Source organism: Globicephala melas, chromosome 11 (genome assembly GCF_963455315.2).
Source record: "Globicephala melas chromosome 11, mGloMel1.2, whole genome shotgun sequence".
NCBI lineage: Eukaryota > Metazoa > Chordata > Mammalia > Artiodactyla > Delphinidae > Globicephala > Globicephala melas.
In genome coordinates this window covers 42,645,119-43,165,843 of record NC_083324.2, presented here as the reverse complement: position 1 = coordinate 43,165,843, position 520,725 = coordinate 42,645,119, and the positions used below count along the sequence as shown (strand labels likewise).

General features: G+C 44.7%; 8 protein-coding genes and 1 non-coding gene across 25 annotated transcripts; 6 read left to right on the top strand and 3 right to left on the bottom strand.

The window, feature by feature from the left end:
* The first annotated feature begins 45,872 nt into the window (after positions 1–45,872).
* CX3CR1 (C-X3-C motif chemokine receptor 1) lies at positions 45,873–58,698 on the top strand. Its single transcript, XM_030846180.2, has 2 exons — positions 45,873–46,133; positions 55,019–58,698. Exon 2 carries the CDS (start codon positions 55,028–55,030, stop codon positions 56,102–56,104), a length of 1,077 nt encoding a protein of 358 aa, XP_030702040.1. The 5' UTR covers positions 45,873–46,133; positions 55,019–55,027; the 3' UTR covers positions 56,105–58,698.
* Positions 58,699–121,883: 63,185 nt separating this feature from the next.
* Positions 121,884–127,319, top strand: XIRP1 (xin actin binding repeat containing 1). Of its 2 annotated transcripts, XM_060308413.1 has the most exons (2): positions 121,884–125,374; positions 125,417–127,319. In XM_060308413.1, the coding sequence occupies exons 1-2, from the start codon at positions 121,884–121,886 to the stop codon at positions 127,317–127,319; spliced, it is 5,394 nt and encodes a 1,797-aa protein (XP_060164396.1). The 2 variants fall into 2 exon arrangements, with proteins under 2 accessions (XP_060164396.1, XP_030702037.1); XM_030846177.2 differs by having other exon boundaries at positions 121,884–127,319.
* Positions 127,320–145,015: 17,696 nt separating this feature from the next.
* On the top strand, positions 145,016–157,198 carry CSRNP1 (cysteine and serine rich nuclear protein 1). 3 transcript variants are annotated; one of them, XM_030846170.2, is made up of 5 exons: positions 145,016–145,164; positions 151,539–151,790; positions 153,865–154,124; positions 154,629–154,943; positions 155,039–157,198. In XM_030846170.2, the coding sequence occupies exons 2-5, from the start codon at positions 151,577–151,579 to the stop codon at positions 156,017–156,019; spliced, it is 1,770 nt and encodes a 589-aa protein (XP_030702030.1). In that variant the 5' UTR covers positions 145,016–145,164; positions 151,539–151,576; the 3' UTR covers positions 156,020–157,198. The 3 variants fall into 3 exon arrangements, with proteins under 3 accessions (XP_030702030.1, XP_060163923.1, XP_060163922.1); XM_060307940.2 differs by lacking the exon at positions 145,016–145,164 and adding an exon at positions 149,646–151,218; XM_060307939.2 differs by lacking the exon at positions 145,016–145,164 and adding an exon at positions 149,687–149,750.
* On the bottom strand, positions 155,344–189,569 carry TTC21A (tetratricopeptide repeat domain 21A). 5 transcript variants are annotated; one of them, XR_009565830.1, is made up of 31 exons: positions 189,415–189,569; positions 187,959–188,088; positions 187,105–187,215; positions 186,271–186,437; positions 184,799–184,921; positions 182,769–182,926; positions 179,777–179,861; positions 177,784–177,882; positions 176,631–176,823; positions 172,957–173,054; positions 172,599–172,799; positions 171,798–171,927; positions 169,739–169,896; positions 169,315–169,530; positions 168,262–168,500; positions 167,399–167,471; positions 167,188–167,298; positions 166,715–166,853; positions 166,427–166,530; positions 165,034–165,222; positions 163,750–163,860; positions 162,991–163,072; positions 162,075–162,225; positions 161,686–161,847; positions 161,348–161,528; positions 161,039–161,263; positions 160,465–160,585; positions 160,239–160,306; positions 160,055–160,153; positions 159,195–159,288; positions 155,344–155,449 (listed from the first exon to the last, which is right to left on the bottom strand). XR_009565830.1 is itself a non-coding variant. In XM_060307938.1 (30 exons), exons 1-29 carry the CDS (start codon positions 189,439–189,441, stop codon positions 160,076–160,078), a joined length of 3,930 nt encoding a protein of 1,309 aa, XP_060163921.1. In that variant the 5' UTR covers positions 189,442–189,569; the 3' UTR covers positions 158,920–159,288; positions 160,055–160,075. The 5 variants fall into 5 exon arrangements, 3 of the variants coding, with proteins under 3 accessions (XP_060163921.1, XP_030702026.1, XP_060163920.1); XR_009565831.1 differs by having other exon boundaries at positions 160,071–160,153; XM_060307938.1 differs by lacking the exon at positions 155,344–155,449 and having other exon boundaries at positions 158,920–159,288.
* A 67-nt stretch (positions 189,570–189,636) lies between these two features.
* Positions 189,637–200,761, top strand: GORASP1 (golgi reassembly stacking protein 1). 3 transcript variants are annotated; one of them, XM_030846173.2, is made up of 9 exons: positions 189,637–189,774; positions 193,807–193,887; positions 194,395–194,598; positions 196,064–196,150; positions 196,294–196,424; positions 196,662–196,914; positions 197,654–197,804; positions 198,261–198,413; positions 198,667–200,761. In XM_030846173.2, the coding sequence occupies exons 1-9, from the start codon at positions 189,712–189,714 to the stop codon at positions 198,912–198,914; spliced, it is 1,371 nt and encodes a 456-aa protein (XP_030702033.1). In that variant the 5' UTR covers positions 189,637–189,711; the 3' UTR covers positions 198,915–200,761. The 3 variants fall into 3 exon arrangements, with proteins under 3 accessions (XP_030702033.1, XP_030702036.1, XP_030702032.1); XM_030846176.2 differs by having other exon boundaries at positions 193,802–193,887; XM_030846172.2 differs by lacking the exon at positions 189,637–189,774 and having other exon boundaries at positions 192,790–193,887.
* Positions 200,762–244,449, bottom strand: WDR48 (WD repeat domain 48). 2 transcript variants are annotated; one of them, XM_030846167.2, is made up of 19 exons: positions 244,381–244,449; positions 232,012–232,152; positions 229,983–230,061; positions 229,185–229,267; positions 228,936–229,065; positions 226,906–226,994; positions 226,423–226,524; positions 222,770–222,994; positions 221,018–221,092; positions 219,983–220,085; positions 219,072–219,169; positions 213,880–213,987; positions 213,472–213,568; positions 211,304–211,399; positions 208,662–208,767; positions 207,678–207,765; positions 205,243–205,319; positions 203,601–203,793; positions 200,762–202,781 (listed from the first exon to the last, which is right to left on the bottom strand). In XM_030846167.2, the coding sequence occupies exons 1-19, from the start codon at positions 244,426–244,428 to the stop codon at positions 202,686–202,688; spliced, it is 2,034 nt and encodes a 677-aa protein (XP_030702027.1). In that variant the 5' UTR covers positions 244,429–244,449; the 3' UTR covers positions 200,762–202,685. The 2 variants fall into 2 exon arrangements, with proteins under 2 accessions (XP_030702027.1, XP_030702028.2); XM_030846168.2 differs by lacking the exon at positions 244,381–244,449 and adding an exon at positions 243,641–243,694.
* A 73-nt stretch (positions 244,450–244,522) lies between these two features.
* SCN11A (sodium voltage-gated channel alpha subunit 11) lies at positions 244,523–375,145 on the top strand. 7 transcript variants are annotated; one of them, XM_060307599.1, is made up of 29 exons: positions 244,523–245,688; positions 248,443–248,558; positions 297,896–298,022; positions 304,840–305,150; positions 307,869–307,987; positions 309,006–309,107; positions 312,202–312,330; positions 313,766–313,869; positions 317,597–317,764; positions 318,535–318,598; positions 326,138–326,279; positions 326,914–327,111; positions 328,042–328,215; positions 330,856–330,985; positions 332,012–332,250; positions 336,609–336,794; positions 339,059–339,427; positions 341,034–341,465; positions 343,991–344,110; positions 344,875–344,989; positions 347,339–347,493; positions 350,790–350,963; positions 355,683–355,784; positions 356,265–356,534; positions 357,228–357,281; positions 359,850–359,987; positions 366,033–366,137; positions 370,092–370,362; positions 373,296–375,145. In XM_060307599.1, the coding sequence occupies exons 1-29, from the start codon at positions 245,616–245,618 to the stop codon at positions 374,321–374,323; spliced, it is 5,715 nt and encodes a 1,904-aa protein (XP_060163582.1). In that variant the 5' UTR covers positions 244,523–245,615; the 3' UTR covers positions 374,324–375,145. The 7 variants fall into 7 exon arrangements, with proteins under 7 accessions (XP_060163582.1, XP_060163577.1, XP_060163578.1 ...); XM_060307594.1 differs by lacking the exons at positions 307,869–307,987; positions 309,006–309,107; positions 312,202–312,330; positions 317,597–317,764; positions 318,535–318,598 and having other exon boundaries at positions 244,523–246,366; XM_060307595.1 differs by lacking the exons at positions 244,523–245,688; positions 307,869–307,987; positions 309,006–309,107; ... (1 more) ...; positions 317,597–317,764; positions 318,535–318,598 and adding an exon at positions 246,744–246,854.
* Positions 294,591–294,710, bottom strand: LOC115846928 (U5 spliceosomal RNA). Its single transcript, XR_004037113.1, has one exon. It is a non-coding gene; the product is annotated as a U5 spliceosomal RNA (small nuclear RNA).
* Positions 375,146–400,149: 25,004 nt separating the features above from the next.
* SCN10A (sodium voltage-gated channel alpha subunit 10) lies at positions 400,150–488,210 on the top strand. The gene is made up of 28 exons (XM_060307229.1): positions 400,150–400,278; positions 400,406–400,488; positions 411,823–412,104; positions 413,679–413,806; positions 417,722–417,802; positions 430,200–430,328; positions 430,918–431,009; positions 433,186–433,407; positions 433,810–433,873; positions 440,299–440,440; positions 440,585–440,782; positions 441,471–441,641; positions 448,246–448,354; positions 450,466–450,704; positions 453,327–453,500; positions 460,918–461,277; positions 463,265–463,711; positions 465,039–465,179; positions 466,799–466,922; positions 467,926–468,080; positions 471,126–471,299; positions 475,281–475,403; positions 476,668–476,952; positions 477,677–477,730; positions 478,569–478,706; positions 478,963–479,067; positions 483,617–483,887; positions 486,632–488,210. Exons 3-28 carry the CDS (start codon positions 411,835–411,837, stop codon positions 487,837–487,839), a joined length of 5,604 nt encoding a protein of 1,867 aa, XP_060163212.1. The 5' UTR covers positions 400,150–400,278; positions 400,406–400,488; positions 411,823–411,834; the 3' UTR covers positions 487,840–488,210.
* Positions 488,211–520,725: the final 32,515 nt, after the last annotated feature.

The following is a 520,725-nucleotide window of genomic DNA, read 5'->3' as shown; positions in this document are numbered from 1 at the left end:
TTGCTTTGAAGTGTTGAACATGGAGACACATGCGTGGTTAATAGTATAATATATGTACTTTTAGTTGCATTTTCAGGAAACTTATGCTATATTGTATGCATGAACTGATTAGACTTCTTAGCCTGTAACAGGGTTCTTTATTCCCAGAATAAAATTCCCAGAATTCTACTAACATTTTTGGTTTTTTTCAACACTACAAACACTTACTGAGGACCTAGCATATTCCCAGCACTGCTCTAGTCATTAGAAGAGTTAAAAAGGTGAAATTATATGATTCCCCCCTTTAGGGGTTTAGCAAACAATGGTATTTTCATCACAGGAGTCCCAGGAGGTAATGGCTCTCTGAAGAATGATGAATAATGAAAGGAAAAAGTCATTGTGAAAACTATGTAGAAATCCAGAAAAATCTTTATGATTAGAAAAGCAGATTAAGGTGGCATATATGCTACGTTTGTCTGTGCCGAGACACGGATGGATGTGATCATATTCTAGAATGAAACAGGCAGAAATTAAAGTCAAATATTAGACTGTTCTTTATTTTGAAAGTTTTCTTTAATAATGATATGTTGTCAGGACTTCCCTTGTGGTCCATTGGTTAAGAATCCGTCTTGCAACGCAGGGGATGCCGGTTCGATCCCTGGTCAAGGAACTAAGATCCCACATGCCACGGGGCAAATAAGCCTGTGCACCACAACTAAAGAGCCTGCGTGCCACAACTAAAGAGCCTGTGTGCCACAACTAAAGAGCCCATGAGCTCTGGAGGCTGCGTGCCACTACTACAGAGCCCATGCACTCTGGAGTCCGTGCACTCTGGCTGCAACTAATAAGCCACACGTTCTGGAGCCCGCACACCATAACTAGAGAGAAGCCTGCGCGCTGCAATGAAAGATCCCATGTGCTGCAACTAAGACCCGATGCAGCCAATAAATAAATATTTAAAAAATAATATGTTGTCTTTTCAATAATAAGGTCTTAGGAAATAGAAAGTGGCTATCAGTGACAAATTTAAAGCAGATAAGTTTCCATTTTGTAACTGATTAAGTTGTAGATTAATTTACTAATCCACACTTGGAATTCTCCCAATGACAAAAAGCATCTACATGACAAGAAGTCGTATACAAGGCAAGTCTGAGTTTATCATTATTAAGCATATGTTGGGGAGAAAAACAGTTTCCTCTACTCTCTTAGGCTCAGTAATTGAAGGTCTATAAATTAAACTAACAAAAGACAGATTAAGAGGAGAAAAGGCGTAATTTTTATTAATGTTTAGGTGCATGGGTGTTCACAGGAAAGGAGTGAAACTCAAAGAAGCAGTTAGACTTGGGGGCTTATGTACCACTTTAACAAAGGAAAGGAGGTTTGGGCTTCAAAGGATGATAAATTGTGGTAAAGTGACAAGGAAATATGTGAGAGAACTAATAGAAGATAAGAGCTATTTTAATAAGGTCTGTTTATGCAAAGTAAACTTGGTGTCAACTTCTTATCTTTGATAATAAGAGGCACTTTTCTTTTTCTGGTACAGAGTGGGCACCTTTCTCAAAGGGAAATGTATGCCCTGATTTTGGTATACGAGGGAAGGGCAGAGAACTCTTCCTGTATTGATTGATTCTCAGTTGCCTTTAACTGAAAATAATCCTTATACCAAAGTAGCATATTTTGGGGTGGCATATTCTGACTTCACTTAATAATATCTCCATTTTGTGAGTACCCCTCATGAGTCAGCCATAGCTTATATATTTCGCCCTTGGTGGGGTTATGGGAGTGCCCTGGGCTCCTCTTTTAAGCTTCAGGTTGAGACTGAGGTTCAGACTGCTCCAAGACTGAGCACTAGCCCTCAGGCAGTGGACATTTCCATTGCTGGTGAAACCTGTGCTCAGGCTGTGTTGTCTTAGGGTGGGCACCTTTGCATCTCTGTACCTATGGGTATTGTCTGTTTTACTGATTCCAAATTCTGTGGGAGGAACCTAGGGACCAGGATGTTTGGCAAAGACAGGATGCTTTGCAGCTCATGGGCATATGGAGAACTCTTAAAGGGAAGCTAGGAGGACTTCCTCCCCTGCCCCAGGAAAAGTACTCCCAAGTTAAGGGTGAAGGTAGAGTGTTAAGATGCTTCTCTTTTTCTCTCCTGATACCATTCATTCCTGTTCCCTGAATATAAGAGGAGTTTATGAAATAATGCATTATTCCTCTTTTGTTTTTTTCCTGTATTAAAGCTTGGTTCAGAATATCCACTTTGGAACCAGGCTGGGGACACCTCTATTCTAGTTTCCTTGATGACCAAAGACACAGTAACATCAATATGATCTCCACCAACCTCTGTTTTCTTTTTAGCTACTCCCAGACCCCAAAAGGCCAAACCAGCTCCTAAAAGAGATACTGAACCAGTCACACCAGCATTTCACTTACACTAAATCCAACTCTCAGATCAACCCTGCAGGTATTTTAGCCAACTTTTCCAAGATCTGCACGGCTCCTAAGAGGCAGAACTGGTACCAATCCAGGTTATACTGTCCACTTGGACACCAGTGCCCCTTCTCTCACATCCATCAATCCTCATCAGAAATAGGGTAAGCTACCCAAAGCCATCAGGGCAGTCAGAATCAACTTCCTTCTCCTCTGGGCTGCCAGAAACCCTTGCTTCTCACTGTAGATCTTGTCCACATCCACCCTCGTGTTCTTTGGACTGTCTTCCTCACCAGACTCAACTCACATCTTGCTCTTTTTTTTTTTTTGGTCTCCACTCACTACTTCCAAGGCAGGCAGCAAGAGGTAGGTCTTGGAAAAGGCAGGATGAATTAGACCCAACAGCTTACAACAAAGAGGACATAAGTGTCACCTTCTCTTCTGGTCAGTTTTTGTCAGGGTCACATCCCAGGGAATTTGTGGCACCTGAAGGCTTTGGAGTCACACAGACCTGAGTGAAATCCCACTCAGCGATTTGCTTGAGTGTTTTATTTCACCTCTGTAGCCCTCATCATTTTCATCTGTACACGTCAGGTGATGATCCCTTTCTCAAAAGGTTAAGAAGATAAGCAATTTCCTCTGAAGACATCTAGCACCAAGTATGTGTTAATAACTACACTTTATATTAACCACCAAGGCGATCCTTATCATTTTACCTTCGTGGTTTTCCATTTGCTAGGCATGGAAGTAAATATTTTTTAGCTTATTGTTTCGAAATAATACCCAGAAAAGAAAGGTTGCAAGAATATACAAAGAATTGCTATATTCTTCTCCAAGATTCACCAAGTGTTAACATTTTGACACACTTGCTCTTTCTCTCTATATATATGTGATATATACATATTTTTTTCTAAATCAGCTGAAAATTTTGGCATCATGTTTCTTCATCCCTAAACCCTTCAGTGTGAATTTCTTAAAAACAAGGACATTCTCTTACGTCACTGTAGTACTGTTATCAAGAAATTTAACATTAACACAGTACTACTCTCTAAGAAGTCTATTTTACAATCTCACCAATTGTCACAGTAATGACCTTTATAGTACCTTTTCATCCCCTGGTTCAGGATCCAACCCAGGGTCATGCAAGGATTGTACTGTCAAGTCCTTTTACCCTCCTTTGGTTGGAAACTGTGCCTCTGCCTCTCTGTTTTTTAAGACATTGACATTTTTAAAAGAATACAGACCAGTTATTTTTCAGAATGTCCCTCAATTTGGATTTGCCTGATGTTTTCTTGTGATTAGGTTCAGGTTAAACATTTTTGGCAGGAACACCACAGAAATGATGAGTCCTTCTCAGGGGATACATGATGTCCATTAGTCCAGCGTTGGCGATATCAACCTTGTTCACTTCATTCAAATGTCCACCAGTAGTAAAGTTGCTATTTTTCCCTTTACTTAATAAGCCATTTGTCAGAGATTCTTTGAGATCATGTAGATATCCCATTTCCCATCAAACTCCCAGGGGTGCTGTTCTGGAAGCTTTTGCAGAATAAGTTCTCTCAGAGATGAAACATTGAAAAAGGTCTGTACTGCCTGGGTTCAAGAGGCATGAATTCTCATTTTCACCAATTTCCTGTGTGGAAGCCTTGTGGTTAGTGACTCAGGGAGGGGTGGGCAAGTTGGAGCCTTGTGGTCCAGGAGCTCTCCATCCTGCACCAACACCAGAGAGAGGGTGGGGCCAGGGGGCCAGGAGAGGAGCCTCCAGCAACAAAGTGGAGGTGTGCTAGAGACATCCCATGCCTACACAGCAGAGTGGGCCTCAGGTTCATGAACACAGAGGCTTTCTTCCTCTGCCCCTACAATCATGCTCTCCATCCATTCCTTGTGAGTGTGTGAGACTCATCTAATCTGGGGGCTTTAGCAGACAGGCACACATCACCGAAGATTCCCGGGAGGATTACTGTAGGAGCCATGCTTCATTCCTCTGCCTGGGGAATGCATGAGCTAAGCCCTTGTCATGAGAACAAGGAGGAAATCAAATGTGCAGGTTTGCAAATCGGGGAGTCAAAGATTGTTAGATATGGAGGGTGTCAAGAGTTTACCTTAGCCTTCATAAACTTTCAGGGAACTAGGATCATTATCAAATAAAAAATATAGGCCAACCTCACCAATGAAGACAGAGATAAAAAAAACTTACACAAAATAATACCACACAGAATCAAGCAATGTACAGTTTGTACATCTTGACCAAGTTGGATTTATCCCAGTAATGAAAGGTTCCTTTTTCATTAGAAAAAAATTATAAGTGTAATTCACCACATTAATAGATCAATGGAAAAAATGTGATGATCAAATGGTCATCTCAATAGATGCAGGAAAATCGATAAAATTCAGCGTGTATATGGAGCAAGTGAAACTCTCCAACTCTGCTGGTGGGAGTGAAAACCATTGCAACCACTTTTGAAAATGGTGTGGCATTTTTCTACTAAAGTGAAACATGCACATATTCAATGGTTTATCAATTCTACTGTGAAGTATATATTCAACATAAATGTATATATTTCACTAAAGACATGTATTAGAATACTCATGGCAGCACTGTTCATAATAGACTTCTGGAAACTACCCAAATGCCCATCAATCGTAGGATAAATAGATTCCAGTATATTCACACAATAAAATACACTAAAGCAATGAGAATTGATGATCTACAATTGTATAAAATAGTATAGGTGAATCCACTAACATAACGTTGCACAAAAGAAGCCAGACACAAAGGCAGCATACTATGACTCCACTTATATAAGGGACTAAAAAACAGGTAAAACTAATCTATGGTATCAGAAGATTGGTTACCGGGCTTCCCTGGTGGTACAGTGGTTGAGAGTCCGCCTGCCGATGCAAGGGACATGCGTTCGTGCCCCGGTCCGGGAAGGTCCCACATGCCGCAGAACAGCTGGGCCCATGAGCCATGGCCTCTGAGCCTGCGCGTCCGGAGTCTGTGCTCTGCAACGGGAGAGGCCGCAGCAGTGAGAGGCCCGTGTACTGCAAAAAAAAATTACCTTGGTGGGTTGAGTGATAAGATGGAAAGGTGTGACTTGGGAGCTGGTGATACGCTATTTCTTGATCTGGGTGCTGGTCACACAGAGGGTTCCATTTGTAGAAATACATACATTTATGACATAGGCATCTTCTACATGTATATTACACTTCATTTTTTTAAATTGGAATATAATTGCTTTACAATTTTGTGTTGGTTTCTGCTGTACAATGAAGTGAATAAGCTAGACATATACATATATCCCCTCCCTCTTGGACCTCCCTCCCACCCCACCCCCCATCCCATCCCTCTAGGTCATCACAGAGCACCGAGCTGAGCTTCCTGTGCTTTATAGCAGGTTCCCAATAGCTATTTATTTTACACATGGTAGTGTATATACGTCAATCCTAATCTCCCAATTTGTCCCAGCCTCCCCTTCCCCCGCTGTGTTCACAAATCTGTTCTCTACATCTGAGTCTATATTCCTGCCCTGGAAATAGGTTCATTTGTACCATTTTTCTAGATTCCACATATATGCATTAATATACAATGTTTGTTTTTCTCTTTTGGACTTACTTCACTCTGTATGACAGACTATAGGTCCATCCACATCTCTACAAATGACCCAATTTCGTTCCTTTCTATGGCTGAGTAATAGTCCATTGTATATATGTACCACATCTTCTTTATCCATTATTTGTTGATGGACGTTTAAGTTGTTTCTACATCCTGGCTATTGTAAATAGTGCTGCAATGAACACTGGGATACGTGTGGCCTTTTAAATTATGGTTTTCTCAGGGTTTATGCCCAGTAGTGGGATTGCTAGGTCATATGGTAGTTCTATTTTTAGTTATTTAAGGAACCTCCATACTGTTCTCCACAGAGGCTGTATCAATTTACATTTCCACCAACAGTACAAGAGGGTTCCCTTTTCTCCACACCCTCTCCAGCATTTATTGTTTCTAGATTTTTTGATGATGGCCATTCTGACCAGTGTGAGGTGATACCTCATTATAGTTTTGATTTGCATTTCTCTAATAATTAGTGATGTTGAGCATCTTTTCATGTGCCTCTTGATCATCTGTATGTCTTCTTTGGAGAAATGTCTATTTAGGTCTTCTGCCCATTTTTCGATTGGGTTGTTTTTTCGATATTGAGCTGCATGAACTGTTTGTATATTTTGGAGATTAATCTTTTGTCTGTTGATTTGTTTGCAAATATTTTCTCCCATTCTGGGGATTGTCTTTCCGTCTTGTTTATGGTTCCCTTTACTGTGCAAAAGCTTTTAAGTTTCATTAGGTCCCACTTGTTTATTTTTGCTTTTATTTTCATTACTCTAGGAGGTGGGTCAAAAAAGATCTTGCGGTGATTTATGTCAGAGAGTTTTTGCTATGTTTTCCTATAAGAGTTTTATAGTGTCCAGTCTTACATTTAGATCTTTAATCCATTTGAGTTTATTTTTGTGTATGGTGTTAGTGACCACAGGTGCGTGGGTTCATCTCTGGGCTTTCTACCCTGTTCCATTGATCTATATTTCTGTTTTGGGGCCAGTACCATACTGCCTTGATTACTGTAGCTTTGCAGTACAGTTTGAAGTCAGGGAGCCTAATTCCTCTAGCTCGTCTTTCTTTCTAAAGATTGCTTTGGCTATTCAGGGTCTTCTGTGTTTCCATACAAATTTTAAGATTTTTTGTTTTAGCTCTGTGAAAAATGCCATTGGTAATTTGATAGGGATTGCATTGTATCTGTAGATTGCTTTGGGTAGTAGTTATTTTCACAAGATTGATTCTTCCAATCCAAGAACATGGTATATTTCTCCATCTGTTTGTGTCATCTTTCATTTATTTCATCAGTGTCTTATAGTTTTCTGAGTACAGGTCTTTTGCCTCCTTATGTAGGTTAATTCTGAGGTATTTTATTCTTTTTGTTGAAATGGTGAATGGGATTGTTTCCTTAATTTTTCTTTCTGATCTTTTGTTGTTAGTGTATAGGAATGCAAGAGATTTCTGTGCATTAATTTTGTATCCTGCAACTTTACCAAATTCATTGATTAGCTCTGGTAGTTTTTGGTGACCTCTTTAGGATTATTTATGTATAGTATCATGTCATCTGCAAACAGTGATAGTTTTACTTCTTCTCTTCCAATTTGGATTCATTTTATTTCTTTTTCTTCTCTGATTGCCATGGCTAGGACTTCCATAACTATGTTGAATAAGAGTGGTGAGAGTGAACACCCTTGTCCTGTTCCTGATCTTAGTGGAAATGCTTTCAGTTTTTCACCATTGAGAATGATGTTTGCTGTGGGTCTGTCATACATGGTCTTTATTATGTTGAGGTAGGTTCCCTCTCTGCCCATTTTCTGCATAGTTTTTATCATAAATGGGTGTTGAATTTTGTCAAAAGGTTTTTCTGCATCTATTGAGATGATCATATGGTTTTTATTCTTTGTTAATATCATTTATCACATTGATTGATTTGCATATATTGAAGAATCCTTGCATTCCTGGGATAACTCACACATGATCATGGTGTATGATCCTTTTAATGTGTTGTTGCACTCTGTTTGCTAGTATTTTGTTGAGGATTTTTGCATCTATGTTCATCAGTGATATTGGTCTGTAATTTTCTTTTTTTGTGCTATCTTTGTCTAGCTTTGGTATCAGGGTGATGGTGACCTCATAGAATGAGCTTGGGAGTGTTCCTTCCTATGTAATTTTTTGGAAGTTTGAGAAGGATGGGTGTTAGCTCTTCGCTAAATGTTTGATAGAATCCACCTGTGAAACCATCTGGTCTTAGATTTTTGTTGAAAGATTTTTAATTACAGTTTCAATTTCAATACTTGTGACTGGCCTGTTTATATTTTCTAATTCTTCCTGGTTCAGTCTTGGAAGGTTGTACATTTCTAAGAACTTGTCCATTTCTTCCAGGTTGTCCGTTTTATTGGCATAGAGTTGCTGGTAGTAGTCTCTTATGCTCCTTGGTGTTTCTGCAGTGTCAGTTGTAATTTCTCCTTTTTCACTTCTAATTTTATTGACTTGCATCCTCTCTTTTTTTTCTAGATTAATCTGGCTAAAGGTTTATCAGTGTTGTTTATCTTCTCAAATAACCAACTTTTAGTTTTATTGATCTTTGCTATTGTTTCTTCATTTCTATTTCATTTATTTCTGCTCTGATCTCCATGATTTATTTCCTTCTACTAACTTCGGGTTTTTTGTTGTTGTTCTTCTTCTTCTTTCTCTAGTTGCTGTAAGGTTAGATTGTTTATGAGATTTTTCTTGTTTCTTGAGGTGGGACTGAATTGCTATGAACGTCCCTCTTAGAACTGCTTCTGCTGTGTCCCATAGGTTTTGGGTCATCATGTTTTCATTGTCATTTCTTTCTATGCATTTTTAAATTTCCTCTTTGGTTTCTTCAGTGATCTCTTGGTCATTTAGCAGCACACTGTTTAGCCTCCATGTGTTTGTGCTTTTTACACTTTTTTTCTGTAATTGATTTATAATCTCATAGCATTGTGGTCAGAAAAGTTGCTTGATATGATTTCAGTTTTCTTAAATTTACCAAGGCTTGATTTGTGACCCAAAATGTGATCTATTGTGGAGAATGTTCCATGTGCACTTGAGGAGAAAGTGTATTCTGCCACTTTTGGGTGGAATGTCCTATAAATATCAATTAACTCTATCTGGTCTATTGTGTCATTTAAAGCCTGTGTTTATTTATTTTCTGTCTGGATGATCAGTCCATTGGGGTAAGTGGGGTGTTAAAGTCTCCCACTATTATTGTGTTACTGTCAATTTCCCCTTCTATAGCTATTCGCATTTACCTTATATATTGAGGTGCTCCTATGTTGGGTGCATAAATATTTATAATTGTTATATCTCCTTCTTGGATTGATCCCTTGATCATTATGTAGGGTCCTTCCTTGTCTCTTGTAACAATCTTTATTTTAAAGTCGATTTTATCTGATATGAGTATTGCTACTCCAGCTTTCTTTTGATTTCAATTTGCATGGAATATCTTTTTCCATCCCTTCACTTTCAGTCTGTATGTGTCGCTAGGTCTGAAGTGGGTCTCTTGTAGACAGCATATAAACGGGTTTTGTTTTTGTATTCATTCAGCCAGTCTATGTCTTTTGGTTGGAGCATTTAATCCATTCACGTTTAAGGTGAATGTATGTTCCTATGACCATTTTCTTAATTGTTTTGGGTTTGTTTTTGTAGGTTCTTTTCTTCTCTTGTGTTTCCTGCTTAGAGAAGTGCCTTTAGCATTTGTTGTAGAGCTGGTTTGGTGGTGCTGAATTCTCTTGGCTTTTGCTTGTCTGTAAAGCTTTTGATTTCTCCATCGAATCCAAATGAGATCCTTGCTGGTTAGAGTAATCTTGGTTGCAGGTTTTCCATTTCATTACTTTAAATATATCCTGTCACTCCCTTCTGGCCTGCAGAGTTTCTGCTGAAAAATCAGCTGATAACCTTATGGAACCTTATGGGGATTCCCTTGTATGTTATTTGTTGCTTTTTCCTTGCTGATTTTAATATTTTTTCTTTGAATTTACTTTTTGATAGTCTGAGTAATATGTGTCTCAGCGTGTTTCTCCTTTGGTTTATTCTGTATGGGACTCTCTGTGCTTCCTAGACTTGATTGACTACTTCCTTTCCCATGTTAGGGAAGTTTTCAACTATAATCTCTTCAAATATTTTCCCAGACCCTCTCTCTTTCTCTTCTTTTCCTGAGACCCCTATAATTCGAATGTTGGTGCGTTTAATTTGTCCCAGAGGTCTCTGAAACTGTCCTCAATTCTTTTCATTCTTTTTTCTTTATTCTGCTCCTCGGCAGTTATTTCCACCATTCCATCTTCCAGCTCACTTATTCATTCTTCTGCCTCAGTTATTGTGCTATTGATTCCTTCTAGAGTATTTTTCATTTCAGTTATTGTGTTGTTCATCTCTGTTTGTTCTTTAGTTCTTCTAGGTCTTTGTTAAACATTTCTTGTATTTCCTCAATTCGTGCCTCCGTTCTGTTTCCAAGATTTGGGATCATCTTTACTACCATTACTCTGCATTCATTTTCAGGTAGCTTGCCTATTTCCTCTTCATTTGTTTTGTCTTGTAGGTTTTTACCTTGCTCCTTCGTCTGTAACATATTTTTTTGTCATCACAGTTTTTTTTTTATGGATGGGGCTATGTTCCTGTCCTGCTGATTGTTTGGCCTGAGGCTTCCAACACTGGAGTTTGTAGGCAGCTGGGTGTAGCCGGGTCTTGGTGCTGATATGAGGACCTCTGGGAGACCTCACACTGATTAATATTCCCTGGGACCTGAAGTTCTCTGTTAGTCCAGCAGCTTGGACTCAGCGCTTCCACCACAGGAGCTCAGGCCTGACCCTCGGCCCATAAACCAAGATCCCACATGACTCGTGGTGCGGCAAAAAAAAAAAAAAAAAAAAAAAGGAGAATAACAAAGAATAAAAAATAAAATAAAATTAGAATAGGGCTTCCCTGGTGGTGCAGTGGTTGAGAGTCCGCCTGCCAATGCAGGGGACACGGGTTCGTGCCCCGGTCCAGGAAGATCCCACATGCCGTGGAGCGGCTGGGCCTGTGAGCCATGGCCGCTGAGCCTGTGCGTCCGGAGCCTGTGCTCTGCAATGGGAGAGTCCACAACAGTGAGAGGCCCACGTACCGCAAAAAAACCCCAAAAACATAAAACAAACAAAAAAATTAGAATAGTAAAACAACAACCAGAAGGTAAATCAGAACCACAGTAGCAAAAAAAAGAACAAAAAGAAAAAGCTGGAAAAGGCCTTGGCTGTGTGTGTTGGGGGACAGTGCTTAGGTGGGGTGGAGGTTAGGTGGGGGTGGGCCCTATGCTCAGTGCAGCCAGAGGCAGCCCCGGAGTGCCTCAGGCCTCGGATTGGGGAGGATCATGCCCAGAAGTTCAGCAGGTTCGCCGGGGCCCAAGTTGTCAGGGAAAATGCTAGCTGTGCTCCCCCCCATCCTTTGATCCCCGAGGGTCTCTTCCCATTTGACTCCACTCTTCCTCACCCCTCCCTCCCACACCTCCAGGACCCACGCAGCCATAGGGAGCCTCAGAGGGTGGAGGACAAGGCCTGGGACCCCAGCAGGCTCCCTGGGGCCTAAGTGGGCAGGGGAAACACTAGCTGCATTCCCCTCCGATCCTCTGAACCTCTGAGGTTCTCTGCCCATCCCTGTTGATCCCCTCATGGTAAGTGGGCCTCTCCAGGTGTGGGAACCCCTCCCCTCTCCCAGCTGCCCTTCAGGAGCACAGGTCCCATCCCGCCTCCACTTCTCCTCTCTCCTCACTCCCTCCACATCCTACCTGGTCGCTCTGGGGTTTCCCCTGTCCCCTTGGGTGTCAAGGTCCCCCACCAGTCTCTGTTAGGTGCCCTAGCTGTGAGGAGATGCAAACTCTCTGTCGTCCTACTCTGCCATCTTGACTCTCCTTCTACACTTTATTTTTAAGACAAAAAAAATGAACATCTCTTCATGAAAAATAATTCTTAAAGATGGGACTTCTTTAACCTGAACAAAACAAAAACAAATCAAATATCACCATCAATGAGGACATGTCAAAACAGATCCCTTTGAAATTAGGAATAAGAAAAATATGCCTTCTCTATCATCATTTCTACCTGGTACCAGAGATACCCACCTGTATAATAAGTCAAAGACAAAAAATAAATGGCATAAGGACTAGGAAAGAAGAAAAAAGATATCATTTACAGAGGACGTAAGGGGAAAACCCAAGCAACTCTACAAATTTCTTTAGGAAATCCAAAAGAATCTACAGACAAAATATTAAAGTTAGCAAGAGAATGTAATAACATCACTGAATGAAAAGTTGATAACACACAGTTCCACTGAATTTCTATGTTTCAGCAACAAACATATATAAAATGTAGTTTTTTAAAAAATGATTTCTTTTACTATAGCATCAATAAATATGAAGTGTTGATACATAAGTCTCACAAAGTGAACAATAACCTTTTTAGAAAAAATTATAAAACTTTATTAAAATACATAAAAGAATTTCTAAAGAGTTATAGAGAAATTTCCTGTTCATGTTTTAGAAGATTAAATATCAAGAGATGTGAGTTCTCTCCCAAATTGATTTAAGGATTCCATATAATTATAAAAAACCTCACAATATTTTTTTGTGATTGACAAACTGGTTCTAAAAATTATTTAGAAATACAAATGCCTATAAACAGCCAAGAAACTGCTAAAAAAGAACAGCATGGGGTCTCACCATGTCAGATATTAGTAATTATTATAAAGCTTTGGTAATTAAGATCACATAGTTTTACACTGAAAATGATAGGCAGATCAAAGGAACCAAAGATAGAACCCAGAAATAAACCCACTCATAGCTGGAATTTGTTTTATATCCAAGTTGGTCTTGCAAGCTCAGTAAGAAGAGGAAAATTTTTTTCAAAAAATGCTGAGTCAATTGATTATCCATATGAAAAAAATACTTAGCCTCCTACCTCATACCTTACAAAAGAAAATATTTCCAGGTGGATTAAAGATGTAAACATGAGAGGAAAAACTATAAAACCTTTGCTCTTCTGTTTCTTGATTCAGATGGTGAGTATATTGGTGTTCATTTTACTGTTATTTTTTAAACTGTATATTTGTATTTTCATGTTGGACTCTTTAATGTATCTTATAAAAAATGAAAAGTCAACAACAAATAAACAGAAACAAAAAAGAGGGAATTGGACTGGATAATATTTATGGATTTCTTTGGCTTTCATTCATTCATACGAGAAACATTTTGGGAGTACTGGGCTAGGTCTTGGGGGTTCCAAGAAGCACAAGAAACAAGCTGGCCCATACCAGTCACTATGCAGTCCCAGGGCCCACTGAGGCCTCACACCCCTCTGGCTTCAGTGTGTCAGCTTCAGTTCTCAGCTTCAGTGTGTCAATCCAAGCCTCTATTTTGGGTAAAACACAGCCCATTCACCACTATCAACAAACAAACAAACAAACAAACAAACAAGGGTTTCCCTGGAGGTCCAGTGGTTAAGACTCTGTGCTTCCACTGCAGGGGTATGGGTTCAATCCCTGGTCGGGGAACTAAGATCCTGCATGCTGCATGGCATGGACAAAACAAACAAACAAAAACCAAAAAAACACAAAAAGCTATCCATTCCCACCAAGAATTTAGAAACATTACTGTACCTCCTCCTACAAGGCTCTAGCACTCTCCCCTCCTCTTTTCTCCTCCTAATTTCTCTCCCACCTTAGTCTTCATTCTCAGGATCAACACAAATTCCTCCTTTTGCACAGCAGTTTGTTCTCTTTGCTGCCCCATTGCTCAGGTATGCCCACCCAAGTGATGTATGGAGCTCTTCCAGATAAATCCAGTGGCTGACCTGAGAAGATGCTTGATGATTTGATTTTCTTCTCCTCGTTACAAGGCTCAGTGCCTTCACCACTGTACAGAGGAGCCCACCAAGGGCTTCAGGAGCAAAAGCAGGGGTGTCTGACTCTGCTTGGGTCTTTAGGGTAAGGATGTGGACGTGACCCGGGAACTGACCGAAAGGATGGTTGTGCCTTCGAGCACAGAGTGAAGCATTATTGTCAGAAAAGCATTTCTCTTGGAGGCTCAGAGCCTGAGTTCTCATCCCAGTTGAGCCACCACTTTGTCCTGGAACCCTGGGAAGGTCACTGAACCTTTCTGAGTTTTAGTCCAGTGCCTCCACACTTTAATGTGCATATGAATCACCTGGGAATCATCTTAAACTGCAGGTCATGATTCAGCAGGTCAGAGCCTGAGACTCTGCATGTTTAACCAACTCCCGGGCAATGCCAATGCTGCTAGTCTGCAGATCACATTCTGACAAGGGGTTAGGATCTTCATCTGTAAAATGAGCACAAAGCCTCTATGAGGGTGTTGAGACTTAATGCAATAATATGCATGAATGTGCTTGGGAAATTTGGGTGACCTTAAGAATATGATGGGGACTTCCCTGGTGGTGCAGTGCTTAAGAATCTGCCTGCCAATGCAGAAGACACAGGTTTGATCCCTGGTCCGGGAAGATCCCACATGCCGCGGAGCAACTAAGCCCATGAGCCACAATTACTGAGTCTGCGCTCTAGGGCCCGCAAGCCACAACTACTGAGGCCACGTGCCACAACTACTGAAGCCCATGTGCCTAGAGCCCATGCTCCACAACAAGAGAAGCCACTGCACTGAGAAGCCCATGCACCACAACGAAGAGTAGTCCCTGCTCACCACAACTAGAGAAAGCCTGCACACAGCAGCAAAGACCCAACACAGCCAAAAAAATCAATCAATTAATTAATTAATTTTAAATAAAAGAATATGATGGGTTGGAGGATCTTCAAGATGGCAGAGGAGTAAAACGTGGAGATCATCTTCCTCCCCACAAATACATCAGAAATACATCTACATGTGGAACAACTCCTACAGAACACCTACTGAATGCTGGCAGAAGACCTCAGACTTCCAAAAAGGCAAGAAAATCTCCACGTACCTGGGTAGGGCAAAAGAAAAATGAAAAAAAAGGGACAAAGGAATCGGGATGGGACCTGTACCTCTGGGAGGGAGCTGTGAAGGAGGAAAAGTTTCCACACACTAGGAAGCCCCTTCACTGGTGGGGATGGGGGGAGCTTCGGAGCCTCAGAAGAGAGAGCAGCAACAGGGGTGCAGGGAGCGAAGTGGAGAGAATGCCGCAGAGGATCAGTGCCGACCAGCACTCCCCAGCCTGAGATGGTCTGCTTGCCCGCCGGGGCAGGTGGGGGCTGGGCGCTGAGGCTCGGGCTTCGGAGGTCAGATCCCAGGGAGAGGACTGGGGTTGGCTGCATGAAGACAGCGTGAAGGGGCTAGTGCGCCACAGCTGAGGGAGTCCGGGAAAAAGCCTGGGCCCGCCAGAGAGGCAAGAGACCATTGTTGCGGAGCACACAAGGCGAGGCGTGGGCCCGCCATAGGAGCTTCTTGGTCCGTGCGCTCACAGATGGCAGGGCATCGCCTGTGCGAGCTCGAGGCAGGCGCAAGCCGCAGCTGTTATCTCAGACCCCAGAGGCAGGCACGATGCTGCCGCCGCTGCCACCAAGGGTCCTGTGAGCAAGCGCAGGTCACTGCTTACACCTTCCCGGGAGCCTGTGCAACTTGCCACTGCCAAGGGTCCCGTGACCTGGGCCAGCATCCCCAGGAGAATGCACTGTGCGCCTCAGGCTGTAGCAACTTCCTGCTGGCCTCTGCTGCTGCAGGCACTCCCGCACATCCCAATTGTGACTGCCGTATCCCTCCCTCTCCCTGGCCTGAGTAAGCAAGTGAGCCCTAATCAGCCACTGTTTTCACCCCTTCTTGCCTGGGCGGAGAACAGATGCCTGAGGGCAGCACACATGCAGAGGCAGGGCCAAAGCCAAAGCTGAGCTCCAGGGGCAGTGCTACCAAAGAAGAGAAAGGGAAATCTCTCCATGCAGCCGCAGGAGCATCAGATTAAATCTCTGCAATCAGCATGCTAGACCCTGCATTTGTGAAATATCTGAATAGACGATGAGTGCTCCCACAATTGAGGCTGTGGACTTTGGAGGCAACTGTGGACTCTGGAGGCAACTGTGGACTTTGGAGGCAAGTACACGCGGGAGTAAGGCCAGATCAGAGTCTGAGCTGGCCCCACAGTGCCCACAGCAGGTCCAGAGACCTACCTAGAAGTACTGGAGGACTTCCTGGGCAGGCAGGGATTGGCTGTGGCTCACTGTGGGGACAAAGACACTGACAGCTGAGGTCACAAGAAAATATTATTATTATTACTACTATTTTTTTCTTTTTCTCATTCAGATTCAATGGAGAAATTAAAACCTTTACACACAAGCAAAAGCTAAGAGAGTTCAGCACCACCAAACCAGCTTTACAACAAATGCGAAAGGAACTTCTCAAGGCAGGAAACACAAGAGAAGGAAAAGACCTACAATAACAAATCCAAAACAATTAAGAAAACGGTAATATAAACATACATATCGATAATTACCTTAAATGTAAAGGGATTAAATGCTTCAACCAAAAGACACAGACTGGCTGAATGGATACAAAAACAAGACCTGTATATATGCTGTCTACAAGAGACCCACTTCATTCCTACAGACTCATACAGACTGAAAGTGAGGGGATGGAAAAAGACATTCCATGCAAATGGAAATCAAAAGAAAGCTGGAGTAGCAATTCTCATATCAGACAGAATAGATTTTAAAATAAAGACTATTACAAGAGACAAAGAAGGACACTACATAATGATCAAGGGATCAATCCAAGAAGAAGATATAACAATTGTAAATATTTATGCACCCAACATACGAGCACCTCAATACATAAGGCAAATGCTAACAGCCATAAAAGGGGAAATCAACAGTAACACAATTATAGTAGGGGACTTTAACCACTTTCACCAATGGACAGATCATTGAAAATGAAAATAAATAAGGAAACACAAGCTTTAAATGATACATTAAACAAGATGGACTTAATTGACATTTACAGGACATTCCATCCCAAAACAACAGAATACACTTTCTTCACAAGTGCTCATGGAACATTCTCCAGGATAGTTCATATCTTGGGTCACAAATCAAGCCTGGTAAATTTAAGAAAACTGAAATTGTATCAAGTATCTTTTCTGACCACAATGCTACGAGACTAGATATCAATTACAGGAAAAAATCTGTAAAAAATATAAGCACATGGAGGCTAAACAATACACTACTAAATAACCAAGAGATCACTGAAGAAATCGAAGAGGAAATCAAAAAATACCTAGAAATAAATGACAATGAAAACACAATGACCCAAAACCTAAGAGATGCAGCAAAAGCAGTTCTACGATGGAAGTTTATAGCAATACAATCCTACCTGAAGAAATAAGAAACATCTCAAATAAACAAATTAACCTTACACCTAAAGCAATTAGAGAAAGAAGAACAAAAAAAACCCCAAAGCTAGCAGAAGGAAAGAAATCATAAAGACCACAGCAGAAATACATGAAATAGAAACAAAGAAAATAATAGCAAAGATCAATAAAACTAAAAGCTGGTTCTTTGAGAAGATAAACAAAACTGATAAACCATTAGCCAGACTCAACAAGAAAAAAAGGGAGAAGACTCAAATCAATAGATTTAGAAATAAAAATGGAGAAGTAACAACTGACACTGCAGAAATACAAAAGAGCATGAGACATTACTACAAGCAACTATATGCCAATAAAATGGACAACCTGGAAGAAATGGACAAATTCTTAGAAAAGCACAACCTTCTGAGACTGAACCAGGAAGAAATAGAAACAGACCAATCACAAGCACTGAAATTGAGATTGTGATTAAATATCTTCCAACAAACAAAAGTCCAGGACCAGATGGCTTCACAGGTTAATTCTATCAATCATTTAGAGAAGAGCTAACACCTATCTTTCTCAAACTCTTCCCAAAAAAGGGAGAAACACTCCCCAACTCATTCTACGAGGCCACCATCACCCTGATACCTAAACCAGGCAAAGATGTCACAAAGAAAGAAAACTACAGACCAATATCACTGATGAACATAGATGCAAAAATCCTCAACAAAATACTAGCAAACAGAATCCAACAGCACATTAAAAGGATCACACATGACGATCAAGTGGGGTTTATCCCAGGAATGCAAGGATTCTTCAATATATGCAAATCAATCAATGTGATACACCATATTAACAAATTGAAGGAGAAAAACCATATGATCATCTCAATAGATGCAGCAAAAGCTGCTGACAAAATACAACACTGATTTATGATAAAACTCTCCAGAAAATGGACATAAGTGGAACCTACCTCAACATAATAAAGGCCATATATAACAAACCCACAGCAAACATCATCCTCAATGGTGAAAAACTGAAAGCATTTCCTCTACGATCAGGAACAAGACAAGGATGTCCACTCTCACCACTACTATTCAACATAGTTTTGGAAGTCCTAGCCATGGCAATCAGAGAAGAAAAAGAAATAAAAGGAATCCAAATTGGAAAAGAAGAAGTAGAACTGTCACTGTTTGCAGATGACATGATACTATACATAGGAAATCCTAAAGATGCCACCAGAAAACTACTAGAGCTAATCAATGAATTTGGTAAAGTTGTAGGATACAAAATTAATGCACAGAAATCTCTTGCATTCCTATACACTAACAACAAAAGATTAGAAAGAGAAATTAAGGAAACAATCCCATTCACCACTGCAACAAAAGAATAAAATACCTAGGAGTAAACCTACCTAAGGAGGCAAAAGACCTGTATGCAGAAAACTAAAAGACACTAATGAAAGAAGTCAAGGATGACAGAAAGAGTTGGAGAGATATACCATGTTCTTGGATCGGAAGAATCAATATTGTGAAAATGACTATACTACCCAAAGCAATCTACAGATTCAACGCAATCCCTATCAAATTACCAATGGCATTTTTCACAGAACTAGAACAAAAATATATTAAAATTTGTATGGAAACACAAAAGACCCTGAATAGCCAAAGCAATCTTGAGGGAAAAAAACGGAGCTGGAGGAATCAGACTCCCTGACTTGAGACTATACTACAAAGCTACAGTTATCAAGACTATATGGTACTGGCATAGAAACAGAAATATTGGTCAATGGAACAGGATAGAAAGCCGAGAGATAAACCAACACACCTATGGTCAACTAATCTATGAGAAAGGAGGCAAGAATATATAATGGAGAAAAGACAGCCTCTTCAATAAGTGGTGCTGGGAAAACTGGACAGCTACATGTAAAAGAATGAAATTAGAACACTCCCTAACACCATGCACAAAAATAAACTCAAAATGGACTATAGACCTAAATGTAAGACTGGACACTATTAAACTCTTAGAGGAAAACATAGGAAGAACACTCTTTGGCATAAATCACAGCAAGATCTTTTTTGACCCACCTCCTAGAGTAATGAAAATAAAAACAAAAATAAACAAATGGGACCTAATGAAACTTAAACGCTTTTGCACAGCAAAGGAAATCATAAAGATGAAAAGACAGCCCTCAGAATGGGAGAAAATATGTGCAAATAAATCAGCAGACAAAGGATTAATCTCCAAAATATACAAACATTTCATGCAGCTCAATATCAAAAAAACCAAACAACCCAATCGAAAAATGGGCAGAAGACCTAAAAAGACATTTCTCCAAAGATGACATACAGAGGGCCAAGAGGCACATGAAAAGGTGCTCAACATCACTAATTATCAGACAAATGCAAATCAAACTACAGTGAGGTATCAACTCACACTGGTTAAAATGGGCATCATCAGAAAATCTACAAATAATAAATGCTGGAGTGGGTGTGGAGAAAATGGGACCCTCTTGCACTGTTGGTGGGAATGTAAATTGATACAGTCTGTGTGGAGAACAGTATGGAGGTTCCTTAAAAAACTAAAAATAGAATTACCATATGACCCAGCAATACCACTACTGGGCATACACCCAGAGAAAACCATAATTTAAAAAGACACAAAGGCACCCCAATGTTCATTGCAGCACTGTTTTCAATAGCCAGGTCATGGAAGCAGCCTAAATGTCCATCGACAGTCAAATGGATAAAGAAGACATGGCACATATATACAATGGAATATTACTCAGCCATAAAAAGAAACCAAATTGGGTCATTTGTAGAGATGTAGATGGACCTCTAGAGACTGTCATACAGAGTGAAGTAAGTCAGAAATAGAAAAATAAATATCACATATTAACACATATATGCAGAATCTAGAAAAATGGTACAGATGAACCGGTTTGCAAGGCAGAAATAGAGACACAGATGTAGAGAACAAATGTATTGACACCAAGGTGGGAAGGGGGTGGTGGGATGAATTGGGAGATTTAGATTGACATATATACACTAATATGTATAAAATAGATAACTAATGACTACCTGCTATATAGTACAGGGAACTCTCCTTCACTTTGCTGTACAGTAGAAGCTAACACAACATTGTAAAACAACTATACCCCCCCAAAAAAACAAAGAATAACAACTCATCACCCAGCTTAAAAATATAACATTGCCAACATAGTTAAATCCCCCTTACAGTGTCCTCCAAGGTTCCTTCTCTTCCTTCTTTCTACCCAGGAGGAAATCTGTCCAGATTTTGGAGGTTTTTCATTTATTTGCATTTCTTTTTTCCTTTCCATATATATTTCTCCCTGTTCAATTAATAGAATTGTTGTGTGTATTGAACTTTCTTGTGGATATCATACTGCAAAAATTCATTTGCAACTTGCTTTCTTTTGATCAATCTTATATTTGTGGAATTAATCCATATTGATTCATGTAGCTCAAGTTCATTCCTTTTCACTGCTATGTGAATTCCATTATAGATATGACAATTTATTTCTCCTCTGGATGGACGCTGGAAGTTGCCAATATTTTACTATTATAAACAATACTTCTATGGTTGTTAAAAAAAAAAAGAATATGATGGGTTGTTATTACTGTGGAGCTGAGATGTTCCAAGGCTTGTCCAATAAGCTGGGAGTGGGATCCCCTGTCACCACTTGACACCTAAAAAAATAATCACACCCAGCAATTTGGCAGCTGAGCCCATCGGAAGTGTCAACTGTGCCAGGAGGACACACCAGCCCTCAACAGAGAGGTCCCTGGAGAAGAAGACAGCAAATCAAGGACGTGATGTAGTAGCTGACAGATTTGCACGAGTGTTAAGAGTTAATGACATACAGAGGGCCAAGAGTTAATGGGGTGGGGAAAGAATCTGCAGAAACAGGAAGTCCTGCAAGAGAGCAAGGAAACACACACACACACATACACACACACACACACACACACACACACACACATATTATCCAAACCCAGGGAGGGGCTCTTCTGTTAGTTTCACATTTTCTTTAAAGGCCAGAAGCCAATTAACCCTTGGTAGATCCACAGAGAGCTTAGAACACAGCCCAGTAAAGATTAGGGCAGGTGCACGGAGGGACAGATGGCGGGATGGAGCAGGTGAGCTCAGGACCAACTCAGGACAGGAATGCTCCACAGCCCATGAACCTTCTCACCTGCCAGGCCCTGGGCTCCACTTCCCACACTGGCACGCTGCTCTCAGATGCTGCTCATTCTTGAGTAGGCAGCAGTGTGAACCACTGGATGGAAAGAGTTTAAGTGGCTTGCCCAAGTCACGGTGCAGCTCCTGGCAGAGCTGACTCCCAAGTCTCCCGCTCCAGGCTGCCTATCAGAAATTCAAGGGCGGGATATCTGGGTGGCTCTGCTTAGGGAATCTCAGAAATTGCCAGCACCTGAAGTGGGGAGTAACGTAAAAAGAACTAATTGTTCATCACCTACGGTGTATGAGGTACAGGCTCTATGTTAACTAATTTATCCTCACAGCTTCATGAGGATATTTTTGTTAATCAAATAACATCTATAAAAGTTCTTATATGGTGTATCACGCAGAAGAAAGTGCCCACAGATGTTTGGTTATCTGCCCTATTGCTCCGTGTTACAAATCATGCAACCCAAGAGGGTATAAACAACTTAACCAAAGTCACACAGCTAAGTGGAGATTCGACCTCAGGTCCACCAGGCTCCATGTTCTGCATTCTTTCCATTATGCTGCACTGCCTGAGAAGTTGCTGGAAATGGAACAGGCTGGGCTCTGGTGTAAAACAGAGAACTCCCACTTGCAAGGTATTTGGGTAAGGTATTTCTAATATGTACCTGTGATGGCCTTAGGAATCTTTCCATCTTTAGGTAAGAAGAGTGTACTGGGTTGGATAGTATCCTCCCCCAAATTCATGTTCCTCCCAGAATCCCAGAATGTGACCTTATTTAGAAATAGGATCATTGCAGATGTTATTAGTTAAGATGAGGTCACACTTGAGTAGGGTGGGCCTTTAATCCAATATGACTGGTGTCCTTAGAATAAGAGAATAGATACAGGGGGAAATCCATGGGATGACGGAGGCAGAGATTGGAATGATGAGAGAGGATGGCCCTGCCTACATCTTGATATTGGACTTTGGTCCCCAGAACTGTGAGAGAATACAGGTCTGTTGTTTAAGCCACCCAGTCTTTGGTAACTTGTCATGGCAGTCCTGGGAAGTTAATACGAAAAGCACTTAGGAACTTTACAGAGGGAATTCCCTGGTGGTCCAGTGGTTAGCACTCCAATCTTCCAATGCCGGGGCCCGGGTTCAATCCCTGGTCGGGGAACTAAGATCCTGCAAGCCATGTGGCGTGGCCAAAAAAAATTTTTTTAATATATATATACACACATATAAAGAATTTTACAGAGTGACTGGTCTCAAGGCATTGCCATCATCGCCTCGCATCAAATGAAAAAAACTACTTTTAAACTGTGGGACTTGAGGGAGGAAGGCTTCATGCAGCAAGGGACATTTGGGTCTATGTGCTCATGCTGAACTTCCATCACAGATGCATCGATGTCTCTCGAGCACGCGCACTCACACGTACCCTCCCTCCCCTCCTTTCTGCACAGACAATTCAGAGCAACTACAATCCACTCAATGGGGCTGTCCTAGCCTTTCTGGATGAGGTTGGGGTGGAAGGGTGATTTTATCAGCAGCCATTTCCTGCACACTGAGGTATCAGGGTGCAGATGGGGTGACACTTCCTAGGCATTTTCACCCTCACCTGGAGAGAATTAGAAGAATCATCATCCTTTGTCCATGCAGGCATTAACTCCTCAACCACATTTATCGTCCATAAATAAATAACAGTTATGAAATAAACAAATAACAGTTATGATTCTTATTCTAAATCAATATTTCTCAACCTTAGCAGTTTATAGAGTTATAAGGGAATTTAAAAAACATCAGGGTCAGAATCCCACTCCAGACCAATGAAATCTGAATCTGAGTTTTTTGCAAATTCCCCCATGTGATCCTAATATGCAGCTAAGGTGGAGAACCACTGTTCTGGATCTTTGCTGTTGGAAATGTGGTCATGCACCAAAGCATTGACACCACCTGGGAGCTAGTTAGAAATGCATAATCCTGGCCCTGCTCCGGATCCGACTGCATTTTGACAAGAGCCCAGGTGATCTGTGTGCACATTACATCAAGACTGACCCTTCCTTCTATCGCCTCGGGTGAGAAGGAGAATCCCTTTGGTATCCAACACCGAGCCATCAGCAAGCATGGCGGGGGGCGGGGGGGGGCGGTGTCCAGCTTTTCTCAGAGATGATGTTCAAGCTATTTAATAACAATGCTGGCCATAGGCAGCTGGGACAGCAGTAACACTGAGCCTTGGATGAATGTCAATTCTGGTCTTACTATTAATATTCTAGTTCTTAGAGCTTCCTGTCTTGGCTACTGTGATTGTATCAATATCTCAACCTCTGGGGCCTCTCTGGGGGGAGAGGCTGCAACAGGCACGACTGGGGTGGCTTCTCGGCTCCCAACAGTCCCCTTGCTTTGGAAACAGCATCAGCACACAGGGGCCGGGCCCTCACTGGCTGGTGGGGGCAGGGGGTGTGCCAATTAACCACAACTCGCTTCCAAATTCTGAACAAATTCTAGAAATACAGACAGAATTTTTAAATAGCACCATTTTAGCACATTTGGGCAAAGCTAGAATAGAGGACATAGGTTTAACAAATGAATGAACCCAGGAGGACAACACCAGAAAATGACGTTTTTCTCTCCCACCACTGCCCCTGCAAACCCGTACTGCTGACTGTTGACTCATTCTTCCCTACATGGAAACCCCACATCTTTCTGAGGCACACTTGGCTGTTAATACTCTTTTTTCTGAACGTATTTTAAAAAGTTCAGCCCAATAAAATATCAAAGCATTGACCTCTTATCCACTTAACGCTTCCTGGTCCTCCAACCTGGGCCTCCTCAGGCTGAGGAAACTGTCCTGGGGGAGGGGAGTGGGTGGCTTCTCCTCCTCATCCTTCCCTTCCCCCCTCCCCACTCACTCTGCTGCCCTTCTTCCTCCAGGTCTGGGTTCAGATGGGGAGGAAAGGTGGAGAGCAGAGAGGGTATATCAGGGCTGCTCTGGTCACAGCTTGGCACTGATGCCCTCCGTGTGGCAGTGCCTGAGGCTGCCTCTTTCCCATGGAGTGTTTCTGTGGATTTTTTTAGAAACTCCCACCACTGACCTGGGTGATACCTTCCCAGGTAGCCCACCTCTTGCTCTGCCACAGAGACATCTCACCTTGAGGACTTCACAGGCATAAGGAGACTACCAGTTCTGGCATCTTCGGATTCCAGGAGACATAGTCTAGTTCTCTAAGGAATTCTCTTGAAATTTTCCTTTAATGGATTCAAACGTCAAAGAAGCAGAAGGGGGTGGGCCCCGGGGAGAGGACGGAAATACTCCAGGCTCCCTGAACTGTTTCTAAACACATCCTCTCCGTCCACTGCAGGTGCTATGCGTGCCCAGGCCTGTGTGCTCTCAGCCAACCTGAGTTCATCTCACCTACGGTGGGCAGTTCCTGGAGGACCAGAAGCTTCCTCCCTCTGACTCTCTGCCTCAGGGCTGGAAGCGCCAGGATTTAACAACCCAGGGGCAACGCTTAATCAATGGAGAATGGGGTCAGTGCCGAGATGCCTCAGCTCCCAGTTGTTGGTGGGACGATTGTGATGTTAGTTCTGCACAGTCTCTCAGAGCAGGGCAGGGACTAGGACAAGGCAAGAGAGGCACCAGGGTGCAAAATTTTAGACGGCACCTACCAGGGTCGTGCGAGAGTGGGTCCCTCCTTAATTTGGCATGCTGAGTGCATCACCCGAGTCCTGGCCCTGTCTCAGAGAGTCCCCAGTGGCATTAGGCCTCAGGTCCTCACAGCAGAAGCTACTCAGTAACATTGGGTCAGCTTCTTTCCCTTGTTTCACATCCTGACTTCTTCATCCCTGCTGCCTGGAACTGAGGCAGGGGATATATAGGCCTCAGGCTGAGCAGCTGCAGCTGGTCTCCTGCTGATGCTTCAGTTGGGATACCAGCGGGAGCATTGGGCCCTGATTGGGTGCGTTCTCATGGATTTCCTGGCCTGACACATGCTCAGAGAAGGTCCTCAGTCTAGGGGAAGGACAAAAGGAGGGAGAAGACACCAGCTGGAATCCATCTTGGCTGAGAGATGCGTGCCCACACCAGAACCAGATATGGAGATGATTGGCCAGGAAAAAAACCTGAAGACTGCCCATACTTAAGCAACCTAAGCTGCCCCATTACACAAAACTCACTCCGAGTTCACCTGTGTGTTCCTTCACATGCTTCTAATAAACACTTATATCTTTTTCACAATCTTGGTCTCTTTGCTGAATTCTTTCTTCAAAGAAGACAAGAACCGAGGTCCTTCTCCCAGCTTTTCACCACCAAAATCAGAACCACCCCCCAATAAACTACCTACACCCTAATCCTTGTCTCAGGTCTGCTTCTTGGGAACCCAAGACCATTTCTCGTGTCTCCTTATCAACTGTCACCTCATCTACCATTGAGGTGGTGGGAGTGAAGTTCACAGGATTGGGTATTTTAGCCAATCCTGCCTTTAGGCATCAGTCTCCCTGGTCATAAACTGGCTCCCCCCTGGCGGCAGCCCTTCCTTCCCCTGTGGCCCCGAGCCTGTCATGCTGCCAGCAGCACAAACAAACCCAACAGATGGGATAGTCCTGGCAACACTGGAGCCCTGCTTCCCACTGGGAACAGAATTACATCATAAGTGGTCTTCCTTCAGTTTTAAGAAATAAGCCCACATACACAAAAATTAACCTTAACAACAAATGGAAACACTCCAAATGCCCAACAGTAGAGGATTAGTTAAATTATAGTATATCCATACAATGGAATACATGGGCATTCAAAACGATATTGTACCTCTATTCTTATTGATCCTGATGAATTTTCATAACATTAAATGATACAAAGATTAAAAAAAAAAAAACAAAGAAAGAAAGAAGCCCATAGAGGAGAGATGGGCTGAGACCAGGAGGGGAATTTTCACATAGATTTCAGTGCTCTGCCTTTAGCTCCCTCCTTCCTGGCATTCCTGCTCCCACAGCTTCCAGTTGCTCTGGAAGCCCTGAGTTCTGACCTCTCAGCCCAGAACACAAGATGCCAGCATGACAGAAGTAGGCACAAACCCCCATGTCATCATGCCTACCCATGAAACAGGGCTGTGGTCTGGAGACTGGGGGAGCAGAGGAGAAAGTGTGGGTACAATTTACACTAGAGGAAGGACGTGGGCTTTGGGCCCAGAGGGTGACACATGCGATTTTGATTTTGTAGAAAATGAGGAATTCAGGGAAGGGATTATTTTAGAGCCCTGGTGTGGTGTTACTGCTACACCAAGAGAACCAATTCCATCTTAGTGGCTGCTTTCTTGGGTCACTCCCGGCACCAAATGTTGCAAGTTGAGTTCTCCAGAAGCAGACTCTGAGAGGGAGATGAGGCTGCAGGGAGTTGATTAAGGGGTGCCCTTGGGGTCAACATCTGTGAGAGGGAGTAGAGGGAGGCAAGAACTGGGGAGACAGAGAGGTGAAGCTCTGAAGGCCTCAGCTCACCCTCCCAGGGAGCTCTGAAACTGGAATGACCCTTCTGAGATGCCTCGAATTTGGGTTGAGAAAGTTGGGTCTTTATAACCTGGTGTAGATCAGTCATTTGATGCATGCTAGACCTTTGGCTAGGGGGCTTCTTCAACCAAAACAATTCCTGAGATGGCTGACAGCAGGGGGCCACCTGCCCGCAGCACTCCCAGAAGCTGGGGGAATAAGTCCTTCAGTCTGAAGGGAGACCAGGGGCACATCCCAATGTCCACTGCAGTCCTTTCCACCTGGGTCAATCTCTGCCGCCGGCCACCAAGCTCCTTAAGGAGGACGGCAGAGGGAACGGCTCAGAGACCACCTTCACATCTCACAATGGACCTAACAACGAGTATGCCTTGGGCCACATTTGTTGATGGGTGGACAAGCTGCTTCCTCTGACTTCAATGAGCCTGCATTCTAAGAAAAACAGCCCTGGTGTTGGCATGCAGGTAGGAATCTTTGTTAAATAGAGAAAGTCACTATTACTGAGCCCTTCTGAAGGGCTGGTTCCAGTTGCTCTGGTTGAGCTGGCTTGTGGGCTCGATTTCCTCAGGATGAGAAACTGAAGGAGGGGGCAGGAGAGGAAGTGGAGGAGGATGGCTGAGGCCTGGAGGGGTGAAGTGGGTGAGCAGGGCAGGGAGATGCACAGGGGGCAAAGAGACCAGGAAGGCACCAGCGAAAACTCAACCAGCATTGAAAATAGGACCAAGGTCTCGGGGAGCAGAAAGGAGGCTGATTCAGGGAAGCTCCCACCATCTCTCTCTCTCACACTCACCCACCTGAACCTCAGCTCTCCTAAGCCCACCGTCTGTCTGCTCCACTCAGCAGCTCCTGGTGGAAACACATATTATCTCCTGCCTAGTTGCACTTAGTTCCTGACAACAAGCCTCAAGCAGGCTTTCCTCATTGCCGGGCGATTCTACTCAATGTCCCTGATCAACTCAGCCTCCCAGCCTCCCAAACAACCATTTCACCCCGATACTCTGTCCCCATCCTCAGCCAATCAATGGTCTTGCTTCTGATTTCACTGAAAAACTAGAATCAATCAAAACAGCTGTTTCACACACTGCCACCCCTTACTCAAGTTCAGTCTGTGTCAGGAGGCTCAGCCCGTGGACCCCTCCTCCTCTCTGTCCACCCAACTAGGTGCAGTCACTCACTCCCATGGCTTTCATACCATCAACAGGCTGGTCATGCCCACATTAATTTCTCTAGTCTAGCCTGTATTTCTTTCTTGATTTGTACATGTAGTAGCCTACTCAACAGTTCCATTTGATGCATCTAAGTGAAATGTATCCCACATAAAACTCTTGATTCACCTTCCACAAACCTGGTGGAATTTGCCTCTGGATGAATGACATCTACATCCCCAGTTGCTCAAGCCAAAAACATAATCCACTAACTCCTCTCTTTGCCTCACCCCGTACTTCCGATCCATTAGCATGTCTTGTTGCTTCCACCTTCAAAATATATCCGAATCCACAGCATCTCTTACTCGAACTGCAGTGATAGCTTCCTCACTCTCCCCAGTCACTCATTCCTTGACAATCCTCACCCGGGTGACACTGTCTACTTTCTGGTCCGTTCTGCACAGGCTATTTCCCAGGGAGGTAGTGTAAGGCAGGGGTGAGGGGACACACACGGGAGCCAGATGGCCTAATTCAAAACCCTATCTATGATTAGCCATGCGCCCTTGGGCAAAATTATTCAACCTCTTTCTTCCTCACATTCCTCACTTGTAATGGGAATAACAAATATGGATTTCCCTCATAGAACTCTTATGAGAATTAAAGGGAGTCCTCTTCCCTAATAGCTCAAAATTGTAATCATTTACTAAGCACCTGTGAGAGTCCAGGCTTCCTGCTCAACCCAGTACACATTCCCGTTTCTCAAACTCGATACACATATACCTGGTGACAAGTGACAGTGGGCCAGAGGCACCCTAAGCCACAAAATAAATGTAAAAAAAAAAATCTTGAATATGGTTGACAATGGAGAAAGACGGTTCCAGGAAAAGGGACCGATTGTGTAGTGTTGTGGAAGGAATAACAGCAAGGACTTAATTAATACTGACTGTGCCAGGCATTGTTCTAGGAGCTTTACAAATATCATTTTACTTAATTTTCTAACAGCTCTATGAAGCAAGTCCATATTATGCCTGTTTTATAAGCGAAGAACATGAGGGAGTGGAGGTTGAGTAACTTGCTGAGGTCACCTGGCTAATCCAGACAGGAATGTGAATCAGGCAGCGTGGCTCCAGCGTGGGTCCCTCTAACCTCCACCTTACAAGGCCTTGCTGTGAAACAGCTGCCAGGGGACAGACATGAAAGGACACAGGTTTCACCAGAAATGAGTGACTGGAAAGAGACAAATGGATAAGAAAAGAGATGGGAATGAAGAATCACGGCTTCAGGTGCTCTCAACCTGAGCTTGAATCCCAGCTCAGCCACATTCCACCTGTGGGACCTTGTGACCCAGTACACAAGTTTCTCACCTGTAAAATGAGTTCATAGCTATGCCTTAGGCTGTTGGGTACAGAAAAAGCACCCACTGCTTATTAACCATGCTGCTTGTTCTTTAGGATCTTCTTCCTGCTATTACAAAAGAGTTGAGTTCTTCTAGATCCTGATTTTCTGTCTAGTTGCTTTACCTACTGTTGAGGGAGGGTTGTTAAGTCCACAGTTACCATTGTTGATGTGTCTTCTTCTCCTTTAGTTCCATCAGGTTTTGCTTCATATATTTTTCAGCTCTGTTGACTGGTGCATACACATTTACAGATGCTATGATAAAAGGGTCAATCCACTAAGAAGATACAGCATCTGTAAACGTGTATGCACCAGTCAACAGAGCTGAAAAATATATGAAGCAAAACCTGATAAACTAAAGGAGAAGAAGACACAGCAACAATGATATTGTGGACTTTAACAACCCTTCCTAAACAATAGATAAAGCAACTAGACAGAAAATCAGGATCCAGAAGAACTCAACTCTACCATTGACTAACAGGATCTAACTGACATTTATAGAATACCCAACAACAGCAGAATATACATTCTTTTTAAGTGTTCAAAGATCAAAAACTAATAGAGACCATATCTTGGGCCATAAAATAAACCTCAACAAATTTAAAAGAATTTAAATCATACAGAGTGTATTCTCTGACCATAATGGAACTTAACTAGAAATCAATAACAGAAAAATTTCCAAACACTTGGAAAGTAAACAACACACTTCTGAATAACCCATGGGTCAAAGAGAAAGTCTCAAGGGAAATTACACACACACACACACACACACACACACACACACACACACACACACACTGAATTGAGTTATTTTCAGTACGATTCAGGCTAACGGTACGATTTGCAGAGGATCAACATTGTTCTAATAGATAATACTGATCACAGCCAATGTATTGAACACTCCAACTTGGTACACTACATACATGGTCACATATAGTGTTCCATTTAATTATCATCAAAACTCTAAGAAGGATGGGTTTCTACTATTATTCCCACTTTGTTAATGAGGAAGCGGAAGCTTAAATCAGCTAAGTAACTTGTCCAAAGTCACAGAGCTAATAAATGGCAAGATCAGCTTAAACCCAGGCACCAAAGCTCTGTGAAAATGTTAGGTTTCAGGGAACACCAGGGAACCTGCTACAGATCACAACCCTACCCTAACCAACCCCTTTATAACTAAGTCATATCTCAGCACTCTTACCAAAACACTGCCCACCATCTGGTGAGGAATAGGCTTTCTCTTCAGCCCCTGATAACTGCCAGGAGGTGGGAAATTCAAAGAAGGGAGAGGAGGACCACAGAGTCCTTCACATGAGCAGGAGAGATGTAGAAATCTCTGAGGTCGTAAATGCTAATATCTCTCCAGGTATGAGTCAGAGGGTTCACTCAGAACATCAAAATAGTTTCATTTCCAGATAAACAGCAGAACAGAAATAAAAATAGCTTTCTGACCTATGAAATACGGAAAAGTTCATATGTTTTTTCTAGGGTCGGGGGGAACAGTGGTAGGCAGGGGATTTTAAAATTGTACTTAATTTTTACTTTTAGCCCTATAATATATGCAAAAAATTTAAACAGTATTCAAAGTTCATAACAAAACATAGTTGTCCCTTGTCCCACACACACACTAGCCCCCCACTACAAAAAAGATCACCAAAGATACTTTTAGTTGTTTTTCCCCCTCTGGTATTTACCATCAAAATATCTAAATAGTAGGCTTATCTTGCTACTTCTCAATTCATAACTTTTTTTTTCTGTTGATTTGCTGTTGAGGAAGTTGAGGATTTAGTTCTCTTACGCTTCCCACCTCCTTTAAGCTCATATAACATTTCAGAAAGATGGCTCCCAGGTCCTCATAGTTGACAACACAGTGTATACAGACTTCTAGGTCCTAGGGGTTTTTTCATGTCATTAGAAACTTCCTCATAAATGCCATTTTAATGCATAATACCTCATCATACAGAAGTCTCTAACTTTTTTCAACTGCTTCCTTATTTTGGAATTTGGGATTTGGGTTGATTTCAATTTTTTTCTATCGTAAATAACATTGTAAAAGTACACTTGAACATACATTTTAAAAACATGTTTCAGCATCTCCTGGGGATTCTTAAATGTGGAATTAACGAATCAAAGTACATATATGTTGTCAACTATGAGGGGGAAAATGGCCACAGAAAATACACTGGATGGTGTTAAGATCAAATACAGAATAAAAATAGAGGGTTAACTCTCCTTGTTGCAAATAAGGGAGGAGACTTTTCTCCCCCTCCCTTTTGTTTCAGAATTTCTTTGTCCTTTTCAAATGTACATAAATCTTTATAATGACCTCATAACTGAGGATCATTTCCTGAGGACCTGGGAGCCATCTTTCTGAAATGCAAACCATCTCCCAGTTTCTGTGGGAGGATAAGAACCTAACTTTGGTAGTCTCTGTTCCAATTTGCAATGAGAAGTTCGTTTCTCTTCTGATTAAAGCCAACACAAGGGGTGTCCCCGATTACTTAGGTAAATTTTGAACCAACTACGTGTGACAAAGGTACTGCTCCTCTTACTAGGGGACTAGTTATTGTTCACCTCGAGAAAGTGTGTGTAATGGGCTGTATCTGCTTGGCTATGCAGGGGGGTGCGATTACTTTCCATCTTTGCAATCTCTTTGCGGATTGTCTGTTATGCGATCACATTCTGGTTTAATATAGTATATTCAATAATAAAACTGCTTTCTTCCTCTGCTACCTTTGTGGAGAAGTTTTCTGGGTTGGGAGAAGATTTTGGTTTTGTAAACTATATTCTCTCTGTAACTGAGCAGGACCCTGTGGGGCCTTCCCAGGACAGACCCCTCCCCGCAAGCCCTCTGCTTTAGTTCCCCTCTGAAGTACCTAGATAACAGTATTTGCTGCACATTTCCTGAGTGGTTTTAGGATGCTAAAACCACCACCAAATGGAAAACGTTAACTACTTGATGACCGTGAAAACGTAGGCCCCAGACTTACTGGAGCCTGAGGATTGATAATGTTAACTCCTGTGACACCACCCTGTTACCTCACCATCAGCCAATCAGAGAATTGTGCACGAGCTGATCACATACCCCTCAACGCCCTCTCCCTCACCTGGCCTTTAGAAATGCCTCCCTGAAACCCATCATGGAGTTCAGGTTTTTTGAGCACTAGCTGCCCCAGACTCCTTGTCTGGCATCTTACGATAAACACTGCACTTTCCTTCACCACAACCCAGTGTCAGTAGATTGGCTTTACTGCACAGGAGCTAGGGGACCCAAGTTTGGTTCGCTAACACCTCAAAAATGGCACTCTGCCATAATGATATTAACAATGGCCCGTGGATGGAGTGGAATCCCACCTGTTAATAAGCTGTCAACTCATTGCTATGATTCGTTTTTTATACCAGAGAGTGAAAGTTTGTGTGTGCACCTGGCGTTGGAAATCTCAGGCTTAGCACCCCATCCTGCTGCTCTTCAGACCCCCTTTCAAAGTATGACTGTTTCATCCTTTTCAATCTTTTGTTTGTTTCGTGGTTCCTAAACATTAGAGATGGCACTGGACATCTTACCCATGTCTTGTGTTGTCCTCTCCCCTCCCCAATGAGAAACAGCTGCTCATCACACCTTGAAATTGAGGTGATTTTCACCTTCTTCTGTCCTTGAACTTTCAAGCATAGACTATGACAAGCTTCCAAGATGCACCAGCTGCCGTTCCTGATCAGACCCTGTAGGGAAAGAGTTTATTGAGAGAGTCTGCTAGCAAGACAGACAGTACGATCTACTGTGACAAAACTCACAGAAATGATATCCCATCACCTTTGCCACATCCATATTCCATGGTTAGAATCCAGTTGCAGGTCTTGCCCAGCTCAAGAGAAAGGGATCACACAAGGGTGTGAATAGCAGGAGGGGGGATAATTGGACCATCTTCGAGTCTGCCCACCACAGTCTTCTGAGACTTTTGTTAGACACAGGCTCACACTTCCTCATTCCGTGTTCAACGCCTCCTAACCTTCCTTCATATTTTCTCCCCTTTTGTCCTTCTGCAGTGCATTCTGGTAGTATCTTCAGATCTTTCTTAAAGTTCACAAATTCTTCTTCTCCTGAGTTTAACCTTAACTCATCTGTTGCATTTTACATTTTCAGTCATTTTGTATTTTTTATTTCCAGAACATCTACTGGTTTTTATATCACACAAACTACTTTCCATGGCCTTGTATTTCTTCATCATATCCCACTATCTTTCTTTATTTCTTTAAATGTATTAATATACTCATTTTATAGTCTTTATTTACAATTTCTGTATCCAAAGTCCTCATGGGTCCGGTCTTGAGGTTTGATGTTTTTGGTTAATTCTGATCCATGCTGGCTCAGTTCCATGTGTGTTTTGATTTTTGATTGTGAACTCGTATTACTTGGAATTTTACCTATGGTGATGCCAGAGAGCTTCAGTTTACCCCTCTAGAGTAAACCCTTTTCCAGCCTGCTCTGCCTATTTGGATCTATTTGGACCACATCAGGTATTTAATCCTCTGGATTCCTTCCTGTGAAGCTGCCTCAGCTCGACTAGCTTCCTCCCTCCAAGATCCCTGCTCCTCTCAAGGTAATCTACTGTACAAGACTCCATCCAGTTCTGGAAACCTCTCCTTCCCTTTGTCCTTTTAAGCCTAAAGGTGGTAGCAGTTCATTTTGCCATTATGCTGTGGGAACCAGATTACTGCACTAGTCCCTGTGGTGCCTCTACTTGCCCGTACCTTTGTAAATAGTCCTTTATAAATTATGGACCCAGCTGTTTCCACACTGGACCCAGCTTATGTGCCTCCCGAGAACTGCTCTGCCCTGCTGGCTTTCTGAACACTGGCTGCTTCCTAGCCGCAGTGCCCCAGTGGTGGCCCATACGGTCTCTGCCATTGTAAGTCTAGGCTTCCACCTTCCCAGCCTCCAAGTACTTCCCAGTTCCAAGTACTGCTGGTGTGTTAGCCTCCCCAGGGATGACGTGAAGGCTGTAGGGCAGCCTCCGTCATGTCCATCGCACTGGGAGACTTGACAGCTCTGCTTCTAGGTCTGACCTGCCTGCATCCATGGGGCGTCTGGCTTTCCCAGCAACTGCCCCGAGAGCCCAGGTTACACAACCCAGAAATGCAGGGAAGTGAACGCCCCACAGGGGAAATGTGGACCAAAGAGACTTAAAAAAAGACAAAGAGTTGAGGATTAAACTGCTTGCCTTTTGTCCCTGCAGGTAACTGTTCTAAGAGGCAGAGGTTCCCTGGGTCTCTGGCAGAGGTCCCACATGACCTGGCGACCAGTGTACTTTCTGTACACTGCTACGCTGCCTGATTCACATTCCTGTCTGGATTTCTGTGAAGCTGTGGCCAGCTCAGGAACAAACCACTTCATACTGCTTTTCCTCTCCCAGCCTCACTTTCCTTTTTCCTTCACTTTGTTCCCTTGACTCATACATCCCAATACGGCATTGCTACACAGGCTTTGCCTCAGCCTCTGCTTTCTGGGGAAAGAGCTAAGACAGGCATTGAGGGGGCTGCCCTTTGTGGAATCCTGCTTTGTGTGGGCCTCAGACAAGGCTCCCACCCTTCGCAGCCCAGACTTTGTCTCCATCCTCCTTGCTGCAGAGGCACAACCCATGAAGACCAGGCTCCTGGCCTGAGGCACCACAGGGTGCCCAGGGCGACGAAGGCTCCAGCTGCCCTCACCTTTCTGGATTTGCATCCCAGGCTCTGAGGTTTTCGCTTGCTTTTCTGCCACATCGGTATTATATATTTTATTTTATTTTATTTTTACTGTATTGTATTGTGTTGTATCCTATTCTATTCTACTCTATTTTATTTTGCCGCACCGTGTGGCAGGTGGGATCTTAGTTCCCCGACCAGAGATTGAATCTGCACCTGCTGCAGTGGGAGCGCAGAGTCTTAATCACTGGACCACCAGGGAAGTCCCCCAGTCATTTATTTTAAAAGGTGTTGTTAAATAATTATCCAGCATCTTAGGTGTTCTGTACCAGGAGGGTGCCCCTAGACTTTCTCATTGCCTATATTACCTGGAAATTCTCTTTCTTTCTCATTTTTTTTTTCTCTACCTCTTCTTTCTTTTCCTCAGCCCACTGTCTTTCATCCCTCCCAGGATCTGACATAGATGTGTCTCTGGAAAGCCTCCAGACTGAATCTCTGGGATTCAAAGTTCTGCGCCCCCCGGCCCCAGCCCCAGCTCAGGGTTCCATGTAGTGTATCTACAAGAGAATTGGATAAACCTGCTAGAACTGGGTGGTCAGGCAAAGAGCAGGCAAGCACAATAGGTGTATAGCCTGGAGAGGTCCTGGGGGGATGTGGTCCCTCCATTTCATCATGCTGAGTGGGAAACGGGCATACACGCATGGGCTTAGCCCTCCAGCCAGCCAGTCCTGCTTCTCACACACAGTTAGAGGGAGGGTTGAAAGAATGACTCGAAAGTGTTTCGAAAATAGCTGTCCATGCCACGGATGGTCAACTTACGTATGGCTCTGACTCACTGTGCAGGGAAGATGCAGTGTGTGCCCTTCGGTCACAGTGAGGCTCCTAATGACATCATCCATGAGCCCCAGTGTCAGCCTGTACGAATTGTGCCCCAGTGCCCCGTACGAATTGTTCAGAATCGGTTACCCAACAAACGGAGAGTCAGGGGAAAAGCAGCTGCAAATAAAGACAGAGAAGAACGAGCACTTTCACGAATCCTCTGTGTGCCAGCTGCCTGCCTTTCTGAAGGTCTGCCTGACTGTTTCTCCAGCCCAGGTGTCACCTGAGCAGGTATCCTTCTGGAGTCTGGTCACCCACAGTGTGGGGTGTCCATCGACCACCCTTGGGATGGGGGTCCTAGGTGCACAGCTGAATTCAAGGACTCTCAAAGCTATTCAGGCAGCTTTACCATGGGGGCCTCTAGCGAAAAATCCATTCAGTACAGGATTGAGTCTTGGCCCCCTTGTCCAGCTGCCTTGCCCCTTGCCCTGGATGTTCCCTAGGGCCCTGGAGAGCGGCCTAGTGGACCTCATGGCCTCAGCTTTTTCCTCCCCACTGGGGCTTTTAACTTCTGTGTCCCTCCTCCCTCATCGGATCCCTGCTTCCCTCTGTCTTCAGCAGATTCCTTGTCTGCTCTTGTGCTTTACCGTTTTCCTTGTCTTTGGCAAACTCGATGAGTCAGCGTCACCATCGTCTCTGTGTGTTTTGGTGCGAGGCAGAAGCCTAGCCAAGCAGGGCTTGAGGTGTGCACCCATTGCGTTAAAAGAGGTGCGTGACTTCAGGTCTGCCTGCAAAGGGCTCCTGATCGTGCGGGGGCAGGAGGGGTGCTCGGTGAATGGATTCAGCTGTTCTTCTGAAATGTTGCCTCAGAACATCCCTCTCAGCCTTTCTCTAGCAGAAGTCCTTTCAAGGCAAGCATTTTCTCTCCTGAAGCCTGACTTCCGCTCGCTCTTGCTCCTGCCTGTCAAACTTATTTTCTGCCAGTCTGTCTGTCTGTCTCTGCACCTGAGTGCTCTCCTCACTAGCTCCTTCCCCCTGAGAGGTGAGGTGAGCAGTGCCTCAGAACAGGGTGCAGGCCCCCAGGTCTCGGCCTGGAGAGGAGGGAGGGTGACACCTGCTGGGCAACTGCTGAGTCCACCTGGCCTTGCCCGGCTTCTGGAGCCTTCCGAGCAGAACTGCTTCCTGCTCCCACTCTTCCATCTGGTGGGAAAGAGCCCCAAGCTTGAGGTCCAGTGCCCCCAACCCCTGTACCCAGTGCCTGCACCCACCAGTCACCTGGCCCCCTGGGTTGTCTCCCCTTGGCCCTGCAGGGGGTTCCCAAGACAAGCACAAACACTTTGAGAGTTTTAGGGCTTGGATACCACATCCCAAGAAGCATGGGATCTCCCAAAGAACAGGGTCAAGCTGGGCTTGACTGGGTGACCACGGCCCCTCTGAGAGGGACACAGGAAGGGGGGGGCCGCCTTCAGTGAGGAGGAAGGCCCCAAGTGTGCGAACCGCCCCCCCCCCCAGGCCCGGCTTCCCTCAGGTACTCACCATGTGGTGACCTTGGGCAGTGGCTGCCCCTCCCAAGCTGGGGTTGTGCTCCATAGCCTGAGGGTGACTGCGGCTCCCTTGGGAGCTGCCACAGGAAATGACGACGATGAGGTAAATGTGCAGCTGTCCATGTAGGTCAGGTCAAAATGTTCCTGTAAACCTCCAACAAGACAAATGTCATCCTCTGTTCTGAAACTTTTTATCTATCTCTATAGGGATGGCAAAGTGTTATATCTTTAAAGGTCAGAGACTTGAGAACTGGCTCTCCTATGTATCTCAGGCTATAGGCAACATTCTTAACCGGAAGCAAAAGCAATAGAATACAAAGGTTAAAGTAAAAAAAAAACATCTGATGTGGAGTCAGATTTGTTCTTCCCTGTTATAAGGGGAACATGTTGGCACCAGGACATAGGAGTGGACGGACACAGTCTCTGCCCTCATGATGCTTCTGTTTAATGAGCAGACAGACATCAAACACACTCCATGTCCAAGAGGGTGGTGGTGAAGTGGGACCGGTCCTGTGAAGAGGAAATAAAGGACTGAGAGAATTGACGCAGTGGGGAAACCTAATGCAGCTGAGCGGGTCAGGGGGTCTCTGTGTAGAACCCACTTGCCATCTAAAGAGACAGCCAAGTAGGGAGAGGAGGGGAGGGAGGGGCCAAGACCAGAAAAAGCTTAGAATCTTAGGAACTGAAATGAGTTCATAGCTGCTGGAGTATACTGTAACATGAGTTTAAACCAAGGGATCCTGCGAACTAAGAAGGGTGGTTCACACAGAAAACATGCTGCTCCTCTGTTCCCCTGCCACTGGGCTGCAGGAACTTTACCCTTTGCCCATTTGGCAGAGAGACAAAACCTTAAGGTCACCTCTCCCCCACCGCCATCCGCCCCTGGCCACCTCCAGCACCTCACAGAGGGTGGGACAAACAGGCCTTCCCTGTTGGACAGCTCTGAGGAGTGTCTGGCTTCCGACAGATGTCATAAGCACATTCACCAGGACCAAAAGCTTTAGATCAATGTCTTCCAGTAGTGTCCAACAGCAAGAGCCACCCACATAATTTTCTAGTAGTGATTTTAAAAGTAAAGAGAAACAGGTAAAATTAATGTTAACAAAATATTTTATTAAACCCAATACCTCTAAAATATTATCATTTCAACATGTAATTAATATAAACATTATGAATGAGATATGGTACATTCTTTTTTTTATGCTGAGTCTTAAAAAAATCTGGTAAATATTTTATACTTACATGACAGTGCAATTGAGACTAGCCACATCACCACTGCTCCACAGTCACATGTAGCCTGTGACCACTGCATTGGACAGTGCAGCTCTAGACACTGCAATTTTGAAACCATGGCTCCCCAGAGAGACCAGCCCACTGGCACAGAGAAGCTTTAGAAGAATACTCAGGGTGACAGACAGCACTTACAGCAACTAGTGTGGAATTACAAACAGGGTGCTTCCTACTCCAGGGAGATACAACCAGGCCAAGTCATGAGCTTGGCCTGGAGCACAGCCCAGACCTCCCCTCTGGCAGTGTACCCATCAAACACCCCTCCCCAGTGCCCTGAGTCTACCCTCATTCATCTCTTTTTTTAAATTTAATTTTATTTATTTTTTTATACAGCAGGTTCTTATTAGTGATCCATTTTATACACATTAGTGTATATACGTCAATCCCAATCTCCCAATTCATCATACCCTCATTCATCTTGCCAATGCTTTTTTTTCTCCTCAAAGAACTGAGTGTAACTGGTCTTACTCTCTTTTTTTTTTTTTTTTAAGTTTTCACCTGTATTATTACCTTAGGATGCTGAAAGAGGACAACAGAGCCAGTGTGATGTGGTAGAAAGAACACTGCCCAGGGCATCAGAGAAGGCAGAATCCAGTTCCTGTCCATCTTTTACCAGACCTGTGGTCCATAGTGAGTCACAAGTGTCAGTACGGTGTGGTAAGGAAGAGCTCGGATTCCAAAGTCAGACTGCAGCTCTAGGTCCTGAACTGTGCCCATTTCTGTGCCTTCACATCCTTTCTGTAAAATGGGAACAGTATCAGTGTTGTTTGAGTATTAAACAAGGTAACAATTGCAAAACACTTAGCACAGAGCTTGGCACATGGTAAACATTAATAACTAGGATGATGATTATTATGTTTTACCTGTTGTTATCTCTGCACCTGTTTTCTTGGTTATAAAGTGGAGATAATCATGCCTCATGAACCTGCTTTACAGGGTTCTGTGAGGCCTACAAGAAATAAAGAATGTGAAAACACTTTATAAAACTGGGAAGTCCTTTATCAAGTCCAAAAATTACTTCTTAGTCCCACAGCCTAGCTGGGGGTCTGACTTTAAACAGCCTTTACAAATTGAGAATTGGGAAGGGGAGTCTGGGTGATACCCGTAGCTCCATCACTGGACGAGGCGAGGCCTAAATGCCCAGCTTCAGCACTCTTTTCCTGGGTAAACTTTGACTTCAGCTCTGTTTTATCCTCTCTATGATGGGCTGAGAACACCCAGCTCGCAGGCCAATGGACTGAGGGTCAATTGAGCCCCTGACTATGGTGTGCCTGGCACAGGGCCTGCCTGACTTGGGGCCCTGGAGGGGACCTTGCTGCCCACACCTGCCTCAGCCAGGCCTGGGCCAGCAGTTCATGTGCCAACCACAAAGGGGAGCCTCAAAGCTTCCATTGAGGGAATGGTTCACCAACCCCACCATCAACAACTCCTCTATTCCCTGTTCCCCCCTTACCTGCTTTTCTCTCAGGGCCAGGGAGAAAGCCCTTTAGGAAGGAGTGATGGTCGTCTACCCTGAGTCTGCCCAGAGGCATCTGCTTTGGGTTCGGTAACCTGCAGAGAAACAGCCAGACACTGCATGTATGTAAATTTCTGACTTGGGGTGGACTTCCTGCCTACTCCACTCAACCTACCAGCTGAGTGGCCTGGAGTTACTCTAACCTCCTTGGGCCTCAGTTTCCTACCCTGCAAGGGAGATGGTGCCTGTGGGAGAGCTTTGTAAACCGTGGCCTGAGCTGCACGTGCAGTCATGGTCATCCTTCTTATTGTCCCCATTCTGTGGGCTTGACCATATCAGATTCCCTAATACAGGAAAAGAGGGAAAACTCCCCTGTTGGCTGCCTGACTGTTAAGCTCCCACCTGAACATCACAGATGCTCAGACAGGGCCACTCCACAACAACTAAAAGCCTAGCCCCACCCTCCCACATACACACCTGGACCAACACTGGTGATTGCTGCCCTGTTACCAGGGGCAGCTCTAGCCCATTGCAATACTCCCACCACCCAGGCAAAAGTTATTAGACTCCCAGTCACTGAATTCCCCTGCTTCTTGACAGCAGCTGATCCAGAACTAATCCTGCCTTCTGTATCCCTCCAAAGACTCATCCAGCACAGGCCCAGATCCTTTAAGTCCCTCCCTACCCACCGCCACTCAAGAATCCTTACCGAGGGAGCCTCTGGGATGGAACAGGACCACAGAGAGTGAAGAGGGTTCTAAGGGGACAGGCAGTTGCCTGTCATCAAAGCCCTGGAGACCCCAGGAGAAGGGGGCACATTGAGCGACTCCCCAATGTGTGAGGCCCATAACCCACCCTCTCGACTCTGTACAGCTTGGTCCTTCTGGCCTGTCTTCCCAGGTGAATGCTTCACCAAGACCTCTTAGAAGGAGAGTGTTCCTTCCTCCATGTATCCCCAGAATGCAGATTTTTATTACCCTGTTTGGGACCTTCTTGCCTTGAGTAGTAATTCTTCATTTCCTGAGGGCCCACAATATTCCAAGCACCGTATGATGTGCTTTACATGTGTCATTGCTAATCCTCACACCATCCATTCCACATGGATTATTAGCCTGATTTTTTACAATAAGGAAACTCAGGCTCAGAGAAATAACTTGACCGAGGCTTGAGTGGCAGGGTCAGGATTTGAACCATGACAATGTGACTCAAAATCATTGTGGGTCTGCATGTTCTTCACAGAACTGTAACACAAAGGCTTGCCAGTGTCACCTGCACATGCCACTCCCTCCCAAGAATGCAACTGCTGCAGATTTTTTTGTCAACAAAGCCATGTGCTTTGAGTAGAATCAAGGGGACTCCCACAGCCAAAGGCTGTCCTCTAGGCCCGTGCTGACTGCCTGCCCAGCCTGAAGCTCTGGGCCTTGGGGAATGCTGGGGAGAGGTGGAGACACAAGGAGGGAGAAGACAGTGTTTTGTGGACAGAGGCAAGACAGACCACTCCCCTGTCTTTCTGATAATTGCTGATTGTTCAATGTTCCCTGAGCTGTCTCTTTTTGCAACCTTGAAGTGTGGAAGCCAAACTGAGATCGAAACTGTGGAGGGATCGGGTAGAGACCCTGCCCTGTTCACCTTTATGTCACAAGCAACCAGCCCTAGGTACAGGGTATGGCATGCAGGAGGTGCTTAATAAATACTCATAAGTGAGTGAGCAAACAAGTGAGTCAGGGTGGTGATGCGTGGCATACGTACAAAAGTGCAATACAGAATAGGGGTGGTTACCAAACACTACTTAAGAGTCAGCCTGCAAACGAAGACTTGTTTTGGAATAAAGGGACACTTTCGCTTCAATTTGAAGATGAGCCTGTACGACTTCTGCCTCATTCTACTGAGATTTAGAAATAATTCAACCCAAGTGAGACTCCTGGAGAAGAATGACAGACACATTTTCTCTTTGTTTAAAATTTTTTTCCCAGTATTTATTTCCAGCTTTATTGAATATAATTGACATATAATATGTAACTTTAAGTGTTAATGTATAAGTTATTCTGTACTATGTGATGATTTGATACATGTATACATTGCAAAATATTTACCACAACAAGGTTAGTTAAAGCATCCTTCACCCTGTTCCCGAGTCCAAGCTTGTACAGCTCTCCACATGAAAGCCCAATAAATTGATAGATGAGGTGTTGGGACAAGGAATAGAGACTTTATTTGGAAAGCCAGCAGACCAAGAAGATGGCAGACTAGTGTCCCAAAGAACCATTTTACCTGAGTGAGAACTCAGAGTTCTTTTATACTAAAAGGGGACCAGGTGTGGCTGGCCATTGCAGATTTCTTGGTGCTGGCCAGAACCCAGAAGGGATGTGATAATCCTTTGTTCTTGTAGCAGTCCACATAGGTCTGGTCATGATATTCCTCCAACAAGACAATTGTTATTCTCTGTTCTGTACCTTTTAATCTCTATACGAATGGAAAAGTGTTACATCTTTAAAGGTCAAGCCTGGGAGGCAGAGCCTTGAGAAAGGGCTACTATGTGTATTTCAGGCTATAGGCATCATTCTTTCACAAAGGTGCAGAGCCAGAATAACTTAGCATAGCAAACAGGGCACAAATGTGAGAGCTAAAGGAATAGATCCAATATGGTGTCAGGTTTGTTCTTCTCTATTACAATTCTCCCCTGTCAATGTCCATTCCACAATCTTCTGGGAAAAGGGGTGATGACAACTCTGGCTACTCCCTGCTGAACAGAGGCCATGAAGGGGTGATTGTGTAATGGAATTGATCAGTTTGGGACTGGAAGTATTCCCAAGGCCCAGGCTGGGCATGAACAGTTTGCATTGGATCCCCTTTTTATGGTCCTTCACAATACTTAGACAAGCACTTGAATGTACACATAAACTTGGAATAAGGATACCCACGAAATTCTGCACTATGCTATCTTTATATCTTTTTTTTTTAATACAGCAGGTTCTTTATATCTTTAAAGAGGGTTATTTCCCCTCTTTGGCCACACTTGGAGATAGTTTTATTAAAGCATTTCCTTTCTAACAAGTGGCTGTCACCAGTGTAGTGAAACAAAAGAGAAGAGCAAGAGTCATCATTACTTATCTGGTAAGAGCTTTGACTCGAAACAGCAACTTAAGATCTTCTAATGTCTCACAAGGCCAAGTCTATTTTTCTTCATCCTGTCCAGTTTCTAGAGGAGTGAGTTCTACTCGGGTGTGGTAAATCCATGGTCTTATCCTGGCTAATTTATCAAAATGAGGAGTGGGTGTTCTGCAGTACCTTGTATGGTCCTGTCCACTTAGTGGCAAGTTGATGTCCCAGTCCTTGTTCTCTCCACGTTTTGAGGAGGACTCAATCCCTGGGCTGGAAGGGGTGCAGTACCATCTCAGCTGGGTAGGTGGACCTACTGGAAGCAAATTCATGAACAGAAGTTCATATAGTGCCCAATTCTTAACATAGTTGTTGACTGCTAGGTCCTTTAAGACAGCTACAGATTCTCCTGCCCAGGCAGACACCTGGAATGGCCTACCACACAATATTCCTGAAGGGCTCACTTCTGGGAGCCACTCTAATCCATAGCAGGGCAACTGGCAAGACCTTATACCAAGTTGGTCTCTTGACATATTTTAGCAATGCTCTCTTTGAATATGTGATTCATTTTCTCAGTTTTTCCTGTTGATTGTGGTCTTCAGGCTGAATGTAGTTTCCAACAATATGCAATGCTTTAGATACCTGTTGGGTTATACTGGAGACAGTGCAACCGCCACTTTGAAGGGTGCAGGCAATCCAACTTGGGCAATAATTTCCTTAAAGAGGGATTTAACTACTTCAGATGTTTTTTCTGTCCAGGTGGCTTATGCTTCCACTCATTCTGAAAAAGTGTCCACAGGGAATTCCCTGGCAGGTCAGTGGTTAGGACTCTGCGCTTCCACTGCTGGGGGCCCAGGTTTGATCCCTGGTCAGGGAACTAAGATACTGCATGCCATATGGCACGGCCAAAAAAAGAAAAAGAAAAAGTGTCCACAAACACTAACAAGTATCTGAAGTTTCCTGCAGCTTGAGGTATTTGAGTAAAGTCTGTCAGTCCTCAGTGGGGCAGGCTCCTCTATATTGAGTTCCCACCTGGGGGTGTCTAGCAGCAGTCTTTGGACTATTTTTAGCACAAATTTTAGCCTGGCCAAAGGCAGGGAAAGGTGGCCTGACACTTAGGCCAGGGGGAGACCGAGAAAGGAAATGGGGAAGTGGAGTTCCTCAAACGCCAGCAGGTCAGCCAACCCATAGCACTGCAATCCCAGCCACAGCTGGTCCTGGCCGGTGAGTCCATGTTGGGGATGGGGAGAAGGCAAGGTGGAAGCTTGCAGTGCAGCCCCACCCTCAGCAGAGCATAGGAGACCAGGGGCACACTGGGCACAAGCTGTGAGAACGGCAGTGGGCAGCCAGGGAAGGTCTTGTGGGGGTATGGTCACTGACCACGCGATAAACACGTGTGTTGAGGGCCCACTGGTGCCAGACCCTGGCTAGGCCCTGGGATAGGGATGGACTAGGAAGAGGCTTGGCCTTGAATATGACTCAGGCAGGTAAGGAAGTGGTGGGAAGGCAGTGCAGCCGAGGTGGCTGAGATATGAGTTACAGTCAAAGAACCAGCTGGCCAGGGCAGGGAGCAGGAGCACGGCCTGTACAACAGGGCCCAGCCAGGTGCCACATCCCGCTGGAGCAGCCTGTGCCACTGCCCATCAGATACAGAATTTGGGCTTGACTGCAGGGTATAGGGAATCACTAGATGCCTTGAAGGAGGGAGGTGAGGGGAAACATAATTATTAAGTATCCATCAGGTAACAGGCACTCAGTAGGTGTTTTCTGTGCCAATGCCTCTCAGACTCAATGTGTTTACCAATTTCCTGAGAATTTCATTAAAATGCAGAATCTCTATATTCCATATCTTGTAATAACCTAAAATGAAAAAGAATCTGAAAAAGAATATATATATTTGTATATGTATGTATAACTGAATCACTTTGCTGTACACCTAAAACACTGTAAATCAACTATACTTCAATAGAAAAAAATTTTTTAATAAAACAATATAGGCATACCTTAGAGATATTGTGAGTTCGGTCCCAGACCACCACAATAAAGCAGATATCACAATAAAGCAAGTCACATGAAAAAAATAAAAATAAAAAAATAAAGATACATATAGAGATGAATTTTCTTTATAACAAATAAAATCTATAAGGCATCAAAAAAATGCAGAGTCTAATTCAAGAGGCCTAGGGTGGGGGTCTGAGGTGCTGCATTTCTGATAAGCTCCTAACTGGGATCACACTTTGAGGAGAAAAGCTGTAGCTCATTCAATCTGCGCCCCAATGCTGTCCAGTGAGTATTATCGGCTCCTGTTTATTGGCAGGAAAACTGAGGCCCAGTTTCTGGGCTTGCCTGAAGGCACATCATTAAAAGAGCTATACTGTCCCCTGCCCTCCACCCATGTGAGGGAGATAACATAGCCCCTAAGTTATCACTCTCTCCAAGCCCCTCTTAGTCTGCCCCAGGCTTGCGTCTTCCAGGTCTATAACTTCAGGTCCTCCTGTCCCAGCTGGCCTCCAGCCTGGAGTTTCTGAACTTGCCTGTGGCAGCATCTAAAGATAGTCTACCTCACAGGAAACCAAATACTATTGGCTAACTTTGCAATTAAAGATGCTCTCAGAGGGAAGGAAAGGGAAATACTCTCTGGCAGAGTCTGCGTGGGACAGGGCGGCTGACTGGCATATCCAGAGGTTCCCTTCCCAGGTCCAGCCCAGGTAGGAGCAGAGGACTCTTTCAGCACCTGTGGGCGAGCTGGGTGGGGCACTGTGGTCAGAGGTCAAAGTTGGTTAATGATGCTGGTTTGCTTTACATGCCAACAAGGGAGACCATTTTCCAGAGGATGTTGCAGCCTAAATGTCCAAGGGGCTTGGGGGTGATGGGGGGCAGTGAGTGATTAGATCATTTATGATATGCTTAACATAGTGGAATATGATTAGAAGTGTTAGTAATTACGTTTCAGGGACATGGAGAAACGCTCAAAAAAAGCATCATTTAAAATTGCATCTGCCAACTATTATATATGGAATGGATAAACAAGATCCTACTGTATAGCACGGAAAAGAATATATATGCATACACACACATATATATGAATCACTTTGCTCTACAGCAGAAATTAACACATTGTAAATCAATTACAATGTCCTAACCACTGGACCACCAGGGAACTCCCTATTATTTTTAAAAATAATTTTATTTTTTTTCTTTCTTATTCTTTTAGAGACTCACATTTAACTGTTTATGGGTGAAATGTTATGACATCTGGATTTATTTATTTATTTATTTAAAAATATTTATTTATTTGGTTGTGCGGGGTCTTAGTTGCGGCACAAGGGATCTTTAGTTGCTGCATGTGGACTCTTAGTTGCGGCATGCGGGATCTAGTTCCCTGACCAGGGATTGAACCCAGGCCCCCTCTCTGCATTGGGAGTGTGTAGTCTTAAAAACTGGACCATCAGGGAAGTCCCTGAATTTATTTTTAAATAATCCAGTAGGGTATGAGTGGGGAATAGATGAAATACTGATCATGAGTTGCTAATTGTTGAAGCTGGGTGATTAGTGCATGGGGGTTGTCTCTGCTTTTATACATGTTTGGAAATTGTATAATAAAAAGTTTTAAAAATAGCATTTGCATTTTAAATATACTCAATGTGAATATTAAAATATGCATAAAGATTGGATGGAAGAAGTTAAAAGCTAGCTGTGGTTGGTTCTGGGAAGTTGGATTGTAGATAGTTCTGAGTTTTTTCTTTCCTGTTACTTCCATGCTTTTTTGTGCCATCTGCATTTTTTTTTTTTTTTTTTTTTTGGCTGTGCCGTGAGGCATATGGGATGTTAGGTCCCCGACCAGGGATCAAACCCACACCTCCTGCAGTGGAAGCTCGGAGTCTTAACCACTGGACTGCCAGGGAAGTCCCAAAATCTGCATTTTTTATAATGAGCAACTATTGCATTTATAACGAAAATTATTTTAATAACAAATTGCTGACACACTTTGATGTTCAACGTTGATGTATGCTGTTATCATCATTGTGAGGACATTTGGGCTCAGAAGGTTTGTGTCATTGGAAAACATCATCTTCAGAAAGAAAGTATGAGTGGTCACACATGTGAGTGAATTGTGACTCTTGGCAGGGAAGAAAACCTATACCACATCTCTTTAAATATCTTCCCAGGCCCTCTTCATCTTTTTCCTTAAACCTACGTTCATTGGGAAACATAACACACTCAAAGGACAGTGTGCAGGTCAACAGCTTATAAATTGATCTGCTACCAAACCAACATCCAGGCAGCAGCAGAGAACCAGGCCAGCCCCCGGCAGCCACCCTCAGGTCCCTTCTTGATCACCACCCCTGCCCTCCCCAAAATCACCCCATTCCTGACTTTTATGGTCATTGCTTCCTTCTTTGTCCGTGTAGTTTTACCTCCTACATATTCATTCCTAAACACTGTGGATTTTCTTTGCCTGTTTCTGACCTTCACATATGTGGATTTATATACAGTATGTCTGCTTTTTGGTTTGCATTTTTAAAATGCATTTCTACTGTAGGAGATGTAGATGCACACACAGAAATGTTCATGACAGAATTGTTCAAAACCTGAAAGCCACCCAGGGGTGCATCAGCATAGAACAGAAAATAATCGTGGGGCACTCACACAGTGCAATCCTATTCAGCAATAACAGTGAACAGACCATAGCCACAGCAATAGCATGGATGAGATACTACCAGAAATGCTGAGATGAATTTACAGATAAATGCAAAATTGGCCCCTATCCACATGGCAGTTATCAAATGCATCACTACCAGACACAATTGCTTTTTCCATGAACAAGAATTATCGCATCATCATCAGTCATCTGTAAATTAGCTCAGACAGTGAAAGGGGGAGATGGCCCCAAAGGGTGTGCTAGACAGGACACCCAATAAAGGTTTTTTGGCCTATTAAAGTCTTTTATAATTTCTCCTTATAGATCCTCAGTGTAGAATTTGAGCCTCCTCTGTTTTCCCCTCTTCTGCCTTCTCTGTGCATCCTTTCCTGAGCCCTCCACTCAGACTAAAGTGAACTTTCCTGAAGGCTCCGGGAACAGGTTAGCCCCTCCTAACCCCACAATCCTCACTTCTTTCTGTTTCTGTATAGTCCCTCACACCCTCTCTGCCTGGCCGTGGACCCAGGAAACCTCCTTATGCTCATACTCTCAGAGCCTTTGGCTTCAAACCACACCCCACCCCATGCCCACCACCATCTTTATCAACCTGGAAGACCCTCCCAGCCTTTAAGACTCAGCTTAAATGGTCCAATCCTTGGGTTTCCCATCACTTTTCTTATACCCTTACTAAACAATAATAAAAATTCACAGAGACTATATTTTAGACATTTTTACCTCTACAGAATTGAGCACAGTGCCTACTGTTGGGGAAATAGAATGAAAAACAAAATCTCCAACCCAGAAAAATCTCTCCATGAATATGGTAGAGAAAGAAAACTCTTTCATTACTGAATAAGCATTAAATGTGATGTGCATCACAGGCAATCCGCTATGAGGTAGTAAAGACACAAAAAATCTCACCCTGGTATATGACCAGATACAACCCCTTACACACATGTTCTCAAGATACACAATGACTGGTGCTCAAGTAAGGGAACCTGACAGTCACACACAGTTCATCCCAAGTTTACCATGGTCATTGGGTTCATCATCTGTATTAGTTGGTTGGCTTCATCCAGAGGAGAAATAAACTTCTCATCCCTTTATTATCAGAGGTAGTTGTGTAACTTGGAGCCAGGTTCCTGCCCAAGTCAGGCTCCTGCCCTGCCTCTGGGACTGGGAGCCTGGGCGCCTCAATATCTGCATTTCAAAGAGATGGCTCCCGGCTCTGAAGCTGACAGAGGAAATGATCACATTTTCTAAAGGTATATATCCACATTTCAAAGAGGAAAGAAGGTACAATTACATGTTTTCTAAAATAAATACTCTAAGAAAAAGGAGGCAAGTGGACTCTTGTCCCTTATTTCCAACAGGGAGAATTAAGCCTCTTATTATTTTTTTTAGTTAATTAATTAATTAATTTTGGCTGCGTTGGGTCTTCGTTGCTGTGCGCGGGCTTTCTCTAGTTGTGCTGAGCGGGGGCTACGCTTCGTTGCGGTGCATGGGCTTCCCTTCGCGGAGGCTTCTCTTTGTTGCGGAGCATGGGCTCTAGGTGCACGGGCTTCAGTAGTTGTGGCACATGGGCTCAGTAGTTGTGGCGCACGGGCTCAGTAGTTGTGGCACACGGGCTTGGTTGCTCTGCAGCATGTGGGATCTTCCTGGACCAGGGCTTGAACCTGTGTCCCCTGCGTTGGCAGGCAGATTCCTAACCACTGCGCCACCAGAGAAGTCTCAAGCCTCTTATTTTTAATTTTCACTTGTCCTTACACCAGTGTATGGTAAAGATAATTAACAGATATTGGCTTAATCAAAAATTAATTAATCAGCAAGTCCATCTCTTCTTCAGTTATTAAAAAAGGAAAATCATAGTCATTTCCTTTCTAAATTTCACAGTTCATTTTAACAGAGATAAATAAATACCATAAAGGACTTTGAGGAGGAAAGCAGAGGGAGGTGTGGCAAACCAAGAACAGGGGCAGGTCCTGTGAAGGGGTGGCTCACACACGAGCAGAGGGGCCTCACTCCATGTGTGGTTTTCTCCTGTTACTGGTCTTGGCTTGTGGTGTGTTTGGGCCCGTATAAAATGCTGGTGGGTGAGTCACGCCAAGTTGTTTTAGGTGGACTCTGCTGCAGGAATAGAAAGTCACTCAATCTACTTGTGTGGAGGATGGGGAGCAAGTTGTAAAATGTGCCCACTGCTCCTCAGCATGGAATTCAAGGCCCATCCATCTGCCCCTCTTCTTCCTTCTTGGCCTTGCTCTCTCTGCATCCTAAGGAGGGGTCTCATAAAAAATAGCTGTCATTGTAAATTGGAAAACCATCAGGTCCTTAAACTCAGGGTCCCAAGTAGCCAGGGGTGTGGGCTTGGGGCCAGACTGAGAACCTTCCTACGTGGCCCAAGGTGAATTCCAGATTTGTCAGGACTCAAAATTAACTAATTCAGCTCTCTGTCTCCAAACAGAACCTCATCTGAATGCTGGCCGCCTGCGAGCCCAGAAGCTTCGCAGGCTGCTGGGCAGCCACTCTGTGGACACGAGGCCACGCTTCCCCTGACCCAGGACTCATGCTGCTCTTTAAAACTGTTTCCTTCTGTTTGGTCATTGTTGGAAAACTGAGCAGCCAGAGCTGGCCAGGCCCTCAGAGATGGTCCGGTCCAGGGCTTTCATTACATACATCAAGAAACTGAGGCCAAGCTGGAAGTGAGCTGCCCAGGGTCTGCCAGCTTATTTCAGGGTATGTGGACCCCTCTGAAGTACATGGCTCTGAAGAGCATCACTGTGTATTTGAAGACAGGAAATAAGCTGACCCTTTAGCCTTCAGCCTTTCCTTCTCCATAGAAAAGGATTCCCATTTCTTCACCACCATTGTTGAGAGCTAGGTTCTGGGGGTCTGGCAGTGAGGACCACCTAGTCATGGCTGGAGAGGCAAATAATATCCCCATCCCTTCCATTTCCCACCCCCAGTTTCACTGAGGGTCAGCCTTCTGGGTCCTGAGTCTAGAAGGCGAAACCCAGGAAGAGTGTTCAGGGTCACTTCTTGAATCTTATCCTTTAAAGGGGGGTCACCTCTACTATTTTTCAGTTCTCATTCTAGAGACAGGGCCTGCAGTAACATGCAGAATTCCCCTCCAAGAGGGAAAGCATGGTGCAGGGCAGGGAACACGGCTTTGTGAAGAGACACATCTGGGTTGAAATCCTGGTTCTGTTGCTCCCTTGGGCAAATTACCCAAATCTTTCTGAGCCGCTGGTGGTTATTTTGCAAGGGGGCAGAGTCATTTCCCATGAGGTGTTGTGGTGAGAATTAAGTGGGGAGCATGTGTCTGGAGCATGTGTCTGGAGCATGAACGGCAGCCTTCGCTCCTGAACTGGGGCTTTCTGAGGATAACCTCAGGTTCTAGAACCTCAAGAGATGGTGGTACCCCCACGGGGAAAGTTGGGATCAGGGATCAAGCAATTCCTGAGTTTTTTTTGGTCCAAAGGAAAAAAATTAAGCCTCACAATTGGCATTAGACTGAACCTCAAACCCGCGTGTACTCGAGGGCCTAAAAAGCCATAAAAAGAGAGCAAGAAAGGTAAACAAACAAACAAACAAAATAAGACTCATTGAATCTAGAAAACTAAGCAGGACGTGAAGCCAAAAGAGAGGAGGAAGCAACATGAAAAAGACGCTGGGGAGAAGAAAGTGGATGGGGGCCAGCTAATGAGAGGGGAAGTGTAGAAAAGGGAAGCTGATTGGAAACAGTGGGTAACGATGACCAAAAAAAAAAGTTAAAAAATAAGTGAGCAGGCCTGAGAAAAGGAAGTGACCGGAGGAAGTAGAACAGGATCGGCAGTAGAGCCAGCTTGGTGTTTTTTAAAGCAGGTTCTACAAAATTCATTTCAGCTTGGGTGTGAAACCCATGTGTATTCAAAGCTCAGCTTCTAGGTTCAGCCCAGACTCTCCCAGCTCAGCACCATTTAGTAAAACGTTGACTTAACAGAACAGAGGGTGAGGAGATCCGAGGACAGCTGAGGGGACGTGTGCGGTGCAGCCTCAGTTAGTGTGGTGGGACCTGTGTTAGTGCTTCACTCCGGCACCTATCCTTCCCCTTGCAATCCCGTCTATATGAACCTCGCTTAGTAGATGCTGTGAAGGCTTATTTCACTGGATTCTTTTTTTTAAAATTTCATTTATTTCTTTTTGGCTGTGTTGGGTCTTCGTTGACGCCCACGGGCTTTCTCTGGTTGCGGCGAGCAGGGGCTACTCTTCGTTGCAGTGCGCAGGCTTCTCACTGTGGTGGATTCTCTTGTTGTGGAGCACGGACTTTAGGTGTGCGGGCTTCGGTAGTTGTGGCACGTGGGCTCAGTAGTTGTGGCACACGTGCTTCGTTGCTCCGTGGCATGTGGGATCTTCCTGGACCAGGGCTCAAACCCGGGTCCCCTGCATTGGCAGGCGGATTCTTAGCCACTGCGCCTTCACTGGATTCTTGCACTTGGTTTTTGGTGTCCTCAGGGTCTGGGAGGCCAGTGTGCAGCCTGAGTGAAAGCCAGTTGATCTCTGGCAGCCCTTTGACCCCTAGGGCATTAGTCCTGCTCTTGTCTGCTACCAGGAGGCCCTATCTTCATGCTCCTGGCCCAATCCTGGGACATCTCAGAGGACCCAGAAATAAAAGGTCCACCCAGCTCAGGCCCACCTTTCCTGAAAAGGTGCCTGGATAAAGCTATCAAGTTCTAGACACTTCATGTTATTACCTATTTAATCCTCTCTGTAATTCTGAAAGGAAAGTTCACTGCCCTGATGAAGGGCTCCAGGGATATTCATGACGAGAGGATGGGGAAGGTGCAGGAAGAGCTTGGAAAAGGCCAGGATGTCAGAAATAAACAGGTGGCATGTGGCAAGGAGGTCCCCAGTCCCTCCCCTCTCCTTGCTGGGCACCTGGCTCAGGGCTGCCAAGTGTGTGCCCGTCCCCTTCTAGCCCACCTCCCCACTCTTCCCAATGACCCAGGGACACCTGCCCGAAGATTTGTAGGAGGTCCCTGTGTGTGAGGCACGCCGCCAAGAGTGGAAATCAAACCCACCACATGCAGATTTGGCAAAAATCAAGCCAATTCAAAAGCACCAAGTTCCTGGGTTTTCAGGACTGAACACAGGCCCAAAAGAGATGCGAAACGATTTTTATTGTCCTTGGACTCCTCTCGAGGTCAACTCTGCCAGCTCCTGACCCGGGGTGGGGGGCGGGAAGAGGGGGGACTACCCCCAGCATCCGCAACTTAGGACTACAAGGGCTTGACTGTTTGTGTTCCTACACAGCTGACTGTCTGGGAAGATGGGCTCCAGCAACAAGTCACCTGCACCAAGCGGCCACACCCGGCCGCCCGGCATCTCAGCTGAGCCATTTGAAACTGACATCTATGTCACTCAAAAATGGTTGCATATCAGCCATTTTATATGGTTCAACTTAACTTTTATTGATTAAGGTCATAGCCAGAGGCTCCTCTCTGAGAAAAGGGCATTGCAGCTGAAAGCAAAGAAAGCATACAGTTCCCTGGGGCTGAGAACTCCATCCCAGCCTGAGACGGCCCAGGTCAGAAAGCCTTGGGCCACTTCGCCCGGAAGAGTCTGGGTGAGACGCAGAGCTGGGCCAGGACACTAAGCAGAGGCTGGGAAGAGAGAAGCAAAGCCCTGGCTGGGGGGGCCCTCGCCTTGGCAGAGACACCATCTTGGTGAAACCAGCATGAAAAGTATGTAGCGGGGTATGGAAACTCACCTGGTTAAAGAAGCATGAGCTTTGGTTTTAGTTGTGCTGAGTGGAGGCAGTGATGACCAGGAGGTGTGCACTGAGGTTTCTGAGGGCCTGTCTTATGGTATCACGAGGAAGAGGAGGGGGTCCCAGAGGACCAGGGCAAAAGGGCTCCCCTTGCAGCCTCTGGAGTGAATCTTGGCTGGGAGAAGAGGGGATGGACAAGTGTCACTTCCCAACCTGAGCAGAAATGTCTTATCTTTCCATTCTTGTCCAGAAAAAAACAGGAAAAGAACAGTGGGGGAGGCCAGGTCACAGTGAAGTGCAGGGCTGGTAATTATCAGATTACTTAGCCCCCAAGACCCAGGGCAACAAGCTAACTGAGCACAGGCCTCCATCTGGGATCCATCAGCCCTTTCATGACTGCAAAGGCCTGGATGATGGTGACACTCCCTCTTGGAGTTGTAGGATGACTGACCATCCCAGCTGGCTTAGAACTGAGGGGTTTCCGACATGTGAGACTTTCAGTGCTAAAACCAGAAGAGTCCTGGGCAAATCAAGGCAAGGTAATCACCCTAGGGTGTCTGACTCTATGTCTTATCCCTTCAGGAACAGAAAGACTTAGTTGGTTCCAAGAGGGAGAGGGAAAGAAATGGCTCTCAAAGACAAAGACGAGCCTCTGGGTGCAGGCCTGCCCAGGGCTCCGCAGTATCTAGGACCTCTCTCTTCAGTGTTCATGCAGGAGAAATGAGGGTGCAGAGGGCAGAGAGGTGGGAGAAAGGAAGGGGGTGGAGAATGGAAGCTTGGACTGGAAGTGTGAATTACGGCGTCCCCACCACCACACCCCTCTCCTCCCCACTCACTCATCCTCTCTCCCCCATCCACACCCTGGTCAAGCTCGCTATCTTTCAGATAGACTTTTGAAAATTAAAGAAAAAAAGATCTATCTCAAGCTTCAAAAGGCTTAGATTCAAACGCTAACTGAGCCATTTACTGCATAGTTTCTGGCAAGTCACTCAGCCTCTCAGGGACTGGTTTCCTCTCTGTCAAAGGGGTCTCTTATAGCCTCCATCACACAGATTAAACAAGATAGCACGCATGACACTGGGAAAGGTACTGGTTAGACACCCAACCAAAGGTTTGCTTCTTCCAGTCTGCCTATGTAAGGGGCAGAATTCCAACTTTGTTTCTCTGAGAACTAATGCCATTAGTTGTCTTCCTTTCTCATCCAGGTGCTCACCATGCCCACCATCTCCCCTGAATCAAGTTTAGAAGACTTTGAGTATGATGAGCTTGCAGAAGCCTGTGATATGGGGGACATCGTGGCCTTGGGAACTGTCTTCCTGGCCATACTCTACTCCCTTATCTTTGCCTTTGGCCTGGTGGGAAATTTGCTGGTGGTGTTTGCCCTCACCAACAGCCAGAAGCCCAAAAGCATCACTGACGTTTACCTCCTGAACCTGGCCTTTTCTGATCTGCTCTTTGTAGCCACCTTGCCCTTCTGGACTCACTATCTTATAAACGAGCAAGGCCTTCATAACGCCGTGTGCAAACTCACCACCGCCTTCTTCTTCATCGGGTTTTTTGGAGGCATATTCTTCATCACCATCATCAGCATCGACAGGTACTTGGCCATTGTCCTGGCCGCCAACTCCATGAACAACCGGACTGTGCAGCATGGCGTCACCATCAGCCTTGGCGTCTGGGCAGCCGCCATCTTGGTGGCTGCACCCCAGTTCATGTTCACCAAACAGAAAGAAAACGAATGCCTTGGTGACTACCCTGAGGTCCTACAGGAAATCTGGCCTGTGCTCCGCAACGTAGAAATGAATTTTCTTGGCTTCCTGCTCCCCCTGCTTATTATGAGTTACTGTTACTTCAGAATCATGCGGACACTTTTTTCCTGCAAAAACCAAAAGAAAGCTAAAGCCATTAGGCTGATCTTTCTTGTGGTCATCATGTTTTTCCTCTTCTGGACACCTTACAACGTCATGATTTTCTTAGAGACACTCAATCTCTATGACTTCTTTCCCAACTGTGACATGAAGAGGGATCTGAGGTTGGCCCTCAGTGTGACCGAGACAGTTGCATTTACCCACTGTTGCCTTAATCCCCTTATCTATGCATTTGCTGGAGAGAAGTTCAGAAGATACCTTTACCACCTGTACAGGAAATGCCTGGCTGTCCTGTGTGGCCACCCCGTCCACGTCAGTTTCTCCCTGTCCCCGTCTGAATCACAAAGGAGCAGGCGAGAAAGTATTCTGAGCAGCAATTTCACTCATTACACCAGTGATGGAAATACATCCATCCTCCTCTGAAAGCCTTGTCTCTCCAGCAAGCCTGGAGTTTCTGAGACTGACACTGAATAATTAGGACAGATTTTTAAATTTCTTACATGCAAGAAACAATGGGTTTGATGCCCAAAAGCAATCCTGAAAGTATTTTTGAGAATTGTGCTCAAAATCTGAATGATAAAGGACAGGCATGTTTCTTATTGCCAATGTCAAGAGTTTCTTGTTTACAAATTACAAAAATTCAACGCAGATTAATTTAGCCTGAAAAGAGGCAGTATCATTCACATTGTAACATGGGCAAGGGGGTGGCGAATCCTCAGAGTGAGTGAAAACTAGAGATTGAATCTAGCTAGAACTTCCTCTCTCTGACTCTCAAATCTCTGAGTGGTAACAGAGATCCCAGACTCACATAACACAGTTTTGTCATCAGAGAGGGAATGAGACCTATATCCCTCTGATCCCAAGGTCAAAATTCCCAGGGAAGGGCTCTGATTGGCCAAGTTTGTATCAGATTCTCATCCTTGGACCAGGTGGCAGTATCCACAGGGAAGACATAGATAAGATGGCAGCTCCCATTCCAATCTTGTGGTTGGAGATGCGTGAAGACATATTTCCAAGAAGCTGGAGGGGTGGGTGCTGCTTTGATCAGATACAACAAGAGTTGCCCACCAACTTTACCTGCGTCTAGCCCAGCCCCACCCTGATCATACCAGCCAGCACACACCACCAACCTCTTCGCCATTAAACCCCCTCTGTCATGTCCCCAAACATACAAAGGTTCCCCAGCACCTACTGCATCAAGTCCAAGCTCAAATGCCTGGCCTCTGACACCCTCCGTCATGTGGTTCCACCAACAGATTTGCCAGTACCTCCTCTTCACAAAGGACTCCAGCCACCTTGTCAGTCAGGTCTCTTCAATCCAGCCACATGCGTCGCCACCTGCTCCAGAGCCCAGGGGGATAAACAGAAAAAACAGTGGCCCATCTGAGAAGGCATGGTTTCTAGTCCCAACTCTATCACTTATCTGCTGGGTAATTTGGGGCCAACTGAACTTCAGTTTCCTCATCTGCAGAATGGAGATAACAGAACTTTTCATGTAGGAAGCATCCTTTCCAGCATGAGGAACCAGCCTCTAACTCTTGCAGGTTCCAACCCTCTTGTCTGGTTCCCAGACTTCAGCTTTTCCTCCACCTGGCACCGTGCTTAAGTGGTGCTGTTGACAGAGCCTGGAAGGGCCTTGCGGGCTCTGCTGCGTGATGTAGCTCAGACACAGAGGAGGCTGGCTCCTACAGTGGCGCTCAATGGACACTTGTAGATATACAGGTTGATAGCCTTTCCTGACCCAACCCTCCCGGACTGCCTGGAACATTTCCTCCCAATCAACTGGTGGCAACCCCATCTGGAGAGAACCCCATCATTCATGCCACTGCCAACCTGGACAGCCAGGGTCCCAGGAGCAGTTTTCCCTTTCTCAGTAAACATTTGGGATGGACTGAAATTTTAAAGCTTGAAAAACAATTGTGATGATGCTAAAGAAAATATAATCTACCCACACAGTATCTTCATCTGCCCACCAGACCTCATTCACACCCTCATGTGTTTCGAGTTGCAATCATAATGTACAGACAGTTTTATAATCTGCTTTTTTTTTTTTTTTGCGGTACGCAGGCCTCTCTCTGTTGTGGCCTCTCCCGTTGCGGAGCACAGGCTCCGGATGAACAGGCTCAGCGGCCATGGCTCACGGGCCTAGCCGCTCCGCGGCACGTGGGATCTTCCCAGACCGGGGCACGAACCTGTGTCCCCTGCATCGGCAGGCGGACTCTCAACCACTGCGCTACCAGGGAAGCCCGTATAATCTGCTTTTTTTTTCTCTTAACATTAGGCCACAAATAGCCTTCTGTTTCTATATAGTTTTGTAATATTTCAGAAGACTCTGCCAGGTTGTGTACTCATTGAAGGCGTCTGACTCCTTCTATTTCTCACTCCTTGGCAGTCAGTATATTTGTTTAACCAATGACAGAATGAATTATGTTCCATCAAGATCATGTACTGTAACTTACTCATCATTACCCTATTAATAAACATTTCGCTTGTTTCCAATATTTACCAAACACATATTTTACAGCACTTTTCTGTATAATTTCCTTTCTCGTCTCCAATTACTTCCTTTGGATAAATTTCTTGCCATGGGGATAACTGGGCCAAAGGGCCTGGGAACTTTTTAGCTTTTGACACATACATATGAAACTAATACACTGCAAAACCTTTATTGAGCATATATTACATGCAACATGGGAGCTCAGATCCAGAGCTGTTGCAAAGATCAGTGCGATAAGGCCTTCGCCTTCAATGTTTAAGAGGTGCTTAACATTTAAATGCAGAACTCAGAAATTTACAAAAAAAAGCATGCTCTGCATTAATTGGTAACACAAGAGCAGTGACATCTGACCTGAGTCTTTAAGGATCTTAGGACCCTAATCTTAGGACATCTGACCTGAGTCTTAAGATCTTAAGATCTTAAGGGAAATGTCTGAGAAATTGAAAGGCATTGGGAATAGAGTGGTGGGAAGCTTCTGAAGCTTTGGCTCAGACAACCAATGGAAGAGGGTGTTCTCGGGGTGTTCACAGTTTACTCCCTTATTACCTGATCCTTGTTCCAATTGTTGAATTATGAAACTTTTCATTAAAATTTTAACTTATAAGTGAACTCCCAAGAAAAGAGGAAAATATTCTTTTGGCTTGAGAAACAAAGAAGAGAGATAAACAGTTTCATTTCTAGAAGAAAATTAGATTTGTATCATAAGAAACATTCATTCATTCATTTTGCTGAATAAGACAGAATAGGGAGAAAATAAGGAAGGTCATCGAAAAAACCTAAATAGCAATGATGTTGGTATCTAAGTTAAAGGAAGGCACATTTGAAAAGGACAGTTGGCCCTAAGAGCACAGCTGGATCAGATCCACCACAGCTTCTGGGCTCTGGGCTTCCCCAAAGCAGAAAGAAACTCCAAATGCAGACAGACATCTATGACTGAGTCCCAATCTACTGACTCTGTGCTTGGGAAGGTATTTGACATCTCTGAGGCTCGGTTTCTTCACCTGGAAAAAAAGAATAAACATGGTGCCCACCTCCTAGGGTTATTATGAGGATTTAGTAAGACTACCTTCACAAAGCTCACAGCACAGGCTTGGAAAGCATGGTCAAATAAATGGAGGCAACTATTTTGATTGTTTTTTTTTCCTTATCATGATTAGATTGAATCTTTCCCAGTGAGGAAACTCATACTATGTTGCCCTTGCCATCTTGCTTTTTTTAGTCCCAGAATCACAGAATTGTGGGTGGTCAGAAATAGTTGAGTCCAAACCCACACTTTGCAGGTAGGGGAAAGGAGGTCCAGGGAAGGCCAGAGACTGGCCCAAGATCACACAGCAAGTTAATCAAGGAGGTAGATATCTCTTAGTTTACTGACTTCTTTCTCCTCTTGATAAAACTATAGACCAATCTTATGGTGACTACAGTTAACAATACTGTATTGTATATTTGAAAGTTGCTAAGAGAGTAGATTTTTAAATTTCTCACCACACACAAAAAAACTGTAACTATGTGAAGTCATGGACGGGTTAACTAACCTTATTGTGATAATCATTCTACAATATATACACATATAAAATTATATATAGAAACCCTAAAGACTTCATCAAAAAACTGTTAGAACTAATAAACAAATTCAGTGAAGTTGCATGATACAAAATCAATACACAGAAATCTGTTGTGATTCTTTACACTAATAATAAACTATCTGGAAGAGAAATTAAGAAAATAATTCCATTAAGAATTGCATCAAAAAGAATATAATACCTAGGAATAAATTTACCAAGGAGGTAAAAGACCTGTATATTGAAAACTACAAGATATTAATGAAAGAAATTGAAAAAGACACAAATAATGGAAAGATATTTCAAACTCATGGATTGGAAGAATTAATATTGTTAAAATGTCCACACTACCCAAAGCAATATACAGATTCAAAGCAATCCCTATCATAATTCCTTTTCATGAAATAGAACAAACAATCCTAAAATTTGTATACAGCCACAAAAGACCCCAAAAAGCTAAAGCAATCTTGAGAAAGAGGAAAAAAGCTGTAGGCATTATGCTCCCTGATCTCCAACTATATTACAAAAACTACAGTAATTAAAACAATATGGTATTGGCATAAAAAGAGACACATAAATCAGTGGGTCAGAATAGAAAGCCCAGAAATAAATCCATATATATATATATATATATATATATATATATATATATATACGTGGTCAATTAATTTATAACAAAGGAGTCAGAAATATACAATGGGGAAAAGACAGTCTCTTCAATAAATGGTGTTGGGGAAACTAGACAGCTACATGCAAAATAATGAAACTGGACCACTATCTTACACCATATGCAAAAATTAACTCAAAATGGATTAAAGACTTGAATGTAAGACCTGAAACCATAAAACTCCATAGAAGAAAACATAGGCTGTACAACTATGTCAAGATCTTGACATAGGTCTTAGCAACAATTTTTTTAATCTGACAACAAAAGCAACAAAAGTGAAAAGAAACAAGTGGAACTACACTGCACTAAAAAGTTTCTGCAAAGCAAAGGAAACCATCAACAAAATGAAAAGGCAACCTATTGAATGGGTGAAAATAACTTCCAATCATATATATGATAAGGGCCTAATAACCAAAATACAGAAAGAACCCATACAACTCAATAGTAAAAAAAAAAATCTGATTTTAAAATGGGCAGAAGATCTTAGTAGACATTTTTCTAAAGAAGATATACAGATGGCCAATAGGTATGTGAAAAGATGTTTAACAACATTAATCAGTAGGGAAACGCAAACCGAAACCACAATGGGATATCATCTCTCACCTGTTAGAATGGCTATTATCCAAAAGATGAGAAATAATAGTTGTTGGCAAGAATGTGGAAAAAAGGGAACCCCTGTGCACTGCTGGTGGGAATGTAAATTGATGCAACCCCTATGGAAAACAGTATGAAGGTTCCTCAAAAAATTAAAAATAGAACTACAATATGATACAGCAATTCCACTTCTGAGTATTTATCTGAAGAAAATGAAAAAAATAATTTGAAAGGATATATTATCCCCATGTTTATTTCAGCATTTACAATAGACCAGATATGGAAACAACCTAAGTGTTCATTGATGAATAAATGGATAAAGAAATTGTGGTAAATACATACAATGGAATACTATGCAGTCATAAAAAATGAAATCCTACCATTTGTGACAACATAGATGGACCTCGAGGGCATGTTGCTAAGTGAAATATATCAGACAGAGAAAGACAAATACCATATGATCTCCCTTATATGTGGAATCTAAAAATTAAACAAACAAAAAGCCAAGCTCACAGATACAGAGAACAGATTGGTGGTTGCAAACGGGGAGGGGTAGAGGGTGGGAGAAATGGGTGAACTCTTTTTTTAGTTTAAATAAATTGAATAAAAATTTTTAAAAATAAAATAAAGTAACATCACTACATTGTACACATTAAACTTACAAAATTTCATGTGTCAATTATGTCTCAATAAAGCTGGGGAAAAATACAGTCCAATCCTCCCTCTAAGAGCAGAGAATACAGGTGGTCAATGGAAAACCCGTAGAAAGAGGATCTGCAGGCAGATGATTTAGGCAGAGAGGGAAGGTCTGCCCTCCTGAATGCAGAGTTTAACAGAATTGATCTGCTTGTGGTGACAGGTGCAGCCTGGGTGGTGCAGCCTTTGGTGACAGCTGTTCTGTGACATCAGTATCTCTAATGAAAGATGGTCAACAGACAGAGACTCACTGGCAAAGGATACCAGGATTCCCAGAAGCAAATGTTATCAGCCGCTCCCATCAGGATCTGGATGGGTAGACTGAGCCTTTGGGAAAAGGGCCACTGCAGAGGCTGGCCACATCCTGGGGCTGTCCCAATGCTTAGGGAAATGCCCAGTCCCTTCCAAATAATCCTACTCACTTTGGGCTTATTCTATGATCATTAAATGACCATCTGAGGGAGAAGCTGGATTTCCAGGAACATTGCCACCAAGAAAGATGGAGAATATATGCTTTTGGTTACTGGGAAAAGCTATCACCCCTTATAATCCACTGCATTGGGCATGTGGATAGTATCTGGTGGGCTTTCCATAATCTCTCTCTCTCTCTGAGACGCTGTCCCTGAAAGCCCAGGGGGGAGAATTCTCCTCTGGCCTCAAAAGGTTGACAACCACACCTGGAAACTTGGCAGCCCAACTCTGAGAGGTCCACTTTGGGTACCACCTGGCCCCTAGACAATGTCCCATTAGTACCCTCAAAATTGGGGCAGTCTGTCCCAACTCAGAAGCAAATTTTCTTTTCTACCTGCACCCCATTCTCCTGGTCCAGGGGGACCACTTCAGTTTCAACGTGACCTATAATATTGTTTGCTTAACTTGCTGAGTTGGCGACCACATTCCCCAGACCACATTCCCCACTACCCCAGAGTAGTATTATCCAAGAGCAAGTGAGAGAAGTAGGTTTTTGCAAACGTGGAAATACCCTGTCTTTCTTCAAGACGCCCTCCATCCATAGGACGGCCAAGATGTTTTCTTGAGGATACATGGTGCCATGTCTGCTCTGCTCTATGAGGCATGTTGTTAGGCAACAGCCAAAGTTCCTCCAGAGACACACCCTAGACAGCTCTAGAAACCACAAGACACACTCAGCAGGAAAATTACTCTTTTACCCCATATTTCCTCATTTATTTAGGTAGGAACAAAAATAAAATTTTAATTCACACTTCTTTGACTACTAGAAAAGATTGTTCAGTTTTCGATGTGCTTGTTCTATATTCTTCATATCCGTTTCTGATTATCAAAGAGAAGCACAGTCATAGAAAATACAAAAAACAAAGAAGTGTATAAAAAGTTTAAATTACACAATATTCCACCTCCTATAGATAAAACATTGTTTAACACTTAGGTGATTTTCTACCATGTCTTTCTCTGCAGATATAATTTTTTAAATAAAAAGATTTGATTTAAAAAAAAAGATTTGAGATCATAACATAGATACAGTTTTAGATTTTTTTTCACTTAACATTGTAGCATAAACATTTTCCCATACATTAAACGCAAGCATGATTTTAATGATTGCACAGAACTCCATATAGACTTTGTCTAGCCAAACCTCTACTGATGGACATGAATGTATAATGGAAAAACACAGATTTTTCCTCCTTCTATGTAGGGAAAAATCCAGTTCTTCCCCACTGTGTTTCTCTCCTGTGTGTCTCCTCTACTACTCACACAGAACACTTCATTTCTGACACTTCTGATCACCAAATGTGTGGGGAGTTTTCTCCACATCAAGCAATTCTCTGTGACACCAGCTGAGTGTCCTACAATTTAACTCAATTCTGACATTATCTACCTGGAGATAGTGTCAGACCCCACAGGTTAAGGGCTCAGTCCCACAAGACTGCCCCACCCCCCTTCAGATGCCAATCACAAGTAGTAGATCCCCAGGTTACCCACAAGTACTGTCACAAGTACTACCCACAAGTACTGAGTTGACTACAAATCAGAGGTTCCCATGACCACACCTTGGGTTGGATTAATTTGCTAGAGCAGCTCACAGAACTCAGAAAACACTTATGTTTACCAGTTTATTAAAGGATATAATAAAGGATACAGAGGAACAGTCAGATGAAGAGATATATAGGGCAAGCGTCTGAGAGGGTCCCTAGTACAGAAGCTTCTGTTCCTGCGGAGCTGGGGTGCATCACCCTCCCGATATATGGATGTGTTCGCCAACCCGGAAGCTCCCTGAACCCCATACTCTTGGGATTCTGTGGAGGCTTCTTCACTTGGCATGATCAGTTATTAACTCCATTTCCAGTCTCCCTCCCCTCTCTGGAGGATGGGTGGTAGAGCTGAAAATTCTAACCATCTAATCAAGGCTTGGTCTTTGATGACCAGCCCCACCCAGAAGCATCCAGCAGCTACTCAGTGTCTGCATTAGAATAAAAGATGCTCCTAGTGTTCTTATCATTTAGGAAACTATAAGGGTTTTAGGAGCTCTGTGCCAGGAATGGGGGTCAGAGATCAATATATATATTTCCTATTATCTCACAGGATGCAATTCCCAGTTTTTTACTATTATGTACAACACTGTGCTGAACATAAAACTTGTTCATATCTTTGATTGTATAATAGCAATTACTGAAGGAATAGATTTGAGCATCTGTGTGTCTCTTGCTAGCTACCGCAAAATCGCTTTTTCGAAAAATGACACTGAGTTGCTTCTACTCCAAGAACCCCAATCCCTGACTTTAGCACCCACTCCATCACCAGACTTTTTGGCCAGGATATTATGGGCTTTAGTTATTTTAGAAAATACCAGCTACTGATTTCAAGAGGCAGAGAAGGCAAGGCAGAGAAGGAAAAAAGAGGTCCATTCTTGAGAGTAAGTGGTAAGGCTGCTCTTTGGCAGAGACAAAAGAAAAAAGGAATAAGTGGATTTTAAATGTGACCAGTCAGTCTCCCAAGGCAATAAAAATAAAAACAAAAATAAACAAATGGGACCTAATAAAATTTATAAGCTTTTGCACAGCAAAGGAAACCATAAAAAAAAAAAGACAACCTACAGAATGGGAGAAAATATCTGCAAACGATGCAATCAACAAGGGCTTAATTTCCTACATATACAAACAGCTCACACAATTCAACAACAAAAAAACAAACAACCCAATCGAAAAATAGTCAGAAGGGGGACTTCCCTGGTGGTCCTGTGGTTAAGACTCCACGCTTCCAATGCAAGGGACGTGGGTTTGATCCCTGGTCAGGGAACTAAGATCCCACATGCTGCGCAGCCAAAAAAAAAAGAAAGAAAGAAAAATAAAAATGGTCAGAAGACCTAAATAGAGAGTTCACCAAGGAAGAAATACAAATGGCTGATAGGCAATGAAAAGATGTTCAACAACGCTAATCATCAGAGAAAAGCAAATCAAAACTACAATGAAGTACCACCTCACACTGGTCAGAATGGCCATCATTAAAAACTCTACAAATGGGACTTCCCTGGTGGCAGAGTGGTTAAGAATCTGCCTGCCAATGCAGGGGACATGGGTTCAAGCCTTGGTCCAGGAAGATCCCACATGCCGCGGAACAACTAAGCCCGTGTGCCACAACTACTGAAGCCTGTGTGCCTAGAGCCCGTGCTCCACAACGAGAAGCCACCACAATGAGAAACCCATGCATCACAACGAAGAGTAGACCTCGCTCACCGCAACTAGAAAAAAAAAAAAAAGCCCGTGTGCAGCAACAAAGACCCAACGCAGCCAAAAATAAATAAATTAAATTAAAAAAAAAAACTCTACAAATAACGAATGCTGGAGAGGGTGTGGAGAAAAGGGAACCCTCTTACATGGTTGGTAGGAATGTAAGTTGGTACAGCCACTATAGAAAACAGCGTGGAGGTTCCTCAGGAAACTAAAAATGGAATTACCATATGATCCAACAATCCCACTCCTGGGCATATATCCAGACAAAACCCTAATCCAAAAAGATACATGCACCCATATGTTCATAGCAGCACTATTCACAATAGCCAAGTCATGGAAACAACCTAGGTCCATTGACAGATGAATGGATAAAGAAGATGTTGTATATATATACAATGGAATACTATTCAGCTATAAAAATGATGAAATCATGCCATTTGCAGAAACATGGGTACAATTAGAGATGATCATATTAAGTGAAGTCAGAAAGAGAAAGACAAATACCATATGATATCACTTATATGTGGAATCTAAAATATGACACAAATGAACCTACCTATGAGACAGAAACAGACTCACGGACATAGAGAACAGACTGGTGGTTGCCAAGGGGGAGGAGACTGGGAGAGGGATGGAGTAGGAGGCTGGGATTAGCAGATGTAAGCTATTATATATAGAACGTATAAACAGCAAGGTCCTACTGTATACCACAGACAACTATATTCAATATCTATGAAAAACCATAATGGAAAAAATACTTTTTAAAAAAGGAATGTATATATATGTATAACTGAATCACTTTGCTGTACAGCAGAAATTAACACGTTGTAAATCAACTATACTTCAATTTAAAAAAATAAACAAAAGTGACCAATAACATCACAAAATAAGTTATTTTAAGGAAACAGAGATGACTTAGCACTTGAGTTAAGGGGACACAGGAGAGGCTATCTGAGCCATGCAAAATCTGGGGGAAGGGGTCATAGGGAGTTATTGTTTAATGGGTAGAGAGTTTCAGGGTTGCAAGATGAAAAGAGTTCTGGAGATGGATGGTGGTGATGGTTGTACAATATGAATGCACTTAATACTTCTGAATTGTACACTTAAAATTTAAGACAGTAAATTTTGTGTTACGGTTATTTTGCCACAATTTAAAATTTAGGGAAAAAACTCCAACAAAATCTAGGAAGAGAAGGTGCTGACGCTTGCTCTGGGAAGGGAGAGGTGTCTTAGAGGGGGAAGAAGTAGAGATGAACAGGGCACCCACGAAGTCATTCTGCAGTTTGAATGCTTAAAATATTCACTTCTATATGAAATATAAACAATCTGCAAAAGGCAACAAAGAAAGAATTAATTCAAGGTTTAACACAGTTGGTTGCAGGAAGGTCGACTTTCAATGCATCCACCATTATTTTGGATACAGCCATCTCAGTATAATGTAGAGCTCAGTACTTGCAAAATGAAAGAAATGAAAAAAACAAACATAAGCAACTTTATTTAAATCTCTAGTGAATTCTCTCTGGGCTGCATCTCACAAATTGTTTATACCCTATATGGCACTGAACTGATTAGAAATCCAAACCCACAATGACTTACAGACACCCTGTATCTCGAGTTTTTGCTAGCAGAGGTGGTGCTCCAATCAGTCAAGGAACTCAATTAGTACAACTCTAAGAACTCCTTGGCATATCCAGATATCCCTGTTTGGGGACAAGAGGGTGCCCAGCTGCCAAGCTGGGAAGTCTAATAACAAAAGGCTAATTTACACTTCCATGGGTGATGGATAAGTGCCCATTTCAAAGCACATTATTCCACTGAGAAATAGAAGGAACCAGAAAAGAATTTCCACGGGTTCCCACCACCACATCTTCCCACCTACCTGCAGATATGTCCGTGCGCTCTTCCTTCCCTCCAGGTAGGATGGAAGAATTGTCCCTGCTCTTATCTAAAGCCAAACTCTTGGGACTTCCCTGGTAGCACAGTGGTTAAGACTCCACACTCCCAATGCAGGGGGTCCGGTTTTGATCCCTGGCCAGAGAATGAGATCCCACATGAGTGACACTACTAAGAGTTTGCATGCTGCAACTAAGGAGCCCACGTGCCACAACTAAGGAGCCAGCAAGCAGCAACTAAGGAGCCCTCAAGCCACAACTAAGACCCGGCACAACCAAATAAATAAATAAAAAGCCAAACTCTTCACTTGTGCAAGAGATCCCATCCCTCTTGCTTCCCCAAGGATTGTCTTCCTGCATTTGCCTCTTCTCTCCCACACAATCAATTTCTCCTCTCTGCTGGATAATTCTCAGTTAAACATACAAGGAGGCCAGATACCTCTCACTTTTAGAACACTCATCTTGATTCCGTATCTCCTCCAGCTCTTGTCTCATATCTCTTCTCCATTTAGAGATACTTAGAAGAGTTGTCTCCTGTTCCTTGGCCCCCATTCTCTCTTGAACTGTCTTCTTACCACCCCCTCAGATATGCTCTTGTCAAAGTCACCAATGCTCTCCAGGTGGCTCAATCCTATAGTCTACAGTCAGGCCCACCTTATCAACCCACCAGAGAATTTGACAAAGTGTATCGCTTCCTCCTCTGTTTGGTGCTGGAGATAACACTCTCTCTCCCGGTTCTCTGACCACCTCACTGCCTGATCTTTCACAGTCTCCTTCACTGGTTCTTTCCGCCTCCCTGACCTCAAAACATCAAGGTCAGGACTTCCCAGGTGGTCCAGTGGCTAAGGCTCCACGTTCTCAATGCAGGGCCCCGGGTTCGATCCCAGGTCAGGGAACTAGATCCCACATGCCGCAACTAAACTTGTCCACATGCTGCACAACTAAGTGTCCACATGCCGCAACTAAAGTTCCCACATGCCTCAACTAAAAGATCCAGCATGCTGCAACTAAAGATCCTGAATGTTGCAACTAAAGATCCCGCGTGCAGCAATGAAGATTCTGCGTGCCGCAACTAAGACCCAGTGAAGCCAAATAAATAAATAGATAGATAAATAAATAAATATTTCAAACAAAAATAAAAACATCGAGGCCCCCAGGGCTGGGTCCCCATACCTCTTCTCCTCTCTGTCTACCCTCACTCCCCTGGAGATCTCAGCTCACTGCAAAGCTTTAAACATCATCTCTCCACACTGACAATGCCCAAACATTTTTCTCCCGCCCAGACTTCTCCAGAGGACAGGCGTGAACATTCAATTCCCTAACAACTTCCCCTGGACAATAAGTATCTTCCAGCATCATCACAAAGCCCTGTACTCTTCACTGTCTTGGTAAATGACAACTTCATTCCTCCAGTTGCTCTGGTCAAAAAGCCCTCTTTCCAACACACCAGCAAGCCCCAGCCAGCACTTTTTTCAAAACCAATTCTCCACCAGATTGCTTCTCACCACTTCCAGCACTGTCTTCCATCCAACATATCACCTTCCTTCTCCCAGACAACTCCACACCCTCTCTGCTTCCACTCCATGGTCCATTCCCTGCACTGTCCCCTGGGAGTCCTCCTAATATCCAGTCAGATCATGTCACTTCTCCATTTGAGACTACCCAGTGGATCCCCACCTCCCTTAGAATGAACCCAAACTCGGGACTTCCCTGTTGGTCCAGTGGTAAAGAATCCATCCTGCAATGCAGGGATGCAGGTTTGAACCCTGGTCGGGGAACTAAGATCCCACATGCTGCAGGGCATATAATCCCGCATGCCACAACTACTGAGCCTGCGCCCCTCAACTAGAGAGAGAAAACCCGCACGCCACAACTAGAGAGAAGCCCAAGCACCGCAGCGAAGAGCAGCACACGGCAACAAAAGGTCTCCGCGTGCCGCAACTAAAGACCTGACTCAGCCAAAAAGAAAAAATAAATAATGAACTCAAACTCTGTACTAGGATCTACAAGGCCCTACATGATCCCGCCCTTGCCTCCCTTCCCAGTCTCGTATCCCAAGACTAGCCTCCCACACTCCATTTAGCCACACAGACCTCTTAGCTCTTCCTGAAACAGGCTGAGCCCTTCCCTACCACAGGCCATTTACACTTGCTCCTTTCTCTACCTGGGGTCCCTTTCTCTTGGGAAGTGGGGAGGTCTTTTATCAGATCTGTGCATGGCTCACCCCCTAGCTTCACTCAACCTCTGCTTCAGTGTCACCTCTGCAGACAAACCTTCACAAATCACCCCAACTAAAACAAAGATTTCACCACCATCTCACTCCCTACCCCTATTCCTGGCTCTCTTTGTTTTCTTACCCTTTATCTCTACTTGCTATTATACTACATATTTGTTTGTTTCTTATTTCTCTTCTATGTTGGTTTGTAATGACCAGACCAACAGTACCTCAAATGTGTCTGACACAGAGTAGGAACTCCAACATTTACTGAGTAATTAACTTGTATTTTTTTTTTTTTTTTTTTTTTTGCGGTACGCGGGCCGCTCACTGTTGTGGCCTCTCCCATTGCGGAGCACAGGCTCTGGACGCGCACACTCAGCGGCCATGGCTCATGGGCCCAGGCGCTCCGCGGCATGTGGGATCTTCCCGGACCGGGGCGCGAACCTGCGTCCGCTGCATCGGCAGGAGGACTCTCAACCACTGCGCCACCAGGGAAGCCCCTAACTTGTATTTTTGTGTGAATTGTCTCCTGGTGTCTTTTGTACATGTTGGTATGTTTGATATTTATAAATTGATTTTTTAAATAAATTTATTTTATTTATTTATTTATTTTTGGCTGCGTTGGGTCTTCGTTGCTGCATGCAGGCTTTTCTCTAGTTGTGGCGAGTGCGGGCTACTCTTCGTTGTGGTGCACAGGCTTCTCATTGTGGTGGCTTCTCTTGTTGGGAGCACGGGCTCTAGGCGCGTGGGCTTCAGTAGTTGTGGCACACGGGCTCAGTAGTTGTGACACGCGGGCTCTAGAGCGCAGGCTCAGTGGTTGTGGCACACGGGCTTAGTTGCTCCACGGCACGTGGGATCTTCCTGGACCAGAGCTCGAACCCGTGTCCCCTGCATTGGCAGGCAGACTCTTAACCACTGTGCCACCAGGGAAGCCCTTAAATTGATTTTTAAGAGCTCATTCCAGAGGAAATGTAATAATCTTTTGTCTGTCATATATTACAAGTATTTTTTCCTGCTGTCATTTTCCATTTTTCTGTTTCATAAAACAAAACTCACAGTGGTTTCTCTTTAAAAATGACCCTACCTTGTAGTAAATTCCGATTCCTCCCCGATTCAGTCAGAGGTGCTTTTGGTCTTAGCCGGTGGCGTTACTGAGCATTTTCATATTTTCCTATGTGCTCATTAGCACTTTAATGAAATACTGGAAGGGGCTGCCCAGAGGCTGCTAGCCAAATGGTATTTATTTACGTATGTAACTGAAGTATAGTTGATTAACAATGTTTCAGGTGTACAGCAAAGTGATTCAGTTATATATATATTCTTTTTCAGATTCTTTTCCATTATAGGTTATTAAAAGATATTGAATATAGTTCCCTGTACTACACAGTAGGTCCTTGTTGTTTATCTATTTTATATATAGTAGTGTACATAGCCAGATGCCATTTAAACCTTAAAATCAAGAAAATGACTCAGTTACAACATGTTTATCGTGGTCATTAATGTAAATTGCTCAGAGGGAGCAGAAATGACTCTGCATTAATCCATCATTACTCAAAGCACAGACAGATACTCGCAGGCTGGGGAAAATCATAGGCAGCTGGTGCCAATGCCAATTCTTTAGAGTATTTATCACACTTGATTTGGCTACTTCCTAAAGGCATCCAGGTATCTTACCCAAAGAGGCATGAACCAGTAAGATGCTACCAGATCCTTAGAGAAGGAAGTTGTTGTTTTTTTAAAAAAATATTTTATTTATTTATTTATTTGTTTGTTTGTCTGCGGCAGGTCTTAGTTGCGGCACATGGGATCTTTGTTGCCACATACGGGATCTTTTAGTTGCAGCATGTGGGATCTAGTTCCCTGACCAGGGATTGAACCCGGGTCCCCTACATTGGGAGTGCGGAGTCTTAACCACTGGACCACCAGGGAAGTCCCAAAGGAAGGGTTTTTTTAAAATGCTTGGTTTGGGGATGATACAATGGCAGCAATGAAGAACTGAAATTGTGTCTGAAATCTCCTGTGCCTTTACTGGCAAAAGAGAACTGAAAACACTGCGCAGACCCTAAATACGATGTCAGAGCCAACTTAGGAGACATAAGGGCCCAGGTCATCAAGCTTGGTCTTTCGGGAAGTTCTATTCCACTCACCCTGGTCACCTTTGGTCACTCCCAGGCTAAGGGAACACCTGCCTCACAGACTCCCCCTCTTTCCAGGTGTTACAGGTGTCTAGCCACAGGGCCTGGCATCTCTGACTTCACAGAGCCTCCAATGAGGCCAAAAGGATGCCAAGGCCATCTTGCTACTCTCTTGTCCATGAAGATCTACCCTCTGAGTCCAGGCTCACTGGGGAGGCATCTTCTGTCCTGAGAGTGTTGGTCTTTGGAAATAACTTAACCGCCTTGGGCCTTAGTTTATTCATCAGAAAAATGGGGTAGTGATACCTATATTCAGAGGAGAAAATGCGAGACCGCAGTAAAAACAGCTACGACAGTGCTTAGCACAAGGCAGGGGCTCAACCCAGGCTCACGTTCCTTGTTCTCTGTCTGCTGTGCCAAAGTTTAAAGACCCCTCCTCCCAAGCCCTACTGGCCTTCATTTCAGTATCTAGAAGACTGCCCATGGGCCCCTCAGTTCTCTTTCCCCTTCATGAGTGGAATGGGGTAAAGATGCATAGCTTGAGACCTCATAAGCACAGGCATCCCGAGTAACCTATGGCGATTCCCAAAGTGCCTGAGCTGCATATGCTGGTTTAGACCCACCATGGGACCTATGTGGGACCTGAAGTTTTAATATGCATTTTCATGAACCCAGTTTTGTTTATCAGAATATGAAGGGTGGAGTGCGTGAGGATGCAAGAGGTGTTATTCTGCTCTGTAGTTAACATGAGAGAGCCCTTGGAAGTATATGACTTGTGTGTTTAGTGACATATGCTGGGTAATGTCAGCAGCTGCTATTCAGAATGGGCAAAATATTAGGAAAGGTTTACTGGGGTAAAATGAATGGAGCAAGAAAAATAGTGATTAACTAAGTAAAAAATGGGCAAAAGACCTGAATAGACATTGTTCCAAACACACAAATGGCCAACAAGTACATGAAAAGGTTCTCAATATCACTAATCATCAGGGAAATGCAAATCAAAACCACAGTGAGATATCACTTCCCACATGTTAGAATGGTTACTGTCAAGAGACAAGAGGTAAGTGCTAGCAAGGATGTGGAGAAAAGCGAACGCTTGTGCACTGTTGGTGGTAAAGTAAACTGATACAATCAATACAGAGAACAGTATGGAGGTTCCTCAAAAAATTAAATATAGAACTACCCTATGATCAGCAATTCCACTTCTGGGTATATATGTAAAAGAAAAGAAATCAGTATCTTGAAGAAATACCTGTACCTCCATGTTCACTGCAGCCGTATCTACATTAGCCAAGACAGGGAAACAACCTAGTAACCATCGGTGGATGAATGCATAAAGAAGATGTGGTATATGCATTCAATGGAACATTATTCAACCATAAAAAAGAAGAAAATCTGACATTTGCAACAATATAGATGAATCTTGAGGATGTTATGCTAAGTGAAATAAGTCAGACAGAGAAAGACAAATACTATATAATCTCACTCATATGTGGAATCTAAAAAAGCTGACCTCATAGAAACAGAGAGTGGAATGGTGGTTGCCAGGGCCTGTTGGGTGGGGAAAATGGGGAGATGTTGGTCAAAGTGCACAAGCTTCTGGTTATAAGATGAATAAGTTCTAAGGATCTAATGTACAGGACAGTGACTATAGTGAACAATACCGTATTGTATACTTGAAGCTGCTGAGAGAATAGACCTTAAATGTTTTCACCACACCCACAAAAAGGTAATTATGTGAGGTGATGGATGTGTTAACTTACCTTATTGTGGTAATCATTTTGCAATATATACGGGTATCAAATCATCATGTTCTATACTGTAAACTTACATAATGTTATATGTAAATTACATCTCAATAAAGCTGGGGAAAAAAAGAAAAATAGTGACTAAGTTTCCTCTGACAAAATCTTGACATTTGGTTGAGTAGGAGGCACCTTGAAGTTGTAGAAGGAGCTATAGTTAGTGGTGTAGTGATATTTGTGAGCTATATTTAAACATATCTAAAGAAGAATGAACGTCTATATTTATGACTCAGTTTTTGAGGATGGATCATTTGCATGAATTAAATTTATTTCTTAAATCAAAACCACAATTTGCTGCCTTTTTTCCCCTAATTACAGGATGGTAAAGCAGGAAGGCATTAGGTATCTGGCAGCTGCCCCTGTGTAGAGGTTCCTGGGCCCTGCGATGTGAAAGGCACAGAGAGGGAAAAGCAGGAGGCATCGGGCCCCAGCGCTTCCTGGGAATCCGCCAAACCCTCTGAGGAGCAAAACCATTTCCCGAGATCTAGAAGCCAGCAAGGCTGCACTGTTTGGAGCCTCCGAGTGTACCCCTGACAGCTCCCCAGGAGACGTGAATGCCTGGCAGGGGATGGATGATGTCTGGCAAACATGGCGGATGCCATCAGAGAGCACAGTCTTGTCCCTGACACCTGTCAACTGCCCCTGTGACTCCAGAAAGCCATAGGAAGATGTCATCCTCACCCAGGGGCGCTAGGGGCCCCAGACAACTGAGGGTTGGTGTTCACTAGGTCTCGAATGTTCCCTAGGGTCTCTAGGCCACACTAGCCAAGTGACCGTGAGTCCATCTCTGAACTTGTCTCACATTCAGCTGCCCCATGAGTGAAATGGTAACAGAGCAGTTTGGTGGTTTAGCAGGTGGGTTCAAGTCTCAGCTCTGTCACATACTGGCTGCAAAACTGGAAGTAATTCACTGTATCTCTCTGTGTCTTGGTTTTCTCAGGTGTAATATAAACATAACACTAGTATTTAGTGTTAAGGTTTCTGCTAGTTCAGGGGGTCACAGAAGTAGATGCCAAGTCAGGAAGGGAATCAGACACGAGAGCGATGTGTTAGGGAAAACACCTGTGAGGGAGGTGGGTGAGGCATGGGGGGCTGGGAGAGCCTTCAGACCACAATGCAGGTGTGTCCCTTGGGCTGGAGAGAGGGAAGGACAGTTTTGGCAAGGCCACTGGGGTGTCATAGAGCCAAAGTCACTGCCAGAGGAGTCCCACCTCTGCCAGGGGTGGACCAGCCCAGGTGATGAGTTCCTGCCACACTCATCACCAGAGGGGGAACCGCCTCAGAGCACAGTGGTCAATTACTCCCGCACAGTTGGAGGTTTGAGGGCACCTCCTCATGCCACCACCGCTGTCATAAGAATTTAAGAATTTGCTTAATTCTGGTGGAAGTGTTTCAAATAGAGCTGGGTTGAGCCTCCACAAATGTCCCCAACTTCCCAACCTCTGGGACCACTTTCCTTCTCCCCTCTCTCCATCTTCAATGGCCCTCCTGATTTTATTCTTTTTTTCCGTCTTCTTCCTTTCCCTTTTCTCTTTCCACTTCTGCCCTCCAGCCACAATCCCCAGCCAGAAAGGCTGCAGAAGGACAGGGGGAGAGGAATGACAGGAATGGTTTGGAGGGTCCTAATGTGAGGAGGGAAGCCTTGGACAATCTGCCCCCATGTCCCTTCCTCCCCAGGCTGGACCTTTGGGGCAGTGTGGTCCATGCAGGAGGCTGCCCCCAGAACTGTGGCCACATGCCCATACACAGGACTTGTGCCTGGCTTACTTCCCACAGGGAGACTTTGCCAGTCCACACCTGGCCTTCACCTGCCAGCCCGTCAGCCAAGAAGGGCGGGGAGCTGGACGCCTCGGTACCCTCACTCCCTTCCCAGCATGATGGAGATCTATTTTAGTTCCCACTGCCTGTTAGTCACCAGTGTGGTGGAGTGACATTAATCTCCACTGTTAGGGGGAAGCTGAGGAAGCCAATACTTCTCCTTCGGGGTATGAGTTGCAAAACCCTTCCTTAATCCCCAGCATTATAAATCCTGTTTTTATTTTCACAGCTATGAGCAAAATCCAAATAGTGACCTTCTAAAACTAGACAAAAGAAGCCACAACTTATCCTGAAAAGAGTCCAAGGCCCTCGGAGGAGAGGCTAAGAGGGGCTATTCCAGCAGGGGTACCTCTATGCTTGATGGGACAAGAGATGTGCCGTGAGGACAAGCTGACTTCCTCCCTTGTGTTTCTGATTCAAGGAACCAGCTGAGGTGGAGCAGTCTGGGGAACATGCATACCCCAAAGACTGGCATCCTCCCAACTAGGGAAACGCCAGCATCATGGTACAAACTGACTCAAAGAAAGGAACTACCCTTGTGTGTTTGTCTGCTGCACAGAGGCACTGAGCTAGGTGACTGCAGCAAGGCTGTCCACAGCCCTCCACGCCGCTAGCCTGATCTGCACTCACCACAAGGCAGCCCCCAAAGTCTGAGAAATCATTCACAGTGTCCTTCCAAGTCAGAGTCACACCACTGTGCCGGCTGTTACCTGCAAAAGGTGTTAGAGGGTTTGGGGTACAACTTCAGGCTGACAAAGTACATGATCTTTCCCTGAGCTCACGTCCCTCCTTCCCTGAGCATATCTGTGACTGGTTCCTGCCCCCAAGGAGCCTTTCTGGCTGAGCTGATATGAAATCCTGGTGCCTCTTCCACTATCATTGGAGAAGGGTGAGAGTGTGCAGTAGAGAGACAAGCAGGCCCCCAGATTTTCATGAGGAAGAGGAAGTTCAGACACACAACCTCAGCTAGACAGCTGGCTCCCAGGAACTTGGTGGCTGACCCACCTGCCACCCAGAACTGACTGGGATGGAATTTTATCTCATTCCTTATACAGGAGCTTCCATTTTGTGGATTGAGGTTGGTTACCTTGCAGACACCTCCCCTGGAACAGCCCAATCATAATGGTAACCCCGTGGTTAACCTACTGTTCGCTCTGCCTACGGGTGTTAAAGGTCCACATGCATGTGGACCAGTCCCTCCTCAAAACCAAACCACCAGCCAGTTGCCTTTTATTGTAATTCTTCTCCCTAAGGTCATGACTGAAAGACCATACTGTGTAGTAGTGACAAGGGGCAGCTCCAGAGGGTCACAGCATGGTGCAAATCCCAACTCTTTCACCAACCAGCTGTGAGATTTGGGGAAGCTCTCAACACTTTTGGACTCAGTTTCTTCCTCTATAAAGTGAGAGTGACAAGAATAGTTCAGCTCATAATTAACTGAATTACATGAATTAATTGAATTAAAGGAATTAATATGAATTCATAGCTGTGAAGTTCTTAGACCTGGACCTGGCACATAGCCAGGGCTCCATGAATATTCATGGTGGTGGTGGTGGTGATCATTATTGGATCACGAGCAGAAAGTGGCCAGGCTGGGAAATGAATGCTGTACCAGGTTACTACTCAGTCATGCTCTTTCCAGGAAGCTGCTTCTAATTTGGGAACTTCCATTCTTTAAAGTAAAGAGAGGGTGCCTCCCCTCTCATGTTATTAACGTGTAACTGGATGTTTTAAAGTTATGGTAGCCTTCCCTTTCAGCCCACTGGTTTGTGTTGCCTGGGCCTTATCCAGGCTGAAAGCACCCAGCTGTCCTCCTGTCAGACAAGAATTATTGTTCTGACTACGGAAATAGGAAGAGAAATGTCAGAGAAACTCTGGGGAAATTCACTTCAAATTTTTTCATCTTCAGATTTTGAAAAAATCAGATGAACCATTTTAAGCAGCCTAAAAACTGACTGCTGAAATATTTAACTAGATTAAGAATTAAAATTAAGAAAGTTTCTTTCATTGTTTTCCCCAACTTTTTGTTTTTAAAAATTTCAAAGCTAAGGAGTTAAACGAGTACTACAATACACATCATATAACCTTTATCTGGATTCACCAATTTTAACCATCTGCCACATTTGTTTGATCTCTATAGAGACAGAGAAGAGAGACTGAGAGAGATGCCTTTGGGATGCCTAAGTGGTGCTGCCAACTGTCCATTTTTCTAAGTCATAGAGCCAATGTTTTCCTATCAATGTGTGTACTCTTTATATTTTAAGACCGTTCTAAGATTATTAACCATGAATTTGGAAAATGCTTTTGTCCCATTTTCTGTTTTCATTTTTCTTTTGTTTATCATGAATGTTGACATCCAAACTCTTAGTTTTCAGTTACGTAAATCTATTAATTACTTCCTCTGTGAATTCTTTTATGTCAGAAAGTCAGGAAGGACTTTGATATACTCTAGGCTGTCCAGAGCTTGGATTGACCCCAGTGGGGAACACATCATATTCCACACCTCTGGCCCTAGAGATGGGTCCTGAGTGAGCACCTGTTCCAAGATGACCCAGTGAGAGTCAATTTCAGGATATGGTGGAACAGTTGGGAGGCAGGTGTTCCCTCTCTCTCTCTCTCTCTCTCTCTCTGCTGGGGAGTCTCACTTGGAGGGATGGAAATGTGGACATGTTCATCACTGTCTTGCTACCATTAGGGAAAAATCTGCTAGACAATAAGGCCAACACAAAGAAAAGCAGAACCAAAAGATGATGAAACACAGACACTCCTGATGACATAGCTTAGGAACCTGGATCCCATCACACCCAAACTTTTGGCCTTTTCATTACATAAGCCAGTAAATTCCCTTTTATATTTACTTCAATTTGATTTGTATCTTCATCACTTGCAACATAAAGAATTGGGTAATGAAGTACATGAGATGTAATCTCACCCTGAGAGTAGGACTTTCCCACCACCTCTGCCTCAAAAGTCTATGTCCAAGCTGCACACGCACATTCCCTAGAACGCCTTTGCCTGCTTGGGACGCTGTCATTGTCCAGCTCAGTTTGGCTCCCTGATGGTCTCCAGATGACTGTTACTTGGAGGGGGACCAAAAAGGACATCATGACAGAGGATGACAGGAAAGAAAGATCTGGAAGGGTAAAGAGGCCCATTTCTCGTACCCACACCTTGCTCTTGTCTCAGCTATGACTCCATGGGGTGGCTCTGCATCCAGATATGTCTTCCTTCAAACATCTGTTCTTCCTATGACCTGGGTAGATTTCTTAATCTCTCTCTGTCCTTTCAGCGTTCTCAAAAGCAAATGCAAAATGGAGCCAATGATACCTACTTCTGAGAGAATGTTGTGAACACTAAATGAGATAAATTATGTTATGTGAAAGCATACTTTGGGGGACTTCCCTGGTGGTCCAGCAGTTAAGACTCCGCACTCCCAAGCAGGGGGCCTGGGTTTGATCCCTGGTTGGGGAACTAGATCTCATATGCTGCAACTAAGAACCTGCATGCTGCAACTAAGAAAGATTCTGCATGCTGCAACTAAAGATCTCACATGCCACAACGAAGATCCTGTGTGCCGCAACTAAGACCCTGTAGAGCTAAATAAATAAACAAATATTTTTTTAAAAAAAAGCATGCTTTGGCTTTCGTCTTAGAGCTATCCAGAGAGACAAAACCAAATAGGAGATATATATACATATATATCCTACTGGTTTTTTATATGTATGAGAAAGAGATTTATTTTAAGGAATTGGTTCATATGATTGTAGGAACTGGCAAGTCTGAAATGTGCAGTGCAGTCTAGAGACAAAATTCCCTCTTCCTCGGGGGACATCAGTATTCTTACTTAAGGCCTTCACCTAACTGGATGAGGCCCACCCTTACTATGGAGGGTAATCTGCTTTACTCAAAACCTACTGATTTAAATGTTTATAACATCTTTAAAAAATACCTTCACAACAACATCTAAACTAGTGTTTGATCAAACAACTGGACACCATAGCCTAGCCAAGTTGACATATAAAAAATTAACCATCACAGGACCCAATGCAATGCTGACATTCTAATACAGGTTTGTTGATTTGAAGTAAATTCAGTTTCTCCCAACAAACTCAGCAGCAGTCTTTGGGTTTGCTTTCAAGTTTAGCTTAATCATTATTTGGTAATTAATAACACAGCACTTTATAGTTCGTAGAGCCCTTTCTTATATGGGTTACTTTGCAGAAGACTGGGTGCTTGGAGTGTGGCAGGAAGGATGATTGGCCTCATTTTACAGACGAAAAACATGAGGATTAGTGAGAGGCAAACCCATAAACAGCTCACTATAGTTTCCTGTGGCAAGTGCTCGGACAGGTGGGCACAGGGGAGGACAGAGTCCCCCTTGTTCTTAGTTTGGTTCCAGTAAAGAAGTCTGGATGTTTGGCATCCATCCAACTCCCTTTATTACCTGTCTCTTGAATCATTTTAATAATTACCTTGCATCTAAAGATTACTTAATTAATTTTAGTTTTCCTGCTGGATAAGGAGTAACCTTTGTCCTTTACTCTGGGGGCCTTGACATGCCCCAGGTGGTCCCCAAAGCCCAGAAATTTAGACTCCCTCCTGCCCAGAGGTCCCTTATCTGACCTGCTAGCCATTAAAGCAGGGGTCACAGACCCAAATGCTGACAAAGGCCAGGTAAGTAACTTATGGGAGTGAGGAAGCTGGGAGGGCAGAGGGGTCTTCAGCAAACTGGAGAGGCATGTCCCATCATAAGATGGCACCTGCAATGCACCTCCAGGACACAGTGACTTTGGGGAGCTCAAGACTTTTAATATCTGGAAATTGGGGTTTTTTTTAAAAAAGTGAAATATCCTGATTTGAACTGGCAGCCAGTTCAAATTGTTTTTTAAAAATACTGCAAGGCGCTTCCCTGGTGGCGCAGTGGTTGAGAGTCCGCCTGCCGATGCAGAGGACACAGGTTCGTGCCCCGGTCCGGGAAGATCCCACGTGCCACGGAGAGTCTAGGCCCGTGAGCCATGGCCGCTGAGCCTGCGCGTCCGGAGCCTGTGCTCCGCAACGGGAGAGACCACAACAGTGAGAGGCCCGCGTACCGCAAAAAAAAAAAAAAAAAAAAAAAAAAGAGTCATGTACCAAAATGTTCATTGCAGCTCTGTTTACTGCAATGGCCAGGACGTGGAAGCAGCCTAAGTGTCCATCAACAGATGAATGGGTAAAGCAGATGTGGCACATATATACAATGGAATATTACTCAGCCATAAAAAGAAACGAAATTGAGTTATTTGTAGTGAGGTGGATGGACCTGGAGTCTGTCATACAGAGTGAAGTAAGTCAGAAGGAGAAAAACAAATACTGTATGCTAACACATATATATGGAATCTAAGAAAAAAAATGTCATGAAGAGTCTAGGGGTAGGATGGGAATAAAGACACAGGCCTACTAGAGCATGGACTTGAGGATATGGGGAGGGGGAAGGGTAAGCTGTGACAAAGTGAGAGTGTGTCATGGACATATATACACTACCAAACGTAGGGTGGATAGCTAGTGGGAAGCAGCCGCATGGCACAGGGAGATCAGTTAGGTGGTTTGTGACCACCTAGAGGGGTGGGATAGGGAGGGTGGGAGGGAGGGAGACGCAAGAGGGAAGAGATATGGGAACATATGTATATGTATAACTGATTCACTTTGTTGTAAAGCAGAAACTAACACACCATTGTAAAGCAATATACTCCAATAAAGATGTTAAAAAAAAATACTGCAAGGGCCAAATAAAACACATCTTCAGATAATCATTCCTGCCTAGTTAGTTAAAAGAGAAAATAAAACATTCCTTCCCATGACTAGCTTGGTACGTATACCATGTCCACTCATAAATGAAGGAGGCAAGAATTACTATATTTGTCTATTTCTTGAGTGCAAGATCTTGCCTGGGAGATTCAGAAGCAAAGAAAATGGGGACCTGGCTCCCCAACATTTCCACCAGCCTCTCCACAGCAGATACTGTTTAAGTGTTGTCTACTCCCCTGCATTGTCTATCAAGAACAACCTTAAATGTCGTTTCTCTAATTTATCGGCCACTATTGATGCCTTTTCCTAGGTTGTGGAACCTCACCCAGGAAGGCACATCTGTAACCATCACTCTAGCAGGAGCTCCAGTCCTTCCAGCTAAGAGTCTCTGCATCTAGAAGCAAGCATGCTTCACCTGGTCAGCTGTACTAACACAGGAGGGGAGGGGTGAGCACAACCCTGGAGTGTTCCCACCATGGGGTGTGTTCTTCTCACTTCTCAGCTGAAGACACCCACTTGCTGCTGGGGTCTCAGTGTGTACACAGGAAGTAGGCAGGAAGTAGAGCCACTCCCTCCCTCAGCCCCTTTTCAGGGAAATGCAAACCCAGACTCTTCAAGGTGGAGGACACTGCCCTGCAGTATCACTGAGTTCTCTCTCCGTACCTTCTAAGTTTAACAGTTTTCTCAACTTTTTTTTTTTCTTTTGCTCATTTTTCTCCAGCACAAGTTCTGTGGTCCTCACACACCCATGAGTTACTTGCCTGACATGAGTTACATTCCTGCCTGAAGAGAGAAGAAAACTCTGAGAATGCAGGTGTCCACCTGCCATCCCTTAGCGCCCCTTCCTCTCAGGACGTGCTCTGCTCCTTCTCCAAATCCTAGCCCAGAGTTCCCTGCCTACTCAATCTGAGATTCCCCCCAGATGGGGAGGAAGAGGCATGTATTTTATTTTTTTTATTTTTAACATCTTTATTAGAGTATAATTGATTTACAATGGTGTGTCAGTTTCTGCTTTATAACAAAGTGAATCAGTTAAACATATACATATGTCCCCATATTTCTTCCCTCTTGCATCTCCCTCCCTCCCGTCTTCCCTATCCGACCCCTCTAGGTGGTCACAAAGCACCGAGCTGATCTCCCTGTACTATGCGGCTGCTTCCCACTAGTTATCTATTTTATATTTGGTAGTGTATATATGTCCATGCCACTCTCTCACTTTGTCCCAGCTTACTCTTTCCCCTCCCCGTATCAAGTCCACTCTCTAGTAGGTCTGCATCTTTATTCCCGTCTTGCCCCTAGGTTCTTCTGACCATTTTCTTTTTTTATTTTTTAGATTCCATATATATGTGTTAGTATACAGTATTTGTTTTTCTCTTTCTGACTTACTTCACTCTGTATGACAGTCTCTAGGTCCATCCACCTCACTACAAATAACTCAGTTTCGTTCCTTTTTATGGCTGAGTAATATTCCATTGTATGTATGTGCCACATCTTCTTTATCCATTCATCTGTCGATGGACACGTAGGTTGCTTCCATGTCCTGGCTATTGTAAATAGAGCTGCAATGAACATTTTGGTACATGACTCTTTGAATTATGGTTTTCTCCAGTAGTGGGATTGCTGGGTCATATGGTAGTTCTATTTTTAGTTTTTTAAGGAACCTCCATACTGTTCTCCATAGTGGCTGTATCAATTTACATTCCCACCAACAGTGCAAGAGGGTTCCCTTTTCTCCACACCCTCTCCAGCATTTATTGTTGATTTTTTGATGATGGCCATTCTGACCGGTGTGAGATGATATCTCATTGTAGTTTTGATTTGCATTTCTCTAATGATTAATGATGTTGAGCATTCTTTCATGTGTTTGTTGGCAATCTGTATATCTTCTTTGGAGAAATGTCTATTTAGGTCTTCTGCCCATTTCTGGATTGGGTTGTTTGTTTTTTTGATATTGAGCTGCATGAGTTGCTTGTATGTTTTGGAGATTAATCCTTTGTCAGTTGCTTCGTTTGCAAATATTTTCTCCCACTCTGAGGGTTGTCTTCTCATCTTGTATATGGTTTCCTTTGCTGTGCAAAAGCTTTTAAGTTTCATTAGGTCCCATTTGTTTACTTTTGTTTTTATTTCCATTTCTCTAGGAGGTGGGTCAAAAAGGATCTTGCTGTGATTTATGTCATAGAGTGTTCTGCCTATGTTTTCCTCTGAGTTTGATGGTGTCTGGCCTTACATTTAGGTCTTTTTTTTTTTTTTTTTTTTGCGGTACGTGGGCCTCTCACTGTTGTGGCCTCTCCCGTTGCGGAGCACAGGCTCCGGACGCGCAGGCTCAGTGGCCATGGCTCACGGGCCTAGCTGCTCTGCGGCATGTGGGATCTTCCCGGACCGGGGCAGGAACCCATGTCCCCTGCATCAGCAGGCGGACTCTCAACCACTGCGCCACCAGGGAAGCCCTACATTTAGGTCTTTAATCCATTTTGAGTTTATATTTGTGTATGGTGTTAGAGAGTGTTCTAATTTCATTCTTTTACATGTAGCTGTTCAGTTTTCCCAGCACCACTTATTGAAGAGACTATCTTTTCTCCATTGCATATTCTTGCATCCTTTATCAAAGATAAGGTGACCATATGTGCGTGGGTTTATCTCTGGGCTTTCTATCCTGTTCCATTGATCTATATTTCTGTTTTTTTGCCAGTTCCATACGGTCTTGATTACTGTAGCTTTGTAGTATAGTCTGAAGTCAGGGAGCCTGATTCCTCCAGCTCCATTTTTCTTTCTCAAGATTGCTTTGGGTATTCGGGGTCTTTTATGTTTCCATACTAATTGTGAAATCTTTTGTTCTAGTTCTGTGAAAAATGCCAGTGGTAGCTTGATAGGGATTGCATTGAATCTGTAGATTGCTTTGGGTAGTACAGTCATTTTCACAATGTTGATTCTTCCAAGGCATGTATTTTACAAAATCATTCCCATGGATCCCACACAGTTTGACTGAATCCTGCAGGCAGAGCTAGTGAAAGATTCTGCCTTCAATGAGTTCACCATCTACTGGGGGAAACTAACATGAAAAATGACCTTATCTCTAGATGGCCCTTAGTCTCTCCCCTTCGTGGGGGTGGGTGAACCCAGAGTGGGGAAGGGGTTCCTGCCAGGCAACACCAAGGGATATTAACATAAGGGATTTGTAAGATAAACCAAAGTGGCTGCAGGAGACATAGCATAAAGTCTTTTAGCATAAACACATATATATGGAATCTAAAAAAAAAAAAAAAAGCTTCTGAAGAACCTAGGAGCAGGACAGGAATAAAGACACAAACATAGAGAATGGACTTGAGGACACAGGGAGGGGGAATGGTAAGCTGGGACAAAGTGAGAGTGGCATGGACATATACGCACTACCAAATGTGAAATAGATAGCTATTGGGAACCAGCTGCATGGCACAGGGAGATCAGCTCGGTGCTTTGTGACCACCTAGAGGCGTGGGAAAGGGAGGCTGGGAGGGAGGGAGATGCAAGAGGGAGGAGATATGGGGATGTATATATATGTATAGCTGATTCACTTTGTTATAAAGCAGAAACTAACATACCATTGTAAAGCAATTATACTCCAATAAAGATGTTAAATAAAGAACAAAACACTTAGAAAAAAATTTAACAAAAGAAATACAAAACTTGTACCCTCAAAAACACAAAACATGTTGAAAGAAAGGGAAGATCTAAATAAATGGAAAGATATCCCATGTTCATAGACTGGAAGACAATATTAAGATGGCCACTCCGCAAATTGATCTCCAAATTCAATGCAATCCCTAGAAAAATCTGATCTGGCTTTCTTGCAGAAATTGACAAGTTTATGCTAAAATTCATATGAAAATGCACAGGATCTAGAACAGTCAAAGCAATTTTGAAAAATAATGAAGTTGGCAGACTCACGTTCCCCAATTTCAAAACCTGCTACAAAGTACTGCTATAAAGACAGACATAATAGGTTAATGAAATAGACTTGAGAGTGTGAAATAAACTTTTACATTTATTATGGTCAACTGATTTCTGACAAGGAAGCCAAGACAACTCAATGGGAAAAGAATAGACTTTTCAACAAATGGTGCTGGAACAACTGGATATCCACAAGCAGAAGAATGAAGTTGAACTACTTTCTTACACTTTACACAAAAATTAACTAAAAATGGATGATAACCCTACATATAACAGCTGAAACTATGAAACACTTAGAAGAAAACATAGGAGTAAATCTTTGTGACCTTGGGTTAAACAAAAGCTTCTTAGATACAACATGAAAAGTACACGTGAAAGCACAAGTGAAGTGTACTTTTGTTTGTGATAAAGAACACTTGATAGAAACCTATGCTCTTAAACAAATTTTCAAGTGTACAATACAGTAGTTTTTACTATGGGTACTATGTTGTACAGCAGACTTCCAGAACTTATTCATCACATATAACTGTGTAATTGAACAACTCCCCATTCCCCCGTCCCTTCAACCCCTGGCAACCACCTTTCTATTCTCTGCTTCTATGAATTTGAATATTTTAGGTACCTTATATAAATGGAATTATGCAGTATTTGTCTTTCTATGACTGGCATATTTCACCTAGCATAATGTCATCCAGGTTCTTCTGTGTTGTCACAAATGGCAAGATTTCCTTCTTTTTTAAGGCTGAATAATATTCCATTGTATGTATATACTACATTTTCTTTATCAAGATCATACACTTTGAAAACATATTCCTCAGTATAATCACTCTTCCATGATATACTAGCTGTTTGACCTTGGGCAAGTGACTAACCTCTCTGAGGCTATCTCTCTGCATGTAAGATGGGAATAATGTACCTTGGACATAGTTCTTGCCCTAGTCCCTGACATGACGTATTGTACCTCCCACACCTCCCCAGCCTATAACAAGTATTCAATAGTTGTTATTTCTGATCCTCCTTTTTCCCTTTTTCATTCCCTCCTTACCTCTTCTGGTTCAATTTGGATGCAGATATAAAGAGATTCACACACACACACAAAAAAAGTCTTTTAGCATAAAGTCAAAAAACTATACTAGTCGAGGACATTATCAAGCATGTAGGAATCTTTTTCAAGAGTAGTAACAGAAGATCAATCCAAGTAGTGAGAGATGTCCAAATTTTAAACAAAAAAGGTAGAATTGCAGAAAAGGGAAGCCTTCCTCCCTTCTTCCCTCAATATGTAAAGCCTCTCCCTGCCTCCACTTTCCAATCATCTAGGGAGGGGGAGGGGAGAAAGGAGACTAGTCAAAGTCTGTGCAATTTCCAGAGATGAAAAAGGAGTCTGAAGGCTTGCAATTTCTAGGAAAAGAGTCACGACCCAGGTAAAGAGGGAATCTGGGTACTTTGGGTAGCCCAGGCTTTGACCTTTCTAAGGTCGAAACAAGCCCTACCCTACAACTCTCATACCCCGTGGTGTTGGTAGAGACCAATGGGAGCCTGGACTTTCATTCCCACCAGGAAGTAACAAGTAACCCCTCCCCCTCCCCACTGGGGTGGTATCTGTGGAGGCCTACCAGAGAGTCAGGACTTTTGCCACTGCTTAGTGATAACAAGGCTACCTGCTCTCTGTTGTGTCAGTGGAGGTCACATGAGGAGCAGTAATGAGGCCCTCCTACCTCTTCTACTCCTTCTGGACAAAGAGATATCAGCAGAGGCTGGGTAGGAGCGAAAAACCTCACATACACCCATCAGTAACAAGGAGTTTCCCTCCTCAGGTGTCAACAAGTGGGGAACCTGAACGTCTACCTTCACCAGCAGTAAGGAGGCAACAGCACTCCTTCTCCTGCTTGAGTGGTGTCAAAGGAAGCCAGCCAAAAGAGAAGGTTTCAATAAGATCCAGAGTCTTATAGTACCAAAAACGTCCAGGTTTCAATTAAAAATCATTCACCATATAAAGAACCAGGAAAATCTCAAACTGAATAAAAAGACTATCAATGGATGCCAACACCAAGATGTCAAAGATGTTAGAATTATCTGACAATGGTTTAAAGCAACCATCATAAAAATGCTGCAACAAGCAATTACAAATGTGTTTGAAACAAATAGAAGGCCTCAGCAAGGAAATATAAAGTATCAGCAAATAAATTAAGATTATAAAGGAGAACCAAATGGAAATTTTAGAACTGAAAAATACAATAACCAAAACCAAAACCAAAACTCAGTAGATGAGCTAAACAGAAGAATGGATGGGACAAAGGAAAGAATTAGTGAACCTGAATCTTAAACAACAGAGAGAAAATAAACTGAAAAAAAAAATAGAGTCCCAGGGATATTCAAGACTATAATAGAGATCTAACACTCATGTCTTCTTCCCCAGAAGGAAAGAAGAAAGAGTGCAAGTCTGAAAAAGTACTTGAATGGCTGAAAGCTCCCCAAATTTGGCAAAAGATACAAACCTACAGATTCAGTAAGCTGAGGAAACCCCAAATGGGAGACACCAAAGAAAGTCAAACCAACACGTAATAGTCAAACTTCTGAAAACTAAAAGCAAAGAGAAAAAATTTCAAAAGCAGCAAAAAGAGAAATGACAACTTATAGATGAGAAAAACTTTTCAAATGACAGTGGGTTTCTCATCAGATACTAAAGGCCAGAAGGAAAGTGCTGAAAGAAAAGAACTCGATCCAGAATCCTACACCCACTGAAAATATCCTTCATAAATGAATAGGAGGGACTTCCCTGGTGGTTCAGTGGTAAAGAATCTGCCTTCCAATGCAGGGGACCTGGGTTCGATCCCTGGTCATGGAGCTAAGATCCCAGATGCTGCAGGGCAACTAAGCCCACATGCCACAGCTACTGAGCTCTCACGTCTCAACTAAAGAGCCTGCGAGCCGCAAACTACAGAGCTCACGTGCTCTGGAGCCTGCATGCCACAACTAGAAAAGAGAAAACCACACGCCACAGCTAGAGAGAAGCCCACGCAAGGCAACAAAGAGCCCATGGGCCACAATGAAAGATCCCGCATGCCTCAACGAAGATCCCACATGTTGCAACTAAGACCCAACGCAGCCAAAAATAAATTTTAAAAAAATGAATAGGAAATCAAGACAATGTCAACTGAAGATAACCTAAGAGACCATGTTGCCTGCAGACCTACCCTAAAGAATGACTAAAGGAAGTTCTCCATATGGAAAAGAAACAATAAAAGAAAAAACTTTGGAACTTCAAAATGGAAGAAAAAACATGGTAAACAAAAATAGGGGTAAATATAATAATTTCCCTCATCCTCTTGAGTTTTCTAAATTATGTTTGATAACTGAAACAAAAATTATAACACTGTCTCATGTGGTTCTCAATGTATATAGAAGAAATATTTAAGACAATTATATTATAAATTGGGGAGGATAAAGGGATGTAAAGGGAAACAAAGTTTCTATACTTCATTCAAACTGTTAAATGTCAACATCAGTTGATTGTGATAAGTTAGATATATAAGGTTAACACCTAAAGAAACCCCTAAAAAAGCTTTACCAGAAGATAAACTCAGAAACATTATAAATAAATCAAAATTGATTTCTAAAAAGTGTTCAAGTAACCAATTTCCACAGGAAGATAGTAAACAGAAAACAGAAACCGAAAAAAAAAAAAAAAAAGGAGAGAGAAAAAGAAAACAAAAGATACAATAGCAGACCTAAGTCCCGATCTATCAATAATTACATTAAATGAAAATGGTCTAAAAACATTAATTAAAATATGAAGATTGGCAGAGAGGATTTTAAAACATGACTAAACTATGTGCCATCAACAAGAAATTCACTTCAAATATAACCTAAGTCTCACAGCTTATGCAAAATTCACTCAAAATGGATCACAAACTTAAATGTAAAACATGAAACCATAAAACTTTTAGGAAAAAGCCTAGGGAAGTATATTCAGGATCCAGTGTTAAGCAAGTTCTCAGATTTGACACCAAAATCCATAGAATCCATAAAATGAAAAATCAATCCTACACACTGGACATCATCAAAATTTAAAATTTTGCTGTGTAAAAAACTCTGTGAGGATAAGAAGACAAGCTACACAGTGGGAGAAAATATTTGCAAACAGCATATCCAACAAAGGACTAATATCAATAATATATTTTTTAAGCTCTAAAAACTTAACCGTAAAAAAGCAAATACTCCAATTAGAAAATGGGCAGAACACATGAAAAGACATTTCACCAAAGACATATAGAAGGCAAATAAGCACATGAAAAGATGTTCTACATTGTTAGCCAGTAGAAAAGTGAAAAAAATTAAAATCACAAAGAGATACTACTATGCATCTATCAGAATGGCTAAAATAAGAAACACTCCCAGATGCTAGCAAGGATGTGGAGAAACTGGACCACCCATAGATTTCTGGTGGTACAGACATTCTGGAAAACAGTTTGTAATTTCTTTAAAAACTAAATATGGGGACTTCCCTGGTGGCGCAGGGGTTAAGAATCCGCCTGCCAGGGGCTTCCCTGGTGGCGCAGTGGTTGGGAGTCCGTCTGCCGATGCAGGGGACACGGGTTCGTGCCCCGGCCCGGGAGGATCCCACGTGCCGCGGAACGGCTGGGCCCGTGAGCCATGGCCGCTGAGCCTGCGCGTCCGGAGCCTGTGCTCCGCAACGGGAGAGGCCACAACAGTGAGAGGCCCGAGTACCGCAAAAAAAAAAAGAATCTGCCTGCCAATGCAGGGGACACAGGTTCGAGCCCGGGTCCGGGAAGATCCCACATGCCGCAGAGCAACCAAGCCCGTGCGCCACAGCTACTGAGCCTGCACTCTAGAGCCCGCAAGCCACAACTAGTGAGCCCATGTGGCACAACTACTGAAGGCCATGCACCTAGAGCCCGTCCTCCGCAACAAGAGGAGCCACTGCAATGAGAAGCCCGCGCACCACAACCAAGAGTAGCCCCCACTCGCCACAACTAGAGAAAGCCCGTGCGCAGCAACGAAGACCCAATGCAGCCAAAAATAAATAAATAAAATAAATTTATTTTTTTAAAAAAACTAAATATGCAACTACCATATAGCTCCGTTATTGTACTCCTGGGAATTTATCCCAGAGAAATGAAAACTTACGTTACAAAATATCTGTATACGAATGTTCATTAGCAGCTGTATTTGTGATAGCCCCAAAACTGAAAACAATCCAGGTGTTTTTCCAACAGATGAACGATTAAACCAATTGTGGCACCTCAATACCATGGAATACTACTCAGGAATAGAAACAAATGAACCACTGATACATGCAGCAACCTGGATGAATCCCCAAAGAATTATGCTGAGTGAAAAAAAAAAAAAAAAAAAAGAAAACCAACAAAACAATACCAAAAATTCACATACTCTATGATTCCATCATTTAATACCATTTGGAAATGACAAAAATATAGAAATGAGAGGGGGATAAATTAGGAGTCTGGGATTAAAATATACACACTACTATATATAAAATAGATAACCAACAAAAACCTACTGTATAGCACAGGAAACTATACTCAATACCTTGTAATGGAAGAGAATGTAAAAAGAGAATACATACATTTATATATATGTGTATATATATGCATAACCAAATCACTTTGCTGTACACCTGAAACTGACACAACATTGTAAATCAACTATATTTCAATACAAATTTTTTTAAAAATTTAGAAATGGGTAACAGATTAGTGGTTGCTGGGGTTAAGGAGAGTGTATGGCCCTTAAAAGGCAACATCAGGCATCCTTGTGGTGATGAAAATGTTTTGTATCCTGTCTCTGTCCATGTCACTCTCCTGGTTTGGACCATAGTTTGTAAAATGTTGCCATTTGGGGAAATCGGGTAAAGGGTACACAGGATCTCTCTGTATTCTTTTTTTACAACTGCACATGAATCTACTACTACCTCCAAATAAAAACTTCAATTAAAAAATAATAAAAAAGAAAACCGACAGAAAAAAAACTGTGAAGCATTAATTTTAAAAATGTCTCTTGGGAATTCGCTCGTCATCCAGTGGTTAGGACTTGGTGCTTTCACTGCTGAGGGCCTGGGTTCAATCTCTGGTCAGGGAACTAAGATCCTGCAAGCCGTGCAGCATGGCCAAAAATAAATAACTCCTAAAAATTAAAAAAAAAAAAAAACACCGCCTCTTGATACTACTTCCCCTTCTGTACCACAATCCCATTTCTCTAGTCTCCTTCACAGAAAAACTCTTTTTAAAACATAGTTTTCTTCTCTGCTTACTGACTGCAATTTCTCTCTTTCCATTTTCTCTGAAATGCACTCCAATCAAATGTCTGTCCACATGGTTTCACCAAAATAGCTCTGGCCAAGGTCATTTACAACACTACTAACGCCTATGGTCAAGCCTCAGTTCTCATCTTAATGTATGAACAATATTTGATACAAGTGATCAGGTTTCTGCTCCTGGACACACTCTTTAGCCTTGCTTCCAGAATTTCTCATTTTCTTGGTTTTTCTCTTATGTCACTGGATGCTCTTTCTCTGTTTCCTTTTCTGCCTCTTCGTCTCTCCAATTTCCTAATGTTTTAGCATCCCAGGGCTCCATCCTTGATCTTTCCATGGTCTGTCTATATTCACTCCCTAGGTACTCATCCAGCCTCATGGATGTAAATATCATCCATCTACTGATGACTCTGAAATTTATATCCCCAGCATGGACATCTCTCCCAAACTGCAGACTTGTATGTCCAGTTGTTTCCCTAACATTTCCCTCCTCTCGTGTGTTAATAAATATCTCAGAGTATTGTGAATGAAACTAACTTCCTGACTTCCACTCAAAACCTGCTCCTTCTCAGTATTCCCCATCTTGGCTTATAGCATCTTGATCCTTCTAGTTGCCCAGTCCCCAAGCTTGGACCATCCTAGACGCCTCTCTTTCTCTTCTGAGTGAAATGGGAGTCCTTGGAGGTGCTCAGCAGAGGCAGGACATGATGTTATAGATATAGATAACTTTAATTAGATGTAGTTTATACATCACATAATTCATTGTTTTATAGCATATTCTCAGAGTCATGCAACCATCACCTCAGGTAATTTTAGAACATTTTCATCACGTCAAAAAGAAACCCCTTCTCCTTTAGATAGCACTCCCCAATCTTCTCATCAACACCCACCCCAGGCCTAAGTAACCACTAAGTCACTTTCTGTCTCATACAGAGACATATATAATTTGCCTACTCTGGAAATTTCATATAAATGAAATTATATCTGTATTTTTTTGTGACTGTCTTTCATTTAGCATAATGTTTTCAAGGTTTATCCACGTTGTAGCACGCAGTATCAGTACTTCATTCCTTTTTATGGCCAAATAATTTTCCATTGTATGGATTTACTACATTTTGTTTATCCATTCATCAGTTAATGGACTTTTGGGTTGTTTCCACTTTTTGACTGCTGTGAATAATGCTATGAACATTCATATATAAATTTTTATTTGGACATATATTTTCATTTCTCTTGGGTATATACCTAAGAATGGAATTGATGGGTCAAATGGTAACTTTATATTTAACTTTTTATGGAACTGCCAGACTGTTTTCCAAAGTGGCTACACCATTTTACACACCCAACAGCAATGTATGAGGGTTACTTCACATTCTCGCTAACACTTACTGGCTTATTTTTACTCTAGTCATGAGAGTGGGTGTGAAGTATTATCACACTGTGGTTTTGATATGCTTTTCCCTGATGACTAATGATGTCGATCATCTTTTCATGTGCTTATGGCCATTTGTAAATCTGCTTTGGAGAAATATCTATTCAGAGCCTTTGTCTATTTTTGTATTAGGTTATTTGTCTTTTTATTATTGAGTTGTAAGCATTCTTTATAAAGCGTCGATTTGCAAATATTTTCTCCCATTCTGTGGGTTGTCTTTTTACTATTTATATGTTTGTTTTTTTAACATCTTTATTGGAGTATAATTGCTGTACAATGGTGTGTTAGTTTCTGCTGTATAACAAAGTGAATCAGCCATACATATACATACATTCCCATATCTCCTCCCTCTTGCATCTCCCTCCCACCCTCCCTATCCCACCCCTCTAGGTGGACACAAAGCACCGAGCTGATTTCCCTGTGCTATGCGGCTGCTTCCCACTAGCTATCTATTTTATATTTGGTAGTGTATATATGTCCATGACACTCTCTCACTTCGTCCCAGCTTACTCTTCCCTCTCCCGGTGTCCTCAAGTCCATTCTCTATGTCTGTGTCTTTATTCCTGTCCTGCCCCTAGGTTCTTCAGAAACTTTTTTTTTTTTTTAGATTCCATATATATGTGTTAGTATATGGTATTTGTTTTTCTCTTTCTGACTTACTTCATTCTGTGTGACAGTCTCTAGGTCCATCCACCTCACTACAAATAACTCAATTTCATTTTCTTCTATGGCTGAGTAATATTCCATTGTATATATGTGTCACAACTTCTTTATCCATTCATCTGTCAGTGGACACTTAGGTTGCTTCCATGTCCTGGAGATTGTAAATAGTGTTGCAATGTACATTGTGGTACATGTCTCTTTTTGAATTATGGTTTTCTCAGGGTATATGCCCAGTAGTGGGATTGCTGGGTCGTATGGTAGTTCTATTTTTAGTTTTTTGAGGAATCTCCATACTGTTCTCCATAGTGGCTGTATCAATTTACATTCCCACCAACAGTGCAAGAGGGTTCCCTTTTCTCCACACCCTCTCCAGCATTTATTGTTTGTAGATTTTTTGATGATGGCCATTCTGAATGGTGTGAGGTGATACCTCATTGCAGCTTTGATTTGCATTTCTCTAATGATTAGTGATGTTGAGCATCCTTTCATGTGTTTGTTGGGAATCTGTATTTGGAGAAATGTCTAGTTAGGTCTTCTGCCCATTTTTGGATTGGGTTGTTTGTTTTTTTGATATTGAGTTGCATGAGCTGCTTGTATATTTTGGAGATTAATCCTTTGTCAGTTGCTTCGTTTACAAATATTTTCTCCCATTCTGTGGGTTGTCTTTTTGCTTTTTCGATAGTGTCTTTTGAAGCACAAAAGTTGTGTGTTTTGTATGCTAACACATATATATGAAATCTAAAAAAAAAAAAAAAGTGGTTCTGAAGAACGGAGGGGCAGGACAGGAATAAAGACTCAGATGATAAGAATGGACTTGAGGACACGGGGAGGGGGAAGGGTAAGCTGGGATGAAGTGAGAGAGTGGCATGGACATATATACACTACCAAATGTAAAATAGCTAGTGGGAAGCAGCCGCATAGCACAGGGAGATCAACTCTGTGCTTTGTGTCCACCTAGAGGGGTGGGATAGGGAGGGTGGGAGGGAGCTGCAACAGGGAGGAGCTATGGGGATATATGTATATGTATAGCTGATTCACTTTGTTATACAGCAGAAATTAACACACCATTGTAAAGCAATTATACTCCAATAAAGATGTTAAAATAAATAAATAAATAAAATTAAAAGGCAAAGTTAACTTTAAAATATATCTTTATCATCCTTAATAAAGGGCTTTTACCCTTACAAAAAAAAAGTTGTGGTTTGTTTTTTTTTTTTTTGATGAATTCCAATTGATCTTTTCTTTCGTTGTTTGTTATTTTGGTGTCATAGCAAAGAATCCATTGCCTAATGCAAGGTCATGAAGATGTACACCTATGTTTTCTTTCAAGAGCTTATAATTTTGGCTTTTATATTTAGGTCTTTGATCTATTTTGATTTCATTTTTTTACATGGTGTGAGGCAGGAGATCCAGCTTCATCCTATTATATGAGGCTATCTGGTTGTCTGAATATCATCTGTTGAAAAGACTATTCTTTCCTCATTTTTGTTTCTGTTTTTGTTTTTGTTTTTTGCGGTACGCGGGCCTCTCACTGTTGTGGCCTTTCCCGTTGCGGAGCACAGGCTGCGGACGCGCAGGCTCAGCGGCCATGGCTCACGGGCCCAGCCGCTCTGCGGCATGTGGGATCCCCCCGGACTAGGGCACGAACCCGTGTCCCCAGCATCGGCAGGCGGACTCCCAACCACTGCGCCACCAGGGAAGCCCTGTTCTTTCCTCATTGAATGGTCTCGGCACCCTTGCCAAAAATCAGTTAACTATAGAAACACAGATTTATTTATGAACTCTCAATTCTATTCTATTGATCTGTATGTCTAACCTTATGTCAGTACCACATTGACTTGGTTATATTGTTCCTTTGTAGTGAGTTTTGAAATAGAAAAGTGTGAGTCTTCCAACTTTTTCTTCGTTTTCAAGATCGTCTGGCTATTCTGGGTTTCTTGAGTTTCCATATGAATTTTAGGATCAGCTTGTCAATTTCTACAAAGAAGCCAGTTGGGATTCTAATAGGAACTGAATTAAATCTATAGATCAATTTGGGGAGTATTGCTAACTTAACAATATTCAGTCTTCTGATCTATGAACATGGGATGTTTTTCCATTTTTGTAGATCTTCTGTAATTTCTTTCAACAACATTTTGTAGATTTCAGGATATAAGTTTTGCACTTGCTTTGTTAAATCTATTCCTAAGAGTTTATTCGTGGTGATGCTGTTACAAACGAAATCATTTTCTTAATTTCATTTTTGGATTGTTCATTGCAAGTGTATAGAAATGCAATTGATTTTTATATATTGATTTCATATCCTGCAACCTCACTGAACTCATTAATTAGTTCTAATAGTTTTTTAAGGTTTCTTAGCATTTTCTATATACAAGATCATGGCATTCAGAAATAGAGATAGTTTTACTTCTTCGTTTCCAATCTCAATGCCTTTTATTTCACTTTCTTGCCTGATTTACATTTTAACAAATCCTTCTGGCTGCCTTGCTGAGAATATACCAGATCAGGATCAAGAGTGGAGCAAGAGTCCAGGTAAGAAAGGACTGTGCCTTGGACCAGGTGGGAGCAGAAGAAAAGTCACAAAGTACTTCAGGGTGTTTCTCTTTTGTTCTTCTCTCCTTTAGTTCTTCTTTGTCTTACTGGCCATTTGGTGATTTTTTTGACTCAACCAACTGCAAAGCCAGTAACAACTTTTAAAAAATCCTCGTGTAGTAAAAAAAAAAAAAAATTTCTACATGAAGGAAGCAGGCACCAGACAGGAGACTAAAGAAACCCAAATCCTACAGGTCCCATTTCTGCAAGAACAGACCGTACAAGACTGATTGGACTGAAGGCCTATTTTTATGAGAAGAGAAAAGAGAAGTATCTGTCACCAGGTCTCAGAAATGCTGCAATCCTCAGCAACCAGCTAAAGATAACCCAGGCAAGGAAATCTGTGCCCAGACTTGGAGGTCCTCAGTGCTCTGGGTACACAGGATTATTCAGGCTTCTCCAGTGAGTGAGCATACCACGCTTTCAGATCCTTTGCCTTGGGGAAATTAGCTTAACCAGCCTTCCCCAGAAACTTACTTCTCCCTGTAGATAGAAATACAGGAAAACTCCCCAGAAGTTCCCCGTACCCAGTCCCTCCAAGCGAGATACGATCTCTCCCTCCTGGTGAGCAGGACCCTAGTGTTCTATTGAATAACCTGGGCTGAGCCTTGGGTGAGATAAGGGAGGTACCTAGGGCACTCGTATGACTCTGGGAGTGAGGGCTTCCTTAAACTGTGCATCCGAGGCCCTTCGCTTACCTCTCCCTAGTGCTAGCTCTGGTTCTAATCCCAGCTCTGCCACTGACAGGCCATGTAGACAAAGACAATCCCTTGTCTTCTCTGGGCCTCACTTTATTCATCTGAGAAATCAAAGTGCTGGACTTAGATCAGTGTTTCCCCATAATGAACCCTGAACCCAAACTGATCCTTAATTTTCAGATTCACAAAACCTTTTCCAAAGTCCTCATTTCTTAAAATCTGTAAACCAATTCAAAAAACTGCCCTGTGAGAACTTAATGTATGACTATAGAATGTAACAGATATGTTCTCCATATGACCCAATTAGAGAAACTGCTTCATCTTACCTCCAGCCCTGTAGGGGCCTCCCCAGGAACTACTGTAACTTTGTTCCCCACCCTAACCAAAGGTAATTGGACCAGAGGCAGACCCCAGACCCAAGATGAACCAATCTATAGTCTGGATGGAGACAAGCAGGTTATCCCTCTCAAAACTTGGGCATCATAGAGACTCTATAGCTAATAATGGTGTGCAGCCCTGTGGTCAAGTCAGACAAACAGGCTGGTGGTCATGGGGCCCACATGAAAGGATAGGAAGCTGCTGAAAAGAAGGAGGCAGAGAGAAGCAGCAGAATGAATAAATCCTGTGGCTCATGAGAGATGAGAAACTACTCGGCTCTTGAGAAGTGGAGAGCGCCCTTGCTTCTTACTTTCCTGTATTGCTGCCAATGTGAAGCATGAACTATCCTTGCATTCTTGAATGTGTCCTTACACAAACCACAGCCAAAGGAACTGTGAATATAGCAGAGGAAAGGACAGATTCTTCAACAAATATAATTAATTGCTATGCTTGGGAGAAAACAGAGAGATTCTGCCTCATACTGTGAAGAAAAATTTCCAGAAGGATTTTTTTAAATGATGTTTAAAAAGAGAACTTTAAAAAATGTATATTCCTTCCTTCCTGCATAAGTTAGTTTTCTCTTCCTTTCCCTTCCCTCTCCTTTCCTCCACATCCCTTTCCTCTACTTCTCCTGGGGATGGTAGTGGCCACAAAGGTAGTGGCAGAGGGGTCTGGGAGCCAAGGAGGTGACCAACGTGGTAGAGAAATTACTTACAGACAGGGAGATTGAGTACATAAATAACCATATTGAAGACAACGAATGAAGGTTTTCTTGTTCACAGAGAAGGAAGTTACATAGAAGGAAAGGGGAAAGGCTAAAAATAACCCTGACGTATTGATGGAATTAGAGGTACCAGTGCAAATTCATGGGCCTTTAAAACATAAATAGATAGATATAGAAATAGTTATAGTAGTACGTAGGGTACACACACAAATACACACACACATGCACACGTTTACATGCGTATATGATCCACCTCTGTACATGAGAAGGCCTACAATTGATGAATCCCAGAAGCAATAAGCAACCAAATACCCAGATTTTAGTTTCCAAATATCATTCTCCACTCCAGAACTCCTTGGAGAAATAGCGAATTGCAAGGCTGAGGCAGGGAAATTACAAGATAAGCCTGGAACATTTTCTTGTGCCAGAAAGTAAAGAATTGCTCAAAAAATTATGGGGACATAGAAATTCAAGGGGCCAATTGTGGTTTTTTAAAATTTTGGGGGGAAGTATGGTTGATTTACAATGATTCAGGTGTACAGCAAAGTGATTCAGTTATATATACATTTTTTTCAGGTTCTTTTTCATTATAGATTTTTATAAGATATTGAATATAGTTCCCTGTGCTATACAGTAGGTTCTTGTTGCTTATCTATTTTATATATAGTAGTGTGTATCTGTTAATTCCAAATTCCCAATTTATCCCTTCCTCCCCCACAGGAGCCAATTTTGATGAGGCTCTCCTGCTAGCCAAATCTGGAATGATTTGATATAAAAATAAATAATGATAATAATGGATTAAATCCATTGAATAAAATAGTATTCCATGGGCCTACACTGATATAAATAAATGAAGGAAAAAAGACATCTCTTCCTTATAATAGAATGCCAACTAATAAACGTAGCAGGAGTGATGGTAACAGAAAATGGCCATTTGGTAACCACTATAATGGTAGTTAATTTAGGCAAGAATCACCAATGTCTAATAAATCAAATGAATAGAGATTTAATGAAATGTAGGATATTGGCATAGTTTGAGAGTATCTTCCCATAAAATACTTATCAATTACAAAAAGGGAAATAATGACTTAATGTGGAGAAACCAGGCAGACACTGAACTGACCAAGTGATCGAGATTCATATTACCAGCAGTAGAACTGGTCAATGTCACGAGCCTCCTGATGCGATGCAGTGAGGAGAAGACAGCATCACTTCTGTATATTCCTTCCAAGAATGCATGTCTGAGTCCCGTCCTGAGGAAACATTGATGAAACCAGGCTGAGCTTCAGCCTACAGAATGAAAATCCTGCCCTCCTTCAAACTATTAAGGTTGTGAAGACAGGAAGAGACTGAGGATCTGTTCCAGATTGAAAGAGACTAAAGAGATGTGATTATTAAGTGCAAAGTGTGATCCTGGGCCAAACAGGAAAGAGACCTTGTTGGGATAATTGGTGAAATCTGAACAGACTCTTTGGATTGGATGTCAGTGTTATACCAATACTGATTTCTGATTTCCTGATTTGGAGGGTTGTATGCCAGTTATGTAGAAGAGTGTCCTTAGTTTGGGAAGATACACAGTGAAGATTTTGGGAGTTTGGGGCATCATGTTGCAAATATATAATTTATATACTTTTTATATTTTAAATAAAACCTAAGCAAATTTTATGTATTTTACTTATCTATTGATTATCACTGGTATCCCAAGAGAGAGATTCTGCAATTTTATCCCTCAGTCCTACTACTGATTTTTTTTCAATTTAACTAGTATTTATAATTTCCTAGAATTCTTTTTTGTAACTTTTCCCATAACCATCTGTTTTTGTTTTACCAACAAAATACGCTCTCAATCCTTCCTTCAGTGCTGGACATTGCCAATTGCGCATTCCCTGGGTGCCTCAACATCAGCCTGCTCAAAATCAACTCTCCATCTTTGTCCACAAGCCTATGGACCCTGCAGTCTTGTAGGCCACTGAAAGCAATAGCTTTTCTGAGTGGTATGGGGAGCCACTGAAGGGTTCTGAGCAGAGAAGTGACATGATAAAATTTGCCTTGTAAAAGGATCACCCTAGATCCATTGAGAATAGACTGTAGGGAGGCCATGGAAGAAACAGCCCAGGTAGAAGTACAGTGAAAAACTACCCCGGTTTGCCCCAGGGTTGGGGGATTTCCTGAGACAGGACTTTCAGCACAAAAACAGAAAACCGAAAACTGGGAAAGTACCAAGCAAACTGGATATTCTAGTTAGGAGATTATTCCAGAAGGTGCAGGCGTGAGATAATTTTAGCATGAGCTAGGAGGAGGTGATTATCAGATGGCATATTCTGGATATGTAATGGGTATATAATATATCAATAGAATGTATGAGATGTGTCATGTGATGAAAAGAGGATTCTCATGTCCTTGGAGTACTAGGGGGGAGACCTGAATTATTATTTACTGGGGGAGGAGGGGGACTGACAGAGGAGACATTTAGAGGGGGGATGGGAATTGGGAGCTCAATTTTGGACTTGCTAAACATGAGGCGTCTATCTGACATCCAAAAGAAGATGTTAGATAGGCATTTTTTTAAGACTTTTTTTTGATGTGGACCATTTTTAAAGTCTTTATTGAATTTGTTACAATATTGCTTCTGTTTTATGTTTTCAATTTTTTGGCCCCGAGGCATGTGGGATCTTAGCTCCCCAACCAGGGATGGAACCTGCACCCCCCTGCACTGGAAGACGAAGTCGTAACTACTGGACTGCCAGGGAAGTCCCTAGATAAGCATTTAATACACGTCTCGAGATCAGAGGAGAGAAGTTAGGGATGTAGATATTGTATATTGTATGTACATGGCCTCTAAAAAGATAAAAGAAGCTCATGAAGAGTGTAGATTAAAGAGAAGAGGTTCGAGGACTGAGTCCTGGAGACAAGATTTGTTTTGGTAGAATGATGGGGGCAAAATCTTGATAAAGAGAGAATGGGAGATGACGAAGGAGGCAACAAGTATAGACAAGATTTTCAACAAGTTTACCTGCAAAGCGAGGAAGAAAGGCAGTAGCCAGAGGCAGAAGCAGAGGATTGTTTGTTGTTGTTGTTTTGACAAATACTTTTTTTTTGGCCACGCCACACAGCATGTGGGATCTTAGTTCCCCGACCAGGGACTGAACCTGCACCCCTGGCATTGGAAGCATGGCGTCTTAACCACTGGACCACCAGGGAAGTCCCTGTTTGTTGTTTTTTAAGATATGAAAAATAAGAGCGTGTTTGCATGCTGCTGGGAGTGATACAGTGTTGGTGGGGGGGGCTGATGCAGGAGAGAGGGGAGAGAGTGGTGAAGCTACTTCTTAAGGTGGAGAGAGGGGATGGGATCTAGGGTTTAGGGGAAGAAGCTGGGTTTAGCTAAGAGTAGGGACAATTACAATTACTTCATATATAATATGAAGGAAGATAGAGTACATGGGCAACGGATCAGGTAATTGAGTAGATCTAGTGGTGGGAACTTATGAGAATTCTCATCTAAATCTTCTAATTCTCAGGGAAGTCAAGGTAATCAGCTGAGGGTGAGGTTGGGGGAGGCCACACTGGAGGTCCAAAAAGAGAGGTAAAGATATAAAATCATTATCTAGGGGAAGAAGGGCGTGAGTGGAAGAGAGAAAAGAAGGATGATTACTGACCAGCACTTACTTGGGGTTTCAATATTCACATGGATTTAGAGGAGGCCAGTCAGCACTTTCAGTTCCCTGAATTATATCTGGTGTGTTTTGTTTTGTTTTGTTCCTGTTTGTTCATCTTGGTCCTTCTTAATTTTGCTGTTGCTTTTGCAGAAACGTCTGGTGGCTAGTTGTTGCCCATTCATACTTGAAATGAGGGGCTGGGTTAATTAATATAGGTGACTGAAGACACACTCTTCTGACAAAAAGCACCCTCCAGCGCTGACTTGACTAAATGGAAAAAGGTCCAGAAGCAGACACTTCTCTTGGTCAAGTTTCAGAACCAGGAATGAAGAGGATTTGGTATGAAAAAATAAATGGTAATAGCAGTCAAAGTTGTCACCTGCAAAAGAAAGAGTATCAGAAGGTCACCAGCAACCCCGGGGGCCAGAAGACAAAAACCAAACCTTCAGAGTTCTAGAATTCCAGACCCTGCCGATTACCGGATGCAGCACGAGGGTGGAATAAACACACCCTTCGTTGTATCAATACTTAGAATGTATTCCAACAAAATAAGGGAATAAATGGAGAAGGTTCTTGGACAGAGGTTTACCTTTTTTTTTTTTTTCTTCGCCCTGCCATGAGGCTTGTGGGGTCTCAGTTCCCTGACCAGGAACTGAACCCAGGCCACGGCAGTGAAAGCCTGGAATCCTAACCATTAGGCCACCAGGGAACTCCCATAAGGCTTACTTTTAATTACTCCTAGTTGCACACCTTTCCTGAGGTTTGAATGTCTTTACTTTGTGAATTTATTAGTTTTACAACACTTTTTGTATAAACAAGGGCTTACTGTTTACCTCTCAGATCATCAAACTTCTAAACACTATAGCTTCTCCCCTTTCTTTTCCCACATGGCTTGAAGTATTGGAAGAACAGGTATGCTTACTTCCTTATTCATTTTTCACACCAAACCTCTTCCTTTTTCATATTATCAGAAGTATTTAGACTTAACTATAAATAACCAGTTTCATTGTTCATCATTGCTCCATACATAAATGCCTCTTTATTATAGAAGCTTGCCTCATTTTAATTTATTTTTCTTTGGGCTGAATTATATGGTATAATTTCTAAAGTTACACATTTTCTTCATCCTATCTCTAAAACACTTAGCTGATTTCTATTATTAAATTAAAAGAGGGCATATATCCTGGCTGTTTAGTAGAATTCATAGAAATGCACACCCCAGGAACTAAACGTAACCGGCAATATCGAATTCCATGAGCTACACTCCATGGGAGCACTAATCTTAACTATAACCATAAATGTCCTAGCAGGGAATACTTAACACTGAAGGCTAAACCCTAATCGTATCCCAACTCTAATCCTAGACTAAATAAAACAAAGCACTACAACTTACCCTAAGCCCAATACCCTACCCTAACCTAAATCTTAACCTCAACCTTAATCCCAATGCTGTATTTTTAAAACAGGAGATTTTGGTACCTATGTAAAGTGGTTTATCAAAATAGTGAGTAGAGAAAGAATCTCCTTCCACTCTCCTTGTTGCCCCCCTGCTCCAGTCCCCGGCCTCCCACTGTCCCCTCACTTTCTTCAGGTCTTTACTCAGATGTCACTGTCCACAAAGCGTTTAGGACCAACTGCACAGTTAGGGAGAACAGTCCCCAAAGAGATCACCCTCACTTCTGACAACAACTGCAAGTTCAGGGGTCTCCCCCTAACCATCGTCAGGTTTGATAATTTGCTAAAACGACTCACGGAACTCAGTGAAAGCTGACAAAGTCATGGTTAAGGCTTATTACAGGAAAGGGATACAAATGAAATCAGCCAAGGGGACAGCACAGGGCAGAGCCCACGGGGGGTCCAAACAGACACTCCTCATGGCTCTCTGTGGAGCCATGGATGATGCGTGACCTCCTCCCAGCTACAAAATGTGACAATACACAGAGCACTGTCAACCAGGGAAGGTCACCCAAGCCTTGTGTGTCCAGGGTATTTAGTGGGTTTTCGTCACGTGCTGCTCATGTAGCTGACCTGCAGTCGCCAGCCCCTCTCAAAGGGCGGCTAATAGCTTTAGTCTCCAGCTGACCTGGAGCTCAGAACTCAAGTGTGACCCAAAGTCCCCATCATAAATCACACTGTTAGACTGTCCAGTGGCCAAACCCCCCCTCCCTGCCCTCAGGCAAACAAAGACACTCCTACAGGGGCCTAGAGACACCAACCAGGAGACGAGGAAAAGGCCAGACTCCCCCTTTGGGTGAAGTTAATTCTTCACCACATACCTTCTCAGTGTGACCCTCCCAATTTAAACATGCAACTTCTGCCCCAAGAATCCACATCACCACTTATCACCATCAGGCATAAAATTCATTTTACTTGATTGATTATCGTCTTTCCTCTCCATTAGGAATGGAAGCTCCACGGGGGTGGGAATTTTGTCTGCTTTATTCACTGCTTGTTCACTGTGTCACCTGCTTCTAGAACTGCACCATCCAATACTGAACCAACTAGCCACTTATGGTGAGTGAGCACCTGACTAGTAGCTAGCCCAAATTAAGTGTAAACTACACACTGAATTTTAAAGGCATCGTATAAAAAAAAGGACGTAAAAAATACCACTGATACTTTATTATATTGGTTATAAGTTGAAATATATTGGGGACATATTGGGTTACATAAAATATATTATTGAAATTTATTTCACCTTTTTCTATTTTGTAAGCTTATTTAATGTGGCTACTAGAAAATTTTAAATTACATATGTGGCTCCAATCTGAATCTCACTTTATATACATATATAAGTAAAATTTACTATTTTTATATAGATATACACATATGTATGTTTATACATCAACACAGATCTAGAAGAGATGTCAGCAAACGTTTTCTGTAGAGCATCAAAAAGTAAATATTTTAGGCTTTGTGGGCTATATGGTCTCTGTTCAGCTCTGCCATGATAGCACAAAGGTAGCCATAGACAATATTTAAACAAACACATGTGGCTGTGTTCCAATAAAACTGCATTTATAAAAACAAGCAGCTGCATAACTTGGCCTGTGGGCCACAGTTTATGCACTCCTGATCTAGAACATTGTTTAGTCCATAGTAAATATTCAATAGATATTTGTTGGGCGAATGAATAGAAAGAAGGCTAAAGTGACAGCACAGTGAGCCTGGGAGCATGGTTAATGCCGAAGGTAATCAGTGGCCAGAAAATGTAGACAACTCAGAAAAGCTACCCCAGCTCCAGAGCTCCTCATAGGATTGGCCGCTGTGATCCTTGTTGTGCCTGCAACCTTTGTTGCAACTGCACTGCAATTCAAGTGTCAGCTCCACTCCTCACAGGAGTACATCTCCTATCCCTCTCCCACCAGTACTGATCCCCTAAGCACTCCCCCAAAAACTTCTGGCATGCAAATCTGCATCTTAGAGCCTGCGTCCTAGGGAACCTGACCTGCAACAGCTGATACCAGGAGCGGTCTGAGAAAGCAGACTCTGGACATGGGATTTTGGAGTAGATTATCTATCAGCTGACTGGCAGCGAGAACCCCATTGCTGGTTGTAAGTTAAGGATGCATAGCCCCTGGAAAGCTGTGGCAGTGCAAATGTTAAAACTGTAAGTGGTGGTGAACTGGGATGATATGTGGAGGAAGAGGATGCGCTGATGGGTGCAATGTATCAGGACTTTAGAGGGTGCATATAGTTATTACAGGGGCAGTGGAAATGAAGGCTGCTGCTGGAGCCATTGAAGCATCAGAGAAAGACAATGCCAAGGGTGAACGCCAGGGGTCAGCATATAGAAATCTCATATCCTGTATCCAGAGGGCAGAAAAGGCTGGAGGGCCAGTGTAGACAGGGAAAACAGTAAGCAGGCCTTTGCTTCAACCCAGGCAAGGGATGGAGCTGGCTTGGCCCAGGATACCAGTGGCACAACTGGGAAGTGGTCAGATCTTGGCTGCATTTTGAAGATAAAAGCAACATAATTTGCTATGGTGTTTGCATTAGTTTCCTATTGCTAGTATAACAAATCACCACAAACATAATGGCTTAAAACAACACAGATTTGTTCTCTCACAGTTCTGAAGGTTGGAAGTCTGAAAAGAGTCTTTGGGGGCTAAAATCAAGATGCTGTCAGGGCCGCTTCTTTCTGGAGGCGCTGGGGAGAGATTCTGTTCCCTTGCCTTTTCCATCTCCTAGGGGCTGCCTGGATTCCCTGGCTTGTGGCCCTTTCCTCCATCTTCAAAGCACATCACTCCAACTTCTGCTTCCATCCTCACATCTCCTTTCTCTGACTTTGACCCTCCTATCTTCCTTGTGATTATATTGTGACCACTTCAATAATCCAGGATAATCTCCCCATCTCAGAATCCTTACTGCAATCACATCGGCAAAGTCTCTTTTGCCGTGTAAGGTAACATGTTCATAAGTTCCAGGGATTAGGATGTGGATGTCTTCAGAGGGCCATTGTTAAGCCTACCACAGGGTAGGATGCAGGGGTGCTAGAAAGAGAAGAGTCAAGAATGACCTTAACAGTCTCCCAAGGCAATAGAAATAAAAACGAAAATAAACAAATGGGACCTAATCAAACTTACAAGCATTTGCACAGCAAAGGAAACCATAAAAAAAAAAAAAACGAAAAGACAACCTACGAAATGGGAGAAAATATTAGCAAATGATACAACAGACAAGGGCTTAATCTCCAAAATATACAAATAGGTCATACACCTCAACAACGAAAAAACAAAAATCCAATTGAAAAATGGGCAGACCTAAATATGTCTTCCAAAGAAGACATACAGATGGCCAGTAGGCACATGAAAAGATGCTCAACATCACTAATTATTAGAGAAATACAAATCAAGACTACAATGAGATACCACCTCGCACCAATCAGAATGGCCATCATTAAATAGTCTACAAATAACAAATGCTGGAGAGGGGGTAGAGAAAACGGAACCCTCCTACACTGTTGGTGGGAATGTAAGTTGGTGCAGCCACTATAGAAAACAGTATAGAGGTTCCTCAGAAAACTAAAAATATAATTACCATATGATCTAGCAGTCCCAGTCCTGGGCATATACCCAGGCAAAACTCTAATCCAAAAAGATACATGCACCCCTATGTTCACAGCAGCACTACTCACAATAGCCAAGTCATGGAAGCAACCTAAATGTCCATCGACAGATGAATTGATAAAGAAGATGTGGTACATGGACTTCCGTGGTGGCGCAGTGGTTAAGAATCCGCCTGCCAATGCCGGGGACACGGGTTTGATACCTGGTCCAGGAAGATCCCACATGCCATGGAGCAACTAAGCCTGTGCACCACAACTACTGAACCTGTGCTCTAGAGCCTGTGCGCCACAACTACTGAGTCCACGTGCTGCAACTACTGAAGCCCGTGCACCTAGAGCCTGTGCTCTGCAACGAGAAGCCACCACAATGAGAAGCCCGCACACTGCAAAGAAGAGTAGTCCTCACTCGCTGCAACTAGAGAAAGCCCGTGCACAGCAACAAAGACCCAACGCAACCAAAAAAAAAAAAAAAAAAAAACAAGTAAAAGATGTGGTACCTATATACAATAGAATACTACTCAGCCATAAAAAAGAACAAAATAATGCCATTTGCAGCAACATGGATGCAACTAGAGATTATCATACTAAGTGAAGTAAGTCAGAAAGAGAAAGACAAATACCACATATCACTTGCATGCAGAATCTAAAATATGGCACAAATGAACCTATCTACAAAACAGAAACAGACTCACAGACATAGAGAACAGACTTGTGGTTGCCAAGGGGGAGGGAAGGACTGGGAGTGTGGGATTAGCAGATGTAAACTATTACATATAGGATGGATAAACAACAAGGTCCTACTGTATAGCACAGGGAACTATATTCAATATCCTGTGATAAACCATAATGGAAAAGAATATAAAAAAAAGAATGTATGTGTATAACTGAGTCACTTTGCTGTACAGCAGAGATTGGCATAACATTGTAAATCAACTATACTTCAATAAAAGAAATAAAAATAAAAAAGAATGACCACAATGTTTGGAGGCTGGAGCATCTAGAAGGATGGGTGGCCATGACCTGAGATCAGGAAGACACAGGCTCAGAGATTCAGGCAGTTCTTCTTTAGAAGCTAAGTCCTTCCACCTCTCCCCCCAGAGGCTTCCCTGTGTTAAAAGATACTTTTCAGAAGGTAAAACCATGACTCTCATTACAGAAGTAAAAATGAACACATGTTGAGGAATTTATTTTACTCATATGATCTGAGAAAACCAGGCAGATGTTATAACCGATTCTAAGGAAAGCTCAAAACAGCACAAATTTATATGGTAAAGGAATGTTGAGATGAATTACAAATGGGGACAAAAATGAACAAGGCTAGAACCTGAAGACCCAGAAAGGTATGTTGCAGATGGTGCATAGTTATCTACTAAAACACGGAATTTTTTCTACACCTGATTCTCCTGTCAGAATACTCAACATGTAAGTCTCAGGTGGGAGCAGGAGCACCTGAGAATGAGAAGGTGGGTTTGACATCTAACAAGATCCAACAAAAGACAACAGGAAGAAAAACAAAAATGACACATATCAACACAAACATTTTGCATTGGATTCATTATAATACTTTTTGACTGGTTAGTATTTCTTTGTAGAGAAGTTGTTATAGCCTAAGGTTTGTGTCTCCCCAAATTCGTATGTTGAAGACCTAACCCCAATGTGATGGTATTTGGAGGTGTTTCAGTTTAGATGAGGTCATGAGGATGGAACCCCACTGATAGGATTAGTGTCCCTATAAGAAGAGGTAGGGAGACCAGAGCTCTCTTTCTCTCTCTCCCCCGCACCGTGTGAGGACACAGGGAGAAGGTGGACATTTGCAACCTAGGAGGTGGCTTTCACCAAAGAACCAAATCAGCAGATGCCTTGATCTTGGACTTTCAGCCTCCAGAACCGTGAGAAATCAATTCCTGTTGTTTAAGCCACCTAGTCCATGGTATTCCATTATGGCAGCCCAGCTGACTAATACAGAAGATGTTGTTTTTTTTTTTTTTTTTGGTCCAGTCACTATGTAATCAGCCACCCGGTAACATTTTACATTCCACTCAAATACAATTAGACCAGACTGAATGAAAACAAGTGTCATTCACCCACTTTCCTAGCCATTATTGCTTTGGAACCAAGAAAGTATTACTTTTATGCAGCTGCTCCCGAGTGCACATGAGCCCTTCACTGTCGGTGACTAAACTGGAGGTACAATTATTTGTATAAATAAGTAATAAATTTAGTGGTATCCTCTCTTATATGTTCTTTTTTTCCCCATCCCTTCTTCTAGTCCAATTAACACGCATGGGAGAGAGGGAGGGAGAGAAGGAGTGAACACTTTGCTATACAGTGACATTGGCAGAGCAAGAGGACACACTCCAGGACAAGATAGAAAATCTTACACAGTCACCCATATCTTGTCAAAGAAGAATGTGTTGGGAGGAAAAAATTTCCCTCTACCAGCTTAGGTTCAGTGGTGGGGGGCCTGTGAATTAACTAACAAAAGACAGATTAACAGGAGAGAAGACCAAGTTTATTTACCAGAGAGGCTTCAGATGAATTGGCTCCCTGCATGTCCAAAGATAAAGGTTTATAAACCCACTTAACGACTAGAAAGGAGGGAGAAAGGTTTTCTGTGGAAGAATAAATGGAAGGTAGGACAGTTTCAGATAAAGTTTGTTTAAGCAATTACTCATCCCTGTGATAGTGGTTAGTCTCCCTTCTGGCTGTAAACCTGCCAGAGAGGATTTATACCAACTGTATTTTCCAGGAGGTCCTGCTTAAATCTACAAAAGAAGTTGAGATCAGGTTTTTTTCTGTGACTGCTGTTTGTTCAGATGTTTTTAGCTCAGCAACTAACAAAGGATTAATCTCCAAAATATACAAGCAGCTCAATATCAAAAAAACAAACAACCCAATCCAAAAATGGGCAGAAGACCTAACTAGACATTTCTCCAAATACAGATTCCCAACAAACACATGAAAGGATGCTCAACATCACTAATCATTAGAGAAATGCAAATCAAAACTACAATGAGGTATCACCTCACACCAGTCAGAATGGCCATCATCAAAAAATCTACAAACAATAAATGCTGGAGAGGGTGTGGAGAAAAAAGAACACTCTTGCACTGTTGGTGGGAATATAAATTGATACAGCCACTATGGAGAACAGTATGGAGGTTCCTCAAAAAACTAAAAATAGAACTACCATACGACCCAGCAACCCCACTACTGGGCATATACCCTGAGAAAACCATAATTCAAAAAGAGACGTGGGCTTTCCTGGTGGCGCAGTGGTTGAGAGTCCGCCTGCTGATGCAGGGGACACAGGTTCGTGAGAGGCCCGCGTACCACACACAAAAAAAAGAGAGACATGTACCACAATGTACATTGCAACACTATTTACAATCGCCAGGACATGGAAGCAACCTAAGTGTCCATCGACAGATGAATGGATAAAGATGTGGCTCATATATACAATGGAATATTACTCAGCCATAAAAAGAAACGAAATTGAGTTATTTGTAGTCAGGTGGATGGAACTAGAGTCTGTCATACAGAGTGAAGTAAGTCAGAAAGAGAAAAACAAATACCGTATGCTAACACATACATATGGAAATTTTAAAAGAAAATGGTTATGAAGAACCTAGGGGCAGGACGGGAATAAAGACTCAAACCTACTAGAGAATGGACTTGAGGACACGGGGAGGGGGAAGGGTAAGCTGGGACGAAGTGAGAGAGTGGCATGGACATATATACACTACCAAACGTAAAATAGATAGCTAGTGGGAAGCAGCCGCATAGCACAGGGAGATCAGCTCCGTGCTTTGTGACCACCTAGAGGGGTGGGATAGGGAGGGTGGGAGGGAGGGAGACATAAGAGGGAAGAGATATGGGGATATATGTATAGCTGATTCACTTTGTTATAATGCAGAAACTAACACACCATTGTAAAGCAATTATACCCCAATAAAAAATTATAGATAATATAAATAAATATTAAAATATATAAATAAATGATTAAAATAAAATAAAAGATTATTTTAAAAGAATCCTCATGCCGCTGAGCTGAATTTTGAATCCCTACAGGTGCAAAACCATGCGGGATCTTAGTTCCCCAGCCAGGGATTGAACCCGTGCCCCCTGCAGTGGAAGTACGGAGTCCTAACCATTGGAACACCAGGGAACTCCCAAGAGGGTTTCTTGAAGGAAAGGGCTGTTCTTCCTTCCGCCTCAAGTCTGATAGGGGGGCTTCAAGGGAGCATGACCTGAATTCCCTGGAGCTGACTGGGGTGCAAGTGTGAAGCGGGCCACTAAGGTCTGCTGTGAGCCCCACCGGCAGGGCAGATAGAGACAGGTCACAGAGTCGACCTGAGGTTGTGTCACCCTGATCAGGGGATGGTGCACCCTCAGGTGGTGTCTCCAATGCTGAGCAGCCCACGAGAGGAAGAGCCAGCATCTGGGCATCTGACTGCCCCCCAGAAGGCACCACCAACACTTTTTCTGCACCTGTATCTCTCCTCCCTCTCCTCCCGTCACCCTAAATGAGGCTGGAGTGACATTGTGAACCGGTGAAGGGTAAAGAGGGCTGAGAATAGGGAGAGGGAATAGTGAGGAAGCCAGCCACACCTCCCTTCCCCACTGAGTTTCCAAGCTGAACCAGGGCAGCCTGCTGGGGCCCCACCAGCTCACCTCCCCTGCTGCCCAGTTTGCCCTTCAAGTGTTCTGACCCTTCCAGACTCTTAAGTTCAGAAGTAGGCCAGGAGAAGAGATAAAGGTGGAAGCTGCACTGTCTCTAATGACCCAGCCTCAGAAGTCATAAAGTATCCTTTCTACTCACCTGGATTCTAGGGGATGGCACAGAGACTGCTTTCTCTCAAACTGGAGGAATGTCACATTCGCAGTATAAGGAATTCATATAGGACGGGAGATACTGGACTAGCCATCTTTGGAAAATACATCCAATCTGTCCCATGAATAAGCAAACACATCAGAGTGGTGGACCCAGTAAATGAACTCAAGTTTTGTTAGTACCTTTTGTTCAAAGAGGAAGGAATATACGTCACACATTCTAGAAAGTTTCTCCTGCAACTTGGAGAAGATAAAAGCTTTGTTGATAAAGAGGGTTGATTGACAGTTATGAGAATAATTCACTTATTTGTGTAATCTGCCTCTTTAACAAAAATGCAGGCTCTGTGAGGAGCTCTAGATAGATAGGTAGTTAGACAGGTAGATAAATTCTCCAGTGCATAACTCAGAGCCCAGTACATAGTAGCTGTGCAAAAAATTCTTATAGAATAAATAAATGAAATGACGAAATGCAGTGCCTGGACTTCTGAGATGAAGTGTCACTTGATGAGGTGCTGCCACCTTCTGGTCACTGGGGACCTTGCCAGCCATTTCCAACATTCCATTTCCCCATCTGCCTTTGGAAGGATGCACCCATCTCTTGCCATCACCTTTCTCAGTTTACAGGGCGCTTTCCTGATAGCTGATTGGTTTGGGTTTTAACAACAACCCTGACTCCTATGTTGATTCCCATTTAACCAGTAAGAACCGTGAAGACCAGAGGAGTTATTTACCAGAATTCTCTCTCCCTGGTCTCCACATGCTCACCCCGAGCCCCGCTCAACCCTACAAGGCCTGGTGTGGCTTCCTCCACTGCACTGTGGCTGTTCTGGCCAAAGTCTTCAAGGGCACCCTCGTGGAATCCAGCAACCCCTTCCCCTCCATATCTCACTCTGTACAGCACTGTACACTGTCAATCTCTTCCCTCCTCTAAGTACGTCCTTCCCTCAGCATCTTCCATTAACTAACTCCTCCCCGGATTTTCCCCTGCCTCCCTGGCTGCTGCTTCTCCTCTGCTACCTCTCTACAGTCCACCTTCCCCAGGGCTGTCCTGAGGCCACTTCTCCTCACAGACTCCTGGGAGACCACCTCCCTCAAAGCCTCGATTCCCGCTTGCACACAAGTGGCCCACCAGGTCTCTGTCACCAGCCCAGTCTTCTCTCCCACCTCCAGATCCGTTCATCCAGCCCCTGAAGACGGGCTCTGCCTGGAGACCCTGCACCTCACGCCCATCTTGTCCGAAGTCAAGCTGTGGTCTCCCCTCTCTGCCAACCTCCCTGCCCTTCCCCTCACGCCCATCACCCAGCCTAGGGAATGGCACCCCCACCCACTCACTTCCCCAAGACAGAAGGCTGGGGACCACCCCTGAGCGCTCCTTCCCCTCACGGCGGAGTCCACTGAATAGTTGTCAGTCTGCTCCCTCAAACCAAGCACCAGGCACTCAGGCATCTTTTAGCTCTTTTAGGTCTTGTCTAGTCTACGCCCTCGGCATCCCTCGGACCAGCCCCTCCTCCCCTCCTCTCTGCCACCATTAACATCTTCATCATTCAGAACCTGGGCCACTATGACAGGCCCTCATCACCAGCCTCCTGTGACCCAAATTGCCCCTGGTTAAAACCCTTCAGGATGGGGCCTAAACTCCTTGCCTGGCATTCACAGATTAGCCCTGCCTGCCACCCAAGACCAACCTCCACCCTCTGCCCATCCACCCTGCCCTCAAGTCACACCATGCACACCTCTGTGCCTCTGCCCATTCTCTTCCCTCTGCCTGGAATACCTTTCTTTCATCTGCCTATATCTAAAGCATCTCATACCCACTGTACAGACACGGAACCTGAGGCTCAGAGCACTAACATAACTTGTCCAAGGTTGTAGAGCTGGGAAGTGGTGGAGATGAGGAACCAAAGGAGGACGGTCTGAAACCTGCTCCTTTCACTCCAAAGCATCCAGGCGCTGCTGCAAGCCTCAGTTTCCCCAAGTGTAAAATGCGAGGAAGGAAAGACTCTGGGTTCTTCCTGCTCTGACTTCTTCCCTAACCAGGATTTCTTGATTTGGGGATGCTCTGAAGCTCTCTGGTGGTGACCTGGGGGTACTAAGCACCACTGCCTAGGATCCCCTAGCCAGCCACTCAGTAGAGAATGCTTGGGCCAAGCTCTGAGCTGGCTGGGCTATGTTACAAGTGGACAGACATGGTCTCCTGCCCTCCCTCCCTCAACTGCTCCAGTTTCCATTCTCTATTAGTTTTCTGTAGCTGTGTGGCAAAATACCACAAACTCAGTGGCTTAAACAATACCCATTTGTTAGCCTAGTTTTGTAGGTCAGAAGTCTGGCACAGTCTCTGCTCAGGGAATCCTAAGGCTGAAACTAGTCCTCATCTGGAAATCAAACTTCTGTTCCAAGCTCATTCAGGCTGGTGACAGAATTCAAATTAAAAAGTTCTGCTGTATGAAAGACAATGTCAAAAGAATCAGAAGATGAGGCACAGACTGGGAGAATATATTTGCAAAAGGCATATCAGATAAAGGACTGTTATCCAAAATATACAAAGAACTCTTAAAACTCAACAATAAGAAAAGAAACAACCCAATTTTAAAAATGAGTCAAAGACCTTGACAGACATCTCATCAAAGAAGATACACAGATGGCAAATAAGCATATGAAAAGATGCTCCACATCATATATCATCAGGAAAATGCAAATTAAAACAACGAGATATCCCTACATGCCTATAGAAATGGCCAAAGTCCAGAACATTGACAACACCAAATGTTGGCAAGGATGTGGAGCAACACGAACTCTCATTCATTGCTGGTGGGAAGGCAAAACTGGTACAGCCACTTTGGAAGACAGTTTGGCTGTATCTTACAAAACTAAACATACTCTTACCATTCCATCCACCAAGCATACTCCTTGGTATTAACCCAAAGGAGTCGAAAACGGATGTCTACACAAAAACCTACACACAGATGTTTATTGCAAATTTATTCATAATTGTCAAAACTTGGAAGCAACCAAGACATCCTTCAGTAGGTAAATCAATAAACTGTGGTACATCCAGCCAATGGAATATTATTAAGCCCTGAAAAGTCATGAAAGAACCTTAAATGCATACTACTAAGTGAAAGAAGGTAATCCAAAAAGGCTATGTACTATACGATTCTAACTATATGACATTTTTTGAAAGACAAAACTATGGAAACAGCAAAAAGATCAGTGGTTGCCAGGGGTTAGAGGGGAGGGAGGGATGAACAGGCAGAGCACAGAGGACTTTTAGGGCAGTGAAACCACGCTGAATGATTCCATAATGATGGATACATGTCATTATACATTTGTCCAAACCCACAGAATGTACAACACCAAAAATGAACTCTAATGTAAACTATGGACTTTGAGTGACAATGATGTGTCAATGTAGGTTCATCGATGGTAACAAATGTACCATCTGGTGGGGATGTTGATAGTGAAGGAGGCTGTGTACTGTGTGGGGGCAGGGGGATCTATGAGAACTCTGTACTTTGTGCTCAATTTTGCTGCAAACCTAAAAACTGCTCAAAAAAAAACAAAGTCTATTTCAAAGAAAAAAATATACACTGGATTTGGAAGGTTCAATTCAAAATAAAGAATGTAAAATATCTCATTAATAATTTTTATTGATACATGTACATATGATAATGTTTTGGAAATTTGAGTCAGATAAAATATAATATTAAAATTAATGTCACTTTTTTCTTTTTACAATGTGGCTACTAGAAAATTTTAAATGCCTTATGTGGCTTGCATTGTTTTTCTACCGGGCAGCACTGGCCTAAATCTTCAAAGCAACTGCATGACATAGGCACATTATTATCTCACAGGTGGGAGAAGTTAACGTAGCAGACGCTGCTAGTGCCCCCGGATCCCTCACATCTCCCAGGTGTCACTTGCAGCTTCAGTGCACAGTCCCTGTACAGGCTCACAGAGTCCTAACCTCAAACATGTGCATCTCTCTGCCTGAGGGGCAGACCAGAAGTCCAGGGTAGCTAGTGCTTCTGGGACCAGCCCTCAACCAGTGGGGTGAGGAAGGGTGGATAAATACCCCAGCTTCCTCACCCTGGGTGAGGCGTGTTCTACACCAGCTCCCAAAGGGTCCCCAGTGGTATCCAGTCTCAGCTGTCCACAGAAGTAATCTGCTTTCCTTCCCCTCCTCGCTTCTTTACTCCCTCACCACCTTCCTCCCCTCCCAGTGAAATCACTTGCACCCAAATGCTCCTATCAGGCTCTGCTATTGGAAGATCCCAAACGAAGACACTAGAATACAGACAGCTGGAAGACTCTCAGAGGTCGTATAAATAGGAAGAGACAGGCTGGTGATTTGATACCAGCAGTCTGACACCAGATCCCACACTCAGAAACCACACCTCGCTGCCCCTCATGCCACAGCCATGACATTCCTATGCGAGGAGGGTAGAGACTGTGCCCTCAAATCTGTCCAGCTTTGAGCTGACCCCCAAGCAGAGCAGGAAGTGCCTTCTCTAGGTTCAGATGATTTTGTCAAGAGGCTGAGCCGACCTGTCTCCTGCAGCCCTGGAAAGGACCCAGCCTGGCCTGCCCAGAGCTGTGCCTTGACACCGTGTCTGCTTCCCAGCTGGAGGGAAGCCAGGACTGCCAGCCAGTGCTTTGAAGGGCACTCATCTTTGGACCAAAAGGACACACTGGGATCTGGGACTTGGGAAAGCTGGGGGTGGCGAGGATCCAGGGGAAGATATATGGAGCTTACTCATTAATTTAGCTTATATATGCTGGGCACTGTTGCAAATGTGTTCTGTGTGTGTGTGTGTGTGTGTGTGTGTGTGTGTGTGTGTGTGTGATAAGTGTGTATTCCTCACAGCAACCTTCTGAGGTATACACTATTATTATGCCCATTTTATAGGTGAGGAAACTGAGGAACAGAGAGGGTAAGTAACTTGCCAAGGTCACACAGCTAGTAAGTATCACAGATAGGATTCAAATTTAGGCAGTCTGGCTCTTAACCATTCCTGCATTCTGACTCTCCTGAAACTTCTGGTGAGTCTACTGCCAGCTGCTCACTCTGAGCTCTGCCTGAGTACCAGTTCTCCTGGGAGACAGGCATGAACTTCTGACGAATCCCCAACTTTAGCAGAGCCCCACTCACTTAGAGGAATGGATTGACAGAGGAATGTGCCCTCAAGACTGGAAAACAGTAAGCTCCAGAAGGGGGGCTGTAATCACTGGAAAACGACACGCTTCCCTCCTACCCCCTCCCCCAGGGCCCCTCTGCCTTTTGACAGAGATCAATTAATAAGCACAGCCATTCAACCTCAGTGTAATTATTTATTCCCAGCCTCGTTCCCCAAATGATTTGAGGGGGCTTAAAAAGATAAATTCACAGCATCTCCACCAAAGATATTCTGATAAATAATGCCTGGTTCATTGCCTTAATGGCCTTGTCACTGACACCCTGATGATGTGATACTGTTAGATCATTACACATAGGGTGACCAGCTCATCCTGGTTTTCTTTGAACTTTCCCAGTTTTAAAACTGAAAGTTCCTTGTTCTGGGAAACCCCTCAGACAGGCAACAAGGACAGTTGGTTACCCTCATTACACAGGATACAGCCCACAAAGTCTACTTGCTAGAAGACTAAAAATTTAGCTCTGAGCTTCCTCAGAGCCAAGGCAAAGAGGGAAACACTGGGACTTCCCTGGTGGCACAGTGCTTAAGAATCCACCTGCCAATGCAGGGGACACGGGTTCGAGCCCTGGTCCAGGAAGATCCCACATGCTGTGGAGCAACCAAGCCCGTGTGCCACAACTACTGAGCCTGCACTCTAGAGCCCGCGAGCCACAACTACCGAGCCCACGTGCTACAACTACTGTGCCTAGAGCCCGTGCTCCGCAACAAGAGAAGCCACTGCAATGAGAAGCCCGTGCACCACAACAGAGAGTAGCCCCCGCTTGACACAACTAGAGAAAGCCTGCGAGCAGCAACAAAGACCCAATGCAGCCAAAACTAAAAATAAATTAAAAAAAAAACAGAAAACGAACAAAAAAAATCAGGTGGTCATAAAAAGCCTTTCTTAATATTGAGATCTAAGAAATTTCTACCATGAGTTATCACACTTGTGGTGAGGACAAAAGTGGGTTCCCTCTAGGTGCTTTTCTTACATATGTAGTAACAGCAGGCCCTTCCATAGCACGTGCCATGTGCTAAGCGCTCTCACAAAACCTTCTCATACGTGAACTCATTCAAGTCTCAAAACCACTCTAGAAGGCAGGCACTGAGGCTCCTCTTTCCTTGGCCTGAGAGGACGCACGTCTCCCTGCTCTTTCCAGGGAGAGCCAGGAGTCCACGGAGTAAGAGGAGGGGCAAGGAAAGCAGCAAGAGGGAAGAAGCCAGGGATGGGGGCTTCCAGATGCCCCTCTCCCCTCCCCCAGGCCAACACTGCCTGCCTGACATTGACTCAATGGAAAGAGTGAGCAGTGCCTGGTGTCACTCCCTGGCACCAGAGGGCATGCCGGATGTCAGAAGATCCTGTTCTGCCAGGTAACAGAACGCACCTGCAGGGCCTGCAACACGGAGCCCGGGCAAAATGCCTCCTTCGCGTGTGCTCTGCGTGGTCCCCTGACGCCCCTTACCACACCGCCCTTCCATGCCAAAATGCCAAGATCTCTTGAGCCTACTAAGCCCCTTGGACTCTGGGCAGAAAAGGAGGGGGCAGGCGTGACCCCCCCCAGTCCTTCTGTGACTGGGAAGCTGATGACTCCAGGGTCAGAAATAACCCCCGAGTCAGCTCCCCGTGTGCTGCCCCTCCCCTCCCCTCCCCTCCATTCCCAGAAAGCCTGGGCCCTGAGTCAGAGGCAAGAGCCTGAAAATAAACAAGGACCCAGATAATCTGCTGTGAACACCACAGAACCACGCTGTGGAATTCCCTGATAAATCAGGGACCCAGTGAAGAACTGAGGCCTGGAAACACAGACGTCTTTCCCCCAGATCCAGCTGCGTGTGCTCAGGGCCAAATATACCTGTGCTGTGGAGGGATAGAAGAGAGAGGGGAAATCTTTAGTGCAGAAGGAGCCGGGGAGAAGGAGTGTTGGGCCTTACTCTCAGGGGTTTCCAGGCCAGGAACTGAGGAGGAGGGCGCCAGGCCTGCCCTCAGGGGGCCTCCAGTCTCGTGGCAAGGTGGACGCACAGCACATGTCAGGAATAGTCAGAGGCTGGTCTGGAGTACGGAGGTGGGAGCTGGGCCACTCAGGTGTCAGATGCCCCTCCTTATTCATGCCCTCAAAACAGTGTGGGATACCCGCACCACACACCATGGCTGAGTCACTGACCCCAATCCTCAGATCAGACCGGGATGAATGAAGCTCTCCCCTCCCCACTCCTCTTCCCCTCCCCAACAGAAAGGACATGTAACTGATTCCCAGGACAGACCAGTTAACTTCCACAAGCCCTAAAAATAACGGAACCACTTCATACTCTGAACTGAGCCTCCCCCCACCCGCCCCCACCTTGGCCCACCCCCTAACCAGCCAGATAAAGGCAGCTGCTGGGGCTGGCAGGGGACAGAGACCTGGAGCCAGGGCAGCGAGAAGGCATCTGACGGAGCTGGCAGAGCAAGACCAGCCCCAAACAACGAGAGGAACAACAGCCCCTTAGGCCACACCTGCCACAGACCCCAAACCCCCATCAGCCAAGCAGGACACTCGGGTGAGTAACCCACCCCTTTGTCTCTCCACGGCAGGGCTGGATCTCCAGGCTGGGACCCCCCTGGACCCTCTCAGGGTAGCATGTATGAGGGGCAGCTCTGGGTGGGGGAAGGAGGGTGAGGGGCGTGCATCTGGAGGCAGGTGAGTGGAGGGGTCTGATAGAAAGATTCCAAGAAGAAGTTAAGAGAGAGTTATCGTGAGCTCCACTGGGGGTCCCAGAATGGCTGCCACAGGCCTGAGGCCTGCAGAGGGGCAGGTTCCAGCCAGCCTGGCATAATCCAGAAAGGCTTGCGGGAGGAAATGGCCTGGGGTTGCAATTTTTAAAATACAGGTATGGAGTTCCTCAGGCTTCAGGGCTTCTTCCCAAGGGAAGCCCCAGCTAGGCCCAGTGTCTGGAAGAAAGGACAGAGGAGTCGGGGGAGGACATGGAGGCTGGAGGGGGGTAAGTGGGCCCAACTCTGCACTGGTAGGACAAGCCCAGTGCCCAGCTGCTGCGGGTGAAAGTCTTGGCATATCTGGACCGGGAATGTCTCCCCAGGGCTGGCCTGAGCCCAGATCCCCACAAATCATGGCCTAGGGCCTGGGGTGGGATGCAGGCCATTGATTTGCCCAGTTGGAAAGCCCCTGGGGAAGATCTGGGGCGGGGGGGCGGGGTGGCGGCGCAAGGTAGGGCAACCACATCTGAGTCTGTCCAGATGTAGAGATGTGTGGAGGTGCTGGGCCAAGAAAGAGCAGACCTGGAAGCAAAAGTAGGGGTCTCCCTGAGAGGCCGGCCCAGCCCTGGGAGGCCGAGCTCAGGGACACCCACTAAGGCTCAGGCCCTGCCCTAAGTCTTGTCCCAGTTCTGAACTCTGCCCTCACCCCGCCCCTGTCCCTGCCCTCAAGAACCGTGGTGGGAAGGCCTTGCTACCACCTGGCGGAGCCTCCTGGGTCACCTCCTTCCCCTCTTGGGGCCTGTTTCCCTGTCTGAACAGTGAGGGGGTTGGGCTCAGTGACCTCTGCGGGTCCTCAGGTCTGCCATCTCTGGACTTTGTGATGCTGACAACTTGTGACCATAGTAGGAGTTCTGGAGATTCCTGGGGGTGGGGATAGGGTGGAGCTGGTGGCCTGTACATACCATCTGCTCAGGCCACCCGGGTGACAGGACAGTGAGGAGGTGGGGACAGTTGAGGTCTGCCTGTGGCAGAGGGTCGTCATGAGAACTCAGAGACTAAAGGAAGCACCCGGAGCAGGTAATGAGACTCGGGCTGCCGGCTTTAGATGTCACACTCCTTGGGGCTCGGATGCCTTTGGTGGACAAGTCGGGGTGGGGTGGGGCACGCAAGGCTCAGTTTCCCCCCTTCTGAGGCAGCCGTGAGAAGAAAGTCCTTCCCCCAGCCCCAGGTCGCTTCGGCCAGGAGAGGGTTCTAGCACTGGTCATGCTGTAGGCCAGGGGCCTGACACCAGCTCAGGAGGCAGGATCAGGGAGCCCAGGGCAGAGAAGGAGATGAGGTGGGTCCAGGCTCCCAGGGGTCCCACTGGCTGAGCCTGACCTCTCCCCAGCACAGGGCTGCTGTGCTGAGGCCAGGACCTCAGCTATATTTAGCACCGAGTGCGGAGCAGAGCAGTGGGTCAGGGGCAGTAAGAGGGGGAACGTGCTTCTCATACTTTCCCTACTGGCCTCTGGGGACTGTTAGTACACCTGTCACAAGACAGATAAGACACCGAGGACAGAGACCAGAGAAGGGCTTGAGCGGTGGGAGGCCATGGGGGGCAGGGATGGGAGGGGCCTTTGTGGAAGCTGATGGGCATGAAGAGGGAGAAAGAAGAGAAGCACAGGAGATTCGGGTTGCACACAACTGGGGATGAGGATCCACGAGTGAGGGGCGGGGCTATCTCTGCAAGAAGGCCCTTGGTCGCACTGCCTCCCCTCCCTGTGGGTGTCACCCTCACACTCTCCTGGGGTGCCTTCCGGGGAACAGAGGGACACCACGCCACTAAGAAAGCTTCACACTCCCTACCTATGGGGTCTAGGAACTCCAAGCCAGCACTGCCTGCCCCTCATTCGCCAAGATCTGACTCTAGGCCTCTTCTTTAAGTAACAGTGGTTGGGCCAGAAGATCCTTGAGGTCGCTCTAGCTCAGATCTTCTGAGTCTTGGCACAGAAAACCCCTAATTAGGATTCAGAATCAGGCTCTGCCTAACCATGAGATACCTGGTGAACCCTCACTCAACCTCGCTGCTTCCGCTGTAGCTCGGGCTGCTGGCCCCCGCTTTGCCTCCCTGGCCTGGGAAGGGTGAGTGGAGCTGGGCAGGCCACCCCCCTTGCCCCCCTCCCCCATGAAAGTGACAAGTGCGCCCTCTGGTGTTACGAAAGGAAACATAACTGATGACTATTTCTCTCCATGGAAAATAGTTACCAGTTTAGGTAACTGCCTCCCCCTGACTGGGACCCCTTAAATCAGAATTCCCCCAGGCCACTCACCTGAGAGTCTGCCAGGGAAAAACTGATTTTGGCAAAGGCAGGCAAGGACGGGCACGTCCAATTTTCCCAGTGGAGGTTTGGGCATCCCTTGGCTGAAGGACAGCTTCAAAGCCCACAGTGCCCTGTTTGCTCCCTAGCAACCCAGGTGATTCTGGGGAAGCACCCTGATGGATGGCTCCATGTGCATTAAACTCAAGACTTGTCATATATCAACCACGCAGGTGGCAGGGTGAGACCCAGGCGAGGTCTGGAAAGGGAGGGGGTCTCTAAGCACATGCCACAGCAGGGCTACTCTGCCCCTGGGCCCTGCTCCCTGCCACTTCTCCCAGAAACCAGCCCCATCCCACCTAAAGCCCCCCACCCCATCCTCATCTCTGTCCCCTCTCCTCAGAAGGATGGCCGACGCTCAGACGCAGGTGGCCCCCACCCCAAGCATCCCAGTGGCAGCTACAGAGGACCTGCCCCTCCCTCCACCACCTGCTCTGGACGATCTGCCACTGCCGCCACCCAAGGAGTCCTTCTCCAAGTTCCACCAGCAGCGGCAAGCCAGCGAGCTCCGCCGCCTCTACAAGCACATCCACCCCGAGCTCCGCAAGAATCTGGCTGAGGCTGTGGCTGAAGACTTGGCTGAGATCCTGGGTTCCGAAGAGCCCACAGAGGGTGATGTCCAGTGCATGCGCTGGATCTTTGAGAACTGGCGGCTGGACGCCATTGGGGACCATGAGAGGCCACCTGCCAAGGAGCCCCTGCCCAGCGGCAATGTCCAGGCCACCTCCCGCAAGTTTGAGGAAGGCTCCTTTGCCAACAGCACAGACCAGGAGCCAGCCGGACCTCGGCCATCTGGAGGGGACGTCCATGCAGCCCGGTGGCTGTTTGAGACAAAGCCACTGGATGAGCTGACGGGCCATGCTGAGGCACCGGCAGCTACAGTGAGGGAGCCTGCAGCCAGTGGAGATGTCCAGGGTACCAGGATGCTCTTCGAGACGCGGCCACTGGACCGCCTGGGCTCCCGCCCCTCCATCCAGGAGCAGAGCCCCTTGGAGCTGCGCTCAGAGATCCAGGAGCTGAAGGGCGATGTAAAGAAGACGGTGAAGCTGTTCCAAACAGAGCCGCTGTGTGCCATCCAGGACGCAGAGGGAGCCATCCACGAGGTCAAGGCCGCCTGCCGGGAGGAGATCCAAAGCAACGCGGTGAGGTCTGCCCGTTGGCTCTTTGAAACACAGCCTCTGGACGCCATCAACCGGGACCCCAGCCAGGTGCGGGTGATCCGGGGGATCTCTCTGGAGGAGGCGGCCAGGCCCGACGTCAGTGCAACTCGCTGGATCTTTGAGACACAGCCCCTGGATGCCATCCGGGAGATCTTGGTGGACGAGAAGGACTTCCAGCCATCCCCAGATCTTATCCCTCCTGGTCCAGACGTTCAGCAGCAGCGGCATTTGTTTGAGACCCGAGCACTAGACACTCTAAAGGGGGAAGAGGAGGCTGGACCTGAGGCGCCACCCAAAGAGGAAGTGATCCCCGGTGATGTCCGCTCCACCCTGTGGCTATTTGAGATGCAGCCCCTGGATACACTTAGAGACAAGGTCCAAGTGGGTCACCTGCAGCGGGTGGGACCCCAGGAGGGTGAGAGGTTCATGTACGAGCGTCTATCCAGTGATGGTTCCTCAGCACTGTGCCTCTCTCAGAGTGCCCCCCAGAGGGATGGGGTGAAGGGAGACGTGAAGACCTTTAAGAACATTTTTGAGACCCTACCCCTGGACAGCATCAGGCAGGGTGAAGCTTCGGCCCATGGGAGCATAAGCAGAGCAGAAGGAACTGATTCTGCTGGGCAGTCCCAGGACATAGGGTCCCCGGTGTATGCCATGCAGGATGGCAAAGGCCACCTCCATGCCCTGACCTCTGTCAGCAGAGAGCATGTAGTCGGAGGTGATGTACAGGGTTACAGGTGGATGTTTGAGACACAGCCCCTAGACCAACTAGGCCAAAACCCCAGTACCGTCGACGTGGTGCGGGGCATCACCCGGCAGGAAGTGGTGGCTGGAGACGTGGGCACTGCCCGGTGGCTCTTTGAGACCCAGCCCCTGGAGGTAATCCACCAACGGGAGCAGCAGGAACGACGGGAAGAAGAAGGAAAGCCTCAGGGAGGCCCTCAGCTTGAAGCATCCCCCAAGGGCGATGTGCAGACCATCCGCTGGTTGTTCGAGACATGTCCAATGAGTGAGTTGGGTGAGAAGCAGAGGTCAGAGGTCACAGATCCCACACCCAAGGCCAAGGCACGGTCCTGCACCTGGATGTTCACGCCCCAACCCCCAGACAGACCAGAAAGCTCCAGGGAGCAGCACCTTGAGGTCAGCCAGGTCCAGGCTGGGGAAAGACAGACAGACAGACACGTCTTTGAGACTGAGCCTCTGCAGGCCTCAGGCCATCCCTGCAGAAGGGGGCCTGTGCGATACTGCAGCAGAGTGGACATCCCCTCAGGGCAGGTGTCTCGTCAGAAGGAGGTTTTCCAGGCCCTGGAGGCAGGCAAGAGGGAAAACCAGGGATCCAGGGTAATCCCTGAGCCCATCCCAGCAGGCTCTGTGCACAAGTTCACCTGGCTCTTTGAGAATTGCCCCATGGGCTCCCTGGCAGCTGACAGCATCCACGGGGGCAACCTCCAGGAAGAGCAGCCCATGGGCCCCTCAGGCAACAGGGTGTGGGAGTGGCAACAGACTGCAACTGAGGGGACCCTGCGGACTCTGCACGCCACGCCTGGCATCCTGCACCACGGAGGCATCATCATGGAGGCCCGAGGGCCAGGGGAGCTCTGCCTTGCCAAGTACGTGCTCCCAGGCCCAGGTCAGGGCAGCCCCCACGTTCGGAAGGAGGAGCTGGTGTCTGGCGAGCTTCCCAGGATCGTCCGCCAAGTGCTGCGCCGGCCAGACGTGGACCAGCAGGGGCTGCTGGTGCAGGAGGACCCAGTGGGCCAGCTTCGCCTCAAGCCATTGAAGCTGCCAGCACCAGGCAGCAGCTGGAAGGTCGAAGACATGGACCCTGAGTTCCAGCAGTTGCTGGCTTGTGGCCTCGGGACCTCGGTGGCGAGGACTGGGCTAGTGATGCAGGAGACAGAGCAGGGCCTAGTGGCACTGACCGCCTACTCTCTGCAGCCCCGGCTAACCAGCAGGGCCCCTGAGAGGAGCAGTGTGCAGCTGCTGGCCAGCTGCATAGACAAAGGAGACCTGAGTGGCCTGCACAGTCTGCGATGGGAGCCACCGGCTGACTCAAGTCCAGTGCCAGCCAGCGAGGGGGCCCAGAGGCTGCCCCTGACTGAGAGCATCATCCATGTTCCCCCACTGGACCCCAGCATGGGGATGGGGCATCTGAGAGGGCCGGGGGCCACCCCCTGCCCCCCACAGGCCATTGGAAAGGCAGTCCCTCTGGCTGGGGAAGAAGAGCAGGAAAGTAGATGCACTGGGCAGAAAGGGATGGAAGCTTTGGGAAAGTCAGATGGAGCCACAACTATGCCCCTGGGGCCCAGGTCCCCAAACCTCCAGGCTGCCATGCAGAGTCTGCGAATGGCAACAGCCAAAGCCCAAAGCCTGGACCAGCAAGTTCTGAGCAAGCACAAGCAGGGCCCCACCCCTGGAGCCGCCTCTATGCCCTCCCAGGATAGTCTTCTGCAAGTACCGGCCACAGCCACTGGGACTGCCCAGAGCAACACCAGGCCTCTGGCTGGAGGTGACCCCAGGATCCCAGCAGCCCCCAGAAAGGTCAGTGGGGAACAGAAAGCACTGCCTGGAGGGCTGCCTAGGGGGTGGGTGACTATTCAGGATGGCATTTACACTGCTCACCCCATCAGGACCTTTGACCTACCGGGGGGTGTCTGGCTTTCTGAGAGAGGAGACTTGCCAAGGGGCAGGGAGACTGCGCTCCTGTCTCAGGCTCCCAGCCCACTCCTGGAAGGCCCAGGTCAGAGTCTCGGGCCTGGGCAAGAGGAGCCTGGGAGCCACACACAGAAGGCCTGGGGACCTCCAGAGAAGGTGATGGCAGGACTCGGCCCAGGGGTCCTCCAAGCTGCAGAGACCACCCTGAAGGCTGCCCCTTTAGCCCCCCACACTCTGGCCTCTGGGCCTCAGGCTGCAGGTGCCAGCCTGCACTCCCATAATGCCTCTGTTCCGCCTCCTCCTCCTCTCCCAGCTGCTGTGACGGGACCTGACTTCCCAGCCCAAGCCGGCCATGATGAGAATTCCATCCAGCAGGCCTCTGAGCCCACACAGGACCCCCTTCTCCAGTCCCACAGTAGCCCTGCTGGCCAGAGAAGCCTTGGGGATTCACAGACAAAAACCCCGAAACTGGAGCCCACCACGCACCCAAGGAAGAAGCCCCAGCTGCCCCCCAAACCTGCACATCTAAGCCAGATCCCCCCGCCTCACTGGCTGCCCAAGCCCTCAGCCCTCTCTCCCAGCTCCTCTAAGGAGGTGGGGCAAGGAAAATACAGACAAGGTGAGACTGGTACAGCTGACCATGACCTTCGGCCAACCAAGGTCCCCACCACTGCAGGCCAGGGCCGAGTATCGCCGGCTGGATGCTCCACTGGACAGAGCCAGCACAGCCCCCAGCATGACTCCAGCACCGTGGCCCCCAGGCCCACCAAAAGTCAGGCTGCGGGCAGCAACGACCAGAGCCCTGAGCCCCTCAAGCTCTCAGCTCTCAGCAGTGACCCCACCTCACCACAGCAGGGCCCCAGCCCCTCAGGAAAGAAGTGCACGGACAGTTCCCAGCAAGGGGTCCCTGAGAGCTCCAAGATTCTGCAGGGAAGCCAGCAAGAGCTCCAGGGCCTCCTGAGCCAGGTGCAAGCACTGGAGAAGGAGGCCAAAAGCACTGTGGACGTGCGGGCATTGAGGAGGCTCTTTGAGGCTGTGCCCCAGCTGAGAGGGGCCTCTCCAGCTCCTGCTGCCCCCAACAAGCCCGAGGCCTCAGTGGAGCAGGCCTTTGGGGAGCTGACAAGGGTCAGCACGGAGGTGGCCCGGCTGAAGGAACAGACCCTGGCCAGGCTGCTGGACATCGAGGAGGCCGTGCACAAGGCCCTCAGCTCCATGTCTAGCCTCCAGCCTGGGACTAACACCAGAGGCCATTCCCAGGGACCTCTAAAGGACCACAGGGCCCACAAGGTCAGTGTCACAGACAGCAGTAGAGTCAGGCCCAACTGCCCAGGCCAGGAGGTCAGGAGTCAAACTAAGGTTACATGCCACACTGAGGTCCAGGGTCAGGCCAAGGTCAGAAATCACACTGAGGCCAGAAATCAAGCAGCCCCAACCACCCCTTCTACTCGGAGGCTGGAGACCATGAGAGAAGAGTCAAGCCTCCCTCGAGTGTTACCTCCCAGCAGAGATTCAGCCTCCTCCCCAACCTTTATCTCCATCGAGTTGGCCACGGGCCAGGCTCAGCCCCACCAGAAAGATGTCTGGGACAAGGCTGGGAAGAAAGAAGCCACCCAGTGCTCCGGACAGCCCCAGCATGCCCCTGCCTCAGCCAGCCCCCTGCCCACCAGGCAGCAGAAAAGTGTTCTGGAGCTGCAGACTGGGCCCGGTGGCTCCCAGCACTATGGAGCCACAAGAACAGTGACCGAGCAATATGAGAGGGTGGACCAGTGCAGGACCTCAGTGCTCACCTCCCCCACCACGGTCACCGAGCCCACAGAGCCGCCCAGGGGCCCAGGCCCCCACCTCGGGCTCCACGCCTCCCCCTTGATGAGGCAGTTCTTGCACAGTCCAGCCGGGCTCAGCACAGGCCTGGCAGAAGTTGGGAAGGTGTGTGTGCCCTGCAGCCACTCCCAGCCAGCTGCCCAGTGAGCCCCTCCACCTCCCACCACAGCCTCCCACCCATCCCCAGGGCCCTGGGACGGAGGTGGGTGCCTACCTCCTGCACAGATGAGGCAAGGACCAAAAAGAAAGGGCATGTTCTGAGACTTGTGGAAAGTTTCCTTTTCATCAGTTCTTGCCAAAGGGGGGAAAGAAAAGTGGAAAGAAGCCCCTCTGAGTAGCCCAAGCCCAGGAGCTGGATGGGGGCTCACAGCTGCTCGCGGAGGATGTAATCTGTACAGGCACACACGCTCCTCTCACAGGCCTGGCCTGCGTGCCAACATGAGTGAGTATGCACGCCACTGCCTGAGACAGAACCCCGTGAGTGACCTTCAGCCTTCATTTCTTTTAATACAAGTCAAATGTTCTTAGTCTTCTGCTCTTTAATTCCTGGAGAGGACAGGGCCAGCTGCACTGGTCTCTGTTTCAGATTGACTAGGGCCCCAAAAGGGCCCCTTCATTACCATCTCTCTCATTCAGCGAATCATCCTGGCAGCACAAAGGTCATACAGAAAAGGTCGGCGATCACCAATGTCCCTAGAAGGCAAAGGTTCTCTCCACCCCCAATGCCCCTGACTCTGTACCCCAAATGGGAAGGATACAGTCTGAATAAACACAAGTTTTATTCCCTCCTCTCTGTGTCTAACTGTGCATCTGTCCCAGAGTCTGGGTTCTCACTGTAGGGGAAAAACAGCCACACCTCCGGGTGCCCTGTGTTCCTGGCAACAGCAGTGTTAGACAGCTCTGAAAAGCCACCCCTTCTTCTACCATCTTGGTTGGGAACCAGAAAGGCCTGCCCATCCCCCATTCTCCTTGCTCCCCATGCCCCAACCCATACATACACTGCTGCCCCCTACCTTGGACACCACCCTGGAGTGGAATCTGAACAGAATCCTGCCCCAGAGTGGAAGAATGGCCCAGTCAGGCCCGGGAAGGAGGGAGGGCCACAGCCAGGAGAACTCCAGTGGCCAAGACTGCTGGGCCACCTTCCTCCTGGTCAGGCCAGGTGCCATGTTTAGAGCAGAGGTTCCTGGGAAGGGGAGGGCACAGATCCTGGCCTGGAAAGTCAGAATGATCTGGTGAAGGGCCCTTTTCCACACTTTCAAAAAGCACTGAGCACCTGCTGCATGCCAGGCCTGTTCTAGGCAGCTGGGACACAGAGGTGAGGTCTAATGGGGTCATACACTCAGGGAACTGACTTTCTAGAATGAGGAGGCAGAGAGACTATGAATAAACAGGAAAAATCAGTTCAGGAATAAGGGTTATGCGGCTGACTAAGCCATTCTCCCACTCTGGGGTAGGAATCTTAAAACATGATGATGTGACAGTGGTAGGTGATTGCCTTAGAGAGTGTGGCCAAGGCACACCCCTCCAAGGAGAAAAAATTTTCAACTGAGATCTGAATAACAAAAAGCCAGTTATGGGACAATCAGGGGGAAGTGCCAGCTAGGCAGGGGGACGAGCACATGCAAACACCCAGAGGTGGGAGTGAGTGTAGTTCCTGGATTGCCTAAACACCCTTCCGTATAGGTGGACAACTACGATTGTCCACCCCTGCCTCCCCCGACCCACACACACATCCTGCCCCCGATAAGGTTAGGTGGAAACTTGTCCATACTTTGCTTTTGTTGAACAGGTAGGCTCCCATCATACCACCAGCCCAGGGATCAGCCCTCCACACCCCTCCCAGCCCCATCATTGCCTGCTCCACTGACAGGGGTTCCCCTGGGGCAGCAGAGCTCTGAGCTGGAAGCAGCCTGTCCCCTGGAAGCCTGGTGTGTATAAGCAATTAAGATAGCAAATCGGCCTACCTGGGCCGGCTACACATCTCATTATTACCCCCTCGCCACGGGTCACCCTCCCCCGTCCTCTGTGGGATCTCACTTGATTACAGGGCCCAGTAACTTATGGCATGACTGTTCTCAGTGTTCCCATTTGTAAAGTGGGCACGATTATAAGTACCTACTATTGTGCAGATTAAGTGAATTAATATATGTAAAGTGCTTGGAACTATGCCCAGCGTCTGGAAACTCAAGGCTGTTCACTTCTCCTACTGTAATTATTAGTTTTAATCTATCTCTTGTTCTCACCTCCAGGTGGACTACCTGTCTCGTTCATCTCAGTATCCTTACTGCTTAATCACAAGTGCCTAGAAGGCACTGCACAAATGTCAAATAAATGAATCCCTGGGTGAATGAAATGATTGAGTGAATTCACTGATTCATCCAACTAACATTTATTGAGCACCTACTTCATGCCAGGTTCCGTCCAGGGTGCTGAGAATAGAGATGAACATGGCAGAATTTACCCCTGACCTCATGGAACTTAGAGAAGGAAGACAATATATTATAAGCAGAGAAGGTAATTTTAGAAGGGAGCGATACTGTGAAGGAAATAAAAACAAGGTCAGCCCACGAGAGGAGAATTGGCAGTTACTTTAGCTTGCGTGGTTGGGGAAGGCATCTCTGAATGACAGAGGAAGCCAGTCCTAATAGCTGGAAGTGGCGGCCTAGGGGGAAGAGTGGGGAGAGGTTGGTGGATGGGTAGTGAGCGCACCAGAGGCAGCACTCAAGGAGAACAGCGGCCGCTCAGTAAGGCCTCGCCCAGTGCCCTCACAAGCTATCACACCTGCCATCACACCTGCTGCCGAACCCCAGGCACCGCCTCTCCTCCTGCCGGGGGAGTGGGCGGCATTTCCACGCGGGCCGACTGGGGGCGGAGCATACGGCGCCCAGACCCCGCCCCTAGCCTGGAGGGGGCGTGTTCCCACCCGCCGTCGCCAAGGTGACAATGACATCACCTCGGCCGCTGGGTTCGGAACTTTTCGGGCGGCGGAACTTTTCGGGCGGCGGTAGCCGTTGCTGGGAAACACCCGGCAGGCGCGCAGCCAGGGGCAGGCTCCGCGCGGCAGACGCCGGACGTCAGTACACGCCGTCCTGGCAGGCCCCTGCTCGGAGCCTCCCTCCCGGATTCCAGAAGGATGCCAGTTCCGGTCCTCACCCCTGCCGCGGCCCCATCCAGGACCGTCCTGCCGACCGGGCGCCTCCTCCCTTCTCATTACTCTGTCACTGCCTCTGTTCCGAGCTTATCCAACAGTCCCCATCTTCACCGCCATCACCCTGTCCCAGGCCACCATCCATCCCCCCTTTCCTGGACCACTGCCATAGCCTCCCAAGTGGTCTTCCTTTTGCCCTGTCTTTACAGTCTGTCATCCACCTGGCACCCAAAGCTTTTATCAAGAGTTTACCAGACCAAGTCACTCCTTTATAATACCCTCCACAGGCTTTCAGCTCACTCAGCCTGAAATCTAACTCTTCTCAGGGGCCTGTAAGACCAGAATGCCTTGCCTCTCAACCTTCCTCTCCAACTTCATTGCCCCATTCTCCTTCTCACCCACATCCCCCTAGTTACACTGGCCTTCCTGATCTTCACAGAACACACCAAGCTGATTCCTGCCTCAGGGACTTTGCACCTGCTGTACCCTATGCTAGGAAGTCTCTTATGCAAGATCTTTAGTGGCTGGGCTCTTTCTCACTCACATTCCAGTTCAAATGTCTCTCCAGAAAGAACTTTCCTGATCCATACCTCCTCTGCCTCCCCCACCTATCCCGACACCCACCCACTCCCCATCTATAGCAGCCTTCCTCCAAGTTATCATGCTGTGCTATTTTTGTTTGTTTTCCTGAGAACCTATCACAGTAGAAAAGTATCTTGCTCACATATTTGCTTGTTTATTGTCAGTGTTCTGCATACTATTCCTGCATGGCAAACCACCCCAAATTTAGTGGTTTAAAAAACCATTTTATGGTGCTCATGAATTCTGTGGGTCAGGAATTTGGACAGAACACAGTGGGCATGATGTGTGAGGCCTCAGCTGGAAAGTCTCAAAGGGTGGGGGTAATATGACAGCTAGGGTCTGCAAACATCTGAAAACTCACTCACTCACTCAAATGTCTGGCAGTTGATGCTGGCTACTGGCTGGGACCTCAGCTGGAATGTCAGCCAGAACACATATGTGTGGCCTCCCCGTGTTGCCTGGGCCTCCTCACATTATGGGAGTCTCAGGGTAGTTGGACTTCCTGTGTTGCATCTCATTTCCAAAGGCGTGTGTCCCAACTAACAAGGCAGAAGCTGCATTGCCTTTTATGATCTAGCCTCAGAAGTCACACACAATCACTTCTGCATTAGGTTGGTTACAAGTAAGTCACAAGTCTGTGTATATTGAATGGAAGGGGTATTAGACACTACCTTTTGATGAGGAAGAGGCAACGTTCTAGAAGAATGTGTGGCCAACTTTGGAAAGTGCCATCTCCACAGGCAAATCTCTCTCCACTGGAGTATCATCTCCATGCCAACCACTTCTCATTTGTTTATTGTTGCATCTCCAGTGCCTAGAATGGTACAAAACCACATAGTAGGTGCTCAATCCATGTTTTAGAGTGAATAAATGAAGGTTTGTCTTTCAAGGAGTCATTTGAGCCCAGTTCTTCTCCCTGTAAGTATAGTTCCTATCCCAGCCCTTGATTTTGGCCTGGTCTGCTCTGGAGGAAGCCGTGTTTGCGTTGGAAGGTGGGAATCACGTATAGTTTGTTTGTTTTTTGTTTTCTGGCAGGGACTGCAGGGTTGGGGAGAAAGGGCAGTTATTGGGGATTGAGCAACATGTAGCCAAATGAGATTCTGGAACAGTGTTCTACTGAAAGAGGTGTTGAAAACCCAGTCTGTTTCTTCTCATTCTGAACTCTGGAAATGCCCAGGTGAGGACTGTGGTTTTGTCTTCTGGGCCATCTGGGCAAGAGGTGGCCCTGAAGCCGCCCACACACCTATTAAGGTATGCAAACTCTCCCTGCTTTGTGACTGGTGAAGAACCCTCCATTTGATCTTCCCAAAGTCCTGAAGCCGGTACAGTTTCTCCTCTTGTTTTCTCCTGTCCAGGAGGGATGAGCCAGAGAAGTCAACCCAGGCTTCTCCAGGCCCCAACTCCTCACATCAATCTGTGGCTTACCCTTCCCCCTCCCTTCCATCTCCACTGTGGCTTAGGAAGAGTTTGGATGTCATTACAGCGACAGCGATCCCAATGCCCTTCCCACCTCCAGTGCCACCCCCAAACTATCAATCCTCCAGTCCAGCCCTGCAATGGCTCCTCACCACCTCCACCATAAAATCCACACTCCTCCCGTCATTCAAGGCCCTTCTTGTTCAGCTGCCGCCTGTGTTTATAGCCTCTCTCACTCCATTCCCCCAAGAGAATCAGACCTTCCAGGTCCTTTAATGTTCTATCCAGGCTTTGTCACACCACCCTGGCTTTGTCCAAGGTCAGCTTACCCACTGGGCACAGCAGGCATGGATGGAGCCTCAGGCCCACAATACTTGATGGGCCCATGAAAATATTCTTCTTTTAAAATCAACAGGAAAAAAAGAACTTTTGGGTAGAAGAAAATGGTTTAGTATATAACATCAGTAACCACCACAGTTATTAAATATATTCTTAAATATTTTTTTACGGAGGAAGGAGCCCATGAAAGCCCAAGTGCCTAAGGCTTACGAAAGTCATAATGCAGCCCCCCTCATTTCCCCCTCCGGTTCATTTCTGTAAGCTTGGTGTTGAAGACACAGCTCTGAGGCAACCTTTTCAAGGAAGCAGAAGCCATGGAGGGTGTCCTTCTCTGACCTCTCAACTTTATGCAGTTTTGTAGCTTGGAAAACGCCGTTGTAAACTTTCGGTTTTGTACGTGTCCCCCCTCCCCCACTACTGTTGGTACCTGTGAGTCAGCGACACACACACACACTTTTTCTCCCTCATGAAGGTACCCGCTCCCCACCTGTGGCAGAGCCGCCAAGTTAGACAACTATCTAACTTCGGAAGAAAATTCTGGCAGAGGCTCAGCCTAGGGGCCCCCGGTAATTGGCCCCTGATCCCAAACCTGTAGCCACGGGCGCCCGGCCGCTAGTCCCGGGTTGGCGCGCGCACCCGGCCGCGGTGGGTGTGGGGGGCGTGGGGGGCGTGGGGGACGTGGGGGAGCGTGGGGGAGCGTGGGGGCGTGGGGGGCGGGGCCTCGGGTCTAGCAGGCGGCCGCTCGGCCTCACGCCGCTGCCAGCTCCACCCACCCCCGACCGGAAGGAGGAAGCTGCCTCTGAGCGGGGAGCTCCGGCCCTCCCCTGACGCACCCCCTTCTTCCTCCCCTCCCGCCTCTCCCGTTAGTTTTCTTACGAAAAAGTGCTGCTGAGAATTCCCAGAAGGTCCCGGACGTGAAGTCACCGGCGTGAGGTCACCGAGCCTGGTTCCAGGAATCTGAAGCTTGTGGGGGAGGAAGGAAAGCGCCGAAAACAGGGGAGCAGGGGGGAGCAAGTGGAGCCGTGGCTATTGTTGGCGGGGGCCCCCTGGCTCCCCTGAGTCCCACGCTTGTCTCCAGCTGGGTCTTCTGACCCCAAGAGAGGTTCCAAGGGAAAAGATGCTTCACTTCTCCCATAGTATAGAAATGCCAGTTGAAACCAGTATACTGATCCAAAAGGAGTATTTATCCACTTTTGGGAGGCGGAGGGGTGGGAGAGAAATGGAGAACAACCTGGCATTAGGATCAGAATTTTAAATGAACATACCCTTTGACCTAACAGCTGCGCGTACAGTAGCTCTATCACCTACTAACTAACCTTGGAAATCATACAGTATCACTTCTTGCACATTTTGTTCATGATAGGTCACTAAGGCTGGCCCATATTCAAGGGGAGAGGAATTAGATTCCCTCTTTTGATAAGTGTGAAAGAATTTGCAGCCATGTTTTTAAACCATCACAGCTGTTATTATTGTGGCCCTTAGTATACTCTAGCTTCTAGTAAGTGAATTATCTCACTTCTTACCTATCAGCTCCATGTGGGAGAGCAAGGATTCATTTGATTCGTTAAGATCTCAGCCCTTCATCGCTTCCCGGTGAACCTAGGGCCCTGTTCACTGCAGAGCTCGATAGATGGTATAGAAATGAATTTCCTCTTGCAGGAGCTGGCCTTGGATATCGTGCTCCACTTCCACTGGATGACATCCCTGTTGGCCCCATAGAAACCATCATCGACACATGTGAGAATTGTGAGTGTAATGGGATATGAGTGGGGCATGGCAGGGTCTGCTACACAGACAAGCAATTTTGTTCACATTTCATAAATGTGAGATGAGTGATCATTTCCACAGAAATCCCATTACCTTTGTAATCATCATCATGGTCTTGTAGGCACACCTGTACCACGAGAAGTGAGTTGGCCAGTTCAGCTCAGTTCATACTAAAGAGAATGCCATGGAGTCTAATTTAGCTTGCTAAGAGATTTTTCACACCATTTACATGTGATTGTTTACATGTGTTATATTTCCATTTTATTGTTACTATTATATGGTAGTATGGCCCCAAATCATAAAGATGGATCAGTAGTTCAAAAGAGGTTCATTGGGCTTTCCTGGTGGCACAGTGGTTGGGAGTCCGCCTGCCGATGCAGCGGACGCGGGTTCGTGCCCCGGTCTGGGGGGATCCCACATGCCGCAGAGCGGCTGGGCCCGTGAGCCATGGCCGCTGAGCCTGCGCGTCTGGAGCCCGTGCTCCGCAACGGGAGAGGCCACGGCAGTGAGAGGCCCGTGTACCGCAAAAAAAAAAAAGAGGTTCATTAAAGTATAAAAATAATATTGAAAATAGCAAAAAAAATACTGCAATATAAAATATGATCATATATCCCAGAGTAAATGAGTGTGTAGAATGAGATAATTTTACACAAGGAGAAAAAGAAGTGTGACTCAGAAAGACAGATATGGGAATGAATATCTGAAACTGGGATTCTGTTGGCTGGTAATCATTTTGCCCTAGAGGCATCATCTCTTATGAAACTCTGTCAAAGAGTGGCAGGAAGCCCACTGAGACTTTTGCATCCTCTTCACATCAGATCCCGTAAGCTAGTTAGAAAACCAATCAAGTCTTCCCATAATATGGGTAAAATAATACTGTCCAGTGTGTTCAAGATACATTTTGTCACTAAAGACAGAGAAAAGATCAAAACCAGAGAGGCATCATTAAAGGTATCCAACTTACAGTGAAAACCTACACACTTCAAACTATGACATGTAAATTGAGTCATAAACTATTGAGGAAAAGCAGAGCAAGCTCCTGGCAAGATTACTTGATCAAACAACACTCTTTTTTTTTTAATTAAATGAGTCTTTTTATTTACTTGACTTTTTAATATTTTCATTCTTTTTTTTAAAATGGTGACTCCTTTTCTTTTTTATAAATTTATTTATTTATTTTTGGCTGTGTTGGGTCTTCATTGCTGCACACGGGCTTTCTCTAGTTGTGGCCAGTGGGGGCTACTCTTCGTTGCGGTGCGTGGGCTTCTCATTGTGGTGGCTTCTCTTGTTGTGGAGCACAGGCTATAGGCGTGCGGGCTTCAGTGGTTGTGGCACGTGGGATCAGTAGTTGTGGCCTGCGGGCTCTAGAGCTCAGGATCAGTAGTTGTGGCACATGGGCTTAGCTGCTCCGCAGCATGTGGGATCTTCCTGGATCAGGGATCGAACCCGTGTCCCCTGCATTGGCAGGCGGATTCTTAACCACTGCACCACCAGGGAAGTCCCCAAACAATACTTTTGGATGTCACATGAAATAAATGGCACATAGTGTGAAAGAGCAATGGCTGTCCTAAGTGAGTACTAGCAGACAGTTGGCTTTGTTGTTGAATACAAACCACTTGTGGCAAACCTTGTTCATTGTTGATCCAGAAATTTATTCCGTCCCTTCTTTCCTGATTTTGATCCATACACCAAGGTCTCCAATCTCAGGCAATTAATTACAAGTGGTCTAAATCAATCATGACCAGCCCATTTCCCACTTTCCCAGTCTCCTTTGCTGCGACATGAGACCCAGTTCTGGCCTATTAAATACGATGAAAAGTCTGCTGAGGGTACTTCTATCTATGAAAATTTTTTGTTTTGTTTTGTTTTGTTTTCAGAAAATGGGTATACATGCTGGTACCCCCCCTTCCCCCTTATTCCTGACTTAACTATGGTCATGATGCCTGGACCTGGGCAGCCATCTTGCACCTATGAAGCAACCAGCACAAGGTAAAGGCTGAGAGAATTCTAGAGATACCAGCACTGACACTATTGAATGTCAGTGGCTGCCACCCTTCAGCCTTCCCATTACAGTACACAAGTAAACTGTAGTGCATTCTCTATTATTGGTAATTGAAAGCATTCCTAATGGGTGTACCACTGATGTGTCAGCTTGCCACATACTTTCCAAAAACACAGGAAGGAAATGTACCTGCTGACTTTTTGTTCTATGTATCACTGAATTCCTTTGCAAGATTAGATGAATGAGCTTCTGGTTTCCAGTTGGGTTCAGCCATGGGGAGATCCAGCAGGGACAGGAGAGGGAAGCAAATGAGATCAGGTATTTAGTTCTTTGGTTTCCTGCCTGTGAGTCTCCATGGGTTGGATGTATCCTCCAGTGGGGGGCCACTGGTCCTCCCAAGGCCGCCAGCCCACTCAGTTCCCTCCCTTCTAGTGACCCTTCACCCCACATTTTCCCTTCAGGTCTATTGGTGGTAACAGCTCTGCTGCTGCTCGTCCAGGTTATTGCACCATCCCTTGGGGTGCTCCTACACCTACATGTTTGTAAGTAGTACCATTGTAAATAAGCTTTCCTAAAGTGATCCTGTTTTGAGAGTGCCATTATCTGATGGTACACTGACTGTCAGATTTAAAAGAAAACACACACACACATACACAACTTGCATCTGAACACCAAGCACACACCACTGTATTCACAAAGACCAGCTGTCAGGCAACAATCTGGCTCCTGATCTCGATATGTGTAGAAACAAATAGCAAGAAGAGTCAATGCCGTCTATTCATGCCTCTCCGACTATGCCTTTTCAGAATACTGTGTGGAGAAATGGACAGCAAGTAAAAGATACTGTTGAACAAAGTATGCTGGCTGTTGAGGGAAAGATATTCACATGAGGTTTTGAAATAAGAAATGAGATACAGCGTCCCTTTGTGGTACCGATAGCTCTTTGCCACAGGTGGCTCACTCACTCAAGAAGCATCTCAGTGGCACGTTCAGTATCTTGGTTACCCTGAACCTTTGGCTTCAGGGCGAGACTATCGCTATTTTTCATGTTGAGGATATCAAGAATTTTGTTTTGTTTTTTGGTTTTTGTTTGTGTGATTCTAAGGATATCAAGAATTTGAAGACAGAACTGTGGTGCCAAGGCTCAGCCTTTGAGAATATGACTCTTTCCCTACATTTGAAGGTTTTCTTCTCTTGGCAGAGAAATAAATCAATATAAAGGCAACCACTAGAAAAATTAAAAACAGACTATAAAACTTCAAATCATCAGACAAAAATACAAACACATGTGAGCACACACACATACATATCAAAGAAAACAAAAAAAATGCATGTAAAACATAGAAAACAGAGGAAGCATTAAAATAGCAGCAGAAGATAAGATGACAGAAGTAAGCATAATACATGTTATATCAAGAAATGTAAATAGAATAAACCCATATTATAACAGAAAAAAAGATTATGAGATCATAAAACAATGTTCTATTGTATGCTGTATAGAAGAGATGCATCTTTACCAGAATCACTCAGAAAAGTTAAAAATAAAATATAAACCAAGGTATACAAGAAAATACTGAGCTGAGGCTGCAATGTTACTATCAGTCAAGGTCAAATTCAAAATAAAAATGCTAAATGAGAGAAAAGGAAGTTAAACAGGAAAGACAGCAGTATCCACGTTAAGAATCTAGTTTTTTGAAATCTCTAGCATAGCTTCAAAACCAAGAATAAGATATGAGAGTTGAGAATAACAGTATACATACAGAAAATGCAAAGAGAAATTGGATGAAACATTGAGTACATTTTAACTGACCTCATCGGCTCATGACCTAGTAAGAAACAAAAGAGAAGGAGGAATGTGGGGAATCCAAATAGTAATTAGTAATTAAATATGATAGAACGTGAGGTGCAAAAATCTCAAATAAAATACTAGCAAATATAAATCAACAATACCTTCAAAGAATCATTCATCATATCCAAGTAAGTTCATTCTAGTAATGCAGGTGGCCCAACATTAGGGAATTTGTAATAAAACTGACCATATTAATAGATCAGAGAAGAACTATATAATATCTCAATACATGCCAAAAAGACATTTGAAAAATATCCCACATCAATTCCTGCTTAAAACAAACAAAACCATAACAGAATAGCTAAATTATGCATAGATGATATGACTGAAAAATGCACAACTGACAATGCACAACAGACAATAAGAGAGTTCAAAATGATGGCAGTTTACAAAACTCAGTAGCCTTCCTCTACATAAAAAATACAATTTCCCAGAATATATAATAGCAATTGCACTCATAATAGCAATCAAAAAGATAAAATATTCAGAACAATACTTAAAAGACATATAAGGGCCTTTATGAATATTAAAATTATACAGGGAACATTCTATACTGACCTTTTGAATAGAAAGACCCAATATTATAAAAACATCAATGCTCAATTAATGTATCAATTCAATGTGATTCTAACTAAAATACAGGATTTTAAGGTGGGGAGCTTGTCAAAAAATGATATGAAACTCAAATGGGGAATTAAATAAGGGGCCGGGAAAGCCCTGTAAAAGAAAAGTAACACGATGGGGCTACACCTATCAGATGACAAAACACATTATGAAATTGTAATTTGTAAAGCAATTTGGTACCCAAAGATGAAATAGACAACCCAGTGGACCAGAGTAGAGAACTAGAAACAGACTCCAGAACACATGAGAATTCAATTTCTGTTTAAGGTGACATTTGAATTAAAAGAAAAAGGTGGTAGGAAAATAAATCATTTGGGGGAAAAAATAAAATGGAAACCCTATACCATACCTTAAGTCAAAATAAATTCCAAATGGGTAAAGGATTTATATATTTAAAAATAAGACCGTAAAGGGCTTCCCTGGTGGCGCAGTGGTTGGGAGTTCCCCTGCCAATACAGAGGACACAGCTTCGAGCCCTGGTCCAGGAAGATCCCACATGCCGCGGAGCAACCAAGCCCATGCGCCACAACTACTGAAGCCCATGGGCCTAGAGCTCGTGCTCCGCAGCAAGAGAAGGCACTGCAATGAGAAGCCTGCACACTGCAACGAAGAGTAGCCCCTGCTCGCTGAAACTAGAGAAAGCCCGTACGCAGCAACGAAGACCCAACGCATCCTGATAGGGAATGCAGCACACAAACACCAGGATCCCTAAGGTCAATATTTAAGAAATTTGGCTACATAAAAATTTAAAACTTCTGTATGATAGAACATACTATCAACCTGGGTAAAAAGCAAACCAAGATTAAGTGCCACATGTGTGACAGACAGAAGGGCTCATCCCCCTAATCCTCAAAGACCTAAAACAACACAAGATAAGTAAAGAATATAAACCCGTGGTCTAGAGGGAAACACAAACAGTTTATAAGAGCCTCAATTTCACTCATAATTAGAGCGATGCAATTAAAACAGTAAGCTCTCTTCTTGGTTTCTCCTATCAGATTGGCAGAGATCAATAAGTTTGATAACACTCAGTGCCAGGGAGGTTGTTGGGAAACAGGCATGCTCAAATACTACTGGTTGAGAGTAAAATTGGTGCAACTCTGGGGAGGGCGATTTGGCAATATCAGTCAAAATCCTTTGACCCAGAACTCAACTGCTCAGATTTTCAATCCACAGATCTACACTAAAAAGTCTTCCAGTTCAGATGAACAAGAATGTTCAGGAAATGTGCTTGAAGACATTCCCCTCTCCTGGTTTTCGCTTTCCACAGCCTTAGCTCAGTGGGTCCCAATCTTTGATGTGCATCAGAATCAATGGAGGGCTGGTTAGAATGCAGGTTGCTGGGGCCATGCTGCCAGAGTTTCTGATTAGTGGGTCTGGAGAGGACCCAATAATCTTCATTTCTAACAAGTTCTCGGGTGATGTTGACGCTGCTGGCCTGGGAGCCACACCTTTAGCCTGTTTGAGGGACTAGGGTACATGGAGGGATGGGGGCTTGGAGAGATGGGTTCCTTTGAGGGAAAGGAGGAGGAGGCAAGGTGGAGAGGAACAGGATGCTCCCCAGGACCGGGCAGAGGAGAAGGTGGTAGGCTGAGGTTATCCCCAGAGGGATGTTTGAGCCTCCTAAGGAGACAGGACTTAGTCCCCATTCCCAGTCTCACTAAAGACTCCTTCCTTCCCTTCCCACAACCAAGGTTGGCTCAGAAACAGCAGAGCCCACCTACTCTCTGTGAATCCATAGGCGTGGATAGGGGCATGCTACCCATGAGCAGAAAACATGGACTGAAGATCAGAGAGCCAGGCCATCTAGGACAGAGAAGGCATCCCCACTCAGACAAACTTTGGAGGCAGCATATGGGAGAGGGTCCCTGCTGACTGAGGTTGAAGTTCTCCTTGGGACTTAGCTGCTTTGATTTGATTTTGAAAAATAATATTTTTTCAGCCAGGGTGCTGGGAAAACTGGCTATTCACATGCAAAAGAATGAAGCTTGACTCTGACCTTATACCATATACAAAAGTTAACTCAAAATCGATCAAAGACATAAATGTAAGAGCTAAAACTATAAAACCCTTAGATGCAAAAACCATGAACCTCCTTGCACCTAAGAATCATGGTGGAATAAAACTCTTAACAGTAATTTAGATGGAGAGAAACCTAAAGAGCTGAACCTGACCTGTGAGCCCCAGGTATCCTTCACTGGTCAGGAGGTAGACTTACTGGTGGACAGCTGAGAACAACCGCATCCCTTTCACAGTTATGGCACTATGATTGTCATCCCCTCCTCCCCTCCTTTTATCAAGGTTAGACTTACATACAGTGACATAAACAAATCTTAAGAGTAGACCTTGAATTTTTACATATGTATATGCTTGTCCAAGCATTGTCCAGAATAAGATATAGAACACCTCCAGTACCCCAGAAGGCTCGTCACCCTTCCTAGTCAATATTCACAAAGGTAATATTATCTGTCACTGTGCTTTAGTTCTGCCTATTTTTAAACTTCATATAAATAAATGGAATCATAGTTATTCCTCTTTCGTGCTTGGTTTCTTTTACTCAACATAATGTTTTAAAGATTCATCCTTGTCATTATATGAGGCAATTGTTCTTTTTCATTGCTGTGTAATATTTCATTGTATGATAAATCGTAGTTGTTTTCAGTCACCTATTGGACATTTGCGTTGTTTCTAGTTTCAGGCTGTTATGAATAAAGCTGCCATAACATTCTTGTAAGTGTCTTTCGTGGACATAAGCACCTTTTTTTCTCTTGGGAATATACAGAGCAGTAGAATTATAAGATCATAGAGTCTGGCCTTAGTAGGTACTGCCAAATTATTTTCCAAACTGTATCAGTTTACCCTCCCAACAACAATGTATGATAAATCTGATGAATTCTCAATCCTGCTGCATTTAGTACTTAAAAAAAAGTTCTTTTAATTTTAATCTTTCGGATGGAAGTGCATCATTAATTTTTAATTTAAAAAATCTATTTAAAACTAGTAGTAATTTTTTATTTACCTAAAATTGGGTGGTCCATGGATGCTGAATGTTTGAGAAACTTGTGGGACTCTCCAAAGTATTCAAAAATTCCCTGAGGGTGTGTGGGTGTGTTTTTGCCTATGTATGTGCCATAGTCACAGATGGATGCTGCTCCAGACCCACCCTCCTTGCCTTGGAACAGACCCTTCATTTCCCTACCAACAGGAAGAGCTTACTTGTGATCCCAGAGGAAGATGTTTCTCATCACCAGCAACATCTGGGGAACATCTGGTGAGCCCATCCCAGGACAGGGAGATGCTTTTCTAGAGAAAACACATCACTTATTTGATTCTTTTTATTCTCCTATGTTTTCCCTTATTTTCTCCTTCTTTTCCTGCCTCCCAAACCCTGTCAACCATTGGCCTCCCTGCTCTAAGCCCCCTCTCCAGCCCTTGCCAACTCCCTGCTCTGGTCTCTGTCCTGTCTGGTTTCCCTCATACACAGCCCAGCAGGATGCAAACTGAGACAGCCTGAGAGACCCTCATTAACTAGTGCTCAACTCTACCCAGTTCCCTGATCAGCAGGCAGCATCTTCTAGAAACTAGCTCAAGGAATGTTGAAGGTAGTGGAGTTCTCTGGTCTAATGCCCCCATCTCACAAATTGGAAGACTTGAGAGAGAGAGACAGAGAGAGACTCACACACACACACACACACACACACACACACAGAGAGAGAGAGAGGGAGAGAGAGAGAGAAAACTAGAACTCCACTGTAGGTCACAGAGACCTCCCTGTCTCCTGAGGACCTACCTAGAGGGTTAGAGGCAGGAAGGAGGAGGCAGTGGAAGAAGTGATTCCTTGGGACCAGCAAGGTCTATCACCCAGCAGCCACAGGAGACAGTGCAGCTGAGTATTCGAGGTGGGTGGGAGTGGGTGGGTAGCCACCCGCCTCATAGCCCTAAGGGCTGAGTCACCTCTAGCAAAGGACACAGCTTTGTAGCCTTTCAACTCCCTCCAGAGATGTCTCAGCCACACCCAGGGCTTCAAGGTACCGGCTGTCTGCTGATGACCCTTCCATCCCCACTTCCAGCCCTGCCCTCTCCTTGAGCCCCAGCTCCCTGTACACGTTTACTGCATAGACAATTTATTCAATATGTTCTTAACGAGCACGAAGGATAGTCAGACATGGTCCCTGCCCTCCCAGGGCTCACAGACAACTCACATGGAAATGCACAAGGAAACCATACAACTAAGTGGGTGCAAGGCGGGTGCAAGGCAGGTGCAGGCTGGGGAGTAGCATCTTTGGAAGTTTAAATCAGGATGAGCAGCACACACCCCAAGAACTGACTGCTGGCAATCAGAGCTGGAGTGCAGTTATCAAGGGCGTGGGGTGGAAGTGCAGAGGTTAGGGTGGAAGAAACTTATGGAGGTACAGAACAGAATACCTCGTGTGTAAATTAAAACTAGGTCGTAGCAGTGTTACAAGCACAATGTGCAAGTAAAAAGACTTGCACACATTAAAGACAAAATGGAGGAGCAGTGAAGTGATTGGGGTGTGGGAGTTTGAAGAGGTGAGGGTGCAAAGGTGGGCGAGGACCTGATTATTCTGGCTTTGTAGGCCCCCACAGAGTTGATACTTCATCCTGAGGGCACTGGTAAGTCACTGAAAGGTTACCTCCCCCCTGCAGGCCCCCCAGGTACACACACTCAAAGCATCCAGCAAGAACAGGGGCTGTAGCTTCCCCCAACCTGCATTCCTCCTAGGGTTCTTCCTTAGAAAGGTAAAGGGCAGGCAGACCCCTCCTGGCCCCCTCCACATACACACCTGTGGCTAGAGAGGCCCTTACCATCATCTCTACCCCAGATGCCATCCAGGCAGGACAGGTCACCCCCACCCGCCACCTGGAGTGAGGTAGAAGGGAATCCTGAGGGCTGGGCTAGTCACACACAGCGTTCTTCTAGGACAGTCAAAGAACCCAGAATGCAGCGGGAGCCAGAAGGGGGGAGGGTCAGCCTCCCACGAAGGCTCCCTGGAGGAGGCAGTGCAAGCTGAGACCTTAAAGGCGGTGGGATTCTGGTAAGCAGCGAGAGGGCAAGAAGGCGTTCCAGGCGAGAGGGACACCTGCAGGAAAGGTGTGAGGGTAGAAACGCTCAGGGCACGCGTGGTGGGTAGGATCTGACCAGCGCTTGGGAAGAGGGGAGGAGGGTGGGTTCCTGAGCCAGAACTCGCTGCCGGGGCATGCACACACTTTCCCCGGCGCAGTAATACTGGGAGAGTTGGCCCCTACCCAGGAAAGGCCTTGGCGGGAGCAGAGCGGGCAGTGGGCCATTTTAAGTGGCCAGGGTTTGGCTGAGAAGAAACCAGCCTTTTTTTTTTTTCTTCTTTTTTAAGAGAGGGATCGGGTGGCGGTGGGGATGGGGATAAGCTGGTTATAGGAACCCCTAGCTCAGGGCTTCTGCAGAGTCTCTGGCCCATGGGCAGAGGTGAAGGTCGGGACCAAGGATGACCTTGTCTCCCAACCCCCTATCTCTACTCCCATCCCCCACCCGTTTCATCCCCAGAGTATACTTTCCAGGCGATCTGGGGGTGAGGGGTAGGAAGGGGGCAGAGGAGGGAACGTTTGATGGGATTATAGTAAACTGCCTCGGGCTCGGTGGCGGTTAGGGCGTGTAGGAAGCCTGGGCTCTGCCACCGCCGGGTGGCCTGACGGACGCTCCGCGCTGCTCCGGGCCTCAGTGTACCGATCTGTAAACGGGGGCCGCGAGCAGAGGTGGGGATCTTCCCGACCTGCTCGGCCTGCCGGGAGTGTCAGAGACTCCCGGAACGCATGCGGGAGAGGGCCCGGGGTAGGGCGGCGAAGGGGCGCGGGAGAGGCTGGGGGCCGAGAGCGCCCGCGACGCTGGCGCGGGGTCAGAGTCCACAGGGAGGCCCGCGGCCGCTAAGTTGGCTCGGGCCGGGAGGTGCGGTGCCTCCGGGGCAGGGGGGGGCGGTGCCACGGGGCGGGGCTGGGCGGGGCGGCGGGCGGGAGGCCCGGCGTGCGTCAGCGCCGTGAGCCCCGGAGTTTTCCACTGACGAGGAGGGCGGAGCTGCGGGCGGGGCCGGGCGCAGCCAGTCTCCCGCCGCCGCCGCCGCTGCCGGACGCGCAGAGCGAGGGGCTGCTGGGCCGACGGCTGCCCACCGAGCTAGCGAGCGAGCGAGCGAGCGCGGGGTCGCAGCGCAGGGGGCGTTCCCGGCCAGGACGTGGGTCGCGGCGTTGCCCTTGGCGAGCGTCCGGATCGCAGGTCAGCACCGTGGGCTCCGGGCCGGGCGACGGGACCTTGAGGAGGGGGTGTCCCGCACGGGACGCGCTGCTTCCCGAACCCTGCCGTTTGCCCCCCGCCACTTTGAGCGGGTGCCAGGGCGGGAACAGCCCGGCCCCGGACGGCGCGCCACGGCCGGAGTCCGGGTCGGGAAACCGGGAGGCGACAGTCTCAGGTTGTCCGCTCCCCCTCCCCGCCCCGCCGCCGGGACCCCAAGAGGTCCCGGCGCCCCGAGCGCGGGGCGGGTGGCTGCCCCGTGGTTGCGCGCTGGCGGCGGGCTGGCCACGGGCGCGCGTCCGCGGGTGAGTTCCCTTTTGACCCAGTTGCCTGAGAACTTTTCAGAAGTTCCTCGCGTGGCCGGAGCAGGTGACATTTGTCGCCTTCCTCCTCGGGCTCCCCCCGGGGGCGGGTGCCGGGGCTGCGGCGAGTGCCCGGCGTCAGTCAGGGAGGGAGTGGAGGGGTGAGAGTGGAGTGAGACTCCGTGAGTCACGGACCCCGGGAGGGAGGGAGGAGGAGGGATTGTGTCGTACGCTCACCTGTTTGTCAGTCACCGTCACACGCAGAGGCCACCGCTGTGAGTCATGGGTGCAGCTACACCGGCCACCCGCGGGCACATGTAGGCTTCCCCCACGCACGGCTCCCTCCCCAGCACGTACTTCCTACAGGTCCTCAGTTTCCCCTCCCGGGGGCCCTTACACCGGCACGGCACTGTTGAGATGCCCACACTACAGCAGCCGTCACACACTTAGTCACTCCTGCTCCCTGGCACAGTCACACACAGCCCACACTCCTGACACAAGGGGGTCCCTCCCGGGCTCCACTGCCCACTCGACACCTCCACTCAGATGTCTCACAGTCCTCTAGAGCGGAACTCATAGCTTACCCCCAAATCCTCATCATCACTGCCTTCTTTGGTCCCCACCTCCAGAGGTCACCGGGTTCCCTTCCCCTTTCTCCTAAGCCTTTGGCCTGTCATCTCTCATCTAGCTCTGGCAGCTTGGTCCAACCGGCCACGCCCCCTTCTGTCCCTTGCTGAGCCATCTTTTTAAAATGCAAATCTGGTATTGTCACTCCCTACTTCAACCCTTCTGTGGCTTCCTGTGCCCTCAGGCTAAAGCCTGCCCTGTCAGCCCTGGCTCCCTGGCTCCTGAAGCCCCCTCCCAGGCCGTCTCTTCCCCCTCATCTCTCTGCCTCTTCCTCTTCAAGTCCCTCCCGCTTCCTGTGCTCCCCTCTCTCTCTGGAGCTTTTCCTACATCCCATCCTTCACTCCAAGAGATCTGTCTTCACCCCCAGCTGTACCCCTCCCACCCTCCATCCTACCACCCAGCACGGTTTGTAACTCATTATACTCCTCCCCACTAAACTCAAAACTTCAAAGGGGCAGCACTGGTCTGTGTCTTGCTCCCTGTATGCCCAGGTGTGTGACACAGTGCTTGGCATGTCTTAGGCGCTCCATAAATATTTGTTGAAGGAATGAATGAATGAGAGTGAAGGGGGCCTTGCTTAGGTGGAAGAAGCAGTCTCTGTCAGGTGCAGTTTCCTTTCTGCAGGAGCAATTGCCCCATGTAGCCAGCAAACGTTTGGCACCTCCCCAGTGCCAGGCCCTGGAGGCCAAGGCTGAGGAACTGTCCCCTCCCCCGGGGATCACTTTTGGAGGGATGGGTGGGGGAGGGGTGTGCCAAGGCTCCCTGCCTGCCCTCTCTGGGCTGCCTTGGCTGCCTTTCTAGCCAGTCCCCATGGGGGCCTGAGGTGCTCAGAGGTGCTCTCTCCTTCTGCCAGTAAGTAGTTCCTGAGGATCCGAGGTCATCTGACCCCAGGTACTGGGGGGAGCTGGCCTGGCCTGGCCAAGGCCTGGGGCTCTGAGGTTAAAGGACATTCTTCAAATTCCTGAAGGAGGGTGGAGGCAGCTGAAGGTTCCCCCTTCTCAATACCAGCTCTCACTGGGGGCCAGGGCATTGGGACAGCTGTGGTCGAAGAGGAGTTGGTGTGACTTTTCAGAGGCCTGGGGATTCCTGCCCCCAAACAGCCTTTGTTTGCCTGGTATCCAGGGTGAGGTGGCCTTCCCTTGGCTCACATGGTGTGGCCTGAGTGTGTAGATAGTTGTGGCTAGTAGGGTGGGGAGGCACCCCTCCTCCTCCTGGGCTGTCAGCTTCTGTGGGTGGTGACGGCAGGACGGCCTGATTCTCAGGGCCCAGGCAGATCCCGGAAGAAGCCTGGTTCTCTTCGATTCAGGGCCTGTCTCCGGGGCTCCTTGGGGGTGTGGTATTTCTGTCTGAGCAGGCTCCTGGGAATTGCTTTTCCTTCCTCCAGGACCCTCGGAGGGGGCTGTGCTCACCCTGGGAACCGTGCCACGGTCAGGATCTTGATTCCTGGGTAGCTGCTGAGGGCCCCTCCCCCACCCTCTGACTCACTGTCTGACACTTTTCTTGGACTCTTTCACTATCTTTCATTCCTTTTCTGACTTGGCCTCTCCTGTCTCTGGCTGAGTCTTTTTGTCTCATCTGCCTCTGCCTCTCTCAGCCTCTGGATCCCTAGGTCGGGCGGCGGAGCACAAGAGCCAGGGGCTCTTCCTCCTCCCCAGTGTCAGGGAGGAGATGATTTCCCATTTCCAGGTCTGCAGATTTTGCTGGGTGCTCATCATTAGAACCTGCACCACGGGCTGTAGCTTTCCTGTGTCCCCGTTTCCCTGTCTGCAGCCTTGGAGTTTATAACCCCCTCACCTTAAGCTCCCAGTCTGTAGACATCCCTGAGGCAGAGCCAGGGTGTCTGGCTTGAACCTGCTTCCTTAACACTCCTTCTATTTGTTTACTCTTGGGGAACCTCCTGAGATGCCTGTGTTGGCACCTGCCTGCAGCCTGAGCTTCCTTTTCCTGCTCTCAGAGCTACCCCCTTCTGGGTGCTATTCTTGCTCAAACCCTCAGGCACAGGTTGGGGGATGGGCACGTCCTCCCCTCCAACTAACTGTGACAGGAGCAGGAGGAGGGCACACTGTGCCTAAATTGTTTCTCTGTGTATACCTGATCTGCAGCGTCAGCTGCCTACCTCTGATGGTCCTCAGGAGGCTTCTCTGTGCCAGACTCTATTCCAGGCACAGGCACAGTGCCGATCAGGCCGAGAGGCCTTCAGCCTGGCATGAGGGAGATGAGCAGTGAGGCCATTGCAGGAAGGGGCCGTAAGGGCTGCGATGGGGGAATCCCAGAGCCCGCGGGAGCCCAGAGAGTCATGTAGTGGGGAGGAGTGAGGGTTTCAGGGAGGCCTTCTTGGAGATGACTTCTAAAGGGGAGTGAGGCTGGGTTCCAGCTTGTGCAAAGGCCAGGAGGTGAGCAGGTCATGGCCATTTGGGCAACTGCAAGTTCAGCTGGAGTATAAAGTGAGGGGGCTGGGGAGAGTCTTGCATGATGAATCTGGAGGGGAGGCAGCAGCCAGGCCTTTATCAGCCTCTTTGTGGACTTGTGGAATTGTGGACTTGATCCTAAGGGCTCCCCTTAGGGAATGATTTTCTGCATGGGGGTGGCAGTAGATAAACACGCGGTTTAATAAGATCACTCTAGCTGTAGGGTAAAGAGTGGCTGCGGGCAGAGGGCAGAAACAGAGGCAGGGGACATGGGTAGTAGCAGTGGAACAGAGACATAGGGGTAACAGACTTACAGAATTGAAGGTGACATACGTAAAATGCACAAAGTATATGAATCTTATGTGTACAGTGAGATGTTTTAGACACTCATGGAACCACCACCCAGATCAACATAGAATATTTCTAGACACCCCTCACCCCCGCCCCCCGCCCCCCCACCCCGGGAAAATTCCCTCATGACTGTCCCCAGTGCATGCCCTTCCCACTTGCTGGATAACCACGATTCTGAACTGTATCATCACTGATTGGGTTTATCATCACTGATTGGGTTTGCCTTTTCTTGAACTTCATTCACATGTAATCTTGTGTCTGGCTTCCGTCACTCAACATGATATCAGTGAGATCCATCTGTATTGTGTGTATCCAGGAGCTCTTTCTTTTTTTCTCAGTGTAGAATGACACATTCACCAAGCATTTACCACTGTTCTAAGAACCTGGCATGTAATGATTCACATAAACTTCCCATCCCTGTGAGGTTGTAAGACAAAGAATTGAAGACACAGAGAAGTTAAGGAACTTGCCCAGGGTCACCCAGCCAACTGATAGCCAAGACAGGGTTCGAATGTAAGCAGTCTGGTTCTGGAGCCAAGGTTTTCTTAACACTATGCTGGGTGGCTTCCGTGATACCTACCAAGTCTGTGCCTGGCCTTGTGTGGCTTAAATGAGCTAATGTGTACTTCCAGGACTGGGTGACTGGATGTGGATGGAGGGAGACAGGAAGGAGTTGAGGATGACTGCAGGTTTCTGGCTTGAGTAAGTGGGTGGGTGGCAGTGCTGTTACTAAGATAGGGAACACAGGAAGAGGAACAGATGGCATGGGGGGTGGGGAACAGAGACAAGGGGTTCGATTTGGGGCCTGCAGAATTTTGTTTCTAAGGGATGGCCAGGCAGAGAGACCAAGTGAGCCTTTGGTTCGGGGGAATCTCAGGCTTAGGTGTGTGATTAGGACAGCATTCAGCACCCTGTAGACAGCATCTGGAGTTTGGGAAAGGTTGGGGTCTCCCAACAGGATTGTGGTGGGGACAAGATGCGTGGGTTGTGGTTTGTCCTTGTGTGTTTCTGTGTCTGGGTGCCTCTGTGCTGTCTGCTTGTGTAAATGTGTGTGTATGCCTGCCTCTCGGCCATGAGTTCCCGCATCTCCTGTGAGAGCCTTCAGGTCAGCTGAGAGCTGGGTTGTGTTTGTTTGTGGTTTGACCCTGGGGGGTGGGGGCTGGTGCCAAGCCTGAGAAACTGTTTGCTGAGAAGCCCCCGGAAACACCTGTGCGTCCTCCTTCCCTGGGACCGTTGTTGTTGGAGGGTTGGCAAGTCGGGGAGCTTCTCTTGCTGCTCATGTGCCTGTGGGGAGAGGCTGTCCCTGGGATGAATTTCATCTAGCAAGTTGGTTGACGGCATACTGCCTGGGTCTGGGATCCACAGACTTTGTGGAAGGCTAGGCAAACGGGGATACGGGTGTTTAGAAAGGACACCTGAGTAGGGGAGATCGCCAGCCTTCTGGTTGGTTTTTCCTGTTCACACTCATTTCCTGTGATGGCAGTGGGGGAGGGGCTCCCCAGCACTGGGGCCTCTGCATCGTTTCCCCTTCCTCCTGGTGAGAGGCACAGAGAGACAAGGTAGCTGGGCTCAGCCCTAAGGGCCGAGTCCTTTGGGGATTCCCAAGCAGTGGAAGGGGTTGTTATTTGCTGCAGCATTTAAGGGAAGGAGCCCCAAGTGCCCCCCACTCAGTTGAGGCCAGCCAAGCTGTGGGAATCTCTGGTTGCACTCCTGTGGAGGGCTGAGACCCTTAAAGGGGAGACACAGCGAGCAGTGTATCCTGGGGTGCTCCAAGTCACCCAGCTACGGACGGGAGAGCGTCGTCTTGGCCGGTCAGTTTTACTAGAAGAGGGTTTTTTTTTTTTTAAGGGGAGAAAAGAATTTCCCTAGGAAGTTATTTCAAACAAACAGGGTTAGATATTGGAGTGGAAGGCAAGATGAAGGTGAATTTTGAAGATCAAATAGGAGATGCTAAAGAGACACAGAGCCCAGGTGGCTCTGGCCCCAGTCAGGCCTGGAGACCGGGGACTTCTCTTGTGGGCGGGGGTTTCTAAGGGAGAGTCCGAGCAGCTCCATCACAGGGAAGTTGGACGCTGGAAATCGGGGCTGGTGTCAAAGCCACGCTGTTCCCTGAGTCCTGGTCAGCCTGACCGCTAACGAGGGCCCGTGGCTGGGGTGTGCGGGTGGCGTGTCTGTGGGTGTGCTAGGGGCAGGAGGAGGAGGAGGAAGAGCCACTGTACGAGGGCCGTGCAGGCTGTCGGCGTGCGCCCAGCCTCACACACACAAAGGCACACAGATGCAGCTGTGTGAATCACCCAGCCAGTGAGTCAGCCCCAGGATTCCTGCCGGGGAATGAGCGTGGCCAGGCTGAGGTCTGTCGGTCCATCTGTCGGTCTGGCGTGTGCGTGCATGTAGGTGGGTTACAGGAGGTAGAGGGGAAGGTGCCCGGTGCTGTCCCAGGAGGGCTTTGGGGCAGAGGTGGCGGGAGTCTGTAAGGGCCAAGACGAGGGTTTGGATCTCAGTGCTCCGTCTGGTGCAAAGAAGCCAACTAGAGATGTGGCCCTGGCACGTAGGGCTCCTTGGGGAGGGCCTGGGTTGCCTTGGAGGGTGGGTGGGAGAGGTGATGACCAGGGCTGGGTGCCCACCTCCGCCCTCAGGCCTGCCATCTAGAGCTTTCCCCTTCCTGTTCCAGGCTGTCTGTGCCCAGACCCCAGAGTACCCCTCACCACCATGACTGGGCTGCTGAAGAGGAAGTTCGACCAGCTGGATGAGGACTCCTCCTCACTCTGCTCGTCCTCCTCCTCTTTGTCCTCCTCGGGCCGCCACTCTCCCTCCTGCTCCCCGAGCTCTTCGGCCTCCCCGTCTTGGGACTCGGATGAGGAAGGCCCCTGGGATCAGATGCCCTTGCCTGACCGCAACTTCTGTGGCCCCCGAAGTTTCACCCGTGAGTCCCTTCACCCTGGGAACGCATTACACCCCTCTTTCCTTCCTGAAGATGAAATTGGGGGGCCCTGATGAAGTCGTTCTGGCCTCTGGAGGTCGTGTCCCCATGGCTTTAGCTTCCCTACTTGACTCCCCACCTCATCCACTTCCTGTCCTACAGGGGTCACTCGGGAATGCCCCCTGTCCAGAGGCACTTGGGTCCAGCTGCATTCACCTTTAACCTTGGGACTCTCCAGCTTATAAGTCATCATGTTCAGGGCAGGGCTCCTCAGTGGCCCTGGGGCCTTCCCGCCCAGCTCTGTCCCTCAGTTCCTGTTTTGTTTCTCCAGCTGGCTCCCTATCCTCTACCAGCTGAACTGCCCGAGTCCCACACCCCACGCTTCTGTGCTGAGGGGCCTGTCAGGCCGGTCCCTCGCCTAGCAAAACGCTGTTTGGCTTTGCCTGAACGCAGTGAAAAGGTTTTTTCCCAGTTACTTTTTCAAGCTTGCGTAAGTCTGATTCCAAACTGACAAAGATGGCCCTAGAGCAGTGTTTCTCAACCTTATTTTTCATTATTGCACCCCAAACCCCAAGGAGCCCACTGAGACATTTTCTCCCTGATCCTCCCCACCATGATGTCTTAATACCACAGATATGTCTATTTATGTACTATATGCATATCTGTACATTATACATGAGAAAGTATAATTTTTACCAGATAGAATCTAACAGTACATTAACTGACTAAACTACTATGGGTTTACTTTGGAAATACAAGGGTGGTTTAATACTATAAAATCTAATCAATATAGTTTACCAAATGACTATGTCAGAGGAGGAAAAATATAAGAGCCGCTGTAGATACTGAAAGAATATTTGATAACATGTAATATTCCTTCCAGATAAGACCCTCTGTATGATAAGAATAAGTAAATTCTACCTTAAATGATAAAAAAATATATGTCTCAACCTAAAACCTGGCATTACAATTAATGAGGAAATACTGGAAGCAGTCCCACTTAGTCAGGAACAAGATGAGGACACTGTCTATCACCACTGTTAGTTGACATTATTCAGGAAGTGCTAGACAATTCAGTTAGCAAAGAGAATGAGAAATATACTGGATTGGGACAGGCAAAATTGCCATGATTTGCAGGTGTTCGACTACATGATAAATTCAAGAATATGTATACAGAAAACCTATTAGAAGGGAATTCCCTCAGGTAGCTGGGTACAAAATTAATATATTAAGTTTAAATATATGGAATTGCTAAGATTTGATTATTTCATGGTAACTTCTTATGGTTCAACCTAATAAAAATGAATTGTATACCAATATATATATTGAATATGCCAATACATAGCTTACTAATCAACATACTTAATAACTTATAAAGGGTAGACCTTTCTAAGCTTGTTGCAAAATACAGAAGCTATAAAGGAAGAGCTCAATATACTTTTGATTATATAAACCTTAGAAATTATTTCGTAAAAGCCCACAAGTAAAAATAAAGGACTAGCAGAAACTGACACAACATTGTAAAGCAACTATACTCCAATAAAGATGTTAAAAAAAAGGACTAAAATATTTGCACAGATAGGTTAGATGATTAATGTCTAATATTGAGTATATATAAAAAGCTCCTACAAATAAATTTTTTAAGAACTATAGAGGGACTTCCCTGGTGGCCTAGTGGTTAAGACTCCGTGCTTCCACTGCAGGGGGCATGGGTTCCATCCCTGGTCAGGTAACTAAGATCCCGCATGCCGCATGGCACTCACCGCCCCCCCACTGAAAAAAAAAAAAAAAAAAGAACTATAGAAAACTGTGCAGGGGAACTGTAAATGGCTACTAAAGATGGGAAAGATATTTACTGCTCTCATTTGGACTGGTAAATAACAATGAGCCAGTGTTGACATAGGGTGATGTTGCATTTTACCAGCTCCAGTCTCCGCCAGGCCGGCTCCTAGGCTCAGATCCATGTCTTTTTTGGGGTATGAGGGGTGTGAGGAGAGAGGGTTCAGCATCACCTCCTGGGGGTTAGGCCCTGCCTCACAGAGAACTAATGCCCGCCCCTCCCCTGCCTGCCTTCCAGCCCTGTCCATCCTGAAGCGGGCCCCCCGGAAGCGCCCAGGCCGGGTAGCCTTCGATGGCATCACTGTCTTCTACTTCCCTCGGTGCCAGGGCTTCACCAGTGTGCCCAGCCGCGGCGGCTGCACCCTGGGTATGGCCTCCCGCCACAGTGCCTACCGCCGCTTCTCCCTGGCCGAGTTTACGCAGGAGCAAGCCCGGGCACGGCAAGAGAAGCTGCGCCTACGCTTGAAGGAGGAGAAGCTGGAGGCGCTGAGATGGAAGGTGGGGAGACCCTCTGCATGGCCCTCGCCCTAGGAGTTGCTCTGAAGTCCTAGCCTTGGGGGGACAGGTGTCAGGGTGGATGCCGATTTGCTTGTTGTGTTTGTGGGAGGCCTGTGGGGCTGTGATTGGCCTGATCAGGGTTTGCTGCCAAATTATCTGCAGGCAGATGGGTATAGAAGGTCTCCTGTTTGCTGCAGGGCTGGGGACGTGGTGCCTGAATATGCCTGACCTCACTGGGAAGGGGGAGTGGATGGGACACCGGGGGTCGGTGTATCTGTCTGGGGGAGGGGGTTTGTCCACGGACTGGGGAATAACATGAATACGAAACCTGTTTGCAAACGCCCTAAGGGTATTTTCTTGGCTGTTCCATTCACTATGGCATCCACAGTGCCCAGCCCAGAGAGAGTAAGCACGTGGCAGGGGGGTATTTATCAAGTGACCGATGCTGCCAGAAACTGCATCCGTGTCTGCCTCTCACGTCTCTCCTCTCTTCTCTGGACACAGCTTTCGGAGGCCGGGATACCCAAGACGGAGGCCAGCCTGCCGCTTACAGTGGACACCATAGATGATGCCTCTGTGGAGGAGGATTTGGCAGTGGCCGTGGCAGGTGGCCAGTTGGAGGAAATGACCTTCCTCCAGCCCTACCCAGCCCGGAAGCGGCGGGCTCTGCTGCGGGCCTCGGGCGTGCGGAGGATCGATCGTGAGGAGAAGCGAGAGCTGCAGGCCCTGCGCCAGTCCCGGGAGGACTGTGGCTGTCGCTGTGACAGGGTCTGTGACCCTGAGACCTGCAGCTGTAGCCTGGCGGGCATCAAGTGCCAGGTACGGGAGCCAGGCGGGGCTGGGAAGGCGAGCCTGAGTCAGGGCCTTCTCCGGGCTCCGCCGGATCCTCACCTGCACCTCTGCTTTCTTTGCAGATGGACCACACAGCGTTCCCCTGTGGTTGCTGCAGAGAGGGCTGTGAGAACCCTAAGGGCCGTGTGGAATTTAATCAGGCGCGAGTTCAGACCCATTTCATTCACACGCTCACCCGCCTGCAGCTGGAGCAGGGGGCCGAGAGCCTTGGGGAGCTGGAGGCCCCGGCCCAGGGTGCCGCATTCAGCCCCAGCGAGCAGGTCCTGGCCCCCACGTTCCCCCTGGCCAAGCCCCCCGTGAGCAGCGAGCTGGGAGACAACAGCTGCAGCAGCGACATGACCGATTCGTCCACAGCATCAAGCAGCAGCGAGGCACCCAGTGGCTCTGCCCACCCGGCCCTGCCCGGCCCCGGCTTCCAGCCCGGAGTGGACGATGACAGCCTGGCTCGGATCCTGAGCTTCAGTGACTCTGACCTGGGTGGAGAGGGGGAGGAGGAGGAGGAAGGGGGTGTGGGCAGCCTGGACAACCTCAGCTGCTTCCACCCAGCTGATATCTTTGGTACCGGTGACCCCACTGGCCTGGCCAGCTGGACCCACAGCTATTCCAGCTCCAGCCTCGCGTCAGGCATCCTGGATGAAAACGCCAACCTGGATGCCAGCTGCCTCCTCAATAGTGGCCTTGAAAGCTTGGGGGAAGGCAGCCTCCCCGGCCCCCCGGTGCCAGCCATCACGGATGCCGGCCAGAGCAGCTCAGTGGACCTGAGCTTGTCCTCCTGTGACTCCTTCAAGCTGCTCCAGGCCCTGCCAGACTACAGTCTGGGGCCCCACTACACCTCCCAAAAGGTGTCTGATAGCCTGGACAACCTCGAGGCAGCCCACTTCGCCCTGCCTGCCTTTTCTCCCCCTGGGGACGCCAGCACGTGCTTCCTGGAGTCCATCATGGGCTTGTCTGAGCCAGCCGCCGAGGCCCTGGCTCCCTTCATGGACGGCCAGTTGTTTGAGGACACTGCCCCAGCATCGCTGGTGGAGCCTGTGTCTGTGTGAGGGTTAGGGTGCCTTTTCCCGGCCCCAAGAGCCCTGTTGCTGCTTCGTTGTAATTGGGGGCTCCCTGAGGTCTGCCTGTATGTAACGGTCTCCCATTGGCTGGCTCCCATGTGGGCACTCCTAATTTTCATGCAACACTCTGGATTTATTTATTTATTTTTGTAACCTTCTGTGCTGAAGCGGGACGGGGGGGGGCACTTCCCCTTTCAGCCGCCTGGTCCCCCATATGCCCACACCCTCTCTTCCACTTCCATGGCCGTGCCAGGAGCAGGAAGAAATGTGGCTCCCCTGGAGCTTTGCAGACTCCTTTTCGGTCTTGTATGATGTTCCTAAGCCCAAAGACAGCCACACAGGGCTGAAATCAGCCACTTCTTAAGGCTTCTTCTGCCACCCTGAGCCCTAGACTCATGGGTGGCTGAATCCTCTGGACTGTGAAGACTATAATTTATTTCCATAATTTATTTGGAGACTAGGTGGCTGGCAGGCAATGCTAGGGTTGGGGTGGGGCACAGACCCCTGCGAGTCCCTTTGCCTTTTAGTCCTGCAGCCCTGCCCTTGCCGGGGCTTTGCTGTAGACCAGGCATGGATTTGAGCCCTCTGTCTAATGTGGCAGCTGCCCTGCTCCGGCTGGCTGAGCAAGCCGGAGCTGGCCTGGGACAGCATCTGGGCAGGGGGAGGGGCTGGGCTGACCAACCGTGACCAAAACCCTCTTCTGCCCCACGCAGCCCCCTCTCCTTCCTGTCCTCTGCCCCATCTTCCCCCTCCCCAAAGGCTGCAGCTTTTATTCCAAGCCCATCAATGTAGGAGGGGGAAGCAGGAGGCCCAGAGAGGGCAAGGGGCTGCCCCAGGGCCTGTAGCACGCCCCTGACCACTCAGGGCTTTCCAGGCACGCACTCCAGCCTGGTCCACCTGCCTGTACCCTAAGGCCAGTTGGCCAGGGGCGAGGGGTGGCTCCTTATGGCTTTCATGCCCTTTGTTTGCAGATGTTGAATTTCGCATCATAGTTTCTATATTGTCCCTGAGTATTAGAATTGTAATTTATTCATTTTTCTGTGTCTGTGCCAAGAAGCCCAGGCTCTGGGCCTGCCCTCTTGCCTAGGAGGCCTTGCCAGCCTGCGAGCTTGTGGGAACACCTTGTACCTGAGCTTACAGGTACCAATAAAGAGGCTCTATTTTTCAGTGTGGTCTGTGTTTGTGGATCTGGGAGCACATTTGTGGGACCAGGAGCACAGGTACACCCTCAGGTGGCAGGGAGGAGGGAGGGGGAGGGGGAGGCAGGCCCTGCTGGGCAGTATGGACATTGAGGCTGTGTTGGGGATAGAAGTGGGGGACACTGGGCCTCTTTCCATGCCAGCCAGTCAACTCAGAGACAGGAAGCCAGTGAGAAGAGGCTGGCCGGGCCGATGGAGCAGTTTTCCCCTTGGATGAAGCCATCTCCAGTGGTCACCTGGATGGTGGTGGGGAGCAGCAGGGCAGTCTTCTGGGACAGAGCTGTCTGTGTGGGATGGGTGTGGGCTTACTTCTTCCCACTCACCCGTACTGAGCTGGGGCCTGGCCTCGAGGGTGAAGCGGGCAGTGGGATATGGCTGGTGCAGGCCTTATGTGGGACTGAGTGGCTGAGGTCCTTGGGGACCTGAGCACCAGAAGCTGCAGAACCTCATCCATCTGCACCAGCCAGACCTGTCTGACCTGTCCCTGGCAGCTTGGGCCAAAGGCCAGAAGAGCAGGCTGCACCCTGCCCCAGGAGGCCCCAGTCTGGGGGCCTGAGGAGCAAGGTTGACCTCCCCTCTAGGAATAATAATGATTTATACAAATGCTAGGAGGGGTCACCAAAAAGACCTGACTTGGGTCTCCCTTTTCTTGCTCTAATTCTCTGCCTATGCTGGGAACGCCTTATTTCCTCTCTATGGCTTACTGGTTAAGAGCACAGACCCAGAGTCCCAGGGTTTGAATCCCAGCTCTTATACTAACTAGTGAGGTGACTTATGCAAATTACTTCCCCTCTCTGTGCCTGGGTGTCCCCCGTATTGTCCAAATAATAACACTGCTTACCTCACAAGCTTGCTCAGTTATACGCACCCAGTGCTCAGAGGAGTGCCTGGAACATGTAAGCCTCGGGTGCGTGTCTGACTTCCCATTCTGTTTTCATGTGTCTGCTCTATTTCTGTATGTTTTATCCTCTTTTTTTGCCAGTTCTGTCACCCTTTAGGTATCTATCGCTTGCCTCAGGATATGTGTAGACATAGTCACGTGGTCATGTCGTCAGTGGAGTGGCCGTTAGAGAACTCATGGCTTGGAGTCCGGGCTATGGTGGGGCCACCTGTCCCTGGTACCAGCTTAGGCAGGGACAGCCAGGTCTTAGGCATCTCAGGGTGGAGTATTCTGGTGCATCAAGTTGTCTCGTGGCCCCTCTCACTGATCCCTGGGAGCCCTATTGTAGAGATTGCTCCAGCACGCATGATCCAAAACCTGGGTCTCTCCAAGGGTCCTGAGGCTCTGCTCTGGCCAGCCTGGGGGTCTGGGTGGCAGCCCCCGACAGCTCCAATACTCTGGCTGGAAGCCCCTGCAGGCTCCTATCCCGTGGCCACAGCCCATGGCTGGACTGAGCCTACCCACTCCCCATCTAGGGCCCCAGGGTCACTTGGGTTTTTTTCTCAACATAATCCACCCCAAGAAACTAGGTTGTAAAGCAGGTCATAATAAAGGCAGCTGGCTTCCCATAGGAAGGATGGTGGTAACCTGGGGAAAACATTCCAGATCACTGACTCATACCAAAAGGCCATGCACAAGATCAGCAATATGTTATAAAGACAAGGCTCGCAGCCATCAGGGATGACTTAGGCTGTTCTAGAAGGGACCTTTACCCGTTCACTGTTCCCAAACCTTAGTCACTGGACAACTTATCTTGAAAACTCTGCCATATCTGCATTCTACTCATACTAAGTATTTTACTTTATATCAATTATATCAATATGCTTAAAAGTTAGAACCATTCTACGTAACAGCACCCGCAAATTCATGAGTTTGTTGTACTATTTTTTCTATAAGGATGATACTTAAACACATAGTTATTAAACTTTCAAATGTTTGCTGTGTATCATTAGCAGGCATTTGTACCATGATTTGGGAACACAGAGATCTAGTCTAATTTCCTGCCACAGATGGGGACACATACCCAGAGGGGAAGGTCACACAGGGAGATTCTAGGCCTCCTGACTCCCAGTTCAGAGTTCCTTCCCCTGAGGTCAGACTGGCCCATTACTGCCATCCTGCAAAACAGGAAGAGAGGTATTGGGAGCACACCAAAGGTGACCTCTGTCACCCTCTTGCCAGTTACAATTAACACTATTCATCTACACAGGGACCCCTGCTTTTGTCCCTGTGTTAAAAGGGTTCCTCGAGGATGAATTAGTTGGTCACTGTCTTTTACTAAAGATGAAGTAGGAGCTAGTTTTACTTGGGATGTATTTTCCTGCCAGAGGCAAGAGTAATCAGGGTTTGTCTCAAACTGCTAAGGACCAGCAGACGCTGGCTGAAGACTTGGGGAGGGGGAGGCAGAATGCATGGACAGAGTGGGCCTGTTTGGGCCCCTGCCAGGGAGGACGCAGCGGGCAGCTTGGCAGAGAGGAGCAGTTGCTTCTTTAATCCAGGATTCTGGGGACCAGACAGGAGAAGAGAGGCTTGTACGGGCAAACATAAAAATATTAAAATAGCTGTAGGGTGTTTTTTAAGCCACCTCTTTGCTCCCCTTTGGCCTCTGAGAGTCTGGGATAAAAGCGGAGCGCATTAGAAGTTGCCCAGTGAGCTCAGTGGAAGCTAAGCTGGTTGATAACTTTCTTCCCCAGAGCAAAATTGCTTCTTGTGCCTTAAAAACATAAAGCTTTGGGACGTCCCTTAGACCAGATTAGGCATGATTCAAATAAACCACACACAATATAGAAATGGGAAGAATATGTCATTTTCTGACTCTCTTCTCCACTGACCCACTTCCCACCCCCTCCATGAAACTTCTGTAGGTTGATAGTTTCCACCCACCCTGGCTCCCACTGACCACAGCTAGGGCCTCAGAGACCCTTGGGCCTTTTCCAAAATTTCTTCTCTGATTCTGGGGTAGTTGGGGTGCTCCTTGAGGACCTGGGACCGAGAGAGAAAGGGTGTGAAGCACCAGGCAGGGCTCCCCGCCACTGCAGCAAGCCCCCCACCACTGTCGGGGGCTTACATCGTGGCAGACTTCGATGGCCTCCACGAATCTCTTGTCCTTCAAGTAGTTGAAAGCGAGTTTGAAGCCTATCCAGGAGCAGGGAGAATGCAGACAATGGGTGGCAGTCCGACGACCTGAGAACCCCTCCGGTTCCCACAACAGCCAGAACATAGGCCTTGTGTTGCGGGGTGAGTTTGTTGGTCCTCCGGCCCAGCACCCACGCACGCCTGCCTGGCTGCCTTACCGCTGGCAGGGTTGGCATGATGGCTGTACTTCCAGGCCAGCTCATAGTTGGTGGCTGCGTCCTTGTACGACTGTTCTCTCTCCATGATGAAGCCCATGTACTCGTAGGCCTTGCAGCAGGACTGAAGGGAAAGCCACATCCCATCCCAGTTGGGGCAAGGGATGGGCGGTGGGTGCATTCACCCAAACCACTCAGGGACTCCAGCAGCACCGCCCACCTTGGCGAGGGGTGAACTGTGTACCCTCTTCTCAGCTGTGCCCACTCTGACAGGACGCCTTCCTCCGCAGCCCTCCTGCCCTGACCTGCAAATGCCCCTCCCGGCCCCACCAAACCCTCCCTGCACGCTGCCCCTCGACCTCATGAACCCTTCCCATCTCTCCTCCCCATTCCACGTTCCCCCCTCCTAGACACTGTGCGCCTCCTCTTGCCTTGCTCCGTGTTCCCATCCTGCTCTGTGGTCCACAGGAACCCTCTTGTACCGCCTCTTCTCATCTCCTTCCTACCCCCGCATCTCTGCCCCCAAAGCCCATGTGCCCCTCCCCCGACCCCGCCCCGACAGCCGTGCGCGCCTTGCCTTGTTGTACTGCATGCAGCGCCGCAGCAGCTCCGAGGCCAGGTCGAACTTGCCGCCCTGGCAGTAGATGTCGGCCAGCAGGAGCCAGCTCTTCTCCAGGTCCTCGGCCTCGGCCAGCGTCCATGGGGCCTTGGCCAGACGCTTCAGCTGCGTGCGTGCTTTGGGGACCTGCTTCAGCAGCGAGTAGGCCTGTGCCATGGCCAGCAGGGCGGGAATGCTGTCCTTCTGTGAGGGTGGGAAGCAGGTGTTGCCTCGCCCCGCCATCGGCATCCCCCCACCGCCTGTCCACCCAGTGGGCAGCTGGTGCACCTCGGCCTGGGCCATCTCAGTGAAGGTGCCCAGCGCCGCCTCCACGTTAGCCTTCTCCCTGGTGGCCAGAAGGCACAGGCTCTGCAGCAGCCGCAGCTGGGTCTGGCCCCAGGCCGAGTGTGGGTAGAACTCCCGCAGCAGCTTCTCAGCAGTGCGCACGCCGTGCTGCTCCAACTCCTTCCTGTCAGTGGAGCCGTGGGCATCGGATGCCAAGCCAGAGGGCAGAGGGCACTGGCCTGACAGCCTGGCCCTCACCTGGCCTTGACCCAGAGGCCGCGGGCTCTCTCTGCCTTCCCCCAGGTCCCACCCCTGCCCTTGCCGGCCAGCCGGGCCCTCACTTGCTCTCAGTCACCAGGTTCTCGAAAGCCTCTCCACCCACGATCTCATTGTCTGGGTTCAGACAGATTTGCACCATGTAGTAGATGGCGCTCTGGCCCCAAGTGCTGTCCTTGCGCGCTTTGTTTAGGAACTTCAGGGCTTCGTTGGGTTGCCCTATGTGCCTACAGTGGAGGAGAGAAACACCAAGAATCAGACAGGGAAACTGAGGCCCGAGGAGTACAGGGACACACAGGGGTCACTCTGTGAATCTGCACAATGCAGGGGCAGGATCGCTGGTCTCCCTGCTTCCTGATCTGGAAGCTGAATTTCTGCTTCCCTAGCAAACGCCAGCATGTCCGTTAGGGACAACCTCCTGCACATAACTGCCAACACACCCACCCCAACCCACCAGCAGTAGATGCCTCTGCAGTAGTTGAACCCTGGTTCTAAAGGCACCCGGCTGGACACCTTCTTGGCCAATTCAAAGAAGGCAGGGGCGTCCTCAAGTTTGCCACTTCTTCGTAGCAGATCGATTAGTTTGTTCAACACAGGAAAATTGTCTAAAACAAGAGAGCAGAAACCTTCAGGCTGTGATAACCAATAGCTGAATCAGGCAGGGAGAGGCAGGGAGGACCAGGAAACACTACCCGTCTGGGCTGAGCAGGGGCAACCCAGTGGCTCCAGTGTCTCCACTGAGACACAATAAAGTAGGTACTCTTATTGTTCCCATTTACAGATGAGGAGACTGAGACACAAAGAAGTTAAGTAATCTGCCAAAGGTTACAAAGCTGGTAAACAGAGGACCAGGATTCAGACCTAGACAGTCTGGCTCCAGGACCCGAACTCCTAATAGCTGTGATTGCTGGGTGACTCTGGTGTGGGCCTGGCTGGGGCTCTACCCTGAGCCTCGTGTCTGGCCCCTTCCCCAGCAAGAAGCAGTGGTTTTATGTTGCAGTGAGTGGGAATGGAGCTACACGTCAGGGGAGAATTTCTAGCTACCTCTAGGTGGCTGTGACCTCAAAAGGGGACTTATGTTGAGCCCCAGTGTCTGTGATTTGGGGATAGACAGGCTGTCTTGGGTCCAGTGCCAAGCACTGCCCTGCCTGAGACCAGGAACTGGCCCCTTGGACTCGGGAAGGGCCAGCACGTTCCACTGGGCCTTTATCAGTTTCCTGCCTCTCTGGGAACAATCAGAGAGGAGGGGGCTTCCTCTGCCCAGTCAGGAAGGAGGGGAGAGGGCCCACCCTTCTGGGGGGAGAGCAGCCCTCGCTTGGTGGGAACCGACACAGGCAGTCTCAGTGGGTAGGCTCGATGCAGGCAGTTACCTGGCGCTTTCTCCAGGACTTGGTGGTAGAGGTTGATGGCAGCTTCGTATTTCTGTTTTCTAAACATCAGGTCAGCCATCATCTATCAGAAAACACGCGATGCTGGGACAGCAGCTTGCATGGGCATGGCGGGGAGGCTGTCGTGGGAACGGGGTGGGTAAGGAGGGAAGGTAGGAGAGGATTTCCGAGGTAGCCTCTCTGGGCTCTGGGAGAAGCTGCCACGGGAGAAGCCGAGAAGGCGGGGCAGCCTGGGGTGGGGGAGCGGGGGGCAAGGATGGAAGTAGGAAGGAAAGGCTGGAGGTAGACATGCGAGGAGCTAGGCCCTCCACCCCCATCTGAGAACTACCAGCTCCAGGCAGCGAGGTGGAATGGGGGCTCCCCACCTCTGCTGGGGCGGCCCTGAAGGTGGTCTGGGTGACAGGGTGGAGAGCGGCAGGACTGGGGATGGCTCTTCCCACACACTTCCCGAAGCCCCAGGAACCTGTCCCACCCCTGCCTTCAACAGTTGGGTGTGGTTTCCCCCGGAGTGAATCAGCCTCACCACCTCCCCTCAGATTGGCCCGGGAGGTCGCTGCTGCCCCCTGCTGCCAGCCTGCCCCTCCCATCCAAAGGGCAGCGGGTCCAGTGCTGAGTCCTGCTGCCCGACAGCCCCTCAGGGCCGGGTCAGCCGGGCACCTGGGGTTACGGGGTTAGGAAACAGCCCGCATGCGGTCGCAGGGACCCTGGGGAAGGCAGGGAAGAGGGCCTGGAGCCTCTTACCACGGAGGCTGTCTCATGGTTCTTCTCGGTCTGCAGGAGGATGGCGCAGTGCTGCTCGCACAAGTCCAGGTGGCCCTGCAGCAGGTAGAGCCGTGCCAGTTCCGGCACCACCTGGACAAGACCAGATACAATAACTAACCAGTGCACATCATGGGAAAGCTCAGGGACCGATGCCTCGTTCTCTCACACCCAAGTTCTATCAGCTCTTCCTTCAAAATATGTCTCTGATCCCCTGGGATGGTGTCTCTGGCTTTCCGCTTCTCCCACCCAATACTCTAGTCACACCGTGCCTTTTACTAACTAACCGCTGAGAGTTGGGGCCTGGTTTACTCATACTCATCCTTCAGCTTCAGCTCCAACCTCATCTCCTCTGGGAAGCCCTCTGTGCCCCAGACACCAGGACAGGTACCCCTCTTCTGAGCTCCCGCGGAGTACTGAGCCCCATGCGGGTATCACATGGTATGAGAACTGCATGTGTACTTGTCTGTACCCCATGCCTGAGGGCAGTCTATGGGCAGAGACCGTGTCTTGCCCCACTGCATCTCCAGGGCCTAGCTCAGTACCTGGCTTGCACATATTGGGAATCTGTTAAATGAGAGCATATTAAATAAATGAATGGGTCTGTCACTAGGCTCTTCATCTACCCTCCGCCTGTGAACTCCAGCCACCATTCCCTATCTGAAGCCACACCTCTCACAAGACTTTAAACCTCCTTGGAAGCTTAGCCTGGGCTTCATGCCCAAAGAGCCCCCAGCAGCCACACTCTCATTGTCTCTCCATCTGCAAGGGGGACCGGAAAAGGGCAGACTTGCAGCACCTTTCAGCAATACCTCCCCTGCTCCACCCTCCACAAGTGGCTGTCCAAAGCGAGTCTTCCAGGGGACTTCCCTGGTGGTCCAGTGGTTAAGGCTCCGTGCTCCCAAAGCAGGGAGCCCGGGTTCAATCCCTGGTCAGGGAACTAGATCCCGCATGCATGCCGCAACTAAGAACCCGCATGTGGCAACTAAGACCTGGTGCAGCCAAATAAAATAAATAAATATTAACAAACAAACAAACAAAAAAAACAAAGCGAGGCTTCCAGTCTTGCTCCGAGGGCTGTGGTGGGTGAGGGCCCTGGGGTCAGCTGGAGCAGGCCCCCCCGGCACCAGGGGTCTGTGCCCCTTGCAGGGAGGCACAGAGAAGGAACTGGCCTCCGTCCCTAGTCAGGGAGCTCTGCGAGGCTTCGCGGCCCAAGAGAAGGAAGAGGGTCTCGCTCTTGAGGACCCACCTTATTTCAATCCCCACCTTATTGTCAATGGGTGAGTAGGAGAGGGCATCTTTGTAAGACTGCACTGCCTTGGCATACTCCTTCTCTGACAGGTAGTACTCCCCAAAGTGGATGCAGATGGAGGCTGCCAGTTGCTTCTGGGAGGGGATCATTTCTGGTTGCTCCAGGGGAACACGCTTCAGGATCCGAGACTGGAGGTCCATGGCCTTGGGAAAGCAGTAAACTCTGCATCAGAAACCCAGAGCCTGATGTGCCAGATCTCAGGCCAATTCACAGCAAATCCCCAAGCTCTCAACTCAGGGCCAGCTGTCTTAGTAAGGGCATCTCAAGTGCCCTTGAGCAAATCTGGGTCGCTCTGGACAGGCAGGGCCACTGGCTGAGTACCCAGGAGGTGAACTGGCACTGCCTCTGGGGCAGGAGCAGAAGCAAAGGCACTCAAACAAAACACTATTGTACTTGACTTGTTTACCTGTTTCCATAACACCTTGGTACTCACTGTGTCTAATTTGCTTCAGCTGTCCTACAGGCTAGGACAAGCACACCGTAGGTATTCAATGCAGGCTGTGTTTTGATGGGTGCATTTGTTCTGAATACTGCCCTGCTGGGAACTTGAGGCGGCCCCCACAAATGTCCATGACATACAGTGATCAAGTGAGTTAACCAGAGAGCATTGGGGCAAGAGGAAATGAGGATGCCAGGGTTAAGTTTCGGGAAGTGGGCACAGATCAGCCCCGGGTTCCCTAAGGGCCAGACTGAGGAATGGAAATCCAGAGGGGAACAAGGGGATAAGTCACCTCAAGCAGTCCGAGATGTTCTACAACCACAGAATACACCCCAGGGGCAAGTGCCAGGCCATACCCTCGGGTAGAAAGAGTGAAGGAGTGGGAAGAATGGCCAGGAGTCTCCCAGCAGGAGACTTTGGGCTGGGACAAGCCAAACCTGGTTCAAATCTCAGCTCTACCACTTACTAGCAGTATGACTTTGGGTACATTTCTTAACCTCTTTGAGTCTTATCTGTTAAATAGGAATGTCACAGTGCTTAGCTCAAAGGGCTACTGTGAGAATTAAATAAGAAAGCAAAAAGCCTAGTACAGAACTCAGCACAGAGCATTCAATGCATGGGAGCCTGCTGGCATTATCTATTATTATCACCACAAGCATCCTTGAGGACAAAGGCACTGTCTTATGCCCTGCATTCTCCAGCCCAGCCCAGGCGGGCTTAGAGCACTTCCATGCACAATCAATAAGAGAGCAAGGCTGGGGGGATAAATGCAAGGTGGAGGTCGGAGGTGTAACCTAGATCCTCTTTTGAGGACCAGGCCTGGAGCCTTCCAGACCTGCGGTCCTATCCTATCTTCAGCTCCCATCAGGAAATGGCAGATAAAGAGCTTGAGTCTACTTGTCAATTACCTTGTTCAAGGTGTCCATCACATCTTCTTTCTTATGGCTCTTGTAAACCTTTGCCAGCAAAAGCAAGCACTTGACATCATTCATCAAGGATGGGATGTCTTTGACTGCAAAATGGAAACTCAAAGTAGTGTTTTCTGGCCCCTGGGAAGCGGGGCATGGGGGAGGATGGAGGCTGGGTTCAGAGCCCCAACCAGTGCCCGTCCCCTGCCCCATTCTGCAGGAGAAGAGGGTGCGGGCCGGGGGCAGTCTGTCTGCTCGAAGGTTAGGGGAGTGAGGATGCTGACTCACCAAAGTCATGATCCAGTGCCTGCTTCAAAACTTTTTCTGCTTTGTTGAACTTCTTTAACTTCAGGAGCAGTTCAGCCAGATCGTGGCACAGAAAGTCCTGTCCGCTAATCTTCTGGGCAGCCTCATAATAATTAATCGCCTTAGTGCACACAGGAAATATTGGCAACAAGTCTGGTTTTACTCGCGAGCACCTCACACCGTGTGCACACCGCCCCACTCCCCGCCGCAGCCACCGCGCCTGTGTGCCCCTCCAGATCACAGAAGCCTCAGGTGCAAAGGCCTCCCTCCTGGCTCAGGGCCCGAGCCTTAGCCTCGGCAGGTGGTGGGGGGTGGTGGGGAGTTGCTGAGTCCTCCCCTTGGCACCCCATTCAGCGGGCTCTCCCCTCCCACCCAGCCTCCCACCCATGCACCCTCCTCCATCTTCCCTGCTGGGCCGGCCCTCCCCACCCCTTCCCACCCCAGCCCAGCCTGACCTTGGTGTACTGGTGGGTCTTCACGTAAGCTTGCCCAATCCTGCTGATCAGGGATGCGTCGTGTGGGTTCTTTCTGTAGGCCTCGTCGTAGACCTCGAGGGCCTTCTCGGGCTGGTGGGGAAAGGGTCTGCAGTCTCTCTCTTCCCTCTCACTGGAGAAGTAAGTTTTTTGGGGGGGGGGCACTTGGTGAGGTCATGAGACCTTCACTCACCTCCTGAATGTTCATGAAAGCATCACCCAGTAGCAGGCTGGTGTGAGGGCCAGGCAGATGTTCACAGAGCTCCCTGCAAAAGTAACCAAAACCTTAGCTCAGCCCTGTGCATCCTTCCTATTCCTGAATCCATCTCCTCTTCTTTCCCACTCATTCTGGCTGACATTCTTTCATTTACTCATTCATTCATCACTCAATATTTATTGGCTCAGATGAGGCATGGTGCTAGCTCCCTTAGTTCAGCCTCTCCTCAACTGTCATCTGGACCACAGCCGGCACTTCCACCCACTCCTCTGGCCTCCACTCCCAAACCCCCAGACCCCTCTTCATGAGGCAGCCTGCTCTTTCTAAACCTCCAGTGTGACTATGTCACCCTACTGCTTATTGGTTTCCCACTGCTCTTGGCATCACCTCCCCTTCCTCCTGAATTGCCTAGATAGAGTTTTGCCTGAGGAAGGGAACCAGGGCAGTACCCTTGAAGTCCCAATGTCAAATCGTAGAGACAGTAACTTGGGGCTTCCAATCCCTGCTCTCCATCCTCCTTCACTCACGTTGGTACATCTAAGTCACTGAACATTTCCTCAAGGATAGGCAGAGCCAGGGGCTGGGGCAGAAAAATGATTCCCACCAGGATGTGACCCATAACGGGGGGCAAGCAGGGCTCAGGGCAGATTCACCCCTGTATCCTCACAAGTCAGCCACAAGCTGGTCTGACTGACCTAACCCATGGGAAGTTCCCTACTTTCATCAAACACACTCTGAGGACACATTCTGAAGACCCAGGGTGAAGAAGACAATCTGGAGAAAACACTCCCTGAGATGCCACTGGGGCTGGGGCTGTCAGTGCACTGCCCAGGGCTCACCGGTAGCACCCGATGTAGAGGCGGACGTCCTTGCAGGTCTGCAGGTAGATGCTGGCCATCTTCTCCTTGGCCTCCATGTAGCAGGGCTGCTTGGGTGTGATGTTCCTCAGAATGCTCAGTGCCAGGTCTACGTTCCCCTTGCTCAGGGCCAAATCCACGTTGGCAATGGTGATGCGGATCTCCTCCGGCGTGCCACTGAACTCGTTGATGGTGTCCTGCATGACCTTCGTGGCCTCATGCTAAGACATGGGAACCCAACAGACCCTCCATTTGCTGTCACCCACCACTCCTGGAAGCCAAGGAGAGGATGGCCCACCTCCACCTCAGAGCAGCAGGAAGGAGAGAGAGCCCCTCGGCATCCAGGGCCACTGTTCCTGGAGGGCAGGGCCAGCTGAGGGGCACGAAACCCCTGACTGTAAGAACTTGTTCCCGAGCACCTCAAAGTCTGTTGGTGATTCCTTCCTATGGGAGACCTATGGACGCCTCTCCTTGTACCTTCCTGCTTTCAGTCAAAGATATTTTAACGTTATGGTATTGGGCACATAAAGGTCTATTCGAATTATATCTTCATTGTATATATACCCTTGATTATTCTAACAAAGTTACTCTCTTTGCCCATTTTGGTGCTTCCTGCCTTTGCCCAGCCAGACCTTCCAAGGTCCCAGGGCTGCCTCATACAGTTGAGCAGGTTGTACACTGCAAAACTTCAAGGGGATGTAACTGGCATCTACTGGAGCTGTGCATTGCCCAACCTGCACGACTACCTGTGGTGGCCCTGGTGGGCCTGTGTGCTCCACCTCCCAGATCCTTATAGGGACAGTGACGTAGGCAGGGGACAGATCATGCAGGACTCAGTAGGGTTTGGAGTTTATCTTGAGGGCAATGGGAGCCACTGAAGCCTTTTAGGTAAGGGAGAGGGATGCTCCCAAATGAATAAAGCCTCAAATAAAGCACCAGGAGACATCAGCCAGAATCAAAAAGCCTTGTTCCCAGGCCTACCCTGGACCTCCAGCACGCCCCAGAACCAAGGGGAGAGAGCAGCACATTTCTTACCAGCTCCCCATTCATCCGGAGGGCATCTGCCAATTCCAGTAAGATGGATACCCGCTCGCTGGGCCGCACAGAGGGCCCATGGAACTTCTTGCTTTCTTCCATCTTCAGAATTGGTAATTTTATGATCATCTTCAGTGCCTTTATGGCTTCTGGGTAGTCTCCAGACTTGTTGAGGGCCCTGGCCTTGATGAAGTGGTAGAGGGGGTGGTCTCGGACCTAGAGGAGCATAAGCAAAGTGTGGGGCTCCAGCTTCCAGAGGGGAGAAGGCCACAGGAGCCCACTGAGCCTGCTCCTGCCTTTGGGCCAGCAGAAGGGGCTGAGGGATGCAGGCAGCTCCTGAGGCTACTCTCCTGAACCAAGTGGGGGCTGATGCTAGCTGGGCTGTGGGATGCTGAGCAGGTGACAGGGCATAGGGGACCCCCACCTGGAAGTTGTAGCTGACGCCCAGCTCCAGGCAGTGGGAGCACATGGCAAAGTTGCCCTGAGCCAGGTAGATCTGAGACATGAGGAGGTAGGCGTCCACGGAGGTGGGGTCCAGCTCCAGGCAACGCTGCAGGGTGCTCTGGGCATTCTCTAACTCTCCTAGAAATAATAAACAAATCTCTACATCCAGGGATCCTTGGGACTCTCAGGACCCACTATGTAAAGGCAGAAGGAATTTTACACGTCCTGTTACCCAGAAACACCCAATAGGGCATTTTACCCAGTTCTGTTCTGCTTGACTCAGAGGTTTCTTCCTAAAATTAGAACTACAGTTTTTGCCTTGACCCAGACAAAAGCCAGGAAATTCAAACCTTGGTGTGACACCTCCCTTCTCTCTGTACCCTCAGGGAGATGGCTAAGTTACTTCACTGCTCCCTCTGGAAGCTCAGGGGAACACTGAACTCTCGATTCCCACACCTAAGAGCAGAACAAAATCTAATAATAACAGCAACCATAATAGCCACAACTTAAGAAGCACCTGCTCTGCACCAACATAGGCAGAGCACTTTAGAAAGGCTGGTTTAATGTCTGCCCAGCCCCGCAAGGTTGGTGTTATGATGCAGGACTGAAACTTCAGTGATACAAGTCACTCAGCTTGGAAGGGACAAAGTCAGTATTTAAATCCAGGCCTATCGGCTCCTGAGGCTGAGCTCTGAATGCCTTGGCACGTTGAGGCTAAGAGGTCTCCCTGCAGCCAGGCTGGCCCTAAGCAGGTGGCAGTGGCAGCCCAGGAATGGGGTACAGCGAGCTGGTGGGAGAGCCCTCCTCCCTCTGCAGCCAGGTCCCTCAACAGCTCCTGCTTGGGGTCCATCACCAGCTGGTGGGGAACACCTGCTTCTGGGTCCCAAACTCCCTGCTCCTTCCCTTGTGCTGCAGAAATGTGAAGATGTCACCATGACAACCTAAGCAGCTGGAGACCTTGCTTTGTCCCTAAAGGTGCTGGCAGCTGTCAGCACCACTGTGTGTGTGTCGGGATGGGGGTGGTTTCTGCCCTCCCCTTGTACCCAGGAGACCTTCAAGAAGTGGGCAAACCTGGCAGCCGGATGAACACTAGGAGGGCCGAGGATGAAGGCCGGGGAGCTCTGGACAGAGTGTAAGCCACACAATGCAGAGCCAGAGGACACAGGCACGCCACGGCATTCTGGAGCCTTTGGCAGACGGGGGTGAAAGGCTGAAGGGAGCAAGGACTTCGGAGAGGACAACAGGCCCCCACGGAGGGTTCTCCCCCTTGCCCTCTCCCTCCAGAATCTCGGCCTTGAAATGGGACAGGATGGACGGGGACTGTTCTGGCTGCTGGAGGCTCTGAAAGTCTAATGGTACAGGGTCTCCCCTCCTCACAAGGCCTTCCTGACCACCTTTTAAAAACTGCAACCCTGGCACCCCCGCACACCCTCCCCGGCTTTCATTTTCTCCATTGCACAATCGTGCCCTAACAACAATACTGCATTTACTGTCCAAGTCCCCTCACTAGAACACAAACTCCATGGTGGAATTTTTGCCTGTTTTGAGTACTGCTGTCCCCCAGGATCAGAGCAGTACCAGCACGTAATCAAGTTCAGTGACTATTACCTGGCACAGATCAAGTAAACCTGGGGTCCCCAACCCCTGGGCCACGGACGCGGCCTGTTAGGAGCCAGGCCGCACAGCAGGAGGTGAGCAGCGGGCCAGCGAGCAAAGCATCCTCTGCCGCTCCCCATCGCTCGCGTTACCGCCTGAACCATCACCCCCCCACACACCCCGCTTCTTCGTGGAAGAAAAATTGTCTTCCACGAAACTGGTCCCTGGTGCCAAAAGGGTTGGGGACTGCTGAAGTAAGCTATCAGCAAAAGGGCGGGTTGGAGAGACCCCTGCTGGTGAGGAGTCAGGAAGGTGTCTGGGGGTTAGAGGCTGGAAGGAGTGGGCCCGCCTCCTGAGGGTATGTGTGTGTGGACTACCCCAGGCAGGGAGCCTGCGGACACTCACCCAGGGGCCCCGCCGGCCATGAGGACCTACAGGCTCACCTGAGAGATACTTGACCTGGGCCATCAAATACAGCGGGTCGATCAGGGCTGGTGCTGCCTTGACTACAGGATTCAAGATCACAGAGACTTGTTTAAGAAGAGGAGACATAATCTGGCCTGGCGACCGGGGCTGTAGGAACACGGGGGTCTGGCTGTGCAGTTTGCCCTATTCCAACGGAGACTCCGGGAGTGCTCAGAAAACACTCTCGCAGTGTTTTACTTTTTTCCACATGTATATACCATGCACTCCGTACCACCTAGTGCAAGAGCATCAGCTCCCGAGAATGGGGACTTTCTTTTGTTCACTGTTTCATCCCCCCTACCTAGCACGGCATCTGGCACATGGTAGTGCCTTCAATAAATATTTGTGGAATGACATTACAAGGCACTGGGGGGATATTAAGGCGTATGAGATATGATCCTTGCCCACAAGGAATTTTGACTGTCTGGGAAAGCCAGACAAACAAGAAAAGACCAACATACTTCTTAGAAGATGTCTGGCAAAAAGGGAGCCCAGTTCTTCCCTAGGATAAATGCAGACACAGGGGCCAGTGCCCTGCTCCTCCAAGTGCGGTACCTGGACCAGCAAGCATCGGCATCCCTTGGGAGATGCAGGGCTTGTGCCCCACTCCCTGGCTGACTGGTGCGCTGCACGTGCAAGTGTGAAAAGCTGGGCTCCCCAACTGCCAGAGGCTCAAGCACCCTGGTGACTTGCCAGGTAGGTCCTGCCTCCGTCCAGACCTGTCCTCAGGACCAACCCCGCTCCCACCCCGCCGCCATGAAGATGCACTCTCCTCTAACCTGCTTGGGGCAGAAGACCAAGTACTCCTTGGCGATGCAGACCAGGAAGAGGGGGTCAAGCCTTTCAAAGTACTCGGTGCTCAGGGGGAGGGCCTGCGTGCTGGAGAAGTGCAGCTCAGCCGCTTCCTTCAGCAGTGCCGCGGCCTCCTGCTCTCCCTTGTGCTTCTTGGAAGCCAGGAGGGCTTGGAGGAAAACCAGCACCTGTGGGAGGCAGGCCCAGGTCTTGGAAGCAACACCCTCTGCGCAGAGTTGCCAGAAGCCTGGGCTGTCTTGGGTGCTTTACTGGAAACTGGGGGTGGGAGGAAGGCGGGGCGGGGGCACGATCCTGGAGCAACCCCAGCGCCCAGAGAGCTCTGACCTCGGACTTCCCAAAGGACTGCTGCACCTCCTTCAGGAATTCCAGCTGATGCTCAGCCTCTTCCAGGTGGCCGTCTAAGATCTGGCACCAGATGACCCCTGGGATGGGGCAAAACTAGGATGAGCAGCCAGCTCTGCAGCAGAGCCAGCAGTCCAGCAGTCCAGAGGCAGGGACGGGAGAGTGGATGGCAGGGGCCCTTTCCGACATCTTCACAAACTTAGAGTGGCACATACTCACGGTAAAGAATTCATATCATAAGTCAAGGAAAACATCCCTAGCTCATGTTCTGGCTGTGTCTCTCTCTAGAAAGAACCAACATGAACAGTTTGGGGTATACGCCTCCAAACATCTTTTGAAGCATTTATATGTTATTAGCGTATACCATGTTTTCCCATCAGTTCATACAAATCTACCCCATTCCCTTTAATCATGACATAATATTCCACTGTGGATGTAACCGTTTAGTTAACTACTGCCCTACTGAAGGACTCCTCATTTCACATTTAGTTTGTTTTCAGTGTTTAAATATTACAGTGCCATGGTCTACATTTGTGTGTGTTCTAATTCCTGAAGTAGAGCTGATGGGTCAAAGGGCACGCATATCTAAAACATTGATAGATAAGGCCAACTTGTCCTCCAAGGATATCTGAATTAACATTCCTGCCAAGAATTTGAAAGTGTTCTTTCTTTCCTCACAACCTCACAAACATGCTTCACTCTTTACCAGGTTAAAGAGTGAACAGTAACTCATTTTAATTCACATATAAAAAATTTTTTTAGGGAGAATGAACATCTTTTTATATATTTAATGGTCTTTTCTACTGTGAATTTCCTCCTGATAGCTTTTGCCTGTTTTTCTTTGGATGGACTTATCTCTCTCTCTATATATATATTTTTTCTCTTTATATATTTATATTCTCTTTATATATAGTCTTTGTTACATTTTCCATTAGTTTGCCTTTTACCTTTTAACTATTTTATTGTGCCTTTTGCCATCCATTAGTTTTAAGTTTTTACGTAGTCATATTGGTCATTTTCCTTTACAGTTTCTGAGTTTGTGGTTAGGCTTAGCATCCCCCAGGAAACCCAAGTCCAATTTAATTTTTATCTTTAAATACCTAACTCATCTGGAATTTATTTTTGAGGATAGTGTGAGATGGGTATTTACCTTTATTTTTTTCATAATGGAGAGTCAGGTGTCCAATCACAAGTTATTGAAACTCTATGGGTTTGAAATGTCATTTGTATCATAAGACCTGTTTCTATCCCATTTATCTATTTGTTTATTCCAGTGTTGGCCTCAAACTGACTTAACTACTTTTTTTAAAAAAAGCATTTAATATTTATTTATTGCTACGTTGGGTCTTCCACTACTTATTTTTTTTAAAGCATTTAATATTTATTTATTGTTACGTTGGGTCTTCGTTGCTGTGCGTGGGCTTTCTCTAATTGCGGTGAGCAGGGGCTACTCTTTGTTGCAGTGCACGGGCTTCTCATTGTGGTGGCTTCTCTTGTTGTGGAGCATGGGCTCTAGGTGCACAGGCTTCAGTAGTTACAGCATGCGGGCTCAGCAGTTGCGGCACCTGGGCCCTAGAGAGCACGGGTTTCAGTAGCTGTGGCGCATGGGCTTAGTAGTTATGGCTCGCAGACTCTAGAGTGTAGGCTCAGTAGTTGTGGCGCTTGGGCTTTGTTGCTCTGCGGCATGAGGGATCTTCCTGGACCAGGGCTCAAACCCGTGTCCCCTGCATTGGCAGGCGGATTCTTAACCACTGCACCACCAAGGAAGTCCAGACTTAACTACTCTTGTTTTGAGACATGTTTTGATATTGGGAGGACAAATCCCTTCTCTTCCTACTATTCTTCTTTTACAAGATAGTCCTTGGCCATTTTGGTGCAATTATTTCTGTCTTCCTAATCACCAACTTGGTTTTCAATTATATCCATCCCACTATTTGGCTCATCTATGGAATTTTTTACTTTGCAATAATCATATTTTAAATTTTCAGCAACTCTTTTTTGTTCTCTGTATTTTTTTCCTAGTAGCATGTTCTTTACTTACTGACATAATACCCTCTAGAGCCAGCCAATATGGGAAGTGTTTGGGGGAAAAAGTCTTTTCTGTATCTGGCCTTAACTTTGCTCCTCAGATGGGCACTGCTTTGCACGTTCCACTTGGTTCCTTTTTCAAACTGCTAGTAGATTTATAAATGGACAAGAGTGATGAGTATTAGCATCTGGGGCAGATTTCCCAAATTGTTAAGGTCACTGATTTTCCCAGACGGGCCAGATAAGATGGATGAATCCAGGACACACAAGAGTGGGCTCGGCCTGGGCTGGAGTGTATGGACTTTCCTTTTGGCTGATTGGCTGGGGATCTCCCTTGAATGAGGAAGTGGGGAAGGACTCAGCCTGGTGGAGGAACATTTTGGGGGATTTGCCTATGTGCCGGGCATCCAAGTCTTTTGGTCCTTCATGTCCCTGATGGTGGTGGGACGTCATGGTGGGGGGGGCTCTGTTTTGCTCTCTCCTACCTCACCACCTGGTAGACCCTCCCTGATCCCATTCTCTGGCTCTCAATAACCCTCCTGTTATCTCAATGACTACCCTATGGCATGTTTTGCTCCCAGCCTCTGGGGACCCTGAGCTTATGTTTTTAAAATTTTCTTTTTCCTGGAGCCCTTTGGGGAAAGCTGATCTACTCATTTCTTTAGCTGCCCCAACCCATGTTGGCTTATGGGTTTCTAGACCTGCTTGGAGTTTCCATTTGTTGGATGCAATCTGCTTTATATCTTCTAAAAATGAGAAGTCCTTCAAAGTTCCTGGTCCATCTAAGGCACCTTTCCCTGTTTCTGGGGCTGCTACAGGGACTCATTATCTTTTTAAAAGGTCGCCCATGACTTTTGTGGGATTTGGGGAGGGAGGAAGAGGCGATGACGGATGAGTCAGCCTGACGTATTGAACCAGAAATCAAGACCAGTCACTTGGATTGCTGTTTTGATTGTGCCGCACAGATGAGGAGCCTGGAGTGTAGACAGAAGTGACTTGCCCACAACTCCTCAGAGCCAGGGCAAGAAGCCAGCCTGCCTGGAACACTGGTCATGAGGCTGCCCCCACTAAGATCAAACACTGCTGCTTCAGGATTCACCAGAGACACCGATTTGAGGGCTTTGTGTAAAAATGAAAATCAGGCTCCGGAAAATTCATTTGACATTTAGATATAGCCGGAGGGAAGCACTGGGACAGACAGGGAAGTAAAACTCTCAAAACTGCTCACTCTGGTGGCCTTTCAGCTCAGGGGCCTGAAGAGGGAGGGTCTACAGAGGTGAGCCTAGAGGCTTTGGGGAGGGGTGCTCTGGCAGTAGAACCTTCTCCCACACTGGCCTGGTAAGGCCTGAGAGGATGCAGGGCTGACTGAGCGTAATGGGCTCGGTATGGCTATTGGAGGTCGGCTGTAGATCAGAATGGCTTTGATCACTTTTGAGAATTCCTGTTCCTCTTACATCTGTACTTGTAGATTCGTGGACAGGCACCCCATCATACAACGCAGCCCCAAACTCACACACACCCTGGGGAGAATGCTTCCCAGCCCACTCTCTTCTGGACCCACGGCGGCCACCCTACTTGGCTCCCAGCCCCCGCCCTACCACCCCTTGCCCTGCCCTGCCTGCACAGACCAGTCAAGGCAGCCATGCTGCTCTCATCCAATTTCATGGCCTCCGAGTACCACAGAGATGCCTCCTTCACTTGGTCCTGCAGGATAAAGAGGTAGCCCAGCTCTGTGGCCACGTGGGCGTAGGAGGATGTGGCCATGAAGGTTCGCTCGAGGAAGCTACACACCAGCTGCAGAATCGCCTGGTGCCTCCCAGACTGCAAGGCACAGACACGGGAATGGGGAAATCAGTCAGGCCAGCCTGTCTGAGCACGGCCGTGTCACTCTGGTGGGACTAGGGGGTGCTCAGGAGAGCCCAAGAGGTACCCTGTGTCCAGGCAGCTGGGTCCGGGTAGCTGTCCACCTCCCAAAGAACCCCCCGCTGGCCACATCTGTGGAACCCGCCTCCAGCCGCAGGCCCTCTGAGGGACCCAGCCCCTGTCTGGCCACAGTCATTGGTCCAACGAGTCACCAGGAGGTTTTTCACAAATTGAAGTTGCATGAGAGAAACTCTTTGTGTCCCACTGATGGAAAGTGGCTCTGAAGGCTGTGAGCAGCCACTTTCCCTGCCACACGTGGAGAATGAGGCAGAGAGAATCAGACATAGTTGTGGAGGACAAGAGGGTATCCCAGTGGCATTCGACTCCCCAGAGCTGCCCCTGTTCTTATGGCAATTCCTTCTAGTAAATCTGGCTCTGGGGCTCAAGGGTCTGACACAGACAGATTGTTTGGCAGCCTGGTCTGTTTGCACCTTGCCTGGCATCAGAGAGGCCTAGGCAGGCCAGCCTCACCAGGTCTCTTCCACAGAAAGGATATGGGAGTCCGGTGCTCCAGCACCCTGAGGTTAGAGCTGGTCGTTGTTTTGCTGTACCACAGCTGTGCCACTGCCCTCTTTCCCCAAACAGGGCGCCTCCCTCTCTGAAAGCACTTCTAGACCTCACCTCCATGATCTTCATAGCATCTTTGAAGGACATGTAGGTGCAGGCTACAGAGCCCACAATTCAGTGATTGGCTGGAGGCAGGCAGTGGCCCCGGGGTCTGGGCCACCAGCCTGAGAGGCCAAGTTTAAGCCAGAGAGGGGAGGTGCAGGGTCCTCAGGGAGCTTCCAGGGAGCACAGGTCTCCCCCGGGGAACATAACAAGAAGCACTCATTCAGAAACCAGGGAACACCTTCTTACCAGTCTGCCAACCACAAGAATTTTTTTAAGATGGAGGCTTGGATTTTGGGGCTCTCTTGTTTCCAGTGCCTTAATCAGATTTCTAACACGCTCAGCAGCCTACAAGAACAAAACACAATGTCAAAGGCAGTATATAAAAGGGGAGTGGGGCAGAGGTTCTCAACTGTGGCTGCCCATGAACACCAGCTGGGAGATCTTAAAAACACCCAGGCCCCCAAGCCAGCCCCAGAGATTCAGAGTTAATTGGCCTTGGGCGGGCCCAGGCTTCAGTATTACTTCGGAGCCTCATTGGCGGAGCTTTCAGGAGCATTATTCATCCCAGAGCTGGCACTGCCGCTTTGTTCATGAATCTGTGAAGAGCAGCTGCCCTTTGGGACACCTCCAGGCAGGGCCAGGAGCCATCTGTCATGGTGCCCACATCACAGCCCACCAGGCTGGCAGCAAACCACCTGGGCTGGCCCAGGAGCAAATGGTCAGGGCAGGTCCCTGGCCCCAAACCCCTGCTCCATTTTGATGTGAGTCACCACATTGGTGCTTCCCTGTCATTCCAGTGAATGCTCCCAATGACCCTGTAAGTCAGTGTAACTATAGATACCCGAATTTTTCAGTCCAGCAGATGAAGGGTCAGAAAGGTTAGGTCATTTTCTCAAGGTTACCCAGCCAACGAGGTGGCTGACTGACTCCAAAGCCTGCGTTCTTTCCAATGGACTCTTCTGCCCACTCTCTATGTGGGAGTAGGGAGTTTTTAGTCCCCAGCTGCAAAGAAGTGCCAAAACAGAAGCCCGGGGTAGGGTGGATCTTTTCTGCAAGACAAGAACTGGGCAGCCTGAGCAGGGGCGAGGGGCAGATCCCAGAGTTTGAGGTGGGAACGAAGGAGAAGAATTAAATGCTAATTGCCCTTGGGTATAAGCTTCAGGCCAGGCCTTAGGAAGGCCTGCCCAGGGCTCTGGGGTCTCAGGGAGCGGAGGACATGCCTGTTCTCTTGTTCTGACCCAGAGACAGTGGTAGAGCCCTTTTCGAGGGTTCCTCCCAAATACGAACGGTGCCCTCCACCTCACCTCACCCCACAAAATCCGTAATTTCAGAGCTGGCCAGATGGAACCAGAAAACTTCCTCTCCCCACCATGACCCCTTATAGCCTCTTGATTTGTCACACTACCTGCAGAGGCAATGTCTTTATTCAGAAGGCAGGGTTTTAGCTGAATACACAAACTCTTTTTGAAAATAAGAAGCTGTCTGGGCATGGAAGTTTTCATTAAGAATTCTAGGTGCTTCTGATTGGATGTGAGGGCTCTTTGGGGTTTCTTTGGAAAACTACAAGGCTTAGGAGCAAGTCTGGGGCCAGGTACTGCCTGGTACTGTCAATACCTGAGCAATTCCAACCATTCCCTAAAAAAAGGCATTTCCTGAAATATGAAACACAACTGTGGGGAATTCCCTGGTGGTTCAGTGGTTAGTACTCAGCACTTTCACTGCCGTGGGCCTGGGTTCAATCCCTGGTCATGGAACTAAGATCCTGCAAGTCGTGTGGTGTGGCAAAAAAACAAACAAGAAAACCCCAAACAAACAAACAAACCCCCCACAACCATGACTTCTATCAGGTAACATGGAGCAAATTATTGTAGTACACTGGGCACTGTTCCCAGTTGTCCCACCTGTCATCTTAGTCCTTATAACAAGCTCACGGAGTGGGTGGAATTATCTCCATTTTACAGATGAGCATCCTGGGGCTCATTCAGGTGGAGACACCTGCCCAGGGTCACACAGGGAACATGTGGCAGAACCAGAGTTAGCCTCACTGCTGGCCTTTGGAACTGTGTGGCTCAAAGACCAAACCAGAGCAGACCACCCTGGCAGGGAGTATGGAGGAGGGGGCAGGGAGCTGAGACCCAGGGAGCCCCCTCCAATGCCTTGGGGGTGGAGGTGCTGTGAGGGGTCCCTCCTTGGCTGTGTTGGTTTCAAGGCGTAACTTCTGAGTCTTGAAAGAACTTACTGTGGTTATGTTTCCTTCTCTTGCAAGCTCATGCACAGCTAGAATTTGGCAGGCATCAATATTGCTTTCATCTTTTTCTAGGATTCTGAAATAGGAGGAGGAGCCACGTGAATTGAGAATGTTCAGAGGCAAGGCTAGGAAGGTGTGGCGGCAACTTCTGATTGTCTCCTAACATCCATTCTCCCCTTCTCCTTTTAATAATAGAACCCCCAAACTTGGGGCACAGGGCTACCGGAAAAGACTACATTTCCCAGCCCCCCTTTGCAGCTCAGGAGTGACCATGTGATTAATTTCTGCCCAACAGGATGCAAGCGGAAGTGCCCAGGATATATCCAGTGGTGCCCCTACAGCATGCCTTCCATTTCTTCTCTTTCCTCCTTCCTGCTGGTTGGAATGTGGACCACGTGAGCAACATCTTAGGAACAGGACAGCAATGAGAGAGAAGGGAGGGGCCTGGGACCCTACAGAGTTAAGCTGTCATCCTAGCCCTGGCCTACCACCCAAACTTTTCCCTGAGAGAGGAATAACATCTTATGTTATTTAAGTCACATATTTGGGGGTGTCTTTGTGACAGAAGCCCATTATGTCCCAAATAGCACAGGTATGACCATGGTGCCAAGGTCTGGGGGGGGCAGAGAGGTGCTTGGGGGGCAGTCTGCAGCTGTAAGATGGAAAGGAACCTTGGTTTCCATCATATGTCCTTGGGAAGATGCAGCTCCTGATCATATTGTGGAGTTTTCTATATTCTGTTTCTTTTCTTTTCTTTTTTGGCCACACCAAGTGGCATGCAGGATCTTAGTTCCCCAGTCAGGGATCGAACCCATGACCCCTGCACTGGGAGCATGGAGTCTTAAACACTGGACCGCCAGGGAAGTCCCAATATTCTATTTCTTTACAGGAAATTTCATATTTTTCAGCCTGATCAGGGAATGGCCCTTCTGCTTAATTGATGGTTACTCTAAAGGACATATAAAATTCCAACACGATTAGGCACAGTCAACAAAGACTTCTAAGCATTTATGATGAATTTGAAGGCACTGGGAACCTCATAATTTGGAAATTAAAAGAAACTTTTAAAAGATGTATGGACTAAAAAAGAATCAGAACGAATGTTAGAAAATTCTTAGAACCAAAAGACACTGAAGATACTACTGAAGTATCCAAATGTGTAGATACTGTTTAATGGTACCTCGAGGGACATTCATAGACTTAAATGCTTATCTTCTAAAAGAAGATTGAGAATGGCCAGGCATCCAACCCAAGAGTCAGACAATAGCAACAGAGTAACTCCACAGGAGGTAGTTGGCAGAAAATAATAAAGAGCAGAAAGTAATAAATTAGGAAACAAAGATAATAGCATCAACAAAACTCAAAGCTGGTTCTTTAAATGAAAGAGACAAATTATTTTAGTATCAGTGGAGAAAAATAAGAGAGAAGGAAAATGAACAATTTTTAGGGCTGAAAAGAGATACACACCTACAGAGAGCAGAGATTTAAAGAGCAATGGGGATATGTATAACTGACTCACTTTGTTATAAAGCAGAAACTAACACACCATTGTAAGGCAATTATGCTCCAATAAAGATGTAAAAAAAAAAAAAAAAGCAATGCGGGAGGGGCTTCCCTGGCAGTCCAGTGGTTAGGATGCCACGCTTCCATTGCAGGGGGCATGGTTTTGATCCCTGGTTAGGGAACTAAGATCCTGCATGCCGTGTGGTGTGGCCGGGGAAAAAAAAAAAAATTAAAGAGCAATGGGGGAACTCTATGAGCTGGGAAACCCTCCATGAGGGAAGGTGTCGGGTGTTGGACTCAACCCACTGGCACCAAACACCATCTCCCTGCAGGTGGATGCGGCAGGGCCTGGGCAGGGAGGCCGCACACACTCAAGGTTGAGGCCTTCAGCCAGGTGTTTCCAGGTATCCTGTGGGCCCAAGGCAGAGCCTCCAAAGCAAGCTCTTGACCCAGCTCCTGCCAAGGACACCGGCCAGGTGTCAACTGTGAGAGAGGGCTGCTGAGGACCTGCCCAGGTCTGGCACAGGCTTTCAGTTTCCTACCAGCGTCTCTTTCTGAGACTCAAATTCCAGCTATCATCAGAGGAGTTATCATCCCTCCACAGGGAAGGAAGAGGTATGTTTGTGTTTTGTTTTATTTTTCCCACACACAACTTAGTAAAAACTTGTAGTGGTGACTCATGGTCACTCAGAAAAAAACGTAGTCCACTAACTCTTTTTAGGAAGAAAATTGGTACTGTACGTTTTAGGATTACTGTGATAAAAATAGTTAAAGCGTTAGAGGTTAAAGAGATAAGCTTCAGTTATCTAGAAAATTCCATTCTACAAAACCCTCCATCAAACATCCCTCCCCTGAAGCCATCTTTATCTCTATTCACAGTGAAAGTGCTTCAGGATCACCCTATACTTGGCGTCTGGCTTCCACAGACCGCATAACTCCGGAACCCTAGGCTGTCTTCCAGATGCACTCAGCTTGCTACTAAAGTCTTCTCTCAGGCAACAATGACCTTTGTCCCCTGAAGTTTTTATTAACACATATCGCACCCACAGTTTTTAAAAGTAACTAATACAATAGTCCCTTTCTCCCTTTACTCTCCCCTCCCCACCACTCCTCAGAGACAACTGCTCTTTACCCTGTAACTCTTGTTGCTTTGGGTTCCTTTGGTAGTTCCCTCCATCTCTCTCCTAAACACTATGCTTAGACCTCTTGACAGGCCTATTTCTTGATTCCTCCACTGCAGGTCTCTGCTGTCGGCTTCCTGCTATGACAGGTAAGTGTCTAGTTCACGTCCATCCTCCCTCTCCTCCTCTACCCCCAATGTCATAATGTCACTATTCATAACTCCTGTTGACAATACTGACTTTTGTGTCTTACTCCATCAAGTACACAGCAGCTCCCATCTCGCCTCTGTGTAAGATGGGAACGATTAGCCCCCTTGGCTAGCAAAGGAAGGAAATAGCAGGTTGGCCCCGCTCCTCACCTGTGTCCCGTTTCTACCGTCTGCTCCCAGTCCTGCCGAGCCAAGAACAGCCGCATCTTTAGGACCAAGGCCGGCAGGAAACTGCCCCAGGCGACAGTGATCTGGTTCACCACCTCCAGGGCCCCCGAGTAGTTCTGCAGCATCATGAAATACGTTGCCTGTCGAAAGCCAAAGAAAAGAGTCCCACTGGTGCCCACGAAGGATGGAGGGGTGTCAGGGTCCCCACCAGGACAGGAGCAGAGCCTGACATGTGGGCAGGATCCATCACTCAGAGTGACAAATCAGGGTCCACAGCCATCTTGGGTTCCTTGAGAGACAAGGCAGGGGCTCCAGGAGACGGCTGAGCCCTGAGCAGGCCTGGGACAGAGCAAGGTCATGGGAGGGCCCCCCCGCCTCCCCACCCCCCACCCCCAGCGGAGAAGCTGGAGTTGCTGGGCACTTTCCAATTCCACATATGGCCCATCATTTCCCATTCACTTTCCTAAAATTCACCACTGAAAACTGCTCACTGGGCCAGTGCAGCAACTCAGAGTCGGTTAGGGTTTGCAGGTAACCCTCCCCTCCCCACAGCAAGCCTGCGGTGCTTTTTCCGCTCTCAAGGCACACCTGGCTGGAGTCATGGCCTCTACAGGGAGCCAGCCACCAGGCTCTCCTGGGTGAGTCATGACACAGATGCCTGAGGGGCAGAGGGCAATGCTCCCAAAAGGCTTGAAATTGGACTCCGAAAGGATGGCTTCAGTTTACAGTAACCCTCCATTAAGAGACTTATTAAAAACAAGAGGAGGATTATTCTAAATAAAGATATATGCATAAACGTGTTCACTGTAGAACTCTTTCTAAGTGTATAACTAGAAACAATCTCAATATCCAAACAATAGGAGGCGGGGTCGGCAAATTACATTAGGCCCACACAACAGGGGCCTGGCTTTACGCAGACATTCAGAATGACACGTGCTTATGATATAACCTTACATGAAGAGAAAGAGACCAAACGGTAAGATGCCCTATGATTACAACTATATGAACTACCCACACTATCTCCCACCCCATGGTGGGTGCTGTGTGTGACCTCCTTCAGGAAAAGGGGAGTTGGACGCTGACAGCTCTTGGGGGAGTCTCCCTCCTGGGATCACCCGTGGCTGCAGGGAGCTGCCTGGTACCAGGTCACACACCTCCGCGAGGGGTAGGTCACACACCTCCGCGAGGGGCAGGTCACACAGTCAGCATCTTGTCAGTGAGGGAGTCAGTGAAGGGCCATCCCAGCTCCATAATTCCAAGCAGAGCCGGCTGAGGCCTTCACTGGAGCTGCTTCACAGCCCAAGTTCTCCCTCCTGCTTCTTTCACTTTCTTCACAAGTGTTGGTCCCAAGGGCATAACCTGCTAAACCTCCTGTGAGATAACCTCATGGCCTCTGATCCCCAGAAAACCACCGAAGGCACACCCCGAACCAATGCGTAGAAGAAAGACTTGGACATGGCCCTAAAATGTTAACATGGGTTGTTCGGGGGTGGTAGGGCTAAGGATGCCATTTTAAATCACCTTTTGACCTTCTTAGACTTCTGGTTTTTTAATGAGTAACTATTCATTTTGTAAGAAAGGATATACAAACAGAAGAGGGTAAGAGGATGGTTTTTCCATCATAGATTGATTCAACGAGGGCCACATCAGAAAAAGGAAACAATTTAAATTAAGGTCAGAAAATACAAAACACATACCTCCCTTCTCTTATGGCCACTAAGTGAATTTAACAGGTTAGATGAGAAAGTGTGAAAGAAAGATGCATAGAAAAGGGGCAGTGGGTGAAAACAAAAGGCAAAGAGACAAAGCCTGCCAGAGCTGAGGAAGCCTAGCCTCCAAGAAGACCCCACACAGGCAACGGAAACTCAAGATTGGGCAGGTAGCAGGGAGGACTGGAGCAGGCCCGGGGCTGTTCTGAGTCCCTGATGCTCTCCAGACCTTTGTTCCTCATCCACCAGCTGGGGGGTCTAGAGACTGAGGTCTCTGGGTGGGGACATTCTTGCCCCTCCTACCTTTCCCATCAGCCCCAGAACATCTTTGGTGTCCTGAATGCCATACTCGAGGTACTTGATGGATTTCTTCACAGTGTGGGGTTTGTCTGAGCTGAGGTCCACCCAGCCTCTGAGCACATAGCCCTGGCATAAGAACAAGGGGAAAGATGAAGTGCTTGGTCCTGTATCGCCTCCATCCAGACTGCCTCTCCTGCCCACATCCCGCCCTTTGTCATTCCACTCCCTGAGGCCCTGCTGGGCACCACTGCTCCCAGATCCCAGGCGAGTCCTGCTTTCTCCCTACAGGCCTTCACACCTCTTGTTCCTTCGTCTGGAATGCCCTTCCCAGTACGCGTCCCCCAAACCAAGTCCCTTCATCTGATTAACCACCACCAGTCTTTAAAACTCAGCCGAGGAGGCCCCTCCTGTAGGAGGCTTTCCTTGACCGGAATCCAGGCTGGGTTGGGGCCCTCCCTATGACCCCCATGGTTCTCTTGCCCCTTATGGAGGCACTACCACCTGTCTTGTCATTGCGTGTTTATTTTACACTGGGGTCAGGGCGCCAGGGTAGGGCCACTCCAGCTCTCTCCACTTCTTAGACCAGCACAGGGCCCAGCCTGCATGGGAAGCCGGGAATGCCCTCTGAGCGGGCAAGTGGCCATACTGAGCTCATGGGCCTTGGTGGCTCCCCTTCAGCCTTCACCCTGCCTCGCCTGGCAGGTGCCACAGGCCAGGTCCAGGAGGCAAGGTTAGAGGGGTGCTTGGAAGACCCTGCCCTGAAGCATCTCTCACGGCCTAGAGCAGGTTTCTCAATTCTTTTCCATTACTGCCCTCCTAAGGAGACTTTTAGTCATTTCTCCCCTAATCATTCCCTCCCCCTCCAAGAAATTTTAATATCACAGATACACCATTTATGTACTGTGTTTATATCTGTGTTTTATATACAAACAGTGAGGGTTTTTTCACCCCCTCCTCCAATAACCAATTTTCACCCCCTTGGGGGGCTGGGGGTGATATATACCCTGCTGAGATGCATGGCTTAGACTGAGGCTTTTAATTCTACCATGAGTACAATTCTACGGCACATGACATCCACTGCATATGAGATCTTCTGTGTGAGCCACCACTGACACCTAGCAGATCACTGCAAGGAAGGAATACAGGCCCAGTGTAGTCAGCTCACCTAGTTTTTCAAAAGAACCAAGAAATCTGGACTTTTAGGTAAAAAATCTTCTGATTTCTAAATGTCAGCAAACTAATTCAAGATTTTAAAAATATATAGTGCAGGCCATAAAACCTATCTGCAATCGGACTCTATGGACAAAGGCCAGTGTGTAGTTGTCTAAACCCTGAGCCAGCATGGGTCTTGTTGGTGTCTGGGTGTGGCCCTCCCCCAGCCCCAGGGCCCTCCATGGGAGTAAGGGCCACCCTTTAGGATGTGTTTGGACACTGCTTTCTTTGGCTGTTGCCCCCATAATGCCCAGGGCTGGTACCTCTCTGGAGCTGCTGGAGACCTTCAACGTGCGGTCAATGTATTCCTTGGCCTTGTCATGGCGGCCCATGAGCCACAGGAAGAGTCCGGCATAGTACAGGGCAGTCCCGCTGGCTGTCTTGCGGATTTCCTTCAGGCTGCTCTCAAGTTCCTGAATCGCTTCTCGATCTGGGAATCCGAGAGAGAGGAGGAAGGGGACAAGTTAGGATGGGGAGGTCTGTCTGGCCCTGCCTCTCCACGCTCTGGGCCTCCCTCAACACACGGAGCCAACTACACGACAGCCCAGGGCCTGGGAACCAGGAACACTGGCCCGTGTGATGCCACAGGAGCTGCCCAGCCCTGGAACTGGGTTTGCTGGCTGAGATTTATCTTTTCTCCTCTGTGCCCAGCAGTTTGCTGGGCAGACAGATCAAACCTGAACCCCCCACCTCAGGCCCAAAATCCATTCCGGGTGAGGAAATTGTAGTTTGTACGTAGTTTCTTAGAATCTCTTCCTGACTCTAGAGAGGTGCAGATGAGGGGCAGAATTTTTTATTTTGGCTTGGTTGTTCTCGACAAGATCTTGGCAAGGGAAACCAGGGTGTCTCCCCAGCTCTCGGGATGTGGAAGGAGGACCCCTCCCACTGTCATGCTTTCTGCCTGCGGCTCCCACTCAATTGGGCCTGGGCACGGGGTCTTCTTTGAGGTCTCCATGGGGAGGGGAGGGGAACCACTCCTCACAGCATCTGCAGTCTCGAGTGCACACACCTCCTGCAGCCCAAGAGGGGCTATATCTCTGGAGTGGGGCTCTCTTTTCCCCACTGGGCCAGGCCTGGCTGAGCATGGTTGCACTCACCGATGGTTTCACAGCACTTGTGAGCATAAATGAGAGCCATGACGGAGCACAGGGACACATCTGGGTGATTCTGGATGCTCTCTAGGCTGCTGATGGCATCCTGGATGCGCTCTGTGAAGACAGCCCAAGTGGTTATTCTCTGGGGCTCCATGCTCAGAGGGCAGGAGGCTCCATGGCAGACACAGGGCTGACCCAAGGCTTGGTACCACCTGACCCAAGACTTGGACTAACTAGTCCAAAAGGTCACTAGTGGCCCAAGTTCCCTGAAGACTGAAGCTTCCTGAAAGGGCTGCTGGTGCCATGGTCCAGGAGTATGCACAAGGATTCCTGTAGGTCGGTTCTGAAGAAGGACCTCTGTGCATTCCCAGCTAGCTGCTCAGCTATATTTATCCTTCCATGTCCACTGACATTGGCCATGGGCAGCTCAGCTGGCCCCCCGCCCAGGACGACCTTCTAAATGTCAGTGAGTCGCACCTCCATGGGCCCCACTTCTCTCCCTGCTCCTGTCCCACACCTGCCTGTGGCCACACCTACCACTTCCTCCTTTTTCTGCACTACTGGCTCTCAGTTTCCAAGCCTGGGATTGGTTCAATAATCTTGCAGTCATCTTTCCCCCCACTCATTTTACAGATAGGGAGACTGAGGTGCAGAGCAGGGGTAGCGAGGTCTCTAAGGTCTCAAAAGTGAACTAGATATGGATTACATTCTGTGGATTAACCTGGGAATCTAGCTACTGAGTGTAAGACTTTTTCCATGGGAACATGATTGGGGTAGAAGTAGGCATCCAGGTGGAGCCAGCACATTAGTGCTGGGCTAGTGCCTGAGGTCAGAAGGCAACACTGACGAGTCCCTACCTTCTCTGAGGACTCCATAGGCTTTAAAGAACTGCAGCACTGGGTCATTGCTGAATTTTTCCAGGCCCACGGCCGCGGCCTGCTGCACATGGCGGAAGTACTTTTCTTGGCTGTAATAAATGATCCCAGCCTGCGAGGAGGAAGACACAGTTGCAATAGTCCCAGCCCCTTTTCTGTCTGTTCTGACCTGCTCCCTCCCCTAGTCCCTTCTCCTCTTCCAATTCTGTAAAGAGAAGAGAAAGAATATTCAGACCTCATCCCATTCCTCCCCAGCCCCAGGAACAGCTCCATACAGTTTTCTTGGGAAGGAGTTTGGAGATGTTTGTTTTGGAATTAACCACAGATTCTGGTTCAAATGTGATGGGGAGTTCAACTCAGGTTTTGCCTTAGGAAGGGAATAAGGGGGAAGAAAGTGAACCGATAATAAGAATCATGACGCCAGTACTTAGAGGTACAAGTTATTGTGGGCTAACCACCTGTGGGGAAGTGTACCAAGGGCTTTACGCCCATCATCTATGCATTATCCTCTCCATATCCTTCACGGTTAAGGAAGCCGAAGCCCATGAAGGCTGTGGCTTGACAAAGGTCACATAGTAAGAGGCGCTGAGATTTCAAAGTGAAGTCTCACTTCCCCTAAGGTTTGTGGGTGCCGGGGTTGGGGACAGATGTGGTTGGATTGTGAACAGGCTTGTGGGCCATATGAAAGAGCCCAGACACCATCCTGAGGGTAATAGGAAGCAGCTGGAATGGTTTTAAGCGTTGAACACGGGGGGGGGGGGGGCGGGGGATGTACTCAGGTGTGTGTTTTTGCAAACACTCTGGCTTGTGTGTGTGTGTGTGTGTTGGGGTGGTCGTGGATGTTGGTGGCGGTGGTGGTGGTGGTGGCGGTGGTGGTGGGGGGCTGCTGGTGAAGAGAGCTGAAGCAGAGAAACCAGTTGGGAAGGGGACTGTTGCGGGTGCCCAGAGGGGAGATGGTGGTGATCCTGGACTAGGAGATAAAAAGTGGGTGATCTCAGGAGACATTTAGGAGCTGATACTTCCTGCCGATAGACAGGATCTAGAGATTAGTATGGGAAAGAGTAAAGGCTGGGGGAGCAAATGGTGGTGCGATCCACTGAGGTGAAGGACCCAGAAGAGGCACAGACAGGGGAAGGGGAGATAATGGCTAGGTGATGGAGCTGGGTTTTTATGCTTTGGTTTGGGGCAGCTCGGGGATAGGACTGGGTGGGGATGATGACTGTGGGCTCAGAGAACACTAGAGAGGATTCGCTTGCCACGGAGAATGAGGCGAGAAGGGACGAAGGCAGCCTGAAGAGGCCGGGGACAGCGAAAGGCGGGTAGCGGAGGCAGCACGAGCGGTCAGAGAGGTAACAGGAGAGCTGCAAGGCGCGGGGGTCACCAGGCCAGGGGCGGAGAGTCCCGGAGGGAGCGGCTGGGCAGTGCCCGGGCCACGCACCATAAGGGAGGAATCATTGATGCTCATCTCCGGGCACCTGCGGCTCCGAGTCCGGGTCTGGTGGTGCCTCGCGGAGCGGGATTCCCGAGTCAGAGTCCCGGTCGCGCCTCTCGCGGCCTGCTGTTGGAGGCGCGCGCGTCCTTGGAAACAGAGCAGCCGGCCGCTCTCTAAGGGCGTCAGTTAAGGGTGGGCGTGGCCAGGCACCACGTGAGAAGGCGCGGGTAGTCGAGCGCCGAGAGGGTGAGTACGCTGGTGGCGCCGCGGTCCCGGGCACCGGCGCCCGAGCCGACAGTGGCCATGGGCCTGGGCGCCAGCGCCGAGCAGCCCGCGGGAGGCGCCGAGGGCTTCCACCTGCACGGGGTGAGTGGCCCCTGCGGCACCGGTGGCCTTGGCATGGCGTCCCCACCAATGTGCGGGGGACGTCCGATCACCGGCCTGGGGGCGGTAGAGGCGGGGTCTCGGCCTTAGTGCGGCCGCCCGGGGGAGAGTGATGCCCCTTCCCGGTAGGAGACGCCGGCGAGAGATGGCGCCACGGCACTCCTGGGCCCCGGCCCGTCTGCGGCCGCGGGTCGGCCCGGCGCCAGCCCCAAGTGCCAGCTCTGCAGGAAGCTGGAGCGTTTCCTGGTCGTGTCGGGCCGCCCCGGAATGGCACTTCTCCCGGTTGAAGAGTGAAAGCACCAGGTCCAGTCGGGACGCATTTGTGCACTTCTGTGATCACATTTATGATCGCCTGTTGTGCACTGCGCTTGTTACTGGGCCTGGGGAGAGAGCCAGCTAAGCCCAGGGCCCGGCTGTCCCCGCCCTTGGATCCAGGGGGTCGGGGTAACCGAGTGGACGCCAGCTGCGGGGGAGCCTGCCAGCGCGCATGTTGCCTGTGGTGGGGTCGAAGACCGATGAGAACCAGCCCGGGAAAGTGGGAGCGGGAGAGCCAAGAGAATGCGGCAGAGGGCTCGGGGAGAGAGTTTGCGGGGGCTGGTGGGGGGAGGGCTCCCCGGTGGAACATTGCGGAGAAGCGCGGTAAGGCCGCGGCTGATAATGTGCCTTCGGTGTCGCCACAGAGGTCCCGGGGAAAGTGGAGATAGAGTGGGTTCCTAGAGCCTGAAGGTGAGGAGAGGGGCCCGCAGCAAGATGGAGATTTGGGGTGATTTGTACTGCGGAGAAGGAGGGGCTGTAACAGAGCTGAGAGGGGCAGGAGAGTGTCCGTCCCCGGCGCGCCGCGGGGCAGGACTCCCTTCTCCCTTGTGCACGGTGGATGGCTGCAGAGATGGGGGTAGGCAGACAGGCTTGTCAGTTTGGTGCCTGGCTGTTGAGCGGTGTCTGCATTGTGATGGGAGGCTCTGTTAACAACTATGAGGGAGGGGGGCAGCTAAAGAAGAGGTTTCCTAAAAGGAAAGCCAGGATGGCTTCAGGACCCAGAGGTAACAGAATCTGTGCTTGGTGGTGGGCTTTCCCTAGTGGACGTCATGGTGAGGCACCGGACAGAAAAGGTGGACAGTGAAATGCATGCAGCCAGGAAGAGTCTTCCAACAGGTTTGATGGAAGGCAAATTGAGGATATCGACAATGGGGGGTGGGGTGGTGGTGGTGATGGTAAGAGTGAAGATGGGAAGGGCCTGTTGGAGAGGGACAGAATGGAGAGACTGGGGAATTGGAGGTGTTCATTCACAAAACAGTTTTTTTTCCCCCCGTTTCATACGTGTAGTTTTATTTAGTTGATGTACAATATTATATATGTGTACAATATAGTGATTCACAATTTTTAAAGGTTATACTCCATTTATAGTTATTATAAAATATTGGCTGTATTCCCTGCGTTGTACAGTATATCCTTATAGCCAAAACAGTGATTTTGAGCACATATGCTGTGGCAGGTAGAGTTCCAGGCACTGAACATAAAGCAGTGAGCAGAAAAGATATTGTCCCTTTTCTCATGGAGTTTACATTTGGATGCCAGCAGAGAGGGAAGGGAGACAGACAGGAAATATATGGTAGGTGGTGATCATTGCTAGCAAGAAAAATAAAGCAGAGTGAGGGGATCCAGAGTGATGAGTGGGTGCTCTTGTATACAGGGGTCAGGAAAGGCCTCTGATCAAGTCACGTTTGAACAGACACCTTGGAAGGAAGTAAGGACAATACAGATATTTGGGGGAAGAGCGTTCTGGGCAGAGGGAGGCCCTGAGGTGGGACTGTGCTTGCTGGGCTTGAGGAGAAGCAAGGAGGTGGGGTTGGTGTGCTTGGGTGGCGTGGCCCATGTGAGGAGAGTGCTAAAGGTTGAGGCCAGGTTGCTTGGGGCCTTGCGTTTTGTCCTGAGGATTTAGGATTTTATGCTGAGCTGTGGAGCCATTGGGAGGTTTTAAGTGGAGGTGTGACACTGCCTCCTAAACATTTAAAAAAAAAAACGAAGAGCAAGTGTGCTGCCTTCCCTAAATATTGGCGTTCCCACGGTGTGCTGGGCATGGTGGAGGAGTCACTGTCCTCGGCAGTGGACAGGAGCAGACTCTGGGTCGGATTTCCTGGGGTCAGGCTGTTGCTGAATAACTGAGTGCTTTTCCTCCCCTGTCAGTTGGGGTTAGTGAGACGGTTAAATGACAGGGGAAGCAGGTGGTGCAGTCTTCTGGCACCCAGCCAAGCCTCAGAAGGCGTAAACTGCCATCGTTGTTTATCACTCTAGGTGCCCTGATGGGAGATACAGGGGGCAGGGGGAGTGTTATGAAAGCAGCACTCGTTGTGGGGCTGCGGGATCTGGGGTGATGGGAACGCCCAAGGGAGAGCCAGACAGAGGGGACGCTTGTTGCGGGGCCGGGGGTGCGGTGGGCAGCACCGCAGGTGATTTCCGCTGTGGAGCCATAGTGGGTGATGACAAGGCCCAGAGCAAGGGACCTTGACAAGGCCAGACTGAGGACAAGGCCACAGGAGAGGGGAGGTGGAGGCGCTGGGTGGGCTGGGAGAGGGCCGGGCCTGCGCACTGGGGGCCCCAGCCTCTGAGCCTCATTAATGATGGAGGTTGGCAGACACAGTGTTGAGGAGGGTAGAGGGCAACCGGCCTCTGGAGTGGGGGCCTTACCCGAGGGAGGTGGAGTGGCCCAGAGCAGGGAGGAGCAGCTCCCCGCCAGCTCTCCCTGGCGAACTGTCCTCTGATTCTCCAAAGACCCCTCGTCCCAGCTTCCCCCTGAAGGGACGGAGGGGCAGGCTCCAAGCAGCTGCTCTCTGGGCCAGGCCAACTAGGGCTGGAGTTGGTTTCTGGGCTCATTCTCACTGGAAGCCATGGCAGCTTCTGGAGGTGGCAAGGTGGGGCTCCGTCGGTTCCACTGCCTGGAGGGAGCCCTCATTCCAGGGGTGAACTGGCCTTGATCCATAGCCTCAACGGTGAGCTCTCCTTCAGTGTGGGGACTCCAAGACTGGAGGGGCTAGTGGGTGGCAGAAGCCATGGGGGCCTTCCCCTCAAGGAAGCATCCGGAACCTGAGGCCACATGAGCCCTGTGCCCTGTGGGCTGCTGGCCTGGCTGGTGCCTGACCAACAGGGCATCAAGTGCTCACAGCCAAAGGCCCGAGGGAGTGGGGCCCGTATTAGGTCCAGACCTGGGGATAAAGGCTGCATTGTTTGAGCAAAGCTCTGTGAATGGGGCCTTTGAGATGGATTTCCACCATAGCTGCAAGCCTGGTTGTGGTGTTTTTGGAGACAGCAGGGAGTTCGGGAGTTGAGGGCAGGGCAGGAGCCCCTTGGGCTGGGAATGGCCGCTGGAGGAGCTGTCCTGTGTGGGGAGGTTGGATGGTGAGGGGACTCTGCGCTGCTCACCAGGCTCCCTGGCTCAGGCTCATTCCAGACCCTGGGGTCTGCTCTCCTCAACCACCCCTCCTCAACAGCTCCTATCGCCCCACCTGTGGAACTGGGCCAGGATCTGTCACCACAGGGTCAGGGGCTCTCTGGGATCTGGCCACAGGCTGCCTTCTGCACTCTGTCTTTCTGGGCATGGCCCTGGCTCCATCCATCCTGGGGCACTCCCTTCCTGTCCACATCTAAACATTTCTGGTAAACCCTTCTGGCTTTCCAGCAGCCCCAGCCCAGGCTTCTGGGGCAGCCATCTGTGTCACCCTGTCTCCGTGTGGCCTACTGCTCTGGGTTCTCCTATGAGGCATCTCTGGAAGCATCTGTGGATCATACTCAGGAAAGAGTCATTTTCCAAAAGAGGAAAACCTGTGCCCAGGAAGGTAGTGAGAGAAGATGGAGTGAACCTTGACCATGCCCATGTGTGGCCTGCCTGGAACGGTTCATGCTGGTGTCTCTGTCCTCGCCGGGACACGGGGAGTGGTGATGGTTTCTAGAATTGACGGCTGGGGGCTTCTGGGAGAGTCCCAGGGTCAGCGCAGTGACCGTGGCCTCTGTGCAGCACAGGTGCAGGAGAACTCCCCCGCCCAGCAGGCAGGCCTGGAGCCCTACTTCGACTTCATCATCACCATCGGGCACTCAAGGCTGGTGAGGCCCCCTTCTGCCTCTGCTTTGCTTGTGTGTGTCTCCTGCTGTCCCACAGGGGCCCCAGCCCTGCTCCTGCCTCCCTTTTCTGCTGAAGGGAGGCTGAGCCCCATCTCCCCTTCTTCCTGAGCCTGATGGGGGCCCTGCCTGGAGCTCAGCTCCCGGGCTCTCAGGGGTGGGCTGGAGCAGGTGGACTCCTGGCACTGGCTGCAAGGTCTACGGGGTCTGCCCAGAGGGGCCTGAGAAGTGTGAGAGCTCTGGAAGGGGCAGCTCAGAGTGGGCAGTGCTGCAATGCTCTGGACCCCGGGGGCTCTTTGCTTACTTTGTTGTGTTCTCCGGGGGGACTGAAGGAGGAAGGTTTAGCAGGGCTTGGGGGTGCTGGGGGTCACAGTGGCTGCAGGCCCAGCCCAGCCACCAAGGCCCTTGCCCCATCTCAGACCCAGACTTGTCTGGGGGGCCTGGCCGGGTGTGTGTGGGGGGGTCCGGGAGTCAGCCCCGCTGCCCCTGCAGAACAAGGAGAATGACACGCTCAAGGCCCTACTGAAGGCCAATGTGGAGAAGCCGGTGAAGCTGGAGGTGTTCAGCATGAAGACCAATAAGGTTCGCGAGGTGGAGGTGGTGCCCAGCAACATGTGGGGCGGCCAGGGCCTGCTGGGCGCCAGCGTGCGCTTCTGCAGCTTCCGAAGGGCCAGCGAGCATGTGTGGCACGTGCTGGTGAGTGGGCGAGGCGTATGGGATGGGTGTGTGGTGGGGGCCTCCCGGGAGAGGCCAGCAGACAGTGGGTCTATTAGAGGGTCCCAAGGGCAGGGTGTGGTCTCCCCTTTCCAGTGTCCCAGAGAGCGCAAATCCTCTCAGCCCAACAGTGCCCTGTGACTTAGGGCATTTTCTTACCCTCTAGACGTTGGCTGCTTCTTTGGAAAGGTGGGGACGCCATCTGCTGGAAGCTTGGTTGTACTGCCAGAAGGCTGCTGCTGCGGCTGCTTTAGTCTTTATCTAAAAGAGTGTTTTTTTCTGGTGTACTCTAGGGGAGGGGTCCCCAACCCCAGGGCCGCGGACTGGTACTGGTCCCCAGCCTGTTAGGAACCAGGCCTCACAGCAGGAGGTGAGCAGCAGGCGAGCGAGCAAAGCTTCATCTGCTGCTCCCCGTCGCTCGCGTTACCGCCTGAACCGTTAACACCCCCGCCGTCCATGGAAAAATTGTCTTCCACAAAACTGGTCCTTGGTGCCAGAAGGGTCGGAGACCCGCTGCTCTAGGATATTATGATTTTTCTTGGCAGGTCCCCTGAGAGCACCCTTGGGCACTGGGCTGGTGCCTGGGGTCTGAACCTTAATGAATCTCTGTGACTGAGTTGTCACAGATGTTGCTGTTAGTGTTCGTTCACAGACACACATGCACACGTGACATGCAGTCACTGATGGGGCCCAAGTTCTTGAATGCTCGGTCCTACGGCTTGATGGACAGAGGGTGCCCTGAGCTGGACACTGGCTGATTTGGTTTCTAGCCCCCTCTATTGCTCACTGACTCCTCGTGGGAGCCTTCTCAACCTTTTCAGCCAGCCTCAGTTTGTCCATAAGTGCAATGGGGGTGGTGATACAAATCCCTCTATATTTCCCGGGAGATTGGGGGTTGGGTAGTGGAGCTTTCCAAGGGAGAAGGCAATCCTCGTACCCACTTCTCACCACCCTCTCCTTCAACCTCCCCCCACCCACCACCCCATGGGTCTTCAGTTCTGTGCCTGCAGCCGTAACAGCAATGCAGTTGGGCACTTACTGTGGGCCAAGGTGTGGTTTTCATTCTGTGCATATATTATTTTTTTTAATCTTCTCAGCAACTCTTGAGTGAGCACTACATATCCCACTTTTAATTGTGGGGAAACTGAGGCCGAGGGGTTAAGTGTTTGTCCATAGTGCCCTAGCTAGCCGCTGGTGGAGCCAGGAGTTGGACCTAGGTGGTCAGATGCGGGAGCTCCTGCCTGTGGCACGGTGCTGCCCTCTGCTGGACAGGCTGTGGACCGGGGGAGGCAGGGGAACCAGGGGCTGGGCTGGGAGAGTCTGGACTTGAGGTCCTGACCTGGGGACAGAGGACAGGTGGAGAGGCAGCTCCTGGAGAGGCAGCTTCCCACCCGCCGCCCCCCAGAAGCAAGGCCGATAGTTGGATAGTTTGTGATTCTTTCCTCAGGATGTGGAACCCTGTTCCCCTGCCTCCCTCGCTGGCTTGCGCCCCTACACCGACTACGTGGTTGGCTCAGACCAGATCCTCCAGGAGGTAAGGAACCACACATAGCCTTCCCCCCGGCCCCCTGGATGGGGTGTGGAGAAGTGGGTACTGTCCATGAGAAGCGTCTTGTCTTGTGAGGCTTCCCATCCCAGGGTGGGAGCAGGGCTCAGGTACCATGTTGTCTGTCGTAGTCCGAGGACTTCTTCTCACTCATTGAATCCCATGAGGGGAAGCCCTTGAAGCTGATGATTTATAACTCCGAGTCCGACTCCTGCCGGGAGGTGACTGTCACTCCCAATGCAGCCTGGGGAGGAGAGGGCAGGTATTTCCTGGGGTTGCAGGGCTGCAGGGTGGGGCCCTGGTGGGGCCGTGGGGGACCCTGGCCATTGGGCATGGACCTGGAGTCCCATGGTGGGGATGGAGGGATGGGCCCTGGGCCCAGGGGTCCTGAGGCTGACAGTTGGTCCATGAGTCCCCCTCATTGCTGGTGTATGGGGGTGGCAGGGATAGGAAGGGCTGTGGGACAAGCCCCGGAGTGAATGTTTCTGGTCTTCGGCAGCCTGGGCTGTGGTATCGGCTATGGGTATCTGCACCGGATCCCAACCCAGCCTCCCAGCCACCACAAGAAGCCATCTGGTGTCCCACCACCTGGTGTCCCGCCACCTGGTATCCCGCCACTTGGTGTCCTGCCGCCTGGTGTCCCGTCGCCTGGTGTCCCGCCGCCTGGTGCCCCACCACCTGGACCCACCCCGCAGGACTCTCCTGCCCCTTCTGGCCTGGAGACAGGCTCCAGGCAGGGTGACTACGTGGAGGTACGTGGGGAGCACCTGCCAGCTGTGGTGAGAGGGGAGCTTCATGTGGGCAGAAGGGCCTGCAGCTGGGAAGAGGAGACTGGGGCTGTCCTCACTGGGGGCCTGCCTGCAGAAGCCTTGGGAGGCCCATCTGCTTGTGGGACGCAGTGGGAGAAGATGGGCCCGTCCTGGGACAGCGGAACCTACTTCGGTTCTCCTGCCACTTGGGTCTGGAGGTGAGGGTAGTGTGAGGCACTGGTTGTCATTTTCATTTCATGACTGGGAAACTAAGGCCCAGAGGTGGGCAGAGCCTTGTTCTGTGCCTCCGTGAGTCTGTGGTAAAGTTAGGCCAGGGGCTGGGTGTCTGTCTGGGTCTGCAGCCAGATCGTGGCTGTTGAGAGGTCCCCCAAGTGCCTCTGGGCATTGGGCTGGTGCCTGGGGTCTGCACAGGGGCCCTTGGGGACTGCTCTCCAGGCATGGACTCTTTCTGTGGGTCATGGATGGGGCTCCGTCTGGTGGGCCCTTGGGGCTGCTCAGCAGAGTGGGAAGGGTGCCCCGAGTCCATGTCCGCACTGCACGAGAGGCCAGCCAGGCCCCTCTTGCCTGACTTCACATCTGCTGTAGAGGAAGCGTTAGATGCCCAGGGCTGTTTGCTCCCTTGGGCTGAGTGGTGCTCCCGGTGGGTGTGAGCTGGCGGTTAGGTTTGACTACCCTGTCCAATAGGCCCCTCCTGTTCCTTTTTTTCCCTGGCTCCCTGTAGGCCCTGCTGCAGGCACCTGGCTCCTCCAAGGAGGAACAGCTCCCTGGGCCCAAGAGTCCTGGCCATGGCACTCCAGACCTTGGCGACCTTCCCCGTTCCATGGAGATTCCTCTTCAGCCTCCGCCTCCACTGCAGCGAGTCATGGACCCAGGTACCGAGCAGGCTGAGAGGAAGCTGAGGGCCTGCAAGCCCTGTGCTGGAGCAGGTCCAGGGCTCTGGGCTGGACTTCAGCAGACCCACTGAGCCCTCCTATCTGATATCCGCCAAGATAACTGCAGGTGATCCAATCAGTATACGGATGGCAAGACTGCCGTCCAGAGGAGAGAGGGGGCCTGCTCAAGGTCACACAGCACACTAGGCACAGAGCAGGGTCTGGGCCCTCTGCCACTGGGCTATTCCCATGATACCCAACCCCAGGCCCCTTTCTTTCCTCAGAAACCAGCAGTGGGGAACCTCTGGGGTTGGCTGGGGGCATTGCCACGGGCTGAGGAGGTTACAGTCTCTGGCCGGGCCAGATGCCCCAGGAACAGGGCGCCGTGAGCCCAGGGCGCTGGCCTTCCAGTGGTCAGGGTTTTGTTCTGGCAGAGAACTGTGCACCTTCCCCTAGGCTTCCTGGACGTGTCCGGCATCTCCCTCATGGACAGCAGCAACGCCAGCGCCTGGTCTGGGCTGCCCTCCTCCACAGAGCTGACCTCCACTGCGGTCTCAGCCTCAGGGCCGGAGGACGTCTGCTCCAGCAGGGGTTCTCGTGAGCGTGGTGGTGAGTGGCCGGCCGGCACCTTCGGAGGCCTTCTGGGAAGGACCCCGGGTTGTGGGGAAGGCGGCCCTGAGTCTCTCAGCTGGGTTAGAGGCTGGCCTGCAGGTGGAATGCAGCCACATCAAGGCATTTGTACGCTAAAGTGCCCATCCCCCATCAACGCTGGGGGTGGGAGTTGAGGGTCAGCGGGGTTACTGCCCCAGGCCACACTGGCCCTGGTCTGTGGGCCTCCTCAGCTCCACCCCGTGTGTTTCAGGTGAGGCCACCTGGTCTGGGTCAGAGTTTGAGGTCTCCTTCCCAGACAGCCCAGGCGCCCAGGCGGACCACCTGCCTCAGCTGACACTTCCCGACAGCCTCACCTCTGCAGCCTCACCAGAAGATGGGCTGTCTGCTGAGCTGCTCGAAGCCCAGGCTGAGGAGGAGTCAGCAAGCACAGAGAGCCCAGATTTCGGGGCACAGGCTGAGGGGGCAGCCAGCCAGGCACAGCTCTCCCCACCAGAGTAACACCCCAGGCACTAAGAAAGGCCTCTGATGGCATTTCATGAGGCCCAGAAGTGGGAGGCAGCTCAGGCCACACTGCGTGGCCAAGCCCCCTGCATTACGCTTCCTAGGCTGCTGCTGACAGGGGGTGGGGGGTGGCGTGGCTTGTGTCCACTCAGACGCTACTGGTCTCCAAGAGGTGACCTCCCAGCATTCATTCTGCCTGATGGTCCTGCCTTTGGGGAATTGGCCACTTGTTTGAGAATCTCAAGTACTTTTGGGGTAGTAGGGGCTGGGAGTAGCACCCAGGTTAAATAAGTTTTCCAGGAGATAGGGTCGGAGAGCAAAGGATTCTTTGCCGCTCGGGTAGGGTGTGGAACTTCAGTGGCCGCGGGCCTTGGGGAAGGGCATCTTTTGGCCACGTACCCACTGCTTGCTCCTGCTCTGTGGGTGCACAGAAGGTAGCAGTCCAGGCACCATGAGGTGTGAAGATGGGGTGAGGGACGAAGGGGTTGGTGTGGAGTGTTTGCCTAATCGCTCTGTAGGGCTTGCAGTGATTCTTTCCACAGAGCTCAGCCAGCTCTATCTGTAATGAAAGGCACCCCAAGCCCTGGGGACCCCTGCCGCTCCAATTACTGTCTCACTTTGTGCTACACAGCACAGTTGGCTCATGCTAACCACATATTCCAGCCATGGTTGGAGGAGAGGCAGTGAACTTGCCCACCTCTTCTGAGGGAGGATGGTTGGAAATTCTAGGCCCTTCAGCACACTCACCTGTGCTTGGACCACGATGCTTCTTCTTTGCCACCGTCTACACCCCACAGACCTGGGGACACACAAGTGTCTCCAGTTGTGACTCCTGTCAGCTCCCAAACTTTTACAACCATCTCTTCTAAATATAGAAGTCATCCAGCCAGCCCCAGTGGTGAGTAAAAGTTACAAATTTAATTTCACCATCCTAAGCAGACTCTTAGAGCCAGTCCTCCCAACTGGAGTTCTTCACACACAGCTCCCACTCCAAGGGGAGATGAGGGGCCTGGACAAGATTGGGTAGGGGCCCTTCTGTTCTTTCCTGTAGTATAGGAGAGGGCTGTTCCCCTCACCTCCAGTGCCTTGGGAGGCTAAGACTAGGTCGAGTCTTTTGCTCTGCCTGGTTCCTGCAGGAAGAGGAGGGCTCCATCCAGGGATGGCCCCTCATCACTTGAAGTCCTCTCCTCTTTGGCTAGAGTCCCTCACCTTCCCTCAGCCCTCGCGGAGTACCGTGAAAGCTGCCTCTAGCCTGGCCTTCTACTCTCGGCCCAGTCGAAAGTCCCACCTTTACCATTTGATTTGGAATGTGTGCACTTACAGGGAATTCAGAGCTCTCTTAGGCTCATAGGACGAGGATTGTATGCTCTGGGGGGCACAGACCAAGTATATGGAGGGAGGGCCCCAAACCAGCAAACACTTCGCTTCTAGCACTGTGACTACATCTAAAAAGCAAGTCTTTGTCAAGTCTACCAGAGCAGCTGATAAGCCCACAGAACAGGGAGGCATTGTGTCCAAAGCCAGTGCTGGAGCCTGGTTCCTGGACTGTCTGGGAGCCCAGTGCAGCAATCCAGGAAGTAGAAAAGAATCACCATGGGCCTGTTCTGAGGCCAGCTTCCCTTCACTGTAGCCTGGCAGTCCGACCCAGAGTCACCCTCACCCAAGGGACCTGGTTCTTCCCTCCCTCACTTTCACACACTCCCCTCCTTAAATTGGGGGATAAAATGGATAGCAATGCTAATTATTTCCACGGTAAACACAAAACCAGAAGTTTCTTCCTTTCTCTGTAATCTGCTATGAAGGAAAATGACAAGTGAAAATAAATGTGTACTTACACTTTGAAATATTGTAACTAAAGCCTTTATTCTATACAACTGTGAAATACAGATTTTTACCCTTTTGGCATTGCAGACTGTCAAGATTTTCTGGAAACTATTACTGGTTTGACTGGAACAACAAAAAAAACCACAACCATGCTGGGGGTGAGATCTATGACAGGAAGGGAGCACAGCCGCCCCTCGAGGCTCGGCACTCAGGGCAGCATGGCCCAGCGAGGCCCATTCCTTCAGCCCAAGGGCCCCTCGTGCAAACACAACTGAGGGCTGGTAAATGAGTTTTTTTGTTTTGTTTTTGCCATTAATTCACAACTATTGCTAAAAAATGTGCACCAAAAGTGCACTGTTGTATTCAACAGATAGAAAGGATTTTTAAAAACAGCCGGTTGCTCTCTGCATAAGGGAGACAGGCTCACTGGAGATGTGGCGTGTCTTTGCGCACTCTTCAAAGTGTGGCGGCAGTGACCAGCCCACTTTCCAAAGGAGGCTGACGAGCAGTGAGGAAACCCTGCCTCTACGGTTGTGCCGGTTGGAATATCTCAGATAGTGAGGTCTGGACTCAGGCCACCAGCTGCCTCCAGCTGAACCTGTGAAGGCGTAGAAAAGAAAAAACCTTCCCCACCCCCTCCGCAGTCCCTGCTGTTGTGGGGACGGGCCATGCTGGGGAGGCAACTGGACTGGAATAAACTGCCCTCTGAAGGCACTTGTGCTTCTGGCTTCATCCAGGAGGCTTGTCTTACGTAGTTTTATGGGGGTGGACCATTGTTCTATTCCAAATACAAATGACCTTGGGGAGAATCCAAAGTATTTTTTTCTGCCAAAAGTTGAAGTATTTATCCCCAATAAGTTATATTCTGTACAAGATCCAAATGATTCTATGAAAGCTTTAGATTGTTAGAAAGAACAGTGAAAAGAAATCTGGATACAGGTACAACAACAACAAAAACCTGCATATAAAACTGGAAAAAACAAACATGTATACTTCCAGGATGTGAATATCAAATTAACTCACTATGATACCCTTTTACTCTGACACCATAAATATTAGGTAGCATTTAAATGAAGTTAAAATCTCATCACAGTCTTAAGTTTTGATGGTGTCACGCTGCTCACCCAGAGCAAGAACCTGTGGTGTCACCTGGCTTTGCCCATAAATAAAACGACACAGTGGAGGAAGGAGTAAGAGAGCTGCACCTCCCTGTGGCCGCCAAACAGTCCGGGCACCGTGGGGGTATCACCGCTGGGCACAGGCTGGGCGTACTCTAGGCTGGCAGTCCCAGTGCTGTGATCCAGCACCTGGAATTTCAACAGATCTTCCTGCAAGAACACATCTGAGATGCAATATTAAAAACAAGCCCAACAATAATCATTTATTATGAAATGGGCTGGCTCTCGAATTGTGCAGCAGCAAATTCCTATTAAAAGTAACTGTCTTAAATGGTGAAAACAACTTTTTTTTTTTTTTAAATGACAAACTTGGAAAAAGCCTTCATAGGTACTGCATGAGTGGAATGTACTCTTAGCAAAGCTCAAGAGTGTGGGTTTGGAGTTGAAACACAGTGACAGATGTGGCCCTACCAATGTGTTTCTAACAAGTGCTAACAGATCAAGATAGGGTCCTCTGAAACAAAAGGAGGAAGCAAAGTCTGCGCTGGCCTGTCGTTAGTTCTCTGTACACCTCGCAAGACACAGTCTGATCGGGGCTCTTCTGCTCTGGCACTCTGCCTTCCTGGGGACAGCTTAATCTACACATGGAGACTGGTTTCTATATTACATCTCGATTAGTCACTTCAATTGAAAGAGAATCTCAGTCCATACCAAATCAGCCGTTAGAAGTCTTGTTCCCGTTGGGGCTCAGTGGGCTTCCTAGCACTACTCTTGGGGCCATAGAGGAAGGTCAGTAAATGAATACCCAGGAGCGTTCGCCCACCCTTCACGTGGACTTCTGACGGTAATGGAGGGTGAGGTCACCACCACTCTTCCATATGAAGTGTTTCACTGTTCGAAGGTCCATATTTGGATCCAAAACCTGAATAGCAAAAAATGAATAATAAAAAAGGTATATCTAAGGCTTTTATCGTTAACTCTGGGACTCTCCTTGCCCATGCCTGGTGGCCTGTTCTTGCTGACACAGCTGCTTTGCAAGCAGGCACGGATCTGGGCATAGTAAGATGTGCAGCTTGTGTGGCTAGGCCAGACAGGCCATGTTCAGTCATTCCTCTGAAGAAATACCTTGAGTGTATCTTCATTTACAACATCTCCACCAATGCTCCACCCACCTCCACTTCAAATCTTAAACTAACGTGGCAGATGCTGCCCTGCAAATAAAGACGAGCATGGGGCACCCCTGGTGGCGCAGTGGTTGAGAGTCCGCCTGCCGATGCAGGGGACACGGGTTCGTGCTCCGGTCCGGGAAGATCCCACATGCCGCGGAGCGGCTGGGCCCGTGAGCCATGGCCGCTGGGCCTGCGCGTCCGGAGTCTGTGCTCCGCAACGGGAGAGGCCACAACACTGAGAGGCTCGCGTACCGGAAAAAAAAAAAAAAAAAGACGAGCATGTATCTTTCTTGTCAGAAAAAAAAAGCCACCAGCACATCCACATTTGTCTGTGTGTGCATTTAAGTCTCCATGTCCCTTTCCTGAAAACTGCCCCAGGGATAAATGGAAGCTTTAAGGTGGGCTATAGAGCCCTTCAGAAGGGGCCTCACAAATAGGTGGGAGAGACCCAGTGCTCCTAAAAGCAAAAGCCCCCCAAAGGCAACAGACTTGGAAACTACAATCCCACCACATGATGAAATTCTGAGCACCAGCACTGGAAAAAATGGGGCTGTGTCCTCAAGTCCACTTACCTGGTCCTGGCACAAAAGTTCAATTTTCTCCTCTGCCAACACAGCAATATCCTCTTCTTTTTCCTGTTCTCCTGGTTTTTCATTATTAGAAGAGCTAGTGGTTTGAGACTCATTATCCAAGTTGATGATTTTCTCATAGACGTGTTCCATTACTTTCCGGACTTGAAGCATGTCACTAGCAGAGAGTCTATCTCTGTAAAAAGCAAGGGCAGATTGTGACATCTGGAAATCACTGGATATTATCTCTTCCATATTTCTTGGTGTTAACATTTGACAAAGATAAAACATACCACAGAAACATAAACCAATAAATGTTCTTAGTCATTGCCGTAATCCATTTTTAGAATCGCCAATAGATTTTCTATAGTGTCCTCCCCTAAGACAGATTATGTGCAAATAAATGAGATTAAATACATATTCTTAAACCTTCTATATACATAAGGAATAGCCTTCTGGGTTTTATTCCCTTAAAGACTTTCCCAGAGCATGGGCAAACTAAATGCTCATGGAAGGGAAGGCAGCCCCTGGTGCTTACCAGGCTCCGATGATATATGTGCTCATTTCTCCCAAGGCTTCCTCCTCCTATAGCCAAGCCCTTGAGTTTCAACTGCCTGTCTGATCTCCAGACCTACCAACACAACAGCTAGCTAGGCAGCTCCAGCTGGATGTCCCAAAGGCACCTCAAACTCTACATGTCCAAAACTAGATTCAGCAATTTCCTTACCCCCAAGCCTACTTCTGTATCTCCGACATCAGTTAATAATGGTCAAACCAAGTAGCTAAGGCTCATACTCTGAAAGTCATCCTGAACTTCAGTCATTAAACCTAGTTGAAGTGATATCCAGAACTTGCTTTAAAATAATCGTGTGTGTGTGTGTGTGTGTGTGTGTATGTGTGTGTAGGCAGGTGGGTTCAGTGGGAGGGAGGGGGGGTAGAGGTATAGATGAAACAAAATGTTTAGCCATATGTTGAGAATTATTTAAGCTGTGTGATGGGATAATGGGGGTTCATTCTCCTATTGTCTTTTTTTGCATATGTTTGGAAATCTCTCTAACAAAAGGTTTTAAAGTCCTACTGATTCTACTTGCTGGGATACACATCAGTGAAACCTTGAATGTTCTTTCTGACTCCCCTCCTAGCATCTCCTGGCCACCCCTCCATCCTATGCTGCAGCTACACAGGTCCTTGACAATTTCAATATCTTATGCAGGCTCCTACTTCCACATCCCTGATCGAACCATTTTCTGGACCTGGAATATCTCTCTTTTGAAGTTCTATCCATCCTTACATGTCCAGCTCAAATTCCATGTCCTTCAAGAAAGCTTTCTGGAAAGCTACAGCCAAAAATTCATTTCTTTCCCCTACACTCATCATTCCGTAAGTATCCATAAAAGCAGTTACTATACGCAGACTGTGTCCTAAACTATGAGAGACAAACTCCATGTTTTACTTATTTTGAACATCTGCAGCCGGCCACAGTAGGTACTTGGTATATGGTTAAATTATATAAACTTTCAATATTATGAAATTAGCCTTAGATCTAGTACTTGCCTCCTGTGCTATAAAAGCAATTATAAGGAATTTTTAAAAATCTCTGGCAATAAATTAGATCAAAGTATCACATGACACTCCATTTACTTACTTTTTTAAGGTTTTTGCTCCTGAAGATGCATGAGGTTGGAGGTAGAAAGGAATTTTGTTGAATTTGGGCATATTTTTCTGAAACATGAAAAGTGAAAAAAGGTAAGATAGTTTCTGTTAGCTGATAAACTAAAATGATGTCAACAGGAAAACCATCCACAAGTTAAGTTATCACAATTAAAAGTGACTGTCTATGAAATTTATAATAAGCTATCAAATTATCTACGTCAGCCTTAGTGAAAAGGTATCAGAAAAGTATAATGTTTCATTTTGTAATAAAAGATACATAAAGACAAATTATATGCAATGTCAGTGGCAATATGAAATTGCAGCATGGATCTTCTCTATTAACAATTCAAGGAATGAAAAGGAAACAAATTTTAATTCTTTAAGCTATACAAACCAAAATCTGAGTTCTACATTAAAATGCCCAAACAAAAAATTAAGTGTCTTGCGAGAAACCCACAACATTCACCTTTGAGCAAAACCATACGCTCTACGCTGGTGAGGCCCATTATCCAACTGAAAAGGCCAATCAAAGTCCTCCCACTTTCTTTTCCTCTGACATCAGAGTAAGGTCTGAGGTTTTAAATGAGTGGAAACTTCAGCCAACCACCTAGATGTCCACCATGAGGTAAACCACATACTTAGATGAAGGATAAAATTAATTGGTCATCTTTTCTCTGGGGATTAATCCTCTCCGAGCCTCCATATCATATCCTGTCTGGATGTCTCCTCTGAGGAATGAGCCACAGGCCTAAAGTCAGCAATGCATCCAGGTGAGTTTAACACTCAAAGGAAGTTGTGGTTTATGGGGAGCTCGGATTTAGAGAAGACCACAGAATATCTATCAGGTGTCAGACCAGTTTTAAGTTCTTGGAGGTATATCTGGGACAGAAAATGAATTTTCTGCAGGTTCTAGAGATTAAATCTCTTTTCATATATCTTTAGAAATATAGGTCAACAGCACATAAAAGAGTCTAGAAACAGACCCATGTGTGTATAGAAATTTAGTATATGATAAAGATAGCATTTCAAATTAGTAGCAAAAGTTTATTCAATATATTGTGTTGGCACACTGGCTATCCATTTGGAGAAAGTTAGCATTCTACTTCACACCAAACAGAATAAATTCTAATAGACTGAAGATCTAGACACAAACCATTATCATAAACATACTAGAAGAGAATACAAGAAGAGAACATTTTTGCTACTTTGAAGTGGGAAATACCTAAGCAAGACATGAAACTCAGAGCCAAAAAGGATCTGGTCATATAAAAATTAAAACTCTTTGCCTGCCAAAAGACATCATGAACAAAGTAAAATTCAATTGAGAGGCAAGATAATAGTCAAAGGGTTAATATTGAATATGAACAACGCCTACAAGTCAGTAAGAAAGACAAATAACCCAATAGAAAACTGAGTAAAGAATGCAAATAGGCAAGCCACAAAAGAAGAAATAAAAATGGCCAACGTGAAAAGATGCTTAACCTCACCACAAATGAAACCAAAACCAAAAAACACATTAAAACAATGAGATAATATCTGCCTATAAAACAAAAATCTGCCTATCTTTCAGCAAAGATTGTAAGTATCCAGCATTGGTGAGGGTGTGCAGTACTGGGCACTCATACACTGTTGGTAAGAGTGTAAACTGGTACAGCCTTTGTGGAGGGCAATTTGGCAACATCTATCGAAATTTAAAATGTGCATACCCTTTGATCCAGCAATTCCACTTCTAGGAATTTATCCTAAAAAGTACACAAAGATATATGTACAAGGATGTTCACTGAAGCATTGTTTGTAATAGAAAACACTGGGTACAACCTAAATGTCCATTTATAGGGACTGGCTAAATAGATCTTGGTACATTTATACAATGGAATACCTTGCAGTCATTAAAAAGGAATGATCCATATACAGACATGAAAAAATGTCCAAGATATATTTTTAAGAGAGAAGAGAAAAAAAAAAAAAAAAATCAAGTTGCAGAACAGTATATATGGTAGGAGATTTTGTGCAAAATAAAATGATCTATACACACACACATATATACACAAATAATATATGCTTGTGTACGCACAGAAAAAACTACTGAAGGCTATGCATTAAACTATTAATATTTACTACCTCTGGGAAGAAGAATAGGGAGTGAATAAAAGAGAAACAGTGATTGGGAAAGGGATGGGAATTTCACCTTATTCATTTATTATTTTCTTTGATAAGCATATATTATTTATATAATTTAAAGACATAAAGAGATATATAAATAATTATTAATACTTCTTCTGAAACTTTGGAACTGCAGGGAAGCAGAAGAGGATTCCACTTGGTAGTGTAGTTTTAATTAAAGATTACACAGTCTAAAGTAGTTCTTAATTGTCTTCATGATTTGGAAAAAAATAAAAGGGCAAAGTGGGAATGGAGGATACTTACATCCACAGTGATGTCAATTACCCATTGTGGCACTGTCTCATTCAGAAGCATGGACTCAGTCTCACCCCCAGAGTCTCGGCAGAGCAGCCTAAACATAATCCAACAGGTAGTAAGTGACAAAACAAGCACAGATCCCAAAATCATTGTCAATAAACGTTAGAGGGAGGGACTGTTACAGAGTTCATTTAGGATAACCCTCACTTGACAGCTGAGAAAATAAAGTGAAGGCAGGCAGAATGACTCACTCTGCTAAGAGGGAGAGCAAGCCCTAAAACTCAGGCCCCCAGATTTTGAGGCCAGACATACACTACAGCTGCCTGATTCCCTGGGTGAGGATAGGAACCTGGGTATAGGCAAAGCACTTGAGAAAGGTCGTCTGCCAGTGCTATAGAGTGTGGCACTCCACACACAGTGGGGGTCAGGTTTATTTTTGGTAACCACACTCTCAGGAAACCATCATAAAGGAAGAAAATTCTGCCCTCAAGGGCAAGACAAACATTTTTCTTACTTCTGGCCCTACAGAAGACTCTAGTAGGCTTTCCCCCATGACTCTCCCTGGGCCTTGGCTGGCAACTTGGAGATGAAGCCAGTCTAGCTCTTGCGTGCAGGGCCTCATGAAGGACTGCCTCACTCCTCAGGTCGGGCCACTGTTGGGCACAACAGTTCCCAAGAGCAGCCCAGTCCATCTCCCCTGGCCAAGCCCAAGGGAAGTTATCTACTCTGATGCTGTCCTGTGGGCAGACACTTCCGGTGATGGTTTCCTGCAGAAACCACTAAGAAGCTGCCTCAAGGCAAGCTATCAACCTCATTTGAACACTAGAGGCTCAGCTCACAATTAGAATGGGGTCTAATAGCACCAGACACTTAACTATGTCATGGAGATGAAGAAGCTTCCAAACCCCTGACACCTCTAGAAGTTAAACATGTGCTTGAATGAATACTTCTTGGCAAACAGGATGCCTTCTTAGCCCTTCTTACCCATACCTGAACAAGGTGCGACCTCCAGCTTCACCAAAGATCACAGGAGTGTGTGGGGGCACCTGGAAATAGCCATTTCCCTTCTGTACTCGGTTCTCCTGCTCCCCATTTACTAGGAAAAGGTACAGATGGTGTCAGGATCCAGAGTTAGTGCTAAAAACACAGACTCTAAACATTTCATTTCCACAGAGCCCAACCATTGCAAGATTTTTTAAGTCAAAATCCTGTACGTCAGTCAGAGACAAAAATAAAGGTAAAAAAACGAAGTTAAATTCTTGAAAATAAGAAATATGGCAACTTGGGATGTACCTCATGAGAAATGACTACATTTTAGAGGATTTTAACAGAAGAGATTAATGTCTGAGATTTGAGACAAAAACATAACCGTCTATTTCAGCCACAGGTAAGTACAGGACAGCCTCTTTATAAACGATGATCTGCTCTTTTTTTGCTGCAGGGACGGGATGGGGCCGGTAAAATGCCAAGCTCAGAAAAATTTCTGTCAGAAAAAACTTTATGGTTAACGGTAGTCACAACTAATGGCAGAGGTATCAGTGAAAAACAAAACCTCAAAGAGGTAATAATCTCATTTTTACTGCTCTCTGCAGACTTCATTTCACTCTGCTTTCTTTGTAATCTTTTGAACGGAGTGCCGTCGACCCCCACTCAAGTGCCAGCTTGTGCATAAACACTTCCCTGACGAATCTGGAAGCAGTCTTGCCCTCTGCAACCTTACAGCACTCTCAGAACCTCTCTCACAGAACCTACTCTCTGATCTCATAATGCTGATGTAAGTGGCCCTTTGCCCAACCAGAATGCCAGTCCCTGAACGGTAGGGTCCATGCCCATTTATCTTTATTACCCCCACCTGCAACACAATACAGGTCTCAGAATACTTGAACTGCTCCCCAAGTATAATCTAAGCAGCTCTTGAGTATCCACTGAGCATGGTGCAGGTGTAGCAGAAGATTACCAGACACATAGAGTGTGCAGTGTCCTGAGCTCTGGCTGGGTCCTGCCCTGCCTTTACTATGCCAGTTTGAGTTTAAGGATGATTTGGGGTTTCCTGTGACTTTTTCTTTATACCCCCAACCAAAGCCTGGATCCAAGAGGTGCTGATTGTGCCACTGTTTTGTTTTTTTGATCTTTTTCTTTGAATTTTGTTTTATTTTATTTTTATACAGCAGATTCTTATTAGTCATCTATTTTATACATATTAGCGAATATACGTCAATCCCAATCCCCCAATTCATCACACCACCCTACTCTGTGCCACTGTTTTTTGTTTTGTTTTTAAAGATTTTTTTTGATTTTTTTAAAGTCTTTATTGAATTTGTTACAGTATTGCTTCTGCTTTATGTTTTGGTTTTTTGGCTGCGAGGCATGTGGGATATTAGGTCCCCGACCAGGGATTGAACCCGCAACCCCTGCATTGGAAGGCAAAGTCTTAACCACTGGACCACCAGGGAAGTCCCTGTACCACTGTTTTTTCATTACTTAATATGTATTATTGCTACTTGGGCCTCTGAGGGCACCCTGTCATGTTACAGATGGAGAAAAACAAGCCAAGAACAGGAAATGACATGCCCATAACTACATGGCTGATAAATGGCAGAGCCCATACCAGAACCTAGCTTGCTCAACCCTCTGTGAAGAGAAATTTCCACTGAATTTCTCTGGCTCACAGCCCACTGTACAATTCTAAAGGGGAATAAAGTGGGCCAGGTGACAAAAGAAATGACATCACGGGTGGGGTCAGTGCCCTCTCTATGACAGGGACATCAGGAGACTGGCTTTCAGAGAAAGAGGTATGTCATCCTTGCAAAACAGATTTAAACTCCAAAAATCATTCTGGATGAATCAGTCAGCCAGAACAAAGTCTCTGGCAGGAGGTCCTCATCACTGGTGACCACCGTAAGTGGGCAATCTTCAGAGAATCTTCAGCAGATAAGTCCTCAGTGGGTGGGACTTAAGGTTACCTTATGAGTTGTGAAATTTTAAGATTTATTTTCCCCTTTCTTTAATGAAACTGAGCCAAATTCTCCTCTGCTTCCCAGAGAAAGTTACTGCCACTGCCTGTGGCACACAAAGCTTTTCAATGCCCTCAATGACATTAATTCTTTACACATACTCATTCACTTAACCTGACACTTCTGAGTTGGGATTTGAATTTTTGAGCCAAGATCAGGTAGATCATCAGACTAGGTAATATCTACATTTCAAGCCAATGTGAAGTTAGACTACACAAGGACAAACCTGGCTTTTTGATGTTAATTAGCGAGCACTGGAGGTAAATCTAGCCGGTCCATGGATACCCTAAGAAATATCTTTGGAATAACCCTGCTAAGCTGCCTACGTTTAAGGACAAAGGTCATTTGAATACACAGGGTTTATTCTATATATCTTGTGTATAGAATCTCACTGATTAAAAGCTCTCTTGGAATCTCAGTTAAGACTGGATGGATGTTCTTTAGGATGTGGAAGGGAGGGCAGTAAATTGGGCACATCACATATATTTATTATGTCACACTTTAGCAAATGCTTAAAATAATTTTTTTAAGAAAACATTCTCAGGATAACAAACAATCTAAGTATCCTTAACTTCTGAGTAAATTTTAAATCAATTATCCTGATACAAAAACACGAACCATGGTTTACTTCATTTTCTTCTTCATCTATTGGATTCACATGCGTCCTAGGCCAATATTCTAGGAGGGCCTGGAGTAAAAGTCCTCCTAAGTTCACTGCAAAAGAGTTAATATAAAAAAGAAATGGAAAAGAGAATCATTAGCTTTAACCTAAAAATAGAGGGAAAGAAGTAAAAATTAAAAATTTCCACAAACTCTGATGTTACATTCTTAACCCAATGCCAAGGATGTTTAAAAGCAAGATTTAGAGATATCACGAAGTCTATTAAAATTTTATCTTAGAATGTTTAAAGCTGTGATAATATGGAGCAAACACATATTCTATTTGGTTGTTCAGATATAGCCATTCTTTAAAAATGAACAAACAAAAACAGCAACTGTAGTCTTTAAAGGGCTATTTCCATACAAAGCCAATACACTATATTTATATATATCAGGTATTTCTACATGCTACATTCATAATCAACAAAATGTAATAGACTCTTATGAAGATGAGTCTCTTCTCAACATACACAAGAATTAACTCAATATGGATTAAAGACTTGATGTAAGACCTGAAACCATAAAACTCCTAGAAGAAAACACAGGCAGTACGCTCGCTGACAATGGTCTTGGCAATGATTTTTTTGGATCTGACACCAAAAGCAAGGGCAATGAAGGCAAAAATAAACAAGTGGGACTACATCAAACTAAAAAGCTTCTGCAGAGCAAAGGAAATCATCAACAAAATGAAAAGGCAACCTAGTGAATGGGAGAAAATATTTGCAAATCATGTATCTGAAAGGGGTTAATATCCAAAATACATAAAAAATTCGTACAACTCAATAGCAAAAGAACTGAACAATCTAATTAAAAAATGGGTAGAAGATCTGAATAGACATTTTTCCAAAGAAGACACAGACAGTCAACAGGTACATGAAAAGATGCTCAACATCATTAATCACCAGGGAAATGCAAATCAAAACCACAATGACATATCACCTCACACCTGTCAGAGTGGCTATTATCAAAAAGACCACAAATAACAAATGTTTGAGAGTACGTGGAGAAACAGGAATCCTTGTGCACTACTGATGGGAATGTAAATTGGTGAAGCCACTGTGGACAACAGTACGGCAGTTCCTCAAAAATAAAACTATTATATCTAGTAATTCCACTTCTGACTATTTATCCAAAGAAAAGGAAACCACTAATTCAAAAAGATATATGCACCCCCATGTTCACTGCAGCACTATTTGCAATAGCCAAGATATTAGAAACAACCTCATTGTCCACTGATGGATGAATGGGTAAAGAAAATGTGATACACACACACACACACACACACACACACAGAAATATTATTCAGTCATAAAAAACAATGAAGTCTTGCCATTTGCGACAACAAGGATGAACCGTGAAGGCATTATGGTTAAGTGAAATATGTCAGACACAGAAAGACAAATACCACTTATATGTGGAATCTAAAAACAAAAAAGCCAAAAAACAAAGCTCACAGATACAGAGAACAGATTGATGGTTGCCAGATGTGGGGAGTAATGGAATGGGTAAAATGGGTGAAGGGGGTCAAAAGGTACAATCTTCCAGTTATAAAATAAATAAGTCATGGGGACGTAATATACAGTGTGGCAACTGTAGTTACTAATACTGTATTGCATATTTGAAAGGTGCTAAGAGAGTAGATCCTAAAGATTCTCATTTAGAAAAAAAAATTTTCTGTGTATGGTGATGGATGTTAACTAGACTTATTGTAGTGATTATTTTACAATATATACAACTATTGAATCATTATATTGTACATCTGAAACTAATACATTATATGTCAATTATACTTCAATAATTTTTTTTTAAATCGGGGGGGAAAAACTGTTTCCTACATTCACTTTCCTAACCTAACAGACTTCCCACATGGTTAAGGGTAGAGAGTGTGCTGCATGTTTAATTGTTAAAGCTAAGCCATAGATTGTGAGAAAAATCAAGATCCCCAAAACATTTAAAATGAATAGTATTTTCCATTTCCATATGAGAGAATATACAAGTTTCTTGAAAAATGATTTTTGAAAAACCCAAATACTGTTTAAAAAAAAAAAGATGAGCACATAAAAAAACAGCACAGATCCACCTTCTCTTTTGGAAGGAGAAAGGGAAAGAAGGACACTTAAACTCACGTTTTGGATCTGACCCGTCGGGGCTGCTAAAGCCAGCATCTTTTGCAGAAACCCAAGCAGCAAAACAGTCACTCTCATCCAAAGTAATTGTCAACATCTGTCAAAAGAAAAAAATTGTTAGTGACATTCCATGTGAATACATTCTCCAAATAAGTCTCTAAACCATTACTTATTTGTACTATTTAACTAAAGTGCTAAGCCACAGATTCAGAACCAAAATGTGTTTCTGCGTGGTTCAATGCAACTACAATTTAATATACTGGCATATGAAAAGGCATTTAAACTGCATAAAATTTTTTCCTTTCATACATAAAAACACAGGACTCTATAACTAATCATACTTAATTTTGAGCTATATTAGAAATTTTCAACTATCCCAAATCGCACAAATATCAATTGCTAACTTACCCCTGTTTTTAAGTCTACTGAGAACCAATTTGGTACATACACCATCTTAAATCTTTTCTTAATTTCATCTTCAAAATCCACTTTGCCCAGATCTTCAACTTTACATGCCTATACATCAAAAATAAAGTACGATAATTATCAATGTTAAGTGGTCAACTGATTTGATTCTGACTTAGCTACTCAAAATTTTACACATTTGCCTAAATATAATGGAGTCTTAAATACATTCCAAAAAGAACATGGTCAAATATTTTTATCTTAAAGCATTTACCTTTAAGTAACTACATCCTATTAAAATTTTAAATTAAAAAACCACAAACTGTTCTTTTTTGGGAAACTGTAACCTAATTTTGCTCATACTGATATAGTATACCACCACACTTATCAGGAAGCAATGTCAAATGAAGCAAAAAAAATCTTCAAGGAACAAATAACAGTTTATAAGCACTTTAGGAGAATTGTGAAGCTATCAATACCTTCAGACAACAGCTATAATATAGGCAGCAATTTTAAGTTTCTCTTTCTTGACCATTACAATCCTTTTTATTCATTCCCTAAATATCTATGCTCCCCAAAAGTATGTCCTGAACTTCCCCTCGTGCCATGGAGCATTTCCAATCACAGTTCATCTTAATCCTGAACAATATCACAGAATGTTCCCTCTACCTATTCTTCCTAACAGCAAACTGGCTCTTTCCTGAGGGTCCCATCTCATCAGCTGTCTTCTCAAATGGTGACTCTGCATCTTCTCCTACATCCCATAACTCTCTAATGGCATACAGAGACCATCATTCCACCATCACTGTGTAAAAACTCCTATTTCTTTGAGCCCGTATCATTTAGCTGCAGTAAACCGTACCCCTTTTCCTCACAGCCATCTAGCAACCTCTGTGCTCACTCTCCCTCATCTCCCTCATTCAATGGCAACTTGAGCCTGGCATAATGTCTTAAAACCCGTCTTGAGATCTTGCTTGCATCCCGGACAATATGAACATCCACATGGACAACACACAGGACAAGATGGCCTCTCAAATCCTTGACAGTATTCCCACTATAAATATACAGTCATTAATGCTACCTGGAACTTGTTTCCAAAGTCAGTCCTCCACAACATCTTTGTCAAATCTCTACTCTCCTCATACCCCTGACCTTGCTGCCACCACCTCCCTCACTACCCCCAGCACATGACTCTGACCTCTACTTCTCAAAAAAAGAGAAGCCTTGACAGAATCCTCTTAACTTTCTGCTACTGTTCTTCCTGGTGCAAGGAAAAAGGTGTCCCTCCTTTCTGTGCTCTGGATCCCCTCACCTCTTGCTTCTTGGGGACCTTGTACCATCATTTACCTTCTCATGTGTCTACGGGCTTCTCCTCACGAACAGTGAACCACGATCAAATTTCTCCCATCTTAAAAATGCCTAAACACCAAAACAAAACCTTCCCTTGACCTTCTCATGCCTAAATCTTCTCCAGCTACTGCCTTTCCTGCCCATCTCACCAAAGCCAAATTTCATCTAAGACTGTCTCCCCTCAAATTCTGTTTCTTCACCTCCCAAACACTATTCAACCCACTCTATCTGGCTTTTGCCCTTAGATCTCCCTAGAAACTGCTCTCCCCAGACACCATCCTCTTTATTGGCTAGATGCATGTGCACGTTCCATTCCAGCGTCTCACACAAACTCTCAGCAGGCCAATGCAGCTAACCACAAGCTCCTTTCTGAAACTCTTAATTAGTCCTTGAGCTCTTCGTTTTCTTACCCCTTTTTATTACACACCTTTGTGGCTTCCTCTTTTTCTAAAAATTCTTGAAAGGGAGATGACTTGGTTTCTTCTATTTTCAGTACAGATGTATCCCTTAGGAACTCTGACCTTTCTCATGGCTCCAATTATAATCCACAGCTGAAGACGGCTGAACCGATTTCTCCAGCCCAGTTCTTTCATTCGTGCATTAGGTTGTATAGCTCTCTGCCCAGCAAACACCTCTACCCAGATATCTCACATAAATCCAAATCCGTTCTTTCTCACCATGTCCCTTTCGCCCAACAATGCTTTCTCCTCTTACGTTCTCTGTATCACTTCCACTCACCAAACTAATCCCGAAACCTAGGCTAATCTCTGCTCCTTCCTTTTCTTGATACTCCCTTTTATTCAAGCATCACTCTTATCTATAGGCCTAAATCTCTTTCTAATCATTCTGTTTTTTTCCCCTTGTTCCCACCCCACTCTAGAGGAATATCCGATATTTCGCCTGTATTAGTACAACAGCCTCCTAACTATTATGTGTCAGTCACTACAGTAAATACTTCTCAAACACCCCCTTAACATTACCAAGAAATATGGACCATCCAGATTTTAGGAATAAAGACAAAGGTAAGCATATTCTGGAGATCACTTGGCTAGTAGCTGGCAGAGCCAAGGTCAGAATGCAGCTCTAACTCTGAGCATATGGTCCTAAATACTCCTGACTTCCATATTTCTGTATAATGCCATGTCTATTTTGCCTGATCACTTGATCTTAAAACCTCAAGGTCTAGTGTCTGGATATGGGAAGCTGCCAGGGACACAAAAATGCCAATGATGGTGCATGCCAGCTGAGCGCCCCATCTAAGTAGAACTACCTCCCATTCAGACAGCAGGACTCTACTCAGTCTTCAGCTAATTAGACCAAGAGAGGACATCAGACTCATAGGCAGAAAATCAAAGAGGAACTGGCTCGATTTGACTTTGTTAGATATTCTGGAGAACATCAGATGCTGCGCAGCATGAGGTAAAGCCTAGCCACAGGGCAGAGCTAGGGCCACATTAGTGATGAAGCAGCCAAATTCCTACTGATGAGGTCCTTTAGGGCTACTCTGAATCCTCTCCGTCTTCACAGAACCCCTCTCTGAAACAAACGTGAATTTCTGGTCCCCTGACAAGCACATCTCTACTGTAGGGAAAAAACCAATCGGAATTTTTGGAGCCTACTGCAATTAAATTTTCCACTCAACTAAGGTCTCTTGTTCTGAAGCCATGCTCACCAAGCAACTGTTCTGTAATGTGATTTCCCACACAGCTGCGCCACTGTCGGGGAATGTGTTAGTCAGGCCAAGGTTTCCATTCAGAGACAGTCCCCTTTTCCGAGAAAGAAATGTGTTTATTCTTTGGATCCAGAAGTTAACTTAAGTGAACCTCTGTTCCTTATAACCAGGAACCTAACCAAAATACCAGATCTTTTCAATTCTTCCTTTAAAATATACCCAACATCTGTCTCTTCTTTTATTTTTGGATCAAATCGTCTTATTGAGGGACTCCAGGGGAGGGTGGAAGGCCTGGAGGACAATGAGATCTGATGTCTTCGGTCTGGCCAGGATCTCTCCAAGGCTTCACAGTGGCCAAAACTCATCCATCTCTTTCTTTAGATCCTCAAGTCACTATGCTTAAGACAACTGACTTCCTGACTTCCAGCTTCTTTCCCATGATACATACTGCTACGGCTCTGAACATAGGGTTTTCCTGCTCTAAAATCATCTATGATTAAGAATCTTTAGGAAGTACCAAAGAAAGGCCAAGCCTGGAGCCTGAAATTCATGACTTTTTGGTAAATGACGTGAATCTCATCTTTCATCCTTACACACCCCTACTACTCTTATACTTACTCTGGTCTCCAGCTATACAAAACTGTTCACCTGGCCCTGAATAAGTATGTTTTGATTACCTTCCTCTTGTGCCTTTGCCATTCACTCCCTCTTCCTAAAATGCCCTCCCATAATCCATCTGCTGGAATCCTTTAAGGCCCTGTTCAAACGATTTCTCCACTGTGAGGTTCTCCTGATTTCTCCAGTTGTAAGTAATCACCTTTGTCCATAAGCTATCTTGTGCTCTGTTGTCCCTCCTACAAAAAGGGATCATGAAATACACTTTTTCATCATTTGTGACCCTCAGCACAGTTCTGTGCACACAGTATTCACTCATTCCAGAATTTTTTTTTTTTTTTTTGTGGTATGCGTACCTCTTACTGTTGTGGCCTCTCCTGTTGCGGAGCACAGGCTCCAGACGCGCGCGCAGGCTCAGCGGCCATGGCTTACAGGCCTAGCCACTCCGCGGCATGTGGGATCTTCCCAGACCAGAGCACGAACCCGTGTCCCCTGCATCGGCAGGCGGACTCTCAACCACTGCGCCACCAGAGAAGCCCCAGAAATATTTTTTGAACAAATATAACAACAACACTAAGAAGGAACATTTGTCAGGATTCTAAAAGCAAACTTTTCAATCTGTCTATAACTTCTTCAGTGCTATTTATAATGTGGTTGAACAGCTTAATACATCTCAATTATCCAAGGAGTCACTGTAACATGACCCAAAGTAGTAACTGCTGCTCACAGTGATGGCTATAAATCCTAAGAAATGGCCAAACCTATTTTGTGTACTCCAGTGGTTCTCAACCCAGGGTGATTTTGCATCCTTCTTCTTCCTTCCTCCTCCTAAACATTTGGCAATATCTAGAGACATTTTTGGTTGTTATAACTGAAGTGGGGGATAGGGATGAAGGTGGTTACTGGCATCTACTGGATAGAGGCTAAGGGGTGCTCCTAAACATCCTACAATGCACAGGACAGATCCTACCCCGCCCCCCCCCGCCCCCCCTGACAAAACGTCAACAGTTTCAAGGACGAGGAACTCTGTTGTTTTCATTTTAAGGGAAGGCAGCACAACACAGTTTGTAATACACTAAACAGAGAAAACGGTTCCATTCAAATTCTGGGTACTTAAAAAGATAAACTATGGGGCTTCCCTGGTGGTGCAGTGGTTGAGAGTCCGCCTGCCGATGCAGGGGACACGGGTTCGTGTCCCGGTCCGGGAAGATCCCACATGCCACGGAGCGGCTGGGCCCACGAGCCATGGCCGCTGAGCCTGCGCGTCCGGAGCCTGTGCTCCACAACGGGAGAGGCCACAACAGTGAGAGGCCCGCGTACCGCAAAAAAAAAAAAAAAAAGAAAAAAAAAAAAAAAGATAAACTATGGCCTTATCTAATATTCACATAAGAATATAAATATCCACCCCAAAATAAGGCTGCAATTAAATCTTTATTTATATGATAATTATCTTGGTTATTTTATACACACACACACATATACACACACACAGACTACAATAAAAAATAAAGGGATACATAATCCAATAACCTATATTTAATTACAAAAAGATACTTACCTTTAATACATCCCAATATGCCACATTATTATTGGTATCTTTGGTTAATATATGTCTCTTATCATTAAGAATGTGACACTGAATAATACTAGCACCCCCTAAAGGAAACAAATTCACACAATTAGGAAAACAATCCTACATTTAAATTCACAGTACAGCAATAATGTTAACTGGCATGTATTGTAACAGAATGTAAATCATACTAGCCCCCAGAAAGGAGAAGGTAAATCAGAATACCATATAATTATACCTAAGGCAATTTAAGGCTAACCAAAGAAAAACTGTCTGATTTTAATAACAGATTAAAAGACTCTCCATTCACTTCAAGGGTCTACTAGTGGAAAATTATTAAGAAGAAACCCCTTAATAATTTTTTTACCCACTAGGAAAAGTCCACATGATGACAGGAAATCTCTGAATCAGTCCTATCTCTCATTAACTTTTGTTTCCTATCTTCCTTTTCGTGAATGGACATTCCATCCTAAAGGTCACAGCGTGGACATTTAACTATAGATAAACACACCATTCAATACTTTTAATCCCCTTGAAGTCAGAGCTGTCACTCGCAGTTGTAGCATGCAGAATTCAGGGGCCAGATCTGACCATTCTGGCTTGTGCCAAAAGACAACATTAAATCTTATATCTTTTACAAAGCGGTTGCTGGCTTTACCAACACCATGATTATTCTAATGCTGGGCAAAAAGATTAACTCAAGAAAGCTCAATTTTTAAAGTCACTAAAAAGCATTTAAAAAATATTTTTCTTCTATTAAAAACAAACCAATATACTATTATTTTGTTGACATCAGGATTACATTTAAAGGAAGGTCATCTCCTTTATTTTTGTCAATTTCTTCATAAGTATAATTAACTTCAGTAAAACGGACAATACCTTCCAATATCCTTACTTACCTTTAATAACCTGGTCGGGTTGTGTACAAAGGGGTGTTATAGGATTTGTACAGTCATTGTCATAATCTCCAGAGGCTCTAAAATTATGAATTCCTTTCAATGTCTAAAGGAACAAAATTCATTATTTAATCATTTTATGCCAATTAGTTTAAAGTGGCAAGAAAAACAAAGAACAAAAAAGAAACCAACAACAAAGAACAAATGAGAAAAACCGACAATAACAACATCAACCAAAAAATAGTCACAAAATACAATTACCTACCAATGATTAAAAAAATACAAAACAAAAATTAAGAAGAGAATGTTGTCTTTTTGGAGAGAAGACTAGGCATTCTTCCAGGTAAAGCTATGTTGATCTCAAATTGGCACAATGAAATTTAAACAAGTTATATAACATTTTTTTTTACAAGTACAGAGAAAGACCACTTGATCTACATATAAACAGGAATAAACGCAAACACTTTCTCTTTTGTTATCCACAAACAGTCTGGTAAGCAAGAAAACTTAAATCTTCTCTAATTAAGACTTAAGAATTAATAGTACTTTTTTGATTTCTCTCTGCTTATCCTTTATTTCTATACCTGTTCTTCATGCTATAAAGAAAAAGGAAATGAATTTGAAAAAACAACTTCCTGCTTTCTCTACGTTTAGAAAAACAGAATCCTAGAGTTTCCCTGCTGTGTTGGTACTTGGGCTGCCTCTTTTCAAATACAGCTTCATGAGATCAGAAGCTGTACTACTTTAAAGCTGTACTTTACTGGTTTTTATCAGGGAACAGTGCTTATTCTAAGCACATCAAATGTGTATCTTGGCTCCTGACAAAGAAGTCAGAAGCTGCATTTTGACTATGACCTTAATTTTTGTACAATCCTTAGGATCACACCTGCATTCATAGGGGCTTTCAGATTTTTGTCACTGTCCAAAAGCATGCTGAGAGTCAGGCTCATATGAGCATTTGCTACTGGTACCTGGGAGGTCCGTGGTAACAAACCACATGTTTATAAACCTTTGCCAGATATACAGTGGCTCACTTACCCATTTATTTACTGTAGACTTCGTTGTTGCAACCCAGATTGCAGGAGGGGGATCAGCTGATCTGTCAAGCTCCATCTGAAATAAAGCACAAAAATATTGCTTTGTGGAATGTTGACTCTTCTGAACTGCCAGGACAGCTATACACTATTAAATATCAACTCCTTCATTCAACATCTGTGTGCTGACGATACCACAGCGTGTGTTAAAAGCTAGGGATGCACAGAAGAATGAGTCTCTTTGCTATAGGAATTCGTAGCCCTATAAAAGTGTAATAGGGGTGACTACTTACCAAAAACAGTGGCTTAAAGTTTTAAGTGTGGATAATTTAAGGATTCTAGATGGGTACAGTCAAAAGGATGACTTACTATAACTTCTTAGTTTTGTCACTCCTGTGTTTTGTCTTCATGTTCTTAGTAACAAGGAAATATGTTTTTTTCTTGGAAAATGTTTGTAGCAAAAACCAAAACAACCATTCTAACAACACAGCAAAAGGAAAAGTACCCACATAATGTACCCCCCCACACATTTGCTTAAGGAATACAACTGTACTTTGTGAACAGTTTACTGTGTCCTCCTATATTTTTAAAATACCATACATATAAAAATACACATATACCCATGTATACATTATGCAAATGGAATGACTCTACATTTGCCCACTATTCTTCCTGCACCAGGAAGTTGCAGGTTTTTAGACATGGGGACAGGGCTGAACCACTAGCAAGTAGGAATCCTCTTCATTTCAAAGTGATGCTCCTTACAACATGGTTATGCCTGTGCTAAACACTTCTAGTCTTTTTCTCCACAGCCAAGAGATCCTGGCAGCTGCGGGACTCACAGTGCAGTTTCTCCTCCATACGTGACTCTCCCCATCAGTGTGCTTCCTGCACACATGCTGTGCCTGTATTTTAGCCTCCACTCTCTTGCTTCTCTAAAGGATTATTGCTTTTGTCCATTAGGCTGTGCCATCTGTTTTAAAGAACTGTAACTGGCCAGTATTATGTGAGCTCTTAGACCACAGGCATCCTCTCAAGTATCTCATTTGACCTCTATTCCCTTTTTCAGTCCTTCCTCCTATACTGTGGTTTCAGATGTCACTTAGTTTCGTAGATGATGAGTATTTACAATTGTTTCCTGCTTTCCTTGTTGTTTTCAGATGATTTCTGAGAAGGGGTGGGGGGGAGTGCTGCCTTTATGCCTCCATTTTAAACCTGGAAATCTCCTCACCGTTGTCTTAATGTGCAATTCTGTGAACATCGGTGAGACTGAACATCTTGTCAATGATGACTGGCCATTTTCTAGGCTTCACTTTTAGCAGGTGTCAATATGGATGGCTTCTCAAGTACCCTTTTACCCAACACCCAGGACTATTTTGAGTCAGTGATGGTTTGGAATATGAACCAGCTTCCCCTCTTCTTCAGGAGAACTCTTCTACATCCTCCTCTTGAGGCAGTGGACAAATTTCTGCTTTGCTGTCCACTCTCAGATACCTGAACCCCTCATATTCCTCCTCTAAGGACAGGTTAGGAAAGCCAGGAGAGCTCAGGAGCACTTTGGGGCCAGCTCACTAGGATTCGCCAGTGCGAGAGCCATCCATCCCTGATGTACCCATGAAATCGCCATTTCTTCTATGGGTGACTAACAAGTATCTTTTTACAACCTCACAGTTGATTTGTGTTTTAATATTGATTTTGCTGTATTTGGCTAGCACATGTAACAATCTTAATCATAAAACTAAAACATATGACATACCTTGAGAACTGGTGCTTTTTCTTCACAGATTAGCACCCGAATGTCAGGGTTTCTTAGGTCTGTACAATAAATCTTCCGGTCCCTTCCTCCAGAGTACACATGTGTGAAGGTGTCATTGACCTGTAGAGCCCAAACACCTTCATCATGCACTCGGTACGTTGCTATACATCTCTGCTGGCCAAGGGACCAAAGGCGAATTGTCCCATCAGAACTGCCAGAAAGGCACTGAGAACAAAGAAAGCTAAGGTTAGAAACCTGCCAAAAAGTTCCTGCTTTCTTGTGCTTTGCACTTGTCTTCGCTCCTGACTCCACAATGTCAAACACACACCTCTAACAACCTGTATTCCTGACTCTGATAAAGACTTCTGACAAGCATACACCATAGCCTGAAACGACCAAAGGCAACAGTATGGGCTCAAGCAGGGGAACCCTCTGAGCAAAACTTCCTCTGTCCTGTGTACCTGGCCACTTGTTGAATCACCATCCCTTGGGAACATGTTAAAAATGTAAATTCCCCGTTCCCATTCCAGACCTAATGAGGCAGAAACTCTGGTGGGGCTCAGCAATCTGTTTCGACAGGCTCTCCAGGTCATTCTGGTATGCCAAGTTTTTTTTTTTTGTTTTTTTTTTGCGGTACGCAGGCCTCTCACCGTTGTGGCCTCTCCCGTTGTGGAGCACAGGCTCCGGACGCGCAGGCTCAGCGGCCATGGCTCACGGGCCCAGCCGCTCCACAGAATGTGGGATCCTCCCGGAGCGGGGCACGAACCCTAGTCCCCTGCATCGGCAGGCGGACTCTCAACCACTGCGCCACCAGGGAAGCCCTGGTATGCCAAGTTTGACAAGCATTGCACTAGGCAAGGAAGCCTTCTGCAGCCCTGGGTCACACCTCTGTTTTGTCCCCCACCTCACAGCTCTGGATTCCTGATGGCCTGCCAGGTCTCCTGGATTCTACTGACAGGAGCCAAAAGCAAAATCCAGGCTTGCCACTCACTCTGTGAGCTTGGATACTTCCTATATGAGCTTCAAGTTCAATATCCATTAATACAAAATGTAGACCCTCAGCATTCAGAGTTAACATTGGCAATTCTGACAATTTCTAAAGGCTCAGGAGTGTCAACTACATAGAAGTTGCAGGTACACAAATCAGGGCTGAGCACACAGAGAGTGTGACAGAAACAGGCAGAATCAGCCACCCCACATTCACATTCAGCATGCCTGGCGTTCTCTACTAGTTACTGTGGTGACCTGAGGAAAGGGATAAAAACTTATTTCTTTGGGGAAAAAAATCACCCTGAGGGGAAAGGAACTGCTGGTGTATGAAATTAAGCAGGCAAAGACCTTCAAAGAAGAGAAGATAGTTGTGGGCTTGGAGACCTGGACAGTGTTTGAACAGATGAGGCCTTCAGGAATACTAAGGATTTACTGGCCTGCTCTGACTGGAAGGGGCCTTCAGACATGTTTAATTACACAAACACCATACTAACAGACTCCCCCATAAGCTTTCAGGAGCATCAGTGCTTTAGTCACCAATTCCAACTAGTTCACAAGAGAACCAAGAGACTAACCAATAAAGAAACTGTCAGGAGTAAGGTGGCAAGCAGACCTTCATTACGTGTGTAGGAGCACTGTGGCAGTCTGATGGGGAGAAGGCAGGGAGGAGCTCTCCACTCGAGGAAGAGATGCTACTCTGTGGTGGCAAAGCTGTTAGTAAAGCTTTGATCACTCAGATTCTAGACCATATATCTTCAGGGAATAAGGTCTGACAACTTTAGGAAAAGGAAGGCAAAGATGATGGGTTGAAAGTCCTCACAGGCTGGGTGACTTACAGAAGTAAAGAGATAAGTTCCAAACCCAGAATGCACAGGTGAAAGTGCATGAGGAGACACAGGGTATATTAGAGTTCTATATCAACCCTGATATAGAATACAAAATAATATTTGATTATTTGTATAATAATCTATAATAATAATCTTTGATTATTTGTATAATAATCAAAGAATATTTGTATTCAGGAGGACTCTCAACCACTGCGCCACCAGGGAAGCCCATGACAGGCGGCTTTTAAAGTAGTACTACATCACCTTCTCTGCTTTCAGTAAGTGGAACTGACTACAGGTGAAGTGCATGTGTAAGTAAATGTGCTACCTAAATCGTCTTAAGTAAAAGCACATTCATAATTGTCTATATAGGAAACAAGGCATGGAGTGTAATAGACAGGAGGAGATTTAAGAAAGTCTGACAGGCCCACAGCCCATTTCTGGAAACCATCTTGTCCATAGCCTCTAGTTAAGCACAGTCCCATGGAGACCATATGATCTAGTTCAATCCTGGACAAAGCTAACAGAACTAGGCATGCACAACCATCAAGTGTAGCCTAGCAGCTACTGCAACAGTGAGGAGCTAACTGTACTGGGGTTTTTTGGGCCACGCCTCATGGCTTGTGGGATCTTAGTTCCCTGGGCCCCGGCAGTAAAAGCATGGAGTCCTAACCACTGGGATGCCAGAGAATTCCCCTGTACTGGGCTTTTTAGACTCACATGAAAATGCTGCTATGAAGAAACTCAAGAGCTCTAGAAAATGCCATGGCTTACAGACAAGAATATACTTATTATTTCTACTCTTCTCACCAATTACAGTAACTAAATATTATGACTCCCACTTTGCAGATAAGCAAACTAGGGACCAGTAGATTCCTCTCCTCAAGGCCACACAATACTTTAATATCAAGATCCTTCATCTCCAAAGACCTCCATGGGAATATTCAAGCTTCTCTGCCTGGTTCTGAAAAAATAATTTCTTTCCTTTGGCTAGTTTTCCAAACCTTCCTTTCACCTCTGGAGACAAAGGCTTCTCTAATTCATGTATGAGGCAACTTCCATGACATAATTTCCACAGGAGTAACAGACCAATGGTGTTTCTCATCTCATCACATTCATACTCTCCTTCTTCTAAACCAATCACAATCAATTCCAATGACCCCTGCCCTATGCAAAAAATGGCAGCAGTACATGGTAGAGGTATGTCATAACATAAAATGGTGCTCAGTTTTTGTTTTTTATTATCTACACTGATGAAAGATCATTTTTCTACTGCTACAGGACAGAATTGTGATATATAATTCACAAATTATGTGGCCAACAGAGTATTAATACATGTTCAAACATTACCAAAATGTTTTTCTTTGAAATGTTCACTCTAAGTACTATGTTAGATAACTAAATCTACAGACCGTATCTACATAGTCAACTGACAAGATTTGCTTGGAAAACAGACCCACTGTGAGGAAATTCTGCATTTACTACACTGCCAGAAAGCATTCAATACCAAAGCTTCCTTCTGCTTTACACAAGGGAACATTTTAAATTATTTCAGCTATACATATCATAACTGCATATACTCACCTGCATTAAAATTATTCTTAGGAAATCCTTCGTTTGGTCTTTATTTAAAAGTTAGGCAAACAGAGAGATTTTGAAATGTGGATTATTATATGTGCAACTGAGGATTTTAAGGATTTAAAAATTAGACCACAGTTTCTAATATGTGTGGCTTTTGGTTCAAGCCAACTATGCAACAATATACAAAGTGGGGGAGCTTCTGCTGTATGAAATTTTGACAAGGTCAGTAGGTAAATGTTCATGTGAACTGCATACCTGTGTGCCATCTCTGTTCAACAGCAATGCTTTAACATTATCCGTGTGCCCTTTAAGCTTCATTAGTTTTGCACATGTTCTTGGATCCCATACTCTTAAAACCTGCGAATTTTAACAAAGTATCATACAAATGATCAAAGTTAAATAACGGATGACTTTTATAAATCAAATGACAACTATTAAATTCTGAGAGGGAAGTACTACTTCTGCCAGTAGACAGTGTCCAAGGCTCCCAACTTTTTTAAGTAGGAGGAAGTCTTTTTAATGTCAAAAAAAGCACAGGCTTCCCCCACTCCACCCTCTGCCTCTGTTACCACACACAACAGTAATTATACAGTTATACTCTTATTTGTTCAAATAAAACCTTATTTTAGTAGCCACCAGGCAAAACCGCTGTCTATATATTCTGTAATTACCCAGATCAAATTATTTTGGTTTCTTTACTTTCTAGTGTTAAAATATACCCTTTAAGTTTCCCCTTACCTTCTCAGTGGACCCTGATACAATGATTGTTCCCAGTTGATTCATTGCCAGGCTATAAATGGAATCTTTGTTCCCACTTAAAGAAGAAGCTAGTAAGGATAAATGGAGCTATATGTTAAAATCATCAGCTGTTTAATAACTAGTTAGCACAAATTGCAAGTTTAATTATTCGATTTAGAAAATCTTACCTTTATGAGTACTCTAAGGAAAAGAAATCTCTATAATGGAAATAATTCTAAATCATAATATTGTTAACAAAATTTACATCTCTTCTGGATTTGAGCATACACAAGTGCTCAATAAATATTTGCTAAATTGAATTGCACTGTCATTTAAGAAACTATATGCATAAGTAATGTATTTTCAAAGATGCACATGAAAATGAAATGAAAACTATGGCTACACTCATTATTTACAAGAAAACACAAATCAAAACAAAAATACAATGTTCACCTACCAAATAGATAAAAAACAAGGCAATACTTAATTCTCAAAAAATACAGTTAAAATGGCACCCTCATACATTACTTGTGGAATGATAATTTGGTACAACTCTTCTAGAAGGAAATTAGACAATGTGTAGCAAGAATCATATTCATGCCCTTTGATTCAGAACTCAAAACCACTGAAGTATGTATATAAAATTGTCTATACAGTATGATTCCAACTGTACAACAAAGAATAAATTTAAACAAACACACTGAGATGCTGTGAGTAAAGGAGTAAATACATGTAAAGTATTTAGAAAGGTAACTGCTTGTATTAAATGCTCAATAAATGTTAGCTATTATTATTACCTCCATAATTATAAAAAACTTATTTGATATCCTCTCTAAACAATTCTAAGCAAGACATATCTGTTGCAGAATCTATAACCACCTAGCCTCGTCTCTGACCTTGGGACAATCCTGCTTTTTTTGCTTCATTCCTTCTTGTTAGTGTCTCTTTCAGGCAGGCCTTACATCTAGAGAGAGCTAAATGATGTATTATGACAGCCCCCAGCAGGAACCAGCTGCTGAATCCCTGAGATTGTGTACAGGTGAAAAATCACGGAAAACAAGGGAAGAACGGTGTTTAGACTTTCACATATTTCCTGAGAAAAAGGGCAAAATAATATTTAAGAAATTATAAACACCGGTCTCCCAACCTACTCTTCTTGGCACACACTAGATTATATTAGAACTGTTAGTTATATCAACATGAGTATTCCACAGTCATGACAAATTGGACCTGTTATGTAGGAATCTAGATAGTTCAGGCCCATATCCTGAACACAGACCTTCTAGGCCAGGCTTAGCCGTAAATGTGCTCTCAAGAATCCCTACTGACACCTGGCCTAGAGAACTATTATTGGTTGGGCCAAGTGTGAGCTGAGTTTCAAGTCTAGACCTGTCTGGATCTGACTGGGTAATTGAGATCTCTTAGTTGATGAGGCATCCATGCTACTAACCTGCTGTGAATCTCTCTGAATTGCCTCTAGATGTTAGGTTAGCCTTCCTGAACTCTTCTGTTCAGGAAGAGTTGGCTGGATTCTTTTGGGCTGCTCTGAAAGGGTCCCACAATATTGGCACTAAAACCCTTTCTTTCCTTTGGGTATTTTCCAAGTTGGCCATTAACTCAAAGGCTCTTAGTATATAGTAACACTTTTAAAAGTCAAAAACTGCCTACTTTTTGCCAGGTAATCACCACCTCCATCAATAATATCTGCCTAGAGTGTGGCTTTGGGCCAGGCACAGCTGGGATATACAAAGTAATAAGACAGGCACTTCTGCCCTGTGGAAGCTTACACTTCAGCTAGGGAGCTAACACATGCACATGTACAAAAATAACCAGGTTACACCTGGAGAAGTTACCATTTTTAGATTGCAGTGAGAAACTAGTTCCTTGTTGTTTAATCATACTCTTGGGGGCTAGAACGCTGTAGGTAGAACCACTCTCTTAATGCAAACTTATCAAACTTGTTTTATAAACCATTCTTTATTTATGTCAATTTGGATCACTTTCAAAGAAATTTTTTTCAAACACCTTACTTGTTACAGTGTTATTTGAGGCAGTCAATGCTGTTAGAGTATTCACATCCCAAAGGAATATTTGTCGGTCCAACCCAGCCGATGCTACCAGTTCTTTATCCTTGGCATATGCTAAGGCTTTTACATAATCCTGCAACAAAATACACATACTCTGATCTACTCTGTAGATCAATAAGCAAATGACCCACATGAAGTACTGAGATCTCAGTATTACACTAAAGACATTGAAAATTGTGTTAGTTGTTTTACCTTATGAGTCCTTAATGTTGACATGCAAAATCCCTTATGTGCATTCCATACTTTTACTGTTGTATCAGAGGAAGCAGATATTACTAGAAGAGGCAAAGAATTAAACCCCTTAGTAATGTGACTTAACACCATTTTAAAGAATTAACGTAAAACAATGTAACATTGTCTCAAACTTTCACACATACATACAAAATGTTCATACATAAATATTTGAATATTTATGTGTATTGAATATTTATAATATTCCTAACATTAATTCAAACATCTTAATATTCATAAACACATACACATCTGAAAGTTCTTTCTAGAACCTATTGTATTTTGTCTCAAATATTTTTTTAGATAGGCAAGACAGACTTTTTTTAATGTTTCAGTTGAAGGCACAACTAATTTGATTATGCAAAGTTTCTCTAACACAGATTGCAAAACCAAGAAATGGATCTTACCATAATGAAAACAAAAAGAGATATTAATAAGGTTAAAAGAAGAATACATGTTGTATGAGTCTATTTATATACAATGACAATGCAGGCAAACTAATCAATAGTGCTTGTAAGACATGAGAGCAGTTACCTTGGGACAAGGGGTAGTGACTGAAAGGGTGGCATAAGGGGGCTTCTGGTAATCTGTTTCTTGATATGGATGTTCACCTTGTAAAATTTTAATGAGCTGTACTCTCAAGGTGTGTGTGCTTTTCTGTATGTATGTTATACTTCAATAAAAAGGCTTACATAAAAAAAAAGTTATCAAATTGAATTAAAATCTTCTAGCAGCCCCAAAATTCAAAGAAATACTTACATGTTTTCCCATTACAACAGAGTACAATGTCATTTACCCAATCGGTATGGTGTTCCATAGATGCTATATATGGATCTTGCTGAAATTAAAAGAAAAATCATAAAAATGTCTTTAGTCTACATTAGAGGATAAAATATATCACAAATTATAGATATGTTTATATTCTTCAATTAATGTGACACACTGCTCTAAGGTCTTAAAATTGACAACTGAATTCAGAGTAGAATTTCATCAAACAATTGATGCTTCCATATGACAGATATAAACAGAAGTTTTGTTTCAGGACAGTTTTATTACTGATGAAAGTCTAGGTTTCCAGGAAAAATGCTTAATTTTTATGCCCTGAGTTAGTGAAGGCAACAAGATCTGGGCTAGGCACTGTGTGTGACACGAGTGCAATAGGAAGGGGTTCACTAGAAAGGACAGGACATGAACAAATCTGCAAGCTGGGGGGATCTGACTCAGTAGTGGTGAAGGCTCAAAGCTGACAGCAGGGACAGAAAGGAAGCTGATGAGAGTGGTGAGAAGCGTAGCCAGACTGCAGAGGGGGATGCACGCTTCTGCTCTTAGCTGCCTACTGCTGTTTTTACCTGTGAACTAAACATTTTGTCACAGTATCTACAGTCCTTCAGAGAAGAAATGGAAGCCAAGGGCTAAAGGATCTTCATTTCAATTCAGTAACTCAAGATTTTTCTATTCCTCTCACTTGGTTTAATCACCAGAAGAGGACTTTTAAAGAAGAGTATTTGGTTATATCCTACACCTAAGACAGGCAAGTTCAAGATGATTCATGGGCAAAAAGAACAGCTCTCTACAAGTCTAGTCGAGAAATGATGCTATTCAGTCTTGTCATAAAAATGAGGACCAGAAAGAGATGTCTGAGGGCAGGATAGGCAGCTTTCTAATTCTTCCAGGCTAGTTCTTGTGTTTTCCTTAATTTGTTTGAAATACTGTAAATTTCCAGGAAAGTGACATTCCAATTCAAATATAAGTTCCAAAAAGCACTTCAGAGCCATAGTTTTCTTACTTTCCATGTTTTTAACATTGGGCCACCACTGTTTCCACTGGTTAAAGGATTCAAAGCCTGCTGGACCAAAGTCCATTTAAAGAAACTATCCAGGAACTGTGCAAAGTAGTGGTTCCTTTTCAGATGGAGCATCAGACTTGTAGAGCTTGCTAAAAGACACAGACTTTTAAAATGACAAGGTCTAACATCAGGGTTTCAGGGTTAGATTGGGTTCTAACTCTCTGTCATGAACTAGCTACTTAACCATGGGTTAGAGTCTCTGAGTCCGTTTTCCCACCTATGAAAATGGATCTTAATATCTGCCTTGAAGGATTATTAAAACCATATTGGATACGAAAGTGCTAAGTGTCTGGTACATAGCTAGGAGTTCAAGAAATGCTCCTTCTTCTTCCCTGAATCTTTCTTTCTATGTCATTCATAATACAGGCATTCAAACAAAATACAAAAAGAGCTCCTTTCCATTTGACTGGGGATTTATCTTCACATATCATTAAGTCCTGCTCCTGTTTTCATAGTTTTACACCAACTTTATACTATATAATAAGGCCCTATGGGTTTTGTGGACACCCTAATCACTTTTAAATGAAGATATCAAATACTTGTTCAAGGTTAATTATAAATGTAAAAGCATATTCAATCTTTTTTTAGTAACACTGAAAAGGGATGCAAGAAAGCTTTTTGGGAACATATTTAAAACAGAAAAATAAATTGTTGCAAAGAAGCTCCCTACCAGACAAATCTCTTTGTTCCTTTGCAGCAAAGGGCTCTTATCACAAACCTAGTTTATAGAGTCCCTGCCTTAGCTAAAACACTTCTGAAACTCCCCTGGGGTGTTTTTCTCAGCAGCTTACTGAATTCTGGTTGCAGCGTCTTTATTTATAGAGTGTACCAAATAACTCAGTGCTCAAAGAGATTAAATCTGAAACTGTGAAAGGCACCATATTAGACAGACCAAAACTTACTGAATATAGATTTAAAATATAAACTCAATCCCTGACTTACCTTGTGCTGATTGACACTCCATATTCTTATGATGGAGTCTCGACCTGCCGTGAAAAGTCTGTTTAGTGCTGGGTCCAGCTGCAGGGCATTGACCCCATTTCGGTTGTACTTCTCCACTTCATCTCGAATAACATAGGAAACCTGACAAATATGTCAAGATTGGCTGTTTATGAAGCTACAAACATGTGATAATAAAATGTAGCCTTCTAGTGGCCAATCTGAAATTCAAAATCCCATGTTTTCTAATATAAAACTTATTTCCGAATCCAATAAAAACTTTATTTTACTCTATAGAGACTGAAGGGCTGAGGAGAGAAGAGTGACATTAATAATAGCCTAGACCAAGATAAGCAAGTTTGAGGCTAAACCACTGCAAATATCTCCTAACTGGACTTTCTCCCCTACCCCTGTTTGTCTTTAATCCATTTTCCACAAAGCAGCTGGATGAATCTTTAACACATGAATAGAAATATCTTTAAAAAATGTAAATAGGAATATCGCTCCCTGTTCAAAAACCCCTCTGGCTGCTTACTCCACTAGACTCAGGATTGGATCTGGACTCCTCAAGTGCCTCTCCTGCCCCTCATCCTTGCTCACTGCTCCCACTCCTTGCACACACTGTGCCTCCAGACGGGCACATGTGCTGGTCCCCTCTGTCTAGAACTCTTCCTCCCACTCTGTCTGGCTAACTCCTACTGCAGTCTTTAGATTTCTGTTGAAATGATGCTTCCTCAAAGACCTTCTCTGACCTGCTAAGCAAAATGAGGTTTTGCTCTCCAATAACACACTAAACTTTTCTTTCAGAGAACTTTTCCCTACTCTATTATGGTTGATAATCTCTGTCTGCTCCATGAGAAAACTCAAGAGAATCAACCAAAAGCAATTACAATTAAGAAAAACTCAACAAGCTGGCTGGCAGCCAAAAGCAAAACTTTTCTATTCTAATGAAATAACCAGTTAAGATATAATGGGGGAAAGGGGACCCTATTTACAATAGCAACAAAAATAAATATCTAGAAATTCATTTTGCAAAGAAGATACATAATCAACAGGACAAGGTACATAAAAGAAAACTTGAATAAAGGAGACATACCATATTAGTACAGGAAGTACTACAGGAAGTAGTAAAGGAAGGTAGTACAGGAAGATCCAAAATAAACAATTTTTTCCTAACTTTGTGATTTTAACCCAACTGTGGTCAGAGTCTCACTGGATTTCTTTCTAGAAGTTGACAAAATATATACCAATAGTACAATGCTTTGAGGGGACTACCCAGTCACTTTTTTAAATGAAGGGATATTCTTTAAATATCTTAAAAGGTATTATAAAGCTACCAGAATTACAAAGGAGGACCACAATATGAATATATAAAAGGATCAATGAAATAAAACAAAATTCAGAAACATATTTTCCCATTATACATTTTTTATTTTGATATGAACAGATTTTGAAACAATGAGGGCATGATAAATTATTTAATAAATTATCTAGGAACATCTAGTGGTTCTATTGCAAAAAATAATATCCTCTCTCCAAATCTTAAACCAAAATGAATTTTCATATGGACTAAAGATTGAAATTTAATAACCTAATCATGAAAATACTTGCAAGTATTTACATAGTCTCTACATAGAGAAGGCTCTGCTAACGTGACAAGAAAGACCACAATCTTTGAAAAAGAAAAGGGCAACGCTGATCTGACCAAACGCAAGCCAAAACTTTCTATACATACACAAATGTTCACAGCAGCATTATTCACAATAGCCAAAAAATGGAAACAACTCAAATGTCCATCAACTGAAAAATCCAGACAGTAGATTAATGGTTTCCAGGGGCTTGGGGAAGAGGAGAATGGGGAATGACTACTATGGTGTACAGGATTTCTTTTTGGGGGTGATGTTCTGGAATTAGGTGGTCAATGCACTTTGCAAATATATTAAGAATCACTGAGTTGTATACTTTAAAAAGGTAAATTTATGTGAATTTTATCTCATTAAAGCTGTTTTTTAAAACAAAGCAAACTTCTGAATGTCAAAAAAATAACATGAGCAAGGTTACAAGGCAAACACCTAACTGGGGAAAAAATGAATACAAAAGACAAGAGTTTACTCTTGACAACATACAAAGATTCCTTAGATAACAACAGAAAAAGTCAATCTCTCCAACAGAAGGAGAAACAGAGATCACGAAGAAGAAATTTTTTTTAAAGAAAAGAAAATGGCCAACAAACATAAATAATAAAAGATGTGAAAAGGGCCAGGGTTGTATACACAAAGACAAGGATGTTGTTTTAACCCGGCCTTTCGGTGCAAGTAACTGTAACTGAAATCTACTCAAACAAGCTTAAATATTTTTAAAAATGGAGAATTTAAGATGAGAATTTAACAAGGATATCTAACAGAGCTCAAGGGCAGGAAATTCAATCATGACTCATAAGAGACATTTTAAAAATAAAATCATGGCACTTCTCTACTTAAGCTTTTCACTGCATTTAAAGTCAAGTCCAAATTCCTCATATGCTTTGGTTCTACCCTGCAAACTCACACTCACCTCAAACTAACTTCCCCTATGCTCTTTGACGACAGTCACACTAAACTCCTTCCTGTTCCTCAAACACATCAAGTTCTTTCCCATCCTAGGGCCTTCAGATTTACTTTTCCCTGTGCCAAGAAGATTCCTCACCTCTCCAATCCCCACAAGAATACTATTCTCCCAGCTTTCATCTTGGCTGACTCACCCTCACCCTCACACTCCAGGTCTTAGCAGAAAAGTAATCTCCTCTAAAAGGCCTTCCCTGATCTCCTTCCCCTATCACCTCCCCTACTCCATTTCTTCTACAGTTCTTACCACGCTGCATATTTATCTTTTTTGCTATATCTTCTCCATTAGAATAAAAGCTGCAAGAGGGCAAGGAACTTGTCTGCCTTGTTCCTCCTACCACAGTATCCTTAATATAGTATCTGGCATACAAAAGACATCTCATAAACATTTTTTGCATGAATCAGATACTGAAAAACCATCAGGAAACAAGCTGGCTTCAATGTTAGTTTCAGTCTCTCTTAATGCCTCTTCCTCTGGGGCTTCAAGGCTCCTTATCAGCTTTTCTCAGTACATTTCCTATTTAACGAAGATGAGGTAGCATATATGAATCTTGATTTTCAAATTTCTGGGAGATGATCTGATTGGCCCAGTGGGAAAGGGTCAGAGAATAACAACATGATTGTCAGTCCTCATTCCAGGTGGCAAGGAATTCTCAGCAAAAAAAGTTTGGACCAACCTCTTTAAGGGCATCTATTACAGATGTGAGATTAAAAACAGCAAATAGGGCTTCCCTGGTGGCGCAGTGGTTCAGAGTCCGCCTGCCGATGCAGGGGACACGGGTTCGTGCCCCGCTCCGGGAAGATCCCACATGCCGCAGAGTGGTTGGGCCCGTGAGCCATGGCTGCTGAGCCTGCATGTCCGGAGCCTGTGCTCCGCAACAGGAGAGGCCACAACAGTGAGAGGCCCGCGTACCGCAAAAAAAAAAAAAAAAACCAACCAACACCACCCCCCCCCCCCAAAAAACAGCAAAAAACTAGAAGTATCCAACCTAGTTGGGTAAATTTTGGCACACACATCTATAAAAGAGAATACTATTTAATCATTAAAAATGTTGGTGTAACTCTAGACTGATTAATATGGGAAGAAACCCAGGGTATATTTAAGTGAAGTATGCATGGTCTAACACAGTAGTGTATAATAATCATTACTGTAAAAATGTTGCATAATATTAAATATACACATATTTAAAAATAAACACACAAGTTTAGAAGGATATACATGTATAAAACTACCAGTAGTTATTCCTGAGTGATGGAATTATGGTGACTGTCACTCACTCATGCCTTTTTAATACAGTATGAATGTTTTATAATAGGCATATATTACTTAGTTTTTTGAATTTATAATTTAATTCTTATCCAACTAATTCTTGCCTGTATTCAGAAAATCAAATAGTACTGAAAGACAATAAAGAAAAACCATCTCCCTACTGTCTGGTTAAGACTCCCCATACCCAGTCTTAATCCTTAGAGGTAATTAATTTCAACTCTTGGTTGTTTCTATTAGATAGCTACTGCATTTCTCGAAATATTGTGCTTATCCTTATCCATTTTAGACATCGCCTATTTACTCAAGCTATGGTAGGTTAGGATGTAGCTCTGAAACTTGCCTCAGTAATTCTTCCCTCTACTCTTCTGATATCGATAGATCTATCACTGTTTTTGGTTGATTAAATAATCTGTGCTACACTGTTGGACTGTAATTGCTATCTACTGACTAGCCAAGTACTATATTATGAATACATTTCCTTCCTCAGAGAGCTCTTCATTTTCCCTAGAGTTCCTTCTTTCCTTCAATGGCTCCCGCTACTTTAACTTCGATTTTCTTGAATTACTGCAGCATATTAGATAGTCCAGCAAGAACCCACCTCCAACCCCCACTTTCCCACAAGGCTTCCCCCTCAGAATCTCCCACATTCTCACTCTAATCTGGGCTGGCTGCCCTCTCGGTCTGCTGGCACAGTTGTCACCTTCGGTGCTTCCCTTTACTGCTTTTCTGGGTTAGAGCCATTGTTTCCTGAATTCCAATGTCTCTTTTCCTTGCTCACTTCCCAGGACGGCAGAAGTACATCCCCAGGACCTTAAGAAACTACATAGAAGAAGGTACATGGGAGGTGACTTAGCCCTTGCATGTCTGAAAAGGTCATTACCTTGACACTTGATTTGGCAGGATACAGAAGTCCATGTAGAAAAAAACTCAGCTTTTGAAAGCACTACTCTAATTTCCTCTAGCATCCAGTGCTGCCACTGAATTCAATGCCAATTCTTTTTCACTCAACTTTAAGGTGATCCCATTTTCATTCTCTCCCGCACCACCACCTATACAGCCCAAGATTTTAGGATCTTCTCTTTTTACTTGGTGGGGTATTTTTTTGGGGGGGTTCTTTATCATGATAATTTTTGGTCATTTTATCATTAATTTTGCTGTGTACTTTGAAAGCCCTTTCAATCTAGAAACTTTCAGCTCTGGGAAATCTTACATCAATTCATTAATAACCATCTCTGTTTTCTTTGCTCCTTCTTAAACTCTCATCAGTCAGATGTTGGAACTTTCAAACTGATCCTTCATCTTTTATGCATTCTATACTATCTATCTCTGTCTTTTTGCTTACTTTTGTAAGACTTCCTTTACTATTTCATAACTCTGCTATTAATTTTTTTTGTAAATTTTAGGATGATGGACAAAATAGGAACAATAACTTCAATAAGAAAATGGCTAGGTCAATTATGGTCCATCCATTCTACGTAGTCATTAAAGAATAAATTACATACAATGATATATTCCAAGACATATCACATTAAAAACTTGTTAAAGAAAAAAAATTGGCTGTAGACAGAAGAAAAATAGGATTCAGGTCTTTCAACAAATACTGATTAAGCATCCACCAGTTGCCAGGCTCTATTCTAAATGCTGAGGATACAGTAGTGAGCACAGAAGCCCTCCTGGAGCTTTCATTCTAGTGGGGGAAAGACAGTAAGTGAAGTTTTTTTCTCAAGATACAGGCAAGCTTTGCAGGCAGAAGAGATGGAAGTAAAAGAAAAAGAAGAGTAGAAGGTGCTGGACACAGAAGCAATAAATGAGTGAACAAAGTCCTGGAAAAACTTCATTTAGGCAAAGTCAAGAGTACAGGCAAAGGCAGAGAAGATGAGGACTCATTTCTGCCTTGATTTGCTTAAAAAAAAAGGAGGGGGGGGGGAAGGAAGAGAAGGTACTATAAGGACTCTGCAAGGGATGGGAAGCCAGAAGCCAGACCTTCAGTACGAAGTATGCATTTGGAAGAGACAGTTAAAGGGACTCTGACAGGGAGAAAAATGACAGGGTATTTCCCCCAGCAGCAATATCCAGTTAGGTTACGCTAGGAAAGCCTGCTCCCAAGCTCATTCAGGTTGGTGGCTGAATTCAGCTCCCTGAAGTTGTAGGCCCGAGGGCCCTGTTTCCTTGCTGGCTTTCAGCCAGGGATTCATCCTTGCTCCTGGAGGCTGCCTGCAATCTTCATGCTTTCTATGTGCCTTCTCCTGCAACAGAAGGGCCGCCCTCATGTCTCACATTTTTCTGACTTGGTCCTCCAGCGGAGAAAGTTCTCTACTTTTTAAGGGCTCACATGATTAGATTGGGCCCACTGGGATAATCCAGGATAATCCTCCTATTTCAAGGTCTGTAACATTAATTACAGCTGCAAAATCCTTTTTATCATGTAACCATAACATATGCATAAATTCCAGGGATTAGGGCATGGACATTTGGCAGTGGTGGGGGGCGGGCATTCTGCCTACCACAGTAACAATTTTTTGTATGAAAACAAATATGGATATATTACAGAATCACAATATTTTTAAGAAAAGAAAGGAGACTTAAAAGCATTTCAGGCTCACAAAGAGGACACTCTGGGCTATTCCCCCCGGCTTCCCCGAGGTGTGCATTAACTCATTTCCACTTGGATGTCTAATAGACATCTTAATCACGGCATGTCCCGAACCGAGCTCCTGACAGTCCTCTCCAAATGAGCTTTTCCTGTCTTCCTCATTGATGACGTTAATGGCAACTCCATTCTTCCAGTTGCTCAGGCCCAAAACCTTAGGGCCAGGCTTACTTCAACTTCTCTCATCTCACATCCTGTCAGCCAGTTTTGTCATCCAGAATTCAACCCATTTTCACCACCTTGGGTGGAGCCACTATCATATAGCACCTGGATTTCTTAAATAGCTACTGGTCTCTCTGCTCTGCCCTTGCTCACCTGCAGTCAGGTGATCCTGAGAAAACACATTTCTTCTGCGCAAAATCCACCAAATGCTTCCTACCTCACTCAGGAGTAAAAGCCAAAGCCCTACTATGGCCTGTAGTGCTCTACATGATTTGGTCTGCAGTTACCTCTCTGATTTCAGCTCCTACTCCCTTCCCCTCACTCACTCCATGGCAACCACAATGGCAACTTTATTATTCCACAAATAGGCCAGGTACATTCCCACCTCAGGACCTTTGCATTTGATATTCTCACTGGAATGCTCTTCCCCCAAGTAACAATCTCATTTCTGTTAGATTCTTACGCAAAAGTCAGCTTCTGAGCAAGGCTTTCTCTGACCACCACAAAAAAATTTCACTTTCCCTCCTCTGCTGTTTATCATTAATCATTTTTTGACATTTAAAGGTTATTTTTCCCCCAACATCGTATTATGAAAAATTTAGAGAACATATAAACGTTGGAAGAATTACACAGCAAACATCCATATATCCATATGGATATATTCTACAATGAACATTTTCTATCCATTTGAACATACCCATCCATTTGATCCATATCATTTTTCAATGGCTTTCAAATTAAGTTGTGCATCATTAATAGTATTTCCTCCTAAGTACTTCAGCATGTATATCATTGACCAGAGTTCATTATTTATTTATGGCTCCTTTTTCAAAGGTAAGATTTACATTTAGTGAAATGTACACATCTTAAGCATACATAGATACGTCTGACAAATTAATACACCTGTGTAATACAAAATTCTACCAAGATATATACATCACCACCCTAGAAAGTTCCCTCATCCTCTTCCCAACCTCTACACCCCACCCCCAGACAATCTAGAACTGACCCTTTTCACCATAGATTACTTTTGCCTGTTCTGTAACACCTTATAAAGAGAACCACACAGCTCTTTTGTGTAAGGCTACTTCTAGCTCTCAGGCTACATCAGGCTAAATTTGGCCAAGAAAAATTGGCCAAATATGAATAATTCTTACATGTGTTTTTCCTGTTCAACCTCGTGGACCATGACTTTCTGCTTGTCCCTATGTTTCGAGAGTGCTGATTTTAAAAAGTATTCTAAAAAGTAGTCTTGCAAATAAAAATAGGACAATTTCTAGCCTGACTTCTCTTAGTCAGGGGTTAGTAAAAAACTTCTACAGAGGTTAGTAAAAACCCACCCAAGGGCCAAATCCAGAACAAAATCTGTTTTGTAAACAAAGTTTTAATGGAACACAGCCACACCTATTCATTTCGATATTGTCCTATTGCTGGTTCCATGTTATAATGGCAGAGTTGAGTGGTTACCAAACAGGAGAATGGCCTGCAAAGCCTAAAATATTAACACCTGGCCCTTTAGAGAAAAAGTTTACTGACCCCTGTTCCACTGGATATCATATTGGCACTGAATTTTTTATTACCCATCCTATATAAAAAGTAACTTACCTTGGACATATGGCTAATTTATAAGGGTCTTTCCTTGAGAAACCAGGATTTGGCATCATCCTACTGCTACCTTAAGAAAGTCTTGAAGATTAAACAACCCAGAATTGGGGCTCAGAATGAGGAGTAAAGACCACGCTGAGCTCTGACTAGGTCTAGAATAACTAAATATTTGGCAGGGAAAGGGGATTAGTACTGGTAGAACAGACATTTGTTGGTTGCCTCTATATTCCCCACTGCTCCCCAATATCTTCCTCAAAGCAAGCAAATGCCAGAAGAAATTGTGTAGGGACTAATTAAGAGACTGTTACCATGGATAGTATGGGGAAAGGATTTGAGGTCTAGAACAGGTGCAGCCACCATGCCACCAAGAGGGAAGACCTAGATCTAGGAGTTTGGGAATAGGAGAGGACAACTTGGAGGCAGCCCAATGGTAAAGGTGACTTTACATCACTCCTCAGGGTAGAGAGTCACAGTGAATCTGCTGGTTCAAGATTTGCGTGAAGCTAGAACCACCTCTTGAGTTATCATTTATATGAGCCAATACATATGTTTATTGTGTGAACCCGGTTATGTTGGATTTGGGGTCATTTCCAACCAAAAGAATCATCTTGTTATGAAAGACCAAGTATTTACATTCTTGGACCAACACTGAGTACTAGGGCATGGTTATTGCTCCTAAACCACGAACACTAGTAACTTTTGTCCAACCTCATTCCAAGAGTTCTGAAGCAAGTAAGGAAAAGAGGCCACAGCTGAAGGAAAGATGGAGACAGACAGTCAACCAACAAACCCAGGTTGTTGGAAAATCATCACATTAAAGGGATTGCCAGGGACTGAAAAGCCTTGCTGTGATATCCTGATTACCAGGAGAGAGCTGCATCATATATTTAAATTCACACATTTGTCTGATCATGTTTCGGACAATCACAAATCCACCCCTCCTCCACATACTCACCTCCAGTCTCCTTAGAAGTTTAAGATGGTAGGACATGTGCTCATTCTTCATTGTGTCTATAATTAATAAGTAGTATGCTTGGACCCTTCTCCACTGGTTATTTATCAATATTATAAGTCTCAACGGTTCTTTCTGGCCTACTATTTGATAACGGAGCTCAGGGCTACTGCCTCTTAGTACAAGAAATAGACAGCCAAGAGGCAAAATAAATTACTGTAGCCATATATATTTTTTCCAAAATGGAAAGATTTTTTTTTTAATTTATAAGAGCAAAGAATGTTGTAAAAAGTTAAAAAATATAAAGGTTCATTATTTTAAAGTAAAAGATATTCTGTTTCCCACCTTACCAATAATCACATAATGTAATACTCCAGAGATAATCACTGTTGATATTCTTCCAGACTTTGAAAATGCCTTATTTCCTTTGTGGAAATGGGACCATGCTACGTTGATTTCCTATTTTGACTTCTGGACACCTTTCCTTTTTAATAATATACATCTAGCTTATCTTTTAATTACAAACTAATCTACTATATGAATGTACCTAACTTATCTGCCAATTTACTACTGATAAACATTTAGATTTTTGCTTTTCACAATGACAGCATTCCTATAATAAACACCCTTGCATAATGAGAGAAAGATATATGCATACATACTTTTTTTTTTTTTTTTTTTTTGTGGTCTGTGGGCCTCTTACTGTTGTGGCCTCTCCCGTTGCAGAGCACAGGCTCCGGACGCGCAGGCTCAGCGCGGCCATGGCTCTCGGGCCCAGCCGCTGTGCGGCATGTGGGATCTTCCCGGACCTAGGCACGAACTCGTCTCCCCTGCACCGGCAGGCAGACTCTCAACCACTGCGCCACCAGGGAAGCCCTGCATATGTACTTTTGTAAAACAATTTTTTAGACAAGGAATTGCTGGGTCAAAGGAAATGTGTATTTACAAATCTGACAAACAGGAAGACACGAAACAGTGAATACCATGACTCCACTTAGAGTAAAAAAATCACCTAAGTCGGGTACACACACGAAGAAGTACAGGACATTAGTTTTCAACCAGCAACAACTCTGCCCTCCAGGGGACATCTGAAAATGTCTAGAGTCAATTTTCGTTGTCACAACTGGGAAGGTGCCAGTGTCTAGTGGGAAGGCAGGATGATGGAAAACAACAGTCCTCCCACAATTAAGAATTATCCAGCCCAAGATGTCAATAGGGCTCTCAGTGAAAAACCCTTAGCTAGGATTATATCTCACAGTCTTCAAAGCAGTTTTCTTTGAAGAGTGGAAGACAATTATCATTTACACTTTTGTTTGTGGGGTTTTTTCTTTTTGCAATGAACATGCACTAGTTTAAAAAACACTTCCATAAACAAAAGTTCTCCCTTGTGTTGAGATAAAATCAATCTCTGTGGCTTCTCATACTGGTTCTACACCTTAAAGACAAATTCTGAAAGCAGCTAACAAGACTCATTGAATCTTCTCTTCAGCAGACTGATCTTAGATGATTCTTCTGAATGCTCTTCCTAGGAAATAGCTTCAAGTCACTTCACCAATCTGATTGCTATACCTATTAAGAACAAGGTGCTAAGTGCTGATCCCCAAACTCTAGTTTTGTACTCTGATCAGTGAAGAGTGAAATGATCATCTTCCTCATCCTGCATACAATGGCTCATATTCAGCTTATTAAAACACTCAGTTTTTCCACACATGCTGCAGCTAATTTACATTTCCCCCATCCAGTACTTTTATATTGACTTTTAAGTCTAAATGCAAGAAACTAAGACACTTGATTAACTCTCCTTACTACCCTAAGGAAGGTACCTACCACTCTAGTGTCTAGAATATAATCAAGTTACAATTTTGAGTTACATTTTAGTCAGGAACAGACATTCTCACCTGACTTGGATGCTGGGGTTACTTAAATCCCATCACTGATGCACTTAAAAATCACTAACAAGGTATGCTATTTTAGATTCTTATTAATGTCACTCAATTCAACAAACATCTAAGTGAGTGCCTAGGACACTGTACTGATCAATGAGATCAATAAAACAAAGAAGTGAACTGGCCAGAAGACTTTATGACCTACAGCCATTTCCTCAATGAAGGAACCCCTTGTCCGGACTACCTATTAAACACTGGCTGATTTCAACCTGTAGAACTATATATAATGCTGTGTTTTATAAAGAAAGCTTGGGTGTTACTTATTCCTGTACTCTCTCAATTCTTTGCACATTTTGGGGCCTAAACTAAGTGCTCAGTAAATGTTTAATAAGTGCACCGTACTGTCACCACTACATACAACATACCTGCAGGTAAACACCTGTAATAGGGCTTTTACTCCTCAGATCGTTGAAAATAATAGAAAGCAATAACGCTTAAACGTACCCAAAACAAAACTGGATTCACGAAGGCATAAAGCACACACGGGCGGGTTAGGTAACTCTTTACCCTTGAATAATACATTAGAGAAACAGAAAGAAAGATTCAAGGATGCACTCTGAAGAAGAAATGGTGAAGACGAAATTAAATTCCAAAACAATGAAAATTATAATTCCCCCACTAACACAAGCATACTCCCACGTCATTTCCACCTTGCGGGTGGGGGGAAGCTCCCGCATAAAAGAAGGCAGGGGGCTCCCACATGCAGACCCCTGCTCAAAAACCCTGCAGGGCTCCGCAGCCCAGCCGCAGCCCCGCCACGCCCCCGCACGGGCCCACTCACTCCGCTGCCCGCCCCGCGGGGAAGCTCCCGCAGGCCTCCGCTCCGACGCCGCTGGCCACAGCGCTTGGGAGACAGGCAAGGGAAGGGAGGCAGATGGGCGGGGAACGAACCCAGCCCGACCACGCAAGCCCAAGCCTACGAAACAGTGGACGACCGGCAACCCCAGGCTCCCAACCGCGCGCCCAAGGGTCCCGGGACGGGGCCCCGGCGGGTCCAGTCAGCCGCCCCCCGCCCCTTCCTCAAGCCGTTAGAGCCGCAGCCCCACCCCTAGCCGCCGGCCGCGCCCCGTCCCGCTCGCCCCAAGCCGCTACCCCGGCCGACCGCGGCCCGAGGTATCTGCTCGCTGGAGGTGGGCCCGGGGATGCCTGCCACGCCCGGGAGGTCGAGGAGCCGGGGTCCCTACCTGTACTTTCCTCCGCCCTGCCGTGTTCTGCCGGTGATGGGCCGCCATCTTGCATGTTGACAGTCCTACGTCATTTCCGGAAGTGGCTTGGACCGGGCGGATGTCCCGCCTCTTCCCCTTTGGCCGAGGCATTGTGGAGCTTTTCTCAGGGACTCTTTGTCGCTGCGGCCGGTGACCCTGTGGTGCGACAAAAGCACTTAAAAATCGTTGCGTGCATATAGTGCTGGCGGAGAGAGAGCCACTTTGTGACCCAAGGGAGCAATCTGTATCCAGCTCTGTGTGGGCCTGGACCCTGGCTTGCGCTGTTCTCCTCAGAGGCCCAAGTAGGCATAAGAAAAGCGCTGAAAGAATTAATGTTGGAGATGGGCGCCATGGACTCCACCTCCACTCCCTCAAACATTCGTGGGCAGCCAAGGGAACCGGCATATTTGCCATGAAGTACCTAAAAAAGGCGGAGGATTATAAACTGGCCTGGAAGGAGGAGAAATAGAAAGGTTTGCAAAGGAGGTGGCCCCATCTTATGGAGGCGCACAGTGTTCGTTTAAATAAGAGGTAGGGAATTCCCTGGCGGTCCTGATTAGGACTCAGCGGCCAAAAAAAAATTGATGTTATAAGAAGGCAAAAAATACTAGTTAAAATTGTTTACAGCCGGACTTACCTCGTGATCCAGTGGTTAAGACTTTGAGCTTCCACTGCAGGGGGCATGGTTTTGATTCCCTGTCGGGGGCGGGAAATAAGATTCCGCATGACCCACGGCAAAAAAAAAAATGTTGACAGAGACGACTAAATTCCAAATCCTGAAGGAATTGGGGCTCACTCTAGTATCTGGTTTAAATCATCTCTTAGACTGGGACAGTTAGACCTTTCTGGATGAAGGTCTGACCTGAGGAAATTTTCCTGACACTAATTATAAGTCTTGATGGTCCCAGGCTAATTATTTGGCCAGTTGGTCGAGGACATGGAAAGAGCACGATTGGAGAACTGGTGACAAGGAAGCCTTGGGAAGGGATATGGTGATGGACTTTGCAGAATGAATCTTAAGAATCATATGGATGAAATGAACAGCTTTGTGGATTAAACTCAGCCTCCTTTTCCAGGCTCAGTGATTGCTCAGTGGACTCATGAATGAAATGGTGATGATAACAAGTTTGGAGCTGTGCATGGGATCACCAAGCCACTGCTGAGCGTTCAGGTTGCTAGCAGCAGTGAGCAGTCCTGAGTTGGTGATATGCCTCATGCTCCAGGAGGACCAGCCAACCACTTGGAGGCAAGCGGATTCCATTGGCCCTCCCAGTCATCGAGGAAGTGGTAGTTATTTGTCCTCTCTGAAATACACTAAGTTTAAATTTGCTTTCCTTGATTGCTGTGCTCTGTCAGCACCACCATCTGGGAACTTCCGGAATGCTTTATGCACTGTCATTGTGTCTGACACCATATTGCTTCTGATCAAGAAATTCACTCTGTAATGAAAGAAGCAATGCAATGGGCTGTTGCCCATAGAATTCATTGGTCTAATTGTATAGTCTATCACCAAGAAGCACCTGGTCTTACTGAAGTCTTATTTATGGTGCTTTCTGGAAAATAACCCTTTTTGATGCTGTTTTATAGGATGCAGTATATGCTTTGAACTAGTGTGCAATATTTGGCACTCTTTCTTCCTGCTCCTGTTATCTACTGCTGTATAACCACCCCAAAACTTAGTCGTTTAAAGCAACTTCAACATTTACTTTGCCTACAAATCTGTAATTTATGCAGGGCTCAGTGGGGACAGCTTATTTCTGTTCTACTTTCCACTTGATGCCAGTTGGGGCAGCTAAAAAGTTGGCAGCTGGAATCATCTAAAGGCCCACTCCTTTACATGTCTGGTGACTGATGCTGAATCTGTGGGCAGAACACCTACTCATGGCCTTTCCACAGTGCTGTTTGGCTCCTCACAACATAGTAGCTGGGTTCCAAGGGCAAGCATGCCAGGAGAGAGAAATCCAGGTGGGAACTGTAATGCCTTTTCTAAACTAACAGTAGAAGTCCTGCAGTGTCACTTCAACCACCTTCAATTCATAGAACTTAATCACTAAGGCTGCTTATATCTAAGGAGACTCCTTTTTTTAAAATGGGAGAAATGTCAAAGAATTTGTGGATATGTTTTAAAACCACTACATTTCCAAAGGTAAAATTAGTGGATTTAGGAACAGAGGGATATTATACCTAATGTCCCCCAATTACAATTTTTTAAACTGCCATTCTCTGAAATTCTGGACTCTGCTGGTTTAGAGGTTTGTTACCAAAGAAAGGAATTCCTCCAACAAGGCTGAATGACGGTTCTACTGATTTGGAGCTGGGACTGCCACCTCACCATTTTGCATGTTTTGTGTCACTGAATAGGAAAGAGAAGAAGAGCAAGGTTATGGTTTTGGTGGAAGTAATTAACCCTGATCATGAAGCAGAAATAGGTTTGCTGATATAGCTTTAAACAGGTAGGTACATCAAACACTCAGATCCCTTAGAAATGAAGGTATTGGTTGAAGGTAAAGGGACAACAGAATAGCTGGTGGAAAAAGGAAGTCATAAAGGGAAGTGAAATTCTCATGATCAGGGGAAGAAATGAGAACAGTCATGTTTCCTTTCCTTTCTTGATGTATCATGTATACTTTTAAGTGTTTTAACTTTTATTTTCTTTCTTTACCCTTTACTTCACTATTATATGTGGGGTGTCCTATTGTTGGTAAATTCATTATTTAGTAAGTTGCAGAGGAAAAGATAGCAACTAGAGGTTGTAGACTTAGAAATGGAGGATGGATGTGGTAATTGATGAAGCATTGGGTTGACTCTTTTGGAGGGTGACAGAGTGAGTGCATCTTTGACTGTGTAAAGGATAGTTGCAGTATTTTAAGTGACAACTTTTTTTTGAAGTGTAAACATTGAAAGCAGTGGTTATATTGGTGTTGGGCAGCCAAAGGGATGACTTTACATTTGATATTTTTGTGGCTTTATTTTCTGCTGTCCATCATTTAAGTTCTCTTTCTGTGTTTGGGGAATTCCCCACTATGTGTCTTGGTGGTGAGCACTGCTTACAGAAAGTGATAAAGACAGTTACTCAGTTTTTCTAGCCTTCTTATAGCAAGAGTCAATGCATGTGACCTCAGCTTAATTAATCAGATGACATCTTGACTGCAACTTGGTGAGAAACTCTGAGGCAGCACTGTTCAGCTAAACTGCTCCCAAATTCCTGCCACTGCAGAAACTGTGTGAGATAATAAATGTTTGTTGCTGTGGGATAATTTGTTATGCAGCAATAGATAACTAATGCACCCTCCCTTCTCCATGAGGAGGGGAAATGTCACAGCACTTTCACAACTTTACAAAGATAGTCTCATCATCAGCTTCTTCAATCTCCATTTAATTCTTTGTCTTTTCTTGTGTAACTGTCAGGAGGCTTATCCTGGGAGAATTCCTTCATCAGTCTCTTAGAATTTCCTCCATAGGAAGATTGGTACCTTTATTCAAAATGTAAGAAGCCTTGACACCTACTATATTTTTCTCAGTTTTTGAGACCTCTGTTTAAAGTCCTAGGCAACATGAAAACTTTAACATCCTGAAAAAAAAATCCACATACGTATTAAATAAAAATACAATCGATTTAAAAAGTAAATAAGAGTTCTAGAAGGCTTCTACTTACAAATAAACCAGAGTGGTTCTTGTTAAATCTTACTCTGGAGGGACCCTTCCCTCTGTCAGTTACCTGTCAATTAACTTCTTACATCTTCAGTTTTTTAAATCTGTAAAATGGAATCATAACAGTACCTATTTCATATGGTTCTTATGAAATAACCTTACCACAGTACCTGGTAGGTAGGAAATATTCAATACTTTAGGTATTATTTTTAATCATCACCTTGCTCAGGAAACATTGCCAAAATGTTATAATAACATTACCAAAATGTTGTAATTTCCCAGGATAGATTTTCTCCTCTTTTATATAATGTAGGCTCTATCACTCTGTAAAGTTTTCATACCAGCTTGAAATTTATCTTTTGTTCTTGCCTGCTTTCTTGTTTTCAACAGCCTGGAAAAAGATTCATGAAATGATAAGGCCTTTTAACAGATTTGTCCACATGTTTAAATACATGTTTTCTGGCTCCATGACCAAGCCATTTACTGAAGGAAGTGAAGGTGACCAGGTATGTCTTTGAACCAAACCCCAGACTTACCATCATCGGGGGGGAGACATGAATATTTTCTGTTTTAATTCTTTAAGAGGAATTAATATGTTTTGAACATTTGTTTAAAAGCACACAATCATGCAACGCCTTGGTTTGCAGCTGCTACGGTCTGCTAGTGCTTAATGCATTAATTTGGATATTTTAAAGATGAATTTTAAAAAGAATAAAATTTTAAGCCTCATGCAAGTAATGTGGAAGTGCTAAATAAACTTTGTAAAGCAAGCCTGTCATAATATCAACCAACTTCATGAAGAAATTGAGAAGCTGCATTATTTCCTTATAATTCTTTAATGATTCTCTAAAACAATGCTTCCTTAAAGAAATAGGGTGTTATGATATATAATAGACTACAAGGTCATAATTAAATAAACATGCATAAGTGAAACAATATTATATAAGTAAACATAGAGACTCCGAATGCTTAAGATGTTTATGTCAAAAGTTGTATGCTAGTTTATGTCTTGTCAGCAAATCCTCAGGTTTAAATACAGTCTTAGAAGGCTTTACTGATTGACTCCTTATTCAACGTTAACATTTCTGAACACACTGGGAAAAAAAGTATCCTTTAGTTCTTTTTACTTCTTTTTTTTTTTACATCTTTATTGGAGTATAATTGCTTTACAATGGTGTGTTAGTTTCTGCTTTATAACAAAGTGAATCAGTTATACATATACATATGTTCCCATATGTCTTCCCTCTTGCGTCTCCCTCCCTCCCACCCTCCCTATCCCACCCCTCCAGGCAGTCAAAAAGCACTGAGCTGCTCTCCCTGTGCTATGCGGCTGCTTCCCACTAGCTATCTACCTTATGTTTGGTAGTGTATATATGTCCATGCCTCTCTCTAGCTTTGTTACAGCTTACCCTTCCCCCTCCCCATATCCTCAAGTCCATTCTCTACTAGGTCTGTGTCTTTATTCCTGTCTTACCCCTAGGTTCTTACAGGCCAATATTAGGAAGAGAAGCCAGTTTCTTCCATTCCAAAAATGTTTTGACCTTGTCTAGCTTTCCCACTGGAGGGCAGTAGAGAACCATCCAAGCCATCCCTGATTTTGAACCTCACTGGCTCTAATGTGTGACAAGTCAGACCTTAAAATCCTTGGTACTTATTTCCTACTGATAAAATGTCATAATCAAAGTACATTTTTAGAAAGCCTATTCACTCCCATAAAAAACCATAATTGATTGCGGGAATAAAAGAAAATAAAGCAAAATGAATGGATTTATAAGTATTTACTAAGTGGACAAAAAAAATTAAACCTACATCACAAATGTACTTTAAAATTTTATTTATTTATTTATTTATTATTCTTGGCTGCGTCTGGTCTTCGTTGTGTCATGCGGGATCTTTTGTTGCGCTGCGGGGGCTCTTCGTTGCAGTGTGCGGGCTTAGTTCCCCTGCGGCATGTGGAATCTTAGTTCTGAGACCAGGGATCGAACTGGCGTCCCCTGCATGGGAAGGCAGATTCTTTGCCACTGGACCACCAGGGAAGTCCCACAAATGTACTTTTTTGTGGTGGAATTTTTGTACAGGAGCTGAACTGCCTGAGGCTTCCTAAAATACTAGTCCAAAAAAGTACAGTGTATGTGAATTTTACTCTAAAACTTTGACATATAAGTATATCATATTAGCTTATTGAAATTATTTATAATTCTGAGTTCCCAGACAGCCAAAATGATGGAAAAGTCATCCTCAGTTATTATTAAGACTCCTCTGACTACCTTGATCCACTGTTAGGTCACTGACGAATGACCAGGAGTCATACGGGGAGGCACCAACAATCCTCAGGCCACAGTGGTTAGGGCTGAGGTGCCCAGTGTCCTTTGAAAGTGGCCAGCCCTCTGTTCTTTTCCTCCACTGGGACTGGGGGTTTTTGTTATAGCTGGAAATCCTAGTGCCTAGGGCCCCACCCTTCTAAGATATGCAGCCATCATTGACCAGGGTCTGTCACCAACCGAGATGCTTTCAACAGTGGTCACAGGTCTTTACTCTTTGTAGAACCTCTCTTCCTGCTTTCACTGACCTCTCTGCCCTACAAAGAGTATGGATTTTTTTCCTCTGCACACCCTTTCCCACCTAGATTTGCAGCCTAAGCTCTTCATTGAGCTTGGGCTTTCTTTAAAGGCAAGACAAGAGGGAGTCTTTAAGCTTCAGGACCGCTATTACAAACCACTCCTGAGATCAGCAAGTACTGTGGACTGGCAACCATCAGCAGAAGGTGGGGGAAGGAGGGAAAACTGCTGCAAAAACAAAGTACCCTCGAATATCTCAACAAATTATCTTGCACAGAAGCTAGAACCCAAGACAATTATTTTCCTGGTAAACTCCCTATAGAAACCACAGGTATTCTTTATGCCTCCAAACACCTTTAAACTGCATTCAAAATTAGGGTTGTGAGTCTGGAAATCTTTCTTTGCTAATTTGTTGTACATGAATGCCTGCAGAAGCTTTTGAATGCTAAATGCTGTGGGAGGGCTAGTTTCCATGGTAACTCTTCAGTGAGTCTTTTTCTTGCACTTCAATTAGATCCCATTGCTGAGCGGTTGTGAATGAGAAGGTAACAGCTCAGTCACTTCTGGAGGGCTGGAGAATTGCAGCCTTTCTAGATGCAGCTATATTATCAGTCCACTGAGTTGTACTACGCTTGTTTTGCCCCGTCTCTTCATGGTACCCCAGCACCACAATGGGAAAATATATTTGCAACACACATGACAAAGGGCCAATTTCCTTAATATACCAAGAGAGCATACAAGTTAATATGAAAAGTACCAAAACACAATGGAAAAAAAATGAACAAAGGACATAAATAGGCAGCTTACAGAAAAAGAAAATTAATGGCTTACATTGTATGAAAATGTGTTTAATCTCATTCATAAAGAAGGAAATACATATTTAAATAAGATTCCATTTTTCACCTACCAGATTGGAAAAGATCTAAAAATTTGATAATATACTGTGTTCAGAGAATGTGGAAAACCCATCATTTTAGAGACTTCGTGGGAGGATAAATTGGTATAATCTCCTTGGAGGGTGATTTAGCAGTTGCTCTTCTAGAAATTCATCCTACAAGTGCAATTACATTTAACTGAAAAATACAGTAAAAAGAATTTTTTTTGATGCGTTTTTTTTATGTGGTTTTTCTTTTTTTTTTTAACATCTTTATTGGGGTATAATCGCTTTACAATGGTGTGTTGGTTTCTGCTTTATAACAAAGTGAATCAGTTATACATATACATATGTTCCCATATGTCTTCCCTCTTGCGTCTCCCTCCCTCCCACCCTCCCTATCCCACCCCTCCAGGCAGTCACAAAGCACTGAGCTGATCTCCCTGTGCTATGCGGCTCCTTCCCACTAGCTATCTACCTTACGTTTGGTAATGTAAATATGTCCATGCCTCTCTCTCGCTTTGTCACAGCTCACCCTTCCCCCTCCCCATATCCTCAAGTCCGTTCTCCAGTAGGTCTGTGCCTTTATTCCTGTCTTACCCCTAGGTTGTTCATGACATTTTTTTCCCTTAAATTCCATATATATGTGTTAGCATACGGTATTTGTCTTTCTCTTTCTGACTTACTTCACTCTGTGTGACAGACTCTAGGTCCATCCACCTCATTACAAATAGCTCAATTTCGTTTCTTTTTACGGCTGAGTAATATTCCATTGTATATATGTGCCACATCTTCTTTATCCATTCATCCGATGATGGGCACTTAGGTTGTTTCCATCTCTGGGCTATTGTAAATAGAGCTGCAATGAACATTTTGGTACATAACTCCTTTTGAATTATGGTTTTCTCAGGGTATATGCCCAGTAGTGGGATTGCTGGGTCATATGGTAGTTCTATTTTTAGTTTTTTAAGGAACCTCCATACTGTTCTCCATAGTGGCTGAACCAATTCACATTCCCACCAGCAGTGCAAGAGTGTTCCCTTTTCTCCACACCCTCTCCAGCATTTATTGTTTCTAGATTTTTTGATGATGTCCATTCTGACTGGTGTGAGATGATATCTCATTGTAGTTTTGATTTGCATTTCTCTAATGATTAATGATGTTGAGCATTCTTTCATGTGTTTGTTGGCAGTCTATATCTTCTTTGGAGAAATGTCTATTTAGGTCTTCTGCCCATTTTTGGATTGGGTTGTTTGCTTTTTTGTTATTGAGCTGCATGGGCTGCTTGTAAATTTTGGAGATTAATCTTTTGTCAGTTGCTTCATTTGCAAATATTTTCTCCCATTCTGAGGTTGTCTTTTGGTCTTGTTTATGGTCTCCTTTGCTGTGCAAAAGCTTTTAAGTTTCATTAGGTCCCATTTGTTTATTTTTGGTTTTATTTCCATTTCTCTAGGAGGTGGGTCAGAAAGGATCTTGCTGTGATTTATGTCGTAGAGTGTTCTGCCTATGTTTTCCTCTAAGAGTTTGATAGTTTCTGGCCTTACGTTTAGGTCTTTAATCCATTTTGAGCTTATTTTAGTGTATGGTATTAGGGAGTGATCTAATCTCGTACTTTTACATGTACCTGTCCAGTTTTCCCAGCACCACTTATTAAAGAGGCTGTCCTTTCTCCACTGTACATTCCTGCCTCCTTTATCAAAGATAAGGTGTCCATATGTGCGTGGGTTTATCTCTGGGCTTTCTATCCTGTTCCATTGATCTATCTTTCTGTTTTTGTGCCAGTACCATACTGTCTTGATTACTGTAGCTTTGTAATATAGTCTGAAGTCAGGGAGCCTGATTCCTCCAGCTCCGTTTTTCGTTCTCAAGATTGCTTTGGCTATTCGGGGTCTTTTGTGTTTCCATACAAATTGTGAAATTTTTTGTTCTAGTTCTGTGAAAAATGCCAGTGGTAGTTTGACAGTGATTGCATTGAATCTATAGATTGCTTTGGGTAGTATAGTCATTTTCACAATGTTGATTCTTCCAATCCACGAACATGGTATATCTCTCCATCTATTTGTATCATCTTTAATTTCTTTCATCAGTGTCTTATAGTTTTCTGTATACAGGTCTTTTGTCTCCTTAGGTAGGTTTATTCCTAGATATTTTATTCTTTTTCTTGCAATGGTAAATGGGAGTGTTTTCTTGATTTCACTTTCAGATTTTTCATCATTAGTATATAGGAATGCCAGAGATTTCTGTGCATTAATTTTGTATCCTGCTACTTTACCAAATTCATTGATTAGCTCTAGTAGTTTTCTGATAGCATCTTTAGGATTCTCTATGTATAGTATCATGTCATCTGCAAACAGTGACAGCTTTACTTCTTCTTTTCCAATTTGGATTCCGTTTATTTCCTTTTCTTCTCTGATTGCTGTGGCTGAAACTTCCAAAACTATGTTGAATAAGAGTGGTGAGAGTGGGCAACCTTGTCTTGTTCCTGATCTTAGTGGAAATGCTTTCAGTTTTTCACCACTGAGGATGATGTTTGCTGTGGGCTTGTCATATATGGCCTTTATTATGTTGAGGAAAGTTCCCTCTATGCCTACTTTCTGCAGGGTTTTTATCATAAATTGCTGTTGAATTTTGTCAAAAGCTTTCTCTGCATCTATTGAGATGATCATATGGTTTTAATCCTTCAACTTGTTAATATGGTTTATCACATTGATTGATTTGCATATATTGAAGAATCCTTGCATTCCTGGAATAAACCCCACTTGATCTTGGTGTATGATCCTTTTAATGTGCTGTTGGATTCTGTTTGCTAGTATTTTGTTGAGGATTTTTGCATCTATGTTCATCAGTGATATTGGCCTGTAGTTTTCTTTCTTTGTGACATCCTTGTCTGGTTTTGGTATCAAGGTGGTGGTGGCCTCGTAGAATGAATTTGGGAGTGTTCCTCCCTCTGCTATATTTTGGAAGAGTTTGAGAAGGATAGGTGTTAGCTCTTCTCTAAATGTTTGATAGAATTTGCCTGTGAAGCCGTCTGGTCCTGGGCTTTTGTTTGTTGGAAGATTTTTAATCACAGTTTCAATTTCAGTGCTTGTGATTGGTCTGTTCGTATTTTCTATTTCTTCCTGATTCAGTCTTGGCAGGTTGTGCATTTATAAGAATTTGTCCATTTCTTCCAGGTTGTCCATTTTATTGGCATAGAGTTGCTTGTAGTAATCGCTCATGATCTTTTGTATTTCTGCAGTGTCAGTTGTTACTTCTCCTTTTTCATTTCTAATTCTATTGATTTCAGTCTTCTCCGTTTTTTTCTTGATGAGTCTGGCTAATGGTTTATCTATTTTGTTTATCTTCTCAAAGAACCAGCTTTTAGTTTTATTGATCTTTGCTATTGTTTCCTTCATTTCTTTTTCATTTTTTTCTGATCTGATTTTTATATTTCTTTCCTTATGCTAACTTTGGGGGGTTTTTGTTCTTCTTTCTCTAGTTGCTTGAGGTGCAAGGTTAGGTTGTTTATTCGAGATGTTTCCTGTTTCTTAAGGTGGGCTTGTATTGCTATAAACTTCCCTCTTATAACTGCTTTTGCTGCATCCCGTAGGTTTTGGGTCGTCGTGTCTCCATTGTCATTTGTTTCTAGGTATTTTTTTATTTCCTCTTTGATTTCTTCAGTGATCACTTCGTTATTAAGTAGTGTATTGTTTAGCCTCCATGTGTTTGTATTTTTTACAGATCTTTTCCTGTAATTGATATCTAGTCTCATGGCGTTGTGGTTGGAAAAGATACTTAATACAATTTCAATTTTCTTAAATTTACCAAGGCTTGATTTGTGACCCAAGATATGATCTATCCTGGAGAATGTTCCATGAGCACTTGAGAAAAATGTGTATTCTGTTGTTTTTGGGTGGAGTGTCCTATAAATATCAATTAAGTCTATCTTATTAATGTATCAACTAAAGCTTGTGTTTCCTTATTTATTTTCATTTTGGATGATCTGTCCATTGGTGAAAGTGGGGTGTTAAAGTCCCCTACTATGAATGTGTTACTGTCGATTTCCCCTTTTATGGCTGTTAGTTTTTGCCTTATGTATTGAGGTGTTCCTATGTTGGGTGCATAAATATTTACAATTGTTATATCTTCTTCTTGGATCGATCCCTTGATCATTATGTAGTGTCCTTCTTTGTCTCGTCTAATAGTCTTTATTTTAAAGTCTATTTTGTCTGATATGAGAATTGCTACTCCAGCTTTCTTTTGGTTTCCATTTGCATGGAATATCTTTTTCCATCCCCTTACTTTCAGTCTGTATGTGTCTCTAGGTCTGAAGTGGGTCTCTTGTAGACAGCATATATATGGGTCTTGTTTTTGTATCCATTCAGCCAATCTGTGTCTTTCGGTGGGAGCATTTAGTCCATTTACATTTAAGGTAATTATCGATATGTATGTTCCTATTCCCATTTTCTTAATTGTTTTGGGTTCGTTATTATAGGTCTTTTCCTTCTCTTGCGTTTCTTGCCTAGAGCAGTTCCTTTAGCATTTGTTGTAAAGCTGGTTTGGTGGTGCTGAACTCTCTCAGCTTTTGCTTGTCTGTAGAGGTTTTAATTTCTCCATCAAATCTGAATGAGATCCTTGCTGGGTAGAGTAATCTTGGCTGCAGGTTTTTCTCCCTCATCACTTTCAGTATGTCCTGCCACTCCCTTCTGGCTTGCAGAGTTTCTGCTGAAAGATCAGCTGTTAACCTTATGGGGATTCCCTTGTGTGTTATTTGTTGTTTTTCCCTTGCTGCTTTTAATATGCTTTCTTTGTATTTAATTTTTAACAGTTTGATTAATATGTGTCTTGGCGTATTTCTCCTTGGATTTATCCTGTATGGGACTCTCTGTGCTTCCTGGAGTTGATTCACTATTTCCTTTCCCATATTATGGAAGTTTTCAACTATAATCTCTTCAAATATTTTCTCAGTCCCTTTCTTTTTCTCTTCTTCTTCTGGAACCCCTATAATTCGAATGTTGGTGCGTTTAATGTTGTTCCAGAGGTCTCTGAGACTGTCCTCAGTTCTTTTCATTCTTTTTTCTTTATTCTGCTCTGCAGTAGTTATTTCCACTATTTTATCTTCCAGGTCACTTATCCATTCTTCTGCCTTAGTTATTCTGCTATTGATCCCATCTAGAGTATTTTTCATTTCATTTATTGTGTTGTTCATCGTTGTTTGTTTCATCTTTAGTTCTTCTACGTCCTTGTTAAATGTTTCCTGTATTTTGTCTATTCTATTTCCAAGATTTTGGATCATCTTTACTATCATTATTCTGATTTCTTTTTCAGGTAGACTGCCTATTTCCTCTTCATTTGTTAGGTCTGGTGGGTTTTTATCTTGCTCCTTCATCTGCGGTGTGTTTTTCTGTCTTCTCATTTTGCTTATCTTACTGTGTTTGGGGTCTCCTTTTTGCAGGCTGCAGGTTCGTAGTTCCCGTTGTTTTTGGTGTCTGTCCCCAGTGGCTAAGGTTGGTTCAGTGGGTTGTGTAGGCTTCCTGGTGGAGGGGACTAGTGCCTGTGTTCTGGTGGATGAGGCTGGATCTTGTCTCTCTGGTGGGCAGGTCCACGTCTGGTGGTGTGTTTTGGGGTGTCTGTGGACTTATTATGATTTTAGGCAGCGTCTCTGCTAATGGGTGGGGTTGTGTTCCTGTTTTGCTAGTTGTTTGGCATAGGGTGTCCAGCACTGTAGCTTGCTGGTCATTGAGTGAAGCTGGGTGCTGGCGTTGAGATGGAAATCTCTGGGAGATTTTCACTGTTTGATATTACGTGGAGCTGGGAGGTCTCTTGTTGACCAGTGTCCTGAAATTGGCTCTCCCATGTCAGAGGGACAGCACTGACTCCTGGCTGCAGCACCAAGAGCCTTTCATCCACATGGCTCAGGATAAAAGGGAGAAAAAGTAGAGAGAAAGAATTAGTAGAAGTAGGAAGAAAGAAAGAAAGAAAGAAAGAAAGGGAGGAAGGAAGGAAGAAAGAAAGAAGGAAAGAAAGGAGGGAGGGACGGTGGGAAGAAGGAAGGAAGGAAGGAAGGAGGGAAGGAAGGAAAAACGAAAGAAAGGAAGAAGATAAAGTAAAATAAAATAAAGTAAAATATAATAAAGTTATTAAATTAAAAAATAATTAAGAAAAATTTTTTTTAAAAAAAAAACGGATGGAAAGAACCTTACGACAAATGGTGGAAGCAAAGCTATACAGACAAAATCTCATACAGAAGCATACACACTCAGAAAAAGAGGAAAAGGGGGAAAAAATCATAAATCTCACTCTCAAAGTCCACCTCCTCAATTTGGGATGATTCGTTGTCTATTCATGTATTCCACAGATGCAGGGTACATCAAGTTGATTGTGGAGCTTTAATCCGCTGCTTCTGAGGCTGCTAGGAGAGATTTCCCTTTCTCTTCTTTGTTCTCACAGCTCCCAGGGGCTCAGCTTTAGATTTGGACCCGCCTCTGCGTATACGTCCCCGTCCCCGGAGGGCGTCTGTTTTTCAGCTCAGACAGGACGGGGTTAAAGGAGCTGCTGTTTCGGGGGCTCTGGCTCACTCAGGCCGGGGGGAGGGAGGGGCGCAGAGTGCGGGGTGAGCCTGTGGCGGCAGAGGCCGGCGTGACGTTGCACCAGCCTGAGGCTCGCCGTGCATTCTCTCGGGTAAGTTGTCCCTGGATCCTGGGAACCTGGCAGTGGCGGGCTGCACAGGCTCCCCGGAAGGGAGGTGTGGATAGTGACCTGTGCTCGCCCACAGGCTTCTTGGTGGGGGCAGCAGCAGCCTTAGCGTCTCCTGCCCATCTCTGGGGTCCGCGCTTTTAGCCGCGGCTCGCGCCCGTCTCTGGAGCTCCTTTAAGCAGCACTCTTAACCCCCTCTCCTTGTGCACCAGGAAACAAAGAGGGAAGAAAAAGTCTCTTGCCTCTTCAGCAGCTCCAGACCTTTTCCTGGACTCCCTCCCAGCTAGACATGGTGCACTAACCCCTTCAGGCTGTGTTCACGCCGCCAACCCCAGTCCTCTCCCTGCGCACCAACCAAAGACCGAGCCTCAGCTTGCAGCCCCGCCCGCCCCGGCGGGTGAGCAGACAAGCCTCTCAGGCTGGTGAGTGCCGGTCGGCACCGATCCTCTGTGCGGGAATCTCCCCGCTTTGCCCTCCGCACCCCTGTTGCTGCGCTGTCCTCCACGGCTCTGAAGCTCCACCCTCCGCTACCTGCAGTCTCCGCCCGCGAAGGGGCTTCCTAGTGTGTGGAAACCTTTCCTCCTTCACAGCTCCCTTCCACTGGTGCAGGTCCCGTTCCTATTCTTTTGCCTCTGTTTTTTCTTTTTTTCTCCCAGGTACGTGAGGAGTTTCTTGCCTTTTGGGAGGTCTGAGGTCTTCTGCCAGCGTTCAGTAGGTGTTCTGTAGGAGTTGTTCCACGTGTAGATGTGTTTCTGGTGTATCTGTGGAGAGGAAGGTGATCTCCGCGTCTTACTCTTCCACCATCTTCCCCTCGTCCTCTGATGCATTGTTGAAGCAAATGACTGGGACAGATTAAATGAGTTGATACATCCAGACAGTTATTCACACTGGACAATGAGAGACAGAAGTAAAGTTGGGTTTTCCTTGAATCCCAGAGTTGTATGTTCAGCCTATTTGTGAAACGCTGTTAAAGGATAATTCTTAAAAAAAAAAAAAGTGACTCTCATGCAGATATAAAATGAACAAGTGTTAACGATTTCATTTTGCTCACAATGAAGGACTGTTGTCAAACCTAAGTTTGTGTGCCCAGCGCACAGTGAGGCCAAACAAATCAAAACGTCGGCTTTTGGAACAGAGAAAGGTTTATTGCAAGAGCCAAGCAAGGAGTATGGGCTGCTTGTGCTCAAAAGACCCAAACTTCCCAGTGGCTTTCAGGCAAGGGTTTTAAAAGATATTGTTAGGGGATAGGGTCGTGGGATGCCTGATCAGTTCCTGAAACTTCTTCTGATTGGTTGGCGGTGAGGTAACAGGGTGATGTATTAGGAATCTCAGCCTTCTGGTTCCAACCAGTCTGGGGTCTAGTGCTTGTGGTCAGCATATAGTCACTATCCTCCACCTGGGTGAGGGTCTCAGTTTCTGCAGAACAACTCAAAGATATGGATCAGATTGTTATCTATATTCCTTCAGGAGGAACCAGGAGTCCTGTGACTCTCTTTTCCTAATCATTAACGGCTTGAGCCAGCTTTTTGGAATGTGGGGAAGGCCTGTGAGACTGAAGCCTTTTCCCCACAATCAAGAAACAGGGACATGGAAAGACTTTTATACTGAGGAGGGCTAGTCAGATGTCATAACTGGCTCAAAGGAGAAGTCAGGAAGCACAGATTCATGTGCAATAAAGGAAGGGTGAAATGGATGTGCAAATGAGGGCCAAACTGGTTTACTACCAGTGGAGGAGGTTGTCCCTGCACTTGACAGAATTGATTTACATGTCTATAGATAGGAGTTATTCTGCCTTGTTATCAGTTATCTATAATTTACAGAGTTGTAAAATAGCTCTCATAGAAACAGAATCAGTAATGCTGCAGGGTTGACCACAGTGTATAGTTTTCCATTTTCTGTACAAGATTAAAGTGATAAATGCAAGAAGTCTAACAGAATGTAAAATCCTTTGGTCCCAATTGTGTGTATGTGTGTGTGTGTATGACATTCAAATATATGTACCTGAATATGGCATTGGTGGTATAGTGGTGAGCATAGCTGCCTTCCAAGTATGTGTACATATGTACATATATGTGTTCACATACACATCGACTATTTCTTGATGGAGAGAGAGGAAATTGATAATTGTGTCTGACACTCGGCAGAGGGACTGAAAGTTGGGAATCTGAGTTGAAAGAGAAATCTATTTTTCAGTATACCTTTTTATACTACTTGATTTTTTTTTTTACTTTTGCCATGAACATTTTTTTCATGGCAAGGAAAAGGAAATCTTTCATAAACCTTAATGTGTCAAACAATAAAGCAATGAATTATAGAAATGAAGCATTGCAGAAAATACAAGGGGAAATGGAAAGAAATGCAATAGCCATGGAAAAGGAACCCTTAACAGACCTCTTTCAGGTCTTGGCAATTGAGCAGACTAAAAATAAGTAAGGATATAAAAAGCAGTTTTCAACATGGGCTGCCTATTAAGAACAATTAGGGAGCTTCCTTAGAAAAGCTTTTTTATTTCAAACATATGCAAGCGTAGACAGACTAATCTAATGAACCCACGTGACCCACACCACCCAACTTTGACAGTTACCAATTCATGGCCAACTTTCCACACCCACTTTTTCCCCTTCTATATGATACTGAAGCAAATCCCAGAAATCATATCATTTAACCTACACACATTTCCTCCAATGAGTATCTCTAAAATATAAGGAATCTTTTTAAAAAATATAATGACAATACCATTATCACTTTTTTAAAAAATTAAAAATTCATAGGTACAATATCATTATCCCACCTAAAAAATAGCAGTAATTCCTTAACTTCATCAAAGATTCAGTATTAAAATTCCCAATTGTTTTATAAAGGTCATTTTTACAAATAGTTTTGTTTGAATTAGGATTTGAATAAGGTCCACACGTTTTGATTAGTTGATGTGTCTCTCAATTCTTTTATTGTAATCTATACATTACCTGGGGAGCTTCTAGAAAATATTGTAGTCCAGGCTTCATCCTGACAATGTTGAATTTTCCCTGAGCCATGTGCTCCTGGAAAACAGGGACAGTCAAAGAAACACACACGCGCGCACACACACACACACACACACACAGAGCCTTTTTTGTGTTCTGGAAAAGACTACAAAGAACCATGCTCTTCCATATGACTTAGGTAAGACTTACGTGTGCCCCCTTGTTTACCTATGACAAGACTAGACACAGACCCTTTAAGTTCCCATTCTTGGCCTCATAAATGATTAACTGAACTGCTTGTTCCCATTGACCAATCAGAACAAAATGCTTGTTAAACTTCGGTTAAGATTCTTTCCTCCAAGCTCCCTAAGCTTTAACCCACGCTCAATCTGAGCCAGCACACAGTCCTCCTTGTGAGCAAAAAAAGAATGAGGAGTATAACTCACCATCCGGTTCTACAAAGGTTAAGTCACAACCCACTGCAGTCACCCACTGACAGTGCACAATGGGCCTTGAGGGGAATTCAGGATGAAAAAACAAAATGAGGCACTCTGTTCTTTGAATCGATGGGCCCCTAGATAGCTAAGATGCATATCTCAGAAAGTATTCCAGTGACCCCAGCTTCTTGCATCTTCCTGTACATGGAAAAGCATTAAAATCATTAACTTGATTTTGTTTGTGATTAACTTTAATCTTTTTTTTTTTAGCATTAATCTTTTACCAAGATGTATGCTTGAGTTGTGTATATGTCTTAGCCAAAAAATTCATAAAAATACTGTCTCCTCTCCTACCTCTTTGGAGCAGTTTACTCAGAGCTACTGAATGGCTGGCTCCCAGGCTATAGTCTTCAGTAAGACCCTGAAAAAAACTTAAACTCACAACTCTCATGTGCATTTTTGTTTAAGTCAACATCCTTAACAACCTCTCCTGAGAAAAGGCTGGCCTCAGGGTAAAACATTCTCTGATCTACTCCCATCAGGTCACTGTTGGGGCCCAGGGCAGACCACCCCAAAATACACCACAATGGCATATTGATTATTTTTTAATTAAAGTTACTTAAGAAATGGCCCATGCAAAAGGGACACTTTGAACTTTCTCTCTGTCCACTGAAAACAGGAAATACATATCCCTATGAAAGTTTCCCCTCCCTGTAGAAAGGTAATTCTTATCACCAGAGATAGGGAATTCAGGACTGAGAAGCCTATATAAGAAAACGTTGTTACTTCTTTAGTAATTTACTACCCAAACCCAAACTATGCTTAAATTCCTTACTCATTAAGCACCCAAAGCCTAAGTTTCTTTGTTCTGTCAATTCCTCACAAATTTATTGTTTCTTTGTTTAAAAAATTTAAAAACTGCCTGCTTTGGCCACTTCTTAGGTCCCATTTCTATGAAACCTTGGTGTGCACAAATTAAAATTGGTTTCTTTTTTTCCTATTAATCTTTGTGTCAACTTTATTATTAGTCCAGACACAGGAACTCAAGAGGGTAGAGGGGGAAATTCCCTCTCCCCAACATCACTCTTTTACCCCACTCCTCCACACCTGGTTCTTTCTAGTCTTATTTACTCCTCTGTATAAAAGAAAAACTTTTTACCTAACCTTTGAGGTCTTATGGTCAGAGCCTCTCCCTATTGCAGTAGCTCTACTCCCCTTAGTGCAAAGGTCCCTTCTGCCCCCCTTTGCAATAATCCTTTTGAATAAAATCTCTCCTTACTAAATCTGGATTTGGTTTTTTATTTGCCAATCTCCAGAAATATATTTTTCTCCAGTTGTTTATAATATGAAATGAGATTTAAGAAACACTCCTTAGAGGATGTGAACAATACAATTACTAGGATAATTTAATACATATGTATCTGTGTTAATGTTCCTCCAAAAGGCAGATTCTGTGCAAGGTCTTGGTGCAGCTCGTTTATTTAGGAGGTCATCTCAGGAAGCACAAGAAAAAGCGCAGGGACGGTGAGACAGAAGGAGGAAAACCCCATCCAGGATTCATAAGAGAGTAGGTTTCCCTGTGGGTAACTGAAGCTCAGTTCCTCTGAGCATTCTCTGAGGAACATGTGAAATGCACCTTAGATTTGTTCTCTCCAGGGACGGAAAAGACAGGGTATTTATCCAATTTCTCCCATCCCTAACTGGTTAAGACTTATCTCTGAGGGTTTTAAGTCCCAAACCCTGGTGGGTACCTTCACGTAGAGAAACAGGCGTGTATAGGTCCTTGAAGAGACTGTCAGCACACTGTCCCCTACAGCTGCAGGCAAATTCAGAGCAGGCCAAGGGGTTATGGAGCTAGGATCAACAGCGTGTGCTGCCATATTGAATTTTATGCCCACAGAGAACATCTTTTTTTAATTCTTGCAAGTGCCACTTGAACAGCAAAAGTTGACCACAAAGGACCTTCTATAAATTCCCCCAAATATAAATTAACTAAGATTTGTTGAATAATTACTATGTGCTAAAGGTTTTACATGAATTATTGTAATTTAATTCTCAGGACAACCATCTGAGATAGGTATTATTATTATCTCAATTTTACAAGTGAAGAAATTGAGCCTTAGATTAAATACTCTGCCCAAGGTCATATAGCCAGAAAAAGAGCAGGAATTTAAACTCCAGCCTTCTGACTCAAGAATGAAAACTATTAACTACTGTGGGATATGCTTCCCCACAGCCTTTAGCCATAATGTGGGAAACCACATGTTAATAATAACAATGGTGTAAATGATCCAACAATAATACTCCAACCATTTGGGGATTTAAAACATTTTTCTACAGAGAAAATGAAAGCAATGATAAGAAAAATCCTATATGACAAAATTTACGAGTTATGGTTAAAGCTGTGATAAAAAGAATATTATAAATAAGAAAGCGTGATGTTACATGAATTAAACATTCTATTCAAAAGGTTAGAAAAAGAACAAATTAACCTTGGACAATGGAAGTAAGAAATTAATACAAATGATAACAGAGAGGACTTCCAATTCAGGCAAGAGTTCTTAGGACAGGCTTCCAAAGAGGAGAGAATTGCACTCAGAGAGAAACCCAGAGACCTGTGGGTTCTCCTCAAGTATTTGGGAGACTACTGATTAGGTGTGAGGAAATAGCTGCGGCCAGGGAAACAAGTATCCAAAAGGATAAGAGGTAACAGTGCCCAGTGCTCTGGGCTATTAATGCTGGAGTTTATTGATAAGGTTTTCAAAGTGGAGGTCAAGAAAAAAATACTAAAACTTCTGCTTGTATTATGCATTTATTAGGGTCCCAGAGTGGGGTATCTAGGGTTTCATGGGTTCACTCTTCATTGGCTAATTTCAAGCATAAGAATGGGAATTGGGATGCAGGAAGGGAGAAGTGGGGTCACTCAAGTGGTCAGTTATCTAGGTTACCCAGGGCTTTCTGAAAGAGGGAACTTCACTGGTGGTGATAGCCTAATTTCTTATCTGGTTGTTTTGCTAGTAGCTGTGTCAGACAACTGGTAATATGCTTATTCTTTTGAAATGATGCCTCAACAATCAAAAACCTAATGTCAGACATTTACACTACCATTCTGTGTTAGGTACAAGCACAAAGTTGTTTCAGCGAGTTAAGGATGGGTAGAAGGATGGGAGTGAATGCTGAGTAGCATAGGGGTACTATGCTGATCCTGTGCTTACTTATGCCTCGCTCTGGTTGACTGGGATTCCCCTCTGCAACCTGCATTTTCCAGACTCTCATGTCAGCTGGCTTCTGGCTGGGTTCAGCGCTACTAGGAATACGAAGAAAAAAGAAAGAAGCCAAAGAATCTCTTCCTCTCTGCTCTGGGCATCATCTCTGGCAGGGAGGGGCTGTGTCTCCTCCCTAGATCAGCTATGGCACATACAGACTTTTATGTATGTAAAAGATTATGTGTGTGCTAAGCCTTTGAAATGTGTCTCTGGACCACTATGTTTGCTATAGCTCCAGGAAAAGGATTAGGAAGACACTATTAATGATGCAGTCTATTAAATGTGGCTTTCTCTAAGTGGTCGCATTATTGATGACTTTTCCTCATTTGGTTATTTTTTTAAAAGGAAAAAAAAATTATGCTCTCCCTCACCTCCAGTAATGCTCTTTGATGAATAGTGCAAACTATCACCTGGTATTTATTTTCATGAGCCCCTAATTACAGCTAATCAAGCATTTACCTTGCATTTACAAGCTCTTGCTGCAGGTACATTTTTAGCCATCCTCAGTAAAGAAACATAATTGCAGTAGACCATAGAAATGAACATGAGAATAAGTAAGAGTCGAGTATCATCATTTATTACCTAGGCATACCTCCTTTTTTTCTAGCCACATAGAGATCAGGAAGAGAAAATAGCATCTAAAATAGAATTTATGGATCAGAGAAGTTGTTGGCAAGGAGCCTAAATAAAAACACCATGGTATTTTCATGTAAAGAAACTGTATCCAGTACACTGATTTTACTCAACAAATTGAATTATATATTATTTAATTGGTAAATCTCAAAGCTCAAATCAAATATTATTTTCTTTTCCAAAATGTTTTTATTTCTATTTCAAAGATAAAAGAATTTCCTTGTCTATATCAGTCTGACCTGCCTTTGCCGTTCAGAATATTGGTGGAACATACAACAATTTTTAGACTTAATTATAATCTTAGTGACCATCAAATGCAGCCCTCTGCATTTAACATGAAATTGAGACCAAGTTACTTGGTTAGGTAAGTGGAAAAGCCAGAACCACAAACCACCCTCTTGACTCTACTTTCACTGCTTCGCATAAATATCAGTGGTTCTTAAATGAACAGTGCTTTTTCTTCAAACTACAGGTACCCTTCCTCAGCATTCCCGCCCTTGTGATTCTCTTATGTTCCCTTTCCCAGTTGAAAGCCAGGATTTTATAATATTCCATTTCTCAAACCAAAATGTAGAATCCCAAATTAACTATGATGGTGGTCTCTGATGTGTAAGATTAAGCTGCTATCTCTTATGAACAAATCAATCCCATTTTCCAGATTCTACTTTTTTTTCCACAGAAAAATCAATATGCAAGGTATGGAAATAACTTGTCTATCTCCATGTCAATCTTAAACAAATTAGATCATATCTGTATGATAGGGGCTAAATAATAAGATAACTTGAAAGATCTTTTCTTAAGAAAATTTGTTTTTGTCTGTTCCTCTTCATTCATTTGCTTCCTAAAGGTTTATGTTCACACCCAGACTCTGTGATGGGCTCCAGGGGCACAGCTCGTGCTGTTAATGCTGGAGCTTATTGTTAGGGTTTTCAAAGTGGAGGTCAAGAAAAAAATACTAAAATTTCTACTTGTATTATCTTTTTTCTATTTTCAGTTTTTACCTTTATCAAAACTATACATGATTAGAGTTCAAAGAGTCAAATAGCTCTACCAAAACAACAGGGTCCTACTGTATACCACAGGGAACTATATTCAGTATCCTGTAATAAACCACAATGGAAAAGAATATGTAAAAGGATATATATATATATACACATGTATATATATATACATGTATATATATATATAAAAAACTGAATCACTTTGCTGTACAGCAGAAATTAACACATTGTAAATCAACTATACTTGAATGAGAACAAACAAACAAAAAACGCTAAATTCAGGAGGCTGATATAATTTGGGCAATTTGACATGATCATGGTATTTATTCATTCATTTAATAAAGGTTTTTTTAAAATTTTTTGGAATTTTATTTAATTTATTTTTTTATACAGCAGGTCCTTATTAGTCATCAGTTTTATACACATCAGTGTATACGTGTCAATCCTAATCTCCCAATTCATCACACCCCCACCCCCACCCCCTGCCACTTTCCCCCCTTGGTGTCCATATGTTTGTTCTCTACATCTGTGTCTCAATTTCTGCCCTGCAAACCGGTTCATCTGTACCATTTTTCTAGGTTCCACATATATGCATTAATATACGATATTTGTTTTTCTCTTTCTGACTTACTTCACTCTCTATGACAGTCTCTAGATCCATCCACATCTCTACAAATGACCCAATTTTGTTCCTTTTTATGGCTGAGTAATATTCCATTGTATATACATACCACATCTTCTTTATCCATTTGTCTGCTGGTGGGCATTTAGGTTGCTTCCATGACCTGGCTATTGTAAATAGTGCTGCAATGAACATTGGGGTGCATGTGTCTTTTTGAATTACGCTTTTCTCTGGGTATATGCCCAGTAGTGGGATTGCTGGATCATATGGTAATTCTATTTTTAGTTTTTTAAGGAACTTCCATACTGTTCTCCATAGTGGCTGTATCAATTTACATTCCTACCAACAGTGCAAGAGGGTTCCCTTTTCTCCACACCCTCTCCAGCATTTGTTGTTTGTAGATTTTCTGATGATGCCCATTCTAACTGGTGTGAGGTGATACCTCACTGTAGTTTGGATTTGCATTTCTCTAATAATTAGTGATGTTGAGCAGCTTTTCATGGGCTTCTTGGCCATCTGTATGTCTTCTTTGGAGAAATGTCTATTTAGGTCTTCTGCCCATTTTTGGATTGTGTTGTTTGTTTTTTTAATATTGAGATGCATGAACTGTTTATATATTTTGGAGATTTATCCTTTGTCTGTTGATTCGTTTGCAAATATTTTCTCCCAACTGAGGGTTGTCTTTTTGTCTTGTTTATGGTTTCCTTTGCTGTGCAAAAGCTTTGAAGTTTCATTAGGTCCCATTTGTTTATTTTTGTTTTCATTTCCATTACTCTAGGAGGTGGATCAAAAAAGATCTTGCCGTGATTTATGTCAAAGAGTGTTCTTTGTGTGTTTTCCTCTAAGAGTTTTATAGTGTCCAGTCTTACATTTAGGTCTTTAATCCATTTTGAGTTTATTTTTGTGTATGGTGTTAGGGAGTGTTCTAATTTCGTTCTTTCACACGTAGCTGTCCAGTTTTCCCAGCACCACTTATCGAAGAGACTGTCTTTTCTCCATTGCATATCCTTGCCTCCTTTGTCATAGATTAGTTGACCATAGGTGCGTGGGTTTATCTCTGGGCTTTCTATCTTGTTCCATTGATCTATATTTCTGTTTTTGTGCCAGTACCATATTGTCTTGATTACTGTAGCTTTGTAATATAGTCTGAAGTCAGGGAGTCTGATTCCTTCAGCTCTGTTTTTCCCCCTCAAGACTGCTTTGGCTATTCGGGGTCTTTTGTGTCTCCAAACAAATTTTAAGATTTTTTGTTCTAGTTCTGTGAAAAATGCCATTGGTAATTTGATAGGGATTGCATTGAATCTGTAGATTGCTTTGGGTAGTATAGTCATTTTCACAATATTGATTCTTCCGATCCAAGAACATGGTATATCTCTCCATCAGTTTGTATCATCTTTAATTTCTTTCATCAGTGTCTTATAGTTTTCTGTATACAGGTCTTTTGTCTCCCTAGGTAGGTTTATTCCTAGGTATTTTATTCTTTTTGTTGCAGTGGTAAATGAGAGTGTTTCCTTAATTTCTCTTTCAGGTTTTTCATCATTAGTGTATAGGAATGCAAGAGATTTCTGTGCATTAATTTTGTATCCTGCAACTTTACCAAATTCATTGATTAGCTCTAGTAGTTTTCTGGTGGCATCTTTAGGATTCTCTATGTATAGTATCATGTCATCTGCAAACAGTGACAGTTTTACTTCTTCTTTTCCAATTTGGATACCTTTTCTTCTCTGATTGCCGTGGCTAGGACTTCCAAAACTATGTTGAATAATAGTGGTGAGAGTGGACATCCTTGTCTTGTTCCTGATCTTAGAGGAAATGCTTTGAGTTTTTCACCATTGAGAATGATGTTTGCTGTGGGTTTGTCGTATATGGCCTTTATTATGTTGAGGTAGTTTCCCTCTATGCCCACTTTCTGGAGAGTTTTTATCATAAATTGGTGTTGAATTTTGTCAAAAGCTTTTTCTGCATCTATTGAGATGATCATATGGTTTTGATTCTTCAATTTGTTAATATGGTTTATCACATTGATTGATTTACATATATTGAACAATCCTTGCATCCCTGGGATAAATCCCACTTGATTATGGTGTATAATCCTTTTAATGTGTTGTTGGATTCTGTTTGCTAGTATTTTGTTGAGGATTTTTGCATTATATTCATCAGCGATATTGGTCTGTAATTTTCTTTTTTGTAGTATCTTTGTCTGGTTTTGGTATCAGGCTGATGGTGGCCTCATAGAATGAGTTTGGGAGTGTTCCTTCCTCTGCAATTTTTTTGGAGAGTTTGAGAAGGATGGGTGAGCTCTTCTCTAAATGTTTGATAGAATTCACCTGTGAAGCCATCTGGTCCTGGACTTTTGTTTGTTGGAAGATTTTTAATCACAGTCTCAATTTCATTACCTGTGATTGGTCTGTTCATATTTTCTGTTTCTTCCTGGTTCAGTCTTGGAAGGTTATACCTTTCTAAGAATTTGTCCATTTCTTCCAGGTTGTCCATTTTATTGGCATAGAGTTGCTTATAGTAGTCTCTTAGGATGCTTTGTATTTCTGCGGTGCCTGTTGTAACTTCTCCTTTTTCATTTCTAATTTTATTGATTTGAGTCCTCTCCCTCTTTTACTTGATGAGTCTGGCTAATGGTTTATCAATTTTGTTTATCTTCTCAAAGAACCACCTTTTAGTTTTATTGATCCTTGCTGTTGTTTTCTTTGTTTGTATTTCATTTATTTCTGCTCTGATCTTTATGATTCCTTTCCTTCTGCTAACTTTGGGTTTTGTTTGTTCTTCTTTCTCTATTTCCTTTAGGTGTAAGGTTAGATTGTTTATTTGAGATTTTTCTTGTTTCTTGAGGTAGGCTTGTATAGGTATAAACTTCCCTCTTAGAACTGGTTTTGCTGCATCCCATAGGTTTTGGATCATCGTGTTTTCATTGTCATTTTTCTGTAGGTTTTTTTTGATTTCCTCTTTGATTTCTTCAGTGATCTCTTGGTTATTTAGTAACGTATTGTTTAGCCTCCATGTGTTTGTTTTTTTTACGTTTTTTTCCCTGTAATTGATTTCTAATTTCATGGCGTTGTGGTCAGAAAGGATGCTTGGTATGATATCAATTTTCATATATTTTCCAAGGCTTGATTAGTGACCCAAGATGTGATCTGTCCTGGAGAATGTTCCGTGCGCACTTGAGAAGAAAGTGTAATCTTCTGTTTCTGGATGGAATGTCCTATAAATGTCAATTAAATCTATCTGGTCTATTGTGTCATTTAAAGCTTCTGTTTCCTTATTTATTTTCATTTTGGATGATCTGTCCATTGGTGTAAGTGAGATGTTAAAGTCCCCCACTATTATTGTGTCACTGTCAATTTCCTCTTTTATAGCTGTTAGCAGTTTCCTTATGTATTGAGGTGCTCCTATGTTGGGTGCATATATATTTATAATTGTTATATCATCTTCTTGGAGTGATCCCTTGATCATTATGTAGTGTCCTTCCTTGTCTCTTGTAACAATCTTTATTTTAAAGTCGATTTTATCTGATATGAGTATTGCTACTCCAGCTTTCTTTTGATTTCCATTGGCATGGAATACCTTCTTCCATCCCTTCACTTTCATTCTGTATGTGTCCCTAGGTCTGAAGTGGGTCTCTTGTAGACAGCATATATATGGGTCTTGTTTCTGTATCCATTCAGCAATCCTGTGTCTTTTGGTTGGAGCATTTAATCCATTCACGTTTAAGGTAATTATTGATATGTATGTTCCTATGACCATTTTCTTAATTGTTTTGGGTTTGTTTTTGTAGGTCCTTTTCTTTTGTGTTTCCCAGTTAGAGAAGTTCCTATAGCATTTGTTGTAGAGCTGGTTTGGTAGTGCTGAATTCTCTTAGCTTTTGCTTGTCTGTAAAGCTTTTGATTTCTCTGTTGAATCTGAATGAGATCCTTGCCAGGTAGAGTAATCGTGGTTGTAGGTTCTTCCCTTTCATCACTTTAAGTATATCATGCCACTCTCTTCTGGCTTGTAGAGTTTCTGCTGAGAAATCAGCTGTTAATCTTATGGGAGTTCCCTTGTATGTTATTTGTCATTTTTCCCTTGCTGCTTTCAATAGTTTTTCTTTGTCTTTAATTTTTGCCAGTTTGATTACTATGTGTCTCGGCGTGTTTCTCCTTGGGTTTATCCTGTACGGGACTCTCTGTGCTTCATGGACTTGGGCGGCTATTTCCTTTCCCGTGTTAGGGACGTTTTTGACTATAATCTCTTCAAATATTTTCTCGTGTCCTTTCTCTCTCTCTTCTCCTTCTGGGACCCGTATAACATGAACGTTGTTGTGTTTAATGTTGTCCCAGAGGTCTCTTAGGCTGTCTTCATTTCTTTTCATTCTTTTTTCTTTATTCTGTTCCACAGCAGTGAATTCCACCATTCTGTCTTCCAGGTCACTTATCCGTTCTTCTGCCTCAGTTATTCTGCTCTTGATTCCTTCTAGTGTAGTTTTCATTTCAGTTATTGTATTGTTCATTTCTGTTTGTTTGTTCTTTAATTCTTCTAGGTCTTTGTTAAACATTTCTTGCATCTTCTCGATCTTTGCCTCCATTCTTTTTCCAAGGTCCTGGATCATCTTCACTATCATTATTCTGAATTCTTTTTCTGGAAGGTTGCCTATCTCCACTTCATTTAGTTGTTTTTCTGGGGTTTTATCTTGTTCCTTCATCTGGTACATAGCCCTCTGCCTTTTCATCTTGTCTATCTTTCTGTGAATGTGGTTTTTGTTCCACAGGCTGCAGGATTGTAGTTCTTCTTGCTTCTGCCTAATAAAGGTTTATTGAGTATCTTCAATGTGCTAGGTAGTGAACATGTACTAACAAGATTATATCATTACAGTTGTACCCAAAAACTTTAATCTAGAGGAAGAAATGGATTATTAAAGGATTAAGTTACATGTGGTAAGTGTTGTTACAGAACCGAGTAAAACTTACGTTGCACAGAGGAAAGGGAGAACAGCTTTGGGGAGGTGCAGACAGCCTTTATAGAGAGGACATTTGAACTTGATCTTGAAGGAGAACAGTTTGCCCAGTGGAGGAGAGGTGGGCCAGCAGTATAAAGAACATGTGCAAAGTCAGACATGAAAGAATGCACCCTATCCCAAGAATGAATTTCCCAATTACTGTGCAAGCCTCGAAGACTTGTAGAGCCAAACTTCACCCAGTCTGGACCAAACCAGACAAAAATCCAGAATCTCCCAACAGACTCCCAACAGGAAGAAGAGGTTTTAAGCCTTGCCAGACCTTGCAAAGTTCCTCTGACCTGTTTAGAGCTAAGCTAACCTATCCAAGTGATAGACTGCAATGCATTGCCCCCTAGAGTCAGTTATAGTGTAGATAACAGTAAAATTGGAAATGAAGCTTAATTTTCAGTAGGTGGCAGTAGTCACAAAGCAGATATTTCTGTTTCTTTTCAGTTATTTTAGCTTTAGGTGTTGACCAGCTTTAGGGCTTAAGCACACTGACTGGGTTTGGAAGCCAGAGCCTGGAGGGACCTTAGTCAGTCCCTCAGCCAGCATCACACAGTTTACAGTTGACCACCTTCACCAGTGGTGGACTCATCACAGTTCTCCCGGTGGAGTCCTTTCTCCTGAACCCGCAATGCTACTTTGGTTTTTAAGAGCAAGGGAACTTCATTATCAGAGTACTTACTATTGGAGTACCAATAATTACAAGTTGTGACGTAAGGGTCATCCCAACATGAAATGTTCACTAACAAATCTATCCTTACAAAGCTAGTCCCTGTTCACACCTCTTTCTGGCTTAACATGGCATCTACCCCCTCCCCCCCCAACATTAGTGTCAGATGTTGTCACTGTGATTACTGTGCCTACCAGTTGCAGAGTGAAATTGCCAATCTTGCAAAAGATGCAGGGTTTCACTAAGATAATGAAAGTGATGATTGAGGACTGATTCAATAATTGTTAGAAAATCTCCAAGAAATGAGAGCCTGGCAGAGTTTGTCTGGTTACAACTGAAAAAGAGAAAATCAACAAAGATGATGATATAATAAAGGCTTCAGAAGGGGATGATTGGAAATGCAAAGGATTTGGAGAGGTCCTGGGGAAAAGTGATGAAGCCCTTGACTATTTTGCAAAATTTACCTTTTTTAAAACCTTTCTGTGAAGGTCAAATAAGAAGTGATTGACTTCATATTTTGCTGTCTTAGAATTTTTTTTCAGAATAAACATGCCCCAAAGAAGTCTTGATTCATTTTTCTGTTCTAAGAAATAGTCCATGTTTTGCAGTTATAATCAAAATGTGATTAAATATAAAATAAAATAAATTTACTATCATAATTTTTAGTTCTTTTTAAGATAAAGCTCCAATCCACACACCCCCCCACCAACCCACACACACTATTTGCTCTAAAATGTTGCTTCCCATTTAAGTGAATTCACTTGAGGTGACCTTTCCCCAGGACTAATTATTCTCAGAAACTTTTTTTCTAAGGACTCCTATAATTCTACCCTGTAAGAGCTTATAGGGTGCACTAGGCATGAAGACATTTTAGATGTGTTGTGTGTTTGGTTAGCGAAGATTGCAAACCTGGCTGCAGATCGCTGGCCCAGTTCCTTCCCGCAAGAGGAGTGAGGTTTCCCCCATGATAGCTGCATCTGCTTGTTCCAGGCTTGAGCCATGGAAGTGGTGGACTGGCTTATAGAAGCTGCTCTCTGGGGTTCATGAGAAATTCAGCTGCTGATATAACTGACTGTTCGTCCTTCCTTTATAATGCAGCAGCCACATTAAACAAATACCATATGCTAACACATATATGTGGAATCTAAAAAAAAAAGATTCTGAAGAACCTACGGGCAGGACAGGAATAAAGATACAAACGTAGAGAATGGACTTGAGGACACAGGGAGGGGGGAAGGGTAAGCTGGGACGAAGTGAAAGAGTGGCATGGACATATATACACTACCAAATGTAAAATAGATAGCTAGTGAGAAGCAGCCGCATAGCACAGGAAGATCAGCTCAGTGCTTTGTGACCACCTAGAGGGATGAGATAGGGAGGGTGGGAGGGAGACGCAAGAGGAGGAGATATGGGGATATATGTATATATATAGCTGATTCATTTCGTTATACAGCAGAAACTAACACACCATTGTAAAGCAATTATACTCCAATAAAGATGTTAAAAAAATAACTGGACAAATGCAAAAAAAAGCAATTCATGTAAATAAACAATTTATAAAGTGAATCTCAATGCTAAGGGAAGCCCTTTTTTCAACATCTTTATTGGAGTATAATTGCTTTACAGTGTTCTGATTTGCATTTCTCTAATGATTAGTGATGTTGAGCAGCTTTTCATGTGCTTCTTGGCCATCTGTTTGTCTTCTTTGGAGAAATGTCTATTTAGATCTTCTGCCCATTTTTGGATTGGGTTGTTTGTTTTTTTGATATTGAGCTGCATGAGCTGCTTGTATATTTTGGAGATTAATCCTTTGTCAGTTGCAAATATTTTCTCCCATTCTGAGGGTTGTCTTTTCGTCCTTTTTATGGTTTCCTTTACTGTGCAAAAGCTTTGAAGTTTCATTAGGTCCCATTTGTTCATTTTTGTTTTTATTTCCATTTCTCTAGGAGGTGGGTCATAAAGGATCTTGCTGCGATTTATGTCGTAGAGTGGGGAAGCCCATTTTTAAAAGTAGAGACTCCCCCTTTTATGGTTTTTGTAAGGATTAAGTGAGATTAAAGCTATGAAAGAATTTTAGTATGACACAATGAATGGAAAGGTATTTTTTTACTGTTTAAAATGTATCAGGTAGAAGGTAAAGGGATTCCTTTTTTGGTTGAATCATTCATGTGCTATATATGAGCAGGAGAGCGATGTGATGGGAAGTTGGTTGTCAAGGTGGGAAGATCAGCCAGAGGAATGTAGATTGTCTGTAAAAACAGATAACAGAAGCCAGCAGTTATATTTAGTAAAACCATAGGCTGAAGGGAGAGCAGTGTGTTTCTATCCATTTTTCCAGGCATAAAAGCACAGTGCATTCTTGAGGAGGATTGAGCGTTGTGCTACATGAATGATTCGGCCACAGCCAATTCTGGATGGATTGAAATCCAGGTCTTTACTCTCTATCTTAACTGTGATGAATCAATTCATCAGGCCGTAAATAAAAAGCTTCACTGTGAGAGGATGTGTGAATGGAGAGGCTGTGTTGGACTTGGTTCCTACACTCAAGGATCTTGGGGAGAACAGAACTGTTAAACAGCTGGAGATTATTTTGCAATCTAAACCACAGACTGCAAATCCAGCTTCTTACCAGGACCCCAGCAGGGGATGTACCTGAGGAAGTATGCCAGTTATAAGAAAGCAATTGCATGGATGTATATAAATGCCATTAGACCTTAACGTGAGAATATAGGCAGTGGTAAAGAAAGAGGCAAACAGAGCTTGTGTCACGTCAAAAGGGGCAGCAGCCTCAACTCAGCTTCCCAGTTGCCCAGTGAGAATGCAGGCCTAGAATTGCCAGATCTTCTGGTTTGGTCAAAAGAAAAAAGAAATCTAGATGTTTATATGGAATTTCTCAATTTTTAAAAGTTCTCAATATTAATAAAATGTCAAAACACGGGTCTGCAGCTTTCTTTGTGATCTCTGCAAACACGTGGTGAGGAGTGGAAAGCTGGGACGCTCAGAGAAGAGAGAAGAGGGTGAAGGTGAGCCTGGCAGACGTCTGTGGCCTGAGGGATGGACCCTTTCACTGGGAAGAGGGCAGGTCCCAGCTCCCTCTGGGTGGAGGTCAGGATGCAGAGACTGATCTTCCCAGCACACTCCTGTAGCCCAAGGACTGGCTCTGACTTGGTCCACTGGCCCTCTTATCAGCTATTTCCCTAGTAGAATGATGGGGACATAGAGGAGAGTCTTTCCTTTGTTCATTTTTGACAGAGCAATATGGAATTGTCAAAGTGATTGGAGGCAAAATTTTCTAACATTTGGAGAATTATAAAATAAAAAGTAAGAGCTCTCTTCCCATTTCTCCCCTCCTCTCTATTTCTATTTCCAAGAGGTAATCACTGATAGCATGTCTTTTATTCCAGAAATTTCTAAGCATGTAAAACCATATATGTGATTTCTTTTTTTTTCTCCAGGAGACAGAGGAAGGATGATGGCCATTGAACAGGGAGCACAGTTTCCAGGTCTGTGCCTTTGTGTGTATAGTGTTTCCCGTTTGGGAGACCTTTCTTTCCTCCTCCTCTCCTGTGCGAATGCCTTGAAAGGCAGCACAGTGCAGAAGAGTGCAGACCCCCAGTCAGACTTTCTGGCTCCCAGCCTGGCTCTCCTGTTTACTAGGTCTGACTCTAGCTGAGTTACTCAGCCTTTTCATGCACAATTTTCTCATCTATAAAAAGGGCATTAAAAGTAGAATCTGTCTCAAAAAGTTGTTACGAGAAATAAACGTGTTTAAGTATATGAAGGGCGTGGGACAGGATTTGTCATCAAGCAAGTGCTATAGAGAGGTCTAGTATTTGTTTCCTTACTGTCAATACTAGGAAACCTTCCTCAATCATCCCTAATTCCTGCTTCTCTCTCCTCCTCCACCTTACCTCTTTTAGTGCTAACTATGCCACTGAATTTGGCACCTAATTATATGGCCTCACATTGTCTCAACAGGGGTCATGTGTGCCTGTGCATTGCTGACCTGTCTAGGGCAGGTGCCATGCCTCTCACTTCTTTTTGTGAAGTGAGAGGCATCACATGAACAGAGATGGGTGGGGATGCAGGTGCGAGGACCTACGGGTCTGTGTCCTGCTCTGCCGGCTGTCTCAGAGGTCAGTGAGAGGTCAGGGAGCTTGGGACCCAGCTGCCCTTGCTTTGAGCTGCTCTCTATATTACCCAGAAGGTGCCTTGTCAAAATTTAGAGCAAACAGTTTTAGAAACTGTTAGCTAGCACCAGGGCCTTAAGGGCGGCGATGCTTGGCACTTCTCGTCTCCCCAGAGAGCCTCTGAGATCATCTCAGTAAAATTTAATGCCTGGAAGTCAATTAGAGTGGAGAATTCTCCTGTAATCAAAAGAGGCAGTGCTTTTATTGGAAAGGTACAAACAAGAGGGGAAGGATGGCAGCTGTGTGAGGCTCTGCAGAGCTAATGGCTTAGGCTGGGAAAGTTATTTTGACAGAGTCAGACCATATCTACCAGGCATGAAGACAAGGAAAGGGGCTGTGGAGTGGGCAGAGGGGGAAACAGGTTATAGGTGGCCTTCATGATTATCTTCAGAGTGTGCTGAAGCATTCCCAGAGCAGATTTACAGCTTCGCTTTCCTGGGTCATCCATCAGATCCATGAAGTGAGAAGAATTACTCTCCATCTCTCATTTTAGAGAGGAGGAATGGAACTTCAGAGGGGTTAACATGGCACTGGAGTTAACACCACAGCCTCTCTACTTTCAGACAGTAGACCTTGCTGAAGTGAGGAGTGTAGATGAGGAGGTGGGGGAGCCCTTCTCTCTCTAAGCACATTCCCCGAAACTGGCACCTTCTCAGTGCCTGCTAAGAGAATTCTGAAAAGCTGTTAGAAGAAGTCATGTGAAATTTATGACTTAAATATTAGTGGACGGATGCACGGGTTGTACGTGTCTGTTCCATTTATTGCTGCATAACAAATCATCCCAAAACTGACTGTCTTCCAAAAACCATTCTTTATATTCACAGATCTTGTGGGTCAGGAATTCAGGCAGGGCAACAATGAGGATGGCTTGTCTGCTCTATGATGTCTGGGGCCTCAGCTGGGAAGACATATAGCAGGGAGTCACTTGACAGCTGGAGGCTGGCATCTTCTCAGGGTCCAGTTGGCTGGACATCCAGGATTGCTCATCACATGGCTGGCAGCTGATGTTGGCTGGCAGCTGGGAGCTAAGCTGGGGCTGTTGACCAGAGCACCACATGTGTCTTCTCTAGCATGACAGTCTCAGGGTATTTGGTACTCTTCTGTGGAGGCTGGCTTTCCTCAGAGTGAGCCTCCCAAGAGAACCAGGCAGACCTTTTATGACCTAGTATCTCTTCCACTCCAGTCTATTGGTCAAAGTAGTCACAGGCCTGCCCAGACTCAAGGAAAGGAACACAGACCCCACCTCCCACTAATGCTGAAGAATATGTAGCCATTGTTTTTAAAAACCACAGTGCTGTCTTACTCCTTTATGTCCTCACTCCTTTATGACCCCATTAATCCCTAATTACATAGGAGTTGTAGTTGAAGTCAGCAGGTGCCGGAATCCTACCCTGGCTTTGCCACTAACTAGCTGTGTGACCTTGGAAAAGTTACCTCACCCATCCAAATTTCTGTTTTCTCATTGATAAAAGTATTTATCACAAAATAAATAAACTTTTAGATATCTTTTGTCACGTATAAAATATATTAAAATTTTTTTATTGAAGTATAGTTGATTTACAATGTTGTGTTAATTTCCTGCTATACAGCAAAGTGACTCAGTTATACACATATATAATTCTTTTTTATATCCTTTTCCATTATTGGTTTATCCAAGGATATTAAATATAGTTCCCTGTGCTATGCAGTAGGACCTTGTTGTTTATCCATTCTATCAATATACGTAATAGTTTGCATCTACTAATCCCAAATTCCCCGTCCGTCCCTCCCCTACCCCCTCCCTTGGCAGCCACAAGTCTGTTCTCTATGTTTGTGTGTCTGTTTCTGTTTAGTAGATAGGTTTGTTTGTGCAAATATTTTAGATTCCATATATAAATGATATCATATGGTATTTGTTTTTCTCTTTCTGACTTACTTCACTCAGTATGATAATCTCTAGGTCCATCCATCTTGCTGCAAATGGCATTATTTCATTATTTTTTATGGCTGAGTAATATTCCATTGAATATATGTACCACATCTTCTTTATCCATTCATCTGTCACTGGACATTTAGGTTGTTTCCATGTCTTGGCTATTGTGAATAGTGCTGCTATGAACATAGGGGTGCATGTATCTTTTTGTACAAAATATCTTTAAAATGTAGCTGTCCTGTACAGCTCTGAGCAGGATTATGATAAGGGATTGGAATATTACCAAGCTGCAGGCAGAACTCTTTTGTGGGGCCGAAGCTTGGTGACCTTGGAGGGAGAAATGGGAGAGGGCCTTGAGAATGATGGTGGGAGGTGGAGAAGGGCTGGGCTGAAGTGAGAGGAGTGTGTGAGGACCACCCAAGACAGGAAGGGACTGGAAGGTGATCCAAGAGGTCAGGTATGAGCTGTGGGGATACCACGGCTGCCCAAGACAGGAAGAGAACTCTAAGAAGGAGGGATGGGATAGGTCAGAAACATTGATGATGGAGACCACAGGACATGTCCCTGGACGGGGGTGAGGAGGGTGGTGGTGTTGATGGGAAGATGAAATTTCCTAGGCTCAGAGAGTGAGAGACAGACAGTAAGACAAGGAAGAGTATTGTTCCTTCAGAGTCCTGTGTGGCTCTGCCCAGGGCTGGAGGGGACATGTAGGGAGACTGGCTGCGTGAATGTCAATAGCAGGCATTGGGGCTGTGCAGTCACGGGAAGTAACAGGTAGGCAGTGCTGGCTTCGCGTGTGTGCAGCCCATGCAGTCACACAGGGCCCTCACCTAGGAGGGATCAAGCTTGGTTTAATGCTCTGCTGTCACCATTTTGAAATTCAGATATAAACACTTCTCTTTTACCATCTATTCCCTTGTTCTCACCACTGAGGTACCGTATTAGAGCTAGGGTTCTTGGGTTGCAAGCAACAGAAACCAACTTTTCCCTATTTAAAATAGCATTTACAGTAACAATTAATGGAAAACTTACTGTGTCCCTCTGTGAGGGACCCAGAAACTTTATTAGGAATAAGAGAATAGTTATCATCAAGACCAACGCCATCTTAAAATAGAAGCTCACAAGGGAAAGCTAAACTATACTTTCCCAGTAGAATACTGATAAGAACTTGACCAGAGCCTACTGTCTGCCCACATTGCCTTCCCTGTCTTGATATTCTGGAAATCCTCCAGGAAAATTGAAAACCCTCTTCCTATTTTCCAAGTTAGGATCTCCTTCCCCTTTTGGACTTCATAACCTTTTGCTTCTCTTGTCAGTCGTTCCTGGTTCACTCTCATCATTACCAACCAATCCCTTTCCCTCTTATTTCCCATTTCTCCACCCTGCCAGAGAGCTCAGTAGTACAGCTTGGTGAAATCATAGAACGAGCACTGCCCTGGGGTCATAGTGTCTGGGTTCAAATCTTGGCTTTGATCTTTATTATCTGTATGACCTTGACAAAGATCTTTAACCTCTCTGAGCCTCATCTGTAAAAGGAGTGAACAGTGCTTAACAAGCTAGTGTGATAACTCAGTGTGATTTTAGATAGATGGATAGATAGATAGAGATACACATATATACATCAATATAGATATATAGGTATATACATGTATATATCAATATCTACATATACACACACTTAAATGTCAATATATAAACCAACAGTTGATGACATACAAATCACAATCTACAGTTTTCTTAATTAGCTATTCATTTGCCTATTTACCATATTCTTACTGCAAAATTGCAAGCTCCATTAGGAAATAAAATTGGTCTGTCTTGCTGTTGTACCATCCTCAATGCCTAGAACAGTTTCTGGAACATAGTAGGTATTCATTAAATATTTTTGTAAAAATAAATGTATGAGTTGTTAAAAAATAAAATAAAATAGCAATTATGGAAGACAGAGGTGGGGGTGGGTTCATTTGATTGAAGACAATGTTGAAGAGCCAAGAAGAGGCAGATAACAGGCAGCTGTGAACATACTGGTCTCCAGCTGGACATAGCATCTGCCCGTCTGGAGGGACCTCAGTTGAAGAATGAGTAAACCCAACTTGGAGAATATGGCCTGAGAGAGCTCTTATTGAAAAGGACCTGCTGGTCATAGAGCAAGACCGCTCTGTGATTCCTCCTATGGCCTGGCAGTTGAGGGGGAAAGAGGGAGAGCTTGGAGAAGGATAACTGGTGTAGAAACCTTTCCAAAGTAATTGGACAAAAAAGAATTAAAAATGTGATGAACAGGACTTCATTTTACCCCATTCTCCTGGGAACAAATCAGTGAACCGATCATTATCTTCACCAGAGGCCCATTTAGTAAGAGAACATTTGAAAAAGCACATAGAACTGAAGGACTTGTAATCTGTAAGTTTATCTCTAAGTAATTTCTGTCTCTGACTTCCTGATGGGTAAAACACCAGACAAGCTTAGCTTAAGTCGAAAGTGGTTTTGTTTTTTAAATAGAGATAGATCATTCTTTCAAGAAACCACTGGTGAGTCATGATGGCCAAAGGACTAGAATCAGAAAATTTAGAGTCCTTAGCAACCCAAAGGGGTTCTTACTCTGTTTCTTACAACCTCCCTGTAAGGTAGGTGCTATTATTAACTCATAGGTGAGGAAACTGAGGCACAGAGAGGTTAAGTAATTACCTTGTCTTGCTCCTAGGATGGGCAGGTCCTCATTCGTCCTGATACAGTCCCTGGGGGTTTCAGAATGTCCTTGTTCATTCCTCCATTACTTCCTTTCTCCATTCAAGTGAGACTCAAGCTCCTGGCACAGGGGAAGGCAGGCTGCAGAGGGCCCGGTGTCCACTGAAACTCTGTCATAAGGCACAGAAGTGCCCTTCCTCAGTCCCCAATATTCCTGCTTCTTAAGAGTCCTCAACTGGGGGAGCCCAATGTTCTATACCCTTTGTCTGAGGCCTGAATATTGATGAGTGACCTGACCACTCTGAGCAGGGTGACATGGAGCAAAGAACATCAACTCTCAGGGTAGAGGAGAAATCACTGAGACCATCTAATCCAGGGGCCACAGACCCACAGGCTGCAAGAGCCACTCAGGCACCATGAACAAAATAAGTGGGACAAGAAGAGTGTGAGGGCTACGGCTGATGGCCTCATCTTAGAACAGCCTGACTTCTAATCAACTCTGGCTTATTCTGCTACGTTGGACTGGTGCCCAACATTGTCAGATTTTCTGATTTTTTAAGAGAAGCTAGGCATTTTTTTTTTCTCCTACCTCATGAGGTTATTGTAACAGTTGAAAGAAGTAACTCACCTAAAGTGCTTAGAACACACATGTGGCATTGGAGGAAGCTCTGAGTAAGTGCTGGTTGCTGTCATTATAGCATTTCACAGATGTGGAAACCACGGCCCAGAAGGGGCTTCCCAAGATCACAGCCATGTTACAGGCTAGCCCACGCTCCTGACCCGGTTTCCCCCTCCTGCCCCAACCCTTTCCTGGGCCATCCACTATCTTCACTGCATAGCATGACACATTTTAAGTAACCACATAATGCCTTGCCATGGTATTTCTGCTGATTCCCTACTTTTAAGGAAATCTCCTTCCCTTGATAAATGAAACCTTTCTTTAAGTTTGTTCCAGCAAAACAATCTGCAAGGTTCTTTCATCTGCCTTTAGGTTCACATAGGAGTAGCAGCTTTGAAGCAGCTCCCCGCCCTCTTTTATTAACTCCAAGGGCCTGTATTATACAAACTCAGACTTTTCCCTTTAAGTCAGGGGCTCACCTACTATTTACCCAGGGCCATTAAACCATTAAGAAAAATGGTGTTTCGTGGGCCAGGACAATTTGTGCACTTTGTTGAGAGTGAAGCTAATTTCCTCTTGCTTGGTGAAAAATGTTTACTCTCATTAAAAGTTCCAGGAATTCTGCACCCTGAGCTGATCCAGGTGTGGTCCCAAAAGAGCAGGTAACAGGACTACCATTTCCTCCTGAACACTTGGCTTTTGAGCCCTAACAGCTCCAAACAGGGCTTGGTGTTGGCCTCAGTCTCTACTTTTGACTTATGCTTTTTCCCGTGGTTCTGAGTTAATGCCAACTCACTTTCCCTGTCAGATTAATCCCCCTCACTAGAAAGTCTGAGGTTGAATGGGGCCACTCTCTGTCCCTCCTGGTTTTTGAACTGGAATTCTCCCTGCGGATTGCCATGTTGCCTCCTTCTTTGTATTGGGATGGCCACCATGACACTTGACTTCAAAAATCTGTCAAAGTCAGATGGCCTGCTGCCCTTTCCAGAGGCCACAGATGAAGAGGGCAAAATGAGAAACTAAAGACCGATCTCTAAGGACACAACCACCGGGCTGCATCCAGGAGACACTGGCTCCCCCTGGTTTTCAGTGTTACTACTTTTTCAGTCCTTCTCAGCTGACAGAGCTCTACCTCCTGTTGGAGCCAACTGTAAGCCATTTTGCAGGTCTGTTTTTCTGAATTCCTTCTTGGAAATGTAATTAAGGTGCAAGGGGAGACAGCTGCACTCTTTGCATTTGCCATCAGGTCAGGAAGTGACATTCCTGGATAATAAGAATTTCCATAATAGATGGAAAGTCCAACCCCAGAGAAGGCTTGTGGTTGATGAAATTAAGGTTTTTCCAAATGAGGACGATAAGGAGCCACGTAAAATAAACTGTGACCTTGGAAACTGTGACGTGTACCAACAGATGTAGGCAGAAGGATGGAAGTCTACAGAGAGGATAGACAAGACCAGCGATAAACCAATGTCCAGGTTTGTTCAGCTGCAGCCAAGGGAGTAAGGCACTGTGTCTGGTGTTCTGCTGTATCTCATCCTGGGTTTTAGGCAAACCAGTTCTCCACTGCATCAGAAATTTCAGGCTCTATATAGATTTTGGTTATATAAAAAAAAATGTGTCTGCAATTACCTGATTCCCTTTGGCTTACTTCCACCCCTAGTGAGTAAACTTCTGGTTAATAATTTGGCTTCCCTGAAATTCTTTTTTTAATTTATTTTTTTTTGACTGCCTTGGGTCTTAGTTGTGGCACCGGGATCTTCGTCAAGGCATGTGGGATCTTTTGTTGCGGTGCGCAGGCATCTCTCTAGTTGTGGCAGCAGGTTTTCTCTTCTCTAGTTGTGGTGCATAGGCTCCAGAGTGCGTGGGCTCTGTAGTTGCAGCGCCTGCGCCCTCTAGTTGAGGTGCGCAAGCTCAGTAGTTGTGGCATGTGGGCTTAGTTGCCCCGCGGCATGTGGGATCTTAGTTCCCTGACCAGGGATCAAACCCACATCCCCTGCATTGGAAGGCGGATTCTTTACCACTGGACCACCAGGGAAGTCCCTGGCTTCCCAGAAATCCTGATGTTGGGAAGAGGCTTCCTGGGATGACTTCCATGACTATTTTGTTAAATAGATGAGATATTTCTGACCCATCAAAGCTGAGGACAAGATTCTGTGTCTGATTCGACCCTGCTAGACACAACCACCTACTGGAAACTTGAAAAGCTCCCAAATCTCTCCTGGGTTCAGAGACACCCGAAGCCTCTCACATGTCTCTCGTTGTCCTCCTGCCTTTCCCATGGTGTTCAGTTTGTAGTCTCCATACTGCAGACTTGGAGAGGGAAGTGGCCTGCCTGGGCTCCTGCAGTGAGCGCATGTAGCAGCTGCGACTCCTAACTCCCGTTAATGACTGAGATCACAGTACACAGTTGCCTGCACTGGTTCTGGGTATTTTGCTGCACTGCTCACCCATTAACTTCCCTTCCTGAAAAGATGTTTTAAAAACCACTTTGCTTCTGGAATTGGGCTGTTGGCATGCTGCAGGCCTGGGTTAAATCTCAGTACAGATTTCTCGTTAAGGAAGTAGGCTGAGTGGTGAGGTTAGACCATGCTGAGGAGGATCTTAAATGTTTGCTGGGAAATTCTTGAAGAATTTTGTAGGGAATTGGGAGACTTCAGCTTTTTCAGCTAAGAGGCAACCTGCCCATATATGAATTTTTGACTGTGTAGAGAATTGATTAGAGAAGACCAGGACTGGAAGGGTCTATTATAATGGTACAGATGCCAGAGGATAAGAGTGGGATTAGCAATCGAGATGGAGAAACAAAGTTAGAAGAGATTTTGGAGGAACGCTATGCAGAATTGGCAAAGAAGTGTTTTATGAAGGGTGAAGTTTAAAAGGTTCATGGAAGGTCATTTAAAACTTTATTAGTTATATGTTTATTTTTACGTGTTGAAGTCCCTGCCTGCCATGGTCTCATGTGAATGACATGGCAGAGGTCTGCAGAAAATGGACATGGAAATGGCAGTGTCTGGAGGACTCATAAGGTTCAGAAAGCTCTGCTTCTCAAAACCTGTGAGCAGTATGCCCTGCTATGCCTTCATGGTCCCAGGAAGAAGTTCTGACCCCACTGGAGAAAGCTTGTAGTGTCTCCCATGCCTCATTATCAAACTGGGAACCCAGAAGTTGAGTAAGGAAGAGAAAAGTTACACCCACAAGGAGTTGCCGGACTTTACTACTTTATGTCTCAACAATCTAAGAATCATTCATTCACTCATTCATTCATCCACTCATTCACTCAGCGGATACCATTGAGTGCCTATAATGTATCAGGCACCATACTGGAAATTTAATGGTGAGCAAAACCAGGAGTGGTCATAGCCCTGGTGGAATTTAAAGAATCCAGAGGAAAAGACAGATGTTAATCGATCTCATAAACAAATAGAAAACTGCCCCTGAGATAAGTGCTAAGGAGAGACTTGCGGTGCTCTGAGGCCTGAGAGTGGGAGGATTTGGCACAATCAGGGACGTCTGTGAAGTATTCCCAAGGAAATATCTTACACTGATACTTGAAAGGCTGGAAGGAGTTTAAGTGCGCTAAGAGTGTGGTGGGGAAGAGGGTTCTGGGGTGCAGGGGGGGACAGCATGTGCAAATACCCTGTAGCTTCAGGAGGCATGGAGAGCACTAAGGACAGGAAAGGAAGCTGTTGTGGCCAGGGGAAGAAAGCGACAGGAGGCTGCAGGGGGCAAGGCCAGACCATGCCAGGTCTGTGAGCCATGGTAAGGGGCTTGTCTTTATCATTGCTTATCATGCTTAAAGCCTAATCACATCATGTTGTCTTCGCTATATTGCTTTTTTAGGATTATTTTCTATTTACGGCAAGTATTATTAATTTTTAATGTGTCATAGTGACTTATAGATTATTTTATAAAAATATATTTAAGATTAAAAATTGACTTGATTTAAATAAAAATAGTAATAGTCATACAGGTGGTAAGCAGAACTGTCAAGAATTGCAAACATGATGTGGAGTCGACTCTCATGGAAGGAGTGTTGGTGCTGATCACAAGTCTAGTTACCATCCATCACCATGCAATTGACCCCTTTCACTTATTATACCCCTTCCTCTCAGGTAACCACTAAGCTGTTCTCTATATCTATGAGTTTGGTTTTGTTTTATTTTGTTTGTTTATTTTGTTTTGTTTTTGTTTTGTTTTAGATTCCACATGTGAATGAAATCATACGGTATTTGTCTTTCTCCATCTGACTTATTTCACTTAGCATCATACCTTCAAGGTCCATTCATGTTGTCGCAAATGGCAGGATCTCATTCTTTTTTTATGGCTGAGAAATATTCCATTGTGTGTGTGTGTGTATATATATATATATAAAGAATGGAGATTGTTGGACACTATGCAAAGTGAAATAAGCCAGTCACAAAAAGACAAATACTTTATGCTTCCATTTATATGAGATACCTATGAGTAGTGAATTCAGAGAGAAAAAGTGGAATGGTGGTTGCCAGGGGCCGGGGGAAGGGAAGAATAGCCAGTTAATGGGTGCAGAATTTCAGTTTTGCACAATGAAAAGAGTTCTGGAGATTGGTCTCACAACAATGTGAACACTTAACAGTATTGAACTGTATGCTTAGAAGATGGTACATTTTTATTTACAATAACCAAGATACGGAAATAACCTAAGTGCCCATTTAATTGGACTTACAATAGGCTTTCTTAATCTATCCTCCATGTCTCTTAACCCCGCTTACTTGTTTTGCATCATTTTGTGTTCTTTTGCTGCACTTTGGTTTAATTTCTTTATATTTATCTTCCAGTTTTAAAATTTTCTCTGCCTGTGTGTCTACTCTGCTGTATAACTTGCATACTACATTTCTACTTGCAGTTGCTAAATATTTTAATTTGTGGACATTCTGTTTGTTTCATTTTAAAATTTGCCAAGATCATTCTTTATAGTTTCTTGTTTCCTCACATTTTTTCTGTTAGTTCTTAAATTTTCTGTCTGATAATTCTAGTACCTAAAATCTTTGTGTTGTCCATTGCTTTGACTGGCTCTCACTGATGGTGACTTATTTCTATGTTTTGTGAGTTGGATTGTGAACTGCTAATTTTTATTAAAACCTTACTTGTGGGAATTGCTTGAAGCCTGAATCAGAGTGGAATTTCTCCAGAAAGGATTTGTATTTGTTTCTGCTAGCCTCCTTCTAGAGGCAGTTTTATTTCTTGTTCACCTTACTTTGTGGGTGTAGCCCTTAGATGCTCCAGTTTTACACAGTGGACTCCTCTTACATATTCCACTTTAGGGGCCCCCAGACTTTCTCTCCTGCTCCATACTCTGTGTAGCCATCTAAACAGCAGCATAAGGGCTTGAGGGCGTGGCAGAGGTCCTTTAGGTAAAAGATAGTTCTAACACTCTCTTTCATCCAAGGGTTTCTGTTTTCTCTTTTATCTCTAGAGTCCTCAGAGCTTTTTAAATATTTTAATTTTTCATCTTTTAATATTTTATCCAGTATTTTAATTGTTTCAATTGCAAAATTATTTAGGGTATTTAGCTCTCCATGTCAGTCCAGGGTCCTCTTTAAGCTTCACATTTTCTTTATATAAAAACCATTATCTCATATTCCTTTCTTTGTTACTGTTTTGATTTTGCGATATGTGTATATATGTGTGTGTGTGTGTATAAATATAAATATATATATATATATATATATATATATATATATTTCAGTTCTGACTCCTGACTTCAAGTAGAACCTATGAGCCTCTAATTAACAGACTTGTGAAAAAGTTTTTTTCTCTTGAGATTACATTTATTTATACAAAAGTTTCATGGAGAGGAGTATAGCAATTAATTTTTTCTTGTGATAAAACTGAAGGTTGAGAATAGTGTTTAAAAATAAAATTAAATATAAATTTAAATTAGGAAAAGGAACATGGTCTTCAAACTTATACCTGTGCTATAACTCTGTTTTTCTATGTCTGTAATCATAAGAATATCTTTTGCTAATGTTTGTTAAATTGTCCTGTAGGCATGTGGATTTCCACATTTGAATGTTGTCTGCCATTATCCTGTAACTATAACTCTCTAGGCCTTGCTGATAATTGTCATATAAGCACTACTTGTGAAATCCTGGTCTATAACAGTTCTATATGTTTCTAAATTTCTCTTTTTGATGATGGTGTTATCAGGCTCACTTTGTCTGCCTCTTCTCCCTTTCACCGTGGAATTATTAATTTATTCCCAGACTCTAACACATTCTTTGTCTTAAGTGTTAGAAAGATTTTTTTTTCTATGCAGCCCACAATGAGTTCAATATGCTTGTATTTGCACTCCCAACTGAGTGAAGGTAGAAGCTGTGTCTTACTCATTTCTGTGTCTAGGTGGTTTATAGTTTAGGAGGAACTCAGGATATAATGAATAGAATAGAAACATAAGAAGAAAAAAAAGCATCAGAATCCAAGTTTTTGAATAGCAGTTAATCTGCTATTGAGGCCACCTGGCTTTCTTCAGCTTGCGAGACGTCTGAGTGGGGTCCAGCAGGGGCAGGGTTGGTGTTCAGAACCTGCCACTCAGCCCAGCCCTCTGATTCTGTCTCTCTTAGGCCACCTGGCTGCCAACAGCTCCAGCTAAAGGAGCACCAGAGTGCGGGTAATGGGACCCAGCCACCACGGGAGGCTAGAGTGGGAGGTTGGCCCAGTACTTGTCATCTCTGCATGACGGCTCTGTGGTCCTGGAGAAGCTACAAGCCTGAGACTGCTCCCACCTCCCCTCCCCATTCAGGGAGGCCCAGCATTTTGTTCCCTCCAATTAACTGTGCATAACAACAAGGAGTGAAACCAAGTGATTTAAGTAATAATTTATCATATTCAGTTCACCATTAACAGCCGTCTAGTGTTTCCTTTGCCCTTTTAAATGAGTCTTTGTTCTGATGCTCAGCTCTTTTGTGTATTCCATAAGCTTTTAATGCATGCCTTCCCTCCCTCCCTCCCTCCCTCCCTCCCTCCCTCCCTCCTCCTGCCTTCCTTGAGCTTTGAAGCACTAGTGTATTTCTAGAAGCAGCTGAGCCACCTCTCATCTAGCATCCTTGTCCCATTTAATAGGGAACTTGAGTGTTAGTTTATGAGCATGAACTCTCGGCTCCATGCTGAGAAATGCAAGGGAAAAGGATACAGTCTTTACTCTGGACCAGCTTTCAACCTAACTGGGGGGATGAGGCTCATCCAACATGAAGCCGTCAGAGGAGGAAGGAGAGGACCGTATTTGTCAGTATCAGCAAAGTTCGGCCTTGCTGTGAGGAAAGCTCCCTGGAGGAAAGGACTGAAACCAGTTCTGAATGTTGGTGTGGATCTGGGGAGGAAGTAGAGGAGAGGGCAGCTCACGCAAGGGCCTAGTGGGAGCACAAGTGTGGATTTGGGCAAATCTGGCATGAGGGCAGGTGAGGTAAAGTCAGGGAAGTGAACCTTAACCAGGGTAGCACTGATTAAGGGAGCCTTTTGTCTGCCTGCTTGCTAGTTTGTCTCACCTATGGGATCAGCTGGCCTATGAGCCTCCTTTTCTTAACCCCATGGTTTCTGGGGTGTGGAGAGCCCAAACTTACAGAGGAAGTCAGGCAGTTTTAGGTTTTCTTAGTTTATTTACTTTCACAGCTGTATTCTGGTGGGCTCTGTGTGTGTGTGTGTGTGTGTGTGTGTGTGTGTGATCAGATATGTGTGAATGTACACCTTGGCTCTCAGGGACTCTCATCAGACAGTTATGTTTCTGGATTTGGCACTGGGGTGGTAATAACTGAACTGGGGCAGCAGGGGCCATAGCTTTGAGTCACTGAGGTTGTGAGACCCTGGGCCCCTGAAGAGGCCCTGATAGCAGATCTGTCCCTACCTCAGGCCTGTTGGGCTCCCTGATGGTGGAGGACGGGCCTAAGCATGGGGAGACAGGGAAGCCTGGACCTTTGAAGGAGCGCCTACACAGGTCCGTCCTCTTGAGCAAGGTCCCGGGGCTCTGGGGTCACATTGAGGGTCCCATAGTCAGGGTGTGCCAACAGCCCAGTGCACTGTTCCCTTCTCAGAAGGAGACACCATGCTGGGGGAGGGGGTCTCACTGGCCTTCCAAGGAGCCAAGGTGCTAACAGACTGGACTGCCCAGGGCACAGATCATCCTGGAGAGTGAGCTGAGGAGGGAGACGATGTGGAGGGACCCCATAGTCTGACTCTCCAGCCATCTAGGAGCCTGTATTCATATGCTCACTTCAGGGTGTCTCTTGGCTAAAATGTCTTAAAAATGAGGTCTCGGGGGGGGAAAAAACATTAACTAAGATTTCTTTTCAATTTCTGAAATTAAATATAAGTTGAGAGCAAGCAAAATAAGACAACATTACCTTTAATTCCAAACTATGGCAATCCAATGATGTGGAGACCTACTTCTTTACTCAGATGTCTTTTGGGAAGAGCATATTATTTATTTGAAAGAAATACTCAGAGAAATTGCTTGAGGTGGAGGGTAAGACCCCAGGGGCATGCACGTAAAAAAATACATGGGGCATCTTTGAAACTGTTATACTCAAGGCATCAAAAGAAATTTGCCTCATTCCTGAGAGGAAAGTTGGTAGGAAATTTAGGTGAATAGAAAGAACTGAGGGTCCAGTGGAGTTGGGGAAAGCCAAGAGAGATCCTCCAGGGCCAGAAGTGAGGGGCAACAGGATTGGATACAGGTGACAGCAGAGGGACAGGCAACTAACATCTGTGCGACAATAAAAGGACACATTCTTTTAATGGCAACAGATGGCCACAGGGTCAAGCATGCCTGGGGGTTTTGGTTGGGCCACCTTATACAGAAGTAGCCGGGGAGGTTCTGTGCTCAGGATTTTAGAGAGAGAACCGAGTCTCATCCAGTTTAGGTTTTGACATGAAACAATTAACCCGAGGCCACATGGTGAACTGAGGAGGAAGGTCTTCCGATTTCTCCTGTGACACTCAGTTATTCTCTTTCTGAACTTAAACCTCAGTTAGCAGATATTGTCTCTGTTCTATGTACACTCATTTCCAGATGCCTTTAAATTTGCTCTAGAAATACCAACATCCTCTTTCTCCCTAGTCAGGAAAGAGCAGAAAAAGAAAGCTGAAATGTCATCTCGAACACTGACTGCAGCCCCTGGACCACTTCAGCCTCCAGGGGATGGTGGGAAGGGGGCGGGGGGCAGGGGGGAAGGATGGGAAGCGGGGGAGGTCAGGAAGGCAGCTTCACAGTCAGGTCAGATGTGTTTCTTCCTGTTGCTGCAGCTCAACTCCCTTCCTTTGCGTTCCCCAAGGACTGACTGTGCAGATATCTGATGTCACGCAGGCCACTGAGTTTTTGCTGAAAGCCTAGACCTGTTCTTCCCTTTTACAAGCTTGGTGGTGCTGCCCCTTTAAGACTTTTCCTTGGCTTTACCTCTTCCCTTCGTCCCTAACAAGCCCAAGACCAAACCGAGAAGAACGAAGCCAGGGTAAATTGAGAAAAAATATTTGAAACCTATTAAGTGTGGCTACAAGTTTATTGCAATTCTTAAGTTAATTATATCCTTTTTGACTTCCAGCCAGTCCCTCACTGGGCTTCCATATAGACTTGGCCACCTATCCCAGCCTCAGGCTGGCGGCATGCCTATCTGTCTGCCTCATTCCTTCCCTCCCTCCTTCCCACCACCTCTTCCCCCCTCCCTCCTGCACAATTAAGTAGCAATCCTCTGTAGCTACCTCCTGGAGCTTAAATGTGGTCAGGGCTGTAGTGTGTATAAAGAACTTGAAGTGTGTGTGTATTTGTATCCCTGTGAGGGGCAGGGACATGGTAGATAGTGGAAGATCACGTATATAAACGTTTTCTCTTACCTCAGCCACAAACATTTATTTTAACTTGTACCTTACAAAGTGTTATCCCCTGGTCATTTAAATCTCATGAATCCTTTGTACAAGTAGGTGTTATCACTGTACATCCAGGTGTTTATGGATGAAGAAACTGAGGCTCAGAGAAATTTTACAAAGGGATTGATCGCACAGCTATTAGGTGGCAGAACAAGATGGGATTCAAGACCAGGTGTTCAGTTCTAAGTTGTGTGTGTGTGTGTGTGTGTATGTGTTTCCTCTCTACACTACACTGGTTCTCAAATAACAATAGAGTTGTACCTTTGTATAACATTTAAGAGTACAAAAGGAAGTTCATTCATATTGCCTTATTTAATCATTAAAACATTATGATGTTGGTGCTGTCCCCATTTGGGGGTTCTTTAGGAGTTCTCCTCCCGGATCTATCCCCAGGTTGGCATTGGGAGCTCCCTGACCTCTAGCTTCCTGATCCTCTGTTTATTGGTTTAGAGTCAGGCCCCCGAGCCAGGTGAGGTCACTCAGCCCCTTACCCGGGAATTTTGAGAATGAAAAAGGTCAGCATGTAAACACAGTGGTTGAGAGTGCCCATTTTCTGTCAGGTCAGCTAGGACCAGAGAAAGCCAGTGTAGAGTAAGACAGGAGAGCAAAGAGGCTGGGGAACAGCAACAGAACCAAGAGATGAGGAGAGGCAGAACTTCCTGAACGTCCTGCAGGTCTTCAATCTTTGGTTCTATTCCATGAGAGTCAGCAGCTTCTCTTCCCTTGGATTCTGTATGACACTCCTGTTCCCTGCCAATAAAATATTTTTTGCTTATACTGTATACTAGGGTTAGAATTTTCTTACTTGCAACTAAAAGGATCCTGAAAAATACATATCAGAAAATGGAAGCAGTGAACTAAGCGCTAAATATAGGTACAAGAAGTGAACGATAGGAGTTAGAGGATGGAGCAGTTTTTGCTGTTGTGTTGCAGGAGATCTCATGAGCTGAGCTTTGAAGCCTTGCTCACAACCTACATGTATGTAACCATTTGGCAAACCCTGTGGAGGGGAAAGAAGAATACACAGGAACCATCTTTTAGGAAGTTTCCGAGCATAGCAGATGCTTTCGGTACTCCTGACACATTCCGTCAGACTACCTCTGATTTCAGCTAAAGCTGTGCTGGACAGCTCTTGTGTACTAAGCATCCCACCTCAAGGGTCTGTCTTGCTTCTCTTGGCTTTTCTGTCTCAGTGCTTTCTCCAAAGCCACGGGAGCTCTCTCAGCCCATGAGCAAGCATAGCCCAGAGATTTGGAGGATGGAGAGAAGTTACTCCCAACTGAGATTGGAGGATCTGCTTCCAAGATGGCTTACTCTCATGGCTGATAAGTTGGTGCCAGCTCTTGGCAAGAGGCCTCCGTTCCTCCCCATGCAGAATCTCCCCAGGGCTGGTTGAGTGTCCTCACAGCATGGTGGCTAGCTCTCTCCAGAGGGGCAATCCAGGGAGAAGGCACATTGCCTTTTGTGACCAAGCCTCCCAAATTACACACTGTCACTTCTGCAATATCATGTTGGTTATACCTGTTCAGTTTGGGATAGGACCACACAAGAACATGAATACTGTATCAGAGGTAAGGGTCACTGGGGCTATATTAGAGGCTGATTACCATAATGCCCCTGTGGACAACCCTCAGCCAATAGGGGATGTAAGCTAGAGGACAAATGCCCAGCCTCCTAATTCTGAAGTAAATTCTGCATAGCTCCTCAGAAGCTCCCCAGAGAGGCTGAGCCCCAGTCTGCCATATCTGTAGTCATCTGAAGTGCACACCCTTTGTTGGCTTCTCCTCCTTCTTAGCTTTCTATTCCTCTCTCCCTCACTCCTGTTTCCTGTGATTCACCTCCCAAACAAACTCTTTCACTGAAGTACTTGTCTAATGCTTTTGGAGGAACCTAAACCAAAACACAAAGGTAGTATGTAAAATAATTTTGTTTGTTTTAATATTTATTTATTTGGTTGCACCAGGTCTCAGTTGTGGCACGTGGGCTCCTTAGTTGCAGCAGGAGGGCTCCTTACTTGTGGCATGTGAACTCCCAGTTGCGGCATGCATGTGGGATCTAGTTCCCTGACCAGGGATTGAACCCAGGCCTCCTGCATTGGGAGCACCGAGCCTTACCAACTGGGCCAGCAGGAAAGTCCCTCGCTAGGTCTATTTTTTTTTTATTTTTATTTTTTTTAAAGTTCTCTTTATTATCAATTAGAAGGTCTTTAGTATTCCCTGGCATGGTTTTTTTAAAAAATTAATTAATTAATTATTTTTTGCTGTGTTGGGTCTTCGTTTCTGTGGGAGGGTTTTCTCTAATTGTGGCAAGCAGGGGCCACTCTTCATCGCGATGCGCGGGCCTCTCACTATCGCGGCCTCTTTTGTTGCAGAGCACAGGCTCCAGACACGCAAGCTCAGTAGTTGTGGTTCACGGGTCCAGTTGCTCCGCGGCATGTGGGATCTTCCCAGACCAGGGCTCGAACCCGTGTCCCCTGCATCGGCAGGCGGACTCTCAACCACTGCGCCACCAGGGAAGCCCTAGGTCTATTTTTATACACAGGAATATTAGGCTTGCTTTTTCCCACAAGCCCTCAAAAAATGGAAGCAACAGTCATACTTGTCCCTCTCCACATGAATCTTTAGTAAAAGGCAAAAGATTCATTTGATTATGAATTATGAAAGTACGAGTATAGATTAAAATAGTTTTGAAATGGTGTGGAGCTGATCACGAAGGTATGTGATATACTGCGCTGTTGGAATATTGATGGTTAACCATGTAGAGGAAGCTCACAGAGGGATAGCATGGTCATGAAAGCTTTGTGGAAGCATCAGGAATTGAGAAGTGGAGGGATTGGGGGAAGGGGCAAGAAGAAAGGCAAGAGGAAGGCAGCTTTAGCAATACCTGTACCTCTGTATGTACCTATACCTCTGTACTGAGCGAGGCAGGGAACAGAGAAGAGGGATGTGGCTGGGAGAGGAGTGGTCAGTGCGTGGGACAGTCTACCAGGAAGGGGCTGGGGCAGACTGTCCGTTGGGAAGGCCATTGTGACAGTCCAGTGAGAGGTTATAAGGGCTTGTACATCTTGAAATGAAGGATGGAAGTGAAGAGCAAGATCTTACAGAGCAGGACACGCCAGGGCTTCCTTCCCAGAACCAGACAGACAGGATTGAGGAGCCTGCATTGGGTTTCAGAAAGGACTGTGAGGTTAGCAGTTCTTTTATTCATTCATAAATAATTATTAAACACTTATTAAATATGTACTCTTTTAAGCATAGGGCCATAGCAGTGAACAAGATCATGAAACTGTGTCCTCAACAAGCATGTTTTCTGTAAGGAACTATCTAGGAACCTCCCTTAGGATCCTAAAGGCAAGTGCATGCTAGGAAATGGATTCTGGACTTCCTCAGAGCTGTGTCCTCAGCATCAGTCACAGCTAGTTCTCCTTGGTTTGCTCATTCCAAGTTTCCCCACAAAATGTCCTGTTCCCTTTGGCTGCTCTCACCTTCTGCTGTGGTGTACATCACACCTTCAGCATCACTCATTAACATCTGTTCATTTGCATGGATGTCTGATTGTCAGTGTGATTACAGCCATGGTGCATATTAGGGAAACAGGACTTGGTGGTTATTCATAAAATAATCAGAAGGCTAAGACAGTGCTAGTGCCATGCCTGTGACTCAATACAAGTTCAAGTTCATACTCATCAGTATCCAAGTGGTATGCAAGGCCATGCAAATCATCCTTTCATCTTAGCCTCCTCCTCTTCTATCCCCATGGAACCACTTGAGATTCTCTACACATGTCCTATCCTTCCAGGCCTGTGTGTCCTGGCTCATGCTTTTCCTGGAAAGCCCTACTTTCTCACATAGAGTTCTTACTCATTTTCTGAGCCTCAGCTCAAATCCCATCTCTTCTTGGAATGAGTTGCTCTCTGCTCTATGCTGCGAAGGCCTCTGTTTGCATCTTGCTTGCAGCCCCTTGATGCTCCCTTTCTTGTTTTATAGTTCTTTGGACAGATTTCTTTCTCATAAAGAGACTGCAGGCTGCTCAAGGGCCCAGGTCTTATTTTGGTATTTCCAGGTGCTCTGCAATAGTGGAGATTCAGTGTCATCTTTGCTAAATCAACAGATGGAAGGCATGGCTGCTACTAAAGCTGATGCACCACCTTGACCACTGATGCTGAAACTGATCAGCTTATCAGATGGTGGGACTGAGACTGGCAAGGTCTTGCTGCCTGCTAGCACTTGAGGGAGGTGACGATGCTATATGGCTCAAGGGATGCAAATGTGGGTGCTCTGGCATTGGCATCTTACATTATGAAGTCCCAGCACAGGTGCTCTGCTCCATTTTTCAGACGCGTGTTTGCCTTCCCTAAGTTCTCCACAAGAGACGTGAATCTAGGGAAAAGTCCTGAATGCAAGCCCCATAGTGCTCAGGCGGCCTGTGTTTCTCTTACTCTTAGTCACTTAAGTCCTTACATTTGGAATCATTTTCACTTCCTTGAAGATGGAGCTAGAAAGATTCTTTGAAACTTCAGATTGGGAAGTCTGAATCTGACTTAATAGCTTAGGAAAATAATATTTGCAAAGAGTTTATATTAAAAAAGGCCAAGGCCTCTTAAGATAATGGATTTAGAGGCCTCCTTTACCTCTTCAAATGCACACGTTTTTATCCACGTAAAAAATGCTTATTAACTCTAAGCACTTCTTTTATTCTTTGATCTTCTTTTATTCTGAGAGTCACCCTAAAATCAAATAAGGGTTTAGAATTTCTGATCACTGCCTTAAAAAGTCGGGTCATATACACTGTGCCAGGCCTGGTACTAATCCCATCCCATGTCTGTGATTTCATCCTCTCCATGGGGTCTAGGTGTTGAGTCAGTAGAGGTAGAAAAGCAACCAGGCCTTTTCTCTCTTAAATTAAGATACTTATATCTAGTGTTTGCAAAGTGTTTTCACAGCTATTATCACATTTGCTTCCTAAGACTAAGGAGATTTGGAAGATTATCCCATTTTATAGGGAGAAAATAAGGGCTCAGAGAAATGGAGTGATCCATCCAATATCACACAGCTTAGAGTGGTAGAGCCCAGTTCTTTTGACCAGGATTCAATGCCCCTTCTGGCAGGACCCAAATCTGCCTGTGATTCCAATCCAGCACTCCTTTCAACACCTACTTCCTACTTCCTACTTCATGCTTCCTTATAAACACACATCTTGTATCCTTTACCTCAGTTGGCTGTCAGCCAGCCTCTGTAAGGTGGCAATGGCTGAAAATAGCTTATGGTATGACATTGCCCAGCAAGATTGCATTTTTCCCCAAGAATTAACAAAACAGAAGCCTACATGGGAGAGTTTGGGTTTGGTGACAGGTCCATTGTGGGGTTGCTTTGGTAGCCAAGGGGTCTTCTTGGTGTCCCTTATGACAAACATATAGGCAAGCATGTATTTTCATAGGTCTGAACCCCAGTGTTGATGGCACAAGAGAAGAGAAAGAAGGAGGAGCTGAATGGATGTCTTGTGAACAGTTTCACGTTGTGGAACTTGGTAGGTCCTGGAGGATGAGACCTTAGAGCCCCCAAGTTAGTTGGCCTGCAGGCTAAGCTGAATGCAGAAACAGCATGGCTTTTCAGATAGACTTTTCCGTATTTTCTCACCCACTTGGATGAGGCCAAAGAAAAAAACAACCTGTTTCTTTATTAATGATGCTTTCTGCAGAGTTAGATTAAGCACTGATTAAAGGCAGATGCTTCCAAAGTATAAATGTAAGTACCATCTCAGTCACTCTCCGGTTACAGGGTTTCCTACACGATTCTTTAAAATCACTTTGGCTCTCTTCCCATTTCCCTTCCTCTATGCTCTCCACCCAACTTTGGAGCTGCCCCTCCCAGAAAGGCTTCAATTGCCAGGAGCAGGAGCTTGGACTCTGCGAGAGACTTGCTCTGTGGAGAGCTTCAAGAGGTACCACAGGGGCTGCTGCCTGGAGCCACCTTACCAGGAGGCAGGTAAGTCCTCTGGGCTGGGGGCAGCCCTGTTCTTCTGTCCTTTCAGGGCTGGACCTGCCACTATGGAACTTGCTCTGTTTTTTTCATCAAGACAGAGTACAGGCCTTTTGTAACCTTTTCCTGCTCAAATCAGAGGCAGAGACCAGGTATAGGATACATGGCTCAGGTGATGGGGTCCATCAGGTGGTTCTCCTCCTTTCAAATGCTCTGAGAGGGCATGAGGGCATGGGGACAGGAGATGGCTGGCTGGCTGGCCTGGTAGGTGCTTGCAACCCTGGACTTTGTGTCAGAAATTGGACTTTTCTAAAAATGATGTGCTCAAGTCTTGTGTCCATCTGAGGCTATGGTGCAAATCCTCCAAATATTTTCTGAATTCCCTGTGGCCAATGAACTTAATCAGAAATTGATGTACATGAAGGGTTTTGTTTTTGTTTTGTTTTTGTTTTTTGCTGAAGAGCTAGCAGCTTAATCTTGGGATTGGCTTTGGACTGAGATCAAACTGTGTTAAAGTCTGTTCAAGTTCGCTTTCTTTCTGATTTTCTTATGGGATTTATGAAGGAGGAAGAATATATATTCTTGTAATCCACATTAACGTACATAGCTTATGAATCACCAAAGTTAGGAACTTGTTATGCAGACTACCACCCAAAATGGGTGAAGGGGCATCCTGTAGGATATATCCACCATTGGGTTGTCTGGCTTGGATGAGTGGCAGGGTGTCATGGTGGGACCAGTGGAATGCCTGTGGGAGTGGCATGAATGGAGCGGTGGTGGTGAGGCTGATGTCCAGGGAAGAATGTCACTCACAGTGAGGGTGCCGTCGACCCAGTGCAGCCCAGCTGGAAGCTGTGTGGCTTTCTCCTCCTGACTCCCTTCTCTCAGGAAGGGGTGTCTTAGTTTGAGTATGAAGAACTAGGCAGGTAGGTGGAATTGCATGGTAGTGACTGTTTGGGACTGAGATTCTCCAGCACTTACGGGATCATAGGCAAGTGTCTCCATTTCTCTAAGCCCTAATGTTTTCTTCTGTAAAATGTGGATGATATAATAATATCTACGCTGTAGCTCTCTTGGGAAATTATGAGAGATAATCCATTTGAAGTGTTTGACAGTGCTTAGCCTATGGCTCAGAACTCTTATTAACCTCAGTATGGGCCTTTGGCATTTTAGGTTGTATGGACCAGATCCATGCCAAAAGGTTCTGGTTGTGCAGCTGCAATCCTTTTGTGACTTCCCCTTACTGCTTAGGGTAAAGTTTAAGGGTCAGGTTGTCCAGTTTGGCTCCTTACCTGGAGAGAAAGTTAGAGAGAAACACTAGTCAAAGGAAGATGTAAGGTTAAAATCTCTGCCTCTTAGGAGAAGAATTCACCAGACGAATATTTCCTTTCAGAAATCCCCCAAGGATAATATTTATCTCATGAGGTTGCTCTGAGGATTAAATGAGATAATAATTTTGCCTGGAACAAGGTAGACATCCTTAAATGATATCTATCATTGTGAAAATGTTTGTGATATGTTAATTGAAAAGTTCATAGGGTAAAATTGCATACCCATCATAATGACAGCTATGTAAATATATCCACAGAAAGACTGTGGAAAAGAAATACACCAAAATGTTAAAATTTGCATGTGTTAGGTGGCTTTGGTGAGTGATCATTTCCTTGTCTTGTTTTCTAAATTTTATTTAATGGATGATTCTATCAGCCCAAGCCCTGGCAGGAAACAGATGGCACATTCAAACTGGGCATTTTGAGGATGTTTTATTGAAGGGACACTTTACAAAAGTTCAGGCAGAGTTACAGTAACAGAAGCAAGTGACAGTGCCGTTCTCAGGTGTGCTGAGAGTGGGGAGCCATTACACCCTGCATCTGAAGGGGCAGGGGGAGGTGCTGTATAACTGGAGGAGAAGCTTTGTGGATGGGCCATCTGATAGGAGCTGTGGTGCGTGCAGCCATCAGGGAGAGAGTTGGGAAAGAAGTCTCCAACCTCATTCTCCCCTATTTTCTGGGTCTCTTGCTGGTGCCTCCCATTGGCCAAACTCAACCAGAAGCCAGAGTTCAGGGGACCCCAGTGAGGGGTCCATGTGGATCAGCTTCATGGGCACTGAGCAGGATGGAGAAGGATGGGGAGAGACCTGTAGGGCAAACCGAAAATGGCCAGCACAGTAAGGTTATGTAGCTTTTGTAATTATAGGTAAAGTCATAAATAAGAAACAAAAGCCTTTTGCTACCCTCAGTGCTTTCACACATGCATACTCTTCCCTCTTTCCTTTCAGCTCCATGACTTCATCTTTGTAACAATGCCCTCCTCTGGGCTCCCACAGCACCCGGTGCTTCCCCTAGTGTAGCCACACTCATTGCGTGGTTTCATCCTTTGTCCTTAACTTACCTGATTCCCCACACCATTGTAAGACCCTTGAGGCTGGGATGGTGTTTTATATCACTTTGCATTTCCAGCACCCAGCACATGAGTGAATGAATGATTGGAATTCAGATCTAAATACCTCTATAAAGCTATAGATTTGAAGTAAGGTTCAGAGCTACCTAATCTTAACAGAGTGAATTCCCAAAGAATTTAGGGCCTCTGCTTAAGGAAGTGAGGCTTTGGCTTTCGTTCCTAGATGAGTGTTTGTTTACTTTCTATTTAGTGGGAGTGGGCCCGTGAGCCTGCTGAACACAGGCTGGTCCTCAGAGGCCCTGACAGATGGCTCCCCACCTCCCTTGCCAGTCTAGCCCATCACCTGATGGAGGTCTGGCAGAGCCTTCTCACAGGCCTCCCTGTCTCCCATGATTGCCCTGTGTCAAGTCATAATTCACATGTTGCTGGCCTCCTGGTTTAGGACTGCAAATTGAGATTAAGCTTGCTTCCTTTCTGACTCAAGGAGATTTAGAGCCTGTCTTCATACCTGATATTGACTCTCTGTTTTGATTCTCTATTTTAACTCTCTATTTTGAATTAGAGGATGTTTTGAGCCCTTGAAGGATTTTTACAATCCTTTCGCAATCCTATGGGAGTAACATACATGCATATAATTCAAATAGCTCAGGAGGAAAAAATGTTGGGAAGGATATAACATGAAAAATAAAATGTCTCCACCATCACCTATATATCCAGTCGCACTGTTAACCATTTCAGTTTTTCAGTCTTCTGGTCATTGTCTCACTTAACTCTAAATAATTCTCTTATTCTTCTGTTTCTTGATTTATCAAGTTTAAGTAAAAAATATTGAATTGCCCCTATGTGCGATGAGGGATTTAGCTTATTGACAGTAATCCTTCTGCCTTTCTCATGATTCCTTCCAGTTTTTTTTCCTTATATTTCTAATTTGGTTTTGCACTTGATTACCTGTGTAATTTTAAGGGATAGACTTATACTTGTATTGCTTGATCCGTTGACCTTTCATAGAATGTCTTAATTCTCCACGTGTTTAAGATGAGGAAATTGGTGCCTCTGAGCTTCCCCTCACCTTTTCTCTCCAACTCCAGCTTGCAGCAGAATTTTATAACATTGATAACATTTGAAGTCTATTCTGTAATTATAATTAATTTTGCTTTATGTATCAGATTGTTAAAAATCAAAAACTAATATATAGCCTTTATGATATAAAGATTTTGTAGCTACTAGTCTCTAAAACCAAGTACTATATTGGGGCCCATAAAGAAGGGGCTGGACTCTGATGTCACTGACCTTCTGCTGCATGAAAGAGAACATTCGAAGTGTCAGGGTCAAGTGGACTCTCTTTTTTTCCTGTTATTATATTCTGTCGGCTGCTCAGATCATTTAGCTGGCTTCATATGTAAAATGTGACTTTCTGAAGAACATTTTGTTTCCATGGAATTTCTAATTACCTTTCTTTTTTACCTGTTAATAAACCAGTTTTTTTTTTTAATTTTAATTTTTTTGGCTGTGTCAGGTCTTAGTTGTAGCATGCGGGATCTTTCTTTGCAGCATGCGGGCTCTTCGTTGCAGCCACGTGGGCTTCTCTCTAGTTGTGGCACTCGGGCTCCAGAGCGCACGGGCTCAGTAGTTGCAGTGCACAGGCTTAGGTTCCCCGAGGCTTAGTTCCCCGACCAGGGATCAAACCCGTGTCCCCTGCATTGGAAGGCAGATTCTTAACCACTGGACCACCAGGGAAGTCCCCATCTATAACAAATTTTGACATGTGCAGTTTCAGGAGTTGTCAGTTTTATTTTGTGTTATTTATTTTTATTAAGTCTCTTTTCCTCAAGGACCCAGTCAAAATACCCCAGGGTCAGAACAGCAGGGCCAGAATGTCCAGTTTCTTCTTTAATAGTCTCATTATTATGGCAGCAGCCCTCCACTGGATTTCTTGCTGCAACTTAGCATGAGGTCCAGTTTTTGCCATCCAGGGTCTTTCCTGGCTCATCCATTTTATAGGATCAACTAGCATTCATATGCTGTTTACTGCAAAAGACTTCATGCTGTCTTAAATATCTTTTATGAGCTCTAGGGCCAAATTCAGTAGAGTCTTATTATATGCTCACTTCATTTATACAAATTCAATTACATATGTTTATGAGAGAGCGGTGAGGGAAGAAATAGAAGGGAAGAGGAACGGAGGGGAGAGGAGAGGAGAGAGAGTAATTTAAATAGTACGGCCAATTCCATTATCCAGGAGCATCCATAAAGATCTTGACCCTGACATCCATAAAGATCTTGACACTGAATGAATGCAGGACAGAATGCATTGATTCTATGGTCCCATATTTGGTTTCTGTTGACATATGGCTCACACCTTGTGAGTACTGCATTACCCTTAGTGTGTTTAAAGACACATATGTTGCCCTTATCGTGGCCTTTAAACAGAATCCAACTACTTTCTTCACTGAAGAAAGAGGTTCTATTGAATTTGTTGACCAGTGAGTTGGGATGCCTCTTCAATATGGTACCTCCCTAAGGGATTGGCAAGGGAAGTTTTGACTATGTTTTTTGTTTTTGTTTTTTTCTTATGTGCTTTTTTTCAGAGGCTAACACGTGTAAGCTGTGATTTCTCTGTATTCTAGTGCTTCCCGGTTCTCTCCACTTGCAGGTCCCATCACTGGCTTCAACTCCATGTGTTTTAATCTGAATCTATTCCCCCAAAACTTTTTCCTTCCCTAGTGCTCTCTATCTGAGCGAGTGGCACTGTTGACTCACTTGCCGAAGCCAGGAGCCTTGGCTCCTTCCTGTCCCTTAAATCCCTCTCTTCCCATGAGTCACTTGTCAAGGCTATTTTTTAAGTGACTCTCAAATCCATGCACTCCATTAGGTCATCCTCAGTGGTTATGACCTGTTGCAACAGTTTCCAGGCTCATTTCTCCTATTCTGGCCTTCCCAACTCCTTCATTCCCCTATCCCAAGCCTATTCATTCTCACCAGTAAGAGGGATATTTAAAAAATGATAGTGTTGCTCCTCTGGAATAATAATAATAGTAATAACCCACCCTTCAGTAACACTCCACTACCCTCAGGGTGAAGTCCATGATCTTTACTAAGGATTACAGGCCCCCACATGCTCTCCAATGCTGACTGACCATTCCACTCCTCACAATCTCCATTCTGGGCAAACAAAACCTGTTGATGGACACCACGTTCTTTTTCAACCAAGTGTCCTCGTACATGCTCTTTCCTCCCCCCTGCAACACTCTAATGTCCGTTTTTTTCTTCTCTGAGACTTACATCTCCTTCAGGTCTCAGCTGAGACATTAAAGCTTTGGTAAGCCATCCCTGATTCTGCAAAACTGCTCAGATGCTTATCCTATGAACAGACATAGCACCCTCTATTTATTTCCTGTAGTAGCATTTTTCTTACTCTACTGTAATTTCATGTCTTTTATCTGTCTTCTCCACTACAGCAGGCAGTGTAACTGTAGGGTCTGGAGGAGAGACTGAGGTTTTTTCACCATTAGTGCCTAGCACTGTGCCTGGAACAGGCTCTGAGCACATGGTTGTCGAATGAATAAACCAATCCTGTGTTGGGTTCCCCATTTAATTCCTTGGAGTGGTGTGGGAGTCAATCCTAGATTGGCATTCAGTAAATTAGAAAGGAAGAAGATGCCTGGCATGGGGAGTAAATGCATTCAACTTAAACACTACTGCTTTTTCTCAGAGTCTAGTTTTAAGCCTGAGTCTGTAGAGAAAGTCCTTGTAGAAAGGGCTGTCAGGGATAGGGGCTGGGAGAGCTATTTTCCCATGGTAGAGTGACCTATTAGCTTTGGCAAATGCTTTTTGCTTTCTTGGGGTCTCACTTCTGCCAGGTCTTGGTCTCAGAAGTTAGGGAGCTGGCAAAGGATCATAGATGTTAGTGTAAATGTTCATGCCTGTGTTTATGTCTCTTTTGTTTCCATCCTGTCACATTTCGAGAAATTTGCCGACCAAAGGTGAAGACTCATGCACTCATAGTTTTGATTTTACAACCCCCAACTATGGCCCACTTGATTCCCTATTCCTTCCTCTCCTGTTCACACTGCAGCCACTTGTCTACCATCTGCAGGTCCCATTTCAGCAGTTCAGCTGGTTCAGTCTTACTGTCTTCCTTGATGCTTGGGTCTCATTTTTAGAGGCTGAGCTTCTTCTGCTCATTGACCCTAAACTCAGCTTCCCACCTATTTCCAGGTCCTCCAGGAATGATGTCCTGCTTTGGTCTCGCCTATGCCCAAAATTCTTTTTATATCCACAATAGTGGTCACATCTTCTGACCTTCTCCACAGCTAATGAGTTCCCAGGCCCCCTCACCTCAGTCTCAACTCTTGTAGACCCCATGATATGGTCCTTGGAGAGTGGAATCTCAGGGCAGACAGTGTAATTTTCTACCTCCCAGAGCTCTCTGAGGATCTGCTGCTTGTCTCTGCCCTGAGGGTGAAGATGGATGACAGGTGCTGCCCGGTGATCTTCCCAGATGCGAGGAATTTCCGCCCCTTCACTCCTGACTCTTTGGCTGCAATCAAGAAGCGGATCGCCATCCAGAAGGAGAAAAAAAAGTCCAAAGACCAGACAGCAGCAGAACCCCAGCCTCGACCTCAGCTTGACCTAAAGGTGTCCAGAAATTTGCCCATGCTCTATGGTGACATTCCCCATGAGCTGATAGGGAAGCCCCTGGAAGACTTGGACCCATTCTACAGAAATCATAAGGTACCCTCTGTGGGGAGGCTGGGGTGTTCTAACCATGTTCTAACCACCAGCTGTAATTGGCATTGCATGGATCTCCAAATATTGATCTCAGGGTATAAAGAGGCCAGACCCCACTTCTCCTTTGCTGTCACTCGCTGTCATTGCTTTCACAGTCCTGAGAATGGCTTTCAGTACTAAGTTTCTCTCTGTAATAATGCATGTCTTGGAAAAGAAGATGAATGAGGACGAGGAGCAGCAGAAGGGTAAAAGGAGAACAGAGAAAACATAAGATGGTGTCAGGAAAGAGAACTGGACTAGCAGTCAGAAAAGTTGGGTGTAGGCCATTTCACGTAATTGGATTTATAACTTTGGGTAAATGACTTCACTCATTCTCACTTTTCTAATCAGTAGAATGGGAATAATGCCTGCTCTCCCTACATTACAACATAGGCATGCTATGGAGCCTTTAAAAACTGTAAAACTTTATAAACTGTAAGGCATTATACTGATATGAAGAATTAATATCACTGTCCATGAATGTCCATTTCAGCAACTAGAGTTTACCTTGAAAAACTCTTAGGCAATAGGCTTTTTAGGCTATTAAATGAGATTTATGAAGGTCAGAGCCCTAGACCAACACTTGGCACATAAGAGGAGCTCAATAAGTAAAGTTTAAGAATATTGTAATCAAGTAGGCACATACAGATTACATGTAAACTCCATGCCAATATGTGATAAGCTTGCTGTTTTATCTACCTAGATGTAGGGAAATTCTAGTAAAAGTTCCTCAAAGGGGTTCCTGGATGAGGAAACGTGAGCTCAGTCTCTTCTCATGGCTGTTTGAAAGCCTGGGGCAGTGAGGAAAGTCCTCTACAGACCATCCCCTTTCAGGAAAGACTCAGAAGACCTTGCCATCATCATCTCACTGTGTGATCCAGCAGAGAATGGAAAACCGACTTTGCCAGACTGAAGACAGGAAGGAAGGAAGCTGGGGAGTTTGGGGCAAGTCCTGGAAAATATGGGATGCTGAGAGCATCCTTTTCTGGCACCCATGAGAAACTGACTTCTCCAAAGAAAGATTGCCTGGTTTGTATGTCCTTGAATTGGACAGACTTGGGGTTACCAGGCCGAATGGGGATTGTGTGATGGAAGAAAGCTGGGTATGAGTGGGAAGGACAAAAAAGGGGAAAAGAGACGAAGGAACAAAAACACTCCAATATTTCTCCTTCTCCTAATGCCCCAGAATTCCAGGGGCTTCTAGGAGGCAGAGTAGTTGGAGGTGAGATAACTCCTGGAGGCCTCCTTCTGCCTCTAGGCTAGGTAGGAGATCCAGGAGATAGGCAGCAGCTTGGTGTTTTGCGGACAGTCCTGGGAGGACAGGCTCTGATACAGCTGGGGTGGATATTCTAGGACCATCTCTTCTCAGCCTGGGTCCTCCCTTTAAATCAGGAGACATGATACTTGTTCAGAGCTCTGCACACCCATGACCTAACACGTCAGTGCTCTCAGCAGTCATGTGAGCTATGTGTGGTGTCATTTGCACTTCACCTTACAGATGAGGAGACAAAGCCTTGATGGGGAAGTGGCTTATACCAGGTCAAACAGCTAGTTAGTGGTGGAGCTGGGACTCAAACCCAAGGGCTCTTTCTGTAGTCGCAGGTCACTTCCTCTCTTTTCAAAGCTTCCATTTTTGAAGAGCTACAAGGAAAAGCGTGGAGATGTGTCAGCAAGCAGACAGGTTTAAATCATTAAAACCCTGGCAAGTGTAGTTAAATACACCATTAGTTGAAATATTTAAAGCAGTCAGAGGAGGCATTAATAAAATATCAAAATCAAAGGACATAAAATGGATAACTAATAAGAACCTGCTGTATAAAAAAATAAATTAAATTAAATTCAAAAAAAATCAAAGGGCATAGAAGTAGAGCCATATCATGCCACCTATTAATCTGGGTGACCCACCTTAGGAAGAGGTTTGCTCTCTGCCCTAAAATCGTCTTTCTGTCCAAAGGAAGGGCACAGAATCCCCAAAGTGAGTCTTAGACTCCTGGGCTCATAGCTTTTAAAGATTTCATTTTGTTATGGAGGAAACAGAAAATATCCTAGTCCACATTTTCCCTGCAGCCAGATGGCCAGCAGACAAGTAAGTTCCAGCAACTCAGTGAAGGAAGCTGATGTTTGGCAGTGGCTGAAGTTCTGGTATCTCAACCAAGGCGGCAGCTACCCCACTGTTTCTGGGCCTGGGTGACAAGACCTGTCTTTCCTGTCTGAGAATATGCTGGATTACATGTCAAGTAGTACTTTTCTGCAAATATGAAAGGAGCAATGACACAGAAGACAGGAATGACCCTAGTTCTATGAAGGCTTTTGTAACAGCCATCAGGACATATAAGGGGACAGCCAGATGACAGTTAAATGGAAAGGGAGAGGTCTGAGGGTTGATGTTAGAAGCTTGTGAGTCATTCGTTGTTGTCCAGGTACGGGTTCAGGCCCAGAGGCCAGGAAGACATGCAAGGAGGAAACATGGGGAGATCTCTTGGCTTCCAGAGTGACAGTGTAGGCTGGTCAGAAAGTACCTCTGGCTTCAGAAGACAGGTCTCCAGTCAGAAGCTACAGTCATCATAATAAGATAAGCCATGACTCAACCTGTGGTTCCACCGAATTTTCTCTGAATGAGCTCATGATAAATATTGTTTGGTCACTGCATGTAATTCCTGTTGTGTTTGGTTTTTTTTGCAGACATTTATGGTGTTGAACAAAAAGAGAACAATCTACCGCTTCAGTGCCAAACGTGCCTTGTTCATTTTGGGGCCTTTCAATTCAATCAGAAGTTTAGCCATTAGAATTTCAGTCCATTCATATCCTTTTGTTGCTTCTTTTACCAAGTCCAGGTCATGTGAAGTGTGCAGAAGCCCTAGGGGTTCACATGTTTGTTGAGTGGAAATAGCTTATTCTTTTAAGAAATACTGGGTGAGTGGCCCTGCTGTATGGCAGGGCTGTGTTGGGACTGGCACCTGTCTGGGATCCTGTGGCCTCAGAGGAGACAGGTCAAAAGGCAAGCAATTTCTTAGTGAGATGGGCAGTCTGGAAGTGGGAGTGTGGAGAGGCTCTGTTGTGCTTTGGAGGTATCAAGAATGGCCTCCTGAAGAAAGGAACATCTAAGTTGAGACCCAAATAAAGGGTAAACTGGCAAACTGTGCACTGTGTTTAGCTGATAAATGAGTCGTGCTAGAACTACAGTGTTTAAAGCTTTTTTAGAAACACTTTCTAGTGTTAAAAGTCCAGATTTTCAGGGGGTGAGGAGACACCAGGCAGTTTTAGATGGGGGGAAGGGGGGTGTGAAAAAGACGTGGGTTGGTAGACGGAAGTACTCAGGAAAACGGGAAGGAATATCTATTTAAGTTGGGTTCCCTAGAAGCAGAGCCTGAGATGGGATTCTTATTTAAGTGATTTAGTGGGGGAGTGCTCTCTGGAAAAGGAAAAACGGAAACAGCATGGAGCAAAAGGAGGAGCCAAGCAAGGACAGGGTCTCAGTTGAGCCCACATCAGACATCAACTGGAGCCACGGGGATCTCCAGAGCATGAATCTATCACAGAGCTGCCCCGTCTGAAAGCCAGAGGCCCGGTTTCTGTAAATCTGTCGGTCAGACATGTGGAAAGGGAGTGTAGCCCTCCACGGTGAGGAGGCTGCCATTCAGGCTGAGGACAGTTCTTCAAGGGAGGGGACAGCTGTGGGTTGTTCTCAGCCAACGCTCACAGTTAGAGGACAGATGCTCCTGCAGAAAAGGGGCCCTGCAGGGACCCCCACAGCCTCAACTACAATAACTAATGACACATGCCATCCTGCAGTGTAGCTGCCTTAACGGCCCTAGTCACATTGTTCAGCATGTTCATCATCTGCACCGTCATCATCAACTGCGTGTTCATGGCCATGACTCGTGGGAAGGACAGCATTAACATAGATACTGAGAGTGCTGAGTAAGTGTTTGTCCTGCATGCATTTGTCCTATGTTTTTAAGCAAATAAACCTAAAAGAATTATGATTACCTCAGATTTTAGCTATGGAGAGAAGAAAAAGTCACCCATAATCCCAGATCCCCAGCACAAATGCTGGCAGAGTCAGTTTCATTTTTGTATATGTACACTTACAATTGTCTTTAAAGGCCTTTTAAACTTACATTTGTAATAAACAGCACACATACAGATTTTATGTCTAGTTTTATGTGGTCTTCTTTGTCCTTATGTAGGCTTAATAGGAGCCCATTTTGATGCCAATACAATATTTCATCAGGTGACTGTACCATAATTTACTTAACTACTCTTGTATTTTACTACTATAAATAGCATTGCAACAAGCATCTTTTGGTATAAAGCTACTTTAAAAAATCATTATTTTCTTAGAATAGAGTCTTAGAAATGGGTTTACTAGCTAGACAACCATGGCCCTGACTGGACACCCTAACTATGGTTGAACTGACAGTGACACACCCCAGAGGGCCTGATTTGCCTGGTGGGTTGAGGTCTCCCTATCATGGAGATCTCAAGCCCTGCTTCCTGCTGGTGGGCATGGCTGTACTCCATAGCAGATGTCATTTTGGTCTACATGTCCCACCACTGGCAGGCTTCTGCTGGAAAAGAGAAAACGGCAGGGTGGGAGGTGGAAGGCTAAATGGCTAGGCAGAAATAGCAGTCAGAGGTGGCTGTCTCATTTGCTTGAGATCTAGATGAAGACTTGCAGAATCCCACACATCTGCAATTATAGCCTTTTTTCAAAATACCTATAATTTTATAAATTATACCTGAGTTTAAAAGATGGCATTTACGGGCAGACATTAATTAACCTTCTGTGTTTATTTGTCACCTAAAAGGTGAGCAGTTTAGAAAAAAGCGGAAGCAGAAGTAGCTCTTGCCCAAGGCAGCCTCATGACCATTTCTGCTCTTGGACTTAGCTGCTTTGGGATTCTTCGAGTTCCCAAGACCTTAGTTCTTTAGCTTTGAGGGCTAACAATGGTTGGACATTCTACCAGAAAAGGTCCACTTCTTTTACTCTGAACCAGCAGAGTGTTCAAAATCATTGTTTCTGTCCCAAATGTGGGACCAGCGTGTGTGTGTGTGTGTGTGTGTGTGTGTGTGTGTGCGCGCGCGCACGCGCGCGCGTGCCAATCAAGCGTATTTTTATTGGGATTATAACAAGAGAGCTAGAGTATTGTCTTTTGGAGGAGGTGGAAGGGGAAGAAGGGAAATAAATTAGAAGGCAGAACATGATGAAGGACTAAAGGAATAAAATGGAAATAGTTTTTTTAAAAATTGTGATAAAATACACATTACATCACATTTGCCATCTTAATCACTTTTAGGTGTACGGATCAGTGGTATTAAGTACATTCGCACAGATGTTCAACCATTACCACTCTCCATCTCCACAACTCTTTTAATCTTGCAAAACTGAAACTCTGTACTCATAAAACAGTAACTCCCCATTCTGCCCTCCCCTCCAGTCCCCTGGAAACCACCATTATACTTTATGTCTCTGTGTATTTGATTACTCTAGGTGCTTCCTGTGAGTGGAATCATACCATATTTGTCTTTTTAAACTAGTTTATTTCCCTTAGTATATGACCTCAAGATTCATCCATGTTGTCACATGTGACAGGATTTCTTTCCTTTCCTAGGCTCAATAATATTCCATTGCATATATATATACCACATTTTATTAATCTATTCATCTGTCAATGGACATTTGGGTTGCTTCTACCTCTTGGCTATTGTGAATAGTGCTGCTGTGAACATGGGTGTGCAAATATCTCTTCAAGACTCTGCTTTCAGTTCTTTTGTATATGTACCCAGAAGTGGGATTGCTGGATCATATGGTAATTAGATTTTTAATCTTTTGAAGAATCTCCATATTATTTTCCATGGTGGTTGCACCATTTTACAATCCCACCACTAGTGCACAAGGGTTTTAATCTCGCCACATCCTCACCAACACTTGTTATTTTCTGCTTTTTTAAAAAAAGTAGCCAGCCTAATGAGTACGAGGTGATATCTCATTGTGGTTTTGATTTGCATTTCCCTGATGATTAGTGATATTGAACATCTTTTCATATGCTTGTTGGCAATTTGTATGTAATCTTTGGAAAAATGTCTATTCAAGTCATTTGGCCATTTTTAAGTGGATTATTTAATTTTTTGTTGCTGAGTTTATAGGAGTTCTTCATATATTCCAAATATTAACCTCATCAGATATATGATTTGCAGATATTTTCTTCTAGGAGTCTTATAGTTTCAGGTCTTTTTTAAATATTCACAACATTTTTATTTATTTATTTGTTTATTTATTTATCTGTTGGGTCTTCGTTGCTGTGCGTGGGCTTTCTCTAGCCACGGCAAACAGGGGCTACTCTTCGTTGCGATGCACAGGCTTCTCATTGCAGTGGCTTCTCTTGTTGTTGAGCAGGAGCTCTAGGCGCGTGGGCTTCAGTAGTTGTGGCATGTGGGGTCAGTAGTTGTGGCTCGCTGGCTGTAGAGCGCAGGCTCAATAGTTGTGGCGCACGGGCTTAGCTGCTCTGCGGCATGTGGGATCTTCCCAGACCAGGGCTCGAACTGGTGTCCCCTGCATTGGCAGGCTGATTCTTAACCACTGCACCACCAGGGAAGTCCCTAGTTTCAGATCTTACATTTAACTCTAATCCATTTTGAATTAATTTTTGTACATGGTATAAGGTAACGGTCCAGCTTCATTCTTTTGCATGTGGATATTGTGCTTTCCCAACACCATTTGTTGAAAAGACTGTCCATGTTGGCTGAAGCTTCTCTCAAGAATATGGCTGTGAAGCTAGGTGTTTAAAAGCAGCTTTACAACTTTATCCATGGGCCTCTTTCTCAGAAATCCCAAATACCAGAACTTGCTTGAGGACCTTACCTTTCTGAACTCTGATTTGCTAAGACAAGAATGTTAAATGTCACATTAAAATGGAATCTGATCTCATGAAGGTCATATCAGACAAATGGGCTCTCTCTTTTTCACATAGCTTATCATATTTCTTCTTGTTCTGAATGATTTGCTTTGTAGGTATGTCTTCACTGGGATTTATATATTTGAAGCATTAGTTAAAATATTGGCAAGAGGTTTTATTCTGGATGAGTTTTCTTTCCTTCGAGATCCGTGGAACTGGCTGGACTCCATTGTCATTGCAACAGCGTAAGAATGTTAAGATTTTTACCAAAGAGACTAGAGGTGGGAAAGAAGCCCCTTGGCTTCCAGCAGGGCCCTGTGTAGATACACATGACTGGCTGAGTGCAGCCAAGTAAAGCCTAGAACTGTGAGTGCAGTGTTGGTTGACACTGAACTGCACCATGTAGCCAACTGACCAGAGGCCTTCACACACACAAATCCATTTCTGGCCGCACCGTGAGGCTTGTGGGATCTTAGTTCCCCAACCAGATATTGAACCCAGGCTCATGGCCATGAAAGCACCAAGTGCTAACCACTGGACTGCCAGGGAATTCCTCACAAATCCATTTCTAGGCCAACACTCATGATCTTACTTTTTCAGCCATTTATTTACCAAACACTGACCTGTTATGGGGCCAGGCTCTGTGCCAGATATAGGGCTTGTGATAATGAAAAAAAATATATCATGCATGGTTCTCACCCTGTTGGAGCTCGCAGGTCAGAGGGGAAGTGAGGCATTTAATGACCATTATAACCTGCTACAGTGAGTGCTAGCATAGGAGCTGTGCATGATTCCAGCTGTTAGAGCATGGAGGAGGAATTAAGGGGTCTAGAACATCTTTGTCTACTGAACGGTCACAAAGAGTTTCTCTCATGTTTTCTCCTAGAAGTGTTATTGTTTTGGCTCTTACGTTTAATTAAGTTTGTGGTCCATTTTGAGTTAGTTATTGTATATGGCATGAGGTTAGAGTTGAAGTTCTTCCTGAAGGAGAGGGCATCAATTTGGCATCCGAATGATGAGATTCCAAATTCATGAGTCAGCAAAATAAAAAGCAAGAGGGGCAATGGCCCATTGCCAGCACAATAATAATAAACCCAACCTTATTTAATTTGTGCCAGCCATTGTCTTAAGCACTTTGCATATATTTTTCTGTTTTATATTCATGAAAGCCCTTTGAAGTAGTTACTATTAATTTCAGAGTTTTACATTTGAAGGTCAATGGTCAAGTGCTCCTGGTTATTGAGAGATGGTGTAGTATGTGGGCTCTGGAGCCAGACTGCCTAGGTTCCTTCTGGGCTTGGCCACCTGGTGAGACCTTATGGAAGTGTACTGGGGCCTGGAACTTGATAGCAAGTCAATAAATGTTTAAGTTGATTTCTGTTATCCATGGATGTAGCCACAACTGCAGTGACTATTTCAAGGAATCCTCATCTATGTCCAAGTGTAAAGGTTAGCTGAGAGCAGCCTCCTGTGCAATCTGTGGTCCATAGGGTCCATAGCAATAGAGCACTAGTGGTATTGCCAGGTCCTGACACGAAGGTGGGATTGGAAGGGGAGGTTGCAGATTTCATTCTGGTGGACACACACCTCAGGCTGTGCTTACTTGTGACCTTTGTGGAGATGTGCCGGGCAGACGCATGCCTGAACAAGCCTGGACTTTCCTTGTGCTTTGTCTTGTAGGTTTGTGTCATATTCACCATATATCAAGGACAGCAGCATCAGTCTGTCATCCCTGCGTACCTTCCGAGTGTTCAGAGCTTTGAAAGCAATTTCAGTAATTTCAGGTAAGTCACTCTAACTTTCAACACTGGCTCTTAGCGGAAGAGAATAGTTAAAATTTCTCAATATGTCATGTAAACCACAAACTAACAAACTCTGCTTTATTCATTTATTTGATCATTCAACAAATATGTATTGAGCACCTAATATCCACTGTGCTAGCTGCTTGGGATATATCAATGAGCAAACAGACAAAGGTCCCTGCCCTCATGGAGTTTACATTCTAGGTGGGGGGTTGGGAGACAGACTTAAGCAGTAACTATAATAAATAAGTAAATTATATAGCGTGCTGGAAAGTGACATATGCCATGGAAAAATAAAATGGAAAAGTAGGCGATGTGGTGGCTCTTGGAAGTCACGGGGGTTCATGGAAGCAGGTTGCAATTTTAGTGGGGTGGTTAGGATAGGTGTCATTGAGAAGGTGAGATGTGAGCAGATTTGAAGGTGGTGAGGGAGTTTCACAAGCAGATATATGGGAAGGAGTGTTCTGAGCATAGGAAGCAGCCAGTCTACAGACCGAGGACTATAAAACATGTGGGTGGGGCTGGAGCAGACAGAATGAGGGGCCAGGTGGTGGAGGAGGGACCACAGAGGTGAAGGGGAGGCACCTAAGTACCGGGAAGACTTGGGCTTTGCTCTGAGAGAAATGGGAGCCATGCAGGGGCTTTGAGCAGAGGAGTCATGACCTGACCCAGGCTTTAAAAGGATTACTCTGGCTGTTGTGTGGGGAACAGAATGTGCGGGAGCAAAGGTAGAAGCAGGAACACCAGATAGGAGGCATGTTGGTCACCATGGAAATGTGCTGCTCAGATCTCCTGCTGCAGGGAGTGCAGTTGACTAATGGTCCCAGCTGCCCCCTCTCTGGATTCACCACTGCATTCATGTTCATGCCAAGATCACGCTTTCCCTGCATGTGGGGGCCGCTAGCGCAGGCCCGCCCCTGAAAGGTATGGGACTCCTCTATGTGGGACTTTGGCTCAGCGGCTCCTCAGCAACCAGGGTGAGACTGTCTCACAGCAGCACTGCAGTCTGAGGCACTTCCTGTCTATCCTGCTTCCTTCCTGATCTCCTTTCCCAGGTGTCAGCCCTGTGTCACAGTCTGAGGCTCTCTTTGTCCCTCCACTCACTCCCTCCAGATTATTCCTCACAAGCATTTCCCCAGGAAATCTCTTGCAGTCTGGTCTCAAAGTGTCTGCTTCTCAGAGGGCCCAAACTGACACAGGGGGCCACTGCCATAATCCAAGCAAGAGGTGGTGGTGCTCTCAGATCAGGCAGTGGAAGAGGAGTTGGTGAATGCTGGTCAGATTCTGTGTAAATTTGAAGGTGGAAACAAGAGAACTTCCTGACAGGTTGATTGTATACATGATATGAGCAAAAGAAGAGTAAAGGATGAGTCAAGGTTTTTTGTCTGAGGGACTGGAAAGATGGAATCATCACTGAATGAGAAAAGGAAGGCTGTGAGAGAAGCAGGCCTTGGGGGTCAGATTAGGAATCAGCTTTGCATGTGTTCTGTTTGAGATGGCTGTGAGACATCCAAGTCAAAGTACCAAGTAGGCAATGAGATATGTGAGGCTGGAGTTCCAGGGCTGCAGATATCATTTTGGAGATTATGAGCCTGTAGATGATATTTAGAGCCATGGAATCTGATGAGATTACCAAGAAAATGAGCATAGATGGAAAGTAGAAGAGGACCAAGGACTGAGTCCCAGGCACTGTAGACCTTAAAGGGGAGGGGAGAGAGGAGAAACCAGCAAAGGAGATGAGCAAGAGCCACCAGTAAAGGAGGAAAGAGAGCAAAAGTGGTCTCTTGGAAGCCAGGCAAGGAAGGAGCTCAGTGGATCAGGATGAAGCCAAGGACGGGGTTGTAAATATGAATTCCAGTTTATCAGAAATGAGGTTATTATGGCACAGTCTTCTCCTTCCCCTTTCCTCTCTTTCCTTTACAAAAAAAAACTTTATTAAAAAATATTCTCCCTCTGGACTCCTTCCTTCTCCCCTTCTTCTTCCCTTCTTCTTCTAGTCTCTTCTATCAAAACTCCAGGCAATTTGGATCTTTTTCATACAGAGGCAGTGGTTATTTTTGGAAACTCCAGAAGAACAACTGCATAGTGATAAAGCAACTGGCAGTCAGAGGACACTTTACGTAGAACATGTCTCTCTTTCTCTTCCTCTTTTGCAAGGTGGACCTTGGTTTCCCAGGTAGATTTAGGAGCTTTCTGCCTGAGCTGAGTCCCTCATACTTCGCGTGGGTAAAATATACATTCAGGGAGACACTTAGCAGCTTTCATGTTCCCTTCCTCGTCTCTAAGCAGGTGAACATACTCTCCATTTTGACTCATGAAACGCATGAGATCCCTGGATGCTTTTTGGAAGGAAGAGTATGAGATACAATCTTTTATGGGACTATGTAAAAATAATTCAGGAATCACAGCTATCTTTCATCCAAATCATCTTGCTTTGGAGAAGACTCGAGCCTCTTGTTACAGATGAAAAATCAGGCGTAGATGAGGTTACACTATTTTCGTGTTTGGTGCCCCTGACCATGCAGGGGAAACGTGATCTTGGCGTGAACATAAGTGCACTGGTGAATCCAGTGGATGTCCCAGCTTGGCCTGAAGTCTCCTCCTCATGTGGCATCACCCTTGGTGGAAGGTCATCTGCTGTGGGCTTGGCCTCCCATCAGATGCTACTTTGTGTTCTCAAGTCTGCCATTCATGTTTTATGCTGATCAACCGAAACTTTGTCACTTAGTGTTATCCCACACATTACCGATGCCATCTGCTGGTTTCTCTCTCCAGCTGTGTTGAGAGCAGAGCCTGTGACTCAGTGTTGTGCTGGGACTGACTTGTTCCAACTCCCCAGCAGACTGTGCACATCTTTTTCCAACTCTGCATCCAGGGACGTCATGTTGGTAGCTTGAAAACAGCTGGGGGAGAAGGGTGTATGGAGGGAGAAGAGGGGTCTATGCTCCGGAATTCAGCAAACGAGGACATCTGTAAATGCTGCAAATGAAGACTTTCTCTGTCTCCCCTCCCCTCAAGAGCTGATTTTAAACATTTACCAACAGACTGCAAGACTATGTCCTTTTTATTTTGTAACTTTGGCAGCCTGACAGTGTACCATGGACATAGTATGTGCTTGGTAAATATATTTCTTGAATGAATTTTTAAAAACCCTTATAATAAGTAGTAATCTGAGTTTCTTTTCCTAAGACATCCTTATTATTTGGATCCAGACAAAGCTCCTTCTTCCAGCTCCCTGATCCCCCAATTTAGCTATATCTCATGGCACCTCGTGTACCTTATAGTAGGTAGTAGCTACCAAATGTTAAATACAGCTCTGCTCCTTCTCTCAGGAGGCCTCACTTTGGCCTTAATGCTGCCTGTGACCCCCAGCCGTGGAGGTGCCTGCACAACTGTCATCAAGTTATGTCTTGTGTCTCTGTGGCATGTTTCTGCTCAAAGTCTTCTCACTTGCCCTTCAGAGCAGCCCTGTGGCATCTGTAGAGCAGGATAAAGAGGCCAAGTCCTAGACCAGTGGACCACTCTGATGACCCATAGCTTCTAAGGCACAGCGTTATGGCCTCAGAATCCTAGGTCAGGCCAGTTTCTGATACCAGCATGCAATCAGACAACTTTTGAGGCCTTGTTGCTCCCTCTCTGTTCCTTGCCTGTGTCTGGTGTGTGTGTGTGTGAGTGGGGGGCTTCTCCCCACATCTGTACTCTTCCTCAGGTCTGAAGGTCATTGTTGGGGCCTTGCTGCGCTCTGTGAAGAGGCTTATCGATGTGATGATCCTGACTCTCTTTTGCCTCAGCATCTTCGCCCTGGTAGGTCAGCAGCTCTTCATGGGAAATCTGAACCAGAAATGTGTGAGGAAAGACTGTGACTCTGACTATAAAGGTAAACACCCCACCTTTCACTCCTTGGTTTGTGCATGGTTAACTTTTATTTATCCCCACTCATATGTCTACTGATCTGCATTACAGAGTGTCTTAGGATCAAGGGATGACTTGTCCTTCTAGGGTTCTCAAGTGGGCAGATGCATTTCTTAGAGAACTGCCTCATTCTTTGGGTATCCATGAAGAAGTAAAATCCTGAAGCCACATCCATAGGAGTGGTGTCACCTTCCATCTCTGCCCACTTCCTTGTCATGTTTTGCAGAAGTCTTCAGAGTGCCTGGCTTTGGCCAAAGGGGACCAGCAACTTCCCACAATGCCTGCCCCCACCCAAGTATTTTCTTCAATGATATTGCTCCTTTTATGTTGCACCCTCTCCACTCTGAGGTCAACCCTATATCAATTTCATGTGTCCTGAATTTTATGTGGCCATACTTTCTCCATGACTGTCCTGGTTTATGAGCTTCTCATGGGCTGACCCTGTGTCCAGCTTCTCCTAGGGGTGGTCTCTGGTTCAGTTCTATGTACTGAGAGGTACTGCTTCCTCCTCTTATTTCTCCTTCCTTCTCCTTTTCCCTCTTTTTCTCTTGCATCTTCCTGAGGGCTTAGGCTCTAGTTCCTCTCTAGATCATTTCATTGAGATCACTTTGATCACTTTGATCATTTTGGAGGATTCTGAACCATCTGTTTCAAGCATAATCTGGCATATTTGCTATTCTTTTTCCTTTCAATGTTGTTTTTTCAAATCTGAATTTATAATTATTTCCTTCTCAGACTATTGCTTTGAAAAGAAAGATTCCACTGAATTCAGAATATGTGGCACATGGATGGAGAGCGGGTAAGATGTTTATACTCTTCATTCTATCTTTTTGAAGTGATGTGGCAGACAGTCTTTATCTAATGACTTGTAGAAGCAGTGGTGGTAGTTCTCAAACACTACTATTTCATGTGTCTAAGAAAGTTTATTTTATTTGGTTTTTTTAACATATTTATTTATTTGGTTGTGCTGGGTCTTAGTTGCAGCAGGCGGGCTCCTTAGTTGCGGCTCTCCAGCTCGTTAGTCACAGCACGTGGGCTCCTTAGTTGTGGCATGCAAAATCTTAGTTGCGGCATGCATGTGGGATTGGTTCCCCGACCAGAGAATGAACCCGAGGCCCCTGCACTGGGAGCACAGAGTTTTATCCACTGCGCCACCAGAGAAGTCCCTCTAAGCAAGTTTAGATGTGCATTACTAAATTAAAAATTATTTCCAAGTGTTTAAAGCAGTTCTCTCTCCTAAATTATATTGAATTTGTATCTGATGAGAAACCTACTGAAAACATAGGGGTATTTTGACATTATGGAGCGCATATTCAAGGCCATCAAAGGTAAGAAAGGATGTTGTGACTGAAAGCCCCATCTAGACCTATTTCCTGTTCAATGACATGGCCCTGATGGAAGACATCTCAGCACACGTCTTCTGTTTGTTGATCTGTGACCCCCACTGCCTCTAATTGCACACACTGTTGTATGTGTGTTCATACACATTCACTTCAACAGTTAGCCCTCTGACCCTTTGGGGATACTGTTCCTTCTTCCAGGATATTAGTACTCTCTGTGGTGAGAGATTCATTCAGTGAAGGTTTATTGAGTGTATTTCAAATTAAGATAATATGCTAGGCACTTTGATGAAATAGATGACATTTATCTCTCAATAACAAATAGGTATCAAGGGCCAACATTGTGCCAAGCTCTGTGTTAGGCCCTAGGAATCCAAGTACAAACAAAGGAGTGCTGCCCTCTTGAAATTGACATCTTTCAGGCAACAGAGATGTACAGTAAATTCTTGAAAGTGTGATGAATGTTATAAGAGAGACCTGTAGATACTGAGAGAGATAACAGAGATGTAACCCTGCCTGTAAAATTAAGGAAGTCTTCTCGTGGTGGTGACAGATTCTGATTAGGTCAAACTCACAGACTTATTAGGTTTTAATACAGGGTTTATTGAGCTCTCTAGAATGATCCTCGGCAGGACATACTGCACGTACATTGTTTTCATTCAATGAGGAGCCCAACAGCTGTCACAACAGTGCTTCTTTGATCCATCATCCATGCAGGGCAGGTATGGTTACTATAAGCAAAATCCAAGGTGGGGTGGGCCATCTAAACATACAGATGCAGAAGCCTTGGTTTCCAACTGTGTGCCAGTCACAACTCTCTCAGTCTAGGTGTAGTCTCAAAGCTCAGGAGTTTTACAGTAAGCGAACTCCTAGTACATGACCTTCGACACTGATCATAACGTGGTAGTTTCCAAGGAGATGGCAGATCTGAGGTCACCTTCCCAGACAGGCCTCTGTTCAGGGCCCAGGCTTGGTTTTCAGCCTTTACTCACTGCCTCCTCTGAGGACTGACTGAATGGTGACTACAACATGGGTCTGAAGCATGAGTGGGAAGTTCTGGTGGATGAGAAGATAGAGCAAACGATTCCTGATGGTACAAATAGCAAGGATGAAAGCCTCAGGACATGAGGACATGTGGGGATAGTAAGAAGCCCAGAAGCTTGTTAGGCAGAGGGGCAGGAGACAGGAGCCAACCATGCAGGACCTGGTAGCCCATCACTGCTGAGGATTTTGACTTCAATCACAAAGGAAACAAGACCTGATCAGATTAGATACTTTTAAAACTCACTTTTGTCTGCTACATGGAGAATGGATGGATAGAGTAGATGAAGCAGCCACTTAGGAGGCTATGTTAATACAGATGAGAGTCACGAAGCTGTTCAGTGGAGATGAAGAGAAATGGATGGATGAATTCCCAAAGACGTTTAGGAGACAGAAAGAACAAGACTTGTGGATTGAAGAGGGGTGTTGGCATCTGTGCAAATGCACGTGTAGGATAGTGGTGAGAAGTGCAAAGGGGAGAATAGAAAAAATCAATATAGAATTAAAAGATAAAGCAATGAAAGAGACAGAAAATATGAGAATAAATATCAATCCAGAAGTTTCAGCTTTTGACTAAGTAGGAATTCCAGAAATAGAGCACAGAAAAAGCAAAAGGGAGGAAATTAGCAAAGGTAATACAGAGAATTTCCCTGGGATTAAAGATGCAAATACCTCAGTGGCCCATAAAGTAGCCAACACAATGAATGAAAAAGGACCATGTCAGGTGCATTATCATGGCGTTTCAGAACGTTTGGGGAAAAAGATCTGAAAACCAAAGAGAAAAAGGTTACCCACAAAGGATCAGTATCAGAATCCTCAACAACAGCATAGGGTTAATAGCTGAGCAGTGATTTTATGTTTCTGAAGAAAAACTATGTTCAACCCCAAATTCTATTTCTGGTCAAACTGTAACTCTACTGTGAAGGCAGAGTAAAGATATACCCATATGTGCAAAGATCACCCAGTCTTCCTAAAAAGCTACTTGAGGTTTGGTCCAGAAAAATGAGGGAGTAAAACTTAGAAAGAGCAATACAAAAGAGCCAAGAAAAAATGTATCTGACGCAGGAGACCCAATGACACAGGCCATGATATTTTCCATGAAGAATGATATAAGTAGTGGTGAGGTAGGGTGGGATGTTGGAAAACCCTTACCTACCACAGCAGAAAGCTAGTCAACAAAGACTAAAACTGATAAATCAAATACCAGGATAAGCATTTTAAAAAATTATAGTATAGTTGAATCTCAATATCATATTAGTTTCAGGTGTACAATATGGTGATTCAATATTTTCATAAGTTATACTCTAAAGTTACTGTAAAATATTGGCTATATTCCTGTGCTGTGTAATATATCCTTGTAGCCTATTTATTTATTTATTTATTTATTTATTATTATTTTTTGTGGTACGCGGGCCTCTCACTGTTGTGGCCTCTCCTGTTGCGGAGCACAGGCTCCGGATGCGCAGGCTCATTGGCCATGGCTCACGGGCCCAGCCGCTCCGCGGCACGTGGGATCCTCCCGGACCGGGCCACGAACCCGCGTCCACTGCATCGGCAGGCGGACTCTCAACCACTGTGCCACCAGGGAAGTCCCCTATTTATTTTATACATAGTAGTTTGTACCTCTTAATCCCCTACCTCTATTTTGCCCCTCCCCCCTTCCCTACTGGAAACCACTAGTTTATTCTCTATATATTTAATTCTGTTTCTGTTTTGTTATATTCATTTGTTTCATTTTTTAGATTCCATGCATAAGTGATAACATTCAGTATATGTCTTTCTCTGTTTGACTTATTTCACTAAGCATAACCCCCTCTAGGTCCATCCACATTGTTGCAAATGGCAAAATTTCATTCTTTTTTATGGCTGAGTTATATTCCATTGTATGTGTATACAGCACATCTTTTCTATTTTTTATATAGGAGTATAGTTTATTCACAATGTTGTGTTAGTTTCAGGTGTAAAGCAAAGTGATTTAGTTATACATATTCATACATCTAATCTTTTTCAGTTTCTTTTCCCATATAGGTTATTAAAGAGTATTGAGTATAGTTCCCTGTGCTCTACAGTAGGTCCTTTTTGAATATCTATTTTATGTACGGTAGTGTGTATATGTTAATCCCAACCTCCTAACTTATCCCTCCCCTGCCACCTTTTCCCCTTTGGTAGCCATGTTTGTTTTCTAAGTCTGTGAGTCTGTTTCTGTTTTGTAAATAAGTTCATTTGTATCATTTTTTTAGATTCCACATAAGTGATATCATACGATATTTGTCTTACTCTGTCTGACTTATTTCACTTAGTATGATAACCTCTAGGTCCATCCATGTTGCTGCAAATGACATTATTTCATTCTTTTTTATACCACATCTTTTTTATCCATTCATCTGTTGGTGGACACTTTGGTTGCATCCATATCTTGGCTATTGTTAATAATGCTTCTATGAACATTAGGGTGCATGTATCTTTTTGAATAGTGTTTTCATTTTCTTCAGCTATATACCCAGCAGTGGAATTGCTGGATCATATGGTAATTCTTTTTTTTTTTTTTTTTTTTTTTTTTTTGTGATACGTGGGCCTCTCACTGTTGTGGCCTCTCCTGTTGCGGAGCGCTCCAGATGCGCAGGCTCAGCGGCCATGTCTCACGGGCCCAGCCGCTCTGCGGCATGTGGGATCTTCCCAGACCGGGGCATGAACCTGTGTCCCCTGCATCGGCAAGCGGACTCTCAACCACTGAGCCACCAGGGAAGCCCTATTTTTAATTTTTTGAGGAACCCCATATTGTTTTCCACAGTGGCTGCACTAATTTACATTCCCACCAACAGAGTACGAGTCTTCCTTTTTCTCCACATTCCTGCCAACATTTGTTATTTGTAGACTTTTTGATCGTAGCCATTCTGACAGGTTTGAGGTCGTATCTCATTGTGGTTTTGATTTGCATTTCTCTAACAGCGTTGTTCTGCATCTTTCCATGTGCCCATTAGCCATCTGTATGTCTTCTTTGAAAAATGTCTATTCAGGTCTTCTGCCATTTTTTAATCAGGTTGTTTGTTTTTTTTTGATAGAGTTGTGTGAGCTGTTTATATATTTTGGATATTAACCCCTTATCGGTCATATCATTTGCAAATATTTTCACTCATCTAGTAGGTTGTCTTTTCATTTTGTCAGTGATTTTCTTTGCTGTGCAAAACTTTTTAAGATTAATTAGTTTGTTTATTTTTGCTTTTGCTTCCTATGCCTTAGAAGAAAGATCAAAAAAATATTGCTATGATTTATGTCAAAGAGTGTTCTGCCTATGTTTTCTTCTAGGAGTTTTATGGTTTCTGGTCTTACATTTAGGTCTTTAATCTGTTTTGAGTTTAATTTTGTATATGGTTTGAGAAAATGTTTTAATTTCATTCTTTTCCATGTAGCTGTCCAGTTTTCCCATCACATTTATTGAAGAGACTGTCCTTTTCCCATTGTATATTCTTTCCTCCTTTATTGTAGATTAATTGACCATAAGTACGTGAGTTTATTTCTGAGCTCTATATTCTATTCCATTGATCTGTGTCTATTTTTGTGCCAGTACCATGCTGTTTTGGTTACTGTAGCTTTGTAGTGTAGTCTGAAGTCAGGGAACATGATATTCCCAGCTTTGTTCTTTTTTCTCAAGATTGCTTTTGCTCTTCAGGGTCTTTTGTGGTTCCATATAAATTTTAGGATTATTTGTTCTAGTTCTATGAAAAATGTCATGGTTATTTTGATAGGGATTGCATTAAATCTGCAGATTGCTTTGCGGTAGGATGGACATTTTAACAACATTAATTCTTCCAATCCATGAACACAGTATATCTTTCCATTTCTTTATATCATTTTCAGTTTCCTTCATCAGTGTTTTATAGTTTTCAGAGTATAGGTCTTTTACCTCCTTGGTTAAGTTTATTCCTAGGTATTTTATTCTTTTTAATGTAATTTTAAATGGGATTGTCTTCTTGCTTTCTCTTTCTGATAGTTTATTATTAGTATATAAAAAGCAACAGATTTCTGAATATTAATCTTGTATCCTGAAATTTTACTGAATGCATTTATTAGCTCAAATAGTTTTTTTGATGGAGACTTTAGTTTTCTATCTATAGTATCATGTCATTTGCAAATAGTGATAGTTTTACTTCTTCCCTTCCAATTTGGATGACTTTTGTTTTTTTTTCTTGGCTGATTGCTGTGGCTAAGACTTCCAATGCTATGTTAAATAGAAGTGGTGAAAGTGGGCATCCACCTTATTCCTGAGATTAAGCAAGCGTGTGCATATGTTCTTCATGAGCAGAGTCTCAGTTTGTTACAGCCCTCCTGTAAGTCCCACTAGTTTTCAAACCAGCTAAGGGAACTTGTCTTCCTGGTGTTGGACCCCAGGGCTGGGGTGCCCAATATATGATTCAAACCCCTCACTCCCCAGGGAGGATCTCCAAGCCCATGATATCCCTCTCTTCTGTGCCCCTAACTAGGGAGTCCCAACCTGATTGCTTCTCCTTCCTTCCTTTCTGACTCAGTGTGGATCTTTCTTTACAGTCTTGTGTCCAGTTTACCACCAGTGTCCAGTTTGTTTTCATTGAGAATTGCTCCACATGTAGATGTATTTTTTAATATAAATTTATTTATTTATTTCTGGCTGCATTGGGTCTTTGTTGCTGTGCGCGGGCTTTCTCTAGTTGTGGTGCATGGGCTTCTCATTTCAGTGGCTTCTCTTGTTGTGGAGCATGGGCTCTAGGCGTGTGGGCTTCAGTAGTTGTGGCACTCAGGCTCAGTAGTTGTGGCTCACGGGCTCTAGAGCGCAGGCTCAGTAGTTGTGGCGCATGGGCTTAGCTGCTCCATGGCATGTGGGATCTTCCTGGACCAGGGTTCGAACCCGTGTCCCCTGCATTGGCAGGCCGATTCTTAACTACTGCGCTACCAGGGAAGTCCCATGTAGATGTATTTTTGGTGTATTCATTGGGGGAGGTGAGCTCAGCATCCTCCTACTCCGCCACCTTGATCTTCTCCCAGTAAAAGCACTATATTCAGAGATAACAGACCTAAAAGAGCTAAAAGTTGTTGAATTTGGGGTGTATAAATGACAGATGAAGAATGATGGAATGGTTTTCATTACAAGCCTTTTGGTGCCATGTGACTTTTTTTAAACCACATGCATGTGCTACTTTGATAAAAATACTATGTTTATTACAAATTAAGAAAGTACATACTCATAGTATATTCGATAGATGCACTCAATGATGTGTTTTTGGTGATGTGGACAAAGACCTATATGCAAGATATCTACTGTTTTTAAAGTAAAACCCAAATGTTTGTAAGAATAGAGGACTGATAACAATTGATAGCTAAATATTTAGCATTAGCAAAGCACTTATATAAATCCCAGAACTGTAGGACATGAAAAGAAATGAGATATTTCCTTGTATGCTGGTGGAAAAGACCTCCAATCAATACCATTCCATGAAAAAAGCAAAGTGCAAGAGAGTGTTCAAAGAATGCTCCCATCCATATATTATAGAAAATGTATATTGATAATATGTGCTTTTATATTCATAGAGGACTTCTGGAAATTTACTAAAGTAACTGTTAAACTGTGCCTCTAGGAAGTGGGGCTGAGTGGGGAGAGAGGGAGACATCATATTCATTGTATGTCCTTTTTTTACTGTAAAGTGTTCACTATGTCACTGCACTTAATTTTTCAATGAAAAAATGCCGGTATGAACTTCCTAATCAATCCATTTGAGAAAAGTCTATGAGTGCCCATGTTTAGATATAGAATGGGAGGCTTGGAAGGTGGAGGATGGCCAACTCTATAAATATTCTCTTCACCTAGGACTTTTGAGTGTGAGCCCATGGTTCTTGGAAGAATCAGTGCCCTGGGCAGGGTGTCGAGGGGAGGTGGGCTGCAGGATATGTAATTCTTTCTCTGTTCCTTTGTTTCCAATATCTAGGGCTTGTTCTGAACAATTTGAATGCAAACATACCAATAAAAATCCTGACTATAATTACACGAATTTTGACAGCTTTGGCTGGTCTTTTCTTGCCGTGTTCCGGCTTATGACCCAAGATTCCTGGGAGAAGCTTTATCAACAGGTTATCTATTTATTCATTCTCTCTCTTTATTTCCCTCTCTCTCTCTCCCCCTCTCTTCCCTGCCCCTCTGCCTCCTTCCCTCCTCTCTCCCTTTCCATCACTTATCTATCTCTTCATCATTTATTTATAACCTACCATCTCTCCTTCACCTTTGTCATCTATTTCTTATCCTTAACAGTTGTACTGTTAAATTGTATTTTAGAAATTCTATTAGAAACATCAAAAAAAGACTATAAATGTGATATTTGGAAGAAGAGTACAAAAAAACTCCTCTTCCTAGAAATATCACCCCTCTCCAGATTCCCCACTGACTGAAGTTCCACCACTAGTGCTTCAGCTTTCATGCAGCATTGCTCTCTCTCGCCTTTTTAATTTAAAAAATGCAAATACCCTTGAGAAAGTCACAGTAAAGTCACTCTGACTTCTGTGTGAATGTACAGATGGCATTTCCTTGCTGAGAGATAGGGCATCAGGAGCTCTAGGTGATGGGGGAGGCAGTAGATGATGCTGCAGGTAGCTGAGCCAGCCAGGGCTGGGGAGAGACCAATTGCTACAGTGTAATCTCCACTCGAGGTCAAGTCACCCCTCTGCGGAGGAAGGATTCAGATGCCAGCATGTGCTGTGTCCCTTGCAGACTTTGCGCACCTCAGGGCTCTACTCAGTCTTCTTCTTTGTGGTGGTCATCTTCCTGGGCTCTTTCTACTTGATTAACTTAACCCTGGCTGTTGTCACCATGGCTTACGAGGAACAGAACAAGAATGTAGCTGCTGAGACAGAAGCCAAGGAGAAGATGTTCCAGGAAGCCCAGCAGCGGTTAAAGGAGGAGAAGGAGGTAGGGTCACGTGGTGTGAGACAGTGGGGTCTGCTTGGGAGGACCCCAGAGGCCGTGGGGTCTGACACTCAAGGTTTCTGTATAAGGCCTAGTCTCAGTGCTTTCCTAACTGGTGCTTTTCTGAGAATTTTTAAGCCCTTTGCAGCTGGCTCTGCTACAGTCTCCCACTAAGATGTCCAGGCGCAGGGCTCTTGAGGAAGGGAACCCTTGGTTTTGATGAACGTTGACCTTCTGAAACCTGAACCTTCAAAGATAGATCCCAAATTGCTGGCTAGAGGATAAAATGTATGTGTATGTAAATTAAGGCTCTGCTCCAGGCTTTCTTGTGGGAAGCTGGAGATGTTTGTGTCCAGGGACTTTGCTTGCGAGTTTGGAAAATCAATCATGGTGGCTGTAGAGATGACAGTCATGATCCTTTCTTATAATCCTTGTTATATTTACAGACCATTCTTATTGTTTCCGTGACATCTTTACATTTTTTCAGCTCTAAGATTCTAAGATTCGATTCTAAGATTTCAGAGCAGGGCCATGTTTTATGCTTTTTCTCATCCTCCACAGAGATTTGTCAGGAGGAAGCCCATCTTAAGTGCTTGATGTCTGCAGCGTTAAGCGCAAACATTTACTGAATGCTTAGCACATACAGGGCACTGTGCTAAGGGTTAGTGACACAGAGGTATCTAAGAGTTAACCCTGCCTTCAAGGGCTGCAATCTCGTGGACAAACAGGACATGTTCCCCACATAAACAATGACAAAGCTAGCATCCCACATAAACAATGACAAAGCTAGCATATTACAGTTGGGCAATGAGCAATCAAAATGGTCCAGTGCTACCAGAAGAGAGGAGAGAATGCTTACTGAGGTCGAAGTCATTTACAGTGTTCTGTGGGGAGTGTGATCTGTTCATTAATTGCTTTTTTTCACTCTCTAAGGCTCTGGTTGCCATGGGTATTGACAGAAGTTCACTTAATTGCCTTGAAGCATCATCTTTTTCCCTGAAGAAGAGAAAGCTATTTGGTAATAAGAAAAGAAAATCCTTCTTTTTGAGAAAGTCTGGGAAAGACCAGGTTCCAGGATTAGATTCTGATGAAGATTCTTCAAAAAAGGCAAGTTTGGGCCAAGGGATTGATGATACTTTGGCACTCTTCAGGGGGACAGGTCAAGTTGTCAATATAATTGAAAGGACTCATTCATTCACTCAATCATTTATCCATTCATCCATTTGCACATACTTCCCTGCATCCATGTGTCTATTCAATTATCCATTTATTTACAGATGTCTATTTAAAATGTTGACAGTGTTTATTTGGCACTGGGGTAGGCACTGGGGATACGTGGGATATATAACACAGGCAAGTAATGATGACGGCACACTGACAAAGAGGCAGTTACTGTTCAGTGTGATGACCGACATGATGATCACTGAGGGAGAGCAGAGCAGGAGCATCGTCTTAGGGGCAATGTTTGTTCCCTGCAAGGCAAACCCTGAGACGTTAGAGTGCAAGTAGATTATTTGGGAAGTGATCTCAGGAAGCACTAAGAGGGGAGGGGAGAAGTGATACGTGGAAGAGAAGGTGGCCAATTAGTGTGCATTATTAAGCCAGTTTAATCTCCCTGGAGTGAGGGCACTAGAGTATTTATACATCAGCTTTCGTCCATCATTGGTTCAAGACTTCTGTGGTCAGGAAACAATAATTTTTCTGTATTTCTGACGTGCTATGTGTTAGGGCAAAAGTGTTTGGGTTGCCAAAGGAAGCCTGAGAACATATGGATGGGGCCAACAATAGTGTCTGCTTCAGACAACCAACCCCAGACTTGGTGGGGGCTGGGAAAAGAGCAGTGGATCAGAAAAGAGTTCCCAGAGGAAGCAGTGTGTAAGCTGAAAGGATGAATTAACCGGGTAAAAGGAAGAATGAAGCACTACACATAGAGAGAACAGCACACGCATAGGCCTGGAAACAAAGGAGAGCAGAACATGACCCAGTAGAAAATGTGCAAGTGTGTGTGCGCATGCGTGTGTGTGTGTGAGATGAGGTTGGGGGGGTGGCAAGAGGCTTTAGTGGTAAGATATGGACCATAATAAAAAGCCTTGAAGCCAAGCTAAGGAGTTCATTCTTTACACTGAGAGCAAGTGGTAAGCAGTATGGAAAGGTTTTAAGCAGAAGAGTGATATGACTAGATTTACATTGTGGAAATCCTGGATGCATTGAAGAGAGGGGATTGGAGGAGTGCGAGACTGGAGGCAACCAATTAAGAAGTTGTTGCAGTGATCCAAGTAAGAGGTGACAATGGCTTAAACTATGGTTAGGGCAGTGAGGATAAAGAGAGATGAACAGGTTACAGTGATCTGCAGAGGAAAAGATTTGGCAATTGACTAGATGTAGAGGGTGGGGTTTATGTCTTGGGTAGCCGACTTGTTGGTGGGTAATCTACTGAGATGGGCAAAGAGCATGTTCTGGGGGCGAGGAAGATAGCAAGCTAAGTTTTGCATGTGCCAATTTTGAGGTGCCTATGGGGCATTCAAGTCAGGCTATTGAGTAGGCAGCAGGATATGCAGAAAAGAAGCTATGGGAGGATGTACTGTAGAAAAAGAAAGCTTATTCTTATCATTTAAGGTGGGGGATGTTTGAACATGTTTTAATTCTGGAGAAGAGAAGTCAAAAGAGAGGAAGATGTTGGTGATACAGGCCAGGGAATAATGGCTAGAGCCTCTTTACTGAGGTAGGGGGAGGATGAAGCAGGCAGGAGGTGGGTGTGTGTGCTTGAGCCCGGGGTGGGGAAAGGGAGGTCAAGGGCCTTTGTAGAAGTAGATGCACGGACCTCACCCACTGCTCTGAGCAGTTCTCTGATGGAGTGACAGGGCAAGATCTCATGATTTAGAGGCTTCTTTGCTGTCAGATCACAGCATATTCAAGAGACTGCATATATTTTTTAATATTTTGCAAGTTTTTCCTCATTTCACAAAGCAATAGACAAAGACCCAGACACCTAACATAAAGTGTCTTTTCCCTTTAGCTAGAATAGGAAATAGCTATAGAAAGACTACAGGCTCCCTTTAGAATAGCTTTTCAGAAATGGATAGTTCCCTCTGGGGCCATGGTTGGTCAGAACTTTGGGGGAATAAGTAATTACGGATACCTGAGTTTTCTGGCTAGCTGAAGGTTTATGTCCTTTAATCTCTAGATACTTTAGAGTTGTAGATAAGGTGAGAATCAATAAGCTCTTAGACATAGCCTGAGTGCTTGAAGTTTAGTATATGGATTTTGTGATATTTATTTTGACTGTTCTTTTTAGTTACTGACTATTTCAAAATCTATTTAAGCAGCCACTCAAGGCACTTCACTATGTGGCCTCAATCCACCTTTCTAAATTTATACACCACTTCTGCCCCTCGCAAACATTGTTTCTAAATCGCACTTTTTATTGTTTTCATACCCTGAACCATTGCGCATTTGTTTTTGTAAAATATTTTTTGCTCTTTGTTGACAATGAATAAAACACAGCGAAAGAAATGTTTCTGTAGGTACAACTCTAGACTCTAGAAATGGGCATACATAAGAAATATGAATGTTCAAACCATATTTCTCTTATCTATTAAATGTGAATTAAGAAAACTGCACCTTTGGCATGCCATGAAGTTGAAGTGAGTTGAGCATCTTCGCTGCATGTGGCATTGAAACAGTTTGTCAAGTTTTGAGGAGAGGTCACCCCTTCCCTTAGACAGTCCACCATGCCTTCTCTTATAGCCACACCTACTTGAACAAACCAAACGACTGTCCCAGAATCTGTCAGTGGAGCACTGTGATGAGCACAGAGACCCCTTCCAAAGGCAGAGAGCACTGAGCGCTGTGAGCATCCTCACCATCACCATGCACGGTAAGTTCTGTTCCAAGACCAAGGGGGAGCCTAACTTCAAGGATGCCCTTCCCTTCTCCCTCTCTCCAGCCCCCCAGAAGCCCTTTGCAACCCACTGTACTTCCTGCAGAGTGACTCCCCATGCTACTTTGGAGCATGTGGGCAAAATGGCTTGGAAGAAGCAGGCCTTCCTTTTGGGACCACCCTGAGCTGCCACTTGGGTAGTGATGGGACCAAGCGCACCAACGGGACTTCTCATTCAGGCCAGGCAGTCACAGGAAGTTTCAGTGACAATGATAGCCAGCCAAAGAAGAGAAGACATAGAAGTTTCCAGGAGGTTACAGTTGTCATTGAAGTTAGAATAGGGATCTGACATGAATAATAGAAGAAGACTTGCGTATGCAGGCTGGAACCATCGGATGGACCTGATTAACAGGAGGCAACAGGGACCAAACTGAGGGGTTTGTGTTCAAGGGCAGGACTCAAGTCCCAGCAAGAATGGGATCAAATGGGTTCTTAGCACTTTTGAGCCTATTGCATCATCTCATGAGGCCTTGAAATTGTGTGGAAATCAGGGTGCAGCTGCCTTCTGGCCTGAATTCAACCAACTGATAGCATGCCTTTTGTTTCAGTGCTTATAGATGCCCCTGACTGAATATCTCCCCTTCCCCTGAGCCCTGGTAGCTTCCTGTGCTCTGGTACAGCCGTCACCATGGTCTTCCTTGAGTGAACATAACTTGGGCTTGTGTCTTTCTCTCTCATGGGTTCATAGCCAGTCAGTGTTGACTTCCCCATCTGTATCTCCCACAGTGTGGCCCTGCTCCCAGATTCTCAATATAAGTATAAAGACTTGAAGTACTTGACTATACCACATGGAAGTTGAGTGTGGGAAACCTTCCTAGCTATGCGTCAGTACCCTTCTTGACTGATCATGTTGTAGCACAGGAGATGCTAGGGAAGAGGGAGGAAGGAATGCACCCAGGCAAAGAACAGCCAGACTGGCTCAGACCTAACTCCTCAAGTGCTCTTTCAATTCTCCTTCTCCAGAACAAGAAAAATCACAGGAACCTTGCCTCCCATGTGGGGAAAACCTGGCATCCAAATACCTCGTGTGGGACTGTAGCCCCCGGTGGCTGTGCATTAAGAAGGCCCTGAGAACCATGATGACTGACCCTTTTACTGAGCTGGCCATCACCATCTGCATCATAATCAACACTCTCTTCTTGGCCATGGAGCATTACCAAATGGACCAGAGTTTTGAGAACATGTTATACACAGGGAATTTGGTAACTCTAGGCTTTTTAAAATATAAAACATATTTCAAACTTTGAATTATAACTCTTTCAAAGTCTAAACATTTTGTGAGTGGCCTAACCTAACGTAGGTCTTTGGTCCTCTTAGGTGGAGTAGAGGGAAAAGATGACAGTCAGGATTTTATTTTTACCCATTTTAGTAATTTTCCATGGGCCCCTGTTCGCCCTCTAGTACGTTGAGGTGTTTCTTTAGTCATCTAATGGATGACTAAAGGGTCATTCAGTGGTAAGACAGAAGCAAGGAGACATCTTAAACGGTCAACTATTTTGGATAATCAAGAAAACATTAACCATATCCAGAGATCCATGGTGATGAGTACCATGGTCCCCAGTGATATTGATGACATCATTTGTCACAAAACAGTGTGACTGCCATTACTAAGTGTTATTTTCCCTGGAAAGGTGAGTCAGAGCATGGAAGCTGTAGGAGGTTCTTTCCCAGGAGTAGGTGTGAGAGGCTTGTGGGGTGGGGTGGGTGTGGGGTTCCAGACTTGAGCTTGCTTCAGTGTGTTTGTTATTGGATGAAGCTACTCTCAGTTAAATTGGGAACATTAAGATAGGGGAGCAGATTTTTCAAGAACTGTTCACTTTAATTAATAGCTCCTGCAGAAGGCCCAAGGGAAAATTAGTTTCCCAAATATCAGAAATAATAAGTAAGTACCTAGTGAATGTTCTACTGTAATTTGCTAATGAGTTAATTAGCTAAAAATCTTACCAGAATGTCTAGCCTTTTCTTCTTACAGTTTTATGTTATTTTTCTAATTTAAAAAGCAATGTATGTTTTTTTTAATTTTAAAAATAAGTAACAATACAAAGAAGGGAAATACAAAGAAGAAACTCATTTCCTATGGTCTTAGTAGCAAAGATGATCATTTTTAGCATTGCAGAGTATTTCCAGGCAGTATGTATGTAGGTAGGTATTTTTAAATTTTCCTTTTTTTTTTTTTTACTTTGACAAGAACCCACAGTACGTATTGAATCAGGAGTTGGTCCACAGAGATGCTTCCATGCATCAGGTTTAGGATGGTGCAGAACTGTAGACAGGTGCCTGTTACCCTTGGTTCCACATCCCATGCAGGAAGAGTAGGGAACTGCAGTATAAGAGCAGGGTGGATCTCCTTACAGACAGTCTGCATTTAAGTTCTTTTTCCCATACCGCCTTTGGGAAGAAGTGCCCTGTGGGTGTGCATAGGTCAGATTAGATTCCATGTTGCACAATAAAGCTAACACACACAATACCTTCTAACAGGCTGGCATCTTCTGGGCTCCAGGCCAGGGTGTTGAGCTCTCTCCTGTTGAGGTGTCCCAGAATGGCCTGAGGGTTTAGTTTCACTTGGAGGCAGAATGCTGTGCCCTCAGGGCCACAGTCCCTACCTCGACAGAGTTAGCAGGACCCATCTTTCAGCATCTTCTGGTAGATGGAGTTATTGGATAAATTCCAGAGAATACTCAAAGAACCCAGAGTCATCCTCCTGGACAGAGCTTCCCAATTGCAAAGGTGGTCTGTCCATCACTTCATCTGCTGGTCCAACTGTGGGAAATAGCCAAAGCCCGCCTCTCACATTTGCCACTGACCAGGTATCCTGGATGCTGAGGTGAAGTTGCATTTTACAGTTGGAAGCTGGCAAATTAAGTGACATTCTTCTTCACTCTCTCCAGAGGCAAAAGGAACACAGGGACATTGTTGGTGTCTGAGAACACAGGCAGCAGCTGGACCCTGGATCCTGAAAATTGAAGAGAAACATGCAGAGCTGATTATGTAGCCTGTGCATCTGTTCCATGTGCCCCATTCCCTAGACATGCAAAAAAAGGGGCAGCCACCTCTCCTCTTGTGCCCTCGTGTTGGTGGTGCAGGGAGGCCTTGGAGCCCTGAGCTTGAAAGAACACATTCAGACCTCTCCTGTCTGATGGATGGACCAGGATTAAGCTGGCCTGTGGAGTTCTGTGGACTAGACTTAGAAATGGACTCTCTAGGCTTCAGAATTGCTTGAATCAAGCGAGTACATTGAGCTCCCAAGAAGTCATAACTAGCAATTGAATTGGATTGCAAAACCAATGGTCCCAAAGCATCTAGGGACGCTGTTGGGCTCAGACACCTAAAGCCTGAAGGAGACAGGAGGAGGAAGAGTGGGTCAAAAGGGGATGGAGATCAGTCCAGCACAGTTAAGTGGCATGCGCAACACTGCCTGCTTTTAGGCGCTGGTTATGGCACTGGGCAGGAATAGGCAGCAAGGTTTAAAGGGAGAAGATAGGTATAAGCTTTGATTTTTCTTTGCCACCCTTGATTTCTTTTTATTTGCCTATTCTGTGTTTATTTATGCCTATCCTTTTATTTTAACTTGTGTCATTTTATTTTAGGGATGTATTTTATAAATAGTAAGTCATTGAATTATTTATAAAAATAGATCACGTGTTACTTTTTAATAAGGAAATTTAATCATTTAGGGGTTGTTTTTGCTGTTTCCAGAACTAAAGAGGAGAGTCTTATAACACAGCGGTCCCCAACCTTTTTTTTTTTTTTTAAGATGTTGGAGATAGGAGTTTATTAATTAATTAATTTATTTTTGCTGTGTTGGGTCTTCGTTTCTGTGCGAGGGCTTTCTCTAGTTGTGGCAAGCGGGGGCCACTCTTCATCGCAGTGCACGGGCCTCTCACTATCGTGGCCTCTCTTGTTGCGGAGCACAGGCTCCAGACGTGCAGGCTCAGTAGTTGTGGCTCACGGGCCTCGTTGCTCCGCTGCATGTGGGATCCTCCCAGACCAGGGCTCGAACCCGTGTTCCCTGCATTAGCAGGCAGATTCTCAACCACTGTGCCACCAGGGAAGCCCCAGCAGTCCCCAACCATTTTGGCACCAGGGACCGGTTTCGTGGAAGACAGTTTTTCCACGGACTGTGGAGCGGAGAGATGGTTCAGGTGGTAGTGCGAGCGATGGGGAGCAGTAGATGAAGCTTCGCTCGCTCGCCTGCCGCTCACCTCCTGCCTGGTTCCTAACAGGCCACAGACCAGTATTGGTCTGTGGCCTGGAGGTTGGGGACCCCTGTTAAGACGGACATTTTAGGGGCTTCCCTGGGGGCTTCCCTGGTGGTGCAGTGGTTGAGAGTCCGCCTGTCGATGCAGGGGACACGGGTTCGTGCCCCGGTCCGGGAAGATCCCACATGCCGCAGAGTGGCTGGGCCCATGAGCCATGGCCACTGAGCCTGCACGTCCGGAGCCTGTGCTCCGCAATGGGAGAGGCCACAACAGTGAGAGGCCCGCGAACCACAAAAAACAAAACAAAACAAAACAACAATAACAACAAAAAAAAGGACATTTTAAAAGACTTTAACCCTTTTCATATTACTCTATTATTTTCATACTATTGTTTTTCTCATTTCTATTTAATGTGTGTGTGTGTGTGTGTGTGTGTGTGTGTGTGTGTGTGTGTATGTGTGATAGAGAAAGTGCTATTTGCTATGAAGGAATGCTTTGCTTTATCTTCTGCAAAGAATAGAAGATAGATTTAGTTTTGAATTTGGCTACTATGCTACATTTTGCAAATTTCTTAAGCCTGTATTATCTAATTGTTAAAGACAGAGAATTACTTTCCCCTCGGAAAAGACATAGTTTAGTGCTTTTTAAGCTCTTGCCCCTCCTTTTAATTCTTTGGTATTTTGTTCTGGAATGATGCACCCTGCATTCTAGTGAGTCTTTAGGATTATATTCTGACTCGCTAATCTTCCTTTCAACCATAACCAATCTAGGGTTTATCCTCTATATCAGGTTGCTCAAAGACATTTTTCTGTGCCTGGTAGTATTTTTCAGTTCTCTGCTCTGGGCCCTTTTAATTTTTTTTTTTTTTTTCTGATCAAGGTGTTGAGATTGAATGGTTAGGTGAACTCCTCCTGCATTCTGGTTTATGAACGATATTTATCTTTAGTTTTCAGAGCTGTTGTGTACCCCCCCACACTTCAGAGTTATTAGTATCTTAAAGAGAATTCAGAGGAGGAATTGCTTGACACTTCCTATTACTCTGCCATCTACCAAGAAGTCAATTTTGCTTTATTTTTTAACAGAATGGAAAATAATATTTATTCTCCATCCTGATGTCTCTTAGCTTGGTGACACTGGAGTGGAGGCCATGGAGGAGGGCAGAGAGAGGGGCAAAGGTAGAGTGAGGTTCATACTACAGTGGTAAACGTTTTTTTTGTGTGTGGATTGCAGGGCATATTGTATCAAGCATGAGAATACATTTTATTTCTTTGTAACCTCTGTAATTCCCTTGGACCATTCTTAAAAGTGTATCTCCAAGAAGAGGTAGCTTCCTTTTCTCATTTTTCTTTGTCTCACTGTAGGTTTTCACTGGCATTTTCATGGCTGAAATGTGCCTAAAAATCATTGCGCTGGATCCCTACCACTACTTTCATGGAGGCTGGAACATTTTTGACAGCATTGTTGCTCTTCTGAGTTTTGCAGAGGTGATAATAAATAGTATGTGTCCAGGAAAACAAAGTTGTATGTCACTTCGTTCCTTAAGAGTGGTAAGGCACTTTCTTTCCTTCTTTTTTTTTTTAAGGGGCTGTCAGGATGATAATCCAATTTAACCAGCTCTTTATTTATTTATTTGGTTGCACCGGGTCTTAGTTGTGGCAGGCGGGCTCCTTAGTTGCAGCAGGCAGGCTCCTTAGTTGTGGCATTTGAACTCTTAGTTGTGGCCTGTATGTGGGATCTAGTTCCCTGACCAGGGATCGAACCTGGGCCCCCTGCATTGGGAGCGCAGAGTCTTATCCACTGCTCCACCAGGGAAGTCCTATACTGAATAACTTATCTGACAGGATTGAAGAGTCTTGAGTGAGTTCAGTAGCTAGTTTGGATTAAACTTTACCATCTTACCTTAACCTGAGAACCAAAACTGCACTCCTCTTCCCACCCAGGCCTTTAATACCTTTGTGAGTCCCAAGGCCTCTTCTCTCAGGTGAACCCCTACTTTCCTCCCTCTCCCTCCACAAGATGATCCTTCAGGCAACCAGATGCAAAATTGTGTCTTCTGGTATCAGGACTCTGCTCCTTGCTTCGTGTAGAACCCCTCCAATGATCTCTTCCCCCACAGAGCTCTGAGCCAGGCATCCTCACAGCTGGGCTCACCAAGTGGGTGTAGACTACAGAGCCCAGGACGGGGGTCGGGTGCTGCCTGCAGGTGTTATCTCACAGGGTCCCTCCTCATTGCTGCCAGTACCACATTCCTTTTCTGTAGTCTTTGCCCTCCATCCACGAACCATTGGAGGCATCCTGGCAACCTTTGCCGAGCACCTGATATGTACATGAGGGAAGGTTCAAAGGTGAGGAAAACACTGCCTACAAGGAGTTTGCAGTCTAGGGAAGATACAAGACAGGCCCAGAAATGACCATGAGGTAAAGTGGAGTGTGACAGACCCCACAAGAGATATGGACAGAAATCACAGAGAAATCACATGTGGGAGGGTAATAGGGAAACCACAAAAGGTGACCTCTTGTCCCCTTTCAGAGATTTACTTTTTTTTTTGGCATGGATAGGATTTCTAAGCCTGTAGAATAAGACATTTGATTCAGTTACTTAAGCATACATTTTATACTTGGCATATGTTAGAAATCACACTGCTTAAAGTCAGGCATTATTAGGCTGCTCCCTAAAGTTTTATTGGTGCTTGGGTGAGCAAAATTACATTTGCTTTACTATTGTTTAGGCTTATTACAGCCATGCTATGAGGCAAGGAGCTCTGTGGCATTGCCTGTGGATAAGAACAGAACCACAGTTTCTCCCTGAGATGCCCTCAGCTCCCCTCTAAGTAGACAGTTGTGGTCCTTCTCTTGTGATATAAGTCTTACTGACCTGCAGTATCTCCCCACCCCCCAAATAGTTGATACTTAACAGGATTGTACTTTGGAGTGAAACCACTGGTTTACATTGAAAGTTAATATAAGAAATAATCTATGAAACTAGTTGCTGTGTTTTTTCTAAGGTTATTGTCTCCTATAAGGTCTGTAAGTTTCCATGGAGAAAATTTCTCGTGGAAAAAGAGAGTGTGCCTTGACTGGCTGATTGCCTTTTCTCTCCTAGGTACAAAACATCATGTTACTCTTGTCATCCTTATGAAGTTTAGATTCAAACTTGTGACCTCAAATGTATAATACAGGAGTTAGCAAACTTTATCTGTAAAAGGCCAGACGGTAAATATTTTCAGCCTTACAGGCCATATGGTCTCTGTCGAAACCACTCAGCTTTGCTATCGTAGTACAAAAGTAGCTGTAGACAGTAGAGAACGCATGTGTGTGGCTGTGTTCCAATAAAACTTTATTTATGGACATGGAAATTTGAACTTCATGCAATTTTCATGTGTAATGAAATATTTAAAAAAATTATTTCCAACCATTTAAAGATGTAAAAAACATTCTCACCTCTCAGGCCATATAAAAGCAGGCAATGGGATGGATTTGGCCCTGGGGCCAAAGTTTTTGACCCTTGGTATATTATATACGGTTCCAATACATTCATTATATTTAATAAACATGTATGCTCAATTCCACCATCATGATCCCAAAGTCTTTATCATTTAAAATCTTAGACCAAAATATTCCATTTTTAAAACAAAAAGTAGATACAGGTGAATATTAGCGTGGGACATGGAGTTGGTGACCATGTTTAGGATGGATCTGAAAGTTATAAATGCTGTGGTTTGGGAACATGTCATTTAAATTATAGCTGAGCAGATGGAATTTGTTCTTAACTGGCTTTTCTTCCATTTTTGTTTATTGTCTGTTTTTACAGCTGAGGGTCTTCAAGTTAGCCAAATCCTGGCCAACTTTAAACACACTGCTTAAGATAATTGGCCATTCCGTTGGAGCCCTTGGAAACCTGACTGTGGTCTTGGCCATTGTGGTCTTTATTTTCTCAGTAGTTGGCATGCAGCTTTTTGGCTCTAAATTCAATTGCATAAAGAGTAATTCAAAGTCCCATGACCCTGCAGTCCCATGTTTACGACGCTGGCACATGGGGGATTTCTACCACTCCTTTCTGGTGGTATTCCGCATCCTCTGTGGGGAATGGATCGAAAACATGTGGGAATGTATGCAAGAAGCTAACCAAGCACTGTGCATTATTGTGTTTCTGTTGATCATGGTGATAGGAAAACTCGTGGTGAGTGTCTTAGTTTTGTTGTTGTTGTCATTGTATTAAATACATGGACTAAACAAATGCATTGACTTCTTTTGTAACACTTCACTAGTGAAAATTGTTACTCTAAGTATAGTATTATAAATGTAATGTTATATAATATTTTAAAATCTGCATTTGAATTTTGTTTGAAGACAGTACGGTAAGCATGAAAGAAAACCTTGTCACGTAGTGCTCATAAAGATGTCCCAATGTCTATCCTACTCCAAGTGGTTATTCAGATCGCCATTGATTGGCCGAGGTAGGGGTTTTTGACTTAATTTGTTCAATAGATGTAAAGAGATGTCCACTGAGGAAGGTTTCTTGTTGTTTAAAAGAAGAAGGAGGAGGAGAAGGAAGAGGAGGAGGAGGAGGAAGGAGGGATGAGGAAAAAAAAGTAGTCCTTTTTCTTCCTCTGGACCTTTTATGACCGTGACTCTTGGTAGAACTGCAAACATTATACAACCATGAGAAGAACTAAACTAAGACAAAGTAAGCACTGAGGAAGATAGAGGGAAGGTGGAACAAACCTATTGTCGGGTCATAATTGGTCCCCTGTTTAAAACGTTTCAAATATCTTGTCATGTGACATTTTCTTACTGTGTAAGCTGCCCTGAGTCTGTTACTTGCAGCTGGAAACATGGCTATTTATGGAGAGGCTAATTAGGTGTACACCAGTGAGGGTATGAAGAGACAGGAGACAGACAGGGATACCTGAGCGTAAGTTCTTCAGAACTGAGTTGGGGCTATCATGCAAATATAATTAGCAATCCACATAGAAATAAAATTAACTCTCCTAAATACCTAATAAGTGATGTTGATAGACAGTAAGAGATACGAAAGATCAGAAGGGCAGGGTATCACCCAAGGGAGTAGGAAGGGAGCACTAAGAAAGGCTTTGTGGGAGACACAGTACTTGAGAAGGGCACTTAAGATGCAAAGAGGACTTAGCAAATAGAGGAGAGCTTGAGCAAAGATTCGGACCTGGGAATTCTCCTGGTGAAGCTGAGGAAGAGTGACTAGACCCGTTAACACCCACAAGACACTTCTCCCAGAGAGCTGTATATGTTTGAGCTGGCGAGAGCCACAAACAAAAGAGATTAAAAAAAGCCTGCACAAGTATACCATCTCTCAAATTGTGCAGACAGGAGAGGACCTCCTAGCACAGCAGTCTTAGACATCAGACCCATATCCCTGTGGACAATTCCAGAGAAAGTCCAACCTCATGATTCTGGCTGATCCCCAAGGAATATCCACTTTTGATTTTGCCACATGGTTTCGCCATTCAGCCTTACCCTGGCCAGGTTCTACAATATGTGCTGCTTACACGCAGACAGACTGGATATGTCTGTCTGCACCCTTTAACTTCAGTTTTTCTTTGGTCTTATCTTGATGTCCCTATTACTTCCTCAATCTTCTCTCCTTTTATTTATTTTACAGATGAACTTTCTTGGGAGGCAGAAGGACATAGAACTCTCATTTGATTTTGTTTTGGGTCTTGGGGAAAAGTTGTTGTGGAAACCTACTGTATTCTTTCCTTTGCTAAATTTTTCATTCTCCTTATGTCCCCCCTCCCTTTGCCCCTTCCCAGGTACTCAACCTCTTCATTGCCTTGCTGCTCAATTCCTTCAGCAATGAGGAGAGAGATGGACACTTGGAAGGAGAGGTCAGGAAAACCAAAGTCCAGTTAGCCTTGGACCAGTTCTGCCGGGCTTTTTGTTTTGTCATATGCACTCTTGAGCATTTTTGTACCAAGTGGTGCAGGAGACAACATTTACCAAAGGAAGAAGAGGTGACAGAAGGCCCTGAGGCAGAGAGCAAAGGTGTCATTCCCCTGGACACAGAGATGAGAAAGGGCCCAGAGACCTGGGAGGAGTTTGGTGTACTGACTTCCGCACCAAAGACCTTGAGTGTCGGGCATGATCGGACTTGGTTGGCCCCACTAGCAGAGGAAGAAGATTATGCTGAATCCCCTGGTGAAGATAAGGCACAGCCTATCACACAACCTGAGGCTGGAAAACAGGTATGAAGGTTCACACGTAGACTTAGAGGTTGTACAAAGCTAGAGTTGCCATAGGGCACTGGTGGCCTGCCCTGTTCTGAGCACTATGCAGAGATGATAAGGGTATAAAATGTGGCAGCTGCACATCCGGGGCTGGTTCTGATCATGGTCCTGCACATGTGGCACAGGTGGGCGGTGTCAGAGGAGTTCAGAGGGGAACACGATCAGAGTGGGCTGGGGCAACAGGGGAATCAAGTGCCTTTGGTTGAGCCCTAAAAGAAGAAGTATAGAGTTTGAATTGGCTGAAAGGTGAGAAAGGGAGTGTGGAAGGTGAAATGAATAGCACAAAAAGAGATTTTGTTTCTTACGTATTGCCTACCACCCTGGGAAGGATCACTTAGCCATAGCCACTACCCCTGGTACTCGGAGGGGCAGTAGTAGTCTCTCATCTCTCAGCCTCCCTCTTCCTTCATGGAACCTCTGCCCTGCAAACTAGCTAGAGTAAGGGTGATCAGCACCCTGGTATTCTCAAGCTTTTGAACCTGGAATAGAGTCTCTGTCCTATGAGTAGAAACTGAATTGAAAAAGGAAATCCAACTTCTTGGCCACATTCACCAGAAATTTAGCCTCTTCAACTCAGAGTTGGAGGAGATGAGAAAAGTTGGTAACCTGCACCTTCTGGTGAGATACATATCTCTTGATTGGGAGCTGAGGGTAAAGGGAGCCCCATCTTCTTGGTCACATCTGCCTAGAGTGGAGCTTCTGTCACACTGAGCTGGGGGTGGGAAGGAAGAGAGCAGATCATGGCTCAAGTGACATAGACTCCTGCTGTTATTACTGAAATGTGTAGTTTTTTTAGTAAATATTTCTTCATTTGCTGTATGCCCTTAGGACAATTTCCAGAAACTTAAATGATTTTTTACGAATACTTTCCACCACTTATGTTAATTTTCCTGTGGAGCATGTCTGCAGAGCTTCTTACTTTACTATCCAGGAAGCGAAATTCTGTATATCTTTTTTAAATTAAATTCTAAACTTGTTAATTTTCATGATGCTTTCAGATTACTATACTAATTTCACTTTTTTCTCAAGTAAATTCACCTCCCTGTAGCTAATTTTTGAGGGCTACTGGTTTTATGTTTGTCTCCTCATACATTTTGGAGTGTGAATTTGAAAGCTCATCTTTGTGGGACGATCTGTCCCTCTCTTTGCAGTCTAAGTTCTGTGGTATCTTTAATCGACCCTCCTAGAGGATCCATTTCAGAACTAAGTCTTGTATTGCCAACTTGGGATTCTTGTCTAATAGTGATACTAGGCATTTTGCAGATCCAGTCACTGAACCAGTGGCTCCCATTGCCCAGGTCTTGTTTCTGAGGCTGTGCTTCCTCCTTCCTCTCTAGGTTTGCAGCTTTGTATAATTGTAATCCCAAGCCTTGGCCACAGCTTCTTTTATTTGTTTATTTATTTTTAACATCTTTATTGGAGTATAATTACTTTACAATGGTGTGTTAGTTTCTGCTTTATAACAAAGTGAATCAGCTATACATATACATATATCCCCGTATCTCTTCCCTCTTGCGTCTCCCTCTCTCCCACCCTCCCTATCCCACCCCTCTACGTGGTCACAAAACCACAGCTTCTTTTGACTTTCTCTCTTAAGTGCAAGAACTTCAACCCAGCCCATAGTTTCAAGCTTTGGACATAACTGTGGTTTCTTTCCTCACACGGGGCACTTTTATTCACCATTACCTGCTACATGCTTTAAATTGTTATTACTTTATATTTTTGTTCTGTGTCTGGTCCATAGATAATGTGTACCTGTTTATTGTGTGTATATGTTCAAAGGGGAAAAGTGTTCTTAAATCATGACCTTACAGTGTCAGATTCACAGGAACCCTCACATAGATTTTAGGATGAAACCTTTACTTAAGGTGTGACTTTGCATATATCCTTCTTGGATTTAGCTGCAGGTCATAAGACAAAATTTAGTTTTTATTTTTATGTTGTGATATATTTTCATATTTTCTTTATGTCTTTCAGTTACCTATTTTGCTAAGCCAACCCTCTGTACCCAACAGAGTAAAATATTATTTTCCTAGTTATTCTTCTAATATTTTTATACATCTGTTTTTATATCAGAATATCAAATGATTATGGATTTTAATTTTTACTGTATTCTGACATTGTAATATTTTTTCAGGGATAACTAATTATGCCAGTACCATTTATTAAACAATTTATTATTTTGCCATTGAATTGAAAGGCTACAGTAAGTTTCACCTCTTAATTATTTGGTGAATTTTGTATCCAAACCATATTGTTTTGATTATATTACTTATGAGTAAGTTTTGTTATCTGTTTCCTATAGTAGTGTTCCAGAATTATTTTATGTTGACTTTTTCCAGGATCAGTTTTCAAAAGTAAAGCGAAAAATGTTAATAATGTAATAATTTTCATGACAAACAGAAAACCAAATAGAATTCAAACTTGTTTCATCTCAAGTGAGATGTCCAGGAGGAATATTAATTCTACTCGGGGTTTCTCAGTGTCAGGCCAGTGAACTCCATCAGAAGACCAAGGAGCCCACCAGTCCAGGAGCTCAGAGTGTGGAAATGGACATATTCTCTGAAGGTGATCTTTATCTGTCGGTACAGAATCCCCGAAAGGTAATTTTCCCAGGGTGTTCCCAGAAGAAACATGGCTCATCCATACACCTTCTCCAAGATAGCCACTGTGGAAAAATATCAAGATTAGTACAAGGCAAACTGCCAGAATTAGATCTTAAGCAAAGGTCTAGGCCAGGGTTTCTCAACCTCTCCACTGTGACATTTGGGACAGGATAATTCTGTGTTATGTGGACTATTCTGTGTATTATAGGGTGTTCAGCAGTACTCTGGCCTCTACCCACTAGATGCCCATAGCATCCCCCCATTGTAAAAATAAAAAATGTCTTTAGACATTGACAAAATGTCTCCTAAAGGGTAAAATCAATGACATTGCCAAAATGTCTACTGGAGGGTAAAATCAACGAGAAACACTGTTCTAGGCCTATAATTCTGGGAGTTGAGGTAGCTGACAGTTTCAGTCTCAGTAAAGTAGCATCCTTCTCATCACCTGGCTTCCATATTTGGGGTTAGTCAGCAGATCAGGTAAGAAGATTTAGAGGGAGGAAAAGGTTGAGGCACTGTGTCTTCATGTGCCTTATCTTTCATCAACCAAGGGAGAGCAGTTAGAGAATTCTTTCCTGAAGTCAGAGCTGGTCAGAACATTTAGGAAAGAATGCAACAAGAGGTATACTTTCTAGACACCCCTCATACCTTTGCCTAGCTAATTTCATGCATAAAAAGTCATAAAATAAGGTATTAGGTATTAACCATGGTGACAGAGGGTGTTGGAAAGTGATTCCCCCTTTCTTTGTTCTGACGTACAGAAGTCTGATGCTACGAGTGTGCTCTCAGAATGTAGCACCACTGGTCCACAGGATCCCTTTAGGCGGGTACTTGAAATGGTTCCCAAAAAGGAACCAGAGAGATGTTTGCCCAAAGGTAAGTGGCAGTATTCCTACATTCAGTTTATGGAATATTTGGGTGGGATTCTGTTATTTTTTGAAGATCTATGGTTTTGATAGATGCCTTCTTTCTGCTTCTACTGGAGACAAAAGTGAAGAGTCTTCCCTGGATTCTTGGGACCATTTCATGAAATTCTTTTTTTTTTTTTTTTTGCGGTATGCGGGCCTCTCACTGTTGTGACCTCTCTCGTTGCGGAGCACAGGCTCCGGACGCACAGGCTCAGCGGCCATGGCTCACGGGCCTAGACACTCCGCAGCATGTGGGATCTTCCCGGACCGGGGCACGAACCCGTGTCCCCTGCATCGGCAGGCGGACTCTCAACCACTGCGCCACCAGGGAAGCCCTCAGGAAATTCTTGATTTAGGTGGGGTCAACTTGTACAGCCCAAGTACCAGGGCAGAAAATCTAGAAAACTTTCCCAGAAAGCCCACTGGGCCGGTATTTTTGCCACTTGGTAGAGTTCCCAGTACATCAATTGTCAGGATGTACTAGAGGTCATAGACCAAGAGAACTTGATCATAAGTCTGGGGCTGACTACAGCCCTTGCCAGGCCCTCAACTCATCTCTCAAGATTTTTCTCTGGGAGCAAGGGTCCAAGATAGTGGCGTAGGAAGTCCCTGAGCTCACCTTCTTCCATGGACACACCAACTCTACACCTACTTATAGAGCAGTTCCTCCTGAAAAAGACCTGAGGGTTGATTGAACAGCTACTGCACATAGAAAGACCACATAGAAACAGGTAGGAAAGACGGAGACATGGTATCCATGGGAATGCCACCCCAACTTAGTGACCTACAGTAGGAAGGAATATGGCTACGGGGCCAGAGCACAGACTCACCTACCTTGGATGCAGCAAGAAAACAGCAGTTTAAAGGGCATCTAGACTATACTGGAAGGAAATCCATGTACTAATCCTAGAGCTTCTCCAAAATGAGCAGGGAAGTACTGGAGCCCTCTGTGGGGTCAGAGGCACCAGAGAGCACCTTTGTTTGTGTTACCCCTAGAACTCCCCCTAGCCCTCACTCACTCCAGCTCTAGCCACCCCACCAAGACAGCTTTGGCCTCAGCACTCCCCAGGGACTGACTCCAGCCCAAGCCCTCTCTAACCCCAGCTGTCCAGCCTGGGTGGACTTAGGAGGAGTGCTCCCCAGAGATTGCCCCTGGCAAGCTCCAGCCCCAGTTACCCTGCTAAAGCTGCCAGGTGCAAGCCATCTACACGGGATACTCACACACAAGTCCACTCCTTCGAGACCAAGATAGGTAGCTGTTTAACCTAGTTCATAGAAACAAAAACTGAAAGTCATAATGAGGAGATAGAGAAATGTATTCCAAATGAAACAGCAAAATAAAACCCCAGGAAAAACCCTAAAGAAACAGAGGTAAGTAATTTACCTAATAAAGAATTCAAAGAGATGATCATAAGAATTCTGACCAAACTAGGGAGGAAAATGAACTTCATTCCAGTAAGAACTTCAACGAAGACTTAGAAAATGTAGGAAAGAATTGAATAATACAATAATAATGCAATCCACACCAAGACACATTATAATTAAAATGTCAAAAATTTGAATCTATTGTGCCATTCCCTTTGCTCTGTAAAGTTTCTGCTGAAAAATCATCTGACAGTCTTATGGAGGTTCTCTTGTGTAAAGCTAGTTCTTTTTCTCTTGCTGCTTTTAAGAGTCTCTCTTTATCTTTAATTTTTTGACATTTTAATTATAATGTATCTTGGCATGGATCTCTTTGGGTTCATCTTGTTTGGGAACCTCTGTGCTCCCAATCTCCAAACTTGGATGTCTGTTTCCTTCCCCAGATTAGGGAAGTTTTCAGCCATTATTTCTTCAAATAAGTCTTTTGTCCTTTTTCTCCTTCTGAGGCCCCTATAATGCTAATGTTAGTATGCTTGATGTTGTCTCAGGGATCCCTTAAACTCTTCACATTTAAAAAAATTCTTCTTTTTGCTGTTCTGATTGGGTGATTTCCACTACCCTGTCTTCCAGATCACTGATTTCATTCTTCTGCATCCTCTAATCTGTTAATTCCCTCCAGTGCATTTTTCATTTTAGTTATTCTTCAGTTCTGATTGGTTCTTTTTTATATTTCCTATAGTTCTATATCTTTGTTGAATTTCTCACTGAGTCAGAACTGGCACATTATGACTCCTGTTCTGCTCTGTTGGCCAAATGTTGTCACATGGTTGAGCCCAGATTCAAGGGGTTGGAAAAAGACTCCACTCACATGGTGTGTACAAGGAGGGGTGAAGAGTTGGGCTATTAATGCACATGTATTATAGACACTAATGATAGTGATGCTAATTCCTTGCAGGCCTGGATTGCTGCTCTCCATGCTGTACTATGGACAAGAGGAAGTTCCCCTGGATCATTTGGTGGAACCTGCGGAAAACCTGCTACCAAATAGTGAAACACAGCTGGTTTGAGAGCTTTATTATCTTTGTGATTCTGCTGAGCAGTGGGGCACTGGTAAATTATCATGTCTTGTTGGGGACACTGGGGATCAAGGCAGCTGGGTGGCTTCATTCTGACTTGGCCCCTCACTGGGCTGTGAATGTGAGGAGACCAAGAAGAAGTGGGATCTCTGCTGTTGTATCCCCTTAGGGGACAGGGTTTTGCACAACAAGTTCTGGAGGAATGCTACAACTGGGAAATCCCCAAGCCGAAGATGCTTTACCTGTGGGAAGGATGACCCAAATTGGCACTTTTTCTTTTTTCTTTCTTTCTTTCTTTCTTTCCTTCCTTCCTTCCTTCCTTCCTTCCTCCCTCCCTCCCTCCCTCCCTCCCTTCCTTCCTTCCTTCCTTCCTTCCTTTTCTTTCTTTCCTTTCTTTATATATTGGCTGCACCACACAGCATGCGGGAACTTAGTTCCCCTACCAGGGATTGAACCCGTGCCCCCTGCAATGGAAGTGTGTAGTCTTAACCATTGGACCATCAGGGAAGTCCCCAAATAGGCACTTTAAAGTGGCTATTGGAGTCTTGCCCTTGACTCCAAGTCTGTCCATCATTCATGGAGGATTTCTAGACATTTTCACTGTATCCTACACGTTTCCTCCTCTAGACGGCAATGCTCCTATTCTCTTTTTTTCTGAAGACCATAGTGCTGCTTTCTAAAAGGTAAAACATTAGGAGGAGAAGTCAACAGGGACCAGATTAGGATATAAGTTGCCTTGGTATTTTTCACCACTCATGATCCCTTGAGAGGAGAGACAAAGAGATACCACTTTATGTGTATGACAGATCCTTCTAAATTGAGGTATGGTGTGATTTCCAGTGAGGTTTGGAAATAACTAAATCCACCAGCCTCCCTAGCCATATAGTCATTAACTCCTTTCTCCTCTCTCTTCTCACCTTGTAGTCCATCTTTCCTCCTCTGCACATATATCCTCACCTTGGGCAACAGTGTGTTCTCTCTTATCACCTACATGTTTCTCTCTCTCCCTCCCATTATGTTCTGTATCTCCTCTTAAAATGGCCATAATATAAAACTAAATTCTCTTATTATTTGTCATGTCAAGTGAATGGAGTACTGAGCTATCCCTTATGGATTTAGAGTCACAGAACATTTCACAAGTTGCTAGGAGGGACAAGGACATGTCTTGTTCCTACACCCCTGCCTTCCTGGTTAGTGCTTTACACCTGTGTAATCTCTAGGTGAAAGGAGAAGAGCACACATGGGGGCCCACCAGAGCCTGTGATCAACAGACATCCCCATTTACCTGCTTACTGCAATATAAATTGTCCCTGAAACAAAAAAGAAAATTTCCCTAAGACCATCCCAGAGAACTCCCTTCATTAATTTTTATCGCTCACCCTGTAGAGTTCCCTGTAATCTTCTGGTGATTACATCTCACCAGCTGTCTACACTTCCAAAAGACAGCGTTCTTGCATTTATTCCACAAATGGTCATTGTTGTCTGCCACGCCCTGTGTTAGTCAGTAGAAAAGCAGTGGTGTTGTCACAAGGTCACAGACACACACCCCATGCACCGTGTGAGAAAACTTATAATCAGAAAAGTAGCAGAGGGCACACAATCCTCCTAGTCCTCATCTGCCTTCAGATGAGGCAAGCGTAGGCTGGGCAGTGATACTGAGCACACAATGCAGGGGATTCCAGGAGAGGGACCCAGGCCCTGTTTCACTACACGTATTTATAGAGAAATGGAGACAAGAAACATCTAGTCCCTCACCACTGTATGTGGCATATGAACCAGCAGCCTCATATCACCTGGCAGCTTATTAAAAATGCAGAGTCTTAGGCCCACCCCAGGCCGGCTGAATCAGAACCTAAGTGATTTGGGGCTCATTAGAGTTTGAGAAGCTCTGATTTGGGCAACTACTTAATAATGGGAGCTTCCTGGATTAGGAAATGGCCTAGTTATATTATGGGAGCTTCCAAAGCTCAGTTGCTGATATCAGCCTGCTCTTCCATTGGGCAAACTCAGACCTGCTGAGCCAGCTTGTTGCTAAGTTTTCAAAATGAGAGAGGAAATGAGCTTCCAACACCACTCAGATATGTCTCTCCTCAAGAGGCAAACAGACAATCCCTGACCTTCAGGAGCTTGGAGGCTAGTAGGGAAGACAGATGGAGTCCAGAAAATTATAGACCAGGGCCATAGTGATACAGTCAGAGAAGCAGTGGGTGACATGGGGCCATGTAGGATGGCACCTAACCTATTCCTGTGGAAGAAGGACAGTTTCCTATAGAAGATATAAGCTAAGCTGAGATCTTAAATGCTGACCAGGAGCCAGTGGGGCAGAGGAGGAGATGAAGGGCCTTCTTCAGTCAAAAGCCCACTTGGGGGTTGGAAGTGAGACTGTTTTATTCTTTATTCTTTTTCCCTAGGGTTGTGGGACTGTGGGATTACCTTAGTCCCTGACAGCAGGGCTGATTTCTTTCTTGCCTTCATTTGGCATTGCCTGCCAAATGACTTGGCAGGTTTAGTACCTCTTCTCCCTTTTCTTTCATCCTCAGTAACACTGTAAAGACCAAAAGGACAGCTTACACCCTAGTAATATAGGCCCTGAAGAGTCACACGCACACATACTTCAGGTGAAGGAAGTTTGGATGTAGCATGGAAAAGCGTCTCTCCAAAAGCTTGGATATCTAATTTTCATAAATCACACTTAATGAAATTTAATATTCAAAGTAATTTACATTGGGAGCTCTAGCCCACTGCTTCCCAAACTTTTGCAAATCATGGTTCACATACAAAATGATCACATCTGTAGGGAACACTGGCGTAACGGATAATGCTGTTTGTGGTGGAAGATGATGAGCCTCAGGGTTGGCAGGATCCAGAGTTTGGGCTAAGGTGTTTGGACTTGATGTTATAAGCAACAAAGAGCCACTGAAATAGAGCCATCCACGTAACTAGGGGGATGAGAGAGATGGTGTATGCCACTGGGAGGTTCTGGAAAAGTTGGCAAGATATTGTTGGCAAGAGTTGAAAGGATTAGGAAGACCAGGAAATAATGTGGTGAAAATTTTTTTTTTTTTAAGATTTTTAAAAAAAATATTCCAGGAGCCAGTGATGAGAGCCTGGGGAACTATAGTGGCAACAGAAATCTAGAAATAGGATTTTCCTTCTTCTGGTTTTACTTACTCAAGGAATTTTTTCTATTGGAAAAGTTCAGCCTTAATACCTTTTGTACAAAACCTTGTTACCAAGAGAGGTACTAGTTTATTCAAATAAGGAAGAAAAATAAAAGTTACAGTCAGCAAAGAGTTCAACTTGGCCTATGGATGTGCTTTGTCATTTCAGGTATTTGAAGATATTTACCTTGGTACACAACCCAAAATCCAAAAAATACTTAATTGTACTGACAGTATTTTCACATACATTTTTATCTTGGAGATGGGTCTGAAATGGGTGGCCTTTGGATTTAGGAAGTATTTCACCAGTGCCTGGTGCTGGCTCGATTTCATCATTGTGATTGTAAGTTTACCATCTCTGTGTCCCATGCAGGTGGGGGTTGAGGGGTGGGTGGGTAGGGGTGGAGGAGGGGATCACATGGGAGCTGCTTTTCCTGTGTGCCTTATATGAGTGCCTCTCCAAAATATTTTTCTTCACATTCATCCATCAGCAGTCCAGCCTTTCCTCGTTCCCATTCCTCATACGCTGCATCTCATACGCTCACCACCTCAACCCTTTCCATGATAGTACTCATTCACTTCTCTCCATAAGCACTGCTTATGTCTGATGTAAATCTAGGATAACTTTGCATATTCTCTACTTTTACTTCTCCTTCCAACTTTTCATTTCTTTTCAAAACTTCTCAAAGCAGCTCAGCAGCGAGCAGATTAGACTGGTCTCCGTCTTAATTGTCAAGCAACAAAGAGAATTATTCACATACATTTTTTCATTTAATCTGAACAACAATGTTCCAAGTTAAGCAGACCTATATATCACCTACCATATTACAGACAAGGAAACCTGAAGCTCAGAGGGTTAGCAATTTGTTTCAGGTGAAATTGGAATTCACACTTTGGTCTGTATGATGCTAAGGCCAGTAGTAGTAACAGTAGATCACATTTTTCCACTGTTTTCTCTGTACCAGAGAAAGCAGTACTTTGCCATATGCCTCATATGCATTCTGTCTTTTAGTTTTCACAGCCTTTCCGTGTGGTAGTTATTGTTATTTTTCCCAGATACAAAGGAGTAAACTAAGTCATAGAGAGGCTAAGAAACATGTTCAAGGTTGCCCAGCTAGAAGTGATGGAGGTGAGACTCAAACCTAGTAAGCCTCACTCCAAAGCCCTTGATTTTAACATCTATCTATATCCTTGCTACCATGACCTAATTTGTTAGACTTTGTCCCTGCTATTTAAGGAAGTAGATATGACAAATGCATAGCATAAGCCGTGTGGTCAGCACACCACACTGGAGAGCCATAATTTTGTTGGTGGGCACAAATAAGCCGTGTGGTTCAGGAATTTCAGAAAAGCATCAGTGCCATTGGAGCTCCAACACAAGCAACCCCATGATCATCATGTCGATCCCTATGAGTTTCCAGAGTGCTAATCACTCTATACCCATTATCTTATTAGATTATAGTGAAAAATGCATAAGACAATGGAAAGATTATTGGTATTTCTGATCTAGGACCTGTGGTTTACTGGCCTAAACTTAGGAGACTGATTCTAAATCTTCTTTGTTTACTCTCTTTCTGTGTAACCTCAAGCAAAGTGCTTGAAGTTTTGACATAAATTTTCATATGGGTAAAAATTAGAGTGTAGATGCTAAATTGCCGAAATTTGACCAGATACAAAATGGAAAACATAAATCTAACAATAGCCATTTAAATATCAAAACAGTAGTTGAATACCACACTTTCAAAAAGGATATTAGGCCCAGGTGGTTTTGAAAACAAGTTTAGCAAACTTCCAAGGAGCAGTGGCTATAGACTAAATGTTTGTGTCCCACCCCTGCTCCAAATTTGTATGTTGAAACCTAATCTCCAGTGTTTTGGTGTTTGGGAGGTGACTAAGACATTTATTCCTGAACCCTCATGAATGGGATTAGTGATCTTATAAAAGAGACCCCACAGGGTTTTCTCACTCCTTCTGCCATGTGAAGACAGGGAGAAGATGGCTGTCTATGAACCAGGAAATAGGCCCTCAACCAGACACTGACTGCCAGCATCTTAATCTTGGACTTCTCAGCCTCCAGACTGTGAGAAATTTCTGTTGTTTATACATCCAGGCTATTGTATGGTATTCTGTTATAGCAGCCTGAACTGACTAAGGCGAGCAGTTAACTCCAACCTTGTTTAAATTGTTACAAAGAACAGAAAAAGAGGGGAGGCTCACAAACTTATTTAATGAGACAAACATAAAGTTGACAACGAAATGAATGGAACAGAAATGAGTAGAGCAAGAAAAGAAATAATCCTGTAAATATATATCTCTATAAATCCCAGAGAAAGCACTCAGTAAGTGTGGTCCGGGGCTTCCCTGGTGGCGCAGTGGTTGAGAGTCTGCTTGCCGATGCAGGGGACACGGGTTCGTGCCCGGTCCGGGAAGATCCCACATGCCGCGGAGCGGCTGGGCCCGTGAGCCATGGCCGCTGAGCCTGCGCGTCCAGAGCCTGCGATCCGCAACGGGAGAGGCCACAACAGTGAGAGGCCGGCGTACTGCAAAAAAAAAAAAAAAAAAAAACAATAAGTGTGGTCCACTATTACTATTATCAGCCTTAGCATCATACAGACCCAATTCCACGTGAAACAAGTTGCTGATCCTCTGAGCTTCAGGCTTCCTTATCTGTAACGTGGTAGTGATGTACAACACTGCCTAATTCAGGGCATTGTCGTGCGGATTAAATGAGAGAGAGTGTATGTGAATACTCCTTTTATGTTGCTTGTTACTCAAGATTATATAAAATGATCTTTATAATTGTGGAGTAAGAAAATGCAAACACAACCACAAATACATACGTACATACATATAGACATAAGTTTACCTATTTCAAAATGTAAAACTTTTTTTGTTGTTCAACAATACCATAATTATAGTTAAAAACAGGCTAGACCCTGGAGACAGTATTTGCCATATACATAACAGATAGTTATTGTCTACAGTGTGTAAATACTCCCTACAGATCAACAAGAAAAAGACAACCCAGTGTAAGAATGGGAGGATGAAAATAGGCAATTCACAGAAGGAGCTCAAGTTGCTAATAAATGTATAAAGAAATACACACTAGTCATATCACCAGTTAGCACAGAAGTGCATATTAAAATGAGACACTTCTTTTTACTCATCAGATAGACAAAAGTTTTTAAGTTGGATAATATCTAATATGAGAAAAATTTAGGAAAATGGAATTTTTAGTCACTGCTAACTATCGTACAGTTTGTGGAAAGTTTTGCACTCTTAAGTAAAATTACAAATGAGCCCAATTTACAAACCCAGAAATACCACTTCTAGTTATACATTTAAGGAAAACTTTTGTGTATGTACCCAGGAAAAATGCACATGTCTGTCCAGTTTGCTATTGTTCATAGTAGCAAAGAAATGGAAATAATTTATATATTCACCAAGAGGGAATGAGTTAATAAAATATGAATATTTATATGCTGTAATATTTCATAACAGTTAAAAGGAGCAAACCATGAGAATATATATCAACATGATAGGAATCTCAAAAACATAGTGTGGAGTGATAAATGCAAATTAGGTAGAAATAAAATAAAACTAGTGAAGACTTCCCCCCTGGAAGAATGCCATAGAGTGGGAAAGAATGTGGACGTTTTTATGTTTGTGTGTCTCATCAATGTCTCCCAATTGGTGGAACAGAGACTGGGGGTGAAGTTCCAGGCGAAAGGGTGTACAATGCCCCTCTAGGAACATCTTCCCCACCCATGGTAACAGTCATTTAGTAAAGCCAGAACTGCTAAGCTTTGCCATCCTTTTCCCTCTGGCTAGGAACAAAGTAGGTGTATTTGTGGAAAAGCTGATTAAATAGGTCTCCCAACAGGCAATGCTGTCACAAACAAAAGAACAAAAACACCTACTTGAAAAAACCATTATAAATAAACACATTTTGAATTGGTGGTGATTTTTTAAAGTTGGTTACAAATTTTAAAATCTGGTTATTCTGTCATATTCACTCAATTTCTCTCAATTTGCAAATATTTTACTTTTACAATGAGATTGACAGGATAATTCACTTCCTGTCATGCTGAGCCACTTCCCTTCTAAGCCGAGCCTCTGAAGGGTCTGCATAATCAATAAGAATGGCTGAAGATCTGCAAATAGTGGCCTTCAACTTAAGCTCAGCAGGTTTGTTGAGTTTTAAGTTAGTGTATTTACGGAGTTTTCCAATCCTCAGTCCTCTCCCATAGGGAAGAAGTACGTTAGGAGAGAAAATTGGATTTAATTCTCCAAATGGGAGCTATTTGAATGGAGGGAAATATTAGCAAACAAAGAATTATTTCTTCATAACTTGATTTTGGTATCATTTCAAACATACGGAAAAATTGCAAGAAGTAGTGTAAAGAATCCCTTATACTCTTCCCCCAGATTCACCAATTGTTAGCATTGCAGCTCATCTGCCTTATCATTTTTTCTATTTTTTTCCCCCTAAACTGCTTGAGATTAAGTTGCAGGCATCACACTCCATTAGCCCTCAACATTTCAGTGTGTATTTCCTAAGAACAAGGATATTATCTCACACAGTCACAATACAGTTATCAAGGTTAGGAATTTAACATGATCCAATACTAAAACCCACATCCATTTTCAAATTTTCTCAATTGTCACAAGGTTCTTTATGGCTAATTCACCCTACCCACACACCATCATCTTTCCCCCCACTGCAATCCAGGATCAAACTCAGGACCTCACATGACTTATCATTGTCATGTCTCTTTGGTTTCCTTTAATTCACAACAGTGTCTCAGCTTTTCTTTGTCTTTCATCAAGCAAATCGTGTAAATGCATTGTTCTCACCCATATGGGCTGTAGCTTTACCAGGCAAGGAGGAAAATAGCCTCTCACCTGCCGTCCCCTTCCAGCAGGGTCTGGCTGGTTTCTGTGTCTGGATAATCCACTGTGGGCACAATGAGTTTGCCTCTCAGAAAGACAGCTCTTAATCCCCACTGGGTTCTCTGGGCACCAAGTCAGGTGCACTACCTGTGGCTTCTTTTCCCACCAGGTCTCTGTGACCAGTCTCATCGACTTAAAGGTCTTGAAGTCCTTCCGGATTCTGCGAGCGCTGAGGCCTCTGAGAGCACTGTCCCAGTTTGAAGGAATGAAGGTATGTTCTTCAGATGGATGGGAGGAAAGTCAGCTAGCAGGGAAAGGCAGAGAAGCCAACTGCTCTTCTTGGGCTGGGCTTCCCTTAAATTGCCAAGCTTTTCCTGGACTCCTTCCCATCCAGCCCACTGCTTAGAATTTCAGAGATGGAGAAAAGTCTAAGATACAGTCTTCACCTAAAAGTGCTTCTGTGACAGCCAAGATGGGCTCTGGCTTCCCTTCAATCCTAGGGTAGGTGTCCCATAAGTCTCGTAACACCATCATCAGAGGACACTTCTCAAGTGATCCTGTGGCAACAGAAAGGACCCATTATGTATGGAGCTGAGAGCAGGGCTTGCCGTGGGGTGTGGGTTCGGGGCTGGAATGTAAAGACGGGGCTCCAAGGAATCCAGCCCCACACGTTAGGCCCATCCTGGGAAGATCAAGAGCTTTTTGAGTCTCACACGTCTATTATATTTTTCTTCTGTTTTGCTTCCTTAAGGTGGTAGTTAATGCTCTCATAGGTGCCATACCTGCCATCCTGAATGTTTTGCTTGTCTGCCTCATTTTCTGGCTCATATTTTGTATCCTGGGAGTAAATTTGTTTTCTGGAAAATTTGGAAGATGTGTTAATGTAACAGATGGAAACTCAGTTATAAATTACAACATTGTTGCAAACCGGAGTCAATGTGAAAGTGGAAATTTCTCCTGGTTCACCCTGAAAGTCAACTTTGACAATGTGGGAATGGCTTACCTCGCGCTGCTGCAAGTGGTAAGCGCTGTGGGTTTGTTTTTCACTCTGGGGAAAGAAACCTTAAAAGAATCATAAACCATTTCTCAGCTAATAAAAATACAGAGACTCTATTGAGATAAGAGAATCAAATCCCAGTTTCTCACATGGGAGCTAATGCCCTCTGGAATTGTTCCGCACCGAGCATCTCCAACCTTATTTTCTACTGAGCCTCAACCTCCAGGCGATATCCCATAAGGGTCTGGACCTCTCACTCTGTCCTAAATGGTGCCTTGCTCTCCTGAGCTCCAGCCAGAGAGGCATAGAGCCTCAGATGCTAAGCCACTCCATTAGTAACAGTTCCCTGTGGGAAGTCAGTCTCAGGTTAAATCGTGGTTGCAAGGTTTTGGACAGATAGTGCAAACAGATGTGGAATCAGGAAAGAGCCTTAATCAGGCTCTTTGCAGCAGTTGGTTCATAGCTTCTTTAGCAATTTTTAAGGCAGAAATTTTCTCTTGTTTTTAAACTTTTTGTCTTGTGAAAATGAAGGAAAAAAAATCCAAGACATCTATCCTTGAATTTCCTTCTGCTGTTCTTTTATGCGGACATTCTGTCCTGGAAGGGTGGGACATTGTCTTATGTACATCTGCCCACTGGACTTGTGGCTTTTGTATGGCACTTGTCTGTTGATGGCAAGTCTATAATTACGTTCATGTTCCTCTGCTTTCATTGCAGGCAACATTTAAGGGCTGGATGGATATTATGTATGCAGCTGTTGATTCCAGAGGGGTGAGCTTGTGTTCTACCATGTTCTAGAGTGCTAGGATCAAATCAGGAGTATCATGACTACATGGACAGCCCAGAACTTCCTGCATCATAATTCCAGTGGCCAGGATTCTTTGCCTTGTTTTCATTAGGACAAACACTATGAAACAGGGATTAAAAGGATTCTTATTCATCCTCCTATGAGTATTACATCCTAGCATGCTACAAAGTCAAGTCCTCTTTCTCCATACTGACCACTCATGTAGGAGGTGGAGCCAGAAGCAACAGAATCACAGGATGCCTTGATTTTCCTCTCTCACCTCCTCTTCAAGTGAGTGGAAAGGCAGAAGCCAAATTTCAAAGGGTACCTGCTCTTGACTGTGGGAGAGAGAACCTTAAGATTGGACTAGGTCTGAGCAAGAGACCCTTCAATGGCTCCAGGTTCCCCAGAGAATAAGGGGATTTCTAGTAATTGCCAACTGTCAAATTATAGTTAAATAAAAAGTGATCATGGATTCCCAAGGTTAGAAGAGTACTCAGCAAAATAGTCCATTTCTATTTCCCAGTTGGGAAAATTGAGGAATAGAAAGGAAGAGTGTTGCCCAAAGTCATAGTGAGAGCAAATGGTTAAATCAAGAATGGAATCAGCATTGTTTATTTTTTCCTACCATCACACACATATGTGTTATTGTTTGAGAGTATATAGAGTTGATACCTGGCACATAGTAGATGTTCAGTACAGCTGGTAGTAGCAGTAGAGGTGATATGAATAGTGATATAGTAGTAGTAGAGGCAATTTATAACAAAGGAAATATTTTAAAATATTAATATGCTTATTTTTTTGTCTATATGAATATATGAACTTCACCTCAGTTTACCTTAGACATCCATCTGCCTTGAGGTGGAGCTAGGGGATAGGGAAGAGATCTTATGTATGACAGAAGAAGTATATGTCTTATATATGTTCCTTGAGTGAATGATGGGTGGGTGGAGGTGTGTGGAGGTGTGCCTGACCTGATGTGGTCCTGGGATATCCTAACTGGTGTGTGCTAGTATAATGGCCTTTGTCTGTGTAGTCACAGAGCATCCTACTGTTCTCAAATATCGAAGCTGCAACTGGTGAAACCATGGGCCTTTCTCCTCCTTCAACTCCTCCTAGCCTCAAACACTGACTCTCTGCCATATCCTTCATATGGTCTCCTGGCTCAGCAGTCTACTCCCACCCCTTACTATGAAGCCCACAATGGCAGGCATATGGCTGTCAACCCCACGTCCAAGCCATGAGAACTAAAGAAGGTTCAGGAGACCGCTGTCTGCCCAATTATGCTACTCCAGTCTCTTAAGTCATCCTGCCTGCCCAGCGTATCCCAGGCCTTCCCAGCAGTAGTTTTCCCTTTGAAAAATATCAAAGTTGAGGCAGAACACACATTCTTTGCTCTCCATGTTCCCCTCGATTTACTGGGCCCCAAGCCCCCTCTCCAAACCCAAAGAAGGGAAAATCAGGACACACATCTCACAGCTCCGATGTTCTCTCTCTCTCTGTTTCTCTTTCTGACAGTTCCCTGGGTACAAGTGAGGTGATCCTTTCTGTGTTCCTCTTTCTGTCTGAACCTCCCTTTGCAAGATGATTAGCCTGCGGCATAATCTTGTTTTCAATGTCAGATACTGAATATTAATGCTTCTTTCCATTACATTGTTTCTAGACTAAATGCCTATCCTTAATTCAAACAAGTAGATGCTTCCAGCCAACTGGGAGTAAGGTCAGGTACTCTTCAAGGCAAAAGAGAAAAATAATTGTTTCAAATATTTACCTCTAATACACTAGTCTGTATGGTGGGTTTTGAAAAACAAGTATCATGAGTACATTCAACACAAAACAGAGCTATCAACATTCATCTCTATCTTTGAATGTGATCAGGGGAAAGAAAACAGAGATGCTCCTGCCACCTATCCCCAAAATGAATAAAACCAATGACCATGTGAAGATCTTGGACGCTTTTGGTCATGCCTTAAGCTAGGGGAGCTTGATTATAGTCCATTCTTGTCCCTTCTAGAGCTTGATCATTCATCCACTCATTCAATGTGTGTGGAGAACCTACATGTCACAAGCTATGCCAGGCACTAGGAATTCAAGAGTGACAGGATGCAAGCACAGGCTAAATACAGTAGTGAGCCCTGTTTGAAGGATACAGCCTTTCAACAAGGGTTGGTAGTCAATCTCCTGAAGTGAACATGTCCCTTCTCTGGTGGATATCTCCAATCTGGCTCCCTCCAATTATGTGTCCATATGGACATCCTAGAGACCTTTTCAAAGGACACATATGATCATGCCACTCTCCTCCCTCACAACCCTTCAATGATTCTCCATTACTTAGAAGGAAAAGCCTAATCCTCCACCACACCCCCTCCCCACTGTATGGTACCACTCAAGCTGTGCTGGGGGAAGCTGAAAGAGGAGAGAGGGGCTCCCCACAGGGCCACGGCTGACTGGAGGAGGCTGAGTGGTTAATGCAGCTGCTACCAGGCAGTTGAGATGGCTCATGTTTTTCTCCAGTAATTGTTTTCTTCTCTCATTTAAAAAATCCCTAACAGGAAGGACAACAGCCAAGGTTTGAGGAGAACTCATTAATGTATGTTTACTTCGTAGTTTTTATCATCTTTGGCTCATTCTTCACTCTGAATCTCTTTATTGGTGTTATTATTGACAACTTCAACCAACAGCAGAAAAAGATAAGTATGGGGGTTGTCCTGATTTGGTATTTTTACCTGTCTTCTCCAAAGAGCTTGAATGGAGCATAAATCTGTTCTAAATTGTTGTGCAAAGTAGCCTTTATCATCTGCATGAGAACAAAGAGGGAGCCTCCTGGAGAAGAGTCTTGAGGATATGGCTGGAAAGGAACTAAAACAGCTGGGTTTTATTAAATCATTGTTTTTATTCTCCACTCTACCCTCTTAAACAAAGGAACTCTAATAGAAAAATAATTACCAGGATTAGTATTTATGTCATATTTTTGTAGCCTTTCAAGCGTACCCTGTTATCCAGGATAAAAAGAGTACAAATGATTCCCGACTTAGGATGGTTCAATTTACACAACTTTAGCTTTATGATGATGCAAAAGTGATACTCACTGAGTAGAAACTTTACTTCAGATTTTGAATGGTGATCTTTTCCTGGGCTAGAGATATGCAGTACAATACTCTCTTGTGACACTGGGTAGCAGCAGCCACAGCTCCCAGTCAGCCACGCACTCACTGAGGGTGAACAATCGATATATACCTACAACATTCTGTATCCATACAACCATTCTGTTTTTCACTTTCAGTACAGTATTCAATAAATTACATGAGGTATTCAACACTTTATTATAAAATAGGGCTTGTGTTACGTGAGTTTGCCCAACTATAAGCTAAAGTAAGTGTTCTGAACATGTTTAAGGTAGGCAAGGCTAAGCTATGATGTTCAGTAGGTTAAGTGTATTAAATGCATTTCAACTTACAATATTTTCAGCTTACAATGGGTTTATCAGGATGTAACACCATTGTAAGTACAGGAAAATCTGTAAACGCTCCTTTTTCAGTAAACTTGTGTCTTGCCTCTCAACACCCAAATCTCAGCAGATTTACTGAACTTACTTGGAAAGAAGATGGTTGGGGAAGAGACAGGTTTTTTTAGGGAGTTTTTTTCCCCACGCATTGTAACAACAGATATTTATTTTTCTGATTCTACAATCTATAGGAGCATTGTGGTAAATGTGGAAAAAAAGGAAGAGAAAAAGAATATTTAAATCACCCATAAGATGACCGCCAAATAATAACCATTTTAGATTAAGCCTCATCATTTTGGTACCATCTTTTCCTGTTACTTTTTAACTAAATATTTCTTTTACACCGTTGAAATTATGTAATACTTTTAACTATCCTCTCCATTAGTTATGAGTTCATGTCATGAGATCATCTTTGTTATAAGAATTTTCAGGGCTGAATTTCATCCCATATTATGGATAGATCATAATTTGTTCTAAGCATTCCCCCCACTCCCCTTTTTAAGGACATTTAGGGTCATTTCCAAATTTCTTGCTCTTCTAAAATAATCATGAACATTCTTAAAATTCTCTCTGTGTATCTCTGATTATTTCCTCAGGATAAGCTCCTAGAATTTAAGGCATTAAAGATATATTGTCAAATTACCTTTCAGAAATGCTATTCTGGGTCCCATCCTTTTGCAAGATATGAAGATGCCTATTTACTCTGTTCTAATCATTCTGACTTTTGTAATTTTTAATTATCTTTTCCAGCTCGATGGGTAAAAGTGTTATCTCATAGTTTTACATTCATTCATTTGACCATTTATGAAGTTATATACTTTTTCACAGGTTGATGGCCATAAGTATTTCTTCCTTGAGTTATCTGTTTACTGTCTTTGTCTCTTCTTAAAATTGACATTATCATCTTTTTCTTATGTTTTTATGTAGTAACTCCAATTTGTGACTTGCTTCTTACATTTTTGTAATGACAGTTTTAACTTATAGACATTTAGCATATTTATGAAGTCAAACTCTCAATCTTGTCCTTTTTGGCTTCTTTTCTTGCATTTATATACTGAAGGCATTTCTCAGTCCTAAAATCAGGTAACTAAATATTCACCTTTGGTTTTCCTAATTGTTTTGTGGCTCACTTTTATTTTTCTGTTGAACTTTTTTAATTCATCCACAATGTATCCTGATACTGTTGAGCTTTCTTTGTGTCTGCTGGGAGAATCATTCACGGTCCCAGGCAACTCTATGGCTGCTGTTATTCAGGAGTGTACTATGTGGTGTCCCTTCTGTAATATGCACCTACAATTTGAATGTCAGGCCTTGTGATTTTAGATTTAAGTTTACATTTGAAATCACTGTTTTGATCAGTCCATAGCATTTTTGTTCTGTTTTGTTTTACTTTTTATTACAGAAAATTTCAAACATGCACAAGAGTATGGTAGAGTGAAACTAAAATATCCATCACCCGGCACAACATTTATTGATTTAAGAACATCCTTATGCCATCTATGCCCTTACCCAGTCCTTCCACTGGATTTTTTATAGAGCAAATCACAGATATCATATTATTTCATTCACTGATATTTCAGAACATATCTCTTTTTAAATATAACTACAATTCCATTATCAAATCTAAAAAGTTTAATATGAGCTCTTTAAACTCGTCAAAAACCCAGTCAGTGTTCAAATTTCCTCCAGTCTTTTATTTTCTCAAAATCTGTGTTCATTCTTTCATTGATTGACTGACTGATATTAAAGTTTGTTTCTTTTCAAATTAGGATTCAAATAAGGTCCTCCCATTGGATGAGTTCCTTGCTCTCTGGAATGACAATATGTTCTAGGCCTTGTTTGTACCCTTCCTGCCCCAGATCTGGAATCAGCCATTTCTCTAAGTTGTGCTGGGAGGTGGTGTTCCAAGACAGTCTGGAATGCTTATTGTGATTATTTTGAGACTTTTTCAGTGGACAGAGCTACTTCAAATTTAGGACTACAAGGAAATATATATGTGGAAATATGAATACTCATCATTCAAATTCATGACTACAAGGTTTTCACTTAACCAGTACATCTATATCTCCTCTTTTTCACACTGAGAAAACTGGTTCTCATGGGTACAAAAGATGATACCTTAAAATTTTCCATAACTACTCATTTTATTTATCTCACAACACACACATAGGACAGTCTCATAATAATAGTATTAATACTATCATGATGCATAAGATTATTGAAGACACTTGTGTCTGCCAGGCATCCTGAAAAAACCTGGTTAACTTCTAGGGCTGTTCTTTTTTTCAATTTTTTTTTTTTTTTTACTGTGCAAAACACTCATAACATAAAATTTATCGTCTTATCCATTTTTAGTGTACATTCAGTGGTATTAATTACATTCATAATGTTGTGCAACCATCATCACCATCCATCTTCATAACTCTTCATTTGTAAAACTGAAACTCTACATGCATTAAACAATAACTCCCCATGCTCGCCCCCAGCCCCTGGTGGCTACCATTCTACTTTCTGTCTCCGTGATTTTGACTATTCTCAGTATCTCATGTAAGTGGAATCGTATAGCGTTTGTCTTTTTGTGACTGGCTTACTTCATTTAGCATAATATCCTTAAGGTTCATGCATGTTGTAACATATTGCAGAATTTCCTTCCTATTTAAGGCTATGTATATACCATGTTTTGCTCTTTCATCCTTCTTTTGATGAACAATTGGGTTGCTTCCACATTTTAGCTATTGTGAATAAAGCTCTTATGAACATAGGTGTGCAAACATCTCTTTGGGACCCTGCTTTTGATTCTTTTAGGTCTATACCTAGAAGTGGAATTGCTGGATCATATGGTAATATGTACAGTATACAAAGGTTCTAATTTCTCTACATCCTCACCAGTACTTGTTTCTGTTTTTTCGATAGTAGCCATTCTAATGGATGTGAGGTGGTATCTCATTTTGGTTTTGATTTGCGTTTCCCTAATGATTAGTGACACTGAACATTTTTTTCATGTGCTGACTGGCCATTCATATATCTTCTTTAGAGAAATGTCTGTTCAAGCCCTTGTTTTTGAATCAGGTTGTTTGTTTTTCTGTTGTTATATTTTTGGTGTCCTCTATATATTCTGGATATTAATTTTTTATCAGATACATGATTTGCAAATATTTTCCCCATTGTGTGGGTTGCCTTTTTACTTCATTGATAGTGTCCTGGATGCACAAAATTTTTAAGTTATTATGAAGTCCAATTTATCTATTTTTCCTTTTGCCTTTGTGTCATATCCAAGAGATCACTGCCAAATCCAGTGTTGTGAAGCTTTTGTTCTATGTTTTCTTCTGAGAGTTTTATTGTTCTAGATCTTACGTTTATGTCTTTTGATCCATTTTGAGTTAATTTTTTTTTTTTTTGCGGTACGCGGGCCTCTCACTGTTGTGGCCTCTCCCGTTGCGGAGCACAGGCTCCGGATGCGCAGGCTCAGCGGCCATGGCTCACGGGCCCAGCCACTCCGCGGCACGTGGGATCTTCCCGGACCGGGGCACGAACCCGTGTCCCCTGCATCGGCAGGCGGACTCTCAACCACTGCGCCACCAGGGAAGCCCGAGTTAATTTTTTTATATGATGTTAGGCACTGATTCAGCTTCATTCTTTTGCATGTTGATATCCAGTTTTCCTAGCACCATTTGTTGAAAAGACTGTCCTAGGGCTGTATATTTTTGGTCCATACTGGTGGTGTAAATTCAAACCACACACCCTCATCAAGGCAGGCTTGGATGCACAAATTATCAGGGAAGACTGGGTTTTTACCCATAGTACAGACTGAGACAGTGTTCTGGTTGTCTTCCATTGCCAACAGACAGGTTTGGTTGGTTTTCTTCTTCACCCTTTAATGGCAGCACTTGGAGAGCTCCAGATTCACACAGGGTCCTTGGCCTAACCCCACTGCCTTCTCCCCATGACCCCCTTGTAGTTATTAAATCCCAAGATTCTTGTTTTTACAGAGATTAGCAAATGCCGTTAGGCCAGCCATGGCTTCAGGACTAATTTACTACTCTTTCTTTTTGATCTCTCTTGATTTTCAGACGATGGAGATGTACCTTACTTTTGTGCAAGTTCAGCTATTTCTTTTTTTTTTTTAACATCTTTAGTGGAGTATAATTGCTTTACATTGTTGTGTTAGCTTCTGCTGTATAACAAAGTGAATCAGCTGTACGTATACATCTATACCCATATCCCCTCCCTCTTGCGTCTCCCTCGCACCCTCCCTATCCCACCCCTCTAGGTGGTCACAAAGCACCTGATCTCCCTGTGCTATGTGGCTGTTTCCCACTAGCTATCTGTTTTACATTTGGTAGTGTATATTTGTCAATGCCACTCTCTCACTTCGTCCCAGCTTACCCTTCCCCCTCCCCGTGTCCTCAAGTCCATTCTATTTGTCTGCGTCTTTATTCCTGTCCTGGCCCTCAGTTCTTCAGAACTGTTTTTTTTTTTTTAGATTCCATATATGTATGTGTTAGCATACGGTATTTGTTTTTCTCTTTCTGACTTACTTCACTCTGTATGACAGACTCTAGGTCCATCCACCTCACTACACATAACTGAATTTCGTTTCTTTTTATGTCAGCTATGTCTTTTAAAGGAATTCTGTTCCATTTTATCCCACATTTCTAGATGTTTTACGACTCCCCCAACCCCAATTTCCAGAAATGAAAATCTTACTTCATTTTTCTATTCTTTCTTCCTTCCCCAGAAGTAAAAACATTTAAAGCTCTCTAATTTTTTTTTCTTTTTCTGAGAATGGCTCTGGACAGATTTTTTTGAAATTTTACTAGTAATGACATATGCATTCACATATTTAGGAGAATTTTAATTGTCACTTTGTAGGATTTTTTGTTTAAATTTTTGTTACTAATTTCTATTTTTGTTTCATTGTGGTTTGATTTATACAACTTGAAATATATTCGGTTTTTGTAAAGATTCTGTGGTTGTTTGCAAAGAATTTGTAATCTTTGTTTATATTATAAAAAGAGAAATGTAACTGATAAAAGTAACATTTTTCCCTTCTTCCTTAATTTAAACCCTATTTCCTTTCAGCCCTCCCCCAGAGTCTCTTTCTGCTTCCCATTGGAATTTTAGGAATTGTTGATAGAAATGTAATATAACTTTAAAACTATTTCTGAAAATTCAGAACTTGTTTCCAAAAATCCATTAATGATAATTAGCTCTCATCTTCTCCATATACTTAGGTGGCCAAGACATCTTTCTGACAGAAGAACAGAAGAAATACTATAATGCAATGAAAAAATTAGGATCCAAAAAACCTCAAAGGCCCATCCCAAGGCCTCTGGTGAGAGCAGTTGATTGATTCTAAACACATAGATGCATTAAGTGGTTATGAGGAACTCATATCTGTAGTGCCATTCTCCTTTAATTTTTAAATTTATAGACTTTACCTAAGAAGTCAGTATGAACCCAGGTACACTGATGTATGGCTCAAGTCCTTCGGAAGATTAGACATTCAAATTCAATAGTAAGAGCTTGGGCAACAACTTTAATTTACCTTTTAGTGAGCACACAATAGCTGCTTAGTATATACTCATTGCAATGATGTGAATTTAGCAGTTAGTTTTAATTTACTCTTGGCCAATTGAAAATGTATTTATAATATCTTTTACCAACTTTTTCTGCTATGAAGTTGAGGTCATGCATACTCACTTCCACTTCACAAGTATTTATGATAAACTTTCTATGTCAGGAACGAGCACACTTTTTCTGTAAAAGGTCAGACAGTAAATATTTTAAGCTTTGCAGGCCATGTGGTCTCTGCTGCTACTACTCAGCTTTGATGTTGTAGCACAAAAGCAGCCGTCGGTGATATAGAACAAATGTGCTTGGCTGTGTTCCAGTATAACTTGATTTATAAACACCAACATTTGCATTTCATATAATTTTCGTGTGTCAAAATTTTATTCTTTTGTGTTTTTCTCCCAAAAGTCATCCTGAGTAAAACCCATTCTGAGCTCACGGGCTACACTAAAACAAGTGATGGGCCATATTTGGCCTGTGGGCCATATTTTGCTGAATCCTGCCTTACAAGATACTAACAGGACTGCTCTGTGCTTACAGTCTAATTGAGGAGCTGGAATTTGAGAGCATTAGATTATAAAGTAATACAACAGGCACAGTTGGTAGCTCTGACAAGTGAGTTTGAAGGCTTTCAAGACAGGGAGGCTCCGTGGGGCCGAAAAGTCTGGGAAAGCAGTATGGAAGAGGGGCTTGATATGTGATACATGTAGAGGATTTGGAGATTTTCATTCAAACATGAGACCACAAATTATCAAAGGTATGTTTAATTTCCTGCTATTCCCAGCAACCGAACAGAGTAAAGTGTGTTCTCAGTAGTTATTTGTTGAATAAAAGAGCATGTTTTCGGGCATACACAAAATCCATCCCACTAGAATTAAACATTTGTGTTGCACTAAAAATGTCTACAAATGTCAGGGCCAAGTGTTTAGAATTTATACAATGAAGAATTTTTACAAAAGGGTTAATGATAAAATTATCAATATATTTGGGAAATTTTCATCTGATGACAGTATGTGGAACTTCATTTTACCTAAGTCAGATCTAGCTTTTAAGTACCAAACTCACTTTCTAGTACTAATTTCACTTTGAAGTTCTTATTTGAACTTGAGCCAACAAAAAAGACAGACAATTTTTATTTATATGTGCACGCTATGCAACAACCGACTCAGTACCAGTTGGTCCCAGATTTGGAATTACTAAAAGACTCTTGAGACACATATTTACCAGTTTACTTCATGAAGGATATGAAGCCAGCAGTGCAGCACACAGCCGAACAGAAGTTGCAGTGGCATGGATGCAGCTTCTAGGCCTCTCCACTGCACTGGACATGCTAGGATGCGAGAGATGAGCTTGAAGTGGGCATGGACAGCTTTAACGAAGGGAAGCTGCCACCTCCATTCCTTAACCATCTTTTATAACTTGTTTGTTACATGGCTTATCGGGGAGTAGGTGCTATCCCAAAGCCCTTCCTGCATGGCTCACCAATCGAGATTTCACAATGAGTGATTCCGACAGCCACGTACAACTCACCAGTTAATGCCGAACATTTATGTTAACCTCTGTATTCCAGAGAGCAGTTCTGCATGAGATAAACCCAAAAGCATATCCCCTGGTGTCCCTGAGTTTGAGCTAAGACTTCAAATCAGCTGTTAGCCCTTAACTCACAACTTTACCTCCCCACAGATTTTTTTTTAATCTCTAAAGTCTACATATTATCTTTTGGCCTTTGGAACAAAGGAATAGCAATTGCATAGAGGGGAAAATACAGCTGTTTTAACCTGAGGAGTGATGGATATTCTTTCTAGCAGTAAGAGCAAGAAATCTGGAATCATTTCTGATTCTACCTGAGGTACCGCCACAAGGTAGCTTCATTACTGGGGTTAAAAATTATCCTGAGATATAGGAGTCCCTGTACATCTTAAAATTACATAGAATGTGTTTTGATCATCTACCACGTTTGGTAGCTTATACTTTTAATCTCCGTTTTCTAAATATTAGGGTTGAACTGTAAGGCCAATGCTTACCGTTCCTTACATTTATTCTCAGCCTTCGTTCTGCTTCCCTGGAGAGCACCCTTAAAAGTATCTTTTCTCCAGGTCCTTTCTGACTTCCCGGATGCATTCTCACATAGGAAATGCATTTGACATTCAAGTTTCTTCTCCAGACTCCTTGATAAAAGCTTTAGGGCTCCTGGAGCAAAGTTTGAAAGACACAAACTTACAGGTAGTATCTTACCACTGCCGTCCCGACCCTCTTTCTTCTCATTGCCCTTGCTCTCCCTGAGTGATATCATTCATTCTCTTGGTTTTAGTTCATATCAGTACTGGTGCTGTTGTACTCCACATCTGCATTACAGCTCTCTGCCTGAGCTCCAGACCAATAGCTCTACCTGCCCATGTCCCTTGGATGCCCCACTGGCACCTCAAACTCCATGTGCTCAGGACACATTCATCATCTTCCCCCAGAACTCCTCATCCCCTGTTCTCTGGTTGTTTGAATGCTCCACCAAGCAGAAATTATAGCCTCAGCCTTAACTTTCCCATAACCTACTCCATTCAAACATTCTCTGACTCCTGCTGCTTCTACTTCCATATTAGTTCTTAAACCTAAATGCTCATGTCTTTCTCCACTGTTACCACCACAGACCAACATCATCTCTTGCCTGGATTACCTTAACAGATGCCAGGGGTTATAAAGATGAATTCTTAGGGGGTCTATGAGGTTTCTAAATAGAATACTATATGTATACTTTGATTAGATGATATGTAATATGAAATAATCTAATATATACATATAATGTAAAACAACCAGTGTATAGCCAAGTATGCCATACAATATCAGTGTCTGAGTTTGTGTTTAAGAAAAGTTTCCACTTAAGTAAAGAACAAAGTGGTGCGTTATAGATGTTAAATTAAAGAAAATAGTGGAATAATTGAGTCATTTCACTGCACATGGTAGATTAGACATGCAAACTTGAGTTAGAACCTGTACCAGAGCAATCAGCACATTTTTACTTTGGAGCAGGCCATCCATGTACAGACCAATATGCAAGTTTACCATCAGTAATAACGTGAAATAATCAGTTTTTCTGTTTCCATTTTTAGTAATCGTTGGATCAGAATCCCATTTATCTAGCCTTATCTTTAAGTGAACAAGAATTAGAAAATTGGCATTCAAGAATTGCTTGAATACAGAGTTTTGGTTAAGTATAAAGTCTGATTATTCTGAACTGACAAATGGAGGCTTGGAGATGTTAATTCTCTTTTGTCCAACATAATTATGTGAGCAAGTATTCTCTGCATTAGAATTATTGAAGTCAAAATACAGAAGCAGGTGAAATACAGAGACCGAACTTCATTTTTTATGATTAAATCCAACATGAGCTATTTTATTTCAGCAAAAACAAATCATCCACCACATCAAAGTTATGTTGTTACTAAAAATTTAATTAATTTACTTATTTGGTTTCAAAATGGAATTAAAGCTATAAGCCTACAACTTAAAATCAGTTATCTAATTAAATTTAATGAAATTAAATGAAAAAATATCTATAGAAGAATTTCTTGCCCTTTAAAAAAGGTCTGTGCATTTTCCAAGAAACTGCTTTAATTGTAAGAGAGGACAAATGCTGCTGTATGTGCCTTTTAATGTATATGATTTCATTCCTACAACTCAAAATGATCTATGATTCCTTTTTTCTTTTTTTTTTCCTCAGAACAAATGCCAGGGTCTTGTTTTTGACCTAGTTACACACCAGGTCTTTGACATCATCATCATCATCCTCATTTTCCTCAACATGGTTAGCATGATGGCTGAATCATATGGCCAGTCCAGAGCCATGGAACTCTTCCTTGAGCGTCTCAACCTGGCCTTTGTGGCCGTCTTTACAACTGAGTGTCTCATCAAAATCTTTGCTTTGAGGCAATACTACTTCACCAGTGGCTGGAATTTATTTGATTGTGTGATCGTGGTCATTTCTATTGTTAGTAAGTAAAATTGGCAGCCAGAGGGGCTTTAATCTAAGAGCCAGAAGTAAACTTATAAATCTTATCATTTGGAATTATGTCCAGAGCATCCACAAAGCAGAAAATTAAGCTTAATGTGATTTCTGAAAAAATAGACAGATGAACTAATGCCATTCTCTTTGGGGAGTTGCTAGGAGATACAGAGTAATTTCCATTCCCTTCACTATCTACACAATTGAAATAGAGTTAAATAATTATGTGGATAATTTATTCAACGGAGGTAGACAAAATTAAGATGACTTAAAAGTTTTTGTGGGGCTACCTGCTTTATTCAGGGAATTGAGTCAAAGTTCTACCTTTCTTGTGCAACTAAAGAGCATTTCTTGTTTTAAGGATTTGGCATTTAGTTTCCACGTTTTTCCCTAGTTCAAAATCCATGTTGATGTCAGATCACAATTACTGTGCACCCGTGACATTGCCAGGCCTTCCCGTACCTCCTCCTTATACAGGGCCTCCATGGCCCAGCCTAGATGGGGCTTGCAAGAGTGTGTCATAAGGACAAGTAATGCTTTATCTGTATTCTGTATCTCATGTTAACTTAAACCACAGTGGGAACTACACTTGTCTCAACTGCTCGGATCCCATTCACCAACCAGTCTCACTCTATAATCAGCATATTTTTCTTAACCACAGGCAGAAATTAACTATAAGATTTATGGAAGAAGAATAGGGAAAAAAGAGGGTTATTGTCATATACCTTTTTATAAAACATACACACACACACACACATCAACTTTGAAATTAAATTCTTCATGACTAAGCTATAAGATTTCACTCTGGGTTTTTGAAGTCTGCTTTTAACTAAACTGATAATTTGACTTTTTATAATTGTGTAAAACTGCCCAGGGGCTCTTCTCATAGTTCAAAGAGCAATGAAGACAATGAAAAGTGATTTCACAAGTGGAAGTTTTTGTGCTATCTCAGAAAGGATGCATTAAACAGATATGCTGGATCAAAATATTTTGGTTCCTATCACCACAGCAGCAATGCAGATGTTTCAGAGACCAAGAAAATGAATGGTACAGTTCATAGTCTGTTCTGGTTTCTAAGCCATAAAGTTTATGTAGATAAGGTTTAGTAATAGATCTTTCCACATGGTTACGGTTACATAGACTGTTAATCATTATTAGTCAATTCCAAGCATCATTAGTCATTTCCTGGTGAAATCGACAGCAGCAGCAAAGTTAGAAAATGATGACGGGGTGAGTCTGGGGCAGCCCTGTGAGCACTTAAAGGGCTCTTCCTCCAATATGCAGAGAGCAGCTCATTCATTTCACTCTTTACTGACCTTCTTGCAGGCAGTGCCAGGCACTGTAGAGTTCATGGAAATATCTCTGACTTCTGTCCTATGAACAACTGCTAAGCGATTGCAGCTACACTGCATAGCACTGTATAGCATCTTGTTCCAATGGATGAGAAGGTCCACACATTGAGCCAAGTCCTACTCACCAATGTGGGCAGTATTTTCTATGTTTTTGCCAGTTGATCTGCCATCCAATCCTTAGCCTCTACATTTTCTCACGCTCTCCCCTGAGCTTTTAGAGAAATACAAAATGAGTGTGAGTCAAAGTTATTCTCTCTATGGAGTTTACAATCCAATTGAGGTATTAAGACCTACCACCTTAAGGGATCAGAAAAAGAGAAATTGATTGAACCCCAAATCACATGGTACACAAAAGAACTGAGCTCAGAGGAAAGACAGATTACTCTGGGCTTGATTACTCAAAGAAATATTCATGGAGGAGGTGGGCCTTAAAGGAGGGACCTCCTCCAGTTGCTGCTGAATTGGTTTGTAGTCAATTCCACATCTCACCGGAGTTGCCTGCCCAATTAGCATATGAATTAAACTTCCTTGATACAATCAGGCAGTCAGTGAAGTATATCACCAACTAGTTCTCTTTAGTCATTAGGTGATGGCAGGTAGTGTTGGCCACCCATCACCCCTAATGACCTTAGAGGATCCCCAGAGCAAGAACCAGGCCATGTCTTATACAAGGCAAGCATGTTCCAGCCATTCTATAATATTTGGGCCAAAATGTGAGTTGTTTTAAATTCTTGTATCACTTGATTGCAGAGCAGGCAATGAGAAAACAGGGTGACATTTTAGGCCAAATATTTAGCAGTCTGCAGAAACCTTTGCTTGAGATGCTATTTCTGGTGTATCTACAACATCAGAGAAACTGTCTCCAATTTAGTCCCTAAAGCTTTTTGAATTAGGTCTTCCAGAAGAACTTGGAATGAGCATACTGACAGAGATGAAAGATCCATGGCAGCTTTAGCCCAAAAATGAACATCCCAACATCACCCTCTTTCTCCAGCCCTGTCCTCGCCTGTAGCAGGCTGTGTTCAAATTCCTCTATGATAAGAACCTGTTTGTTTAAGAAGTTTTGGGCTGGGATCGTACAACTTCCACTGTTAACTTAGGCTCAAGCTGACCTTCAGTAGCAGAAATTTCTCCTTGCATTCTAATCTAAATAACTCCATCCGTAGTTTTCCATTCTATATATACAATAAATATGGAAAACTTATATTTGTTACCCCATGAATAACTTTAAATGCCCAACATGGATAATGCACTTCAAGTGCATACGATAACTAATAAAATAACCTGTCATAAACAGCATTTTATTTCTTTTCCTTGGGGGTCTTCAGTATTTTAGATGTCCTATCCCATCTAAAGTCCCATCTAAAACTGTACGAACCTTGGAAATTATTCTCCAACTTAAGGCACAGATATATATTTTCCCTGATATAGGTAAAAAAATCTTAATTTTGTACATAAATTAAGAAGTAATGATAGAAAGTTGCTTCCACTCAGATTCAAGGCAGCAGAGAGAAGCTATGTCAGTCAGTCTGCCTGCTGGAAATTGATTGACCCTTCTCCTTCTCTTAAGGTACAATTGTTTCTGCCTTGAAAACCCAGGCACACATTCCTTTCCCTCCAACATTCTTCAGAATTGTCCGCTTGGCTCGGATTGGCCGAATCCTGAGACTTGTTCAGGCAGCACGAGGAATCAGAACTCTCCTTTTCGCGCTAATGATGTCTCTTCCCTCTCTATTCAATATTGGCCTTCTACTCTTTCTGGTTATGTTTATTTATGCCATTTTTGGTATGAACTGTTTTTGCAAAGTGAAGGAAGAGTCTGGAATTGATGACATATTCAACTTCAAAACTTTCAAAGGCAGCATGCTCTGCCTCTTCCAGATAACCACGTCGGCAGGCTGGGATGCCCTCCTCAGCCCCATGTTGCAATCAAAAGACTCATGTAACCCCAAGTCAGAGAACTGTTACCTCTCTGCCATAGCCATAACCTACTTCGTCAGTTATATCATCATCTCCTTTCTCATCGTGGTCAACATGTATATTGCTGTGATTTTAGAAAACTTCAATATAGCCACTGAAGAAAGTGAGGACCCTTTGGGTGAAGACGACTTTGAAATATTCTACGAAGTCTGGGAAAAGTTTGACCCGGAAGCAACACAATTTATCAAATATTCTGCTCTTTCTGACTTTGCTGATGCCCTTCCTGAGCCTCTCCGTGTGGCAAAGCCAAATAAATACCAATTTTTAGTCATGGACTTGCCCATGGTGAGCGGAGATCGCCTTCATTGCCTGGATATCCTGTTCGCTTTCACTGCTAGGGTACTTGGTGAGTCCAGTGGCCTGGATAGCATGAAAGCAGTGATGGAGGAGAAGTTCATGGAAGCCAACCCTTTCAAGAAGTTATATGAACCCATAGTCACCACCACCAAGAGGAAGGAAGAGGAAAGATGTGCTGCTGTAATTCAAAAGGCCTTTCGAAAGTACATGATGAAGACCAAGTGTACCTTGGAAGACAGGCCTCATTCACCCCTCCAGACACTCTGCAATGGAGACTTGTCCAGCTCTGGGGTGGCCGAGGGCAAGGTCCACTACGACTGAGCCCCTCACCTCCACCCCTACCTCACAGCCTCAGAGCCTTGCCTCCAGCCTCTGAGCTCCAAGGGGTCCACAGCTCAGTGTGCGAACAAGCAGTGGACTCACTGAATTAGCCATTCCATTTTTCTTTTTCTGGCTAAAAGAAATGGTGTTTCTGAGTTCACTTCAAATGGTTCTTATAGAGATATAAGATAAGGCTGCCCGACTATAACCACCGGTACTGTTTTAACCAGGAAAAAGACACTAGAATGGACTGTAGAGCAGGGGTCTCCAACCCCTGGGCTGCAGACCACACTACCGATCCGTGGCCTGTCAGAAACTGGGCCGCACAGCAAGAGGTGAGCAGAGGGTGAGCCAGCAAGATTTCATCTGCCGCTCCACATCACTCGCGTTCCGCCCGAACCACCCCTCCGCAACCCCGTCTGTGGAAATACTGTCTTCTGCAGAATTGGTCCCTGGTGCCAGAAAGGTTGGGGACCGCTGCTGTAGGGGACACTAATGTGAGGATTGAAGCACAGTTCAAATTATATCAAAAGAAACTAATAAGAAACAGAAAACATTAACATTTTAAATTGTGTTTTTCCAAATGTTCTTAAGTACAGTATCCAACACCTTTGTTTGATGTTTTCCCCAATAAAATATATGGCTTATCACACATAACTCTTCTGCATGCTAAGTGAAAATTCAAAACCTGCCAATAAATACTTATTGCAGATTTTTTTTTAACCAGCATTAAACTTTTGGGGTTTATTTCAAACCTAAAAGCATGGTCATGACTTGTCAGTTACCACCGTATCTTTCACCAGCTGCAATCTCTGTTATATATTTCCAGGGAAAAAATAAATAAATGAGACTTTCAGTTTGCATTTCATTCAGACACTACACTAAAAATCCTCTTGTTTGGTGGCTGTGTGAGTAGTGGTTTAAATGTGGTACTTTGCTTGGAATTAAAGGCGGGAGCCAGTGGTGTGCTGATAAGTGTATAACAGTTGCTCTTCAGGAAAAAAAAGCCATGATTTGTAGCATTTACTGATTTCTGTGGTGAATACTCCCATCATGACTGATTTCAAGCTACCAACATGTTTCTGAACGTAGAGTTGGGAAGAGACGTCCACAATCAGTTCTCGCGAGCTGCCCGGAGCTGGCTCAGCACACCACTGGCTGGAACCAGTAAGACAGTCTCACTTACCTCTGGTTAAAATATCTGCAATGCGCAACTTGGATGGAGAGAGCAACCCCTTAACAACACCTGGACCCCAGGGCAGGGGAGCCATAAGACATACTGGTTAGCCGGTGACCTCAGTCATTTGATGAGCCCTACATTCAGTTCTGGCTGAATGTCTGCATCAAACACAGCCCAGAGAACAACCAGGTCGATCAGAAGGGCCTGGCCCCAGGAGTAGCCCAGGACCTCCCTAAAAACTGGAGATGCCCAGAGGCCAAACAAGACATTAGCTGGACTGGGGACAAAGAACTACACTGTGATAATCTAGGCTTGGAGGAGAACCCTGCAGAAATAGTCCTGGAATCCTGTATCTCAGACAGACTGGAGGAGTTGATGTGTCTGTAAGCAGCCTGGAGTCTGAGGCCTGAGCCTCTGCCCCGCCCTTCACTGTCCAGTGGAGGTAAGGCCAATGCCAGATACTGTGGTGCACGGAGGGGGTGCTTATTTACAATGTGCACAAGATCTAACCATGACTCAATGTATTCGTGTCCAGGGCCTGAGTTTTGTAGGCAGCCTTGTGCTCTGGAGCGTTGGCAAAAAGTAGTAATATCATTATCTAATTATTATCAATATCTAATTTTTACTTAGCATTTGCTGTGTGTCAGGCACTGGCTAAGTGTTTGCCACGCATAATCTCATCTGTACCTCACAATAGCCCAGTGAGTGTGCTGTCACTCAGCAGGTGGAGCCTGAGCCTCTGTGCCATGCTGAGGCAGGGGAATGGCCAGAACAAGGGCACTTTTGAGACAGGGCCACAGGGCTCCCATATAGGGCTGCAAGAGCCTTGTGGAAATCACCAGTTCTAAAGTCATGGCCAGTTCTGCTTGAGGCCCTGGGGATTACCTGTGTCTTCCCTAAAAGATGCCTCCGATTATGAACTCTGGGTGTTTTATGGATCCCTACCAAGTCTTCTGGAAAAGATGGCTGGCCCTGATTCTACTAGGGATATCCCCTGGCTGGAGGTAAGGGAGGGTCTGGAAGGACATGGTCTTGTCTATTCCAGATTACAATTTAGGGGCTTGAATATAATCTGTTCTGTGCAATAGCTTCTGCCCTTCTCACACACACCTGTCCACCCCCACATGGTCCCCTTTCGCCAGTGCTGGATTCCTGGAGCCAGCTTCTGGGGAGAGCACAGGATCCCTCCCTCTGGCTTCTGCAAGAGGCTGAGCCATGCTTCCTTCACTAGATGGCAGCAAATGCCCAACATGTTCTTTTCTGAAAGCTGCACAGCATCTCTCTGTATGAGCCTAGAGCTCAAAGAGCCAGAGGGCTAAAGGTGGAGAAGAGAGCCAAGGCAAGGAAGTGTTTAATTACCTTGGATGGGTGCTAGAGAACTCACACTCCCCAGAGACAGCTCTCACTGTGCAAGGAGCCAGGATACTCCCGAGAGGCAGAGATGTTGGTCTGAGCTCTGTCCTCCTGGGGCCGTGCTGAATGTCAACCGTAGACAGCCCTACAGGCACATGAAGCCAGTCCCCTGTGTTCTGAGCCTTCTTTTCTCCAGGCAAATCAGCCCCTGCTCAATTCAGTCAATAGACAAGTTCCGGAGGGCCAATGCAATACCACCTTGTGCAAACTGCTTCTAACCAATGGCTCTTGACCTCAAGAGTATATATGCTAATTGGGAGGAGAATTAGACAGGTGTTTGTGTGATGACAATACAATGCAAAATAACAAGTGCATGAACCAGGACACAGCTCTGCTCTCAAAGTGTGAGTGGAGACAGGCTCACAGGAAGGCTTCACAAGAGAGAGGGGGGCATCTGAGATGAGCTGGGTAATGTGTGGGATTGTGACGGATGGAGGTGGTTCAGGAGGGTGTTTGAAGGGGAGGAGACAGTATAGGCAGCACCCTGGAGTGTAAGGAGTGTAAACAGTGGAAGGAAGCACGAGCTCCTCAATTGGCTGGGCTCAGAGTATAGACAGTGGAGCAGCAGCAGCTGAATCTAGAAATGGACAGTTTTGTGGAGAGCCTCGAATGCCAGAGCGAAGGGTGCTAACATATTTAGGTAATAAGGAGGCATTGACAGTGTTTGAGCAGGGGAGGAAATTAACTGGACAGAGTATTCAGGTGGAATGGAGGAGAAAGAGATCAGAATGCGGATCCTGGTGTGGAAGAGGCACTGAGTGAGGACGAAGGCAGGGGGCAATGCGGTGTGACTCAGATACCTGTGCCAAATGCCTGTCCATGGGGGAGGTGTCTAGGGAGGAACCTTAAGATTTTGGGCCAGGGTGACAATGTAAATGGCAGCACAAGTTACCAAATTAATGAGCCTAGGAGGGATAAGGTTTTTTTCATTTATTTTTGTTTTCATGAAGGAAGAAGAAAATCTAAAAATCAACTCGGTTTTGAACATTTTGAAGGTTTAAGATGCCAGGTCCAAGTGACAATGTTCAGCCAGGCCTGGAACTTGAGGACATGGCCTGGACAAGAGTCCTCAGCACAAGGGTGACATTTGAAACCCCGGGAGCAGACTAAATCGTGGAGGGGTGAGCATACCAGAGGACTCACCATGGGGGCCATGCTCTCAGAGAATAAAGGTGAGGAGACGGTTCAGAGAAGGGTGTGGGGAGGTAGGTGAAGGTAACACCACGACACACATCGTGGGCACAGAGCAGGCTTCACCAGAAAGTCATAGCCAACAAGATGAGATACATGATCCCACCTTTTCATCCCTTCCACCAAGAAGCATTCAAGAAGCCAGGGCAGAGCGTGGTGGTGTTCCAGGAAGGGATCCCTACCCTTTCATGGAGCAAGCGTGAGAGCTTGCCTTGTAAATAATCCAGACTCCGGAGCCAGCTGTTCAGGAGAGCTCTCTTTGAATGTCAGCTACTAGCACCCAGTGTCCTTAGAGAGGCTGCAATCCTGTACAGCTCCTCCTGCTCAAGGAGAGGGAGCCACTGGTCCCAGATGGTTGTTGCCTGACAACCCAGATGGAACCTCCAGGGTCATTCAGTGGGCAATCCTGTCCCTCACTGCCTAGGAGTCATCAAAGAGGCAGTGAGAAGACAAGTGCAATAAAAAAACATTTATTGAGCATTTATTCTGGACTTAGTAGCCACTTTCCAGTATTACCTTGTTTAATCTTCACAACAGCTCTAGTAGGGATAAACTATTTTGAATCTTCATTATTCTGATGAGAAAACTGAGGCATGTAGAGTGAATAAGAAGCTTGTTCAAGGCGACGTAACCAATAAGTGGCCCTGACAGAATTCAAATCCAAGCAGTCTGGCTCCAGTGCTTAAGCTATATCACCACTGTAGCACACAGAAACGGTGTGATTGAAGTTGAAGGGAAGGTACAGAGTTTTTCTCGTTATGACCGCGGATCTTTTACTATCCATTTCTTCTCCTCTGGAGACAATGTATGTCTTCAAAGTTCTTACATTGTGGAAACATCCTCTACGTGGGAGGTGCTATGCTTCCTCTCTAAATTTAACAGCCTCAATTCTATGTACTCTGTTCTCTAATACTTTGATGTAGTTTCAATCCTTTTATCATTTTCTCCCTTCTTCTCTAGGCAAACTCTGGTTAATCTATATCCTCTAGCATCTGGCACCCAGGGGGCAAGAGAGGGACTATCCCCTCCCTTTGGACAATATATCCCTATTAACGTAGACTTCAAGTGTGCTAGTCAGACAGTGGTGGTATCAAGAGGTGACAGTGAGGGTGCTGATTTAGTCTTCCTTAATCTCCATCAGTCCCCCAACCCAAGCCACCCTGAACGAGCATACAGTCTAACTAAAAGCATTGTATCCTCTGTGCCATTACAGCTTCAAGTCTCCTTACCTCCATCCCATACTCTAAGCTCTTTCTACATTTTAATATCACTTTTGGAGCCAAAACACAATGATGGCTTATACTCTTTTTCTTTTCCCCCCAGCTCTATTGAGGTGTAATTGACAAAGGAAAATTGTATATATTTAAGGTGTACAGCATGATGGTTTGAAATACGTATACACTGTGAAATGATTCCCACGGTCAAGTTAATTCTCACATCAATCACCTCACATAGTTACCCTTTTTTTCCTTTTGGTATACTGAGAAAACTTAAGATCTACTCTCTTAGCAAATTTCTAGTATGCAATACAATATCATTAACTACAGTCACTCTAGTGTGTGTTAGACTCCACAGAACTTATTCATCTTATAACTGAAAGATTGTACCCCTTGACCAACATTTCCCTAATTTTCCCTCCCCACCCACTACCCCCAGCTCCTGGTAGCCACTGTTATACTCTCTGGTTCTATGAGTTTGACTTTTTTAGATTCCACATATAAGTGAGATCATGCAGCATTTATCTTTCTGTGTCTGGCTTATTTCACTTAGCATAATGTCCTCCAGGTTCATTCAAGTTATTGCAAATGGCAGGATTTCCTTCTTTTTCATGGCTAAATGATATTCTATTGTATGTATATACAGGACATTTTCTTTATTCATCCATTTATGGACATTTAGGTTGTTTCCTTGCTTTGGCAATTGTGAATAATGCTGCAGTGAACACTGGAGTGAAGACATCTCCTCGAGACTGTGATTTCATTTCCTTTGGATATATATTGAGTAGAGGGTTTGCTGGATCACATGGTTGTCTGTTTTGAATTTTTTGAGGAACCTCCATATAGTTTTCCATATTAGCTGTACCATTTTACCTTCCCACCAACAGTGTACAAATGTTCTCTTTGCTCCATACCCTCAGCAACACTTGTTATGTCTTGTCTTTTTTACAATAGTCATTCAAATAGGTGTGAGGTGATATCTCATTTTGGTTTTGATTTGCATTTCCCTGATGATTAGTGATGTTGAGCACCTTTTCAGGTACCTGTTGGTCATACATATGTCTTCTTTGGAAAAATGTCTACTCAGGTCCTTTGTCCATTTTTTAATTGGGTTGTTTGTGTTTTTGATATTAAGTTGTATGAGTTCTTTACGTATTTTGGATATTATCACCTTATCTGATACATGGTTTGCAAATATTTTCTTCCATTCTGTAGGTTGCCTTTTCCTTTAGAAAGAAGAAAATGTAAACTAAACTATAGTGACAGAAAGTAAATCAATGGTAATCTGGGGATAGGGGAAGGGTTGGTAAAAAGGGCAGATAAAGGGGCATGAAGAAACTTTGGGGGATGGTGGATTTGTTTACTATCTTGATCGTGGTGGTTTTCATTTGTAAAACCATCAAGTTTTACAAGTGAAAAATATATGTCTAGGGACTTCCCTGGTGGTCCAGTGGTTAAGACTCCACGCTTCCAATGCAGGGGGCACGGGTTCAATCCCTGGTTGGGGAACTAAGATCCTGCATGCCGTGTGGTATGGCCAAATACATATATATATATATATATATATATATATGCCAAAATTTATCAAATTGTACTCTTCAAATATGTGCAGTTTGTGGTATGTCAATTATACTTCAATAAGCCTGTTTAAAAAAAAACCCTTGAGTTTTTTGAATCTAAATGGAAGTCTCAATATGCCTCTGGAGCTCTTATTTTAGCACTAAATCTGAAGGGAGAGGCTGCTGGGGAGACACATCAAACAAAGGTGATATCTTGCCTGGATGTGTAGAGTGGCTGCCTCAATATTTGGAAAGAAACCTTAGGATAAGAATTGGGATAACTCCTTCATTACGGAAAGACAAAGCTCAAAAGATTTCAAGACATCATCTTGTATAGCTCCTCATTATACAGATAAGAAAACTGATGCCCAGAGATTGGTTGTGATTTATACCAGGTCCATGATTGATAGTAGGGCAGGTTTAAGGACAAAAAGATGAGTGGACATGGCCAGGGGTTGGGGGGCTGCTCCCTACAAGCAGGGACTAAGTCCTCTGTCCCTTCTCCCCACCCCCGCAGTAGTTACTCATTGCATAGTCGTGACTGCTTAAGGGCCGTCACGCCTTTGAGTGGGTGGTCTTAGCTCCCGTTCCCCACCCCCGAGAATTAGTGAGAACCGGGTGGCCACTGAACACTCAGTATCCTGACCTGCAGTCTCTCCCAGGGCCTCACCCTTCTTCTGCCTCCCAGGGGAGGGCTCCATCCTGCAGCCTGGAAGATGGGCTTTTCTGCACCCCAGACGCTGCCCCAAGAGGCAGGAAATGCCAGGCACTTTCCTTCTCCCTACAGACCTTGTGAGCTCATTCTGGTAAAAGTTTAATGCCTAAAGTCAATTACACTTAAGAATGCTCTGCTGAGCCCCACAGCTCAGTGGCTCTTTTCTCAGAGCCACTGGGGCCTGTAGCTGCCTTCCTGCTCCCTTGATGAGATGCTGAGAAAACTTCCCTGCCCTTCCTCACAGTGCAGCGGGGGCCTGAGCTCTGCTTTGCCACCAACTTGCTGTGTGACCTTGAGCAATGCCCATGCCCTCTCTGGGCCTCACTTTGACACTAACAAAAAGGAAGCTGAGAGGGCATGCTCAACTTGCTCACCCTTGCAGCCCCTCATCTCTGGGTGAGAAGAGCAAGAACAAGAGGACACATCAAGATTGGAGGCCTGAAGGGGAATGGTCAGGAGCAGAAATGCCCAAAATACCCTGAATGGGCTCTGAAGTGCAGCCTGCAGCCCCAGCCAAGTCTTGAGGTGACTGTGGCCCCTATGAACAGCTTGGTGACAACCTCATGAGAGTCAGAAGCACCCAGCTAAGGCACCCCCAGATTCTCATCCTGGAGAAACTATGTGAAATCATAAATGTATATTAAGTTGCAAACTGTTGGGGTAATTTGTAACACAGCAATGGGTAACTAAAGCAACTGCATCCACAGTCTGTAAATAGTCCTTCATTCAAGTTTCCTGAACCACCTGAGGAGGATTCTGCTTTCTGACTAGTACAAGGGCTCAAGGCAGCAGCTACTCCACTACTGGCATGGAAAATATTCAATATCTGATGGCTTTTCTCCCCAAGAACAAAAAAATAACATGGGACTTCTATTTGCTCTAGGACTTGGCTGCTGTGGCTGTACTGATGTGCTCCATATGAATATCTTCTGACCCATTCATCAGATCTGGGCTTCTGGGGCAGAGCTGCTGTCCTTAGTGAGGGCCTTGGACAGGGAGAGCCTATGGATTGAGGAGGGAATAGGGCCAGGGGAGCGGAGGAGGGCGGTGGGCGGGAAGGGAGAGAAAGGAAGTGAAAGGCAGACAGATAGGGAGCTCAGAGGCAGAATAGAAGATTCAGGTCTGAGTTAGTCCACAAGAACCCAGGAAGACATCTTCCCGGTCTCCACCGGCTCATCAAATGGGATCAAGATGAGAGCCAGAGAGAGTCCAGTACAGGTAAGAGTCCCTGGACTGGCAATTCTGTGTGGTTAATTTAGCATTTCTAGGTGAGTTTTCTTCAAGGCGCTAAATCCTGACAGTGTTGGACTCTCAGCCTCACCGTGATGTCTGTCTCTGCAAGCCAGCATGGGCCCCTCAGAGAGCTCCGGCCTAGAGAAGACAGCGTCCCCTCCGTGGGCGGGTCACTTTCCTCCCTGCAGTCAGCCGGCAGCCTCATATTACTGCGCGGGGGTGGGGGTGGGCTCCCGGGTGCCGCCGCCCCCCCCCCGGGGCCCCCGCTTTGTACAGCTGAGCAGCGTCGGGGCGCCCTCTGTGAGTCATTTCCTGTTATTCTCCTCAGAGAAGTCCTGCCATTCTTTAAAGCAAGATTTGACATTTTTACAGGACTAACTTCTGGGGCCTTTTTGTCAAGAAAAGAAGCAGGGATACTTTCTTTTATATTTACAAAGCCATTAATTGGCTTCTTTATAAAATTAGACTCCATTATAAGCTCAATCAGAGTGGGAGCACAGCTTTATTTAGTCCAAAACATCAAACAGTCTTAAAGGATTCTTTTAAATAACGAAGTGCTCAGGGGCAAGAAGACTAGTGAGGTAGGCTCCGCCGCCTTCTCCAGCTGAAAGCCGGCAGCATTGACTCCGTGATGCATCTGCTGTTCACCTGTGCATCTCAGGTGTGCCCACCTCTGCCCTGGAGAGGGAGAAGGGCAGGAAGGAGGGGTGGTCCAGAGCCATCACCGGAGCGCTGCCTGCAGCTGCGCTTCTGGCTCCAGGGACCCATCCAGCTCCAGAGAAGTGCCTGATGAGGAACCCCCAAGTCTGATGCCGGCTCCAGACCTAGCCCAGGCACCCACAGTACCAGCCGCGTGGCTCACCACCCTGTGTTCTGCCAGTCACTGAGCTTTCAAAGGGAGTTTATCTCCCCTCAGCCCAACCCAAGAAACTCCAGGAATCAGTGGTCTCCCATCATCCACATCACAGGCTGGGAACCTGGGACCAGTTGCCTAAATGACTTTGATTTCTCATTTCAGAGCACACAGAGCGTCTAGTGCAGGGTTTCTCAAACTTTAGCGTACAGATGCCTCACCTGGGGAGGTTGCCAAAATGCAGACTCTTCTTCAGTCACTCTGGGTTTGGGGGGACTGCTGAGTTTCTGCATTTCTTCCAGGGTAATGCTGATGCTGTTGATCAAGACCATACTTTGTTGAGCGAGGATCTGGTGCAAACCCTTCCTGTAAACGGTTGGGAAGACCGAGGCCACAGGGGGAGAGTGACTTTCCCAAGATACTTCATCAGGCTGGAGGAAGGGTCTCAGGTGAGCACACCTGTCTCCTGTCACCTGGCCTCCCTTGTGATTCAATCCCACGGCTCTAGAGGGAAGTGCATCTGAAACTTTAATGTACCTGAATCACCTGCGGCCTGGTTAAAATAAAGATTCAGTAAGGCAGCAGGGGGACTGAGAATTTTCATTTCTAGCAAGCTCCCAGGTATGCCAGTGCTGCTGGTTCTTAGTGGTGAGGCCATGGACATCATACTTTATGAGGTGCTGTTACATGCATTAGCTCCTCTGAGGCTCACAGCAGCCATGGGACATGGTCAAGCCAAAGGTATTTATTCTCCCCCAACATAGGTGCTTTCCTACCTGAGGCCAGCCCAGAGACGGGCTGTGCTATTGAGGCTGCTGCTAGAAAGAGTTTAAGAGCAGGGCCAGGCTCACCTCAGGCTTCTGATGGTCAAGCCACTTACAGCTTAGTCTCTATGAAAGTGTTCCCCAGGGCTATCCTTAACTACTGGGACTGAAGTAGCCAAGGCAAAGTAAAGTTGTGGCAGAGGTGGTGAGGGGCTTACCCAATATCCACTCTCCTCTTTCGTTAGTAAAAGAAATCTGATTTTATTAGAGGTGTCAAAGTGCCTACCTTAAAAAAAATACGGTTTTAGGGCTTCTCTGGTGGCGCAGTGGTTGAGAGTCTGCCTGCCGATGCAGGGGACACGTGTTCGTGCCCCGGTCCGGGAGGATCCCACATGCCGCGAAGCGGCTGGGCCCGTGGGCCGTGGCCGCTGAACCTGTGCATCCGGAGCCCGTGCTCCACAGCGGGAGAGGCCACAGTGGTGAGAGGCCCGCGTACCACAAAAAAAAAAAAAAAAAAAAATACGGTTTTAAGTGCCCACCTTAAAAAAATACAGTTTTAATTCTACCTTGAACCTAGGAGTAGACTTGCTCTAAGTTCTGGCCAATGAGTTATTGGGACATTGCTGAATGAGGCTTCTAGATAAGCTCCTTAAAAGAGGGGGCTAAATCAGTTGATATATGCCTTTTTATCCTTTACCACCTCCTCCTCCTACCTGCCTGGAATACAGATGTAATGGTGGGGCTTCAATAGTCATATTGTGACCATGAGGCGAACTAACGAATAGAAGCCACATCCTCAGGATGGCAGAGGAGAAAGATAGAAAGAGTGTGAGACCTGAGGGGATCATGGCTCTGCTGCACTAGCTCTGAACCACCTACTTCTGCACATCACATTACGTTAGAGAAAAAGAGATGCAGATTCTTTAAGCCAATCTTTAGCGAGTCTCTGTTTCAAGTGACTGTGGGGAATTTCTAACTGATACAATGGTTCTGTCATCAACTTTGAAGGGTGACACAACATTTCCTATGTATTCCATTCCCAGAATGAAATAATAGAATTTAAATTGAATTTAAAATGACCAGAAATAGATAAATTTGAACCAGAGAGGGTGCCGCTGGGTCTGTGAGTGCAGTCTTCTCCCAGCCCTGTGCCATCCTTATTGCAAGGACTCTGCTGCTGTCTCTGGGCCAAAAACATGGCAGACAATGGCAGCTGCATGGGTCTCACATCCATGCTACCCAATAGTAGCGGGGTGACCTTGGACGCAGTCCTCAGTCTCTCTGAGCTTTAATCATTTTAAAAATGAAGACAATAATGACCATACCTATTTCATGAGACAATTATGATCCTTAAGTGAGGTATGGCTCAATTAGTATTAACATTGCTATGTGTTAAGTATTTATTGATGTATATTGTTAGATTTCGAAGGGATTTGATGGGGATACAAAGATGACAAAAGAGTAGTCCACTTCCCCCAAGGAATCTCCAATCTCATTCCTTTAGTCTTCATTCCTTGACTCTTGTTGCCTGTCTTTGATTGTTAGGAAATCATTTGGATGCTGCCAGAGAAACAGCTCTGCATCCTGGGACCCAGCCCCACAAGCATCTGGATGGACATTCTCCTGAGAGTCCATTTCCCAGAGTCCCTAGGGACCCTGCAAGGTGAGTTCTGAATGGGTTTCTCTAGTGTTCTGGACAGTGCAGAGGTCTTTAAGAAACTGGTCACCTCAGTGTCTTGCCTGGCCTTTCCATTTTGTCTTAGAAAAGTTTGTCCCTAAGTCAGTTTCCTTGGCATTAGAATGAGAAAGATAAAACCACTAGTGACTCAGGGCTGCTGTGAGAACTCAAGGAGGCTTGTAGGTGAGAGATTGGGTGTGCTGCCCATCACCCAGGGACAGTCAGTGTCCGTCCTCCTTCTGGTGCGTCTGCCTGTGGGTCCTGGCCCCATGCAGCCCTCCTCTGCATCTCTCTGGCTGAGGGTCCACCTGCCAGGCCCCCCTGCAGCTGCCCAGAAGGTTGGTCATGGAGAAATGCAGTAGCCCTCATGGTGCTGGGCCTAGAGGAACAGGAAGAAGGGGGAGTCACATGAATAATTGCAGCAAACTGACACTTACCCAAGTAAATGGGTCACTCCCTGGCAAGGCAGTCAGGGCAGTGCTGCCTCTGATGTCTGACTGTCTGAGGCCCATCTGTGCCCACCCCAGCACTGCTCCCTAGAGAAATACCTGCATAAGGGAACCTTTCCTTCCCTCTTTTCCAAGAGCTGCCTCGTTCTGCTCCAATGCCTGGTTGGGGCTGTCCCGGCACCAGCCAGGTCAGGAAGAGCCCCCCAGGTACGGGAAGGACGGAGAGCATGGTTTGGGGGCCAGGACCAGCTTCCTTCCCGTGCTCTCTCTCCACCCTGGTTGTTTAGCCATGGCCAGAAGGACACATACACACACTTGCTTTTCCCAACCAGGGAGGCTCCCAGGTGATGGCTGAAGGGTTTTGGGGGTGAGTTCAGGGGACGACCCAGAACTTGCTTAGAACATTTCATCAGAGGAACCCGGGAGCCACTCTTGGTCCTCCTGGCCATCCCAGCCCCTCGGATGTCACTCGGCAGCTCCCTTCTCACTCGCAGCTCCACTACCTTTGTCCTCATTTTGTTCTGGGAATTAAGTGCAATAACCATGTAAGCCTCTTGGCATGTAATAAGCAGTGTCGGCTGGATCACTGTTAGTGTTGGTGCTATTCTCCCTGCTTTCACCATCTGTCATGGCCTCAGCCTTCCTCCTTGGGTCAGAACAGCTCACTGGAGAAGTCAGTGCTGACCATGTCCCTGCCCAGGGCATGAAAGCACTCCCCACTTTCCTAATGGCTCATGGATAAATCTCAGTCAAGCACTGTAGTTTTAATGCTGCTGAGGGAGCGGTCTCTGGATCTTCTCCCCCGACACTGCATCTGGTGGCCACCCATTCCCATTCTGAGCTTGACGGTGAGAGCTGGATGCTGTGGTCCACGCTTATCATTAGAGGGGGGAGGACGTGTGAAGCTGCCCACTGGCCGGGCACCAGAGCTCTGGGCTGGGCTTTTTACCCGATGTCCAGGGAGAACAGGCCTCCCAATGCTGACAGGGGTTACCTCGGTGTCTCAGAATGTGTGCACATATGTATGTGTGTGTACGTATGTTTCCCTAGGGCTTCCAGATCTACCACACATTTTCTGATGAAGTACATGGTAATTTTATGGTTAGTAGAACCAAGTAAATTATAAGATATAGTTGGAGCAGAGGAACCAGGCCCACATCAGATGAGAATGAAAAGAGCAGGGCCAGTGTGGGAGTCATGGGTGTGGGGGATCTGTTCCTGCCCTGGAACCTGCCTGCTGTGTGACCTTGGGCAAGTACCTTCCCCTCTCTGGGCCTCTGTTTCCTCACCTGTGAAACAAGGAAACTGATTAGGTGAGCTCTTGGTTCTCTCTAGCGTTGACATTCTATGATCCTCTCATTCTGGTGGAGACACTCTGGATCTCTTTTGGTCCCGTTACTTTTCAGACAGTTAGGAAATATGCTCCCTGGCTCTTTCTTGTCTTCCAGGGCTGGGTGACCCTGCATATTGTGCCTCAGGTTCCAGAGACCTAAATACTCCAAGGGAGCTGATAGGGATAGACCATTAAACTCTGCAGTACAAACTCTCAGCTTCCACCAAATCACCAACTTTCACCTGTTCCTCCCAAGCCCCTACCCAAGGAGGAGGTACAGCAGCGTCCCATCACAGGCCTGCTGGGCACAGATCACGGAAGACCTCCCCTCCCAGAGCAGAAGGCATGGAGTGGTGCAGGATCAATGGCCTGGGTCTAAGAATGAAGTGAACATTCCCTGGAACTGGGAAGGGGATTTTCTTGAATGATAGAGACCTCAGTACTTTGTGCACTCTCTTCAGTTTGGCTGGGGAGAAATTTTGAGCTAGGGGTAATGAGGGTGTTCAGGGGTCAGGGCAGAACCAGAGCAAAATACACTTGTGATGTTCAAGGGAAGTTGCGTTCCAGGCCCTAGGTGTCCCAGCCCTGGCAAAAGATGTCTTACCAAGCAGGGCACCAAGCAGTCAGTTGCCACCTTCAAGAGACCATGCAGGTTTAAACAATGAGCATGACCATGGTGACTGGTGCAGGTGCAAGGCCAGGGCACCTTCCCAGATGCTCCAGACCTTGTAAGGAAGGCCTGGAGAGATCACTCGCTCCTGGGAGGAGGTAGAGAGAGGAAGCACCCCAGGGATGACTGAGATGAAGTTCTCATTCCTCAGAGGGATGGACATATGTCATTTAATGTCAGAAAAATAAAGTCATATAGCATTACTTGAGTTATAGTGCAGTAAAACCCCTGCTTGCTACATGCTGATCCTCAAATGGTCTGAAACAGGAGGCAGAACTGACATCGGTCATCTCCCTGCAGAAGATCCTTTGCCAGTCTTGGTCCATCTCACTGAACATCCTCCACCATCCTCGGCCAGGTATCCAGGCCCCAGTTCCCTTCCACAGGAGTGGCACCCACTGTGGACTGGTTTGTGTCCCCCGAAATTCATAGTTTGAAACCCTAACTCCCAATGTGGCTGTATTTGGAGATAGAAGATAATTAAGAAGATAACCAAAGTTACAGGAGGTCATAAGGATGAGGCCCTAACCTGAGAGTGCTGGACTTCTTATAAGAAGAAGAAGAAACACCAGAGATCACAAGTGCACAGAAGAAAGGCCGGGTGAGAACACTGTGGGAAGGTGGCTGTCGACAGCCAGCAGGCGAGCTCTCACCAGAAACGCAACCCTACCAGGCTTGATCTGCAGCTTCCCAACCTCCAGAACTGTGAGAAAATAAACTTCTGTTGTTTAAGCCACCCAGCCTGTGGTATTTTGTCATGACAGCCCACGCTAATACAGTATCCAAAGTCTAATGCTTGACACGCTGCATCAGAATCATCCAGAGTGAAATGCACTTGTGAAAAATGCAGTTTCTTGGAATCAACTGCAAACCTAAAAAAAAAAGAAGAAGAAGAAGAAGAAATCCCTAGAAATAGGGCTCTGGACTATACATTTTAGGATCACCCCTGGCAATTTTGACAGGGGCTGCTGGACAGGATACTCCTGTGAATGACATTTGGCTGCCCCTCTGCTGGTCCATTGCTGGGTCTCCATCCATCCTCGCTCTCTACCCTCCCCATCCAGAGGAGCCCAGATACAGCCCTGCCCCTTCCAGGAAAGCTCCAGCCTGTCCAGCCTGCCGTGACCCCCACTCCAGTGAAATCTTTCAATGAATTTTCTGCTCTGAGTGCCAGGAAGCATACCCTAGGGAGATCTGAGATGGTTTGTCATGTTCCAGTCATTTCTGACCAGTGAGAGGGGTTGTGGGCCAGGGTACACCTTTCCCCTTTGCATTAACAGCTGTTTCTGAACAGACACAGTTCCCACCCATCTGCCAGCTGCCCTTCTTCAGCTCAGCTCCAGTTCTGCTGTTTTATTGGCCACAGATGCAGACAGGTTGTTCTAGAATTACATGTGACAAGTGCATGAACCTTCACAGCCGAAACTGTGAGTTTGTTGAGGGAGAGGTCGTCTGAGTGCCTCCCCTGGAACGCCAGCTCCATGCACAACTCCTGATACAGAGAGACTCGGTCCCAGCTGGTTCACCACCCCAGCCTTGCTGACCAGCACCTGTCTTCATCTTTCTCCCAGTGGTTGGGTCACAGGTCAGAAGGGCACCATCTGTGGCCTGGGAGAGTAGGTATCTCACTGCCCCTCACAGGAAACTGTCCCCGACCCAATTCTAATCTTATTCTGACTATTGAAGTAATTTCTTCTCACCGTAGAAAACCTGGAAAGCACAGGAAATTAACTGCATTGTTAAAAGTACATTTTCAGAAACCTCCTCTACCAATGCAACTTCATTTGTTCAATCATTCATTCAGCAAATACTTGAGCTAACAGTTCTTTCCCCAAATAAGCATTAGAGAGGGAGAAAATGAAGGTCACAGAGCAATTCTCTTTCTGCACGGAATCACTAACGTCATTTTTGATTTAAGATATGTAGTTTATTTCAATTAAATATATATTATACTGAAATGCTCCTTGGACTCGTATTTCATCTTGGATTGAAATATCCATTAACATCCATTCTGTATTTCCTTTGTCCATTTAGATTAAGTTATATTCAGAGCTCCCGATTCTCCAGGGCCTGGCATAGCTCTTAGAGCACACCCTGCTTCTTCCAGCCCAGCTCTGAGTTTTTCCTCCAGCCGAGGACTAAGAGGTTTGAGATCCCAAATGTTTTCTCTTCTTATAAGAATTTCTTCGGCCAACTTCTACTGAATCCATATCAGGCAATGCATTCTCCTCTGAACAGTGTTTTGTAAAGTGAAATGCCATTGTCTCAGGCTGGTGCTTTCTGATTTCACTGCCATCGCTGATTTAGGCATCTTTTCTTCTACCTATTTTTTTTCTCTTACTTTGAAATTATGAAAGTAGTTATCAATTATGACTCTAAAACAATTGTCATTTTAATGAATGTGCATCTATTTCAGAGATAATGTGAGCAACAGTGCACTTCTCCTGCCAGCACCGCCCCCATCCAATCCTATTGTAGCAAGGAACTCAGGGTACAAAATAAAATCACACCTCCTTTAGTATTCAAATTCATGTAACTCCAAGCTCTGTTCTGTTCTCTTTGAGGGGGTCTTTCTTCCCCAGTGCCACTGGTTCATGCAAACTTCAAGAATCTCAATGGTGAGTTCACTGTACTTAGTTCATCCAGCCAACTTGGAACCCCAGGGGAAAAGTCATGGTATCAATCCATTTCCTCCCAGATGACTCCTAGACCCTATGCAAATTGTCCCTCTTTCATCCAGGCACCTTCCTATATCAGGAGTTTTGGTGGGACGTGGTTCGATGAATCTCAGGCCTGCAGAACCCCAAACCTCCCAAACAAATATCCTGTTATACCTTCCCATAGAGCAATGGGCACTCCAGGTCCTGAAGGGCGTCCTTAGTGCCTATGCCTTATCCCCTTGGGTCTCAGCTAAGCTCCAGGATTTAATCTTGGCTTTAGCACTTTTTAGCTGTGTAAACTCTGGGACTACCTCTCTGATACCAGGCTTATTATCTGTAAAGTCTGCACAGAAAGCATATTGAAAATGGCAGCCACTCCCAGTCATAGCTCCTGGAGCAAGAGGGTCATTTCTCTCCTGCCTGAGTCAACAGCGGCCAGCCTTGGGAGAGGGGCCCTGCTTGGGAAGCCGATCTCAGAGTCTCAGAAAGCCGATTGCTGGGGAGGAGGGGCCCGTGGAAACCACCAAACCAGTGCTCCTCACAGCAGGGCCAGGACCTGCTGCTTGTTAGGAACGGAGAATATGACCCACCCCCGACCTCCCCACCAGAGTCAGAACCGCTGGGGTGGAGCCCAGGAATCTAGTTGAACATGCCCTCCAAGTGATTCTAATGTACACTGAGATTTGAGAAACACGCTCTAAACCATCCCATCTCATCTTTCCCCTACTGCCACCTCCCTGGCCATTTTACACCAAGGAACCCCGAGACTCAGCCGCAGGAGACCAGGTGTCCTGAGTAGTCCCCAGTGGGGTGCCACTCAGCACTGCCTCCTTCTAAACCTGCTCTTAGACCCCCTGTAATGGTCACCAAGCCAGCTCATCTAAACTGCCCTTTGCCCACAACTCAAACTCCCCCTCTCAAGATTCTGCTTCTGAAGCTCGTCTTGCCGTGGCTTCCGGAACAACCAGGCCCCACATCCCAGTAGCTCTGCATGACTTTCCTCTCCTTCCTGCTGAAGCCCACAAGACTACATCCTTCTCTAATCCTGGCCCCTTTACCTGAACCCTCTCTCAATCCCCTCAACACCACGGTTGAGCAGACAGACTAGTTAGATTCAAGTCCTGTCCCGCAATGGCTGTGTGGCTCACGCGAGTGACTTAATGCATTTGGGGCTCTATTTACCGCTCTATGAAATGGAGGCGACAGCCTCTGTCTCCCAGGGCTGTTGTGAGAGTGAGATGATGTCCGGGCATAAGCCCTCGCCTGTACTGGCCGCTCAGTAAATGGGGGTGAGCATCTTGCTAAAGAATTAGCTGTCAGGAGGTGGAGAAGGAGGAACAGAGTCCACCTCACGGACGGTGCTTACAAGGGAAGAGAAGGGGATGCAAGCACTGGAGGAAGATTACCAAGTGAGTTACATTTCAGGTCCTCAGTGCTTGGCTCCTCACTCCTCCTCCACTTTGACTGAATGGAATTCTGCTTATAAATCCGACAAGTGCATTTCTCAGTGAGGGTATCTTTTCTTTTATGTGTCACTGCTCCACTCCCTAGACCCCAAGGACAGTCCCAGGCCCTAGCCATGGATGCTTGAGTAGGCAATAGGTGGCTGGGGAAGGCGTGCTGTAAGCCTCACCCTGGTACCTGGGGCTCCTGGCAGGTAGCGACACCTCGTGGACTGGCCTGCCCTTGCATGACTGTCACATCGTCATCCCTCAATCTTCCAGCACAGTTGTGGGAGCTGCAGTGAAGAAGGAGGCCATTCCAACTGGAGGTGAGACATTCTGCACAGGGACCAGACTCTGCCACTTAGGTGCTGGGGACCTGGTCATTTACTTCACCTCTCTGACGTTTGCAACCTCCTCTTCAAAGTGGGTTAATAGGTGTGCCTATCTCATAGGATGAAACAAGGTGATATAAGTAGAGTGTGAAGGCCTGGAGTCTGCACACATGTCATAGGCACTCAGTAATGATAGTTATTTTTGCTGTTATTATCATCTCCCTGACTCGGGAGGCACCAAGCCTGAGAGGACTTTCCAGACCTCTTACTCCAGACCCATCAATTTTCCAACTGCGAGAGCTGCCCAGGACGAAGTTGTAGATGTGGGCGAGGTATGAACTGTGCACAAGTCCCCTGCACTGAGGACCCACCGCCCAGCTCTGGCAGTGCTGGAGGCAGAGGCAGCTCCCCCCTCTTGGGACAACCTCAGCGGCAGGCAGCTGCCTCCAGGTCCTGCTCTTCTGGGGATGGCCCACCTCTAGCGACCCACTAAGGGGGGGTGTAAAAACCTGGCCACCTGCCTGATGTAGGACGCCTCTGACGTGCATCTGAGTTCCAGAGCTGCCCATGGGTCGATCACAGCTGACCTTTCCTCCTGCCTAATCCTGCCACCGCCCCTTCCTCACAGGTGCTGACCCAGGGCTCTCCTCTGTAGGCTGACCTCCCTCCCTGAGAGTCTTCCTGACCTGTGGCAAGAGGTGGGCAAGGCATCTGTCAGCGGACGGCCATGTCTCCCGGCTCCTGGTTCCTGCCATCTCCGCGCAAAGGTACAGAATTGACGCCTTTGGCCACACCTGGTGGGTAGGAGGCCCCTGACTCTGAAAGATTAGTCACAGCCTCTGTGACCTCACCAGAATTTCTGCAGCCACCTCACTGTCCTCCCCACTGCTAATCTCCTCCTCCTTAAATCGGTCCCTTCACAGCATCCTTGGTGACCTTTCTAAGTCCAGCCATGTTGCTTTCCTGTGTAAAATGACTCCTTTTTCCCTATAAGATACAGCCCGAGCTGGGCTCAGTGCCGGGCTCCTGCCCATACCCCAGCCATGCAGCCTCCTCTCAGCTCTTTCCCCAACACCTGGAACTTTGGTATTTCATACAGCATATTCTTTCCTCTTACATTATTGCAGGAGCCCCTCCCTCTGTTTGGAATGCCTCCTGCTCCCCTTCTGAAATGTTTCCCATAATTGAGCATCCCTCCGGCTTCTTGTTCTTAGTCCCACATTGCTGGCCCTGATGCACTGTCATTGCTAGCTTGATGGACTGTCTTGCTCGCTCCCCTTAAGGGTGGGGACTGTGCCTCAAGTCATCTTGGTGTCCCCAGGCCCTGGCACAGAGGGAATGCCCTGTACATGACACAGCCCCACCGGGCCAAGTCCTTAAATCCACCTTCGGCTAAGGGGTGGGTTAAAGGACTAAGGCATCTGAAACTCAGTCTTTCTTCCAAAGTCTCTGAGCTCGAGAGGAGCTGCCTGAATTGCAGGGCAGTTCTGATCTGGGGATCTGACTGCAGGCAGCATGTGCCCACCGCCGTCCCCATGGGAACCGTGTCAGGCAAAGCTCCAGCTCAGAATGAACAGCGTGCCTCGGGCCTGAACCTGGCAGGAGCCGACGTGGGCACAGGACTGGCTCGGGTCACCCGCAGCCCTCACCTCAGGGGGCCAGAGAGGGGCTGCAGCTGTAGGGACCGGGTGGGCAGGTCGCCATGGAAACCAAGCTGCTCTTCATTCCCTGGTACTTGGAGTTCTGACAGGAAGGCCAGACTCCACAGAGCGCCCTCACCCCTGGGCTCCTCCTCACCCTCTCAGTCTGTATCCAGGGCACATCACAGGCTGGGGCTCAGAGGAGCACGGAGAGCAGAGGGACCAAGAAAGTGGCAATGACTCTCTCCCACTGCCATGATTCCTGGGGATGGTTACTGCCTGAAAGAGTTGGCTTGTCCAAGGAGCAGTAACAAAAGGAGGCAAGAATCACATCTGGCGAACCTGTCAAGAGCCTTAGAGTGGGAGACCTTGTGTTCTCATCCTTGTCCTCATACTTCAGAGCTGGGGGTCAACCTCTCCATGCCCAGTCTCCCCACATGTAAAACAAGGGCCATTTGATCCACCAGCTGTCCATCAAGTATCATTATTGAAAGTAAAGTATAAGCTACAAAGCCCTCGACCATGTAAGGAATTCGTGCAATAGCAGGCTAAAAACGTCATCTGTATTCAAAACAATTAGATAAATGAAAGCATGACAACTCGCTAATGGATTAAAAGGAACAATTCCTTTATTCCTTCGATTAGCCTGAGCTTAGTACCTCTCTATCCAGACAGGCATAGTGGCAGGGGCTGGAGACCCAGGATAAGCCCTGGACCCTGCCCTGGAGGGCCTCCCAGGCTCACAAAAAGGGTTTGTGTTGACCTACTTTGTGGCCAGCACTGTGAAGCATGCCAGAAGAGACAGCCACACTTTTCTCAAGGAGCACAAATAAAACTTCTTAGGACGATGAACAGAAGATATATGAAACACGGAAGGAAAGTAGTAACTTACTGGGGAAGAAGACCTCCTTGGGTGTCTACTGAGGAAAGGAAGGTTCCTGGGATGAAATGGAGATTGAGTTAGATGGGGTGAAAAATAATTCTCTGGTTGTCTAGAGCAAAAGAAATCTTTGCAAAATATGTTACTTTCTGGAAAATAATTCTCCTTTAATACACTAAAAGTGAGCACCCAGGTCCAGCATGTGTGTGTGTAGGTTTCCCTCACATCAACAAGCAAATCTGGTTTGACACCCAACAAGCTGGGTGTCTTGCAGTTCAACTCAATTCTGACACCATCTATGCAGAGATAGCATCAGATTCCACATGCTAAGGGCTCAGACCTGCAAGACTGCCCTCCCCTTTAGATGCCGATTGCAAGCCCAGGCTGTCACTTGCCCTTCTGACCAACTGGCTATAGAGCAGGGGTTCCCACCACCCTCTCCTTGGGTTGGATTAATTTGCTAGAATGGCTCACAGAACTCAGGGAAGGCATTTGCTCATGAGATCACAGGTTTATTATGAAAGAATATAACTCAGGAACAGCCAGATGGAAGAGATACCCAAGGCAGGGTATGGGGAAGGGGCACGGAGATTCCATGCCCTCTCCCAGACCCACTCTCCCAAATCTCCATGTGTTCACCAGCAAAGAAGCTCCCCAAACTCACCCCATCCTTTTGGATTTTTATGGAGGCTTCATTACAGAGGCACTATTGATTAAGTCATTGGCCACTGGGGACTGATTCAATCTCCAGCCTGCTTCCCTCCCCAGAGGTTAAGGGGTGAGATCAAAAGTTCCAATCCTCTCATACATAGATGGTTCTCCCTGCAACCAGCCGCATCCTTAGGTACACTCCAAAAGTCACCTCATTAACATAGCAAGAGACACCTTTATGGTTCTCATCACTTAGGAAATTTCAAGGGTTTCAGGAGCTCTGTGCCAGAAACAGGGAGATGAAGATCAAATATATATTTCTATTATAAATCACATCACATACATGCACCACAATGTTCAAAGCAGCACTGGTTACAATAGCCAAGACATGGAAACCACCTAAATGTCCATCGGCAGATGAATGGATAAAGACATGGTGTATATATACTATGGAATATTAGCCATAAAAAAGAAGGAAATAATTCTATTTGCAGCAACATGGATGCAACTATTAAGTGAAGTAAGTCAGACAGAGAAAAACAAATACCGTATGATATCACTTATATGTGGAATCTAAAAAAATGACACAAATGAACTTATTTGCAAAACAGAAACAGACTCACAGGCATAGAAAACAAACTTATGGTTACCAAAGGGGAAAGGTGGGGGGGGAGAAACTAGGAATTGGGGATTAACATATACACACTACCATATATGAAATAGGTAAACAACAAGGACCTACTGTGTAGCACAGGGGACTGTACTCAATATCTTGTAATAACCTAAAATGGAAAAGAATCTGAAAAAGAATATATATGTATAATGGAATCACTTTGCTGTGCACTTGAAACTAACACAACATTGTAAATTAACTATACTTCAATTTAAAAAATCTTAAAATCACATCACATAATGCATTCACTAATTTCTTAGCTTCTTATTTTCTGCGCCCCCCTCCCCCCAATTTAGAATGTAAGCTCCATGGGAACAGAACTTCATCTTTTCATTTCTATAAGCTTAGCACTCAACAAAGACACATCATAGGTTCTTTTGAAGCACTAGTAAAATAAGTAAATACAGGATGAGGGCAGATAGGTATTGAACAAATGACTTGAAGAAATGCTTTATATTCTCAGTGATGTGAATTGGTCACAGAGTAAAATCCTGTCATCAGGCCTTAAGTGAGTCCCAAAATGTTCAGTCATGTAGAATGTGTGTTGCATTATCACGTCTCACCAAGTGACCAGGATAAGCCAGCCGCCAAGGAGGGGAGCCAATCACTGATCGCTGTCTGTCTGAATTTGTATTTTCATGGGATACCTCCTCACAAGGCACATTATCGTGGTCATTTTCAGAATTATTTGTTCGATGTCTATCTCCCGATTAGACTGTGCGCCCTTGGCACTTAGTTGGTACTCAATAAATACGTGTTGAGTGAATGAAAAACTTCATATGAGGGTATAACATGAGTTTGGTTTGGAGAGTCAGGGAATCTATTCTCAAGGGAGTAATATTCAGTCTGAGGAAGAAGGGTCACTAGAAATGAGTAAGTGAAGGGAAGGGAAAGAAATGTATAAGAAAATAAGAAAGAACATCTGTAGAGTCTCCGAGTTGGAAGACAGTGTGGTGTGTTCAAGCATCTGTTAAGTGGCCCAGTATCACTGGGGCATGGAAATGGGGGTGAGGTGAGGGATTGTCACCCTGAGGCTAAGAGGTCATGAGAGCTCACGAGCTACTTCTAGGATCTGGGACTTCCTTGTAACAGCGATGGGCAGACAAGGGGTTTTTGGCAGAGGTGTTTTCTGATCAGATTCTATTATAAAGAACATCCCAGGTGTTGTGTGGAGAGTGTGGAGTGGCAGTGGGAAAAGCGAGGTTCAGAGAAATTGGATGACTTGTCCAAGGACACAAACGTACCAGCAGCAGAGCCCACCTTCCCTGATATCAACCCAGAGCTGTTTCCCCAGACGATGCCGCTTCTGAGAATTCTGAAGCCTGGGCTATCAGCTGGGAGGAGGAAAGAAAGTGGGAAAAGGGTGCTTTCTAAAAGCAGAGAGCAGCCCTTTTCTTGCTGTGCAGATTCTGTCACGTGGTGATAATGGCACTCAGTCCTGAATGAAAGGACTCCCTGCTCCCAGCCAGCACTCCCTGCTCCCAGCCAGCACTCCCAGCTACTCTCTCTTACTCACTAGACCAGGACTTGCAAAACAGAGATCCTGGGAGATGGAGCCCTAACCATGGTCCTCAAATATTGTCTTAAAGTACCATGTTTGTTGTAGAAAAAAATTTTTAATATGAAGAGAGTTTAAAAAAAAAAAAAAGGAAAAAAGAAAAATTACTCATAATTCTACAATATACATACAAACACATAAACTTTTGGTGTCTTACCTCCCAGACAACATTCTCTGCAGATAGCTAGAATAGTTTTATATTTTCATAAAATATAACAGCCTGTTGTTAATGCCTTTGTATGAACATGTTTTAAAATGTAAAAAAATTTTATTGAGGTATAGTTGATGTACAATATAGTGATTCACAATTTTTAAAGTTATACTCCATTTATGGTTATTATAAAATGTTGGCTATATTCCCTGTGTTGTACATTATATCCTTGTAACTTATTTTATACAAATAGTTTGTACTTCTAATCCCTTACCCCTATATTGCCCCTCTCTCCTTCCCTCTTCCCACTGGTAGCTACTCTATATCTTCGAGCCTGCTTCTTAAAAACTTTTTGTCACAGAGATTCAAGCATACACCAAACTGGAGAGACTAGTATAATAAATCCTTACCTACCCCAATTCCACAATTATCTACGCATGGTCAATCTTGTTTCATCTTCACCCTTCCCCTTTTGAGTTATTTTGCAGTAAATCCCAGACATTCATGGGTCGAATGACATCATGTCATTCGACCCATAAATACTTTGGAAGTTTCATCTTTTGAGGCAGTTCAGGCAGTTCAGATGCCATTGCCTGGGTGGACCACAGGCGAAGCATCTTTAAGAGGTTGCCAGGGGCAGAAGAAGTGCCATCCTCCTTCCCTACACCCACGGAGCTGTTGTGATGCCCAAACCCTCTAGCCTCCAGCCTTCCTATGAGCTATGCCTTAGAGCAGGGGTGTTGGCCCTTCTTGGCCTGTCCCTTTGAAAGTTTTGGTTCCTGCAGGGGGAGACCAGCATTTCATAAGAACTGAATCCTGACCTGAAAAAGCTGTTTTTTGTTTGATTTGGGAAATTTTGTGTAAATGAAGTTATAATGCAATAAAACATCCAGCCAGTTTCTTGCAGTATAAACTGGCCTTGAGGAATGACTCCCACGCCAGCCCAGGGTGAACCAGGCAGCCTCAGAGTAGTCAAGATGGGCTGGGACCCCTCGGCTTCACTCCCCTCTCCCTCTTGGTCCATGGCCATGTGGACAGGTTACTTTCTCCTGCTCTTTTCTTTTACCAAATCTGAGGTCTTAGGCCTTTTTGGTAATTTCATTTCAAACTGTTCTTTCATAAGACCTGATCTATTTCTAAGTATACATGAAGAATAGGAAAATTACTCAAATACATTTTTCAATTAAATATTTTCAAAATACAAAAAATAAAATTTTAAAGTTTTAGTTGGGGAAGGGGAACAAAAATATTTTAATAAATGTGAGTGTTTGTTCTGGAGGCAGAATGTAGAGACAAGGAAGACACCCTGTGAATCCGTGCAGCCCTGCTCTCTGGGGTCAACGGTGGGGAGTTGCCTGTCCGGCTATTCGAGGCAGCCTTGCTCCAGCCTGGGCGGCTGTTGTGGACGCCAGAGGCACTGTGATCTAAAGTGCAGCTTCTTTGCTTCCTCAGGTTTCAGCATTTCCCATGAGATCATTTAAAATCACATTTGTTACTTTACCATCTAATCACACATAAGCTTCCCCACCCCCTCCCCACGCCCTGCTTCCATCCAGGGAGAACACTTTCTGGAGCACCAGCAGCCAGGGTGGATCTCGTGACGGGAAAAGGGAACGACAGCCAAGAAAGCAGGATTCCTTGCACTTCCAGTTGAACGACAGTGAGGTTCCCAGCAGACAGGCTGAACCACCTCCCTGAGGACAAACAAGTGTAAGTCTTCGCAAAACTGGGGGTCCTGGACTTGCCTCCCCTCCCAGAGTCGCTCATAGCCTCCTGGCAGAGCAGACGTTGGTCAGTGTCGTACCATGCTTGATGTTAAGCTGAACGTATGTTCCAGGAGCTCATGGTTTCCAGTGGAGGCGATCTGGGGTAGAAGAGGTGACCTCTCATCTAGAAGACAATCAAGATTGAGCAGCAAAGGTATGACTGTGGGACTCGGGGGCCTGTCTATGGCTAATGGTGTAAAGATTTGTTTGGGGTGATATGGGAAGAATTATAGGCTTTGTCCATGATCCAAAAATGAAGCATGTTTTGTAGGCTGTTTGAATACATGACCTTCCCCAAACACCCATAGTTCTTAGAAAATAGTTACAATTAATCTGTTTGTGTAGAAGACTCTGCTGCTTCCCTTCCTCTGAAGAATCAGGGAAGAAATATGGCTAAATCCAAAAACTATCAAATATATATGCCACATTAATGTCAAGCTTATGCTCTTCAAAGAGTCACATTGATATAAAGAGATGTTTTACTAGCCAGTGTAATTTCAGAAATTTTACCAAAGCTGTGGTAACAGAGGACAAATATCCTAGTAGTATTGATGAAACTTTAAATAAGAATGGACATAGAAAGCAGAGAATGTATGGTCTTTGGGTAGGAGGTGATACACTCCTTCAGAGATAAGCTTTGCCTCAAACTTTAGGCAACAAGTCCTCTTGTTAGAGAAATACGAGTAAGGTTAAAAGCAATGGTTTCTGCTCTTGGTCACAAATCAGAATAACCGGGAGAACTTTTTAGAAGCAGACTCCTGGGACCCACTCGAGGCCTACTGAATCTGAAGGTCTAGGAGTGACTGCTAAGAATCTATAATTTTTTCAATGCTCTCCAGAACATTCTGATGGGCAACAAGGTTGAGGAATGCTTGTTTTAAGATTGTGGTGAAAAAAGACAAACCCAGGTGACCAAGGGTGTTTTCCAAGCTTCTTCCAAGGGAGAATTCATACATGTTCAGAAAGCTGACAACAGGTCAAACCAAAGCCACCTCTACTTCGTTTTTAGCCCCGAATCTGCAATCCAGAAGAATGACCCATTCAGAAGTTTCTATGGTTCTGGCTTTCTTTGGCTTTTTTTCCTCCCATAGTTCAAGGGCACTTAGTGTACATTTGATTCTTGATCATGATTTGCTCTTCGAGATTACCTGATTGGATCAGTACCAGAAAAAGAGAGAAAAGTCTGCTATGATTTTAAAATGTAGTTTGAGTTGGCTTTCCTGGACTTGCAAAATGCAGCAGGCAGAAGCAATCCCACGTGTGTATTCTGAGTAACAGCTGCCGAAAGGTTGAGCTTTCCAGCCGCATGACATGGGAGGAAGGAGAAAATGATGGTGTGAAATGAATTGCTTTCAGTTTGATGGAAGAATTTGTTTTGAAATAGCAGAAAGTTGGTTTCAAATGTTAGGAGGATTTTAGAGTGGTCTTAAAAAGTAATTTACGGGTTCCCTGTCCACTCACTTAGCAATCAAATAATGGTGATAATAATAATAATGATAATAATAATAGTAACGAGCAAGCATTTAATGTGAAACATCAGCAATTTTTTTTGCCCCAGGCATAAAAGTGGATCTTTGCAAGGATGGTTTTAAAAAAATCATCATCAGAAGGAAATGGAAAAAGAGAAGGGTCTGTAATGGTAAATGGTGGATAAAGAGTCTTTCACAAGCAAATATTGCCAAAGAAATGCTGTTCTAGGAGGAGAAAAAACACAGATCACTGACACTGGGTGTACATTCCCTTGTGTCAGAGCCCAATCACGCAAAAGGACTCCTGAAACATCAGCTTTCTTATGAGCAGCAGCCCCATGGTTCCCATTAGCACCCGCTCCACCCCAGAACAGACCTGTCCTGGGTCCCACATACAAACCAATACCATGAGCTTGGAGTCCATGCCTCCTGGGCCCATGAAAGAAACAATATCCCTTCCTCCTCTGCAATTGCTGTGCCCTTTCTGGTACATTGCTCATTAGAGGGCTTGCCCTTTCTGCATAATCACTTCCTGCCCAGATCTTACCTGTCCTTCAAAGTCCTGGATAGACCTCTTTCTCCCCTAAGGCCCTCTTTCCCCTTCTCTGCTTCTGCCTCACTGTTTCATTTATGTTTCTTTGTATGGTGTATGTCCCCTATTACAGCTTCCACCAGAGTGTGAGTTTCTGAATGGCAGGATCTCAGCATCCTTTATTTGTATACCCCCATCACAACTTTGTACACACTAACAGCTCAGTAAGTGCTTCTTGAATAAAAATCATGGCTTGGGGTTCTGGATCATATGGGAAGAAGATTCAAGTACAATAGCACCTTTTCTCACCTTCCTGCTTCAAGCAAATGTGTTCTCTCCCTTGCCTGCTGGTATTAATTCTGGGAGCTTAGAACTCTTTGTCCTTGGGGAAGATGTCACTGTGGTCCATCTTGCTCATTAGACCCCCATGGTCACTCTTCTTTCCTTGCTATTCATTATCGTGCTTTCCCCTGGTGCTCCAGAGAGGACTAGAGTCATGTTTCATGAACTGGATCAGAAGAGCAGGAAGAGGTCACAGTGACCACAGGCAGGTAGAGAGAACAGTGACTAAGAGCACAGGCCTACCGACGGAGCTGGACCTTGGGTAGTGTCCCAGCTTTGCTGTTTATTAGCACATCAGGAAATTCTCCCCCTTCCTTTTGTTTCCTCAACCGTGAAATGGCCATAATAATACCTATTTCACAAGATGATTGCGAATTTTAAACAGTGGTATGTATAAAGGACTTAGCCCAGCCTATTAGCTACTATTCCTAGTATTATTTAGTCCTATGCCCTCATTTTATAATGAAACTGAGACCTGGAATTTCAGTTTTAGTGACTTATTCTTAAAGCCCACCCATTATTTAAGGTTACATAGGTGGTTACTGGCACAAGAAGCAGGGACCCATGTTGTGAGGTATTCCCCCTGCCACGTGGCACTGACTGGCTTCGAGGTGACAAGAGGGGAGACTTCTTGGAGATGCTTTGTTCACATTCTGTAGGGAAGGGCCAAGGCACTCAAAGCCCAGCGTGTATGCAACAGCAGATGTGAGCTTGACCTTGCATTAGACACAGTCCTAGGGAAAAGGAGATGGAGTGAGTCGTGGCATTATTATTATTATTATTACTATTATTATTGTTTGAGGGGCTCACAGAGCTGACAGGCAGGACAAATTAGGGATGCTTCAGGCAGAGGAAGGCCTTGTATAGTGGGTGGGCTTTAGATAGATGGAGAAGGGGGGTTTACTGTGCACAGAGGAGGGAGGGGTACAGCGAGGAGACATAGGCAAAGAATCAGAGAAACCTAGAAAGTGCCAACTCTGTTGACAAAAGTCAGAGTAGTGGTTACACGGGGGAGTCTTCTGGGGTGCAGGAAATGTGCTATATCTTGGTCTTGGTACTAGTTACACAGGTGTTTGCATATGTTAAAAAAAAAAGCATCAAACTGTAAAGTTAAAATGAGTGCCTCTTATTTACTTTGTGTATGTATATATTACCCCTCCATTTTAAAGAAATCACCAAAAATAATCCCCCCAAAGAATCGTGTTAATATTTTTATTCTTCACCTTCTGGACAGAACAGATAAGAATAATGACTTAAGTCACCAATAGGCTCTGACCTTGGCTATGTCAGCCTGAAGGCTTTAGTGCCTTATCTGTAGAAATGGGTTAATAATGGGGTCAGCTTGGAATGTCCTGGTTGGCCCACTGGTTCAGTGCTCATCCAGACACTGCACTATATCTCCTGCTCCCGTCTATTCCAGTCCTGGCTCTGTGGAACATCAGTATGAGGGCAGGATAAAGGGAATCCTGGGGAAACTGACAGCATGATTGATGGATATCTGGGTTGTTGTCCCAGCTCTGCCTCTTTCTAGTTGGAGGACTTGGGCAAGATCCATTATCCACCTGGGTCTCAGAGTCTTTACCTGTCATCTAGAGACAGTTGTCCTTCAGGGAGATTATATGTTTTGATGTGAAATCAGATGGATTATGTAGCACTTCTGGGTCAACTACTTAATAATTATGTTCCCTTGGGGAATACTACTGTTAATAGCAAACTTAATATATGTTTCCTTAATATATGTTCTAGTCATTGCTCTCAGCACTATAGATAAGCGTTGTTCTAAGCACTTATTTAATCCTCGTGATAATCTCTTAGTGCTGTTATTATGCCTGCTTTATAGATGAGAAACCTGAGGACAGAGGAGTTAAGTAAACTTCCCAAGGTCCCACAGTTAGCAATTTTGTAGGGTAGGGATTTAAACCCAGATAGTCTGGCTCCAGAATCCAAGAACTTAGCCATTACACATTGCCTCTCTACATACCGGTTTCTTAACCAATGGAAAATATTTCATTATACTGAGGGAGAGGTAAAAATGTGTTAAAAAATTTTAGAGAAATTAAATATTAGATGAAATCACATAGTGCACTTTAAAGATCTGAAACACTAAGCATGCACCATATAGGTTTTAAAATGTGACAATTTCACTGAGACCCCATTTTTACCCAGTGACAGTCCTTCATGCTTTACACTGTGCCAGGCACTGGGGGCCACAGAGCTGTGGACAGAATAAATTTGTTTCTGCCCTCACAGGACTTACAATTGACTGAGGCAGACAGGTATTAAACAAACACACAAATAAATTTAATTATAAACTGTGATAAGTGTCAGAAAAGGAAAGGATTCTTTGGGACATCATCTTGAAGTTACCTAATTTAGAAAGGCAAGATCAAGGAAGGCCTCCCTGAGGAAGTGACATTTACTCAGTGGCCTAAAAGGAGACACATTATTTTTGTCAGAATTTGCCAATTGAAAGCAGGATTTGAGGACCAAGTCAGAATGTGATTTGTGGAAAAAAGATTCCTTCAATGCCAAGAGCCACGCAGCAGCACCAGACTTTCTGAGTACCTTTTGCTTCCCTAGAATAAACTGATGGGCTACATTATATTGGTTGGCATTTACATAATATTCACAGTGCTCTTGCCTTAGAAACTTTTCCAAAACCCATTTCTACCTGTCAGAATTTGCATATATTTTCTTTAGAAACCTAGCAAAGAAAAAGGGGGATTATTATTCATGAGAAGCATGTTTGACTCTAAAATAATTAATGTTTAAGAAGAAGATTAACAGCCATAGAATTGCGTCATGGAAAGAGGCCTCTTATAGGTGCCACTGCTTTCAGGAGGTGTTCAACCAAGGCCAGACAGAGAGAGAAAATACTCCAGTGGGAGCCATCAGCCTGGGTGTGAATTTGCATATTCTTTAGGGTCTCTTAGCCCACAGTGCACTTGTGCCTCTCCCAGCTAGAGTATGTGACATTCATGTTACGATACATACAGTCATAAAAACACTCTAAAAACAGTAAGCCTTCACCAGTTTCTCTCATCTAGGTTGGTCCTGCTCTTCTTCAAAACCTTCAGGCACTTGTCTTTATGGCTTAAAAACTCCATGGTCAGAACCACATAATTTAGCCCTTATTTTTTTCCAATTATTTCCTAATTGTTAGGATTCTTTTCTCCCTGAGAAGTCTGAAAGGCCCCCAGAGCAAGAAACATGGCTTTTTGTCAAGATGGAAGGGCCTCAGTGTATACCTAGACCAATTCCCTCATTGTACGGATGAGAAAACTGAAATCCAGAGAAAGATAATACGCAATGACTGAGCAAGGTTTATTATATACCTGTGGCTGCGGTTCCAGTCTTCTAACTTTTGGCCCAGTGCTCTTTCCTCTGCACCACCTCATCTTCCACAACACCTCAAAGAGCTAAATGCATATTAAACCTTTAGCAATTACTAAGAATGGAAGAATTTCTGAATATTTGACAAAATGAGAAAGAGCTAAGTCTTCCTGACTCACCCTGCAACCTCCAGCAGCTCAGCTGAACACTTCCAGGCTATGGCAGTTTGAAGAGAACCTCTGAACCTTAAAAGGCACAAGGCCATGTTCATATTTGACTGTAGCCAAGAGAACACAGATCTGTCGCCTCTTTCCCTAGAGAGTCAAGAAGCAAAATAAATGTGAAAGGCAATCCTCTTATTCCTCCAGGAGTTGCATCCAGAAGGAAACTGAACACATCAATCATGTCAGGGAGAAATACTTCTACCAGGTGCATGATCAAGCCCAATCCTGATGTTTCCTACTGCAAAGTCAACCTGTCCTTAACTAGACAAAACCTTAGCTTCCTCACAAGATCACCCTCAAAATGAGTCAAAGCCATCGCATTACTTCCAGATTCATAAGACACCAGCACTCATGAAATCTCTAGCTTACTTAAATATACCTGGTCATGTTTTAAAAACTATAAGAACTCACAGCGCTTCTCAGCCTCCCTCACCGAAGAATTCTGAAGGTCTGTTAATGATATACTCTGATAGGAACCTGTTGAAGAGGATAGGAATTCTGTTGGGGAGGGTAATAGAAGTAGGAGAAAGAAGAAAGATTCTATATGTTTTTATTAAAAACTCTTATCCACAGCATGAATTCCCTTCAAATTTTGAGTATACTGTAATTTGTATTATCTCATTAAATAAACACTTTTATTTTGGGGAGCTGAGCCATATTAAAAAGTATTCATACACTAAAGGTGGGGGATGGAGAAATAAAGTGGAAACATTATGAGTTTTAAATATTGTGTTTAATTGTAAATGATCTCAAATGTTTATTTAGTTTGTATGCTGAGAACTAGTGGTATGGAATTGAAATAGGCTAGATGGCTATTGGCTATTTTATCACACGTATAATGGGAAATTTTAAAGTTACATTGTGCCTTTGCACAGCATTTAGCTTACAAAATGCTTTCACATATATTACTCGATTCTCCCAATAACAGTGTCAGATTAGCAGGGCAGATGTTAGCATCTCCAGTTCACAAATCATAGAAATGAGGGTAAGACAATTCAAAAAAACCTAGTTAGTGTCAGAACCCAAGCTTCCTCCCTCCAATTCCAGTGCTATTTTAACGAAACCACACTACTTCTCTGTTTTGTTTTTGTTTGACCAATTATAACTTGAAGTCTCTAGAACTGACTCAATCCACCATCCTGAGGTTTCTGGGTCCATAACACTCCAGATCAGGTGATGAGGAACTTGATTTCTTCCTTACTGACAAAAATATTTTCCTTCATTCTGATTCTGTTTTCAGTGGGTTGGGGTTGTGAGACAAAGACCCTGAAGAAAAGAATATTTTTCTCCTCTTCAGCTTCATTTGGATCTCTGTTCTATTGGGCAGAGATGTTTTGATTAAATGCTTGTTAGGCACTTTCTCCCAAACTTTCACATTTCTTTCTTCCTTGAATTACTCCTTTCTTCCACTTTATCCCTCACAGAAATTTGATTATTCTCAGCACTATAGCCTGACACACTCATTGAACCCTACAGCAGTTACTCACCGAGCCTGGTAGAAAGCCATTCCCACTCAATTCTCTCACCCATCCCCACAGTTCTTGTTCAGCACCATGGACAGCTCAAGGGCATACTAGGCATTGCCTTGCTCTTTCACCAACGACTGATGGTGTATGTCGTTTTCACCACACTGTAAATACTTTTTGTTGTACTCCATCCCTGGACAACAGATCAGCTAGCTATTATCTCTGAATCATTCGGAGGTAAATTATGCTCAGCAAAGATTCCCATAGCCCCATTCCTTTAGCACCAGGGACAACTCAGGACTATTCAACTTCAAAGACAACTCAGTGATATTTTTCTGTTGTCCCAGATAGCTGAGGCTTAATCTCTGACTACTGGGCAGGAGCATGGATAATGTGGTCTCACTTCATCACCAGAAACAGCTTATTGCACTTTCCCAGTGGCATCGCTACTTCAAATTCTATCTCTTCTCTGGATAGCTTACTCACATGTCCAGTTTCCCTGTTGCTCCAATCAGATGCCTAACAATTAAAAATTTCAGGGCAATGGACAACTCAGATAGACACATATCAGTATCACCAACTATCTAAAATGCTGACACTTTAGGGACTGCTCTAAGTCTTCACTAATATGGCCACATCCCTCAAAACAGGGACAATTAATTCCATATTCCCATTAGCATAGAGACCCTAGCAATATCCCTAGCTAGTGCTAAAGCTAGCTAGGTTGCTCATTACACTAACTAAAGAGCCTAACCACACTCTCAGCACCATGCACAATACAGTTTCACTCAGATGTGCCAATCGCTTGGTTACTATTTCTCAGCACCAGCTTAGTCACATTCACAGCCCACCCATGAAATGTCCAACCACATTCTCAGTCCTAGTGACATCCTGATAATATGCTTGCTGTTCCACCAGGCATCCAAGTCATGGAAGCAGAACCTGAAGCAGCTTATAATCATGGTTCTACTTTTTGGGTAGCCCACATAACTAGTTTAATCATGTTTGTAGTTACACCCATACCCAGCCACTCTCTTTCAGCAAATCAAGCAATCTAGTCACATCCTTTCCACCCCATGGTACTTACTCATGCTCCCCCTGAATCCCCATGACTAAAACCATTCCCACCCCTAGAATAAGGCTTAGCAGTTCTTAAAACTTCTCTTCCTGCTCTTCTATGACACTGACAGATTTTGTTCTTCTTCTTTCTGGCTATAGCATCTCTGTAATGCTCAACACCTCTTCACCCCCATAGACCTCCAGGTTTCAGCCCTCACTGTTCTTCTTCCACCTTGAAGAACAAATTTTATCCAAATCAGGGTGGATTTTAGGAACACCAGCCTTAAGTTGTTAGTGAACAGAAACCACATTTTCCCCCCAGTAACTTGGAATATGGTCAATTTCTGCCCACCCTGGTCTCACAATCCAAGTACCAGTGCTTTCTCTTCCCTTTTTTCTAAAACTCAAAACCACTATTCATTTAATAAATATCTGCCGAGTATTTACTAAATGCCAGACACTATGCTATGGCCTGGAGAATCAATGCTGAACAGGATAAATGTGTTCCCTCACTGAGCTTACAATTTAGTGAGAGAAGTAGTAAAGCAAATAGCAATTACAAACCAGAGGTTTATAGAGAAAACACAGTGAGTTACAGCAGCACAAAATGGGAAGCCTAACAGAGACTTCATATGGGATCAGAAATGGAGGAGTTATCTGAAAACCAACAGTAAAAGAATGAGAGGGGATTAATCAGGCAAAGCAAGGTGGGGGAGTAATTTTAGGCAAAGGAAATAGAACATGGAAAGGTCTTAAAATGAAAAAGAATGGGTCAGACTCAAGGAGAAACTAATAAAAATGGTATGCCTGGTAAACAGTGCTGGAGAGGTAAGCACACAGTTTGGGTTATCCTGAGGGCTGTGGGGAGCTTTAGAAGGATTTTAAATAAGAATATAATATAACCAGATTTGCATTTTAGGAAGATCATTTGGTTACAGTTGGAGAATAGATGAAAAAGGACTAAAGGGGAAGCAAATATACATAGGGGGTCATTGGATGACAGTGATTTAACGACCAGTATGATGGAGAAGCTAAAGAGACATGGAGAGAAGATACTAAGGAGATGGAATCAACAGCACTGGATGTCTTATTGGATGTGGGAATGAAATAGAAAGGACATCATGATGATAGCTAGGTTATGGACAAGCACAGAAATAGGCTATTGGGGGCCATTCACAGAGGGAGAGAGTCTTAGAGGAGAGACAGGTACTAGAAAGGGGTGGAGAGATGGTAATAAGTACAGTTCGGGACATGTTGAGTTTGAGGTACCCAGTAGACATTCAAGTGGAGATGCCAAATTTAGGTCTGATCCCCATGGGCATAATAAGAGCTGGAGATAAAGACTCAGGAGTCATCTGCATATACATGAGAACTGAAGCCATGAGTATGGATGAGATGCTCTCAGGAGGTGGTGTCAGACAGACCTGGGATTGAGAGTACCTGTCCTGCCACTTATTAGCTATGTGATCTTGGGGAAGTTAATTTTGCCACTCTAGTTTCTCATTTATATATTAGAGATAATACCTCATAGGGTACAGTGATGGTTAATATGTTAATGCGTGCAAATTGCTTAATCCAGAATATGGAATATAGTGAATCTCTGTAAATGTTATTATCAGTGCTATCGATGTTATTATTATTATTATCATTATGCAGAATTTTAAAAAGCATAATTTAGAGCCCCTAGAGTCATAGTCACATATGGGAGAAAGTGAGGAAAAGAAGATTGAGTGTGTCAGAGCAGTTGAGGAGAGACTGTGTTTCAAGAAGGAGGAAGTAGTCAAAATAACCAATAACCCCATCAAGATAAGAACTGAGTTCTCCCTGAATTTAGGCAGAAGAAGGTCTCTGCTGCCCTTGCAAGGAGGCATTTTAGTGAGGTAGTGGACACAGATGTTAAGCTGCTAAAACTGAAGAATGACCAGAGACAGTGAGTGGAAATGAGTCCTTTATGAAACTCAGCAGGGAATGGGAGGAGAGAAGAGGGAAGAACTGAATGGGCTATGTACTAAGTAAAAATTTTTAAAGTTGAAGGAGACTTGAGCATCTCTAAAGGCTGATAGGAGGGAACCAGCAGACAAGTCAGGAAAGAGAAATGAGGTAGTGAGGAGATAAGATCCAAAACAGAAGGAAAAGATTGGCCTTAGCCAGAATGAGGAGTGATGTTCTTCCTGTTGTGACAGGAGGAGGGAAGATAGAAGGGTGTAGATTGCAGGTAAGTTGGAGGTTTGGGGGCATGAAGTTGAAGGAACTGTGTTTTCTTCGTGAGGTAGGCAATGTGGTCATTGTCTTACTGGAAGGGGAAATGGGGAATAGCAGTCAGGAAAGACAAACAGTATTTGAAATATCAGACTAGAAGAAACTGCTGCCTAGCGAAACCATATGATTCCTAAGTGGCATTGTTGTTCCTCATCACCCCTCAACAGTACAGATTCAGAGAAACCTGAGTTAGACTCATTTAGACTGACCTAGGCTGGGTATTTAGGATAAGGACAAGGGAGTGGTCAAAATGGTGGACCACAGGATCTGATCTGGATATGGAAAGAAGTGTTCAGCCACGGACAAAGAGAAAGCAGCCTGGGGAGTCCAAATGGAGTTCAGAGACGGGGAGAAGCATTGAAAATGTCAATAAAAAAATGTTGTGATCAGAAAGTAGGAGGAGACCCAAGATAAAGTAGATCATGTACCAACGTCTTTGATGAATGCAGGAGAGTGCCTGCTACTCCGTGGTCATGGAAATGAGGAGAGAGGGCAGTATGGCTGGATCTGGTGGGGGGCAGGGGGTACAAAAATGATGAAGGAACAAAGACTAGAAGCTCATGGACAGCATAGATACCACCCTGAGGTACATGGAGTAACATGAACTGCCAGCCTCCCTCGAGAATGCTGCAGGGCAGTGGGGTCCTGGGGGAGCTCAGTGTGAGTTAAGAAAGGAACTGAAGAGGTGGGGGGTCGGGGGGGAAGAGTTCTAGCAAGCAAGGTGGGAGGGAGAGAGCCAGTGGGCAGGCTGTTACCTCTCTGTGGTTATGTCCACTCTCATAAGAGTATAAATTCTTCCTGAAGAAGAATGAGAAGATGGAATTCCCCTCTGGGTCTCTGGAAACTACCAACTTCCATCGATTCACCCCAGAGTCTCTGGTGGAGATTGAAAAACGAATTGCTGCTAAGCAGGAGGCAAAGAAAACCAAAGAGAAGTCCAAGAAACAGAAGGACCAGGAAGAGAAGACTCGGCCCCAGCTTGACTTGAAAGCGTGTAACCAGCTGCCCAAGTTCTATGGCGAGCTCCCAGCAGAGCTGGTCGGGGAGCCACTGGAGGATCTGGACCCCTTCTACAGCACACACCGGGTAAGGGCTACTGGCCGGAATGGCCATTCTCAGCTCTGGGAGAGGAAACCTCTGTCCCACCCAGCCCAGGATTCCTCCTGCACCGTGGGTGATGTGGCTGTCAGCTGGACTCAGTTAGTGAAAAATATATCTAATTCACCTCCTCAATACTCTCTTTGAATCTCTATGGTGTTTACGGTGGAGGTTAATTAAATCCAAATCCTCAAAAGCAGTGACAACTGCTGTGGAGTTTTCAGAGGAAGTTGGCTATTCCCTTGGATAAGTTCTGGCCTCAGATCTCCAGAGATGTTGGCTTTCTATGCAAGTGGGGAGCAGAGATCTTGAGGCTGGGATTGAGAGTACCTGTCCTGCCACGTAGCATAGGGAAGGGGAACCGAAATCAGGATGATTTAAACCAGTGGTCCTCAAAGTATGATCTCAAAACCCCTGGGGTTCCCAAAACCCTTTTAGTGGGTTCAGGAGTTCAAAACTATTTCTTAGTAATACTCAGATGTCATTTGTCTTTTTTACTCACATTCTTTTGTGAACATACAATAGTTAACATAGAGGCTATTGATGGAGGATCACATCTGTCTAACAGCTACTGGAATGTATGCTTGTATACTCCTGTGTTTTAAAAGGTCCTATCTTTTTAAATTTCTAATATTATATATATATATATATATACACACACACACACACACATATGTACAAACATATATATACATGCATATATATACATACACACACACATGGTATAAGCAAAAAGGTATAAACATTAACAAGAGATCATTAAGGTCCTCAGTAATTTTCAAGAGTACAAAAGGGTCCTAAAATCAAAGTTTGAGAACCACCAGTTTAAACAGTTTCATGACAATTACCCTGTTTGTATTTTATCTTGGATGTTCTATACAGCTGAAAAAGTGGTGTGTGCATGTTTGGGGGTTGGGAGGGGCAGGAATCAGCCATCTCAAATATGGTTTGTAGAGAAAATAAAAAAGGCACTGAAATGACTTTCTCCTCTCACCTGCCAAGAGCTGTTATCCCCCAAAATGCTCAGAGGAGGGAACCAGTAGAGGGTTTAAAAGGGGAGACCTAGGAGGTAGAGAACAGAAGGACCATCACAGACCAGGGATGATCCACTAATCAGAAGAGGAATTAAATGCAACCAGAACTTCACCCCCCTGCTGCCAGAATCCTCTCCCTGGGCATGATGCATCTCACCAACCCTGGGTCAGCTGCCTGTTGACTGGGCAATCTCAGAGGCCCATCTTGATGCAGTCAGCCGTAGGGCCTGGGGTCTTGCTAGAAGGGTGAGGATATGGCTTTTAGCCCCTGATCCTCCCTTACTCTCTGCCCCTCCATTTGCCTCTCATTGACCCATGGTTCCCAGAGCCCTACTTGCTCCTGAGCCTGAGATGATCTCACTTATGCTCAAACCCATGGCTGGAGGAGGATGCATGTTTCTCACTGGAGATCCACCCTCTGTTGTGGTTTTTTTTTTACATCTTTATTGGATTATAATTGCTTTACAATGTTGTGTTAGTTTCTGCTGTACACAAAGTGAATCAGCTTTATGTTGTGTTTTGTTTTAGACATTTATGGTGCTGAACAAAGGGAGGACCATTTCCCGGTTTAGTGCCACTCGGGCCCTGTGGTTATTCAGTCCTTTCAACCTGATCAGAAGAACAGCCATCAAAGTGTCTGTCCACTCATATCCTTTGCACAGTTGCTCCTTCCACGTTAGAATCAAGCGGTGCCCACTGTGTCATGTACCTTCTTTGGGGGTTAACAATAGAGCCTTCCTCCAACTGAATCCTAAAACAATGAGATCATCAAATTGAAAAAAAGTTTGTGTTTTTAGTGTGTTCAACACCCAAAAGCAGTCTCAAGACAGAGGAGGTGTTCATGCAACCCACACCTGGTCTGGGATTCAACTAGACCAGTCTGGACACATGTGTGGATGCACAAGTTGAAAAGGGGAGATTGCTGATACACCCAGGTACATTCTCATCATATGTGGCCTGTTCTTCCCACAACATAATAACCAGTAAGAGGGTCCCTAGGCTTCTTTGGGCAGATATGATAGGTGTGGGTTGATATTCTGTGTCCTAGCCATGCTGGAGAGTGATTGCTTATTTGGCAAAAAGTCAACTCTTGAGAAGGCAAGGAGAACAGACTGCAACGGGCAGAGCGAAGATTGTCTAAATGGGACCCCACTGGTCATGGGGTACTGCCTACAGCACATTACCCCCAAACTACTGGCCGGTTAAAAATGTCAGTAGTCTGAGGTTCATGCCATTGAGGAACGTAGTAATGGTTAGAAATACGTTGGTCAAATGTCTGTATTAAATTAATTGCTTTATGTAGCTTCAGAAGCTGCCTCGAGCTTTTCTCTTCTTTTTTTTTTTTTCAAGACAAGCCAAACTAGGACAAACAAGAGACTTTGGCTTGGTTTCCAAGGATCTTCCCTAGCGACTGTCCAAATTGGAAGTTCCTAATAACAAATTCAGCCTTGGTTTCTCGGAGGTTGATTTGCAAGACCAGCCTTGCCTCAGCTGCCTGTCAGATGGTAGCCAGCCTCTTGCCTCGCACTCTGGGGTAGATTGTTGGATTGCTGGACAGCACTCAGTGACCTGGTAGCTCACTACATTACATTTTCCCTTTACATGTTTTACCTTTATGGCCAACCAGTGGGAATCATATTTTCTTAATTCAATCTCGGCTTTCCTAATGCTGTAGAAGAGTATTTAATAATAATAATAGGGGCTTCCTTGGTGGCGCAGTGGTTGAGAGTCCGCCTGCCGATGCAGGGAACACGGGTTCGTGCCCCGGTCCAGGAAGATCCCACATGCCGCGGAGCGGCTGGCCCCATGGGCCATGGCCACTGAGTCTGCGCGTCCGGAGCCTGTGCTCCACAATGGGAGAGGCCACAACAGTGAGAGGCCCGCGTACTGAAAAAAAAAAAAAAAAAAGTCTCCTATTTGCTAAATACCTCCTAAGCATCAACACTGTCATAGGTACAGAAACCCTTGAAGAAGGGATTAGCACCTCCATCCTACATGTTACTGTTACTCAGAGGCATGAAATTAATTGCCCAAGGTCACACAGCTAGTTAAAAGGTCCAGCCTGCGTCCTGCTTAGGGCAGTATCAGCAATAAGGAAGTAGGCAGTTAATGGAAACGAATTAGGGTAATTTTTTTCTCTAAGTATGTCATCTCTACATAGTTTTTTTTTTTTAATATACAATTACATAAAAATTACAAATAAAGAAAAACAGCAAATATACAAACTCCTTTTCATCCATCCTGGTTGAATTACATCTAGTTAAGTAAGAAACAACTAATTAGAAATAAAACCCCTTTAAAGAACCAAGTAACCAGTAAATATTCCTTTTATCTTGAGATTTGATGAATAAATAATTGCTGGGTGGAGTCACAGCTGGACAGAAAAGCTGTTAAGGGTCTCCTTCTCACAAAAGTCTGAATTTATATATTTAAATCTCATGAACTTTGTAGCTCCAGCCCCCCACATATTATTCAAGGTATGGAATTCTCAATCTCCTATTATTAATATTTCACCAAAATTATAATTCTAATCAAATTTGCTCTGAATGTTTTCACAAGTAATATTATCAGAATATATCATAATTCTTTAAAGGTTTGTGGAGTTGGAGATATGATTTTAATTTAATCCTTGGGTTAACATTTCCCCCCAACCTGAACACATTTCTTAATTTAATTGCAAGTCAACAGGAAAATGTGGTTTAATTAGTAGAATTTCCCTTTTCGAAATAGATGGGTTCCTAAATAACTGTAAAACAGGGCACATTAAAGGCATTTACAGAAAACTAAAATAGATTTAGATACTTCTGCTCAAATTGAAATTATGAAAGATGAGTGGTTCACTCTGTAGGTCAAGCTTACATCTTCAGGCGTTTTCTTTAGGAAGTAATTGTTAGGAATTCAGAAAAATGTCCAATGGGGGAAATCTATCTTTGGACTTCGCCACCAACATTTCTGCCCCATCTATTTACCCTCTTCCACTCACCTTACTTTTCAGTGTCTCTATCCCCTTCTTGTAATGCATTTGCCCCCAACCTCTCCTTTAAGATTCTCCCCTCTTGCTATTCAGAGTTCTCCTCAACAGCCTAATCCTGTTTGGGATCTTCTCCTTGAGCCGGCATTTTACTCCCCTGTGCCTGCCTCCATTCCTAACCAGATGTCCATTTCCTCAGTGTGCCTGATCTCAGCTAAATTGGAAAAACAATCTGACGAACCTGATTGCCATGAAAGCGTGTAGCCATCCCCTTATCTCTAACTTCCTAGGAGTATAGTAGTTCCCCCTTATCCATGGTAGATACGTTCCAAAACCCCCAGTGGATGCCTGAAACCACAGACAGTACTGAACCCTATATGTTTTTCCCTATACTTACCTACCTATGAAAAAATTTGATTTATAAATTAAGCAAGAGATTAAATTAGGTATGAGATTAACAACAACAATAATAAAATAGAACAATTATAACAAAATACTGTAATGAAAGTTAGGTGAATGTGGTCCCTCTCTCTTTTTTTTTTTTTTTTGTGGTACACGGGCCTCTCACTGTTGCGGCCTCTCCCGTTGCGGAGCACAGGCTCCGGATGCGCAGGCTCAGTGGCCATGGCTCACGAGCCTAGCGGCTCCGCGGCATGTGGAATCTTCCCGGACCGGGGCACGAACCCGTGTCCCCTGCATCGACAGGCAGACTCTCAACCACTGCGCCACCAGGGAAGCCCTGGTCTCTCTTTATTGTACTGTATTCACTCTTCTTCTTCTTGTGATGATGTGACATGGTAAAATGCCCACGTGATGAGATGAAGCGAGGCGAATGATGTAGCCATTGTGACAGGACATTAGGCTACTATTGACCTCCTGATGATAAGTCAGAGGGAGGAGCATGTGCTTTGGGTGACCCCAGATCATGGAGCCATGATGATGTCGATGGTTGGGTGTCAGAAGCAAACAATGTTATTGGTTGGGGATCCCTGGTGGGAGGGAGTGGGAAGGCTGAAATGTCATCACATTAACTCAGAATGGTGGATAATTTAAAGCTTATTTTCAGACCACCATTGACCACAGGTAACTGAAACTGCAGAAAATGAAACCATGGATAAGGGAGGCGCTATTACATTCTCCTTGTCTTTTAGGAAAAAAGAGACATTTGCAGGATGAAATTTCAGGCCATATTGTATAGTGAAATACAGGTGTCAGGGCAGAAGGACATTTTGGAAAAGGGATTCTGTTTCTTTTCATCTTGCTCAGGGTTCTATTTTCAGACAATCTGAGTCCACATCTCAGCGCCATGGTTGACTAGCTATATGACTTTGGAAAAATATTTAAGCTTTGTCAGCCTGTTTGCTTAGCTCCAAAGTGTAGGTAATAATATCCACCTGTAGGTTAGTTGTATTAGAAATAATGTGGACGAAGTATTCAGCCGAGGGTAGGCACTCAGTGTCAGCTGTTATTATGTGACAAGAACATAAAGTTGATCCTAGCTAAAGAGTTATGGATTTAATCAATTCAGCGTCAAGGTGATCAGAAGTGACCTCAGGAAAACGTGGTGACTCTCAGCTTTTCCTTAACACAGGCCTCTCAGGTGGTTCAGTTTATTTATAACCATCACTATTTTGGTCAATTGTGTGGGCATGACCCAAACCGAACTTCCAGAGAGAATGGAGTGAGTAGATTTGCTGTCATTCTTGTGCCTTTCCTTTCTGTCCTCTCCTTCTGTTCCTTCACTGGGAGACTTTTTTCTCTTATTCATCCTGCTTGGTCTCATTTGGGTAATGTGGAATCCTATTGCCTATCTGACTTTGCAATGCTTAGATATCTTCTCTGTGGACTTTGTTTTATAAACACACATATGATATTCAGCTTCAAAGAGCTATAGATGAGTGGTTCTCAACCTTGGCTGCCCATTGGAATCCCCTGGGGAGATTTAAAAAATATTAATGCCTGGGTCCAGCCCCAGAGGGTCTGATTTCATTGGTCTGGGGTGGCCAGGGCAGATGAACCCCCTGCCTCCCCCCCCTCACCTGTTAGGTGCACACCTGAATGCAGTTGAGGGAAGTCCTACTCAGAAAGAGAAAGAGATGCAGAACCAAGAACAAATGGTTCTTGAACATATTCAGAAAATAACCCATGAATGAAGCTGTTGGCTGTATACCTCAAAGTGACCATAAAATTCCTGAGATTATTCTATCTCCCTGGGTTAATGATAGAATCTCTGTAGTTTCAGACTGTGAGGGCTTTCCAAAAACATTCTTCACCAAACCATCTGGGACGGTTGCCCCCTGCCCAGCTCAAGCAGGGCATATTTTTGGTATAATAACAGGAGCTTTGTAGAGCTTTCTCTTTTTCCAACTTTGTAATTTTTGTCTTTTGCTGACTGTAAATTAATACATGCCACAATAGAAAATATGTTCTATTTCTATTAATAAAGAAGAAAAATAAAGTGGTCATATTAATTGATGCTGAAAAGTCATTTGATAAAGTTTGATATCTGTTTATGATTAAAAACTCTTAGAAAAGTAGAAGTAGAAGGGAACTGCTGTACTCTGATAAAGGGTAACCACTTTGAAGAAAGGAGTAAACATCATACTTAATTGTGAAACACAGCAAACTTTCTCTTTGACATCAGAAGGAAAAAAAGCAAAGATCTCTGTTACATCAGTTGTATTCAGCTTTGTAAAGGAGATCCTAGCCAGTGTAGTAAAGCAAGGAAGAGAAAGAAAAGGTATAAGAATAAGAAAAGAAATATGTATAAAATAGATAACTAATAAGAACCTGCTGTATAAAAAAATAAAATTCAAAGAAAAAATAAGTACCAAAGATGCCATGATTTATGGATAATATAATTATGTACATAAAATAGCCAATGTAATCTAGAGGTAAACTATTAGAATTAATAAGAGTATAGAAAAGCAGCTAGGTACAAATTAATATACATAAATCAATTGTATATATATACTAGCAACAAACAGAAAATAAAATAGTTTTTAAGAATACCATTTACACTGGCAGTTAAAAATATCAAGTTTCTAGAGATAAGACTATCAAAGTATGAGTAAAATCCCTAAAAAGAAAATTATAAAAATATTTAGTAATATTACAGAAACCCCCAAAATGGAGAGATATATTGTATTCTTAGATTCAAAGTCACAATATTGTAAGGCTCCCCAAAATGACTAATAAATTTAACGTGATTCCAATCAAAATCCCAACAGGCTTTTTTTTTTTTTTTTTTGTGGTACACGGGCCTCTCACTGCTGTGGCCTCTCCCGTTGCGGAGCACAGTCTCCGGACGCGCAGGCTCAGCGGCCATGGCTCACGGGCCCAGCCGCTCCACGGCATGTGGGATCTTCCCGGACCGGGGCACGAACCCGTGTCCCCTGCATCGGCAGGTGGACTCTCAACCACTGCGCCACCAGCAAAGCTCCCAACAGGCTTTTTTTAATATAACTTGACAAACTGACTCTAAGATTTATATGAAAATGCAAAGAGCCAATTATAGCCAAGACACTTTTGAGACAGAAAAACAAGGTAGGAGAAAATAATGTGCTCTACTGGATATCAAGATTTACTATAAGCTCTAATGATTGAAACAGTATGCCATTGGTGTAAGATTAGTCAGACCAGTGGAACAGAATAGTTGGCCCATAAACAGGCCAATGCACGTACAAACCTTGAATTGCTGACAAAAGTGGCACTGCAAAACAGCAGGGAAAGGGCAGTCTTCAGTAAATGATGCTGAAGAATTAGGAATCCCAACAGAAAAATTACATTGAACATCCAATTTTACACCAAACACAAAAATCAGTTCTAGGTGGATTAAGATCTAAATTTCTTTGTGAAAGACAAAGACATCAAGCTTTTTGAAGGTTAAAAAAAAAAAAAACTGGGCTTCCCTGGTGGTGCAGTGGTTGAGAGTACGCCTGCCGATGCAGGGGACACAGGTTCGTGCCCCGGTCTGGGAAGATCCCACATATCGCAGAGCGGCTGGACCCGTTCATTTTACAACTAATTTTTGTTTCATGTGCATTTTCATTATGTTTGTTACATATCATAATGAAAAGCTTCAAAACAAAATAAATTTAAAATAAATGGCCATTGCATTAAATGCAGAATACTGAAAAATATGTCAGAAGACAGTAACTATGTAGATAAATTGCTGTTAGAATTGTAGTTTATTATCTCTCTCTCTCTCTCTCTCTATATATATATATATATATATATACACACACACACACACACACATATATATACTAAGATGATATAGCATGTAAAATTTCTATCCTTTTAAATTTCTAATGCAAAGCATTTTCTATCAAAAGTAAGAGTTATTTGGGGATTCTGGTTAAATATGGAAAATAGCATGAATATGTTTTACCCCAACCCTCTCAAAATGCCAATGAAATGACAGCATGGGAATAAGAACAGTATAAATATACAAGAACAAAGAGAAGTAGAAAGGAAAGCACAGAGGACAAAAGATGTCAAAATAATCTCAGAAGACCGAAAGTGGGTGGAGGACGGTAAATGACTCAGCAGACGAGGGCTTGTTAAATGACAGTGCCTGCAGAGGGGGATAAAAATGGGGATCAAGTCATTTTACCCCCTAAAACTCCAGAGGCCCTGAAAATGTTGACATGGTACAAATAGCAAAAACTGGGACTAGAAAGAGGGAAGAACATGGGAGCAGAGGATGTTCACTTATTGTCACTTCTATAGTAGCAAGAAATTAAAGAGCACTCTTTAAAGTTGATACATCAAGGAATGAAAAATAATTACATTTAACAGTACAAAGGTAAGCAGGAAAAAGATATTATTAATACATTCAGATGATGGATAAAACAGAGGGAAAAGGAAAGAGAATTAATGGCAATCAGAGATATTATTTAAAGAGATAGCATAGTAAAGGCAATGTATTACATAGTTTTGATTATAAATGTATATTTTAAGGCAACTACCAGAACTAAAATAAAAACTCTTCTAAATTCAGAATCATACAGAAAAAAATAAAGCAAATAAAAAATATCAGACAATGAAATATTTTAAAAACTATTAAAAACATAACACAAGGACTTCCCTGGTGGCACAGTGGTTAAGAATATGCCTGCCAATGCAGGAGACACAGGTTCGAACCCTCATCTGGGAAGATCCCACATGACACGGAGCAACTATAAGCTTGTGCACCACAACTACTGAGCCTGCGCTCTAGAACCCGTGAGCCACAATTACTGAAGCCCACTCGCCTAGAGCCCGTGCTCCGCAACAAGAGAAGCCACCACAATGAGAAGCCCTCGCACCGCAACGAAGAGTAGCTCCCACTCGCCACAACTAGAGAAAGCCTGCGCGCAGCAATGAAGACCCAATGAAGTCAAAAATAAATAAATAAAAAACATAACACAAAGTAATATAAACAAAGATCAAATAAATCTATCATGTCAATAAATATAAATGGATTTTACTCATCTGTTTAAAAAAAAAGTCATGTTATATAACAAAGCAGTATTGAACTCTACGTTGACTAAAAAATATACCACTCAAAGTGATACAGAAAGGTCAAAATTAAAGAATGGGCAAAGATATAGGCAAAGGCAAACAGAGCAGGAGGCATGATCTTAACATCAGAGAAGGTAGAATTTAGGCCAAGAATTATTAAACAGGACAAAAATGACACTTTGTAATGCTAAATAATCCATAAACAGTAATGTATATATTTGCAACAAATAATGTGGCAACAATGTTTATAAACCAAAAATTATATACAAGACAAGAATAAAATAGACAAAAGTAGACAAGAATATTGTAGCGATAGGGAAGTGTAATTAATTTCTTTCAGCCCTATGACAGATCAAATGTATAAAACAGTATGTAAAGATACAGATAACTGGAGTGACATAGTAAGATAGATCTAATTAATATCTTTCAAACTATATTCTCTGAAAAATAACTATACAAATTGACCGATATTAAACAACAAAACCTTAACAAGATCCAAAAAGTAAAATAATAAAGAAAATATTCTCTGATCACACTACAATAAAATGAGAAAATAATAACAAAATTAGAAAAAAAAAGAGACCTTTCCACTTGATAATTTTTAAAACCTCTTTTAGAGAACTCTTAGATGGGAAAAAAAAAAAAACCAAACTAAAATTATAAAATTTCTAGGGAAGAAAAAATTTTTTAAAAACACTATGTATGTATGTATCCATTTCATATATATTTTACTGCTATCTAACATTCCATAATATATTCTCCTGTATTTCCTTCTAAAAGTCATATTTCTTTCTACATGTAGATAATTCATCCTCCCAGACTTTTGAGTGTATGTGTATGATATGTGATAGGCTTCTCATATTTTTCCATAAAGATTATTCCAACACCAATTTTAGTAGATTATCATTTCTCTAGTGATTCCTTCTACTACCTCTGTCATGCACCAGATTCTCATGCATACTCAAGTCTGTTTTCCTAGTAAGCTATTTGTCACTCCTGAGTCAACACCATACAATCTAAAAGCTTTATAATAAGATTTGGCCTGGTTGATCATAGCACCCCTCCTTATTTGTCTTCTTTAAAATTATCTTGGTTCTTCCTGTTTCTTTACTTTTCCATATCAATTTAAGGGTCAGATTTTCAAGTTCTTGTCTTACAACTCTGTTGAAACTTTGATTGTAAATGCACTGAATTTATTTATTACCACAGGAAGAACTGCCACAATGACATATATAATTGTATCTCCTAATATATATATGCCTTCTTTTATATTCCTCCATAACATTTGACATCTTCTATAAAGTTCTTACATATCCTATCTCTAGGTACATTATATATCATTTTGCTTGCCCTTTTGAATATTTATTTTTATTGATAAAATAAATTAATGTTATTAAATTTCTGTACATTGGTTTTGCATTCAGCAACCTTGCAGAACTCTTTTAACAATTCCTATTTGAACAAGTATATCATCTGCAAATAATGATGAACTTGTTTCTTCCTTTATGATTCTTATACCACTTGTTTATTTTTCCTGTTTTATTGAACTGGCCAGGACTTTCATCACAATGCTGAATTGAAGCTATAATAGTGAGCGTATTTCTTTTGTTCTTGATTCTAAATAATATGCATGTAGTATTTCACTATTATCATGATAACTATGGGATTCTCATAATTACTCCTTATCAAGTTATGGGAATTTCTTTTCACTTCTGGTTTAAGAGTTTCATTTTGAATGAGTGTTGGTTTCTATCAATATTTCTATATTTATTAAGATTATCAAATAGTCTTTTATCTGTTAATATAGTAGTTTACATTAATAAATTTGCTAATCTCTTTTAATGGTTCTAGCTTAATCAATGCTAGATTCAGTTTGCCAGCACTTCATTTGACCTATCTTGGTGAATGAGGCTGACTTATAATCTTCTCTCATAAGCTGTCCCTTTGGGTTGCTTTTCCATCTCTCTGCCTCACTGTCTTCTTTCTCTCTTGTCCCTGAGAACTCCAAATTCTCACTCTGTTCTGCAGAGTAATTCAGCTCTCTATCCCCTGCAGCGTTTCTCAATAAGTAATAGAAGGATCTCTACTGGTCACTAGAAGGCTCTCAGTAGCCTCTAAAAAATGTGACAGATTCAGAAGAAAAAGCAATGCAATCATTTTATGCACAGATAAGTTAAAAATCTGAAATGTAAGATTATTTGTAATTTACATAGAATTTCTGACTTTTCGTGTTCTTTAGAGCAGCGTATGAACTTCAAGGACTGACAGTTCATACTGGTTAACATGGAATTAATCATGGGCACTTTATCTTAACTAATGTATTTTATTGTCCTATGACATTACATTTACATTTGTTAAACTTGCATTTCTCATCTTTACCACTACATAATATTACAATTCAGAAAATGAACCATCATTTCAAAAGTGGTTTGCAGAAATATAACAATAGTGATGAAAATAGAAAAATAAATCCTATAAGTAATGAATGGACTCTGTCACAGACATAAAGCTTGAATCTGTATGTCATGAGACAAGTGGACAATGGATGTGGATAATCTCACAAAAGCTGATAAAAAATAAATTAAAAAACAGGGAGCATGACAATGAATAATGATAATTAAATTTTATTGGATCAATGAGCCCTTTGTTCTAGTACCTAAGTTATTATCTCAACATTTTATCAAGTAATAATAGAAAGCTACCAAAACTTCCATATTATTTTCTAATAAAGTTTATCAACCTCACTTTTAAACCAACTGACTGTCTCTAGTACAAATATAAAATAAGGATTTCCAGTACAAAATTGTCAAAATTTGATGTTAAAAGTTGAAAGACATGAAAACTATAGAGTCATCATTTGCCCTCATAGCAAAAACAAGCAAAATTATACCCTTGCCAGTACGATATGAAACCAGCTTCAAAATCAATGGCAAAGATTGTAGTTGGACAAAAAGCGAGAAATAATCGATAGAATTCCTTCATCAGAAATATTGGATTTCTTATAATGTGACTGACATTTAAAAATCAATGACTCTTATGTATGTAAACAAGCAGACATTGTACTTTATAGTTGAATAAAATTGTGAATAAATCAGTTGTCAGTACAGTTTCACCATATATGTGAGAGAGAAGTGATCAATGACTTTTTGTCCTATTTATCATGAAGCTGATTTTAAAAGATGAGATTTCTGGTTTAATTAAAGATTAGTTTGTAAACTATGAAACAGAGTTAAAAAGGGATGTTAGCTTCTACACCAATGTTCATAGCAGTATTATTCACTGTAGTCAAAAGGTTGTTTCCAAATGTCCCATCAACAGATAAATGGATAAATGTCCATCAACAGATAAATGGATAAACAAAATGTGGTAGGTGCATACAACAGAATATTCAGCTTGAAAAATGAATGAGATTCTGATATATGCCACAACATGTATGAACCTTTAAAATATTATGCTAGGTAAAGTTAGTCAGACACAAAAAGGACTAATATTGTATGATTCCACTTATGTGAGGTACCTAGAATAGGCAAATTTATGGAGACAGAAAGTAGAACAGAGGTTGCCAGGGAGCAGGGGAGGGAGGAATGGGGAGTAGTTGTTTAATGAGTACAGAGTTTCTGTTTGGGATGATGAAAAAGTTCTGGAGATGGTTAGTGGTTATGGTTGCACAATTTTGTGAATGCACTTATTGCCACTGAATTGTATACTTAAAAGTGGGTAAATTTTATATGTATTTTACTACAATTAAAAAGAAAAGATAGGGCTTCCCTGGTGGCGCAGTGGTTGAGAGTCTGCCTGCCGATGCAGGGGACACGGGTTCGTGCCCCGGTCCAGGAAGATACCACATGCCGCGGAGCGGCTAGGCCCGTGAGCCATGGCCGCTGAGCCTGCGTGTCCAGAGCCTGTGCTCCGCAGCGGGAGAGGCCACAACAGTGAGAGGCCCGCGTACCGCAAAAAAAGAAAAGAAAAGATAGCTGAATTGATATTGAAGAAGCTCCAGCTAGATGGCCAGCAAGGAAGGGCATCGCTATACCAATGGAAGATGTTGCTTCCAATGTGGTATGTACATTATTTGTGAAAATAGCGAGGGTCCATAGCATACTTCCAGACCCTGATTCGCTGTTGAGGGACATCATGGAAGTTGTGATCACAAACTGATTGTGACCACTTAGTATATGTTTCTTCAGCCTACAGGGCTGAAACAAGTGAGTACAGGATGCTTTTCTACACTGAATTGCTCTGGCTGGCAAGCAAGAAAAGGTTTGCAGTGTTTTCCAGCAAGATATTAAATCTTTTAAAATGACTATTTCTGTGAATACACATGGCATGTCTCAGGAGTACATTTAGGATTTTGAATAGTCTGGATCTTTGACTTCAGGGTCTAAATATCAGAATTTTTAAATGATTAGACATCATGACTTCTTAAAACTTAACATTGGTGCAAATGGCTCAGTGGCTGAGAGTTTGACTTTTCCCCAGTACCAATGCTTTTCTTCATTCATCAGGAAAAACACTTAAGATATGTCTTTGCATATTAAAAATCACATCCAAATGCTACAACTGAACATGCAGAAATACCTTGTGAGCCAAATGTCACCAGAGAGAGGATGTGACTCCATCAGCTGCTGTCTCCCAAGCCGAGAACTTTAACCTTCTAGCTTTCAGTGGCACTAAGCTGGGACACTTGTCCTCTGGTGAAACACTGAAAATAGCCTTTGGAGAGAACTCTCTCCATAATTTCTGGATCTGCATTTGACCTGAAAGGCCAAAATATCTGTCAAAGCTTCCCAACAACCTATAATTCTGAGTTAAGATTTTCTAATTTAGAAAACATAAAGAGTGGGGGGAAACCCAACAAGCTATGGCAGCTGACAGCTCAGGTTGCTACCCAGGCAGATATAGATTTCTTTGTGAATGATTTCAAACACTATTTCTCCTCTCACACATAGGAAAGAAACATTACTGCTATGCACTTTTAAATTTAATTTTTACTTTTATTTAAGATATACAGATCCATGGTTTAAAAGGTCACATAGCTCCATAAAGATTATAACAAAAACAGCAATTTCATGTTTCTCATCTCCTCACCCCAATCCCATATTTCCAGAAGCAACCACTCTCACCATTTGTTTACTGCTTTCTTCTGATACCTCTCTAGCTCTAAAAATATACTCAGACTACTATTTTTTTTTTTTCCGGTACGCGGGCCTCTCACTGTTGTGGCCTCTCCCGCTGTGGAGCACAGGCTCCAGACGCGCAGGCTCAGCGGCCATGGCTCATGGGCCCAGCCGCTCCGCGGCATGTGGGATCTTCCTGGACCGGGGCACGAACCCGCGTCCCCTGCATCGGCAGGCGGACTTTCAACCACTGCGCCACCAGGGAAGCCCTCAGACTACTATTTAAAAAATTTTTTCCACATTAGATATTATCTATTAGCTTTCTGTTATGGAAAGAAAAGGGGATTAGGTCCACATACAAACACTCATTTTCTGTCACACTCCTCTTCCCAATATAGTTATATCATAATTTTTGGTTAGATAATCAGACAATATGTACATTGTCTGACTACATATATGATTAAATAATAGTATTGCTAAGCAAATACTGTTCACAGCTGTATCATGCAGTATACTTTGGTTACATTTCCTTTTTGCACAATGTTTTTGCTTTCTCTAGAGTTAATAAGGATTTAATTTCTTCATTTGCTCAGTTTTCTGTATATTTATCACTAATTTCTGTATTTTATCACTAAACTGTTCTCCAGAGGTTTAATTATTGCTTAAATTTACTTGAACGTATCAGATTATCCATCAGTTTCCATTTTTCTTGGGGAAAGCCTTCTTAGAGTCCCTCAACTCCTGCCTCAATCTGGTCTAGATGTTCCCTAGGCCTGATGTACAGCTCTTTTCCAGAGATTTTTCCTTCTCCATCCTCTTTTGGATTCCATTTGTCACTCCCCTGCATCCCATATCTTCCTCGTTATTGTTTACTTCCTTGTTTTGGTGGAGCATATCCTCTGGTAACTTTCTTAGATGGGTAGGTGGGAAATAAATTTTCTGAGACTTGGCATATCTTTATACTAGCCTCATCTAAACAGTTTAGCTGGGGAAGCAGCTATAAATTAGAAATTACTTTCCTCACAATTTTGAAGACATTGTTCCACTGTCTTATAACCTCCAATTTTGCTATTAAGAAATCTGATGGTATTTTGATTCTCAATCTTTTGTATGTGACCTGTGATTTTCACTCCTTCAGAAAAAGTTAGGCTCTTCTCTTTGTGCACAGTGTTCTCAAATTTTGTGATGTTGTGCCTTGATATGAACCTTTTTCATTCATTTTCCTGAACACTCATGGGTATTTTAGCTGAATATTTTGATCCTTCAGTTTAGGGAAATTTTCTTATATTATTTCTTTGGTAATTTTCTCCTGTCTATTTCCTTCTCTGTTTCTTTCTAGATCTCCTATTTTTTTTTTGCCACTGCACAGCATGTGATATCTTAGTCCCCTGACCAGGGATCGAACCTGCGCCCCATGCATTGAGAGTGGAGTCTTAACCACTGGGCCACCAGGGAAATCCCTAGGTCTCCTATTAATCAGACATTGTACCTATTAGTCTAATTCTCGAATTTTCATATTTTTAATCACCTCTTATTTATTTCTTTTTGTTCCACTTTCTGTGAGATTTCCTCAACTTTATTTCTAGACCTTCTATTAATGTTTTACTTTTGCTATCATATTTTTGTTTTCAAAAGTTCTCTTTTGTTCTTTGAATATTCTTGTTATAGCCTTCTATATGTATCCAGTATCTTCTCATCTCTTAACTCTCTAAAAATATTAATGATAAGGGTTTTTTCCTGACTCATCTTCTATCTGCATTGTCTTTTTTTCTTTTTCTTTCTTTCCTGTTCAGTTCTTTTAGTCTTTGGTGTTAGAAGTAGGCTTCAGATTCCTGATGATCATTGGCTGGCTGTCCATATTAAAAGTGCAGCAACTTCTTGAGCTGTTAACCTGACTGACAGGCTTCTAGGAACTTACTGAGGGGAAGAAGTGGGTGGGTGGGAAGGTTGTCTGCCTTTTAGTACATATGTAAATTTTTCCTTTATACCCCTGTTTCAGGATGCAACTCTCTCCCTCTTGTTCAATCCAGTCTATTTCCAGATCAGAGGAGGCAGTTCCTCCCTGAATGGTTGGTGAGGAGGGGGATTTAGAAAGCCCAACTGCTTCTTGTAAAGATTTTCAAACTGCCCTTTCAGACCCTCTTGCCACTGTCTCCCCAGGCCCCACTTTCAGAGGTATTTAGCATCCCTAAGTCCTAAGGAGCTCTGCCATGTGGGTTGGCTTGCTTCTGGGAACTCCCTACTTCCAGCTAAGGTTTCAGCTTTCTAGGGTCTGCTCTGTCAGTTACCACTCATCCGTCTTCACTCTAATTTCCAGAGTGCTGTTATGTTCTCCATTATCATTGCCCTAGTGAATTTATGCTTTTTTAAAAATTCTTTTTACTATCATTTAAGAAGGATTTCCAAAAGGTTGGAGGTAAATACATGTCTTCAATCTGCCATATTTAATCAAAAGTCTTTTCATTTTTCATACCAGGGCTTACATTTAGAATTTTATAACTTTTAAAATGTAATGTATCCAAAATTAAGTGTGATTTATGCATGCATCTGAATCCCTTTGGTCGGTGGTTCTAAAAGTGTAGTTCCTCAGGCCATCAGCATTAGGCTCTGCTGGGAACTTGTGAGAAATGCAAATTCTTGGGCCCTACCCCAGACTTACCGAGTCAGAAACTCTGGACGTGCAGCCCAGAAATCAGATGCTTGAACAAGCTCTCCAGGGGGTCAGATGCGTGCTAGAGTCTGAGAACCACTGCTGTTGGTGATGGAGGGATTTTGAACACTTGAGAAACACTACCCTACTCTCAACCTAAGCTTCAGATCCATCTCTTCAAATCCAAACCCACAAAGTGCCCAGCAGAGTGGCTGTTTTGAGATGACTTCCTCTAACAGGAACCATCCTCCTGAGAAAATGTGTGTGAACTCAGATGCTTTTTTCTTCCATGACACCTAGTTGTTTACTGCCTTAGACAGTAAACAGACCGGGATCCCTGAGGCCAGAAATGCTGGCAGACCAGGCACGGTATGAGAAGAAAAGAGTCAGAAGTAGAGAAGTTTGGAGAGGAGGGATGTAGTTGGGCCTCCTCCCTCTTCCATATTTTCAGCCATCAACAAGTTGAGAGAGGAGTTGCCAGCTTCCCTCAGGGCAGAAATCCTCGGGGAGCCTCATGGAACAGGAGGAACTTTGTTCTGAACCTCATGGTGCCAGAGGTTCTCAGCTGCCATCGCCCTCTGCCTACCTTCAGAACAGCAGAGGCTGCCGATCATCCCACCCCACCCATATGTGTGACTCCTCTGAGTTCCTCCGTCTGCGTCTCATCTCCCTACCTTCCCTTCTTCCCCTTCCCCACCTTGGCGATGATCTTTGCACGTTCTCCTTTGGAACAATCACAGCCACTGTCCCTCTGAGCTCTCTCCAAGGCACAGTTAATACTCCCTTTCCACCTTCCCTCCCAGATATGTCTTCACTGTCATTTATACCTTTGAAGCCTTGATAAAGATACTGGCAAGAGGATTTTGTCTAAATGAGTTCACTTACCTGCGAGATCCTTGGAACTGGCTGGATTTTAGTGTCATCACCCTGGCGTGAGTATTTCTCCACACTGACTTGTATGTGCATCTGTGTAGGGCTTGTAGGTGTGTCCAGGCTGCCACTCTGGGGATGTTTCCTTATCTCTGTCCAGCTTCCTCTTTCGGGACTGTGTGGCCTAGGGTTTCTTTGCCAAAGACTGTTGCTTTGGGAGTCATTTTCTAGGGTTAGTCCCATACACTCAGGGAGAAGTTGGAGACCTCAGATCTGAGCTGATAACTGGCCTGTCAAAGTGGATCAGACAAGGCTCAGCCTTGTACCTACCAGATATGAAGGTCTTTACCTGAGAACCAGTGCCTGAGAAGACGGGTTGGCCACACCCACATGCTTGAATATCCATCCACACATGTAGCACACAGAGCCTTCTAGATCACAATACATCTTCTCAAAGGGGCCATTCTGGAAAATATTGCCTTAATTAAATCAGTGTTCATGTCAGTCTATAAGTGGAAGTGCTAGTAGGTTCTCAGTGTCTGTTCTGGGTCCTTCCTAGGCTGGTGTTACCCAAAATTGTCCTTATTTATGCTGCCTGAATTCCCAAGTACCTCTTCTTACAGAGATGCTGACTGACTTCTGGTCCTACAGGTATGTTGGTGAAGCCATAGATCTCCGAGGGATCTCAGGCCTGCGGACGTTCAGAGTCCTTAGAGCTTTAAAAACAGTGTCTGTGATCCCAGGTGAGCCGCTTTAACCAGTACATTTACTCATAGAGCTTATGTTTGTTTCCACAGCCTAATGTCCCACTTTGATTTTCACAAGAGCCCTATAAATTTCTGGGACATGGACTACTGTCCCCATTTAAGAGACAAAGAAACTGAGGCCCAGAGAGTAGAAAACACAATCCCAAATCCTCATCACTAGAGGCATTTGTGACCTGGAAACCTCATGTCCTGATTCTCAGCCAACACTCTGTCCACAGTACCCCATGGTGTCCGTAAAGAACAAAAAGGTCAAGTCTTCGTTTTATGTTCTCATTGTGGGGTTCAGGCAAGCCTCCAGTCAGATTCTCATTTATACTTTAAACCAAAATGTAAACTTGGAAACAGTGAAGAAGGAAAAAGGCAGTCCTAGGCTCTGGTGGGTATCTTCCCCGTTTCCATGGATCTGAAAATTTGGGCCTCAGCCCTGTCTTTGGACCCACAGAAGAGAAAATAATTAGACAATTCTTGATTACAGGCAATTCAGAAACAAAAATAGTATACCAGGGCTCATCTTACCAGGCCTCCAATAAGTAGCCCAGTGATACTCCTCATCTTCCACTGGGTTGATGGAGGGGATAGTGAGGCCAGAGACCAGGTAACAGCCCTGAGATGGGACTCAATGCTTCTCCCTTGTGACCTGATGGGTTATCTACCCTCCCTCACCCCTGAGAACCCATGCCCTCATCTGGGAAATAGAAATACTCACGCTAGAGTAGAAGTCCCTTTCCACGGTTCTGTGACTGGTTCTGCAGGGAACGACTGAAAAGTCTTTGCCAACTTGCACTGGACAAGCTTCTTCATGAAGAAAATCAGAGCAATAAGTAGTCAGTTCTGCTGCTTGGTACCTCTCTCACCTACTCCCAGCCAGGAAGACCCTGAGCCTTGTCTACAAGACCTGGCCTGTCCTGACCCTCCTCCTCTCCCTGCCTCATCTCTCTCCTGTACCCACCTCACACCACATTCCAGAATCTGCCTGTGGTTCCACAGACATTCAAAGCTTTTGCTCATTGCCCAGCCCTGGGCCATGCTGCTCCTCTGTCAGGAAATCCCTCCTTCTCTCTTCACTTAACTCATATGCATCCTCAGGGCTCTGCCATGCTCTGACCTCCTCAAGGAGACTCCCTGGTCCTTCCCATCTTCCCCACCCTCCACCCCATCTTACCCCGACTCCCAGGCTTCTGTGAGGGGCTGTTCCTCTGTGTGCCCACCTGCTCAATAATGCTATGGAGTTTCCCCTCACTCATCAGACAGCCCCACCACAGGCCAGTGCCTTAACCATTGCTCGGCTCCCAGAGGGGACCACAAGGGGCAAGGGGTGTGCTCAATGGGTTATTTGTTGACCAGAATGAGAATGCAAGGCTAGATCACAGTCTGCTTCCCTGGTTAGAGCTCTTTCTGCTACCTGGGGAGCTGCTTTCCCGAAGAAGGTGTTTTCCTTTGCCAGAGCAACAAATCATCTTTCCTTAAACAAGCAGGGGCCCCATCTTTGCTGCCAGCTGTGCTCCTTCTCAGATTCTCTGTTTCTTCCTCAGTGACTCTCAGTGTCCCTCATGGCTTCACACTGTTATGTACATCTGTGTCTTTGCATCTCTGTCTCATTCTATCTCCCTTGCATGTCTCTCTCTCCCCCTTTCTCCCTCCTTTCTTCCTCCTCCTCCTCCTCCTCTCTTTCTCTTTCTCTTTCACTCACTCACACACACACACACTCACACACGCTGAGGTACGTGTGTCCCCAGCCTTGAGCTGCCTCCCAGGACTGAGATAAGGACAGAAAAACAGATACCAAATGACTGGAATGAAGTTAGTAGCCTCACGCCTAGTGTAGTGCCTGGAACATGGCAGGTACTCATCAATTACTTTTTAAATTGAATTGCTACTCTCCAGAATTTATTAGCTTTAAAATGAAATGCATTGCCTGGATATCAGTTGCTTCATCTTTACAATGGGACAATAATCTCTGTCTGCCTCTCAGACTTATTACAAGGTTCAGATGAGAAACTGGGGTTGGAACTGCCCTAGAGTTTGTAAAATACCTCACACCTGTGTGTAGTGAGAGGGTAGGGTGGCTAAGATGCAAGCGTGCCAGGCACACATGTGTGTTCTGCGTGTGGCACCTCATCCACGTGACAGTATCGGTGTCATCTTCCCACAGGGCTGAAGGTCATCGTGGGAGCCCTGATCCACTCGGTGAGGAAGCTGGCTGACGTGACCATCCTCACCATCTTCTGCCTGAGTGTATTTGCCCTGGTGGGCCTGCAGCTCTTCAAGGGCAACCTCAAGAACAAATGTGTCAAGAATTGCACAGTTGTCAACGAGACGGCCAATTACTCTTCTCATGAAAAACGGGAGTGGAATTTCTGTCATAGGGACCCAGGTCTGGTTGGCAGGGGGTGTGAAGCCCCTGCATACCTGTATAGACATATATTTTGATTCCTCTTTTCTGCTGAAATGCTTCTCATGAGTTGTGTTTTACTTTTGGGCCCCCCCATTCTCTGTTGCCAAATTTCCTTTTACAAGGAAATGAGCTATAAATCCAGAGGCAGGTCATTCTGCCTCTGCTGAAGGAAGCTCAAAGCTGAAGCCACTGCTCAGCTTTTCTCTTCCCAGATGAGACATTTCCCCTTCCAGGCGTCTCAGCATATCCAGTGAGGGCACATGGCCAAGGGCTTTCTCCTCACTCTGGCAGAAGACTCAGCAGGTGTTGATTTCACCACTCAAGGCTTGAGTTGAGGGTTGAGAACCATGTGAGGCTTTCAATTCTTCCTTTATTTTGCAGATTTCTACACCAACAAACCAGGCACTTCTGATCCCTTACTGTGTGGCAATGGATCTGATTCAGGGTGAGTACCCAAGCCATGACATAGCACCAATGCCCAGCAGCCCTTTCTCCTTCTTGTCATCAGCTTTTTCTGGGTGAAGCCTGGGTTGCAAGTCCTGAGGAAGATGTAGAAATTAATAAGTCATGGCCTCTGCCATCCCAGGCTCATGAGGAGGGAGTGTATGAGTTAGCTCTTGCTGTGTAACAAACAACCCCAAGATTTTGTGGCCTAAAACACCAGCCATTTACTTAGCTCAGGATTCTGCAGATCTGCACATTGAGCTGAGATCAGTCTACTGTTCTTCTGATATTGAGTGGGCTCATTCATGCATCTGCAGACAGTAGATGGATTAGCAGGGGTCTGGCTGATCTAGGATGGCCTCAGCTGGGGTGTTTTGTCTCTGCTCCATGTGGTCTCTCACCCCCCCCCCCCCATCAGACTAGCCCAGGCTTATTCTTCTGGTGGAGGCAGGATTCCAAGAGAAAGAGTGGAAGTGTTCCAGGTCTCTTGAGGTCTAGGCTTAGAACTGGCATAATGTCACTTCTGTTGCATCCTATTGACTAAAGCAAGGCACAGGCCAGTCCAAATCCAAGGAATGGGGGAATAGACTCCACCTGTTGCTGGGAGAACCTGCAACATCATATTAAAAGGGGTGTGGAGACAGGGATGGGAATAATTGTGGTCATTTTTACAAACAATCTGCCCCAGGAAGGAACAAATATTTATTAAATATGTTTTATGTCAAATGCTCTACATTTAATTACAACTCTATCACATGGGTTTCATTATCCTCACATAGCAGAGGAAGAAACACATGCATCAGACTTTGCAGTTTCAAATTCTTGCAGAGGCCAGACACATAACAACAAATGTGAGGAGTAGGCTGGGTGGGAACCATGATCATGAGAGTTCATGCTCCATCTAAAGGGGTAGCCACTTCTCAGTTCAGCTTTTGGTTGTCATGTGGAAATGTGGGTCCACTGTTTCCAGAACGTCCAAGTTTTTAAAAGAGAGACAGGAAATTTCAATTTTTATGTAAACTCTCTTAACTATAAACATTGGCTACCAATTTCAGAAAATGTCTACATATTGTGGGCCAAACAAAATATTTTAGCAATGCAAATTCAACTAGCAATCTGCCAGTTTGTGAGCTCTGATGCATATACATAAAGATGCTATGCTGTGAAGTACAAGTGCTGTCCTAGAGGCTCCCTGGGCTGGGGAAACACAGCGAGGTGATGGTGTGAGGCACGGAGGATGTCAGGGAAGGTTTCCTAGAGGTGGTGACTGAGGTGAGATTGAAGGGTAAACAGGATGTCTCCAGGCTTGATGAACAAGAGATGGTTTGGATGGAGCCTTTACATTTTTTATTTTTTTTTAATTTATTTATTTATTTTTGGCTGTGTTGGGTCTTCGTTTCTGTGTGCAGGCTTTCTCTAGCTGCGGTGAGCGGGGGCTACTCTTCATTGTGGTGCGCGGGCTTCTCATTGTCGTGGCTTCTCTTGTTATGGAGCACAGGCTCTAGACGCGCAGGCTCAGTAATTGTGGCTTACGGGCTTAGTTGCTCCACGGCATGTGGGATCTTCCCAGACCAGGGCTCAAACCCGTGTCCCCTGCATTGGCAGGCAGAGTCTTAACCACTGTGCCACCAGGGAAACCCGGATGGAGCCTTTAGATAGCAGAATAGAATGTGAGACAAAGCAAAGGGGTAGAGGGCCCCTCATGTCTGCCTGCTGCTTTGACCACGGGAACAGGTGTGAGCAGAAAGAGATCAGGCAACAGATCAGAAAGACTCATCCCTCCCATCTCCATGGCGAGGGGGTCTGGAACCCCGAGCCCACACAACCTCCTCCCTGAGTGGCTAACAGCCCTATATTGCACAAGTGGAGGTGGGTGGGAACTTTATGGAGTTCTGCCTTCATCAGCTCCCCAGGAAAACAATCTCAGCTAGAGCTGAGGGGTGGGACTAACAGGAAAATTTGAGCAACACAGACCCCTTGGCCTCTTTCTTCACGAATGCACTTGGCATTTGGTTCTTGAGTTCAGGAAGAGGGTTGTTCTGATGTCAGTTTTTATTTGCATTTGACTTAAATTGAAACCAAGGACCCGTCAATGTCCTCCTCCTGTCTGGATTATGGCATTTCTCATGAGGATGGTTCCACAGTAGCCCATGCACTGACTGTGGTAAAGCTGTGGGGTCCATCCATGGGGGCCCCTCTCCAACGCTGAGAGAGACCAGCTATCCTGCTGCATAGGTCCTGGCCAGGCGGGGAAGGAGTGGATAGGGCTGGGATGTTAAGTAGAGGCCAGCTTAGATGATGGGCAGAGTGAGCCCTGACAAGCATGCTGTGAACACCGAACCTGGGTTCTGTGCTGACCTGCAGAGAAGCCAGAGCCCTGAGCAAAAGCTCACACTGACCAGTGACACTGCAGGGAGAAAGTCCAGGGTCTCAAAGTGGAGAACAAGTACCAGGAAATACTTGATGATTTTCAGCATTCTTTCACATACATTATTCTAGTCCATCTTTTTGGTAGCTTCAGATTAAAAACACCAAGAAATTTATTTCTGCATTTGACATACAATATTTGCTATGCTGAAGGCATCTTGCAAGAGCCTTTACACCGTGGTCTCATTTAATTCTCTGAGCAGTTAGCTCTTGATGTGTAGCAGCTATAGAGTGTTCTATGGCAGACATAGAAATAGGCTGCCCTTAGTGTTAACTAGCAAACCTACAGGTAATGGGTTAACTAGCTCCTTGGGAGAGCAGAACCAAGAGACTGTCTTTATATGTGGGTCTACAGAGTCTGGAAACTTGCAAATCTTCAACCAAGGTTGGAGACAGAATTGGAATTTAGTTATAATCAAGTTGTCAGGCCCTAATCAATTGTGTGGGTTCCTGGATGTGTGTTTGTATGGATGTCTGGAATAAGAAGACCCCCCAGGATTGGTGTTGGTGGAGGAATCCTGAAGTAGAATCCAGAACTACAGAAAAGGCGTTACTGTCTCCTCAACCAGGCCATCTCACTGGGGTGCAGGGGAACACTCACATGCCTAATGCTTAGAGATGCTTCGTGATACCAACTCACCCTCTTACTGTGAGAGAGAGGGCAGTGCAGCCCTCGCCATCCCAGTGCTCACCAGGCAGTCATCTTCAATTTGGCCTTCCTTCATAAACTACTTGACAGTTATGTTTCTCCTTTTAAATAAATCCATTGGCATCTGTGTCCTTTTAGACAGCTGACTTCTCTCTGAACCCCAGCTTCCACATCTGTTTTTTTTTTTTACATCTTTATTGGAGTATAATTGCTTTACAATGGTGTGTTAGTTTCTGCTTTATAACAAAGTGAAACACTTATACATATACGTATGTTCCCATATCTCTTCCCTCTTGCATCTCCCTCCCTCCCACCCTCCCTATTCCACCCCTCTAGGTGGTCACAAACCACCTAGCTGATCTCCCTGTGCTATGCGGCTGCTTCCCACTAGCTATCTATTTTACGTTTGGTAGTGTATATATGTCCATGCCACTCTCTCACTTTGTCCCAGCTTACCCTTCCCCCTCCCCATATCCTCAAGTCCATTCTCTAGTAGGTCTGTGTCTTTATTCCCATCTTACCCCTAGGCTCTTCATGACATTTTTTCCCCCTTAGATTCCATATTTATGTGTTAGCATACAGTATTTGTCTTTCTCTTTCTGACTTACTTCAGTCTGTATGACAGACTCTAGGTCCATCCAACTCACTACAAATAACTCAATTTCGTTTCTTTTTATGGCTGAGTAATATTCCATTGTATATATGTGCCACATCTTTATCCATTCATCTGATGATGGACACTTAGGTGGCTTCCATGTCCTGGCTATTGTAAGTAGAGCTGCAATGGACATTTTGGTACATGACTCTTTTTGAATTATGGTTTTCTCAGGGTATATGCCCAGTAGTGGGATTGCTGGCTCATATGGTGGTTCTATTTGTAGTTTTTTAAGGAACCTCCATACTGTTCTCCACAGTGGCTGTATCAATTTACATTCCCACCAACACTGCAAGAGAGGGTTCCCTTTTCTCCACACCCTCTCCAGCATTTATTGTTTCTAGATTTTTTGATGATGGCCATTCTGACTGGTGTGAGATGATATCTCATTGTAGTTTTGATTTGCATTTCTCTAATGATTAATGAAGTTGAGTATTCTTTCATGTGTTTGTTGGCAGTCTGTATATCTTCTTTGGAGAAATGTCTATTTAGGTCTTCTGCCCATTTTTGGATTGGGTTGTTTGTTTTTTTGTTATTGAGCTGCATGAGCTGCTTATAAATTTTGGAGATTAATCCTTTGTCAGTTGCTTCATTTGCAAATATGTTCTCCAATTCTGAGGGCTGTCTTTTGGTCTTGTTTATGGTTTCCTTTGCTGTGCAAAAGCTTTTAAGTTTCATTAGGTCCCATTTGTTTATTTTTGTTTTTATTTCCATTTCTCTGGGAGGTGGGTCAGAAAGAATCTTGCTGTGATTTATGTCATAGAGTGTTCTGCCTATGTTTTCCTCTAAGAGTTTGATAGTTTCTGGCCTTACATTTAGGTCTTTAATCCATTTTGAGCTTATTTTTGTGTATGGTGTTAGGGACTGTTCTAATCTCATACTTTTACATGTACCTGTCCAGTTTTCCCAGCACCACTTATTGAAGAGGCTGTCCTTTCTCCACTGTACATTCCTGCCTCCTTTATCAAAGATAAGGTGACATATGTGCGTGGGTTTATCTCTGGGCTTTCTATCCTGCTCCATTGATCTATATTTCTGTTTTTGTGCCAGTACCACACATCCGTTTTTAAAAAAAGGATTATTGAGATGATGAAATTATAACATTTGTAAAGCACTTAGGAGTGAGAGAGGCACACAGTACGTGCTCAGTTATTGGACAGTGGTGGTTTTTTTTTTTTTTTTTGCGGTACGCGGATCTCTCACTGTTGTGGCCTCTCCTGTTGCGGAGCACAGGCTCCAGACGCGCAGGCTCATTGGCCATGGCTCACGGGCCCAGCCACTCCGGGGCACATGGGACCTTCCCGGTTTGGGGCACGAACCCGCGTCCCCTGCATCAGCAAGCGGACTCTCAACCACTGCGCCACCAGGGAAGCCCGGAAGTGGTGTTTTGATTGTTGCATGTAATTGGTCACTGAACTTGGCTAACTGTGAGTCCTCCTTTGAAAGACAACTCTGCAGGTGATGCCAACTGGCTCAGGTTTTACTGACTCTGCCTCCCCTGGTGTCAATTTGCAAAGAGCTCACCATCTTATGGGGTCATGTCTGGGCAGCCAGCTAGCCTTCTCCAGGCCATTTCCCTTTGCATGAAACTCTGACATGAAGGTATTATGTTACCAGGGTGGGGTGGGGCGGGGAGGGGGGGGGTACCTCTTCTAGGGCCCAAGATGAGATCTTGTCTAACACTCAGAAATGAATCATAGGGACTTCCCTGGTGGCACAGTGGTTAAGAATCCACCTGCCAATGCAGGGGACACAAGTTCGACCCCTGGTCTGGGAAGATCCCAGATGCTACGGGGCAACTAATTCCGTGTGCCACAACTACTGAGCCTGCGCTCTAGAGCCCGCAAGCCACAACTGCTGAGCCCACGTACCACAACTACTGAAGCCCGCACACCTAGAGCCCATGCTCCACAACAAGAGAAACCACCGCAATGAGAAGCCTGCGCACCTCAACTAAGAGTAGCCCCTGTTCGCCACTAGAGAAAAGCCCGTGTGCAGCGACGAAGACCCAACGCAGCCAAAAAAGAAAAAAAAAAAGAATCGTCTGAGGAAACGTGCATATTGACAAAATAAAACACTTTTTTGTAAATGAGTGTTTGAGCAGACAGCAGCAGGGTAGGGAACCTAGGAGAACTGCTCTGCCTCATGGCTTGCAGTCTCAGGATTTATGGAGGTTGGGTTAACTTTCTGGGTTGTTTCTGGACAATCATTTTGCTTGTGCCCATATTTGGTCTGACTCAGGGCCCTTCCTGGCTGCACACACATCTCTCAGTCAAGACAGTTTCTATCACGAGGGAGTCTGGGAGGTTTGCAGGACTATTATGGGTTGGCACCTCCTCCGTCCTTTTTTCCCCTCCCAAATTCTTCTGGTTGGTTTTGGTGGCAGCTTGTTGGTTCCATGTTCCTTATTGAGACCTCTTGTTGTGAGACAACTCACGTAAGCGGTTCTAACCTGGCCAGGACGGGTGGTTTCAGTCAGTAATTCCCTAACATTATCGTCCCCATTTAATGGGCAAGAGAAACTGAGACCTAAAGAGACTGAATGTCCAAGGTCACTCAGCTAATAAGAGGTAGGCTAGGCCTTGAACTCCAGTCTTTGACTTCAAACCCTCAGGTCTTCCCACAACTCTGGACTGTCTTGCCCCCAGTAAGTAGGAGGCTGTGCAATTGACAACCTTCTCTGTTCTTGCTGCAGCCACTGCCCTGAAGGTTATTTCTGCCTTAAAACATCTGACAACCCAGATTTTAACTATACCAGCTTTGACTCCTTTGCTTGGGCTTTCCTCTCACTGTTCCGCCTCATGACACAGGATTCCTGGGAACGCCTCTACCAGCAGGTATTGATCTGCATGTCCCCATACAGACTCGGTTGGAGGCTGGGGCATTGGCTGCATGGCTACATTCTTCCTGGAGGACCCTGACCATGTCAGGGGCCCAAGTTCTCTAGGTACAAATCTCTCTTCTTTCTTTTGAATCTGCAGACCCTGAGGGCTTCTGGGAAAATCTATATGTTTTTTTTCGTGCTTGTTATCTTCCTGGGGTCTTTCTACCTGGTCAATTTGATTTTGGCTGTGGTCACCATGGCATATGAGGAGCAGAACCAGGCAACCACTGATGAAATTGAAGCCAAGGAGAAGAAGTTCCAGGAGGCCCTTCAGATGCTCCGGACGGAGCAGGAGGTCAGTGAGGGGTGGATCTTTGTGAAATCTGTTGCAGGTTGTACATTTTTGGGCAGATATCTGGACTAGCCTCTTAGAGTAAGACTGTCATTTTAAGGAACCATAGGAAGATTCATCTTATCTCAGGGACCATCTTAGGTTAGATTTTCTCATACAAAATGAATGAAGAGCCTGTGCAAGTGATTCACTGAGGGCTGCTCTTAGGAGGAGACTGAAGGAAACAGGATGGGACAGGGGAAGAATTAAACAAGGAAGTGGCCTCAGCTAGATTCTACCTTTGGCCTGATCCCATGGGGAGCTCCAGGGCATGACTTGTTCCACAGGGTTACCCCTACCTGGAGGCAAGAACGCTGGCCCTTTGTACCTCCATACTTGCTCCAGTCAAATGTATAGTCAAAGAAAGTTTTCTGCAAATCCTGCAGCTGTAACCCATTAGTAACTAACATTCAAGCAGCTTAAGATGAGGGTACTGACCTGGTAAAAGAGATCTGGACAGGGCATCAACAGAGTTTACTACAGGGTGTGAATGAGGGAGGTGACTCTTCCTGCCATGTCTTAATCCAACCACCACCCAGGTCCTAATCCTGATCTCCTCTGGTTTAGATGCCATCACCTCTGTGACACCCCATGTCTGGGGGACACACATTTATGCTAAGCTCATCCAGATACTGCTGTTCTCTCCTTTCAGGTGCTGGCAGCCCTGGGGGTTGACACAGCCTCTCTCCACTCCCACAATGGATCCCCTTTGGCCTCCAAAAATGCCAGTGTGAGAAGGCACAGAATGAAGCCAAGGGTGTCAGAGGGCTCCACAGATGATAACAAGTCACCCCAGACTGAGTCTTACAACGAGCACAGAATGGTAAGGGGCTCAGATTTGTGCCTTAAAGGTGACCCACCTTTCCAGCTGCCATGGACAATATGCTGAAGTGGGAAGAGGTTTGTAGCAGAGAGATATCTGGAGGCACAGAGACTAGGAGGACGTTTTGATAATACAGACCCTGCCTGCCACGCCCCCCAACCAATGGTAGCCTAAACTAGGACAGGGGCATTATGGATGGGGAAAAGGGTGGATTATGAAGACTTTTATGGGGACTCGAGGGAATAAACAAGATTGGGACTCTGGAATGTTGGAAAAGAAGGGAGAAGTCCAAAATGCCTCCCAGGTTTCCAGATTGGGCAGTTAGGTAGGTGGTGATTCTAAGGCAGTAACACTGGAGAAGAACCCTGGATTGTTTGTGACCTTGAACATGCTGACCTTGAGGTGTCTGTGGACCTGTGGACATCAAGGGTCAGCTTCCTTCTGATACTCTGATCTGCAATTCTGGAGCAGGAGTGGGATCCTTGTTCGTGATGCTGAAATCATTTACAAGCTTCTTTCTGACCTCATGCCTCAGCCCCTGCAGCTCAAATTCTCCCCTACTTTTGGCACAGGAGATCCCAGCACCTGTCTCTGTGATAACAATCGAGCCTGGGAATAACTTCAGTACCTCACTTCAGACCCTGTAGCAATTCTCGCCACCATCATGACCCGCTACCTCCTACTCCAAGATTCCCTGTACTCACCAAGTTTCCTCCCACCAGCTCCTTCTCCCTTGAAAGTCCTATGTACCCCAAATATACCCTTTCCACAGGCCTGAGAGATAATAACCCCTTTGTGGTAGAGTAGATCCCACAGTAACAGTATGGGAAAGGGGATCAACATGGCTATTTTTCAAGGCTGCTGACGCTCACTTCCCTCCCGATCTCTTTTCCTTGTGCTCCTCTGAAGGATGTTCTACTTTTTGGAATAGGATCTCTACAACCCCCAGACTTCCGTGTGCATGGACATACACAGGCACACTCCCATGCACACTGACCTCAGTGACACCGACACTTCAGCATTTATCAGAGTCTGTGCCCTTCCCTTCCTTGCTCTGCCTCTTTTGAGCAGCACCTGATATGGACAGGGCACAGTTCAGAAGCTGTTTCAAAGGGGATTTGACTAGGGCTCTGACAACCATGGAACAGGATGAATCACAGCTTCCGTGGACATGTCAGTGACACTCTGAATTGGGCTTTAATTTCTCCTATTCAGTCAGCCTCGCACAGATTAGCACTTGGATGTCCAATAGTTGTCTGGTGTGTGTCTGTGTGCTTGTGTCTCCAGCTAGGTTTACCTTCAAAAGGAAAAAGAGGAACCATGTTTTGTTAATTCAACAACACTAGGTGCTTGTTATAAAGAGTTGACTAAAACACAGTCCATTTCCCAAGGACTTCCATTTGGGTGGAGGAGGAAGATATAAAAATAGCTGTGTGTTGAGTGCTTTATTAGGGACACATAGATGGTGTTTGGGGAATAGAAGAGGAAACGTCTACTCTTATGAGGGCGAGGGTGTATCAGGAAAGGCTTCATGGAGGAGGGGATAATTTAAGTGAATAGTAAATAGTGAGTAGGGGTGTCCTCTAGTAATTGAGAACTGGGAGCGTTTGGGGAGGAATATTTTCCAGGCAGAAAGGAGGTCATGTTTATGCAAAGACAGGGAGGCATTGTTTGGGTACTTCCTTAATACTAACTGATTAACTGGAGTCCATTCAATAAGGCATCCTCTTCCTTCTTTCCCAGGTGTGTTATTGTAGTAAATAGACCGTAGGAGGTTTTAATAAAAAGCCATTTTCTGACCAGCAGTAATGAGAGAGAGGTTGGGGGTAGCACTTAGCAGAGAGACACAGCAGGGGTTTCAGGGAACACACAGGAAACCAGTTGGTTTGCTTGGAGGATGCATTTTAAAGGCACATCCGATACTTAGATTCAGAGTTCATTGTCCACCATTTGTCAAATAGGTTAATTGTGAAATATTAGCTGGTGGCCAAGGAGGCACTGCTTGTCAAATACGGGACCAAAATTTTCTTCTTAGTTTCTTGGTTTGCTTAGTGCCCAAGTGCATATAACTCAGTTGTCCCATCTTTAATAAGGATATGCCAATTCTGTTCCTTTGCTTCAAAACTAGGAAGGATTCGTGGATTTTTATGAGTTCAATGTCCTTGGACATATATTCTAGGGAAAAAGCACTGTGTTTTTTAAATTAATTAATTAATTTTTGGCTGTGTTGGGTCTTCGTTGCTGCGCATGGGCTTTCTCTAGTTGCGGTGAGCGGGGGCTACTCTTCGTTGCAGTACGTGGGCTTCTTTTGTTGCGGAGCACGGGCTCTAGGCACGCGGGCTTCAGTAGTTGTGGCTCGCAGGCTCCAGAGTGCAGGCTCAGTAGTTGTGGCGCACGGGCTTAGCTGTCCCGTGGCATCTGGGATCTTTCTGGACAAGGGATGGAACCCGTGTCTCCTGCATTGGCAGGCGGATTCTTAACCACTGTGCCACCAGGGAAGTCCCTAGTGCTGTGGGGGACTTTAATACTGAATTACAGTGATGGTTGTTGAACAGGACTGGGCTCCAAATGATCAAGAAAGCAAATTTCACTTCTGTGGGAGAGGGGGATAGGTCAGGAGAGCTTTAATTGACAAAGTGTCCCAACTTTAGTAATTTAGTAAATAAAAGGAATTAAGGAAGGGGGAAAAATTCAGCATTATGATCAGAGTTTGATAGGAAGTCAGTATTTAGATTTTAGAAGCACTTTCTATGAGGTGAGGACAGAATTGATAACTTGTCTGGTCAAGATCGTGGTCGTGGGAACTAGCCAACCCAGAACACTAACTCTCAAGGGGCTCTGAGCCTCTGAATTAGCTCCTTTCCTCTGGCAACTGTATGCCACACAGTTCCCTCGGAGGAAGATTTTGATGGGAAATGTTTATTGATTTGGAGGAATGGCACTATTCTTCCAGGAAATTAGGCTGCAACTCTCCCTTCAATCTCCCCATTGTTGACTGTTCAACGTTTGCCTCGCGGGATCCTAGAAGCTCATTATATTACAAAGCTCTTATCTCCTCCTTTGCAAAACAAACTCTCACACCCATATAGGCTGGATCTAATGAATTGTCGAGCCTAATTTTCAGAAAATAAGAGCACTCGTTTGTTCAAAAACCCTTTACTAAGCTTGTTCCTGTACTGGTGTACATAACTGTCTACTGAAGTCACAACTTTGCACTGAAGCAGGGAACTTAAGATACCTTTGTCCAGCACCATGGCCAAAGGCTGGCAAACAACTGACCCATCTGGGTGACAATGTTGTCCTCTGACACATCCTTGGCCATGATGACCTATTTGCTGATCTTGAACACCTTGCAATCTCTTTTTGATCTTGGCCCTTTCCTAGGCTGTGTCAAGAATATTCTTTTCCTCTCTTTTCTCCCCATGTATACCTAGAATACCCCGTAGGTCTGTGTCTTTAATTTTCTATGGGAAGGTCACGAGGCTGAGGGCAGGGAGGTGGGAGTGGGGGTGGGGGTGGGGGGGAAGTGTTGGGTTCCAGATTTGCCTGCAGGATGCTCTTCCAGCCTGCCTTCTTTCTTGCTCTTTTGGGGCAATGCCCAGTCTTTCCTAGGCCTCACCTCGGGGAGACACCAGGCTAGCCATGGCAGTGTGTTCCATTTCCAGGCCCCTGGCCGAGACATCTCATTCCCTGATGGGGTCACAGATGATGGAGTCTTTCCTGGAGACTGTCAAAGCCATCGGGGCTCTCTGCTGCTGGGTAGGGATGCAAGCCAGCAAGGCCCCCTCCCTAGGAGTCCACTGCCTCAAACTCCCAGCCCTGGCTTAGGGCGTGGAGAAGATGGACCCCCAACATTGCCCACTGGTGAGCTTGCCGCTGGAGCCATCGAAGTCTCGGTGAGTTTGTGAATGCTCCAGACTCTTTGGGGCTGCTCTCCGGCTAGAGGCCTCAGGCCAAGAAGCCCTGAGTGTCACCCGTGGAAGGATCCTTTAGACATCACTCTGCCCAGCACCTCCCATCTACCCCCATTTTACAGACAAGGCAGGTGAGACCCAGAGGGAGAGATTGGGTTTAACTGAGATCAAACAGGTATTCTGGTTTACTCTGCAGGACGGTGATACAGACTATTTTCCAATTGATATCATTTTTTCCCCCAGAGTTTCTCTGTCCCTACTCACTATCACGGCTTTAGAAATAGGCCTGTTTGCTTCCTGGACGAGTGTGAAAAAAAATTAAAGGTTCTTCTCTTCTTGCCTGTGACTCTGTGAAAACTACCTTGGGCTTGACAATTAAGACTCAGAGAAATCCTGGGAGGGGCCCCGGACAGATCTTAGCAGAAGCAAAGTATCCCTGACTTTAGTTGGAGAAGCAATAACTTGCCAAAATGCACAAATTAGGCAACAGTGACTAACTGGCCAGCACTCTTAATAGAATAATCACAGAGTGTAATGGCAAATCAGGGACTCCTCATTGGATTGGAGCTGTGATTTAATTTAAGCTCTCCCTCCATCTTCAGTAATGACGCTTCTAGTGTTTTTTCTTTTCTTTTCTTTCTTTTTTTTTTTTTTTCCGGTATGCGGGCCTCTCACTGTTGTGGCCTCTCCCGCTGTGGGGCACAGGCTCTGGGCGCGCAGGCTCAGCGACCATGGCTCACGGGCCCAGCTGCTCCGCGGCATGTGGGATCTTCCCGGACCGGGGCATAAACCCGTGTCCCCTGCATTGGCAGGCGGACTCTCAACCACTGTGCCACCAGGGAAGCCCCATTTTGTTTTTTTGTTGTTGTTGTTTTTGGCCCTCTGGCCAGCCCAGGACACACAGTGGTTTACAAACTGACTTGTGAGCTGACCATTATATGGCTCTAGTGACTTGGATAAGTCTTACAGTGTTACCTTAGTTCCATCTCTGACTGGATGCATGGGATTCAGGGTCCCAGCAAGAAACAGATGAACCACTGCAGTGGGCAAGTGGAGAGGGTTTATGGAAGTATTTACAGAGATGTGCGCTGGGCTCAGGAACTAAGAAGGGGCAGTGAGGCGCCGAGGAACTAGCCACAGTGGGAAGCTGTAATAAGCCTAGGCTTAAGGGGTGAGGGGAAGGACCAGAGCCCAGCAAGACCTGCCCCTTTATGTGAGAGGCAGCCTGATGGAAGGTGGCCCAGCCACAGCCCAGCAGGGAAGAAGCCAGCTGGCAGATAGCCAGCTCCTCTCTCCTCCCAGCCTCGGATCTCCTGTCTGTGCCTCCCACTGGCCAAACCTGACCAGAACCAGAGGGTGAGGGTGATGCAGTTTGCTCAGGTCACCCTCCATGGGTACAGAGCAGGGCAGAGATGGTAGAGAGTAGGTCTCCAAAACCTACCAAGAGAATCACCAACCCAAAGTCCTCAAGTCAAAGCCAGGCTTCAGGGTCCTCTTGGAGGTACTTTAACTCTCTAGAAAATGCCTCATTCAGGAAACCGTGTTATTACTCTGTGGATTACCACTTTCCTGGATATTCCAGCCTTGATTCATTTTAGTGAAATTATCTGGCTAGTGCAAGATTAACTCTTTAATCCCTTCCATGTCACATGGACCTGAACATCAGTCACAACTGTGCCATTTACCAAGTGAGTCACCTTTAGCAAGTCCCTTAAATTCTTCAAGCCTCCATGTCTCCCCTTATAAAGACCTTATAAAAAGGTTTCTAAATGGCTGAAGGGTTAAATGGAATCACAAAGTGCCTTCATTTATGTACACATCTGACCAATAACAGCAGTAGATGCTAGAACCTTTTGTTGAGTCCTCATGGTTGAGAAATTTCTAAACTTTCTTTATATGTACTATATACCTATGAGCTTCACCTACAGCAAATGCTCAATAAATACTTGTTGAATTTGGACTCTGAATGGTTAGTGCAGTGCTGAGTCAGCTACAATGGGCCTGGGACTCCCCACATCCAGGGTAAGTGTGTGACTAGAGTTAGGGCCCTGGCACAGAATCCAGACAGAGCTTCCAATAAAGGCCCAGAGAGAGAAGAGTCAAAAGGATTGTGTCAGAAACTAAGAATGGAACAATCAAGACACAACAAATATTCCCTCAGAAAGAGAGAGACCATGTGGAATAGGAAATGGGTCGTATGTTGGGAAGAGAAATGGGCCTCTTAGGAGGGAGGTCAAGGAAGCCTATCATGGAGTAGGAACTCTCTGTAAATGTCATATGCGCAGCCCGGCAGAAGTCCAATAATGACTGCCTGGCCTGATGCCCCTGCAACTCCCACTACCCTTTGGTAGAAACCTCAGAGACCCTTGAGGCAGCCCCCTCCCAACCCTGGTGCCCAGGAACCTGTCTTAGGGAAGGACTCTGCAAAGCCTCAGGTGAGGCCAGGTCATCTGTTAGCTACGAACTCAGGCTCTGGTTGCACCCCAGCTCCGTGTCACACTGTTCCTCACATCTGAGCTCTTACCCCAAGTTCATGGAGTAGCCCCTTTACTCCAAGCATGACTGCAGAGGACCGTAGCTTCACTGGGCAGCTCACAACCACCCAAGAGAGGCCAATAAGAGGCTGAGTGATCTGTTTTTGCCACTGAAGACTTTAGGGGAATGTCTTGACTCTGTTTGTGTCCCAGCAGGCATCTGATGCAGGACAGAAGACTTACTTGACAGCAGAATACTTGAATGAACATTTCCGAACCCAAAGGGCAATGAGTGTTGTCAGTATCATGACCTCTGTCCTCGAGGGTAAGTATTGCTCATTGGAACTTCCACTCACTGTGCCATGAGGAGTCCCCATATGAGCATATGAGCAGGTTTGGGATGCCCCAAACCTGTGTCGAAGAGCACCCATCTCTGTGTCCTGGGATACTCCTCATTTTTATGCCCTTGTCCCCATTACCCTTTATCAGTGTGGTTTTTAAAATGTGGATAAATTTTCAAAAACAATAGAATCCACTGAATGAAATGCTCTAGTTCATTTCTTGTTCAAATTAACATCTGCTTCCTATGTATTCACAAAACTGGATTTTAAAAAGTGATCCAGCAGGCACAGAGAATTTCAAGCTACCACTCAGGTATGCAAGAAATTTAACAGTCTTTAATTTTCAAACATGGAAAAATTGTTCCCATGTGTTTCATGGCAGTGACTTTTATGGTTATAACTTAATTTCTGTCTCAAGCTCATGCTGAACATTAGAAGGCAGTTTAAGTAAATTAATCCTTCAGTTTAACTAAATCCTTGTCAATTCAGGGTTCCATCAATCAGGTGGGAATCCACTCAGCCTCCCCAGGGATGGATCTAAATTCTAACTGCTTACACCAAGCCACAGGGTGGAGGAAGAGAATGGCCACCTGGCACTCAAGTACCAAAGAGCACGGCTATATCCTTCTCACCCTGAGTATAAGACCTGTCTTCTTATCCAGCCTTTCTTCTGCCTCAGGGCATGGAAAACATGGCCTTAGTCATATCTAGTTATTCATCTCCTCTGGACAAATTTAAAATGTCCTGAGCTGGAGGATGGAGAAAGGAGTTTGGATGTTGGTGTGTCCCTGAGAAGGGGCCCTGTGTACTCTCCTCCCAGCCCTGGGCTGAATTCTAACTGCAGGGGAGGGCATGGTGGACAACAGACAACAACAACAAAATGTTTGAGTGATTTGAAAACAGAGCCAACCTGTACCTTACTTTCTAGGTGAAGCTGGAGGCGGCAAGTCTTAGACAGAGACCCTCATGCCTAGTATGACACAGAAACCGTAGGGTAGCATGGGCCAGTAACATGCCTGGGTAGAAAAGAACTGAGGCAGCCTCAAAGGGTGCTCTGTGGCCCCAGCATGACAGGAGAGTATCTGGATGATCACCTTGTTCCCATTGAAGGCTGCAGAAGGAGATGAGTGAGAGGCAAAGACGGAACAGCCATCTCCATGGCTCTCCCACCAGCGACAACCAAATGGGAACATTGATGACTCAAGTGAAATACACTTGGCAATGACTTAGGACCAGCTCAACCCTCCACCAACCTTCAGCTCCCCAGAACTCAGACACAACTTCAAATAATGAAGTAGTAGCAGACGTTGAGTTAACCAAAACGAAGTCCCCTGGTTGGAGACTTGAAGTATAAATTGAATTCAGTTACGGGAGAGAAAACCCCGTAAGCTACATTTCTTGCATAACTGAGTTTGTGTTTTGAGAAATGTGTACATAACAACAGTGTTGTTGTTATTTTTGCTCATGGATAACTATTTAATAATTACTCATCAGCAGAGAGTGAGGATTAGAGAGGTGGAGGAGGAGGGAGAGGTTGGAGGAGAGGGAAGGTAGAGAGAAATGCTGGTCTGGAAGATTGAAGGAATGAAATGGAGAAACACAGGGCAGTGACAAGCTGGGACCAGTCAGCGTGGTTGTGGATTTTTCCCAACCAGGTTCAGTTGGTTGGGCGCAGGTACAGAGTCATCTCCATGTTGGGTTTATTCAGAGTTGGGGTTTTGCCAGGCAAGTACAATGGAGGGGGGAGAGGGCAAGGGAACTGAGGTGTCTGCAAGGGAGTATAAAGGGGGTGGACATGAAATGTAAGCTGGGTAAGTTGAGAAGCAAAGACATGCATGACCTTTGCGATGGATGGTTAAAAAGTGTACGGCCCATGGTTTGGAGGACTGAATGGGGACAGAGGCTGGGTTGTACTTGCTAGACTACAGGGGCTCAAAAAGGAGGAAAAGGGTGAGTGCTGAAGTGGAGATGGGAGGTGTTATAAGGTGTTATAATGGGAGTTATAAGTAATGACAAGGTCTAGAAGCTGGCCATGGGGTGGGGGTCTGAGTCCATGCCCGGCTGAGAGCTGTCATTGACCACACCTGTGATGCAGAACTCGAGGAGTCTAAACAGAGGTGCCCACCCTGCTTGACCAGCTTGGCTCAGAAGTATCTGATCTGGGATTGCTGCCCCACGTGGGTGAAGCTTAAGACCCTTCTCTTCATGATTGTGACGGACCCCTTTGCAGAGCTCACAATCACCCTGTGCATCGTGGTGAACACCATCTTCATGGCCATGGAGCACTACGGCATGAGTCCCGCTTTCGAAGCCATGCTTCAGATTGGCAACATTGTGAGTGCCCTGGCAGCCACTGCCTGTGCTGTCAGATCTGTGGGGCTCTGGGTGGGGTAGCAGCATGCCCTCATTCACTGGAGTGTTGATCTTGCTGGCTGAGAGCAGTGCGGGAGATGTGTAGACACTTAGTGCAGGAAGTCAAGTCTGGAGGACCAGGCTGAGCTGCTGGGAATTGCTTTGGGATGAATGAGCACAGGGAAGTGGACAGAGAGAGCCCTGACCTAGGGGCAGCTAGCCTCCCCTTTGCAGAACTTAGGACAGCCACCTGAATTCTCAGCATTGCAGCTGCCACTACCTCGAAATGATGATAAATGCCACTTTCCCATCTAAAGACAACCTATGGACTTGCAAATTTCCTTCCAATTTTATTGCTTTTGTGACTGCAAAACACAGTGTCTGTGGTTTTTCAACGCTGTCATTTAAGTGCAGAAGAGTGGGGGAGGGAGGAGAAGATAATGAGAGAGAGGGAACCTGGGATCATGCTTGCTGTTATCACAAAAGTGTCAGGGAGTCAGAACTTTTTTAAAAATCTGGTTCAGACAGGACTTTCCTTTAAATTTTCCTCCATAACTTTGTAGTATAATTTTCTTTGAACAGCACAAAGTCCTTACTGGATTTCCCTACATGCTGAGTAAAGTGTCAGACTCAGAGGAGAACTGTCCTCAGCCTGTGCCCCACAGGAACAGTAATGATAGCCAACTTTATTTGATCACCTACTCAAGACCAGACATGGCCTCAGATGCTTCTCATGGGTTATCTCATGTTATTGTCACAAAACCCCAATATGGTAGGTACTATTATTATGCCCCGTCACAGATGGAAAAACGGAGGCACAGGAGGTTAACTAATTTGCCCAGGGTGCTAGAGGTGAGTAAGTGACAGCATCAAGATTTGAACCCAGGCCAACTGGCTCTGAAGCTCACACCTCTCAACTCCTGGGTGCTAAACCCCATCACAGGACGTGCTAGTGTGTGTGTGTGTATGTGTGTGCGCACATGCACACAAGAAAAGCAGAAGCTGTGAAGGTCAGGGTCCTGCCTCCATGTCCACACCACTGTCCACTCCACTGCAGGTGGCTTTCTAGTTCCACCAGGACCATACAGCTCTTCTAACTCCTTGTAGGCTGCAGACTTAGGTGGAAGGAGGGGTCCCAGAGGAAATGTGACTGCTCTTCTCTAGAAATCTCCCCCTTTCCCAGAATCCAGGGATGTGAAAATGATGCCAGTAGGTTCTGGGATACTGTGGAGCCAGCATGCCTTACGTTTCAGCAGCACCTAGGCTAAGAAGACACATGCTATGTAAAGTTGATACGAAAAGGGGAAATGGAAAGAGAAGGGAGAGCTTATTGCCAAGAAGTCATCATAGACCCCAAAGGGTCAGACGGAAGAGACCTCTGAGCCCGCACCTTGTTTTACAGTTGGAGAAGCTGAGGCAAGAAAGACCAAAGGCCTTTACCACTGTGACAGAGCCCAGTGCCATTTTTTAAAAAGAAAGAAAGGCAGGCACTGTGTGGTGCTAATGATGAGTCAGGTGCTTTATAAGTGTTTTCTCAGCGTCACAAAACGCTATGAGGTTATCACCACCCTCGCAGCACAAAAGAGAGCCTTAAGACTCAGAGAGGTTCAGTATCCTGCCCAAGGTAGCACAGGTGGGGAAGGTGGAGCCAGAGGTGACCCAGGTCTCTCTAGAGCACAGGACCTGATCGCCCCACCCCCACACCACGCTGACTTGCCTACAAAGGGCACTCAGTAGATGCTCTTTGCATCTCACAGTTGCCATCTTGTGGCATCGGTCAAGTCCCTTAAACTCTCAGCCACTTCCTTCTCTGTAAAAGGGATGTAACTACCTCTGTTTCCCAGGCTGGCGAGAAGCTCTGATGAGGGCAAATGAGAAAAACACCTAACTCTGATCTTTGGTTTCTTCCTTACCTGTCACCCTTCCCTGCTGGTTGTTGTGTGACCCAAGCCTGGCCCTGACCTCTCTAAATGTCAGAATTCTATCCTGTTTAAGACCATTAAAGATACTCAGAGCTGAAAGAATCTTAGAGACAATGTATTATTATTGTTCTTACTAATAGCTATTATTGATTAATGAAGTACTGTCTGCCAGGACCTTTGCTAAGAATTGCGTATGCATTATCTCACTTAAAGCCCATTATACAGATGAGGAAATTGAGGTAGAGAGGGTGCACTCCTTGTCCAAGCTTATACAAGCTAGGAATGGCTGAGTTGACTTTTTTCTCTGGGTCTGTGTTGCCCCACGATCCCTGCTTTTAAACTACTGAACCAGATTGACTTCTCATTTACATAACTATATAATAATTATTATCCTAATGATTATCCACTTACTCCATGTCCAACACCATTCAAACGGAAACACTGAAGCATGGAAACACTAATGTGTATTCCCTGAGCACTGATCCAGAGATTTCTCTCTGCTGCCACACTGAGTGTTCCCATCCCCAATCCGTCAGGAGCCTGCAGATAATATAGAAACAGAATAAAAACGAGGTAAAGGGATTTGCCACTTTATAAACACGACATTTCCCCCCTGCTCTATTTGTCATTGTCACCCGACCCCACAGACCCTGCTGAGATGGATCCCTGTTTCTGTCCGCAGGTCTTTACCGTGTTTTTTACTGCTGAAATGGTCTTCAAAATCATAGCGTTCGATCCCTACTATTACTTCCAGAAGAAGTGGAACATCTTTGATTGCATCATCGTCACAGTGAGCCTGATAGAGCTGGGTGCGGTCAGGAAGGGGAGCCTGACAGTGCTGCGGACCTTCCGCCTGGTAATGTACTCTTTTGGCAACTTGGGGAACCTCCACGTGGACATCCAAGGAGGCTCCCCGCTGGAAACGGACTCTGTCCTTTGGGGACCCCACCAGCCAGCTCCCTCTTCCTCTTCATTCCCTGTGGGAGGAGGCAGGGCATGGCTCCTGGGAGCCAGAGACGTGGTGCTTTGCACTTACTCAAAGTGGGGGTGTGCCCTTTCCTCTCTGGGCCTGGCTCCCCTCATCTGCGCTAAGAGGAGACTTCCTAGCACCCTCTTGTTCTCTTACCAAATAACAGTAAATGATAATCATAGCAACTACTCTTTCTTGAGTTCTGACAATACATGAAGCACAGAGCTAAACCCCTGACATAACACATCTCATTTTATGCTTACATCACCCTGAGAGAGTTGCTTTTACTATCACCACAGATAGATGAGGGAAACTGAGACAGAGTGGTTAAATGATGGCCCAAAGTCTCCCTGCTGCTGAGTGAGCCTCAGACCTGCATTTCAAAGCCAGGCTGCCTGACTCCAGAGACCCAGCTCTGATCATCCTCTGATTCCCTTGGTCCCCAAACCACAGCCCCAATATCTCACCCACCTCAAAAACTGCCTCCTACTAGCCTCCCGTCCTGGCTCTTCTCCCAACTCAGCTCCAGGACGCCTTCTGCAGGATGTGTTCCCTTATTCTTAACAAAAGAGATGTCCCCCTGATGTCTGTGTCTGTAAGGCAAGTCACCCACCTTGTTTTATTTCTTCAAGAATATCGTGGCCCCTGCACTTCATTTTAGAATCAATTTGACAAGTTACATACCCACCTACACACAAAATTGTTGGGTTTGGGGGTTTTTTTTCTATTAGGACTGCAGTAATTTATAGATCAGTTTGGGAAGAAATATAACCTTTATGTTATGTAGTCTTCTGATCCACAAAAATGGCACACAATCTATTTATTTCAGTCTTTCAATAGTTTTATAATTTCTCCATAAGGGACTTCCTGCATATCTTTTGCTAGATTTATTCCTAGATATTCCCTAGTTCATTACACTATTTCAAATGAAACCTCTTTTTAAATGTTCTTTTCTGGGGTTTGGGTTGTTTTTTTTTTGTTTGTTTTGTTTTTTTGCTAGCACTTTGCTATTTAATATTTTTGGATCCAGATAGCTCTGTTATTAATTCTCATGACTTATCTATGCAATCTTTTAAATTTGTTAACAGAATCATATCATATGCAAATGATGAGTTTTGTTTCTTCTTTTCTAATCCTTATACCATTTGGTTCTTTTTATTACATTTCTGTGCTGGTTAGGACATCCAGTACACTGTAGAAAAGATGTGTTAATAGCCACATTTTTGCTGTTTTCCTGATCTCAGAGAAAATGCTTTCAGTATTTCAGCAAGTCTGATATTTGTGGCAGGTTTTTTAAGAAGATTTTTTTAAAAACTCTTTTATCAGTTTAGGAAGTTCTCTTTTTTGTTTGTTTGTTTTTGTTTTTGTTTTTTTGCGGTACGCGGGCCTCTCACTGTTGTGGCCTCTCCCGTTGCGGAGCACAGGCTCCGGACGCGCAGGCTCAGCGGCCATGGCTTACGGGCCCAGCCGCTCCGCGGCATGTGGGATCCTCCCGGACCGGGGCACGAACCCGTGTCCCCTGCATCGGCAGGCGGACTCTCAACCACTGCGCCACCAGGGAAATCCGGAAGTTCTCTTTTGTTAAGAATATTAATCATGAACGGATGTTTAATTTTATCAGACAATTGTTCTGCATGATTAAGATAATCACATGATTTTCTCTAATCTGTTAAAGCAGTGAATTATACTAATTGATTTTCTAATGTTAAATAAACTTTGCATTCCTGGGATAAACCCAACTTGATCGTGATACACTTTTTATACATTGGAAGATTCAGTTTGCTAATAATTAGAAAAATATTTTGCCTCCATATTGATCAGTAATATTTGGCCTGTAATTTTCCTTACTTGCATTGTCCTTGCTAGGTTTTAGTATCTAGGCATAAAGGTTATGCTAATCTCCGTAAAAAGAAGTGAGGAATATTCCTCTTCTTCTACACCCAATCTTTGGGTAAGACTGGAATTACTGTTTCTTGTAAGTTTGGTAGAATTCACTAATTAAGCCATCTGCAAGTCAAGATTTTTCTTTACTGATTTAATTTTCTTAATGGCTGTGAAACTACTCAGATTTTCAATTTCTCGAATTGGTTTTGGTAAGTTATTATTTTTCTAAAAAAATTTGCTTCTTATCTAAATTTTTAATTTTATTGACACTAAGTTGTATATGCTATGCTGTTACATTTTAATGCTCCATATCACATGTACTTATGTTATCCTTTTCTTTCTTTAAAAATAGTCATTTGTGCTTTCTTTTATCTATTTTTATTAGTCTTGCCAAAGATCGTCAATTTAATGTCTTTTCAAAGAACCATCTATTAGCTTGTCGATCCTCTCTACTTCATTGGTGTTTTCTATTTCAATTAATCCTGCATCTTATCTTAATTGCAGCTTACATTCCACATATTTTATTCTTTACTAACTTCTTAGGTTGGAATTTTCAGCCTATTTCCTTTTCCAATATATTCATTGAAGACTTCAATTTCCTTCTAAGAACTGCTTTAATATGTAGATTTTTCCTTATTTTATTTATTTATTTTTTAAACTTATTTATTTATTTATTTATTTTTGGCTGAATTGGGTCTTTGTTGCTATGCGCAGGTTTCCTCTAGTTGCGGCGAGTGGGGGCTACTCTTCGTCGTGGTGTGTGGGCTTCTTATTGCGGTGGCTTCTCTTGTTGCGGAGCACAGGCTCTAGGCGTGCGGGCTTCAGTAGTTGTGGCTCGTGGGCTCTAGAGCGCAGGCTCAGTAGCTGCAGCGCACAGGCTTAGTTGCTCCACAGCACGTGGGATCCTTCCAGACCAGGGCTCGAGCCCGTGTCCCCTGCATTGGCAGGCGGATTCTTAACCACTGTGCCACCAGGAAAGCCCCAGAATTTTCCTTATTGTTTGGTTCTAAATATTTCCTAATTTCAAATTTGATTTATTCTTTGACTCAAAGGCTAATTAGAAGCATGGTTCTTAATTTTGAAATGTATGTGGTATTTCTAGTTATCTTTATGCCATTGAGTTCTAGCTTAATTGTATTATACTCAGAAAACATACACTGTATGATTTTAATGCTTTGAAATTTATTGATAATCTCATTTTGGCTCAGTATAGTGAAAATATTCCTTATGCACTTGAAAAGAATGCGTCTTCTGCAGTTGTATGGTGCAATACTCTGCATATATATCCATTGGGTAGAGAAAGTTCATTGTGTAGTCCAGATATTCTATATCCCTGCTTATTTTAGCAATTACTGAGATGGTAGTGTATAAAAATATCTTTCACTATGATTACGGCGTGATGTTTCTCCTTACGGTTCTATCTGGAGGCTATGTTATTAAATGCATACATATTTTAAGTTATTATATCTTCCCAGTGGAGCGAAACTTTTATCAGTGAGAATTGACCTTGTTCATCCCTAGAAATGCTTTTTGCCTTAAAAGTCTCTTTTGCCTGTAGTAATTAACCAACTCTGTTTTCTTTTAGTTTGGAATTTGCCTGATATATCTCTATCTATCCTTTTACTTCCAGCCTTTGCATATCTTTAAGGTTGTTATATGTCTACTGTAAATAGTATGCAGTCAGATTTTGGATTCTTATTCAATCCACTCTTTGTCTTCTAACCAAAGCATTTAGTCTACTTATTTTATTGTGAATACTGATAATATTTGGATGTGTGTCTATCATTATATTCTCGGTTTTCTATTTGTTTCCTCTGTTGTAGCATTTTTGTTCTCTCTCTTCTTGATTTATTTTGGACTGTTTGTTTTTCCTTGTTCCATTTTCCTCCTTTATTGGTTTGGAAACTAAATACTCTGTTTCTATTCTTTGAGTGGTTACCTTAGAAATGACAGCATGTATTGTTAACTTAAAGTCAAAAGTTAGCTAAAATCTTTACTTTTCAGGACAACTTTTTATTCCAGTTACCCCTTCCCAACTTACTATCGTGTTAATTATTTTAATTTTATCTTGTTTTTAAAAGCTATATGACTTAATTGATGATAAATAATTCCAGATTTGTACAAACACTTCTGAAAATTCAGTAGCTTAGCCCAATAAAGGTTTATTCCTCACTCATGTCATAGTCTGATGGAAGCCAGTCAGCTCTAGGTGGGACTCCTTCTAGAAGTGACTGTGCCATATCTGAAGGCCTGTACAACCTTCAAAGCTTGCCTCCTGCTTGTGGAAAGATGGCAAAGTTTACACAGTCAAAGGCTTTTTTAGTCAGGGCTCATGGTTTCTTTTGCAATACAATTCCTTCAAAACTTAGATGGTTTCAGACCTCTGTGTGTGTTATACATCCAGAGTGCTTTCTATGACAAAGTTCTCAGTTCTGCTTTGTTTCTTTGCTCTCTTGTCCTCCTGCCTCTCTCTGCCTCAAATGGTGGCTACGCCATTAATAGCATCTTTACTAAGATGTGCTTCATTTCATTGAAAAATTTAACTGGTCTTGAACTCATAAAGACTTAATCTCATTGCTCACTCTTTGAGATCTAAAGCAATGTACTTCCCTAAACCTTCAAGACTCTAAACTTCTGGATTATTTTATTTTATTTAAGTATAGTGATTTGCAATGTTGTGTTAATTTCTGCTGTACAGAAAAGTGACTCAGTTATACATTAAACTTCTGGATTCTATTTCCTTTTATTTCTTATCAATCAACCAAATATTCCCTGAACTCATCTCTTTCTTGTAATGTCTTGACAAACGTAACCAACTACAACTGACACATGATACTAAGGTTCTGTTTTACAGACCCTTTGCCTAGTGCTACTGGTTCATGATCTGCCCCAGAATTATTGCAGACCATCGTTTTGCCCCTGCAACACAGATCAACACTTTCCAAGGATTCTTCTATCAGTTTCCTTGTTGTACACCACGTGATCACTAAGCCAGTGCCACATATCCAATGTGTTGAAATGGCTCTCTGCAATGTACCAATTTCTACATTACTCAAGAGAAGTACAACTAGTTGTAATGACAATCTCTAAATCTGTGAGTTAACGTAATAGAGGTTTATGTTTACAGCATATTCAGTGCTGGTTGGGAAACTCTCCTGGTTTGTCTGCTCCAAGTAGTGACTCAGTGACTCAGGATGGTGTGATGTCACCACCATCTTCAATGGGTGGCCTCCGTGGTGGCCATAGGAGGGGAAGAGAAAGTGCATGATGTTTTATGGCTCTGCCTGAAAGTAGTGTACATTACTTCTGTCTCTATCTCCATTCCATCAGCCAGAACCCAATAATATGACCTCAACTATTTGCAAGTAAAGTGGGAAAACAGTCTTCCTTTGTGTCTGAGAGGAGTAAAAGTGAATGGTGACCATATAGCCAGTCTCTGCCCTACCCCGTGAAACTTTACTGTTGTGTCCATTCAATGTTTGTTTTGATTCACTCTCATACTTAGCGCTTCCTTGCTGTTTATCCATTCTTGCACATAATACGTTCCTTCTGGGATCACTTTCTTTCCGCCTGAAGTGCATCATTTAGAATTTCTTTCAGTGAGTGCCTTCTGGCAGTAACCTCTCTCAGTTTTATCTAAAATTTGCCGTTCAATTTGCCCTTATCTTTTTTTTTCTTTTTAATTTGGTTGTGCCGGGTCTTAGTTGCGGCAGGAGGGCTCCTTAGTTGTAGCTCGCTGTCTCCTTGGTTGTGGCATGAGAACTCTTGGTTGTGGCATGAGAACTCTTATTTGTGGCATGCATGTGGGATTTGGTTCCCTGACCAGGGATCGAACCCGGGCCCCTGCATTGGGAGCACAGAGTCTTAGACACTGCGCCACCAGGGAAGTCCCATGCCCCTGTCTTGAGAGATATTTCTTATGGGATCTCGCCTTAATGGTGGGAGAAATTCCTGTTATACTGTCTACCTTAGGCAGCCCTGAGATGTGTTTCCTGATTGCTGTGCCTCATGAGACCATTAAAACTTATGCTCAGATTCATCAGTTTTGCAAATGTCTTCAGAGAAAAGCTGACTTCAGCAATCTGTTTATATCTCTGAATTCCCGTAGTTATTTAATTTTTGGCTAAAGAATTACTTACTTTATTGACAGATCATTAATGCACTTAAGATTTTATTATCTAGCATTTTTAGTAACTTTTTGATGGAAAGGGGAACCCAAGGGGGACCCAATATAGTCTACCATATTAGTCCATCTTCTGATATTCTTCACAAGTTCGAGGCCCATTTCATCACCAAGTGGTGACCTCCTCAGTAGAGGGCAGATGTTAGACTTACCTTGCATTCTATTCCAAAAGTAAAGCATCCTCATTAAAGTAAGTTCCAGATTAGATCTAAGGTGAACACAGACCGCCTCCATCACAAAGAAAAATATGTATGGAGCTTCCTGCATAAGAGGATTAAACCTTGGAACTTATTGCTGTGTTGGGTGATAAAACTGCTGCTACTGTGTCCAGCACAGCATCCCAGCTCCTTGGCCAGTGCCTGGCTCTTAGTAAGGGCTCCATAAATACCCCATGACAGCTGAGCTCACATATTTCTTTCTAACAAATTAGAGAACCACACAAATGTATTTTTTAAATGTTTAGGCATCTTTATGCATGGTGCTTTTGTTCTCCTGTGGGACTTAGCACATTTGGGTTTACAGTGAAGACTTTCTGGGTCTTTGCCTTATCTCTGCAACTAAACCATTAGTTCCATGAGGACAGGAGTCCACAGACTTCTCTCCATATACCTCACAGGCTAGTACAGTGCTATGTATGTGCATGGCTGGTGTCCAACAAAGTAGGTAGATTGGTTGGTCAATTAAATAAACATATGAATCCCAGGTTCATGAAATCACAGATACTTGCCATTTCAGAGATGGTGGGGGTAAAAGATGTTGTCCAAGGCCTCAGGATGAGAAATGCCCCAAGATGATGGGTAGCCAATACCTCTCAAATGCAGTGGGTTGTGCCCTACCTGCAGGAAGCTAGGCTCTCTTCAGGTCAAAGGTGGGCTCTTCTCACACATTTATGAGCTCCATCATACCCCACTCCACCCCATAGAATAGATCTACATCCAGGAGGCTTGTGGCTATAGAACAGAGTACACGTCACACGACCAACACCCCAATATGAGACCCCTGACTTTGCCACAGTCAGTGGAGCACATTAGTAGTACATAGGGACCATATAGAGTTGGTCATATTTTTGAGTAACTGGTGACATACGAAGAAAGGTCTTTGAAAGCAGCTTCCCGGGATCAACCCACATTGATGGAATGAGCTACCTTGTGCTTTTTTTTGTTTCTGGCCAAGACTTGAGATGAAAGGTGATGGAAGCAGCCACCAGGACCTGACACGGTCTCTGTTTCTCTGCAGCTGCGGGTCTTCAAGCTGGCCAAGTCATGGCCGACCTTAAACACGCTCATCAAGATCATCGGCAACTCGGTGGGGGCTCTGGGGAACCTCACCATCATCCTGGCCATCATTGTCTTCGTCTTTGCTCTGGTTGGCAAGCAGCTCCTCGGGGACAACTACCGTGACAACCGGCGCAAAATCTCAGCACCTAACGAAGAATGGCCACGCTGGCACATGCACGACTTCTTCCACTCCTTCCTCATCGTCTTCCGGATCCTCTGTGGAGAGTGGATTGAGAACATGTGGGCCTGCATGGAAGTCGGCCAGAAGTCCATCTGCCTCATCCTTTTCTTGACGGTTATGGTGCTGGGCAACCTGGTGGTGAGTGCATGGGCAATGCAGGAGACTTCCATATTATCCTAGAAAGTTTGACATTGCACATGTCTTGCCCACATTGTACCTCCCTGACTGAAAAGTCTTCACACTTTTCCAAGTTGTACGGGACACATAAGAAATATCTGTTGGGAAGCAGCTGGAATAAGCCCATATGACAGAGCAGGAAAGACCTGATGTAGAATCCCAGCTCCACCTCTAGTAAAGTTGGGTGACCCAGCACAAGAGACAATCTCCCAAGCTTTAATTTCCTTAAAATCAAGAAAATAGTGCTTACTTATGGGCTTACTGGGAGAATTAAATTACAGGAACAACATACACAAATTGCCTAGTGCAGTTTCTGGGCCAAGGCAGGAAGTCAATAAATGGTAGCTGTTAGCTGTTGAAGGAAAATTTCCCTTCCCCATTCTAGGGTTCTCAGAAGGTATTCCTGTCGGGGGTGGGGGGGAGTAGAGTTACATAGGTTCTAGCTAGGAGCAGGAGGGGAGGCACAATGGGACAAGAGGAAGGAGAGGAGCTGGATCCTGGACAATATCCAATGCCATGACAATAACAAAATCCACTCTCAGGTTTGCGGGGAGCCCCTCTGGAGGCCTTTCTCCCAATTGGCCCCAGCACCCCTTCTCTGGCCCAGTCTGGCTCCTTGTCCTCAGTTGTCTCCACTCCCTCAAGTTCTGGGTGCCTTTGCTCTCCCAGCCTTGACCAGGGTGAGGGGAGGGTGTTATTTTTAGGAACCCCTTTTTTTTTTAATTGAAGTATAGTTGATTTACCATATTGTGTTAGTTTCAGATGTACAGAATAGCGATTTGGTTTTTTTCCATTATAGATGATTACAAGATGTTGAGTATAATTCCATGTGCTATACTGTAAATCTTTGTTGCTTATCTATTTTATGTATAGTAGTTTGTATCTGTTAATCTTATACTCCTAATTTATCCCTCTCCCCTACCTTTCCCCTTTGGTAACCATAAGTTTGTTTTCTATGTCTGTGAGTCTGTTTCTGTTTTGTATATAAATTCATTTGTATTATTTTTTAGATTCCACACATAAGTGATATCATATAGTAATTTTCTTTCTCTGTCTGACTTATTTCACTAAGCATTATATTCTCTAGGTCCATCCATGTTGTTGCAAATGGCAGTATTTCATTCTTTTTTATGGCTGAGTAATATTCCATTGTATATATGTACCACATCTTCTTAAGCTGGTCGTCTATTGATGGGCACTTGGGCTGCTTCCATGTCTTGCAGGAGCCCCTTTCTTATTGCCTTGGAAGTCAACCAACTTGAATTCTTTTCCCATAAGAGTTTTACAGATAAGAGAAAGCTAAACCAAGAGAGAGGATGAAAAAACAAATCCAGACTCTTCAAGGTCTTTCCCAACAGGGTCCCTGAGCCAGAGGTGCCTTCTGCCTGCTCTCCCGAGTAGGGGGCTGGGCAAAACTCCTTTCTTCCAGGCTGAGTTCCCCATCCCTGCAGTGTCACAGAGGCCCCTGACCCTGAGGCAGGAAGTTTGCCTTTCCGAGCACTTTTATATCCTCGTGCCATTTCCTCTTCACAACCACTCTGACAGGTAGGGGGTCCTGAAGGACACGAAGTTGGAAGCAGAGAGGAGATGTGCCCAGGATTCCAGAGTGAGCAATAGAAACCACGGTATGGCTGACGAGGGTGGTCCTGGGCAGGCCCATGCCTGCTCCTCTCTGTTGTCCCTGAATGTCCCTTTGCTCAGCAGGGGTGACCCTCCTCTATGGTGGGGAATGTACTTCCAAGCCTTGTCCACGTGAAGCAAGTTGCTTGGGGCATCCCCGAGGCTCCTCTCAGTTGCTGTCAGAATGTCTGTTCCCCCAAGAAGGAAAGCATCTTGGGTGGGCAGGGAGAGGCCCCAGTGTGCCTGTCCTGCCACCCAGCTGCTGACCTGGTGGGCCACGGAGGGGGTCAGCTCATCGATTGAGTGATCTTCCTTTCCTTCTCTCCAGGTGCTTAACCTGTTCATTGCCCTGCTGCTGAACTCCTTCAGCACCGACAACCTCACAGCCCCAGAGGACGACGGGGAGGTGAACAACCTGCAGGTGGCCCTAGCGAGGATCCAGGTGTTAGGCCGGCGCATCAAGAAGGCCATTTGCAGCTTCCTCAACTGGCCCTTCTTGCTCCCCCGGCCCAAGGCAGAGCCCCAGCTGGTGGTGAAACTCCCACTCTCCACCTCCAAAGCTGAGAACCACATTACTGCTGACACGGCTGCGGGGAGCCCTGGAGGGCTCCTGGCTCCCGGAGGCCCCAGGGATGACCACAGTGACTTCATCACCAATCCTAACATATGGGTCTCTGTGCCCATTGCCGAGGGCGAGTCTGACCTCGATGACTTGGAGGATGATGGTGAGGAGGATGCTCAGAGCACCCAGCAGGAAGTGATCCCCCAAGGGCAGGTGAGAGTTCTCCCATGGGACAGCCACAGGAAGCAGGGTGGGGACTTAGGGCTGGAGTGACAAGGGGCAGTAGGGAAATTTTGATGAAGAGGTTTTCCAACCTCAGGGCTGGCGCAGCCTTGAAGAGCCCCAGGCAAGCCCGGCATGAGACCCCTTCACATAGGAAGCACAGGCCATGCCAAGCTTTCTGGAGGAGGTGACATTTAATCAGAGCCTGGAAGAAAGGGTCAGAATTCACCAGGCAAGCAGGGAGCAGGGGCATTGCTTGAGCCCCAGGCCACTTGCAGTTGCTTGAAATTGTCTTTCATATAGCTGCCCCATTTGCTCCACCCAACCCAGTCTCTGTGCAGGAGGTGCTAATAAGATTGCTCTAAGAACAGGATGTTGTCCAAGAGCAAGTCTCGTCTCATCTTCGCCAGCAGCCTAAAAAGTCCTGATCATTATGTGACTCATTCATCCAGCTTTTCCCGACAGGGGATGTCACAGGGAAATGACACTTGTTCCTTTGGCACCAAAGAATTTGAAGCATATTTTTGGGTAATATATATATATTTTAAAATACTTTACATAGTTCCTTTCTACCTTAAGCTGATAAATCAACCCTCGTTAACCTCTTCTCAACGACTCAGGGCATGCACGTCTCCACAATGTAGGAAGGCAGGGGTCCCTGTGGGACCCGGGGACAGAGCGCTGCTGGCCAGGCCACTAAGTGACCTCAGACAGCTGTGCTTTGAGTCTGTAGCTCTTCCCTAGCCTCCGTCCCTCGCAGCTGTCACTGCTCTTGTGTTCCAGCAGCTGCTGTTATCAGCTGCCATATTTTACATGCCTTTGTCTGGGTGACAGCCGAGGGCAGGGCGTCACCATCCCCAGAGTAAAGGACATAAACTCTGTGATGCTGTCTCCACTCAGAGTCATTTTCAATTACTTTGGGGGGTTCTTGGGGTCTCCAGAGGGCAAAGTTCACTACCACTCTGACCCCTGGACAAGTGATAATGATCATGGCTAACATCTGTGGAGCCAAGCACTGCTTGCGAAGTGCTTCATAAGTATGAACATATTTAGTCATCAAAATAACCAAATGAAGTAGATCTTGCCTTCTCAAGTTTTCAGATGGGAAAAATGAAAATAAGAGAGGTTAGGTAAATTGCCTAGTGTCACACAACTTGTAAGTAATGACACCAGATATTACACACAGATCTATCTGGCTGTATGTATGTATGTTCGTTGCATATATTAGGTCCTTGGCTCTGGCAGATGACTCTTCAAAGTTAGAATTGCTTAGCTGAGGGTGGGCACAGGTACCCAAGTTGGGGCTTTCTCTCACCAGCAGGAGCAGCGACAACAAGTCGGGAGATATGAGGACCACCTGCCACCCAGGAGCTCAGGTTCTGGAATGTCCTCTGAGGACCTGGCTCCACACCTAGGTGAGAAGTTGAAAGACGAGGCTCCTGCTCAGGGCCCTACAGAGGTAGGTATGTGAGCTTCCTGGAGAGGTTAAACAGCCTGCCAGACAATGACCAGTGGGATGGAGGGGACTGGAGGATAGGGCTGGGCGTGGGGTATTCCAGACTACGCTCAACTGTGGAGGCTCATGTCTCATCTTGGGAATTTTTAAAGTCCTTCCAAACCTGTGGGCTAATCAGCATGATTTCACCGGGAAGAATGAGGTTCCATAGACTGGGGGACCGAGGACCTGTTCCTCAACCTCTCTGAGCCTCCGTGTCTCCATCTGGGAAGCTAAGTGGTAATGGCTACTTGGTAGGATTCTTTTGAAGCTTCAATGAGATGCTGCTTGTCAAATGTTTAGCTCCTGCCTGAAATGGAGTAAGTGCCCAGAAAATGACAGCCAAGAAAAAAGGAAACAAAAGACAGTGCACAGAGAAAGTTAAGTATCTTTCAGAGCCAGCAGATAAAAGTCGGAGTTGCTGTGGGTGAGGAAGTCTTCCCTGTGACCATCTCCCACCTCCCACCCCCGCTTTCTGTTGTCCACACTGTCTTCTTGGGCCAAAAGCAGACTGGTGCCGGGGAGAGGCTATCTGTACTGAGCGCTGTACTGACAGACTTACATAGACTGAGCAGGAAGAAGATCTTATAAGAGGTAAAAATAAACTTGGTGTTTTCATTACAAATCTTTAAAGAAAACAAGCTACATTGAAAGAGGTATCTCTAAAGATTTAGCGTCTGTAATAGCACTGTATTAAATGCAAGAAGTTAACTTGACACCTAGCCACTGAGTGCCGATGGTGACAGGCACCGGGTAAGCAAAGATAAGGAAGACATAATTCATCCCAAATTTATCAAGCCCATCAGCTTGAGGAGTGCCAGCCACTGGCTGTGTGCCTCTGGGCAAGGCTGACCCAGCGGGGTGAGAGAAGAGGGTGGGATGAGAAGGGATTTGAGGGCTCTGGGTGAACACCAGCCTCTTGGTTCCAGTTGGGTGAGGGTTGCCATCTTCTACACGTGGAGAACATGTTTCTGCTGAGCATTCTAAGGACTCCCCTGGTTAGTTTTCTCCACTCGGTGTTTTCAGTACACTACCGCTGGGGGTTGTTTTTGTTTTTGTTTTGATTTTGTCCATGACCCTAGCCAGGCAGGGAGGGTGGGGAGGGTGACAGATGGGGACCCACCCCACCATTTGGGTCCATTAGTCAAGCGATCAGGTTTACTAATATGAGAGCAGCTTCAGCTCCTAATTGAATTCATCTGGAGACATTATAGGGCTGAAGCTGCCAGGAGGGCAACAGGGCCCCTGCAGCATTGCTCCATGATTAAATATTCAAGCCCAGTGAAGGCTGAGAGTCTTTATGGGTGTAATTACTGTGTCTCGGGCCATCGCCAGCCCTCCATCAGGGGCCTGGAGGTTTAAAGCCTCACACAGCTGAACCTCTGGGGCTCTTCAGAGAGCATGACTGTTCTGGGGCTCAGCTGGCAAGGCACCGAAACAGAAGGGACGCCGTGGTGGGTCCAGCCCTGAGGGGCTCTCTCTGCATCTCGGAGCTCTGAGCCAGTCGGACCTGTGGTGACAGTGTGCAGATTCACTGGGCCCCTCAGAGAGCTGGGTTCACTGCCGGGGCTTCTGCCCTGCAGGGAGTGGACGACACGAGCTCCTCAGAAGGCAGCACTGTGGACTGCCTGGATCTTGGGGAGATCCTGAGGAAGATCCCTGAGCTGGCGGATGACCTCGATGAGCCAGATGACTGCTTCACAGAAGGTAGAGTGGCAGCCACAGACCTCCTCCACTTGACATTCATTAGGGCCAGAATCCAGTGCAACAAGTACTCATCTGGTCACCTCTGTGTCCAGGGTTCTGGCCTGGGGTCCAGGGGAGACAGGCAAGCAGTGCCCCTTGCTCCTCACTCCCAAGCTTGAGAGCCCAGCATCAAACACAGATGCCAGACTCGCAGCAGCTGACTGGTGGGATCTGCATCTCATGCCACATCAGACATGGCAAACAGATGCTCTGCCTTCCTCATCACCCTCGAAAACACCTCACTGAATTATAAACCAGCCCTCTTGAGGTTGAAAGGGAAAAGGTAGCCACCACCATAAACTCTTGACTTGGGACATAAAAGGACCCAGAGGAGGGCCATGATGCACCTGTGTCCCTGCATCTCCTATGTGACTCTTAAAGGCAGAACATGCATCTTACTCTTCTTTTTCCTCAATGTTTAGAACAGTGAAGCCTGTTATATTCTCAATAGATATCTGTGCAATAAGTGAATAAACATATAGTTCATGCTATGAAAGTAAGTGTGGCCTAAATAATTAAAGAAACCACTTAATTGAGTTTCCACTTTCACGTGACCCTGAGCTGGGCTGCCCCCAGGCCCCATTCCAGCCATGTGGAGACCCCCCAGTTCAGCACAGGCTCAAGGCATAGCCCCTCAGACACCCCCAGGCTCAGGCCCCGTGTCTTGTCAAAGCTCCAGAAAGGGTGGGATAAGGATAAGGGCTATGCTATCATCTGTAGGGAGGAAGATGCTTGGGAGGAGGTGAGAGTGTGCAAGACCAGTGGTGGAGAGGGACACCTGAAGGGCACGATGGAGAGGCCGCCTGAAAGTGACCCCACTTCTCTCATATTCCAGGAAAGAATTCTTTTCCAAAATAGCAGCAAGTGGGTTTCCCTGCAGAGTGGTTTCCCTTCAGGGCTGGAGTCAAAACATGCCTTCTTTACTAGTGGGACATCGCTCACCATCAGTCCCCTCTCCCCACAGGCTGCATTCGCCACTGTCCCTGCTGCAAAGTGAACAGCTCCAAGTTTCCATGGGCCATGGGCTGGCAGGTGCGCAAGACCTGCTACGTCATTGTGGAGCACAGCTGGTTCGAGAGCTTTATCATCTTCATGATCCTGCTCAGCAGTGGAGCGCTGGTAAGCGGAGGTAGGGGTTCCATGCCACAAAGCCCTCCAGGTGGGGTCTCCACCATCCAAAGGCCCTGGAGCTGCAGCAGTGGGTTCCCCTGATTCCTGGGCTGAAAGTCCCCAACGTGTGGCTGGAAGGCGAGCTGCAGCCCAGCACGAGGACTCCTCTTAGCAGGAGGGCATGGTAGGTGCTTGAGGGGCCTGTGTCATGGCCTGTTACACCTGGCTGCTTGGATTTCAAGCAGTGAGTGTATACACCCTACTTTATTGTTGGGAAAACTGACACTCAAAGGGTTTATGGGACTTGTCCAAGATTACCCAGCTTGTCAGTAGGAAAACCTAACTTTGCCTTCATTTGATCCCAAAGCCCCTGATTTTCCACCTTCTGACCTCCCAACACACTGCCCTTTTCTGAGGGCCCAGTACAAAAAGGAGCATCCTTCCCTGCCCTAACAAGCCGCTTGCAAGTACTGCTATCACTCACTCAAAGTGCATGGCAAATCATTACAACGGCACTTCTCAAAATTTAATCACCCGGGGAACTTGTTAAAATGCACATTCGGATTCAGTAGATCTGGGGTGGGGCCTGAGAATTTGCATTTCCAACAAGCTCCCACGTGATGCTGACCCTGGTCCACAGGCCACACTTTGAATAACAAGGCCTTACAGTCCTCTAGATTCTGAGTTAAGAGACACTTCCTAAGCCCCTTGCTGGGTGTCGAGCTTTGTAGGACAAGGAAGGATGTTCTCTCTGCACCATGGCGTAGGCTCACTACACAGTCTCAACTAATTTTCCCAATGAACCAAGGTAGACGTAGACACAGGAAGGGACTCATCCTTGGCTGTCCACATTTTATGGATGAGGACGTCACAGCCTAGAGACACGGAGGTACCTGCCCAGGCTCCCAGCTCATTAGTTAAAGGGAGGACTAGCATCCCACTCTCTTGATTAACGGTTTCCAGTGTTTCCACTTGCCTTTTGCTCCCTGTGTGCCATTTACTCCCTGAAAACAATCTGCTGACCATCTGGGCACCCACTTAAATGCCATATTTCCCAGGAAGGGAGCCCAAACTGCTCAGGATGTTGTCTCAGCCTTAGGGAGGAGCAAAGGTAGGTGAGAAGGTTTGATCTGAGAGGTGGAAGGAAAGCTAGGCCAGCAAGGGCACAAAGCTGAGAGAGAGGAGTCTCACAGAGCAGGCTGGGCTGTCATCTTGGAGGGGGGGTGGCAGCGTCTGACGGTGCCCACTGCCCTGGCACAGGGTGGTGACGGCCCCCCTAGAATAGCAGTCTCAGCACAGTCCTGAGTGCAGAGGCCACACTGCGGGGCAGAGGGAGGCTGGGCAGTGCATTCTCCACACCTGCCCTTCCCTCTGTCCTGCAAATGATAACCTCAATCATTTGATGAGGACTAAGTGCTTTCTTCATCACCTCCTTCCCTTGGCCCTCTACTCCCCTTCTCCACACACCCCTGCTGCTCCCCTGCCCTCCCCTCCCGGCAGGGAGCTCACATCCTTAACCAGCTGCTGGCCCCACCCCAGTGTTCTCCCTCCCCTCTCCATCTCCTTCCCCAAGGGACTGAACTGGCTGGCACCAAATTTAGTCTTCCTTATGCTTTTACTTTGAGTACGTTTAAAAAAAAATAACATGAGTTTTTATCTGACAAAGTAAAGGGAAAAAAAAATACTTGGAAATTATGGGGAAATGCAAAGAAAAAATATCACCCATTTTCCTATCACTCAAAGAGAATCTCACTTTGAAAACATTTTGGTGCATTTCCTTCCCATCTTTCTTATGCATGTAACACATAAATATTACAAAACGGAAACCACATTTGTGCATTCTGTAATTTCTCAGTAAATTTTCTCAGTAATATGGTCCTCCTACCTCATTAAATGGCTGCAATGTAACTAACCCCCAAGCTCACTCCTAATAAGCATTGAATATCCTATGCACACTCCTTTGGAAACGTTGGCTTGTTTCCCATCTTAGGTCTAGCTTTAGAAGTAGAACCAGAAGCAGGAATTCTTGTGCAGTTTGTGGAGGGTGTGCTTTGAGCTGGAGCATGTGAAGGAAGTAGGACAGAACAGGGAAAGGAGCTGGGAAAAGACATGGGTTCCCATGAAGCCCAGCCTCAGCCTGATCCCACAGGAACTCTGAAGCATAAAGGGCCTCACGGGACAGTCTCACCTTGAGGCAAGGGGATGGTCAGACACTGGCTGCAGCTTCCCCCAGAGGGGTGATATAGTCTTCTAAGGCGGAGGCACTTCCCTTCAGCCCAGGGACGTGTCCTCAGGCAACAGGGGCATTCACCAGCCTTTAGCAACCAACGTTCACAGCAGCTGGGGATGGTCATACTGGCTCCTTAAACAGGATCTAGGTGGGACACCAACAACATCTAGTGTCCTTAGGATACATTCTTGAAGGCAGAATTGCTGGATTTCTAAAAGCTTTGAGTCATATTACCAAGTTGGGGTCCCAAAAACTGAACCAGTTTTCACTCCGCCCAGCTCTATATGAGAGTAGCTGATTCCCCACAGCCAAACTGACTGCAGGGTTCCCCCCCACCATCCACTCCCACCCATGCCCTTTCCTCTTCATCAGTCTGATAAAAGAAAAATGGCATCTTCTCTTCATTTGAATTTCCTTGATTACCAGTGAAATGCAGCATTCTTTTTCAGAGTTCACTGGTGAGTCTTACTTTCACTTTCGCGAACATCCTTTGTTGCTTTTATTTTTAAACTAAGTCACTGTTAGCAGTCCCTTTGGTTCACTTCCAAAATCCAATTAGAGAAGGTTTCCTTTCTCACTTGTGTTCAGCTCCCCTGCAAAGTATAAGCAGGGCTGTGTGTCCTTGTTGGCTCCGAGGAAGTCCTCATTTGTATCTCACAGGGCCTCCTCCACTACCCCACCCTACCTCCCAGAGCAGAGAAAAAAAAATGATGCAGGCAAACTGGTTACCAAAGCTCTCTCAGGGGCTGACTGGGTCCTTCGCTGTCCCTGGGCCCCAGTGCTGTGGGTCTAGGCCGCCTACCATTTTGCTCCTTTCCTTCCAGGCCTTTGAAGATTTTTACCTTGACCAGAAGCCCACCGTGAAGGCCTTGCTGGAGTACACCGACAGGGTGTTCACGTTTATCTTTGTGTTTGAGATGCTGCTCAAATGGGTGGCCTATGGCTTTAAAAGTTACTTCACCAATGCCTGGTGTTGGCTGGACTTCCTCATCGTGAACGTGAGTGTCTCAGTGGGCACTTGTGGGCTTTGGGGTCCTTTCCCCTGGCTGATGGCTGCAACTAACGCAAAGGAAGCTTGGAGGCCTGGCCTTCAAGGGTGACTCCAAAGAGAAGTCTTAGCAAGGGGTCTGAGAATAACCCTGCATACCTGTGATCCAGGTAAGATCCAGGCAGTACATGATTCCAACACAACAGCAACACTCAGGTGAGTCTTCAGTTCCTAGGTCTCCATCCAGAAAGACCACTTACTACCTCTGTATTTTACATCCAAAGCAAGATGGCACATGACCTTGCATCCATTGTCAGGGCTTCTAGACCTAGGGATGCTGAGGACTTCCTGGCACAGAGAACCTGCCCTCCCACTGACTCAATGATCCCCAGCCCTGGCTGCACTTTAGAATCACTTGGGAAGCTCTTAAGAACAGAGTGAACAAACACTACTCTTCCCAGAGATTGGGGTCTTACTGGTCCTGGGTGGAGTCCATGCATCAGTATTTTGTAAAAGCCCCTGGGCATGTCCAATGTGTAGACAGGATTGAGAACCACTGAGCTTAAACCACTGGTGTCTCCCCAGTGGCACTAAAAGGGGCAAAGAGTCCCTTTGGAGAGGTGATGGGCTGGAGCTCATGTGTTCAGATGAACCTGTGGCCACTAGCCCTGCATTAGGGGATTTACCAAGTGCCTCCCACACATTAAACTTGAGATTCCTCAAAGGTGTGAGGAGACCATCCTCAGTAAATCTCCTAAGAGCTCTCCTAGCCCCCAAAGCCCGGAGAGAGCTCCTCCTCCTCTTAACCATACAGTCCTCTATCTATCCAGGCCCTTGCAGTCTTGGCTTTTCAGGATGGCTGCCTGAGCTATTTGTTCACTGCTGCACGTCTGAGGGTCCCTGCAGGTGGGGGAGGCACGTGCTATGTTTGCCTCTGCTTCCCACACTCCCACAGCCACTGGTGCCAAGGTCTGCACATCAGAGGTGTTAGGAAATGTGTCTGTATTTGGTGCTTGCCTCCTGAAGCTGGATGGGGTCCAGTTCAGAACATTCTGTCCAGCCTCCTGTGTTGGCAGGTCCTCCACAGCAGGTCTGTGCACCTAATTCTCTTCTTTCCTGATACCAGTGTGCTAGCAGCATCAGGCCACTGTACCACAGGAATTAGCTGTGAGGCCTGCAATCTGAGTCACAGGTGATAATTTTGTGCATATCATATAATTATTCATAAATGAAAGGAAAATTTTATTCCAGCTACCCACTCTTGTTAGGGGCAGTCACTCCTAAATAGGTCTCACTAGTTTCAGTCCTGATCCCCTGATGTGGTCACCCACTCATCCATCCATCCATCTGCCTACTAATTCTTCCTTCTGACCATCCATCCCTCCTTCCATCTATCCAACCATTCACCCTTCCTTTTTCCTTCCTTCCAAACATCCATTCATGTTTACTTCTTCTGTTTATCCTGTCAGTCCTCTCCTTCCATCCAACTATTCTCACTCTTCTTTCCCTCCGCCCTTCTGCCCATCTATTCATCCTAACCTTCCTTCCATCCCTCTATCAATTTGTCCTTAACCCTTCTATCTTTCTATCTTTTGACTTGTCTTTCTATTGAACTATCCAGTCATCTAACCTTCTATTCACTCATTCAAGCACCTTCCATCCAATTTTCCTTCTGTTCACACATTTTCCATCTTTCTATTCTTCCTTTACTTCATCAATCTATCCTTCCTTTCTTCCACCCATCTGTCCACTCACCTCTTTTTCTTCCATTCATCCATCTACCCACCCATTCTTCCATCCAGTCAACCTTCCATCATTCTCTAATCTCTTCCATTCCTCTACCCATCTCTCTATCTTTTCATTCGTCCATCATTTATCCAGCCATCCATCCTTCCCGAATTCATCCATCCCATTCATCCACTATCCATGATTTTATATTTTATCTTTCTTCTTTGCTTTCTTTCTTCCATTCTTCCTTTCAACTCTCATATCCATCTTTGTATCATTTAGTCCATTCTTCTATCCAACCATCATTCAACTTTCCATCAAGATTTCTTCCTTCTTTCTTTCCTTCCTTCCATCCATCCATCCCAACATGCCTCTCTCTATTTTTTCAATTTATCAAATGCTTATTTATATCAATAGCTACTGCATGTAGGATTGTTTTATGAAGTGCTCTGGGGGGAGATAGAAGCCAAGAAATAAAAATTCCCTATCTCCAGGAGTTTATACTTTACTCTTCCAGCAGGTAGGACAACAGAGAGAAATAAACATATGATGAGGGAGGATGTGGTGAGCACTGCTGGAAATAGTGTCTTAGGGACACAGAGACATGAACCTGCTTCCACTCTGGGGGTGGGGTTGCTGGGCAGGCTTCATATAGGAGGTGGCATTAGATAGATATAAGGCTTAAAATGAGCAGGAGCAACAAGGTGCAAAAAGGACTGGGGGTGGTCAATCTTAATTAAAGAAGGACCCTGGGCAAAGGCACAGACACAGGTACATTTAGGGAACAACTTGATTTGGGTAGGATACGTGGGTGAAATATGACTGGAAAAGCAGGCTGTGGCCATATAATACAGGCTAAGGAGTCTGGAGCTTATCCTGAGATGATAAAGCATCAGTGAAGGTTGGGAGTAAGAGAGAAACATGATCATAATCAAATTTGCAGAGGAGAATGGATGGGATGGATGCAATACGGGAGCCTAGAGACCAGTTGGGAGGCTTGTGGCTTGAGCAGTGGGAATGGAGCTGGGCTTGGATGGGAGGGCTTTGCTGGAGAGGCCCCAGCTCCTAATTGCCCCAACTGCAGATTTTGCACATGAGGCAGCCTTCCCAGGGGCTGAGCAAAAGACTGAACAGGGTCCAGCATGGAACTGGCCCCAAACCTCCTGCTCTCACTTAGCCAGGCAGCTGGGTGCCACCTGCTGGTGTCTGGAGCCTTGCCTGGTTGGAGGAAGGGGGTTGTTTCCATTCCAGTTTTCTGTCCTGGTGGAATAAGCCACCATTCAGAGAACAGGCATTGTTTGGGGCTCTAGCACCCAAGTGTAAACCCTTCCCTTTCTGACATCCCCTCCTAGCTGTCAAGATAAGCTGAGCCTGAATTCAGCCCACCAGTCGTGGTGCAGTTGGGGGTCTCCCAGGATTGGGTCACAGTCTCTGGCAAGCTCAAGCCAATGCATAGGGTATCTCCCTGGCACCTTCAAAGTTCCTGGAAGGTGTGACCATTTTTCCATGTAAGTTTGTGCCTTTGCAGTCCTTGGTCCAACACTTTAAAAAGTGCAAAACTGACCAACCACCAGGGACTCACAACTCAGTCATTATATCTCAGCTCTCTGTCAAAGCTGAATCTCCTGGCCCCATGCCAGTCACTCTTCCTGGAAAACTGCAGAGCTGTGAGGGCCTCGGAGTTCTCTTAGTCTGATTCCTCATTTTACAAAGGTTGAAAGTACAACCTGCACTAACAAGGCACTGACCCAAGGTCACAAAAATATCAGGGTTGAGAGGGAACTAGACCCCACCCAGCCCAGGACTCTTTCTTCCCCACTTTTCTCAGCACGTACAATCGAGCCTCACTTTATATTCCTCAAGATAGACTTTCTGCATAACCCCCATGAAGGGCCAGCATCTCTCCAAGTCTCTGAAAGTCAATCAAATTTTAAAGGCTGTTGGGAACTGGCTGGTGCCTCTAGAGAGGAAAGGGAAGGCTGATTTACTACACTGGGAGCTTGATCACCTACATACAAGGGGGTGGCGATGTGGGAGACTGAGATTTTCTTGGCCAAAAGTTCAGATAAATGATGAATGAAATTTTTAATGAAAGAGAAGAGATTGGACTCTCACTATACCTCTCGTTGGAGTTCAGAATAAGGTGGGAGCCAGGATGATGGCTCTGACAGAGTAGGGAGTGGGAGGGATTTCCTGTCTCCATCCACCAGGGTCAACTTTCTGGAACCCTAGGGTGATGCTTTTGCTCTCTGCCTGCACTCAGATCTCACTGACAAGCCTTATAGCGAAGGTGCTGCAGTATTCTGATATGGCATCCATCAAAGCCCTTCGGACCCTCCGTGCCCTGCGGCCACTGCGGGCCCTGTCTCGATTTGAAGGCATGCGGGTAAGACCTATCTCCTAACTACTCTGGTCTGCAGCACTTGGTACCCATTCCCCCTTTACGCCCTCCATACTACTGACCCTGAGCTCCAGGCCCTACCCCCACAGGTCAGCTCAGGGGTCCCCACTTTCTGCTGTTACATTGGTGGTGCTGCAGTATCCTAACTCTCCTAGTTCTCCTTCAAGTCCCTCTGTAAGCCCGCTTCCCTTCTCACCTCAAACATCACATCTACCAGGACTCAGACCTCACTCTCTCCTGCTCTTAGTGAGGCAATCCTGCTTCACAGCGTCGCAAGCATCTCTTACCTCAATCTCCCCACCCTGCCTTTTGTCCTTATTGCCAAAATCTCCGGAACACCCCAAGCTCTTCATCTTTCCATGACAGATGAGCCTTGCCTCTGACACTCCATTTAAATGCAGTGACATCAGCGGCTCAGCAGCTCAGTCACCACCCACTGGAATGCATCTTCTCTCCAACCCAGCACAGTCATTGGGTCCTATGGATTCTCTCCTTTCATCCATCCCTCTCCTCATCCAAGGCTTTCAGCCACCACCTCGCCCTCACTGTCTTCCTCAGGATGGAATGCTCACAAGTCTGGCCCTTGTCTTATAGGGGATGAGGGACTGCTCATTTTCTCCCCTCCCCTTCCACATAATTATGAGTCTTCTGGTACAGAAAGCAAGGTTTGCTTTCTTCCTCCACCACTGCCTCAAAGAAGACATCGTACCTTCAAAACAAAAGTGGACTTTTAAAATTAACTTGTATCTTTACAAACGCTAGAAGCTTATGATTGAAGTACTTTGATGTTTATTTTATTTTATCTCCAGGTTGCTAATTTACAAATAAACAAGTTTGTGAATATGGATTTGGGTTTTCACTGATTCTTGACCAAAGGACACTATAAACTGTATTTTATAAACATATAGTTTATAAAATAAAGCCAAGTTCTAGAAGTCTGTATGTGCAAGTACAAAACACACACTGGCACCCCTAAATGAGTATGTATGTGCTTGTAAGTGTGTCCATCTCCTCAATCCTAAGGAGAGACACTGAAACCTGCCCTGAATGAACTTTAGAGAGAATGTATAAACCCATCCTCACTGCCCAGTGTCTCTGTCTTCTGAGTCTGAATTATGGCTCTAATTAACCCACTTCTCTTGCTTCCACTGGCTCATGAAGCAGCCCGAGTGAGGGTAGAAAGAACTGGGATTGGGCAAGAAGGGTGTGGCATCGGTGGGGTTCCAGATCTTTCTGCCTTTCCCCCCAGGTGGTGGTAGATGCCCTGGTGGGCGCCATCCCCTCCATCATGAACGTCCTCCTCGTCTGCCTCATCTTCTGGCTCATCTTCAGCATCATGGGTGTGAACCTCTTCGCAGGGAAGTTTCAGAAATGCATCAACAAGACCAGTGAAGGCTTTCTTCTTGTGCCTTGGACTACTGTGAATAACATGTCTGACTGTGAACGTCAAAACCACACTGGAAGCTTCTTTTGGGTCAATGTGAAGGTCAACTTTGATAATGTTGCAATGGGCTACCTCGCACTTCTGCAGGTGGTGAGTCCTGAGATCAACCGTGTCTCTTCCTTTGGCTGCTCGATAAAGTGGAGGGCCTGGGGTCTCCCAGAAGATGCTATGTGGAGACTTTGCAAGGGGTAGCACTCAGTGTGAAGTGAGATTATTCCCTGTTCCTACAGACTGCACCATGAGGCTAGAGGGCCCTACCAATGAGTGTGATCTCCCAGTAGTGCAATTAGACCAATTTGGGCTAATAGAATAGAATAAAGGGATAGGCCTGCCATGGGGCTATATCAGGTGATGACTTAGAATTCACTACTTGTACAAAATAGACCTGGTATAGCCACACAGACTGAACAGTCTTCTATTGCAGATCGTCTCCTAGAGGGTAATAAATTATGTTCCAGTCTATTGTAATGATAGATAATACTTGTGATGATGACAGTCAATAACATTCATGCTTCCATTCATTCATTCATCCTTTGCCTTCATCCACTTGTTCATTCAGTGTTAATGCAATTGCTTATACATTTGTCATGCAGTTACCCACAGCTTCCTGCACTCCACCCTTTGTTCATGCATTCGTTCAACAACAAGTCCCTGAGTAGCTATGGTGTGCTAGGCACTGAAATCAGAGTCATGTCAGAACTGGCTCCAGGGGGGCCAATGCTCTATGAGAAAAACAGACAAATAAGTGAATCAAAACAGAGGCCGATGTAGATGGATGGGAAGACACTGAGTGGCCTCTGTTCCTTGTTTCCAGGCAACCTTTAAAGGCTGGATGGACATCATGTACGCAGCTGTCGATTCCCGGGAAGTGAGTCTCAGCCCGTGGTGACTACCGCCTCCCGCTCTGTGCCTCCCGCCCACATTAGTCTATTTGAAATGGGGTGAAGGTGGCCTTGGTACTGGAAAAGGCGATCACCCAGCAGTCTGGCACTATCCCCCCCGGAGCAGTGTCCAGCTGGCCTTCTGTTGGATATTTAAGCTGACCTAGTCTCCTAGGCTTCTCAAGTTCTTCCTCTGTTCACCGTTGAGGAAATTATCAGATAACCTCTAAAGGACTGTGCATGAGGGCGCTCCCTGGGCAGAGGCAGGGGCAAGGGCAGTGGCTAGCTAGAACAGTGGAATTTCAGGTACTGTCACGGCAGCCAGGTGGAGGAGATGGGTGCTGTTGGGGAAGGACCCTTCCCTGCTGGGGCACAAGACACTGCTGATGCCCTGCCCCATATCCCCTCAACCCACCTCTAAGTTCACTCTCATCCTTTGTTTCTTATTCTGTCTGAGATTTAATTTTCTTCAGTGCCTCAGAGCTGGCTCAGCAGCTCTTCCCCCAAGGGCAGAGGACTTCGAGTCTACAGGGGCAACCCTCACAAATAAGCTCTGGGAGTCTGTAGATAAAAGCTCTCACTTCCCTGTCCCTTGGAGGTACAAATCTGAAGTGTGTTCTACAGTCCTTAGAGCATGGAGTGCCTGTTGCCCATGGTAGTGGTGCTGCCTTTATCCTGTTCCTGCCTCCCCCTCTCTCACTTCTGCTTTCTGGGATCACCTCGCAAATAAGCCACCTGCAGCCAGGTCCTTGTCTCAGGGTTCTTTGGGGTAAACACAAGCTAAGATGCCCCCTCGTCCCCATGCCCCCACTTGTCTGCTCACAGGTGAACATGCAGCCCAAGTGGGAGGACAACGTGTACATGTACTTGTACTTCATCATCTTCATCATTTTTGGCAGCTTCTTCACACTCAATCTCTTCGTTGGGGTCATCATTGACAACTTCAACCAACAGAAAAAAAAGATAAGTGGGGCTTAGGTGTTTCTGTGGTAGTGATGAGTCTTAGACTTACCGTCGATCCCCGGGCCTCGTGACTGAAGCAACACTAGTCACAGCCCCCATGCCTGACCAGGAGCCCAATCTTGGCTTTTAGCACCAACACCGACCTTTGCCCCCTGATTGCAGGCTTCACCCCTGTCTGGGGTCTGGGCCCAGAAAGGACTGAAGGCTGCCATCTGGGGACAATAACAGTGGTGTGTGTTATCCTATCTCTCTGCACTTAGGGGGCCAGGACATCTTTATGACAGAGGAGCAGAAGAAGTACTACAATGCCATGAAGAAATTGGGCTCCAAGAAGCCCCAGAAGCCCATCCCACGGCCCCTGGTGAGCCCCAGAGCTCGCCTCTCTAGCAGAAAGTGTCTGGAAATCCAACCTGACAGCCCATGCCTGTGCTGGTAGGCGTCTGGCCAATGCTCTCTGTGGAGGAGGAGATCTGGGTTGATTTTGAGGATGAGGTAATGAGAGTTCCCAGGCCCAAGGAAGAAAAGTCTGCAAGAAGCAACTCTGATCTTCTGGAGTGAACATACTCCTGCAGGTTTCCAGATAGACCTGTTTAGGGAAGTACTTGAGTTGCCCAACAGGCTTAAGTTTCCAGCACCAGATCAGGAACAGATTAGGCTAAATGATAGTAAGGATGGTTAGAGCCCTGAGATGAAACATTTGTGGTTATGCATTTTGATGTAGGTTGCAACGGATCGCCAGCCTCACCCCACATTCTACCCCATGCCTACAGGAAGACAGAGAGGAAATAGCCAAACCCAACCACCCTGGGATCCTGGGCCCAGTCATGGTCATGGTCAGGTGACACAATAGGAACCAAAAATTATCCTACTCTAGTGTTTAAAGACTGACCAAAACTTAGAGGCATACTCCCCTGTGATTCCTTTATTCAAAAAGATCCATGGCACAGTCCCATTAGCCCTTCCCCACACAAGGGCAAAACCTAAGGACCTTCAGCAAAGGTACAGGCCTTTCCCTAAATGAATCAGGGAGACATACATTCTGTTGGCCAAGACATTATAATTTCTAAATCAAGGCATGGGGTTTGCATAAGATACTAAAAACTTCATGAGCACAAAGTCTTAAAAACATTTACAGGAGGAAAAGAAAATGCTATGACCTTTCACATGCTTTACTTGGAAACAGTGGTCACAAATGTATTACTATTCTCCATTCTGATAAGAAGTATTACAACGGGGAGTGATAAGATGTTCAGACCTCTGTAGGGGCAGAGGTGTCCTTCCAAATACCTCATAAGATCAAGATAACTGGGGTTGAGTTAGCCTGAGGGAGAGTCCCTAAGGCTCAGGGAGTATCCCTCCAATGTCCAGTGGGCAGGAACAGGCTCAAAATTAGAAGATGTAGGTGAAAGGCTGAGCCCAGCCAATCAGAGTCAAGCAGGGGTTACGGGAGAAGGATCCTAAGACCTAATGAGAAGTGAGCAGTTATGTCCCTGCTGACCTTTTCTGGTGGCTGGACTGATGTTGAATCCACATTTGAACAGACACCAAGGTGTTCTGTGCTGGGGTCAACCCTTGGCAAAATCATGACAGTTTTGGGTACCCTTCCCTACATACTTACTCCATCTCTCTATAACATCTCAGCTTCTCCCCTCTCATCAGCCAATCCCACAGGCCACCTCCAGCTTCCTCCTCTCAAGGAAGACAATTTCCTTGGGACAGGGTGAGCTGCATTTCCAAAAGGGACCCTGGAAAGGACACTATCTTAATATAAAGGTAGGAACCTAATGCTGAAATTCCAGGCACTGCAGTAGGAGTGGAAGTCAGTGGTTGGGCAGGAAGACCTACAACAAAATCATCACGTCTCCTAATCAAGCCATCCCCAAGGTCCTCCAAGGTTGGCCCTGGAGGAGGTCTTCCATACGGATAAGCAAAGTGAGACCTCATAGCCCAGCTGTGTTCCTGACATTAGCCATCCCTTTGAGTGGGAGGGGGTGTATATTACTAACTAACTAACTATCCACACTATAATAGCTTTAGTGGAGGAACATGGCTCTCTCCTTAATATTCTGGTCCAGGCACAGCAAACATTATTTCCTTTGTTCCCTTTAGCATAGCTGAGGCAAGGCTGGAACATTTAAACAAGACTTTGAGGTTTAGGGATACCAAAAGGGAAACTAGCAGATCAGGGCCCAGGCGGCAATTGCATCTGGCTGCTCTCCAGGGCCCACGAGCCTTGGCCCATCCTAGCTCCTGGCCAGCATCCATATGGCAGGCAACGTCTTGGCACCCACCCCACAGTGGGACCAGCCTGATCATCTGCCCTCCACAAAGTCCAAGCAATAAGAGAAATGCCCACTCCCACCTAAGACTCACCTTCCCAGCTCCAGTTTCCTCCTCACTAGATTATTGGCACTGGAAAGGCCATCTTCTTCCCTGAGGGGTCCCAACAGGTTGAGCTGGTCAGGTAAGCTGAGCATTGGCACAGGACTCTGCTCCACAGGTGCATGGTTGCCAGTTCATGGCAGGGCCAGCCTCGGATGACATAGGGACCTCCAACACAGGCATGTACATACTACTCCTTGCCACACGTGAATCCCAAGTTCTAAATCTTATGCTTCATCCATAGCAGAGCCTAAGGCTTCCACAAGACTGGGAAATTTTATTCTATAACGTTCCCTACTATAGAAATCACTAAAATCAGGTTTCACATACTCCACTTTATAGGAAAATAATAGGCTCCAGAATATCGCATCATCAGTCACCCACTTCATCATCTCTGAGAGCCCCGAGGGTTGCAAAGAAGTGATCCCTGCCCACAAGCTAAGCCAAGAGCAGCTAGAGAGCCGCTCCACTCCCCAGCAGCTGAATATCCAGGGCAAACTTGATGCCCAGAACTTAGTAATGTTGCCTGCTCTGTTTAGTTAGAAGTCATGAATGGGCCTCTTTTTTTTTTTTTTTTTTTTTTTGCCATTTTCAGTGATGAAATGAAAGCTATTAGTGGCTCAGCATCCCAGAAAAGACATAAGCCAGCAGCTATACCTGGAGCCAGACCCACTCTGATTCTTTGCTCAAACCCTGCAGGGTAGCAACCCATCCCCACCATGAAGCAGAAAGCAGGAACCAGCCCTGTCACAGCCCTTCTCCCCTTTGTGGCTCCTGGGAGCTCCCTGGTGAGACTCATGACAGGTTCCTTTCTCCCTCACAGCCGCTCACGCAGAGCCCTGTACACAGTACACATTCAGGAAGTGCCTTTTGTACAGAATTAAATGTAATCAACCTAGTGGAGTGGCTTTATAATTCTGTTTGAAGTGTGTGTAATTCAGAGCTGTCCGTTCTGTCATCCATTCATTCATCTGCCTATTGATCATCTGTTGCTTTCCAGATACTATGCAGACCCTGGGGATAGGACAGTGAGAGATGTTCCTGCCCTCACAGAGATGACAGTTCAGTGAGACAGGAAAACAATTAGTAAAAATCACGCACATATTAATTCACAGGCTGGAGAAATTGCCAAGGGAGAAAGAATGGCGTGAAGAGCAAAGGGTACATAGGACTAAGCCTTGAGGAACTCTAATATCTAAAGGTTGAGTAAAGAAGACTCTAAAAAGAGCAGACAGAAAGGCAAGAAGAGAACCAGGGAAGTAAGCCCTCTGGGAACCAAGAAAAGAGAGTTTCAAGGCAGAGGGGGCGGTAAGCGATGCCAAACCAGTATGTTGGACGTTACGAGTGATCTTAACAAGCACCATTTCAATGGCAGGATGGGAACAAAAGCTATGTTGGAGTAGGCTGAGGCGTGAATGGGAAACAGTGATTGCACACAACTCCTTCAAGAAATTTAACTGTGAAGTGAAGAGAGAAGTAGGCTGGTAGCTGGAGAGAGATGTGAGATTCAGGAAGATTTTTCTCTAAGTTAGGAAAAACTAGGTCATTAGAGATTTAGTAAGGAACCGAGAGCTAATAGCCAAGAGTGGCCAAGTGTGGCCAAGAGTCTCACTCATCAGTAATGAAGCAGAGGGACCAGGAGGTCAGTAAGTGGTAGCGATGAAGAGGGGGCAAAGGAAGGCTAACTTGAAGACACAGGCATCAGAGGAGGAAGGGTTTTACAAGACACAGGAGGAGCAAAGGTCTGGGAGTGACAATGGGGAACAAGAGGGACCTCAGCTCTGCCCCCAGCCCTAGGGTCCATGGCATGAGGAGAGTGAGCAGCCACTGAGTAGGAGGAGAAGTTTGCAGATCAAGGCAGGTGAGTTCCACAGAGCTCAGAAGTGTCTGAGAAGGTGAGGGTGGAGGATGAGGTTGGAATCAAGAGCTCACAGACCAGTAAGATGTTAACAGCACAGGAAAGTCTAGAGGGCCACACCAGGAAAAATTTTTTAAACACCATAAAAATAGCCCCCTAAAAATGATCTCTTGGTTGTCCAGACCACTCTGCCTCTCTCCAAGAATGCAAACAACCAAGACCTGCTTAGACATCTGCACAAAATGAATCAGCTATATGTATGCATATATCCCCATATCCCCTCCATCTTGAGCCTCCCTCCCATCCTCCCTATACCACCCCTCTAGGTCATCACAAAGCACTGAGCTTATCTTCCTGTGATATGCAGCAGCTTCAAGGCTATGGGGATTTAGGTGGCCCAGAGAAAGGACTGGAGGGGCACTGCAAGTGGAGGGAAGAGCGTGGACAAGGACAAAGTGCCTAGTGACTTCGTGGGGCCAGGAGAGGCAATGAGGTAGAAACAACTAAGAGTGAGATTTTGGAGGGTTAGGATTCTGCTTCTGTTGGGATGTGGAGTGTGAGGGAGACAAAAGAGACAGACTTTAAAAACCCATCTGTGAAGAACACAGCCTCTCCAGATGCCTGGTTTATGTTGCTAAAAGGCCTGATGTACCATCTCTTGTTTTCTCAGAACAAGTACCAGGGCTTTGTCTTTGACATCGTGACAAGGCAGACTTTCGACATCATCATCATGGTCCTCATCTGCCTCAACATGATCACCATGGTGGTGGAGACTGATGAGCAGAGTGAAGAAAAGACAAAAATCCTAAACAAAATCAACCAGTTCTTTGTGGCCGTCTTCATTGGCGAGTGTGTCATGAAGATGTTCGCCTTGAGGCATTACTACTTCACCAATGGCTGGAATGTATTTGACTTAATTGTCGTGGTCCTTTCCATTGGAAGTAAGTGGGCATCGCATGTGGTGGGGACACCCAGCCTCTACTTGGTCTTGTTTTGGCTGCTTTTTCAAAACCAAGGGGACAGCTAACAAACTTTTAAAAACCTACGTTGTATGTTAGAAGAGCCCAGTATTTGCTGCTTTGCAAGAGCAGCAGATTTAAAATGCCCCGGGCCTCTCAGTGAAATGCAGAGGTTCCACTAGCCTTCTCCATGCTGCCGTGAAGGGTATTCAGGCACCTACTGTGTGTGCAGCCATCGCCAGAAATTTGGGAGCCGATAGGGAACAATCACGCACAAGAAAACCTAAGATGATGGAGTTTCCAATGGGTCTTATCTTTATGGCCTTCAAAGCAGAGAGTGGGTGCTGTGGTGTGAGGTGAGTCATAAAATACTTTCTGGAAAAGGAGGTGGTTGCCAGAAGAGTGAGGAAAGACCAGGAGGAGATTGTTCAAAGGAGATTCTTAAGTCAAGGGTCTGGAATTAAATCTCTGTATAACTGTCCACTTAGGGAATATGAGTGACAGTAAAGTCAAGGGACCAATGCCAAGAGATCAATGCTATTATGACCTAGTCTGGGTGTTGTTGAATGACAGGCTCAGTATTTGGGGGCCAACGGTGTTCAGAGAAAATGAATGGAGTCAGAGGTTAAAATGGGGATTGGAGCCACCATAATTGAGTGCTTGCTGAGTTCTGAGCACTGGGCTGGGATCCACGGATCTCCACAGCAGCCCTGGGAAGGAGTGTTACTATACTTATTTTATACATTTAATATGGAGCCTCAGAGATTAAGAAAGTTATGCAAGGTCATATAGTTTGTAAAGGGTGGAGCTGAATTTAGACCATGCTAATATTCTTTTTAATAAACTAACAGCCTCCTACCAAAGACCAAGATACCGTCCCTGGCCTTCGTGTGGTTTAGCCAAAGTTGGATCCTATAAAGGCCAAATCCCAGCACACCAGGTTTACTTTGCTTTGTAAATATATCCTGACCTATTATATCATGACCTCCTTACTTTTCATGTCAGGGCATAGCTGTAGATTTTATTTTCCATTGATTTACTATCAAGAGCTAATAGCATCTGAATACAACAAAGGCAGCACTTAATCTCTCTATCCTGGTGCTGAAACACAGCCTTGGGTTGTGTTTGTTTGGGGAGTTTAAATTTATTTTTGTTTTTTGTTTTGTTTTATTTTCCTATTGCTGCTGGGTTTTCCAGGGGCGGGGTGGGGGAGGTTTGTTTTGTTTGTTTGTTTGCCTTCCAAAGTGAGAGACTCTAAAGGCCATTTTTAATTTTATATTAGAGAAGGGAGCTTGCTTATGTGACTTCCCACATCAGTACTATAGAAATAAAATATACTCAGAGTACTCCATTCTATTATGGGGACACCTTAACTACCAGTTCCTATGACCTACACAGAAACACCCGTCACTGGACAGAAATCACTCATAACGACAGCTCGAAAACAAGTGCAAGAACCCACTAGCCATTCTTCCACTCTCCCTCCCTCTCCCCTTCTTCCTTTCCACCTGTAAGACATGTATTGATTGTCTAATTGTTACAAGTATGAAGACTCATTCTCCCTTGTAAAGGTAGGCTAGTTGGCTGGCAGAATCTTAGTAGATTATAAAAACACATATGTATCTCACACTATGGGAAAATGCCCCAGTTAAACTGGACTTTAAGAGAAGGGCTTTCATAAAGATTTCATAATACAAAATTATAATTATCCCAATTCTCCTCCATTTCCTTCCTCCTTCCAACACAATACTGTGACCACCCATATTCATAGGACAAAAGGCGAGTAGGAGAATGGGATCAAGGGCACCCTGGCAAGGAGAGAGAGCTTCTATCGTACCCCTCACCATTTCTCCCGAGAGGTTTTGAATCCTGTTTGACCTAAAGGCCTTGCCTAATCTTTGGTGGTCTTAACAGGCCTCCACAGGTCCCCAAGACCAAGTTTCACAAATCTTCAAGTTAGATATCACATAGGGAGATATACACACTCTTGTTCATAGTTCGGGTTAGGGGGCTATAAATGACCTTAAACTAGCCCATCTCTAGGCCCTAACACAGAGTTCAAACACAGCTGGAAATGAAAGAAACAAATAAAATCTATTATGCAGACAGCTGGCCATTCAAAACCATTCTGTTTTAGCTGTCAGCAAGGTGCCCAAGTCCTCAGGCCCCTTATAATTAATACTAGGCTCTGTACAATTATCCACAGGCCCATGTGCCAGGAACTGAGTCAATCTTCGCAGTAGGAGATAGGGAGATGAATCACAGTGGGTCCCAGCCTTCACAGAGCACAGGACCAGGGTGGAAGTAAAGGCATGACCCAAAGGCTGAATTCTCAGGAAAGAGCCGTGTCTATGTTACAGACGGAAACAGACAATGGACTGTGAGCATGTGGAACAGGGTGCAATCACTTTCAGCTGAACTAGGCTGCAGAAATTGGGTTTTGACCACGTACGTTGACTAAGAATGTATCTGGATGGAGGGAAAGATAAGAACATGGTGGGAAAGGTGAGACTTACTCGAGGGAGACAGGATTTATGCAATGGGCACTTACTGAGCCCCTACTTTATGCCATCCACTGTGCCAGGCTCAGAGGGTCCAGAGTCCCTGAATATGGGTGCTCACTTGGAGGTCCATACCAGGCAGAGAAGAGGGGGTGTGATCCAGTCAACTTTGTCAGGGCTCATGGTTGGAAGTACTAATTAGATCATTTCCCCTCACTTTTAAAGGCCTGGTGTTTTCTGCAATTCTTACATCACTTGGAAATTTATTCTCCCCGACGCTTTTCCGAGTCATCCGCCTGGCCCGGATCGGCCGCATCCTCAGGCTGATCCGCGGGGCCAAGGGCATCCGCACGCTGCTCTTCGCGCTCATGATGTCCCTGCCCGCCCTCTTCAATATTGGGCTGCTGCTCTTCCTGGTCATGTTCATCTACTCCATCTTCGGCATGGCCAACTTCGCCTACGTCAAGTGGGAGGCTGGCATTGATGACATGTTCAACTTCCAGACCTTCGCCAACAGCATGCTGTGCCTCTTCCAGATCACCACGTCGGCAGGCTGGGACGGGCTCCTCAGCCCCATCCTCAACACGGGGCCTCCCTACTGCGACCCCAACCTGCCCAACAGCAACGGCACTAGAGGGGACTGTGGGAACCCCATCGTGGGCATCCTCTTCTTCACCACCTACATCATCATCTCCTTCCTCATCGTGGTCAACATGTACATTGCGGTGATTCTGGAAAACTTCAATGTGGCCACGAAGGAGAGTACGGAGCCCCTGAGCGAGGATGACTTTGACATGTTCTACGAGACTTGGGAAAAGTTCGACCCGGAGGCCACCCAGTTCATTACCTTCTCTGCCCTCTCAGACTTTGCAGACACACTCTCTGGCCCCCTGCGGATCCCAAAACCCAATGGGAATATATTAATCCAGATGGACTTGCCCTTGGTCCCTGGAGATAAGATCCACTGTTTGGACATCCTGTTTACCTTCACCAAGAATGTTCTGGGAGAATCTGGGGAGTTGGATTCTCTGAAGGCAAATATGGAGGAGAAATTTATGGCAACTAATCTTTCAAAAGCATCCTATGAACCAATAGCAACCACCCTCCGGTGGAAGCAAGAAGACATTTCAGCCACTGTCATCCAAAAGGCCTATCGCAGCTACGTGCTGCACCGCTCCATGACGATCGCCAATCCCCCGCCTGTGCCCAGGGCTGAGGAGGAGGCTGTGCCACTCCCAGATGAAGGCTTTGTTGCATTCGTGGCAGATGAAAACTGTGTGCTCCCAGACAAATCTGAAACTGCCTCTGCCACATCTTTCCCACCATCCTACGACAGTGTCACTAGAGGCCTTAGTGATCAAGTCAACTTAAGCACATCTAGCTCGATACAAAATGAAGGGGAGGCTGCCACTAAGGAAGCCACTGGGCCCTAGTGAGGACCCTCCAGCATGGGCACGTCCAGCTCTGATGTATCCTTCTGCTCTGTGACAACTTACCACCACCGCCTCACCAACGCATGCCACTGGTCACAATGTCAGAATGGGGCAGGGAATACAGTTGGTACCCACCTTTGGAGAAACCCTCACACACTAACAAGAGTCAGAAGCCAAGGGCATTTCCGCTGTGACTTCCCTTTTAATTTTCAATATCAGATGATGGGTTCCCTTACTTTCCAGAAAATGTCCCTGGAACATTTTATTTTGATGGTGACCAGAGCTTATATTTACCAAGACAAACACCTCAGGACCAGAATTTCCAAAGATACATGGCAAGGATGTTGCTAAAGGTCCAAGGTCATCCTCTGTGAAACACCACATAGAGACTGGCAGTGTTATTTAGGATTTTGCATGACTGCATGCTGAGAGCTGCCGGACAGCTGCTCCAGCCCAGGGTAATACCTGTGGTCTATGTCATGAAAGGCCTCTGAGATACCCATTAAAATTAATATTTTTAAAGGTATGTCAAAACCAATGTTATATCCTAAAGCATCATTTTAAAAAATTATGTGACACTGACATGTCATAAATCACGTCTCCTTCACTTTCAGGGTTCCTGATATTTTGCAGTTTGGGTTCAGGCTGGGTAGGCCGGAAGGAGCATTGTCCTGGGAGCCTGTTCTCATCCTAACTAACTCTCCCACTGCTTGCCTGGCTGACCTGGGCCAAACTCATTCCCCTCTGAACCACTTCCCCATGGTGGCGGAGGGCAGAATGGACAGTCTTTGCAGCCTTTGCATTTCATGTTGTAGAACTCAGTGATGCCCTGTCCCAATTCAGACAATGAAAATACTCTCCCCTGAAGCGGCAATGGCCAGACCTTTCTGCTGTATGGCCAAAAGACAGCTTTTGAATATATTCTAGAGGCTGTTTCACCTCTCATAGACTTAAGGATGGAGGTTTTCACATTCCCCTCGGACCAGGACTCCATAATTAGTATAATCAAAAATAAAGGAACATTTTGAGAAAGATGATCTGGGAGACAAAAGGTAAGGCCAATACTTTCTTTAACTCATCCTACAAATGTTTTTAAGTACCTATTATATGACAGGCACTGCTCTAAGCACAAGACATAATGAGAGTTAAGCCCCAAAAGATTCACTGGATTTATGCATTGAATGGTGGAAGGGTTGCCAAGGGATGATATTCAGGCCAAAGTCACATGGCAGGTCTTGAGATGAAAGAGATTAAGAAGTTCGTGTGATAGCATAAGACATAAAGGGTCTTAATGAGAGCCATGATCGTCTATTAACTCTTGGGACATTCCTTGCCATGATGACAAGGCTCAGGTCAATTCATTGATAAGTATTTTATCGCTTCATAAGATTTCCCGTTTATTCAATTACAAAGACTAAAGACTGGTCCCCCTGACAGGCTTCATGGACACAGATTTTTCTGGGGCCGCACAGAAAATTCTATCCTTTCTCTATCGCAGTTGGCCCAGCAGAGGCCAAAGAGGCTTTCGAAATGCTTATTGGGGTTTGCAAGCACCCACAGAAGCAGGTTAATAAGATGATGATGGAATAGCTGAGGGCACAGCCTGACCCAGTACAGATCAGCTGTTCTCTGGATGCTTGGTTTGTATCTAAAAGATGAGTTCAACCAAATGGCACTGGACCAGAGAGCACACATATTCACTGTGCAGCTACTTCAACGGCTAAATCTCATGCAGCCGATGAAAATGCCCTCGGAGAGGATGCTTGCCCAAGTGTTTATAAGACAGCTGGGTGGACAGAGAGCTTAGGGAGTGGCTTACTTTTACAATGTTTTGTGGAAGACTTAAATGTACCCAACCATCAGACTAGTTTTATTAAGTAGATGATATTATTCTCAAATATATTCTTGTTACATATTTTGTCCCAGCTTGTGAGTTGAATTGTGTCCCCCGCAAAAGATAAGGACCCCTACCTAAAACTGTATGGTACCTAGGAATCTGACCTTATTTGTACTTAAAATCAGTTCCAGGTGTATCTATATTTGAAAGGCAAATCTATAAACGTTTTAGAAGATAATATAGGAAACTATGTGACCATAAAATTTTAAAAAGGCTGATAAACTTGACTACATTAAAATTTAGAACATAAATTCATGAAAATAGATCATTAAAAAGAATGAAAAGGCAAGCTGTCAAGTGGATAAAATAAATAAAACACATCCAACAAAAGTCTAATATTCAGAGATTTTTATTAACATCTATAAATCAATACAAAATAGACAACACAGTAGGAAAAATGGCAAGAGATTTGAAAAGGCACATCACAAAGGAGGAAACCTGAATAATCAATAAGCACATGAAAGAGCACACAATCCTAATTAGTAATCAGGGAAATTCAAATTAAAACCATGGTGAAATATCACTACACACCTATCAGATTTATAAAAGTTTTAGAATCTAACAAATATCAACTGCTGGCAAAGATGTAGAGCAACAGGAAGTTTAATGCACTGCTGGAGCATGTAAATTGGTGCAACCATTTTGCAAAACAGTTTAACTTAAACTTTTTACATATACTCGTGACTTGGGTTTTCCACTGGTAGGTATGAAACCTAGAGAAATCCATGCACACATGCTCTAGGAGACATGAACAAGATTTCTTATTATCATTGTTCATAATAGACCCAAATTAGAAACAACCTAATGTCCATCAGCAGTAGAATAAATTAATAAATTGTGGTACATTTTTAAAATGTAATTTTATGTGGTAATGAGAATGAGATATAGCCTTGTACAAGTTTATGGATGAATCTTAAAAACATAATATTGAGTGAAAGAAGCCAGTCACCAAACTATATATACTATATGATTTTATGAGGTTCAAAATCAGGCAAAATTAAATATACTGTTTAGGGATGCATAAAGAAAAGCAGGGATTTGTCCATTAAAGGCAGTGTAGAGGTTAGTAATAGGTGGAAGGAGGCATTGTGACTAGATCTCTGGCAATGTTCTAATTTCCCCCCTAGGTGGTTCTCTTTATAAGTGCTGACTTTATAACCATGTGTTAAGCTAAGCATATATATCTAATTGCAGTTTTCTGTGTGTGTGTTATAGCTCACAAGTTAAATTTTTTGAATAGCTTAGGTTAGATTCTCCTCCCTCTTCACAGAAGTAGTCACTATCTGCTGCTTTGAATTGTGGTGTTTCTGTCTTGGACTTGGATTATCTGAGCTGAGTTGTAAAAGGATTAGGAGTTCTATCGTAGATAACAGAAAAGAAAATTCTAGAGAAAGGGAACTTTCGACTATCAACCTTATTCAATAACGATCATCTCTCACAAGTATTATTTCAGTAGCCTTACAGCTTGCCCCCATTTCTACTCTTGTCCCCAGCAGTCTATTCTCAAACAGCAGCCAGAGCTCAAAATCCACCCGTGGCTTCTATGTACTCCAAGTAGACGTTATTACCATGGTTTTACATAATTTAGCCCTTACTCCTCTCTGACCTCATCTTCACCCCAACTCTCTGTGCTTCAGCCACACTGTCTTCCTTGCTGTTCCTTACACACACCAGGCATGCTCTTGCCTCAGGGCAAAGGCCCTTGGAACTTGCTTTTCCTTCAGCCATTATATCCACATAGGTCACTCCCACATTTTCTTCAGTTCTTCCCTTACCAACCTATCTAATTACCAGCCCCATCCAGCACTTACTGCGCTCTGATATGTTATATATGTACTTTCTCATTGCCTGTCTTCCCCACTAGAATGTAAGCCCTGTGAGAGCATGGACTCTACTTGCTCACGGATGTACCCCCAGCACCAAAAACAATGTCAAAGTAAATTCACGATATTTGGCTAATTTTTTCTTCTTAATCTGTCCAAAGTTAGCTCCTCATGGCCCAGTACCCAAAGGCCAGCCATACCATGGACAATAGCATAGGATGAACATGTTAACTTCAATAAAAATCTCTATTTAGAAAAAGAGGAATTCCTGGCAGTCTAGTGGTTAGGACTCTGAGCTCTCACTACCAAGGGCCTGGGTTCAATCCCTGGTCAGGGAATTAAAATCCCGCAAGCTGCGTGGCACAGCCAAAAGAACAAAAACATTTAGAAAAAGAGAAACCACATCCAGAAGTGCCAGTCCACAGCATACCTGGGAGTATGTACTGCTGGCCTTGACAGTGGAAGGATTTCTTGGTCCTGCTTCTGGGAGCATTCCTCATCCACTGTCTGACTCCCTCATGAGACAGGAGCACTGGGAAGCAATTTCTTCTTACAACAGCTTATTGTACTTTCTGTTGGTTACCAGTGAGCCCTGGAAACTGTTTTCAGGTTTGAGCAATCTTGGGCTGTTATTTCCCTGGACTGAAGTTTCTGTGGCAATACAACTCCCTTGAAACACTAGTATGATTACTATCTCTTGCATTTTACCAACTCATTAGATCTTGTCAGGTTATGGTCCTTCAATCTAGAATCGGGACTGGATATTACTGCCTTTTAGCAATAGATGATTTGCCCTCCTTCACCCCTCAGCTGAATTGCCTGCATCCTGGCCTCAGGCAGTCACCATACAGAAATATTGTTTAAAAAAAAAAAAGAATTGGCTTGGGTGTAGAGGCACAGCTTACCCGCCCCTACCCCAGTCTGTATTCCACTGGACAGCTCTTTAAATTGGAGTAATATCTCGTTTGCCCTGTAAGAGTACAGGGACAGGATCCCTTGAGGGAGTGTGGGAGGAGGGGAGAGTGTCAGGCTTCTCCCAGCTCCCATGCTTACCTCTATCGCTGTATTTCCAACCATCAGTATGCTGGTAAATTGTTTAACATTTAGCTCTTCACAAGAAAAAAGAAATCCCTTATTTGTAGCATATTCTGATTTATCTGATGTAAATACTCGCACCATGGCCCACGTCAAGCTACCGATGTGACATCCCTGAAGGCAGATTTGGGAAGAGATGTCGACCTGGGTCAGTATAAGCTGGCTCCAGCACACCAGTTTCCAACCTCCCTGCTTTTCCTCCACCATTATTAGCTTGGGACAGAAACCTGTTTCTTCTACTGTCCAAGGCATGATTATAAGATCTTGGGTTGCTGGCCATAGTTAGAAAAGGCCTCTCTTTCCGCTTTCATATGAGCCAGTTTTGACAACTCTTTTTTTGTGTGCCTTTACTAAGCCTGCAAGAAGTAGCCCACACCTTTCCAAATTCTGTAGATTTTTCTATCAAGGTCCTTCAACTCCTCCTGTGAGAGGTAGGTGGTCTGAATCTCCAGATATAACAAGCTACAGCTAAAAAGCATAATAGAAGTTTCCAGTGTCCCACCCCATTTCATCTCGGCCAATGTCGCACTTTAAGGTCTATTAATATTAATTAACCAGTTTCCATGTATCAATTTCTGTGTTGGTAAGAGTTATTTGGTTACAAGCAACAACCCATTCTAGCATAAAAGAAATGTACTGGGACTTCCCTGGTGGCAAAGTGGTTAAGAATCTGCCTGCCAGTGCAGGGACATGGGTTTGAGCCCTGGTCCGGGAAGATCCCACATGCCGCGGAGCAACTAAGCCTGTGTGCCACGACTACTGAGCCTGTGCTCTAGAGCCCGTGAGCCACAAATACTGAGCCTGCGTGCCACAACTACTGAAGCCCGTGCGCCTAGAGCCCGTGCTCCGCAGCAAGAGAAGCCCCCTCTCACTGCAACTAGAGAAAGCCCTCGTGCAGCAACAAAGACCCAACGCAGCCAAAAATGAATAATAAATAAATTTATTTTAAAAAAAACAAGAAATGTACTGGAAGGCTATGGGGAAGTTCAGAAAGAAACTAAACACTGAACACTCAGCAAGTACAGCAGCAAAGGCTGGTCAGGTTTCTGGGTATTAGGCATGAATAGACAGTCTCTTCATGGAGCCAGGACCAATCAGTTCCTACTTCCCCCCCACCCCCACCCCACACCCCTTCCGCCAGTGTCCAGATAGGATTCAGATTCCAAGGAGAGAACATCTGATTGGCCCAGCTCCAGCAAGAAAAGGGAGGGGCATTTTGATTGACAGCTCCAGCAAGACTGCAGTCAATTATCTTTTCCCACCCCTTATGCCCACCTTCCCCCCAAAAACGTTAAGGCACTGTTACCAAATGGAAGAAGGAGGCTAGGCAGACAAAAATGCCTGATGAGTGTTACAAACTTCGAGTTAAATTCATGTTTTGTAAAGATCACTCTGGCAACAGTGACAAATTACAGAGAAGTTGAAGTTGGAAGCAGAGAGATTAAGGAGGGGGTATGCCAAATGGATTTTTGAGTTTCTCATGCACATTGACTAAAAGTCACCAAGTCTGCTCAGGTAGAAGCCCCACAGCATGGACAGGGGTGCCAGCTTCCATCTTCACCTCTGGTGACAGGTCCAAGCCTTTTTCCTCCAAATAAATGCTCCCTAGGACCCAAATATCAGTCATGTACTCTGGCTCTGGAAAATCACTCATATACTGCCTGAAGTGGAAATATGTTTGAGGTGTGTTCTCCTGAGAAGCCCCAGAGGAATCATCATCCAAATGAGTTCAGGCAGAGAAAGCCCAGATTTGCCTGTGGGCATCAAATCTATACCAAGAAAATTTGTGTCTACTGTTGACCCTTTAAAACACCAGTTCTGACCGTAGAACCAACAACCACAACAAAACTTGGTCAACATGGTTCATTGTACAAAGATAACAAATTCTAAAGGAGTATGCGTGAAGAGGACTCTTTTTTTTTTCCTGAGCAGAACTGAGTTAATTGATTATTAGAAATGTGGCTGCTCTTGCTTACAGATTTAATCATATTACAAAGTAATATAAAGATATGTGTGTGTGTGTGCCTGTCGAATATTGATGCTTCTTGTAGTTAGAACAGCGAGCCCAGAACCACTTGGAAGCTGACGATGTCTGCAAATGACCCATACAGAAATACTCAACTCATCGGCTAAGCAATTTGGTGCTCTGAACCAAGCTCTGGATGAGGGCAGAAAGTCCCACTTTGATTCCAGACCTTCTCTTGCTCACATGTCACAACTTCTCTGAAAACCTTCTTTATCTATACAATGGGAATAAAGATTCCTGCCACGCTGAACTCACCAAGGAGGTTTAATGGAGATAAAAAAATGCCTTCTCTGCCCACTGAAAGAAGCAGAAAGATAAAGGGGGAGAAATAAGAGAGCCCATCCTGCCACATTGTGTCCCAGGGTGGTCCTCACATAGGGAAATGCTGCACCCCTCCCCCACTGAGTATGTATAGGGGTGTTGGGTGGGAAACACTGTGCTTCACATGCAAAGGAACATCTAACCACACGCAGGGTCCTCCCTGGACAAAACCAGCATGTTGGTGGTCAGGATAGAAAGTAGCTCCTCCAAAATCCACTATGGGAAGCCATGTTTGGATCCTACTGTTTTGACTCTGTAGCAGATACTATTGGTGCCCCACACCACATTCCTTGCCTCGTCTGATTTTGAATAGAACTATGCAACTTTTTGTCTCAGGGCTTTCTCCAAAGCCACTGGGCTTTTCCCCACACAGGCATCGCAGCCCAGAAGTGCAGGGTGAAGGGGAGATGTTGACAACCTTGAGGACAGTCCTTAACCAATGCAAGACAAGAGTTGGAAGATAAATTAATATCCTACCCTCCCATACCAGGGAGGAACAATTCTGAGTCAAGTTTCTCAGAGAATCCATAGAAAGTCTGAGCCCTCGTTGTAGGGCCAGTCTTTCACAATCCTGAGAGCAAGTGCCCCCTTAACTTTTAACTCTCTAGGCTCACCCTACCCCTGCCCTGCCCAGTTGCTTACAGCACTAACCATTTTGGGGGGAAGTTTCTCCCTTCCTTAGCTAATTCTGTCTCTGCTTCTTCACTTTTGCCTCCTGGAATCACCTCTGAAATAAACCTGCCCCCAAATCCTTGTCTCAGCTCCTGATTTGAGGGAAGACAAATTAAGACAAACTCCAAGATAGTCCCCTGCTCAGTATTAGGAAACTGTTTTCTCATGCCATCCACACATCCATCATCCCATCTGCAGGCTTGCTGTATATGGCTCCTGGACAAAGGTCTGCAGGAAAGGAATCACTTCCCCTAGGTTACACGGGGTGCGCAAAGGGTCCCACCCAGAAGTGATACTGTCATCTCTCCTCCTAGCTCCCTACCCATCACCCACCTGCTTCTGACTGATGAGACAGTTAAGGCTCCTCTCCCTACCTTCTCAAGCACTACTGAAGATTTGATTTTGGTGATAACTGCCTTGGGAGCAAGTAGATCCTTGCCTCCCCATCAAAACTGTTCTACGATGAATAAAAGTTTAATTACAAGCTTGAGTTTCAGTTTGTCACCACGTCTTGTAAACTGACAAGATTCTTGACAAGTCCACAACCTCTTATGGCCCCCTTTTCCATCAGTTTAGTGTATTGGGCTACTTTGACGGTCTACAACTTGCAACAAGACTCTCCAAACTGGGCCTTTACCCAGAAGTTGTCATGTGCCTTTTTCTGGCACACAGCATTATATTGGGTTGGCCAAAAAGTTTGTTCGGTTAGTGAATACATTATTCAATCAAATTCTTGGTGAAAATGCAAAATGTGTCTTTTAGTTTTACTTAAAACCGAACGAACTTTTTGGCCAACCCAATACTACATGACTATTGGTTAACAAGGAGCTTGGCTTGTGCCACTCAGAGCAGCAGAGGACTATGGGAGAAACTCCCCGGCTCCCTCCTTGGTGTCCACCCCATAAAAGAAATCAATGAGCAGCCAAAGCTCTCTCCTGACCACTGAAAAATAAGGGGTCAAACTGGTGGCTTCATTCCAGTGGCATCATTATGTGTGGACTGTGATGCCACCTAAGTCACCCACTGTCCCTTCTTTGGACAGAGCCTGCACCATGTTTTACATTGTTCTAAATCTCTCTGGATAGGGATCTCTTCGAGGACAATACCGAGCACTTCTAGATGTCCTTATCCTGCCAGTTGAAACATTTCCTGCAGCAACCAGTTCTCAAAATCCCTCCTTGGATCTCTCCCAAGAGAATCTATAGACTAAGACAAACTTCTCCCACAACACCCTGCCATGGTGTGGAGAGGACTGCTGTGTCCATCCTGGTCCTCCAAGAGCTGATGTCAGGTCAGAACTAGATGTGCAAGAGATTTACCGGGAGAAACATTTATAAAGAATAAAAGGAAAGGAGCAAGAGTCGGCAGAGAGAGCCTCAGACTGCGATGCAGGTCTGCCACTGTGAAAGGAGAGAGGGAAGGAAGGAAGATGAGACAGGAAGAACCTCAGACTACAGTGCACCTCTGAGAAAATCGCAGCCAAGTTGGTGGGCAGTCCCAGAAAAAAGACTGCCCAGTGAAGTGTTCTTTGTTAGGCAAGAATGGCCCAGCTCTTGTTCCCCCACCATCTTTAGTCATGGATGGGAGCAGCACAGGGAGAACATAGCTTCTGCATAAATGTTACAGTAGATCCTGAAGGTGCCACAGTTGGAGGTCACCAGAGCAGATACTCAGAATATATTGTCTGAGAATCCTGAGGCCTCTTGGACCAGAAAAGATGTTTTCTGTTTAGATCTAGCAACACCTCCTCCCTGAGTGCCCACAGTCATCATGGATTGCCCTGAAGCAGAGGCACCATTCAAGAAGCCCCCACACAATAATTCTGATATTTTTCCAGATCAGTACAGAAAAGTAGGCTTACCTCCTCCCCTCTTGCAGGGACGGTGCCTTCTCTTCTAGTACTGTTCACCAGGGTGGGGACTCGAGTGAGGCAAGCAAGGTGCCCTGGGCACAAAATTTAGGGAAAGTGCTCATTCTCAAGTGCTGATCTTGCACTTGCATAAACCTGAGAATTAAATTTTGCACGTTGACACCTTTTTGCCTCATCCTGGTTCACCCCATGACTGCTGCTTCTAACCTACCTACTGATCTCTGAAGTCTCATCAGCAGTAACAGCCTGAGGATATTCTCCACCATTCATCAATGTGACGGCTACTGGCTCACTGTCCCCAACCCTATTCCTGTCCTCAGTTCCAGAATGGTTTGTCCAATACACAGGTTTCTCAGATCCAATGGTCATATCCTCCACCCTACATTTGCTACCTACTCGGTGGTCATATCCCGAACCTTGTCATCACTATCAGCAACACCAGTCATATAATTTTGCCAACTATCCCCTCTCCAGTACGCTTACCTTATTAGCTCCACCGAAATAATTCTTCAAATGCTGTAGGTCTTCCATCCTTTGCCTTTCCATCACTCCCATTCTCTCCTTACCCACTCTGATGTCATGGTCTACCTTGACAATCACATGCTTCCGAACACTTTCAAATCTTTTGTCACTTTCTCCTGCATCCTACTTGTCCAGTGAAACCTTAACTACTCCAGTTAAACCCAAATTTCTACCCTCTCTGATCCTGCTCCAGAGAGTTGCTAGTCTCACTTCAGTTTCATAACCACAAACCTTAGATGGACTCTAAATACTGTCCAATGATCCTATTGTATTTCCCTAGAAAGTTCATTTTCTTACCCACCAAAATGATATTTTGTGCCTCCTTCTCTCTTCTCAAACCTCCAACCCTCCTAACCCCTGACTTCTCCCCCTCCTTCATTCTCAGTCTATGCTCCCAATTCTTAATTCTCTATTCAATGATGCAACTTCATTTTTGTCATTCACCATTCCTTAAATTATTTTATTTTTTTATTGAAGTATAGTTGATGCACAATATTATATATAACATATAATATATAATTATATGTTAATTATATATAACAGGTGTACACTATAGTGATTCAAAAAATTTAAAGGTTATACTCCATTTATAGTTATTATAAAATTTTGGCTATATCCCCTGTGTTGTATAATATATCCTTATAGTTTATTTTATACATAGTAGTTTGTACCTCTTAATCCCCCACCTCATATTGCCCCTCCCCCCTTCCCTCTCCCCACTGGTAACCACTAGTTTGTTCTCTATATCTGTGAGTCTGCTTCCTTTTTGTTATATTCACTAGTTTGTTGTAATTCTTAGACTCAACATATAAGTGATATTATACAGTATTTTTCTTTCTCTGTCTTACTTATTTCACATAGCATGATATCCTCCAAGACCATCCATGTTGCTGCAAATGACAAAATTTCATTCCTTTTTTATGGCTGAGTAGTATTCCATTGTGTAAGATCTTACAGAAAAACCTGAACAAACTTTTTGGCCAACCATATGCATATATGTATATACCACAGCTCCTTTATCCATTTATCTGTTGATGGACACTTAGGTTGCTTCCATATTTTCCATTTGTAAATACTGTTGCTATGAACATTGAGTACATGTATGTTTTTGAACTTGTGTTTTTGTTTATTTCAGATATATACCTAGGAGTAGAATTGCTGGGTCATATGGCAGTTCTGTTTTTAGTTTTCTGAGAAACCTCCATATTGTTTTCCACAGTGGCTGCACCAGTTTACATTCCCACCAACAACGGATGAGGGTACCCTTTTCTCCACATCCTCGCCAATGTTTTTTATTTGTGTTCTTTTTGATGACAGCTGTTCCTTGATGATTAGCAATGTTGAACATCTTTTCATGTGCCTGTTAGCCATCTGCATTTCTTCCTTGGGACAGAAGTTGTAACACTTCTGAATGAAATCTTGGATTGTCCCAGAACTTTTCTGACTACTCATGTAATAAGAAATCTGTTGGTCACTTTAAGTTCCAAAACACAGTTGATGTGATATTTAGCATGTCAGTCCTGTGTAATAGCCACAGTTTACAACTTCATTCAGATTTTTGCTCCTCCCCCTCCCTCAGCTGAGGCAGGCTGCAGCAGGCTGCCAGCTGCTGGGAAGGGGAGTTGATTGCTTTCTCACTCACTTGCCTGCTCCTGCTTCCTGGATGCTGTCTCTGACTCCAACAGGGTTTGGGGGCTGGAGAGAGAAGGGAACTGGAAAATTCTCCTGCTTTCTGAGCCTGGCCAACATTTAACTATGACTCCCTGGGAGCTTTTATGAATTCAGCTAAAAGCTCTGGTTCCTGGAGATCTCTCACCTGCAGTTCCTTTGTCTGGAATAATATGCTCTTCTCCAGCTCATCTGCCTACTCACTTCCTTCCACAGCCCTGAGAAACCCTGAGGTGGTCCACCTCCAGGTTCTGTCTGCTGAGAGGCCCTGATAGATTCATAAACTCGCTCTCTTTCTCTCTCTCTCATAACCCACATCTGATGTATGCGAACAGTTGCGGGTCTGACAAATACTCTGACAAATTCTGGGAGGGCCTCTCTGTCACAATAGAGTCACCTCTCCTTCAGCATCCCTACCAACAGCTAGAGCAGCCCATTTTTAGCTGTTTAATGTCCCAGGCAGGAGTCAAACACCAGCCAGTGCATCTCCCAGTTGCAGGGGTCCCAGATTTGGCCTCTTGAAATCCTCCTCACAGGGTTCAGATAAAAGGCAGGCACCCGACCCACAATACATCTCCAGTGGAGGTGGGGATGGGTCTCTGTACACTGTCTCAGCCCACTCTAACCCCTCCCATCAAAGAACAATCCTCAAAAATCCTTCCACCTTCAGGCAGATTGCCTATCTCCATTTCATTTAGTTGTTCTTCTGGGGTTTTCTTTTGTTCCTTCACCTGGAATATATTTCTCTGCCATCTCATGTTGTCTAACTTTCTATATTTGTGGTCTCTGTTCTACAAGCTGCAGGATTGTAGCTCCTCTTGCTTCTGGTGTCTGCGTCCTGGTAGGTGGGGTTGGTCCAGAGGCTGGTGCAGCCTTCCTGGTGGGAGCGGTGGGTGCCTGTCCACTGGAGGGTGGAGCTGGGTCTTGTCCCTCTGCTGGGCAGGGCTGTGTCAAGGTGTGTGTTTGTTTAGAGGCAGCTGTGGGGTCAGGATGACTTTTGGCAGCCTGTTTGCTGATGGGTGGGCCTGTGTTCCCGCCTTGTTGGTTGTTTGTCCTGAGGGGTCCCAGCACTGGATCCTGCAGGCTGTTGGGTGGGACCAAGTCTTGCCTCCAAAATGGCAGCCTCTGGGAGAGCCCACAGTGAAGAATATTCACTGGCTTCCACCACCAGTGTTCTTGCCCCCACAGAGAGCCACAGCCACCCCCCGGCTCCCCAAGAGATCCTCCAAGACCCACAGGTAGGTCTGGCCTAGGCTCCTACGGAGTCACTGCTTTGCCCTGGGTCCCAGTGCACATGATACCTCATGTGCACCCTCCAAGAGTGGAGTCTCTTTTTCCCCCAGTCATGTGCAGCTCCACTCAAGCCCCGCTGGCCTTCAAAGCCAAATGCCCCAGGGGCTCCTCCTCCTGATGCCAGACCCCCAAGCTGGGGAGCCTGAAGTGGGGCTCAGAACTCTCACTCCTGTGGGAGAACCTCTGCGACAGAATTATTTACCAGTGTGTGGGAAATGGTGGGTATGGGATTTGATTATATATCGAAAGCACCTCTCCTATCATCTCATTATGGCTTCTCCTTTGTCTTTTGGTGTAGAATATCTTTTTTGGTAGGTTTGAGTCTTTTTTGTCGATGGTTGTTCAGCAGTTAGTTGTGATTTTGGTATTTTCATGAGAGAAGGTAAGCTCAAATCCTTCTACTCTGCCATCTTGTCTTCTGCCATCTCTGAAGTGTTGGCATAGGTCTGTTCAACAATACATTCAAGTTTTAGGGTAGTTGCAGGACTTCCAGAAAAAAAAAAAAAAACATCTAAAGCACGTCTCACAGCGTATAAAGGTGATCCATGGTTTTAAGATTCCTCTAGTTCCAAAGAACCCCAGAAGATTCTCAGGCAGGACTCAGGTGGCCCTTCCTCACCTGGACCTCGAAAAATTCTTCCACCTTCCTCCAGACAGCCTGACTCATTTATCCCTCAATGCAGGTGGAGTTTAAGAGTCATATAACTACTTCTTCAAAAATTTGTATCTTGGTCTAGCACCTCACTTTAGCATGTCAGATTTATTATATTTTGGTGTCTCAATCAACACTTACAATTTAACATCCTGTTACACTTCATTGAAGGAATAAAATGATCAGACATCTTCCCACAAGCAAATAGATGAATCCACCTGCCTCTATAAGCATTTTCTCTGTGTTCCTCCTCCTAAAATGGAAAAAGAGTTTCTGCTCAAATCGAAAGTCAGTCTGTGCCCTGGATCACATAACATCCTCATCCACCCTATAGTTATCCCTCTTCCTTCATCATCAATGTCATCATTCCCACCATCCTTCAAATAGGTTCTGTGTCCCTCATCTTAAAACACACATACTCCCTTCCCCCTTCTCCCCACATCTCACTCCCGTCCCATCTCACTGCTCTCCTTCACAGCAAAACTTGACTGAACAGTGATTTAGACTCACTCTCTCCACTCACTTAACTCTTATTTGTTGGTTTGTTTGGTTGGGGTAGAATTTCTTTCTTTCTGATTCTTATTCTAACTTTAAAATATAGAGAAAAGTAGATAGCCTCAACCACCAGAGGGCAGACAGCAGAAGCAAGAACTACAATTCTGCAGCCTGTGGAAGGAAAACCACACTCACAGAAAGATAGACAAAATGAAAAGGCAGAGGACTTTGTACAGATGAAGGAACAAGATAAAACCCCAGAAAAACAACTATATGAAGTGGAGATAGGCAAACTTCAAGAAAAATAATTCAGAATAATGATAGTGAGGATGATCCAGGACCTCAGAAAAACAATGGAGGCAAAGATCGAGAAGATGCAAGAAATGTTTAACAAAGACCTAGAAGAATTAAAGAACAGACACCTGGAAGAATTAAAGAACAAACAAACAGAGATGAACAATACAATAACTGAAATGAAAACTACACTACAAGGAATCAATAGCAGAATAACTGAGGCAGAAGAACGGATAAGTGACCTGGAAGACACAATGGTGGAATTCGCTGCTGTGGAACAGAACAAAGAAAAAAGAATGAAAAGAAATGAAGACAGCCTAAGAGACCTCTGGGACAACATTAAATGCAACAACCTTCACATTATAGGGGTCCCAGAAGGAGAAGAGGGAGAGAAAAGACCCAAGAAAATATTTGCAGAGATTATAGTTGAAAACTTCCCTAACATGGGAAAGGAAATAGCTACCCAAGTCCAGGAAGCACAGAGAGTCCCGTACAGGATAAACCCAAAGAGAAAAATGCCAAGACAAATAGTAAGCAAAGTGACCAAAATTAAAGACAGAAAAATTATTGAAAGCAGCAAGGGAAAAATGACAAATAACATACAAGGGAACTCCCATAAGGTTAACAGCTGATTTCTCAGCAGAAACTCTACATGCCAGAAGGGAGTGGCACGATATATTTAAAGTGATGAAAGGGAAGTACCTACAACCAAGATTACTCTACCCGGCGAGGATCTCATTCAGATTTGATGGAGAAATCAAAAGCTTTACAGACAAGTAAAAGCTAAGAGAATTCAGCACTGCCAAACCAGCTCTACAACAAATGCTAAAGGAACTTCTCTAAGTGGGAAACACAAGAGAAGAAAAGGACCTACAAAAACAAACCCATAGCTTACCCTTCCCCCTCCCCATATCCTCAAGTCCATGCTCTAGTAGGTCTGTGTCTTTATTCCCACCTTACCCCTAGGTTCTTCATGACCTTTTTTTTTTTTTCTTAGATTCCATATATATGTGTTAGCATACGGTATTTGTTTTTCTCTTTCTGACTTACTTCACTCTGTGTGACAGACTCTAGGTCCATCCGCCTCACTACAAATAACTCAATTTCATTTCTTTTTATGGCTGAGGGAAGAGATATGGGAAAATATGTATATGTATAACTGATTCACTTTGTTATAAAGCAGAAACTAACACACCATTGTAAAGCAATTATACTCCAATAAAGATGTTAAAAAAAACAAACCCATAACAATTAAGAAAATGGTAATAGGAACATACATATTGATAATTGCCTTAAATGTGAATGGATCAAATGCTCCAACCAAAAGACACAGGCTTGCTGAATGGATACAAAAACAAGACCCATACATATGCTGTCTACAAGAGACCCACTTCAGACCTAGCGACACATACAGACTGAAAGTGAGGGGATGGAAAAAGATATTCCATGAAAATGGCAATCAAAAGAAAGCTGGAGTAGCAATACTCATATCAGATAAAATAGACTTTAAAATAAAGAATGTTACAAGAGACAAGGAAGGACACTATATAATGATCAAGGGGTCAATCCAAGAAGAAGATATAACAATTATAAATATATATGCACCCAACATAGGAGCACCTCAATACATAAGGAAACTGCTAACAGCTATAAAAGAGGAAATTGACAGTGACACAATAATAGTGGGGAATTTAACACCTCACTTACACCAATGGACAGATCATCCAGACTGAAAATTAATAAGGAAGCACAAGCTTTAAATGACACAATAGACCATATAGATTTAATTGATATTTATAGGACATGCCATCCAAGAACAGCAAATTACACTTTCTTTTCAAGTGCACACAGAACATTCTCCAGGATAGATCACATCTTGGGTCACAAGTCAAGCCTCAGTAAATTTAAGAAAATTGAAATCATATCAAGCATCTTTTCTGACCACAACTCTATGAGATTAGAAATCAATTACAGGGAAAAAATGTAAAAAACACAAACACATGGAGGCTAAACAGTATGTTACTAAATAACCAATAGATCACTGAAGAAATCAAAGAGGAAATCAAAAAATACCTAGAGACAAATTACAATGAAAACATGATGATCCAAAACCTAAGGGATGCAGCAAAAAAGTTGTAAGAGGGAAGTTTATAGCAATACAAGCCTACCCCAAGAAACAAGAAAAATCTCAAATACACAATCTAACCTTACACCTAAAGGAACTAGAGAAAGAAGAACAAACAAAACCCAAAGTTAGTAGAATGAAAGAAATCATAAAGATCAGAGCAGAAATAAATGAAATAGAAACACAGAAAACAATAGCAAAGGTCAATTAAAAAAAAGCTGGTTCTTTGAGAAGATAAACAAAATTGATAAGCCTTTAGCCAGACTCATCAAGAAAAACAGGGAGAGAACTCAAATCAATAAAGTTAGAAATGAAAAAGGAGAAGTTACAATGGACACTGCAGAAATACAAAGCATCCTAAGAGACTACTACAAGTAACTTATGCCAATAAAATGGACAACCTGGAAGAAATGGACAAATTCTTAGAAAGGTATAACCTTCCAAGACTGAACCAGGAAGAAATAGAAAATATGTACAGACAAATCACAGGTAATGAAATTGAAACTGTGATTAAAAAGCTTCCAACAAACAAAAGTCCAGGACCAGATGGCTTCACAGGTGAATTCTATCAGACATTTAGAGAAGTGCTAACACCCATCCTTCTCAAACTCTTCCAAAAAATTGCGGAGGAACACTCCCAAACTCATTCTATGAGGCCACCATCAACCTGATACCAAAACCAGACAAAGATACTACAAAAAAAGAAAATTACAGACCAATATCGCTGATGAATATGATGCAAAAATCCTCAACAAAATACTAGCAAACAGAAACCAACAACACATAAAAAGGATCATACACCATAATCAAGTGGGATTTATCCCAAGGATTCTTCAATACGCGCAAATCAATCAATGTGATACACCATATTAACAAATTGAAGAAGAAAAACCATATGATCATCTCAATAGATGCAGAAAAAGCTTTAGACAAAATTCAACACCCGTTTATGATAAAAACTCTCCAGAAAGTGGGCATAGAGGGAAACTACCTCAACATAGTAAAGGCCATATATGACAAACCCACAGCCAACATCATTCTCAATGGTGAAAAACTGAAAGCATTTCCTCTAAGATCAGGAACAAGACAAGGATGTCCACTCTCACCACTGTTATTCAACAGAGTTTTGGAAGTCAGAGAAGAAAAAGAAATAAAAGGTATACAAATTGGAAAAAGAAGTAAAACTGTCACTGTTTGCAGATGACATGATATTATCCATATAGAATCCTAAAAATGCCACCAGAAAACTACTAGAGCTAACCAATGAATTTGGTAAAGTTGCAGGTTACAAAATTAATGCACAGAAATCTCTTGCATTCGTATACACTAACAACCAAAGATCAGAAAGAGAAATTAAGGAAACAGTCCCATTCACCATTGCAACAAAAAGAATAAAATACCTAGGAATAAACCTACCTAAGGAGATAAAAGACCTGTACTCAGAAAACTATAAGACACTGATGAAAGAAATCAAAGATGACACAAACTGATGGAGAGATATACCATGTTCTTGGATTGGAAGAATCAATATTATGAAAATGACTATACTACCCAAAGCAATCTACAGATTCAATGCAATCACTATCAAATTACCAGTGGCATTTTTTACAGAACTAGAAGAAAAAATCTTAAAATTTGTATGGAGACACAAAAGACCCCGAATAACCAAGGCAGTCTTGAGGGAAAAAAACGGAGCTGGAGGAATCAGACTCCCTGACTTCAGACTATACTACAAAGCTACAGTAATCAAGACAATATGGTACTGGCACAAAAACAGAAATATAGATCAATGGAACAAGATAGAAAGCCCAGAGATAAACCCATGCACCAATGGTCAGCTAATCTATGACAAGGGAAGGAAGGATATATGATGGAGAAAAGACAGTCTCTTCAATAAGTGGTGCTGGGAAAACTGGACAGCTACATGTGAAAGAATGAAATTAGAACACTCCCTAACGCCATACACAAAAATAAACTCAAAATGGATTAGGGACTGAAATGTAAGACCAGACACTATAAAACTCTTAGAGGAAAGCATACGAAGAACACTCTTTGACATAAATCACAGCAAGATCTTTTTTGATCCACCTCCTAGAGTAATGGAAATAAAAACAAAAATAAACAAATGGGACCTAATGAAATCTAAAAGCATTTGCAAAGCAAAGGTAACTACAAACAAGACCAAAAGACAACCCTCAGAATGGAGAAAATATTTGCAAATGAAGCAACAGACAAAGGATTAATCTCCAAAATATATAAACAGCCCAAGCAGCTCAATATTAAAAAAACAAACAACCCAATCCCAAAATGGGCAGAAGACGTAAATAGACATTTCTCCAAAGAAGACATACAGATGGCCAAGAAGCCCATGAAAAGCTGCTCAACATCACTAATTATTAGAGAAGTGCAAATCAAAACTACAATGAGGTATCACCTCACACTAGAATGGGCATCATCAGAAAATCTACAAACAACAAATGCTGGAGAGGGTGTGGAGAAAAGGGAACCCTCTTGCACTGTTGGTGGGAATGTAAATTGTTACAGCCACTATGGAGAACAGTATGGAGGTTCCTTAGAAAACTAAAAATAGAATTACCATATGACCAAGCAATCCCAGAGAAAACTGTAATTCAAAAAGACACATGCACTCCAATGTTCATTGCAGCACTATTTATAAGAGCCAGGTCATGGAAGCGCCTAAATGCCCATCAACAGACGAATGCATAAAGAAAGTGTGGTACATATATACAATGGAATATCACTCAGCCATTAAAAGGAACGAAACTGGGTCATTTGTAGAGACGTGGTTGGATCTAGAGACTGTCATACAGAGTGAAGTAAGAAAGAGAAAAACAAATATCGTATATTAACGCATATATGTGGAACCTAGAAAAATGGTACAGATGAACTGGTTTGCAGGGCAGAAATAGAGACACAGATGTAGAGAACAAATGTATGAACACCAATGGGGGAAAGTGGCGGGGGTGGTGGTGGTGGTGGTAATAATTGGGAAATTAGTATTGACATATATACACTAATATATATAAAATAGATAACTAATACGAACCTGCTGTATAAAAAATAAATGAAATAAAAGTCAAAAAATATATAGAGAGAAAAGTACAAATGATAATTCCACAAACACTTCTCATTTACCCATTATCTAATGGTTGATGGTATTGAACATCTTTTCATGTCCTTATTTGCCATGTGTAAATCCTCTGCAGTGAAACATCTGTTCATGTCTTTTGTCCATTTTTCAATTTGATTGTCTGTGTTAGTGTTACTGTTGAGATTAGAGAATTTTGTATATATTCTAGATAGGAGTCCTTTGTCAGGTATGTGGGCTGCAAGTATTTTGTCCTTGACTGTAGCTTGTCTTTTCATCCTCTTAACAGTGTCTTTTGCAGAGCACAAGTTTTTAATTTTGATGAGATGCAATTTACCAAGTTTTCCTTTTATGGATCATATTTTTGATGCCAAGTCTAAGTCCTGAAATTTTTCACTTACATATTTTTCTAAAAGTTTTTTAGTCTTACATTTACATTTAAGCGTGTGATCTATTTTGAGTTAATTTTGAAGATTCGGCTTAGGTTCATATTTTTGCCTGCAGATGTCCAATTGCTCCAACACCATTTATTCAAAAGGCCATTGAATTGCTTTTGCACCTTTGTCAAAAATCAGTTGGACAGTTCTGTATTCCATTCCAGGGATTTTTTTTGCTTACCCCTTCACCAATGCTACACTGTCTTGATTAATATGGCTATGTAGTAAGCTTGAATACTGAGGAGAGTGGTTCCTCCCATTTATTTTTCAAAATTACTTTAGCTATTGTAAATCCTGGGTCTTTCCATGTAGAATTTAGAATAAACTTGTCAATGTCTACAAAAACTATTGCTGAGATTTTGAGGAATTGCAGTGAATCTATAGGTTAATTTGGGGGGAATTGACATCTTTACTATATTGAGCCTTACAATTCATTAATATGGTATGTATCTCCATTTATTTAGGTCTTCTTGAATATTTTTAAATTCACATTTTGTAATTTTCAGCATATAGATCCTATACATGTTTTACTAGATTTACATATAAGTATTTCATTTCCTTTGGAGTAATTATAATGATAATTTTGATTTCCATGTGCTCATTGTTAATATATAGAAATGTGATTGTATTTTGTGTGTTGATCTTGTATCCTGTGATCTTGCTTAACTCATTGGTTAGTTATAGGAGTTTGTTTTTATAGATTCCTTGGGATTTTCTAATTCTTAATAATGTTACCTGCAAATAAGGTGTTTTCTTTCTTTCTAATATGTATGCTTTTACTTCTTTTTCTGGCCTTATTGCACTGGCCAGAACTTCCAGTACTATGGTGAATAAGACTGATGAAAATGGTCATCCTTGCTTTGTTTCCCACTCTTAGAGGAAAAGCATTCAGTTTTTCACCATTAAATATGATGTTAGCTGTAGGTTTTTTGTAGATGCTCTTTATCAAGTTGAGGAAGTTTCCTTCTATTCCTAACTGAGTGAGAGTTTTTATCATGAACAGGTGTTGGGTTTTGTCAAATGCTTTTTTTGGTTTCAGAAAATATGGTCATATCATTTTTCTTTTTTAGTCTGTTAATAGGGTGATTACATTAATTGATTTTCAAAGACTCAAATTATTTTCAAACCATCCTTGAATATCTGGAGTAAATCCCACTTGGTTGTGGTGAATAATGATTTTTATACATTGTTGAATTAAATTTATTCATATTTTGTTGAGGATTTTTGTGTCTAAGATCATGAGTGATATTACCTTTTTTTGTGCTGTCTTTGTCTGATTTTGGTATTGAGGTAATGCTAGATTCATAAATTGAGTCGGGAAGCATTCTCCCTTTTTCTACCTTCTGGAAGAGTGTGTAAATACGATTCATTTAGAAATTTTTTTTGCCCATTTGGATTACCTCTTCTATGGTCTGCCTGTATTTTTTGTCCACTTGTCTATTGCATTGTTTGTCTTTTTCTTATAAATTCTAAGAGTTCTTTACATATTTCAGATATAAATTCTTTATCTGCTACATGGATTAAATATGTCTTCTTCCAGCCTATCGTCTCTCTTTCTGGTCCATTTAGAAATCAGTTGATGGCAGTAAAATGTGGTGGGCATGTGTGTGGCCTCTGGCACATGACTGCCAAGGTTTAAGCCCCACTTCTGATACTTACTAAGCCTGTGACCTTGCGTAAATGATATAACTTCTCTGTGCCTTTCATTTAATTGTTGGCAACATGGAGATAGTAAGAGCACAGACCTCAGAGCATTTTTTTTTTACTATAAATATATAACTACTGAAAAGAAATTTAGAGCCATCACTTGCAAAGAGTAAGCCCTCACCATATATGTTAGTTACTATTTCTTTACTTTTGATGATTTTTATAAAAAGACGCTTTTAATACAAATATAGTCATATTTTTCAAGCTTTTCCCTTTTTTAATTTATCTAAGAAATCATTCCTTATGTATTGGAGAATATAAAGATATTATTCCATAATTCTTCTAAAGATTTAAAATTCTCTGTGTTTACTGTGTTTCTATGTTTCAGTCTTTAGTTCACCTGGAATTTTATTCTTTGGTATATGAGGTATAGGTCTGTGTTAGTCAGAATATAGCCTTGGCTGCTATAACAGAGAGACCCAAAATAACAGAGGCTTAATGAATGAACAGTGAGAGGTTCATTGCTCTGTCACATAAAAGTCCAGATGAGAAGTCTAGGACTGAAAAGCAGCTCCAGAACCAGCCTTCTATCATGCTGCTCTGACATCTTCATCATGAAGCTTTTGTCTCCTCGTCCAAGAGGGCTGCCCTGGCTCCTACAGTTATACCCACATTCCAGCCAATGGGAAGTGGGAAAGGGGAGGGCACTTTCTCTCTTTCTAAAGGCATGATTGGAAGTTGCCCACATTTCTTTTCTCATAACCCTCCTCATGGCTAGGTGTTGCCACATAACTAAGTTCTAACAAGAACACAATCCCTTCCAGTTCTGGTCCTCCATTGTAACAATTCAGCACAGGAGACCAGCTTTGGTTGCACCCTCAGGAAATGGCACACCATCCACAATGGAAAGGGTTCTCTTTCTACCTTTTCCGTTACCTAGTTAACAGCTTACTACCTCATTAACAATTCTTTATATTAAATTCCCTCTATCTAAATAAGTGATGGGGACTTCTAACTTCAGCTTGGAGATACAGAAAACTAAAGAAAGCACTGCTTTCCTCCTTACAAGAGAAAAGTTGGAAATTAATCACTTTTGTTAAATCCCTGAGAGAACTGAGGTTATAGGGCAAACAACTAACTCAATATCTGGAGAAAGACAGGCCCTGTAGGGAATTTTTATAAAACTCTAGAAAGATGCAAACTAATCTGTCATGGCAGAAAGCAGCAGATCAGTGGTCGCCTGTGACAGGGGGGTGGGTGTAGGAAAGGACAAGAAGGAAGGATTGAAAAGGGGCACAAAGAAATTTTTGAAGGTAATGGATATATTCACTATGTTGATTGTGGTAATATTTTCATGGATGTATCCATATGTCAAAACTTATCAAATTTTACACTTTAAATTTTACTCGATATAAATTATATCTTATTATTTTTTATATATCTTATTTTAAAAAACAGAGCTCATCACGAGCTGTGATCCAAGGATCCGTGTTTTGATTGTCTACTGATATGTAACAACCTACTCCAAAACTTATGGGCTTAAAACAATTACCATCTAGTTTGCTCTTAAGTATATGTATCAGGAACCTGGGCAGGGCTCAGCTGAGTGGTTCTTTTGTTCCATGCGCCATTGGTGGGGTGATTCACTCTGCTACATTCAGCTGGTGGTTGGGGTGAACCGGAAAATGCAAGAAGCCTTTACTCACATGTTGGCATCTTAGTGCTCCTTTTCATGGACTATTTCTCACCACTTGGCAACCGTGGACTTCCTCATCGCATGATGGTCAGACTTGGTACATGGTGTTTGGCTTCCAAGAGAGTGCTCCAAAAAATGAAGGGAGAAGCTGCAGACCTCTTAAGGTGAAACCTCAGAAGTTACACAGCATCACTTTTGCTACATTCTATAGGTTAAAGCAAGTCACAGGACAACCCATACTGTGGAGGAAGTAACGCATACTCAATCTCATGATGGGATTTCACAAAGAATTTACAGCCATTTTAATCCACCATAGGCGGGAGCCACTGCAATGGCTGCAGATTGCCTCTTTATATCCATAAATATAGTCCCAGGTTCACTGGGATGCTGATCTAGAAAAGCCCAACATCTCCCTGACCATGCTTGCCAGTAGTTACGTCCAAAGCACTAGGAAGGTGGTTTCTGTTATCCAAATGTCATGCCAGCACATCTAACTGGTGGAACCTAAATTCAAATTCAGAACCCTATCTACAAAGGAGCCTGAGAAATCTAGTCACCAACCTTCTGGCTTGGGTACAGAAAGGCACACTAGAAGATATTAAGTGGCAGCTGAGTGCCTGACCCACTGTGTCCATCACAGCAGGGACTGAATGGAGTCAGAAGCATCAACAGCTCTATTTTGCTCCTTGGTGTGGTCCAACAGGTATGGACCATGCATGTGAGCTAGAGGTGGATGGAGGTGCTGCCCACTCCCAGAGGCCTGGATACAACCCTAGGAGAAGGCATTCCTATTGGATATTTGTTTGCCTGGGAGAGGCATCCCAGCTGGGGCCCTAGAGTTATAGATAAAGGACTTACAGCTGAGGTCTGGACTCTGGAGCTGGTGAGAGCTACTCAGTAGGGACTTCTGAAAGAACAAAAGGCATGCCAGTGGTCTCACTGTCCCCTGTGAAGGTCCTGAGGCCTGGGTATTGGCCCAGGCTGAAGCCAAGCTCCCTGCGAAGTGCAGCTGATCTGGTCCCCAACACTCCTTTCCAGTATTGGGGGCCGCAGGGCTCCTGTTCTCTTCACCTCTCAGAAATTATAAGGCTGCCTGAGTCCGGAGCAGCTCCACTCTCCCACGGCGCACGCTCAAGATACCAGGGCCCCGGACTCACCCCCAGGGACCCCAGCAACAGCCACTGCCACTTCCAGGTCCAAGGCAGGTCTCTCCTTGTCCCGGACCCGTCTCCTACGGTGAAACAGTGAGGGGATGGCGCAGTTGATGTCCCCGCCCCGGCGGCCACGGACGCTCAGAGCCGAGCCGTGAGAGTGGGAGGCAGCTCTTTTGTTCTCCTGTCAGCCTTCACTTGAGAAGACTGCGCTCCAGCCCTGCCTCCTATCTCTTCAAAAGCTGATACACTCACAGACTAGAGGCAGCTTTTGTCAGTCGCTGCCAGTTCGGAGCATTTCTGGTCCAAATCATTGGCTGCCAGTGAAAAAACCCGTTTCCCTACAAAGTTCCGAAGTCTCTCGTCAGGCCTGGGCCCCTCGGCTCACCCTCTTCTCTCGGGAGCGGGAGCGTGGAGGTGGCAGGGCTGGGGGTGGGGCTGGGGTGCCGGGTGCTCTGACAGCTGCGGCGCCCCTGGACTCATGTCAGCGTTTGGACAGAGTCCCTCCTTGGGTACCTGTGGACCTGTGGGCTTGTGGGCTTCCATTCTTGCGGAATGTTAGGGGATTTCATAATCCCCAGGCTTTCCTCTTAGAGACGGGAAAACTGAGGCCCAGAGGAGTCTGGTAGTTGGTTTGCACAGCGCTGGGGCTTGAGTCGATGGGCGCTGCTGACCCCACATCCTCTTTCTGTATCTGTGATGATTTTATTTTTAGGAAGTTGTGGATGCCGGACAGGGGCAGGAGCTGGGGAGGCTCAGACGTTCCCTAGGTGTGGGACAGGGACTCACTGGCTGGCTCGCTCCCCTATTCTCTACCATGGCAGCACTGGGGAGGAAATGTCTGACAAAAGAGAAATAAAAAAATCCAGTCTTTCGTTTCAAAGTCCACAACCCCTGTTTCTGGGCAACCAGAGCCTTCAGTTCAAGCTCATGTACAGAGCAGTGAGATCAAATACCTGAAGCCCAGAGACCCTGTTCCAGCTCTCTGGGGCTCAGAATAGTGGCTCTGACCATGGTCTCTTCGAGAACCACACACACCTCTTCTTTCTCTTCCACACACACACCCGCATGCTCACACATTGCTGAAGGAAGTACTACTTCTATTCAAAAAGGTAAAGGTGTCTCCTTTTTTATTTTTAATTTTTCCATTTATATTTTAATTTACATTCAGGCAAATTCATCCTTTTTAGTGTACAGTTCTGTGAGTTTTGTCAAGTGCAGAGTCATGTAACCACCACCACGGTCACAATCCAGATCTTAAAACGTTCCCTCCCTCAGGCTGCCCCTCCAATCCCACACCTCCCTCCACCCCCAACCCCTGGCAATCACTGATCTGTTTCCTGTTCCTTTAATTTTGCCTTCTCTGGAACGTGGTATAAATGGAGTCTTCCGATATATGTAACCTCTTGAGGCTGGCTTCCGTCACCCAGCATAACACATTTGAGATTCATCCATGTTATGTATATCAGTAAGAATGCTTTGTAAAGGTAGAAAAATAAAACTGTGGTGGTAACTCCGTGCCCAAGCACAGTGCCCCTCTGGCGGGGGTCTCCAGCTCTGAGCACGGCTCCCCAGCTCCCCTGTAACCAGCGTCATCCTCCATCAGCCTCAATTCCATTCCTGCCCTGAACTGCTGGCTCCCACAAACACACAGCCTACCCAGAACCTGGAATTCCTAGCCCTCCCATCAGCACCCATTTACTTCTGATCCTCGTTCACGTGACCACATGGGGTGCTCCGGAGTCCTCATGGGGCTGCTGGGCCCTCATCCAGGAGAGAAAAACTCAAACGCTTGCAGGGCCATGCAGGTAATGTTAATAAACATAATACAACAAGAAATGGTGGGAACCAAAGAGAACAGGACAGTGTGTGTCTTCCCTAAAGACATTTGTAACACTATAAACTGTTAGGTACACTGTAGCTGCCTCCCCAACACCCTCGCCCCTGAGAAACACATCTGGGCTGCACTCAGGTGCCCGGACTCTGGTTCACAGGCTCTGAATCTCTCACATTGAACCTCTTCCTCAAATCCACCATTGCGTTGATGCAAACTATGACACAGGGCAATGGTATCACCGTTATGAAGGTGGCGGGACTCAGGGTGACCACGTGTCCTCTGTGGAATGCGATGGAACAGGACGTAGGTTGCCCTATGTGGACTTGGGATGCTTCTGTGGAATATGCTTTGCACCGGGGAAAAGGGCAGCTGAATGGACACCCCACCCTGGCCACAGCAGTCTAGTGCTTCTTACTCCACAAAACCAAACCCAGGAAGGTTCTTCTGTGCACAGAATCAATCTTTGGCTCTTTTCTGATACCTGCCATATCGCATCCACCGAGACCAACCCACCACCCCACATATACGACACAGGGTAGGGGGATGCTGCGGCAAGCTGCCCAGAGCACCTTTTAGGGCTGAGGTATTATTGTCCCTCCAGCTGCCAGGAGTGTGGCTGCTGACAGCTCGCAGCTGCACCCCCTTCTGAGCACTGCCCTTACCTTGCGGGAGCTGCCTCGCCAGCCCACCACCAATGATTGATTGAAGTGCAGGTAGAAAAGCTTGCTCCCTCTCCTCTGGTCTCAACTGGGGACAACTCCACGGGGGTCACCCAGCTCCAGAGCTTCCCGTGGCCTTTGGCTGAAGCCTTTGTTGCAGCTGCATTGGAGATCAATGTCTCCCTCTGCCTAACCCTGTCTCCCTCACATCCTTACAGATGTTTTCCCCGGTGCGCTCCCTAGAAACCTCCTGCACGCAAATCTCCATCTCAGAGTGTTTCCAGGGAACCCAACTGAAGGCAAAGAGTGAATAGGCTTTAGTAAGTACGAATGCCAAGTTCAGCCTGTAAAATATTTATTCTGTTTCTCACATGTTATTTCATTTGATTCTCTCAATAACTCAATCAGGTGGGTATATGATTATTCCATTTTGTATATGAGTAAAGTAAGGTCTGGAAAGGTTATATGTGTAATCCAAGGTCACATGGACAATAGTAATTGATCTGATCTGAACTTCTGACCCTCCAAGCCCTGCTCTCTAGTTCACTACACTGGCCAGAGCTGATGGGTGAGGGACAGCATTTTACAAGGAGGAGATGGGCTAGGTGGAGGCAGGAGCAGGCTGCCATGTACAGTTGTGCTTCACACATTTTGGGGGCAAAATGTGCATTCCTAGGCATCAGAGGTTTATGTCTATTTTCTCTCAGCTCTCCAGCAGATGGCAGTCGACTGTCTGGAGGAAGGGGACCATTCGAAGGCCAGCATCATTTGGGCTGGTGGAGACCTGGCAGAGTAAGGGGGTGGGTGTCTGACTAGGGCAGAAGGTAGATGTAGGACACAGCAGATCCCACCTGGCAATAGTCCCTCAATAAAAGCGTTAGCCTGCCCATCATCTAGGTATAAAGGGGGCATCAGGTCACCAACCCTTTGGAAGCAAGTCATGTTCTTGCCCTTGACCGTGAGCAAAGTCTCTTCCAAGGAGAATGCTGACCACCCACAAGGGTACCATCTTATTACTACTTAAACTTATCTGGGGTAGACACTAAAATGGAGGACTTTCTTCAAAATATAGTGGATTGAAGACATCTCTTAAAATTCCACTAAAATTATAGTGAAATAATTTTAAAAGGCATAAACGCTACAAGGCAGAAAGTCCGGAAGCGGAAGTAACAGCGGATGCGACAACAACTTTTTGGAAGTTTGAATGGTAACTGACTTAGCAGAGAGGGGAAGGCTGAATTCAAAGAGCCCTCGGAGGGAGGGGTGCCAAGGAGAGCAAAGGACCCCTCCGCCTCGAAACCCTGGGACGTTTCTGGGACTCAGACACTGGGTACCTCTGGAAGTGGGGAGGGGGCTGGGACCAAAAATAAGAGAGCTGGAGAAAGAACAGTATTGAGAGCACCTGAGCTTCCAGATCCCTCCCCACCCAACACAATCTGGCTGCAAATCACAGAGAATTCAGTCTCATTCGTTTACACGAAGATTCAAAGAAAATATGAAGGTGTGGGCTCTGCGGTTCACTGTCATTGGGGCCAACAGCTGCAAATCTCCTGGCCTTACCTCCGTGATTGTGTGATGGCTTCGTCAGCTCCAAGCACTGTGCCCTTGTTCAAGACAGGAGGAAGGGGAAGAGGGAAGACAGCTCATTCCAGTGCTCTTGTCCTCTTTTATCAGGAGGGGGAATGCTTTCCCAGAAACCACCGTTCCCCAGCCAAGGTTTGCTTATGGCTCGAGGCCGTTGTAGAGTCACGTGGCCAGCACCGGGTACAGGGAAAATTGGACAGGCAAATACTTAGCTTGTCCAGCCTTCATAGGAGAGACAGGCAAGGAGAAATAAGATGGGAATGAATGTGGAGCGAGCAGAGCTCCCGGACAGGAGGGCTTCCAGTGGGGGAGATTGGGTGGGTGCCCACGATCAGAGGTCTTCTCTCTTGGGCTGGTCATTTTCTCAATGTGGAATTCCCCAATCCTTTGCCAGAGTTGTGGCACCTAGCAGAGGGAACCAGGGATCTCACTAGATCCCCTTAGTCTCAGGAAAGCTCCTCACTCCTGCCAGATGCCCCCTCCCAGAGCCAGAGTTAGTTGGCTGGATGGGGGACGACCAGCCTCTGTCTTAGGGCGTAGGGAGGAGGAGTCTCTGGGTCTACGGGCTTTGGTGTGAGCTTTCCACCACGCCTCCTGATTTTAGCCCCCAACTTGCACCTCCACCTTCTATGATGCCTAGTCCTGAGTGCTTATGGGTTCTGAACCCCTAATCAGCTTGCTCCTTCACCTACCCCTGCCTCAGGCATTAGCAGAGTGAAGCTAACAGAAACACAAGCCAGTTACTACTCTTCCATCTTCAATCCTACCTAGCATCCATCTCTAGGGGAATGGATAAATAAAATTCAGTGGGTGCATAACGCAGAACACTCTGCAGCTATCAGAAGCAAAGAATTAGCTGCCCACACCAAAACATGGATAGAGCTCAAAAGCAAAGTGTTGAGGGAGAAACATAAGAAAAAGGATGAAAGTTAGAACAATGCGCATTTATATAAATGGAAAGCACATACACACGAATGGCCAATAAACCGTGAAAAAGTGTTCCGTTTCATTACTCATCAGGGAAATGCCAATTAAAGCCACAATATGAAACCTCTTCACACCCACTCAAGTGGCTAAAATGAAAAAGATAAAAATACCAAGTGCTAGAGGATGCAGATGAACCAGAATTCTCTAACATTCACTGCTGATAGAGTGTGTGTTGGTAGAACCACATTGGAAAACTGTTTGGCTGTGTCTCCTAAAAGCAAGCATACTCCCTCCCATGGCCCAGGAATGCCACTCCCAGGCAGGCACCTGGCAGAAATGCACACAGACGGTCACCAAAATTCACACCCTAGAATGTTCATAGCAGTGCTATTCATAGTAACCCCAGCTAGAACCACCAAACGCCCATCAGCCGAAGAGTGGATAAATAAAGTGTGGGATATTCACACAGTGGAATTCTATTCAATGAGAACAAACAAACTATATATACGACTACAAGCAGCAGCAGGGATGAAGCTCTCAAACCCAAAGCTAATCAAAAGAATCAGATACAAGAGTCTGTACTGTATGACGCTATTTAAATAAATATAAGAAGTGGGCAAAACTAACTTAGGGAATTCAATGTGAATATAGTAATTAACCCTGGGGACAAAGTGGTGGTAACAGGAAGAGGGCAGGAAGGGGATGTCTGGGGTGCTGGTACTGTTTAGTTTCTTGACCTGTGTGCTGGTTACAGGGATGGGTTCAACTAGCGACACCTCTCGCGCTGAGCCTTCGGGTTTGTGCACATTTCTATATGTAGGTTCAATAGAAGTGAAACATAAGAAGAAAAGCCTGGGGCTTCCCTGGTGGCGCAGTGGTTGAGAGTCCACCTGCTGATGCAGGGGACACGGGTTCGTGGCCCGGTCCGGGAGGAACCCATGTGCCGCGGAGCGGCTGGGCCCGTGAGCCGTGGCCGCTGGGCCTGCGCGTCTGGAGCCTGTGCTCCGCAACGGGAGAGGCCACAGCAGTGAGAGGCCCGCGTACCGCAAAAAAATAAAAAAGAAAAGCCTGGGGCAGTAAAAACGCATAAGAAAATCCATAGACACAAACAACAGTACTGCATATTTTACAAAGATGTGTACATATTTAAAGATCTAGCTATAAGAATGGGTGCCTGTGTGGGGAGAGAGAGGACAGTGAGGGAGTAGATGACAGTAGTAGCAGGGAGCAGAAATAAAAGGAAGTGATACCAGAGAGGAATCCTGTGTGGATGCACAACAGCAAAGTGCTTAACCCAACTTTGAACCTGAGCTAAGGGGAAGGGCGGAATAAAAGCAATAGGAGTTTTAAAAACCTTGGACTGTTTTCTGACTGCCGACTGCATGTTTCTTCTTTAATTAAATGGGGTCTGGTGAAGAGAAGGGAGTCTCCAAGATCTTGGCAAGCGCTCCTTGTAGGAGGTGCCCTGTCTTTGGCCCGTTGACCTCTCCTGCCCTCTGCCGCCACTCTCAGGCCACCAGATACGTTGGCTGAATCTCCAAATTAGAACCGAATCAGAGTTCTATTTCCTCCTTCTCATGAGCTTCTCTCCCCTCGCTTAAATCCGGGGTGCGTGCCTCTCCGGCGGGCAACATCCAAGTGCCCAGCACCAAGGAGGAATGTGAGAACCTCACCTCTGCTAGATGTAGATGAAGCAGTGGGTCTCTCTAAGCCCACCCCCAGCAGTCTCCGTTCTCTCTCAGTCTGCTGCCCGCTCCGCCCACCTAGGAGGGGTGGGTTCAGATGGTGCCACACTGGGCTGAAAAATTGACATTGTCTGCACTTCCCTCTCTGGCCGCTAGTGGGAGATGCTGGCCAACCTGAGGCCCACCATGGGGCTAGAAGCAGGTGGCCAGAACGTGGTTTATCTGTCCGTCGCCAGCCACCCTACCAGACCGAGGGCCAGAAAGGGTCCTGTGTCCGGATCTTTTCTGTAGACTGGCTTTCTTACTGATTCCCGCACTCTGGGCTGGCTGACCCGCCCCCTCCTGCAGGAACCGGTAGCTCCTCAGCATATACATAAGGCACCCAGTGACCCCAGGAGCCCCTCTCCCAAGTCCCAAAAGGAGGATGGCCCCCTGGTGACCTCTCCAAGATCCCAAAACTGGAGAGGAAGGTCATAGCCTTTGAACTCCCAAACACAGCACCTGGGTGCCCTCTGAGAACGATTTAGGAGCCTTGAAAGTGTGTCAGGAGAGATTAGAAGGCTACTGGGGAAGAAGACAAACGCTGTGTGTGTGTGTGTGTATGTGTGTTTACGTGTGTACTCCTGTGTTGACTCTGGGCAATAGCCGGTCCCTTCCAATGATGTTACTGGCCTGTGGGCAAAACCTGGTGGCCTGTTGCTTTTAAACAAGGATGTGTGTTCCTGGGTATATCTCCCTGTGGGTCAGCCTGCATGTGTGAGCGACTGTGCTTGTCAGTGTACGGGTCTCTGCATCCATGTATGAGAGACAGTCTATCTCATTGTCAGCATGTAAGTACCTCCGTGTGTGTCAAGGTGTAGGTTTTCTGTAGCTCAACAGGGTGAAGTGAGTGCATGTGTTTCAGTGTGGGTGTGTCTGTTGGTTGTTTCTGGTCTGGGTGTTGGTTGTTTCTGGTCTGGGTGTGTGTTTCTGTCAGTGCCTATATATCAGTATAAGTGTCTACCATTGTGCAGACTTGTGTGCTCTGTGTGTGTCTCTAGTTGACTGTGGTTCTATGTGTGTGTCTCTGTGTCAGTGTGTCAGTGGATGTGTGTCTCTGAGTCATGCAGGTGTCCCTGAGTTTGTCAGAGTATGCCTGCCTCAGTGTCGGTGTGTGTCAATGATGTGTCTGTTTGTGCCCGTGTGGGAGTCTGTGTGTGTCAGTGACAGCAGGTGTCTCCGAGTGTCAGTGTATGTCTGTGTCCACAGGGGTGGGTGGCTTGGGTAAGGTTACCAAGTCAGTGAGGATGTGTGCGTGCGTACTCCGCGTGTGCCGGGGTGTGTGCCTGTCCTCGTCGGCCGTAGGCGGCTAATTGTAGCGAAGCGTCGCCAGGTCGCTGTGTGTGTACCCCTGCGTGTGCC

Coding starts and splice junctions, on each gene's coding strand:
- CX3CR1 (XM_030846180.2), top strand. CDS start 55,028: ATGCCCACCATCTCCCCTGAATCAAGTTTAGAAGACTTTGAGTATGAT.
- XIRP1 (XM_030846177.2), top strand. CDS start 121,884: ATGGCCGACGCTCAGACGCAGGTGGCCCCCACCCCAAGCATCCCAGTG.
- CSRNP1 (XM_060307939.2), top strand. CDS start 149,696: ATGGCCAGGCAGAGAGACCAAGTGAGCCTTTGGTTCGGGGGAATCTCA. Junction 154,125..154,628: donor TGGAGGCGCTGAGATGGAAG/GTGGGGAGACCC, acceptor CTCTGGACACAG/CTTTCGGAGGCCGGGATACC. Junction 154,944..155,038: donor TGGCGGGCATCAAGTGCCAG/GTACGGGAGCCA, acceptor CTTTCTTTGCAG/ATGGACCACACAGCGTTCCC.
- TTC21A (XM_060307938.1), bottom strand. CDS start 189,441: ATGAGCATCAATGATTCCTCCCTTATG. Junction 188,089..189,414: donor TCAATGATTCCTCCCTTATG/GTGCGTGGCCCG, acceptor TCCTCCTCGCAG/GCTGGGATCATTTATTACAG. Junction 161,848..162,074: donor TGCAGAGGCATCTACTGCTG/GTGGGTTGGGGT, acceptor CCTCCACTGTAG/GCACATAGGGCAACCCAACG.
- GORASP1 (XM_030846172.2), top strand. CDS start 193,654: ATGCCCATGTGTGGCCTGCCTGGAACGGTTCATGCTGGTGTCTCTGTC. Junction 196,151..196,293: donor CAGACCAGATCCTCCAGGAG/GTAAGGAACCAC, acceptor TGTCTGTCGTAG/TCCGAGGACTTCTTCTCACT. Junction 198,414..198,666: donor GGGTTCTCGTGAGCGTGGTG/GTGAGTGGCCGG, acceptor CGTGTGTTTCAG/GTGAGGCCACCTGGTCTGGG.
- WDR48 (XM_030846167.2), bottom strand. CDS start 244,428: ATGGCGGCCCATCACCGGCAGAACACGGCAGGGCGGAGGAAAGTACAG. Junction 219,170..219,982: donor ACCCGACCAGGTTATTAAAG/GTAAGTAAGGAT, acceptor TGTTTCCTTTAG/GGGGTGCTAGTATTATTCAG. Junction 213,988..219,071: donor CATATTGGGATGTATTAAAG/GTAAGTATCTTT, acceptor TTTGATGTATAG/GCATGTAAAGTTGAAGATCT.
- SCN11A (XM_060307599.1), top strand. CDS start 245,616: ATGCTCCAGGAGGACCAGCCAACCACTTGGAGGCAAGCGGATTCCATT. Junction 298,023..304,839: donor GCCACCTTACCAGGAGGCAG/GTAAGTCCTCTG, acceptor TCTACCTCCCAG/AGCTCTCTGAGGATCTGCTG. Junction 327,112..328,041: donor GGTTAAAGGAGGAGAAGGAG/GTAGGGTCACGT, acceptor TCACTCTCTAAG/GCTCTGGTTGCCATGGGTAT.
- SCN10A (XM_060307229.1), top strand. CDS start 411,835: ATGGAATTCCCCTCTGGGTCTCTGGAAACTACCAACTTCCATCGATTC. Junction 465,180..466,798: donor CTGCTCAGGGCCCTACAGAG/GTAGGTATGTGA, acceptor TCTGCCCTGCAG/GGAGTGGACGACACGAGCTC. Junction 483,888..486,631: donor CGTGGTCCTTTCCATTGGAA/GTAAGTGGGCAT, acceptor TCACTTTTAAAG/GCCTGGTGTTTTCTGCAATT.